The sequence below is a fragment of the Felis catus genome, chromosome C2, assembly GCF_018350175.1.
Source record: "Felis catus isolate Fca126 chromosome C2, F.catus_Fca126_mat1.0, whole genome shotgun sequence".
Classification (NCBI taxonomy): Eukaryota; Metazoa; Chordata; class Mammalia; order Carnivora; family Felidae; genus Felis; species Felis catus.
In genome coordinates, this window is record NC_058376.1 from 98,197,138 (window position 1) to 98,749,573 (window position 552,436).

A 552,436-nucleotide genomic window follows, 5' to 3' on the forward strand; every position below is an offset into this window, starting at 1 on the left:
GCGCCTAACAACAGGGTGACAAATTATGTGAGGGAAATACTGGTAGAACTATAAGCCAAAATATATAAATCCACTATCAGTTAGAGATTTCAACACCCCTCTGTCAGAAATAGATAGATCCAGCAGGCAGAAAATCAATCAGGCCATAATTGAACTTAACACCATCAATCAACTGGATATAAAGGACATCTATTGACTACTTTATCCAACAACAGCAGAATACACATTCTTCTAAAATCACATGGAACATTCACCAAGATAGACCACATTCTAAGCCATAAAACACCCATTAACAAATTTGAAAGAATAGAAATCATATAATGTTTGCTCTCAGACCACAGTGTAACTAAACTAAAAATCAATAAAGCATGATCGCTGAAAAATCCCCCAAATACTTGGAGATTAAACAACACTCTTCAAAATGACACATGGTGAAAATAGAAATCTCAAGAGAAATGAAAAAATATTTTGAACTATATGAAAAAGAAGACACAACTTATCAATATTTGTGGGATACAACAGTGCTTTTGGGGAAATTTATAACATTGAATGTACACGTTAGAAAAAAAGAAAGATCTAAAATCAGTCATCTCAGTTTCCACCTTAGGAAACTAGAAAGATCAAATTAAATCTAAGGTAAGCAAAAGAAAAGAAATAATATGAATTAGAACAGGATTAATGAAATTGAAAATAGGAAAACAGTAGAGAAAATTAAGAAAATCAGTTGTTGGTTCTTCAAAATAATCAACAAAATCAATAATTCTCTACCCAGGCTACCTAAGATAAAAAGAGGACACAAATTTCTAACATCAGAAATGAAAGAGGGGAGGATCACTATAGATCTACTGGACATTAAAAGAATAATCAATGAATACAGTGAATACAATGAACAACTCTAGGCCTACAAACGTCAGAGCCTAGATGAAATGGACTAATTCCTTGAAAAATACAATGTGTTAAACACACATGAAGAAATAGACCATCTGAATAGGCCTGTAGATATTAAATAAGTTGAATCAATAATTAATAACCTTCAGAAATGGAAAGTACCAGGCCCAAATGGATTCACTGGTAAATTCCACCAAACATTGAAGGAAAAAATTATACCAATCCTGTACAACCTCTTTCAGAAGATAGAAGCAGAGGGAATCTTGATTCATTCTATAAGGCCAGCATCACCTTAATACCAAAACCAGACAAAAACATTGTAAGAAATCTACAGACCACTATCTCATGAGCATAAGTGCAAAAATTTTGTCTTCGTTTCCATAAATTGTGGGATCACCCTTCATTCCTCAGCTTTTTATCTAGTCAATTCCAAGTCCACTAATGAATTTTTCAGTGTGAATACTGGATCCTTCCACTTTCCCTTTAATATTGCTTCTTATGCCCAGGCCTGGCCACTAGTATGTAATTGACTTGACTATAGCAATAACTTCTAAATCAGTCTCCTTTTGCCAGAGTATGACTCCCACTTCTTTTCTTCCCCCTTCCCCACTTACCCTAATCCTTTTTCATGTTTCAGTAATGCTGGAAATTTTTAAATTCTTTAAACTTACCATATTTTAACTCACTGTGGGGAAGTTTGCATGTTCTTTTTTCTTTCTACCCAGAATGTTCCCTAATTTCAGCATCCCCCCAGCCCACCCAAACCAGTCTGGAGCTCCTACTCAACCATCTGGGCCAAACCTAGCTAGGACATCACTTGCGTTAAGAAGCCTTTCTTGAGCCTCTACTATTGGGTTAGTGTTCTTCGTCTGTGCTCCCACAGATTCACACAGTTTTAGCAGTTGTTATTCTGAATTCTTCTCTGTGTCTCTCATCTAGACTATTTTTTTTCCCTGTAAAGACAATAAAATTCTGTCTTGTTTATGTTTGTAGTCACTATATATCAAAGGACCTGGTATGTAGTAGATCATCAGTAAGTATCTGGTGATTGTCCATGGTTTCACATTAGATGTATATGGTTTTCTGAGTTAGTGTGAACATGGGTACATAGATCATGTTAACTCAAAGTGGGCATAAGAATAGTAAATCTAGTTTGTTCTATACGGGAGAGAATTGTGACAGCTCCTTTGGAATGTTTTGAGAGCAACTTCTGCAAAGGTAAGGTGGTTATAAAATGTTTCACGAAATCTGATGAAAAATCTGCCCTTGGGGATGAGAACTGTAGGAGAATAAAGTTGATGAAAGAAAATTACTGTTAGACATCTCATGTCAAACAAACCTTGTAACTCTTGTTTTGTGCCTCCCAGCTTGAGTGCATAAGAGAAAAATGCAAATTTTCCAAATGAAGAACAGCTAACAGTGCATAAATCTCCAGAAGACAGTAGGATACACTTATTAAAACTTGGCAAGGATCAGAAATGAATGACTTTTTCTCTGAAATGCCAGCTTTTTTCTTTTTAAGATTAGCTTTTCCCTAAAGCTACATCAATTATAAATAATTGTCTGCTAGCAAAACGGGCACAGCTAAACTTAAAGCAAATAAACTAAGAAATGAAACTGATTAAAAAATAAACAAGAGATTTTAGCAGTTTTTGAGAGAATGGCTTCAAAAGAATGCCAAATGGCTTTCCTATCTTTGCATATATGGCAATATTAATTTAAAATTATGAGAGACATGGATTAATATTCTACAGCTGTTTAAAAGAATTCTCTGGGAATCTACACTTGGACTTATAAAGAAAGTTACTTTTTATTGCAATTCTTCTGGCACTCATTTCAGTCAAATTTCTTTGTTCTGAACAACCAAAACCAACTAGTTTAAGTTACAAAGGAGAATTTATTTTAAGGATACAGGGGTGTATCCTGAAACCCAAGGGCTAGGATGTAGCTACTCTTTAGGAAAAGGAGAGCCCCCAGAGAATCCCCTCTTCCTGTCTTTTCCCCCCCTTTTGTTTGTCTGTCTTTCTTCTTCCTTCCTTCCTTCCTTCCTTCCTTCCTTCCTTCCTTCCTTCCTTCCTTCCTTCCTTCCTTCTTCCTGTGGTCCAAATGGCCAAATAGTGCAACCCTAAGAATTTATTAGTCTCAGTTTCACACTCTTGCAAGAGTGAATCTGACTGGTCTAGTTTGGACTCCTGTCTGCTCAACCATTGTAAGAGTGGGTTGGGTTGTGCAGTAAAACATGGCTGCCACGGGGCACAGATTACTGCCAGGCAAAGGGAGGGGGATGAGTAGGGGATTATTGGTGAGCACCAGTATTGTTTATCAATCCCTGGATGGAAGCAAGAAATATTAACCTCATATTAAATTAGAGGGTGCAGTAAAAAAAATGAAAGAAAATAATGTTATGCTCAAATAAAGTGTCTTTCCAAGTACCTTATGACATGAGTTCTAGATTTGCTTACTCTGGGACCTATTTACATGAATTGTATGTAAACTCTTTATCTTTGGTTACTCTCCATGTGCTGATGCCACTCTAATATATATGACCAGCCCAATCACTTTCCCAATATCAGACTTATATTTTATTTTTTTATTAATTCTTATTGCTATCACAGAAGTAAAAACTTCAAAACGGAACTACTTTCTACATCACCTCTTTGGTCCCTACTCTCTGTGAACTGTTCTCTATTCCTTGACAAGCACATGTCTTCAGTCTCCAAGTGCTGTTGGAGTTTACGAAATCTCTTGAATCTGTCTCATTTGGCCTGTCACCTCTGTATTGACTTACTCTACACTCACTGTTTCTACCTTTGACTAATATAGCCGTATTTTAAAATTGTCCCTTTGTTTCCATCTTCTCCTTTTGCTCTGTCCTCACACTACCACCAGAATTAGCTTTGAAGGATGCTGCTATAAGCATACTAGGATGATTATTTTCTGTTTTAAAAATAATTTTGGGGTTTCCATTGTGAATTGTATAATGTCCGAGATGCTTTTAAATTTGACCACAGCACTTTTTTTTTTATCCTTACCTCTCTGCCATATATACTGTGTTTGAACGACCCAGAGATTCTGGCCATGCCACAAACATGTCACGACTCCCTATTTTGTAAATATGATATTTGCTACGTTACATATCAATTGTCTGTAAACTTTCAGGTCTCTCATTAGATAGTGGGTTCCTCCAGGGTGGAGATGCTGTCTTTGTTCCTCTTTCTATCCATGTTCGGGCAGTGCCTGGGATAGAGCAGGTATTGAATAAAGGCTGACTGAATGAAGCTGTGCCCGTCCAACAAGCCTGTACATTTATTTTTCAACTGGGAAAGAACTGCACACTGCAGGAAGCAGAAATTTATCCTATGCTCTGATGATTTTCCTCTACTTGTGAAACATCAGTAATAATTGCCTTGTGTTAGGGGAAATTTATTTGCTGAAGAGTTCTGTGTCATTGGTGACAGCCAGAAATTACAATGCTGAGAAAAGTTATAAAAGGACAATGTCACCTCCTAACTACACGTTTCTTCTTCCTTCTTTAAGTTGAGCCCTTCAGATGCTCTTAAATATATTTATATCATACTAATTCAGGGTTCTGAGAAATCTTTTTGTAATTTTATGTTGCCTCTAAAGCTCACTGTCCTTGACAATTTGAAAAATCCCATCCATATGTAATAGGATTTATTATATTCAGTGCCTGCCAGGGCTTAAAGGAAGAAGATGCTCCATTTCAAAGTAAGGTTATACTGCAGGACTTGTACAGTGGAGATGCGAGAAAACTTGTAGTCCTGAACCGACTACCAACTCCTGCCTAGAAAGGGGTTTGAGGAGCCAAGAAGTAGAGTGAAGGTTGAGAGTACTTTTGGAAAGCTGCTGGTATGCTGTGTCCCATCTCTCTTCAAAAGAGAAAGGCCTGGTAATATCAACGTGCAGTTATAGTAGATAAGAACATGTTCCATAAATCTGGAATGTATATGCTCCACAGTTTATTTAATTCACTCCAAAAGAAACCACTAGAATGGTAAAGCTGGTTCAAAAAATTTTGAGAGGCTGGGGTGGCTGGGTGGCTCAGTCAGTTGAGCATCCGACTTTGGCTCAGGTCATGATCTCACGGTTTGTGGGTTTGAGCCCCACATCAGGCTCTGTGCTGACAGCTTGCTCAGAGCCTGCAGCCTGCTTCAGATTCTGTGTCTCCTTCTCTCTGTCTGCCCCTCCTCCGCTCATGCTCTGTCTCTCTCTGTCTCTCAAAAATAAATAAATGTTTAGAAAAATTTTGAGAGGCTACCTATATATAGACATCGACACAAGATATTGGTAGAGGATTTCTAGGTTAGATTTCAAACTAGATAATGTACTACAGGGCAATGAAACCACAACCTCTGGAATTATTTTATCTAGAGTAAGGATCTTATCTGCATCTAGATGCACATGATACGAAAGATATAAATGAAAACACCTACCAATTAATGTGTAACTTTACCCAGGCTTATGAATAGAATAGTAAATGATAAGCACACAAAGGTTTATTTTCCTAGAGAATAAGGTTATCTTTTTTTTTTAAATTTTTTTTTTCAACGTTTATTTATTTTTGGGACAGAGAGAGACAGAGCATGAACGGGGGAGGGGCAGAGAGAGAGGGAGACACAGAATCCAAAACAGGCTCCAGGCTCTGAGCCATCATCAGCCCAGAGCACGACGCGGGGCTCGAACTCACCGACCGTGAGATTGTGACCTGGCTGAAGTCGGACGCTTAACCGACTGCGCCACCCAGGCGCCCCAAGAATAAGGTTATCTTTGAGTGGGCTCTTACAGTGGGCATTGAAAGGACATGTAATTATTCCTTCACCTTATTTTCATGTTTTGGACATGTCTGTTAACAGTCCCTGTCATTTCAGATCTGGTTAAGACATGCATCACTGGGGTCCCCACAAATGGAGATCCAGCAGACCGATTTTTGACTTCCATCTGTGGAGTCATAAGTGCAACTGTTAAGCTTGCTGGTTGTTGGTATTTGAGCTAAAGAGAGGGGATTGTGTTGGCTGTCCTGTGCACTCACAGGGTGGCGGGGCAAAGTATGCAGGAGGATTTCCTGTAGGTCAGACATGGAACATGCAAAAATGTAAGCGAAAATGGGTCACTTAAAATTCTGTCCAGTAGGATCACTGAGACCCCGCAGGGAGAAGCAAGAATGATCAGTTGAGGCCTCGGGGCTCAGTAAGCAAAGGTGTTAGGAGAAGGCATCACCTGCCTCTAGAGGAATGCAGGTGAGAGGTCCTCCGTCGATGGGGGCGGGATGGTCTCTGGAGAATGGACTACTCGTAACACCTGGCAGGCTCAGTACCAGTCAGGTTAGAACTTTTCTGTTTTAAACCCTTTCCCGTGATTTCAATGTAGGTAATTACTAAGGCCCAAGCAAGAATGGATGATGAGGAACAGAGACACAAGCCTTTTGTAACCGTTCTTGACTGCAGGCCTCCCTATATTCAGAAGGCCCAACCACTGCAAAAGGGAAGAACCTTAACACTACATCACATGCAGAGGTTTGAAGATTATATGGAACTGGACATTTTTGTAACTCTTCTAAGAATGTTTATCACCTGTGAGTGACCAGAAAGTTCTGAAGCCTGCCACGATTTTCCTCCAGACAGCAGCCTACCAAGTACAAAATAAGGTTACTTAATGAGCGGGGCTTGCTTAACGCAGGTGTGTGTGTGTGTGTGTGTGTGTGTGTGTGTGTGTGTGTGTGTGTGTTGTGAGAGAGAGAGAATATCTTTTTAAACATGACCTTGTAGCTGCCCTTTGAATTCAGTGAGTCTGTGTCCTACCTGGGTTTTATCAATGTGGGTAATTTTTATCTTTTTACATCGAATATCCTTAGTTCAGAAAATTTGCGTTCAAATCTTGTCTTCACACTGGTGCAATAGGCATGAATTTGCAAAAACCCTCAGGAATACTGTGCTCCTGATATAGATGTGGTAAACTTTTGCAGAATTGCCGGTGTCAGTTAAATGCACTCTGCTTCAGCAGAGAGGAAATCCTATCTCTAGAGGTGTCATTGTTTTTACATGTTTCATTTCATTTTGTCACTAATCATGGTTCTGAAAGACAAGCTCTTCGGATTTTTCATTGTACCCTGTAACTTAGCATTAGCTTATTTTTTGGCTCTGCTTTGTTTTGCATAACTGTGCATAAGCTAAGCTATTTCTCTAAATATAAGTAAGCTAATGTCTTTCCAGTGCTTTTGACAAGTACCAGAATATTGTATACATTATTTTTATGAGTTTAATTTTACGATTGCACCAGTAAGTGCATGGTAAGAATTCCTTTCTAAAGTGAAAATGTGCTGTACAGAAGTGATCAGAGGTTTTATGCAAAATACCGCTATTGATTGGGTCCAGACTGAAGTTGGTTTGCTCTTCCCTCTGTCTGGAATGTTCCTGGCCCTGATTGTCCCATGTCTTCCTCTCTCCCTGCATTCTGGGACTTCCCCAGAAGTTAGATGGGACTTTCCCATCTAACCTAAATGTGAAATCTTATCTTCTGTTTCTTTATTCTGCTTTGTTTTTTTCAAAGCACTTGACATACATTTGTATGATTTTATATTGTCTTTCTGTCCCTACTAAATTACAAGTTTGATAACAGGGGTGCTATGTTTTCTTCACTGCAGTATTTCCAAGGTGTAGAAGAGTGAACTTTTTTTTTTATTTTTTTTAACGTTTATTTATTTTTGAGACAGAGAGAGAGCATGAACGGGGCAGGGGCAGAGAGAGAGGGAGACACAGAATCGGAAGCAGGCTCCAGGCTCTGAGCCATCAGCCCAGAGCCCGACGCGGGGCTTGAACTCACGGACCGTGAGATCATGACCTGAGCTGAAATAGGAGGCTTAACCAATTGAGCCACCCAGGCGCCCCAAGAAGAGTGAACTTTCAATAAATATTTGTTAAATTAATGAATGAATGGACAAATGAATGGATACACACTGAAAATATCTTTCCTGGTAATTTGAAGAGCACGTCTGGAAAACAGTCCTGCATAAGAAAATTCTAGTAATATTATATGTCCATTTGAACGTTGTCATTGTATTAGATTTAACGAAAGGAGTTGGTGAATTTATACCATGAGCATTTAGATGACAATCACTGTAGCTATACCACGATCACCATTTTTTTTAACCATTTATTCAGTGCCAGCTGTGGGCCTGGTTTAGTGCTAAAGACTTAATATACATTGTTTCATTTACTCTTCCATACTATACTATGTATGCACTAAGCGTATTGTTATTTAATCAATCAAACTGAGTTTTATATCTCACTCAAGGTCACACAACAGGTAAGTTGTGTCAGGACCAGGACTCAAACTCAGGTCTGCCTTAATTTCAAAGTCCAGAATCATAGCCACATCATTGTGTCTTTTTTCTTATCTATGCTAGTTAAGTCTTATACAACTGAATTTGCCAGGGGAAGATATTAGATGTGTTCTTAAATGTGTATTGGCAGACACATTAATGTGAAAAACAGTGGTGCAAATTTAGTATCTTAACCATAATAGTTGAGATTATTACTCCAGTTACAAGATAGATAACACTGTGGATGAGATAGAAGCTTTTACACCAACTGACTGCAGAACCAACCACATATCCTACTTGAAGCATATAAAATAGAGATAAAAAAAAAAACTACAGCATATTTAGGAAGCAAAACATTTCACCACAGGTGACTGGAACAGAAAAGTGTGAGAAGCATGGGTTGATTATCTCTCTCTCCCTCTCTCCCTATATATTAGATTCGCACACACCATGGGTCATATATTTGGGTATAAAGAAAGCTCTTGAGCCCTAGATTCTAGTATTGGTTTTACCTATTTTGACCTTTGATAATCAGTTGAACAGAGCACATATGTGGGAGTTCTAAACTGCTTGGGTTATTCTTCTTGGGTCTGCCATTTTCTAGTTTTGTAATTTTGGGTCGTTATTCAAACTTTCTGTGCCTTGATTTTCTTAGGTATAAGTTGGGCCGTTAAGAGGATGAATTAAATATTACAGATAAAACTCTTAGAAGAGTGGTTGGAATGTGGCAGGAGCCCTTCCAGCAGGAAGCCTTCAAGGCCTGCTGGGTTCCTCAGCCCTGTCCTGTCTGAGAAGGTCCTTTCCCTGTCCCTGCTCTCCTGCATTCTCTTCTCTCTCCTCTATTCTTTCAGCTCCTCTCCCTGCTTCCCACTCGCGTCAGGGCTCCTTTGTGCCCTCTGCTGGTCAATGGCGGCAGGACCAAGTGTTCTGGTTGCTATGGCTACCGAGTCAACGCGGTAACCAAGGAGACCGAGGCGGAAGCTCCGGATAGCTCCAGCAGGCGGTGGTGACGCAGGCGGCTGGGGTCTCCAGGTGGGTCAGCAGGTTTGCAGATGACTATGGTGGGCGGGCGGCGGGGCGGAGTGGCGACCGGCGGGTCCGCCGGGTGCGGGGAGCATGGCGGGACGGCGGGAAAGTAGACCGGGTTCCGGGTGGGGCTGGGGTGCCGGCCCTGTAGGTGTTTGCTGAGCGCTGCCGTGTGCCCGACACAGTGCCAGGCCCACGGGCTGCAAGACACGGCCTTGGCCTCAGGATAAAACTCTTTTTCTATAAACAAAGAACTTTCCAGCCTGTGAGGTGAACCGAGAGTGAACCCCCAGGCAAGAAAACCGGGGCCTTGTCAATTATACCCCCTCTACAACCTGACCTTTTCAAACGCTACCCTTTTTTTTTTTTATCCTTTGAAGTCAGGGGTGTCTTAGGAGAAATTTGGTTCTGTGGCAATCCAGTAGGACATCCCCTTTTGTAGCTTGCTTTCTGCCTGGGTGGCCACAGGTACCCGCTGTATTATAGAAGTCCGTGCTTCCCAAGGTGAGGGGTGGCAGATTCCTAAGAAATCTGAAGCTGTGGGAGTTTTTTTTTTTTCCTTCTGTCCCCAAGTCGGCACTAGAGGTGCTCATATATGGGTTCAGTTATGTATTTTTTTTTTATAGCCTGACTTTTTAAATCCAGAGTTAGCAAGACTCATTAAAAAGAAGTCGTATGTATTTGAAGCTACACAGGATTAAAACTATGCAAACTGTATGCTTATGGAAAATGAAAACAAAAATAAGAACAAAAACCCCACCTTATTTTGTATCACCTTATTTTATAACCTACATAGAGGCCTGCCTGACCTCCCATGATATTTCCAGTTGTATTACACATTTATTTGTAGGTAGCTAAGTCTTTTGTCTATTTCTTTCAAAACACTTCGTACTTCCCACAGTTATTTTATTTGCTTTTTAATTTTTTCCTACTCTTTTCACCAGACTACAAGTTCAGTGAGGATTGGTACTATACCTGTTTGGCTCACCTTGTGTTTCAGAGCTTAATCTGATACCTGGCACAGAAGAGGTGTTCCTATATTTGTTGAATGTTCACCAGAGTCTGGTAGGATACATGGAAAAAAGAAAACGAAAAGATTTTGAAGTGGGAAAGAGGGTGTTTGTTTAATTTTTTTTCATAAGATTGTGCAATAAATTCAAAGCAGTAGGAAAAAGCTAAATATTTACAAGTTAGCATATTATTATTGGCAGTATGTTGTATGTAGGCACTCTTCTAATTGCTGGGGATTCAAAGATCAGTGGCAGGACTGCCCTCAAATATTTGGGATGCTCATGGAAACCGCACCTATAAAAACAAAGCCGAAAAAATAGCACAAGGAAGCATATAATAGCAAATGAGTGTAATACGCATGATGTTCTTACAGAAAGAGAAGTTCACTTTTGATGGAAGAAATCTGCATCCTAGAGGTGGCCTTCCAACCTGGCAATGAATGGAATAAAACTTGGTGAGCAGAAAAGTGGAAAATAAAGCATAATGCTTAGGAAAATTAGAATGCATAATTGAAGCTCTCAAGTACCAAACAGAGTAGATGAGTAATTTTTTTTTTCCTCCTGGGTAAGGGGAAAAGTTTTAGAGAAGAAATTTATAACCTTGTATTACATGGAGGCAATTTGAAACCCAAAAGGTTTTCACCGGTGTTTAAAAACATTACTGTAAAATTTAGAAGGTAATCTGATGCCAAACAGTTCTTTCTCTACATTTCCTTTTAATGACAGGTTAAGAATATGAAAGGGAGAAGAATACGAATGATATGAATTCATCATTTTAAGGATGTAGAACAATTTAGATTTCAAGTCTTAAGAGCTAACAGGACTGGGAATAAAATTGTACTTTCTGGCTTTGTCACCAATCTTTCCTTAATTTTCCCATTTCTAAGATATTCAGAAGAGACCACTTAGGATAATAGTGGATTGTATGAGAATGGGTAGGATAGATAAATATAAAAGAGCTTAGGATTCTGAATTTAATTTATGAATTAAATACTTTCATTGCTATTTGTAATCATATGAAGTTTTCAGATGATAATAATTGTGTATTGATTTACGTTGTGCCTTTAAAACATTTTTTAAGCTATTTATATTAAATCTGACTCAGAGGCTCCTTATGAAAACCGATGAAGTCAGAGAAGCTGTGGTTTGAGAAAAACCTTGATGTTCCCTCATTCCCTTCTCAGGGTAGTTTCTAACGCTGCCCCTTCTCTGAACCCGGAGCTCTCTGGTGGCCCTTAAGGAGCCCGCTGATTTACAGACCATAAATTAGAGTCCTTTTGTTTGATATCCTGCAAATTGGGTGGGGGTGGAATTCTTATCATTTAATACATGGATAAACAGGCTCAGAGACCACTCTAACACAAAGGTCCTCTGAACTTAAACCTAGCATCTTTTAACATTACTTATCATTTTTAGTTGACAGCTATTTTAAAAAGATACCTTGCCCCTTGAGAGTGAAAGCAAACTTTCTTAATGGCTCTCAATGGAACCTTCACGTATAAGGTAAAAAAAAAAAAAATGGGTGCCATGGGCACTATTTAATCCCCTGAAGCAGCGTTTATCAGCTGTGTTGGTTGGCTGAAAGGTTAAGTGCAGCTGAGAAGTCAGCACCTGATTTACTTTCATGGCCTGTGCTAGTAGAAAGTGGCATATATTTATTTAGTGGGCCACTAAAGCACAAGACACTATGCCAGGGATCATGTATTATCAGTCTTTTCCTTAGATTTTTAAAAATATTTAAATATATATATATATATTTAGAATAAGGATACAATTCTTTTTTTTTTTTTTAATTTTTTTTTCAACGTTTTTATTTATTTTTGGGACAGAGAGAGACAGAGCATGAACGGGGGAGGGGCAGAGAGAGAGGGAGACACAGAATCGGAAACAGGCTCCAGGCTCTGAGCCATCAGCCCAGAGCCTGACGCGGGGCTCGAACTCAGGGACCGCGAGATCGTGACCTGGCTGAAGTCGGACGCTTAACCGACTGCGCCACCCAGGCGCCCCAAGATACAATTCTTTTTAAGAATTTAAAACTACCATTTTTATTGAAATTCATTTTTATTTAATATTTCTTGCTTGGGTATCTGATTTCTAAGTGCTATGGCAAACATATTAGTCCATCCAAGAGAGTTGGCTTTTGGAACTTAAAATATGTGTCAAAGTAAGGAAAAATTCTTATTTATTGGCTTTTGAATTTTCAAGTCTAAGATGATTTCAGGTCATTAGACTAATCAGCTAATCTTAGATAAGTTTTCAGTTACAAAAACTGTCCTATCTTGAAAACAGTGGTTTCCCAAACCTCCCATTCTGCCAGTGGTGTCATGGCAAATTCTAGAAGACTATGGCAACTCTTAATAAATGCTCTGAGTTTCTAGGAGTATAAATCATCATAATTTCCTTGTTTCCATTCTGTGGTAGCCGGCCTTGATACTTGAGTTGCATTCCCAGGATGAGAACTTATGTAGAAGGAGAATCAAACCATCATGGACAATATTGGGTCATAGTATCTGTACACATGTGGGGAGAAACAGGTTGGGGACAGAAAAATGATGCAGTCTAATAAGTCAGTTAACAAGAACATTTTCCAAATAACTATTAAACCTTTGGTATTTAATTATCAGAAAAAAAAATTGAGTCACCTAAGGACAAGTGGAACTACAAAGTTTGCATAATAGGGAGTTTATCTCTATTTCCCTGATTCCATTAAATGACTAAAGTTTTGTGCTTTGCTATTCTTCCTGCTGACATTATTATCTCCTTGCTGTCCCAAGAAAGGTGACTAATTCTCTGTTGGTTTTATGAAAGAAAACAGGCGGAACAGCATGACTCACAATTATAATCTTGCTTTTCTCTTCATACGAGAAAATTGGTTTATGTGTGTGACTTGATAAAACATTTAACTGAGAGGGAGCCTTACTAATTGCATTCAATGAAGTGAAATGCCCCCAAATAAGACCATTTATTGGTTAAATCACATTATCAGCAGAGCTATAAATCTGAATCATCTCATCCTAATGAAATTTACAGACTTTTTTTATTCATTTCAGTCTTCATGTGTACGTTCAGCTTTATGCATACGTACATATACAGCTGACCATTGAACGATGTGGGGGATTAGGCGCACCAGCACCCCACACAGTTAAAAACCCACGTATAATTTTTGACTTTATTTTTTGATAATGGTGGCAATGATAACAGTATGAAAGTCTTCTTGAAAAATTTATCACAGTAGACTTAGGGTCCAGCAGTTGGATTTCCAAATAATGATCAAAAAGAGATAGAGACTCTTTTTGAGTAGGATTATTCCTGAAGTCTTTTTTAAGTGAGACAAAGTTTTTACCTACAAGGAAGGGGTAGAAGATGATGTATCCTCCCTCCGCAAAAGCAAACCAAATCTTAGTTTTCCAGGGGTTATCTTTAGTTTTCTTTGACATTCATTTTAGCTTTGAGAGAGAGGACTTGGTACTTAAGAAACGAGTCCGAGTTAAATGTCCCTCCTAAGTATTTCCTTCTGTTGGAATGTTCCATGGTATTGTCATTGTGTGGCTTTCCCTTTGATTTTGAGTTCTTTGAGGGAAAACACTGTATCTTGTTTACCATTGTGATATCAGTACCCATAAACAGGTCAGGAAGGAGTAGCTACATAAATGTTTACCGGGGGTGCCTGGGTGGCTCAGTTGGTTGAACATCCAACTTCAGCTCAGGTCATGATCTCGCGTTTTTGGGAGTTTGAGCCCCGTGTCTGGCTCTGTGCTGACAGCTCAGAGCCTGGAGCCTGCTTTGGATTCTGTGTCTCCCTCTCTCTCTGCCCCTCCCCGGCTCTCTTTCTCTCTCTCTCTCAAAAGTGAATACTTAAAAAAAAATTAAAAAAAAAAACACCACAAGTGTTTATTGAAGGCACAAATACACTTAGTCTTATGATGCATCTACTACATTTCTTATAATATAAAATTATTTTGTATAATTCTATTTGAAATTATCTTCAGAAATAAATTCCTTCAGAATTTTCTCCAAGGTAGTAAAAATCTACCCTTTCAGGGTAGATTTGATTTTTTGGAGGTAGAATAACTTGAAACTAGATTTGAATGAATAAAGTATTCACTCCTGCCAAACAATATATATTTTTTTAATTTTTTATTTTTTTAAATTTACATCCAAATTAGTTAGCATATAGCACTATAATTTTTAGTTTTAAATGAGCCACAACAAAGTAGATTTGTATGTTTGTTGGGTATATGACAGACTCTGCAGGAGGTTTCAAAGAGGTATTCCAAAAATGTCTTGATCAGTGGTTGCATCATTGAAATTATGATATGGTGTCCCAAAGGAACAAAACTGAAGAATTGCACATTTGATTATGTAGACTTCCATGTGACAATAACCTTCCATTTGGTTACTCCTATTCTGATGCCTTCTCTCCTTAAGTTTTTGAGCAAAGCTTCTAGACTTATTTTCTGTTCTCCCTCTAAAACTTTCAGTGCCTCTTATTAGCTACATATTGAATTCCAAATGCCTTAACTTGGCATTTAAAGCCACTCATTATTGAGCTGCAGCCTAAATGTCCAAATTTATGCCACTTTTCCCCTTCCATGTAACCCGAATATCAACCAAATGGAGCCAGTCATTAGTCCCCATTCAAGAGCTGTTCTTTCTCATATTATGAAGTGTTCATCCAGTCCATATCTTTTTATATAAGCCCTCATTCTCCTCAAAATGCCACTTTAAATGCTAGCCAGCTTGAATTCTCTCTCTCTTCTTATATTATCATATCTGTAAGTTTTATGGACTTTATAATTTCTACCCTATTTTGTGGCTTTTATATGTAGGTCTTATATGCCCTTTTTGACTCTATGCCATTTGAGCCAGTCAACAGATCTCCTTGGGCCTTGACTCCATGCCTCTTAACACAGTGCCTTGCATATAGCAGAGCTTAGGAAATATTTATAGGGGTTTTAAGTACATAGGAAACACATATAAAAACCAGCAGTATCAAATGGTTTGTCCATTTAAGACTATGGACTCTATGGCAATGGCCCTCATATTTCTTTAAGGGCGTTCAGAATTTGGAAATTTTTATTCGTATAAAAACCTAATGGTTGTGCATGTGATTCAGTAATTCAGCATTACAGACTAAATTATTATAGAACCATGAATAATTGGGATACTCAGGAAATAGGGTGTTCTGAATAATTTAATTTTCTGGTTAACTTGGAGTTAGGCAGAAAATCTTCTTTGTTTCATTTCTTGTTGAAAAATTCTTTCTAAATATGCTAATTTCTGATCTTAGGCAAAGAGCATCATTAAAATTTTCTTTGATGAATGAGGATATTAGAATGCCTCTGGGTAATTATTACATACCTTAATTCTCATTTTATATTACCACATATGAACAAAAAAAGGTTTTGAGTTTGGATTGTATCTCTAAGGTTCTTTTCTTTTTCCTATATTTAGCCTTGGATATTATTTTTGGATGAAAACAAAACCTGATTTATATTTTTATACTCTTCACCATAGAAAGAGACAGAGTATGTACTTGTCTTAATGAGTACATTCTTCACTTTCCTTTTTAATTTTTTAATTTTTTACATTTATTTATTTTTGAGAGAGCACGAGTGGGGGAGGGGCAGAGAGAGAAGGAGACACAGAACTGAAGCAGGCTTCTGGCTCCGAGCAAGTAGCAAGCATTCAGCAGAGCCCAACGTGGGGCTTGAACCCACGAACCATGGGATCATGAACTGAGCCGAAGTCGGACACTTAACCGACTGAGCCACCCAGGCACCTCACATTCTTCACTTTCAATTGACTATTTCCGCAGTCTTTTGCTATATAATTATTGGTAAAATTTTAATTCTATCATATATGCTATATTTATAACTTCATTAGTATATCAATATTTGTCAAACTTATGATATATTTAGCATATGTGTATTTATTGTTTAGCCTTTGATTCAACTTTTTCCCCTCATAACAATTTCTGTTTTTAAAACCTGTCTGAATTGTATGTAGTTTTGATTTGTAATTTAACTGCTTTACTCTGACATTATTCTTTTGTCTGCTACTTTTTCAGATGTTTTTGCAAATCACAATAAGTTTTAGATAATATCAAGACAGCAGGGGAAAAAAAAGGCAGTAATCATGAACACCAAAGATTTTGTAGTTCTTCCATGGGGGAAACCTGGAAATTCCGTAAAACTAAAATACAAGTAAGTGTATATATATTTATTACTTAAATAAAAATAATTGCTAACATATCTGTAATTTAAAGTATTTTTTTATATGAGGCTGTGTAGAGTTGAACTTAAATTTTTGAGTTCTTTCCTCCATTTTCTTTACATCGGTGCATTTTTATCTATAAGAGAGTAGGTTTGAAATATTTTAAATCCCTAATAGTTTAAAAAATGAGGACTAAAATTATTTCTGCCACAATATCAAAATGAAAAGTGATAAATGAAGTTTGGGTTTATTGACTATTGAAGCAGTCGAACAGAAAGTTACAAATAGTTTTGTGACACTTATTCAGAATTAAAAAGAATCACCCTAAAGAAACTGAAAGACCCTGAAATTTACGGAGACTGTTGGGCTGAGAGACCTTTAAATAGAGAATAGAGGGTACTAACTATCCCTGCACTTCACCTATTAAGGGACAGTATGTTGAATTCATCTTTGTCTTGGAAGGATACCATCTGTTTTGGATTGCCTTGTGAACGCATTCAGCTAGAACCAGGCAATTCTGGTATTTTGGGAATTTTATGACATGGCAGGGGTATGGGAAGTTTCAATATACTGCTTCCCTTTGAGATCATCTAGTGTCACTGGAAATTCCCAAGGCCTTCCTCTCAGAAATCAGTAAGGGTCAGTCAGTCTGGGTTGGGGACAGACTGTCAATTAAAATTTTTTTTTAATGTTTTTATTTTTGAGAGAGAGAGAGAGAGAGAGAGAGAGAGAGAGAGAGAGCGCGAGCAAGATGCAGTGGGGGGAGGGACAGAGAGAGAGGGAGACACAGAATATGAAGCAGGTTCCAGGCTCCAAGCTGTCGACACAGAGCCTGATGCGGGGCTCAAATTCACAGATGGTGGGATCATGACCTGAACTGAGGTCGGATGCTTAACCAACTGAGTCACCCAAGTGCCCCCAGACTGTCAATTTTTAATCTGTTTTGAGTTCCCTGAATCAGATCAACAGTCCTGTGGTTATTCAGTGTCTTCAGACTTTCCTAATTCTTCCTTCACTTTTGAGATAACTGTGTGTAAGAGCATGTGTAAGCTGGAAAATGTTATACAAATATATGGCAATCTCAGTACAGTTCACCCTTGAGCAACAACAAGGATTGGGGACACTAACCCCCTAGCACAGTCAAAAATCCACACAGAACTTTTGACACCCTCAAAACTTAACAACCAATAGCCTACTCTTGACTAGAGACCTTATGGGTAGTATAAATAGTCAATTAATGCATATTTTGTATGTTATATGTGTTATATAATGTATTCTTACAAAAAAGTAAGCTAGAGAAAAGAAAATGTTATTAAGAAATTCGTAAAGAAGGGAAAAGACAATACCGTACTGTATTTATCAAAAACAATTGTGTGTAAGTGGACCCATGCAGTTCAAACTCCTATTGTTCAGTATCATCTGTATTATTTTTACCATTTTTTGGTGGGAGGGAGAGCAATCCCATTGCTACTATTACCAATTTTCCTTTTTTTGTGTAAAAAGAAAAGGGGACGTACATAATTTGATTATGGTCATATGTTTCAAGTCTGTGTTTGTATACTTACAAACCATTCATCCAACAAACATTAATTGCATGTATTCTACACACTGTGATAGGGAATGGTGGACATAAAAGTAAGAAGACACAACCTTTGCTCTCAGGTAGCTTGTGGAGGATGTGAATAGATAGAATCACATTTACAGTATGTTGTGAAGCATGGTATGATGAGAAAGCATAAACTGCTGGGGCAGGGGTGAGGAGGTCACCAAGCTTTGCCTGAAAGATGCAGTTATTTGGGTAGCTACTGGGGAAAACTTGTGCAAAGGCACAGAGGCCATATACTTTGGGAACTTTCAGACACATGCAGCAATTTATGGGACAGAGAACAGAGTTGGAGAGAAGGGAAGGATTGCATAGATAGTAAATTAACCTCTGTGCCACACTAAGGAGTTTGGAATTTATTTTGGAAGGGAGGGGGAATCACTGTTTCATGGCCTTTAGGACTCTGATCCACCCATGATCAGCAACCTACAAAAGCTAGGACAGGAACACCCACTCTATGTTAGTATCTTTGGAGTTCCCTTTCTTACCCTTTCCTTATTCCAAGCCTCTGCTCATTTGATACTATCTTAATGATTATCTTGACCTTGTCTGACATTTGGTGTTCTCCAACATTTGTCTTTCTCTTTCCCAGCCCCCCAGCTCATTTCAGTAGGTTATTTCTGGCCCTTGCATTTGTTGGGTTAACCTGGTTTCTGCAGGATCAACCTTAGTTTTCCTCAGTGGCCTTACCTGCACCACATGCCCCTCCCCCCCCCCCCCCCCCGCTCCACCCCACTCTGTGTCTGAAGCTGTTTCCAGGAGGAATGCATGTCTTATTTCAGACCCATAGCATCCCATCAACTTGAACACTTGGTCAGTAAGCTGGCTTTTTCTTTTTTTTTTTTTTCCAGTCTCATTCCTTTCCTCTACCACAGTGGGGACTTCAAAAACATTAAAAGTTTTCTAAGCAAGTGAGTAACACAATCACATTTGTACTCTTCAAACTCTTCCTCTGGAAGCCATGTGAAAAGTGTTGTGGGCCATTGAGACTTTGAGAGGGGAGACCAGCTCAGGTATCAATCCTAAACTATTTCCCCATTCCATTGCAAAGTGATCTAGGCATCATTATCCTCCTGGTTGCCCGAGTAAGAACCCTATGATTGTCTTAGATTCTTTCCTTTCTCTTTCCTGGTGAGTCCTCTGCTTCTGGTCAGTCTCCAAGTCCAGTTAATTCTATTTCCTTAGAGTTGTCAAATGCTCCCATTTTTCTCTCCATTGTCTCTATCCAGTCAGACCAGCATCATCTCTCTATTATTAGGCTTCTTGAAATAGTATCCCAACTGGCGGCCTTGACTTGCCTTTCAGCCTTACACCCTCTAATTTTCCATTCTGTAGTCAGAGTGGTCTTTCTAAAATCAATTCTGTTAAAAACCTTTGATGGTTCTCATCACTTACAGAATACAAATCCTCATCATGGCCTACATGGCCCTTCATGATCTGGTCACCCTCCACATCAGCAATTCCATTTCTTACCACTTCCCCCTCCTTCACAGAATGCCTGGTCATGTGGAACCTCTGGGGCCTTGACCCACATATCACCTGTTTCTCCCTGTGCCCACACTTTTCTCTCTTCTTAGAACATTGCTCTCCCCACTTCCCTTTGACTTCCCCAAGGTCCTTTCATCCCTGAGGCTCAGCTCAGACCTCACTTTCTCCAGGAACTGCTCTTGCCATCTCTTCAGCTGGGCATGTGCCCTGTGTGTTCGGGTACCTCCAGGTACTTCTCCAGTGACAGCACCATTATAACCATATTTCGTTTACCTTCATGTGTGTCTGTGTTCCTCTCTGTACTGGAATCTCCACTGGGTCTCATATCCTCTCACCTCCTATTACATGTCCTGTCACCACAGTCCTTGTTTGTACTAAGGGCTGAAGTACTCCTTGTGGAATGGATAAAGTGAAAATAGTGTCTCTCCATCAGTATCTTTACCAGCTTCTCTGAACCCACTGGCAGAGTGGTTTGCCTCCTTTAACTTTCCATGTACCTCTCTGGATTGTGTCCGCTTTGGCGCTTGCTTTTTGGTGACTGTTTATATAAGTTAGTGGCCTTTTCTCATTTCCATTATTCTTATTTTGATTGCTTGTCATTGAATCCTTGGGGACGCACACTACTTGATTATAGTCAAACACTAATGTAATAACGATGAAAGAGATTTAAACTCATGATAGATAATAAAAGCTAGAGAACTAGGTTGGCATAGACCTATTGAACACAGTGACCAATACTGACAAGAGACCAGAACTGTAAAATGAAGAAAATGGCTTGTGTCAAATGTTCGATGAGCTTCAGGTATTATTATCAAAATCTCTTGCACAAGAATCTGTAAGGGGGCTCTCTTCTGTCCTCAAAAAGTTCTTTTTTTACTGCTTTCTTTCAGAGGAAACAATAGGTGAGACTTGGCCCAGTTCATATTCAATCCCTTTAATGTAATAGCTCCTGTACAGAGGCCCTCAATGGGTACTTTCTCCCTAATAGGCCCTAAACAGGCTCTGCTTTCTCCCTTTCTCTTTCTCTTTCTTTCTTTCTTTCTTTCTTTCTTTCTTTCTTTCTTTCTTTCTTTCTTTCTTTCTTTCTTTCTTTCTTTCTTTCCTTTTTTCTCTTTCTTTCTTTCTCTCTCTCTCTCTCTCTCATTCTCTTTCTTGCTTCCTTTGTATTATACAACATAGAGGTAGAAATTTATTGAAGGTTTCTAAGATGATCAGGTCAGCAAAAATGTGTATTCTGTAGAGAAAAGATTAGATACTTTAAACAGTATTCTTCCAACTACTTGAATTCTTTAGAGGAAAGGCAGTATGAAAATTAGAAAATGTTTTGTCTTTTGCTTTCTATTTATATAGTATAGATATTTGTGCATATACGAAGACAGAGTTCATATGGAAAGTGAATTATGATTTGAAATCTCTCGCAGTGTAATAGGAAAAACAAAAGTCTGACATTTGAAGAGTTACATACCTTAAGGAGAATGTTAATGGGAGGCAAATGCTAACTTTAGAAACTGTATTTCACAGAATGCAAAGGAAGTAATTAGGATACTCCATCACTTATTTACTATTCATAATTTTAATTAAGGGCAAAAGATTATATAAAATTATTTTGCCTTGTTTTTGTTTGTTTCCCACAAATGAACATTCTGTGTTTAACTAATACTCAGAAATGCTCAGGAACTGAGGATGGAGAAGATACAGTTAGAGTTGGAGAACCAACAAATGGAAAAGAAACTACAGGAATTCCAATCAATTTGGAGCAGAGAAAAGGAAGAAAGAGGGTAAGTGACATTTTTAGGGGATTTGAGAGGAACAAACTGAGTTGTGTAAGGAAATGTTTCATATATCCTTGTCATTTCAACAAAGATCTGCCTTGAATGAATGATTTCTGGCTTTTCCTGTTGAACAAATAGTATTAAATTTCTCCTACTTTTTCTATTTGTGTCCTTTATAGAAGGCATGCTGCTTTTTAAAATAACCATTACTTGTGTTTGGTTTTTTGTTTTTGTTTTTGTTTTGTTGTTTGAATGTTCTTTGGTCTTACACTTTCTTATTTCTCTTCTTACGTGACTCTTCTGAACCATTCGTAGCCTGAGATGTTTAGCACAACAACACAGCCTTTACTGTCATAAAAGTGCCATCCGTAGGAGATCACCAGTTTATGTTTAAGGTCATTTTTATTTATGAAAAACTTTTGGGAGGCAGGAGTTTACATGTTCGTATATAAGAATCATTCAAACCCTCAAGTATGTTTAAAATATTTTTAGATGAATGCGCTTTAGCTGAAATTTTATTAATGAGCACTCTCCAATATTGTGCTTTGTATCTGTGCTCATCTTACTGAGAATTGTCCTTTATTACACAAATAATAAATCTATATGACACAAATCAAACAGAATTGATAGTTTTGTAATGGAAATGATATCTTCTTTGCTCTGGGCTACTCCCAGCCCATTTGTAGCACTGCTTTTAATAATTAAGGTTTTTTTTTCCCCACCACAAATATCTTATCTTTGTATAAGCATATATGTATATATATGTGCGTGTGTGTATGAATGTGTGTGTGTATATCTGACTTGTCATTTATGTTTGTACAAGTGAGGTTATCTATAAAATGATTCATACTCTATTTTTTTTTTTTACTTAATATATCTTAGTGCTGTTGCCACATCAGTACACAAGTGATCTCATTCTTTTAATGGCTATGTAATATTTCTTTGCATATTTTTGACATCTTTATTTAAATATTCCCTATTTTATAATTATAAATGCTGCCATGAATATGCTTCTATATATATATTTTGCTTACATATGCAAGAGTATCAAAGGGTTAAATTCTTACCTGTGTAATTTTAGGTCAAACTATATATGCAGTTTAGATCTTGGTAGATATTGGAGAAATTGTCTTTCAAATAGGCTTCAAAAATGTATAACTTTTTCCTACAGAGAATGACAGTTCATGTCTCATGTGCTTTGGCTGGTACTAAATATTGCCAGGCTTTTTGTATATTAAATTTGCTTTGTTTGGTGCTCCAAGGGATGATCATCAAATATCTATGAAATATCTTCTGAACCATTAAAGAAAATTCAGAATTTACTATATCTCCAGTAGTATTTATCTTTAAAGTATGACTCTTTGGAAAATACTCATGACACATACATACACTCCCTCTAATAACCAGAACATTGATTTAATCAAGCATCTCAATGTCATATGTCATCCCAGGTGACAAAGTATATTGTATATTTTGTTGCTGTTATTATAATGATCCGATGAGCTTAGTTTGCACTTCTCAATGGATAATGAAATATCTGTGAATCAGAGTTCCTGAAATCAGACTCAAGAGTGTGTTTTCATTAGTTGGGGATGTTTTTAAAAATGTTCTAAAGCTTGATGGAGTTTTCATAAGAGTTAAGTGTTTTTCTAAGGCCACAAAGATAATAAATGTTATAGCCAGAATGAGAACCTGCCACTCATTGGTCAGGAAGATAGAAGTTCAGTGTTCTGACCTTGACTTTATTATTTATTGTCTCTGTGACCTTGGCCAAGTTTTGCCTCATTATTTTTTTTAAGGGAGAATTGGATTTCTGCCCTGTTGACTTCAAAAAATTCTGTGAGACTCAAAAGTGCTTTGAAAGCCATCAACTAAACACTTCGCCTTCTTTGCCTTCTCTTTACCTTTCAGTGTGGGAGCTGATCTGTAGTCTTAAATATGGGATTCATCACTTAGTACATCTTCTGTTTTCGGTATTGTTCTGCTTCCTTTTCCTCTTTATACCTGTGGACCCTTAGCTTTTAAAACTGCATGGCAACCTGCAAAATTTCCTATAAATCAGTAAAGGTATCGTTAGTCATTGTAAATGTCTAAAAAATGAAATTCTTCATCTGTGTTTGGACATTTTACTTTTATTCATTTTTTCTCAAAAGTTCCAAATATGGTAGAGCTATATTTTAGAATTACCAAGGCTATCGTGGCATTATTGATATTTCATTTTCCTTTTGTGGTGATCTGTTACATGTTAATGACTGAATTTCATTTCTTCAAACAGGGAAAATATATTTGTTTTCATTAAAAGGAGAAATGTATTTAGTAATTACATTTTGTCCTCTATTTATATATACTGAAGGTCAAGTGGATATCACTGGAAATCTGGGCAAGTGGGAAAATTGAGTAATCAATCACACATAATGTCACAAAGTAAAGGAAATATTATTAAGGTAAGAAAATACCATTTGATTCTCAGGGAATTTACCAAGTAAAGAGATATAAATTAATTTTTAGATCTTGTATTCCCTTCCATACTTAAGAACGCACTAATCTTATTTTAACAACTTCACATATTATTAGATTGTGATTAATTTTTATGGGTTAATATGTAGCTTTCATTATTCAGATATATTTGTTTCTCATCTACAAGTTGATTTTAAAAAATTCATATTGAGTAGAATTTTTCTAAACTGAATTTTCTTCATGCAGTTCAGTTTTGGTTTCAAGTATGTGAAATACAACTATGTGGTTATATATTAAAGTGAAAGCTAGGTTATTTGATGTAACGAAGGACAGACTTTTTTCCTGCCTTTTTATTAGATCACATTTGTTTCATGTGTTTATGTTCTACTTGAATAATTATTATTCATATACTGTTGACTCCATGTGTGGAGATACCTGAGGAAAGGCTGCCTTCAGGTTTCCCAGCTGTAGAATTCCTTTTTCTTAACTGTGTGTCGTAAAATATAACATTAGATTATATGTAAGGTTAAAATCAGATGAGTGACTTTATGTAGGGAAAGCTGTTTTGTTTCTGGATTGTTTAGCACAAGATCCGTGACTTTGTAAGTTTTAGCTTATATACTCCTCTTTATTTTTTATATACCTGTCATCCAACTTTCTTTGGGCCAGTTGGCATCTACAAACATCTTACTTGGTGCTTCTAATGTTTTTGGCTTCAAAAAAGCATTTTGTTCTTTACTGTCATTCTCTTACTGAGATATGTTTCTTTAATTTTGGGATTAAAAGTTTTATAGTCCACTTCCCATTTTTCATTATCTTTCTGAGATAGCATTCCATGTTTCAGATATTATTGAACTATAACATATTAAAAATGCTGACTTTGTGATTATTGACTTATTTATTCAATAACATTTGTTCAGTGCCTCCTTTGTCATATAGTGCATTATCCTTGTTCACAAGGAGATCCTCATCCAATGTGAAAGATAATGTGCATATGAAAATATTTATAGATTAAGTCAGTATGTAATTTTTGTCATAACTATTTAGTATATGAACCATCTGTGCTTGGGAAAAAATACTTTAGTTCTACAAATATTTGAGAGTCTCCTAGATGTCTTTGTAAGGAAAAAATGATGAATAAATAATAATGCCAGTCCCCACAAACCTCATAATTGAGTCAAAAGATGTGGAAACATGGGGTTTGGAGAGCTGTAGAAGGTGGGTGTAGAAAGTGAGACTGGGCAGGAGGGAAGGTCTTGAATACCAGAGTTAGGAGTCTTGGCGTTTTCACTGTGGGAATGGAATTCCTGGACAGTTTTTGAGCAGGAGGATAGTTAAGATTAAGGTAATGACTTAAGGTGGCTGATATTGTTTAAATATGGAGTGCATTTGGAGTTTATAAATACAGAGTATAGAACAAATGATATCAAAACTGTTTTGATCATGTCCACATACATCAAGAATGTATTTTGAGCATGGACTTTTCTATACATGAACTTTTTATTTGTTTATGAATAGAATTTATTTATATACATAATAGTTTACTAATATATCACGTGCATTGTGAGACAAAATATAGACATTAGTTAAGGATGGCATAAACATAAATAGAAATTCTCTTCTACTTTCTGGATTTTTCTTGAGCTCCCTCAAGCAGGCATACATGCTACTTTGGAGGCCACTACTATAGAGGCCAATGGACTATTTAGAAGACTATTAAAAGAATCTAAAGGTCAAATGAGAAGAGTCTGTATTCGAATGTAGCAAAAGTAAAATGAATAAAACTGTGGAACCAAAAAAGCAATGAGAAAGAAAAGGAGGAATTCAAATGTATAACTGATATTCCAGGCTGGATTGACTAGGAAGTAAAGAAGGAGGTTGGAAAACAGTTTGGGACTTAGAGATCCCTCCCTCTCTCCCTCCTTCTTTCTTCCCTCCTTTCTTTCCTTCCTCCATTCTTTCTTTCCTTCCTTCTTCTCCTTCTTTTCCCAGCTTTATTGAGGTATAATTAAGATAATTTAAAATGTACAACACGATGATTTGATGTATGTATATATTGTGGAAAGATTTCACCCATAAGGTTAATTAACACGTCCATCACCTCACCTGTTTAAATCTCTTGTTGTTGTTGTTGAGGACATTTAAGTTCTGCCTAGCAATTTTGAAGATTTAGGATTTTGTTTGAATTCTCATGTGTTAGTTGAAGCCAAGGGAGTAAATGTGCTTCTTAAGAACTTATAAAAAGGAGAAGAAAGGTATAAAGGATAAAGCTCAGAGAGGGCAGGTGGGAAGCATAAAGCTCAAGGAATATGGAGGTAAAAGAGAACTTTAATATTTATTCGCTATTTTATACCAGTCAACAGTTTAGCTGCTTTTCCTGTTTTATCTCATTAAGTGCTTATATCACTCTTAAGAGGCAGTTGTTATTTTTCCAATTCCACAGATGAAGTAATTTAACATCAAAGAAGTTAACTTGCTCAAGGTCAAGAGTCAGGGCCAAGATTTGGAATGCAGGCTTTCGGGCTGGTTCTAAGTTAATTTGCCAGCTCTCCAGTAAAGGGAGCCTGAGAAGAGGAAGAATGGTAGCAGTAGAATCAAAGTAATGTGATTTCATAAAAAACGAAGGTAAAGGAGGGTGATTTTAGAAAGTGTGGAGATGTCAGCATTGTTCTATACATTGTGTGGTGAGAAAAGTTTTGACTGTGATTTTAGACCAGTGTTTCTCAAAAGGGGACAGCTTTGCCCCCCAGGAGATGTTTGGCAATGTCTGGAGACATTTTTTTTTATCACCACCAAGAGAGTTTCTGGTTTGTGGTTTTTGGTTAATGGTAGGTAGTAGCTACAGGCCAGGGGTGCTGCTATTCACCCTATAATACACTGGGCAGCCCCCCAACAAAGAATTATTTGTCCTAAAATGTCAATGGTATCAAGGTCAAGAAATCCTGTGTTAGTCTATATAGATTAAGATCCTGACTCATTTCATTAGCTCTATGATTTTAGGCAAGTCACTGAACTTTTCTGAGCTCCTGTTACCATATTTGTAAACATATATAACAATACTTGCTAACTACTTCATAGAGTTTTAAGCAATGTTGAAGTTATATGTCTGAAACCAGTTGTAACATTGGCTGAAGATCACACTAAAAAATGTTTATGGAGAATGAAAATTAAAAAAAAAACCCACTGATTTGATGTTTGGGTTATTAGATGGAAAAATACATTTCAAGCAGTTAAAAAAAGAAAGGTGGGTGATAATGAGTAAAGACAAATGTTGCACTGAGAATGAGAACAGAGCGTGACCTCTCAAGGATTTAACAGGATCAAGGAAAGACTTTATTACAGATGACCTTTGAACAACACAGATTTGAACAGTGCAGGTCCATTTGTATGCAGATTTTTTCAATAAATGTAGGTACAGTACTTAAATGTATTTTTTCTACGTTATGACTTTCTTAATGACATTTTCTTTTCTCTAGCTTACTTTATTGTAAGAACACAGTATATAATACATATAGCATACAAAATAGGTGCTAATTGACTGTTTATGTTATCTGTAAAACTTCCAGTTAACAGTAGGCTATTAGTAGTTAAGTTTGGGGGGGGGATCAAAAAATCGTGCCCCAACCCCCATATTGTTCAAGAGTCAACTGTGTATTGTTTTTCAGAATCAGAGAGATGTAGCCAGTTTGTAGTTGAGGGATGGACTCACTAGAGGAGGAAAGATTGAAGATGCAAGAGAGAGAGGTGCCAATTGCTGGAGGTTAGTCTTTGAAGAGACAGCTCATTAAGGAGACCTTAACCAATGGAAAGAGAACACATTTTATCTGATAAAAAAGATGGAAGAGAAAATAGGTGGCAGTAAAGGTAAATTTTTAAAAAAAAAATTTTTTTTTTCAACATTTATTTATTTTTGGGACAGAGAGAGACAGAGCATGAACGGGGGAGGGGCAGAGAGAGAGGGAGACACAGAATCAGAGACAGGCTCCAGGCTCTGAGCCATCAGCCCAGAGCCCGACGCGGGGCTCGAACTCACGGACCGCGAGATCGTGACCTGGCTGAAGTCGGACACTTAACCGACTGCGCCACCCAGGCGCCCCTAAAGGTAAATTTTTAGAGATTGCATTTGACAAGAGGTAAGGCAGGGAGCTGTGGAAAGATTTTAATGGGAAGATCTCAACATTCTTAGTAAATTTGAAGGCAGGATCATCTCACAATAAGGAAGGGAAGTGGGGTAAATGTGAGTCTTTTGGAATGAAGAAAGTTTGACATAGGCACTGTGGGAATCATGATTGAGATTTAACATGAAATGAGTAAGGAGACTGCTGAAGTGCCATAAGAGCATGGATTTGTGGGGGATCCAGTCAGGATTATTTCATCACAATGGTTGGTAGATATGGGAGGTCTAAGAGGAAGAAGGTAAGGTGATCATGGTTAGCACTGAAGAACTCTGAGTTTTGGGCTTTTAAAGGTGTGACCATTCAGATTGCTGCTTAGGTTTAAGGTTTGGTCATAATGGTCAGGTGTCCGAAGAGGGACTCAGATGGTCAGAGTAGTCAGCATATTGGAGGGTTTTGAACATCAGGATGTCAGGTGAACATGAACATTGAAGTCTTCACGATCATCACCCAGAACTGTGATGGAGAGAAATACTGAGCAGATTGCTGAAGTTACGGTGGAGGAGGATCCTGGATGTTGATAAAGACAATAAACGAATGGCGAGGAGCTTCAGTAGAGGCAACTTTGCTGAATGGTGAGATCAGAGCAATATTCTGGAAGCAGCACTGAGGAGCAAACAGGGAGAAAAATTTTCTTCTCTCCTGATGAGTGAGAGGGAGTAGAAATGGAATTAAGTTCCTCTGGAGAGTTCTCTGGAAAAAAGTTGTGTCTGAGGAAAGATGGGTCTGGTTAACGTGAACTTTTGCAAGAGATGTTTTTAGGAAGGGTTTAAAACATAAGACAAATGGCTATTTAATAAGGGCTCTATGCAATGGCAGGATGGAAGGACAAGCAATAGAAAATGGCAATGTTTAAGTAGCTAATTAGATTACAAATGAGAATATTTGATAAGGTGGCTCATGGGAGGAACGTGGGACCAGCATGGCAGATTAGGACCTTGGTTGTGTTTGGAGGCATTTGTCAATGCCAAGGAGGCTGATGGTGACAGCATAGCCTGAGTCTGATGGCCCAGGTGATATGTCTGTATGGTACTGCCACTAAACTGCCCTGTACCCTGATGGTACCCCTTCAGCATCTACTGGTGGAGGCATAAGTGGTGAATACCGCATAGGCTTCAGTATATTGGATTCCTGATGTTTTGAATATACACGTATGTGCATATACATATATACATACATGTATGTTTGCACGTGTATATACGTATGGATGTGTGTGCGTTATGTGTGTATCCCAGGTCCAGCCCTACTCTATCCTCAACTCTTTCCCAAACAGATAAAAATCAGACTTAGGAGGAAATTCTATTTGCCTCAAAATAGCAGCTAGCAGTTTGTTCACTGAAATATTTTTATGCAGTTTGAATCATTTGGAGTAAATATGGCCATGTTTATAGAGCAGAAAAATATTCATAATAATAAAAACAAATTATAAAATTTCCCTAATAATGGATTCAATTTGCTTTGGCATCTCCATTCTGCCCAGGTAGTCTATAACCATATCGATCATGTTGCAATTCAGACGTACCACTAAGGTAATAATAGTGGCCAATTTTGCTATGAAAAATGAGATTAAATTATCTGTAACTTGTATAACATTTCCAGTTTAGAAGTAAAAGTGTGATTCACATAGAAATTGATTATTTCAATCCTGTTTTCTTTTCTGCTATGTTTGGTACATAGCATCTGAGCAGCCACTTAAAGAATGTGAACAAAAAATGCCCTTTCGAGGCAAAACCACTAGATTCACTGAGAATAATTATGCCTGAATTTTCAAAGATGACTGCAGTTGGTACAGCCATCGACATAGAGGCAGCCGTTGTTCTCATATTCTCATGGACAAAGTGGGCAATTGAGCATGCAAATTGCAAATTGAAAACTAGGCATGAATTGCCAGTGTCTGTATCAGTGTGCAGCATTCCTCCATGCTCGTTTGTGTACTTTGAATGTTGGTTTTCAATAAGACCAAGGCAAGTACGTACACTTGGTGAGTCTGTTTTATGTCTTAAAATCTTAAGATCCAAGGATTTTAAGTGACTCTTTGAAACACGTAAAGCGAACCTTATTTACTCAATATTTTGGCTACATCTTAGGAAAGTCAGGGATCACAGCGAATATGTTGAAGGTTAAATCTGTGATGCTTAAACATGTGGTTCTCTGAATTAGACAAATAAGATAATATTGGCTTCTGCAGTTATGTAAGCAGAGCAGCTCAGTGAGAATTCAGTTTAGATTTGGTCTACACAAATATTAGACTGTGTATGTTTCAGAAAGGTACCGAAATAGAAAAGGCTTACTGAACCTTTACAATATTTGAATATTAGTGCTTTTCTAAAATAATATCGTGATGATATATAAGGATTTTTGTTTAAAACATAATATGGCATGTTTTAAAAAATGGTTTATATATTTCCAACATTGGGAGAGAGAGAGCATGTGCACACAGATGTGAGGGAGAGGCAGAGAGAGAGGGAAAAAGAGAATCCCAAGCAGGATCCACGCTATCAGCACAGAGCCTAATGCAGGCATTAATCCCATGAACTGTGAGATCATGACCTGAGCCAAAACCAAGAGTCAACCGACTGAGCCACCAAGGCACCCCTTGAATTTTCTGTTAATTAAAAGTTCTATATATGCTTTAATAGTGATATTCTATTAAGATTGTATTATTCTTTCAAAATGTTTGCTTCACTCAAGTTGCACTAGAATGTTATGGCTTTCTAATATTTCTAATAATAGTAACTTAAACTTTCTTTGAATAAGAGATCGTATCCCTGACAAATAATATGTATTTCATTAATTTAGCTTTCTGCTGGAAAAGTGAAATTAAAATTACTAAAGGAGCAACTTCAAGGTAAACAGTTTACCACTGTATTATTAGATGCTAAAGATAGAATTTATTTTCTTTTACATTTGGATTGCATAGAAAATTAAAGTGCTAGAATTGTTCATGCAGTATAAAGATTCTAAACACCAAAATGATGAGTCTTTATTTTTGATATTCAAATTCATTTTGTTTTCTGGGGGGGGAAGCCTTATTTTATGTCAAAAAATATTAGAATATGAATATAAGAAGAATGTTTTTCAATGGTGAGGACTTTGATAGCACTGTTTCTTAAACTTATATAATTTTATTAATTTTTTTAACATTTATTTATTTTTGAAGGAGAGAGATACAGAGCGTGAGTGGGGGAGGGTGGAGAGAGAGGGAGACACGGAATCTGAAGCAGGCACCAGACTCTGAGCTGTCAGCACAGAACTCCACGTGGGGCTCGGAATTCACAAACAGCGAGATCATGACCTGAGCTGAAGTCGGATGCTTAACCGACTGAGCCACCCAGGTGCCCCAAACTTATGTAATTTTTTAACCGGGAAGATATTTTAGCAATGTAAGACTATAAATTGAAATTTCATCCTGGGAATGTAAAAGACTATTGAAAATGGCTTTATATTTTAATGAATTATTGCACAATAGCAAAACCCAAAAATCAATTTGAATTCTCAGTAATTCCAAAAGGAAATTTTTTTTTATAGAGGATAAGTACATTTAACTTGAATGGTCAGATAGTTTGGCAGAACAGGTTCTAAAAATATATATAACATTTATTATAGAAGTTGTTCTGTATGAGGTTCATTTAGTTTGATCTGAAAATGGGACAGGATGCCATAGGGATTCTATCAAGAGCGTAGTTTCTAACATTCTGTAATTTCACGTGTCCAGTTCAAGTGAGTTTTAAATAGAACGGGTGTGGGCAGAAATGTGGGGCCCCGTGGTCACAGGGGGCTGGGAGGGGAAATGTGGCCTTCCCAGTTTCCTGGGAAGAGTGGACTTGGCTACATACCATTGTTATTGGGCAATTAATACTGACATAATGTTTGAGAATTTAGAAATGTGCACAATTTCAGTACTTCATGGTGCACAACTTCATTACATTCATAAAACTGAATATCATATTTTGATATGATTGGCCTGACCTTTTTTTTTTCTCTTCCAGAGCCAGTGAAACAACCACTTAATCATAAAATGGCCAGTTCTTCTGAAAGTGAAAAATCCAAGATAAAAGGGAAGGTTTGTGGACAGTGTGAGAACAAAGCTGCTGTGCTGGTATGTGCACTGCAATAACATAGGGGCGTATAACGTTCACATGGCCTCATTCACCTCTCCCAAGCCAACCTGCTTCTGTAAGCCAGATGCTTTTCCTTGGCTACCGTTGCTAAGGGGGAAGTGTGCATGCTGCCCCATCCGGCCAGCACCTGTCCAGAGAGCTGTATCTCACCTTCTCATTCCCGTTTAAGGATAACTCCTAATTCTTGTCCCCTCTCTCTAAGGTCACGCCCAGCAGCACACAAATATGCTGCAGTACTTTCCAAACCAAAAATACAACAAAAATTCTTCTTTGACCCCCACATCGCCCTCTGCACCCTTGTTAGCAAAACTTCTGAAGCGTTGTCTACCCTTGCTCTCACCATGTTCTCTCACCTTTTTTTTTTTTTTTTTTTGGCTGAGGCATAATGTACTTTCTATGAAATAGATCTTAAATGTATAGTGAGATGCCTTTTGACAAATGGATACACTCGCATCAAGATAATAGAATACCCCTGAAAGTTCCCTTGTGCCTTTTCCAGTTAATTCCCACTACAAAGCCAACTACTGTTCTGATTTTTAACATGATACACTTAGGGTTCTATTTATGTACATAGAACAATAGGGTGTATATTTTTCTGCCTAAGGCTTCTTTTGCTCCACATGGAGATTCACCCATACTATTACATTTATTAGTAGTTTGTTCATTCAAATTACTGAGTAGTACACCATTGTATTAGTATACCAAAATTTGTTTATTTATTGACATATTGAATGACATTGGGTTGTTCCCAGTTTTTTACTACTGTATTTAAGGCTGCTGGGACATTTGTGTGCAAGTCTTTTTGTTTGTTTGTTTGTTTTTAAGGCAAAAAAGTTGTAAAGGGAAATTGAAGACCCCAAAAGATGGGTTCTGACAGTTCTCTAACTTCTCATTGCTGATTTCGTGAACTTTAAAAAAAAAAAATGATGGTTGGGGCGCCTGGGTGGCTCAGTCGGTTAAGCAGCCGACTTCGGCTCAGGTCATGATTTCACGGTCCGTGAGTTCGAGCCCCGCGTCGGGCTCTGTCCTGACAGCTCAGAGCCTTGAGCCTGTTTCAGATTCTGTGTCTCCCTCTCTCTCTGATCCTCCCCCGCTCATGCTCTGTCTCTCCCTGTCTCAAAAATAAATAAACGTTAAAAAAAATTTAAAAAAAAATGATGGTAAAATACACCATAATTTAAAAGTTACCATTTTAGCCATTTTAAGAGTACAGTTCAGTGGCGTTAAGCACATTCACATGGTTGGGATGCCATCAGCGCCATCCATCCACAAAACTCTTTTTCATCTCACAGAACTGAAACTGGGCTGCTTGCACCATGACTCCCATTTGCTCCTCCTGTTGGCCCCTGGCAACCAACCTTCTACTTTCTGTCTCTATGAATTTGACTATTCTAGGTGCCTCATGGAGGTGGAATCATTCAGTATTTGTCCTTTTGTACCTGGCTTATTTCACTTGCTCTAAGGTTTTCAGGTTCCTCCACATGGTAGTGTGTGTCAGAATTTCCTTCCTTTTTTAAGCCGAATAATACTCCATTGTATGTAAATAGCACGTTTTGTTTATCCGTTCATCCATCACTAGACGCTTGGGTTGTTTCCACCTTCTGGTTTTTGTGAATAATGCTGCAATGGACAAGAGTTTAAATATCTGCCTGGTTTCTACTTTCAGTTCTTTTGAGTATATGCCCAGAAGTGGAATTGCCAAATTCTCATTCTCTCTTGATTCCTCTCCATTCAGAATTGGGTCTCCACTATGCCAGCAAGTGCTTCTATCAAGGTCACTAGTGACTTCCATATTCTTAAATACAGTGACCAGTTCTCAGTTCTTATATTAATCTATCAGTAATATTCGATGCACTCTTCCTCTTCTGTGACTTTTCACTTAGCTTCCTCTAGGACACAATTCTGTCTTGGTATCATTTTACTTTGCTAGGTGCCCTTTCTCAGTCTTTTTTGGCTTTCTGTATGCTTGACCCCTGAATGTTGAGTGCCACAGGGCTTAGTCCTTAGCCTTCTTCCCTAGTCCATCTACTAACTATAGGTAATTTCATCTACTCTCTTGGCTTTAAAGACCATCTCTACATGGATGGTTCCCAAATTTACATCTCTAACTCATCCCTCTCCCCTGAACTTTCAACTCAGACTGCCTATTTAGCACCTCTACTTGGATGTCTAACAGTAATCACTAACTTACCATGTTCAAAATTGCACCTTTAATATCTCTCCTCCCCACCCCCAACAGTCTCATAATGAGGGTCGATTCAGATGTCCCCTGCCCTGGCAGCCCTTTGTAAAGGACCAGCAGCTGAGTTGGCCTCTCCAGTTTTTTTGGAGCTTCTCCATGCATCCACATGTTTATTACTCTGTAACACACACACACACACACACATATATATATATATATATATATATATATATATATATACACACACACACACATCCACATGTTTATTACTCTAACACACACACACACATATATATATATATATATATATATATATATACACACACACATATATATATATGTGTGTGTGTGTGTGTATGTGCGTGTGTGTGTATATGTGTGTGTATATATATATATGTGTGTGTGTGTATATATATATATATATATATATATATATATATATATACACATACATCTGTATTTTCCACCCACCTGTGTAAAGTTCATGACAGTAGGGATTTACTTTTGGTCAATGCTGTGTGCCCACCACCTAGAATTATGCCTGCAATTTAGTAGGCACTCAACAAACATTTGTTAAAGGAAGAAATTTTTTTTCTGTAATAAAACCTTCAGATATATCTTCCTTTTAGTTAGTATTAAAGTACTCCAGTATCTTTTGCAATTTAAAATATTACACTTAAGAAGCAGTTTTCCCCCCAAAGAATTTAATGATTATAACTAATATATGTAGATTACTATAACTGATATTTGTTATAGTTTCAGAGAATTTGGCCATGATCATTTCTGATTTGAGACTATGTTGCTATCCTTATTTCATGGCAGTTTTAGCTGGTCTGGGAGAGTTAGAATACCATAAGTCTAATAAAGAGCTAATTGCAATATTAAATGTAAAACCCTGTCTGTTGGTACAGGGCTCTTATATTACAACATGCTGTTTTCTTATTTGATCTCTAATGATGGGCACTAATTTAAGAAATCTTCACAAATTATACCTATTTATAAATGTTTAAAAAATATAAACAATGTTAATATTCCTGAAGTTGGAAATATGAAAGCTAAAAGGGACTTACTGGCTGAATTGAATTGTTGGGGTCCACTGTTCATGATGAGAACAAAGCATTTATGTAGAAGCTATCAATACTTCTTGTGAATCCTGTTCTATGTTGAGTACTGTTTAAAGGCTCTGGAATTTGAACAATATGACATCCATAGGTCAAACTTGAGCTGGAAACAAAGGATCTGTTTTTCCAAAGAGAAGGAAAATCAAGAAGAGGACATTCCAGATAAAATAAATGGCACATGCCTTGGCTGGAAAGCAGATGAGAGTGACAATGTGTGTAGTGATTAAAAGGCCGATTTGCCTGAAAACTGTTATAAATAGAAGCAAGGATTTAGACCCTATACATTCTTAAAGAATTTCGCTACGATTTTAAGGAAGGAGGAAGGGCAGAGAGAGGGGAGAGCGAGAATCCCAAGGAGACTCCACGCTGTCAGTGCAGAGCCCAAAGTGGGGCTCGATCTCACAAATCACGAGATCATGACCTGAGCCCAAATCAAGAGTCAGATGCTTAACTGACTGGGCCACCGAGGTGTCCCACAACAGTAAATGAAATAAATTATTTAAAAATTCAAGTTAGACACATCTAGTGAAGTGAAACGTGGTGGTAAACCCTGAAGTTACCTTGTGTTCTTAGCTTCCAGCATTCTGGATGGTAATGCTGGTTGTGTGGAGTAAACCTTCTTGTATCTGACAATAGGGTCTTCGTCAGGGAAAACTGTTTATGGGAGGCAAGGGTTAAGAGCTGGCATTTTGGAGGTTTGAATCTCAACTTTACCTGTGATTAGCTATGTGACCTTTGGAAATGGCTTAATTCCACTGTATTTTTTGTTTTCTCATTTGTGAGAGTGGGACAATATAGATAACAGTAGTCTATACCTCGGAATTATTGAAGATAACGGTGAATGCATGCAAGTATCAAGAGTAGTTAGCGTTGTGCCTGGCACATTGAGAAGAGACAGGAAATTGTGTGTGTTTCGTTGTTGGCACATTTTCATATCTCTTAACGCATCACATACATTGATGGTAAAAATAAACCCCCAACCTTCAAAGTTTGTATTTTGAAAAGAAATTCCAGTAGCTTTAGGCTGTTTGTACATGGTAAAAGCGAAATGGATAGTTAAAAATTACATATTAATTTGGCAAATGTAGATAATTTAATTAAACTCAAAGGGATTCTGAAGGCTTAGCACAACTGATCTAGGCTTGATCAAATTAAAAAGATATTTGCTAAAACTGCACTTGGGTATTCCATCATTGAAGAAGCATCTGTGGTGGAATGGAGTCCTTATCTACATTTTTAGTACATTTCTGCCAGTTATACACACTGCCTAAAAAGATTTTCCAGTTGGCGGTCATTTTAACCCAATTTAAATCCAAATATGCTTGTATAACAAAATATATAAGCTTACTCTGCAATTCCAGCTTTGATCTTCTGGTCTACAACATCCGTTTGGCTACTTTCATTAAAAATCTGTTGTTAACAAATAGTTGGCTTAGAATTCTATGTTGAAGCTGATTTCCAGTCTTCTGTATTACCTTGTGAAAACAGTGCCAAGTATTTCTAAGAAATTTATTAAGGTATTAGCAAATAAATGAAAATTATGCAGAATACATTTTGAAATCTACATTAATATGATAGTACGCCATGTATGTATGTGAAATTATAGCTTTTTATTTGATTTTACACTTAAATATTATGGATCTAGGTAATGTTTTAATCATCATTTCTGTAAGAAACTAGTTCTTAAAACGTGAGTTGAAAGTGTAGGACTGGGGCGCCTGGGTGGCGCAGTCGGTTAAGCGTCCGACTTCAGCCAGGTCACGATCTCGCGGTCCGTGAGTTCGAGCCCCGTGTCAGGCTCTGGGCTGATGGCTCAGAGCCTGGAGCCTGCTTCGGATTCTGTGTCTCCCTCTCTCTCTGCCCCTCCCCCGTTCATGCTCTGTCTCTCTCTGTCCCAAAAATAAATAAACATTGAAAAAAAAATTAAAAAAAAAAAGAAAGTGTAGGACTAATTCTGATATTAGGGATAGTGGTTTTTTTTTTTTTTTTTTTTCACTTGAATGAAAAATCCAGTTCTGTATAGCTAATCACATTTGAAAAAAAAATGCATTTGATTTTGATAATCATTTGACATACTGGATTTTATTTAATTGCAGATATTATCAAGGTTTTTCAATAAATGATCAGTGCTGCAGTTAACGGTAAATGTGATTTTTAGTAATTTGGTTCATGGGTGAGAGCTTGAGCTCTGAGCCAGACTGTGGGATTAAAATCCTGGCTTCATTAGCTGTGTGACTGGGCAAATTCTCAATCATTATGTTCCTTGGTTACTTCATCTTCACAATGGAGACACAATGGTTGCGTTAACCTTATTATAGGGTTGTTGTGAGAATTCAATGAGATGAAACATACAAAGCCCTTAGAACAGTGCATAAATGCTCAGTGTGGATGTTGTTATGTGGTTCTAACCTTCCTTTTTAGTTTTATTTACCTGTACATAATTTCTTGCTCTTTTAACCTTTGGTTGTTATTGTTAATGTTGTGTTAATAATCTTATATTTAATAAATCTGGCCACGTTATTGTAGGTAACAGAGTCATCAAATGGTGACTTGTAATACACTTTTAAAACATTAATGGACTCCTGTTGTTTTTTTTTTTAACGTTTATATTTTAGACAGAGAGAGAGAGAAAGTGTGAGCGAGCGGGGGATGGGCAGAGAGAGAGGGAGACAGATTCCAAAGCAGGCTCTGTGCTGTCAACGCAGAGCCTGATGTGGGGCTCGAACCCACGAACCGTGAGATCGTGACCTGAGCCGAAATCAAGAGTCAGATGCTCAACTGACTGAGCCATCTAGAAATCCCCCTGTTGGATTTTTAATAAGAGTTTAGTCTACTTTTCCACGTCCTATACATTCTAGTGACTGTTACTTGACGTGTGGTCTGCACACCAGCAGCTGCGTGGACGTTACCTGAGAGCTTGTTAGAATGCAGGATCTCAGGTCCCATTCTAGACTTCCTGAACATTCTGACTTGTCTTCACAGTAACAAAATCCCAGGTGATTCATATGCACAGTACAGTTCGGGAGGCATCACTGCATCGCACATTTCAGTCAGTCACTCACCAGTGCAAGGTAGAAGAGCTTGGTCAACCTCTCCCCACTCTTCCGTAGCTGCTTTCTGCTTAGGATTCCTTGATAGGTGGAGAGAGGAAGGAAGGGAAGAATGGTAGTGGGCACGCTAAGTGGGGAGAGGGGAAATGAGAAAGGATCGAAGGGAATGTGGGCTCTGTGACATAGACTTTCTGACATCATCCCTCCAAACCCTCACACTTTCTTATTTGTGCTGCTAGCATTCTTAACCTAGGCCAAACTCAAGAAAATGAGGGGTCTTAGACATTTGGACTGCTTTTTCTCAGGTCACAAAGGGTGTTGATGTGGCCATACAACTGCACAGCAGTAAGTGCACTTGCAGCAAAAATTCCATTTTCTTTCCTCTTTAAGTCTTACTCGATGCCTTCGTAGGTATAGGGACATCACATCAATTTATCCATAAACTTAAAAAAAATACAGTTTAACAGTGTACAGATTTTTAAAGATAAATGCAAACTTGTCCATAATCATTTCACTAGTCATAAAAATTGCTGATGTGTTGATGTAGTTGCATTGAGGTCTTTTTCTTATGCTTTCTTTCCTTTGAGGAATCTTCTAAGAATAATTTAAAAAAATTTTTTAATGTTTATTTATTTTTGAGAGAGAGAGAGAGAGAGACAAAGTGCAAGCAGGGGAGGGGCAGGGAGAGAGGGAGACACAGAATCTGAGGCAGGCTCCAGGCTCCGAGCTGTCAGCACAGAGCCGGACACGGGGCTTGAACCCACGAAGAGTGAGATCATGACCTGAGGTGAAGTCGGACGCTTAACTGACTGAGCCACCCAGGCGCCCCCTAAGAATATTTTTTAAACCGTATTTTGAGGATCACCAGTGATGTAATGCCATTCAAAAAAGTATGTGGAGATTTTGGGGGAAAAATACTATATGGACTGTGAGATTAAAAGCTTATAAAAATGAAGTAGTTTTGACTCAGAGATAACGCTGTTTAGCCTTTGCCAGGTCAAGAAGTTTGGCCTGAGGTTGCTGGTTTTTTATGATTTGTCCAGAAATTGTAGATACATATATGCATCTAATACATATCTAAAACCTACTTGCAGCTATTATATTTATTTTGATATGAGAGTAATTAGAGTTTACAAGTTAGTTTTTCTCAATTACATCGTTTAAAAATTTTTTTTTTAAATGTTTATTTCTGAGACAGAAAGCATGAGTGGGGGAGGGGCAGAGAGAGAGGGAGACACAGAATCAGAAGCAGGCTCCAGGCTCTGAGCTGTCAGCACTGAGCCCGATGCGGGGCTCAAACTCACAAACCATGAGATCATCACCTGAGGTGAAGTCGGACGTTTAACCGACTGAGCCACCCAGGTGCCCCTCAATTACATCTTAATGGGGTCAAGTGGTTGTTCCAGTTTCCATGAGCTTCTCAGTTCTTATGACATCTAGATATGTCATTGGAGAAATAAAGATGAGAATGATGACTTCTTTATGCAAACGTTTTCTCAAACTCACATTTTTATAATATTGCATGATGTTTTACTGTCTTTTAAGGTATGCCTTGAGTGTGGCGAAGATTATTGCTCAGGTTGCTTTGCTAAAATTCACCAGAAGGGGGCACTGAAGCTCCATAGAACAACTCTTTTGCAGGTATCGCTTTTTAAAATGCTTTACTTGTAGTGTATTTATAAAATGTTTCAGCACGAAGACATTTAAAACATGTTTAGTTATCTAGAATTTAGGATGATTTATATTAATTTCTAAAATTCTATTATGTACAGTCTTTACATATATCTTAAAATTATTTTACTGAATGCTAATCTGGGTTCTATTTTGCTATTTAAACTGTGTTTTAATATAGTTCTTGAAACACTAGCTTGATTAGTTTTTAGATCACGCATTTTATCTATGAACTTGACATTTAAAAATTAGACAGCATTTTGTATCTATTGTGGTTTCAAAATAACATATGGTTTCAGTATTATTTCTATATAGTTTATAAAAAGAAATCTCTAATATTTTCTTTTCATGTTTTTTTTTTATTTAGTCTTTCATTTGTCCTCATCCATTATCATTTAAATAAGCTTATCTCTCAGGTTTCTACTTTTCTTTCTACATAGTAGAAGCTTTTATTTTTCCTTGTATAATCATTGTTTTTAAACTTAAACTCTGTCAGATGGTTTAAAAATTCTAAGATTTAAGTGATAAACATGGCTAAATATATATATGACATATTATGCCAGTTACATTTAACAATGGACTGTTATGTCATAGATTTCATTCATTGCACAGTAATTTACTCAACAAATATTTATTGAATGCCTTTTAGAAAGCAGGGGATGTGCTAGGCAGTACCTTAAACAGAAGAATAACGCTAGGATCCTACTCTTAAGGACCCGAGGATAAAAGTGGTAAACGAGGACCTAGTGTAATGGGTTAAAGATTTTAATATCTTGTAGGCAAAAGGAAGGAGATGATCAGATCTGTATTTAGAAAGATCACTGGTAGATTTCAAGTTTTACATGTGACTTCAGTATAAATACTGTATTGGTAACTCTCAAGGATACTGATGACCCAAGTCGTAATAACCACAAAACATAAAATAGACCTTACTCATATCAGTATTTACCAAAGTCAGTTACTTTTGAATGGCTGGCTACTCATTGGTAGCCTCCTGGTAGAATGACGAAGGAAAACAAAACTAAAAAACGCCTACTGCTTCCTGCCTCAGGAAGTTTTGTACAACTGGACAGTTAAAGAAATGAAAATTAATGTCTATAAATGTGAATGTGATTATTAACATACAAATGATATAGATTTTAAAGGCACGCCACTTTAAAGGTGAAGAGTATACCCCTTGTGAGCTCATATTAGGAATTGTCCATTCAGTAATTTTTTTCAGCATTTTTTCTGACTTGTCACTCAGTGAATTTGGTACCGTGCCAGCTTGTTTGGAAGAAACAAAACAAAACAAAACAAAACAAAACAAAACAAAAAAAAAGAGAAACGGCTCCTTCTCTCAACTTCAGTATTTGACCTTCAAGATTTATCTATGTCTGATTCTCTTCTCTCTCTCCCTCCCTCTTCCTCTTCTCTTTTCCTCCCTCTCCCTCTCTCTCTGTCGCATGTACATCACACAGACACACACATACTCAAAATCAATTTCAAAAGGCAGTCAAACTTTGCTGTGATATACCTTATTGTTATCCAGAGACAAATGGGATGATAAGTGTCAAGTCATGCTTACTAACACAACATAGTGTATGTTTTCTAAACATTTAGCATTTTTCTATTCCATATTAATGTCATTAAAATGGATGTCTTCTATATCTTAAAAAGGAGAACATCATCTCTGTAGATGAGATTCTTATATAATTCTAAATACAGAATGGATAAGGAAGAGAAAATTAATATTTCCTGACTAAATACTTTGTATCCTATACTGTTATATACTACCAGCATCATATTTACAAATTTCGATTGCAGGGGAGGAAAGATTGGTAAGTCAGAAATAGTAAAAATGTTATTTAAGTTCCTAGTGAATCTCAAGTTGTAGAAGACACGTTCATCTCTGAAAGTTAACATAGTGAATTTTATAATACGTATACGAATCAAACAGCATAGCAGGTGACAATGAATTCTTGAGAGGTTTCAAATACAGGGGTTCCTTTATGCATATGTTTTATTTATTTATTTATTAAAAAAAAATTTTTTTTTCAACGTATTTATTTTTGGGACAGAGAGAGACAGAGCATGAATGGGGGAGGGGCAGAGAGAGAGGGAGACACAGAATCGGAAACAGGCTCCAGGCTCTGAGCCATCAGCCCAGAGCCTGACGCGGGGCTCGAACTCACGGACCGCGAGATCGTGACCTGGTTGAAGTCGGACGCTTAACCGACTGCGCCACCCAGGCACCCCTATGCATATGTTTTAAAGTTAAACACCGATAGAGAATATTTTCCACATTCATATTACTTCTCTGTGTTGCCCTCCATTCTGTGAAGGCCAAAATTGCAACTTGATGCTATTTCGAGGATAGTCCTGGGAAGTTCATTGCCTACTGAGGAAATCAAATGAGGAGGCTAAACTTAGAAAAAAAAGCCTAGAGAAACTCCGCATGTTGGGAGCTAAACGTATATTGTTACTCTTTTTATATAACATGATTTCACTTACCCAGATTGCTAATTAATGAAATACTTTGCAGGAGATTTTCTCCAGGTAATCATGTAAATTTGACCATTTATTCATTCAGAAGAACTTAAATTAAAAAAGGTTTTTTTTTTTTTTTTTGAAAGGAAGCTTTAACAAAAAGTAAAACATAATCCCTCCCTTCTTAGTAAAGAGTACAGTGAACAACACATCCTCACTATATTTTGGTGACACCTTCCTGGTTATTTTGACCACCAGCTGTTACGACAGTAAGAGGCCTCGACTAGCTGATGTAGTATGGGTAGCTACACCTTCCTCTAAGAGATTTGCTCCTCTGGTTAGTACTTCACTTTTCTTCTTTAACGTGTCTTACTTATTCTCTGCCGTCACTCCTTGACTTTAACCAACTGTCCCATTAGCTGTCTGCCATTTTCTTCTTATTTCCGTTCTCTGTTTGGCCTTTAATTTTTTGCAGTCATCTTGTTTCTTTTTCTCCTTGTTTCTTTCATTCTCTCTGGCCTTTCCCTAGGAGTTAAGATTCTTGATGCTGCTTTCTGCCCTGGCCTGATGACCATTGGTCAGCAGTGAATGGTGTCTCTCTCTTGTTTAGCCCTCAATAATAAGTCCTACAGTATTTTTAGCTTCCCACTGTTTTGGCAACTGTCAAAGTCATGAGATTATTTTGTTGTTGACTGCTGAATTCATACCAAATTTGAGAAGTTAGAGCAGGCGTTTGATATCTGACTATTAAGCATCGCTATATCAAAAGCAAGCATTCTGGGGCGCCTGGGTGGCGCAGTTGGTTAAGCGTCCAACTTCAGCCAGGTCACGATCTCGCGGTCCGTGAGTTCGAGCCCTGCGTCAGGCTCTGGGCTGATGGCTCAGAGCCTGGAGCCTGCTTCCGATTCTGTGTCTCCCTCTCTCTCTGCCCCTCCCGCATTCATGCTCTGTCTCTCTCTGTCCCAAAAATAAATAAATGTTAAAAAAAAATTTAAAAAAAAAAGCAAGCATTCTGGGGCACCTGGGTGGCTCAGTCGGTTGGTATCTGACTCTTGATTTCAACTCAGGTCATGATCTCATGGTTCGTGAGTTGGAGCCCTTCACCGGGCTCTGTTCTGACATCGTGGAGCTTGCTTGGGATTCTCTCTCTCCCTCTATCTCTCCCCATCCCCTGTTTTCTCTCTCTCTCTCTCTCTCTCTCTCAAAATAAATAAATAAATATTAAAAAAAAATAAAAAGCAAGCATTCTTGGCTACTGGCTGTTCTACTTTATATTCTTTATGCTGACATTTCTGGATATTTTAAAGCATCGCCAAATTTGATTGCTATGAACTGTTTCAGCCACCATCCTACAGCCCAGTGAATCTTTACGAAGTTCACGGTCAACAGAGACCATTTTGTACTGCATGCCTTCTTTTACTTAAGAGGTAAATCCTTGAAAAAAATTAAAGGCAAACTATTACCATTTCCATGTTGACTGACATTATAATTTCAAAGGGCTTATCTTTTGATTTATGATTGATTTATACTTGGCAGTGATTCCAACACAAGTTTTTTTGTTTGTTTCTTTTTGCTTTTTTTTTTTTTTTACCTCTCCAATCTCTGTTACATAGTTAATTATCTACAAAATAAACTGTAAATGCAGGAGAGGAATTACTAGGATGAATCTCCTATTTCTATATTTAGAATGATTGTAACACTTTAAGGGTTGAAACAATAGTGTTTTTCAGTGAGTAAGCCTCACATTGATGAAAAATAAGGTCTTAATCTATCAGGCATTTCTGTTTCCTTTTAACAACAATCAAACTGAAGAGACAAGGTTAATCAGAGATAATAGAAGATGGGGCAGAAGGCAAACAAAACATATTCCATTATGAAATATGACATGCGCAAAGGGAGATTCGATTAGGTAAATCATGAATAGATTCTGGTATGTATATTTTCTCAATTGAAATGGAGATTTTTCGTAACCATAAAGGAGAGACCTTGGGAAAGGGGGTGTTCTCATTAAGAGAGAAGCTATAACTGAGGTAGAATTTTCCATGTTTTCTGGTATAAAGCCTTTATACATAGCCTCTTTACTTTTTTTCAAATCTCCAAAGAAAGATATGCCTATATAGATATAAATGGGGATACATGTTTGCTTGAAAATACTTATGGGAACATCTTAAGATTACTACTTATGCTTACTGACTTTACGGTAGTCTTTTTCTTTTAGTTGACAATGACTAATATCAGCTCTTAAGCTCACACTATCATTATTCTGTTAATGTTCAGAATAATACAGTATTTTTAGATCATAGCTCGTCACTTGGATAATATCATGGTTACCCACTTGGATGATCTCAGTGGACCCGTTACAGATGCTGTGTGTACACGTATTATAGATGCAATGGTGTGTCACTGATTTCTTCCTCTTGAGAACTGAGATACTCACTTTCCCAGCTGCCTGGAGTGCTGCCTGCAGATAGATGGCATTTGGATCTCTCCTCCTCCAAGCTTACACTCCCATTCTGGGGCAGCCCATTCCATGGTCCCGTATCTGGTTTGCGTGAGGGCACAAACTTCAGCAGACCCCTGCCTCGATTGAGAGCAGCTCTGACAGCGATCACAGCTCCTCCCATGGAGCTGGCAACTACATCAAACCCAACTTTCCCTTTTGCCCACATCTGCCTCTGTTTTACATCACACTTGTTCTCCTCAGAGCACTTCCCACTGAAAGGCAGGCAGGCAAACCTCAGCATTTGTTTCCTGGGGAAACTGACCCATCAATAATGTCATTCAGAGTGGGGTTATAGATAATTTTTGGCCTGATTTCAGAGTGTGCTGCAATTTTGGAAGGTCAGCGTATAATATCTCTTCCTTCATTTTTCAGATTCTGAACCAAGGGAGAAATAGATATTAGCGTGAAAACGTAGAAATCAAAATATCAATTTTATTGCTGCAATCAGAACCGGTGGTTGTGGTGTGAATGTCCAGACAAATTCAGCTTCCTGATTCTTCCTGGAATTGAACATTTTTTCACCCCCACCCCTAAACTGCAGACATTTCCCTTTGGCGTGGCAGAGCCAACCCAGTAAAACCTCTTAATGGATATCTAGATTGGAATGTATCCTTCTCTGGACAGGCTGTGCTCAGAGGGAGAATGAAGGAGGGGCCGAGGTGAGCATGCTTACCTCCTTCTCCAGAGTCTCAGCAATAGGAGAGATGTGTAAGGACGGGGAGTAAATGTTCCCTTCACAAAGAATTATCATAAGTTCTCATGATTTTAGAGTCCAGGTAATATAAATATTTTGTATAAACTTGCTACTTATAAATATTAGTTAATATTACACGAAGAAAAAACAAAAAAAATGTATAAACAACTGATTCATGGCATGTTTTTCTCCTATTTCTTAAATATGAATCATGTTATTAACAAATATCTCTTGTGCCAACAGTCTGTGTTTACTGTTTTTCAGTATGATTGTCACTTCATACTTCCTCTATCAAAGGGGTTTTTTTTTTAAACTATGTTGTTATTGACTATTCATTCTTTTATATCTTCTGATAAGTTTCAAATCCTGTGAGGAAAGGGACTGTTTCTGTTTTGTTCATCACTGTATTCTCAGTACTTAACATTGTACCTGACACACATATATCAAATTTTTGAAACGTGAATGAATCCCTAATGATCTGATCAAGCTCCTGACATAATTTAAAACTATATTTTCACTAGCAAAGTATAGTTTTCTCTGAATTTTGAAAACCAAAGACTGGGTAATTAAAGGAGTTTATGGTATGTTTTGTGTTCTGTTGGTGAAGGACCAGCAAAACCCTTTCCTCTTAAGTCTGAGAATTTGAACTTGAGTTCATTTTTTTAGCTCTTTTCCTGGGAAAAAGATGAAGGTAGTAATGTCAGGTATGTCCCTAGACAACATACTAACGGTAAACACGAGTCCTGATTGCCAACTTGCTTTCAAATGTGAGAACGTAAATACTTGGAGTAAGCCATAGGTCTCTGAGTGTGGTGAGCTTTGTACTGTGGCTTCTGCTGTGGGACTCTGGATGCCGCGCAGATGAGGATTGACCTGGTGGAAGATAAGGCTTCTAAGACGATGTCATCCTCATGTTTTCGAGCTGTACTTATGCATGAACTGTGGCAAGACTCCCACTCAAGAAGAACAACTGATGCTGTCCTGTCAGCAAACTGTTGTCCCTGTTCTTATCCTTCTCAGTAGACCGATGCCAGGACTGCTCCGATGATAGCCTTGTGAGACTGCAAATTCAGTTAACCTGGGCAGACTTCTTGGTAGGCACTGCCTACCAGGCAGTTTCAAAACACAAAATGGTGGGATACCTGAAAGATAAATGAAGACACTTGTGTAAGCACCATTGGCAAGAATATTTTTAAAACAGCTCACATACTATCCATTTATTAATTCAGTTGAGTGGATTTTAGTATATTCACAGATAGTGTGTAAGTATCAACACGTTTGATTGTAGAACATTTTCATCGCTTCAAAAAGACACCCCATACCCTTTTGCTACTACCACATGTCCTGATACCCTTCTTTCCCCGATCCTCTGGCAACACGAATCCATTTTCTGTCTTTGTAGATTAGCCTGTATTTAATATAAATTGAATTGTATAATATGTGGTCTTTTATGACTGGCTTCTTTTACTCAGTAAAAGTAAAAGGTTTCCAAGGTTCATCCTTGTACTTTTATGCTTATGGCTAAATAACATTTCATTGTATATATTGATAGGCCACATTTTGTTTATCCATTGTTGGATGGACATTTGGTTGTTTACCCCTTTTGACTATTATGAACAGTACTTCTATGAACACATATGTACAGGCTTTTATATGGACGTATGTTTTTATTTCTCTTAGCTCTGTCTCTAATAGTGGAATTCCTGTTCATATGATAACTCGGTCTTTAATTGTTTGAGGAGCTGCTGGAGTATTTTTGAAAGGGGCTGCTCCATTGGACACTCCAGTCAACAGAATTTGAAAGTTCTGATTTCTGTGTGTCCTAGCCAACACTTTTTTTGTCTCACTTAAAAAAAAAACATGCAGTGTTATATTACTTTCAGGTGTATAATCTAGTAATTCAACACTCCCATACATCACCCTATGCTCATCAAAACAAGTGCACTCCTTAACCCCCATCACCTGTTTTACCCTTTCCCTCATTCCTCTCCCCTCTGGTAACCATCAGTTTGTTCTCTATAGTTAAAAGTCTGTTTCTTGATTTTCCTCCTTCCCCCCCGCTTATGTTTGTTTGTTTTGTTTCTTAAATGCCATGTATGAGTAAAATCATATGGTATTTGTCTTTCTCTGACTGACATTTCAATTAGCATAATACTCTCTGCAAGATATCCTTTTTTATGGCTAACATTCACATCTTCTTTATCCATTCATCAGTTGTTGGACACTTGGACTGCATCCATATCTTGGCTATTGTAAATAATGCTACAGTAAACATAGGGGTGCAGCTATCCCTTTTAATTGTTATTCTTGTATTCTTTGGGTAAATACCCAGCAATGTGATGGCTGGATCATAAGGTATTTGTGTTTTTAACTTTTTGAGGAACTTCCATTGTCTCACTTTTTTGATTCTAGCATCATTTTTAAAATTTATTTTTAATTTATTTTTCAATGTTTGTTTATTTTTGAGAGAGAGAGAGAGAGAGAGAGAGAGAGAGAGACCAGCGGAGGGACAGAGAGAGAGGGAGACACAGTTGATTCTAGCATCTTACTGGGCATGAAGTCATAGCTCATTGTGGTTTTGATTTACATTTCCCCAATTACTATGCATATTGAACATCTTTTTATGTGCTTATTGGACATTTGTGTATCTTCTTCGGAGGAATATTGACAAGAAGTTTTGAGAAGCCCTAGATATGGGACAGTTAATAGCCAACACTTCAGTGAAGCCACATCTGTGATGACTTCTTCAATGCTCGTACTAAGAGAAGCTAGAGAAAAGGAAAAGATGACATTTGAAACAGGTATGGAAAGGGAGAGTAGGGCTTCTCTTATCATCAGTGAGGAGTTAGAAGAACATAAATGGTTTAGGGAGTGTATTACAAAACCAAGTGACGGATGGAGCAGCAGATATAGTGCAGAAGGTAAATACAGTGTGAGGGTATAATGCAGATGTGGTTCAAGTCAATCCCAACGGGAAATAAGGGCGTTTCTGTAATATTTATGCAAAGGGGATCTGTAAGATAAAACTCATATATGCAAGCTCAGAAACTTGCAGGGTGGTTGTGAGGATCCTATTAAGTGACAACAGATATAAAAATATTCAGCTTATAGCAGGTGCTCCAGACATTAGGTTTTATTAGTCAGGCTATCGTATTTGAAAAAAATTCAACACCAATCTAAATTTAGAACCTAGAAAACAAAGTATATTAATGATCATGCATCTAAAGAATTAATGAAATTGTTACTTTTGGTTTTAGGGCTGTCTTCGAAATTATTGTAGTAATATATATTTTGGAAAGCTTATGTGAAAAAAAACAGTGAACTAAAGTTTTAGAAAAATACAGACCTCCTCATTATCCAAATAGAGAATAATAGAATCTCAATTTTGGAGGGGACCATAAAGATTATTAGTCTAACTACATGTCCGAAACTTTAATCAATCACTTTGATGTTGGATATTTGCAGGTGCTAGTAATACTATCTTAAAGTTTTTTTCATGGAATCTGACAAGGTTTACAGCAATTTATGTTCACTGGTCTTTATAAAATAAAAATGTTCAATTGTGATGTAACAGCATTACTATATATAAAAACCAAATATGACAAAGTATTGATTGTTATTTGTTAAGGAGTTTATTCTGCTATGTTTCAAAATCTGTTATTCAGAGCACTGCATAGAAAATCATTTCTTTCTCATGTAGCTCAAATGTGAGTAATTACTGAAAGCAGCTAACTCATCTGGATGTATACATGTAACATTAGTTGAAAACAATAGTAAGTACTTGCCAAGATAATTAATATAGTGCATAATTATATGGCATCAAAACTGCAAATGGAAAGATTGCAGGTGTGTATTTCCTATGTTATTTTTTTGTTCCTAATCTGACTCACTTTTAAGATTGCTCTCTAAATAGAATTTTTTACTGTTGTAATCAAACTTGAAAGGCACAGCTATTTAGACCAAGATCATCCCATTTTATTATTTTTCTGGATACTAAGTGATTTAAAAATTTTTGATGATATGTCAAATATACACACACACACACACACACACACACATGCTTTCTTGTGTGTGTGTGTGCGTGTGTGTGTGTGTGTGTGTGTGTGTATATATATATATATGCTTTATTGTCTTATTTTGAAATATTTTTCCTGTGTTAAGTGTGTTTTATTTCATTATTTCATATTTATCAAGTCCAGATTAGTTTTATTTGACATTTACTATCAAATAGTAAACCACATTTATTTTTATTTCTTTTTAATTGAGATAAAATTGGCATGTGACATCATATTCATTTCAGCTGTAGAAAATAATTCCAGTTTTGTATATGCTACAAGTGATCACTACAATAACTTCTCATTTTCACCGTGAAATTAACCACCTTCATCCATTTTACCCAACCTTCTTCCTCCTGATAACCACCAATCTGTTCTCTGTATTTATGAGCTTTGTTTTATTTTGTTTGTCCATTTGATTGTTTTTTTTTTTTTAGATTCTACATGTAAGTCAAATCATATAGTGTTTGTCTGCCTGACTTATTCACTTAGTATCAAACCCTCAAAGTCCATATCGTCACAAGTAGCAAGATTTCCTTCTTTATGGCTGAGTAGCGTTCTATTGTGTGTGTGTATAATATTACATATATGTATATATATACATATATACATATACATTTATGTACATATATGTGTGTGTATATACCACATCTTCTTTATCCATTAATCGATCAGTAAACACTTAGGTTCCCATCTCTTGGCTATTATATGTAAAGCTGCAATGAATGTGAGGGTGGATATAGCTTTAGAAATTAGTGTTTTCATTTTCTTTGGATGAATACCAAGAAGTGGAATAAATAGCTGGATCCTATGATAGTTATCTTTGTAATTTTAAAAAAAAATTGTTATTCATTTATTTTGAGAGAGAGGGAGGGAGGGAGAATCCCAAGCAGGCTGAGCTGGCAGCATGGAGCCTGATGCAGGACTTGATCTCACAAACTGCGAGATCATGACGTGAGCAGAAATCAAGAGTTGGACACTTAACCGACTGAGCCATGCTGGTCGGCAATGTAATTTTACAATTTTTAAAGAACGCTCTCTCTTTGTAATTTTTAAAGAACCTCCATACAACAATGTATGAAGATTCCCTTTCTTCTACACCCTCACCAACACTTATTTCTCGTCTTTTTGAGAAGAGCCATTATAACAGATATGAGGTGGTATCTCATTGTGGTTTTGATTTGCATTTCCCTGATGATGAGTGGTGTTGAATATCTTTTCATGTGCCTGTTAGCCATCTATATGTGTTTTAAAAAGTATCTATTTAGATCTTCCGCCTACTTTTTACTCGATTCTTTTTTTTTTTGCTACTGAGTTTTTCATATATTTTAGATATTAATCTCTTACTGTATATGTGCTTTGCAAATATTTCCTCCCATTCAGAAGGTTGCCTTTTCATTTTGCTGATAGTGCCCTTTGCTGTGCAAAAGTTTTTAGTTTGGTTTAGTTCCACTTATATACTTTTGCTTTAAAATTTTTTTTAAATATTTATTTTTGAGAGAGAGAGAATGGAGAGGAGAGGGCAAAGAGAGATGGAGACACAGAACCTGAAACAGGCTCCATTCTCTAAGCTGTCATCATGGAGCCCGATGCTGGGCTCAAACTCATAAGCCATGAGATCATGACCTGAGCCATAGTCAGATGCTTAACCAACTGAGCCACCCAGGTGCCCCTTTACTTTTGTTTTTGTTGCTTTTGCTTTTGGAGTCATATCCAAAAATTCAAAACCAAGACAGGTGTCATAGAGTTTACTGCTTGTGTTTTCTCTTAGGACTTCTAGGAGTTTTGTGGCTTTGGGTCTTATTTTTAATCTATTTTGTGTTACCTTTTGTGTATATGGTAAGGTAATGGTATAGTTTCATTCTTTTGCATATGGCTGTACAGTTTTCCCAACATCATTTATTAAAAAGACTGTCCTTTCCCCATTGTATATTCTTGACTTCATTTTATAAATTATTGACCATATATGTGTGACTTTATTTCTGGGCTCTCTCCTTTTTATTTGATCTACAAGTCTGTTTGTTTGTTTGTTTGTTTGTTTTAATTTTTAAATATTTATTTTTGAGAGAGAGAGAGAGAGAGAGGCAGACTGCAAGTGGATGAGGGGCAGAGAGAGAGAGGGAGACACAGAATTCAGAAGCAGGCTCCAGGCTCTGAGCTGTCAGCACAGAGCCTGACGTGGAGCTCAAATCACAAACTGTGAGATCATGACCTGAACTGAAGTCAGTCATTTAACTGACTGAGCCACCCAGGCGCCCCTACAAGTCTGTTTTATGCCAATACCATACTGTTCTGATTAGTGTGGCTTTGTAGTTTGTTTGAAGTCAGAGAGCATTATGTCTCCAACTTTGTTCTTTTTTTTTAAGAATGCTTTGGTAAATCACGAATCTTTGATGTTCAGGGTCTTTTGTTGTTCCATGTGAACACTTTTTATGTATCATAGATCTTGGAATATCATTTCAGTTTTCATTTTTCTCAAGGTATTTCTGAGTTTCTCTTTGATTTTTATCATTGTCCCATTAGTTCAGTAACATGTTTTTAAATCTCTGTATATTTGTGACTTCTCCAGTTTTTTCTTGTAATTGATTTTGAGTTTTATAACATTTGGGTGGAAAAATGGTTGGTATGATTTCAGTCTTCTTGAGTTTGTGAGACTGGTTTTGTGGCCTAACATGTGATCTATCCTGGAGAATGTTCCATGTGCACTTGAGAAGAATGTTTACTCTGCTGCTGTTGGATAGAATGTTCTGTGTGTATCTGTTGTCTATCTTGTCTAATGTTTCATTTAAGGCTAAGGTTTCCTTATTGATTTTCTATCTGGATGACCTATCCACTGGTGTAAGTGGGGTATATTTCATCACTGTCAATTTCTTCCTTTAAGTTCTTAATACCTGCTTTATATATTTAGGTACTTCTATGTTGGGTATATAAATACTTACAAATATTCTCTTGTTGGATTGTCCCCTTTATTTTTATGTAATGCCTTTATCTATTATTAGACTTTTTAAAGTCTGTTTTGTCTGATGTAACTATAGCTACACCAGCTTTTATTTTTCATTTCCATTTGCATGGAATGTCTTTTTCTATCCCTTCACTTTCAGTTTGTATATGTTGTTAGTTCTGAGGTAAGTGTCTTATAGCACATATAGATGGGTCTTTTTTTTTAATCCATTCAATCATTCTGTGTTTTTTGGTTGGAGAATTTGGTCCATTTACATTAGAATGATTATTGATAAGTATGTGCTTATTGATATTTTGTTGTTCTTTGGCTGTTTTTCTAGTTTCTCTCTGTTCCTTTCTTCTTCTATTGCTTTCTTCTCTTGTGTTTTGATGACTTTCTTTAGTGTTATGTTTAGCTTCCTTGTTCATTATCTGTTTTATATCTACTATAGATTTTTGCTTTCTGCTTTTTGAACTGCTACTTTTGCATTGGGTCTTAGGGTGAGTCTGCATGCAAGCCCTTTAAGAGTGGACTTTCTGTTCCCATAACCTTTTGGGTCTCCTGGATGTAAGCCCCATTGATTTTCAGAGCCAGACATTTTAGGGGCTCATCTCTCTGGCTCTGAAAAACAATGGGGCTTACATCCAGAAGACCCAGGGTTTGAGATGCCTGATGTGGGATATGAACCCCGTTACTCCTCAGGGAAAAACTCCATAGTTGGGAGATGTCTCCCGATTGTGGGTCTGCATGCCAAGGATGAAGATGTTAGCAACACTGCATCTCTGTTCCGACTACTTGTGTCATTGTGGCCCTTTTATCCTTTGTTTAGCTAGTTTTCAGGTCTTTTCGGTGGAAATTGATCTATACGTAGCTCTAGATTTGGTGTGTCCATGGGAGGAGGGGTGAGTTCAGGATCTTCCTAGACAGCCATCTTGAACTGCTGTCTCAGTAAACTGCATTTATAATTAGGAGCATGTGTTCCGGTCCTCATTTCTCTTTGTTCTCTCTTTATGAGTCAGGGAGGAATGATAATACATGAATCTTTGATTAGCAAAATTTGTGGTTTTCATTAAACTTTGAGGAAAAGTAAATCTAGGGGTCCTTTAAGTTCTACTTAAAGTAGAATAAGCAAGAAGTTCCACTTAAATGATGCTGGAATAAGCAATACATTTCAGCCACATGAATTTCACACTTCCAGAATTTGATTTTTATCTCGCTTGCAATACGCAGATTTTTTATACCATTGATATTTTTGTCCCACTCATGCAAATACCATATCTGTTTTTAGAAATATGATGAGCAGAACTGTATTTAAAACATGATTCTGTTGTGAGTTTCCCCCTTGCAACATTCTTTCACCCTGTAAATATTTAGTTTTCTCCTGTATCTTCATGTATTTATATGGGAACTTCTACTCAAATTGTTCTTCTTTTCCGGTTTCTACTATATGGAAATTCCTATCACTTGCTTCTCTGTCTTTCTAGTTGCCCTAAAGTTAACTTTCTTTTGATCCTAACACTACATGAAACCTTTGATGAAATCATTTGTGGATGTTTTCTTCTTTGACTTTCATAGAGAATTCATAGTTGGCTCTATGGTAAAGCCTATATTTTTAGGGAACAAACTTGAACTAAGACAATCTGTAAAGATGGATTCACCAGAGAAGCAAAATAACACTTTTTTTGTAAGAATAGAAGATACATTTTAGTGAGGTGGAAGAATTGAGAGAAAAAAGCTCATCTTTTTCATTTTTGTTTAATGGATTAGGACATCCAAGCTTAGTGTAATTTTCATAAGTAAATTTTTACTTTGCAAAAGTATTTTTACTATTTTTACTAAATTTAATGGATTTATTACATCTTTTCATAGATCCATGATTTTCTGAGGAATTTATCTCTTGTTGTAGTTACTAGTCCCTCCTTTCTATGTAGCTCCCAACTCAAAATGATGTAATCTGATTTGTTATTGTTGACTTTAGGGGATCCTTATACTGTCATCACGAATGTGTTCGATGCAATGTATAAAGAGAAATATGATGGCAAAATAACCTGTAGAAGTTTCTTTGGATAAATAAATCTTAGACAAACATTTTTATGATTTTTAATGAAAAAGTTTATTTTACTACAAATTATATTCAGTGTACGTGCACTTCTGCCATAATATATGATTTCTGAAAGACTTTCCATTATGGAAAATTGCCCACTTAACTTCCAGAAAAATTAGGGTTAGGGGAAGGCCACTCAAATCCTATGAGATTTTGTAACCAGAGCCCTAGCAAAAACAGTTAACGACACCACTGACACATATACGTCGTGGACTTATGCTTCCTTCTCTGTGATGAAGATCCTAGTAGCAATCCACTTCTAACAGAGATCATTTTCATCAAAATGGACAAATCTGACTCAAATTGTTGCCTCCTTAATAATCCATTGTTTTAAATCAGTGGGAGTATCTTTATAGCTTCTTTATCTGCACTCATGTTTTTCTTTTTTTCAGATAGCTTTACTTAGTGGGATGCATGGTTGTTAAAGCCATCAAAATAATTCTTCACACAGGGGAGGCTTTATATAGATTTTCAGCTTTTTCTTAAGGTCTTCCTATACTGCTTAGGTTTTGGCTTTAATTGTGAGACCGCTTGACCATGATTGTCTCAAAACAGTAATGTGCTGGAAAAAAAAACTTAAGAATCAATAAAACTCCATAGTTATACTGACATCATTCCCCTATTTACCATTTAAGTATGAGGTAATTCACATCAAAGAAACCAGAACAAGTTGTACTTGGGAAAATATTGCTGATTTGGGAGGAAATTGTTTTCTCAAAAGCCAGGTCAAAGAAAAAGCTATATATGTAATATGATATATAGCATATACAATTTTTAAATTCCTTTAGTGCATAATTTTGTCTTTCTGAAATAATTTAATGGTTAAAAGGTATCCAACTTCCACCTCTATTCCACGGTCACTGCAACCAATGAATTCATAATGGTTCTTAAGTTCTGCTTAACACAACATTTTCTCTGTATGTGTGTATCTCTATAACTACATGCCTACCAAATACAAATGAAATAACAGGCTTTAATAAAAGCCTGTGGTTGCAATAAATCTCTTCTACAATTTTGCAACTGGAAAATCAATGGAAGTTAACACCATGAAAACAGACATTCCAGCATTTTTTCCCCCAAACTGAGGAAGTAACATAGGTCTACATTATATGTGAATTTCTTTGAGCTGATACTGCTGGATCACATAAGGAGGCATGGATATGTCAACATGATCATTAATATTTATTGCTGGATGGCCAGGGTTTGGGATGATGATGGTACTTAAGAGTTTTGAAGCACTGACACTACCATAAAGTATATCATTTTTCTAACTAAACTAAAACTTTTACTCTTAGACGTAAACTTCTACAAGGTGCCATCCATTCCAAAATGCTATAAAATATCAACCCTCTTTACTTTTGATTAATGATACATTGTCAGAGTGATGAATTCTTCTACAGTGTAATTTGAAAGATAATATCATTCTAGGGAGAAAAAAGTTCAGGTGAGAATTTAGAACAGTTACCAGATGAAATCCTACCATCACACAGTGTAGTGAAGGATTGGGGGGTGGGGATCTGGAAATGCTGGCAGTAAATCACATTCTTTGGCTTTAGTTTAAGCTTCTATCCTACAGTGAGGTATGTGATTTACTATGCGCCCTGAAGGCTGTTTTGGTTTTATTTTTAAACATTTTTAGCATGTAGAAAAGTTACACAGGTAATTTTATTCATTTCAGTCCCCCCCCCTTTCCTGTTGCTACCTATTAGTACTGTTATGTATAAATTTTAATATTTAGAGGATGGAAATATAATTATCTTTGAGCTTTAAAATTTGATGATATTAATAGATATGGTACAGGGTTTGATACTTAATATGCATAGTTCTCTATTTTTCATATTTTGTTGCAATAACTTTACCTTTTGTTCATTGGTTACTTATTAAGATGATATTTGTTATATTAGTAAGTGAAAGGTAATGTGTTTTGTGTTGCAAATCTAGATGTAACCTTCTAAGCAGAGACACAAGACTGCAGGGATATAGACCAAACTGTTAATAGTGGTTACCTCTGTGAAGTACTACTCATTAATTGGAAGAAACGTCTGTTTATTACGTTGAAATTATTTTCTTAATTTTTTAAGTTTATTTATTTTGAGAGAGAGAAAGAGCTTGCATACCCACAAGCAGAGGAGGGACAGAGAGAGAGAGAGAGGGAGAGAGAGGATCCCAAGCAGGCTCCACACTGCTGCAAGCATCAGCCATGGACTTGATCCCATGAACCATGAGATCATGACCTGAGCTGAAATCTAGGTCAGATGCTTAACCACCTGAGCCACACAGGCACCCGTGTTTATTACTTGTTAATATGGTGGCATTATGATTTCTTTTTACTGGGTTTCTGTAATTTAAAAAAATGTTGCTAATTGAATGCTAGGTCTGTGTTAGCTATTTCTCGATGGGGATGCTCTTGAGTATTTTGGGCAGGAACTTTTTTTCTTGAGCTCCACCATCCCTCAGATTTCAGAGTACTGATTGAACCTGGTTATTGCTGATTAAATAGTAGTAATGCTCTCCAGTGAGCATGAAAACCCGAACACCTCCCCACATTTTCAGATTTTCTTGCCGCAGTTAGGAAGCACTGATCCTTAGTTAGATTTCCTTGCACTAGCTTTGGCAACAAAGAATTTTTCCTGTTGTTAAAGGCCTCACAGATGCATGGGAGTAGGGGTGACGCAGCTGAGTGATACTAAGAACCAGGACTAGAAATTAGAAAGCTGTTGAGAGCCAAGGCACACTTCTTCTTCCACTTTATTTTTTCCTGTGTATCTACTTTATTCTTTTTTTATAATTAACAAGTTGTGAATTAGATAAGAGAATGTCAGTGACAGAACAAATGTTGCTTCGTTGATTCCAAATCTAAATTTTCATGAACTCAGTGAAGACTAAGTGGTTACTCCTTGTTCAATGAACCGTGGCCCAGAGGACAGAAATATGTTGAGTAATTTGTGTCTCCCATGGTGGGGCCGTTGGGGATGAGCACCACTGTGGGTCAGGGAGAAATTACCATGGAAGGGGACATTACTTGGAATTGAGTATTCACTTTAATACAAGTCTCTGCTGCAGTTAGACATAGTGATGCAGAAAGCTACTTGTTCACTGATTTATTTTTTAGTCCAAACTCCTTTTATTGAGGTTTAATTTACATACTATCAAATTCACATTGCAAGTGTGCATAATTTAAAAAAATGTTTATTTATTTTTGAGAAAAAGAGCATGAGCGGGAGAGGGGCAGAGAGAGGGAGACACAGAATCTGAGGCAGACTCCAGGCTCTGAGCTGTCAGCACAGAGCCAGAAGTGGGGCTCGAACTCATGAACCATGAAATTATGACCTGAGCCAAAGTCAGATGCTTAACTGACTGAGCCACCTAGGCACCCCCCCAGTGTATACTTTTTAAAGTAAATTTATAAACCTGTGCAACAATCACCACAATTGAGTTTTAGAACATTTCCATCACAACAAAAAAATCTCCTGGTGCTTTTTTGCAATCAACACTTGCTCCTACTTCTAGCCCAAGGCAACTACAGGTCTGCTTTCTGTTGGTATAGATTTATCTTTTCTAGACATTTCATAAAAGTGGAATCATTTCTATGTAATCTTTTGTGTCTGCCTTTTTTTTTTTACTTAGCATAAAGTTCTTCCATATTATTGCATGTTCATTGTAGGAGTTTATTCCTTTTTAATGCTAAATAATATCCTATTGTGTGGATATATCATATTTTGTTTATCCAGTCATCAACTGATAGATATATAGATTGTTTAGGCTTTTGGTGTTTCGAAGTTTGGGCTAAAACATAAAAGGAGTTTGGTCTAAAAAATAAAGCAATAGGCAAGCAGCTTACTGCATCACCATAGAATAATGCTGTTATGAATATTTATTTGTGTACAGATCTTTGTGTAGACTGTTTTCATTGCTCTTAAATATCTGGGAGCAGAATTGTTGACTTCCAAAATAAGTATTTGTTAACTTCTTAAGGAAATTCCAAACTATCTTCTAAAATATCTATAACATTTTCCATTTCCTGCCAGCAACTTATTAGGATTTCATATTCTCCACATCCTCACCAAAACTTGGTATTGTCAGTGTTTTGCATTACAGCTATTCTAGTATGTGTCTAATGCCATCTCATTGTGGTTCTAATTATACTTCTTTAATGACTAATGATATTGAACATCTTTTCATTTGCTTATTAACCTTCTATATGTCTTTGATGAAAAGATTATTCCAATCTTTTGGCCATTTTATTTTATTTTATTAAATGTATATGTATTTTGAGAGAGAGAGAGAGAGAGAGAGAAAGGGAGAGAGCATGAGTGGGGGAGGGGCAGAGAGAGAGAGTTAGAGAATCTCAAGCAGGTTCTGCATTGCAGTGCAGAGCCCGATTGGGGCTCCATCCCACGAACCATGAGATCATGATCTGAGCTGATACCAAGAGTCGGACACTTAACCAACTGAGCCACCTGGGCACCCCTTGGCCATTTAAAAATTGCCTGGTTTGTCTTTGTGATAGTGAGATTTAAGTGTTCTTTATACATTCTGGATGTAGGTCTTTATCAGATATACGATTTTCAAATATTTTCTTCTAGTCTATGGCTTGACTTTTTAAATGCATATTAAAATATTAATTCTATATTTTTTGAATTTCCATGTGCATTTTAGAATAATATTGTCAATTTTAGGATAAGAGTGTCAATTATTACACACACACACACACACACACACACACACATGCACACACACAAACCAAATGCAAAACCTGAAAGAATTTTGATACAGAATGTATGGTGTTCACAGATCACGTTTGTTTTGACAAAGCCTTAATTTATCAATTGTTTATTTTATGGATCATGTTTTAAGTGCCACTTCAAAAAATTTTGCCTAAAATGTTTCTCCTGTATTTTCTTCCATGAGTTTTATAGCCCTAGCCCTTGGATTTAGGTCTATGATACATTTTCTTTTTTTTTTTTTTTTATGAAATTTATTGACAAATTGGTTTCCATACAACACCCAGTGCTCATCCCAAAAGGTGCCCTCCTCAATACCCATCACCCACCCTCTCCTCCCTCCCACCCCCCATCAACCCTCAGTTTGTTCTCAGTTTTTAACAGTCTCTTATGCTTTGGCTCTCTCCCACTCTAACCTCTTTTTTTTTTTTTTTCCTTCCCCTCCCCCATGGGTTCCTGTTAAGTTTCTCAGGATCCACATAAGAGTGAAACCATATGGTATCTGTCTTTCTCTGTATGGCTTATTTCACTTAGCATCACACTCTCCAGTTCCATCCACGTTGCTACAAAAGGCCATATTTCATTTTTTCTCATTGCCATGTAGAATTCCATTGTGTATATAAACCACAATTTCTTTATCCATTCATCAGTTGATGGACATTTAGGCTCTTTCCATAATTTGGCTATAGTTGAGAGTGCTGCTATGAACATTGGGGTACAAGTGGCCCTATGCATCAGTACTCCTGTATCCCTTGGATAAATTCCTAGCAGTGCTATTGCTGGGTCATAGGGTAGGTCTATTTTTAATTTTCTGAGGAACCTCCACACTGCTTTCCAGAGCGGCTGCCCCAATTTGCATTCCCACCAATGTGGAGAAATGATACATTTTCTTTTGTATTTGGTATGAGGTAGAAGTCTAAATTCATATTTATGCCTATGGCTATCTAATTGTCATAGCACCATTTGTTAAAAAGACTGTCGTTTCCCACTGAAGTGCCTTGACATCTTTATTAAAAATCAATTGAACATAAGGGCTTATTCCTCGACTCTGTATTCTGTTCTTTTGATCTATTTGCCTAGCCTTATGCCAATACTGCACTCTTGATTACTGTTGCTTTATAAGAAGCTTTAAGATTAGGTGATATAAGTTTTCCAACTTTGTTCTTGTTTCAAATTATTTTGGCTCTTCTAGATCCTCTGTTTCATATACATTTAAAAAATTTTAGTTATAAAATATACATGAAAATATTTACTGTCTTAATATTAAGTATATATAGTTCAGTATGTACACATTATTGTGCAATCTTCAGAAGTTTCTAATCTTGCAAAACTGAAACTCTATACCCATTAAACATTCTACTTTGTATTAATTTGACTACTCTAGGATCTAATATAAGTGTAGTTATCGAATATTTGTCTTTTGGTATCTGGCTTATTTCATTTGGCATAATTTCCTCAAAGTTCATTTACATCGTGGCATGTGTCACTTTTTTTTTCTTTAAAGCTGAGTAATATTTCACTGTGTGTGTGTATAGATATAGATATATATCTATATATATATAGATATATATAGATATATATCTATATATATCTATATCTATATCTATATCTATATCTATATCTATATCTATATCTATATCTATATCTATATATCTATATCTATATATATCTATATATATATAGATATATATATATCTATACACACACTGTGTATAGATATATATATATAGATATATATAGATCTATATATATATATAGATATATATAGATATATATCTATATATATCTATATAGATATATATATCTATATATAGATATAGATCTATATATATCTATATATATATAGATATATATATATAGATATATATAGATCTATATATATATAGATATATATAGATATATATATCTATATATATATATATAGATATCTATATATATATATCTATACACACACACCACATTTTGTTTATATATTCATGCATTGATGGATGCTCGCATTGCTTCTACCTCTTGGCTCCTGTGAATAGTTCTTCTATGAGCATGTGTATGAAGACACTTCTTTTGAGACCCCACTTTTCATTATTTTGAATACGTACCTAGAAATGGCTTTGGTAGTTATGTTAAGCCCATTTTTAATTTTTTGAGGAAATTTCATGTTTTTAATAGCAGCTAAACTATTTTACAATCCCATTAATAGTGCCCAAGGATTCTATTTCTCCACATGCTTATCAACACTAGTTATCCTTTGTTTTCTTGTAGTAGCCATCCTAATGGATATGAGATGATATCTCATTGTGTCCATATACATGAGAGGGTAGGCTTATCAAGTGTTAAAAAGAGATATCCTGATGGGATTTTGTTAAAGATTTTGTGTGGTATACAGATTGATTTGGAGAAGATTACCATCTTAACAATATTGAGTCTTTCAGTCTATAACATTATTTTGTTCCATTATTTACATCTTATTTAATTTTTCTCATCAGTGTTTTATACTTTTTAGTGTCAAAGTCATATACATTTTTTGTTAAATATTTTTTAAGTATTTTATTCTTTTGGATATTACTATGTATAATTATTTCTTAATTCTATTTTTGGGTTGTTCATTGCTGGTATATATAAATAAAATTGATTTTTGAATATTGGTCTTGAATCTTGTGACCTAATAAACTCACTTATTATAGTAACTTTTTTTTGATACTTTAGGATTTTCTACATATGGAGAATTCATATTCTCTACAAATAAAATAGTTTTAATTCTTCCTTTTTAATCTAGAAGTTTTTATATTTATTTTTTCTTATCTTCTTGTGTTAGCTAGAATAACCAGTAAAATGTTAAATAGAAGTGGCAGGTGTTCACATCCTAGCCTTGTTCCTGATAAGGGCAAAACATTTAGTCTTTTCCATTGCTTGTGATGTTAGCTGTAGGTTTTTCATAGATGCTCTTTCCAATTTGAGGAAGTCCTTTTGTATTTTCTGTTTTTCCCCCTGTTTTCATTGTCCCAACATTTATCATGTTTTTTTTTTCTTTTATTGATATGGCTTTTACAATACTTGATTTTTAGATGTTAAGATTGCATTACTGGATATAATTTCACTTGGTTGTGATTCATAACTTATGTATTTGTGGATCAGATTTGCAAATGTTTTGTGAAGGAACTTTGCATCTATGATCATATGGAGATTAGTCTGTACTTTTAGTTTCCTGAAATGTGGTTGTCTACTTTGGCATTGTGTTACATTAGCCTCATTAAATGAGTTAGAGGGGCGCCTGGGTGGCGCAGTCGGTTAAGCGTCCGACTTCAGCCAGGTCACGATCTCGCGGTCCGTGAGTTCGAGCCCCGCGTCAGGCTCTGGGCTGATGGCTCGGGGCCTGGAGCGTGTTTCTGATTCTGTGTCTCCCTCTCTCTCTGCCCCTCCCCCGTTCATGCTCTGTCTCTCTCTGTCCCAAAAATAAATAAACGTTGAAAAAAAATTTTTTTTTTTAAAAATGAGTTAGAATTATTTCTTCCTCTTTTTTCCTGAAAGTGTTTGTGTTAGATTGGTGTAATTTCTCCCTTAAATATTGAACAAACTTTACCGGTGAAACAATCTGAGTCTGGGATTTTTCTCTCATGGGAAGATTTTGAATTATTACTTTCTTTACCTTATTCAATTCTGATTTCCTGTTATTTAGTGAGTCAATTTTGATGATTTCTGTTTTTCATTGAATTTATCCAGTAGATCTAAGTTGTCTAATTTATTGGCATGAGATTTTTAGGTTCCTCTAACTTCTGTAGGTCTGGAATGATGTTCTTTCTTTCATTATTGATTTTGTTAATTTGTATTTTACTCTTTTTTGTTAGTCAGTTTAGCTAAAGGTTTATACATATTCAAGTCTTTTTAACAAACTCAATTTTAGTTTTATTGATTTTTTTTCAATTTTGTTATATTTCATTTATTCTGATCTTTATTTTCTGATTCCCACCTACTTTTGGACTTTTTCTTTTCTTTTTTTTCCTACTTTCTTGAGTGAGGATTAGATTTAGACTATTGATTTTATGCCTTCCTCCTTTCCAAAACAAACATTTGAAGCTATAAATTTCACATTAACCACTGCTTTAACTGTATCTTATATATTTTGATATGTTTAATTTCTAATCAATTTAAGGTTCTTTCTTTTCAGGTTATTTTCTAATATCCCTTGTGATTTATTTTTTTATTGTAAGGTTATTTAGAAGCAAGTTGTTCAATTTCTAACTATTTCGTGATTTCCCAAAGTTATTTGTTGCTAATTTCTAATTTTTTGTTGTTGTTGAGGTCAGAGAACATACTTTGTATGACTTCAGTTCTTATGAATTTATTAATACTGGTCTCTTCTAAAGAATGTCCCATTTGAACTTGAAAAGAATTAATATTCTGATATTGTGAAGTCAAAGGTTCTTTCAATGTCTCTTAGGTTAAGTTACTTCATGGTGGTATTCAAGTTTTTATATCCTTACTGATTTTCTGCCTAGCTATTTCATTAATTTCTGAGGAGGGGGTTTGAAGTTTCTAATTGGACTTTTTAACTGGCCTTATCTCTTTTTAGTTGTATCTGCTATTCCTTTATGTATTTGGGGGCTCTGTTGTTACATATATAACTGTTGTAGATATAATTGATCATAAATATAACTGTAGCTTCCTGTTTTGTTGACTTTAATATTATAAAATATCCCTCTTTGTGCTATTGCATTTTTTGTTTTATTAATATAGACTCTCCAGCTCTCTTATGATTCTTAATTTAAAAGTATATATTTTCCATCTTTTTACTTCATTTATTTATTTATTTTTAATTTAATTTTTTTTAATTTACATCCAAATTAGTTAGCATATAGTGCAACAATGATTTCAGGAGTAAATTCCATAATGCCCATTACCCATTTAGCCCATCCCTCTCCCACAACCCCCCCCCCCCCGCCCCAGTAATCCTCTGTTTGTTCTCCATATTTTCCATCTTTTTAGTTTTAACCTATTTGTCTTTGAATCTAACTAAAGTCAGGCTCTTATCAATGGCATATAGTTGTGTCTTATACTTTTTTCCTACCAAGTCTGACAATTTTGGTCTCTATTGGTGTGTTTAGTCCATTCACATTCAATAGAATTACGATGTAATTAAATTTACATCTTCCATGTTGTTATTTGTTTTTTATATGCCTTTGTCTTTTTTGTTCCTTTTTCCCTTACTACTTTCTTTTGTGTTAAAGATATTTTTATTGTGCCATTGAAATTACTTTTTTGAGTGTGTGTGGGTGTGTGCATATATGTGTGTCCATGTATTTATTTATCTAGTGGCTGTTCTGGGTATTACACTATATGACACTACTTCATGTCAATACTAACTTTGGTAAAATATTGTAACCTGACTCTATTTGTAGCTCCATTTTCTCTCCATTTCTTTGTGTGGGTTATATATTATATATCAATGTTACAAATCCACAATATAGTGTCAAAGTTACTGCTGCATGTTACTTTATGTATTTAAAAGAAGTTAAAAAGAGGAAAAAGGAGATATTTAACTACATTTTATATTTACCCATATATTTATGTTTCTGGAGATCCGTCTTCTGTTGGATTTAATACCTTTCAGCATTAAAACCTTTATTTAGTATTTCTTATAAGGCACATATGCTTGTAATGAATTATCTCTTACTTTGCCTATTTGGGAACGTCTTTCTATTTACTTTCATTTTTAAAGGACAGCTTTCCTGAATATAGAATAATTTTTGGCAGTTTTTTCCTTTCAGCACTTTGTATCATTCTTCTGCTTTTTGCTCTCCAATTTTTTTCAGATGCAAAAATCAGTTTGTTATTCATATTTATGTGCTCATATATGTGATAAGTAATTTTTCTCATTCCTTTCAAGATTTTCTGTTTATCTTTGACTTCCCATAATTTACTTATGATGTATCTTGGTATGGATCTCTCTATATTTACCTTTCTTAGGGCTTGTTGAGTTTCTTGGATTTTTAAGGTAATAGTTTGTATCATATATGAGAAGTTTGGGACAATCAATTTTTCATATATATACATTTTTTCCCTCATTTCTCTCTCCCTGATATACTCACTAAATATATGTTGGATGATTGATGCTGCCCCATAGGTCTGTAAGACCCCATAGGTCTTTAATCTTTTACTTTTTGCTTTTCAAATTAGATAGTTTATCTCTATCTTTCTTCAAGTACATTGAATTTTTCTTCTTCCTTTTCAAATCTTTTGTTACTCTATTTAGGTCATAGTTAAAAATTTTTATTTGGTTCTTTTTTATGATTTCCATTTCTTGAGTAGCCCTAATATATAGCTTTCTCATTTTCAGAATCATCCCACTAAATGTTTGACTGGTCCATTTCCCACCCTAACTGGGACTAACGCCTCAGGCTGTCAGAGCTGTAGGTTCATTTATAACCAGATTTGCTAGCTCCTTGATAATGCCACTGTAATTTTAAGATTCTGCCCTCTGCCAGGAATCAAGCATGCTTCCTGTTTAGCAAGGCCAGTCTGGCCCTGGTAACATTGACCAACTTGGGAAGGGAGATACAAGATAGGAGCGACCCCATGTAAAGAAGATCTTTGGTATTCTCCAGTAATGTCATAGTAGTTTTTCTTGAGAAAATACTTTTCAACTTGGTGTTTGCTTTTGGTTGATTTCAGAGCCCTGAAACAGTTTTTTAAAAAAATTATCCAGTTTAACATTTATCTTATGGGGATAGACTTATTTACTGACCTCTTCACTATACCATAGTCATAAAGTCCCACTTCTGCCTATTGAATTGGATAGAGATTGTTTTCTGGATGTTTGAACTATTTCTCTTACTTACAGAGAAGTGGTATATGGTGATCTAGATAAAATGGTAGCAATCATTTGAATGCATTACTTTGTGTCATCGCTCTCCTAGGTGATTTTCATACAGGATGTATATTTTTCACAACAGTTCTGCAAAGTAGATATTGTCTTCATTTTATAGGTACAGAACACTTAGGCTTAGAGAGGTAAATGATTTTCCCTTTTGTGCTATTATTAACAGTGCCATTGATTTTGCCTGTGTTGACATTGACTTAGAAAGCTTGACTATATGGAAGGAATGTTCAAATAGAACTTTTAGGCACTTTTATCTCAGTAAGTCAGAAAAATTTGATTCAACCAACATTTCTCAAGTACTTAACCAGTGTCAAGCAGTGTTCTAGTTGCAAAGTGTGAAGGATAGGGCCACAGGGAGAAGAATCAAAAGAAGGCGATATAAAGCATGGTATATAAGGCAGAATAAGACATGGTCCCCTGTCTCAAGGAATTCATAATCACAAAAGGGAGGACAGATGTATTCAACCAATTGTAACACGACTGAGTGGTAACTATTCTGACACGATGATTATTAAACCTTAATGAGCATTCAAGTTGCATATTAAATGGCAGGTTCTGATTCAGTGATTCTGAGTGGTACCTGAGATTTTGTATTTTCAGCAAGTTTCCAGTTGATGGTGATGCTGCTGATTTATAGATTACACACTGAGGAACAAAGTTCTAGTACTGATGTGCGGAAGGAATTATAAAGGCACATAGAAAATATATAAATTCTGCTGCTGTTAGTTGAGGAAGAAAACTTGTTTCAAAGAGATTAAATAATTTGCCCTTCTGAACTATTTTTTATAATGCCATTGATGTACATTGCAACTGGATGACATTTGATCTGGACCTAAAATCCTAAATAGAATTATAAATGGAAAGCTAGCTTTTCCAAGGAGAGAGGAAAATTTTGGCAAGAGATAGAAGTAATATATTTATGTGTGTTTTTTAATAGGAAACACTTAAAAATTTTATCTTTCCCTTTCCTTCCTTCTTTCCTTCCTACCTTCCTTCCTTCCTTCCTTCCTTCCTTCCTCCCTCCCTTCCTTCCTTCCTTCCACTAGCTGAAACAGAATATCCATTTAGGAGTAGTTTCCAAATATGAAGCTACATATTAGGGTAATGCTTGCTGAAGTAGAAGAGCCCAATCTCAGTGGCTTAAAAGAGTAAAAGTTTAATTTTACTCACCTAGAGTTCAACACGGATGTTCCTACAACATCTCATTTTAAACATCCCCTCCCTCTGGTTTTGGGGACTTTAATATGTAGCACAACCGTCTTAGATGTGTTACTTCCAACATCACTGTACATCCATTTACAAAGCTTGCTGAACAGTAAAAGGGGTACTTTCTTACTGCCTTGCCCCTGGAAATGAAATTCATCACTACTTCTCACATTCTGTTAAGCTATCACAGAGTTCCACCCAGATTCAAAGGGAGAAACTGTGTTTGTGGAGAGATGTATCTAGTAGTTAGTTGTAGATTCTTCTCTAGAGTATGTATGGGAGACTAATCTGGGTAATAGGAAGTTGCAAATCATTAACATATATATGATATATTTTTCTGATACTTAGGAAGTTATAAGTATTATAAAATGGTATGTTATAGCACTATGGTAAATTTCTAATGTTAATGATGTTGTTAAATTTTATGCCTCTTAAGAGATAGATGTTTTATAGGATAAAATTACCCTATAATTTTACTCTTCTAGAGTACTTTTCATTTTGTTGTTTGTAAGTTTTGTTTTTGCAAAGTTCACATGGCTCCCCACAAGTAAAGAAGAATCTGTTTTTGCCTTGAGTTTCCTAGTGCTTAGCAAAACATGAAAATAAGTAAGCAGAATAAGTTAGAAACAAAAACTATAAACAATCTAATACCTGCATAAGCAACTATGTATAGATTTATAGTTTTTTTTAAGTTAAAAAATTTGTTTTTAAATGTTTTATTTATTTTTGAGAGAGAGAGAGAGAGAGAGAGAGAGAGAGAGAGAGAGAGAGAGAGAGAGATTCCAAAGCAGGCTCCGTGCTTTGAGCTGTCAGTGCAGAGCCTGATGTGGGGCTTGACCTCATAAACTGTGAGATCATGACCTGGGCCTAAGTCAGTTGGCCCAACCAGCTGAGCCACCCAGGCACCCCTGGAATTATAGGTTTTTTTAAAGGAAGGAAAAATGTTCATATCTATTGAGAACTATTAATATATTGTAAGTCTCAGGAAATCAAAAATAAAACACATTATCTGTGTTAGTGTAATTTAGAAGAGAGAAGGAGGCTGGAAGAAGACCTTGGTTCTAACTCAAGCTCCAATATTTTGTATCCATTTGGCTTTAACATAATCATTATGAGCTTGAATTTCCTTGTCTATGTAATAGGGATCATATCTGTTCCCTTTCTGTGCATATTTATTTTAAGAATAAGAAAGATGACATATACCACTCTAATAACTGAGAAAATAATATTTATTTTTATTTCTTTATTTATTCATTCATTCATTCTTTAAATCTTTATTTATTTTTGAGAGAGGGAGAGACAATGCGAGTGGGGGAGGAACAGAGAGAGAGGGAGACACAGAATCCAAAGCAGGCTCCAGGCTCTGAGCTGTCAGCACAGAGCCCAATGCTGGGGTCAGACTCACAAACCATGAGATCATGATCTGAGCCGAAGTTGGATGCTTAACTGACTGAGCCACCCAGGCCCCCCTGAGAAAAGTAATATTTAAATGTAAGTTACTCTAGGAAAGAAAATTCCCATTTGTTGGCATTTTATTTTTACCAAATTAACAGAACTTTAAGATAATCAATTGTAGCACTTTATTTTATTATCCATGATGTTAATCTTATTTTTTATCAGTAAATTTAAAAATGAAATATTTTTTTGTGTGTGCCATTTCGGAGTCCCTTAATATCCTACCTGAAAATGTTATAGCAATTAATTGAAACATTAATAGCAGGATTCGTTTTAGGACAGGAATAATCTTTGTTTTGTGTTAATATATTTGGATAATTCTGTGTTGATAATTTTTTATAAAATCAATACTATTGTTTTTACTACTTTTAAGAATGTGTAAAATGAAAACTAGACATTCTAATCATCTTTGAAATCAATAGATCTCTATTCTAGGGAATTTAAAATCAGGCTTATATTGGATTACTCCTTTTAAAAAAAATTGTTAAAATACAGATGTTTCTGTAAAGGTAAAGCATTACCTTTTTGAATTTCTTTTAAAAATAAGAATTATATAGATATGTATAGGCTTTTTGATTATCATTGGGAAAATTTGGAGCAGATGCCACAGATATTTATACGTGTGTGTGTGTGTGTGTGTGTGTGTGTGTGTGTGTATCATAGATCACATTGGTCATTTTTCTTTTTTTAATGTTTACTTATTGAGAGAAAGAGAGAGAGAGACTGCATACATATACATGCAAGTGGTAGAGGGACAGATGGAGAGGAGAAGAGAGAATCTCAAGCAGGCTCTGCACTATCAGCACAGAGCCCAATGCGGGGCTTGATCTCATGAATAGTGAGATCATGACCTGAGCTGAAATCAAGAGTTTGACACGTAACTGACTGAGCAGCCTAGTGCCCCCACATTAGTCATTTTTCATATATAATTCATTAATTCAGTGTGAAATAACACTAATTAATTTTATCTTAAGTGATTTATTCCAGAATGAGATTGCAGTGAATTTTAACAGATCTAAAAAGATCATAACTGGAAAGTTTCAGTGTAATCTTAGTTATTTAAATAGGTAACTAGATGAAAATTTAAAAATAGGAATATTTCCATGGAAAGGTACAAAATAATTATTTCTAATCCTTGCTGAAGTTATTCTCTGTCTTGAGGACATTTGCTAATGGAGTAAGACCTATTGCTTGGTTTTCTAATACCAGGTTTTCAGAGAGCCTCATCCTGGTGAAAAGTAATATTTTTACTGGCAGTTGTTTGGTTCAAGCTCAGATGGGATCCAGAATCCTGCAGACTCTTTGGGCAGACCAGAGTAGCTGCTGATAGGAGAACTCTCAGAGACTAGGGTCTTTCCAAGAGTTGCCTGTTCCTTTTCAGTTACTCTGAAAGCATGTGGAAAGGTTTCTTTTTAATCTTTTTCTCAATTATATATTTTATTCTGCAATTCTTCCTCTCCCTCCTCCCACCACCGCATTTTTACTGTATGTTATATGCCAGGCACTCTGATCACCATAGAAATATTTAAGGGAACCGCTTTTGCGGGCGAAGAGAGGACAGAGACTCCATAGAAATATTTAAGAAGATGTTATTTTTTTCCTTTTGTGAACTTATGTGGTATGATGTAATAGATAAATATCAAAAGGTGATGTAAAATCAGTATTGTGTGAGCTGGTAGAGATCTACTTTGGGTATGAAGAGAGTACAGAGGATGGGCACCTCACACAGCCAGAGGGAAGAAGGCAAGGCAACGTTCCTGGACCTTGAGAATAACTTGGGATGAATCTAGAAGGAGAAGTAGGAGTCTGCCAGGTAAAGAAGATGTAGAGGAGAGAAGCCCTCCTTGGTAAGGGAAACTCATGAGCAAAGATATGATATGAGGAACAACTTGGAGTTTACTAGGGAACCTACAGATAGAGGCACTTCCTGATGTGCACTTTTGAATACCTAATACTTGCTAAAAATGTTTTATCAACAAGGGATGCTCATTACTGCTTATTCAGGCTCCTATTAGATTAGCTATATTTAGTTCTTTAGCTATGTTGTGCACAAAATAGCACATCTATCTATTTGGGGTTGGCCTAGAGGAAAGGCTATGAGTCATTAGAATTATACACACCTGGGGTTATTTCCCAGCTCACCATGCCACCCACTCACCATGTGACCAGTCCTAAATTATTTAAATCATCAGAGCTTTTATTCCTCTACCTTTAAAACAGAGGCAAAAATAGTTATGCTTTAGAGTTGATGTGAGGATTAAATGACATGTTTTTAAGATCCTTAGGATAATAAGAGCACAAACTAGCCCCTCAATAGATGGCAGTTATCACTATTATATTGGATGATATCAATGTTAATTTGTGTTTTGAAATATTAAATAAAATGTATTCAATTTTACTAATCCTAGAATAATAAAAATATGATTTAATGTATCTAAGTTACTTAGGCTGACATATTAGTCTTTTAAGTCATATTTTGCTCCTTTTTTAACAGGCAAAATCTCAAATATTATCCAATGTATTGGATGTTGCCCATCGGTTTATCAAGGATATTAATCCAGATGAACAGAAAGGGGAGAATAATTCTGTAAAAGAGATTAGTAAAAGTCAGCATAAACCCAGATCTCTTCCTCTGCAGGGGAGCAATTCTGAGGTAAGCTAAGTAAAATATAGTAGACATTTTCATGTCCTACATGATCATAGACGTAGCTAGAGCTATGGAGTTTTGCAGATTATTTTACCACATTGTTATTTAATGTTTGAATTTGTTTCTTTTTACAAATGAAAAATATCTTGACTGTAAAAATCCTTTTAAGGGGACTACTTTGATTCCACTGAATAGTGATTTTTTTTATGAATGATTCTTTGACCATGTTGCTTTCTGGGCATTTCCACCATGTCAGGAAATGAATGAGTATTTGGGAGAAACACACACACACAAAATGCAATATAACAATTTTATCGTAGTCAGGATTTCAGAGAGGCTAAAAATACAAAACATTGCCAAGTTTTAGATGACAGGCAATTTATACTTATTTAAAATTGGATTTATGCCAATTTCTTAGTCATTATTCAGATTGGCTACTGATCCCATGATGTACTAGGTAAGCTTTCATCAGCTCATTTCTGTATTTTATATTAGACTTGTATTGATTCTTTAGAGAAATAAGCTTCCTCAAACTTGAATCTATGTAATTATCCTCACTCTTATAGTTGCCACTCACCTTTGTTTCCACTGTAGTTCAGAAATAGTGAGAAACTTGGCGAAAGTCACCCCACTGTTACTTGGTGATAGAGTCAGGCTTGAACTTCAGTTTGTTGAGTTCCAAACCCATGCCTACAGAACATGAAAGAAAACATGCGTTATGCTAGTAGGACCTCTCTCCCAACAAAGAAACAGTGTTTGAACTGTCCAGGAAAGTAGGTGTTTTTTACATTGATTTTACTTTCTAGTAGACCTGTCACAGGTGATTGTGAAGAATCACTGAACAAGCTATAGCTTCATTATTATAACAGTAATGTGTTGAGGACTGACTATGTGCCAGGTACTGTTCTACATATTTTACATGTATTCTCTATTTCTCACTCTCTCTTTTAATTTTTTAATGTTTATTTTTGAGAGAGAGAGTGTGTGTGTGAGCAGGGGAGGAAAAGAGAGAGAGGGAGACACAGAATCAGAAGCAGGCTCCAGGTTCTGAGCTGTCAGCACAGAGCCCAACTCAGAGTTCGAACCCATGAACTGTGAGATTGTGACCTGAGCCGAAGTGAGACGCTTAACTGACTGAGCCCCTCAGGTATTCTCTCTTTTTGTCCTTTCTTAATTTTTCTTTCTTTTTTTTTAATCAGATGAGAAAATAGTGACAAAGATCAGTTTTTATAAATTGCCTAAGTTCCATTGATAGGGGAACTTAGATTTAAATTTAGGCTGTCTCCAAATTACTTGCTTTTAGCCACTACACAGAGGCTGTGGTTTTGAGGGTTTCTCCTTCATGCCTGCCATTTTATCTAATTTATCTTATCAACAAAAATGGTGATAAATGAACAGCTAACATTTGTTAAACACCTTACACTAGTCATTGTGCTTAATCTTTTAATTTATCCAATAATCACAATAATCATATAAGTTTTCCATTATTATTTCCCCATTTAATGGACGACAGAGGCAGAGAGGAACTAAGTATCTAGCCCTACTAGAAAGCTTACTCCTCTTGTCCCCATAGGTGATGTATATGCTATGAAGTTCCTCCACTTCTTGTCCTAACTTAAAAGCTGTCAATTCAATGATTTCATCCAGATGTGTACATTAGAATTAGCTGGAAAAGCGTTAAAGAAACACACATGACCAAGGTCAGCCACTTTGTGGGTCCCGAGGTGTGGTTTTAACAACTGCTCAGTAATCGGGATGTGAGTACTTCTGGTTGGACGTCCCTACTCTCAAGCCTTGGGTGTGCAGCTGGACTCAGTGCACACACTGAAGAGATAATTCCTTTATGTGCTTGATGCCCTTCTGGGCCAAAGAACGGTGGTTCTCTAGCTGTAACAAACATCAGAAGCACTGGGGGAATTTGTTAAAATGTGTTCTTTCATCTAGAAAGTGGGGATAGTATAACATATCTTGCAGGGATATCATGTGGCTTAGAGGGATAATGAATACCCAGCACTGGGTTCCATGTGCTCTTTCAAATTTCCTAGTCCCTTCAGAACTGGGCAGAGTTGAGTTGGGCTCTGAGTGCAAGTGGCATAGGGCAGTTCTGGGCTCAAACATTTATTTATTTTTATTTTTTACATTTATTTATTTATTTATTTATTTATTTATTTATTTATTTATTTATTTTTTGAGAGACAGAGAGAGACAGAGCACAAGTGGGGGAGGGGCAGAGAGAGGGGGACACAGAGTCCGAAGCAGGCTCCAGGCTCCGAGCTGCCAGCACAGAGCCCGACGTGGGGCTCGAACTCACAAACCGGGAGATCGTGACCTGAGCCGAAGTTGGGCACTCAACCTACGGAGCCACCCAGGCACCCCTGGGCTCAAACATTTAAAAGCCAATGTCCAATCCTCTGACTTTTCTTATCCTGCCACTACTGTGAGGAACCCAAGTATTCCGAAGGCTTAGCTGTAAAATAAAAATGTCCTATGTCTCCAATTCATTGGTTGGAAAGAAGCTGCCCTGGAGACTTCCTGGAATCACTGCATATTTAAACCATTTTGTAAGAAGCACTGAGATTTCAGGGTTTCTTCATTAGTGCAGTACAAATACATACACTCACATACTGATTACTGGATTCTCACTTCTAAAATTCAATATTTTCTTTTTTTTACATTTTTTAATGTTTATTTTTGAGAGAGAGAGAGAGAGAGAGAGAGAAAGAGAGAGAGAGAGAGCGAGCAGGGGAGGGGCGGAGAGAGAGAGGGAGACACAGAATCGGAAGCAGGTTCCAGGCTCTGAGCTGTCAGCACAGAGCCTGACGTGGACTTGAACCCATGAACCGCAAGATCATGACCTGAGCCAAAGTCGGAAGCTTAACAAACGGAGCCACCCAGGTGTCCCTAAAATTCATTATCTTCACACTAAATTTACCTCTTCTCCGAAACCTATATAGATGTCACCATGGGTGACAGCATATCTTCTAGCTTTCCAGGTGAGCCAAGAGCTCTGATCTTCTGTAGTCCCTTTTCTTCTTCCTCTGCATGTCCAGTTGGTTACCATGTCTCATATAGTTTAGCATCTAAAAACTCTCTTGAATATTTGGTTACTTCTATCCTCATTTCTATGCCAAATACTGAAATTAGCTTTTTCTTGAAGTGCAATAGGCTTATAATGTGGAAAATGGATTTCATTCTCTCCCTTTCTAGAAGTCAATAATTATTCCAATTTTGTTTTTATGTATTTCTTTACACAAATATTAATATGTTAGACGCTGCTCTGAAAATATACTTTCTACACTTAACAATGTGTTTTTTTTTATTTAGGTACATTCTATAGCCTTCTCATTCCATATAGTGGTTACAAAACACCCCATTTATTAGATATTAAAATGACTTTAAAATCTAAAAATTTAAATTTTAAAATTTTAAATTAAAATATATAATTTCCACTGACCTACATTTATGCTATCTGGGTTTTTTGCCAGAGCAAACTATAGCATAAAGAATAATTTTGAAAAATATTGTTTTGCACATGTGTGTGTGTGTGTATGTGTGTGTATCCATATGATAAAATCCTGAAATTCCTAGTTGAAGAGGGTCATACATTTGTAATGTTGATAGATATTACCAATTAGCTGTAACATTTTAACTGGTTCCCTTGCATCCAAACTCACTAATCCTTAATTTCTCTCTCTGCCACACTACTGTGTAGGACTCTTCTGTGGCTTTGTGTTTTCATTATGTGTAAGTCTAATTTCCTCTGTCTGGCAGCAGGATCCTTTACGATCTGCCCCAGAGTACGTTTTACACTTTATATTTTCTCATATCTTAATTTTTACTATTGCAGTGAAAACTGGTAACAGTTCCCTGCCACTGTGCTGTTTGACTCCATGTTTTAGCGTATATACCATTCCTGTCTCTGGAATACTATCCCTGCCACCTTTTGCCCGTAAAAATCGTGTTTATCTGAATTAAATACCCATTTCTAGCACCTGTTTCTATTGTGGACTTTTTAACCCGCGTTTCTGTGGCCAGGAGCTGGCACAGTGTCTTCAGACTCCCAGATGCTTTTTGTTAATATTTAAAATTTTGGACACATATTTAATACTCTTTTCTCAATTATACTCTAACAGTCTTCCCGTTTATTTTGCAATTAAGGGGTGAACATAGAGGATTCTACTTTTGTATCTAGAAGATACACAGTGGAGATTTAGTAATTTGATCAGTGTAGGTAAATCCACCTTGTTAATTCAGCATCAGTGTGGACTTTATTTTGCTTTATTTTCTTAATTTGGCTGTTTTCTCTGATTGACTGGATAACTGCCAAATGCTGCCTTTATTTTCTTCTGTGTGTTCACAGAGGATCTCTATTTTGTACGGAATTCACCCTTTCCTCATCATTATGCTAAGAAGCATGCAATGTTTCATATACATTAATTAATTTGTTCATTCAACTGACTTTTAATGAGCATCTATTTCGTGCCAGGCACTGTTCTTGGCACTGAAGAAAAAGACAAAGGGCTGGATCTCATTACATTCTAATGGGAAGAGACAGACAATAAATAAACGTATAGAGTAAATTCACACAGAGACGCTGTTGGGAGAAAAATATAGCAAATAAGGGAATTGAAACTGGGGGACACCAAGGGGGTATATTTGTAGGGTCATCACCCATTCTCTGAGTAGGTAACAGCTGAACAGAGACCAGCTGAAATGAGTGCAATGGCTATGTGAAAATATGAAGTATCATTCCAAGTGTTAGATATGGCTAGGGCAGGCCCCTCAACAGAGTGTGCTTCATGGGCTCCAGGAGCTGCAGGAATGTAAATTTGGCTACAGCCCAGTGGAATGAAGTAGGAATTGAAGGAAGTGAAGTAAAAACAAACAAACAAACAAACAAACAAACAAACAAACAAACAAGGGTTATGAGGTCCGTATGGTCTTGTAGGTCCTAGTAGGAGGCTTCATAAGAGTTTCATAGAGTCATTGGAAGGTTTTGAACATAGGAGTGACATGATCAGATTCACATATTAAAAAAAAAACCGCTCTAGGGGCGCCTGGGTGGCTCTGCTCAGGTCATGATCTCACAGCTTGAAGGCTCGTGGGTTCGAGCCCTGCGTCTGGCTCTGTGCTGACAGATCAGAGCCTGGAGCCTGCTTCTGATTCTGTGTCTCCCTCTCTTTCTCTACTCCTCCCCTGCTCATGCTCTGTCTTCTCTCTCTCTCTCTCTCTCTCTCTCTCTCTCTCTCTCTCTCTCTCTCAAAAATAAATAAGCATTAAAAAAAATCTGCTCTCTCTCCTGTGAAGGGGTTGCAGAGAGCAGATTGGAGGAGTAGAGGAGTGAGATTCATGGCTATGCCGCCTTCCAGGGAGAACACTGGTAAATGACATGATGATAAATCCTCAGTTCAAAGCTCTAGTTTTTAACAAATTTTGAAGAGACCATTTATAATTGCTGATACAGTTTTAAAGAAATCAGTAAAGCATATAAATAAGTACAAACTAAAAACATTCCATTTTTAAGTTTAAAAGTAATCTATGATTCAAAATGCCTAATAATTAATGCTGCCTGTATTTTAAGATACAGAAAATTTAGTAAAGCACACTTAGATGGACTTTTAATTGGTTTAGGTAGACGTTCCAACCACAAAAAGAGCAGAATGTTCAAATCCAAGAGATAGGCTCTTGTGTGAAGGGTCATTTGATGAAGAGGCTTCTTCCCAGTCCTTTCAGGAAGCTTTAAATCAATGGAGAACTGGACACCATGATAACAACGAGAGTCAGAACTTCCGTGCGGCAAAAGCAGGTACAGCTATTTTTTTAAATTTTTTTTTTTGGGGGGGGGGGACATAGAGAGACAGAGCATGTACGGGGAAGGGGCAGAGAGAGAGACACACACAGAATCGGAAACAGGCTCCAGGCTCTGAGCCATCAGCCCAGAGCCTGACGCAGGGCTCGAACTCACGGACCGCAAGATCGTGACCTGGCTGAAGTCGGACGCTTAACCGACTGCGCCACCCAGGCGCCCCACAGCTATTTTTATAAAATGAATGTTATAAAGCTGAGTTTGTTTTACTTATCTCCATTCTCTGTGAGTATAACTGCAGTGTTCAAAAACTATTAGAATTGGGATAACAGTTCGCTGTAACTCCTTAAAGGAGTATTCACGGTACAACCAGCGGTTAGTGGTTTAATATTTATGGAACCCTGACCTGAGCACTGGGGAGATTTGCATTTGTTTCCTGTGTAAATTCAGACTGTCAGATGAGTGGAGAATTGAATGCTTTCAGCTCCCCAACTCCTGGAAGCAAGTTTTGTCAGGACAACTGTTCCTTTATTGAGCTGTAATTATACATAAAACAAGAGGATCTGTGAGATAAAGAAGTAAATAACTTTTTTTATATGTGTCTTGAAAAAATATATTTCAAGGATTCCTATAAACTTAAGATTTATCTTATTTTTTTCTGTTTGAGGGGATATTTCTTGTTTTTATTTTTCCTTGATGATTTTTGCACCCACATTCTAGATATCGAAAATTGGATGACTGAGGTGCATACTGTCTCTGCTTTACATTTCCTGGTATCTCTTGAGGAACATCATACTTTTAAGAGTATTTGGTTTATTGATTTTATTACTCAGAATCTTATAGAGACTTCTGATAGCTTTTCACTGAAAATAAAATGTTAGGTAATACATTTCAATCAGCTTTGATCTTCACTGACAGTATCCAATTTTATTATTTTTATTTCATTTTTTTTTTCAGGGCAGGAATTCTCCTGATTATTCATTCTTTATGTCAAGGTATCACATACCACCTTCCAATTAGAATTGGACTTTTTACTGAGTAATGTTCTCCTTGAAATATTTTTCCCCACACTTGTTCATGCCACATCAATTTTGTTAATATTTCCAAGATTTTATTTATATACTCTCTTTGTAGCATGTACCTTAATATAACTTTCATTGCCTATGTTATTTTATGTGCTTCTTATATGAACTTTCATATTTTGATGTATTTTTTACTTTTCTACTCCTAAAGGGACTAAGTCTTCTATAAACGTACCTTTCTGATTGTCTACTTTGAAAGACATAGAGCTTAAAATAATAAAAGGACTGATCTGATAAATCAGATAAGGTCAAAGAAGAAAAAAATTTTCATAGTGGATATAACTACATTATAAGACTAATATAATGATTATTTTAAATGATTTGGTTAGAACAAAAAGTTAACCAAGAAGAAAATGGAAATAACCCAATCCAACCATCTAGAGGTAATCAATGTTAACATGTTGTTACATATTTTTCAATAGATGCAGTGGCACAAACACACACAAGTATAAATGGGGTGACACTATATATGTTACTTGTAACTTTTTTGCTTAGATTCTGTCACGGATGACTTTACATATAAATGCAATTATACATCAATTATAATTGTAACTGTTGTATAATATTCTGTATGCCATTATGTATTTAATCAGAATTTTTTTTGATGGATATTTTGTTTCTGATTCTCACTATTGTAAAATAAGTTACGATCACCATATCGGCTATTCATTTACTTGTACAGTTACCTTAAAATAAATTTATAAATGCAGAAATGTTGTGTCAGTGGTTGCTCAGGAGAAATCATTAAGATGAGGACTTTTGTTGATAGAAGTGATTTTTTTTTGCCCCAGAGTATTATATATGACTATGTGTTTATTATATCTATATGCTTATAAATGCTTTTCTTTTTCCAAGACATTAAATGGATACAGAAAAATAAATATTTACAAAATTTGTATAGCTTATGGAGAAAAACAAAGCAGTAAGCACCATTCTTTCTCTTCTTTTCTCCTAAGAGATTGTCACTGATCTGGATTGGGTATTTCTTCTTCTTTTTTTTTTTAATTTCCTTGTAGTTTACTGCATATGTGTGTCTCTAAACAATATATTGTTAAATTTGGATGTAGCAAGCAGAAAGCTAGTATATGTATTCTTTTGCACCTTGTTTATTTCACTCACTATTATTTACTGAGATTTATCCTTGAAGATGTGCATAGTTGTATTTTATTCATTTTTACTATTTGATAGTTTTCTTTTATATGCAAATACCACTATTTGTTTAATGTTGATGGTTTGGGGAGTTGATTCCCATTTTTCCATTACAAACAATGCCGTTATGAATATTTTTGTACAGGTCTCCTGCTATGCATGTGCACACATTTCTAGGATGTCTGGTCCTGGGATTGAAATAGGTGGCTCATGGGATGTATATGTCTTCGACTATACTAGATAAAACTGAATTACTTACCAAAGGTTTTATATTGGTTTATACTTCCCTGCAGTATTTAAGAGGTTTGGTTGCCTCCCGTTATCATCAACACTTTGTCAGATTTTTAAATTTTTGTTGGTCCGTTAGAGATAAAATGGTATATTTACTCTGTGTAACTCAATACAAGTGTTATTGAGTATCTATTTATATGCTTCTTGGCCATTTAGCTTAGTAACACGTTTTGAATTCCCAAGTTTTCTAGTTATTTCTGTTATTGATTACTAACTTGAATTCATTTTATGTGAACTCCCAAGGCTCATTTCCTTCAGTGTGTGGAAGGCATGTTCTTACAGTGGCCTAGAAGGTTCAATGTAATCTGAAGTCCATTATCTCTGTGATCTCACTTCCTGTTACTCCCATCCTGGCTTACTCTGTTTCAGCTCCACTGGCTGCCTGGCTGTTCCTCAAACACCTCATCAAACACATCAAAACATATGTTCACCTTAAGAGTTTGGCACTGTCTATTGAGAAAAACACCCAACATCCCGCTAATATGAACAAAGGGGCATCTCACACAAATTCTCACAAAAGGTAGCTAGAGAACCATGAAACGAGGGAGCAAACCAAAACCTAAGTTACGTATGTGGCACTTTTCAAGGGAGATGAGTTTCATAGATCCATGCGTTCTAGATTTGTTTGCTATAGGCAATTCTAAACAATGGCTATCCTGTTAAATGCATTAAACAGATAATATTCTCCATACATATCATTAATCTATTTGCCGGGTGCCCCGTTATTAACATCTTAACAAGCAAACTAACCCTGGTCACCCACCATCTTTATTTCCTGGGAATGTACCGTTGATAATGGGAGAAGGGTGAATCCCAGGCCAGATGCTATACCTTCTTCCTACTCATCACTTGACAGATCTAGGGGATCATCTCTCAAGCACAGTGGCTCTTCTCTATGACTAAACAAACAAACAAACAAACAAACAAAAAAGCGAGTCCTCATTTTTAGTTTCAGCTATCCTGTCAAGAAATACTTTGTTTTGCCCTGGAAAGGGGGACCTGTAGTGGAGGGATCTGCTTTTGTTCATGTCCTTAACTTCTTTTCTTTCAGTTTAGTGCATTCTCATGGTGTTTCTCAGAATTTCCTCCGATTGCTTTCTTCAACACAGCTCTACTTTGTGGGGAGAATAGGGACAGTGTGACTTACATTCTTTTGGTTTATTTCTCTTGCTGGTATTAGGCTATTTCTGGAAGCTATTCACTAAAGGCTATGGTATGAGGTTGGGACTGTTCTCTAGGTTCAGTCTTCAAAAATAATTTTTCCCATCCTTACTACTTCTCTTTCTTCTCCTCCAACAGGATGGTCAGTTTGGAGAGATGGGTAGTATCTAAGAGGGTGGAAAGACTGGTAATCCTGGATTTATATTGCTTTCTTTCCCAAAAACTCCATCAGTTTTAAATATCTCTGAATAATGGCTTTAATTTAGTAGTACTTCAGAAACATCTTAAGCATCTGGAAGCGAATTGCCATGGAGTTATAAATTCATGAGGACAGTTGTCTCCTCCAGGTGCCATTCTGAGTTATTTATTTTCCATTTCCCATAATGTGTAAATATTATTGTCAGTGGCTATGATACATACCTTTATGTGTGTGTGCATTTATAGAATATATAATGAATCTGCTTGTATTTATCTTTATCGTTTAAAATAATTAGTTGCTTTTAAAAATGTTATGAATCATAAGATTCTTTCATTTCAAGGGATTATTGAAGAAAAGTGTCTATACAGTCCTTTAATAAATTGCTAACATTTAATACTTGTGCATTTATTAAGCCTACAACTATTGATTACATAGATAAATATCAAAGCATATTTGCTTTAAAATTGGTGACTGGTATATCTTGAGAGACATGGTAATTTATAGACAAGTTTACATTAATTTTGCACATTATACTTATTTTTATAGACTCATCGGGAGAATGTGAAGTACAAACTAATCTGAAAATTTGGAGAGAACCACTCAATATTGAATTTAAAGAAGACAGTCTTTCGTATATGGAAAAATTATGGCTTAAAAAACACAGAAGGTATTTTCTGAAATTTTGCATTATTAATAAGAAATATAAAAGCTGTTTCTGTTCCTGGCTTGTGTGACATGCTTTTTTGTAGCAGTTTTATATGTGTGCTTCACATTTGCATAAATAATTTTAAAGCAATATTAAATCCCTATGAAGCTTCTACTGTTCTAATAAGGATTTAAATTTTATTTATGTATGTGATGCATCATTCATTTAGAGTTTGCTATAAAAAATGCAAATGTGTATGTGAGAAAAAGACAAAGATATGGTATAGAATTTAAGAATAATAGCAAAAATAATGCAATAAATGAAAGATTACTTTGAAAAGGTATCACTCTCATTTTTTTTACATTAGCATAGACTTGTGAGGCTCTATTTTTCAGAATCTACTTTTAATTATACCTTTAATATTATAGTGTTATTAACAGTATTCAATTATTTTACTCAAAGAGTATATCATTAGCTGTGACATTTCATAAATTGTTTAAAAGTCAAGCTATTAAATATTGGACTAAAATTATTACTAATTACATGTTAGAGTCATTCATAGTTGTTTTATGGTCATATAAGATCTGTATTGGGAGGTACCTTTAAAGGCTCACTTTGCCCTATACTAGAGGGCATATACTATACTGTTCACACTTCATTGTGCCGATGAATCACTTGCCGACTGTGGCAAGATACAGATTCTTCTTCCGTAGGTCTGGGTGGAGACTGGCACTCTGCACTTCTGAATTTCTAACAGCTCTCAGCTGATACTTGTGTAGGTAATTCTGCATTTTGAGGAACAAGGTGTTGGAGGACCAGTCTAGAATGTACCTGAGGAGGGGTCATTAAGCCCTTGCTTCACCTTCATTCATGCAAAACTATGTCCTGGAATGGCCCATTCCATTTTTGGAACATTCTGCCTGTTGTAGTATCTCCTAGTGAGCTGTAATTCGTTTCCGACTGGTTTCTAAACATGGTCTCTCCGTGAGTTTGAGCCCCGAGTCAGGCTCTGGGCTGATGGCTCGGAGCCTGGAGCCTGTTTCAGATTCTGTGTCTCCCTCTCTCTCTGCCCCTTCCCCGTTCATGCTCTGTCTCTCTCTGTCCCAAAAATAAATAAAAAACGTTGAAAAAAAATTTAAAAAATAAAAATAAACATGGTCTCAATTCTACCAATAAAGCCAATACAGAGCAACTTGAATTCCTCCTCTCCAAGGCATTCCTTCAGATTTTTGAAATCAGCCCTCATGTCTTCCTTGAAGTTTCTGTTTGACAGGTTAATATATGCTCCCATGCCCCTTTAACTGTTTTTCATGTGGCAAATTTTTTAAAAATTTATTTCGAAATAGGGCATACAGAAGAGTTGTAAAACAGTATGAAGATTTCCCACATATCGTTCATTCAGCTTCCCATAATGGCAACATCTTACATATCCATAGTGCATGTATCAAATCCAATAAATTAACGTTGGTACAATATTATTAACTAAACTACGGACTTCATTTGGATTTCACCAGTTTTTCTACTGTTGTCCTTATTCTACTTCAGGATCCAATCCAGGATCTCACATTGCCTTTTTTTGTCATAGCTCCTTATCCATTATAGTTCCTCAGTCTTTTCTTGTCTTTCAAGACCCTGACATTTTTAAAGAGTACTTGCCAGATTTTTTATAGAATATACTCAACTTGGGTCTATCTGATGCCTTTTCATAATTAGATTGAGGTTATGCATTTGGAGGAAGAATAACACAGAGAGGATGTGCCCTTCTCAGTGTGGTATCACAGGATCATGCTGTCAGTGCATCTTATTACCAGGATGTTAACCTTGAGCCCATGGTTAACGTGGTGCTCACTGAATTGCTCCGCTGCACACTCATTCTTTTCCTTTTGTAATTAAGGTCTTGGGCTGTTATACAGAATACCATAGACCAGGTAGCTTATAAACGCAAACACTCATTTTTCAGTGTTTAAGGCTGGAAATTCCAAGATAAAGGTGCCAGCAGATGCAGTATCTGGAGAGAGACAGCTCCCTGGTTCATAGATGGCCATCTTCTCACTGTGTCCTCACATGGCAGAAGGGACAAGGGGTCTCTTTCAGATCTCTTTTACAAGGGCACTAATCCCATTCATAAGGGCTCTGTCCGTATGACCTGATCACCTCCCAAAGGCCCACCTCCTGATACCATCACTTTGGAGTTAGGGTTACAACACTTGAAACATTCAGAACAGAGCTTTCTGCCCTGGCCCCAACAAGGTTCATGAACTTCTCATATGCAAAATATGTTCATTCCATTCTAAGAGCCCCAGATTTTCACTTATTGTAGCATCATCTCAAGTCTAAAGTTCATAGTCTCATCTAAATATCATCTAAGCCAGATATGAGTGAGATTCAATGTATTATTCATTCTGAGGCAAATTGTTCTCTAACTGTGAAATTATGAAATCAAACACGTTATTTGCTTCTAAAGTACAATGGCGGGACAGGCATGGGATAGATATTTCCATTCCAAATGAGAGAAATAGGAAAGAAGAAAGGAGTAGCAGATTCTAAACAAGTCTAAAACCCAATAAAGCAAATTCTATTTAACCTTAAGTCTTGAGAATTAGCCTCTCCATTGATGCTCTGCACTCCAGGGCCCAGTGAGATAGAGGTCCCACTGACATAGAGGTCCCACCTTCCAGACACACTAGAGCAGGGGTCCTGCCTTTCACACACACTGAGGCAGTGCCCCCACAGCTTTACTAGGCAAAGGTGGGACCCCAAGGCTCTGGGTGGCTTTGCCCCCATGGCTTTGGGTGGCCCCATTCCTATGATGGTTCTGTGTGGGGTCACATGCTTGTGACTTTCTTGGGTGGGAATCATGTGGCTTGGCTAGCTTGGTGTTACAGGGGCATCCTTGCCCCTAGAGGTTCACTGGGCATTGCTCTAATGGGGTCTCCCTGCTGTGTGGGCTGCAGCTTTCTCTGCCTGGGATGGGAGGTATAGCCCCGATGAGTTTTGAATTGCCTTTGGAGGTCATTTTTCCATTGTCTCTGACAGTGGAAAATGTGCCTTCTATTTAGATGGCTAATCCTCCTATCAGATGACCATTTGGCCATACACTTCCTGTTCTCTCCTGAATAGGCCCTCTCATTCTTTTCAATGTGTAAATTCTGATAATATTCCAAATATTTAAGTTTTGTTTCTCTTTTGACTAACAATTCTGTCTTTAAGTCATTTCACCCTTGCGTTTTACTATGAGCAGTCAAGAGAATCCAAGCCTTTCCTTCAATACTTTGCTTAGAAATTGCCTTAGCCACATAACTAATTTCATCCCTCTTAAGTTCTATCTTACATAAAACACTAGGTCACAAACACAATTCAGCCAAGGTCTTTGCAACTTCATTAATTAAAATTGCCTTTCCTCCACTGTCCAATAGCATGTTCCTTATTTCCATTTGAAACCTCAGCTGAATGGTGTTTACCATCCCTATTACTACTGATACTCTGTTCAGGATTACTTAGATATTCTGTAAGAAGATTGAGGCTTTTCCTCAGTTCTCCTCTTTTTGGAGTCCTCACTGGAATTGCCTTTAAAGTTTCTTTCACAGCTATGTAAGGTTTTTTTAGTATGAACTTTAAACCCCTTTCAGCTTCTACCCATCATCAGTCAGTCAGTTCCAAAGCTGCTTCCACATTTTTAGCAGCACCCCACTTCTGGTACCAGCTTCTTTCTTAGTCCATTTGGGATGTTGCAATGGAATAACATAAACTGGATGCCTTGTAAACAACAAACGTATTTCTTTGAATTCTGGAGGTCGGAAGTCCAAGGTCAAGACACTGGCTGACTCAGAGCCTAGTGATAACCTGCTTCCTGGAGGCAACTATTTGGCTGTGTCCTCACATGGCTCTTTCGGAACTCTTCTATAAGGGCATCAGTCCCACATGGGGGCTGTGCCTTCATGACCTAATTACCTCCCACAGACCCCACCTCTTAATGCCATCACATTATGTATTGGGATTTTCACACATGAATTTTGAGAGGGGGCACAAACATTCATATCAGAGTGATTAATAAATGTTTTAGGGGAGATGCCTTGAGATGATACAAAATCTTCTTTTTACCTAAACTCTCCTCTACTAATTTTAGTATTTACCTGTGGAATTTTCCAGCAGCAGAATAACTAGTGATTTTCTATTTCCTTCATTTCTTCTATATTTATTAATTAGAATTCTTCAAGGAAGAATATCCCTACGTCCCCTTTCATTTGTTTATTCAGTTGTTTATTTGTGTGGACTCATGGATATGCATTTTTTAATTAATATTAAACACTATTGTTATTTATTTTGTGACTCAAATAGTTCCTGCCTTGACCCCTGAGAGCTGTTTCAGGTTGACTCCCCTCTTCTTTCAATGCATCCTCATCCTTTTTTGTTTGTTGATTTGTTTGCTTTTAATATACCTTCATTTTACTGGCACCCAACATGCATTTCTGTGCCCTAGCCCGGAAATAACTTCTCCAAGTAATCTTGATTCCTTTTTTTTTGAAAATGGTATTAAGAAACCAAGATCTAGATTATAGAGGTGCTCATGGCTACGCAGGTAACACAGAGCCTATTTCATCGCAGAGAACATCTAGGAAATATATGTATGTGTACTTACCACTATACTCACATAGCCAAATTTATTTCTGTATCTATATACCTGGGTATCTATTGAGGTAAACATGAAGTACACTCCTACTTGACTCCAAACCAGCATCACATCCTTTCTTTGCTTAGTTGTGGTTACTTTCACCTACAATGAGAATCCTGGCTCTCATTATCTATGATATATTTACTCATTTATCAGCCCGTGTGTGTGTGTGTGTGTGTGTGTGTGTGTGTGTGTACAGTTGTTCCAGAATTTCAAACTAATATTACTGTGAGAAACAAATTTACCAACTAGAGTGAATTATTTGTATGTAGTGTTTTTTATCTTTAGCCTACAGTATCTAGTCAAAAACTTTTTCTCCAAAGTTTCTGAGGCCATGGTGCTCATTTCTTTCCTACCTCCATTAGAGTAGCTCTGCCATTCCCTGGGTTATGTCCACATCCTGAGTACTTTTTAAAAATTGAATAGCATAAACTTGTGTACAGTTCTATGGATTTTTACAAATGCCTGGAGTCAAATATTCATCATAGCACCAAACAGCACAGTTCCATCAGCTCCAAATTCCCTTTTGCTTCCCCTTTATAGTCAACACTTCTTCTCCAACACAAGGCAACCATTGATCCATTTCAATCCTTATACATTTGCCTTTTTCTGAATGTCATGTAAGTGAGATCAAACAATAATGTAGCCTTGTGTGTCCTTTATTTAGCAAAATACATTTAAGAGCCATCCGTGCTCTTCAGTGAATCAAAATCCATTCCTTTTTATTGTGGGCCAGAATTTCATCATCCTGATGTACAGTTTATCCATTAATCTGTTGAAGAACATCCTGCTGATTTCTAGCTTTTGACAATTACGACTAAATCTGTTAGAAACATTTGCAAATGGGTTTTTGTTTGAATATCAGTTTTTAATTCCTTGGGTAAATACCTGGGGCCAGGCTGGCTAGATTGGTATGTGTATATTTATCTTTATAAATATACCTCCAGACCCTGTCTGCAAAGTGACTGCACAGCTTCCACACCTTCCTGCAATGTATGAGTTCTAGTTGCCCTCCATCTTTGCCAGTGCCTGGTATCTTTGGGGTTTTTTGTTTGTTTGTTTGTTTGTTTGGTGCTGGTCATTTTCCGAGGTGTATGGTTGTATCCTGTTGTGGCCTATGGTTCATTCATATACTGTTCTAGTCTAGTTATTCCTATGGAACTGCTGTCCAAGCTGTCTATAGCTCTTATAAAGTGTCATGCCCATACCAGTCTTTTAGGTCTGAAGCTCATTAGTGTGTACCTGTCAGTTAGTCTGCGTTCAATAAATACTTGTTTACATTTTCAGGAAAATCTGGTGAGGGAGTCTTACTCTAAGAGACATTTCATCCTTTTATTTACATGGCATGATCTTTCGAGCAAGCACTGGTGCCAGGGTCCCAATATCCAGAATACAGACTTATTTCATTGAGTACCTAGTTGTTTGTTCATGGGCAGATCATTTAAACTCTCTTGGTCTATGTTTTCTCATCTGCAAAATACTGAATTTAGAATAAACAGTCAATAGTTCCAGTACTCTGTTGCCTAGATTCTATAAGCCTTTGGTTCAGGGCTTTGCTCATGAAATTAAATAAATTTTTACTTCACGAAGAAGGAGTATCTGAATAATAGTAAACTTACGTGCATCTATGATTGAACTTTTTGTATACTATATCCGTGTCAAACTGGAAACAGGTTCCTGGTGGCCACGTGCCAGTTTGTTTTGACCTTTACTCTTTATATTTTCCATTACTTAATTAAATTATAGATGTAAGATGGTACGCTCATGAAATTTGTCAAGACACAAAGTTGAGTAATATATAAATATTTTGGAGTGTTCTGATATATACATTATATATATTGGGAAAATTCACATAGCCATAGATTGTCAGATTATCAAATCTTACTGCCTTTGCAAATTGTGAGAGAGGCCATACAGAGTAATGGTTAAGAACATTGACTTGGGGAGGCGGACTCCTTGGGTTCAAATCCTCTTCTGTATTTACTACCTAAATGATTGTACAAGTTGGTTTACTTCTTTGTACCTGTTTTCTCATACGTAAAATTAAGATAACACGCATGCCTAATTAATATAGCTGTTAATCTTTAATACCCCAGATTCGTTAGAACAGAGCCTCATACATTTTAAGCTTTGTGTCAATGCTACCTGTTAATATCATTAAGAAGGTCCTGACTTTTACACGGGGACTCCATGAACTGGCATGGTCTGGAAGGTCTGTAGCTATTTATATTCTTGACTAAAAGGTGCCACCTTACCAGGAATTGGGGAATAGCCTATGAAACCAATGCATAATCCTGACCTCTGAGAATTCCTGTGTTTTGTTGCCTTCTATACGAGATGGGCCATATCAAACTTCATTAACTGGGTGATAGATGCCATAGCTGGAACACACTACATTAATATTGGGAAAGCATATTTTATCACCCTGCTGGCTTGGTTAAAGTTCAGGAAAATGTCTTTAGTTTGCCTTGGGACCTATCAACATAATACCTAACGGTGATGCACAACACACATTCACAAATTAACTTTTTAAATAGTGTGGTATGTCAGGGACTCCATGTGGCTTGTAGAAACACTTACTTTTGTCTTAACTTTGATTTTCACCTAAATGAAAAACAGTAGGACATGCAATTGAAAACTCTTGTATTATGTTAATTTGATTTACGAAATTATTTTAATAGATGAAGACTCTGTTACACAGTCATACTTTTCTTCCATGAATCAGAAGTATAGCTTTGGTTTCATCATTAGTTTTGTATGCTCATTCATTTGTGAAATAAATCAAGATCTTGCCTGGGAAAGTTTCAGGTAATGTATTTTAGTCTTTTAATTGCTTCTCGTTCTGTAGAACTCCACAGGAGCAACTTCGAAACATGCTGCCAGATGCATTCATACCTCAATGTAACACTGCTGGTGAGGCACAGTGTTCCCAGAATGAAAGTGATGAAGACAGTGATGGTTAGTTCAGTCTTGATTAGATATTTTCTCATTTATTATTTCAAATTTCAAACACTAAGCATTTGTTAGCATCTGCTTTTTTGTTTTGTTTTGTTTTGTTTCGTTTTACTATATTACCCTCAACTGGACTCTGCACCCTTTATCTGTAGCTCAAAATCAAGCACACTCTCCTTCCCATTTGATAGATTTACTTTGCCTTAAATTAAATAGTTGGTTTTTTTAAGTTTATTTATTTATTTTGAGAGAAAGTGTGAACAGGGGAGGGGCAGAGAAAGAGGGAGAGAGAGAATCCCTAGCAGGAGAATCCCTCTGTGCCTGGTGGAGCACGGAGCTCAATGCAGGGCTCAGTCCCCGACTGTGAGATCATGACCTGAGCTGAAATCAGGAGTCAGATGCTTGATTGATTCAGCCACCCAGGCATCCCTAAATGGTTGTACTTAAACGTTGAATGTTAAGAAAATGTGTGTTTTACTTGAGCTCGGGAAACTGACAGCATATATGTATTAGTGTGGGTGCACAAGAGAACGTTATTCTCTTATTGTTGACTATGTTATTTGAAGATAGGGAATTATCAGGTGAAGTATATCCTTTAATGACATTATTTCCTAATCTTATTTCCTAGTTGAGGAGACCAAACAATACCCAGCACTTTTTCTGCCAGTAGAAGAATTTAACATAGAGAGACCCGAGCCATCTCTAAATATAGTTGAACTGGATGATGTAAGTGTATAATGACTACCCTATTACTTAGCAAACAAGAAATTCAAAACATATAGTTATAACTACATATTATTTTCAACAATATTTTTTAATTAAGCATTGTTGGGGAAAAATCTACAAGAGTTTGAATTTAAACATGCTGATAGGAATAAAATGGTATGGTTTTTAATGTAGGCAGTAAATTTGTGAGCTGAATTGATATTGTGCTATTTTTGGAAACATGTAGTGTGGGAGATGAGAAGACATTTTATTCTCTTAGCTTATAGAAATGTAGTTTAGTGCTTGTTTTATTTAGCCCTTTATGTTATCAGTCTTTTAAACAAAAATTGGTCTCCTTATATGGTGTCTATTTAATATAATTTGTATATATGTAGTTTCTTGAATGTCATCTAGTATTATTTTTTATTTAAAGAAAAAATAGTACTAAGATTTAAGGGATTTAGTGTAATAACTTGAATATAAACTCTAGAAGACACAAAATAGAATCACCTGAAAGTTGAGCCAGTCAGAGCTGGAGCTTTAGGATGAAGGTTTAAGTTGGGACAAACTCAGCACATTTCTGATTTTCCAGTCATCTAGTAGCTGAATGTACTACTTGTCCTCGATATTCCTCTTCCTGTGATTGTCACAGAAAAAGGCTAGAAGGGAGGAAGTACCTCTCTAAATACTACTTTCTTCTTCAGGTTAATAGCTTCTGCTGTGTGTGTGTGTGTGTGTGTGTGTGTGTGTGTGTGTGTGTGTGTTTGTGTGTATGCGCGCACGCTCCTAGCCACATTTTTATTTCCCCTCTGGATAAATTGTTAAGATACTGAACAAATAAGCACACATGCTTACATATGTGTGTGTGTTCTTGGCATTAATTAGTTGATGCACAGAGTAACCTTGTAATATGCTGGCCAGAGAACTAAAAACACCTCAGTCACTAGCCTACTTTGCACTCAGTAGTTACCTAGTAAAACACCTGTTAACTGTTGTTTCTAGGTGTGATAGTAGTAATGACATGACTGACACAGCCAATGCCCCCAACAAATATTTATTTCGTTAGTTCTCCTGGAATTGTTCTATGGTACATAGTCAGAAAGCACGTGACATTGCTTGTAGGGAGAAAATTCTCTAAATATTATGTACAAGTTAGATGGTTAATGTATAATACATTTATTGAACATACTAATATTATACTACATACATTTAATAAGACTTATGAAGAAGAATTTGAAGAACCAGGAAACACAGTGCCCTACAAAGTTGAGTTAGCAGATGTAGACAGTCAACAAAGGTAAGATCTTTCTAAATCGCTTTTGATGTTTATTAAAAACCTACTCAAGAAATCAACTATCTCTTTACACTTGATCTTAGCCAAAAGGCCGAGAAGCGATTCAACTATCTCTTTAAATGAGAAATTCATGGTGTAAAAACATGACTTCGATATTAGAATATATTTTACTAAAGCCATGTTTAAATTTGTGCACAATATTTCTAACATTTGCCAATATTCAATAATTAGAAAAGTGACTATAATGATATGTGTATACTCTTACCTAATATCTGGATTATTTAATAGATGCTTCTAAATTTAGCATTATTATTTGAAATGGCTTACCTAGGATGATATATTTTGTATGAGCTTTCTTTGTATTTCCATTTTCTATGAACCCTAAATAAAAACAGATATATTAATGATTAGTTTGAGAGATAAAAAGATGTCCTAGACTATAGATTACTTTCTAGGTAGAGTTTCCTATGTGATGAATTAAATAAATGAAGCATGAAGCATAACAGTTCACTTTGTAACTATTTTTATAATTTTGTCATTTCCAAGTGAAAAATAACATCTAGCTCTGTTAGTAATGTTAAAAAGTACTCCAAGTCTCCTTTGCTGTTGAAATCTTAGCTAGAGTTTCATGTATTTTGACTACAAAGTATTAAATTGGGCAAACAGCAGAGTGAAGTTCCTACTAAGTAGCCCCAACCCCATTTTTTGTTTATATGTTCAGATAAACTTAGAGTCTGTCAGCATTTTGGAATAGCAGTGGGCCTAAGTGATGCTCTTGGACCTGAAAAGCCCCATGTTTGAACACATAGACTCACATATCTAGAAACAAATGTGCTTTTGGCAGGAGACAACCTTTTGGTCAGTAGATAAGAGATTTGTATGGATTACCTAAGGAAACGAATGACATTTATGCTCTCTAATTTGATTCCTTTATATATCCTTTCACAAGTTCTGCTTTGACCTCCATGTTATAGAAGCCAGAGAAAGTTACTGATGATGGTTTGGCAGTAGTTTTGCACTTTGGGTTTGGAGGTGTCCATGGAGTTTCTTCTTTCCTAAGAAGAATCATAAAGGATCATAAGTGGCACAGGAGCATAATCCAGGAGCTTTTATGGTGGTGCTATGTAAAGCTTACATAAATATCGGGTATTATTAAATATATTATTCAATTTATAGAAAATGTTTAAATTGTACATATGTTAGTATATAAAATCATCATTAAAAACTGAAAATATGACTCTGATAGTTCAAATGAAAAGTTTATGTAAGTACTAAAACCTTGATTTCATCAGATTTCAATGAGCTTGAAAAGGTAACTCTCCATTTTTAGAAGAAAGAATATAAGGAACCAAACATATTTCAGAATGTTTGTTTTAAAGAGAGAGAGAGAGAGAGAGAGAGAGAGAGAGAGAGAGAGAGAGAGAGAGTGTGTGTGTGTGTGTGTGTGTGTGTGTGTGTGTGTGTGCACGCAAGCAGGGGGAGAGGGGCAGAGGCGGGAAGAGAGAGAGAATCTTAAGCAGGCTCCACACTCAGCGCAGAGCCTGACATGAAGAGCTGGATCCTCTGACCCTGCGATCATGACCTGAGCTGAAATCAAGCATTAGATGCTCAACTGACTGAACCACCAGGTGCCCTAGAATATTTTTTTAAGGAAGCTCTTAATTGACATTGTTGACATTGTTCAGTTAAATCTGATTTGGTCCAGTTACCTGTGTCTTTAAACCCAAATACTATTTAGTTACTTGTGGTTTAGAATGTGTCCACAGTAAGTTTAAAAATATATTAAATTAATGTAAACAAACCTATTCCTTAAAGGTTGTATTGTATTTGTTTTAATAAGCTGGGACTTTTTACTTTCTTTTTTTATCCTTTCTTTCAACTCTTTTCTTTTGCTGTCCCTAAACATGAAAGTTGCACGTTTCATAATTATCAGAATACTTTTCTATATGAAAATGACATTCATCAACATCATGTTTTCACCAAGGGAAAAGCAGACCTCTTACATCTTCATCTGAACAACAGCTCTTCCTCCTGTAAAAATAACTCAAAAGGTAACTTTTATTTTCTTATGGATCAACATGATTAACAATGAGTGTTGGTAATTTAATAAAACCAGGTAGGTATTTCACTATGTAAAAGCCTTACCTATTTTGCTGTTCATGTAAACCCCACAAAATTTGGTGCTTAGAAAACCTTGGTTGAAAATATATAGTTTTCTAGCAAATACCCTTTTCAGTCAATGGACAACAGTGTTTGTATCCAGAAGAAAAAACTGCCTGTGTTGGTTGCTACCTCTAAAAGTTATTATGGACTGAGAAAGCAGCATTGAAAAGATTACATGGATATGCCTTTAGTGACAAAAATCTAATTGGCATCCTGTTGCCCTCCCTTGCGTTAAATCTTCTCCCCAAATATTCAGTTTTGATGTAAAGTTTTACATAGTGATAAAACCAAACCAAAACAAACCATCCTGTTTATATATCTACATTATTACTAGTAGTTGCCTTAGAATTTATAGATTAGGATGCTATGTGCAAATGTCTGGTTTCAATTTCCAGATGGTGAGAGCACCATTTAAAGATAGTCACAGTAAATTATCCTGGCTTGGAAGTCAGATTTCATTTCCATTTCTGCCTTAAATCATTGTGTGACCTTGAACATGTCACTGCTTTCTTAGATCGCATTTTCCTAAGCTAAAACATAGGAATTAGATTACTTCTAATCTGCTTTTCAAATATTATTTCTAATCTAGTTAGTATTTTCAGAAAAACTAATAAATATATCTTGTGTGAAGGACTTGAGAGATACTTGAGAGTATTATTTAAAATAGCTAGTTATAAAACTGATGATTACCTTCTGATTGGGGAGTAGATGGTAGAGAACTGTGATTTGTGGTCATCCTGCTGGACTTGACATCTTCAGCCCATAAGCCTATAAATTATTATGACCAACTATGAGCTATATCCACGTGGGAATTTAGGACTTTACAGGGTTCCAGACCTAGTCCAGAAGATATTTTTTTATCTACATGGAACATTGTGTCCCAGTTACCTTTGGGGAAATGCTGAATATAAATACCCATTAAGTGTTACTTTAGGGGAGCCTGCGTGGCTCAGTCGGTTAAATATCCAACTTCAGTTCAGGTCATGATCTCGTGGTCCGTGGGTTCGAGCCCCACCTTGGGGTCTGTGCTGAGAGCTCAGAGCCTGGAGTCTGCTTCAGATTCTGTCTCCCTCTCTCTCTGCCCCTCCCCACCCCTGCTCTGTCTCCCTGTCTCTCTCTCAAAAATAAACATTTAAAAAAAAAGTGTGACTTTAAAGATGCTTGATTTATTTATAGACTTTATTTTTTAGAGAAATTTTAGGTTCACAGCAAAATTTAGCAGGAAATACAGATTGTTCCTATACACACACACACACACACACACACACACACACACACACACACACACTCTGCCTTCTCAAACTCATAGCTTCTCCCCCAATCAATGTCCCAACCAGAGTAGTACATTTGTTACAATCAGTAAACATGCATTGACACACCATTATCACCAAAAGTCCATAGTTCACAAGGGTTCCCTCTTGGTGTTGCACATTCTGTAGATTTGGACAAATTTATAATAACCTGTATTCATCATTATAGTATCATAAAGAAATAGTTTTAGTACCTTTAAAATACTCTGTGCCCTGCCTTTTTATATTACCTCCCTCCCACCTAATTCCTGGCAACCACTGATATTTTTACTATCTTTATTATTAAGACTTTTCCAGAATGTCACATAGCTGGAATGATACAACATGTGATCTTTTCAGATTGGTTTTTTTCACTTAGTAATATACACTTAAAGGTGACTCTGTGTCTTTTCATGACTTGATTGATCATTTTTAAAAAATGTTTACTTTCCAGAGAGAGAGAGAGAGAGAGAGAGCCTGAGTGGGGGGAGGGGCAGAGAGAGAGAGGGAGACATAGAATCCAAAGCAGGGTCCAAGCTCTGACCTGTCAGCACAGAGCCAGATGCAGGGCTCCAACCCACGAACTGTGAGATCATGACCTGGGCGGAAGTCAGAGGCTTAACTGATTGAGCCACCCAGGAGCCTTGATCCTTTTGTGTGTGTGTGTGTGTGTGTGTGTGTGTGTGTGTGCGCGTGCGCGCATGTGCTAAGTAATATTTTATTGTCTGGAAATACCACAATTTATTTATACATTCACTTACTGAAGAACAACTTGGTTAATTCTAAGTTTTGGCAATTATGAAAAAAGCTGCTATAAATATAAACATCCATGTGTGAGTTTTTGTTTGAACATAATTCTCAACTCATTTGGGTAAATACCAAGGAGTGCAATTGTTAGATCGTATGGCAAGAACATGTTTAGTTTTGTAAGAAATCACCAAGCTGTCTTCCAAAGTGGCTGTACCATTTTGCATTCCCACCAGCAATGAATGAGACTTCCTGTTCTCCACATCCTTGCCAGCATTTGGTATTGTCAGTGTTTTGGATTTTTGTCATTCCAGCAATAGTGGAATGGATTTCATTGTTGTTTTAACAACTTACAATTCCCTAAAGGCATATGATGTTGAGCATCTTTTCATATGCTTATTTGCCATCTATTTATCTTCTTTGATGAAGTGTCTATTAAGTTCCTTGGCCCATTTTCTTATTGTTCAGATTTTAGATTTTTTAATGTTTTGGATAACAGTACTTTATCAAATATGTGTTTTGCAAATCCTAAGTCTGTGGCTTGTCTTCTCCTTCTCTTGACAGTGTCTTTTACAGAACAGATTTTTAATTTTAATGAAATTCAGCTTATCAATTTTTTCTTTCATGGATCCTGCCCTTGGTGTGTGTCTTAAAAAGTCATCACCATACCCAAGATCATCTAGATTTTTATGTTTTAAGAGTTTTAAAGTTTTGCATTTCACATTTAGGTCTACCATTCTTTTAAGCTAATTTTTGCGAAGGGAGTAAGGTCTGTTCCAGATTAATGTGCGGGCACGCAAATGTCCAGTTCTAGCACCATTTGTTGCAAACACTGTTCTCCATTGTTTTGCCTTTGCTATTTGGCAAAGATCAGTTGATTATATCTATGTGGGGCTATCTATGTGTTCTCAGTTCTGTACCATTGATATGTTTTTCTATACTTTTACCAGTACCACATTGTCTTGGGTACTATAATTGCACGGTAATTCTTGAAGTTGTGTAGCGTTGGTCTTTGACATTGTCCTTCTCCTTCAATTCTTCTCCTTCTTCTCCTTCAAAAGCCAATGTGTTGGCTTTTCTGGGTCTTTTGACTCTTCATATAAACTTTAGGATCAGTTTATGAATATCCACAAAATAATTTGCAGAGATTTTATTTTTAATTTTTTTTTCAACGTTTATTTATTTTTGGGACAGAGAGAGACAGAGCATGAACGGGGGAGGGGCAGAGAGAGAGGGAGACACAGAATCGGAAACAGGCTCCAGGCTCCGAGCCATCAGCCCAGAGCCTGACGCGGGGCTCGAACTCACGGACTGCGAGATCGTGACCTGGCTGAAGTCGGACGCTTAACCGACTGCGCCACCCAGGCGCCCCTAATTTGCTGAGATTTTAATTGGGATTGCATTGAACCTATAGATCAAGTTGGGAAGAACTGACATTTTTGCAATATTGAGTCTTCTAGCTGTGAACATGGACTATCTCTCCATTTATTTAGTTCTTTGATTACTTTTATCAGAGATTTCTAGTTTCCCCTCATATAGATCTTACATATTTTGTTAAGTTCATTCTTTTAAGTATTTCATATTTGTGTGCTAATGGTATTGTGTTGTTAATTTCAAATTCCACTTATTCATGTTGGTATATAGGAAAGTGATTGTTGTATCTTGACCTTGTATCCTGCAACCTTGAAATAATCACTTATTAGTTCCAGAAGTTTTTTTGTGGATTTGTTCAGATTCTGTACATAAACAATCATGTCATCTGTGAATGAAATTAGATTTTTTTCTTGCTTCCCAATCCGTATACTTATTTCCTTGTTTTATTGCATTAGCTAGAACTTCTAGAAGGATTTTGGAAAGGAGTTGTATGAGGGGATATCCTTGACTTGTTCCTGATCTTAGGGTTAAAGCATCTAGTTTATCATCATTAAGTATGATGTTAACTATAGGGCTTTTTTATAGATAGTCTTTATCAAGTTGAGGAAGTTCCCTTTTATTTCTGGTTTGGATCTATTGATATGATCTTGTGATTTTTATTCTTTAGCCTGTTGATGTAACAGATTAGATTAATTTTCAAATGTTGAACCAAGATGTCTAGTTTTTATGACTTAATGGGACTTCCATTGAATAGACTAAATTAAATCACACCTCTATTTTTTGCATCAGATTTTAAAGATTAATAAAAAGGCTGCTTTGTTACCTCTTCAGCAGTAGTGGAATTATGCAATCTTGCAAAAATATTACAGAGGTTAGTTGTAGACATTTACATATAGAAAATGGCATCTCTTGGAGCACCTGGGTGGCTCAGTCGGTTGGGTGGCCGACTTCGGCTCAGGTCAAGATCTCGCGGTCCGTGAGTTCGAGCCCCACGTCGGGCTCTGTGCTGACAGCTCAGAGCCTAGAGCCTGTTTCAGATTCTGTGTCTCCCTCTCTCTGACCCTCCCCCGTTCATGCTCTGTCTCTCTCTGTCTCAAAAATAAATAAACGTTAAAAAAAATTAAAAAAAAAGAAAAAAAGAAAATGGCATCTCTTTGTACCATAAAATCAACTAATTTCTATTCAAGCTTTCAAGGAAAATACAGCATTATTGTGCAAGTTTCATTAAATTGAAGAGCCTTTATAAAATTTTTCTTGTAAAAGTATTTCTGTGTTGTATAAGTAACTGCCTTACTTGTAGTAATTGTGTGATTTAAGAAGTGATAGTTGTTGGAAATGGAAGTTCTAAATACTATGTGTAATTGCCCAGCTATACAAACATTTGATTGCAACGAGTAAGTCCTTTGAGCAGCGAGGCAGAATTTACATCACTGGAGAGTATTTTAGTCATAGCCTTTACTATTTTATACCATCTATTTATAGAGATAAGATATTTATATTGGAAAGAGTATAGGGACAATCAGATGAAGCTATATTCAATCTGGATAATGATATACATATTTTTATTTAAAATGAATGCAGTATGATATAAAAACTATTAAATAATTTTTATTTTTTATAAAATTTAGACCAGTGTTTCACAGTCCTGGCTGCACATTATGATCACCTGAAGAATTTGGCAGGGTGGGGTTGGGATGGGGGGAGACAGAAACAGTGCCGCTCCCAGTGTCTGATTTAATTGGTTGGGGTCAGGTCCATACGTTGACAATTTTAAAGAGTACCTTCAGATGCTTCCATTGTGCGCCCAGGTTGAAAACCAGTGCTCTAAACCAAGTCGTTTACTTAAAGCAGACATAATGAGGTGGTGACTAATGTAATCTTGCTCATTTTGTAGCTTTCCAGAGGCAGGTGTCCCAGCTTAAAGGTTTTTTTGTCCCCTAACTGGTACTGCTCTTGCATCTGGCACATTTCCCTTTGCCCTCACCTTATCACTAACCGTTCTAAGGAAGAGAAGCAAAATGCGGAAATAAGGTTCTCTCTGTATTATTTTTCATAAATTGCTATTGTAAAACTTGGCCGAGAGAGGATGTAGGAAAGTGGGAATTGAGCCACAGGCTGAAATAAAAATGTGCATCAATTTCAAAATTTCATTACAAAATAAAATCATGCCTCCTTCCATTAGTCTAGCTCATCAAGGTTTGAATGTATCAGTAAATTATGATTATCATTCATGAACATAAGCAGAGTAAAAGTATTTTTTTAAATTTTTTTTAACGTTTATTTATTTTTGGGACAGAGAGAGACAGAGCATGAACGGGGGAGGGGCAGAGAGAGAGGGAGACACAGAATCGGAAACAGGCTCCAGGCTCTGAGCCATCAGCCCAGAGCCTGACGCGGGGCTCGAACTCACGGACCGCGAGATCGTGACCTGGCTGAAGTCGGACGCTTAACCGACTGCGCCACCCAGGCGCCCCTAGTAAAAGTATTTTAACACTGATATGTCAGTAAAGAGATGTTGACAAAATAGTGCTTATTGATAAGAGTTTACACCATAGAAGTTTTCATTTATTGACAGTTTAATCAATGTATTTAACTTCGTAAATAATTGTTTTCAACAGCAGTAACTTCAGATACAAAATTTGACACCATTGTGGATCCTGATGTTTATTCTCCTGCCACTGAAAAGTTAGGGGAAAGCAGCTTTTTTGAAAGAAATTTCAAGGAGAAAACTATAGATATGGAAAGTTATCAAAAGTCTGATGATTCCTGCATATCACTTGAGAGCAAGGATTCTTTGCCAAGTATAGGTTTAGAAAAACCTTCCATTAAGGAGCAATTATCTCAGGACATCAAAGAATCCTTGGAATTTAGTAATCTGCATGAGAGGCCAAACCCTGAAGATTCTAAAACTACAGAGTCACCACTGGTAAGTCTCTACTATGTTTATTATATTAAAAATGCTGTAAGAAATGTCATAAGACAATACATTCTTAAACATTACTACCTATTGAAGTTACAATGTGCTACCTTATATTATCATGAGATAGTTGAAGAATGACTCATATGGGAAAGAATGCTAATTACTTACAGGACAAATTCTAATATGGTAAATGCCATGATAACAAATGGGTTTTCTATGACAAATAACACTCTAAGGCCCACCTCATGCACCATAGTAAGAGAGCTGTTACTTTTCTAAATGAAATTTATTATTATGAATAATTTAGTGCAAGAAATCCTTTCTAGCTTTTTACTGTATAGTCCCGGGTTTAAATGAATTAAATGCAGATATGTAGATAGAACCAGTTTTTGTAGCTTAATGTAAGTATAAGGTTTTAAAGGCAATTCCTTCAAAAACATGGCTAATAAAGATATATGGGTTTAGTTTGTATTTCATCTTAGAGGAAAAGTAAAGTAGCTCATTGTTGCATTATTGCCAAGTTTTGAAACTGTATTTGAATTTCTGTTCTATATATTAAAAATCTTAGGTAATCATGATTACCTAATACATTTTTTGGAAATTAGGCAAGTCAGATATTTGAACAACCCTTCAAAGTCATTTGAAATGAATCTCTGCGGTGCCTAAACTGAAGTGGGGGGATCAACAACATAGAAGAAGGAATGTTGAGCTGCTGCCACTTCTGCTGGGGGGATTGGATTTTTGTGCCCACTTTGTGATGGGCCCTTCTTCCCTGCCGAAGCGCAAAACTGGGCTGATATCTTTGCAAAAACTTGTAATCCCTAGAAGTCTCCTCAGTCACTGAAGGACTACCCTGGGAGATGTACTCACAGATGCAACAAGATGAAGAGCAACTGATTTCTGCAGAGGATCTGGGCCAGGTCCAGAAATATCTTCCCTGAAAAACGGAAATCTTGGGCTTTCTTTGAGTGTAGGTTTACAGTTTAAGTATACATTTCTTACTTAGAAGCCCCAAGTCAACAAATTAACATTAATTTTAATCCGTGTCTATTGATGCCCTCATATGTCTGCCAAAAGAAATCCATTCCCTTCTAGAAGACATTCCCACAATTTAGCCAATAATAGATTCTCAAAAGTAAAGCCTCATCACAGATGAGCGTTTCTTCCACCTCCCACAATGAGGAAAAACAATCATAGAGTGAACTTCTGCAACAGAACTCTAATTTTCTGATGTCCACCTGCATGTGCAGTGTCCTATGCTATGGGAGAGGAATCCTGAGCATATGGACCCCAGTTCTTGTATACTGGGTGCAAGCCTGCCTGATCTTTGCCCCAGGGGGAGACCTTGTCTTCCGTAACCTAATAAAAGGCATTTGGTCCAAACTCACAGATATGTAATCTGTGGTAATTTGTGTAATGGAAAGCAATCTAGCAGTTAAAATGAATGAAATAGAACTGTTTTTATTTACATGGATACATCTCAAAAATATGAGATTAAAATTTAAATATAAAAGGACACCTAGAGTTAAGTCAATATTTTTTGAAACATTGAAGATAAATGTAATTTTTTATGGATACACTCAGACATAATAATAGTCAAAAACATGCATTGGAATAGAGTATGTCCACTTCAATGCAATAATACAATTAACTCTAAAGACTAATTTTTTTGGTATGGATAGCTAAAGCAAAATTTTAAATTACTGATATTAAACGGTGTGATCAAGTCATGTTCAATTACATATCTAGATATTTAAAGTATTTCATAATTAAAATTGAAGTGTTAAAAAGCTACTACTCATATTTTTATCCCTTATACTACATTGGTAAAAAAAAAAAAACTGGTAAATGATCATGTCATAGAGAATGGTGCCTTATACACAGTGGTAGAATCAACTTTATTTTCATCCCTGATGACTAGACACGAACTGTTTTAATTTTTCTTCCTGCTCTAGTAGAAACCATTCCTTAAGCTACTTAAAGAGACTACTTTAAAATTTTTTTGCTGGAGTCGAAAACTTAAGAGTGAGCAAGAGTTTTTAGCAGTAGAATTTCTTGACTTCCACTTGGGTGGAAGATAGTTGAATCTGCACTTCAGTTTTCAGATATTGAGTCCTTCATAAAGGTGGAATCTATGGAATGAAGTACCAAGTTGTAGGGCAGCAGCAGTGGGATAGGATAGGGTGCCAGGAAAAACAAGGTCTAGTTGGGAGCTCTTGGTTCTGGCTTGGAAACCACCAGTAGTTAACTCTCTGAGTTTGGGAAACAAGCAAGCAACCCCCCTTTCTTTGTTCTTATCTGGTAACTGGTGCTTCAAAAAAACGGTTCCAGAGTGGCAGTTGTCTAATCCAATTAAGAGCTGCACTAAAGCTGAAGGGTGCTGTAAACTGGTAATCAGTGTCTGGGAGGGCCAGGGAAGATGTCATGAGCAGAGCCAACTTGGACTTGTCTTTGAAGGAGATGCTTCATCGGTCACTATCTTTGTTTTGTAATATTTTGTCATTTATACGACTTATAAATTTGGATAACGTTATAATACATTTTGTGTTGTTTACTCCCTTCAAACAGGCTGTGCTTGGGCATTAATTAGATCCTTTAGGGAGTTGTTAAATACTGAGAGCACTCTGATTATATTTTAAGCCCATCTAGAGTCTCACTTCTGAATCTCTAATCTGTTTCTTAACTAGACTCATGTATGTTTTAGTCCCATTAATATTCTTTCCTAGAATGAAAGCATGTCATAAAATGAATTCATAGGGTGGGGGAATAATCCCAGGCTTCAATTCAGCCAGAACCTAATTCTGCTAATTTCTAGTTGTATAAACTTCTCAAGTTACTTCGCTCGCTCTTACCTCAGTTTCCTACATGCATATCTGCTTCACAATAAGTATTTTCTTAACTTAGATTTTGTCTATGACCAGATTTATTTCCTCAGTATTCTGCTTTCATCTTTGAAATTAGTTTCTGTACAGGCAAAGATACTAATGCAAAAGCACAGCATATAGGGGACATTCTGTTTTCCAGAGTAACTTATACATGAGGACACTAAGGGAAGAAAATATAAGAAAGGAGAAAAAAACCCTTTATTTTGTTTTGTGAACTTCTGTCTTCCTTGGATCAATGGAACTTTCAGATAATTACTATGTCGTGGTTTAGATGTTTTTCACAACTTTTACTATATATAAATGTTGTGTTATTGTCTATGTCTTCACTACTAGACCCTAAATTTGATGGGGATGGAATCTGTGCCAAGAATGAAATAGGTGCTCAATGAATGAATGTGCTGCTTTGTGTTGATGAGATAAAGCAAACTTAATTTTATTGAATATTTTGTTTCCTAGTTGTTACGAGAAATAGCCCTCAGAAGTAAGCCTATAACTGAACAATATCAAGGACTTGAAAGATTCTTTGTTTTTGATAAAAATGAGAGACTCAACTTACTTCCTTCTCATAGCTTAGAATGCAGCTATTCCAGTACTAGGATTACAACTGCAGGTAAATTCAGACATGAAATCAGATGGCCTGTGGACCAACCTAACGGTTTTATGACACTTTTTTTAAAACAGTTCATCCTCACTTTGGGAAATACTGGGTAATTCTGTTCAGTGAATAAAGTCATTTTCTTCTCCAGTTGAAATTATTAACCCTGTGTGAGTTGCTGCATATTTGTGTTTGAGGCCATTATCAGAATGTGAGAGGACATAACTATAATGAGGTTGAGGAAAGATTATTTTTAGAATTTAGAATGTAGCCCTTACTAAATAGTGAAAGAGAAATTCTTTGAATCACTTCATTAACTGTTAAGTATTGTATGATGATTCCTAAATACCGTCTTAAAAGCAAATCTCCAAATCTCAGGATCTGTGAGATTTCTGAGACATATCTGTAGTTTCCTTCTGAAAGTTACCAATATTCTTAGGTTTCCTAAAAATTCAAATGTATTTATTCATGTAGAAACTATTATACTTTATCTTATTACATACTTGAAAAAATACTTGTTTCTATTCAAACGTGCATGTGTGTGTGTATGTGCGCGTGTATGTGTCTAATATGTTTGCAATTTAGAGTTTGCTTCTTTTTGTTAAGCTATGCAAATCTAATGTTGTTTATTGTATCATTATGAGATTCTGTCTCTTATAATATATACCTCACTGTTATGAATGGTCCTTGCTTAGCTAAATATTATCCAGGAAGACAATAAATAAAATAAAGCAATAACATGAATTTTCCTCCTTTTCAATATTGAAATTAGTTTACCATTTTCCCATATCAGGAGACCGAGAGTGGATGCCAGGCCACAGCATAAGTGCCTCGGCTGATCACGCAGTTGTCTTGGGTGTTGTGCAGACTGCCCAGAACCTGTCCACAAGCAGAACACAGCGAAAGAGGGGTAAGGACAGCCTGAAGGCCACAGCGCCATATTGATGACTCACTGTTTTTGTTTTTGTTTTTTTTAGTTTGTCTCAGCACTTTACTAGGTACCTGAAAATTCGTCTTTGCAGTCTCATAATGTAAACTTATTCATTTTAAGTGGCTGTCTTACATTTTGTCTCCAAAACCAAAGAACCAAGAGTGGTCCTGATTCTTCTCAGAGACATGAGTTAACTTTAGTTATTTTTGTAACAATGTATTAGTGAATAATATTTTTTTTAAGTGTAGCTCAGGGTATGTTGTGTATTTTGAGCAATCCTTGTAAAATACCTACTTGGTTTTGTTACACTCTCAGGAAACTGTATTTATACTAGATTTTGCATATCATTCACTTGGTTCATATTCTTGTTATTTTTAAACATGTATTTCTTTTTGAGACAGAGAGACAGAGCACAAGCAGGGATGGTACAGAGAGCGAGGGAGACATAATTCCAAGTAGGCTTTTCACAGGTTGTGCAGAGCCTGGTGTGGGGCTTGAACTCGTGAGTCATGAGATCATGACCTGAGCCAAAACCAAGAGTCGGATGCTTAACTGTCTGAGCCACGCAGGCACCCCACTTAGTTCATACTATGATCGGACGCAGCCATCCATCATAGTATGATCGGATGTTCTAAACCTCCATAGTATGATCCTGTGTTCTAAACCTAGCTCTGAATGTGTTAACCCTGGAATCTTGATTTCAGTTCAACTCCATTCTCTAACCAAAATAACTGCAAGATTGTCTATAGGATAACGCTTTTGACGTGTTGAGTCTCATGGTAATATTTTCCTAGGGCGTGTATGCAGAGAATTTTGACATCATTAAAATCAGTAGTTTTATTAGCTCATTATTGGCATCCAGTAATACCTGCTGCAATAAGTTTGCCTTAGGCTGAATGTCATGTGCAGTTGCTGTCGATGACTGATGAATTAAGACACTTTCTATAGACATGTGTTGAGTATGTTGGCATGAAGCCGGGCCCCGAGGGAAAAGAGTTGCATGAGTCATGTTTCCTCATTTTTGGGGGCTCACAGGTTTGGGAGGAACAAAATGGGTTATTTACCTTCGTTTGAGGCCATCTTCGAGCCAGAAATTTAATTACACGTGATTTGTCCAAAAATGCAAAATCGATATGCCTCTCTTGCCCTAAATCCTATGACTAAAACTCCTTGGCTAGCTTAGATCCTTTTCATATGCACTTATGTTGAGAAACTGTCAGATTTAAAAGTTGTTTTTGGGTTTGTTTTTTTTTTTTTTTTTTTTTTTTTGGAAAAACCGTCCATTTATGATAAATGTTTTTTCTAGCTCTGTAATTAGGTACCTATTCTCACATCAAAGCCTTGAGCAGCTTCAAAAATTCTAGTTGCTTCTTTCTGAGGCAGTCAAAGGAACTATTTTAACAAATTCACATGCATGCTATGAGGAATTTGTTACCAAGACAAATCTTTGTAAATAAGTAGCCAAATGCCTTTTTTTTTTTTAATTTTTTTTTCAACGTTTATTTATTTTTGGGACAGAGAGAGACAGAGCATGAACAGGGGAGGGGCAGAGAGAGAGGGAGACACAGAATCAGAAACAGGCTCCAGGCTCTGAGCCATCAGCCTGACGCGGGGCTCGAACTCACGGACCGTGAGATTGTGACCTGGCTGAAGTCGGACGCTTAACCGACTGCGCCACCCAGGCGCCCCGCCAAATGCCTTTAAGTATCGATTTGGAGTAATCTGTTGAAATCAATAATTTACTATCAAAAACATTTGCAGGAGTACTTACTTTAGGCCAGACACTGCCAGATACTGGTGATACAAAATATACCCTGGTCCCTGCAGTCCAAGAGCTTAGAGTCTAGTGCAGAGGTTCTCAAATGTTAGCTTGAACATGATCACCTGGGAAACCTCTTATAATATGGATTTCTTGACCTCATTCTTTTTTTTTAAATTCTTTTAACATTTATTTTTGAGAAACAGAGCACAATATGAGGAGGGGCAGAGAGAGAGGAAGACACAGAATCCAAAGCAGGCTCCAGGCTCTGTCAGCACAGAGCCAGATACGGAGCTTGAACCCACGAACCATGAGACAGAGCATGACTTGAGCCAAAGTCGGACACCTAACCGACTGGGCCACCCAGGGGCCCCTCGACCTCATTCTTAAGATTCTGATTTATTAAAGCTGAGATAAGGCCTAGGAATTTGCACATATTTTATCAACAATTCCATGTTATGCTGATGTACACAGTCCAAAAACCATACTGAGGGAAACTGCTATACAGAAATGTAAACACATAAATGACCGCATATAAAGTACACATCTTATAAAAGGACTGCGGGTAACATACTTTTGTAGACCAACCGGCGATTAATAATAGCATATGTGATCAGTTATGATAGAGGTAGTACATGTGCAGCCTTTTAGGAATAGAGATGGTAAAGTAATTGCTTTGCCATTGAAAAGGGTAGATCACCAAAGGGTTAGGGACTAGGTGACATTTCAGCTGAATCTTAAAAAATGAATAAGATTTACCAGTTAGGGGCAGAGGGAAATGACTTTCTGAACAGAAGCAGTAGGCTGAAATAAAACTAAAAATTTCTTGGCTATGCTATGAGTTACCAAAATCATATTTTCTAAACTGATGCCAACGTATAAAGGAATTCTTCTGTAAGATTTTTAAGTTTGTGAACGTAAAACTCTGATAGCTGTGAAATACAGCGGTGTTTAGCAGCAAGCCCACCGATCATCGCCTGCCCCTGCCCAGACCTCCTCCTCCCCCACCCCATCTTCTTGTCTCCGCACAACCATATAAGCATCAGGAAGTGTCCAGGTCAGGAGCCATCTTGCCTCCGTCTGCCCACCACAGTCTCTTCATCCCTAGAGCCTGCTGATTTCAGCTCTAATACTGATCCTGAATCTAACCGCTTCTACCGCTGTTGCCCAAGATGAGCCCAAGCCAGTTGTCCATCATCCCTCATTTGTCTCTCAGTTTAACTTTTTGCCTTTCCTGAAAACAAGTTTCCATAATTAATTTCCATCAAATTCTACTGTTTATAGTCAGTGGGTGAATTGTTTGTAGTCATAAAATTGTTTATAGTTTAGAGGGAGCTGATCACATTTTCTGTAAACTTACATCATAAATTGCATCTTGTTAATCTCCTGCTTAAAAGCATCTTATAGTTTCATAGACAGCAGGACAAAATTGTTTCTTACCAGACATCACACAGCAGCACTGAGTTGGTCCTGCCTGTCTCCCCTAACCACGTCTTCTCCCACAATGCAGCTACGCTGGCTCTCTTTTTGTTCTCACACAGGCCACGCTCTCTCTTGCTTGTTAGCTCCGGAATTTGCTCTCCCATCTAACCTGGGATGGTCCGCAGCCTCTTTCTCCAACTTCACCCCCTTTTCATATGACTGATTCTTTCTCATTTTTCTATCTCAGCCCAGACGCTGCCTCCTTAGAGAGGCCTTCTGAACCCCCCCCTTTACCTAGTCTCTTGAGACCCCCAATCACCTTTGCCTTCTTTTGTCCTTCTCATAGAACCTATTACTAGGTGAAATCATTTTACTTGTTAATTTTCTGCTCATCCTGTTTGGTTGGAAAGAAAGCAAGGACCTACCCTGTCCTTTTCATTGGTGTATCCTCAGCGATAGAACACAGCCTGGCATTTTGTCAGCACTCAGGAAGTGTGTCTGCATGAACGAAGCAGCATAGCAGGACTATGTGTTAGTCTGGAGTACAACTGGAGGGTAGGAGCAGTGTCTCCTTCAATTTTAAGTCCTCTGATCCTGACACAGTGCCTGGCAGTTTTAGGATTTGACAAAAGATTTTGTAATTTAATTAGATTAGGTATTAATTCATAGGTTCTCGGAGTTAGAGGGGATTTAGGACATCATTCTGTCCAACTCCTAAATTTTCAGGTGAAATATGCATCTGCATATCTCAGGTCACAAGGTGATTTCTAATTGAGTGAGATTAGACAAGTGCTTCCCACTTTAGCCTTCTTTCTATTAACCCATGCTGCTAAATAAAATGTACGTATAGGTGTGAGAACTCGTAGAAAATACATTTTTGTATTTTATGTATAAATTCTTAGTAATTTACACAGTGGAACAAGAATATCAAAAGACAATGATGTTTTGCACACTTTATTCGGGAATAAAATAGTAGCTCTTTGCCTAGATGTTATTTGTAATTGAAACACTATACAGAAATCGTGTTGCTCTACTTATGTTTCATCCAGTTCTAATGTTTTAATTTAGAATAACAATGACAATTATTGGTTAAATACTTTTCAGTGAGTGATGCATGCTTTCATACCCGTGTCAGCATTCTTATGCCCTTTGACAGAGCACAAAGCATCCTTCTCTTTTATCTTTCCAATATTTGGCCTGGTCTCATTAGTGATCATACAGCATATACATTCTTTCGCTAGTACCAAGGACAATTTCTCTAGTTATTTTTAGAGTATAACTGTGGTCAGTGGTAATTTCTAGTTTCCTAAGATTACACTGCCGGTAATGGCACAAGTTGCTTCAAAAAGGAATTTCTGATGTGTGTAATCTACAAACTAGACTTTAAAAGAAATCATGGAATGATCCTTTCAATCATGGCATTTTTCATTGGTGCCAGTCTTTTTTCTTTTTAAGTTTATTTGTTTATTTTGAGAGAGAGACACACAGAGAGAGCAAGTGAGGGAGGGGCAAAGAGAGAGGGAGAGGGAGAATCCCAAGCAGGCTCTGCGCTGTCAGTGCGGAGCCTGACGCAGGGGTTGACCTCACAAAGTGTGAAATCATTACCTGAGTTGAAACCAAGAGTTGGACGCTTAAGTGACTGAACCTCCTGGTCACCCCATCGTTAGTGCCAGTCTTAACAGTGTTTCAAATCTTAACCCTGGCAATAACATTAATAAGCTTGTATGTTAATAAGCTTGTAGAAAGAATGATGTACTCACCTAAATAAACAACAACAAAAAAGAAATAAAATTAAGGATCAGATTGAAGCTTCCTCTGTCACTGTGTTTCAGTACTTTAAATTACACTTTAAACATATTTCCCATAGGAAAAAATTGTCTGTTTGCTGCGTGCTAAGCATAAGCATAAATCTGACCCACTCCCAGTGTACTTTTTTTTTTCTCAGTTGGCATCAATTAACTTCTAATACTGTGGCAACCAGATGTTGTTACAAGAGTTTGGCAAATGTTTGTGTTCTTCTGAATTTTCTGAAGGGCATCTACGTTATGTTAAATTTTTTCAACTCACATTTACCTGTGCTGGCAGAAGTCCAGTTCTTCCTCGTAACATCTTCCATTTATTTTATTTAATTTTTAATGTTTATTTATTTTTGAGACACACACACACACACACACACACACACACACACACACACACACAGTGCAAGTGAGGGAGGGGCAGAGAGAGGGAGACGAGACACAGAATCTGAAGCAGGCTCCAGGCTCTGAGTTGTCAGCATAGAGCCTCACAGAGAGCTCCAACTCACAAACCCGTGAGATCATGACCTGAGCTGAAGTTGGATGCTTAAACAACTGAGCTACCCAGGCAACCCTATTTGTTTTATTTTAATCAGAATTCTTCACTCCTCTGAATTTTACTTGACTGGGACACAGCACAATATAGATAGGAAGGTGGAGTTTCTCCATAGATGTAGAAGTTTCAGTGCGTACAGTTGAATTACTTTATGCTCATTGGCCTGTGCTTCCACGATTGCCGTTCTTACTACTGCTTTCTTATATAGGAATGGCAAGTTTGCTTTTTTTTTTTTGTATTATGTATTGTTATGTATTTGTGTACTTGATGTATTATGTACTTTTATGGATTATAGGTAATAGAGGAAATTATTTCCAAATTCTAGTCATTAAAGTAATCCACAGGGATATTTCCATTTATTTGTCTTAAAACATAAACACACTTTTGTCAATACATTTTCTTCAGAATTGTCTCTGTGTGCATAGACACAAAAAGGTCAGAATCTTATTTTAATTTATGCATAATTTCATTCCAACAAAAAATGTTTTCAAAATTGATTTCTGAAATGTTCATTAGAATTGGTGCCCTTTGGGACTTACCTTAGTCAGTTTTAATTGCTTATGTAATTGCATACTGCATTAGGATGCTTCTTAGGGTACTAGCTACATTCCAAGTAGATTTTTAAGTTTAAGAAAAAGACAAACTCAGTAGTCAGTAAATGTTTAATACATGGCAACTACCTGTAGTTACTCTTCTGAATCTTACATTTTCCTTTGACTCGAGTGGACGTAATGTTATAATGGCATATGTTCAGTCAAATCATGATTTTCATGATAATGATAATAGCACTTCTTTAAAGAACCCAATTTTTACCCAAAACCAATTTGTATTAAGGGAATACAAGGTTATCTTATAAATTATTTGTATTTAACATAAATATATTTATTTAAATCTAAATAGTGATTCATTACATATAAAAATATACCTGCACTATGAGTTTCTAAATTTGTACTTTGAATATTCCCTTGGACTTCATTAAAGAATCTTGTGAGCAGTACCAAAAGATATCTATATCTATCTACATCTATGTATCTATACATAGATATAGATATGTACCTATATATATATATATGCTATTTATATTTATATCTATTTATATCTATATTTATATATATCTGTATGTATCTATCTATATGTATAGATATCTATAGATATATGTATCTATAGATATCTCTATATCTATATTATCTATCTATAATTAATTTATATTAGTGTAAGATTTAAAAGTATTTTTTTCTTACTATGAAAGAAACACACATGTTGAAGAAACCAACTAAATCAGCCTTTGAAATAGGTCAGGACAAAGTTGTGACTGCCTTAGTGGAACAAAGTAATTACCTGAGGTAGATCTATGTTTCTGGAACTTTTCTACTAATTGCCCTATAAAGCAACAGAGAGTGAACTCATATTTAGGAAAATAAGAAATATGATCTCAATTTCTTTAAAGCCCATATTTTTCTAAAAGTGTTTTCATACTAATATTTTGTGTCCATATTTGTTTTAGTAGAAGAATGTTAAGCACCATCAAATAAAACTCACTAGGTTCACTAGGAAGTGTACCATGTCTATTCTATGGTTTTTTTTTTTCTCTTAAAAGGCAGAGTTTGGTATAATCCTGGAATTTAAGAAACAGGGCATATATTTAAAAAAAGAAAAAAAGAAATGGCACAGTTTGGATGGCTATCGGGTAGATTATAAAATTGGATGTTGAATTGTTCTGGAATTGACTTGGTTCACAGAAGTTTTGCTTCAGTTAATATTAAAATTAACTTGTCTTTTTCTGAGTGTAAGAAAAAAAAGAGCAAAATAACCCCAAAGTGTTCTTTATGATGTAGGGAAAGTAACTTGGCATTAACTGCTCTAGGTTCAAAGGGATGGTATTTTGTATCTTTAAGCATTCATTCAGAAATTTTAAAACAGTTGATTAAAATTTTTTTTTATTTTTCATTTTAGGGGAGATATCACAGAGACCTTCAACAGCACATATACCCCTTTCCAACTCTGTGAAAAAAAGCTCCGGTTGCCTCTTCTCCCATCCTCGATCAAGAAGTGCAGCTGTTCGATCGTTATCTAGAGCTGCTTCTGAAATTTCAGAAATTGAATACATTGATATTACTGACCACACTGAGCCTTTCTTAGATGACACTGCTGATCAGCAAACCTTAGACAATTTGGAAAAAGAATTAAATATGCTGGGAAATCTTGCAGGTAATGCTATTTTTTCTTACTGTAGACAATGTTAACTCTGCCTTCTGCTTGATTCTTTATAACATCCTCCAAGAAAACAAGGCTTTCCCTTTTTCCCTCATATAACTGTTAACCTTTGTATTTGTTTCCTTGGATATCCCCTGACATCTCCCTGAGAATGTTCCCAAATGGGTGGATGCCCACACCAGAGATGGCTCCCTTAGCCTACATAATACACAGTTAAAATGGAATAAGGAGGGGCTCCTGGGTGGCTCAGTTGGTTACGTGTCCAACTTCGGCTCAGGTCAATTTTGTGGTTCATGAGTTCAAGCCCTGCGTTGAGCTCTGTGCTGACAGCTCAGAGCCTGGAGCCTGCTTCAAATTCTGTGTCTCCCTCTCTCTCTGCCCCTCCTCTGCTCGTGCTCTGTCTCTGTTTAAAAAAAAATGTGGCATAAGGAACTTCATGTGGACGAAATATATATTTTTTTCTTCTTTCTACAAACCTGCTGAGTGGCTAATCTCTGTAGCTTTATTAAAGCTACTGCCCAACACCCTTGTTGGAGGATTGAGCTGTTAGATCTTTTAAAGCAGTATTTGGCAAGCTTCAGTGCCAATGCACTGAAATGCAGATTCTGGGGTGGGGCCCAGGATTCTGCACATCTGACCAGTACCCATTTGATGCCAGTGCTGCTGATTGGCATACCAGTTTGAGGAGAAATTAGACTTCTGCATTCCCTTTCCTAAAATCTCAGTGATTGTAGTCTAGCAAATCATAACCATATTCGTGAACATACAAGGGTCTGGTTCAGTAACAGACCCCAGGGGAATCAGTCCTCTTTTCATCAGGAAGTTGTTCATGCAGTTGTTCCTGCCGCACATCCAAGAAGCAGGCCAGAAACTTCCACATGTGCTTGCTTTTTGGTTTTGTGTTTGTTTGTTTGGTTGGTTGGTTGGTTTTTAGTGATATCCTCCTCTGTTCACCTCAGAATAAAAACTTTTCTATTTGCATAAAAAGAACATATCTTGGCTTTGAAAAATTCAAGAAATACCAAAAAATACTAAAAGGGAAGCCAAAATCCTCACAACATCTTAATCCTTAATCCTTAATATGAAATCCCTAATATGAAAACAACCATCTTATTTGATGAGCAAATATTAATATTTTAAACATCTGCTTATGTCATGAGTATACATATAAAAATACATAGTTAGAAGGATGAATAGATTGAAGGAAAGACAGTAGTCATTTTATAAAAAATAAATGTAGGCTCTACGTATTTTTAAATGGTTACATATTTACTCAATTAAACAAAAGATAAATAGAAATGAAACTAATGGAAATTATAGATTTCAGGTACTTTTTCATCACAAAAACATTAAGTTGAACTATATGAAATTGCTTTTTGTAGACAAGCAACAGTGGGATATTGGCAACTTTATATAGTCTGTCTTGTACTTTTGTGTAAATATCCCTTTAAAAATTAAGAAAAAGGTAAAAAAGGAATAGTAAGCAATCAAGACCATTTATAATTATCTATGATTTAGTTTTATACAATAATGATGAAATCCCTATAATATGGATGAGGACTTATTTGTTGTGTTTTTTAGCCACGTGTGATTATAAATACTATTGAATATATTGCTATTATAGTTACAATTTTTCATTTTTTTAAGGTTTCCTTTTATTTCCTTTTTCTTAGTGAAAATTCATAAAGATTAGATGATCAGCACCAGTGTTTTTATTTTGGCTTTCCATTTTTGAGCCTTTATTTTAAATATATTTTTTAATGTTTTATTTTATTTTTCAGGGAGAGAGAGAGAGAAAGAGAGAGAGCGAGCATGAGCAGGGGAGGGGCAGAGAGAGAGGGAGACACAGAATCTGAAGCAGGCTTCAGGCTCCGCTCTGTCAGCATAGAGCCCAACTGGAGGTTCAAACCCATGAACTGTGAGATCATGACCTAAGCCGAAGTTGGACACTTAACCGACTGAGCCACCCAGGCACCCCTTGAGCCTTTTATTTTGATTTAGCTCCAGAAGATTCGATTGTGACATTCTTGAGAATTTGTTTCATCTTTATGGCTGAATGGCAAATTAGCTAGATTAATCTAGTGGATCACACTTTTTTTCCCTCTGCATTTAGTAGACATTTCTCCACTGTCTTCTGTGCTTCATTTTGATGCAAGTTAGTACTTAGCACAGTTTTTCCATTTATTTTTGTTTGGTTGAATTTAATTGTAGCTCTATTATTCAGGTTCTTTCATGTTTGAGAATGAGTGCTTCCTTTATATTTAAACGGCAAATTGACTGAAGGTAATATAGTTGGGGCATTTTTCTTGTAAACCTTGTACATGCTGATTCATTGTTATCTGTGTCTGAATTCTGTTATGAAGTAGTTTGAGGTCACCTTTATTTTTTTCCTCACTCTCTCTCTTGCATGTGACAGGCTTCTTTCCTGAATGGATGTTTGAAGAATTTTTTCTTAATCTTTGAAATTCAATAACGGGACCAGGAATGTGTTCCAATATCAATAATTCAGCATTTCTTAAAGCAGTGGGCTCTCTTTCTATCTGTAGAAAAATTGCTCCTTATTTTCAGAGATATTTTCTGCTGTTGTATATTTGAATTGCTTTTCTGTTCCATATGGGATTATCTGCTGACGAACCTATTTTGTCTGTGTTGGATCTTCTTTGTACAATGTATTTACTTACATTTTCGTCAACTCTTTTAACCAATTTTATTTTCCTTTGCATTTACTACTTTACCTTCAGCTTGTCTTCTATGTTGGGATTTTAATTTTCAGCTATAGTTATAATCCATTCTTTATTGACTGATTTAATACATTAGCTTTCTAAAGGTATTCTTTGATTTCTTTTTGTAAATTTTTACTTTGATGTATTATAAACTTATGGAGAATTTTCAAGAATGCAAGAATAGTACAAGGAGGGGCGCTTGGGTGGCTCAGTCAGTTGAGTGTCTGACTTCAGCTGAGGTCATGATCTCATGGTTCATGAATTCAAGCCCCACATCAGGCTCTGTGCTGACAGCTCAGAGCCTGGAGCCTGCTTCACGTTCTGTGTCTCCCTCTCTTACTTCCCCACCCCCACTCATGCTCTGTCTTCTCTCTCTCTCTCTCTCTCAAAAATAAATATTAAAAAATTTAAAAAGGAGAGAGAATAGTAGAAGGAATTACTGTATACTCTTTACCGAGTTCACTACTTGTCTTTTGTGCTATTTGGATATATGTATACACGTACACACACACACATGCACACTGTACTTTTTTGTGAATCCTTTGAGAGGAGGTTATAAACATTATGAGCCTTGATCAAAAAAATACTTGAGTGTAAAAAAATACATCAGTCAGTGTGTGTTACCCACGAACAGGACATTCTTTCAAGGATCATAATACATTGATCAAAAATCAGGAAATTTAACATTGATACAATATGATCCTCTACTCTAGTCCATAGTGCCTATCTAATTTTTAAAACTTGTCTCAGTGGTGTTCATTATAGCTTGTTTTTTTCTGGTATTGGATCCTACGCAGGAACAGGTGATCATTGAAAAATTTTTTCTTGTTAACATCTGACATGACGTTTGATCTTTGAGATTAGTTTTGCTGTTTTTAATTAATTAATTTTTAATTGAAATGTGATTGACTTACCACAACCTTTTAGTTTCAGCGGTACATAATAGTGATTCAGTGTGTTTATACATTATGAAATAATCCCCATAGTAAGTTCACTTACCATCTGTCACCACACACAGTTATTACAATATTATTGACTATATCCCCTATGCAGTACATTATATCTCTATGACTTGTTTATTTTATAACTGGAAGTTTGTACCTCTTCATCCCCTTCACCTGTTTAGCTCACTCCTCCCACTCCTTTCCTCTCTGGTAACCAACGGTTTGTTTCCTATATCTATGAAACTGTTTCTGTTTTGTTTTATGCGTTTGTTTTGTTTTTTTAGATTCCACATATAAGTGAAATCATGTGGTATTTGCCCTCCATGTTGTTGTAAATGTCAAGGTTTCATTCCTTTTTTTATGGCTGAGTAATATTCTGGTGTGTGTGTATGTGTGTGTGTGTGTATCTCACATCTTTATGCATTCATATATTCATGGACACTCAGGTTGCTTCTATATCCTGGCTATTGTAAATAATGGTGCAATGAACATAGTGGTGCAGATAATCTCTTTGAACTGGTGTTTTCATTTTATTCAGGTAAATATCCAGAAATGGAATTGCTGGATTGTATGGTAGTTATATTTTTACTTTTTTTGAGGAACCTCCGTATTGTTTTCCATAGTAGCTGCTCCAATTTACATTCTTACCAACAGTGTCCGAGGGTTTCCTTTTTTCCGTGTCCCCACCAACAGTTGTTATTTTTTTTTTTGTCTTTTTGATAATAACCAATCTGATGGGTGGTATATCATTGTGGTTTTGGTTTGCCTTTACCTGATGGTTAGTGATATGGAGCATATCGTTTCATGTGATTGTTGTCCTTCTGTTTGTCTTCTTGGAGAAATGTCTGTTCAGACCTGCTCATTTTTTAAATGCATTGCTTTTTTTTTTAATTAAAAAATGTTTGTTTGTTTTTTTATGAGAAAGAGAGTGGGAAAGGAGCAGAGAGAGAGGCACACAGAGAATTCCAAGCAGGCTCTACACTGTCAGCACAGAGCCTGATGCAGGGCTCCATCCCATGAACTATGAGATCATGACCTGAGCCAAAACTAAGAGCTGGATGATTAACTGACTAAGCCACCCATGTTGTTTGCTTTTTTGATACTAAGTTGTGTAAGTTCTTTTTGTAGTTTGAATATTAATCCATTATTGACTGTATGACTTGCAAATATTCTTCTCCCATTCAGTAGGTTGCTTTTCCATTTTGTTAATGGTTTCCTTTGCTGTACAAATGCCATTTAGTTTGATATAATCTCATTTGTTTATTTTAGCTTGTCTTGCCCTTGCCTGAGGATACTAGTCCAAAAATATATTGCCAAGACCAGTGTAAAAGAGTTTACTGCCTATGGTTTCTTGTATGAGCCTTATGATTTTAGGTGTTACATTCAAGTCTTTAATCCATTTTTAATCTATTTTTATATGTGGTTTAAGATAGTGGTGCAGTTTCATTCTTCTGTGTGTAGCTGTCCACCCAGTACCATTTATTGTAGAGACTGTCTTTTCCCCATTGTATATTCTTGTCTTTTTTGTCATAGTTCAATTAACCATGTATATGTTAAGCTTTCTGTTCTATTCTATTGATCTATTGTTTCCATGCTTTGCAGTGACACCTGAAGCATTGTTCTTTTTTTCTCAAGATGCTTTGGCTATCTGGGATCTTTTGTGGTTCCATACAAATTTTAGGATTCTTTGTTCTAGTTTTATAAATATGCCATTGGTATTTTTATGGAGATTGCATTGAATCTTTGGATTGCTTTGGGTAGAGGGGACATTTTAGCAGTATTTATTCTTCTAATCCATGAGCATGTTGTATCTTTCCATTTATTTATGCTGTCTTCTTCCATAAGTATCCTACAGTTTTCAGAATACAGGTCTTTCACCTCCTTAAATTTATTTCTAGGTACTTTATTCTTTTTGATGAAATTGTAAATGGGGGTTATTTTTTATTTCTCTTTTCGATATCTTTTTACTATGTATAGAAATGCAACTGATTTCTGTATATTAATTTGGTATCCTGTGACTTTACTGAATTCATTTATTAGTTCTTAGAGTTTTTTGGTTGAATCCTGGTTTTTCTATATTCAGTGTCATGCCATCTGCAAATAGTGAGCATTTTACTTCTTCCTTTCCAATATGGGTGACTTTTTTTTTCTTTTTCTTGCCTATTTGCTGTGATTAGGACTTCCAATGTTGAATATGTTGAATGAAACATGAAAGTTCAATGAAAGTGGTAACAGTGGGCATCCTTGTTCTGATCTTAAGCTTTTCATGGTTGAGTATAATGTTAACATTTGGGTTTGTCATATACGATCTTTCTTATGTTGAGGTGCATTCCTTCCATACCCATGAGTGGAGTTGGCCCAGGGTGTACCACGGTGGGGTTGTCTTGGGGACATGGCTGCAGCTGTTCTAAGCTAGGGGCCCGGGCTTGTTGGGTCAGTTCGAGCAGGCCAACTATAGTACCTGGACCTTGCTTTTGTCTGTGCTATCAAGGTGGAGGGGGGACATAAAAAATGGCACTTTCAGGGCACCTGGTTGGCTCAGTCAAGTGTCTGACACTTGATCTTGGCTCAGGTCAAGATCTCATGGTTTGTGGGTTCAAGCTCTGCATTGGGCTCTGCGCTGACAACATGGAGCCTCCTTGGGATTCTGTCTCTCCTTCTCCCACATATGTGTGCTCTCTCTCTCTCAAAATAAATAAACTTAAAAAAAATGGCACTTGCTGGTCCTTTCAACCCCAGAGTGATCTCTAGAAGTTTCTCACCATTTAGCAGATGCACTAAGGTTAGTAAATAGATTTCTTTCACTTGCAGTCAAATTGCCTTTTAAACCACTATTTTTCCATGTGTCCCAAGGTGAGAGAGTATGTACATGGATCCCTCGGAGATATTCCTCCCCACTGCAGGTTGCCACACCGGGGATGGGGTTCCCTTCATGACTCTATCCCTATCTCCTGCCCTTCTCTGTGTGGTCTCCCTCTTATTTATTGTGCAAAAGCTCTTCATTCAGCCCTCAGTTCTTTGGGAGGAATTGTGTAGCTGTAGATTCAGTGAGTCTGTGGGAGGAGGTGAGTTCAGGGTCTTCTTACACCACCATGTTAGACTGGCTCCTTAACAGTTTTACACTGTTCTTAAATTTATTTATTTTTGAGAGAAAGGGAGCATGAGCTGGGGAAGGGCAGAAAGAGAGGGAGAGAGAAAATGCAAAACAGGCTCTGCACTGACAGCACAAGCTCAGTGCAGGGCCCCAACTCATGAGCCAAAATCAGGAGTTGGATGCTGAACCGACTGAGCCACTCAGGTGCCCCAGTTTTACACTTTAAAAAATATATATCATTTTCATTTTTTCCTTTGTAGCTAAAGGACTCATGGGGGAATTTTCTTATGGTCTTGATCTGTTTTCTACCAGATTGATCTTTTATTTAATCATTCTTTGCATGCCATGGATTCTTGGATTCTAGTTTGTTCACCTGCATAGCTAGTTGCTGTCATTTCTTTGTATCTTATGTGTTCTAACTTATTGTGGGCAGCTTTGCTCATATGTTCTTTTCTGATATAGTGAGATTACATTTTCCCTAAAATGCCGTCCACCTGTACCAAGGTATGTCAGTCTTCCCTTTGGAGCTACTATTTGTGGATTGGTTATTGCATTGTTTTCTGTATCTTGCCAGCTCAAAGGCATGGGAGGATCGATGAAGGGATGGGGAGCTTATCCTCCTTTATTGGAAGGCCTGGGCTCGCTAGTCTTCTTCTTGATTACATTAAATTTCATTGCACCTGGTTTCAGCTGTGTTCTTTCCCTGTGGGGACACCTGCAGGTTTGTAATTTTCTTGCCTCTGCTAAGATCTTCCAGTGGGTACTTAGGGGTTTTACAAATATTTCAAATTATTTCTTCTTCTTTCCCCTTCACCTACTTTTCTCCAAATTGGTGTGGTATTGGTGAGACTTGTCAGCGCTTTCGATGACTCTCCTTTTCCTGTTACTAGTTTAGTGTTCGTGTCGGCTGGGGAAGAAAGTGAATGGACGGCAGTGGCACCCAGCTACACCACAGAGAGTCTTTATTTGGTTGTCCCTTGTTGAAATTTATTATGTGGACTTACATTCCTTTCTTTGTCCGATTCCTTTTATGATTTTATTTTAGTTTAGTTCTTCTGCCTTTCCTATTCATTTCATTATGGGTTGGGGGATGAGAGTCTGTGATCCATCTGTACCCAATCCATTTGCCTTCCTCTAAAATACTAAAAATCAAATGTAAGTCTCCTTGGACGTAATTCTCATGTTAAAGACTAATTCTAAAATGAAGCATGACAGGCCTGAACTAGATCTAAAAGGATAACCGTACAGCTTTTAATCAGAAAATGAAGGGTTTCTTATTTTGATAAATTGGTGAGTTCCATTATTTACAAATGAAACACCAGACTTAACAAGCAGTAGTCTCTTGTGTTTGTTTCTAACCACCAGCTTCCCTATTTCCTTTATCACTTTTGTTCTTACATACTTCACACTTTTTCCCTCTGCCACTCATTTTTCCATACACTGATGCCAGTATTTTCACTAGAGTGCGTAACTTTTCGTATATGAAGGCAGCATACGCTGCGTGGCCTGTGAACCACCAGGGCTTTTCTGATGGTCCAGGAGCAGAACTAAATCACTTACACACACTTGACCCATGGACAGCTCTCTTTATGTTTGGGAAGATTGGCTTTGGATGAGTGCACAGCTTTGGAGACATTCACCTGGAGCTTAGGAAGGAAGAGGGTGGCACATCAGACCCAACAAAACAGTCAGTGAGGTGATAGATGCTGTGGTGTCATCCGCTGCTATTCCAGAAAACTCACGGTTTCTGTACAAGGCTTTTGTATTGTGTTTAGCATCAATGGGCAGAAAAATTCCACCCACATTTCACTACTTATGGTGCAGCCTGGAAAAACTCCGTATGAGGTTTGGTTGCACAGACGCACAGCTACACAATTTGACTCTTATACAAATGTAAATGTGTTCACATCCCTGTGAAAGCTGACATTTTGTGAGCAGCAGACGTGACTTTTTTTCTCTTAGCTCTAGGATACATCCATTTCCTCTAAGTTCTATGGGAAACAACTGTGCCAGGCAACTGGGAGAAGAAAAGACAGCAAATAACTATATTCAGTGAAATGTTTCCCCATTCAGATTGCTGTGGCTGATATGAGAGCCCTTTCAGAAGCAGGCAGGGCAGGCAAATGGGCGGGTGGGGGTAGAGGACAGGTGTACAGGTTGCAGACCAACTTCCTGCTGAATCAGGAGATGGGGGCAGGAAAGCCGGGCAGTTTTGAGCCAGGCTCTGGGTCCAGGAGCCTGGTTTTGAAATTTGAAACCTCTACCTCCTAGCTTCATGACATTGGGCAAGTGACTTTCACAATCTCACTTTGCATCATTTTCTGTGTATGAAAGACGGCTACAATAGGCCCTATCATAAAATTGTTCAATGATTGAATTTAATGATATATTAAATATTATATTTATGAAAAATTTCTTTCTCTCTCTCTCTACACACACACACACACACACACACACACATTCTCTCTTAAGAGTTAATTACTTAGCACATAGTAAATCCTGAAAAAGAAACTTAAATTGTTTAAGGAACCAGTGGTTGGTACTTTCCACATACAATATAGGTAAGGTTCTCTTGGTAAGTCTAATTTTTAGTCAAAAACATCTAAAAGCTGTTTTCATTCTACAATGATGTTTTCTTCTGGGCCACCATGAGGGTGATAGTTAGCTTTAGCTCATTCCATATAAATTATTTCCTCCACAAATATCTCTGTAAATAAAGCTATCATCACTTCCTTAGTAGGTTCAACATGACCATATAACTTACTTGCCAAGTCACTTTGTCAACTTTTGAATATTGTCATAGCCTGAAGATATTTGGGAAACATCAGAAGATATGCAGTATGAGAAAGTATCAGTAATAACGCACATTAAGGCATTCATGTTTTCATTAGTTAAAAATAATTCATTTGTTCAAACTTATTCTGACTTGTGGTTTAAGGGTTTGTACTTTGAAGACTTAAATTCCCATGGCAATCCTATGTTTGTATAAGTCCACAGTAGTTAACTGAGCCAAGCAATTAAAAAGAGGAAAGTAATTTTCTTAAATAAGAAAGACTAAAAATCTACCTGATACTAACTGATGTAGCTATACTGTTGGAGCAAAAAAAAAGTGGGATAGTGAATAATTGGAGCCTCTGTTCATAAGTTGACCATCAAGTAAGATATTACACTGTATGGGGGATAATCAGGGTTTATAGTTAGCAGATTAAGTAAGTAACCCTTGTAAAGAGAGGTTAAGATGGACTGGAATGGCAATCTTTTTGCTTTGGGTCACCTTTCAATTTCAAGAAAAAAAATGAGTGCCACATATAAATGAAAGTCAACATATTTTTTAAAATTCTGACATAAGGAATATGAAGCCATTCAATGAGTAATAATCACTCCTTGCTTTTATATGTAATGTTGCTTCATTTGATCTTTATAACTACTCTGTGAAGGCAAACGAAGCAGGTATGATTTTTAATCTCCCCTTCGTGGATACAGTAACTGAGGTGACATAATAACTACCCAGGGTTTCCCTTGGGTGCTCAAAAGAGACCAGGCACGAACCTGGGCAAGTCTGCCCCACATTCCTTTGTCTCACCACCCTACCACAGTGCACTTAACTAATGTGAAATCCTTACTCCTAATCAGTATTGTGACCGGATAAGAGGCAGAGGGTGTGGGCAGGGAGAAGGTAAAAGGAAGAAGGTAAGAAGGGATAAACAAGGCGAGACACAATGGCAGAAGGGAAGACATGGAGAGAGAGAAAAACAAAAGTCTGAAGGTTTGGGGAGGGGGCTCACAGGTTACAGGGTAAGTGTCCTGGTTGTCACAGCCTCCTAAACACTGGGATGTCATTGGTATCTCTGCTAATAGTCCTTTAGATGGTAGTGGTGGTGGTGATTTGGGTTCCTTATAGGAACGTAACCTGTCTGCTTTGTGTCTGTTCTTTGAAGTTTTTATCCTGTCTCTTTGTTCCCACTTTTCTTTCCTTCATTTCTTTTACTCATCTAGATGTTCATTTCCCTGTAGAATAAAGTTTTACGTGTATATTTTAAATGACTTGAGTTTTAGAAATACACCTTAAAACTTTATATTTAGTCATTTTTTTTTCCCTTTGCCATTCTTTATTATCGAATTTAAGAGGTTCTTCAATGATCAGAGAACATACACTATTACTCCAGGGATAAAAAAGGCTTAACTTCAATTCTTTCCTCAATAGTCCACTTTCTAGACAGTTATAAAGTAAATTTATAACAGCTGAATTTCCACTATAAATGTCAATCCAGTCTTCCCTGGTTTTATGTTAGAAAATCTTCGGTTTTTGTATAATTGATCTTTTAGATTGAACACTAACCCACAATAGAGTTTTCATAGGCAGTTTTATTTTTCCCTGCCTTGAAAATCAGGTGATGTCACCTTTGCCCCTCTTAACTTCACATGGTACTTGGAAATATTTTGAGAATGAACAATTATATAAAAGTAGGCCCATTCTATCTACACCATCCGAATTAGCTCTGCTCAGTCAGGACTGAACTGCCCTGCAGAGGTCGGATACCTCTCCTGGTGGTGTTCTTTAGATCTAAGAGTCGTTATTGGGTTTCAGTTCTGTAGTTGCACCAGTTGCAAATCCTGAATTGATTGCTTTCTCACGGGTAACAGTCGCTATCACTGGGGCAAGTGAGGGTGCTCTGCATACCTGTCTTTTTTACCTTGTGGAAAAAGAGAAGAGAAAATAGAAGTCCACGCTAAAGAATGAGATTCTGAGATACAGAGATTTCCGACGTTGCTGAGCTAGAAGAGCTTAGGGCTAGTTGCATTTCTTCTTCTCTGGTTGTGTGACTTCCAACAAGCAACCAGTGTCTCGGGGACCTTCAGTTTCCTAATCTCCAACAACTGGGGAGGGAATAAAAATTCTAGCTGAAGAATCTTTTTGTTTTTCTCAAAATTAGTCTTATACAGAGCTCCAAATTTAAATCAGACCGAGTAAAGCCATTTTGATGATTTTGGGGTTGTGGAACAGGAGCCTCAGCCCCAAGACGACTGTATTTCTCCAGGTATCATAATTTGAAAGTCACTGGGCTAAATAATTTTAAGGACATTTCCAGTTGTAAATGTATTGAGGACTGTCTTGCAGTAGGAATAATTGAAGTTTCTTCCAGCAGGGGAATGTCTGCTTGCTCAAAAACTTCAAGTAGGGGCGCCTGGGTGGCTCAGTCGGTTAAGCGTCCGACTTCAGCTCAGGTCACGATCTCAAGGTCCGTGAGTTCGAGCCCCGCGTCAGGCTCTGGGCTGATGGCTCAGAGCCTGGAGCCTGTTTCTGATTCTGTGTCTCCCTCTCCCTCTGCCCCTCCCCTGTTCATGCTCTGTCTCTCTCTGTCTCAAAAATAAATAAACGTTAAAAAAAAATTAAAAAAAAAACTTCAAGTAAATACTATCCAAGAAATAATCGTAATCATAATCATAGAATAATTCTCTCAGTCCAGGTGAATGTTACACATAGTTTGGAGTGTGGGCCTTGTGATCAGGAGAATATTTGCTTGCACTTTCATCAGAGTAAGGGGAAAAGTAGCACCCGGTAATTTTAACAGTTTTAAAAGTCATGCCACCATAACCTTAGGTAAAAGTTAGATGGCTCTTCCAACTTCATCAATGATGAAAAGAAGGCATCATGGTCTTTCTAATACAGCAATCATACTTATTTTTGTACTTGACTTTTTGGTAGTTTATATAAAATATGTTTGCTTATGCATTTGCTTATTTAACTTGCACTGTTTGCCTTTACATGAGCTAAACCATAGGCCTGCTTCATGTAAAAGATTTAAGTCTTCTCCCCTTTCGCATACAAATGGTTATTATCTATCCAAACAAAGCAGAAAGTAGAAAGGATAGCAGAAAAGAAAGGAAGCAGAAAAAGAAAGGGTAGCTTTGCCAAAAGTAACCTTCACCTCAGACTGTATGGGGGTAAAGCTTTTATTTCTTAGAAGACAAAAATAAACAATAAGGTGTTTAACATTCTGGCAAATTGAGGACTTGCACGATATTCTAGCCTTAAAAGAGGAACCTGTGACTTTCTTTGCAATTTTGTAAATTCTCAGGACATTTAACACTTTCTTAAGTGTAGTATATATTTAAAAATCAATTAGGTTAGTTGAAATAACTCAGAGAAAGACAAAAACTATATAATATCACTTACATATGGAATCTAAAAAACCCAAACTCACAGAGAGGGAGACTAGAATAGTGGTTACCAGGGGCTAGGGGGTGGAAGAAATGGGGAAATATTGGTCAAACAGTGTAAACTTTTGGTTAAAAGATGAACAAATTCTGCAATGTAATGTGCAGCATGGTGATTATAGCTAATAATATTATATACCTGAAGGTTGCTAAGAGAGTAGATCTTAAATGTGTTAGCTAACACTATGGTGGTAATCATTTTGCAGTATATAAATGTTCCAATCAACATCTTGTACACCTTAAAATTATACAATGTTACATGTCAATTATATCTCAATAAATTAAAAACAAATTGGGGCAATCCCCCCCCCAAAAAAAAACAAAAACAAAAACATAATCTATCTGATTAAGGTGACTTGATACCCATGCCCTAATTTAGAAGCTCAGAGCAAACCTCCTTCATATTCTGCTCATCCCGCATATACTAGAAAATTGAGGTGATTAAAAATCTGTACTGACCTTCTTTGTAATGCTTATAGTTTATGCTGGGTAAACTTTCAGCACCATATGCTGTGTTTGTGTCTTGAATTTATGTGCTGACATAAAATGTTTCAGATCCTTCAGAAAAACTTTACAGTCTAACCTCAGAAGAGTTACCAGCCTTCAACAACCACTTGCTGGACATAAGTCAGACTACCCGAGATTTCCTTAAGAGCTCAAGTGCCGGAAGCCTCTGTGGAGTTGAGGAACAGAGGTAGGTTAAGCCGGCAGCTCATATGTAATGATAGCATACATGGTGAAATTTTTGACAAGCCCCAAATAGTTATCTTTACTATATGAAAAAAGATTGCACTCACGTGGGTGCTTTATATGGCCATTCTCTGTAAAATGTTTGGGTCCTTTGTCGTCGTATTATCAGGATTTAGTAGAAGGCTTATGAAGTTGTTGCTTTTTTTTAAAAATTTTTTTTTCAACGTTTATTTATTTTTGGGACAGAGAGAGACAGAGCATGAACGGGGGAGGGGCAGAGAGAGAGGGAGACACAGAATCAGAAACAGGCTCCAGGCTCTGAGCCATCAGCCCAGAGCCCGACGCGGGGCTCGAACTCACGGACCGCAAGATCGTGACCTGGCTGAAGTCAGACGCTTAACCGACTGTGCCACCCAGGCGCCCCTGAAGTTGTTGCTTTAATGTGAAGAGATAATTCTCTGCTGGACAATGTATGTCAGAAAAACGAAAAGATATTTGGAATTTTATAATCCTTCAGCATTTCTTCTTATATTGAAAAACAGTTGCTTTACTTGCATTAATTAACTTAATAAATTCAAACACTTTGCACTAATAGAATCTTACTCAATGTGAATAAAACTTTTAGAATAGAATGTCGAGAAGATTCTTTCTTGAAATTAGGTCAAGATTGTTAATGATAGCATATTTTAAGTTAAGTCATTTCATTGTTTCCTCACATGAAAAACATTTAGGGTTGATCAATTTGTAAAGAACATAGGTTATACTAATGCTTCAAAAAAGTAGTTTATCATGTCAGTCTATTACTGACATGCTGGAATTTCTTGAAAAGGGAAGAAGGATCCTTGTAGAAGGATTAAGATAAATGTAAAATAGAAAGTCCCTTGAACTGTAAATTCCTTTGATTGGTTTGAAGTCTAATATTGCATTAAAAGGGAATCAAGAGTCCATTATTATTCCATCTTTCTAAAGGAGAAAATCATTTAGCTGTGGCCCTTGGATTTTTGCATTTCTAACACCACTTCCATTTTTAAAAGGAGAGGTCAATATAAAGTTGCTATTTTTTCCCTAAAAAGCTCTTTTAAAACAAAGTAACTAAACCTACCACATACTCTCAGCATCATTTCATAAAAGAAAAGACATTTAATACTAAAAATATAAGGGGCACAAACAGAATAAAGCAGTTCTTTAAAATTAAAAACGTCATGAAAAAGTCCTTAACTTGTCCTTATTTTCCCTTCTTAGACCAGTGAAAATGTTTATCTCAGTCAGATCTGCCCTAACCCACAGATCAGAGTTTAGGAACTTGATGATTTAGCCTCTGTGGGTCATAAAAAAGAATCCAAAAAGATACCTATCACAGGATGAAGTATTTTATATTATTTAGTGGCATAGCATGGGCTGAAATTCTAGATAACTTGGACAAAAAAAATCTGAATTACACAAACTCCTTTCTGCTCCCCCACACTACTTCCTTCCCTAGACCTGACACCTGTATGCTAGACTTTCTACCAGTTCTTCTCTACAGTAAAATGTAACAAGATAAAATAACTAAATAATTGCTGCCATTAAATTTGGTTTTGGCATATCTTGATTGACTATCCACATAGTCCTAATTTACAGTATGCAAAAGAGGTGATTTATTTGGCAATCTATTCGTTGGGATTCTATTGCACAGCCAATGTAATGATGAATGTTCTTAATGATGACCTGAGGCTCGGCAAGTTTCTGAAGTGCCTTCTGAATCATCAGTGAAAGACACAACCAGAGAGCATAAAATCGTCTCCCCTTGGTTCCACTGTGGCTTTATTTCTCGGGAGAGGGAGAATGATGAGAATTTCTCATTAAAAGGAGGCTTGGTATATTGGGCACATTGAAAATTATGGCCCCAGTCGGAGACAGCCCCCTCACATCGGCCTGCCTCCAATGACTTCAGTGCATGTAGTATTGATCAGAAGATGAATGAAGAGTTGAAACCTGGTTCTGTATATTGTGTATTGATCTTTTAATGTATTTCCAGCTCTTCTGAAAAAGATACTGAAATTCAGTCTTTGCTGACACTTTCTGAAAGCAGCACGGAGGAGGAGGAGGAGGAAGAGGATTTTCTTGACCGGCAACACGTCATCACACTCCCATAATCAAAGAGTGCCTAATGATAATGATCATTTGTTCATTACGTTTTCCATTTGGTACCCAGAGTAAAGCAAACAGCTGAAAAAAGTGACCAAGTGATTACTTGTCCCCGGTGCTAGAGATTTGATTGTTAACGTTTCTGATATTTCAAGATTGGCAGACTAATAAAAATCAGTGAAATTGTAAGTTCAAGGGCTTTTTCTTCCAAACGATTTATTGTATGTCAAACTCTGATCTATATTACACACAATATTAGTAAAAGTTGGTGAATTTTAAAAACGAACAGTTATAATTGTGTCTCTAGAACCTATTATAGGTTAGAACATGATTGCATTTAAAGTAATATTGGATGGTTGAATTATATTTTAAGCAATTATGTCATCAGTAAGAGCATACATTTGATGGCCATAGCATTAATTGAGCCTGGAATCCGTGTTTTGCTTTGTTAATTACTGTTTCATTTTGTTATGTTTCGTTTTGTTTCGGTTAGGGTTTTTGAAATTCACACAAGTTCTGGTAGCTTCAAAAGTTGCTGCCAGAAGAGAAAAAAGAAGACCCAAAATAAAGCAGACATAACACTTGTCATTCTAGTATGACACAAAAACTTATACTAGAAAACACAGAACCCACCCCCACCACCTCCCACAAACATCTTACTTTGGGCGGGTCACTGTGATGGTCAATTTTTTGTCAATTTGGCCACACTGTGGTACCCAGATATTTGCTAAAACTTTACTCTGGATGTTTCTGTGAACGCATTTTTGAGGTGAGATCAACATTTAAATCAATAGACTTTGAGTAAAGCTGATTAGTCATAGTGGTGTGTGTGGATGTCATCTAATCAGCTTGAAAGTCTTTTCTTTTTAAATTTTTTTTTAATGTTTGTTTATTTTTGAAAGAGACAGAGACAGAATGCAAATGGGTTAGGGGCAGAGAGAGAGGGAGACACAGAATCTGAACCAGGCTTCAGGCTCCTAGCTGTCGGCACAGAGCCCGACATGGGGCCCGAACTCACGAGCTGTAAGATCATGACCTGAGCCGAAGTCAGTCGCTCAACCGACTGAGCCTCCCAGGCGCCCCAACTTGAAAGTCTTAAGTGAAAAAAGACTCAGGTCCTCCACGGAAGAGGGAATGCCGCCTTGAGGTTGCCTTTGAGCTCAAACTGCAACATTAGCTCTTTTCCTGGGTCTCCAGCCATCTGGCCTGCTCTGTAGATGTTGGATTTGCTAGCTGTCACAATTGATTCTATTTCCCTAGACAACCCTGACTAATACAAATATATCTGTAGGACTGTTGTGACACCCAGAGAAAATAACACATGCAGAGGTGTTTTGCTAGTCTTAGTAGTAGTAGATCTTGGGGTTGGTGGGTGTCCAGTGCTTTACTTGATCTTATAATTCAAGGGTTTAAGAAAAGAGCAGAAGGAGACGTGGGGAGGGATAGTTTCATGGTTGTCACTTTGTGACGCTTTAGGACAGTTTCCCCTTAAAGAGATTGTTGACATCAGGAAAACATACCTGCAGGTTGGCTATGCCATCATCACAGCATTAACTGTATCTCAAGGTTCAGATTCTTTTTTTCTTCCCTATGATTCTGGGTAATAGCCCCTTATAGAAGATTGATGATTGTTTAGTGTAATTTATCTCTGATAATTTTTCCATGGGATCAATACGTTGTACTGGTCATCTACTAGCAGGATAGAAAATGGTGAAGACACCTATTTCTATGCCTTTCAATATAAAAATGCGCTCATTAAAATGGTTCACATAAATGAACAATAAACAATAAGGAAATCCACTCATACTATCAAAATTAAATTTCCTGAAAGAAATTAGTATCTTAAAATGAAGAGTGTGACTCCTCCAAAGTGTTTACTCTCCTCTTAGCACTTCCTCTGTCCCCGTCCCAGGGAGTTAACAGTGAGTCACCTTCAAATCTGCGTCGTTTATGTTAAAGGCCCTTCTGTCATCTTGTCCTGAGGCTGATAGCTCTCTGACTTTTTGTATTTGTAGTTAACTGTTCATCAGTTAAAATAGGAAGGAAAATACATTATTTTTGTTTTTAGCATGTCTGCTCAGGTTTAAAATTTCTCTACTCTCCCTACCCTCCTTTGCTGTAGGACATCTTCATTCCTCTGATGAAGAAGAAAATTGCTCCCTAGGTGCAATTTATAAAAGTCCAGTGTTTTTCTCAACGTGGAAGGAGGTGTTGTCTTATTCTCATTAAGGAAGAAGGACCAGGATTCCTTCTGTCTTGAGTCTTGGCTTGAGTCTTTTATGAACTAGCTCAGAAAGAGATTTTATAAGATACTGTTACCTTTTACAATGTAAAAATTTTTAAATAAAAATAAATCTGAGAATTAGTTGTCATGAATGCATTTCTGGCCAGAACTTGAGATAATGCATAGACCGTTGACTTTGTCATTCGACTTCCGATATGACATTGAAATTAAACATGAGGGTCCTCGGTGGCAGAGCAGGCTCCCTTCTGCCTTTATTTGCTTCCCATATCCACACATTTAGAAAAGTTCCTTAATTCCTTTGTCATTAGTCTAATGAGGAAATAAAAACTAAATAAGATTAGAGCCTTTGCCTGAAGCAGTTTCAATGTGTTCTCTCATTTTGAAGCTCAGGCTTAGAATCACTGTTAAAGGCACGCACCTAGTTCTGACTGTGGAATCCAGAGAGTTACAGACATTCAAGAAGAATCACAACCATACTCCCAATACTAGAGTTACCACAGTGTGCCTCTAGCAACCACTGGACAAATGATCACACGGTTTTGTATGCACGTTGGGATTTAGTAGTTTATACTCAGACATGCCTAGTGGTGTGATAGTAATAGGAAATTGTATAATTTTATAACTCTGGAGATACACAGAATGGAAACAAACTGACATTAAGTTATATTTGGTAGCTTGAATATATTGTTTGATATTTACTGTCATTCACATCTAGTACACTCTGAGTGTGTCACACTAGATAGGCCAATGGGGTGTACTACCCTTTAAGACCACTCAGTGCTGTGCCTTATATGTAAAGTGCAAAGAAAACCTTTCTTGAACAAATGACTGTTACAAAATGACTCCATCTCTGTAATAGGGCACTCAGATATTTTAAATAATTCCTTGATTCAGAAAAAAACAGGTCTCTATGTCCTTATGATTCAGTGGTTGGAAAGATCTTGAGCAATGCTTATCTCATCTTTTTTTTTTTTTCCTTTAATTTTATTGATTTTGAGAGACAGAGAGAGAGTGTGAGCAGGGGAGGGGAAGAGAGAGAGGGAGAGAAGGAGAATCCCAAGCAAGCTCCGCAGTATCAGCCCAGAGCACAAAGCGGGGCTCAAACTCACGAACCGAGGGATTACGACCTAAGCCGAAGTTGGACGTTTAACTGACTGAGCCACCCAAGCGCCCCTCAAAATGTACTTCTGAATGAGACTTTTTCTAATTTCTGTCTAAAGTAAGTCCCTGTGTTCCTTTCTCTTTCTTTCTCATAGCATCCTACTTTTCCCTTCATAGCGCCTCATAGCACAATGTATTGGTGTGAATTTTTTTTTTCAACGTTTATTTATTTTTGGGACAGAGAGACAGAGCATGAACGGGGGAGGGGCAGAGAGAGAGGGAGACACAGAATCGGAAACAGGTTCCAGGCTCTGAGCCATCAGCCCAGAGCCTGACGGGGGGCTCGAACTCACGGACTGCGAGATCGTGACCTGGCTGAAGTCGGATGCTTAACCGACTGCGCCACCCAGGCGCCCCTATTGGTGTGAATTTTGAATGTATGTCAAGTAGACATTACATTTCAACTAAACATGGATTGTATCCATTTTGCTCACCACTATGCACTTAACCTCTAGCATATGCCTAGCTCTCACTACTGGTCATCAGTAATGAATGAATGAATGAATGAATGAACATGCCAGATCCAATGATAAACCATCTTAGTCCCTAATTTTTCCCAAGGGGAGACAGTATGATTGTATGTATGTGTATACAGTATACACATACACACATATACGTCTCATGAGAGAAACACAGGTTATCAGGTTATATATTTACTAGATGGCAGATCACTTATTTGTGTTTCTACATCACAAAATGGAAGAAAAGAAGATACTGACTTTACTTAGTTCAGAAGAACATTGTGAGAAACAAATGTAGTAGTGAATGCGGAAACACTTTGGAAATTGGAAAGCACTCTGTCATGCTTATTACCATCACTTTTCACGAGTTAATTCTACACATTGAATATACAGGCACATTAATGGATGGATCAGTTAGTGAATTTAGGATCAAGTTAATGATACACGAAAGTCACTCAATGTAATATCTAAAGTGGAGAAAGTTTTCAGGGAGTTGGAAAATTTGATATGAAGTTGTTTATGTTGAAAGCTAAATATCTAAATTTATTTTATTAATATTATTTTTGAAACATCTCCTATGTTTAGGTTTCTTCTGTCATGTGTAAGTTCAGAATTTTTAAATATTAAAATTGCACTGGTACTTTTATTATAAACACTCTGATCATCATACTTTCGGAGAGGATAAATTGTAAAAACACACCATTTATACCTCCCCAAATCTGTTTTTATAGGATATTCTGTTTCATCATAGTTTTCATCCCTGGTTATTTATTACTAGCCACATTTTCATGAAAACAATCTTTATTTCCTCAGAGTTCATCTGTGCCTGTAGTTTATCCCCCACCTAAAGTCATAATTCTTTGTTAGTGACACCCTGATTGTTTGCTGGGTAAATGATTATGATGTTGCAAACAGGATTATGACTTTAGCTGGGGAATAACCAGCAGGCATACATGAACTCTAAGGAAATAAAATCCTCCCTTTTTAATGCAAATGTCTTCCATAGTTAAGGAAAAGGAGAGGATATTTTTAATGTTCTCCATGAGGTGACAGTTATGTTTAAAATGAGAAGAATTAATTGATTGATGGGGTTAGCTTGTATTTCTTTTTTCAACTAAATGTAATATGCAATAACAGTTATGGAAACAGTTCTCAGCATCTCTATGCTCTTGCTTCTGCCAGAAGGAAGCACTCTTTCTATCCAGAAAACAAAAATACATTATTCTAGATACAAATGCTTAGGAACATTTCCAAAAGGGGAAATGTACTTCATCCCTATTTTATAATTAAGTCTTATTTATTCATAAGTTAAGTATGAAAGAGATGTTTTAGGGTAAATTTTGATATAATTTCACATTTTTTTTAGTTAATGGTCATATTTTTATAGTATAACATTTTGTCGTTTATCCAAGTGACAGTAGATTTCGTAAACAGCTTCTATACTTAAAAAGTGAAAGTGGCAAGTGCAGGCAGGAGATGAACAGATGCACATTCAAGTTTTCAAAAGTAATTACCCCATTTACTTTCTCCTCTCACCTACACCACAGCCCTGAAAGAAACCCTGGTAAGTTAGGGCATTGAATCAATCAGGATATGGCTTAATTTTATATCACAGGAAACTCCAAATAACAGTAGACTAACATAGATGATTCTCTTGTATGTAAAGTCAGGGAATAGGCAGTGTAACGCTGGTGTGGCAACTACACCTTACTGTGTTGTTTCTATCCTCAAGGTCACCTTGTCGTTCAAGACGGGGGCAGACTTCTAGCCATCAGAATCTGAGTTCAAGGCGTCAAGAAGTGGGAAAGTGGGGAGCGCGAAATAGATACCCCCTAACTGAGGTAACTTCCTTTAACTTCCTGGAAAGCTCACACAACATTTCCACTTGCGGATTATTGGCCAGAACTTAGCCACATCAGATGCTAGGGAATTTGGAAATGTAGTCGCTTAAGTGGGCACATTGCTACCCAGAAGAAAATTGGGCTTGTGTTACAGGGGAAGGTGGATATTGAAGGCACCTGGCTGTCTGTCACAGCCTCTAGTGTTACTTTCATTACTGGTCCACCACAGCTCACTTTCAGAATATATGCATTTTGAAGTTGATGTGGTTTGAAATATGTGGCAGAAACCAACCTTTTGAGATTTAAACAAATCAAATTTAAGAGACACTCCTATACTTAAATCACTCAAGTTCATGTATAAACCATACCTCTCTTTTAGTCTGAAAGACATGCTTTAGTTACACAAACAGAGACCTCATCATTATTCAACTTCAGGTTTTCACCTTAGGACTTCTTGAAACACATTCCACATCTCTTTAAAGTTCAGTCTTTGGGCTGATGCCCAAATCCAATCTGCTTTGGCAAGGACTTTCAGTGCACTCTGTTAAAAAATACTGTGATATGAAATATTTGTCTCAAATGGATGTTCCAATATAAGGATATTTTGAAACCTATGATGGAAATTTTTATGACAATACACAGAGAACAAATATGAAATAGTTTCTTCTTATAGGAATATTGAATACTAGTATAGGAGAGCCAGAGATTACAGATGTTCACATAAAGCAGTGCTGAAATCCTTTGTAGTTGACATATCAAATGAGAGATTAAAGGCTTTTAAGCCAAATTCTGGGGACTCATAATGTTTCTTGATTTGGGGGGAGGAGTATGAAGGAGGACTGAGTTCTTCAACAAAAGCATCTCTGCCAAGATATTTTTTATGTAAAGGGAGTCTCTATGAGATAGAAGAAAGAATTTTGCCACAAAAGTTAGAGATCTATGGCCTAGAGTCCCAAATCTCTGGGCCCTTCTCAGGCTGGTGTTCTACGATTTATATTGTCACAGAATGTTATATGTTGTTAAGATGTTTGGCTGGATTTACATCTTTTTTGCTGTAAGACCAGACTCCAGAGAACCATGAAGGAAGATAGGTTCTCCTTCTCAATTCACTGAAAGCTATTAAAAAATTATCCAACTTCAAGCAGTTGGCTACACTGCTCACTGACTTCTAGTTAGATGTGTGTTTCTTCAAGTACAGAAACCTAATCAAGATACTGAAAGTAGAGTGGGTTTATTTTACTAAGAAATTGAATTGTATGGAAATCTAAGAACAGGAGTTTTGGAAGAGGTGGCCTTGGTCACTCATGGGTTCCTACTTTCGGGGGGCACATTAGCTCTATGTTTCCCTACTGACTGGCTGCTTCTGTTCACTCATCCTTTCTGTTTCTGCTCAAGGATTTAACTTATTATGGTTCATTCAAGGCCTCTGTCTCATGGTTTCCCTCTCAGTTTCACTCAGACAGCTACTTCAGTCTTGAATTGGTTTTTCAATTCTAAATCCAGAGAGAGACGTTAGATTGGTCTGGTTTATATTTTCAAGCCAGACAACAAAGTTGCCTAAGGAGGGCTCAGGGCTGGGTCAGAGTCCAACAATTGTCACCAGGCCGTGGTGAGAGGGAGTGGAGAGAAGAAAGGACAATTTGTTTTAAAAATGGTCTCTGCCTCTCAGCAGGCCAGGAGCTGTGATTTCAAAAGTGAGGTGGGTCTGGTATGCCATGGAATTCTCTGAAAAACCCTCAGGAAAGGAGTGGAGTGTCAAAGAGAGAAGTTTGTAGGACAGAGTTGTGATGTTGGGGTGGGTGTGAGGAGAGGGACAGAAAAGAAACGGTGTTAAGGGCTGATGCTCCCTCAGGATCACCCTGATGGTGTGGGAACTGTGCAGGTAGTACTGTCAGCTTCAAGCTCTTACCAGGCCTCCTCAAGGCCATCCTCTCACTTGTGATTCACGTGTCAATAGTACTCTATGCTCAAAGAGCCACTACTGGAAATAGGTAACCTGGAGCTTCATTCTAATTTTGTTCTCTAATGTCCTCATCATAGACACTTTTTCATTTCCAGGACTGATCTACTTGACAACTATGAAGTGAAATTTCACACTGAATTCCCCTCGGAGCAGAATGTTCTCTAGAGGTCTCAGCAGACTTTCAAAAGCAACATTACAAATGTGGCAGGTGCCTTCCCTTGGCTTGTCTGGCATCCGGGGCCAGATGATTCTGACGGGAGCTCAAGCCTGTCTCACAGATTCCCCTTTATTGATTCTTGAAATGGCCCCATTTTCTTTTTTATAGGGGAGGAACTAAACCTCAACCAGATGCTTGTGATTAAAATAAGAGATAATGATAATAGAACTTTTACCAAGGATATGTCTCCTCCTGCTATCGGATAAATGCCAAGGTGAAAACAAGCCATTTATCTGCAAATAAACCTTGCCCTGGGGGTAGATGGTTTATTTTCCAAGTTTGAAACAATTATACTTTGACAGCATCACTCTCCTCTCAAGATTTTAGGTTTATTATAACATCATTAAAAACACATTTAGTTGGTATTAGTGAAACACAGTTCACAGAACTGTTGTGTAAAAGACAATTTTGACATCAAGATAGTCAAAAGCAGTCTCAATCTAATTTTCTAAAAATCCATATTTCTAAAAAAAATATTCCTTATCTTCTCATGAATTAAAGCATCTGATTTACTGACACTTCTTTGAAATAGATGGAATTTTATTTTCCTTTTCTGTAAACAATAATGATAGACTACAGTCATACCAAATGGTCAGTGTTTCATTTTATGGTATTTCCTGTTTTAGAATGTAGAAATAGAAATGCTTCAGTTTTTAAAATTATGTTTAGAGAAATTATTCCACTTGATGTTACAGCAGCAGTCAGCATGAATGCTACCTCAGAAGAAGAAAACTGTTTTTCAATTTTCTTTATGGAATCCCAGCTGTACAGAGTTCAAATCCAGGTGAAGCATCTAATTTCTTAAAATGGATAATCTTTGAACTACCCACCACAAATGTGGTGGGAGATTTGTTTATAAAGGAGATAAAATTCGCATTCTTGGCTCAGTCCAGAAAGTTCCTTAAAGAGGGGACAGCGTGCAATATATTATATCTCCAATGAAAAATAGATTTATCTGAACCTATATCATTAGTCAATCCCCTCACAATAGTTTTTGCTCCCTCCATGGTAAAATTCCTTGAAAGGGATGTCTAAATACCATTTTCATTTCCTGTGTCCCTTTTGACCATGAAGTTTGGCTCTTGTTCTCACCATTTGATCATAATGCTCTTGTCAATGGTGACCTCTATATTCCTCAGAGCTCTCCATAGCCTCTCAGCCTCATTTGATGTGGTTGACGACTCCATAGTCTTTGAAACTGTTCTTTGCATGTCCTTGAGGGCACCACACTCTCATGATTTTCTTTTTCTCTCACTGCTACTTCACAGTGTTGTCTGGAATGCCTTCTTTTCCCAGCTTCTGAAATGTCAATGTGTTCAAGGCCCAATCTTGTAAACTCTTACATATCTACACTCTCTCTTAGTGACCCTATCCAACCTGAAATATACAAGGTCACCTTAATAATTACCCTTAACTCCAGATTAGGATACTGACATGCCAAAAACAGAGTTGTGGACTTTTCTTTGCAAATTGATTTCTTTGGTCTTCCCCATTTTGTAAATGGCAGCAGTGTTCATCTAACTGCTCCAGCCAAGGACACTGGGAGTGACCTTTGAATCTCCCCTTTCCTTTCAGGCTCACATCCATTTTGCAGTAAGTGCTGTTAACTCCAACTTAAAGTATGCCTTGAACGTTACCTCTTCTAATTGCCTCCGCCACTCCCACCTGACCCAGTTTACCCATCTCACCCAACATCTCTACTTTGCAAAACGGCCAGAATTATCTTTTAAAAGTGAAAATCAGATCCTATTCCTCCCCAGTGCCAACTCCCCCACTGGCCTTGTATCACAGTTACAAAACCTAAGTCAGAGTTTCCCGGTGGCCATCAAGCCCTTTTGTGATTAGGCCCCTACTTGACTCTAGGGCCTCATAACCTACTGCTTTTCCTTGAACTCACCCTGTTCTACACACACTGGCCTGCTTGCTGCTGTTTGAACTCAAGAAGGTTCTAGCTTTAGGACTCTCCTTTCTGTAATACTCCTAGGCCCCTAGATTCTTGTATGGTTTTCCTTCTTCAGGTTCAGGTCTCAGCTTAAATATCTCTCAGAGAAGTTTCACTGGTCATTGTATCTGAAGGATCCATACACCTCTTCATTCTTCCCCTTGCACATGAATTTCTTCCTGACCTTTACTACAGGAAGCCTTTATTCACCTTTTTTACTAGCGTCCTTCATTAGAATATAAATAGCACCCTCCATTAGAATATAAACTTCCTGAAAGCTTATATTCTAATATAAGCTTTAACTTTAATATAAGACGGCTGAATGGCTGTTCCATTCCTAACTATGTTATTGGTGTGTGTCTGGCACAAGGAATATTCATTAGTGAATATCATTATTCATTCGTGAGTACTGATCAAGTGAAAAACTTTTGCTCTGTTCTGTTTTTTGCAAGGTGTAAGGTAGGCAGCTGAAAGAAGAAACATTCTATAGTAATTTCCTAACATATATATCGAGCATCTATCATGTATTGTAAGCATTTTTCATCACCTCATAGCAACCCCAGGTGGTAAGTACTATTATTAGTTCTCATTTTACATATGAAGAAACAGAAGCACAAAAATAGTTAAATAATGTGTCCAGGGTTACAGGGCTGGTGAGAATGCTAAATTACAAATATAGGCCTTCCAATTCCAGAGTCTAAATGTACCCATGTGTACAATACTTCCTTTCTGCTTCTTTCTCCTTCAGTGAACTTTTAAAAGATAGTTTACTATTGATTTATGGAACAAATTTTAACTTTAGGTGCTAGGATTAAACCTAAGGTTTCCTTAGTAAAATATCTGAACATAGCTTTATTATAGTGAAGTCATAATTTAATTCTTAAAAATGTGTTTCTCTTAATTTTTTTTTTAATCTTCTACATTGAAACTAGTAGACATTCAATAAGTCTTCGATGAACAAAATATCAAAACCAAAGTCTAGACATGTGATAAATTTATACTCTTAGAGTTACAGGGTTTATTTTTCTTCCAAAAGTGTAGTTTGTCAGTGATCGGGAGGTGGTAGTCAGGAGGCTAAAGTTACTGTGTGTCCTTTCTCTCCTTGACTATAGGATCAGGTACCACTTGGATCATCAGATTTTCTGAGTATACTTGCTCACAAAACAATTCTGTGGGGCATCTCATTTATAACAATAGTCAGTATTATCAGCCTAATAAACATTTTTGACAATCCATTATGTGCTAGGCCCTGAAGTAGCCTTTGGGGCATAAATGAATAAAGTATGAATCCTGCCTCAAGGAATTTATGGTCTGATAGGGAGGATAGACACATACGTAATTGTACTAATGAATGTAGATTGACCTCACATCTGTGAGATTTGCATTAAGAAAGGCTTCGCAGAAATGATATTTAATTTGAACCTTGAGAATGAGTTAGAATTTGTCATTTCAACCAGGGTAGTTGGGAGGGGGATGAAAAGCATTCCTGGCAAAACTTATGTGGCAGAAATAGCCCACATATAGAGGGAAACAAAATTGTCTTTTGGGTTTTCTCATTAGTAAGTTCATTAACTATCATTCAGTTCTGTATCCAGGCAATTTATAGCCAGAAGACAGAAGATTCTGAATTACTACATGCTAACGTTATCTTAAGGTTTGACATTAGGAAACAGTGTATTCTCCTAAACTCTGGCGACTTGATATTCTGTCCTAAAGGGACAGGAAGCAATAGAGTATTTTTCAAGTTATATATTAAATAATGATGACAGGTTGGAAAAAGAGCAAGGGGGATTCCCATGATACATGGGGACAAGCTGAAGCCAGCCATAGATGGCAGGAGTGTGGCATTCAGCACAACAGCCATGCACTTATTTGTCTTCTCGAATTCCTGGAAAAACTGTCATCACCAGGGACCTCCAGCAAAATGAGTGATGGGGTCATGGGCTGTCTTCCTTTTGATTTAGTGGAAGATGGAAAGCATTAAGTGCACCGTTTGTTGAGGTATTTATCTCCTGCATTGTCATATGCAGCTTAGCACAGAAAGCAACATGGAAAGAAACATTTTCATGTCAACGTGGCTCAAACTCTGCTACATGGAGAATTGGTGGTTTCAAGGAGACAGCTGAGCATGGAGGGCATCAGGGGGCAAGGTTGTGACCCCTACCCTAGTTTCAGCAACAGAATCTCTACTTCTGTCACTCTTTTGTGTAAGATTTTTTTGTCACCGAAGATTTCTCATCTAAAATGTTTAAAAAGCAACTGTTCTAATTCTAAGTGCTCTATAGTGAGAAATGAATCCTTCTTATGACTATTTTAATTGAGTGGAATTGTACTGTGTACACGCTTAGTGCCGCATAATGCACAAATCCATAAAATAGACTACCGAGCACCTTGTTTTCGAAAAGCTCAGCTTGACTCAGAAGCTGAGTCATTGTTCTGATGATGCACTTTATTTCATCAATTTAAGAAGGACTTTAAGTCTGTAGCCTCTAGTTTTGCTGAGAAGAGTTTGAGGAAACCTCTCAATGTGTGAAGTGACTCTACAACCTATTTTCATTCACAGTTGTAAGAAGCTGAACAAATAGATTTTTTTTAATTTAAGAAATACTCAATATCAGAGGCTTTTTTCTAGTTTTAGAGTGTTTGAAGATGTATTTGGAGTGGAAGTGTAGAAAGCAGGAAAGTCCAGGACCTAGATGGAACATGTGTTTCCTTAGTGGAACAAGCACTTGGAGCTGAGAGAAGGGACATCACCCAGCTACAGGCAACCTCTACAGACATACTGGAAACAAAAGGGCATAACAGTTAGCTGAGCTGTTCTGTATTTAGAACAGAAGGTGGGAGTAAGATCAAGGTAGGACCCCAGCAAGAGAAGATCAAAAATATTCAATAGATCATCAAAACAGGGCCCAGAAACAATGGCATATGTGGAGACCTGGTGAGAGAATTAGGTTGAAGTCCATTTCTTAGCTCGATGTCTCTAGAATATGGGCGAATGGGTCCCCGAAGAAATTCCAGAGAACTTTTGAGTACTATGAACTTGTAAACTTACATAATTTTGTACTGTGGAAAGAGTCCATGGCTGCTACGGAGTTTTAAAGAAGTCCACTTATGAAAAAGTTTCAGAATTGTTGCGTGGGATCCGAAGTTATACTGGACTAGGGCCAAGAGGACTTGGTGCTGAGATATCTGAATAGCAAACTACTTCCCGAAGAAGGACAAGAAGGAACCCCAGAATGTGTACAGGAGTCAGCCTACCAGAGGATTGGCTAGCCCCTGCTTTGGAGACAGTTAAAGGAAATTCCACTTTGTCCTTCCTGAAGTCGTCTCTCTAGAGCAAGAGTTTGGGCAATTAACAGAAAGTGCCACTTGTGGACTCATCAGTGGAGATCTGTAAGCATCCCTTCCAGTGAGCAACATGTATAGTGTACAGGACCTGGATTCATCAAATTCTTAGCTCCTACAGTGTATTGATCTTGTGTAGGCATGTAATGGACTCTAGCTCTCATGAAGCTTACATTCTAGTAGGGTAGTTCAACTATAAAAAAGATAAGTAACTATAAATTGTGGTTAGAGATATAAAAGAAATAAGCAGGGTTCTGAGATTGTATTAGTTAGGATAGACTGTGTTATGCTACAGTAGCAAACATCCTACTAAAATTAGTGAGTTAATACAACTCCTGCCATATATCATGGTCAGTTCACTGAGGCTTTGTTCCACATCATCGTCATTCAGAGATGTAGTCTGATGAAATCTCTCCCATCTGGAACATTATCAGTTACTGTAGCATAAGAAAAAAGAATGAGATAATCACATAGCCCCTCTTTAAACTTATGACCAGAGGTGACACATGCCACTTCCACTCATATTTCTTTGGTTAAAGAAAGATAAAGAATAGTTGAGAAGTTGCTTTAGGTAGTCAAGAAAGTCCTTTATGAATAGGTGATATTTGAGTTGAGATCTAAAGGATAGAAAAAAAAAAAAGCAGGCCACGTGAATAAGGGAATGAAATGAGGAGGGGAAGACGCTGCTAGTCAGAACAATACACATGGACAAGAGTGAGCTTGGAATTTTCTAGAAACATACGGAAGATATGTGTCATCTGAAAATAATGGAAAGTGGAGGAGACTGGTTGAAAATGAGAGCAGAAAGACAGGCTGCTATTTGCATTTTTAAGTGCAATTGTTGGCTATTGCGAGGTTTTAAGGAGTCTAGGGACAAAATTGAATTTAAGGTTCAAAACGTTCATTCTTGCTTCTCTGTGGAGAATGTATTATTGTGGAGCAAGGATGTTAGTGGGAAGAATGGTTTTGAGTCTATATGTCTGTGCTAGTCCAGGGAAAAGGCAATAGGGGCTTCACCAGTTCTCCACTAAAACAGTTGGGCTACTTTATTTAAAATGTTATGGCCCTTGGTTAAATCCAAGAACGGTTGCAATAATCTCTCTAGACAACCATTTCTAAACCCTGGCAGGTCTGCATTCCCAATTCTCACACACAACCTATCTGTAATCCTATTTCTCGGACATTGAGTAGCTTCCAGAAGAGTTGCTCCTGGGATTTACTCTTGTTTTTGTAAGTTATTGCCAATAAACAAGAAGTAATAGAAATAAGGGGATCCTATCTATGGAATGTGGGGTGGGTGGGCTAAGATAATCCTATAAACCCCCTTTTCTTTTTTTACTTTAATTTATACCATGGCCCTTATTAATTTAGTATGTCATCCATTCACTCATTTACCCACTGTGTTCTGAATGCCTAAGATGTCTGAGGCTTATGCTGGACACAGATAATCAAAGGTGTAGAAAACCACTTTGTTTTCCTCAAGAATCTTATAATCTAGTGTGTGTGTGTGTGTGTGTGTGTGTGTGTGTGTTAGAGAGACAGAGAGAGAGAGAGAGAGAGATGACATATAGTGCAAGATTATATCCATTATTCTCAACATGTGTTCTAATAATTTGACAAGAGATTATGGGTAGTAAATGCTAGGTCTGCCCAATAGTCTTCACCAGTAAGGTGTAACAATGCTTCCAGCTTTTCTTGGGTCACATGAGTCTCAGGAGATGGGCTTTGTCACAACTTTATAGATTAATTACCCTTTGCCTACTAATCATGAGAAACACATCATGTCATCACTTGATTATTCACAAGAGTCCAGAAAAATACTATGATGGAATTTTACTAGCCTTACGAAAAAAAGGTGTGTATGTGGAGATTACAGATCTCTAATTCTATCTATCATCTATCTATCATCTATTATCTATCTATATATCTATCTATCTATCCTCTATCTGTCTATATCCAGATCTTGGCTTGGTCATACAGCTGTTGCAGAAAGGCATCTCACATTGAAAACTCAGGAAGCCTTTGAAAATTTGGTTCAAATTTATTATTATTATTATTATTATTATTATTATCATTTATTACTGTTATTTAGCAATGCTTGGCCCCTCCAGTGGGATTTTCACCAAGTTCACTCTCAGGGTTGCTATGTATGGTTGTGCAGTTGTGCCAGATCAAGGGGATGAATGTGAGATAAAATCCAGCTTGCACTCTGCTTGACAAGCTGTATCCCCTTATGAGGTATCTACATCCACCCGGATAGCTCTTTAAATTGAAAGGTGGCTTGTAGGTAATTGGGACTCTGTTCCCCTAAACTCAGGTAACAACACCTGGTATTTGTAACAAAGCACCCAACAACATCTGGTGTCCAAATCCCTAATGTGTTTTCTGGATCCTCAATTTGTGGAAGAGGATCCAGCTGATGAGGTACCATGGGGATGCATACAGCGACTCTCTGTTCATGTGGCTTACAAAACTAAATAGAATGCCAGACGCCTTGATGAAAGTGGTCTTGACTGAGGCTGTAGTTTGAGTAGGAAGATGCATCATGCAGAGAGAGACGAAAGAAAATTTGAGACACCCAGATAGTCAAATCAGTCTTGCTGACCAGTGGTGTGTTATGGCCCAAGCTGGATTAATCTCCCATTTATTTATCACATTGTCAGGGCTTAGTTTCTGTGTTATTCAGCAGGTACAAAACAAGTGAGAGCCCATTAGCAAGGGGCTTCAATACCTGTGTCAAGGCTGGAGGAAGGGAATATGTTGGAGCCATCTGATTCTCTCTTATCCTTTTTTATCCCATATGTAATATACGAACAGTTATTCCTATCATTTGTGAGGTACAGCTAAGAGGTACTGTTTGCATAGGGTTTTGCAAAGTGTTCAATATGTAGCAGGCATTAAAAAATTAAGCAGTGATGGTAATAACAATGCAGAGGCAAAGAAGCAGTTGTAATCACATCGTGAAACTCAGTTTTCAGCTGGGGCCCTCTGGCCCTCTGATATGTGCTTTAACTTGGTCTAAATCCCAATCCACCCTCTTTCTGCCTTGTCTCATCCTTCTCTTTGTGCCTATTCCATAGCAACACACGTTGTTTTCAGTTGCTCAGTTGTAACTGCAGAAGAACGACACTGCTTCCAAGGGAAGGATCCAGACGTATATTCAAAGTTTCCCCTTTGCTGAAGACTTTGTGGGGGTGGAAAGGAAGTTGTAAGCATAGTAGAGGACATCATGTCTCTAGTGGTGGAAAGAAAGGAATATTAGTCTGGACTGGCTATAGCTTGGATGTCATGGACGAGAGAGAACAGTGGCACAGGGCTCTCAAGTTTTAAATCAAATGGGAAGATGGTGCTCTCATTTACAGAAATGTTATAACAAGTGACAGACTTCAAAAGGAACATTTTATATGATTATATATGTAATTTATGCTGTAATATTTCCCAAATATATATTTGCCAGGCTTAAAACTATATACTACCACTATCAACAGCTATTTTTAACTTTTATTATTAACTATGAAATTAGGTTAAGCGGAAATTCATACTGTTTTTCTTCTGTGGTTTGAAATCACCCAGAAATGATATATATCATATCTGTACAACAAGACCTTTAAATATGCCAGTTTATCAAAGATACATGGAATTAAGCAAATATAAATAAATTTACTTATAAGAAATCTGAAAATGATACAGTAAAATGTCTTTAATTGATTTGCATTGGAATGTGATGGCTGGTTAATTCAGAGGCTTATTGGGAAACCAATCTAGCCCTGATGTGGAGATAATGGACTGCTAATTGCCATGCATTTGAGCCTGTTAATATCTTGTTTCCCACCCGCTATGTTCCCTCCTGTTGGCACGTCTGCCAAGCAGATCGACCTGAGCTGTTGGATAAGGTTAAAGTGCTTAAGGCATTAAAATCTCCAGCCATTTCACTCTCATCTATTGCTATTTTTTTTTAGTATTTCAAAAAAGAAATGTTGGAGCAATTAGCTATCACAGAAAAATCATTCTCTTTTAATGCCACATAGTTTATATGTGGAGCCATTTGTAGTAAGGACATACAAGCTGGATCATGGGGCTAAGAACACATTTAGTGAGAGTATAATAGAAAAGAAGTTATTAATGCCTAAGGACTGTAAATATTTGAACTTGGACCAAGAAAAACAAACAAAAATAATGATTTTAAGGCAAACATTTTGCCTGAGTTTCCTAGTAGACCAATGAGTTATAAGGGTTGTGTGTTCATTAATCAAACTTATGACAGAGGAGAAACAGTGCTAATAGAAGGTTAAGAGCTAGAATTGACCTGAAAGATCAATTTAACCCAAACCAATGATTTTATAAGGAAACTTGAGGGCCAGCAAGGTTAAGTAACTTGCCCAAAGTTATCAAGCTAGTTAGAGTCAGGGCTAAAACTAAATTTCAGCTCAGGATTTTCGCACAAAATCACTTCCAGGCTGTGTGACTTAACAGTTGCCAAGCACATTGCTCACAAGGAGAATCTATTTGGTTCTTCATTCCTTTATTGAAATAAAAAAAAAAAAAACACTTTTTCTGAGGACCTACTGTGTTCCTAGCAGTTTTCTGGGCATTTTGGGCTTGGGAAACAAAAAGCTCTTGGCTTTAAGAGACTTACACACAATGAGCGGGTGGGGAGGGAGAGATGGTATATGATAGAGTGAACTCAAGCAGAATGTCAGTATGAGCATGGGGTAAGGAGCCTAAGGGGAAGTAGAGAGACCCTGGGGGTTGAAGGGGAATTTCTAATGATGGGTAGCTGCTGGTTAGGTCAGGAGGGAGAAGAAGCAGGACCCACTGTTAAACTACAAAGGTGTGAGATTTACAAAAGTGTTCCCTTTGAGTAGCTTAGCCCAATGGGCATGTGGCTTGGATACTGGATTTCAACTCCAATCACTCCTTGTGGCTGAATTCTGATGTCAGGCACAATCTCTATGACGTTAAGCAGAAGGATGTTTCGAGCCATCCTAGGAAAGCCTATACAACTTACACCTGTGAGGTGATTACTAAGGCAGGTGGCACAATTCCTATATACTTCTCCCACTCTTTCTCTTCCCAGCTGGGATTGCTCAATCTAAGTGCCAGACAGATGCTTTGCATTACTTACAGTACAGTTCAGTTTACACACATTATTGTATTACTCTGGGCTATAACAGTGTAGTTAGTACAGATTTTGAATCCTGCCTCTATCAATTATTAGCTACGTGAACTGGGGCAGGTTACTTCTACTGTCCTATAAAGTGCAGAAAAAAATGTGTAATAGGAGCCTTATGACATTGTGAGGGGCAAAAGAATAAAAATATTTACAGCACTTACAAAAGTGCTTAGCATATATAATAAGTCCTGTATAAATACTAGCTGTTATTATCTCATTTGATTGATAAAGTAAATCTATAAAGTCAGCAGTAGTACCTAATGATCCCATTTAACATATGACCCAGGCTATCACTTCAGAACTCAAAACCACTTAAGATTTTACAAGATCGATCCAGGTTTGTGGAAGTCCAAAGTCCTTCCTAAAGTGTTTTTTTGTAAATTCCTCCTGCCTTGCCTTCTCCTGGTTGCCTTAGTTCTTTTTCTCCACTCTGGAGATGGACTTGCTCTTTCTCATGAGTCATCCCTTCTTCTTCCACATCTCCCAATGTTTACCATCAACAACAGAGAGCTCTCCAGTGTAAGAGAATTGCACCTTACATAGCAAACAACTTAAAATTGTACATTAAACCTTTCTCCTGCTTGCCACAGAGATTTCTAATGCTTGGAATATCTCACATTTCCCCCACACTCTCACCATCTTGCTGTCATCTTTCTCTCTTCCCCTTTCTATTTCTTCTTTGACTTTTTTTTTTCTCTTCACAGTGTCCCTTCAATAGTAAGAGCCAAACAACCAAATTTATCTATTTATCTCATTTTCTTGTGCAAAGAAACTAAGCCTTCTTTTTTTTTTTCTTTTTTTTTTCCTGTCTTGGCTCCTGTTCTTAGAATCTTATCTTTTATCCCAAGTGTCTTAGTGTCTTATCACAGACCTTTGCTAAACAAAGGCAATTCTCTCCCTGAACCTAGACCAACTAAGAAAATTGATTTTTCTTCTCTGTTACCAATACAGGAGGAAACCAAAGCACAGAGAACTTATGTGGATTGCTGAAAGTTACCCATGTGATATTTAGCAGAACAAGTGCTTGAACAAAATTACTTTGACTCAAATCTAGTATACTTTCTGTTGTCTTCTTATTTAAAGAATAGTTATGAGATAGTTGAGTGTCTTGTCTTTTGATATATTTATTGAGTACACATTCAGTTGAAGGCACTATGCTAGGGACTAAAATTTCAAAGATGAGTAAGATTTAGTCTATGCCCTCAAAGTACTTAAAAATTTACTGTGGGCAACAGAATTCTTTATAGTTTACAAAGAAAATGACCTTGCATCAACTAGAGTAGTTCTCCTTTTGCCAATATTATATCTTGAGCTACTGCCTAAGACTTTTGTTGAAGAAATAGTTCATAGTTTAAAAAAAAAGAAATGAAAGAAAAAAAAGAAAGATAATCATTGATATAGATAGGTTAGTATGGAAGTCCTTTGGTTTACCGTTAACAGTATTCCTCTAATCAGATAATACTGTTATTTTTAATGACTCATTTGTAATTGATTCAAATAGTAATTTGATTCATTCCTCTTTAAATAAGCATGCATTGCTTTAAAATTCAGAAGAATATAAGGATGAAAATAATATTAACCTTGTCCTTCAAAAAGAATGAAGTCTTGCCATTTGCAACAACGTGGATGGTACTAGTGGGTATTATGTTAAGTGAAATAAGTCAGAGGAAGACAAATATCATATGACTTCACTCATATGTGGAATTTAAGATACAAACAGATGAACATAAGGGAAGGGAAGCAAAAATAGTATAAAAACAGAATGAGAGGCACACCAGAAAAGACTCTTAAATACAGAGAACAAACTGAGGGTTGCTGGCGGGGTGTTGGATGAGGAGATGGGCTAAGTGGACAAGAAGCATTAGGGAGGACCCTTGCTGGAATGAGCACTGGGTCTTATATGTAAGTGATGAATCACTGACTTCTATTCCTGAAACCATTATTACGCTATATGTTAACTAACTTGGATGTAAATTGGAAAAAAAAAATCCTCTGCCTACTCATTTAATTCTGTTAACTTTTTGCTGTATTTCCTTTTAGTTTTTTATCATAAAATATACACACATATAACTTGAGAAAAACCTTTCTATATATACTTGGTGTTATGGACTAAATTTTGTCTCCCCCAAAATTGATGTGGCAAAGTCCCAACCCCTAGTACCTCAGAATGTGACCTTATTTGGAGACAAAGTCTTTAAAGGTGTGATTAAATTGAAATGAGGCTGTTAGAAGGGGGCTCTAATCCAGTAGGACTGGTGCTCTTATATGCAGAGGAAGAGACAGCAGGTGTGAGCCCACACAGAGGAAAAGCCATGTGAGGACACAGCAAGAAGGTGGTCATCTGCAGGCCCAAAGCTTAAAGAAGCCAAGCCTGCTGACCCCTCGATCTTGACTTCTAACCTCCAGAACTGGTAATTAATTTCTGTTGTTTAGGCCAGTCTATAGTATTTTGCTATGGCAGCCCTCACAAACTAATTCAATTCTTATGATTTTTCTGCAGCTAATATTAGATCATGAGCATTTTTGCCTTGTCGATAAAAACTCTTCATGAGATAATATGCCAGTGTAAGGAAACATCATAATCCAATTAACTATTCCCTATTGTTAGAAATTCAGCTTTTGTGTCTGTTTGCTGAAGAACCTTCAAAGTTGAGAATTATTGAAGCCACAGGTTCCTTAAGATGGTCTGAATAGGAAGCTATTGGGTTGATTCTATGGGGCATAATAATACTGACAGTTTATTTCAACTAAGAATGGTAAAATATGCATCACACTTTTCACTGCAAACAATGTTACTTGATGACAGTGATACCTTGTTATTGCTATGATGGTTAAAAGCCTGTCCAATAACCCTCCATTTTCATGATCTTAAAACATAGCTATTAAGACTTGATTTTCAATGAAACTCTGCAGAGTCAATTTTCACATTTTCCTTTTTAAACCCTTCATTTCTGAATGTTCATCATGATTTGGTTTGAATTTCATTAACATGATAAAGGGGATTACTAGCAGGGGCTTCCTAGTTTCTGATTTTATCTTTGGATTCTTTAACAGCTTTGCTTTAAAATAGAATTTCATAGACTGCTACTTGATCATATTGATTAGTTCAGCTTACTAAGTATTTTAAAACAAAACCACAGAGATATTAAATCCTAACAATGGTTGCATATCTTCAATAACTGCTTCTCAGCTATTTAACCCACATCTAATACTACTTCTCACAAATAATCCAACCCAATAATACTTCTCACAAATCTGAAGCAAATAGAACAATTGTCTATTCTCTACTTGGTACATTATTTCCTGAGGATAAGCTTTTCCTGAAATAATTTGGAACTTTATAGAGTGATAAGAAGACCAAAAGAGTATTAATCAGGATTGCAAATCAGGTTCAAGCCATGCTTCTCTCACTAGGAAGCCTTGTGACCTTGGATATCTCCAGTGACATTCTTAAGTGTCAGACTGGTTACCAATATAGTAGAGGTACTGCTAACAATAGGCCCCATCCCTCTCCATCCATCACAATTATTAGGAACCAAAGGCAACAGGGCAAGCACTGGTAGTTATCATTACCAAGTGTGTAGATGAGAGGTAGTTCATTGACCTTTTCAGACTAATACATTCTTGGTGTTCTGCTTATGAGAAAGTGATGCATGGCATACAAATGCAGTGAGACCTTCTTAAAATGAAGAGAACAAGAAATCTTCTAGTTAGACACCTTCAGCATTTCCATGGTGTCAGGAAACTTCTCTCTAAAAGTTCACATTCCTATGTGTAGAGTTGCATATTTTGTCTTTTTTGAGAAGTAGGTTTTTTTTTTTCTTCTCCTAAACATCATTTGAAATGCAGAGACACAACAAGCAACAGTCTGCATTTCCTGGAGTTTGACTCACACTGGTATTTTTAGTGATTTACACTTATTTTTAGACACTTTTTTAAGTGGTTTACATAAAAAGTTAGCCAGTTTCTCTATTTTAGTGCAATTTACCTCATGTGCTCCTGACTCGTTTCTATCAGTAAGCTAAAATAAATAACCAATTAGCACAGTTTTGTTCGTGTTTTAGAACTGAGGACATTAGGTCTTCTTCATTTTGTGTTACTAATTGGAAACCATCAGTAATGGGGCATTTACAAATTAGTTTGGAATGGGAATTATTCTTTGACTTTTTAACTGTTTCATGGGGAATGAGTAACAGGAATTTTTTTTTTTTTTTTTTTTTTTTTTTTTTTTACTATTTATGAAAAGAAGGAAAGAAGGTACTTGTATTAATGAAAAATCATCTTGGCTAAAAAAGTTCTCAGATCATTGAGTGGATCTAAAAATAACTTGTGTTATGGAAATACAAAATAGATTTCCTCTGCCAATATACTCCTACCAAATCTGACGCTAGCCTACCAAATTGACCTTGGACTGTGTTGTGAACCAAATATAAACTTTGTGTTTGAGATATTTCCCATTTGGGTCTATATTACACTTTTTAATTCCTGGGGAATTTTTTTTTAAGAAAATGAACGATCCTGGACCTACTGAATTAGCATTCTTTGAGATGGAACTCCAGGAATTCAGGAAACTGGGGACTCTGAGAGACAATAAACTTTAAGAACCACTGAATTAGATAACTCATTTATCCTTAAACAGGTTCCGATGTTTGGTCAAGTTATTCTCTTTACTGAGGATATTATCTTCCATCCAACTTCACATTTCTGTCCTATTGATCTTCTAAGGCCTAATTCCAAAGTTATTTCTCCATGAAATCTGACCTGAGCCTTCCAGAGCGGAAGCAATTAGTTGAGGTTCCTTCTACTTTGCTTATACACCTTTGGTGGTACATACTCTGTCTTGGCAGCAGTTTGGAAGGGGACTTCCTTACCACTGGAGCTATCTTGTGGGGCACCTGTGTGGCTCAGTTGGTTAAGTGTCTGACTCTTGATCTCAGCTCAGGTCTTGATCCCAGGGTCTTGATCTCAGGGTCATGAGTTCAAACCCCGTGTTGGGCTCTGTACTGGACATGGAGCCTACTTAAAAAAAATAATAATAAAAATTAAAAAATCAAATTGTAGAACTAACTTGTAAGTTCTCTGGGGGCAGGAAGCACATCTTTTCTTTTTCTACCATCTGACTGAGTGCCCATACTCAATATTCACACTTATGTTTATATATTGTGAATAGCTCAATACTTATTAAGCAGAATTCATCAAAACTTCAGACTCCAATGGAAAATGGGGCAAACAACAAATAAGACTAATCCGTATACTTATGTAATTATTTAAAGAAAGTGGATTAGACTTCAAGCCTCAGGATAACCTGAGAATCTTTGATGCTTTTTATTAATTTCAAACTCCAGTTTCAGAAACAGTCTGTTCAAAAGCCATGTAGAAATGAGGTAATGCTGAAGAGTCTGAATACTCTTTATGAGTAAGTTTTCCAGACAAAAATACAAAACATCAAATTAGGGGCACCTGGGTGGCTCATTTGGTTGAGGATCCGACTTGATTTTGGCTCTGGTCATGATTCCTGGGTCATGGGATTGAGCCCTGTGTTGGACTCTTTGCTGACTATGAAGCCTACTTAGCCTGCTTAAGACTCTCTCTTACCTCTCTTCCTGCTCCTCCCCTACTCATGTGCACATGCACATATGTGTGTGCTCTCTCTCCACCCCCCCAAAAAAATCAAATTAAATTTAAAATTTAGGTAAACAAAAAATTTTAATATAAGTATGCCCCATGCAATATTTGGGGGCAATATCCATTGTTTACCTAAAATTCTAATTTAACTGGGTGTACAGTGTTGAGATAGGTTTCATCAAAATTCGTGCCTGTGAATGTGACCTTATTTGTAAATAAGCTTTTGCATACGTAATCAAGTTAAGATGAGGTCATCCTGAATGATGGTGGGCCTTAAATCTAATCACTGATGTCCTTATAAGAAGAACAGACACAAAGATATAGAGAGGAGAAGATCATGTAAGGTGGAGGCAGAGATTAGAATGATGCATCTATAAGCTAAGGAACACCAAGGATTGCCAGCAACCACTAGAAGCTGGAAGAATCGAGGAAGGATCCTTCTCTGAAGGCTGCATAGAGAGACAGAGACATGTTGATTACAAACTTTCAGTCTTCAGATCTGTGAAAAAATAAATTTTTGTTTTAAGGAACCTACTGTGTGGCACTTTGATATAGTAGCCCAGGAAAACAATACACTGAGTGTCCCACAGTTTTTATTTGCTAAATCTGGCAACTCTGTGGAGATTCTCTTCAGTTTCCTAAGAATATTCATTTGGTCATATTGTCAGGCATCACATGATAGCAGGATGTGCTGTGATTATATGTTCATAAAACAGATTAGTTAATAGACCATAATTTTGATAGAAATTTGAATTGATTGTAGGACGAAATGGCTTCTTGACAGAATCTAACATTAAACAAAAATCCACTGACTTCTTACATAACCATGTGCCTATAACAAAGCCTATTTGAAATTTTGCTAGGATTCATCTCTCACTGTGAGAGGCATGATGGAAGAGCAAATTTCTACATGTGATTTTCTGGGTCAAAGGGCATAGCAGACAACCGTACTCATGTCTTCTTTGTCTACCCAGGTGGCCATCTGCATATAATTCCCATGCAGTGTGAGGATATCCTGAGTCTTGATGGCCTAAGAGTCAATGTGCTAATTAGCCTACTTGGCATCATAGAGCCAGATGAACCAGAGAGTTTATTTCATTGGAGTGACCCTCAATCCACAAAGAATGAGAGATGGTAGGTAAATCTGCCAACTTCATGAGTTCTCAGTGGTATAATGAAGTACATTCCAGTCTCTCAGATGGTCCCCAGTGAGACTGAATCCCAGTTGCCCACAGAGGTAACCTACTCATCAACACACCCTGGCTTCCCTTGCCTCCATCTCGCTTCCCCACTCTCTTATGTGCTTCCTGAAATCACATACCAAACAGTGTCTGAAACTTTGTCCCAGTATTTTTTTTTCTTTCTCTCTCTTCATTTTGGAAAACCCAAACAAAATCAAAGTGAACACACACTTAAAAAGCTTTATGTTTTAAAATAAATACCATTAAATTGCTTTCCAGAAAGATTGAATCTGCCTGCAATCCTACTAAATGATCTTTACTTTCATTTTTTTTAACCAAGTGAAAGACTTGCCCAAACTTCTGAATCCTGTGTGACAGAGATAACCCCTGGCAGCCAGATAGAGCTAGAATACTTTTGAAGGTACATTTTGTCATTAATAATTCCAGTGGCTGAAGTTTTAATGAATTGCTCAAAATACCTAACTCAAAAACCAGTCATGCTTTTGCGCAGTGAGTTTTAAAGCTTTGTGTTTCCATTCAGATCAGATAAGTATTTTTATTTCTACTATTTGGCTGGAAACCTGACATAATTTTAAATGGGGCCATTTAGACAAGATTCTTTTCATTTAAGCTTCCAATTTCTAAAACATAACCTCTGGTATTTTATGGTTTTCACTTTTTGAACATTCCTTATAGTCACAGGATGTAGACAAACAAATTTTTAATTGCCCTTTAAAGGAGATATTCCACCTTCAAATCTGTTTTTTCCACCTTCAAATCTAATAAGTAAAATTACTGTTAATTTTCTTGTCTCCACCCCCAGTGTTTCAAGAATGTTATAAATAAAAGTTTTACACTATCATAATAGGATATTCATGTGTCTGTAACAAAATAGATAAGAAAAAGGAGGTCTCTCTCTCTCTCTTTAGGATTAATAAAGCCCTTATATTCACATTCATTAAATCATGTAAATAAATAGAGCAAACCAAAGGGAAAGCAATTCTGAAAATCTATTTTTGTCATGCCAGATATATGTCCTCTTCAAGTAACTAAGATGCCTGGAAAAGGCTTATTATGTTTTCCTTCCCTTTTGGGTCTTGGTTAATTCTCTAATAATATTACAGAAAAATCAATGTCAATCTTCTAGAAAAGATCCTTCAAATGGCCCTGTTTTTATCAAGCAATTATTCCTGGAAATAATACCTTCAAGGTTGATTAGCAAGACTTTTCTAAAATAGCATAAATACACTGAAACTTACATGGTACTTACAGATTGTGCTGTAATACTTGTGCCATGGATACAGACATTTACCTTAGTCCAGCTCCATCAGTCCTAGAGAACCAGAAAAGATGAACCCTTATGGTAAAAATGATTATGACAGGAGTTAGAGACAGAAATATCTAGATTATGTGTGTTGTTTGTATTTGTGTGTGTGTGTGTGTGTGTGTGTGTGTATGTGTATGTACATGTTTATACATATCTTCTAAGGCCAGTCAGTCTGGGTAAAGATGATTGAGGAAAATATTGAGGTATCACTTGATTAGTAATTCAGTAGTACTGATTAGGATAATTGGTCAAAGAACGGCATGTTGAGAGATGGAGAAATGATCATTCTTATTACTTATTTCATCCAACAAGCGCCTTATCTTAAGTAAATGAGTCTTGATGGTGATAGTTCAGGTAGGATTTCTCATGTAAAAGAAATCCTTATTTTAAGTAGGGCAAAGGTAGTGTTATTAGAAATAATGATATGTACAAAACCATAAAATGTAAACCTCAAGAAGTTTTCCTTGCAGAAATCAGATTTGTGGTTACCAGAGGTGGGGGTGGGGTTTGGAAGAATTGGATGAAGGTGATAAAAAGATAGAAATCCTATGGGGCACCTAGGTGGCTCAGTTGATTAAGCATCTGACTTTGGCTCAGGTCACAATCTCACAGTTTGTGAGTTTGAGGCCCACATTGGGGTCTGTGCTGACAGCTCAGAGCCTGGAGCCTGCTTCACATTCTGTCTCTCTCTCTCTCTGCCCCTCCCCTGCTCACACACTCTCTCTCTCAAGAATAAATATTAAGAAAAGATAGAAATTCTTTTATTCTTCTAGCTATAAGATAAATACCTACTGCATATGTACAACAGATGATAATAGTTAACACGGCCGTATGGTCATTTGAAAATTGCTAAGTAGATACTGAAAGTTCTCATCATGAGGAAAAAAAAATTACTTTCTAAATATATCTATATGAGATGATGGATATTAACTAAACTTATTGTAATCATTTTGTAATGTACATAAGTCAACTTATGCTGTCACTAAACCTATACAGTACTATATGTCATTATTTTAATAAAACTGAAAGAAAAAAATTTTTAATAAAAATATAGTGAAAGATACATTTTTTAAAGAGATGGAAAACAGAGTTAACTTAGCTAGAATGATGGTCCAAGATCAAGGAAATGAAATTAATCATGATGAAATATATTTGCCCACACATACATTAAAAAAATTAATGATTTCATAGATAAGTCTGAGAGAAACCTGAAAATAGAAATTTATATTAAAAAGTATAAAAACTCTACTGATATTACTTGACTCCCTTGTTTAACATGTGGCTATCAAAGAAAATAATGGCATAAAAAAGTTTTTCTTTGATAAGTTCCTTAAAAATTAATATGGATAAATAACTAAGGCATTTTACCTATTTTCTATACAGAAACAGGGACTATGTAACTTGTTATATCCTATATCTGGACACTTACTGTAATCCTTACATGTCAGTATTATTTCCTACAATTTTCATGCAAACCATATTATAATGCAATGCTCATAGTACAGCAAGACTTGATGATTATTATCCTTAATAACAACTTAATTTTTTAAAGTGTAATCTTTTGGGGGGATATCATTTGTTTTGACAGCTTGTCAATAGAACATAATTCTTTGGAATTTTTCCTATTGCATATACTCTCATTGTTACCTGTCAGTCTAGGGTTCCATGAAGCTACCTACGTAATTTTACAGGCTGAAAGTGATGAGTTAGATCTTCCATGGAACTTGCTACAGCATAATCTGGAAACAACCAAAGGATAGAAGAATCAAGATTCAACATTAGAATCTTAGAGACTGTTCTTCCAAGTATGAGGGAGAGCATCACAAATACAGGGCAGTAAATTCTAGCCGTGTATAGCTGGTGACATAATTATGGTAACTAGACTTCTCATGGGAATCATTTTGTAAAATATAAAAATACTGGATCACTATGGTGTACACCTGAAACTAAGAGGTTACTGTAGATCAACTATGCTTCAAGAAGTGTAAAAAAATTTGGAAAGTACATCACAAAAAGGCTTGCATTCTATAGTGATTTGAAAGGCTGAATTGTAGCTCTGACTGTGGACATTCCAACTCCTTAAAAAGGAGTGCTCTTGCCCATCTTTGTATAATTCAATTCTGTAGATACCATTTTTCTTTAATAGTGTACATCTAGTGCCATCAGGTAATCTTTGGCTAATTGCTTCTCTTGTACCACAAGGAAAGCATCACTGGTTAAAAAAAATAGTGCATTGCATGTATTTCAATATGCTAGCAGCTTTTGCTCTTATACTGTATGTTAATACCTGATTGATGTTTTGGCATTTTCTTATAATGACAATAGTCAATGAAACGGCTTTGCTGTGGTTGTCTTCCAAGGAAGAAAACAGTGATAGAAATTGTGTAAAGTTAGGAAGGTTTGGGATGGCTATTCTTATTTTGGAGCTATTTTGACAAAGACTCTTTTCGCCATGCAAATCTAATAGTATCGATTTGTTAGCCTTAGGAAGTGATAATTTCCTGTTAAAAAATAAAATTTAGGTATCCAAGCATAACTTCTTTAAGTTTTAAATAAGTTTTGGGGTGTGTGGGTAGCTCAGTCGGTTAAGCATCCAACTCTTGGTTTCCACACAAGTCATGATCTTGTGGTTTTGTGAGTTTGAGCCCATGATGGGCTCTATGCTGGCAGCAGGGAGCATGCTTGGGCTCCTCTCTCTGCCTCTTCCCCACTTGTGCTATCTCTGTCCTCTCCAAATAAACATAAATAAACTTAAAGAAAAATTTTAAATGAGTTTTAAGTAAGGTTGCCTTCTGATAAGCTGGTGATTAAAATATTCTAGCATAAATTAAATCCTGATACTGTAGGAGCTTCTTCTATCAACAGAGTTAGCAAATGGGTGATGCTAAAATTGAATTATTACTGAATGAATGAAAGTCACTTTACTATCCCTGATATCGCCACCCTGGTAATTATTAATTGTTGATACACTTGCCCTGTGGCTAAGGGTCTGCTGAAGTTATATATTTACTTTCAAATCCTATGCTTAAATCAGAAACACAGGGGATATAAATCCCAAGTACCTATTTTATTAAAAGCTTTGCAGGCAATTTTAAATACGTGAGTGTGAAATCTTAACTAAGTAGTGTCTCTGATAACTAGTAAACTGATGTGGTATGTTGAACTGCTTACACATTAAATGGACTTTTTACAAAATGATTAGGCTGGTTTTCAGTTTTCTTCTTGCTCCAGAAATTACATTTTTGACTTTCACCATCAGTGTAATGTCTGAATCTTGATGAAATAGAACTGAATCTCTGTGTTAGATTCCAGATTCTTATCTGGAACTGTAGTGAACAGGTGCCCAGGTGTCTCTTATGAGCTGTTCTCTTGGTCATACCACAGACAAAATGGGTTTTTTCAATGGCTGAAGAAACAACTGTGGGAAGGCAATGCTCATCAGGACAGTTTTGATGATATCGCTATGTGATCGGTGTCAAGTGGAAGAATGTATAACAGCCATAGTACCTTTAACAATTAGCAGAGTGAGATAATATTTGGGAATGGCTTTGTTGATATCAGACATACTATGAGTGTTGCAGTGTGCATGTATCAGTTTTTACTGATTGCATACACTATGGAATCCCAAAATGAGTTAATCTAGAGAGAGTGAAACTCCTGAGCTTCAGTGCTAAGTGAAGACTTGGGGTTATGTGATGACAGATGGTATAGACTCTGTGACAGCTCTTGATTAATTTATATTAGAAACCACTGCTTTAGTTTCTTTGGCAGATAGAGATGGCTTGAGGCTTTCTTTAGGCAATGATAAACATCAAATTTGATGCATTTAAATTCTACCATTGTGGCTTCCATTTTAATAGCATATAGGGTGATTTTGTAAATATGTTCTCCAAGAAATCCCCAAAATGATGTTGTTACAACAGATGGTGTGACTCTGCAATATAAGAATTACTACATCTACCAGGAAGAAAATTTGTTTTATCAAATTTCAGTTTGATTAGAACTGATACAGATTACATGTATGCATTTGAAGAGCCATGGATCTTAAATTTCTTTGTAAAATATTTGGTAAGGAATTAGTTTGGCATAGGTTTCCAAGTTATGAAGAACGGTGATTTTTTTTTTTTTTTTGGATTCTACATATTATTTCAAATGGGGAGGAAGCCTTAGGTCCATAGTTACTCTAAAGCAGAGTGGCCAACATCAGTCTCTTATTGATAGGGTCCAAGTCAATTTGGATGATTAATCTAAGAGTTAATAATGAATTTACATTCAATAATATTGATAAACTTTATTCCTAACAGTTTTCTTTTCTCATTAGAAAAATAATGCTGTGTTAGACAGGAGAAATAGATCTAAGAGGATAAAGAGTCATCAAAGTGTCCTGCAGTAGAGGGAAATCTACTCTGATTTAATCCATCCTAAGATTACACAATTTCAGGCAGAATTCAAAGACAAATGTACAAAAGAGGAAAAATACCCGCCTAAAAGCCAATGACTTTACATGACAACCACTATCGGGACTTTAATGATATATTTTTGCAATCTGGCTATTATATATCCGTGCATGGTGGATTAAAAATGGCCACAAATTCTGTCACTCTTTCCATTGACAGGTTGACTTGATTGCCCACTCTGAGCTGGCCACTGAGTTCCTTAATTAATAGAATATGGCAGAATAGATGCTGTGCCAGTTACAGGCCTAGATTTATGAAGACTTTACCTTGAAATGACACTCTTGAAACATTTCTTAGACGCTGGACACCACACTGTGAGCACCCAGGTAGAGCCCATGTGAGGGTGCTCTGGTTGATAGGCCAGATGGGCTACTTGTTTTTGCTGGGATCCTGCCTCTACTGCCAGCCATGTGATCAGCCATCTCAGGTGGTCCAGCCTAACCAAGCCCGCAGATGACTATAGCCCAGCCCATGTTTCATGACACAGAAACAATCACCCAGCTGAGCACAGCAAGCCCACAGAAATATTAAAGATAAAATTGTTATTGTTTTAAACCATTTATCCTTGAGGTGCTTTATTACACAGCAATAGATAGCCAAAACACTTTCATGTCTGAAAAGAAAGCCCTGATAACTGTGTCTGGACAAAGTGCAGAGAATCGGACCTGAAATTATATTTAGTCCGAATATGAGTACCAGGTGACAAACTCAGCAAGAGCTAAAAACATTTCCAGGAGACTGGCCAGGGCCTAGCATCTGAAACACATGCGATAGCAATATAAGAATGGTTAACATAAAGGAATAAGTACCTCAAATAGTTGGCATTTACATTTACATTCACCTACCATGCTATCCAGAGACAGTTATACTCCAAGTCTCACATATCCAAAGAAAGTTGTCAGTTTTTAACACTTGGTGTAACGTGCTTGAACGTTGGTTGTATTCCTTTTAAGTCTTTATTAAATAAGTGTCATTATTACCATATGACCGATGGAAAAGATTTTGCATCTAGGGGATTTGAAATGTCTGAAGTTCACTTGAATTTAGAGAAGATGATCGAGCAGAAGAGTACAGTGGTAAAAGCTTTAACGGGTGGAATTGCCCACTTATTCAAACAGAATAAGGTTGTTCACATAAATGGATATGGAAAGATAATGGTCAAAAATCAGGTCACCGCTACAAAAGCCAATGGCAGCACTCAAGTTATCGATACAAAGAACATTCTTATAACTACAGGTTCAGAAGTTACTCCTATTCCTGGAATCACGATTGATGAAGATACAATAGTGTCATCTACAGGTGCTTTATCTTTAAAAAATAAGTTCCAGAATAGATGGTTGTCATTGGTGCAGGAGTAATAGGTGTAGAATTGGGTTCAGTTTGGCAAAGACTTGGTGACAGCAGTTGAGTTTTTAGGTCATGTTGATGGAGTTAAAATTGATACGGAAATATCTAAAAACTTTCAAAGCATCCTTCAAAAACAAGGATTTAAATTAAAAAATTTTTTTTTCAACGTTTATTTATTTTTGGGACAGAGAGAGACAGAGCATGAACGGGGGAGGGGCAGAGAGAGAGGGAGACACAGAATCAGAAACAGGCTCCAGGCTCTGAGCCATCAGCCCAGAGCCCGGCGCGGGGCTGGAACTCCCCGACCGCGAGATCGTGACCTGGCTGAAGTCGGACGCTTAACCGACTGCGCCACCCAGGCGCCCCAAGGATTTAAATTTAAATTGAATACAAAAGTTACTGGTGCTACCAAGAAATCAGATGGAAAAAATGATGTTTCTATTGAAGGTGCTTCTGGTGGTAAAACTGAAGTTATCACGTGTGATGTGGTCTTGGTTTGCATTGACCGAAGACCCTTTACTAAGAATTGGGGACTAGAAGAGTTTGGAATTGAACTAAAGCCTGGAGGTAGAATTCCAGTCAATACCAGATTCCAGACTAAAATTCCAAATATCTATGCTATTGGCGATGTGGTTGCTGGTCCAATGCTGGCTCACAAAGCGGAGGATGAAGGCATTATCTGTGTTGAAGGAGTGGCTGGTGGTGCTGTGCACATTGACTACAATTGTGTCCCATCTGTGATTTACGTGCACCCTGAAGTTGCTTGGGTTGGAAAATCAGAAGAGCAGTTGAAAGAAGAGGGTATAGAGTACAAAGTTGGGAAGTTCCCCTTTGCTGCCAACAGCAGGGCAAAGACCAATGCCGTGGTGAAGACTCCGGGAGAGAAATCCATGGACAGGGTACTGGGAACACATATTCTCGGGTCAGGTGCTGGTGAAATGATAAATGAAGCTACTCTTGCATTGGAGTAAGGAGCATCCTGTGAAGTTATAGCTAGAGTCTGCCATGCGCACCTGACCTTATCAGAAGCATTTAGAGAAGCAAACTTGGCTGCATCATTTGGCAAATCAATCAACTTTTAAAACAGAAGACTATTTTTCTGAAATTTCCCGGGAGCTTTCATAGAGGTCACATTTCTAACAGGAAATTCTCACAGCTCCAAGAATTTCTAGGACTGAATTATGAAAATTTTGGAAGGTTTTAATAGGTTTTGATGGAATGGAAACCATAGCTGAAATTATTCCATTTCATCCATTTTGAATAAATTTAATATTTTGTTTCAAAAAAATAGATTTTATATGTTTTATCTCATCCCATCTTCACAGTCCTGTAAAGGGATTATTATTGCCACCTATCTATTGATGATGAAAGTTTGGTTCTACTTGGCCAAAATTGTTTAAATTACAAATGATGTAACTGTAATTGAAATAAAATGTTTTATGACTCTAAAGACTATGATCTTTTCTCTATATTACCTAGACATTATACATGTGATCTCCAGAAGTTTGTACGTGAAATGGCAATAGACTCTTGTTTGTGATAAAATGTTAGACTCTTGTTTGTGATAAAAAAAAAAATAGACTAAAAAAATTGTTTATCATTAAAGGATTTCAAAGTAAAGTACATAACCAGAAAGTAAGGTAGGTCTAGACGGACCTATTTAGACCTATGCTTTACAAAGTCCATTTTTTTCAAGTGCATACCTGTATAAAATGGACAATATTCTGGAAATATTTGCACCTATTTATAGTTGCTGCTGTGAGATGTGTAATTCAGGGTGATTCAGTGCATGTGTGCATGTGTGTGTGTTTGGAATTCGCTTGTTAGTATACTTCAAATTTGTGGTGAAGTAATGGGTGATTTTTATCTATATATATATACATTTTTTTCAATATATGAAATTTATTGTCAAATTTGTTTCCATACAACACTCAGTGCTCATCCCAAAAGGTGCCCTCTTCAATACCCATCACCCACACTCTCCTCCCTCCTACCCCCCCATCAACCCTCAGTTTGTTCTCAGTTTTTACGAGTCTGTTATGCTTTGGCTCTCTCCCACTCTAACCTCTTTTTTTTTTTTCCTTCCCCTCCCCCATGGGTTTCTGTTAAGTTTCTCAGGATCCACATAAGAGTGTATCTATATTTTTTTAGTTTATTTATTTTTTTTAATTTTGATATAGAGAGCTCTAGTGGGGAAGGGCAGAGAAAGGGGGAGAGAGAGAATCCCAAGCAGGCTTTGCGCTGGCAGTGTGGATCCCTAAGGCAGGGTTCGGACCCACAAACTGTGAGATCATGACCTGAGCTGAAACCAAGAGTCGGATGCTTGACTGACTGAGCCACCCAGGTGTCCTGGGTAATTTTTATTTTTAAAAATGTTTTATTTTTGAAACCTCTGAGGAGTAGGATACATTTCTTATTGACATTCGTTGGTTTAGGAGACATATATTTTCATATTAACTAGGCGAGTATAAGGAAGACTGTCTAGATGCCAACATGTAGACAGAAATTTTCTCAAGTTGTTGTACAGGAATCTGTTTTCTCTTCTAAAACCTCAGCCTTTTCTATGACTTTCAGTCTTCTGGAATCATGTAATCTGAGACAGGGACTTTGTCTTGCCAGGATTTTTGGCGATTTAATTGGATTCACAACTTGACACTTGCATATCACCCAATACCCTATACCAAAAATACTTGAAAAAGAGGCCTTCTTGAATATGTCGTGATTTCTCCAATTGTAGTAATTTTCAACTTCACGACCATTTCTTTAATACATCTCTCAACCCAAAAAAGTACCAATAATCTTTATAAGGTTGAGAGAATAAAGTGTGAAAATCACCGGTAGCCTTTGTCCAAAAAGTTCTTATTTTGTCCTTTATAATTTCAACGAGTTCCTTAACACTCTTTTTGGGGGGAGATTGCCAAAAATCACCAGCCCTGACCTTACAATCCTGAGAACATGAAGCACACATGCTTTGCCTTTCCCACTAGAGCCTTGTTATCTGGAGGCTCTAACCTGGTCCAAGGTGAAGAATCAGACTTGTTTATTCAGGTCTTCCAATTCAAACAGCTGGGCAGTAAATGAACAAAGGAAAGTGATTGTGTCAGTGAAAGGTCAATCGAAGTTCAGGTCTTCAGAGTCAGCCCACGGAAGAGGAAATGTTTGTGCTCTTAATAGTTTTTGTCACAAATTTTAAATGTGTGATTGACTCTCAGGGCTAAAATAAAGAACGTTTATAAATACACTGTGAATTGTTTTCCCGGTGCTAGTAACAAAATGCTCACGTTTACAAAATGTATTCATCCTTAAGGTTTAGTTTAGGTAGCACAGCCAACCAGAAGAGTGTGGTGCCCCTCTTAAAGTCTTATAAACGTTTTCCTTGTACATAATTCTATTATAGGGCTTTCATATTTTACAACATCTCTCTACACATCGTCTTTCCCACTGACTTGTAAGATCTTTTAAAAATGTATCTTTTATAGTATTTATCTTTTTATCTCAAGATCTTACCAGAGGGCTCAGAAGCAGTAGCTATTCAATGAATGTTTTAATAAATGAATCTGTGCATGAATGAATAAACTAAATCTTTCCCAATATCCACTACTTATGTCAAAAAAAAAAATCCCTGCATCTCTTCCCCATGCTTTCCCTCCAAGTAACTTCTTTAAAGGTAGTACCATTGATCCCACAGATCTTAGCCACATTGCCTTTAATCTCAGATATTTTTTTTCTCTATTGTGATTGCTTTCTTGTAATCCCAATTTGTTTTCTCCTTTACCTTTGAGGTTAAGTTTGGAAAGTATGTCATTCTGGAGATCCCTGAGATTCAAGAGGGCTACTTGCTATTTTGAGCCTTTCCACTAGTTATTGTGACAGTGGAATATACTGTCGATATTAATTGGTTTCTCTGATAAGTTCCTGTTGTGTAATTCAGTGCAGGAAATGGAAATCATGAACCAGTTATACATTTTCATAAATATCGACAAATAAAACATAGGACAGTTTTACGCCCAACTCCAACATTCATTTGTATCCTTTGTCACCTGGATTGCAATATCCTTAAGTATATATTTTCCACTATTAGTCTGCTGCAAACTTGGTATGTGGTGGGCTTATTACAGTTTATTATTCAAATGCAAATTGGAGCTGCCAAATTCTGTGTGACTTAGAGCTAATTTTCCAAATAATGTTTGCTTTCATTTTATTAAGTTACTGCACATGTAGTATGTGGGGATTTAGTGTGACAATGGCATACAGAGCTCTGTGTCACCGTGAAAAGGGAGGTGTTTCTTGATTCTGGCCTCTCTGAAAACCTTCACTGATCATCACCAATGATCGTGACCCAGGATTATCCCAGCCGTGCACTCACATACACACCATCCTCCTGCATTAGTAGAATTGGCTCTGAGGGCTCCAGATGGACCACCAGTATCTCATGAGCTATTCTGCGGGGGGTAGGTTAGGATGATTTTGTGTAGTACAATTCTCATATGGAACCACCAGTCTGTGATGTCGCTACTCCTTGTCAAAGATAGATTTAATACTATTCCCGCTATTCTGCCAGAAATGTACCTGTTACATTTGCCATCTCACTTGACAAACAAAAATACCTCATTTGACTAAGATTGGTGTCACACACAGTAAGATGACCGGAGAGGGGAAGTTTAAAAAACAAAACAAAACGGCCATTTGGGTTTATAATAGCAAAAGCTCCCCTATTTTAAGCACTGTTTCCTTTCTGCAAAATAACAATCAACCCCCTCAAAACCAAGTACATTGAGAGTTGTCACATCTTCCTGAAAAGAAATCTAGTATTCCAGTTAACAGATGATACTTCACCTTCACCTTAGAAATAAACGTATATTTTAAAATTGAATAAGCAAAAGTTTTAAAAGGGAAAAAGTATGGCAAAGTGTCCTAATTCTGAGAAGAAAAAGACAGAGAGACTTCTCGTGGACCTCCCTGTTAAGATGATTACTCCTTGTTTATAATGGCTCTTCATAGAGGGAGTAAGTTCCTTTCCCTTCTTTCCTTCCTCTCCTTCCAACAAATAGTTTTAAGCATCTAGTATTAGCATATGGTGGCCACCATGAAACCAATGGTCCCTGGCTTCCTTTTACTTAGAGATTCCTGTATAATTTTTCATGAATCTGGAAGGAACATTTAGGAAAATACCACTTATCCATGGCAAAATTGCTATGTTCATATATATTAAAAGTATATATGCACAGAGGATATGGATAAACTATGTCTCACATGGATTTGAAATTTGAAACAAACCTTTGAAATAATGTAATCAGTGATACAAATGAACAATGCAAATTAAAGCAAAATACCGCATTTTACATATATTAAGTTGAAAATTTTACATATATCATATATATTAGTGGATATGAGATATTATAAAATTGCACTAATTTCTGTTATTGGGGTGGAAAATAAGCAAAAATCTGTTTGGAAAAATGATCAAACTGGTGAAGAAAAATTAAGTGCTCCTTGCTGTAATTCCATGCATTGAAATTTAGCCCAAGTGAAAAAAATCAAAAGAAAAAATGAGTATGTATATCAAGATGTTGAATGGAGTTTTGCTTATCATGCTAAAACATTATAATGTGGTCCAAATGTCCATTAATAAGGAAAGGTTAAGTCAGTTATACTTTAGTTAAATGGAATAATGTACAAATGTAAAATGATTATGGATATGTTTCTGTTTAAAATGTGTACGTAGAACTACATAAAAGAATGTGACATCTCGGGATGGCAGGACTATGGATGATTTTAAAAAATGCTTTAATTGCAGTTTTAATACTTTTATGGGTTATATAATAGGCTCACTGTTTTTAATTTAAAATTTTTTTAAGTTTATTTATTTTGAGAAAGAGAGAGCACAAGGGGGGGTGGGGAGGAACAGAGACAGAAAGAGAGGAAGAGAGAGAGAGAGAGTCCCAAGTAGGCTCTGCACTGTCAGTGCAGAGACCAACGTGGGTCTTGAACTCATGACCTGAGCTGAAACCAAGAGTTGGACACTTAACAGACTGAGCCACCCAGCACCACTCACTTTTTATAGTCATAATCAGTCTTGAATATTCAGGGGTCAAACTAATGTGTCTTTTCTTTTTTTCCCATTTTCTTTATTTAAGGTAAAATTTACATCCAGTAAAATTTACCCTTTTTTTAAAAGTTTTTTATTTCATCCTTTTGTTGTACAGTTCTGAGTGTTTTTTGTAAACAGCATATGGTCATGAAACCACAACCAAAATCCAGATATAAAACAAAATATTGAAAAAGTTCCAGCCTCTAAAATTGTATGCTTTTGAAAAAAACCAAAACATACAGTCATGAAACCACAATCACAACCCAGATATAGAACAAAATATTGAAAAAGTTCCATCCTCCAAAATTCAACTTACCCCTGAGAGTTAACTACTAACTACCGGATCCCCAGCCTTGGTTTTTATTCCCCCATAGTTTTGCCTCTGAGAGAATGTAACATAAGTGGAATTACAGAATATGTACCTTTTTGACTCTGGCTTATTTCACTAAGCATAATGCTTTTGAGATTTAAAAAGGCTGTTGTATATATCAGTAGTTCTTTCTTATTGCTGATTGGTTTCCTGTTATGTAAATGTACCACCATTATTTTATCTGCTTCCCAGTGGAGGGATATATGGGTTGGTTCCAGTTTGGGACAATCACAAATAAAGTTGCTACATAAGCATTTATGTATAAGTTTTCTTTTATTGTGTATGTTTTTCAAATGTTTATTTATTTATTTTGAGAAAGAGAAAGAGAGAGAGAGTCATGAGCAGGGGATTGGCAGAGAGAGAGGGAGAGAGAGAATCCCAAGCAGGCTCTACACTTTCAGCACAAAGCCCAGCATTGGGCTTGAACTCATGAACCTTGAGATCATGACCTGAGCTGAAATCAAGAGTCAGACACTGAATCCACTGAGCCACCCAAATGCCCCTTTTGTCATGTATATTGTAATCGAGATAATATTGTTTGCATGCACGGGTACGAAATAATACAAAGAGATCTTGTGTTTCCCCTAATGGTAATGTGTTGCTAAACTATTGTATAGTAGGACGGCCAGTATATTTGCAATGATTCTGGGTCCTATTTGAATCTTTTATTTTAGCAAGCACTTACTCTATTAGGTTTAGCATGCAGGTCTTGGCCTATTGTGGGCTGTGTTTCCAAAGACAGTGTCATCCTTAGAGCCTTGCCATGTTGTTTTGGATTCTTGATTTGCCTGTTGCCACTGGGACTCCTGCTAATTCCTGCTGGTGCTGCCTGTGGAGGTAGAAGGGCTTTGCCCAGGCCAGGTCACTGGGTGTCTGTGGATAGGCAGAGGGATCTCAGGGCCCTGGGAGTTACCTGGCCCTGGCTGTTTGAAATGTAACTGGTGCCCTTTTGACACTTCTGCCTTCCTACCCCCTTATTTATAGGTTTTTGTGTGAAGACAGGTTTTCATTTCACTTGGGTAAATATATACCAAGGAGTAAGATTTCCTGGTCATATGGCAAATATATGTTTAGTTTTATAAGAAACTACAAAAATGCTTTTGAAAGTGGTGTACTATTTTCTTACCAGAAATCTATGAGAGTTCTAGTGGGTCTGCCCCCTCACCAGCACTTCTTATTTTTTTTAGTTGAGCCATTACAAGGATAGTGGTAGCTCATTTTGTTTTTAATTTGTACTTCCCTATTTCCTAATGATATTAAGTATCATTTAGATGATGTGCTTGCTTTACATCCTTCTATATTTTTTGGTAAAATTCCTTTTCAAGTCTTTTACCCATTTCTTATAATTCTATTCTTATTTGCTTTTGAGAGTTCTTAATATAATTTGGATATAAGCCCTCTATCAATGGCTTGCAAATACTTCCTCTACTTTACGGCTTGTCTTTTCACTATTTAACCTTGTCTTTTGAAAAGCTGATGTTTTAAGTTTTGATGACGTCCAATCTATCAATCTGTTCTTTAGTGGATCATTTTTATGATCAAGTTGCATTTAATTTTTATATAAGGCAAGATGCATGAGTGAAGGTTCCTTATTGTTTTGCTTATGGATATCCAATTTTTCTAGCACCATTTGTTGGAAAGACTATTCTTTATTCATTGAATCTCCTTGCATGTTTACTGAAAATCAATTGAACATGCAGTTGAGCTTTGAACAATATGGGTTTGAACTTGGGCGCATTCACGTATAGTCAGATCCCCCCACCCAGCCCTGCACAAAGCTTTATTGTTTCCAGTTGGTCCACAGCTGTTAAGAAGACTCCAAAGTGGTTAAACAGCGGCCTAGTAGCTGAAGGGAGAGATTCAGGCAGCAGTCCTGACATCAGGGGGATGCCTGAGGGGATTCTCAACAGACTCTGGGTTCTGGAGGCTCCTACTCCCGCTTGAGAGTGAGCCTAACTTGCCCAGCCTAGTCTGGGGGCCAGCCTGCCTAATTCGTCACGTGGTCGCCATCTTCCTGGTGAGTTTCACCTGTTCCTCCCGGAAGTGGTTCCCTAGGAACTCACACGGCGCAGGCAGAGCCTACAGCAAGCAGATACAAAAGGGTCCACTTCAGGTCTTTCCCCAGCGCCGAGGCAGCTTCTGAAGTGTCCAGTTTTACTCCACTCACCCTGGGATGGCTCTGCACGTCCTGGAAGAGGGTGCTGCCGCTGCGCTGGTTTTGCATCTTCCAGAGACGCTGGGAACCCTTGCGCTTCGGCAACCGGCAGAAGTGTCCCATGCCTTCCAGAGCCACGTCATCATCCTGGTGGAAATAGAAGCTCAGAGAAAGGTAAGTGTAGAAGCCTGCGGATGCATGTTGATCAAGTGGTTGATGGCAGCTTCCACCTGACAGGAATAATTCTGAGGAATCTGGGAGCTTATGGTTGATTGGCATTAGAAGCTAAGCTAAAGAAAAAACCGTTTTGGTTGGTCCCGGAAGCAGAGGGTGGCTGAGACAATGGCTTCCAAGGTTGCAACGGGAAAAGAAATTGCAAGAAGGGGCATTCCTCCATTCTAAACACTTTTGAAGCAAGTGACAGATCTTGGGGGTCCCCAGGCATCCTACCTATATGAGTATTTTTTACAGCAGAGTACTGTACATATATTTTCTCAACATTTTTTTTCTCTAGCTTTATTGTAAGAAAAGAGCATTTAATACATATAACATACAAAATGTGTGCCACTAGACTGTTTTATGTTGTTGGTAAGGCTTCCCCATCAACATTAGGCTATTTGCAGTTAAGCTTGGGGGAGTTATAGGTGGAGGGATGTTATAATGGAGGGATGCCTATAACTCAGAAGTTATAGGTGGAGGGATGCCTTGGTGGCTCAGTCAGTGGAGCATCTGACTCCTGATTTTGGCTCAGGTCATGATCCCAGAGTCATGGGATCTAGCCCCTCATAGGCTCCTTGGTGAGCATGGAACCTGCTTAAGATTCTGTCTCTCTCTCTTTCCCTCTGCCCTTCTACCCTGCTCACACTCACTTTCTCTCTATCTCTAAAATAAAAAAAAAAGAATAGGTGGATTTTCCACTACCTGGGGATTGGCACCCCTAACTCCCACATCCACCTCCTCCCCTCCATATTGGGCAAGGATCCCCTGTATATGTGCCGGTGTGTTTCATTTTCTGAACGCTCCATCCAGTCCCATTGGGCCCCCAGGTCTATCCTTTCTCCAGCCCTGAACTGTCTTGGCTACTGTTTTGTGTGTAGATATCAGTTACTGTGAACCTCAAACTTGGTTCTGCTTTTCCAAAATTCTTTTAGCTAATTCAATTCACTTATTTTCTCATAAAAAACTTAAGATTACCTTGTGGATGTATACAAAAAACAGACAAAAAAGATAACAAGAAGTAACAGCAACCCTGCTGAGATAGCTAATGGTGTGGTCCTCAGCAGGCAGCTCCAGGTGTAAATTATTTTTCTGTTCCCTTCCCCCAGCTGTAGTTCTTTAAAGTACTTGAAAGGCAACCATCTTTTGCTGCCCTAACCCCAGATGCTTAAGCCTTTTTTTCTGTGGGAGGGGTAGATGAGAAGAGTGTGGGCAGGACCTTGTGCTTTGCCACAGCTGTTTACCTCTCTGCGGCTTGCACGGGAATGGAGGTTCTCTTGGGCCTCATGTCCCGACCCAGTCTTTTTCTGTGGAGCTCAGGTAGGGTTTTTGAAGACTGGGTGAGGAGTTGTGAATGCAGCTTGTGTCTGTGGTTCCCAGGGATTCTGTATTCTCATTCCTGTCCTCACTTGGAATTTAGAAATGGATTAAAAATTTTACCTGAATTTGGCCTATTGTCCTGTGGCAACAGGCAGATTCTCCCCCTGGGTATGCAAGTTCTTGTATCCTTTTTTGTCTTGGAGACTGCTTTTCTCCTTATATTTCAGGTCAGTCATTGGCTCTGAGACCTTCTCTCTCTCATGGGTTCAAGAAAGTTTTGAATTTGTTGATTGCCTGGCATTTGTGGTAGTTTTGGTTGTAATGGTGAAGCAACGTGCTTGCCAGCTTTCTGCATTTTAAACAGAAATCACAAGTTTCTCTGGTTTCTTCTAGGGTGTGGCAAAATGTTTGAGTAGGATTCCAACTTTCACTTGAATGTGATTTTTGGATTAACCTGTCTAGCCAAACTGACAGGTTTGAATCGTGGGCAAAATCATAGCCCTAAACACTTCATCTGTAACACTAAGGGTAAGAGTGAGTTATATCTGGTCATTTCAGTTACATCGGTCAGTTGTGCATAAATATATATATATATACACCCACACACTATACACACACACACATATATAGGTATACATTTTTTTTGTAAAGAAAAAATAAAACCACCTTTATTCACAGATAGTGTGGTTGCGTATGCTGATAATCCCGAAGAATCTACAAAAACTCTCTGAAACTAATAGGGGAGTTTAGCAAGGTCACAGGATACACTCTCAATATACAAAAGTTAACTGCAATGAACAACTGGAATTTGAAATTCTTAAAAGCCATAAAAAGTAATTTGATACGAATTTAACAAGAACGTTTAGGATTCATATACAAAACATTTATGAAAGCAACCAAAAGAAGACTTATGTAAATGGAAAGATGTACCACACCTCTTTTTGATGCTCCTTTCTTTCATTTCCTTCAATGTGACCGCAGTAAAAATCACATTGGTCAGTCTTGAAGCCCGAGGAGGGGGCAGGAGGTATGCAACAGAGGCAAAACGTAATTTGATGTAAATCATTAGACATTGGTCATTAGATTCCACCAGCAGAAATTTTATACTGAGCCCCTTTATTCTTGCAAGTTTTGTGCCATGTTTTGTTCCCCATTCTCTCCTCCTCTTTAGCTCCCTTTGTATATTTCTCTTTCCCTTTCTTCTTTTCTCTGCTATCTGCTCCACGTCCCCAATTTTTATTTTATTTATTTTTTTTTAACGTTTATTTATTTTTGAGACAGAGACAGAGCATGAACGGGGGAGGGTCAGAGAGAGGGAGACACAGAATCTGAAATAGGCTCCAGGCTCTGAGCTGTCAGCACAGAGCCCGACGCGGGGCTCGCTCACGGAGCACGAGATCATGACCTGAGCCGAAGTAGGCTGTTTGACTGAGCCACCCAGGCGCCCCTCCCAATTTTTTCTTTTAAGTTTATTTATTTTGACAGAGACAGAGTGCAAGCATGAGCTGGGGAGGGGCAGAGAGAGAGGGACACAGAATCCGAAGCAGGCTCCAGTCTCCGAGCTGTCAGCACAGAGCCCGAAGCAGGGCTGGAACTCATGAACCGTGAGATCATGACCTGGGCCAAAGTCGGACACTTAACCGACTGAGCCACCCAGGTGACCCACTACATCCACAATTTTTAATAAATGTATTTTTTAAGCAAAACTCCCTATAGACAATTTAGAAGATACTACTGCTGACAGTTTAGTGTTAGAAACTACTATTTATGTAATCTCCCACATGTTAAAAATTTCACATATAGCAACTCTAATTGTTACAACATTACTTTCAGGTAGGGGTTATGGCCCACCTGCTACAGATGAACAAACTCAATCTTAGGAAAATTAAATTATATCCTCAGGTAATGGAGTAAGAGGTAGAATCATAATTTGACTTTAAGTTTAGCTCCAAAAAATGACCTTTATTTTCTTTCAACTTCAAAGTTTGTATAACCTCAGATTTCACTGTATGATCATAGATTTATTGACACTTGGAAGAGCTGGTAGATTTTAATTTTTTTGGCTGGATTTAAAACAAAGCAAAAACAACAGCCAACAAAATGAAGAAAAATTGCCTTTTGGTCTTCACTCACATAAGGATTGCAGAGGGGGAGGTGATGGTTAGAATTTTATAATCAGGTTTTATCTCCATGCTTCGCAATTTTTTTTTCATAATATAGCTTTATTTATCAGCATAACATTTACCTCTGGCAGCCACTTGGCCTGTTTTCCATATTGGAATTGATTTTAATTCTTAATTCTCAATCTGTAGAAATGTGATAGAAGATTTAATGTAGATTTAGTGATTTTACCAGTTTAAAAATAAGTGTAGAGATATGTTATTAGTGAATAGAGTGAGTTTGTCATGAAGCTAATGAATACTAAGCTCTACGGTCCCTCACTGACTTCTTCCTTGGCCTAATCTTGTATTTGTAATTATTTTTATAGAGCCTCCCCTGCCTCATGCCCCCCACCCACACCATTGTATAAATTTTAGCTCCACAAAACTGATACCTCCATCCCTGGGCACAATTTAAAAACCATTTTTTTAATGTTTATTTATTTATTTTTTTTTAATTTTTTTTCAACGTTTTTATTTATTTTTGGGACAGAGAGAGACAGAGCATGAACGGGGGAGGGGCAGAGAGAGAGGGAGACACAGAATCGGAAACAGGCTCCAGGCTCTGAGCCATCAGCCCAGACGCGGGGCTCGAACTCACGGACCGCGAGATCGTGACCTGGCTGAAGTTGGACGCTTAACTGACTGCGCCACCCAGGCGCCCCATAATGTTTATTTTTTTTTTTGAAAGAGGGAGAGACAGAGCGTGAGCACAGAAGGGGCAGAAGAGACACAGATCCGAAGCAGGCTCCAGGCTCCGAGCTGTCAACACAGAGCCTGACCTGGGGCTTGAACTCCCAAACTGTGAGATCACGACCTGAGCCAAAGTCGGATGCTTAACTGACTTAGCCACCTAGGTGCTCCATCACAATTTTTGATCTTTCATAGTTTTAAGTATATTTCTACCAGTGTGGCTGAGAAAGGTTTTAGATAGTCTTATTTTACTTCTGCTTATCATAAAGTCTCACAGGAATCAGGCTGCTCTTTAATTAAGAGGAAATAGTATTCCAATAAGCTATCATTTGCAACAACAAAGCACTTCTGAAAAATGGCTTTTGGCAAATAAATGCAAAGATATCTTTTAGATAATTACCTATCTGTGTTCAGTATTGAAAGCTTTGTGTTACAAAAAATTGAGTAAAACATCAAGAATGTGCAGGTATATTGCTTTAGAGACAATATAGAAAATGAGGGCAAAAAAACCATCTGAATATAGAGGAATGAAAAACATAAATGAATTGAGTAAATGTGACTGCAATAAACTATTTTTAGGCTATCATTGCTGAAGGCTTTTCTTTATGACTGGTAATTTTGAGAAAATATGCTGTACAATTGATCAAAACCTAATATAAAAGTAATTGTTACACATTACTCTGGGTAATTCTCAAGAAGTGCATTCCTGACAATAAAAGACAGTTATGATGTACACAACTTCAGTATACCACCTTGTTTGCAAGTGCCACTCATTTTTGAATACAAATTAAAATTCTCCCAACTCAGGTAAGAATTGCCAACTTAAATTTCATATGCTCAATGAAATGTGTCTGTTTTGAAAGGCAAAATCACTTTGCCTACTGTGCATTGTGAATGATGAGTTTTCTACACCTGGAAGATATTTGGTTCTATAATTGTAATGATGTTGACCATACTTAGTTGATTTTTGTGATTTATTAAACAACTATAGTATTCTATTTGCTTTTACAAATCACCATAACATTCATTATACTCTTGGACTTTAGGATGAAAAAACCAGCAAAAACATTCTAAGTCAAAAATAGGTTATAGATCTATTGGTGGTAGGTAATGAGAGTAATCACCCTCAAAGGAAAATTTGGAGGATTTGTTCCAATTTGAGATTTGACCTAAACATATATGACTTTATTTAGAATTGACTTTATGCGAAGAATTCAGTAAGAACATTACCTTATCCATCTTGAAAGTGACATTGTAAATTCTAATAACTGACGAGTCCTTCGTGATGAATATAAGATGGCAATTAAGGAAGCCTATTAATGCATTTGCCTGATAGAGGTCTGTGTGTGTGGAGGAGGAGATGGTGGTGGTGTGGGTCTCAGTCCCTCAGATAAGAGTCTTTGTCTTGCTGACTCTGTTAAGATTTGGGCTTCCGTTTTCAAGAAGAAAAAAAGCATGCAGATTTTTGAACTACCTCCCTTAATTAAGTGATTACATTTCAATGGAAAGCTCATGTAACATACTTAATTTCGCTCTTAATCCTTTTTATAGATGGTTTAATTTTGGAGTTAGATTAACCTCCAAGTTCTCTGGTTGATTGCAAAATATGGATATTCCACGGAAAAAGCACATACATTATTTGTTGGCTTTGTCTTTATCCCTGAAATTGTAGAAACACTTGCTAATTCACCCAGCTCAGCTACCAAGAGCTTCTGGTTAAATAAACTAATCTCCAGGGTTTTCAGTATCTGGTTCTTAGCTTTATTGAAAGCATTCTCCAAAATGTAGGGTGCACTTTTAGGGAACAAAACTGTATGCAAAAATCACAGCTCCATAATATTCTTGAAAAAAATAGTGGTAGGTATATTTTTTGGAAGTTATGTAGTTTATTTGGAGTATTACTTTTTCCTAGTAATTTTGATGGTGTTTTTTTTTGGGGGGGGGGACGATTCTGTCAGGAGAAAGGGGCTGTTCTATTTGGAATAGGCGTGCTTCAAAGGTTTACATAAATTAAAAAGAAAATACATTAAATGAAAACCAAAACTAAGGGAAAAAAAGTAGAAATCTATCGTACAATGAGATAAAAACATTAGTCTATTATTACAACAGGAAAGACCTTCATGTACATCAAAGCATAAGTCCTGAAAAGTGCTAGGTTGACTAAGTCAGTAGAAAGAAATTTTTTGTGGTTTGATATGTGGTGGGCTGAAATTGTGCCTTGCTGGCTTTTCAACTGATAGATGCATGTTGGACACAGCCTCCCTTTAACATTCATTTTCCCCACTGAGGCACTGGCTATTGAAAGATAGGTAGTAGAAGAGAACAAAGTGATCAGTGTTGAACATCAAGTCTATTCTATTGTTTTTGGTGTACTGTGCTGAGTTTTCTCTATAGATTTAAGAAATTTTGAATTTCATATGAAATAGAGAACTATGAACATAACAAAATCTCCCTCCCTCCCCCCCACCCCCATTCTTTGTGATAAAGAAATTGGTTAGCCTTTGTCCCTGGTTCCTGGAAAGTAACCTATAAGTCCTAGGAATAGAGAATTTTGTTGGACTGTGTTCCCAGTTCTTGGGGGATGGCTTCTAAGTTCTTGGAATTTCCTAAGTGATAGGGCTGTCTTTTTATTCATGGTGTGCTTCTTGGACTATACCAAGGTGTGCTTCTTGAACTATACCTGGTAGTTTATGCTTAATGAGATGACTCAAGGTGAACGCCTTGTTCATGTTAAGATGACTCAAGATGAGTGCTGGCCATCAGGAAAGACCAAACACCTACTTAGAGAGTTGAAGCTTTGAGTCATGTGCTGTCAGCCTGCTGGAGATGGAGTTCTGCCAAGTGGCCATTGATTCAATCAATTATGTCTACATAATCAAACTCCAATAAAAACCACAGACACTGAGGCTCAGGTGAGCTTTCCTGGTTGACAGTACTCTGCATATTATCACGTATCTTTGTGCTAGGCAGGAAATGCATCTCTGGGGACCATGAAAGCTTCATTTTGAGAGCCCTCTCATACCTCACACTATACCTCTTTCCCTTTGGCTTGTTTTGATTTCTATATTTTTGCAATAATAAAACTATAATAGTAAGTAGAGTGCTTTGCTGAGTTCTGTGAGTCTTTCTAGTGAATTATCAAATCTGAGGGGTTGATGAGAATTTTTAGCCTGCAGGTCATAAGTGAAGATGGCCTGGGGACTGCCAAACCTGCAGCTGGTATCTGAAGTAATGGCAGTCTTATGGAGGATTGTGCCCCTAGCCTGTGAAATTGGCCTGATACTGGGTAGCTGGTATCAGAATTCATTGCATGCCCTAAACCCAATCTTGATTTAATAATGAAAACTCAAGAACAAAGATGCATTCAGTGATATAGACTTTTGGATGAGGTCTCATGAATAAATTAAATGAATAAAATTCATTTAAATTTAAAAAATATAATTAAAATTATGATATGAATCACATTTTGTTAGCAGGGCCTCAAATTAGATCTCAAAGGAATGGTTTTCATCTCAACATATTCTCCATATATCATTTAGAAACTCCATTGAAGTCAAGCCTCTTGTCGTTGGCTAGCTGTTGATTATTGTCAATGTCTGAGGGAAAGATGTGTCTCTTTTTAGATGAAAGCTGGTCAAACTTCATAGAGAATGTATTTGAAATTGAATGACAGTTTACAGCTGATGGATGAGGCCTATGTCAATAGAGAAGATAAAAAGATATAAACCAAGCCTTTAAGATTTAAGAGGTGGTAATAATGCAGCATAAATCTAATGTTTGGATTTAAAATTAATAAGCAAATACCGAAGAACCTATTAAATAGCCTTGGGAGTTTGGTAGAGTGAAGGGGAGTGAATCATTGTAATGGTCAGTACTTCCTGCTTAGTAAATAAACTAGATGTTGAGGTTTTATAAATAGGTCCTTCCATCTGCCTTTTTGTCGTTATTAAGGCTGAAACCCTGTGAAGTATCTCTGCAGGTTTAGTAATAGTGGATAATGTCAAACTCAGTGGGCTGGTCATTAGCACATGTAAAATGGACCAGTTCTAAGAAGACCTTTATAAATTACTATGGTAGAATCACTGTCTAACTCGTAAATCCATCTTCTCAGGGGATGTGAATTGGAAATAATGATGAGTTCCACATAGTGAGGAAGCCTAGTAGATAATGGTGACAGAAAGGAATTGGCTGGGTACATGGAAAAATAATAGAAGCTGGGAATATGGTACTGAATTGTAAAGATGAGAATCTAAAATAGTAATTAAAAAATGTTCCCATGAGGGAACACTTGTATCTTAGGGTATAATAATATCCTTAGGCTTTAATAATAGTACATTTAGATTGGTTTTTCATACATGGGAAGTAGTGACTTACTAATTTTCTGATTTCCAAATGACATTTGTAAAGCATACAAATTTTTTTTTACCTTGAGAATGACATCACTGTTATTACAAGTGGTGTAATATATAGATAAAATATTTTGATTCCATAACTGCATATACCTGCTATTTAAAAAAAAAAAAAAAACAAAACAACTAACTAGATAACCTGACTTCAGGTTTTGGATTTTGGTTCTTCCAAAATAGGGTTATTCTATTTCTCCAACAGTGTGGATGGTGGTGGCTTCTCTTTTGTGGATTAGTAAATTTGTGGAGATATTTGGAGAGTCTAGTCTTAGAGTTGAGTAGGTTTTAGAAATTTTTAGTTTATATATTATCACCATGTGCCTTCTTTCCATGTGGCTGACTGTAGACAGGTAGAGGTTCTGATTGACGACACTTAGTCAATGATGCAGGAAAAAATGACCCCTCCCTTTCTTCTTCCTGGCCTTTCATATTTCCATAAGAGCACATGATTCTTGGGGTCATTTTACAACAATGAAAGAAAAATCATAGATGAAATAATTCATCCTGAAAGTGCTTACCATGTACTCTCGTCACATGAGAAGTTTGTTTATGGTGCTTTCCAGCTTTTCAGCTAACCTCTTCCTAAATGATAGAACCTTCTCTTGTTCGTTGTAAATATTCTCCACATTTAAGGTTTTTAATATCATGTGGATTCTAGCTCCTGACTGTATTAGTTATAGTCTATTGCAGTGACTATTAGGAGAAATAGTAAGGTATATAGAAAGAGATGTACAGAAAGATGTATATTATGAGGGATTGACTCATGCAATTATGGAGGCTGAGAAGTCCCTCCATATGCTGTCTGTAAGATAGAGGTCCAGGAAAGTTGGTGTTGGAGTTCCAAGCCAAATTCAGTCCTGAGAACCAAGGGTATAAGTCTGTGTCTGAGGCCAAAGGCCCGAAAAGCAGGAGTGCTGACATCTGCAAGTTGGAGAAGACAGATGTCCTAGCTTAAGCAGAGAGCCAATTTGCCCTTCCTCTGATATTTTTCGTTCTGTTCATACCCTCAACAGATAGGATAAAGCCCAGCCGCATTGTGAGGTGGGGGGAGGGGGGGGTTCTTCTTTGTCTACTAATTCAAATGCTAATCTCTTCCAGAAATACCCTTACAGACACACTCAGAAATGCCTTACCAGCTACTTGGGCATCCCTTAGCTTAGTCAAATTGACACGTAAGATGAACCATCGCATTGATTACTCCAGAGTTACGTTGGTTATGAATTTCCCTCATGAAATGTGGCACCCAAAATTGAGGATTATACCATATACAGGATTTGACCAGTGCTGCTTGAGGGTATCTTTCTATTACATTAACATTCTAGCCAGCTCTAATAACCTGTTTTCTCTGTTGTGGTTGTGAAGTAAAAAATAAGCAAACATAAATAATCTAATAGATAAATAAACATCAGGTCTCCATTAAGCAATCCACCGTGAGGCCAGATTTTTGTCATTGTGTATATTGTTTTAAATAAATACATAATATTTGGATACATTCTCTTTTCAATAATTCAAACAATACAAAGGTCAGTTGAGTAAAAAAGAAAAAGTCCCTTTTAATCCCATTATTCAAATATACATCCTTCTCAAGAAGTAACAGTTCATGGCAAAATCTCCCAGACTTTTTCCGATGCATTTATGTCTATTAAGTGTTACAGAACGTAGTATGCAGTTTTTGCAATTTGTTATTTTTCACTTCTCGTATATATTGATAAATTTTCTATGTTGGTGACTACAACTGGCAGATATAGACATTTTTAATTGCTGCATCATATTCCATAAGAATGTTTCATAATGCATTTAACCACTTCATTAATTGGTAGATAGTCCTGTGTTTTCTAATTTTTGCTCTTATAGTGAAACACTGAGCAATACTACCCATTTTCTTTGTGTACGCAAATGGATTGCTTTTTCTAATAGATAAATACAAGAGAAATAGTTGAAGAATTTGTGCTATTAAACTTTGGATTTATATCAGTCATAGTTCAAGTAGAAAAACAGAGCCACCACAAGTATTATGGAAATAACGGGTTAATTATAGTGATTACAGCCTAAGTGAATGTGGGTTAGAATTTTATTTTATAGCCGATCAAGATTTGTCCTCCTGGAAGATGAATTTCATTAGCAGTGTGTACAACTAATTTGATGGTGAAAAAATATATAAAATATATATTATACATAAAATATGTATATATATAATAGTATATATATTTTATATGAAATTTTTAAGGCATTTGAAAAACAGAACTAGGACTTGATGTATTAAAGTTGGTAAGATTATGAGGATATAGATATTTTACAAATGGGTAGCTATGGTAAAACATTGATTTTTGAACAATAAATTATATAAAAATATGAGGTGAATTAATCATGAACAGAAGCACAGCCTGGAATGCATTGGGCATAACCAGAAAAATATTGTAGTTTGGAAGGAGGATTGATCATTTCCAGGGAAACAATAGAATACAAACCTGAAGATGAGCTCGTATCATGAAGAACTCAGTAGCCTAGTTCTGTTATCAGGCATAAGTAATAGGGCTGGGAGAAAGGGTAGTGGCAATGAGGATTAAAAAGGCTGGAGTCAATTTGAGATTGCAGAGGTAGAACTCTGGAGTTTAGCCTGTGGAAGAAGTTCAAGTGTGAAGGAAGTCACATTTTACTGTGCCTCTACTGATGCAAATTTGCCTTAGCGGATAGTTGTGAGCCCGTAAGTGAACATCTTAAAACATTTTAAACCATTGCCTTCTGTTTATAAGTCCACAGGCGCTGTTAAAATAGTTGAGCAGAAACCAAATGAGAAATAAGGGTTAAGAACTTTATCTGCTGTCCAGACATCTGTACCCTCAGCAAGCTGTCAAAAGAAATGCTGCCTGGAAAGCCAAAGTCACCCAGGGGGCTAATCAGCTTAAACACATGACAAAAGTCATAGACAATTCCAGAGTGCTAACTACGTTAACTAACAGTGCTGCCTGCCAAGGAGCTGCACATCACTGCCAAAATAAAAAGAATGGTTCCCTCTGCCGAGCTTTTGGATTTTTTTTTTTTTTTTTTTTTTTTTTTTTTTTTGCCTTTTCAACTATACTTGGAGAAGATAGTGGCAGAGAGGAACTTGAGAACACTCCATCTGGTGAGATAGCCAAATCACAAAGTGTGGCTGGTTTGAGTGCCAAGGAAAGGTAGTTAAAAAGCAGGTCGAGTGTTTGGGAATATGATGCTCCTTCAAAAATGTTATTCTAGCTCCAGCTCAGTCTTGGTTTGCCTTCTTTTCTAATTCTGGCAGCATGAGGAATTAATGACTGTTCAAAAATTACTTAAGGATCACTCCTGTTTCTGACTTCTGATCTCTCTGATGCTCATATTAAAAGCTCCTAAAGGTCTTGTGTGGCTGTATTGCACTCTTTTCTTTATCAGGTTTTAATATGAAATTGGTAAAGAGCAAGCGTGAGTTGAAGTGCTCATGAGTCATTACTGTGGAGCTATTATTCCCTTGTCTTCTTGTCACTTCGTTCACTGGTGTCACTGGTTAAATTTTGCTTCATTTCCTACACTTCTCAGTTGACAGGAACAATGAACTCATGACACTGAAATCTTGATTTTTTTTTTTCTGAAGATGACATTTTGTGTTGGTAACTTTATTAGTTGCTCTATTTGGAGCACTTCATATTCGAGGTATCTGGGTAGTTCATCTTACATCTTTGTTCGTCTGTAAGCTCTCAATCTGTCCATTTAAAAATTAAAAATGTGGCTTTGAGAGATGTTTCCTTTTTTATTTAAAATTACCCTGGAGTAATTTGTTCATTTTTACTTTGTAGATCATAGTTCTAATTTACAGTTCAAATACATGTTTTTCCTGAGTTTGCTGATAGAATATAGCCGAGACTTGTATTATGGTGTGCATTATGGCCTTGCAAATACCATTCTCTCATTTGTTCTCTTCTATCTCAACAGATGTTTGGCACCTTCTGTATACCAGGCACTAGGGATTCAATACCAAACAAAATTGACAAAAAATTAGTCCCTTTTCTCGAGGATCTTACTTTTTTTGTGGAGAGAGACACAGAATAAATAAAATATAGGTCAGATGGTGGTTACGTGCTACGGAAGGGGCGCAGTGAGTGTCAAGCAAAGTCAGACGGGTTACCATTTTAAAAGGGGGTCAGAGAATATCTTATTGGGAAAGATATTTTAGCAAAAACCTCCAGGAGTTGGAATATCAGGCCACCTGATCAAAACCTAAAAGCATTTCAGTCCAAGGGAACACCAAATTCAAAGGCCCTGCAGGGGGAAGTTATGTTCAAGAAAAAAGGAAGATGAGCATGGGTCTGTGGAGTGAAGGAAGGTAGGGGCAAAAGACGAGATCAGAGTGCATGGTAGAAGGGGGAGCAGACTGGGTTGAGCTTTGGAGGACATTTTAGGGACTTTTGTAGGCTTAAGGAGAAGACCTTGGAAACATGGGAGCAGAGAAGTGACATGATCTGAGTTCCGTGTCTGCACTGATGAATTGACGATAGTTACAGCTTTGCAAGGGTGAAGCAGGGAGAGCTCTAACATGTGACCTTCCCTGAGCTGACAAAATTAGTCTGGCTCTAATATTTTTGGAAATGTCATGAAATTTGAATGTATATCTTACTCAAAAGAAAGTATTAGAGCAACTAAGGACTTGGAATTAGAAATTTGTGATCGAATCCTAGTCCCGTATAAAAGCTGTGTTTTTGACCTTGGACAGTTTGTCTAACTTCTCAGTCTGGATTCCTCCAATAACATTGTCTTTGAAGAATACATTTTGGAGATTGAATGAGATAACATGTATAAAATTCTTCGTATGGCTTCTGCAAATAATAGACACATTAAATATTGCTAGTTACTTATTGTGTTTTCACATCACCATTTATGAAAGAATATTACATAGGGATTGCTAATTATTGAAGAGGAAATCATGGGCATCATTTTCAGTGAGTTATGTAAATAGTGTACTTTTCTCTTAAAGGGTATTGAAGTACAAAAAAGCAATCTCCTTGACTGGAAGTTTCAAGAGCAGGATAGATTCTTATCTGTCAACGGGCAGCCATTTACCATTCTTAAAGCTCTGATTCTGCTTGAAAACAGACTAACATACCAGATTAGCCCTACAAAGCCATTTCACCTTCTCCCTGAGAGAATGGATAATAACCTGACTCATGTGCCACAGAATGCCAGTTTCACTCATTTAGCACTCTGCGCCTGGCCACAATGGGATGCATGAGTAAAAACACATGCTTGGACGGAAATAGTTTTGTATGTGTTAACACGGCATAAACATAGGACAGTTTAGGATTGCTGCCAGGCTGATAATGTTTGAGAGGAATAGGTTTAGATTCAAATACTATGTTTTCTAAGCACGATGGGCATATTCAGCACAGGTGAGTGGAGGCTCTGTCCACAGTCCTTGCAGGATCAAGCAGGCAGGGTGTGGCAGGCAGCTTCTACGATGGCCTGCTAGGACACCTGTTTTCTGATATTCCTGGCTCCCCTTGATTAGCTTGCCTCTGATCAGTAGACTATGACAATGTGGAAGGCATGCCACTTTTATGTTGGGTTATGAAATGTAGCTTCTTACTAGCAGACTTCCTCTCTTACTGCCTTTGATGAAGCAAGCTGCCGTGTTGAGAGATCCACATGGCAAGGGTGGCCTGCAGCCAGTGACCCAGCAAAGAACGGAAGCCTTGTTTCAACAACCCTCAGGGAGCTGAAACTTGCCAACAACCACATAAGTGGGATTAGCAGTGGATCCATCACCGGTTGAGCTTTAAGTTGAGATCCTAGTTCCATTTGACTTCTTTATTGCAGCTTTGTGAAAACCCTGAAGCAAAAGCCCTAGCTTCAGGGGTGTTCCTGACCCACAGAGACTGGGCAAGATAGAAATGTGTGTTGTTTAATGCTGCTAAGTTTAGGGGTGATTTGTTATGAAGTACTAGATAACTAATACAATAAGGGAAGAGGTTACTGGAACATTGTGTTCCAGGACCTAAATGTTGCCACTTGGAAATGACAAAGGTCATGTCTACTTAAAGCCCTTTTACAGAATTAGTCACAAAGACTTACCTAACTGCAAGAAAGCTACCCACCCCCCGTTTAAAAATAAATAAAGATTTTTAAAAAATTGGAAAAAATAAAAGGGTGCCTGGGTGGCTCAGGGTGGTTAAGTGTCTGACTTCGATTCAGGTCATGAACTTGCGGTTGGTGAGTTCAAGCCTGAGTTGGGTTCTGTGCTGACGGCTCAGAGCCTGGAGTCTGCTTCAGATTCCGTGTCTCCCTCTCTCTGTCTGTTCCTCCCTGCCCCCTCTCTGTTCCTGTTTCTCTCTCTCCATCAAAAATAAATAAATATTAAAAAAAAAAAAAAAAACTAGGAAATGTTGAAAGCGTCCATAGAACATTTGGTATAAAATGCTCTCTCCATCAGAAATGACAAAGGTCGTGCCACCATATTTTTAATGGTATGTTCTGGTACCAATCTAAATTCCATATGTAATCACTTAAGTAAGAACTGGGTATAATCACTAGCCAATGATCTTTTATCTCTTCTATTTTCAGCAAAATCATAAAGCTAGTCCATTGTAACAAATTGCCATTGTCTGCATATGATATTTAAAGAATTTTTATGTCTATTAAACACAATTTAAATTTCATTCTCTCATAACACTACTTTGAATAACAGTATTATTTTCACCTGTTTTGTAGAAGAAACCAGGAGGGGTTAAAATTTCTGCTCAGATCACAGAGCTAGAACTCGATCTGAAACTTAGGCCCTCTTCCTCAAAATATTGTACTTTCTTCTTTATGAAGGATACATTTGCTGGTCATTTTTTTAGTGGTAGGTTCAACAATGAGGTCTTCTAGACAGGATGTATGCTTACCAAAGAAAGCCATGCTGCAGAATATTAAAACTGCTAACTTGGACGTGCGATGTGACAGATGCTCTAAAATGATGGCTATTATGACTGCGATCTTTAGTCAAATGTGCAGTTTTAACAGTGGCTGGGCTGCAGTAATCCACACTTTAAAAATAGAATTGGTGAAACAACATCTATATATAAAGAGGGATCTATACATCAGGATCATTGGCTAGTGCTACACTGCTTGTAAGGAAATTTCTTGGACTTTATTGCTGGACCAAATTCTATCTTGCTGTGAGACCTTTGGCTCCACACTTGATTGACTTGTACCTCAGTCAATCCAGATGGAAAAATGGGGAAAAAGCCAAAACTCACTGAAAACCAGATGCTGCATCTGAGCTATGATTTCCTAAGTAAATGAATTACAAAACATTGTTGAGGAGAGGATGCTTTTGAAATATCCTGGCAAGACTCAGTCTTGTCCTATGTTAAATAATTAAAATTTAAATTAAAAAATATGCATATGTAAGCAATATTGTGAATTCCACATGGCAATAATTTGAACATAATGGCAATTGTAACTCATAGAAATGAAGTGACTTTTTTGAGGTCCTTAGTGAGACAAGAGTTGTTTAATGTTCACTTTTTTTTATAAATTCTTTTTTTTAACGTTTATTTATTATTTTTGAGAGAGCATGAGCTGGGGGAGGGGCAGAGAGAAGAGGGAGACACAGAATCCGAAGCAGGCTTGAGGCTCTGAGCTGTCAGCACAGAGCCAGACGCGGGGCTTGAACCCAAGAACCCTGAGATCATGACCTGAACTGAAGTCGAATGTTTAACAGACTGAACCACTCAGGTGCCCCTTAACATTCACTTTTTTGGGAAGGGGTAAGTTTGTACTGTTTGAAGTTGCCTTCATGGAGGTATTTAGCATGTGTTAACATATATGGAAAAAAGGTAAGGCACTTAAAATGAATCATGTGCAATTAATCATTAAGAAATGTATTTCCTAACAAGGCAAAAAAAGCAAATAAAAACCAGAGAAAGAAGGAAACCTATTATTTTTGACAATATAACTTTAAGAGAATTTTGTACTTACATATCACGTAGAGGACAAGGACAAACCAAATTCCAGTGTAAAAAAGTCATCAACACATGGTGTTAAAAATCTAGCTGCTCTGATCTTTCTCTTACCTGCACTGGGGATGCTGTAGTGTGTAGTAAATGGAATTAGAGAAAAGTCATTGATGGGTTTGGAAATTCAAATCAAGTGCACTCCAGCCCCAGGGGATTGCTGACATTCAATTTGGCAAAGTAGTTATAGCACCTACAGTTTGAATTACATAATTCCAACCAGAAAGAATTTTGCCCTCAGGGTAGGCTCAGGGTAGGCTCAGGGTAGCCACCTCTTTGGGCTGAGAGTTCCAATGTAAGCTGATACAGGAATGGGTGGTGGCCCAGGCATATTTCAAGAATTTCTGAGAGATCACAATATACTAGTTTATATGACATGGTACAGAAATTCCTAAATCACCAAAACAGATTTTTGTTGATTTCCATTCTCTTGTCATGGGAAGAACCACTCTGGTTCAACCGACCATTATTCTCCTTGCACCTACTCTGGCCTACATCCAATTAATATTCTACATGCAGAGAAGCTGAGTTTTGAAAATGCAGATCTGATTATGTTACTCACCTGTTTCCCTTGGGATAAAACAAACCCCATTATCATGGTTTACAAAGCCCCAAATGGTCTCCTCCTACTTTCTTCTCCATCTCCTCTCTAACTAGACTGTCTCTGCCTCTTCCTCTTCCCTTTACAACCCACTTGGACCTCTCAATCTTTCATAATTGCCTTTAGCCTCCTTTCTTCCACTGGAAACATTTCCTTCTCCACTCCTGCATATCACAAGATGAAGTTGTCTTCTGGCCTCCTTGAGAAAGTCCAATCTCTTACCTCAAAATCTTTCATTTTTAACACTTGGAAATACTTGCCATGGTTGTGAATTGAAGTTTATTTGCATGATCACTTAATTTAGTGAATATCTTTAATCCTACTCTTGATTCTAAGCTCTGTGATAACTGTGTCTCTACTGCCTACTCAGTTACTTGAAAACATTGTTTGAAAAAAGAACGAATAAATGAATAGAACCATATGTAATACGGTATGCCTGAATAAAATGTACATGGGATCATAGCACAGTAATTATACAAGTGATTCAGTAAACATATGACTTGGGAAGAATCTCTTTAAAAACAATTCTATTTTTCAGATGATGTAGCTAGCCCAGAAGAGGAAGCTAAATTGTTTGCTTATCAGCTACAATCTATAGGCAGTGGTTAGGGCATGTTGACTGTTAGGAAAAACCCTCTCTCTCTCCAAATGCTTGATGAAGGTGTAATGACATGATTATAGCCCATTTTCATATTCTCTCCAAACTGTGTCATGAGGTGCAGACAGAAAATGCTTCATATTTGGTGTTCTGTTTTATGGGAATTGTATTGCTGATTGTATCTGAAACACACATGATAATGCAGATACCAACTGTGCAATACATATAAAATACCTTCCCTCAATAGAAGATCTGGTTTATTGCTTGAATAAATATACCCCTCCTTTCTTAAGTCCAATGGAATGTGGTATCCCTTTGTAACAGAGACCATATGGCATTGATTTCCTTCCTATCCCTTGCTTTATATCACAGAGCAAAAATGTCACTACTGGTAACCAGTGACTTCATCTCTTTGGAGAGTTTGAAAAGTTACTTGGAAGAAGGAAGAATCATTTACCTTGGCTTGTGTGCATGTAAGCTCTTTTGGTCAATCTTGTCTGAAGCATGCTTTAGATAATTAAACTTACTAAATAATCCGGAATAATGATTTTTTCCTGCCTTTTAAGAAGGAATATATTTTTTGGGAAGTCTCCTGGGATCCTGACAGCCATGGTGAAATTCAGTTTTATTTTTCAGGGGATGCATTTCCTTTCTTTTTCTAGAATTTCTTTCTGGTGGTCCTAAACATAGAACATAGTAGCCAAGTGCACTGCCCCAAGAAGTCTTCCTCACCAGTAAATTTGTACCTGTGGCTATTTGCTTTATACATGACATTCACACAAGAGGGTTCCAAACCAGTCCCTAGGTCTGGGACATGTTCCTGTCCTGTTAAATACTGTATGTATCTCACCGTGGTTAATGGTGGAGAGAGGAACATGGAATGGTAGTAAGACCACTGAATTGACCCTCAGAATACCTAGGATCCGTTTTTGGCTGTGAGAAGTTCACTCAGAGTACTTATTACAGTTTCTAACAAAAAGATATTTCTGATATTGTTAGCTAATATCAGTAGCATTTTACTTGCCTGCATAATAACCAATTTTACTTCAGTGACTAAAATGCTGTTAAGTCTTGCCAATAAATCAAGGAACCTGTGGGGGATGAGTGAATGGTGTTGATTACTGATAACTAGAAAACTTGCAAATTACTATCAAGGAGTACATAGGGTAGAATATTCGTCAGTCAGTTCAAGGTGATTTTTGGAAATCAGTAACAAAATGAACAAGAAAATGATTTTGCTCATAGACAAATGAACTGACCTAATTTAACCTGGTATACATGTAGATGCTAGAATAGGAGAGATATAAAAAAAAAAAATGAGTCACATACATAGGCATAGTTGCCAGTACCTTCCAACCCGTGCTTCTTTGATCATTCTGCCATTTTTGTAGCCCTTCTGCTGGGCATTTGTATCCTTCATGAAATCTCCTCTTCATCTTTGGTGTTCTAGCCACCCCAGTCTTCTTTAAGTTCCTCAAAGGCCTATTACTCCTTTGGTGCTTTTCCACATGTTAATCTCCCCTGCTAGGAAAATCTCTCTCCTATGCATTGTTATCCCTACCTAATTAAATCCTGCTCACCTTTCAGATCTCAGCAAAAAATGTTACTTTCTCTAGAAAGCCTTTTTAAATGACCTTAGACAAGATTGTATCTCCTTATCCTAGCCGATGGCTCCTTCTAGTTTTCCCTCATAGTAATTGTCTTTTTTTTGAAAGTGTATACCAGGTGATCATTTTATCATAGTCTATTTTCCACTCTCCTGTATAAGACGGTAAGCTTCATTAAGGCAGAGACTGTGTCTGTCTTGTTCACTTTGTTATCCAAAGATGCCTAGCACACAGGGCCCAACAGATAATTGGGACTGAGGAAGTATTTGTTGAATAACTGTATGAATGAATTCCAGAATCCAAATTAATTTTGGTGAATACCTGAATGTGCTAGTGTTTTGAATAATTGCACACTATCACATAGTACTTAGGCTTTTTAATCCTCAAACTGAGGAATAAATAAGTGAAGTCAGAGGCCATAACCATCCCACAAACCAAATGGGAACTCTTTAGGAGATCAACACTGGCTTTCTACAGTGTCTACTGTGGTAACTTGGAATTGCTTTTGTGATTTTTCCTAACAGCTCTCTTATGCTTTGAATATCTACGAAGTATCAGTAAAATGGATTTTTTTTGGATCATAGCTGCATGTCTGATGTGTTCAGAGGGCTTTGTCGACTTTGCCAGATAAACCAACAATGTACAGGGGCAGAGATGAGAGGACAACTCAGATCTCCCCGGGTTAACATTGTTGATTTATGCAGCCCCCGGCAGAGAGAATACTGCTTGTTAGAGCCCTGCCACTGTGGCCTGAGCCACGGCTGGAGAAGATCCCAGAAAGTAGGGTCTTACTCCAGAGAAATGCAAGAAGAGAAGGCTGTTGAGAGAGGGGGTCCCCAGGAACCCCTGAGCTAGCACAAATCTAAGCATGAAGCATGGATGTAGGGTCAATCGATAAATGACAGAATACCTCAAGAAGTACAAGAGTCAGAATAACTGACCAACTGGGTTCCAGAAGAGATAGAGGTGAAGAAATAAGGAAATAGGGGTCGAAATATAGTCAGTGGGAAAAGGCAGGCATGGTTGGGTTTTGGAAAGCTTTTAAATTTAAGATTTTGGTTTTGTTTCCTTGGGTTATCCTAGATCTTGACCTGCTACATACTGCCGAGCTCAGACTTCAAGGATCTCTCAACCATGTGCTAGAGCCCATTTTCTAGGTTATGCCAGATAGTCATTGAAAAAGAGAAGTTCGACAACATAGATAATTCCTAATTTCCTCATTTCTAATTTCATGATTTCCCAGCTCCTTTCTCACAGGTATAAACCCAATATAGAATGTCAGATTGGATTTATTATGTAGCGATCTTTGAAAAACAAATGGTGTAGGGGCACCTGGGTGATTCAGTCAGTTGAGCATCTGAATCTTGATTTTTGGCTGAGGTCATGATCTCACAGTTTGTGAGTTTGAGCAGTGGGCTCCACGTTGACCTTGCATAGCGTGCTTGGGATTCTCTCTCTCTGCCCCTCCCCCATGCACATGCACACACACTTTTTTGAAATAAATAAACTTAAAAAGAGTGGTATAAATTCATTAAATTTTGTAGTGAAAGTGAAATAGATCAATTATCATGAAGTCAGAATTTTAGTCACTTTTGTGATGTGAATGTTCCTTTAAAAAACGTTAATATACTTTTGTGTATACTGTAATGGACCCGTCCCATATCCATCCCTGACTTCCACCCTCATCAGTGTTCCATGATTCTGACTTCATCTAGTATTTTCATAAGCATTTTCTTAGGGTTGCATTGGGATCTTTATTGTGACCAGTGCTGAAGGTTGAGTGGAAGTGCTGCGTGACATGGGGACTTCTTTTTATACTGTGCAGAATACTCCAGAGGGTTTACTGGAATGAGCACGTTGCCTCTTAAATGAAGGCAGGATTAAGAGATTTTCTTCAAAAGAAAGAACCTCTGACATATCGAATCATGTGCTTTTGAAATGTGGGATGCCAGGGGCAGAAAAGCAAAAGTGTTGCTTTTGGTGAGACAATAGTCTCCCTAATAAATATCAATTCTGTGCGCTTAAAATAATAAAACAATAGGAATCATACCTGTTTCTAAGAAATCTGTTTCTGCAAAGCTAAATACAAAATACAAAACACAACAATAATGCTTCCTTGGCGGAGGAAAAATGTCTACCTAGCTAGCTATCTTGTCTCTCCATATATATATATATATATATATACATATATATGTGTATATATATATGTATATATATGTGTATATATGTATATATGTATATATATGTATATATGTATATATATGTATATATATACGTATATATACATGTGTATATATATATATATATATATATATATATATGGCACATACACAAATCTGTACTGAATCCTCTAGGATCACCATTCAAGGGAATAATTTCCATGTTTTTAAACATCTCATTTCCACTTTCCTTTGTACCTCTGCTGGTGAGCACAGAGCCTGGTACATAGCAGATGTTTTGTTAAGTGTCAGTTGAGTTAATTTAGTTTGTTTTCTTGAACTGCAATTCTTCTCCTTTCTCTGCTGATTCCCCCCGCACTTGCCAGCCTCCTCTTACTACCCTATAAATCACTAACATCTCATGCACGTACATGCTCTTCTGTACATAACAACACGATGATGACAAAGACAACCACGACAAATCCTTTTCCCCTTGATTTGACTTGTAGAGGAAATCTAGTCAATGAGAAGGTATTGATGACAAGGACTCTTTGAAAAATTCCTTTCCCTGAATACGAAAGTCCTTGCTATACTGCTTTGCATAACTACCTTTTAGAAGTCACATTGAGATCTGTCATTGTGGGACATGGTGAAGCCGTGCAAGAAAGGGAGATGTTTCAAGGGTTCTCCTCAAAGTGACATTTTTCTCTTGAACATCTCTGTTGTGGTAGTGATACTGACAAAAAAGGATTATTTCTATTCTCGTTCTTTCTAATGAGGTGCAGTTGGAATAACTTATGGACACTAGAACATAGGAATTAAGACAATTTTCTTCTCCGTTTGATCTAAGAAGAGATTAGTCAGAAGAGATAGGTATTTGGTGGATTAAAAATAAAAGAAAGTCTCATAGTTTATTTGATATAGAGATTGGTACTCAAATTGTTCCTTCTTCCCTCCACCCCTTTAAACACAAAGGCTTACTTGTTCAAATTATTTTTAAGTGGATAAGACAATTTTAAAAACTATAATTTGTATTTATATATTACAAAATGTATGATGAAGCATTTTAAACAATTGCAAAGATAAGTGATTATTCTTGACTACAAATGCCGATCTTCTAAAAATTCAAGTATTACTGATCTTCACGAAGGAAATAATTACTTCTTTTTGGAATTATCATGACTAACTTTGCTTGAAAAATTGCTATTAGCTAGGTTTTCAGGAGGCACAAGTTATAAGCTTCTATAAATTAGGCCCTCTGAGATTTTTAGGGTACTTATAAAAGATTCTGTGTGGAAACATTAAACTTCTTTCTTAAAGCTGGGAGTTTAAGTGTACTTTATAATAAAGTATTTTTTTTAAAGCAAGCAAGAAAGCTCTTTTCATTCTATTTTTTTTTTCATTCCTTTCTGTAGATGTCACTGTAGCATAGCAAAAAGAAAGGGGACTTCTAAAAATCTAGGACTTATACATGCAAATGAAAAAAAAAAGGTGGTGATTTGATTTATTATGCCAGGGGTTGTCATATCAACAATAAGGTTTCCAAGCAACTAGCAGAATAAATTATTTTATAGATTTATTTGCTTAGCCTCATAAAATGGACCAAATGGAAGATACTTTTTTTTTCACTGTGATTATGTGGTAATTAAAAAAAGTCATTACACAGAAATTATGCATTAAATTCACATTACTAAGAAGAGTTCAAAATGAATCATGTGAATGTAATCAATGCCAAAAGACTTAATGAAGATTTGCTGCTTACAAGGAACCATTGTTGTTTCATGTTTAGATATTTTCAATAATTGGTTTCTGGGGTCTATACCATGATTTGTGTAAAGTTGTCCCAAATTGAGTCTTCAAAGAGGCTGACATATGCAGCCTCACTATGTGCCCTGTAAACATCCTACAGAATGACCCCCTAGAACCTTGATGCTCATTCTATTAGAATTCATACACATCCTTCGAATTTTCTACATACGCAAATGGCCTGTGTCAGTTCCTAAAGAGACTTCCAGAAAGTTACTGAACATATTAAAAAAATGAAGAATTGAGGGGCACCTGGGTGGCTCAGTTGGTTAAGTGTCCAACTTTGGCTCGGGTCATGATCTTGCGGTTCGTGAGTTCAAGCCCCATGTCAGGCTCTGTGCTGACAGCTCTGAGCCTGGAGACTGCTTCAGATTCTGTGTTTCTGTCTCTCTGCTCCTCCCCTGCTTGCACTCTGTATCTCTCTCTCTCTCTCCCAAAAATAAACATTTTTTTTTAAAAAATGAAGAATTGATTTTTTTTTATACAGTTGCCCTGGGGATGTTAGAAACTTGTTAGACATTCACAGTCCATATTCCCCAAACATCTTTGTGTGGCTTAAACATTTTCACTGCTGTTTTTGAGTTGCTTATGTCTCTATTTGGGAAAAGCCTGACCTGAATGTAACAGAGCTAGAATCCCCCGACCCTGTTATCTTTTGTGAGAACTTTCTCCAAGACTTTTGATTTGCTGAAATTGCTGATGGTATGAAAACAAACAAACTGATATGCCAAACTCCTCAGCTTAGGCAAGGGAAGCAAAAACCTGCCACAGAGTCTCGGCACAAGGTATTTTATATCCATCTACCACAGACCTGTTTGTCGATGGCAAACATCATTGCTGCCTATAGAAAGTATCCTTTTTTCCTTTGCTTTGCCAGGCGTGCTTTTTTTCCCCCTCTCACTTTCTTTGGTTTTTCTGGAAACATTATTTCTTGCAAAAACCCATAGGCTGTTCATAGCCAAAGAATCGAGAAAAAGCACTTGTATTGAAAAATTCCTAAGCAAACCACAGCCATCAACTGGATATTCCTATTTGAAACATTTGACAAATATATAGCTATAATTTTCTGGGCTCTATGTGGTGGGACATTTTCTCTGACCAATTCAGATGCATCTGCTCCATTATTACTAACATCTTTTATAACCTTATAGACAGTTCAGAGAGTCAGCAAGTGGAAGGAGAATATTTCTCCCTTCCAATGACATTGTCCTAATATTGTTATGCTTGTAACACGGTTTCCAAGTCGTGCCGCTTCTGCATCTTGGTCCAACTTTAGACTATGGGCGTTTTCTTCCTTTTTACTTTGTTTTATTCAAGTCACCGTTTCCTCGGAAGAAAGGAAAATCAATTTTGAGATTTATGACAATGCTGCATATACCCAGGCATTACAATAAACGCCCTTCCTATGCTGTGCTTGTTTGCTTGTTACCTGTCGATGCTCTACTTCATTGCTTCTATATCTTATTTTCAATAGCATGCTCTTAGGCAAATTTTCCCTATTATCTTCCTGGAGAAGTCCATCTGTTTTTGTCTTCCCCTGTCACAGGAAACAAATGGACAAATTTTTGAAGAACCTTATTGAGCCTAAACCTTTTTTTATTGTCATTTGCCATTTTTATATAAAAATTTTTGTAAAACCATGTCTTTGATTTCTTGATTGAACTTACAAGTGGCCACATGTGCTTTCCCATAGAGAACCTGGATCTATAATTACTGTTTTGAAATAGGTGGAAGACTTGAAAATACAGGAGAGTTTCTTGTTTTTCTTTTCTTTTCTTTCCTTTTTCCAGTATGTTTTCCTTTTGGTAATGGTGAAACCATCTTGATCAATGCTTGTCAAACTTGAATATATATACCAATCCCCCAGGGATCTTGTTATAAGGTGTATTCTGATTTGGAAGTTCTTAGGAAGGTCTGGGGCCTGAAAATTCTGGCTTCTAACAAGCTCTCAGGTAATGTCCGTGGTGCTAATTTTTAGGCCACACATTGTGTAACAAGGGCCTATAACATTTCTACAGTGCAGGTGAAGAAGCTGAAGTCTAGAATGCTGAATGGATACACCAAATGCCTTTTGAAAGAAAAGGTTTATTTATTTATTTTTTTTAGTGGGGGAGGAGCAGAGAGAAAGGACAGAGCGAATCCCAAGCAGGCTCCATGCTGTCAGCACAGAGCCTGATGCGGAGCTCAATCTCATGAACTGTGTGAGGTCATGACCAGCGTCAAAATCAAGAGTCAGATGCTTAACCAACTGACCCACCCAGGTGCCTCTGAATGCTTTCTTCCAGTTTATTACTAAATCTACCTAGAACTTAAGTGCTCCGAAGCAAGAAAAGACATGCATTTTTCTGTGCAGGTTGGATGAAGGGATGGATGGATGCCAACTTTCTCATGCTTGGAACCAGTTACGTTTATTCTTCATTGTATAAGCGGTTTAAGATTTGTTCCTCTTCATGAATGTTCCCATGTTTATTCATTGTTAAAATTGACGCAGAAGAAAGTTAAAATATATTTTTGAAGCTCAAAGTTGTCATTTTCCTTTAATCTGAGAGACAGAGGTTTGTGAAAAATAAGCAAATTTACATTCCAGTAATCACAGACTGTTTCATAGCAAAGGCAGGAATATTTTAACACCAGGAATTTATTATGTTAATATGTGTTTTTTTTTTAAATACGGGCTTTCCGATAGTAAAATAAGTTCAATAAAACAGATGGGATAAGACATTGATGGTGCAGCGATTAATTTTCTTTGATGATTCATTTTGCTGGCAGGGAAAAAAAAAACCCAGTAAATCTAAAGGCATGAATGTTATTCTTGGTGTCACTTAAAGCAAACTCTGTCATTTTGAAAATAAATTTCTGGACCAAAGAGAAACTGCTGTTGATACATTCTTCCCTCTCTAATATTTTCTGCTGTGGCTAGGCAACTATCGCCTTATGCCCATGCCATTCAGCGTGTATGCCCTTCAGAATGTTCTGGTTGGCCAATGAGATGGCTGTTTTCAGATGAAGTGGGGATTCCCATTCTGACTATGCTACGTGGATATTTTAGAATTTTACACCCAGGAGAGCTTGAGTAGTTGGCCTATGCCCATTCACCAGTCACTGACACATAATCTTTGTTTTAAAAGGGAAAGTGACTAAGAGATTGAAATTTCCAAGGCAAATAATTTGTCATAGTGAATAAAAAAGTCCTGCATCTGAGTCATGTGGAATCATGGGCAATGATGGATGAAAAAGAGAATTTTCAAGACATACAGATAAATACTATGAATGAGGTTCCGGTCAAAGTTGAGCTGGTAGCCTGGCAGCGATGTTAAAGCAGGTAGGGACAGGGGACCAGAGGAAAGAGAAACTTCAAAAGAGGGCCCATTTGGCCTCCAATAGAACATGATGAACCACCCTGATTTGGCAATTGTAGTTGAATAGTTTTCCTAAGACAGAGTGGGAATCTTAATTCGAGGATCCAAGAGATCAGAAAATGATCATGGATTGTATAAACAGTTGTGTGTAGGGGTGCAGTTTATCATGGAGAAATCTAATTTCAGTGGATCCTTAGGAATGCTCATGCCTACAAAAAATGAAGGCCCAATGCCTTACAGTAAAATGCATTAACTCCTGGGGGTCGGGGGGAAGAAATTCTAGGGAAATCGTGCAAGTGTGAATTAAGGAAATGTGGAGAGGATAAGTTACTATTATTACCAAGGTTTATGAATATGACATTTTACATGTTGTCCTTGTAAATTTGTTGCTTTCAAGAAGCAGGGCTTTTATTTACACAGCATTAATATAGAAAAAATAAAATAGAAAGTAAAACATAGTTTTGAGCAGATATGGTCTTTTCTGTCTATAATTAATTAGCCTGATTCAGTTGAAAAATTTAACAGAAGGAAATATAGTTCTTGTTATTTGTATTTTATTTTTATTTATTATTTTTATTTTATTTTTATTTTATTTTTGAGAGAGAAACAGAACATGAGTTGGGGAGGGGCAGAGAGAGAAGGAGGCACAGAATCTGAAGCAGGCTCCAGGCTCTGAGCTGTCAGCACAGAGCCTGACGCGGGGCTCGAACCCACTGATTAGAACTCACGAACCATGAGATCATGACCTGAGCCCAAGTTGGACACTTAACTGACCTAGCCACCCAGGCTGCCCGTAGTTCTTTCTCATTTCTAACTCTTTTCTGGACCATTTGCTCGGTGTTTCTTTTTGCCTATCTAAGCCCAGCTTAGTCCAGTTTGTAATTCTTTTGTTCAATAAGTATTTCTTGAAAGCTAATGACTAACCTAACATGGTCTTAAACTCTGGTGGGCAGGAAAAGTGACATTCTGATAAGTAAAATATGCTGCTTCACTCCTGTAGCAGCTTATAGTTTATTTACGGAGAACACCACCTGTAAAGAACAATATGTGGCCGAAAGTGTATGATTGCCCTATTGGTGCTACAGGAAGGAAATGTAATGGGATTTCGCAGCAGCGCTGGGACTCTGCGGGATGGTTCCATGAGTTAGTGAAAAGTTCTGCAAGTGTTTGGGAACGAATTCCAATGTGTGTTCCTTCTTTCTCTGTGTTTACTGATTATGTTTCTCTTCTAAATTACCAAACTTTTTTATTTCTGTTTCTTAACAGAAGGGGAAAGGGGCACCAAAGCCATCCTTATTCCTGAAGTTTGAGTCATGAGGGAGTTGATTGCATCCTAAATCCTCAGTGGAAATGGCACCTTGGAAGGCTGCCATCTTCACAGAATGAAGTAGAATTAACCACACAACGTTTTTGTATTTCAGTTTTCTCATCCACAAAGTGAAGATGTCATTTATAATTGGATGTGCATGTGCATGGTGCGCACGCGTGCACACACACACACACACACAAACATCTAGTTTAACTCCATAATAAAATGCATGTTATGGGACTCATTTCAGTTATGCTCAGTGGATCCTGTTGTCCTTTTTGTTGATGTATTCATTTCTTCAGTCAATAACTAACTTTTGAGTACCTGCTCTACTGGTTACTGGGTATATAGGTGACTAAGTCAGGCATGACTCTGCCAGCATGAACTTCAGCTTTTAGTTAGAAAAGACTTGATAAGAATAATTGCTGTAGAGGAAGAAAAACAATACTAGGTTAGAGAGAGGGGGATGGGCATAGAGTTGGAAGGTTGTTTGAGATAGTTTTTTAAAATAAGTGTCACTGAAGTTGTACAGTCTTAACTAGAAGATGCTGTCTATATTTTCATAGGGATGTCTTTCAACTAGGTGGGCACAGAGCCTTAAACTTTAAAGTACCTAACAATCATCTGTTGAGCTGGTTAAAATAGCAGATTCCTGGGGCGCCTGGGTGGCTCAGTTGGTTAAGCGTCTGACTTCAGCTCAGGTCGTGATCTCACGGTCCGTGGGTTCGAGCCCCGCGTCGGGCTCTGTCCTGACAGCTCAGAGCCTGGATCCTGTTTCAGATTCTGTGTCTCCCTCTTTCTCTGATCCTCCCCTGTTCATGCTCTCTCTCTGTCTCAAAAACAAATAAATGTTAAAAAAAAATTAAAAAAAAATAGCGGATTCCTGAGCATCTTCCTAGGTAAACTTGAGATCTCTGGGAATGAAGCCTAAGACTCTTCATTTAAAAACAAAAAAACAAAAACAGGGCAGTTCCAGATTCTTATACAAGTGGTTCATAGACCATAGATTGATAAAACACTTGCTTGAAATTGCAATAGTTTGGCTATTGCTGGTGATTTTTTCTTTCTACACATCAGTGGCCTTCTGAGTCATTGAGGCAGATTACAGCAGAGCTGATTAGAACTCTTGTATAAATAATTGTTGCCAATTTGTATAATTCATGAAATATAATAGACTTTTAAATATCATTTTCCTTTGCTTTTTAGTTTAGGGTTCCCTTTACCTGCCTTTACCTACCCTGAGTGCCAGAATCTAACATTTTTAGGTTTTAATGCATTCAATCCTGATATCCGCCGATGGCAATATGTCAAAGATTTGGAGAACACACTAAACAAAAGAATTATTTGAGCATGACTGAACCTGCAGTCACATGATCTGCGTTTTATCAAAGGCAAGTGCATATACCTTAAAAAAGTTAAATAAAGCATCTTAGAAATAGCACCTAGTGAGGTTCTATTCCACTTAAATGTGGCATACGCTAGTCATGGTTAAGAGATGAGTGATAATAGTAATATATAAATTGTTTTTCATTTCACCCCTACCCTTTTTCTCTAACATTCCTGTATGATTTCCTCCATAGAATCTGAATTTCTTTTTTTTTTAATTTTTTTTAACGTTTATTTTTGAGACAGAGAGAGAGCGTGAATGGGGGAGGGTCAGAGAGAGAGGGAGACACAGAATCTGAAACAGGCTCCAGGCTCTGAGGTGTCAGCACAGAGCCCGACGCGGGGCTCGAACTCACGGACTGCGAGGTCATGACCTGAGCCGAAGTCGGACGCTTAACCAACTGAGCCACCCAGGCGCCCCCCTTTTTTTTTTTAATTTTTTTTTTTAGAATCTAAATTTCTAATCTTTTTTTTTTTTTTTTGTCAACGTTTTTTTTTTATTTATTTTTGGGACAGAGAGAGACAGAGCATGAACGGGGGAGGGGCAGAGAGAGAGGGAGACACAGAATCGGATACAGGCTCCAGGCTCTGAGCCATCAGCCCAGAGCCCAACGCGGGGCTCGAACTCACGGACCGCGAGATCGTGACCTGGCTGAAGTCGGACGCTTAACCGACTGCGCCACCCAGGCGCCCCTAGAATCTGAATTTCTAAGGGAAGTTATTTCTACTCAGGGTGAGAATATATACCTTTGTCTAAATGGATAGAGAGAGGTCTTTTACTGGGAACTGTGCTACCACTAATACACAATCACAATAATTGAGACATAAAGTAGGTTTGTTTTTTTACCTGAAAGATTCCTATCTTCCCCCAAATGTCAGGTGGTTTTTTCTTTCCAAATCAGTGTATCTGTGTGGGGTCACTTCTTCCTCCCTCTAAGCCAACTCTTTCTCATCTCTCAATAGGGACCTAGTCATTTACAGATTCCAAGGAAACTTATAATGGTTTGTTTGTAAAGTATATGGGAGCAGGAGTGAGATTAACGTACTTATAAGTATGACACAACAGAAGCAAAGTTGTAATAATGCCTGAGGAAACCCAGCCTGAGAGGGAATCATAGTCCTTAGAAATAAGAGCATATGCATTTTAAAACCTTATAGAATTTTTGAATGGATAGAATAATAGAAAAACTTGTATTAGAGAAATCTGTTTATTTTAACATGGTATATAAATTCTGAAAAATAAACTAAGGGAAGAGAAAAAATTTAAACAGTTTGGCTTATATATTACTTCAGAGTAGGATCGGGTATTAAAAGAATAGTGGACTAAGAAAAACTGCCCATCTGGCCTCAGAAATTCCTCTGTACACTGATATAACTATGGTAATATAAAATAGATTTATTCTTTATGAAAATATCAGTGTACATTATTATATTCTTTAAGTTCAGTTGGGTTTTGAAATCTAGGCTTTCTGTAGACTTAGATGATTATGGCTGTCATGTGGAATGTTTGCCTACGAATACAACACAGTTGTTGGTGAACATTGTTTCACTGCAGTAGATTTTATAGTGAATCACTGGCAAATCAAATCACATCATGCCTGATGGAGCCAGATGATTTTCAAGGTACTCAAGAGGAGACCATTTCCCCTCCAATTATCAGGGGTTTTCCTCTCGTTGAGCACAGAAAGAAACAGACAAACCTCCAGAAAGTGATATATTAAGATCTTTGAGGTATGTAGTTACATTTGCACAGAGCAAAGAAAAGACAATGTCTCCTGGATTACCCAATATTTAATGGACACAAATATTTCTAAGGGGTTAGGAAATAAGTAACATTTATATGGGGAAAAAAACTGATCTTGCATTATATACTGCATTTGAGCTAGAGTTTTTTTTTTTTTCCCACCTAAATTTATGAGAAGCAGTGATTCACGGAACTTAATTTTTCTTTTTCTTGGAAGTAACCGAGAAATGAATGGTTTTTCATGATTACTTCATCTCTGTTCATCCCACCAAGGCATTAAGTACTAGTCAGGTTAGAGTCATTAATCAGAAATATAAGTGTATTCTTGGAAAAATGAACTAGCTATCAATCCTCGTATTTTACTGCACATTAATACATTTAGTGTTTGTACTCCATGCTTTTCCCATGCGACAGAATAAAATACTGTAATTACTAACAGCTTCCAGGAAACACATGACATAGTACTGGATAAAAATGGAGATTATTAGTTTAAAAGATTATCTGCCTGTATAGGATCGATATGGGTGCTATCTTTCTGTTCTCATACATGACAATGGATGGGACTTACACTGTTCAGATGACAAAAGTGAAAATGATGCCTTTAGAAAAACCCCTATGTTTGGTCAGGTACAACACCAAATGCTATGTTTCAAATGTGAATTCTATTGAATGGAAAACATATGACCAAAGGAAAAAGTCTATTTTGATAATTTCTGTAAGACAATTCTTTATTTCAGAGGCAGTGAGAATTGAACATCTTTATCTGAACATTTTCTCATGACAAATATAGTTTTTCACTGCTCTACGAATTCTCTGTAGATTAGAACATCACACTAAGTTCTTTTGTATAGCAGAATATCTCTGATTTGTCATTTGCCGCCCCCCCCCCCCCCGGAATTTATTTATTTATTTTTTCTATTTTAAGGTTAAAACAGCATGCTCTCAAAAGTCCTTTACTGCCCCCAAATGCTATAAAATCTTTGAATATCCACTCACAGTGTTTGCTAACTGTGTGTGTATTTTGTGGTTAGAATGGAGAATGGTGGTTTTTAGAAATATTACTAAGGAGAATTTCTAAATCACTATTTTAAAAATGCATATATTCTCCATATAACTTTATTGAAAGATGCATAAAAGCAAACATTAACAGAAACTGTAGTCTTTCAAAGAAAGATATTTCTTAAATAGAAAGTATTTCTTACAGATCTTTACATAATATGTTTATTATAAGTCATTATAAAAATCATTTATATGATCTTGAGTTATTAAAAAGTCTGATTTTAAATTTTGGTAACATACATAGTGGTGTGGCTATTCAGACTGAAAGTGTTCCCACCAAATCATTTGCTTTAGCAGTAGTTCTGACAGGAATTCGTGTCCTGATATTTTTAGTATGTGGCCAAGACTCTGAGAGGTTAAGGACTGTCCATCGTCACTTAATAAATGAAGGTGAGGAAATGGGGAGTCTTTGTTGCTGGATGTGATGTCCATTCTATTACCTGGACTTTCTCTCAGATTGAGTAATTTATTCCCACTAAGAGACGAGAGTAGATAGCATGTATAAATGTTGAGAATAGAGAGCAAGGGGCCTGATAATAACATTCCCAATCCAGATATTTCAGTTACATATTGATAGGAGCCTAATTTGATCAGTGTTTTTTTTTAAACTTCTGCTTTTATTATTTATTTTTACATAAAAGTGTTTTAAAACATTGCATAATAAAATCCACTAACCTTTTTCTATGTAGTTCATTCAGGACAATACTTACATATTTTGCTAGAGGTGCATAACAAAATACCACAGAATGGAGGGCTTAACAGAAATTTATTTTCTCACAGTTCTGGAGGCTGGAAGTCCAAGATCAGGGTGTCAGGTTGGTTTTTCCTGGGTGGTTCTGACTGGAGAGGAAGCTACTCCTTCCGATTGAAGCAGAATGCAGCTGCAAATAAGAACATCTTCTTCTGCAGCTGAATAGCGTCCGGAGATGTGGTCCTGGCCAACAAGCCAGCCCTGGAGACTATATACACAGCTGTCACATAGCGATAACTTAGAAAGGTACAAAGACTTTTTAAAACTGAGGTAGAATAGACATACACCAAACTCTCCCTGTTTAAATCATATAGTTTAATATGTTTTGACTTCTATACGCACCCATGAAAATGTCACCTCAATAAGGTGGTAGACATACTGATCACCGAGAGTTTTCTCATGCTTCTTTATAATTCCTTCCTCTTCTTCCCTCCTTGACTAGGTAACCACTGATCTACTTTCTGTCATTAAGGTGTAGTTTGCATTTCTGGAAGATCACATCCATTGAATAAGAGACTTTTTTGCCTTTTTGAACATCATAATTATTTGAGACTCATCTGTGTTGTAGTATGTATTGATCACTTTTTATTACTGAGTGCCATTCCACTGTATGGGTATACCAGTTTATTCAGTCACCTGTTTGTGGACATTTGGGTTGTTTCCAGTTGCAGATTTTTTTTTCTTTTTTTTTTCTTTTTTACCAATAAAGCTTCTGTGGACATTCATGTATACGTCTTTATATAGACATCTGATTTAATTTCTCTTGAGTAAAGAAATACCTGGGAAAGGATGGGTCATGAAGTAGTTACATATTTAACTTTTTTTTGTTGTTTTTTTTTTTTTTTAGAGAGAGAGAGAGTGCATGCAAGTGGGGAAGAGAAGCAGAGGGAGAGGCGGGGAAGGAGAGAGAAAGAGAGAGAGAGAAAATGAATCTGAAGCAGTCTCTATGCTCAGCACAGAGCCTGACACGGAGCTCAATCCCATGACCTGGGATTGTGACCTGAGTCGAAACCAAGAGTTGGTTAATTGTCTGAGCCACCTGGGCACCCGTATGTTTATATATATATAAACACATATATATATACACACACATATATATATACACATATACATATATATATACACATACACACACATATATATATATACACATATATATATACACATATATACACATATATATACATATATACATATATATATACACATATATATATACACATATATATATACACATATATATATACACATATATATACACATATATATACATATATACACATATATATATACATATACATATATACACACATATATACATATATATGTGTGTATATATATGTATACATATATATGTATATATATATACACATATATATATATACATAGACACACACACACATATATATGCATACACACACATATATATGTACATACACACACATATATATTTATATTTATATTATTTATATTTATATTTATGTATATTTATATATATTTCATTACCTACTGATTATGTATAATAAGTAGGTGATGACATCTCATTAGGGTTCTAATTTTCATTTCTCTAATCACTAATGATATTTAAGCATCTTTTCATGTGCTTATTGGTCATCAGTATATATTCTTTGGTGAAGTGTCCACATTTTTTTATCTTCTAAAAAAATGGGTTGTCTTGTTTTAGGATTGATGTCTTAAAAGTTTTTTATATACTCTGAAAGTTCTTTGTATGCTCAAGGATTCAGTCATTTTTTAAAAGATATATGCTTTTAAGATTTTTGTTTCCTCTCCTTGGTTTGTCATTTCAGTCTCTTAAAAGTGGTGTACTATTTATCAATTATTTTCTTTTATGGATTGTGCTTATAGTGTCCAACTCAAATTCACAAGAATTTTCTTTTTTCTTTTAGAAGCTTTATTTATTTATTTTGTTAAAATTTTTTTTAACGTTTATTCATTTTTGAGAGACACAGAGAGACAGAGTGTGAACGGGGGAAGGGCAGAGAGAGAGGGAGACACAGAATTTGAAGTAGAATCCAGGCTCTGAGCTGTCAGCACAGAGCCCGACGTGGGACTGGAACTCACGAACCCTGAGATCATGACCTGAGCTGAAGTTGGACACCCAACCGACTGAGCCACCCAGGTGCCCCTGTTTTATTTTTTATTTAAAACTATGGTCACCTTTGAGTTAATTTTTTTATCATATAAATATGGCTCAAAGTTAATTTTTTTTGCTTATGCATGTCAATTATTCCAGCACCTTTTGTTGAAAAAAATGTTCTTTTTCCACTGAAGTGCCTTTCTTTTTGTCAGAAATCAGCTGTCCATATCTGTATTTTGTTTCCTTGATTTTTTGGATGCCAGACACCTGATGAGAGAAAAACTTTTTAAAGGCCTGATATATAAGGAAAACCATTTTTGATTTCTAAGTCAACACGACTGTGTATAAATTTGTTCAAAGCAAAAGCCTGATTTATGGCCCACCACAGGGACACTGTATATCTGCTTTGTGAATGAATAGCCTAAAGGAAAACCGTCTTGTCCTTGAGATATGGATCACAGTTCCTCCCTGAATTCCTCTGTGATAAAATTTGTGATTCCTGCCTATATGCTAATCTATAAACTTTGGAGTTTTACAAGATGTAGAAAGTATACAGCCCTATAAAAACTATTCATTCTCTAGAGTACTTGCATCCCTGTCAAGAGTATGTTTCCCCAGCAGCAGTCCTAACTGGGGCTCAAATAAAATTCTCCTTCTAGCTTTTAGAGATTCTAAAAGGTTTGCTCATTGTATATTGACACACCTATCTTGATGCCAATATAGCACTTCCTGATTTTATAATTATAATCTGTAGTCAATTTGGGAGGGACTGACTTTAATATTGAGTTTATTAGTGGAATTAATAGTATAAATTAGTAGTACTAATATTAATATATTGGTGGAGATTGATATACCCCATAGCAGGTGTTATTTCTCTATTTACTTGCATTTTTATCTTCTCTCAGCAATACTTTGTAGTTTTCAGTATACAGTTCTTTAACATATTTTGTTCATTTATCCCTAAGTATTTCATGCTTTTGGTACTATTTTAAGTGGTATTATTTTATTTTAACTTCAATATCAGTTGTTCATCATTATTATATAGAAATGCAGATAATTGTTGTATATTGATCCTATATCTGGAAGCAGGAAGCTCAATGAACCTTGCTCAACAAATATTGCTAACTTAGTTATTAGCTTAAGTATCTTTTTTTTGGGGGGTGGCTTTTATCATTTTTCCACACACACATGATCATGTTGTCTGTGAATAAAGACATTTTTAATTCTTTATTATATAAGTAGGGTCTCTTATTTCTATTTTGTGACCTATTTCCCTGGCTGGCTCCCATAGTATGCTGTTGATGAGAAGTGGTGATAGCCGATATATTTTTTAAATCTTTTTTTAAAGTTTTTAAGTTATTTATTTTGAGAGAGAGCGAAAGAGAGAGGAAGAGTGTGAGTGGGGAAGAGGGAGAGAGAGAATCGTAAGCCGGCTCCACAATGTCCACGCAGAGTCTGATGCAGGGCTTGAACTCACGAACCATGAGACCATGACCTGAGCCTAAATCAAGAGTCAGATGTTTAACCGACTGAGCCACCCAGGTGCCCTGATAGCAGATAACTTTATCTTGTTCCCACTCTACTCATAGGGGGAAAGTTTTCCGTCTTTCACCATTAAATGTGTTGTTAGCAATAGGTTTATCATGGATGCCCTTTATTAGATTGAGGAAGTTTCATTCCATTCCTAGTTTTATGAGGGTTTTTAACAAAAATGGGTATTGGATTTTGTTGAGTGCTTTTTTAGTGATGCCTTAAGGATTTACAATGTGCATCTTTAACTTAACACCGTCTCCCTCATGATATAGGATTTCACATCTAGTGTGAGAACTGTATTTAGTTTCCTAGGGGTGTTGTAATAGAATACCACAAACTGTGTGACTTAAAACAATAGAAGTTTCTTTTCTCACACTTCTGGAGGCCAGGAGTCCAAGCCAAGGTGTCAGTAGGGCCATGTTCCCCATAATGGTCTGGTCAGAAACCTTCCCTGACTCTTCTTAGCTTTTTTCTGCTGGTGACTGGCAATCCTTGGTGTTGCTTACTGCATCATTACAGTTTCTGCCTGTGTTGTCACATGGCATTTTTCCTGTGTGGCTGTTTCTGTGTCTCCTCTCTTCTCACAAGCACAGCAGTCCTACTGGGTTAAGGGCCTATGCTACTCCAGTATAACCTCATTTTATATTGACTGAGTAAATCTGTAATAGACTTATTTCCAAATAAGGTCATATTCTGAGGTTCCAGGAAGGACATGAAATTTTGGGAGCACGATCCAAGCCAATACAAGAACCTTGCAATTCTCTACTTCTTTTGGGGCACCTGGGTGGCTCAGTCAGTTAAGCGTCCACTCTTGACTTTGGTTCAGGTCATGATCTCACGTTCGTGAGTTCGAGCCCCATGTTGGACTCTGTGCTGAGGTCACGGAGCCTGCTTGGGATTCTGTTTTCCTCTTTCTGCCCGCCCCCCCCCCCCACTTGCTGTCATTCTCACTCCCAAAATAAATAAAAATAAACTTTAAAAACCCTTAGTTTTTATATCCTATAAAACTTTGTGCTATTGTTTTCATACATTTACTTTCATATATGTTATCTAACAGTCCTTTGTTGTCATTTTTATGGAAACAATTGTCTTTGTTTCCAAACATAGTAATTTAAATTGATACAGAGTTTATGCTTTAGTTTTCTAGGAGTGCTATAACATTTTATCACAAACTGGGTTGCTTAAAACAATAGAAGTGTATTCTGTCATAGTTCTGAAAGTCAGAAACTAATGAACTGTCGGGAAACAGTGTTGTTTCCTTTTGTAGACTCTTCAGAGAACCTGTTTCACAATTGTAGCTTCAAGTGACTGCTGACATACGTTGGCATTCCTTGGCTTGTGGTGGCATAAGTCCAGTCTCTGCCTGTATTAAAAAAAATTTTTTTTTAACGTTTATTTATTTTTGAGACAGAGAGAGACAGAGCATGAACGGGGGAGGGTCAGAGAGAGGGAGACACAGAATCTGAAACAGGCTCCAGGCTCCGAGCTGTCAGCACAGAGCCTGACGTGGGGCTCGAACTCACGGAACACGAGATCATGACCTGAGCCGAAGTCGGCCGCCCAACCGACTGAGCCACCCAGGCGCCCCTCTGCCTGCATTTTTAGATGGCCTTCTCCTGTGTGTCTGAGTGTCTCAAATGTCTTTCTCCTCTCTCATGTAAAGACCCTAGTCATTAGATTTAGGGCCCACTGTAGATCCAGAATAATCTTATCTTGAGATCCTTAATTGATTACATCTGTGAAGACTCTACTTCCAGATAAAGTCACATTCACAGGTACTAGGGGTTGGTTCTTAAAAAAAGTGTTGGGCGGGGGACACTATTGACCCACCTTCGTTTACATACCATAAAATTCACCCTTCAAAAGTGTACAATACAATGATTTTTGGAATAGTCACAAAGTTGTGCAAACATTATCTAATTCAGAACCTTAAAAAGAGACCCAGTATCCATTAGCAGTCACTTTTTATTCCTCCAAATCCTGACTCCTGGCAAGCACTATTTACTGTCTCTATGGATTTGCCTTTTCTGGATATGTCATACGTTATGATCATATGATATGTGGCTTTCTGTATTTGTCCTCTTTATTTAGCATAATATTCTTAAGATTCATCCATGTTGTAGTATGAATCAGTTTTTTATTTTTTTATGGCTGAAAACAGTCCATTGTATGGAAATACATTTTTATTCATCAGTTGATGGAAATCTGGGTTTCCTCATTTTAGTTATTATAGACGCATCTATGTGCAAGTTTTGTTGATATATGATTTCAGTTCTCTTGGGTATCAGTGGTCTTTTAAAGAGCTTGAAGTAGTAATAAAAACCTCTCATTTTTATATTTTATATTTTAATAAGGAAAAGAAGCCCATACATTTACTCATGTCATTACTTACCATTTCCCTTTTTTATAATTCCTTTGTGTAGATCCATATTTTCCTCTTATACTACTTCCCCTCTGTTGGAAGGTCTTTCTTTGACATTTCTTGTAGTGTATATCTGCTCATGATTAATTCTTTCAGACTTTGTTAGTCTGAATGTCTTTATTTTGCCCTTTGCTGAAAGATATTTTTGTCAGTTATATAATTCTAAGTTGAACATTTTTTTCCCCTTAGGTATTAGGCTCCACCATCTTTGTTTGCATTTTTTTATGACAAGAAATATGTAGTCATTCTTATCTTTGTTCTTCTGTATATACATGTCTTATTTTTATGACTGTTTTTAGAATATTCTCTTTATCACTGGTTTTGAACAGCTTCAGTGTGATATGCCTTATTGTAGTTTTCTGCCTATTTCTTATGCTAGAGAACCATTGAGCTTCTGGCATCTGTGGGTTTATAATTTTTTTTCAAATTTGGAAAAATGTTAGTGTTTATTTCTATATGTATATATTTTTTTGTATCTGCCTCTTTTGGCTACTCCCAATTACACATTTTTTTATAAGGTTTGAAGTTGTCCTGCAGGCCAATGGTGAATTTTTTCTTTTTTAATTTTATTATTATTATTATTATTATTATTATTATTATTATTTTTTAATGTTTATTTATTTTTGACACAGAGAGAGACAGAACATGAATGGGGGAGGGTCAGAGAGAGGGAGACACCGAATCCGAAACAGGCTCCAGGCTCTGAGCTGTCAGCACAGAGCCGACGCGGGGCTCAAACTCACAGACCGTGAAATCATGACCTGAGCCAAAGCCAGCCACTTAATCGACTGAGCCACCCAGGTGCCCCTTTCTTTCTTTTTTTAATTGAATTATCGTTGACACACAATGTTACATTAGTTTCAGGTGTACAGCATAGTGATTTGACCAGTCTGTACATTATGTTGCCCACATGACAGCTGTAGCTACCATCTGTTACCATACAATGCTATTACAACACTGTGGACTCTATTCTCTATGCTGTGCCTTTTATCCCTGTGACTTATTCATTCCTTAACTGGAAACCTGTATCTCCCACTTCCCTTCACCCATTTTGCTCATTCCCCACCCCCTTTCCTTCTTTCTTTTATCATTCATTTTTCTCTGTTTCATTTTGGGTAGTTTCTGTTGCTGTGTCCTCAAGTTCACTAATACTTTCTTCTCCCATCTAATCTATTCTTAATTCTATCCTGGCCATTGTATTTTTCATCTCAGACATTGTAGCTTTCATATAATGAAGTTCAATTTGTGTCTGTTCTATATCTTCCATGTCTTTGCTTACCTGTTTGAACCTATAGAATACAATGACTATTCTCATGTCCTTGTCTGCTAATTCTAACATCTGGATCAGTCCTGAATGGTTTCTGTTGATTACTTTTTCTCTCCATAATGAGTTGCATTACTGCTTCTTTGCGTGGCTGATAATCTCTGATTGAATGCCAGACTTTTTGCATTTTTTACATGGCTTACTACTGTTATCATAGTTTTAGAAATTTTCTTGAGATTTGTTCTAGGACGTAGTTAAAGTGACTTGGAAACAGTTTGATCCTCTTGGATTTTACTTCTAAGACTTCTTAGGGGGGATAAAAATAGTATTTACCATAGGGATAATTATTCTCCACTAATTAGGCAAGACCTTTTTGAAAACTCTACAGTAACTAATGAATTATGAGATTTCCCATTCTGACTGCTTAGATCAGGCACTGTTCCTGGCCCTTTGTGACCTCTGGGTACTGTGAACTCTAATCTTTAGAGGTGGTTCTTTTCCTGGCCTTGGGTAGTTTTTTCACACACTTGCATCAGTCCATACTCTGTGGCATACTCTAGTGGGCGCTATGCTGCAGATCTCTGTGTTTGTGTTTTTCTGCCTTCTCTCCTCTCTAGTATTCTGGATGCACATTCTAGCCATCTTGCATCCCTTCATACTCTCAGCTTTGTCTCTTCAGCTCAGGGCATCTGCGGTGTTTTCCTTTTCTTGGAAGCCTGTTTTAGTCAGTAAGCTGGGGGCAATTGCAAGGCCCACTTTATTTCTTTTCTGTCTTTCAGAGATTACTGTTCTTCAGTGTAGTGGTTTGAAAATTGTTTCACATATTTAATTAGATTTTATTTGTTTTGCTTCAGGTGGAAGGGTAAATACCATTCCTGTTGCTATAGTTTCGCTGGAGGCAAAAGTCAAAGGCTTGCGCTTAAAAAAATTAACTTTATCATTAAATGCATCCATGTCATATTTTTACTCTTATTGTATTTCATTGTATGGAAATGCTATAATTTATTTATTTATTCATTTATTTTTCAAATGAAGTATATGTGGGTTGTTTCTGGTTTTTGACTATTACAAATAATGATGCTATGAACATTTCTTGTGTGTGTGTGTGTGACTGGCAACACATGCATACAATTTGGGATATTTAATTTGGATTAGAATCTTTGGTCCCTAGGATTTATATTTGTTAAATAAGAATCAATATTACCAAAAAATTCTATATAGTGGTTTCGAGAATTCACCTTCCTCCTTCTCTCCTCACTTTTCCATTGTATCACAATGCTGATTTCAGCTGTCCAACACTTGAGTATTTTGAGAGTTTTAAATTTTAATCATTTTGGTATATATATATAATGGTCCATAGCTGTGATTTTAATTTGCATATCCTTGATGGATATCACATTTTTATATTATTGGCTATTTGAATATCTTCTTTTGTGAAATGCCTGTTCAAGTCTTTTACTCATTTTATTGGATTTTTTGCCTAATTGGATTATACATTTTTTCTAATATATATATTATATACAAGCACTTTGCTATTTATATCTGTTGTTAATATTTTCTGCCCCTCTGTTTTGCATTTTCTCTTTCTTCATGGTGTTTTTAGATAAACAGAAATTCGGACAGTGTTATCCCATTGCCAATATTTTCTTTCCTTAAAAAAATTTTTTAATGTTTATTTATTTTTGAGAGAGAGAGAAAGAGAGGAAGCAGAGTGAGAGGGAGACACAGAATCTGAGCACAGAGCCCAACGGGGAGCTTGAACCCACAAAATGTGAGATCTTGACCTGAGCCGAAGTTGGACGCTTAATTGGCTGAGTCACCCAGGTGCCTCATTTAATGTTTAACATTTATTTATTTTTGAGAGACAGAGGCAGAGCATGAGCAGGGGAGGGGGAGAGAGGGAGAGAGAGAGAAAGGGAGAGGAGAGAATGAGAGAATGCGAATGAATCTGAAGCAGCCCCCAGGCTCCGAGCTGTTGGTTAGCACAGAGCCCGATGTGGAGCTCGAACCCATGAATGGCGAGCCATGACCTGAGCCGAAGCCGGACATTCAACCAACTGAGCCACCCAGGCATCCCTAATGTTTATATATTACATTTAGAATGACAGTCCATCTGGAATTAACTTTTTAGCATGTCTGAAAGAAGGATCAATTTTATTTATTCTTTTACATGTGGATATACAATTGTCCAAATACCATATTTGAAAAGGAAATTTTTTGCCATTGCTTTTTCAATTAAAAATATTACCTTTGTCATCGAGAACCTGTACGTGTGTGAGTGTATTTTGGGGCTCTCTTTTTTGTTCTATTGCTTTATCTTTGGAACAATATCATACATATTACTTTTATAATAAGTCTTGATATCCTCTGTTTCTTAAGGTTAGTGACTTAAAACCAAGTCATTATTTTTCATGAAAGCATCTATTGGTTGTATAAAACTTGTTAAAGAAAACCATAACATTTATGCATATACTGAAACATTTTTGTTACTTCTTGAAATATTTTTCTAAACCTGTAGGTTAATCTTTGTTTCCTTTCTCATCAAGAATATATCAATAAAATATCTGAACATTAAAGATTGAAGAATCATCTATTTTTGTCCCACATTGCTCATGGCATATTATAAGTAATTAGTCTCCTTCTCAACCATTTTTAGCTTTAGCAATTTCCATTAGCATAATTTCTTATTAGAATATTCATAAGAAATATCTATTTATTCAAGTACCTTTTGTGGTTTAAAATCCATTATTTCAAAACTAAATGGGCTCTAAATTCTTAATCTTTGGTAGTAAGTTATATGTTAGGAATATAATGAAACCTTTTAGGTGACTTTGCCAGTTAGTATGGGATTAATAGTAATAGTGATTTCTATGCACCCCCCCCCCCCCCGCCACCATAAAAGCAGGGCCATAAATGGATTCATAATACTTACAATATTATGTGGAAGTGGCTTAGAAACAAGGTTTAGTGACATTTTTCTCAGCCTCTGACATATTCAGCTGATTATGAGGAAAAGGAGTGCCACGTATCTGAGAAATATAAACAGAGGTGATGCCATGTGATGATACGCTCTTAATACTCTTCCTGAGAAAGGAAGGGTCTTGGCTCACTGCTTCATGAAGACTTAACTTATAGAGACATAGAAGAAAGTGAATAAAGTAAGTTCCAAAACAGAGCTGCTAAAAAACAAGAAAACCTGGAACGTGCTAAGTAGTGAATCAAAAATATTACCTATGAATGGAAAGGAGATTTTGAGTATGTCCCTTTAAAAACGCAAAGTTGGAGCAGCTTCTGGAGCAGCAGTAAGACCTAGTCCTAGGCTATAAATTGCTCTGCAGTGATTTGTTTTTTATGTTTATTCATTTATGAGAGAGAGAAAGAGAGAGAGGGAGAGAGTGCATGCACAAGCAGGGGAGGGGCAGAGAGAGGAGACACAGAATCCAAACCAGGCTCCAGACTCTAAGCTGTCAGCACAGAGCCTGACATGAGGCTTGAACCCATGAACCATGAGATCATGACCTGAGCCAAAGTCAGACGCTCAACCAACTGAGCACCCAGGCGCCCCAACTTTCTTATTCCTTCAAAGTTTGTGTATGTGTGTTCACTTTAATCTGTTTCTGCCTGCATGTGTTTGGCTAAAGCCTCACAGTGTGATCTACCTATGTCTCCAGATGGCTCTGGCTCCATCACTTTGGGAGAGCTCTGCCAGATTCCCAACTATTGTGGATTGTTGCTAGCCATTTTTCCAAGTCTTTCAACTATATTATTTACATCATACTCAACATTCCATACGTAAAAAGGAACTGGACAGGAATTCAACCTTATATATAGGAAGATCAATGAGATTGGACAAAACCACATTTTTGCCTACAAAGAGTTCTTGTTTTAAAGATTAAGGAGGGGGGCATCTGGGTGGCTCAGTTGGTTAAGCGGCTGACTTCAGCTCAGGTCATGATCTCGCGGTCCGTGAGTTCAAGTCCCGCGTCGGGCTCTGTGCTGACAGCTCAGAACCTGGAGCCTGTTTCAGATTCTGTGTCTCCTTCTCTCTCTGACCCTCCCCCGTTCATGCTCTGTCTCTCTCTGTCTCAAAAATAAATGTTTTTAAAAAAAAAGTTGAGGAAGATATCTCAGAAACATATTCATGGTCATTGAATATCTTCTTATACTTAGAAAATATGACCATTTTAATCTTGCATACACCAGGATTTTAAATAAGACTATAATTATTTTTCTTCAAATAAATGTACATATCTTACTTTGTAAATCATTTCAACAAATTCCTATGTATCATGTTTAAAATGAAACACTTTATTTACATACTATAGAAGTAAAGATAATCACAAAATTAAACTCAACATAAATTTTTACCCATGGGATGCCTAGGTGGCCCAGTCGGTTAAGCATCCAACTCTCATTTCTGCTCAGTCATGATCTCATGGTTCCTGAGTCCAAGCCCCGAGTTGGGCTTGTGCTGACATTGTGGCACCTGCTTGGGATTCTCTCTCTCTCCCTCTGTCCGTCCCCTGCTCATGACTGTCTCTCTCTCTCTCTCCCCCACTCTCTTTTTCAAAATAAATAAACTTATAAGTTGTAGTTATGTAATTAAAAAAAAATTTTTTTTTCAACGTTTATTTATTTTTTTGGGACAGAGAGAGACAGAGCATGAACGGGGGAGGGGCAGAGAGAGAGGGAGACACAGAATGGGAAACAGGCTCCAGGCTCTGAGCCATCAGCCCAGAGCCCAACGCGGGGCTCGAACTCACGGACCGCGAGATTGTGACCTGGCTGAAGTCGGACGCTTAACCGACTGCGCCACCCAGGCGCCCCTAGTTATGTAATTTTAAAATAGCTAAGCAAATGTTCAATTTTTTGTTCCATTATGAGTAAACAAATTTTATATTATTGTTAAAGGTGCTGATAACCATATTTACCTTAAGAAATCACATCAATGATTTTAAAGCTATTTTAGTCTTGGAAAAGAACTCATAAGGTAATCTGAGTTCACAAAATCTTATTAAGGAATAGTCTATATATCAGTGGTTTCTAGATTTTTTTATATTATAAAGTGGTGTGATTTTAATTAAGAATTGATTTGCACAATGTGTGATCACACTTAGAAAAATTTTGCCCCGGGATATTAAAGGAAAATAAGAGGAGCATATAGGCATTGAAAGGGAAAAAGAGAATATCATTTACTCTGACTGTAATTTCATAAGAAAATACCAAAAATACAGGATGGAGTTAAATTCTCATCACATTCTTTAATCCAACATGTATAATTTTCACGAAATTTTGAAATTACTGTTTTTTTTTTCTTATTTTAGCACAGATTGGTAAAAACTTATTTCTAGACCAGTGCTTGTTATAAAACAGCATCTAGGAATCCATGCCACAAGGAAAATCTTTGCATTGGTGACAGGCTATATACAAAGCTTTTCTACTTTTGGTAAAAGAAGTCCGTCAAGCCAGTGATGAGTTCAGAATGCTTGGGTTTTCTTAATCCAGTGAATTATGCCGTGTTTATTCACTATTGGTCCCGTGCTGGTGCTCAGTGGTAGAGATAAAGAGCAAGATCTGGATTCTGCTGACAAGGAATGTTACAGTTTAGTTGGGAGTTTGTAACAGATAATCTGCCCGTATGTCCTTCCCAATACCACATCTGTACTTCAGGCCCAGCTTCCATTCGGAGCCACTGAAGCCTGTCCTATTTGCAAGGCTGGCAGGAAAAGCCAAGTAATAAACATCCCCAACCTAATGTCCCCTCATCAAGAGCATTTAGTAGAGAAATAGTCAAGCTTCTTTACCAGTTGGTGGAGTAACTCTGAGGTGTGTATTTCATGCTCTTTCCTGGGTGCCCCCAAAAGTCCACTCCAGGTTTCTGCAATTGTAACTTGCTTGATAGCATACCTTTTGTTTCCTTCTTTTCCCTTTCTCAGCACTGCTGTTCAGTATTGCTGTTTTCTGTAATCTTTTCCCTAAGAAACTGCTTCTACTCGAATCTTGTCTCTAAAACTGGTTCTCGGAGAATCGCTTAAGATAGAGTTATTACAAATTATGTTATGAACTTGAAACAAAACAACAAACACAATAAAACTTTAAAGGGTGCTTTTTTTTTTTTCCCAGAAAAATTGCAAACAACAGACATTGACAACAGGGGACCTGAGTTTGTGCCTCTGCATTGTCAATTAGCTGCCTATTTTTTCCCCCTCGAATCTTTTTAGTTTCCATATGTCCTTAATTCTTTCATTTTCTTTAAACTGTTGTTAAGAACACAAGATGAGATTTACTCTCTTAACAAATTTTTAAGTGGAAGATATAGTGATGTTAACAGTAGGCAGTGTTGTACAGCAGATCTCTAGAATTTATTCATCTTACATAACTGAAACTTTATATCCTTTGAACAGCAACAAACTCCCTGTTTCCCCCTCCCCTCAGCTCTTGGTAACCACCATCCTACTCTGTTTCTATGAACTTGACTATTTTTGAATCCTCATATAAGTGGAATCATGCAGTATTTGTTCTTCTGTATTTGACTTACTTCACTTCGCATAATGTCCTTACAGATTCCCTTTAGCAGATTCATCCATGTTGTTGTGTATAGCAGGCTTTCCTTCTCTCTTAAGGGTGAATGATATTCCATTGTACATATATCTTACATTTTCCTTATCCAGTCATCTGTTGATGGACGCTTGGGATGTTTCCATGCCTTGACTGTTGTGAATGAAGATGCAGTGAATAGGAGAGTGCAGTTATCTCTTTGAGATTATGATTTCAGCTCCTTTGGATATAGACCCAGATTCTCTTACAGAAGCTGCATCATTTTACGTTCCCATCGGTAGTGCACAAGTGTTCTAATTTCTCCATGTTTTCACTAACATTTTTTAACTGTTTTTTTTTCTTCTTCAGTTGTACACAAGAATAGTAGAATCTTTCTGTTTGTCACTGTGTGTCTTTGTCCCTGTTTCTGGCACAGAGCTTCTAAAACCCTTGGAATTTCCCGGGGAGATCAATAAAGATGTCTTTTCTTATGTTAATTAGTGACTAGGAAAGCACCTAAGGGTGGGAGCTGGTTGCCAAGGGAACCAAATGAAAGGAAGTTGGAACTTTCACTCCCATTTCCTGATTTCAGGGAAGGGATGAGGGACTGGAGGTGGAACCAACCACCAAACGTCATGATTTAATCATGCTTATGTAATGAAGCCTTTATGAAAACCCAAAAGGGCAGAGCTTCCAGATTAGTGAACCAGAGCATAGGTAACAACATTCTGGTCCCCAAACTCGATGAGGACAGAAGCTTCCTTGTTTTGGACCTCACCCTGTGTATCTCTTCATCTAGCTGTTGATTCATATCCTTTGGTATTCTTTGTAGTAAACTGGTGATCTGGTGAATAAACTGGTTTCCTGATTTCTGTGTGCCACTCTAGCAAATTAACCAAACCCAAGAAGGATTGGAGACTCTAGTCTATAGCTGGTTGGACAGAAGCAGAAGTGATAACTTGGATTTGTAATTGGCTGTTAAAGTTGGGTTGGCAGGGGAGGAAGTCTTGTAGGTCAGAGCCCTCAACCTGAGGGATCTGATGTTATCTGTTTGTAGATAGTGTCAGAATTGAGTTGAATTGTAGCACAACCAGCTAATGTTAGACAGTTGCTTGGTGGTGTGGGACGACCCCACAGGGAAATGGTGATCAAAATCTTACTTTCTTAAGAATTGCTAAGCATAAATAAGACAATTTGTGTAAGTATATTTTTATAAAGTAATTCACCAATATAAGCTATTAATATTATTTTTATCATTTTAAATTTATTCCCCTATCATAGGTATTCATTTAAAAATATGGAATAAGGTGTGTTAAAGAAATATCAAATGGTATAAAAGTGTATAAATAATAACAGTCTCACTCCTTACTCTCCCATTCATAATTCCTCTTCCCAGGTGCTCAGCGGCAACCATTAAGAATTTCTGAATTTGGGGGGTGTCTGGGGGCTCAGTCAGTTTGTTAAGCATCAGACTTCTGCTCAGGTCATGATCTCATGGTTCCTGAATTGGAGTCCCACTTTGAGCTGTCTGTAGCTCACTGCTGTCAGCCCAGAGCCTGCTTCTGATCCTGTCCCCCCTCTCTCTGTGCCCCTCCCCCACACAGGTGCATGTTCTCTCTTTTTAAAAAATAAAAATGAAAACGTTAAAAAAATTTTTAAAAAGATGAAGAATTTCTGAATTTGGTTCTTCTAGTGACTTATAATTGATTTAATGTTATACCTGTACCTATATTGATTAACTTTGATCATATCTAGACTCATCATTAAGTATGAGAAATTTGGTACCTTCATATTATGTCTTGTATTCCTCCTCACTGCATGATTTTTGATAATTATATTTTTACTTTTAGGGTTTTGTGGTTGTTTACATGATCTTTCATAAATCTGTTTCTTGAATTATCAAATTTAGACAGTCTGTATTGACTTCTGTTCTAAAATATAAGGAAATTAGCATATTTCTTTTTCCACTTTTTCCGCTTCCCATTCTGGTTTTTGTTACATTATTGCTTTCACATGGTCAGAGTTGAAGACATTGCATTCTGTTCTGTAATGTAATTATTCCTGTCCTTTGTCAATAGGTAGATTGTAAAAACAGAAAACTCCAATACATCATTTATAATGGTATGATTATATAAATATTATTCACTCTAATATGAACAATTAGGTACACATGTAAGAAAATGAATTCCTGTGCTATTAGTTTTTTCTTCAAAATAATATTTTAAGTATTGTTCTAACAGGATCTGTTGACAAGAAAAAAGAATTCCAAAGAAAGAAACTTTGTACATTTATTCAGTGTCATATTGCCGCTGACTCTTGTGTCTCATGTCATGCCCAGTCTTGAATTCTTGTTCTTTATTCTGAAGCATCTCTTTGAGCAATTTATCATTACAGGGAATTTTAGGATTATTTTGCATGCCTGAAAATGCCCTCTCATGTATACTTCATAATTTCCCTGGTATAGAATTCTAGTGACAAAATTGATTTTACTTATCATTTTGAATGTTGTTAGTGGGATATCTGGTAAGGTCAGTTAATTATTTAAAAAATTTTGTAGTTAAATTTTTTTTAATGTTTATTTATTGTTGAGAGACAGAGCATGAGCGTGGGAGGGGTACAGAGAGAATAAGACACAGAATCTGAAGCAGGCTCCAGGCTCCAAACCCTCAGCCCAGAGCCCCACACCAAGCTCGAATTCACAAACCGCGTGATCCTGAGCCGTAGTTGGACCCTTAACCTACTGAGCCACTCAGGTGCCCCAAAAAGTTTTGTACTTTCAATTATGAAATTTTACCAGAATATTTCCTGCCATATTTTTGATTTTTGTATGTATTTATTTGTTCTTGGGAGAGCGCAAGTGGGGGAAGGGAGGGGTGGGGGGAGGCTCTGCACTGATAGGCTGACAGCAGTGAGCCGGTTTCTGGGCCTGGAACTCATGAAATTGCGAGATCCTGACCAGAGGCAAAGTGGGACACTCAACCAACTGAGCCACACAGGTGCCCCAATATCTCTGCTTTAAAAAACAAAACAAAACAAAACAAAACAAGAAAACAACCTGCATTTGAGAGAGGGAAAGAGAGACAGAGAGAGAGACATTTGAGAATGAATATGTGAGCAGGGGAGGGGCAGTGAGAGGGACAGAGAAAATCCCAAGCAGGTTCTGTAAAGCACAGAGCAGAGCCCCATGCTGGGCTGGAACTGAGGAGCCAGCCAAAATCAAGAGTCCAGATGCTTAACTGACTGAGCCATCCAGGCGCCCCTTTGCTTTTGTTTTGTTTTTTTTCTCCTCATCTATTCTGTCTGGTACTAGGTGGTCTTAATCTGAATGTGTCCTTTTTGGTTCTAAACATTTTTAAAAAGTGATTTAATTATCATTAATTGAATACTTTCCATTATAGCTTAAATTTTTGCTGTTTGCTGGTGTTGGAGATTGAAGATGAGGTAAAAAAAAATGATGTGTAAGGGGGCGCCTGGGTGGCTCAGTCGGTTGAGCGTCCGGCCTTGGCTCAGGTCATGATCTCATGGTCTGTGAGTTCGAGCCCCACATCGGGCTCTGTGCTGATAGCTTGGAGCCTGGAGCCTGCTTCAGATTCTGTCTCTCTTTCTTTGACCCTCCCCCCATCATGCTCTGTCTCTGTCTCAAAAATAAATAAACATTAAAAAAAAAATGATGTGTAGGAAAACATCCCTAGAGATTGATATCCAATCGGGATTTAAGACATATTTACCAAGTATTCAAAACTAGGTGGAAAGAATTATTTTGGGGGAAGCAGAGGAGGTGGAAGAGAGGTAGAAAATAATTCTTTTTTTAAATGAATTGCTTCTTTTATATGATACCCTTTAAAAATTTTTATGCTTTTGTAAATATAATGTCTAATTTCTTTAAGGTCATTAAACTAAAACTTGTTAAAAATCTCCCTGAGTTAGCATTGCTTCCTTCAGTATCATGAATTGTGTTTGTTCATCTTAGTCTTTCACTAACATGATTTTCTTCAAATGTCCAGTGGTTTTTTTTTTTTTTTTTTGTCCATTATATTTCTGATTATGATGAATGAGGTGGATTAGTATGTGTGAGATTTTCCTGTGCAGCATGGTGGTTTGTTTCTCTTTGGGACCTTTTCATTGAATGTGAGGTGACTAGGAGCTTGGTATGAGCCATTGGAGTGCATGAATCGGCATTTTCTGATGGGAGAGGAGCAGATTAGTAGCTGGTGATCTTTCTCAGTTGTTGAATTCTTTGGTCTCATTTACTCCTAGATGTATCATGTGTTCCTTCTTTATCATTTTTAACTGCTAGCATTTCAAATATGAAAGGAACTTCAGTTCTGCCTTCTTATTTTCCATCTCAGGAAACTGAGTCTTAGATGATTGGATTACATAAACTACGGGAATAATGGTGCAAAGCTAAATCTAAAAATTAACTACTGCTTGTAAGTACCAATATTTCAATAGTCTCAAGCCTTTAACTCCATTTGGCAAGTATATTATGTTCTCATTTATGCATTACCTTCTTGGGCGGCTTGGCAGTAGGAGAATTGTTGCTCTGATGGCATTGGGTATTGTTAAAAGCTATTTAAAAGCTATTTAAGCGATTTAGAAGCTATTAAAGCTATTTTTCTTCTGTTCAAGATGAGGAGATGTTAAGATGTATTTGGCTAGGAATCTAAGGGGCTGAATGTCAGTTTTATTCTAGACCACTTGTTTATTGGTCTAAGAAGTACCAGAGGGCAGTGTATAGAAAGAGGGTAGGTAACTATCCCAAAGTGAAACATTTACTTAGGACAATAACTTTATGAAAGGCATTGCCGATTGGCATGCCTAAAGCCTGAAAAACATTTTGGAAAGAAGACTCAGAGAAGCGACAACATCTGATAAAAATTCTGAAGAGACAGAAGAGGGATTTCTGTAACTCATTTGTTAAGTGCATTTTCAACCTTATGCCAAGTTATACCATCTTCAGGCAGCCTTACGTATCCTTCACCCTGAAGAACTTCCAAATGAACAGTGTAATGAACTTTCCACTGCTTATCCTGTCTTCTTACCCATAGGTGAGACTAATATGCTATTTGGTGTGCCGAAGTTGAAGAGAGTTTTAGGAATAAGAAAACTTACTCTGTTTGCATTGAAAATGAAACTAATGCAGGCCACTTCTGCAAATTGTAAAATGATGCTCTTGGTAGACATTGTAAAAAATGTCTCTAATACCATGTGAGGGTAAAATCAACTGTTCTTTCAGAAAATTTAAGGTGTCAATTAAATTCTTTAGTTATGTTTAACCTAAAAATAAAGAAATAATTAAATTTAAATGAGCTTTTAGCATCTTCATTTATATATAGATAGATAGATAGATAGATATAGATATATGTGATAAGTGGTTAATATCCAAAATTAAATATGGTTAAATTATAATGATATGTATTGAAAAAGAGAGACCTTTGGTAGGCCACCATGGTTCCAGAAACTGGGTCCCCAGTTTGCAGCAACAGAGCATATATTTTATTTAAGGATTCTAGATAGTATCAATTTCTTAAGGGCTTACACAGTAAGAATATCCTATAGAGACTGATTTATAGGGTATCAAATTATTATATTGTAATAGATGGAGCTAGAATGTATTGTGCTAAGTGAAATAAGTCAATCAGAGAAAGACAAATACCATATGACTTCGCCCATATGTGGAATTTAGGAAACAAAGAAGAAGAAAAAAGGGGAAGAAAGGAGAGAAATAAACCACAAGACACCCTCAATGATAGAGAACAAACTATGGGTTGATGGAGGCAGGTGGGTGGGGATGGGTTAGTTGGGTGATGGGCACTAAGGAGGGCACTTGTGATGAGCAGTGGGTGTTGTATGTAAGTGATGAATCACTAAGTTCTACTCCTGAAATCAATATTGAATTGTATGTTAACCACCTAAAATTTAAAATTAAAAAAAAATGACGTATAAAAAAGATTGTAATGAGACATGTATTTTACAAGATTACCAATATTTGACACTTGCTAAGGAAATCTCCCTTCTGTCTTGTGAACCCATGAGTTTAGAATGGACAAAGAGCAAATGGAGATTTTATAAAAGGAATGTTGCTTTCAGACTACAAACTGAGGGTTGCTGGAGGGGAGGCAGGCAGAGTGATGGGTTTAAGCAGGTGATAGGTGTAAAGGAGGGCATTTGTTGTGATGAGCACTGGGTGCTCTTGTAAGTGATGAATCCCTAAATTCTATACCTGAAACTAATATTAAACTGTGTTAACTAGAAAAAAAATCATTCTTTATGCTAAAGACATTTTTAATTAATAACATACCGTTTTTTTAGAGTCCACTCCCTTGCTTATATGGAGAAAGTAACATTTAGGAGCTTCTTAAATGTTTACTGATTGCACTGAAGTTAGGGAGAAAAATGAAAGACTCCAAAACCTTTTCTGTACTTTTTTTTTGGTGTCTGACTTCTTTGGTTGTGATTACCCAGTTGTTGAAGAATGTTATGATATGCTTTGGGAGAATAAAACTTTGTATCCTCTTCTTTGTTGTTGTTTTTGTTTTTGTTTTTGTTTGACACCATAGAGACAGTGTGATCCCAGATGTAGCATATTGAGGTTGGAGGCAGAGAACTTGGATTCAAATCTCTTTTGTATGTCTTGCTAATTGTCTATGCCTCATTTTTCAATCTGCAAAATAGGGATGAAATAATGGGTTTTGTGGTGAAATGGGGTAAGGTATATAAAAACCACCAGCATTACTCCTGACAAATAATGTGCATTTAGTAAAATGTTGATTGAATCTGTGTTCACTCTGACCACTCTTATGGGTGGATATGGGAGACATTCTATTATCTTTAATGTATTAATGAAATCTTCTCTCCTTGATAGGCTAACTATCTCAAATGCAACATACTTTCGTATGTTTTCAGTTCTTTAGACACTGTTACCTATGCAGATGTCTAAGCTCAACCAAGTCTATATTGAATATTATTTACTACTTTATTTTGCAGGGCTATATTTTCTGCCTCTCTCCCTAAATTATAGGTATGTCTTCTTCTTTTGGAACTTATGGTAGTCTCTGAGGCATAGTTAAACTGGTTAAGAGCCAATTATGCTCATATCTTCCCAAGTTCTCATTAAGTAACTTCATGTTAATAGTTTGAAATTGGCCATGTTGGGAATATTCACATCATAGAAATCGGTGCATGGTAAAAATCTCGGTTTTAGGCTGATAGAAGTTCTACCATATTATACATGCACCATGGTACCTCAGTCACGGCAGAGAGGAAGCAGCTGGGAGGGTGCGTGTTACTTTTTTATGCATTGGCTTCCACTTATATCCTTGTCCAGAATTAATTAAATGTCTGAGCTTAAATGCAAGAGAACAAGGAAATGATGAGGAGCAGGAGGTATGTTTTGTGAGCACCATAGTTTATGCCGTGAATGGTCGTTAAACGTTAAGTTAACCCTTAATTCTTAGTTATAGATTGTATTGCTTTTGAGAAAACCATTTTGCCAATAATCAGCAGTGATTATCTTGATGCAGTGAAATTATCTGACCTAATTTATAGTTACTTCTTGGATAAGATGGCTCGTCATACACTCCGAACTAATGAGATAGGTCAGTTGGAATGATATTTTCTAAAGGACCTGGGAGACTTGTGAAAAAGTTCCTTGTGAAAAGGAACTTATCCTAAGAAAAGAGGGATTAAGTCTACAAATTTGGCCCAAAAAGGAAATCTTTGATTCCCAAAGATGAGCTTCTAGAAGAAGAATGGGGCATTGCTCCTCAGATATGTCTTCTCAGTTTTGAGAAGAGTTTTGAACTCATACTTATGATTTGTAGGAAGGAGGGAGAAGTATAAAGAGAAATCAATAAAAGCTCTTTTATGTCAACACCCTACAAAGTATTAGGGCACAAGCTACAATGCTTTGGATTCCTGCTGTGAGGGAGTGCAATGCAGAACAGGAGAAGAAGATTCTACCCACTTTGCCATGTAATTCTGTAATTACCCTTAACCTTTGGTAAAAGTAATAAACCCTATGTCCGGAATAACATCCATGCAGATATAATTAGACACGTTCAACATATGAATTCCAGCAGTTCACGTAGCCGCATGTGATACACCCCTGCTAATGTTCTGATGGAGCCAGCAATGCCAGCGCAGGGGGCACTGATACCTGGCAGGGACTGTAGTCTTAGTGGAAGTAGCCGTGTGCATTTGAAGTAGTGTTTGCCTGGGGAGTGCTACATAGGGTGTGAGAGCAGTACCAGTGCAATTAGCCCTTAGCTAGTAGGAAATGACACTGTTGAGGCCACAGATAGAGTGGTACCTTCTTAGAACTGCAGAGCCCTTTGAAGCCTCTATTGTAGGCATTGCTTTAAGCAGGGAGATCATAGAAGAAATAGCGGAGCCTACGTTGCTGTAAGCTTTCAACTGTTTCACAAAGAACGAAATGTGAACAGAAGATTCTGTTAAGGTCTGTAGTACCAACTTTATAGGAGTAAATGAGCTAATGTATATAAAAGGCATATTTTAAAAATATCTTTTTTATTTTTGAGAGAGAGCATGCGCGCAAGGGCAAGCGAGTGGGGGAGGGGCAGTGAGAGAGAGAGAGGGAGACAGAATTCGAAGCAGGCTCCAGGCTCTGAGCTCTCAGCACAGAAATCTATGCGGGGCTCAAATCCACGAACCCTGAGATCATGACCTGAGCCAAAGTCAGAAGCTTAACCAACCAAGTCACCCAGGCGCCCCTATAAAAGGTTTATTTATGTAAATACCTGACCAATAGCAAATACTGTTTAAATGTTAGTTGCTATAATGTTATTGTTACTGTTGTTATCATCTTATTTCTATATAAGAAATATATATATATATATATTTCTCTATACTTGAGAATTAATTTTAGCATTCTAAGTAAAATAAAGGCAAAATTAGGCCTTTAGGCCTATTAAGCCTATTTAGGCCCAAATAGGCTTTGGGCTTACGGCACTGTGGATAGACTTAAGTAACACTAGTAATAAGGATATTAGTGAAAAGAAGTGATACCGAAGTCATTTTTCTGCATGGTCGTGTAAATAGCAAATAAGAATATAAAATTTACATCTCAGTTCTGTAAATCTAACTTTATACATTATATGAGTGCTAGCTTTCTACAAAAAATGTTAAGCGGTAATTAAACACAGTATTCATTTTAGGAGAATTTAGAAAATACAGATATTACGCTCGTCTATATGGATAAGGTGGGAGGGAATACAAGGCACACACCATTAGGCACTGAGCATGGAATGGCACAGAGGGGTTTATCTCCGTCATCCAGAGTAGGTGATGCTGTTACATGTAGTGCACAGATACTCTCTACAGATATCACAAGTACATGTTCAATGCCAAGGGAATTTCAAAAGCAGTTGCCCTTGAATAAGGTATTCCTGCTTCCTTGGAATACATTTCTAATATTAAGTCATTAATGGTTCAGTGTAATGCAAATGAATTTTAATGCACTTTGCATTGTCAAAAGTAGTGTGACCATAAAAACAAAGGGTAATGTGATCAGGTGTGTGTGTGTGTGTGTGTGTGTGTGTGTGTGTGTGTGTGGTGATAAACATCTTCATGTCTGAAAGATAAAATTGGCTTCTTGTTGTTATCCCTATTCTGTACAGAATTCCATGGTTTAGAAATTTTAAAAAAAGTTTCACAAAGCTATCAAATTAAAAACAGGAAATGAGATTCAAAAATTTAAACTCAAAAGAGAAAAAAGGAAAAAAAAACCTTGAAAATGTCATCAAAACAAAAAGGCAAATGCGAATAACAAATCAGTTAATGTTATTACTGACATTAACTTTTAATTTGCTAAATTTATTAACATTATATATTAATGCATTCAGAGTAAAGGTTACACGGGTAATGGAGAGGGGTGACTTCCTTCTTTTCTTTCCCACATTGTTCCTAGGGATATTACGAACATTCTCATTATGGTAAGCTAGGAGCTAAAATGCAAAAATAATGCAAAATTATTTTTCTTTCATAGTTTAATTTGAGTACAGTTAAAAACATGAATGCATTGTCTTTTGCTGAGTGAATTTATAACATTTTATTTTGGGGTGGTAATTATACGTTCAAATTCCTGATTCTAGAACATCTTATCCAGTTGGAATTACTTTCCTTGGAGAGGAGGAGGTAGCTGGGAGATCTTTCATTTGTGATCTACTTTTTATTTTTGAGAATGACTTAGTCTTTTAGTCTCTCGTACATACATAGATGACTGGATTACAACTGGCTCCTTATAAAAGAGTCCGTGGAGGGACTCTTCCAGTGTCTGCTGAGTTCAGCTATTCTGGGTAATTGGAGAGAGTTGTGGTTCCCTTGTCCTGACCTTTCAGAATCAGTGAACCAGCATAAATGCCAATATGTCAATTCCAGTGGGAAAGGAAGGAATAACTGAGATCTTCCTTTATCCGTGCAGGGAGCAGATAGACACACAGAAAGCTGGGGTGCTGATCTTGCTGAATTTGGTTAGTTTTCTCTCATAGAGCTGGAAGGAGAGTGCTCAGGCTTTTCTCCGGAGAAACATTGGCCTGATTAAGACTGGCACCAACTCATTTAGGGAAGTGCTGGCAATTTCTGGTGGGGAAAAGATATGGGGGAACTGTATAGAAGTAGGTGAGCTGTCTTTGGTGACTATGGTGGTTTTTGTTTCAAATATCTTCACTTGATAATTAGCAGACCTTCTCCCTAGGAGTCCAGGATTCTGGTTTCTTCCTCTTTCTCTTCCTTCCTCCCTCTAATCGTCCACTGAATGTGGCTGGTCCTGAAGTAGAAATATACAAGCTGGTTACATGAACACAGAGAAGGAAGGACTCTGTGGGAAGGACTCTATCCAAAATTCAGCCTTTCCGCGATGATAGTGGTAATATAGAAATAAACAGCTTGTAGGGAGTTGCAGTCCAGGAGAGAAGCCTGTGCTCCAAAGAGAAGCATAGTTGTTTTTTTTTTCCTGGTTGGATAATAATAATAATTTGTTTCATATTTGGGTAATGCATGTAAAATTGCTAAAAGATAAAGCTCTGACCTCCACCCCCTACTTGAGGGAGTAGGATAGCCCTAACAGTGGAGCATTTTGATGGGTAGAGATTCCAGGGATAAGTCCTAATTGTAAGCCACAGTATCACAGATCAGAACAATAACAGTAAAATCTTTTTTAGATTCAGATGTACATGGGGCCAGGAGGGTGGGATTCTAACCAGAAGTCCAAGATCTGGATAACATGCAGGGAGAGACTGAGAGAAGTGGAGAAGGAGTAAAGCAAAAGTATCCGGGGTTTATGAGCCCCTTCTATCCAGCTGCCATCTTTTTTTCCTACCTCAGAAGTATCTATTGCTGTTTCACCTGCCTGGAATGTTCTTTCCCCTACTCTTCTCTGCTACTTCCTAGTCATAACTGTTCACTTCCAAGGAGACACTTTCCCTAAAATCTGTCACAGACAGGTTCCTGTGTTAGGATGCCAAAGAACGGATACGTTTTTAGGTTAGTTCAGGAGCTAGAATGGATAGAATTGGCAGCTAAGTTCAAGTGAGGAATGAAGGGCTAAATAATTTGTGGGGTCCAGTGAAAAATGAAAACACAGGGCACATTATTTTTAAACTATTAAGAATTCCAAATGGTGGGGCACCTGGGTGGCTCATTTGGTTAAGTATCCAACTGTTGATTTCAGCTCAGGTCATGATCTCATGGTTTGTGAGTTCAAGCCCTGCACCGGGCTCTGTGCTGACAGTGTGGAGCCTCCTTGGGATTCTCTCTCTCTCCCTCTCTTTCTGCCCTTCCCCTGTTCACAGGCTCTGTCAAACAAACAAATAACTTTAAGAAGAAAAAAAAATAATTTCTTGTGGTGACATCAGAGTATTTGACCAAGTGTGGGGCCCTTTTGTGAACGGGACCCTGTGAACCTGCACAGCTCATGTGCACAGGAAGCTGGCCCTGATGAAGGGAAGGGGAAGAGGTGAGGATTATTTCCAGCATGAATGGGATAGATGGTGGTAGGTACCCATAGGGAGAAAATTGGTAGAGGAGCAGAGTGAAATGTTGAAAGTCAATTGGGGCATGTTGATCAGGCAGTGTCCGTTGGGCAGTTGAAGATCTGCCTGTGAGAAATCTGCCCCTATTATCACACCCATCTGTTCCCTCTCAGGCCCCCAATCCACAATCCCTAGTAACTTTTCTATTTTAGGATGGGACAGAATTTTAAGCAAAAGGAATAACTGAACCTGTTTAAAGGTAACAGAAGGCTTTTGTCTGTACTAAGATTACAGAGTATGTTGTCCTAAACACCAGGAAGGGAAGAATCAGATTGGCTGTTTCAGCGCACTGTAGACAGTAGCCAGTTTCCCAAGCTGTATCCTTGAGACTTGAAGGAGATAATAATCTTCCCAGGGGGTCTTATTTATTGACCATCCCACCTTAGGAATTTCTATTTATTTTTACTTCATAGTCCTTATTGACTCCATTTTAGTAAGCCATTTGTTTCCATAATAGCCTAAGTGATATTTATTTCTGAAGTTACATGAAAGCCAATTATGAATCCCGCAACATGAAACCATCCTACACAACCCAGCTTCCTGATTTCTGACATGGGCTTTTGTGGAAAAAAGGTGACTGGTGTTTAGCTATTATGTTAAGTCTATTGAAACATGACACGGATGATGGTGCTGCCGAGTGCTCTCCCATGACTCACAGACAGAGTTGCCTAGTAACTAACCCAAAATAACATTGCTGAGGCACATCAAACCAGAGAGGCATGGGCTGCTGTGAAACAGGACAAAGGTGCCTCAGTCAGCGGCTAACATTTCTTCTCATTCATGGTTTCAATTTGGAAATTTTGTGGCCTTTGGTCAGTGATCCATAGAGTGAATACAGACTTCTGGGTACATAACATCAAATGTAGTGGCTTTCTCTCTCTCTCTCTCTCTCTCTCTCTTTCTTTTTTTATTAGTGGCTGTGATGTAGGCTTCTTTGAAAGTTTGATCCAATCATGAAAGATGGGGGGTCAGCTCAAACTAAATAGGGTAATAAACCGGCTCAGCCCTCAGTGGAGACCATGAGTTTATCACATTTTTTCAGGGTTTGAAATCTGTTTGGTTCCTTTTTAATTTTTTAAATTACAGAAGTAGAGCATGTTCAAGCTTCGCAGTTAAATTGAATTTAAAAGTCCCATTGTCGTATGTTCTTCCAAAAATACATATATGCTGTACTACAATTGATTTTAATTATGTTATTTTCAGTCATTTTTTACCATGTATGATTAAATAACTGCTTCAACTTAAAAACAAAGAAAAAACTCCCAAACCAAAAATACATGCATGTATGTATGCAGGCATGTGTGTTTACATATATATATTCACAACTCTGAATTCAGCAGAGAGGGAAAATAAGATGAGGATAGAGAAAAGTTTATTGGATTTGCAACTTAGATAATCACTGGTGATCTTTGAGCAGCTTTAGTGAGCTTTGAACAAGCATGAGAGAGACCAAGAGATAGAACATTGCTAAGAAAATGTAGCTTTTATTGTGTTATTCTTAGAGGTCAAAAAATGAAAAGAATTTTCTTGTCATTACTTAAAAGTTTGAGAATATCATGTCAACTGTGATTTCAGTACTTTAAACAATTTGCATACTCCTTGTGCTTTCCGAGATTCCCTTGCCGTGGTTTTATTGCACTCCATTTCCTTAGTGGGTGTGTTTGCATGAATAGTCTATGGAGTGTCTTTTTCTCCCACGCACTTAGAGTGCAGGGCAACTGACAATTTCCTCTTTTCTTTTTTTAAAATTTTTTTCCATGTTTGTTTATTTTTGAGAGAGACAGAGACAGAGTGCAAACAGGGGAGGGGCAGAGAGAGAGAAGACAGAATCTGAAACAGGCTCCAGGCTCTGAGATATCAGCACAGAGCCCAACACAGGGCTCACACTCAAGAACCATGAGATCATGACCTGAGCTGAAGCTGGGCGCTTAACTGACTGAGCCACCCAGGTGCACCTGACTATTTCCTCTTTGTGGAGGAATGTGTGTGTATGTTGGGAGGGGAATGTCCCTCATTCACATTGTTTCTCACACAATCGTTGAGAGACAATTGTCTGCATTCTTTGTTTGTAGGTATGTTTGGCATAAGATATGTAAATTAATTCTACCTAAATCCTAATTGCATTTAAAAAAATTTTTTTTAACATTTTTATTTATTTTTGAAATAGACAGAGTGTGAGTGGAGGAGGAGCAGAGAGAGGGAGACACAGAATCTGAAGCAGACTCCAGGCTCTGAGCTGTCAGCACAGAGCCTGATGCGGGGCTCAAACTCACAAACCATGAGATCATGACCTGAGCCGAAGTCGGATGCTTAACCATCGGAGCCACCCAGGCACCCCTAAATCCTAATTGCATTTTATTAAATAGGACATGATAATAGTTACTATAATAATTAATATTCAATTAAAATGAACTTATTTAAAATATTTAATTAAAATTAGTTTAATTAAAATAATTGATCATATTTATTTGTATATTTTCAGCCAGTGTTTCAGCATAGAAAATAAATCTGAAATAAAGTTTAACATTTTGATTGAGGTCTGTAATTAAAATGTAACAGCTATGTCAGAAAATCTCTTGTAGAGAGCCGTAATACAGGTATGTGATGTTAATGGGATTGACCAAAAGTCAAGGATGTTTCAGTTTCTCGAGTTCTCTTTGAAAGCCAAAGTTCTCACTCTTCATTTATAGAAATCCTGGGAAAAGAGGAAATCTAAAAATCCACCCTAATAACAATTTATCTCTGTAAGTCAGTACAACTGGACATGAATGGTTTCTTCAATTTTCACTTTTGGGGCACCTGGGTGGCTCGGTAGGTTAAGTGTCTGGCTCCTGATTTTGGCTCAGGTTATGATCTTATGGTTTGTGGGATCGAGTCCTTCATTGGGCTCTGTGCTGACAGCATGGAGTCTGCTTGGGATTCTCTCTTTCTGTCTCTCTTTCTGCCCCTCCCCTGTTTGCACTTTCTCTCTTTTAAAATAAATACATAAAAATAAACTTTAAAAAAATTTTCACTTTTATTTTCTTAATGTTTGTGTTGGAAATCATGGTCAACCTGTTTAGCGCTTCAGGATGATCATCATTAGCATTTATCCTCCTTTTAAATTTAGAATTTGGCTCTCATTAATGTCATACTGGGGGCAATTTTAAATCATAGTAACTACTGAAATAAAGCAGTTCTGGTAAGAGATAGTGGCCAGTGGGATACTCTACCCAGAGGCCCCTTTGGGACCTAGGTACTCATTCTTCCAGTGGTGGTTAGTATTGACAGGTGATGACTCAAAGCTAAATTCTTTTACAGGAATTGTCCTCACTGGGAGGAAGCTTGTTCACTCAGGTCAGGTCGTGCCTCTCTCCAGGGGCAGCCAATATTCGTGATTGGTACTTGGGGGTTGGGGGTGGGGGCACAAAAACTTGGCCCCTCACTCCCAATATGGAAAACTTTGAAGGCAATATCTGCTTTAAAGCTCAGCATAGGATTGGCGAAGGCTGTATTGCAGTAGCTTCATAGTTGAACCTTTCCTTCTGTCCAATGAATCCTTCACAGATATTGTTTCCACATCCCTGGTACCTGCTCCATGAAAATCTTAGAGTACCACAATACATTTCATATGACCTGTGAGAGAGGGATAATATTCACATATTGAGTTAACTCTTTTTATAATGTTCATTTGTTCGAAACATAAGAATTAAGATTGATATCCCCACCCCTAACCCCAGAATGAAACCTGTGGGTGTATGCAGAGCCCAGAAAATATTGTATATCACATAAGAAACCTGCATTTTTGGCATATAATGCCTCCAGTACTTCTAATTTATTTCAAACAAGGAGTCACAGAATATGATTTTAGAAAAATCATTCTGGCAACCAAGAGGAGGAGGGATTAGGGAGATACAGAGGTACCTGTTGAGAGGCTGCTTTTTTTCCAGTTGAGAAATGGTAAGTATTAAGACATTTGATGTTGTGGGAGTTGAAAGGGGAAAATAATGAAGCAAGAAAGAGATATTAAGAATCAATCCCATTTACAATTGTACCAAGAACAATAAATACTTAGGAATACACCTAACCAAATAGGTAAAATATTCATACACTAAAATCTATAGAAATCTTATGAGAGAAATTGAACAAGAAACAAAGAAATGGAAAAACATTCCATGCTCATGGATTAGAAGAACAAATACTGTTAAAATATCAATACTACCCAAAGCAATCTACACATTCAATGCAATCCCAATCAAAATAGCACCAACATTCTTCTTGGAGATAGAAAAAGCAATCCTAAAATTTGTATGGAAGCACAAATGACTGAATAGTCAACGAAATGTTGAAAAGGAAAACCAAAGCTGGAGCCATCACAATCCCAGACTTTAGCCTGTACTACAAAGCTGTAATCATCAAGACAGTATGTATTTGGTACAAAAACAGACACATAAACCAGTGGAATAGAATTGAGCATCCGGAATTGGGCCCACAAATGTATGGCCAACTAATCTTTGACAAAGCAGGAGAGTATCCAATGGAAAAAAGATAGTCTCTTTAGCAAATGGTGCTGGAACAACTGGACAGCAGCATGCAGAAGAATGAAACTGGACCACTTTTTTACATCATACACAAAAGTAAATTCAAAATGGATGAACAACCTAAATGTGAAACAGCAAACCATCAAAATCCTAGAAAACAGGCAACAACCTGTTTGACTTCAGCTGCAGCAACTTCTTACCTGACACGTCTCCGAAGGCAAGGGAAACAAAAGCAAAAATAAACTATGGGGACCTCATCAAAATAAAAAGCTTCTGCACAGCAAAGGAAACAATCAACAAAACTAAAAGGCAACCAATGGAATGGGAAAAGATATTTGCATATGACATATCAGATAAAGGGTTAGTATCCAAAATCTGTAAAGAACTTACCAAACTCAACACCTGAAAACCAAATAATCCAGTGAAGAAATGGGCAGAAGACATGAATAGACACTTTTCCAAAGAAGATTTCCAGATCGCTAACAGACACATGGAAAGATGCTGGACATTGCTCATCATCAGGGAAATACGAATCAAAACCACATTGAGATACCATCTCACACCGGTCAGAGTGGCAAAAATTAACAATTCAGGAAACAACAGATGTTGGCAAGGATGTGGAGAAAGAGGAACCCTCTTGCATTGTTGGTGGGAATGCAGACTGGTGCAGGCACTTTGGAAAACAGTGTGGAGGTTCCTCAAAAAATTAAAAATAGAATTCACTATGACCCAGCAATAGCACTGCTAGGAATTTATCCAAAGGAAACAGGAGTGCTGATTCATAGGAGCACATGTACCCCAATGTTTATAGCAGCGCTATCACCAATAGCCAAATCATGGAAAGAGCCAAAATGTCCATCAACTGGTGAATGGATAAAAAAAAATGTGGTATATACACAGTGGAACAGTACCTGGTGATGAAAAAGAATGAAATATTGCCATTTGCAACAACATAGATGGAACTGGAGGGTATGACGCTAAGTGAAATAAATCAGTCAGAGAAAGAGAGACATCATATGTTTTCACTCATAGTGGAAGTGGAGAAACTTAACCGAAGACCATGGGGGAAGGGAAAGAAAAAAAGTGTTACAAACATAGAGGGAGGCAAACCATAAGAGACTCTTAAATACAGAGAACAAACTGAGGGTTGATGGGAGTTGGGGAGGGGGGTGGGAGGGAAAATAGACGATGGGCATTGAGGAGGGTACTTGTTGGGATGAGCACTGGGTGTTGTATATGAGTGATGAATCATGGGAATCTACTCACGAAGCCAAGAGTATGTCAGCTCTACACATTGTATGTCAGCTAACTTGACAATAAATATGTTTAAATATAAAACAGCCACTATGGACTTAGTTGGTGATTGGATGTTAAATGGAGACAAAGCAGTCAGAGAAAGAGTAGAGATTTCCAGAATCTATTGGCTGTCTGAGTAAATGGTTATGGCTTTCATTGGATTGGGATAATTGGAGAGGATGTAGGCTCTAGAGAAAAGATAAATAGGTTTTATACTAGCTGTATTTCAACAAAAAGTGCTTAGAGAGAATGAGGTGACTTTTCATGAAAGAGGCAAATCTACTTTGACTAGTATATTAGAAACATGAAGGTTTTCTTCTTGTCTTCATTTTGTATCATACATATGTGATACAGATATAGGTATATGTACACTTTTCCTCACTTCACATCTATTGACATAAATATGGGCAGTGTATCATTCTCCATCATTTTGTAACTTGGCATATTAAGCACTCAGAATTGATTACAAGAAAAATATTTTGAGGAAAATGCCACATTTTGGTGATCTGTAAACGGAAGAAGTCCGTAAAAGTTGATTTACATTAAGCAGAGACTTGTGTTTCTGTCCTGTTCTTCTCGACTTCTGAACCTCAGATGGACTTTCTTCCGCAGTTCATAAAAGCAAGTCATACACACCATGGTAATGAATTGAGCCAATTCCTTGGATATTTCTATAAGAATTGTCAGCATGTGAATGCCTCCCTTCTTTAGAGCAGCAGGCTCTGGAACCAGGAACTTCTCCTACCACTTTTCACACCAGAAGAATCATATCAATAATCACATCACCTTGTTTTGGATGAGATAACTAGAACATCACTCTTAATTATGCAGAAACAATAATGGCAGCAAAAGGAACCAGTTTTGCTGTATTAGAAGCATTTCTTCTAAAAAAGGCCTAGGCCAGATTATCCATAAGTTATATAGTTTGATCACTTCTTCTTTAGATTTTCTGCCATTTGTGGTATGTTGACTGTGTGGTTTTCTTTTTTCTTTCTTTCTTTTTTTTTAATTTAAACACTAATAAGTTCTGTGAATGCTGGATAGTAGTGTAAATCATGGAACAAGAGAATTATCTTTTTTTCTATGAATTAGGTTATTTTAAGTGTAATTATAAAAATGTGACCCAAATGACCTTGTATATAGATTGATGCCATCTGTTCACCTGTGGATTTCTCCCTCATGGCATAATGCCCACATGCAGATGAATCCTGGAGTTGTATAACATGGTATACTCTTACCTGTGCCTACTCCTCAACTGCCCTTTTGTTCCCAGAAATATTTATTTATTCAGAATTAGAGGTAACTGGGAATAACATCAAAAGAAGAGAACTCTGTTCCTTATAATTATTCATCATCTTAGCCTCTCTAGAGTTCATTTTTCTACAGAATCATTATAAGTCCCCCTGGATCATATGTCAAAATAGAAGAAAAGTTTCCACCTATGGAGCACAGAAGAATCAGTTTATTTTTAGATGAAGAAACATGAGATAATTTCATTCAAACACTTTCAAAAGCTTTATAGATGACCTCTTTCAATTTGACCTCCTACCAGGGCAAAACCCATGTCTATCTATTTCATTAAAAGTCATGAGGTTTATGTATGTATGTATGTATGTATGTATGTATGTATGTATGTACGTGTAACGTAAAATAAATGTCAAAGTATAATTAAAAGTGACTTTTTCACAAGTGGGCGCTGAGTGCCATCAAAGGGACTTTTATTAGATGAAAAATCATTTCATCTTCCTGAGTCATGGAAACTAGCAGTGAGCATCTCCCCAAGGGCAATGAGTTAGTTGTTGGACATATGAAGCTTAGAAGGGAATTAGGACAGGGCTGCAAAACCTAGAAAGTATTTCCTTCTAATACATTTGGGATTTCACATAGGATTTGGAAATAATGAATTGGCTTTTGAGGTTAACCCATGGAAAAGGTTGAAAGAGACAACAGTAACCAGTGGAGCGTTGGATCTAGCTTGGCATGCCAGATAACCGGCTAATCACGAAGATTGCACATTAAAAAAAATTTGTCTTATTAATTTTATATGAACAGAAATAATTTTTATCTCATATTGTAGGTAATATAGGGAAGTAAGATATTGAAAGCTCCTGGCTCATGGCTGATTCTACATATATATTCATTTCCCCTTACATTTTTAAGTCACGCCTGTTATCTAGAGAAATGTACTGTTAAGTGTGGGGTTTTTTTTGTTCTTTTTTAACCCTCCTTTTGAGTTAACACGAAGAGTTGTATTTTCAAATCTGTCTCATGTGAATCAAAAATACTGCCTGTTATTAATCTTAAAGGCAATTGAGAGGCTCAGATGCAGTAGGAAGATATCTCCAACATGGAGGACAACTTCCTACGTTCTTCCTTCCTGTCTAGGACGTATACTCCCTGACCCAGAGTAGACATAGTCTCTCATGTAGTAGAAGGATTTTAGTTCTCCCCATTTTATACTGTAGCTTATGTAACATTGTCCTCAGAGCCAAGCTTTGTATGTCTAGAGATTCTGTGGTTCATTAAACACCACACTCCTAAGCCATGGAAATCCTATAAAGAACATTCCATGGATAAAGATCCCCCACTTAGTAAATATCATTGTTCTATTTACCTAGCAGTTTGGAAAATCGTTGGCAAGGATATCAGCTTAGATGTCCTGCCTTCTTGGATTTCCCACAGGAGTAAACCACCAGTACAGGAAATGAATGGATCACAGCTGCTTTAACTCTTTCTTCCCTATATCTTCTATTTAACAAAAGCTGAACGTAGTTACTGGCATATAGATATGTCAGTTTCCTTCAGTTCTTCTCACTGTACCTTCGTGTAAATCTCAAATAAGCTGATCCTTGTGAAGAATGGGAAAAGTATTGGACAGGCATTTAGGAACAGGAATCCTTGTGCTTGTCCTGACCTTTTGTGTGTTACTAAAAAGCTTTGATGTTTTTTGAGGACTACATAAAATAATGATAGTGGAATAAATATTTCTGAGTCATTTCTTTATCTGTTAAATTGGGATTTTGGTCTGTATTTTCAGAAGGATTTGGGGAGTTATGTATGAGAAATGTGAAAAAATAATAGAAAGTATACAAGGATTATGTACTGTGCACATATCCCAATTACTTTTGATTTTCAGAGATGTGCAATAAAGATTTATTTTTTCTATGGTAAATAAAACATTACATGGACTCTGTGTGTGTGTGTGTGTGTGTGTGTGTGTGTGTGTGTGTAAACCATGCTTGTTTTAAAGTATTTAAACAATTATAAGAATTAAAGAAAATACAAATATTTCTTAATTTCATCTTCAGATGTATCTATAGTATCTTTTTCTAGATTACTTTCTACACACATATGCAGACATGTGCCATTTCTCTCTTTCTATGCTTCTATGTGTATTAATGTGATCGTATTATCCTTGCAAATTTGCAGTTTGCTATTCTCCTCCTATGCAATGCTTCCTAGTTATCTTTTCATATCAATATACATTGGTCTATGTTATAAATTTTAATTCTCAGGTGCTCTAAATTTATATTCATATGTAAACCAGTAAAAATAATGCATTAAATCTTTGGAGTTTATATTCATACTAATTTTATAATTTGTGGTACAAATTGTATTTTTACTATAGCAATGGTAGGGCACTTTATTCTAACGTTTCAATGGCAATGTTATAATACTGTATCTATAGTACATTTTATATACATGGCAATGATGGCTAATAATGACTGAGAACAGATAATCTTATTAAATAGGTACTACTAGGATTTTCAATTTAAAATGAGGAAAAGTGAGACATAGTGGGGCACCTGGGTAGTTCAGGTTAAGCATCCAACTCTTGATTCATGGTTCATGAATTCGAGCCCACATTGGGCTCTGCGCTGACTACACAGAGCCTGCTTAGGATTCTCTGTCTCCCTCTCTCTATGCCTATCCCTGCTCTTCCTCATTCATTCATTCATTCATTCTCTCTCTCTCTTTCAAAATAAATACACTTTAAAAAAAAAAAGAAAGGTTTAACTTCTTACACATGGTCAAAAAGCTAAAGATCTGATTGATTCTAAAGCCCAAGCTTAAATACTATGTTAAATATCAAGAAAATCATGGTTTCTCCAACCTGTATTGTGGTGGAAAGTTAAATTTCAATTCCTCCCTTCATCAGAGTTGCTAAGCATATTCAAATGGATGCTTAGAGACTCTGGTTCCTTTTGGGACAGGAGACTTCAGCCTCACCCCTTAATCATCTTTCTTTTTAAATTAATCATCCTTCTTTTAAAATTCACTGAGCTTGGGAGGGAGAGAGGGGCTTTCACCAGTGAGCAAGGCACATTTACCTTTGATTTTTAGCAGTATTGCTGCTGCTAGTAACTCAACCAGACTACCAATATTTTCTGTCCACTCACAGCTCCATATAGGACAGTCAGTTACTTTGGGGACACTGACTCAGCATCCAAAGTCACATTGCTTTCTGGGGCTTTGTTAGTTGGCTGTCTGGGGCTTGATTTGCACAATGGTTATTTTTAAAAAGCAGTCCATCTTAAAATCCAAGGCATTTTCTTTTCTGTTGTCATGAGAACATCACTTAAGTTACTCCCTCTTTTTAGCCCAAGGGCCAGGAAACTTCCCCAACATGGCGAGACTGACAGCAAACATTTATCTAGATTTCTTTGAGTCAGTTTCTCATTCTCTAGTGGGTCATCTTCATCTGCAGTTAGACTCAATCTGGAGCAATAAGAGCTCGCATACTATTCAATGCTCCATCTGTGGTATACCATGGGGTTTGTTCCAGGGAAATGTGAAGGCCAGGGCTTCTCTAAAACAGTCGATACCTACTGCAAATTCTTGCCGAACTTTTACTGTCTTCTAGTGGATAGAAGGTTAGCATGGTAGACTCCAGGAAGGGTTGAATCCTAAGATTGCCTAGCAGTTGCTTTCTTTCTTAACAAACACTTCATGTTCCACCCCCATGTCCTCCCAAGCAAACCACCCAAAATTCTGATGATTCACCTGGTTTCCGCCAATAATGGTCATAGATTTCCCTGCTTGCGCTCTTGGTTTAGGTGGGTTTCTCTGTAACTTGTTTTCTCCAGGCTGCCATCCAGGACAGATCTTAGTACTCATTATTACAGTGGAGTAGTTCCGAGACTGATCACCATATTGCTGAGGACATACTGCCACCTGCAGGAGAGTTAACAACAGCTAGGTCAGCTGTCTGAACCCATTTACTTGTAGTTGACCCTTGAACCACAGGGGTTTGAACTGCAGGGCTCCATTTATATGCTAATTTTGGGGGGGGGATAAATACACTATAGTACTTTAAATATATTTTCCTTATCCTTAGTAAGATTTTCTTTTCTCTAGCTTATTTTGTTGTAAGAATAAAGTATATAAGACATATAATGCACAAAACACATGTTAATTGACTATGTTATCAGTAAGGCTTCTAGTCAGTGGTGGGCTATTTGTAGTTACGTTTTTGGAGAATCCAAAATTATATGTGGATTTTTGACATACCACTCCATTTTTCTAGGGTCAAGTGTACTTACAGTAACCTTCCCAATTTTTCCTCATTAACAAGCAATAAATTGGAAGACTGTTTATTGTCTGGTTGTATGATTTAGTCAACATAGTCACTACCAATCTCATAGACTTGTTCAAATTTCATTTATTGACTTGAAAGGGCCTCATTTTTCCTTTCCAGAAAACTGTGCTTCTATCAGCATCTCCTCCTTGTTGATAAAACTGTCTAGAACTTGGAAGGGTCTAATATTTTACCCTGCTTGCAAGCTTACAAGTTAGCCTGCTCATGGATGCTGGCAGAAGACATGAGACTTTTATAGCAGACACAAAAGGCTTTATTACTTATAGCAATAGCAATGATCAGAACATTAGCATTTTCTTATTCTAGTTCCCTGGTGATGGGAAGAGGCACAAATGATACCTGCTCATGTAGCGGTTTAAGGTATAGGAGAGGGCCTCTGAAGTTAGGCAACATAAATCATTTTTGGCACCAATTTTGCCTGTATTTTGCCATGACAAGAGACATTAACTTTAATATACTGTATGGTAAACATTTCTGATTTTTTCTCCAGAAGGAACACTATCTCTATCTTCCAACACTGTTCACTCTACAAACATCCTTACAAAAATATTTCAGAACAAAAGCAGCCAGTGTTTCTGCTCAGAAGACATGCAGAAGTGCAAGAGAGTGATAGGAAATTGTCTCTCAGTAGGGTTATGGTTAGCTGAGGAATTTTCTCAGGTTGAGCCTTTGGATTATTTTCTTTACCTGAAGTACTTCTTGAATTTTAAGGTGCATAGAAGTCACATGGAGATCTTGTTAGAATGCAGATCTTGATTCAGTAGATGTAGTTTGGGGACAAGGATTCTGAACTTTTTAATTTTTTTTTTTCAACGTTTATTTATTTTTGGGACAGAGAGAGACAGAGCATGAACGGGCGAGAGGCAGAGAGGGAGGGAGACACAGAATCGGAAACAGGCTCCAGGCTCTGAGCCATCAGCCCAGAGCCCGACGCGGGGCTCGAACTCACAGACCGCGAGATCGCGACCTGGCTGAAGTCGGACGCTTAACCGACTGCGCCACCCAGGCGCCCCAAGGATTCTGAACTTTTAACAAGCTCTCAGGTGATGTTTATGCTACTGATTTTTGTACAGCACTTTAAACAGGAAGGCTACACTATGAACCAATGTTCTGGAATTTCATTCTCATTAACCATAGGCCACTATTGAGTCCAGGCTTTACTAAGCCAACCTAGTAGACTTTTTTTTTAATGTTTATTTATTTATTTTGATTATTTATTTATTTTGAGAGAGAGAGAGAGACAGACAGACAGACAGACAGAGAGAGAGAGACAGAGAACATGAGCATGAGCAGGGGAAGGCCAGAGAGAGGGAGAGAGGGAATCTCAAGCAGGTTCCGTGCTATGAGCACAGAGCCCAATGTGGGGCTCGAACCCACGAACCATAAGATCGTGATCTGAGCCGAAATCAAGAGTCAGATGCTTAACCAACTGAGTCACCCAGGCCCCCCTTACCTAGTAGACTTTTAATACTTGAGTCAACACACTGAATTTTGAATTTTGGATGAGCCCACTCTTGGCAATTAAGTTACCAATCAAGATTTTTATTTCATCTTGTTTCATGTATGCGACTCCCCACATACTCTATTTACTGCTGCCCGTACAGATTCATGAATTCCTGTGGTTCTTTCTTAACAGAGGCTCTTTCTTGTTGGGTCAAGTTTTGTACTTCTGTGTCTGGGCTATTCAGGAATCTGATTCCAATTATGGGTCTAGAGACAATGAGTCAACTGTCCCAATCACAAACATTGAAAGATTTTTATTTCAGGAAATGCTGGTTCCATCACAAAGAAAGGGTGACTGGTTATACTTCAGCTGGCAAGGGAGCCTCAAGATGATTTATAATTTCAAAGTTTTCACCCTTGTCTATGATTGCTCACATGTTTTTCTCTGTCTCAGCATCCTGCTCATTGCTACCAATGCCTTTAGTTAGCTGATGGAGCATTTAATTGGCACTGCAGCTTAATCATTACGATTAGGTCTTGGGCCTGCTTCCTAGCCCGTTCTGCTTCCAGCACTAAGAGATGAAAGCTTCTTCAAAGCTCCCAAAGAAGCTTTATTATTGTCTACCTTCAGAGTCACATATCTTAATTTCTCCTTTTCCTTCTTGCTGCATGTTCCAGGACTTCAAAAGTTAGATCATGCCACCATCTTTTGTAATCAGTATTTGGTCATTATTGTCAGCGCCATGGCTACATGAGTTCTTCCTGCCTTCTCTTCTTCATTCTGTGTTATGGACTGAATGTGTGTAAAGAAGGAAAAACCTCAGTTTTCCTCCTTCTGTGGGGGAAAACCCCAGTTCTTCTCTCCTGTGTGTTTCTTCCTTCTGAGTCTCCTTAACTACTCACATAAAACATTTTATTCTGGTCATTAAATGTGTGGAGGTTTTTCCCCCACACCAAACTATTCTCTGTGACACCAGCTGGGGGTCCTACAATTTAACTCAAAATTCTGACATTGTCTATACAGAGATAATGTCAGATAACATGGGGGGGGATCTGTTATGGGGTCAGTTCCGCAAGATTGCCCCCAACACCACCCATAGCACACTTAAAGATACCAGTTACAGCACAGATTATCACCTGTGCTTCTGACCAACTGCTATGGGTCAGAGGTTCTAATGATCCTCCTAGTTGTGTTTGATTACTAGAGTAATTCCCAGAACTCTGGGAGACATTTACTTGTGTTCACCAGTTTATTAAAAGATTTGATAAATGACAGAAATGAGCAGCCAGATGAAGAGATACATAGGGTGAGGTCTGGGAGGGTCCTGAGCTCAGGAGCTCTTGTTCCACTGGAATTGGGGTGCATCACCATTCTGGTGTGGATGTGTCTGTTTGCCAGCCTTTTGGGATTTTATGTAGGCTCTACACTTTTGGCATTTTATGTAGGCTCCCTCACCGAGGTATGATCAATTATGAGCTCTGTTTTGAGCCTTTCCCCTTTCTGGAGGATGGGGGAGAGACAAAAATTCCAAGATTCTAATCGTGGTTTGGTTTCTCTGGTGACCCACTCCCGTTCAAGAACCCACCCACAGTCACCTCAATAGAACGAAAGGTGTTCCTGAGATTTTTTATCATTTAGGAATTTACAAAGGTTTTAGGAGCCCTATGCCAGGGATGGGGTCAAAGACAATATTAGAGCAAGATATGCTTCCGATGAACTGATCATTTGGGAAATTATGAAGGTTTTAGCTCTGCGGGCAGAGACCAATATATATATTTTCTGTGATCACACAGCTTGTATCCTCCCAAAATTCATACGGTGATGCTCTAACCTCTAATGTGACTGTATTTGAAGATAAGGCCTATGAGGAGGCGATAAAGATTAAATGAGGTCATAAACCCGAATCCAATAGGACTGGTGCCCTTATAAGAAGAGGAAAAGCTACCAAAACTCATGGTCTTTCCACATTCACACACCAAGGAAAGGCAATGCAAGCACACGGTGAGAAGTGGCTGTCTAGAAGAAAAGAGCTGTCACCAGAAAGCGATCATGCTGACACTGTGATCATGGACTTCCCGTTTCCAGGAAGTTTAGCATCTAGCCTTTAACATCTAATACTTTATTGTGGCAGCCAAACTGGCTAAGATAGTAGGTCTCCAGCAAGGGGAATTTAAATTATTTGAATTATTGTAATACTACCACCTGCCATGGATTACCCATTACTTACTCCCTTCTGCCACAGGGATTATCCCTCTACTCCTCAAATATATAAGTAACTCAGTGCCAGGGCTTTATTTTGACAATATCTTTCCTGAGGCCATGGATCAGTTCCAATTATCCTATTAGTACTAGAAAATATATCAGATGTTAAACTTAAAGTGGGTAATTTGAGGAGAGTGTAATAAAACGTCTGTTTACTGTCATCTGAGATGATGCATGTCATCCCCAGGGCTGAAGAGATAAGGAGAAAAGGTGGTTCTTGGAACCTGGAAACTGAGAGAGCTGCGTAGGTAAAGCTGCCTGGCGGGACCTGAGGCCTTAGGTCAAGGAACTGAGCCATCCTACACCAATCCTATTGGGAATGTCAGAGCAGCTCGCGCCTCTCCTTGCCTCACACCCCCTCATTGCTTTCTCCCCCCACCTTTTTATTTTATTAAAAATGTTTTGATGTTTATTCAGTTTTGAGAGAGTGTGAGTGGGGGAGGAGCAGAGAGGGACAGGGAGACACAGAATCTGAAGCAGGCTCGAGGTTCTGAGCTGTCAGCACAGAGCCCAACGTGGGGCTCGAACCCACGAACCGTGAGATCATGACCTGAGCTGAAGTTGGACACTTAACCGACTGAGCCACCCTAGTGCCCCTCCACATTTCTAGAGAACAATCGGTGACATATTGCTTTTACTGGAAGCTTTTAGGGGTAGACATATATTTCAGGTATAAAATGTCTTTCTGTCCACAGGGTTTCTTCCAGTATAAGCATACGAGATAATTTATCCTTCATCTTGGATCTCAAACAACAGATCTCACAAAGATGTAGTTGATGGGGCCTTGTATGATCCCTGTGACGGGGACACACATTTTCACTGATTGAAGGACAAAAGTGGATGCAAAAGGGCAACAAATAGAAACTATGTGAAATAGCTTCCATTCATCCTCCCAGGCTCCCTTCCATCCTTCTCCATTCTGTTCTGTACCTGAAGGCAGAGCTATATGGCTGTATAGAGGGAAGGAAGAGAAGGCTATTAGAGTACTTGTGTCCTGGCTTCCTTTCTGTTGGGTTGCCGTAGACCGGCTGCCATCCTCAACAGAAGGTCAGATCTTCTGTGGACCAATCCTCTTAATACAAGTATCTCTTCTTCTGGAATTTGGAAACTGCCCCCTCATAGCCAAGAGAGAGATTTGTACCCTGATTTTTACAAGTCCTGCATTATTCCACTTTCTGTGGTGTTTTCTTATACCCTTGCCATATTTTGGTAAATAGTCCTTTATCAAATTATCTCCAAATACCCAATTTGAGAGTGCCATCTGTTTCCTGTTAGGACTCTCAAGATACATCCACTGTGCTGTATTGCTTCCCTGGCTCATTTGGTTCTCTCAGCAGCCCAGTGAAATAGGTTTTTATAATACTTTAAAGGTAAGGATACTGAGGTTATCAGAGTCCATGATATAAGTACAGTTTTTTCCAGCTTTATGTGAATTGTTCTTTAAACAAGTTGAAATCACATAGTTTGCACAAATTTCATCCTGCTTTTTTTTTCTCATACTATTTCCTCTTTGCTTGTGTCATGAAGCTTTATTCATAATTATAATTTTGAGGGCTACATGACATTCCATTTTGTGGGTGTGACATATCTACCAAACTGATTCTCTTATGTTGAACATTTGAATCATTTTATGTTTGTCACTGCTTGGATAAAACTGTGATAAACATTTTTGAGGGTAGCACTATGTAATCTGATTTGTGCATACAGAAACATATATATATATATATATATATATATATACACACACACACACACACACACACATATACACACACGTATACATGATAAAAATGTAGATATTCAATTGGAAATTCTCAAAATAATTATATATGTTTTAGTGTATAGAGAGTTTCTCCCTGCATGCTTTTTCAGTCCAGTTTTTTTTCCTGTAAATCTTGCTGAAGATACAGGGAAAATAGTACTGTTTCCAGGCAATGAGTTCACTCCTAGAATAAATTATTCTTGGGGCTGACTTTTATTTATCTTTTTTGAGCAGATTAGAAATAGTGGTAACGATAATACCTAATATTGGAACAGTACTGTAGAGTTTACAAAACAAATCTTACATGGCCAACTAAACGTCTGTGTGTACTAGACTGGATATGTAGAGGAGAAATGAAAGCATATAAGTACAAGATTTGCCATGAGGTCTATTTGGTTACCTCGATATTGCCACTGAGTCTGGAAAATTCTGCCAACTGCAGAGTGATTCTGATAAACACTAACATCTCATGGATTATATTTTCCATGATTAAGAAGAAGTCAAATAGTCTAAGTTTGGAATCTGCATGCACAGCCCCTGCTCTGTATTTACCAGCTGAGCAAAAGATATGATTTCTCCCAATTTCTGTTTTTTTGTCTGTAAATGAGGCTAAAAATATCTTCTTGACAGGGCTGTTGTCGAAATGAACATTCATATTTGAAAGTTATTTGTAAAGATGTTGGTAAGTGCTAATGGGCTAGAGACCTACTTACTGGAAATAGCAAGGGTCTCTATCCTGGGAATATATTACTAGGTCATTTGTTCTTTTTCGCTGGTTATTATATAATCTAGAAGAAAGGGAAAAACATGTTCCAGCTGCACTAGATAATTAGTCCTGAAACAATTGTCATATAGAATATCCCCTGTGTTTATTCTTTATGGTCCTGGTTGTTACTGCTAAACCTTGACTCTGCTCTTAGCTGGAGCAAACAATTGCCTCTTTCTGAGTGTTGAAATTTCATAGTTAGAGTCACTTCTTTGTACTACAGTTGCTCTTCTTTGCAATAGAGAAATGACGTAGGGTCTTATACCACAGAATATTGGCCCTGGAAAGGATCTTAGAAAATATCCATTCCTGGGGTGCCTGGGTGGCTCAGTTGGTTAAGCGTCCAACTCTTGATTTCAGTTCAGGTTCTGATCTCACTGTTTGTGTGATGGAGCCCTGCATCAGGTTCTGTGCTGACAGCACAGAGCCTGCTTGGGTCTCTTCTTTCTTTCTTTCTTTTCTTTCTTTTCTTTCTTTTCTTTCTTTCTTTCTCTGTCTCTATCTCGCTCTGTCTCTCTCTCCACCCCCCAACTCTCCCCCTCAAAATTGATTTTGAGAAATCCATTTCTCAAAATAAATTAATAAGACTTAAAAAAGAAAACTTCCAGTCCTGGGATCATAAATTCTAATTTCTAGGGAGGCATGAATAAAAAAATGATGCATATTAGTCCTGTGACCGTCATGTCTTTAGTTTTTCCCGTATTTGATAGAGACATGAGTACAGGTAAATCGTTCTTTACTGAGGTAAACAGCAGTGGGAGAATGTTGATAAATAGAGATAGAATTTTAGCTTACATAACTAGGAAAAAATTAGTGAGTGATGACAATTGGGCAAATTGGAGACATGTGCCTTACATTGTGTCCCTGAAAACAGACTTTGAAGAAGAAAATGACTTGTACCCTTACTGGGATGTGGTCTTTGGAGATTCATTTGTAAGAAAGTGAAGAAGGTAAGTTTGAATAAAGATCTCATCTGATCCCATGTGGATCTCCAGAGCTGGGATGGCCCTTAGGAGTTGTCCTCAATTTAAGAAAAGGAGCCAGACCAGGTCAATGGCTAAGAGCCCTTGCTGAGAGGGGATATGGTCTTGAGTTAGATAGTTTCTTGCATCTGGTCAAGGGCAATTCTCAAAGATGAACACAATTATGAGCTTGTCAGCAGTTGATTTTCCTAGTGGAATATGGGTTCAAGCTGAATGGGTATGGTGGTGTAGGGAGGGTTATGTTTGCTCTGGAGAGGGGATCTGAGCAGCGCATCATCAAATCCCCTGTGGTGCTAATCACTTTTGTCTCATTATTGTCATGCGCAAAAATGAAGCAGATAATACCATATTTTCCAGTGTTCAAAAAAAAAATCATGTAATTCAGATTATTGAGTTAAATCTACCTATTTTAAATCTTTGCTCAAATGTAAAGTACTACAAGTTAAAATACTCATGTGAGGCAAATCTGACCTCAGTACTCCCAGTTTGCTAATTCATATTTAGTTCAGTCTCCCCATTTCTTTTGATAAAAACATTGAATACAAGAGAAGAAATCAGAAGGCCAAAGTCATAGAATTCAGCTGATAACTTTGATTTCCAAGTTCCCAGTGCAGTGATTCTTGTTCCTTTTTCTACTTCACGTCAATGGATGTCAATGAAAATGTGCTTTTTATTAAACTGTCCTAGTGCTCATGAAGTCTCCATAGGAGCATTATGAATAATATCTTGTTCATTAAAATTTATTTACAGATCATTCAAAGAGAAACACTTGGTAGTAAATACTTCCTTAGGGAAAGTACTCAAAAAAACCCCAAAACAACAACAACAAAAATGTAGTGGCACATTGCTGGCCTCCTAATTAGCAGATTAGGACAGGTCTGTCAGTCTGTGGAGGCTCATAAAAAAATTAACAATTAGTTGGGAAAGTCATATTGTAAAGTACATTCTAGGAGGGAAGATCAAATGGAATAGCTGTATTTTTTTAATACCTTCCTATTTAATGCTACCTAGGTGTCTTCAAAGTTAGAAAACATTTTTTACTGAATTTTTAATTCCTTATACAGACACTTGCTCAGGATCCTTATTTTCAGGAGAGTGAAGGATAAGTCAAAGTTTCAGAGAATTTACAGAAGACCTTGGATGATCCTAGGCCAAGAGGTTCAGTGAATCCCCCTTTCTCTTAGAATCCTCCCCTCCACTTACTGTAAATAAAAAAGCCCCAGGGAAACAGGCATGAGATAATTGAATAAAGATAGGAAAAAAACAGTTATAATGAGTAGTCTTATGGGCAGCCTTATATTCCCTTTGTTTATTTCTTTTGTCTTTGCCTACCCATTTGTTTCTTCCTCTCATCTACAAATATTCTTGTGTGTCCTCTCATCTAATAAAAAAATCCTAAAATCCATTTCTCAGTTAAGGTATTTTTTTCCACCCTGCTGTTGCTAAATAGTATTACCTAGTGTTCCTCAAACTTTAAAGTTCATTGAGATAAGCAGCGCATCGTGCTAAAATTAAAATGCACATATTGATTAAATATGTCTGGGGTAGGCCTGCATTTTCACATTTCCAACAGGCTCCCAGGTAATGATGTTGCAGCTGGTCCAGGATACTCTTTGAATAGGAAAATTTCAAATTATATTTTACAAAACACTTGTTACGGACTGAAGTTTTTGTCTCTCCAAAGTTTGTTCAAGTCCTAATCCTCAAGGTGATGGTTTTGGTGATAAGGCCTTTGGGAGGTCATTAGGGTTAAATTAGGTCATGAGAGTAGGCCCTGCCATGGGATTATTGTTTTTATAAAAAGTGGAAGAGACACAAGATCTTTCTGTCTCCTTCATGTGATGACAGAGCAAGAAGATTCAGCCAGACACCGAATCTGCCAGCTTCTTGATCTTGGATCTGTCAATTTCCAGAACCATGAGAAATAAATGTCTGTTGTGTAGGCCGCCTAATCAATGATATTTTGTTATAGTAGCATCAACTAAGACAGCACTTTACCAAATTACTGACCAATTTTCCCCATTTTCTTTTCACTCCTCAGTTCTTTGCCTCAAGCTTCCATTTTACCAATCTACTGAACATGCAGTGACCTTTGTATTACCAGCTTTTCATAATCCTTGTCATAATTACTTGCTCATTTCATGACTGTCATTAGCCTCCCCTTGTCTTTAAGCTCTCTTCCCTTCTTGCCTTCCATGTCTTTGTATCATTCTAGTTGTACCTTTCTTTCCTCCCTTTTCTGGACTCTTTCTGGGTTTCTCTTCTTTCTTCTGGCCCAATGGAAGCCATTTTCAAGCTTTGTCAGTCACCTTTTCTTTGCTCACTGAGCTCCTTTTTCTTCTTACTGAACCCTAATTCTTCTCTATTCTGAATACGTCAGATTCTATATCTCAAATAATGACCCCTATTTTATTTTATTTTTTATTTTTTTTCTTTTTTAACATTTATTTTTGAGACAGAGAGAGACAGAGCATGAACAGGGGGAGGGTCAGAGAGGAGGGAGACACAGAATCTGAAACAGGCTCCAGGCTCTGAGCTGTCAGCACACAACCCGACGCAGGGCTCAAACTCACAGACCGTGAGATCATGACCTGAGCCGAAGTCAGACGCTTAACCGACTGAGCCACCCAGGCGCCCCAATGACCCCTATTTTCACTCCTAATTTATTAATTTTGTCCTGGAACTCTCATTTGGATATACTGGTGATTCCTCAAACATAACCTATCCTCAAATATCTAATATTCAGATATTCAAAGAACACATCCTTCGTATGCCTATTTCTAGACCATTTATCATAATTAGCTTGAGCTTGGGATAAACTCCCCCAATTTTTAAAACAAATTTAAAAAATGCTTATTTATTTATTTTGAGAAAGAGAGCATGAGTGGGGGAGGAGTAGAGGGATAGGGAGAGAGAAAATCCCAAGCAGTTTCCACTCTGTCAACACAGAGACCAACGTGTGGCTCGATTTCATGAACTGTAAGATCATGACCTGAGTCAAAAGTGAGAGTTGGACACTTAACTAACTGAAACACCCAGTTGCCCCTTAAAATAAACTTTTCTTGCATTTAGAATTATTGCAAAAATTGTGCAAAGAGTTCTTGAATACTCTAAACCCAGATTCTCCCGTTAATGACATTTTATATTAATACAGTATCTTTGTCACATTTAATGGGAAAATATTGATACATTATTATTATTATTGGGATTATGATTATTATTATTAATGTTTTGTTATTAACCTATACTTTATTGAGATTTCCTCAGTTTTTCCCTGATCTCCTTTTTCTATTTGAGGATTCTATTTAGGATACCACCTGACATTTACTAATCATGTCTCCTTGGGCTTGTCTTGGTTGGGATGGTTTTGTAGATATTCTTTGTTTCTGATGACCTCGACAGTTTTGAGGACTCTGGTAAGGAATTTTGTAGGATATCCCTCAATGGGGAATTTTCTAAATGTTTTTTTCATGCTTAGACTAGAGTATATGTTTTTGGAAGGAAGACCACAAAGATGAAGTGCCATTCTTATTACATTAAATCAAGGGTGCATGTGTCTGTGTGACTACCGATCGTCAACATAATCACCTGGTTGGCAGAGCATTTGCCAGTCTCTCTGTTGTAAAGTATGCCTTTTTTCCTTCCTCCCTATACTATACTTTTTGGAAGAAAGCCACTATACATAGCCCACAATTAGAATAGGGATTTATGTTCTCCTTCTTTAAGGATAAAGTATCTGCATAAATTATTTGTTATTTTTTTTGGCATGGGATATTTACAGTGCTTTTGTTGTGAGTGAGAAGAGTTTTATCTACACATGACTTACATTAGAGGCATAACAATATTTAGAGATTATTATTTATCTCATATTATTAAAGTTCTGCTATGACAGAAGAAGTGAAAATTAAGGACTTAGATATCTTGCTGTGATTGTGACATGAATTATCTTCAAGCAATATTATTTTTCACAGCTGCAGAAGGAAATTGAGATAAGAATAATCACTGAGTTTTTATGGCCACTATGTTTTACTCTCTGATGATACCAACCTTAAGTACACATTTTAAATAGAATGATTTTTAAGCAGTAATACTTGGGAGTTTGAATTAAGGAAAGGGCCAATTAAGTAATGTCTGCATATTTTTCTTCAAATTCTTGTGTTTTAGCTATTGGTTTACATGTAGTCTTTGGAGAAATAAATACATGGATTATAGCCTATTATGTCAGTCACACTTCCTACTTTAAAGAGGAGTATCTAGAAAAACATGCGACTCTCCTTCTTGGCTCTGACAGACTTTTCTATGGGATAGACAATTTGGATTACACCAAAATGTCATGCAGGTCACGTCAGGGAAAGTATTTTATATTTAAAATAAAGGCACAGCCACCAAAAGAATGAAATCTTGCCGTTTTCAATGACATCAATGGAGCTAGAATGTATTATGCTAAGTGAAATAAGTCAGAGAAAAACAAATACCATATAATTTCACTCATATGTGGAATTTAAAAAAGAAAACAGATTAACATGTGGGAAGGGGGGAAGAAGAGAAAGAAACAAACCATGAGAGACTCAATGTTAGAGAATAAACTGAGGGTAGATGGAGACAGGTGGGGGATGGGCTAGGTGGGTGATGGCCATTAAGGAGGGTACTTGTTGTGATGAGCGGTGGGTGTGGTAAGTAATGAAGCACTGAATTCTACTCCTGAAACCATTATTGCACTGTATGTAACTAACTAGAATTTAAGTTAAAAAGAAACAGAGAAAGAACAAAAATAAAATATAGGCATAGCGTTTATAAAAAAAGTAGTTTGCAAGGTAGGTATGGGTCAGTGTGAGGGTGCAGACACAGAAAACATATTCTTAGCTGTGTTGTTTTTCTCTACAAGTTAGCCCACCACAATCTCCTCACTCCCCCCACACAAATCTTTTCTTTGAAATACTCTATTTTTAAGGGAGAACAGCAATTTCATCAGCATAACAAAACACAGAATTATAACATCTGTTTCACAATGTAGCTCATATCTTTTTTGACAGTTCTAACACATTTCTGAATATAACTTCTTTTCCCATTCTCATGCCACACTTGCGACTAAGATCACTAGACACAGGATTTCATGTGCTTTAAGAATGTTTTCCTTGCTTGCTTGCTTGCTTCCTTCTTCATGAAAAGAATACAGTGAAGTCCAAGAAAACAAGGGTCATATTCTCATGATTGCCTAGGCATTGTTAATGGTCTTTTAAAATTAGTTGCTATTCTTTGTCTCTACAATATGTAATTGCCTTTAATAACATAGTGCAATGGCTCATCACTTTCTTTTTCATAAATAATTATTTGAGGTAAAGTATAAAGCACATATAGGAGTTCATAAAACAAAAACGTTACAAGGCAAGCACTCTGTAACTATCGGTATTTCAGAAACTAAAAGTTTTTCTGCATGCCAGAAGTCTCTTTCCTGCAACCTTGACGTCTCCCCAATTCCCACCCATGAAGGTGACACTATTTTGACTTTATAGTTATTATTTCTTTGATTGCATTCCTAAACACTATAATTTAGTTTTGTCTGATACTTGAAAATTCAATAAATAGAATGACATAGAATATGTTCTTTTGTGACTGTTTTTCCCCAGTTTTATTGAGAAATAATTGACATACTTCATTGTATAAGTGTAAGATATACAGAATGATGGTTTGATTTACATATAGTATGAAATGATTGCAACAACAGGTCCAACTGACATCCATCTTTTCGTATAGATACACTAAAAATAAAAGAACAAAGAAAAGAAAAAAGGAAAAATAATTTTGTCCTTATGATGAAAGGCAATGTAAATAATTTCTTTTGTGATATGACCATTTTAGTCTGTTGCCTACAGTATCTCCATCCACCTTGGCAGGCCTTATACACCTTTTTCAGTTGGCTTAGTCCTATGACTAGGTAAGAAACTGCTCAATTTCTTGACCTGTCAGCTTCACCCTCCTGAATCAGCATATACCCCCATGGAAAAACAGGTCTCTAACCCTTTGGCTCAGTCACCTTGTACTTAGTACTCTTGTGCATTTAATCTTGCTTTCTTTTTTTGCGGATCTTTTGTAATTGTCCTTAGTGGGAATGTTGGTCTCAATTACGTAGTCAACCAATAGTGGTAACAGAAACTCCACATTTCTTACTTTCTACAGCAATTCAAATATTTTTGAGGTGCTTATTATGTGTTTGGTATGGTGCTAAGTACTAGGGACTAATATATATAATCCCTAATAGTATGAACATATAGTTATTGAATAATACAAGTAAATGCAAGAATGGTGCAAGCTGGGTATTAAGCATTATTTTTTTTTTTCTCTAATGAAATTGAGCATAAAGGATCAAGTATAGTATACATTAAGAAAAATCACCTGTGATGGTAATGAAATGTGGTATTGTCCAGTGTCTTAGAAAAGATGCGTAGTGTCCTTGAGACAAGGGTTCTATCAGGGATGATATGGAAGTATGTATGAGGAAATACGAATTAAAATTAAACAGAGGAAAATTAGCGCTGAAGCATCATGTAATTATAAGAACTATTCTAGGTGGTCAGTAAAATTTGTGGCAAAATTTTTTATGATTGGCATTGAAAGAAAGAGTATCTTCTTCAACAGAACAATTTTAAAAGGCTATATCTTAGGGGAGCCTGGGTGGCTCAGTAGGTTAAGTGGCTAACTTCGGCTCAGGTCATGATCTCACGGTCAGTGAGTTCAAGCCCCACATCGGGCTCTGTGCTGACAGCTCAGAGCCTGGAGCCTGTCTCAGATTCTGTGTCTCCCTCTCTCTGACCCTCCCTTGTTCATGCTCTGTCTCTCTCTGTCTCAAAAATAAATAAACGTTAAAAAAAAATTAAAAAAAAAGGCTATATCTTATAGTAAAGATTTAGATTATTACAGAACTAGATATAAGAATACTGATACAAAGAATACACCTCTAGAGAGAGTACAATGGGGCCAGAAGAGAGTAAGGGCACAGGACACACTCAAGAAGAATGCCAAAAGGAAGGAAAGCAAGAAGGAAGCAAGGGAGAGAAGAAAAGCTACTGTGAGTAGAATAGAAATTTTCCTTAGCCACACTTAACTATACATTTGCATCACCTTCTTATAATTAATATGAGAACTGTATAGTATAATACAAGTGTTTTTTTAAATAATTATGCAGTTAGCTATGTAGAGTTACATAGAACTTTAATCCCATAATATTAATCTCAATTAAAATTTTATTGCATACAAACAATTGAGTTAACAGATTAGGGTACCATTATGTATTAACTAGACCAGGTAGAGTTTCCTAATGAATACAATAGCTATTCTAGTGTGTACCAGTGACAGCCTTGGTAAAAATAAAATACCTTTCTGGTATGTTGCCTTACATAGTCTTATTTCTGTCTTGAAGTGCCAGAAGGAATCTGGGTTTAATTTCCACTGGGAAATAGGAAACCAATGAAAGGCTTTAAGAATGTAAGTGGCATGGAAACATTCTATTTTAGAAATAAAATGGCTTTGGTAGTTTGTGGTAGTTGAAAGAAAAAAAAAAGCCTGGAGACAATTTTAGGAATAAGAAATTATGAAAACGCTAGAGCTAGAGGACTAGATAGCTTTATAAGATACAAAATCTTAGTTCTTTAATTTGGTAAGGAAGGTTGTCTGTACTTTGCTCTAATCCTAATCTTTAACCATTCATTATTCTTCTGTCCATTCATTCATTCATTCATTCAACAAAGAACATCTATATGCCAGATTCTGTATTAGGCAGTGGTGATATAGCAGGAGAAAAAAAACGGGTAAAAATTCCTTCTATCAAAATGTTTACATTTCAACAGGGAAGAAAAAGACAATAAATATAATAAATAGTATGTATATTATGTCAAAGGTGATAAATTTTATGAAGAAATAAAGAGCAGGGAAGGGGATTAGGAAGTGCTGGGGAAGTAGAGTTCCAGATAGTTGGTAGGCAAGGTCTCATGGAGAAGAAGATGAGATATCGTCAGGGGACTTTTGAGCACGTGCCTGAAGCCTGGCGAAACTTGTTAGGGTGAGACATGTAGATATCTAGGGAAGTAGTATTACAGGACAAAAAAATAACAAATGAAAAGGCCCTAAGGTAGAAGGGGGCCTGGCATGATTGAGGAACAGCCACGGATCTACTTTGGTTAGAATGGAGTGGGCAGTTAGTCAGCTGTTAGTCAACCAAGTCATATTAACAATAGGGAAACTAGAAACATTCAGGACCCTATAGAATTTTGTAAGAATTTTGGTTTTTATTCTGAGTGTAATAGGAAAAAATTGGATGGTTTGAAGCAGAATAATAACATGATCTGGCTTAAGTTTTGAAAGGATCATTCTGGATACTAGTCTACAGAGCAGAGCAGTGAAGACAGGAACAGAGACACCACTTAGGAGCTTATGGTATAGGCGAAAGATGTCTTAGATCAGGATAGTAGCACTGGGGAAAGTTTTTGGAATATATATTTATATATAGTTATGAAATATATAAATACAATTATAAAATAATATAACTTAGATATAATTTTATATATCATATTAATATATATTAATATTTATACAGTATAGTTTGACCGTGGAGTTTAATAGCTGAATGAAGAGTTTGAGAGAAAGAGAAGAATCAAGAATAACTTCACTGTTTTTGGCTAAGCAACTGGAAAGATTATTTTACTTTTATTAAGATAGGAAACATTGGAGGAGGAAAAGGTCTGAATGAAAAAAATCAGAAGTCTTGTTCTGGACATGTTGACACTGAAATATTAGATGTTCATGTAAAAGTGTCAAAATTTTGGCTATTAGGATTGTAGTGTTTGGATTAGTATTCAGAGCTTTGAAATTGGATAAAATTATCTGAAAAGTAAGCATACAGAGACAAGATAATGTATATGAGGACCATGCGCTAGGTGGGCATTTTGGCATCTAGACCTCAAGAACATGAGGATCAACCAGAGAAGACACTGAGAAGGATTAGACAGTGAGTGAGGAGAACACAGAATAATAGAAATTGAGACTATGAAGGTATTAACTTTGTTGTCTCATTAATGAGAGTGAGAAGCTAAGAAAAAGTTAAGAACTATTTTATTAGAAAGGAAGACATCAGTGAGCTCAGAACCCAGGATACTGAATATATAATCTGTGTGAATATTAGAATGACTAAGAATTATGAGAACTTTGCCAAATAAAGCAACTGTGACATTGGAGCTAAAAATCTTTGTAGATGTGATCTAAGGTGTCCGTAGTGATTGCAACAGGGAGAGGTTGTAGTAATATGATGTTAAGACATTAGATTAAAAGCTTTTTTTCTTTTTTCTTTTCTCCTCTCCTCTCCTCTCCTCTCCTCTCCTCTCCTCTCCTCTCCTCTCCTCTCCTCTCCTCTCCTCTCCTCTCCTCTCCTCTCCTCTTTTTTCTTTTCTAAGCCTAGAAGAAAATCTAGAAGTAGCATGGGAAATAAGTTTTGTTTATTTTTTAATGGTTATTCATTTAATTTTTTTAACATTTACTTATTTTTGAGAGAGAAAGACAGAGTACAAGTAGAGATGGGCAGAGAGAGAGGGAGACATAGAATCCAAAGCAGGCTCCAGATTCTGAGCTGTCAGCACAGAGCCTGATGCGGTGCTTGAACCCACAAACCATGAGATCATGACCTGAGCCAAAATTGGTCACTTAACCAAGTGAGCCACCCAGGCACCCCTAATGGTTATTCATTTTTGAGAGAGAGTGAGAGAGTATGGGAGCATGTGAGTGGGGGAGGGACAGAGAGAGAGGGACAGATGATTCAAAGAGGGTTCTGCACTGGCAGCAAAGAGCCCAGTGTGGGGTTCGAACTCACAAACCATGAGATCATGACCTGAGCTGAAGTTGGACACTTAACCGACTGAGCCACCCAGGTACCCCAAGGTTGATTTCTGTCTCATCTCTAAGCTCACTAGTATGAGTGATGAGGGAAGAAAATCAGAAACCACCTGAGAAGGTTTCTTTTTCTATGAAAAAGCCCGGTATATTACAGGAAGACTGTGAAGGAAACATTCAGGGAAGGTGAAGGGAATAGAAGGGATTTGGCTGTGAATTCCAGAGAGTGCAGCAGAAGGTCCAGGCAATGGGAAGTGGGAGTAAATGGGGTATAAGAGAGTTTTTTTCAGAACTTTGTTGGGGTAAGAGTCTGGGGTAAAACTTCACTGGTGGACCTAAATAGCTATAGAAATACTTTGCCGTCTTGCAACATTCTGAAATAATTTCTACTTGAAACGCATTTTGCCATTTTGCACCTAGACAAATGTTATCAATACTCTCTGTCTCTTCTTCTCTATGTGGTATTTTTTGGCTCCAATTCACATGACTATCTTCCTTTTTCTTTCTCTGCAGACCATATACAATTAACCCCACTCTTTTGGTTACATAATTTATGAATGTGCTCATTCAGAATCTTTACTAGGTATTCGTTATGTGTTAGGCACCCTGTAAAGAAGTAGTAAACAAAAAGTCATTAACTGTAGCCAATGGGGAGTGATTGTGTTTGTATAATTTATTCATTTATATTGTGTATTCTCAAATGGCAAAGATTGTATTTTGCAATTTTGCCCCTATGTAGTATACCTCTGTAAAGCTAGCAAGTGTTTCATAACTGTTATGAAAAGATTAAATGAGTAGTTTTTGCCTCTCTTGAAATAGATACATAGCAAACATAGTATGCTTATAAAAGAATATGATCATAGAAATATCTGAAAATTTGCAAATCAGCCTTTTATGTCAGCATTCCCAAATTATTTTAGTGCTAATAAGGAAAAGTTTTATATACTGTACATTTTTATTATTTTTTTAAATAGTTATTGCCATCTTGAATACAAGGCCCGAGGAAAATGATAATAATAGAGGCACTGGAATCAGTTTAAGAAGATTCTTGTTTTGGAAAAAGAGTTGAGTAGGGAAAAATTTGAGGAAGAAAAAAAAAGACATGTAAGAAAAGATACATTGTTAGGGATCAAGAAGATGTAACTGAAAAGATTATTTCATAAATTGTTTATATCAAGGTTTATTAACTTCTTAAACAATTAACTGATGAACCCATCCTTCGGAGAAAGCCTGAACAGGGGCATCTTGGAAAATGTAAGATATTAACGTTTGAGTAGGACCTCAAATTCTGGTATTTCTCAACCACGAAGATGAGGAAAAAGAAAGTTGGGCAAAGCCACATTCCTAATAAATATGAAGTTAACCAAATGTCTTTTAACACTGTTGGTTAGTTCTCTTGAAATGATTAGTTTTTTATGGCAAAGGTACTGAGATGAATAATGAGTGGAACGTCTTCAGAATTCATGAATGTCTTAACTTCTACTTTAGGATTAACTCAAGCACAGGCCTGTATTAAAGAATGATGGCAGTAGAAATGGAACCTTCTATCAGTAATAGAAGATAAAGGTAGAAAAAGATAAATGGAGATGGTGAGTCACAGCTGGGTTGTAATTCCATCTCCGTTTTTAGGTATATTTGTTATTTCCCTGATAGGATGCTAAAGAATGTATTCCAGGGATCAGCTCAGGGAGCACCACCCAAATTCTCAGAACTGAAGTTTTGGGTTAAAATCACTATGTGAGCCATCACAGTCAACTAACTTGTCATCTTCCTGATAAGTACTATGAGGACACACTAGCAGTGGACAGAAGATAAATAGAATCAGATGCCATGGATGAAGAAATTAAGTTCACAAGGTAATGAGTAGAGATGAGCTTGACTGTCCTTTCTGGAACATATGGCATATGATTACTCTCCAGTGATCCATAAAAAGTGGCAACAACAGGGCACTCTTATTAATAACTTGCATTTTTTCATGTGCTTGGAATGTAAAGAGCTTTGATATAAATTGTCATAGTTGAGTCCTATATTTTTCCAGTGATATTGGCAGGAATATATTTTCAAAGAAGTAAAACTGATAGTCTTGACTGTGGAAAGATTGTTCAAGGTCATTCAGCTACTAAATAGCAAAGCTGGGAGTTGGACCACAATGTCCAGCCCTTCATCTCATGTCTTCTCTGGTAAATGTCACATTGACCTCAGTCTGACTCAGCTGCTGATCTGTTTTCAGACTTCATAAAGTACAACATCTAGTCTATCATAACCATGCCTCTTCAAATTCAATAAATTATTAAAAAACAAATCAATATTAAACACATATATACATAAATTAGTGGTTTGTAACTTGTGATCCTGTTTCTTGAAGTTTTCTAAAAAAATTAATATTACCTATGCATATTTTATACATGTTTTTTACAGCCACTAACTGCTGAATAGGCATATCAGGTAGGCATAGCTGAACATTATAACATAAATAATGTATCCAAGAAAACATATTTTAAGTACAAAATAGCAGGTCCTACACATTCATTTCCATAAGTAATGTGAAATATGGTGATCAAGACTTTAACGTAAAAAAAAAAATATTCTCAACTGTATCCATGACTGTTGACTTTCTTTAAATGTTGCCTCTCGCAATGTTGTGGGGTTGAAAATGATGAAGCACTCTGAAATGCATAAATGGCAGGTATTGAAATTAAAATTAATACTTATCCTCAAGCTCATGTGATGTCCTTCAAAAAATGATGAGATTGGCAGCCAATTTGAATGAGTGAATAATAGCCTATTGATCTTAATGCTTAAATTAATGCTTCCTTCCTAATTATTTAAACCCACCACAGGCAACTTAGTGGTGCACTGGCAGTGTTATGTCAGTTTGTGTAAATTTGTGACCTATGGTTTCTGTGTAAAATAAGCAACTTAGGCAGTTATTAAAAAAGTTTACTGAAATCCTCCCAAAGCAACTGGTATGTAAACCTTTCAAATGTTAGAAGAGTTCAGGGAACCAAAGTTGGTATTTTTATGGAATGTTTAAAGCCAGACATAAATATTTTAGTGAACTGAGCTGCTCAGTCATCTGAAGTTTATGACTTGGTTCAAAACCATTTATCTAGTCAGAAGCTAGTCCTAAAGTATAGTTTAATATTTCTCTTATACAATTGCAGCAATGAAGTATTACTGATTTTCAGTTTGAAGAGTTCTGTGTTGCTAAAATATAGTTAAAGAATGTAAAAAATGGTTTGAGGTGATTAATAAAACCAGTATAAACCAATAAAACCAATATAAACATATGCTTTTTACTGAAGAATAATCATTTACTTTTCAGAAGTCTCAAAATTATATGGATTTAAGTATTTTTTCCCATGACCAAAATAAAGACCTTTGCTGAAACCTCATGAAACAAAGAAAGGAGGTAATAAATATTAACAGAGCTGTTTACATGGTTCTGTGGCTGAATTTATGCTTGCAATAATACAGGTACACTCTCCAAATTGCTAGCAAGGGGAAGAAATAGGCTTTATTAATGTCTACAATTTCCAAGTGTGCTCCAGATTTTACTCAGGAAATTATTGCTTAAAATCAGTGGAATGTGTAAGACTGTTTTCCGTTAGTTTCTGTCCTGAAACTTATTTCTATTACTCTTTCATGCTGAAAATTTCAAGGTTAAGCAACTAGCTCCTTTGTGGTACCACACAATAAATTTAATGTGATGAAATTACATGAAAAAGTAAAGTTTTGGCTAAGATATTGGATAATGCCAAGGTATCAATGCAATCACTGTGCTACCGTGACAATGAAGAATCTGCAAAATGAAGTTACCATCTTCATGTCCTAGAAGAAAATTAAATGTGCTTTTTGTGACAGTGAGCCTTCTTGAGGACAAGAATACTAGTGTATCCCAAGGCCCCAAATGGTGCCTGGAACAAAATAGGTGCTTGAGAGAAACTTTTGAATGAATTAGTAATTGAAATAAATCCGCTACAATCTGAATTTACACCATACAGAAGTATAAAACTGTGATATTTGCTTCACATTTTCATCAAGACACTATGCCAACACACCCAACTCAATATGTCTAAAACCCAACTTATTCTTCTATTCCACAATAGCTTTATTACTGTCAATTCCCTATTCCGGTTAATATTACTGTATATTTCTTGCAACTCTGTGTAAAGTCTCGGTCATACATCACTCCATCTTTAAAGACCAATGTGTTACCTGTCTGTTCTACCTCTGCAATATATTTTTTTTTTTTTTGCATTTAGGTAACAGTCTCTTATCTGGTATCCTTTCCTTCCATTTCTGCGCTTCTAAAATCACCCTGAGGTTATAGAAATTGTAAGAAATTGACTATGTGAGTTGTGTAAGTTTGTTCTAGGTTGTGCTGAATGTATAGGAACAAAGAAACAAACAAGCACACAAAATAAAACAAAGGTAGTTTTTATTACTTGCACCTAGAAGTAGTCCTGAAGGAGGGAGGAGAAGAACATTATGAACAGACTTGGATGCATTCTGTATTGCTGCTCTACTCTCCTTCATGAGCTACCCCATGATTCAAGATGGCTACTTGAGCTATACCGAACACGAATAGTACATTCCAGCCAACAATACTCAGAAAGAAAAGATGAGTGTACCCCCTGGAAGGACATTTCCCATAAATCATACATAATATTTCTGGTGAACTTTATTGGCTAGAACATAGGCATGTGGCCAGAACTTACTCTATAGAAGGCTGGGAAATATAGTTTGCCCAGGAGGAAATGGTTGCTGTGGTAAATTGCAATCTCTGCCAAACCAAATGTTTTACAAAAAATATCATATTTAACACTGACAACACATTGTATAAACCCGATGTTAATATTCTTATTTTTAGATGATGAAACAAACATTACTGGAGAGGTTATATAATTCTACAACTTTATTGTCCTCAGCCCACATACGGTGCTGCTACTTCATGCCTGCTCTTGTACTAACATGCTGCTCCTTTCTGGAAGGACTGGCTCTTAAGCTTTTTAGATGCTCAACAAAATCTGATGCCTGGATGAATCATTAGTCAGGGGCTAGAGGCAGAGAGTTTAATTCTATCTGAAGATCTTGTGGTTCTAGCCTAGCACCAGGGAGTAACTAGTTTTCAGGAATATGTATCTCTTCATTCAACCATCGTTATCATGAAAAGAACACACTTGGGGCGCCTGGGTGGCGCAGTCGGTTAAGCGTCCGACTTCAGCCAGGTCACGATCTCACGGTCCGTGAGTTCGAGCCCCGCGTCGGGCTCTGGGCTGATGGCTCAGAGCCTGGAGCCTGTTTCCGATTCTGTGTCTCCCTCTCTCTCTGCCCCTCCCCCGTTCATGCTCTGTCTCTCTCTGTCCCAAAAATAAATAAAAACGTTAAAAAAAAAAAAAAAAAAAAAAAAAAAAAGAACACACTTGTCTCCACTGCCAAGTCAGAAACCAAAAGATTAGGATACAGGAGTATGACAAGGAAGAAAGGATTTTTATAGTATAAGACTTAGGCTCTTTAACCAAAAAAGGTTACTTTTTCAATCTCTTTGTCTGATCAACTGAACAGTTTGAGCTTTAAGAAAAGAGTAAAGTACTGGGGCGCCTGGGTGGCACAGTCGGTTAAGCGTCCGACTTCAGCCAGGTCACGATCTCGCAGTCCGTGAGTTTGAGCCCTGCGTCGGGCTCTGGGCTGATGGCTCAGAGCCTGGAGCCTGTTTCCGATTCTGTGTCTCCCTCTCTCTCTGCCCTCCCCCGTTCATGCTCTGTCTCTCTCTGTCCCCCCAAAAATAAATAAACGTTGAAAAAAAAATAAAAAAAAAAAGAAAAGGGTAAAGTATTACTAGGCATGTGAAGAGGACCGAAGTACTCAAAACTGAAGAAGGATTAACTGAATAAGTGTCACTGAATGAAGGTCATGGATCAGATACATTCGTCCCTTGGAGTACTCAGAACAGTAGTATTCCTACTTGAACACTACACTAATGTTGAAAACTTGGAAGAAAGGAAATTCGGTTGTAGCAAAAGCTATACAACTAAACTAGATCTAGTTGAGGATTTTTCAGTTTCCTGCACTGTCCACATCCTTCCAGAATATATGTTAGCCTAAATTTTTTGGTGTTAATTTGTAGAAATCACTAGTTCAAGAAATTTTACCTGAAATTACTCATGTCTCAGTCCATGCTCCAGGTATTCCTGAGTATTACTTTGCTTATCCCAGAGGAAGCCGTTTTATCTTCTTCACTAATTAACTACTCACTTTCCTTGTCCAGAAGGAGTGATGCTTTACTGACTTACAGCCATATTTTTTCATACGAAAGAGATACATAATTGGTAACACTTAAGGACACAGGTAATTAAACAGCATGGTTGAATACCCAAGTTTCTTAATTTACTAGAAATCATTAATGTATGGCACTGCTTTAATTGGTTATATTTTAAAATGATAAAATTATGGCATTTAGAGTAATTGTTTCTGGTTTTTGTGATTACTCATTCCTCTGTGTATTTGTCTTTATATTTAATTGGCAGGAGAATAGTTTGTTCTTTTTAATAGGTAGCCAACTTATATTTGTGTACTTAATTTATTAACTCTTCTATTAATTTATTCAACAATACTTATTGGTGAGGGAACACTTTAGTTCATTTTGTAACTATCTTTTGCAGGACACTATTTTAGATGGTTTAGAAAATGAAGAAGACAAATTTCCTATTCATAGCTAGAGTGTTGGGGGAAAATCTAGGCATAATTATCTATGTACAACACGGTATATAGAATTAAGGGGATTTTTGACAAACTACTAAGGGACCACAGAGAAACAACGAACAGTACCTAAGACAATTTTAACAAATAGGTAAAATTTTATTTGACATGAGAGATGAGTAAATGTTTATCAGATACAGGATTTGGTTACAGCATTCTGTTTAGAGAGTGCTTAAAGGTAAGCCCATGATGCATTGGATAATTATCCAGATATATCCAGAATGTAGGGTGTGTGGCAGTAGAAACAGACCTCATCTATACTCTAGAATAATTTACCTTATATCATATCTTGTGATCCACAACAGTTATTCGAATAGCCAAATGCTTAAATGTCACAAATGCTGCCATTCAGTGCTCTTACGGAAAATGTCCTGATCCATTTCCTTGCCAATGGTCCTGCAATATCTTTTCCACAGACTTTACTGTTCTCAGTCCATGTCCAGGCTGGTTCTCCTATTGCCACCACAACCAAGAATGCCCATATTCTGCCCTTTGGTTCCAAGTCCTTGATCCCAGATTTGGAATTACATCCCTCCCTTAATTAATTAAGCTTTTTTTTGACCAACTACAAAGAATCTGGCATGTGAATGAGTGGGAGAAAATCCCTTAAAAATTAAATTTTTCTACTCTACAGTCTTTGTAACAGAACATGAGTATATGGCTTTAAGTGAATTTTCCCCAGGTAGTCAGTATTAAAATTAAAATTACTTCTTCAAATTGACTCAAGTAAGTGTCCCCAATAGGGCATGTCCCTTTGATCTCAAGCATGTTTCTTGTATTTTCGAACTTTCTATGCTCATAGTCCAACTGATACATTACTTGCTTTCTCCAAACTTGTTACATATATTGACTGCCAAAGAAGCAAACCTTTAATCAATATTTCTTTTTATTCTTTTGTCCCTACTTAGCTATGTGGTATCATTTACTAGGTACACTCATAACCCTTCTGTCTGTCCTCCTAATGCTATCTTCCTTGGTGGGTAGAGTGGCATAATTTGGAATCAAATAGAACAGGACTTCAGTTTTGACCCTGCCATGCACTTTCTCTGTGATTTTGTGCAAATCATTTAACTCTCTGATGCTCAGTTTCCTCACCTGTGGAGATAGTGATTCTGCCTTGCAGTGCTTTTGTGAGGATTTGATAAACATAAAGCTCTTACCACAATGTTGGCCATCGGTAGACACTCAACAGTGTAGCTCCTGTTTTTGAAATTATGATTATTACTACTTGCCTTCTGCTCTACTTTCAAAATATATGCTGTCTTGATTTTTTCCATTAGTAATCTCTTTACAACCTCAATTTAACAATTAATTTGTGAAATCAGTTAAGAAATCAATGTAAAAAATCAATTTTAACTGGCATTTGAAATCTAGCCTCTCCTCTACATCAGCTTGGATTCTGACAAGAAAATTAAAAGCTACACTGAACATTTTAACAAATGACTTTGATAGAAAGAGCTATAGGAACATAGGTATGGAGGTTCTGAAAAAATAAAAAGGGACTTTCGGGTAATAACAGTAGGAAGCAGCCGTCACCCCAGGGAAGAGATTGGATTGCTCAGAACCTGGTATCTTGGGGCAGGGGCCCAATGAAACAGGAATTCAGAGTTTTGAAGAAGGGTTTTGCCACTACTCCTCTGTTGGAAGGCATGCAGTGAGGCTGGCTCTGAGTCCAAAAGAGGCTGGAGGATGAAGTCAAGTGTTGCCATTGCCTTCACTTTTCCCTCTGGTACCCACCAGTTGACTGAAAGCTAGCAGTCCAAAGAAAAATATGATTGTCAGAGTCCCATCTGCAGACTAACAAAGCATAGTCTAGAGTGGTGGATTTAGAGCTGAGACACAAGAGGTTAATGAATAATATGGTCAAACATTGGTTACGGAACACCCATAATTATCCTTCTATAGATAGCTGAATTTCAGTATAACTGTAGTGATCACACTCAGTTCCTGCCTAGCAGGATGGAACTATCCTATGGCAAATGCAGATACTCTTACCCTCTCTCTCTAAAAAGGAGACACAGAATCACAAAGTCATGGATCCCTATAGGATTTAGTAAAAACCAATAAGGTGGATCCATAATCACCATGTGCAGTCTGAATTAGAGAAGATGAAAAGTTCATAGGCCAGAGGTGATTTCTTTGAAGGGGATATTTAGGAGTAGAGGGTGCCTTGGGGAATGGTATGGGAACTTTTCCTGTACTCAGACCCAGGTCAGGGGATATACAGATAGGCCCTCCAGTTCAGACCTGCTTCTTATTACCATCAATGCTGGGCTAGAGATTTCTTAGAAGACCTTAATATGTGTAGTGGTAGTCTGAATTCCTTTGTCTGAGTCCTGCAGCCTTGTTGAAACAATCCTGCAATGGCATCCTGAAAAGAGAGGGCTCCCAGTGGACTTCTGTACCTAAAAGCTAACGATTGTGTTTACATTTGTAAATGGTTACATTTAGATGGTCATATAAGCACCTACATATATTTTTGATTTTCCCTTTCCAGCCTCAAAGCCTAAGATATTTACTACTCACCTTTTACGGAAAAAGTTTGCTGACCCCTGGTGGGCCTTTCTGAGAGTGAGTAACAAAGAAGGATAAAGGTCTTCTGACTATCCATCCCACCTCCAAAAGTAAGTAAACCAATAGAACAATTATTCTTCTCTAATAATTAAAGTAACAGAATGACCTCTGCAAATGAGCTGCAAATTGATACAAAGTGTTATTAAATATCATACCAAAAAAAACGTGAATACAGTCTGATAAAAGAAATTTAGAAACCTTTTTAGAATGATCTGGGTTGGTCTCCAATGCTTTTGTACGGTCTAAAAATCAATAACATGCTTTAAATCAAGTGAATTATCTAGATGATAATATGTTTCTGGCCGAAACCTCTCAACTGACTTACATACATAGGCTGGGGAAATAACGATTTTGATTGAGTTTTGATAATTTATATGCAAAATAGTTTTTATCTTCAGGGATAGTAAAAGGAAAGGAGATGGTTTTGATTTTGTTTCATATATCAAACACTTTAGGATTTATGTAAAATTGTAAAATGGATCTGATGATGCCTGTAGTTCCTGCACTTGTACTACTGGTAGATTTTTAAGTAAATATCAAAAATAATTTTTTGCTCTGGAGAGAGATTTAATATGCTGGGACAGCTGATGAATACTGAATCCCATTTCTTCCCTTCTCTCATACAATATAAAGAGAGTTGTGGCGGGGGGGGGGGCGCCTGGATGGCTCAGTTGGTTGAATGACTGGACTCTTAATTTCAACTCTGGTCATGATCTCATCGTTCCTGGGATTGAGCCCTGTGTCAGGCTCTGTGTTGATAGTGTGGAGCCTGCTTGGGATTCTTTCTCTCTCCGCCCCTCTGTTGCTCATGCCCTCACTCACTCACTCTCTCTCTCTCTCAAATACACACTAAAAAAAAAAAAAAAGACATGTGAGGAAGTGAAGATTCTGTTTCTAGAAAGATAAACATTAGTCTTAGCTCTTCTTTCAGTCACTGCATATATTTAAAAACAAAAAACTCGTGAGGCTCCCGGGTAGCTCAGTCGATTAAGCCTCTGACTTTGGCTCAGGTCATGATCTCACCCTTTCTGAGTTGGAGTCCCACATTGGGCTCTGTGCTGACAGCTCAGAGCCTGGAGTCTGTTTCAGATTCTGTGTCTCCCTCTCTCTCTCTGCCCCTCCCCCACTTGCACACTGTCTCTCTCTCTCTCTCTCTCTCTCAAAAATAAATAAACATTAAAAAACTAAAAACCAAACCCTTTATTCTCAATGATTTTATGTCATCAATTGTAAAATTGGTAATTTGTGGGAGGTAGCTCACAGTTTGGCCAATGAAGGGTTGGTCCACTCTGTTGAGTCTGTTGTCAATATCAAATGAAATAATGCACATGAAATTATTTTTTCAAATATATACCACAGCAGCAGGTCAACATTACCTAAGAGGAATAAGAAAATTGGTTCAATTAAAATGATACATTTTTTAAAAAGGTACATATCAGGGTACCTGAGTGGCTCAGTTGGTTAAGCGTCCAACTCTTGGTTTTGGCCCAGGTCATGATCTCATGGTTTGTGGGTTCGAACCTGGCATCAGGCTTCATACTGACTGTGTGGAGCCTGCCAAGTTCTTTCTCTTCCCCTCTATCTTGCCTCTCTCTCTCTCTCCCTCTATTTCAAAATAAATAAATAAACTAAAAAATAAATAAGTGACATGTCTGTCATGGTAAATGTGAAATTAAAAGATTTGATAGAAAGTTTTCACAAAAAAAGTATAAAATATTTTATATAGGTAGCATATAAAAAAACCTTTATGGAGGATTAATTTTTTCTCCTTCATTTTTCAAAGAAAATGCAATTGCAGTTTCTTGAAATGAAATTCAAACTGTGAAAATAAGCCAAAAGCTAAAATTTAATTCTGCTCAAAAGTAAATGACTATAATAAAGATGCTTTTATTTCGCACAAAAAGTGTTCGAAATTTTGGGTCAGTAAAATGATGAAAAGCATAGCTGAGCAGCATAATATATTGCATATAAGCTTCATACAATGTGTCCAAAAAAAGTAGAATTACAGTTTGCACAAAATAACAGAATAAAATGTATAAAACAGTGAAGAAATGGGTATCTCGGTTCAATCCTGATGGGTATCTTTTAGATAAAATAAAAATAAATGTCTCAAAGCATACGTTTTTGTTTATCTTGAAATATTTATTTATCTTTAATTTGAATATTATATTTTAAATAAATATAATATGCCGCTACACATTTGGAAGAAAATCTAAGAGCTTTAGGGAAGGAAATCAAGTAGCTTCAAGGTTACTGTTAATAGGGGCTATAGGAGACTATACAGGTGTCAAACAGAAGACAAAGACAGCAAGCCATACTTTATTCTTTAACCATGTGTTGACAAGGATATAGGCTTACAGATATCATTTGGGTATGGACTTTTGGAGCATCCTGAGGCAACATGGGGAGGGTAGGTGGCAGGGAAGATGTACCACTTTAAGGAAATAACAAGTGAAGAGAATGAGAAATGATTGAAATATGGTGTTTTTTTTTTTATCGTGGAAATCTGCAAATTCAAGTTTGTGTATTTGAGAACTTCAGATTACTATATTCCTATTGTGTCTCCCACTGGCTACTTTGCCATTTCAGTGTAAATAAATTAGGATTTGCAATACTTTGCCTCTGTTATCACTGCAAATTAATTCCTAGATGAGATTAGGGAACTCACAGTCCTCAGAGGCACCAGGGAAGCCTGAAGCACCTGGGAAGGGGAAAGGTGAAGGAGAGTCGAGAATTATTGACCAATCTCTTATGTAACATTTTTGAAATTATATAAATTTTAGCTTTGTATTTTGATCATAGCACATACTAATGCAAAATCTTACACACATAGGAAAACAAACAGCTCCTAAATGTCACATTGCTAATTTTACTAGATGAAGAAAGTCTTGTGTTAGAACATTAGACTTTAACTCTTAGTCATGACTTTGTGTTGAACAATTTTCTTTGTAAGCTAGTGACGTCATGTTTGGAAAGGTTTCTTCTCTTATCTAGAGCAATAAGTAAATGACTGTAAATCCATATTTCAAGTTTAATTTTGTCTAGACATAAAATTTCTTCAGCATTTACAAGTTCTATAGATTTCCACTTGGGGACAAAGTGATACAGCTTTTGTTATTCTGCATATCAGCTAGCCAGAAACTCTTTTTTGAACTTTGGGAAGTTCACATAATTATCTACTTCCAGCATCTAACACAATGGAGAAGTGTGCCAAAAACCTTGTTATTTTTCAGTGTCTGATGGTTTCAGAAGAGACATGATTCAGTGACTTACCTTGAAATTAAGAATTTATAAAACATCTACTAAGAAAATGAATCTGTGAATGAATTCCTATCTGTTGTTTTGAGTATAGTCTCTCCTTTCCTCTTTTTACCATAACATATCTGATCAAAGTTTAATGATACGGTTTTTTTTCGTGGTGAGGAACAAAATATAATGAAGACAAGATTTTGTGTAGGCCCTGCTTCCAATAAAGTCGAATCCATTCTAAGCAGTGGATAAATTTCTTTCAGGAATGTTGGCAGTCTTTGGTACCAAAGCATGGAATAGAGAAATAATGACGTATGAATCATTCTTCACCAACGCAGAGAAGCCAGATGTTGTCAAAAGAGCTTTATCTTCACAGAGAACTGGGATATTTTTTCCAGTTAAATTTGGCTGCTAAAACACACAAACAAAAAATTATAATTTCAAAGAAGTTGACAGTCCTTGAAATTTCAAAAAGGAGTTCTTAAAATAGGGAGGCTTTTGTGACATCATCAGCACAGAATGCACTAAGCCAGGAAGTGGCTAGAAGGAGAGAAATCAGTAATTCCAAGTTACTGCCCACTGCAGGAGAGTGGCAGGGTCGATAACTTCCTTGATACTTTGCTTCCACGTTGTGGATGAAACTTCGGAGGTATTTAAGCCGATGACATTATAATACAAGCTGTACCTTTTTTTCCTCTGCTCAAAGCTACAAACAGTTCAACCTTTCCTGGGATACATAAATCAGCATTGGCTGTTATTTCTTTTGTTTAATGATAGGATAAGCAATGTAATAGGACACTGCTGGGTGAATGCTTTTGTTTTTGGATAAATCAAGGAGTAAAGTTCCAGGCTGTTTAATGTGAGCTTTCTTCCTGTTCAGAATTTCGTGGTATCTAATGCAGAGATGTGAAATGGTTCTTCATTTCCTTTATGCTTCATTGGCAAGGAACTTGACATTCAAAAAGTAGTTATAAAAATAAGGAAAATGGAAAAGGAAGGAACAACCAAGAAACTAAAAAATGTTTATTATTTGGAGGAAATAGATTAATTGTTGTATTAAATACAAATGGTCTGAAGTCCTCTAGTGAAAGGCAGAGACTGACAGATTGGGTTGAAAAAGAAAACACCTATGTGTTGCATACAAGAAATACACTTAGACCAAACAAACAAACAAACAAAAGTAAATGACCAAAAAAAATCACTTAAAAGAAGCAATCAAGTTTCTGTGCCCTTTTGAGTTTATTGATTAAAGAAAAGCTGATAATACACAAGCTTCGTCCTACTTTTTTCTTCTGCAGTTGTATTTATTTTTGTTGTCGTTTACTTGATGTTTTCTAACTAAAGCTAAGTACAATGTCAAGCTATTTTTAAAAATGAATTCCCAGGAAGCAGAAATTCTTAAGTAGTAGAAATCGGTGAAAATAATGATTGCATATTATTACCACGTATATGGCCACACATTTGTTTGGAGTAAAACAATAATTTTTTATAACATAACTTTACACAAATTTTAGAGTCACTTTTCTTAAAGCAGCAGAAAAAAGTTTGAGAAAAAAATGTTTATGATCACTTTTTGAATGACAGCCATGAGACCCATCATTTCCTGTTGTACTTGCTGATATTTTAATTATCTTTTTATGCATACTTTCACATGGCAGACTTTTAATAGTAGGTGCTAGAAAGCTTTTGAATGAGGGACTGTAGTAGAATCTTATTTTAAGTTGGGATGTTTTGTTTCCTTAGCATGGGAAAATTGCTTTGTCCTTAGTATGGAGTAAGAATTCAACATATAATTTTTATTGATTAATGATTCAAACACGAAAAGCCAATTCACTGAACTTTGCTAAGAATCTAATTTTCTATATATTTTTGGAAACATGAAATATCTCCAATAATATTGGAAGCTTTCTAACAATAAATATTTTGATGTACTTTTCATCGTTCAGTATAGTTGCAAAAATAATACACAGAATTCTCATATAATTTTACCCAGTTTGTCCTTGTGTTAATGTCTTATTATAATCATAGAAAATTTATCAAAACTGGGAAATTAATCCTGGCACAATACTATTTTTTTATTAATTTAATTTAATTTTTAAAATTTACATCCAAATTAGCATATAGCGCAACAATGATTTCAGGAGTAGATTCCTTAATGTCCCTTACCCATTTAGCCTGCCCCCCTTCCCACAACCCCTCCAGTAACCCTCTGCTTGTTCTCCATATTTAAGAGTCTCTTATGTTTTGTTCCCCTCCCTGTTTTTATATTATTTTTGTTTCCCTTCTCTTATGGTCATCTGTTTTGTCTCTTAAAGTCCTCATATGAGTGAAGTCATATGATTTTTGTCTTTCTCTAATTTCACTTAGCATAATACCCTCCAGTTCCATCCACGTAGTTGCAAATGGCTAGATTTCATTCTTTTTGATTGACAAGTAATACTCCATTGTATATATATATACCACATCTTCTTCATCTGTTAATCCATCGATGGACATTTGGGCCCTTTCCATACTTTGGCTATTGTTGATAGTGCTGCTATAAACATTGGGGTACATGTGTCCCTTCGAAAAAGCATACCCGTATCCCTTGGATAAATACCTAGTAGTGCAATTTCTGGGTTGTAGGGTAGTTCTATTTTTAGTGTTTTGAGGAACCTCCATACTGTTTTCCAGAGTGGCTGCACCAGCTTGCATTGCCACCAACAATGCAAAAGAGATCCTCTTTCTCCACATCCTCGCCAACATCTGTTGTTGCCTGAGTTGTTACTGTTAGCCATTCTGACAGGTGTAAGGTGGTATCTCATTGTGGTTTTGATTTGTATTTCCCTGATGATGAGTGATGTTGAGTATTTTTTCATGTGTCGGTTGGCCATCTGGATGTCTTCTTTGGAGAAGTGTCCATTCATGTCTTTTGCCCATTTCTTCACTGGATTATTTGTTTTTTGGGTGTTGACTCTGATAAGTTCTTTATTGATTTTGGATGCTAACCCTTTATCTGCTATGTCATTTGCAAATATCTTCTCCCATTCTGTCAGTTGCCTTTTAGTTTTGCTGATTATTTCCTTCGCTGTGCAGAAGATTTTTATTTTGATGAGGTCCCAGTAGTTCATTTTTGCTTTTGTTTCCCTTACCTCTGGAGACGTGTTGAGTAAGAAGTTGCTGCGGCCAAGATCAAAGAGGTTTTTGCCTGCTTTCTCCTCGAGGATTTTGATGGCTTCCTGTCTTACATTGAGATTTTTCTTCCATTTTGAGTTTATTTTTGTGTATGGTATAAGAAAGTAGTCTAGGTTCATCATTCTGCATGTCGCTGTCCAGTTTTCCCAGCACCACTTGCTGAAGAGACTGTCTTTATTCAATTGGATATTCTTTCCTGCTTTGTCAAAGATTAGTTGGCCATACGTTTGTGGGTCCATTTCTGGGTTCTCTATTCTGTTCCATTGATTTGAGTGTCTGTTCTTGTGCCGGTACCGTACTGTCTTGATGATTACAGCTTTGTAGTATAGCTTGAAGTCCAAGATTGTGATGCCTCCTGCTTTGGTTTTCTTTTTCAAGATTGCTTTGGCTATCTGGGGTGTTTTCTAGTTCCATAAAAATTTTAGGATTATTTGTTCTAGCCCTGTGAAGAATGCTGGTATTACTTTGATAGGGATTGCATTGCATATGTAGATTGTTTTGGGCAATATCGACATTTTAACAATATTTGTTCTTTCTATCCAGGAGCATGGAATCTTTTTCCATTTTTTTTTTTTTTGTGTCTTCAATTTCTTTCATCAGCCTTCTATAGTTTTCAGTATATAGATTTTTCACCTCTTTGGTTAGATTTATTCCTAGGTATTTTATGGTTTTGGTGCAATTGCAAATGGGATCGATTCCTTGATTTCTCTTTCTCTTGCTTCATTGTTGGCGTATAGAAATGCAACCAATTTCTGTGCGTTGATTTTATATCCTGAAACTTTGCTGAATTCATAGATCAGTTCTAGCAGTGTTTTGGTGGAATCTTTAGGGTTTTCCATATAGAGTATCATGTCATCTGAGAAGAGTGAAAGTTTGACTCCCTCCGGGCTGATCTGGACGCCTTTTATTTCTTTGTGTTGTTTGACTGCAGAGGCTAAAACTTCGAATACTATGTTGAATAACAGTGGTGAGAGTGGACATCCCTGTCTTATTTCTGACCTTAGGGGGAAAGCTCTCAGTTTTTCCCCATTGAGGATGATGTTAGCATTGGGTCATTCAAATATGGCTTTTATGATCTCAAGGTATGATCCTTCTGTCCCTACTTTCTTGAGGGTTTTTATCAAGAAAGGATGCTGTGTTTTGTCAAATGCTTTCTCTGCATCTATTGAGAGGATCATATGGTTCTTGTCCTTTCTTTTATCGATGTGATGAATCATGTTAATTGTTTTGTGGACATTGAACCAGTCCTGCATCCCAGGTATAAGTCCTGCTTGCTCATGGTGAATAATTTTTTTTAATGTATTGTTGGATCCAGTTGGTTAATATCTTGTTGAGGATTTTTGCATCCACATTCATCAGGGAAATTGGTTTATAGGTCTCCTTTTTAGTGGGGCTCTATCTGGTTTTGGAATCAAGGAAATGCTAGCTTCACAGAAAGTTTGGAATTTTGCTTCCATTTCTATTTTTTGGAACAGCTTCAAGAGAATAGGTGTTAACTCTTTCTTAAATGTTTGGTAGAATTCCCCTGGAAAGCTATCTGGCCCTGGACTCTTGTTTTTTGGCAGATTTTTGATTACTAATTCGATTCCTTTACTGCTTATGGGTATGTTTAAATTGTCTATTTCTTCCTGTGTCAGTTTTGGTAGTGTATATGTTTCTAGGAATTTGTCCATTTCTTCCAGATTGCCCATTTTATTGGCATATAATTGCTCATAGTATTCTCTTATTATTGTTTGTATTTCTGCTGTGTTGGTTGTAAACTCTCCTCTCATTCTTGATTTTATTTATTTGTGTCCTTTCCTTTCTCCTTTTGATGAAACTGGCTAGTGGTTTGTCAGTTTTGTTAATTCTTTCAAAGAACCAGCCTCTGGTTTCATTGATCTGTTTTTTGTTTTGTTTTTTTGTTTTTTGTTTTGATAGCATTAATTGCTGCTCTAATCTTTATTATTTCCTGTCTTCTGCTGGTTTTGGGTTTTATTTGCTGTTCTTTTTCTAGCTCCTTAAGGCGTAAGGTTAGGTTGTGTATCTCAGATCTTTCTTCCTTATTTAGGAAGGCCTGGATTGCTATATACTTTCCTCTTATGACTTCCTTTGCTGCATCCCAGAGGTTTTGGGTTGTGTTATCATTTTCATTGGCTTCCATATACTTTTTAATTTCCTCTTTAACTTCTTGGTTACCCTATTCATTGTTTAGTAGGATGTTCTTCAGCCTCCAAGTATTTGTTACCTTTCCAAATTTTTTCTTATGGTTGATTTTGAGTTTCATAGTGTTGTGGTCTGAAAATATGCATGGTATGATCTCAGTCTTTTTGTACTTGCTGAGGGCTGATTTATGTCCCATTATGTGGTCTATTCTGGAGAACATTCCATGTGCACTGGAGAAGAATGTATATTCCGCTGCTTTAGGATGAAATGTTCTGAATATATCTGTTAAGTCCATCTGGTCCAGTGTGTCATTCAAAGCCATTGTTTCCTTGTTGATTTTTTGTTTAGATGATCTGTCCATTGCTGTGAGTGGGGTGTTGAAGTCCCCTACTATTATGGTATTACCATCTATGGCTTTCTTTATGTTTGTGATTAATTGATTTATATATTTGGGTTCTTCCCCATTTGGCACATAAATGTTTACAATTGTTAGGTCTTCTTGGTGGGTAGACCCCTTAATTATGATATAATGTCCTTCTTTATCTCTTGATACAGTCTTTATTTTAAAGTCTAGATTGTCTGATATAAGTGTGGCTACTCTGGCTTTCTTTTGTTGACCATTAGCATAATGGTTCTCGATCCCCTTAGTTTCAATATGAAGGTGTCTTTAGGTCTAAAGTGGGTCTCTTGTAAACAGCGTATAGATGGATCTTGTTTTCCTATCCATTGTGTTACCCTATGTCTTTTGATTGGAGCATTAAGTCCATTGACGTTTAGAGTGAGTATCAAAAGATATTAATTTATTGCCATTATGTTGCTTGTAGAATTGGAGTTTCTGATGTTGTTTTCTGGTCCTTTCTATTCTTTGTTGCCTTTGGTATTTATTTATTTATTCATTCATTCATTCATTCATTCATTCATTCATTCATCTTTTCTCCCCTCAGAGAGTCTCCGTTAATCCTGGCACAGTACTATTAACTAAAGTCCAGAACTTATTTAGATTTCACTCATCTTTCCCCTGATGTTCCTTTTCTGTATCAGGATCAGTTCAGGATCTGCATTTGATTGCCGTTATCTCATCAGTCTGTTCCAATATATGATAGTTCCTCACTTTTTCTGTCTTTCATGACCTTGACACTTTTGAAGAATACTCGTAAGTTATTTTGTAGAATGTTTTTCAATTTAGATGTTTTCTCATAGTTTGATTAAGTTTTGTATTATTAGGATTTTATGGAGGTGAGGTATCTCAGTGTTTTATACCAGAAGGCATATGGTGTTGGAATATCTTTATGCTTATGATGCTACATTTCATCCTTTTGGCTAAGGTGGTGTCTACCAAGAGCCTATGCTATAAACTTGTCAATTTTTCTTCGGAATTACTAAGTATATTGGGAGAGGTATTTGGCAACTATACAAATATTTTTTTTCTGGCTAAACTCTTGCCTACCCATTTTAGCATTTTCAGTGTTTATTGTTTTTGACAGTTATTCTGTGGATATTATTATTCTAATGGATATTTTTGGGATATCTGTGTCCCTTATTCCTTCTATGTTTATTAATTGAAATTCTTCTGTAGGGAAGAATTACCAATTGTTTTCCCTTTATTTGTCAGTTATTTGTATATATCAATATGGACTCATTCCTAAAAGTATGTCTTTGAGTTATATTTAATACCATAGTTATTTATTTAGCTGCTAAGTTGAAACTTTTGTTGCTAAGGTGTTCCATTGCAAGAGCAGTCCACAGTTTGCTTATTCATATACCTATCAATGCACATTGAGATTGTTCTTTATTGCAAGTAAAGATACTATGAATATTAGTGTACAAGTCTTAGTGTGGAGATAATTTTAGTTTTCTTTGATAAATTTTAGGGGTAAAATTTCTGGGTCATATGATATGTATTTGTTTAACCCTTTAAAAAAACTTCAAAAATATTTTCCAATATGGTTGTGGCATTTTATAATCCAACCAGAAAAATATGACAGTTATGAAAAAAAGATTGTTTTTATAAAAAATTCAATCACATTTTATCATGCAGGTAAGCTAACTTTTGGTGTTTTATAAAGAACAATAAACAAGTATTAGATTGCTTATTTATTACAATGTCTTATTGTTTGCTGTACTATATTCAGAAAATTTAATATTGATGCACGATGAGAGTGATTAATGAGGGTTGCTTTATATTTATTGTTGTTGTTTTAACAGACTCACATTCATATTCAGGCTTTTCTATCTTCACTGGAAATTAAGGTGTTGTATCCTAAGGCCATGGTTAAGAATATGGACAAAGCACAGAAAATAGAATTAACTATCTGATACACTTGTAGTAGTATCTGAAGTAGTATCTGATACTAACAAAGAGCATCTGATTTTTTACTTTAAGCAACCTCTCTCAATATTTCTGTTTTTTCTTTTATATACAGTAGAACTATCAATTTGTGGCAGTGGGGGGTGGGTTCTATGGGCTTTGACAAAGACATTGAGCTCTACATCTCCTCTGTCACAGCCATGCTGCAGAACAATTCCATTACCCCCAGATTGCCCTGTGTCCTTTGTAGTCAACTCCCCTTCCCACTCCCAGTTCCTGGTGATCCCTGTTCTGTTTTACAAAACCCATAGTTTTGTCTTGTCTATATTTCTTATCCATGATATTCCTTCTATATCCATATAAAATTATTTACATAAGCATTGGTAAATGTTTTGTTTCTTAGGCTTTTGTTCTGAAGCTTTTAAAAATCACGATTTCTTAATATTCAAATTTCACTGGAATCATTTAAATTTAGAGTTCTCTGTATTTTTTATTTTATGGCCTGTTGACCTTTACTGCTTGTAGGTACCAATGCGCTACAAAGTATTTATTGAATGCTATTAAACATACCTATAGAAGCTTGACTCATCATATTTGTGAACCAGAACTGAAACGTGCTTCTTTGACTACTGAGGTCCAGATGCTCTGATTGTTTTCAGAATGACCCAAATAGATTTGAATTTACTTCCTACTTTAAAAAATACGATAAATTAGGGGTCAAAATAAATATGCTGAATAGTTCTGGATTTTCAAAATATGTCTCTGGGGCATTTCAAAATAAACCTGTAATTCTGATGGTAGAGAAGAACCAGATCTATAAGAAATGGTAACTTTCTTTAGTGAGATTATTTTAGATGATATCAAACTGGTTGAAAATTTCCTTGTGGAAGACACTGAAGATTGTGTGTAAACAAACAAACAACAACAACAACAAAAAAAACACTGTCCAAATGTTAGTTACTAGAATTGAGGCATCCACTATGTTTAATCAATCTGATTGTATATATTGCATTTAATATAACAGGTAGTATTTTAAAATATAGACTGATTTCAAGTTTATCAGTTAACAACTGATTTTTGAATTTAATTTAACGTGAGGCTTAGCCCACTATAACTCACATACACTTAAGATTCTCTTCTAGGTAATTTGACACTAATTTGAGGTCCTAATTTCCTTCTTTATAATAATAGAAAGCATTGCATGTTCAGGAGTCAATTTTTTTCTGTTTTTGTAAACATATTAGGAAATTCTTTAATTTTTTTATTTTTTTTTTAATCTTTATTTATTTTTGAGAGACAGAGCACAAGTGGGGGAGGGGCAGAGAGAGAGAGAGAGAGAGAGAGAAGGAGACACAGAATCCAAAGCAGGCTCCAGGCTCTGAGCTGTCAGCACAGAGCCTGACCACGGGGCTCAAACCCACAAACCCTGAGATCGTGACCTGAGCTGAAGTTGGATGCTTAATCAACTGAGCCACCCAGGCACTCCCATGTTAGGAAATTCTTAAACATGTATGTGCGTGTGCTGAGATGTTATCTTGTTAAAATAAGATAGCATATTTTTTTGGAAAGAATAAATGGAAGAAAAAGAAAGTCATGCTTGGATTCTCTACATATTATCCTTTTGAAATAATTTAAACAAAATTTCTGAACTGTAGGATTACAACAGAAGTCAATGTCAGTGTATAGATTTGAATTTTTATATTTAGTTTGAGAATTCTGGCGTCCTCTGATTCAAAATACCAATTACTGGAAACTTGAGAAAACAAGTGTGTTTGTTTGTTTTCTGGAAAGGGAAGCTTTTCAGATATTTCAAGAGAGATATACAAAAGATAATCTAGTTTTGAAATACACAGATGTATGAGACTATAAAATCAGTTTGCTGCCCTAGTATTTATAATGAAGTATGAACAAGAGTCAGATTGTTGATTCCTTGCTGAACTGATAGAATTACTAATGCAGTTGTACAAAAACCAGTTTCTGAGAGAGCAGGAAAGGAAAATAACAGCTGAAGAACAATTGATTCAGTGATTGTTTAGAGAGGTGGCCTACATTTTTTTTCCCATCTGTAGCCTCCACTTCTCACGGGCAATACAGTTCTATTGAATCTGTAAGTGTTGCATGAAAAAGAAGAAATGAGTTGGAGACTTGGCTGGGAATTGTTAAAATATTAATGACAGTCAAATCTTCTTATCTTGAAAAATTTTTCTTTTGTCAATTTTTGTTTCAAACATGCTAATACCCTGTGTACCGGGAAATATCACTTTGTGTGTTTAAAAATAAGTAAAAGTTATTTTCATAGTTAAATATTCTATTTATTATCTCATTCCATTTCTACATCTGTATATTAATTGTTTGTTGATAAATACTTATATATGACAATAATTTTTCTCAAATTTCTATTTCTTCGTTTCCTTTGGTTCCTTTATAAATCCAGTATTGCACAAGACTTAGCTCAAATTCACATTCCCGATGCTCTCTTTGCTAACCTTAGTCTGAACTGATAATTCCCTTCTATAATTTCTTACCAGTATTTATCTGTACATTTCAAATGACATCTTTCCTACAGTTCTGAATGGTAAGTATTTTGTTGTTCAACTCCTATCATATTCCATGTTGTCTTAATGATGGATCATGTCTATATCTCAGTGACATCTGGCACAGTGCCTTGGCATGGTAAATGCTCTGTATATATTACCTGGTTTCATTTATCATTTTCTTGAGCATACGTCTCTGTGAGTTTCATAATGATATATTTAGTTGCTCGTTTCATTGGGTATTTACTTTGAAAATATTATAGATGTCTATGATTTAAAAATAACATCCCACTTATAGTTCTCTAAACTACTTTAGTGAAGAAAAAGTATTTTGCTATGGTAGTATTTATCTTCCTGTTAATAAATTTGGATGAACTAATTACTTGTCTACTTTTCTGTAGGACATTATATTTCTTATAGTATGAAAATGACTACTCCATCTTTTTTTTCATATCTAGAAAACTTCTAGATGCTTGGGACAGTTAGAGGAGGGTTAGCATTAATTAAATTGTGGGTAAGTTTTCTGTCCAAAATATTATGGACACTATGGGTTATACTAAAAGCATTCTTGATATCTAGCATAATTAAACTTACTATAGAGATTATAAAAGTATCTATAAAATAAAAGGGCAATTGAAATGAGCAAATTGAAGATGGTATATTATTTTTACTATATTTTGAATAAAATTTTAGAAAGCAAACACCATGGAAAAATGATTTCTTTTTATTTATATAGAGGGGAAATGATGATTAAAACACCCTGTCTGATCTTTAGAACAAATGTTTACTGGCAAAATAGATCACACCTGGGACTGTATCTACCAAGACCAGACTTTTAGAATGAAAATTAGGGGAAGTGTAGAAGACTATTCAAACTTTTGATATAGTAAAGAAAATAAAGATAAACATATTTAAAGATATGTACAGGGGCGCCTGGGTGGCTCAGTTGGTTAAGCATCTGACTTTGGATCAGGTCATGATCTCATGGCTCATGAGTTTGAGCCCCTGTCCAGCTCTGTGTTGACAGCTCAGATTGGGGCCTACTTCAGATTCTGTGTCTCTGTCTCTTTCTCTCTCTGCCCGTCCTCTCCTTGTGCTCGCTCTCTCTCTCAAAAATAAATAAACATTAAAAAAATTTAAAAAATATGTGCATATTTCCAAGTTTCATGGGCATATAAATAAAAATATATTCCCTCAAATATCCATATATAAAATATTCCTATCTACATATCATGTGCAGGATCCTATGACTTTACACAACCTCCATAGCTAGTCACCTGGTTTTTTGCCTGGAAATTGATCAAGAGACATTTTAGAATAAATTAGAAGGACTCTGTGATATATATGAATAACTGGTAAAACCAATTTGGTGCTCTTAAAATAGGGATGACAGAAGAAGTAAATTGTATATGAAAGAGAATGAATTCTATTTTAGATATGTAAAATTATATACTCATATTAATGTCCAACCTACAGTTAGTTGAAAGTGATACTGAAATTTGATAGAGCTCAAATATGCATGTATTCTACTTTTCTTGTTGATTTATAAATAACATCTTTGTTTCTTTCAATCATGATGGAAGTGGCAAAAAAGAACATTTAAACCAAACGATGGTTCCCCTTTTCCAAGTAAGTTATAAATCAAGCCAATATACATAGCTGATATAGCTTTGTTTTAAGATGGTCTTATTATCAGGCCAAAAGTCGATGCAACCATCTCCCAGCATGAAGTGTGTCATATTTTCAAGACTAAACCAAAGATTGTTGAGATAATTGTGAATTATATAATTTATAGTTATTTTGTTTTTGATATTATAAATCATCAGAATAAAAAAAAAACATATAGTTATGAGAATAGTTTTCTATAAAGTGCATGCATAAATTATTTTCAAGGACTAATTGTGAGAATAGTTTTCTATAAAATACATGCATAAGTTATTTCAAGGTTTATTTGTGAAGCTATTCAAAGCAGTTAACACAGGTAACCTAAGAGTTGTATGTATGCAAATTGTATGTTACATATAGTAAGTCTTTAATGTAGTTAGAATTCAGTTTAGATCTTAATTTTTCTGCTGACTGTAAGGAATACAGTTAAATTTTATGGGAGGCATTCATAATGGGGAGTATGTAAAGGTACCATGTTAAAAAATATATAAATATCTGTTAACTAAACTTGATCTAAAGATAAAACCCATAATAGTGAAATCTGTGGATACCTATCTTATTCTGTTTTATTGAGTATATCCTTAGTAGTAGAATGGCCAGGTCGTATAACAACTGGAAAGTCTACATATAACATTTTAAGAAACTGCTAAATTGTTTTTAAAAGTGTCTGTACCATTTTAAAATCACACCAGTGATGTATAAGAGTTCAGTTTTTCCACATCTTTGCCAACACTTGTTTTTGTCTTTTTTATTTTAAACATCTTACTGGATATGATATGGTATCTCCTCATGGTGGAGATTTATTTTTACCTGATAACTAATGATGTTTGGCAATCTTTTTATATGCTTATTGGCCATTTATATATCTTTGTTGGAGAGATGTCTGTTCAAGTATATGTTAGCCATTGTGTCATCTTCTCATTGTATCTTCTCATTGTATTTCAGTTTAAACAGGGAGAGAGCTCTCTGAGGTCCCTTTTATAAGGGTACTAATCCCATTCATGAGGGTCTATCCCCATGGCCTAGTTACTTCCTAAAAGCTATATTTGCGGATTAGGATTTCAACATATGCATTGGGACACAATCGTTCAGTCCATTGTAGTACCCTTTTAGTTCAGTAATTGAATGTGTTGATACTGAAATTATTATATTTAGGAGATTTATCTATTCTCATCCTATTTATTTATTTAGTTATTTATATCAGTATGGGCTCATGGATATTTTCTATTTGAGATTATAATCCAATACTACTATATTTTGTGGCTTAAATTCTTCCAGATTGGTTTTGGGAACTCTCTTAGTTGAATTATTTATTCCTTTGATATAACTCCATCATTGTGGGAATCTTTTAAGCACTTCTTTACTTCCTGTTACTACAGGATACTTCAGACTCATCTTTTGTATTTTCTGCTAAGTCTTAGAACCAGCCATTTCTCTAAGGAAACCTAATTTTTCTTATTGAAAAATGGTATTGGAAACAGGGTCTGGGCACTAGAGTTGCTCATTGTTTTTGGGTTGTAATAGCCTCTAGGCTCTCGCAGTTAACAGAGCAAAGAAATATATATGTCTATACTAACCCAATATCTGTAAATATTTCTGTATTTATCTTAGGGCAAATGTGATTTGATATTAACGTGTTCAACTCTAATCCATTATTGCTTACATCATTATAGCCTCTACCTCTTGCTTATTTGTAAATTCCTACTCCAACAATGAGAAACTATCCATTTACTTAATTTAATTCTAGTATAAAAGTATGGCAGCATTTGAATTGTTAACCTGTACACCATTGGGAGACAACTTTACTAGAATACAATGCTTATGTAGGTTTCTTTTGCATTTATTTCTTAATTATGTCAATATCTTATTCCTCTCCATGTTCAGTGAAGTTGTGTTATGCATTTTAATACCATTGGATTGTTTTTCCAGTTTCTGTATTCTATTATGGGATTTCCCTAATCTCTGAAATGATTTTAAAAATCTGTATACATCAAGATTCACTCTTCATGCTGTAAAGGTATGGGTTTTGACAAATGTGTAGTATTATGTATTCACCATTATAGCTTCATGTTTATCTAGTCATCTATTGAAGGACTTTTGGGTTTCTTCTAGTTTGGGACAATTATGAATAGAACTGCTATGAACTTTCACATTTAGATTTTGGTATGGACATCAGTTTTCAAATCAGTTGGCTAAATCTCTGGTGGTATGACTGCTTGATTATTTGATAAGACTATTTCCCAAAGTGGCTATTCAGTTTTGCATTCTCAATAACAGCAAATGAGATTTTCTGTTGCTATATTTCCTCAGCAGCAATTGGTATTGTCAGGTGTTTTGTTTTTTGTATTTTAGCCATTGTAATAGGTGTATAGGATATCTCATTTCAATTTGAAATTTCCTAGTGACAAATGATGTTGAGCATCTTTTAATATTCTTATTTGACATCTCTATATCTTCTTTGTGGGATGCTGTTTATATCCTATGCTCATTTTTTTAAATTGAGTTGTATTATTAGTAAGGATTTTTAGAGTTCTTTATCAAATATATGTTTTGCAGGTATTTTCTTCCCTGCTTTTTGGTGTGTGTTTTGCATCTCAGAACAGTGTCTGTCACAGAGCAGAAATGTTTAATTTAAATAAGATATAATTTATCACAATTTCTTTCATGGATCATGTTTTTGGTGTGTCATCGAAACCACAGGTCACCTAGATTTTCTTGTATATTTAGTCTTGTTATTTTATAGTTTTGTGTTCCACACTTAGATATATGATCCATTGCTAATTAATTTTTATGACATGTATAAGATCTTTATACATGTTTATTTTTTAGTAAGTAGATATCTAATTCTTTGTTCCAGCACCATTTGTTGAAAAAAAAAGTCCTTTATTAATTGAATTATGTTTATTATTTTGTCAAAAATCCAGTGACTATATGTGTGTGAGTCTATTTCTGGGTTTTAATCCTTTTTTTTTTCATTGATTTATATGTTTATTCTTGCACTAATACATTCTCTTTTGATTGTCATAGCTTTATCCGTAGTAAGACCTGAAATCGGGTATGAATTCTCCAGCTTTCTCCTCCTTCATATTGTGTTGGCTATTCTATGTCCTTTGATTTTCCATACACACACACAATCGTTTTGAACACCCAAGAGGTCGATCTGAGGACTGAGAAAACAAAAATTACAACTAGAGGTGAAAACACCACCACATCATGGAACGGAGGAGCTGTAGAGAGTTTATTCTGGGGAGAGAAGAGCTGTGGGTGCTGCGATAAGGAGGGAACCCTGATTGTGGAGAGAGGAGAAAGAGAGAAAGAAAGAGTAGGAAAGAGCGAAAGTGCACACAGGAAATTTCACAAGAAAAACTCTTCTCCAAAGCCATTGGCTGGGAAAAGGAGAGAGGCTGAATACTGCAACTTTTTATAAAAAGCAAGTTCAGAGTCTGAAATTTTGGCCAGTGTCACTCTTGGCAGGCTTAGTGGTACTCCAGTGGGGAAGGAGGGGGAGGGGGGGCCCTAGAGTGGGCAGCTCTGGTCTGAGGATCCCCTGGGTCACACAGAGAGAAGTGGTTCCCCTGCTTGAAGTGTATGTGGGAGGAGTTGCATTGACTTTCCAGGGGCAAAAGACCAGGGGGGTGGTGGCTGCCATTGAGCTGCCCCATTCACTAACATAGGAATGGGGATGCTGGCTGAGGTCTGGAAGCCTTGGTGCTGGCTTTCTGTTGCGCTGTAAAAATCTGAGCCACACGTGGTGGCACAGTGAATTTCTGGGAAAAGCTGGCACTGACCACAGCGCAGCAAGACCCTCCCCCAGAGGATCAGTGCAAGTCTGTGCTATGTGGAATTCTAAAATTTGGAGTTTTGAAACCCAGCCATGCCCCTGACATAAAACACAGGAGTGCTGTGCCGCTTGGCATTCAGATATCTCAGATACAGGCAGGGTGAAGGCAGGGATCTAACAGAAGCTGGACCCACAAGACAGGTGATTGTTCTTCTGTGACAATTTCCTGAAGAGTGGTGGGTGTGAGCTTCTGCTCTGGGGACAAGAGAGAGGGGGACACCATCCCGCCGATGCCCATCAGCACTGACTGCCCTCAGTGAGCAACAGCATCACCAAGTGGAGGCTGGAGCTGCTTTCTCCAATCCCCACCCCACTGTGTCCTGCAGGTGCCTCTCCACTGGGGTAAGTCTGTCTGAGAATCAGCACAGCAGGGCCCAGCTCCAGAAGACCAGTACAAACCCCTCAGAAGTACCAAGTCTATTGATCATAGAGTTTCCCAGAAAAACAAAAGCTAAAGGAGTTCATGGGGGCTAAACCAGCCCTGCAAGAAATATTAAAGGGGACTCTGGAGGACAAAAAGACAAAAAGTGACAAAGAATGGAAACAAACAGAGAACATTACCAGAAGCACCAAGGCACTAAATTAATATCTATCAATAATCTGAGTGCAAATGGACTGAATGCTCCAATCAAAAGACATAGAGTATAAGAATGGATAAACAAGAATATCCATCTGTATACTACCTACAGAGATTCATTTTATACCTAAAGACACCTGCAGACTGAAATTAAAAGGATAGAGGACCATCTTTCATGCTAATGGACATCAAAAGAAAGAGTGATGTTGAACATTTTTTCGTGTGTTGGTTGGCCATCTGGATGTCTTCTTGGGAGAAGTGTCTTTTCATGTCTTTTGCCCATTTCTTCACTGGATTATTTGTGTTTTGGGTGTTGAGTTTAATAAGTTCTTTATAGATTTTGGATACTAACCCTTTATCAGGGAAATACAAATCAAAACCACAGTGAGATACCACCTCACACCTGTCAAAATGGCTAACATTAACAACTCAGGTGACAATAGATGTTGGCGAGGATGCAGAGAAAGAGGATCTCTTTTGCATTGCTGGTGGGAATGCAAGCTGGTGCAGCCACTCTGGAAAACAGTATGGAGGTTCCTCAAAAAATTAAAAATAGAACTACCCTAGGACCCAGCAATTGCACTACTAGGTATTTATCCAAGGGATGCAGGTATGCTGTTTCGAAGGGATACATGCACCCCTATGTTTATAGCAGCACTATCAACAATAGCCAAAGTATGGAAAGAGCCCAAATGTCCATCGATGGATGAATGGATAAAGAAGATGTGGTCTATATCTATATCTATATCTGTATCCACAATGGAGTATTACTCGTCAATCAAAAAGAATGAAATCTTGCCATTTGCAACTATGTGGATGGAACTAGAGGGTATTATATTAAGCAAAATTAGTCAGAGAAAGACAAATATCATATGACTTCACTCATATGAGGGCTTTAAGACACATAACAGATGAATGTAAGGTAAGGGAAGCAAAAATAATATAAAAACAGTGAAGGGGACAAAACATAAGAGATTCTTAAATATGGAGAACAAACAGAGAGTTACTGAAGGGGTTGTGTGAGGGGGGATGGGCTAAATGGGTAAGGAGAATTAGGGAATCTACTCCTGAAATCATTGTTGCACTATATGGTAACTAATTTAGATGTAAATTTAAAAAAAATAATTAAAAAAAAAGAAAGCCAGAGTAGCCATACTTATATCAGATAAACTAGATTTTAAAGCAAAGACTGTAACAATAGATGAAGAAGGGGACTGCATCAAAATTAAGGGGTCTATCCATCAAGAAGATCTAACAGTTTTAATTATGTCACCAACTTAGGAGCGGCCAAATATATAAGTCAATTAGCAAAAATAAACTCATTGATGATAATATAACAATAGTAGAAGAATTCAACATCCACTTACAGATAGATTGTCCAAGCAGAGAATCAACAAGGAAACAATGGCTTTGAATGACACACTAGACTGGATGGGCTTAACATATAAGCAGAATATTTCATCCTAAAGCAGCAGAATACACGTTTATTTCAAGTACACATGGAACATTCTCCAGAATAGATCACATACTGGGTCACAAATCAGCTCTCAACAAGTACAAAAAGATTCAGATCATACCATGAATATTTTCTCTCTTTTTTTTTTTAATGTTTATTTATTTCTGAGAGAGGGAGAGAGAGAGAGAGAGAGCACATAAGCAGGGAAGGGGCAGAGAGAGGGAGACACAGAATCTGAAGCAGGCTCCAGGCTCTGAGCTGTCAGCACAGAGCCCGATGTGGGGCTCAAATTCACTAACTGTGAGATCATGACCAGAGCAAAAGGCAGATGCTTAACAAATTGAGCCACGTAGGTGCCCCATACCATGAATATTTTCTGACCACGATGCTATGAAACTTGAAGTCAACCACAAAAATATTTGGAAAGACCAAATACATAGAGGTTAAAGAACATCGTACTAAAGAATAAATGGATTAACCAATAACTTAAATAAGAAATTACAAAGTACATGGAAGCAACATAAAATGAAAACATAATAATCCAAAATGTTTGGGATGCAGCAAAATCAGTCCTAAGAGGGAAGCATGTTGCAATACAGGCCTACCTCAAAAAGCAAGAAAGTTCTCATGTATACAACCTAACCTTATACTGAAAGGAGCTAGAAAAAGAAAAACAAAGCCTAAAGCCAGAAGAGGAACAGAAATAATAAAGATTGGAGCAGAAATGAAATAGAAACAAACAAACAAAAGCAGTAAATAGATCAACAAAACCAGGAGCTAGTTCTTTAAAAGAATTAATAAAATTGATAAACCCCTAGGCAGACTTATCAAAAAGAAAAAAGAAAGGACCCAAATTAATAAAATTATTAATGAAGAAGGAGAGATCACAGCCAACACTACAGAAATGCAAATAATTAGAAATTATGAAAAATGATATGTCAACAAACTGGACAATCTGGAAGAAATGGACCAATTCCTAGAAATATACAAACTACCAAAAGTGAAACAGGATAAAACAGAAAATTTGAACAGACCCATAAGCTGCAATGAAATTTAATAAGTAATCAAAAAACTCCCAACATACTAAAATCCAGAGCTAGATGGCTTCTCAGGGGAATTCTACCAAACGTGTAAAGAAGAGTTAATACCTATTCTTCTAAAACTGTTCCAAAAAATATAAATGTAAGGTAGATTTCCAAACTTATTCTATGAGGCCAGCATTACCCTGATTACAAAACCAGACAAGACCCTACTAACAAGAAGAAAAAAAGCCAATATCCCTGATGATCATGGATGCAAAAATATTCAACAAGATACTAGCAATGCAAATCCAAAAGTATGTTAAAAGAATTATTCACTATGATTAAGTGGGATTTATTCCTGGGCTTCAGGGATGGCTCAATTTTCACAAATCAATCAGTCTGATACACCACATAAATAAAAGAAAGGATAAGAACAATATAACTCTGAATAGATGCAGAAAAAGCAATTGACAAAAATACAGCATCCATTCTTGATAAAAACCTTCAACAAATTAGGAATAGAGGGAACATACTTCAACATCATAAAGACCATATACAAAAGACCCACAGCCAATATCATTATCAATGGGGAAAAACAAAGAGCTTTTGCGCTATGGTCAGGAACAAGACAGAGATGTCTAGTCTCACCATGGTTATTTAACACAGTACTGGAAGTCTTAGCCTCAGCAGTCAGAAAACAAAACAAAAAAATAAAATAAAATAAATTAATTAAAATAAAATAAAATAAAATAAAATGCATCCAAATTGGCAAGGAATACATCAAACTTTCATTATTTGCAGACAACATGATACTCTATGTAGAAAACCCAAAATACTCCAAAAAAATTCTAGAATTCATGCATGAATTCAACAAAATTGCTGATATAAAATCAATGTACAGAAAACTGGTGCATTTCTATATACCAATAATGAAGCAGCAGAAAAAGAAATCAAGGGATTGATCTCGCACTGCACCAAAAACCATAAGATAACTAGGAATAAACCTAACCAAAGAGGTAAAAAATCTATCCTCTGAAAAATATAGAACACTTATGAAGGAAACTGAAGAGGACACAAAGAAATGGAAGAACATTTCATGCTCATGGTTTGGATGAACAACAATTGTTAAAATGTCTATACTACCCAAAGCAATCTACACATTTATTTTTTTATTTTTATTTTTATTTTTATTTTTTTCAATATATGAAATTTATTGTCAAATTGGTTTCCATACAACACCCAGTGCTCATCCCAAAAGGTGCCCTCCTCAATACCCATCACCCACCCTCCCCTCCCTCCCACCCCCCATCAACCTTCAGTTTGTTCTCAGTTTTTAACAGTCTCTTATGCTTTGGCTCTCTCCCACTCTAACCTCTTTTTTTTTTCCTTCCCCTCCCCCATGGGTTTCTGTTAAGTTTCTCAAGATCCACATAAGAGGGAAACCATATGGTATCTGTCTTTCTCTGTATGGCTTATTTCACTTAGCATCACACTCTCCAGTTCCATCCACGTTGCTACAAAAGGCCATATTTCATTCTTTCTCATTGCCACATAGTATTCCATTGTGTATATAAACCACAATTTCTTTATCCATTCATCAGGTCATGGACATTTAGGCTCTTTCCACAATTTGGTTATTGTTGAGAGTGCTGCTATAAACATTGGGGTACAAGTGCCCCTATGCATCAGTACTCCCATATCTCTTGGGTAAATTCCTAGCAGTGCTATTTCTGGGTCATAGGGTAGGTCTATTTTTAATTTTCTGAGGAACCTCCACACTGCTTTCCAGAGCGGCTGCACCAATTTGCATTCCCACCAACAGTGCAAGAGGGTTCCCGTTTCTCCACATCTTCTCTAGCATCTATAGTCTCCTGATTTGTTCATTTTGGCCACTCTGATTGGCATGAGGTGATATGTGAGTGTGGTTTTGATTTGTATTTCCCTGATAAGGAGCGACGTTGAACATCTTTTCATGTGCCTGTTGGCCATCCGGATGTCTTCTTTAGAGAAGTGTCTATTCATGTTTTCTGCCCATTTCTTCACTGGGTTATTTGTTTTTCGGGTGTGGAGTTTGGTGAGCTCTTTATAGATTTTGGATACTAGCCCTTTGATATGTCATTTGCAAATATCTTTTCCCTTTTGGTTCCTTTGGTTGCCTTTTAGTTTTGTTGGTTGTTTCCTTTGCTGTGCAGAAGCTTTTTATCTTCATAAGGTCCCAGTAATTCATTTTTGCTTTTAATTCCCTTGCCTTTGGGGATGTGTCGAGTCAGAGAAGCAATCTACACATTTAATTCAGTCCCTATAAAATATCACCAGCATTTTTCATAGAGCTAGAACAAATAATCCTGAAATTTGTATGGAACCACAAAAACTCCGAATAGCCAAAGTAATCCTGAAAAAGAAAAGCAAAGCTGGAGGTATAATTCCAGACTTCAAGCTGTATTACAAAGCTGTAGTCATCAAGACAGTATGGTACTATACAAAAATGGACGTGTAGATCAATGGAACAGAATAGAAAACCCAGAAATGGACCCACAGGTGTATGGCCAACTCATCTTCAACAAAGCAGGAGAGAATACCCAATGGAAACGACAACAACAACAGGCTCTTCAATAAATTGTGAATAGAAACTGGACTGCTTTCTTACACCATATCCCAAAATAAACTCAAAATTGATGAAAGACCTAAATGTGTATTACTCTCATCTGCAGAGTAATACAAATCAAAACCACCATGAGATACCACCTCACACCTGTTAGAATCACTAAAATTAACAACACAAGAAACAACAACTGAGAATGCCAAGAATAGGGAGCCCTCTTGCACTGTTGGTGGGAATGCAAACTGGTACTGCCACTTGGAAAACAGTATGGAGGTTCCTCAAAAAGTTAAAAACAGAACTACCCAATGATCCAGCAATTGCACTACTAGGTATTTACCCGAATGATACAAAAATACAGATTTGAAGGGGTACATGTGCCCTGATGTTTACAGCTGCGTTATCATCAATAGCCAAACTACAGAGATAACCCAAATGTCCATCGACTGATTAATGGATAAAGATGTGGTATATGGGGCGCCAGAGTGGCTCAGTCCATTAAGAGTCCGACTCTTGATATTGGTTCAGGTCATGATTTCATAGTTCATGAAATCAAGCCCCATATTGGGCTCTGCACTGACACCATGGAGCCTACTTGGGATTCTCTCTCCCTCTCTCTTTTCCCTTCCCTCTCTTCCCCTCCCTCCACCTCTCTCTCTTTTCCTCTAAATACATAAACACTAGAAAATTAAGATGGTACACATACACACACACACACACACACACACACACACACACATTCACACACAGTGGAATATTAGCCATCGAAAGGAATGAAATCTTGCCATTTACAACAATGTGGATGGAGCTAGAATGCTTTATGAGTCAGACAGAGAAATAAAAATACTGTATGATTTCACTCATATACATATATAGACAATCTTATTGCCTATTTTCCTTTATAGTGCATAGAGTTATTTTCTTTCACTGTGTTTTCATAGTAGGTAGGACGAGTAAAACTGTGAAAGAAGGGCAAATTCTTGCTGTCTTCTTGAGCTGAGTTCAGGTTCTCCTGCCCTTGGATATCAAATCTCCTGGTTCTTGGGCCATTGGACTCAGACTTAAGTAAATGTTTGTTTTTCTGGTTCTTCAGATAGCTGATGGCATACCTCAGCCTCCATAATCACCAGAAGCCAGTTCCCATATAAATCTTCTCATATGTCTATATAGATCCTACCAGTTCTATGTTTCTGGAGAACCCTGACTGATACACAATGTGTTTGTAAACAGAAGACTGAGACAGCTGGCAGGCCAGCTCTTCTATTTAATACATACATAACTAGGGAATTCATCTCTGGAAACATCTGGAAAGGTTTTTTGGGGAATGGAGATACATATCCAAGGAATAGGAAATATATATGAAAAATCTTTCAAAATAATTAACTGTAAACATTTAAAACAGTAGAATTCTGATGATATGTACCAGATCAGTATTGTGAATTCTTTCACCTTTTGGTGGTGCCTTTTGGTGATGGTGATGGGGACTGTGCCTTTATGCCCACCAATGCACATAGAAGCAATTAATGCGGATTTTTGGTGGAGAGAAGTTAATTTTTGCATTGGAATGTTTGCAGTTATTTTCTGATGGACACTAAATTGAGATATGATCTCCGTGAAAAGCCCAGTTTGTTTACTTGGTGATTCCTATAATAGCTGAGGTAAGTACTTCTGTTCTGAGGTCTTTCCTCATTCAGCCTGGGAGATATGCCAGTGTCGCTCACCTCCACAGAAAGAGAATTAAGACACTTGATTTAGCAAAGGCCTGTTTTGGTTCTGTTTCTGAAAAACAAACCAACATACAAACAAAAATCCCCCACAATGCATATGCACACATTTCCCGCTACCTGCAGCCAGGGGTGTGCTGGCTCTTTTGTTGTCAGGCTTCATAGTCAACCAGTCACTCAGGATGTGGCACCCATGGTATCTCTAATGCAATAGGTGAAGACTGTGTGATAGGAGCAATTTTTATTGACCTCTCTAAGGCTTTTTCCTGAGCGAGCCATAAATTACCCCTAGAAAACTTCAGGGATTGGGGGCCTTGTAGTGACTGCATAAAGTGGTTTGCGTTAACTTGAGGAATTGTACAGGAAAGAAAGCCGTGTGAGCATAGATTCAGGGGAATTACAAATGGGACGCCTGAGGGCGTATTTTATTTTCTCTGCTTGACGATTATCTTACAGTCTAATGTGTTTTCTCCCCTGTGCACATGTATGCTGATGATATAGTATGATTTTACAGAACAACACTGATGCCCTGGGGTAGCCCCAGCAGCCGGTAGTCCAACTTACCGAGCTGTTTTTTCCTCCAGAAAGTTGATACAAATGAAACTTGATGCCAAAATCTTAGTCTTCTGTTTCACTTCAAGGTTTCATAAATTTAGTGTCTCATTAATGATTAACCACTGGGTAACATTTCAGAACAGGCTGAGTAAGCCTTATTTCTGGATCCTGACCTAGCCTTGCTTCAGATTTTTAAAAAGCACGCTTTTCTATGTTTTCAGTGCCTGTAAAGATGTCTGGATGGGAAAGGGCTCTATTACTTAAATGTGATCACATTAGCCTTTTTTTTTTTAAAGGGTGGAGAACGAATTGGCTCCATGCCAGTCTAGATATTTCTTGGGCAATTGCTGTCCCACTGCACCTGGTTTGACAGGTGCCTAAGTGTCTCTTAGAGCCTCTTAGGAGCTTGCATTATCCAGCAGCTGCAGAAGCTGATAAAGCCATTGTGAAGTGAAAATCTAGGATCCTCACAGGCAGAATGCTTTCTAACCTCAGCGGCTGGCATGAGCGTGCTGGTGCATTATCCCAAGCCAGAAGGGGAGGACCGAGCAATGTATTCACACCAAAATGTGCACTTGCAAATCTAGTCTCTGATCATTACTTTAATTATCATATTTTTAAATGGCACAATCTGGTACTCAACGGAGCAACTGAGACTGTAATTTTTCATAGAAGGAAGGTAAAATGTAGACATTTGAAATCATGGCATGATACATGGAATGGCTCATTTAAATAGTATTACTTTTTTTTTTTCAAGTAGGCAACCTGAGGCTCAGGAAATTTCCATAATATTCCAAGGTCGTAGAGCTATTTTTAAGTAACTAATTTGATATCAGAGAGATAGCATTCTATCTGGTAGGAAACATATCTAACAAGAATATAAGACAAAGCGTGAAATGGGACTGGGTTTGAATATTTTTTAAAACAGTGCCTAGTCAATTACCAATTATTTTTCTGTTGTTTTTTGAAAATATTGCATTCACTGTTAGCATCAAAGCAGACCATCTATTTTTTTTAATGTTTACTTATTTATTTAAATACAATTTATTGTCAAGTTGGCTAACATACAGTGCATACAGTGTTCTCTTGGTTTTGGGGGTAGATTCTCATGATTCATCACTTATGTACACCATCCGGTGCTGAAATACGGCAGGGGAGAGGGGAAGACAGACCATCTTTGTCTTACTGATTTAAATGTAGTACAGTAAATAAGTATGGAAAATTCTGGCTCTTCATCGAAACTTAAGCTGCCTGCTGGTTTGTGTTGTATTTATCAAGCTCTGCTCAATTTTAAGGCTAAAATTAATGGTAACAGAGATTATGTGTGTGTGTGTGTGTGTGTGTGTGTGTGTGTGTGTGTGTGTGAGAGAGAGAGAGAGAGAGAGAGCGCGCGCGCGAGAGAGTAAACAATCTGCTGGAAATAAAATTTTTGAGTCTAGAAGATTAGACATAAGAGCTTCTAAAACCTGAACTAATAAGAGGGAATAGTTGTTTTAATTCATGCTATTTGGGTCATTATCTCTTATTTCCAATCTAGATCAAATTCCTATTTCCAAAAACAAAAAAATGACAGTTAAGACCACTTTCACCAAGATGCTCAATACTACAGAAAGTGTTCTGTTCAGAAGTATTTTCATCAGAGAAAAAAAGAATCATCACTTCTGAAATTTCAGAAATCTGTCTGTTGCTGAGGACTGTATCTTATAGAGAAGTTTAGCGTGTGTGTGTGTCATATGCCCTGTTTTTCAAAAACATGGCATGATTGTCGGAGTATTTCCTGCAGTCAAGCCCAGTCCCACTTGAAAAGCAAGAAGGAAATGCTAAACAATAGAATGAAGGATACTTGTGGGAGATGTGTTTTTGTCTTCTCATGCTTCAGCCATCCCGTGATATTAGCCCTTCTCTCTCCTTTTCCTGTTTTGTGATTTTGGCCCTCTGAATTTTCAGCCTCCTTCCAATCCAGCTATAATTCTGGCTGTTTCTCAAATACTTCTCTCCGAATTGGCTGAAAATATTTCATTTGTCAGGAATTTCTTCTTATTCATGGGTTCTTATGGAAATCTCATCCTTTAAAAGATCTAGCACTTTCTGTTTTAAGGGTCTCACAATTACACTGCACAGGAAAGTGTTTCCCATCATTTAAATCTTCATAGTTATTTATTTGCATTGATTACAAAGCAATTATATTGTCTGGTAAGATAATTTTCATATGTCTTATTTCTTCTATTAGATTGTGATTGTATTGAAGAATGGGCAGGGGGCTGTATATTTTTAACTCATGCAGAATTTTTTAACAGTGCTTTACACATAGTGGCCACTCAAACCTCAAAGTAAATGACACTGATTCAACATGAAGATGTCATTCAACTTCAGACTCTGAAGACAGTAGCATTTTCTGACTTTATAAATATTAAAATCCTATATAGAATGCACATCAACTTCTGTGTTGTCACATTGTGATGGAGAATATATATTTGATCTTCGCTTATATTTGTACAAAAATAAAAGTAACAAATTCTATCTTCCATAATGGCAAACAAACTTGGCATTGTCAGGGTATGATTTAATAGGTGATATCTCCAATTATAATTGCTACTTTATATTGTGAATGCCAATTTGAACTAAACTGTTGTTAATGTCAGCTAAAATATATGATAGTATCTAGAAAATCATAATGTTGAGCAATTAAGCCCTTAGAAGAGTCTAAGTTTATGTTTATAGTTTCCGTCTATATTTTTGTTGTTGTTAAGCTAAGATGCAGTGCAAAGACTATATTCATCCTTGAAGTACATGGGATTTCTAGAAGATTTTGGCAGCTCCAATTTGTCTTGTAAAATTTCAATGACAGCTAAGTGTTTTGATTTTGATGGGTGACATGTTCCTGTAACTTCCTTTGAAATGTATCCAAAATGTTTTTTAGTGATCTTAGCATTTGTTGAAACTTTATATGTTTGGTATCTCTCTCTCTCTCTTTCTGTGTGTGTGTGTGTGTGTGTGTGTGTGTGTGTGTGTGTGTGTGTTCCATTCTTCCTAGGGATTGTATTGGTCAACTGATCGAGTAGTTTATGTTCTTGGATCATATTGTTTGTTTTCTATAAGGTACCACATGGCCAGGTGGGGATTTGGGGACTGAGTCTATTCCAATGGAATAGAACAAAGCTTAATTAGTTCTCCTAACAGTTGAACCACTGCCTTGAATATATTCACAGGTTACTCCATTTAAAAATTATGAACAGATATGTCTTATATTATGTTGTGTACCCTAGGAGTTCTTAAAAATATTTGACAGAGTAAATGAAAAAAATGGAAATAATGATAATAGTCATTCTTACAATTCTTACAACCCTATAAAGTAATAGTGAATCTTACAATTCTTACAACCCTATAAAGTAATAATTAATCTGTAGCTACGAAGTGATTAAACTCTATGAGAATATAGGCTTGTTGGACTCTTAAAACATAGTGAAGAGTAAATGTATTTCTGAATGGATGTTTATCCTTCCAGTTTCAATCTAATCAGAATCTGAGGATGTTTCTTAGTATATATTTTCTCTCATATGTGGATCCTGAGAAACTTAACAGAAGACCATGGGGGAGGAGAAGGGAAAAAAAAAGGTACAGAAAGGGAGAGAGGCAAACCATAAGAGACTCTTAAATACTGAGAACAAACTGAGGGTTGATGGGGGATGGGGGAGAGGGGAAAGTGGGTGATGGGAATTGAGGGCACCTGTTGGGATGAGCACTAGGTGTTGTATGGAAACCAATTTGACAATAAATTATATTTAACATAAAAAATAAAATAAATTTACATTAAAAAAAACCAAAAAACCCAGAACGTTTTGGATGCACTTTGTTTGGGATTCTGGAAGTTGGAATGGACAGGTAGGTATATGGTGTAGTTTTTAATGTAGAGCTAGAATCCTGGATCAACACAGTGAGAAAAGTTATGTGAGAAGGGATAAAGATTGAGGGTTGGGATGATCATTCTTGAGGGTGTAAAATTCTTTCAGTAGAGATTCGTTACTCTAATGAACTACTTATATTGTGCTACAGAATGATTCACTCTTATGATACAGTCTTTTCTTACACATCATATTTTCTTTCCCCATATTCCTCACCAAAACTTGTCTGTTACAATCAGCCAGTATCCCATGATTCGAATTTTCTTTAGCTTGTTATTTAGATCACTGTTGAACTCTATATTTTCATAATGTTTTGTCTCTATAAAAATGATTGAACAATCTGAAAGCTATGAAAATACATTAAGAGAAATTATGTTCCATCATATGGTTAATCTATTATATGGGTTAAATTGTGTCCCCTCCTCACCTTCAATTCATATGTCAAAGCTCTAACCTCCAGTACCTCAGAATGTGACCTTGTTTGGAAATAGGATCTTTACAAAGTAATCAAGGTAGAATGAGGTCATCAGAATGGGCCTTAATTAAACATGACTAGTGTCATAAGGGGGGAATTTGGAGACAGACACTCCTACAGAGAATGTCATGTAAACATAGTCATCTAGAAGCCAAGGAGAGAATCCCTGAACAGATCTTCCTCTCACACCCCTTAGAAGAAGTCAACTTTGCCAACATCTTGATTTCAAACTTCCAGACTCTAGAACTGTGAGAGAACCAATTTGTGTTTTGAAGCCACTCACTTTGTGGTGTCTTCTTATGATGTCTGAGTTAACTAATACTCATACTGTTAATATATTTTGGGTCTATTTGTATACACACCCCATGAGCACATACACACACATACACAAAATTTTATGTCCTGCTACCTTTATTAACATTATATATCACCATTTCCATGTCATTTAAATAGCATTTCATATTATGATTTTCATCTAAAATGTGAAAGGGTCTTTGTAGGGTTGACTATAGAACGGTGCCACTACCCCTCTAAATTCCCATCTTTGGACTGGAAACGAAGTTTAAGAAAGTCTTTCTGGGACTCACTCCTACTTTGTACCAATAAATGCATTACTGTGTCCGTCCTATCTCAATTCCTCTACATGGACTGGCCATAATCATACCTCTTAGGTGTATACAGCATCCAGTTGACTTTATAGAATGTGCTACCCATGAAGTGGCTCAGGGCCCCACTGTTTCTCAGGATCCTTCTAGGACTCCATGCTTGCTTTAGTACTCTGCTATCTGCTTTGAATTATTTAACAGGTTCTGAACAAGGAGCCCTGCATTTTTACTTTCCATGGGGAAGCACAGATAATGTAGTCAGTCTGCCCATTTCCCTATCCTAGTATTTTAGCATCCACTGTGTTCTGCCTACTGTGGAATTCTCAAGTTCCACTTCATTATTCCTCATTGTTATTAGCTTCCCTGAGCTTCCTAGGGTTTTGTTCTTTAGAGAATGCTTCAGACATTCCTATATTGGGTGACTTATTTTGAATAATTTTTTTCTGTCCCAGGATTGGCATCTTCCTTGTTCTAGTTTTCATACATGGATTTCATAAAATGCTATCATAGATATGTTTGTATTAATTTAGCTGTCATAATAGGAGAGGAGACATAGACATAATGTTTGGATAATGAATTTAGAGAAGCAGGTGATTGCTCATCCTTACTCCCATTATGCTGAGAATGGTTGACCTTTGAAATTTTTGTAATTCAAGGAAGTATTGTAAGTTGGAAATACAGGTTGTCCCTGCTAGAATGTTTCCAGCTACAAGTACTAGAAAATCTAACTAACAATGGCATGTTTATGCACTTTCTATGACTCACAAGAACTAGTCCATTTATGTTCTTACATGATAAGAAAAGTACAGGTAAGAAATATACAAGGTTGGTTAACTTAGCAGTTCAAGGACCTCATCCAGGATGCAGGTGCTGGCCCTACTCATAGATACCCCCCTGACTTGTTCATCATGTCAGTGAGCTTTCCCTCATGGTTACCTGATAGGTGCAACACTTCTAGGAATCACGTACCAACCTGATGATTTATATATGGGAACATGTTCCTCCTATGCATTTCATTTTCTTAACCAGTAAACCTTTCCAAAAAGTTACACAGAATTTTGCTCAGTGTCCATTGACCAGAGTTGGGTTGAATGCCCATGACTCAACTACTCACAAGGTAAATGAAGTCCCTGTGATTGGCATAGGCCAAATTCTTGTCCTGGGTCATGGGAGTCCTTGAACTCTATAAGGTCATGAGTACTTGATAGCAGAAGAGAGTTTGAGTCTATTAGGGAGAAAATTGGCAAAAAAAAGTTGATATATATAAATAGGGGCCATAAAAGGAACAGAAGTCTCCCTCCCCCCCACCCTATATATATACACATATATATAGTCACCTATATCTACATTATATGTATACCTATGTGTGTGTGTGTGCATGTGTTTACATATATATTTCCAGTGAGTTTTTTTCACCCCCTCCATTAAAATGACTAAACTATTTTAGAGTTGACATGGTGGATTAGAGCACACAGTCTTGTAATCATATAGTGAATAAACAGCTGGCAGTGTGTGGGATGTTCATACTTATTTCTGGATGTGATTCCTGTCCTGAGGCACTACTAATGCACTGGGTAATGGTTGCTGAATGGCCATTCATCCAAAGGAACAAATAATATGTGAATCTGCCTGGGGACACAACCAGCTAAAATTGGTTGGAGTCATGCAATATGCATCGAGCTTGGTCAAGGGAGGAAGTTGATCATAAGCTCAGGCAGAGTGTAATTGGCTCAGGACAAAAGAATGGATAACTCTAGGTCATGGTAAAGGATCTGGATAACATCCCCAACTCAGCCGATGTTTGTTCATTCTTAGCCAGTGTGCATTATCTGACAGATACTTCCTTTGTTGACACGATGTAGTGGTCCCATTGGTGGTGTAACAAGATGATCCTATAATAAAAATAAAATAAAAATAACAAAGGAAAAAAATGAGAATGGTGAGAGCAAGGGGAACTTCAGGTGCCAGGAATTTTATTTTCTAGGTGTGCATTTTAATGCAAGCGCTGGGCTGCATTATGATCCCCTAGTGGCAGGAAACTAGGATGTCCACACTAGCTGACAAAATGTGAGGACTGTAAGATACCTTAATTAAAGTCAGAAGCAAGATTTACAATCAGGAATTTATGAGAATTGGGGTGACAAGAAGCCTCTCTATTTCTGTCTTTATATCTGGCTCTCCCTTTTTCAAAACCACAGGGTAGGAACAGAAAGTATTATTAAAAAGAAAAATGTCTAATTGCAATACATTCATGACATACTAACATGCATAAATTTCTACAGTAGGTGATGAATACTTTGTGAGGGAATATTGCTAGTCAGTAGTCAGTGAAATAGGTTTAAATATTAGGCCTTTGAGCAAAGTATGTAGAAAATGCCCCTTTTCCTATTGTGAATATAATAACTATAATACAGAAGGCCCTCCTTTAGGTGGTGTGGGAGGCAGCGGCTTGGGTAGCAATTTTACCTTCTGACTTGGTTCTAATTCCTGTACTATATTTTCAGGCCAACTAGCCAACTGAGCAAACATTATTAAACTTCCTTGAAATAGGGGACATACGAGGAACAGAAGTGTTTAAACCTTGGCGTAAGGTTTGCCAAGACAGTAGAGTGGAGAACGTAGAGCAGTACAGCAAAAGTATCACTCACCTCTGAGGCTAGCCCTTTCTGGGATCCTCACTGAGACTGTATGATAAATTACCCACATGACACTAACTGTTTCTGCTGATGATTCTCTGAAAAATAATGTGCCTATGATGTTGATGTTATTATATGTATCAGAAATTATTGTCAATTCTGGTTTTAGAATGAACTGTTGCCAGTGGCTGATAATTTTTTGCCAATATCAGATGTGTGATCTATAAGAATTTAGTTTTAGCTTTCTGCTCCATTGCATTCTTTACCTTGTTTATTATCTTTCTGTGAGTGCAGAGATCATATCTTGATCCTGTATTTGTTTATTCTTTTGTATACTCCACCTAATTCAGAAAAGATTTAAGAAAGCTAACATAATCTTAAAAAGGGGAGTGGTGCGGTGTGTGTGGCTCATTGCTTAAGAGTCCAACTCTTGATTTCAGCTCAGGTCATGATCTTGCAGTTTGTGAGTTTGAACCCCCTGTTGGGGCTCCATGCTGACAGTGCAGAGCCTGTGTGGGATTCTTTCTCTCTCTCTCTCTCTCCGCCCCTCCCCTGCCCTCTCTCTCTCTCTCTCTCACAAAATAAATAAGCTTAAAAAAGAAGAAAAAAAGCTAACATAATAGGTTTACATAATCCAAATACTACACCTTCTTTCTTATGACTTAGGTTTGTGATTTTTCAGAAAAGTAAAATATGTCATATCACTTACTGGAAGTTTTTTCATTTCTTTTCCATTTTTTTTTAGATTGTACATTTTCTAATTTTGGGGTTTGTACTGCTTTGTAAAAGTGACAGATAAAATATTAATGTTTACACAACATCAGTCAAAGAGGTTGTAGGTCAGCTATTCACACGTTTTTAAAGAAGAGTTTGCCTGAAGTTATGAGAAAACTAGAAATTTTCAAAAATGAGACTGTGCATTTTCCACATTGTGGGAAAACGAAGAAGGCTGCGATGGTGGTAATTCTTTGTACATGCTTCTGTTGATGCTCTGATCATACCACACTGCAATGGTCTGTTTATATGGATGCTTACTCTAGTGGTCTGTGAGCTGAGGGGGGGTCATTATGATATTAATTGTGTATTACAGAAGTCCTAATCATGGAATCCCAGTGCCTGAGGTCGTTTAATAAGCATGTATTGGGTGAATGAAAAAGAGAAGGGAGACCATTTTTCTTTTCAGTCCCCAGGAGGAGAGGCATTCACTAGAAAGGAGCCATCTCCTTTAGCGGAGACCCACAGCCCGAAGCTAGAGGCTGAGATGATGATAGAATGGTCTTTGCCTAGAGTATTTCCCACTGCAGTGAAGCAGGGCTTGTGGGCCTGTGGGGGCCTCCTTATCATACTCCAGACGCCAGACTCCTGGGTAGTTTACCCCTGACTTTCAGTCCAAAGAGGATGCTCAATTGGGAGTGAAGCTGAGACTTGGTTCTACTTTATCCACTGGCTGCCCAGACCGCTCAGTGTGTTGTAACAACTGTCACAGGCAGCAGCTATTTTGTTGAACTTGCTCTCAATGCTCTGCCAGCATTTACATTGCAACCCAAAGTTATAGTCCCACACTCTGTTCTCATAACAGAAATCCCTCAGGTAAAGGGCCCAATTAAATACACATGGGTCTGCCTTCTGCCAAAGGACAATCGAATACCACTTCCTTCACATTTGCTTAAGGACAAGAGTATTTCAGTTTCAAAAGAAGTTTTGTTCTAAAATAAAATATGGCACCTATGAAATCATGTAAGATGTAATTTAGGGAAAACCAGCTCAGTATTATAACAGGATTTTCTTATCAAGCTCTCTCCAGATGCTGCAGCTGTCACTTAGGCCATGCCAGTGTCTGGTGTCATGCCAGCTTGATGCAAGTTGGTTCCACTTGTCACCCCTTCAATTTCCCGGCTGCCTCGATTTTAAAGGGCATATTAGCATTATCATAGCAATCTTAAAGATGTGTCTTGGCTTGACTTTAAGCCCGTTTTGTTTCTAAGTCACAAAGTATAATGAAATACCACTGAGATAAAAAGGATTTTATTGTCTATATATGACATCAAATGCTCTAATCTCTGACCAAAGAAATTGAAGGTTTATAAAAAGGTTGTTCCGTGAGACATGCTGCAGAGAAGCATCAAAGAGAATGAGAGGTGCTTTAGAACATGCTGGTTTAAATAACCGATGCGAGAGTGCTTTCTCTTACACGTTTTCTTTTTTTATCGAAGTATAAATGACATAAAGTATTCTATTTTCAGGTGTTCATCATAGTGATTCAACATTTTTATACATTACAAAATGATTCCCGTGATAACTCTAGTTACCATCTGTCACCATAAAAAGTTATTACAATACTATTGATTATATTTCCCTCTGCTGTATATCACATTCCCGTGACTTATTTATTTTCTAACTGGGTGTTTATACCTCTTAATCCCCTTTACCTCTTGCTTTCACCCCGGACCTCTCCCCATCTGGCAACATACAGTTCGTTTGTTGTTTGTATGAGTCTGTTTCTATTCTGTTTTGTTTGTTCGTTTGGTTTTTAGACTGCACGTATAGGTGAAATGCTATGATATTTGTCTTTCTTAGTCTGATTTACCTCACTTAGCATCATACCCCCCAGGTCCATCCATGTTGTTGCAAATGGCAAGATTTCATTCTTTTTTATGGCTGAGTAGTATTCCAATGTGTGTGTGTGTATGTCTTCACCTGAAGACACTTAGGTTGTCTTAAGATATCACATGGTGGGCACTCAGGTTGCTTCCATATGTCAGCCATTGTAAATAATGCTGCAATGGACATAAGGGTGTGTATGTCTCTTAAAATTGGCATTTTGTTTTCTTTGGATAAATACATAGAAGTAGAGTGCTGGACTATGTGGTATTTCTGTTTTTAATTTTTTGAGGAATCTCCATACTGTTTTTCATAGTGGCTACACCAACTTATATTGCCACTAACAGGGTATGATGGTTCCCTTTTCTCCATATCCTGGCCAACACTTGGTATTTTTCCTCTTTTTAATAATAGCCAGTCTTACAGGTGTGTGTGCAGTGATATCTCATTTTGGTTTTGGTTTGCATTTCCTGATGATCGGTGAGATTGAATATCTTCATGTGCCTATTAGCCATCTGTATGGCTTCTTTGGAGAAATAAAATTTGCCCATTTTAAATTTAGGTTGTTTGTTAAGTTATATAGGTTCTTTATATATTTTTTATATCAACTCCTTATTGGCTGAATGATTTGCAAATATCTTCTTCCATTCAGTAGGTTGCTTTTTTCATTTTGTTGCCGGGTTTCTTTGCTGTGCAAAAGCTTTTGGTTTGATGTCATCTCTTATGTTTATTTAAGTTTCTGTTGCTCTTGCTTGAGAAGACTGGTCCAAAAAATAGTGCTAAGACTGATGTCAAAGAACATACTGCCTATATTTTCTTTTAGGAGTTTTTTGTTTCTGGTTTTACATTGAAGTCTTTAATACATTTTACATTTATTTTATCTATGGTGTAAGATAGTTGTCCACTTTCATTCTTTTGCATGTAGCTTTCCAGTTTTCTCACTACCATTTATTAAAGATACTGTTTATCCCCCTTGCCTCCTCTGTCATAGATTAATTAACCATATATGAGTGGGTTTATTTCTGGGTTCCCTACCCTGTTCCATTGATCTCTGTGTCTGTTTTCATGTTCGTACCATACTGTTTTGATTGCTGTAGCTTGGTAGTAGAGTTTGAAATCAGGGAGTGTGAAACCCGCAGTTTTGTTCTTTTTCAGAATTACTCTGGCAGTTTGGGGTCCTTTGTTTCATACAAATTCTAGGATTTTTGTTCTAATTTTGTGAAAAATGCCATTGGTGGTCTGGTGGGGATGGAGTTGAATCTGTAGATTGCTTTAAGTACTGTAAACATTTTGACAGTATTAATTCTTTGAATCCATGAGCACAGTGTATCTTCTGTTTACTTGTCTCATCTTCGAGGTCAGCAAATTGGCCAACGTGAGGCTCACACTCATGAACCATGAGATCATGACCTGAGCCAAAGTGGAATGCTTCACCCAGGTGCCCCCCCCCACCTTTAATATATTCTTAAATTCAGTTTGCTAGTATTTTGTGGAGGATTTTTGCATCTTTGTTCATCAGGGATATTGGCCTGTACTTTTCTTGTTTGTGGTATTTTTGTTTGGTTTTGGTAGCAAGGTAATGCTGGCCTTGTAAAGCAGTTGGGAAGCATTTTTTCTTCCTACAAGTTTTTGGAATAATTTTAGAAAACTAGGCACTAACTCTTTTTTAAATGTTTGGTAGAATTTACCTGTGAAGCTCTCTGGCTCTAAACTTTTGCTTTTGAGGAGTTTTAAAATTACTGATTCAACTTTTTTACTTATATTCCATGTATTCAGATTTTCTATGTCTTCATGTTTCACTCTTGGAAGATTGTGTTTCTCAGAATTTATCCATTTCTTCTAGGTTTTCCAATTTTTTGGTGGATGATTGTCCATAATAGTATCTTATGATCCTTTGTATTTCTGTGGTGTCAGTTGTAATTTCTTTTTAAATTTGTCCCTTGAACATTTTGAAAAGCCCCATGCCTATCACATAAAAGAAATGTATTTTTTAAAATTTTTATTTTGTAATATTTATTTATTTTTGAGAGAGAGAGACAGAGTGCAAGTTGGGGAGGAACAGAGAGAGGGAGACACAGAATCTGAAGCAGGCTCCAGGCTCTGAGCTGTCAGCACAAAGTCCAACTCAGGGCGGAAACTCACGAACAGTGAGATCATGACCTGAGCCAAAGTTGGATGCTTAACCAACTGAGCCACCCAGGTGCCCATAAAAGAAATAGTTTTTAAGAGTGAAGAACTGTGTGACAAAGTAGTAAAATCTGTAAATGTTTCCCTCAGCATCTTCAGGTCTCTTGGGTTGGGATTTTGTATTTTTTTAAAGGTAGGATCCATGGCCAATGTGGGGCTTGAACTCATGACCCTGAGATCAAGAGTCACATGCTTCACCCACTGAACCCTCCAGGCCCCCCTGAATGTTGTATTGCTACCTAAAAATGGCACTATTAAACTTAAATTTTGTGTTAGAAGTACTTGCTTTAAGATGAATGGAAGTCTCAGGCTGTTAGTTGCTAACAATATCACTGACACCTTCCAGTCATCACTAAGTAATCTGTGTACAATTTAAATATAAAAACTATCAAGGTTGTTTCAACCTGTGGCATGTATCTTTTCTTAATTATTTTTTTTAGAGTATAGTTGATATACAATGTTACATTAGTTTCAGGTACAAAATAGAGATCCTGCTTCTTTAGAGTCACCAAAGCCGCCGGCTCCCGCCCCCCGAGATCCTGCTTCTTTAAACAGGCATCACAAGTGTGCCTACCATCTGTCATCATACAACGATATTGCCTTATCATTGATTATATTCCCCACCATGTGCCATTTATTGTCATGACTTATTCATTCCATAACTGGAAGCCTATGTCTCCCATTCTCTTTCACCTGCTTTTTTCCCCTATTTTCCCTACTCCCTTCCCTCTGGCAACCATCAGTTTTTTTCTCTGTATTTATAGATCTGACTCAGCATGTATCGTTTTTATCTTCTTTGTTATCGCAGATACGCAGAGCTTTTTTTTTTTTTTTATTCTCAAAATAGGGATAATGATACCTATTCCATTGAGTTGATGTCAAGGCACAGAAAAGGTAGAGCTTTAGCAGAGTGCTAGGAGTGCAATCACAACTCCATAGTTACTAGACTCTTTCTGGAGTACACCCACAAGTGCACACACATGCACAGAAACACACACACCCTTTATGATAATCTGCAACAGGAAAACTTACCTGCAACTAGTTGTAGGAGTCTCGATATTTTTTTTTTTTGAGACAGAATGAGCATGCAGGCACATGCACATGAGTTTAAATGAGAGTGGGGGACAGGTGTGTGTGTGTGTGTGTGTGTGTGTGTGTGTGTGTGTGTGAGAGAGAGAGAGAGAGAGAGAGAGAGAGAGAGAGAGAGAGAGAGAAAGAATGAATATGAATCACAAGTAGGTTCCATGCTAAGCATGGAGCCTGATGCAAGGCTCAATATCGGGACTGTGAGATCATGATCTGAACCAAAATGAAGAGTTGGACAATTAACCAACTGAGCCACCCAGGAACCCCAGATCTGGTTAATTTTGAGAGTGAAATTAAATTCATTTAAAAATCATTAGGATCCTGAATTACATTATGTAGAAACAGCAAACCTTTGTCCTGGTAGAGGAAATAGGAGGGCTATATGTTTTTCTTTGAGACACCATCAAAGTGAAATTTTAGAGCTGAGGTATGTTCGGATATGTAAGTCCACAGCTCAGCAATGGGACAAAATAGTTCCTCAATCCATTAGGCCCGTGATTATCTAATGTCCTCATGTCATACTGGAGCAGTGATTAGTACCACATATCAAAGGGATGGAGCAGGTAGAGGGATATCCGGATAGGTTTTAAAGAGATTTTTTACATACTCAAGAATTAATGAAGAGTCATTGAATTGCTTTTGTATGATATATGTTTAGATCTGTGTCTGAGAAAGATGACTCCCTTGGCTGCATCATGGAAGCACTGAAGTAAGGGGAAATCAATACCAAAAAAGAATCAGAAAGGCAGTTAGGAGACTATTTTGTTGACATGTGCTAATCACACTCGCTATATAGAAATTAATAGAGGGTAGTGGTTGAAGACTCTGTTCCTGAAGACTGGGTCTGAATCCTGGTTCCACCATTACCAGCTGTTGGTACCTGGGCAAATTTCCTAATTTTTGTGTGATTGTGCCTTAGTTTCTTTGTGTGTAAAGCATTAGTAGCTCTATCATAACATTGTTATAATGACTAAGTACATTCATAGACATAAATTTCTTGGAGTTGTGCCTGGCATATTGCATATACTCTATTGTAAATTTCACGAGGAATACACTAGAAACTTCAAGTGATTGATGGTATATGCCATGTGTTGGTGAAGAGGTGGGTAGTTTATATCTTAAATAGGCGGGACTCTCGGTTGCTTGAGCATCCTTACACACTGTAACTATCCCTTTTCTGTTTGCACTCTGTGTGTAAATCATATAACATTACAAATTAATGAACCTTCAGATTCTGAACTATGGCAGCCCCAATGACATGAGTTCATTGGAAACTTAAAGGGAAAGGCACTTAGTCGTGAGGGAAGACACTTCATGTCTCCGTGTGATAATGCTGATCTCCTACAATTATTCTGAGGAGTGACTGGAATATTGTGTGTGAAAGTGCCTAAGAAATTGGAAGTACTTAATTCACTGTAGTGGAATATGAATTTGATCTTCATTTAAGGGAAGAAAAGGCAAAATGTTTACGTAAACACTTTATACCTAATTTGAGACAAATGCACTTTTCAAACATAATAGTCCCAAACTGTTCTGTCTAGGCAAGTTATGTTTGGTCTGGTTCAAGTCTCATGGGTCCTTTTCTCCCATTGGATGTGACTTTTTTCCCCCCCCAACACAAGCAGTTCTAGAGTTGGATCACATTTTTGTCAGTTTTGACTTGGCATCTAACCAGCAGTGAAACCTTGGGCAGACCCTTTCAGCTTCCTCATTTAGAAGCATGTAGATAATTGTGCCTCTCTTATCCTATTCCTAGGGTTATTGTGGGGAGTGAATGTTGCTTCATAAAGCTCTACAAGTATGTGAGATTTTCTTCCTGGTGTCAGTAGTTCACCACAAGAGGCCCCAGTGACAGTAAAATGGTCTTCCTGCCTCATGGGAAGAGAGCTGCATGATTCAAGGCAAAAGCAGTGACTTGGTACCAGACCTCAGCTGAACTTCTGGACCCTCTTCTTTCCCAGCTGTGTGGCTTTAGGCACATCAGTTATCTTCCGTCTCACTTAGACCATCTGGAAAATGGGGATAATGATATTTATCTTGTGAGGAGAATATGGTGAATTGCCCTCATTCAAGTGTCAAGTTATGAAAGTGATAGCTTGGAGGACTGATTTTTCTGTCATGCCTAATTTCCCAGATGGTGATGTTCCAAACACAACATCCTGTTTAGGATGTCATTGGTGGGTTTAGTGGAGGTGTTGATAGCATTAGAATGTAAGTACTGTGAACCCTGTGAGGGCTGTTGTCCACAGCTATGAATAGTTGAATGCGTTGATGTGTCTGGTTACCTTGATAAGCTGCTTTATATTTAAATTTTATTTATGTATTTTTAACCTATTCAGAATGCTAAAAAGTAAACAAAAAAACAATACAGTAGTTTAATATAAAGAAAAACTGTGGTTCTCTGATAGCCCAGTTTTCGTTGACAACCATCTGTAAATTTTACAGATATTACTCCTTTATAACATTATTATTCTTAAAAATAACTATGCCATTCTCATTTTTTTTTCAGTTTTAGATATTTTTCTTCTCATTATTTAGGAGTTAAAATTGAGAATTTATCTCTCTTTGTCATTTTTCACACCCAAGCATACATCCCCTCCTTCTGTCCCTGAAATATAGCTGTAACTCACTTTTGGCTAATTCCATATTGATGGGTTTCATCATCAAAAAGATATAGCTTTTTCGTTGTTTTTATTGCTGAACCAAACAGTATACCATGGGTTTATTTCCTTTCCTGAAGAAATTTGTATTTTTATTTCCTGTGCTTGGCACTCCTCTTGTGTTACTTTCCCATAAAGTCAAACCTGTCTGATAATCTAGCAATCTTAACTTTTCTTTTTCCTGATATCTCAGAAATACTTCTTCACTTATCTGGCCCACCGCTATCTGGTCTGAAACCAAATTGTCATCTGGGTTTTCCTTTTGTGCTCTTCGTGGTTCTCTTTATCTGCCTCCTGTGTTTGGTGTCTGGTCCTGGGATCCCATGCCTTCCTCGTTCTTGTTATGTTCTGACTCCGCTTACTGCCAAGTGCACTTTCAGTGTTCTTCTTCCTTTGTCCAGCATCCCATCCTTTAGCCCAATAAGTCACTTGTTGTAACAGCTCCTGTATGTGCCAGTTTGATCATCTGCATGCAAACTGGGAATCAGAGGTAGATATGTCCATTACAGATACAATATCTTTCTTGCAGTAGAGTATCGATCTGATAATGACAGTGAATGAAATATTCATTTGAGTCTTCAGATTGTACCAGATTGTACCTGCTCAGTGGAGAAGGCCCCGTCTCAGAACCCTGTAGCTTAAATTCATGATAATTTTGCTTTTTGACTTCATAGCTGCCATGTTCTAGGTTATTTGAAATTCTTGTTGGTTAGTTAAGAGGAGCTCTTGAATTTTTGTGTGATCATGTGTTATAGGGATAGATACAAAGAAGACGTTTAATAAATAAATCTAACAAGCAAAAATAACATATTAAAACCTATATTTTTGAATGCCCCTGATGCTATAAAACTCCAAATTTAAAATGACAGTTCTTTTAATAGTCAGAAAAAGAAAGGTTTTGGTTAAAAGCGGTAACAGACCTACATATAATTTAAAAGATAAAATTTGGTGAAAAGTTAAATAATAAATATCAACAGAGTTTTATTACTTCTAAAATATAACTCTTGGCATTTTGAAAATATGAGAAGTCGAGAAGAATAAATGTATAAGCAACTAATAGTTTAGGATTGCTTCTTAAATATGATAAACTTCTAGTAATTTCATTCAAGGGTATCACCTACCAAATTACTGTAGTGGGTTGTAGAAGCAGTCTTGCAAAAACATTCTGAATATTTACTTTGTATAGGTTTTTTGTGTGTGTTTGTCTGTTGTTTGTTTTACTCTAGTACAATTCAGAAGGGTCAGCCATAGGTAAAGGAATGGATTCAGAATGTTTCAATATTTCAGTGGATATTGTTGCAGTAGATAATATTTCATAGATATTGTTGCTTCCACTAGGCAAAGGAGCAAGGAAATCCTGCTGATGTTCTCGGATAAAATAGAAAAGAGAGTTGGTCAGTTCATGAATCTCACAGCCTGAGACTTTCATCGGTGCAGTTTAATAAATATTTGTTGAGGATCTACTTTATATAAGGCCCTGTGGTTGACAGCAAGGACCACCAAGATGATAAGAGTTTTCCACACTTAAGATGCTTAAAACTTAATGGGGCTAAGTAACATACACAAGTAGCTATGACACCAAATAGAAGGTGAAGTACCAGAGGAGAGAATTTAGCTGAGTACTGTCAGCGTATAAAGAAGAACCGATTCCATTCTGACCAGGTTGCTTCATAAAAGTTTCAAAGAGGAGATAGATTCTGTGTTTTGAATGAGAGCTGTGTAATTCACAAGGGAAATAAATTAAGATTATATGACATATTTATACTGATTCACAGCCTACAGAATTCTTACAGAGGTGTTTTATCAATATGATGATGATGATGATGATGATGATGATGGTGGTGGTGGTGGTGATGATTTATCCACTTTGTAGATGAATGTGAAATGCTAAAAAGTCTAAGTGACTTTCTTAAATTCATAATTGTTAAAAGTGGTTAGGGGTGGCACAGTTGAAAAATGCCTCTGAAATCCAATCTGATGACGGTTTTAAGTATAATCCACTCTTATGATGTTATGGTTGGCAGAGACCTAGAAATGTCAGTCTCACCAAATGTGATTTTATGTACAGGAACAGAGTATATCTTTGATTCTAATTTATCCCTGCAATGATTCTGAAAAATATTTGCCACAGTGAATATAGATGTCTACAAAAGTGCTTCCAAGACTTCTCCATCTTCAGAATGACCCAGAAAAATATTTTAAGAACACACATTCTAGCTCCCATCACCACTAAATCTCTCTATTTTATCAAAAAACAAAACAAAACAAAATAAAACAAAACAAAACTGGGACTAGCACTAACAGATCAGTGTTTTTAATTGCTCCTTAGGTAACTAGAATTATCAGCTAAAAGTGGAGCATACAGTTCAAAGAAGAAAATGAGAAATGAGGATTTTCCCCAAGTCATCATCTTTTTCCAATATGAAGCTTTATATTACATCACCTTTATATATAACTAATGAAATTTTTTGGTGTAACAAGGAAAACTGATGTGAAATCATAGATGACAATGCCATATGATTAAAAATTGAACATATCTGATTACCTAGTCATTTCAGCCAAGCATGAACACACATTTCTCCCAAGATTTCTACTGAAGAACGCCATGAAGCCCAGAATTTCTTCACTGAGTTGTGTCAAGGTATAACTGATGTTGCTACTATTAAAATACTCAGGAAGACTCTATTTGTATACACTTGACTTTTGTACTTACAGGAAATGCAATTACAATGAGGTTTATGTGATGCATATTTTTTAAAAACAAATTATCTTTGTTCTCAGTAGTTTGAGTGGTTTTCTCACCTCTGCAGACTATAGAATCTGTCATCCAAAGAACCATTGCAGTCATTTGGAATAAGAAGAATATGGACTAAAAGATCCTAGAATAGACTGTAAAAGACACTAGTAAACAACTGACCAATAACCATAAGACTTCACTCTGCCTTTAAATGTATCAGGCTTGTAGTAAAGTTCTGGGCTGGGAACTGGCTTTACCAATCATAACTCTTATATGGCCTGACTCAAGTCATTTACTTTCCATCATAACTTTTATGTGGCTTTACTCATTTCATTTCCTTTCTCTGATTTTCAGTTTCCCATCAGAGTTCTTGGGTGGTTCAAGTGAAGAAGCATACATTATATAACTTCCCAAACCACAATGTGTGATTTAAATATGATAACATGAGGTGGTGATGGCAATAATCATTTATCCTGAAGATGATGCAGAGTGCCTAAACAAAAGAAAAAAAAACGTACTAAAACAATAACCTTTTTTTGATGGACAGGAGCACAAGAGTATACAGAAATGGTTTATAAAAATGATTTATATGAATAAGTGCCTTCTGTATTTTGCTTGTGATTTCTAAGACATTAGTGGTTGACGTTTATTCATGTTGAATGATTAATTAATTTATTTAAAGAAACTAATTAAAAAAAAAACCTGGTCACACTTTGGGTTATTGGGGAGACATGCCTGAAGACATTCCAGACTATGGTGAAAGAAATTTGCTCAAATCTAATCTTTGTCACTAATTTTTGTGGTTTTGGCAAATTATTTTAAATTCTAAAACCTTAAGTTTATCATCTATACTAACTAAAGTAGTAGATTTGTTAGGATTATTAACCAACAAATGGAGAAAAATGACTCATAGCACTGGGCCCAAAGCAAGATACTCAAACAAGTGTTGAGTCATGTCTTTCCTTTCTTGGTTCTCAAATTTATCTTTATTAAATATCATTTTGGGTATAGGCATTTTTATGGTGATGCACAATCTCATGTGAGAAGATAATTCTTCCTTACTGTTATGGACTGAAGTGTATACTTCCCCAAAACACAAATGTTGAATTCTTCACCCCCAGTACCTCAGAATGAGATTTTAACTGGAAACAGGATCTTTATAGAGGTAGTTCAGTTAAAATGAAGTCATGAGGGTACCCTAAACCAATATGACTAGTGTCCTAATAAGACAAAGAAATTTGGACACCAGCACAGAAGGAAGACCATGTGAGGACACAGGGAGAAGACAGCCATCAATAAGTCACAGAGAGAAACCTGGAACGTATCTTTTCCTCATAGTCATCAGGAGAAACCAACCCTCCTGACACCTTGATCTCAGACTTTTACCCTCCTGAACTGTGAGAAAATACATTTTTGTTCCTTGTGCCATGCATTCTGTGGTACTTTGTTATGGCAGCTCTGGAAAACTAATATGCTCACCTGTGGGTACATTAAAGAAAATGTTTTAATGGCAACATCAAGTTTTGTAAGGCCTCACCTAGAGATTGTCACAGACTCTGCCCTTATCCTTGTCCTTCACCCTCATAGTGCTGCTGCCTGGCAGACCATGTCCCTCAGGTTCACACAACAGGAGGGAAGTGCAAGTGCACGGTCAATCCCTAGGGCAAAGGATATATGGTGGACACAAATGGAGGTGGCTTTCTGCTCACAGAGATGCTCCAGGGATGCACCTGAGTATGAGGAGGCCCAGAACTCAACTCAGGACAATCATTTTACCTACCCTCTGTCACAGTGATTAGTTGAAGGGATGTGTACCCCTTCACCCAAGCTGACAAGACATTTTCAGATAGGTCTTTACTTCTTTGGTTGTGGAGTTGTGAGAATTTAGCCTAGGCCGGAATCTCCAGTTGAGCTTTACACAGAGATGGGTCAGTCTCAAATGGAAGACAAGCAACGAGAGATGGGGAGGCAGAGACACCTGCTTTCAGTCCTCGACAAAGTAAGCTCTAATCCTGCTATTCTTGGGTTGGTTTTCATTGTAAGCAGGTAAGTTTTGACTGATACAGGATGTAAACAGCATTTTTGGAAAGAGAAGAGAAAAACTAACAAATATTTTTTCCAAAAAATATGAAGATGCTTTCTCCTAATATGAATGGTAGTTAACATTTACTTTTTATTTCTACGTGTATTATTAAATTCAGATAAGTAACATACATTTATTTTAAAAGGAATTCAAAGAAGAACTCTGAAGTAAAAAAAAAAATGATGCTTCTTTCCTCATACCTCCTCTCATTTCCTGGGATTAGTATGATTGACCATTCTTACACATTCTTACAGTGTGTAACTGTAAGAAAATTTTAATATATGTCTATATTTGTATATATTATTGCATATGTATAAAACTATGTAATGTTTTAATTATATATTTTTCATGCCACATTTTTCCCCATTAAGAATGGAAAATTTTTGATCATACTGTTTCAAGTAGGATGCTTTCATCTACAAGTAATAAAATATCCAGCCTAAAATGCCTTCAACATTTTACTAGTTCATGTAAGAAAAATCTGGATGAGACATTTTCCAGTAGTCTGGAGGTTAGTGAGTAGCTTAGGTTAGGTTAGTTACTGGTTAGTGAGTGGTTAGTTAATGATGCCTATAATACCATGCTTTCTCTAGCATGTTTTGATGTCCCCCTCGTGTCTACAAGATGATTAAAGCAGTTCCAAGGGTCACAAACAGACATTGCAATATCCAGCAAGGAAGGGAAAGGCAGTTCTTCTCATGTGCCTTTTTTCTTTTTTCTTTTTCTTTTTCTTTTTCTCTTTCTTCCTTTTCTTTCTTTCTTTCTTTCTTTCTTTCTTTCTTTCTTTCTTTCTTTCTTTCTTTCTTTCTTTCTTTCTTTCTTTCTTTCTTTCTTTCTTCTTTCTAACTACAAGTTGTAAGCAGACTCACTGTTTCAATCTTTACTAAGGGGAACATCTATAACTCAATTATCAATCCTATCCCCCCATCCTCCTCCCCTAGACTCCAGTAGGGAGTGTCTTAACTGAGCACTCCTGAAGGTGAAACCCTAACAAAATTCTTGTCAGCAAGCAAAACTGAAGGGTGTGAGGATTGGTGTTTAGTAGCTGGGATATAATACAAAGTGTCTATGCATAAGAGATATACATAAAAGATACATAGCTCATTTTAACTCAACCATATATACTGTCTATATAAAGTTACCTCATTGTTTCAAATGGAAAGAAATAAAATATTTTATGTACTTTTCAAAATTGAGATTAAATTCACATAAAATATTTTATGTTGAACAATTCAGTGGCAATTAGTATATCACAATGTTGTGCAACCACCACCAATAGCTAGTTCCAAAATACTCTCTGTACCTTAATGATGGCCCAATTTCCCAATATAAAAACTCACTGCTTAATTTTATAACTAGGAAAAAGTCATGCTGCCACCTTTTTTTCTCAGGAGGCTTTCTGTATTTAGGAAGAAAGTAAACTCAATTAGAAATAGAATAGAATAGTAAGAATAGAATAATATTTTTTTTAATTGTCTTGTTTTCAGGAAATTAAATTGTTATGCTAGGAACTCACTCCGGCATATTTCTATCATTACACGATCTTTTAAATTCCAGGACTTTATTCCAGTTTTTAAAATTTTTACTGGTAGGTTTATTCTTCAATCTGAAGTGTATTTCATTTAATTTTAATTTTGAGATTGTTAGATTTTATATGGTAAATGCCAAGGGACTTATCCTTCCATTACAAACTTGATAGACATGAAGACTTTTATACTTTTACTTCAGTTAGCTAAATGAAATTCAGTAGTTGGGTTGGAGGGCCAAGTAGGAAAAAAACATGCTGCGTATCATATTTTAAAAAGGCAACCAGATGTAATTCATCTGGTTATTTAGGTTGACTATGCTTTCAGAATTTGATCATTATCATTTAATATCATTTTGCGATGTTTTCAAATCTGCTGTGCCAGGCACAGAGTGTTCTCTTTGAACTTGATGTATGTCAAAAGGACTTTGTAGTTAAATATAGACTTGAGACTTCATGGCTAAAGTATGTCTGCTGGAAAAAAAAAAGTTTTCAGAGACAAATCGTTTTCCTTTCAGAGTTTGGAAACACCAGTTTTTTATTAGCGTGAACTTCTATCTCTGTCTTGCTCTGGTTTTTAAAATTGTATAACACACTGGGGCACCTAGGTGGCTCAGTTGGGTAAGTGTCCAACTTCAGCTCAGGTTATGATCTCACGATTTGTGAGTTCAAGCCCCGCATCGGGCTCTGTGCTGACAGCTCAGAGCCTGGAGCCTGTTTCGGATTTTGTGTCTCCCCCTCTCTCAGCCCCTCCCATGCTCATGCTCTTTTTCTCTGTCTCTCAATAATAAATAAACGTTAAAATTGTATTACACATTGTCGATTTAGCTTTTTGCGCTGCATACAATGCAATGACATTACAGAACATGAGAAATTAATTGATGCAGTATCTCTGAAACTTGCTGCTTAAATGTGTGGGGACATTTATTATGGAAAAGATGAAACTGAAATTATCGAAAGTTGGTATTAAGATCGCCTTAAGTAAAGCAATTCCAATTTAGTGGATGCTTTCTTACAACACCCTGTCACTAAAGGATGCCACTCTGTCAATAACATTGTGGTTTATTATGAAATAGGGAAAGTGACTAAAGTTATTTTAGAGTTGAGAAAAATCACGTGCGGAATTACTTGATTTCTAATTCATTGGGGGAAAATTAAAGGGGAAGAATTCAGTAAGACTACATTCCCATGTACTGTTAAAAAGAATGTTGAACCCACTCTGACCACATCTTTGAGTCAAATGGACAAACATGTCTTAGGATGGGTGGCACTCTGAGATAATTGAACGAGTGTTAAGGATATCTGGATCTTAATATTTTCTCTGATGTTTATAGAGTATGTCACCTTGAACAAACTATTGCAATTCCCTAAGATTAAATTATGTCACCTGATGAAGAGATTTTATACTCTTACCTCCTTTTTTCTCCAACTAGTATTAAATAAAATATTTGTGGATAAGAGATAAGTAAATTACTTAGGGCAGTGCCAGGCCAAGTTAAGTACTCTAAATTCTAGCTATTTTATTATTTTTATCTATACAGCATTCTGGTAGTTAGAGTCATTTAGATGGTTTTGCCATAGTTATATATTATGCTATCTTTTTTTTATTTTTTATTTTTTTCAACGTTTATTTATTTTTGGGACAGAGAGAGACAGAGCATGAACGGGGGAGGGGCAGAGAGAGAGGGAGACACAGAATCGGAAACAGGCTCCAGGCTCTGAGCCATCAGCCCAGAGCCTGACGCGGGGCTCGAACTCACGGACCGCGAGATCGTGACCTGGCTGAAGTCGGACGCTTAACCGACTGCGCCACCCAGGCGCCCCTATTATGCTATCTTTAAACGAAACAAAAATGTTTTGGAAAGATGATCTGGATCTATAGCTCTCAATGTATTGTTTTACTCTGACGTGCCCGAGGGATAGATAACTGTTTACTATGACAGTGATTCCTAAAGTCTCTAGGGCACCTGTGTATACGTGTGCACACATGCAAAATTCCCAAGTGACTCTAATATCCCTACTCCCCCCCCCATCTTCTCCACTAGTTGCAATTAATCGCTACCTTTAAGCATATAAATAAGGGCATTTCAATTTCACCCTCATTTGATTTCATGTAGAATTTATTTCAAGGTTCAAGTTTTAAAAGGTGAAGAAGGCATCATTTCACATTCAATTAATCTTTGAAATGGAAATTATACAGAATTTTGGAGATTCATTATCACCACCAAAGTAACATCTGTTACTTAGGTTGACACGTATAAAACAGTGTTAATCTCGGAGCACCTGAGTAGCTCAGTCAGTTAAGCATCTCACTCTTGGTTTTGGCTCAGGTCATGATCTCAGGGTTCCTGAATTTGAGCCTGCATCAGGCTATTAGTGCAGAGCTTGCTTGGGATTCTCTCTCTTCCTCTAACTTTGCCCCTCCCTCCCTCTGTCTTTTTCTCAAAATAAATACATTTTTTTAAAAAAAGATGTTGATCTCTCAGTAACAACTCACTTTTTTCGGTTACCTTTTTTGAGAAACCTGCATCATGTTTCCTAATCACTTATTAAAGGAATTTAGGTATGCATGCTGTGATGCTTTTTCTTACTGTCTCTGATAGCTGGTTTCCTGTAATTTTTTTTTTTTGTTTGTTTGTTTTGAACACGTGGCAAACACGAGGGTGTCAAAGAGGTGAATTTTCAAGGAAAGGGTGATGTTGAGGTTTTATAAAAGAACTCTTGTTGTTTTTGTTTCTCCTTGCTTCCTTCCCTCCTCCTTGCTACCAGCCTTTCAAAGCTACTATGTCATGAGGGTGTGGGCCCAACTAAGATAGCTAACATTCAAGGTACTTCTGTTTGGTCCAGTTGACTCCCACTGAGTAAGGTGATTTTAGGGAGCGTCATTTTCTGAGAATTTGTCAGGATAATCAAATTTGATAAATATATCAATTCGACAATTTTTGGCTAGCCTGACCTGTAAAAGTCACAGAGAAGAAACAGACTGCTGTTGAAAATACCCCAATAGGTATTGAAGGCAACCCAAGGGCTCTCAAAATTGAGGTTCCTCCAGTGTTTAAAAAATTTTGTCTAACAATCTTCTCATCCTCTTTGTATCTCCACACTTGTTCACATTCCAACTGCCTATATATCAGAAAAAAAAATAGCCAAAATACAATCTCCAGTATAGGAAAATAGCAGCACCTAGTAAACAACTATTTATAGGGACATTTTGTTTGCAAAACATTCTCAGTATTTTGATGTCACTTTTACATTTTTGTTTATTATGGGATTCTTTTTCTTTTTAGCTGGGTTTAGGCACCAATAGAATCTTATTATAGGGTAACTACGTGATGGAAGCATTTTTAAATAACATTTTGTGCTTTTAATCTACATTTTCCCCTTTTGTATTGTTTATGTGTTGCTAAGAAATGTTTTAAGACACATATTGAAAATGTTCCTAGGTAGAACAGAATAGTCCAATTAAACTAAGGCTTTGTTTGGATAGTTTTGTAAAACAAGATCTGTTTCCACACTCTAAATACATTAGTGTGTGTATACACACACACACACACACACACTCTTAGTGTTTATATTTGACAGAGAGAACACGAATACAGGAGGGGCAGAGAGAGACAGAGACACAGAATCCAAAGCAGGCTCCAGGCTCTGAGCTCTCAGCACAGAGCCCGTGTGGGTCTTGAACTCACAAACCATGAGATCATGACTTGAACCAAAGTGGGATGCTTCATTGACTGAGCCACCCAGGTGCCCCAATATACCTTAGTTCAAACTATGGAATAAGGTTGACATAGGTTTCATTTTTAAGAGGTCCACTGCAGAGAAAAGTAGGAGTTCCCCCTCTAGCCCTTGTCTCTTTTTGACATATCTATTACCCATGGTCAACCGTGATCTGTAAACAGATGATTCTCCCTCTGAGGTATCATCAGAAGGTCAGTAGTGGCCCAAGACTACATCACAGTGCTGACGTCATTCACCTCACTTCATCTTATCACATAAGCATTTTTTTCATCTCACATAATCATAACAAGAAGAGAGAGTACAACAGAAGATTTTTTGAGGGAGAGAGACTGTAGTCACATAATTTTTATGACAGTATATTATTATAATTGTTTTATTTTATTATTAGTTATTGGTGTTCTCTGTGATTAATTTATGAATTAAACTTTATCAAAGGTATGTTGTTTAGGAAAAAACATAGTGAACATGGGGATATATAAGGTTCAGTACTATCTGTGATTTCAGACATCCCCTGGGGATCTTTGAACCTATCCCCACATATTAGAGGGACTACTGCATCTCAGTGTCCTATCCTGACATTTAGGCATGGGAGAATTGCAGTAACATAGAAGGTTAGACCCAGAAAGGACCTCACACATATTCTTGCCCACTAATTTATAGACCAAGAAACCTTTACAGAGAAGTGGAATGACATGCCCACTTCAGAGAAAAAGCTCAAGATTAGATCAAGATAATATTTATTGCAGATCCATTAAATGCCAGGAACTGCACTTATTCTGCATTTTAAATCCCACAGTGATTTTGTAAAATTGGTATTTTCATCCCTGTTTTTTAGATAAGGGAGATTTGATGACATGAAGTGGTTTCCTGTATAACCGTTCGTTAGGTGGTTAATTAGGATTGAACCTAATTATCTTTTTGGTACATATTGGAAACTCAATAAATATTTTTTGAGTAAATGAATAAATGAATAGACTTACAAAGATGATGTCAATGTATCACTGTTGCACAACAAAACATTGGAGCTTCGGTATATAATTATTTGTTTCAGTTTATCCCATTCACAGAAGTTTAATTGACTTGTATAACCTTAGCTCAGCACTTTCACTAATATTAATACAATTATAATGGCACATGTCTTTGCTGATAAAAAAAATGACCTACAATTATTCATTATTAAATTTATATGTGCAAATTCCAGACCCATCAAAATATGATGCCTTGGCTTAATTAACTTTGATTTATGATCTAACTAGCAAATGACTATGAGTGGGCAGACATTTAAGTTGTTATGCCCTTTTACATTATCCTGAAATGGAAATAAGTATGCATTTAATTGATCACAAATGCAGCTTCTCTTATCTGGGTTTTATATGTTAGTGATGAATCACTAAATTCTACCATCGAAACCATTATTACACTATATGTTAACTAACTTAGATTTAAATAATATTTAAAAAAAAGGAACTGCACCACTTTCTTACACCATACACAAAAATAAAATCAGAATGAATGAAAGACCTAAATGTGAGACAGGAAACCATCAAAATCCTGGAGGAGAAAACAGGCAGCAACCTCTTTGACCTTGGCTGCAGTGACTTAGTAGACATGTCTCTGGAGACAAGTGAAAGAAAAACAAAAATGAACTATTGGAACCTCATTAAGATAAAAGCTACTGCACAGCGAAGGAAACAGTCACCAAAACTAAAATGCAACCGATGGAATGGGAAAAGATATTTGCAGATGACATGTCAGATAAAGGGTTAGTATCCAAAATCTATAAAGAACTTACCAAACTTGACGCCCAAAAAACAAATAACCCCGTGAGGAAATGAGCAGAAGACATAAATAGACACTTTTCCAAAGAAGACATTCAGATGGCTAACAGACACATGAAAAGATGCTCAACATCACTCCTCATCAGGGAAATACAAATCCAAACCACAATGAGATACCCCTCACACCTGTCAGAATGGCTAAGATGAACAACTGAGGTAACATGAGATGTTGGTAAGGATAAGGAAAAAGAGGAACCCTTTTACACTGTTGGTGGGAATGAAAACTGGTACAGCCACTCTGGAAAACAGTGTGAACGTTCCTTAAAAATTAAAAATAGAACTACCCTATGACTGACTAATTGCACTACTAGGTTTTTATCCAAAGGATACAAAAATGCTGATTTGAAAAGGCACATGCACCCCAACGTTTATAGCAGTGCTATCAACAATAGCCAAAGTATGGAAAGAGCCCAAATGTCCATTGACTGACGAATGGATAAAGAAGACTTGGTATATATATGATGGAATATTACTTGGTGATCAAAAAGAATGAAATCTTGCCATTCACCACTACATGGATATGCTAAGCGAAATAAGTCCATCAAAAGAAGACAGCTATGTGATTTCACTCATGTGGAATTTAAATAAAACAGATGAACTAGGGGAAAGGAAGGAAAAATAAGATAAAAACAGAGAGGGAAGCAAACCATGAGACTCTTCAATACAGAACACCAACTGGGGTTGCTGGAGGGAAGATGGGTGGGGGAATGGGCTAAATGGGTGATGGGCATAAAGCGGGGCACTTGTTGGGATGAGCACTGTGTGTTATATGTAAGTGATGAATCACTAAATTCTACTCCTGAAACCAATACTACACTATATGTTGACTAACTTGAATTTAAATAAATAAAACAAAAAACAAATGTGGCTTCTCTTCTGTTGTAAAAGTGAGACTATTGGGACACGATTGAAACAACTTTTGATAGTTTGCAACCTAAAGCACCAGTAGACAAACACAGTCAAATGCATTTCTCATTACATAATTTAAAAGAGTTTGACCAATTATTAAATGAGGTAAATGATCACTGGTGATTTCTGGGTATAATATGAATTATAGGTATTTTTAAAAATCAAAGTATTTTAACTATCTTAATTATGTTGAGATTACCAGTTCTACCTAGTAATTAAATCTCTGTGCCTACAGGCATATTTAAGTCTGCTTGTAGATGCATATGTAGTTTTCAAAATCTGTAACAATTATCCTTCATTCATTTATAGAGTAAGTATGAAAGCCCACTACATCTTCCTTGTAAGTGGTATTTCTAAAAGGAGAAATGGTAACAAAAATGGAAAGAGGTAATAATATAACCCCACAAAGAGTAAATAGCTGTCATATGACAAATCCTTTATGTTATCAACCATTTTTCTTTCTTGTTTTTATTTTTGTTTTGTTTTTAAGAATAACCTCTGTTTTTTTTTTTCAATAACACTAGTTAAATCTTTGTTAGAACGTTGTCAGAATGCTTTTACAAATATGACAAGTTTTTTCCTTGTATTTTGCTTACTAAATTTTAAGGGCTATAATCCAAGATAGGGTAGTTTGCATGGACCTGATTTTATAGCAACGCATTGTAATAAAGTTCCAGTGTGTGCAATACAAGAAGGTAAACGTTTATATCAGAGGCCAAGTGTTTTGGGTTTTAATGCTAGCATTACTACTTACTAGCTGTACTTTTCTCTCTCTCTGACCCTCATTTTTTTCTATCTATAAGATGGAGATATAGGTAATATTCATATTACACAGTTATTGTAAGAAACAAAAAGCAAACTAACATTTACTTGGCACTTACTATATGCGTAGTAGGCATTTTCACACGAATCATCATTCTTTTAGCCCTTACAACAACACTGTGCAATAAGAATTATAATCCATATCATTTTCAACATATAAAATAGTAACTTTCTTATGTTTATATGGCTCAAGTGATAAGGAAGAAAACTCTCTTGATTCAAATTGAGGACTACTTGTTTTAAAAGTCCATGCCCTTTGCACTATACCAAAATGTTAACATTGCATGAAAAAATACCTAGTGCATTGTTCACGCTCACCGATAGTTGTGTATAAATGGGTGCGGGAGTTTTCTTACAACCAGTGCAGTATTCTCTGTTTTAAATCTTATTTTTCCTTTAGTTTCAACTCAAAAGTAAAACCAAGGGATACACTGTGTGTGTGTGTGTGTGTGTGTGTGTGTGTGTGTGTGTGTGTGTGTGCGCGCGCGCGCGCATGTATCCATGGGTGTGTGCATGTGTACGCATGTGTAGGTACATATCGGTATTTTTCAGTTTATGACCTAAACCAGATTAAAGTGAAAAATCATTGGCCATTTTTCTTTGGGCTCAAAATAACTTGTCAATTTAATTCTCGAGTAACTAACCAATAGGGGGCATTAGAGCACTACTGCTAACTGTAGCTAGTGGATGTCCAGTTAACAACAGCTCTTATCTGGCATTCCTGAGACACTTAAAATATCATTATGACTGGCCTTAGTATTTGCAATTGCTGTAGGAGAACTAGTTGCTGAAATTTAGTGTATTAATAAAGTGCTGTAACTCTTAGTAATGTTAATGAATCAAGCATTTTGATTAGCAAGGCATGTGTAGGGGAAAAAGTTAAGATTGGGTATTCAAATGAAAGTAATTAAAATGAACACAGCTGAAAATGAAAATGTGACGCACATAAATGGCCCTATTATCGCAAGATAACAGAATGCTGTTCAGGCAATTTTCCTGTAGCTGAGCAGACCACTAGTTAATTGGCCCTTCCCTCTCACACTTTCCACTAGAAAGACTTTTGTGTTTGCTATTATAATAGAAAAAGTTTAGAGAGGAGAGTTTGAAAAAGTTTGGAAATGAATCCTTAGAATAAATCACCATTCAAAGACATCTAATGGTATACCACTTGTTTTTATTCATGTAAGGTCAAATAGGGAATTATCTGTCCTGTAATTTTCCATCAAATGTTGTTGCCAACGCGTGTGTCTGGAGGGGAGGAGGGGACTAGAACTTGGCTTGTCCCTTGCCTCTTACAAAGATATTCATGAGTCCTTAGAACATTCAGGCAAACTGTAGAGCTTTGTTAGTATAAGTCGTATATTGGGGTTTTCCTAAAAACCTGCCAGACAGACCTTGTTTTTCTTAAGAATGGAAGGACAAGAGATGTATATTATTTCCCTTGTGAGCAAAGTGGGGTGGAATGAGGTGAGGAACCAGACTTGTGGGTTAAAAGGGGAAATGATGAATTCAAACACTACTGTGTAGTTGCTTTTGTCTTGTACAGAATCCACTCCTCCACACAGAGGCGACTTGTTCACTGGTCATACTCCAGATTTCTTTATCAGCTGTGCCAATTGGATGAGGATTTGCCAAGCAAGCTAATTTATATCCACCTCTTTCATTTTTCCTTAGGAGTATCATAAAAAAGAATTCTAGACACATTGGTCTATTATAATAGAACTGCTCTTGCATGTTACACATAGCACTCAGTTATAGGATATGGGTCTGCCTTTAAGATCCAGAGATAAAGAGAAATCGCAACTGTGGAGATGCCTTTGGAATCTTATATAATTGGTTAAAGCCAACATTTGTCTATGATGTTACCTTCACGTGATTGAAAATGGATCTAACTCTAAGGGGGATTAGAGCCCAATCATAAAATTGAGTAGGTCTGTCTAGAAACTAGGTCTGCCTTAGACTCAGTAAGTGATGCAGCAACAGCCTGTCCTTTCTCTGCTGTGAACCCTAAAGACTATTTCTCTCTCTTGCTTTTCTCTCTCAGACATTTGATTCACCTTAGTTAAAATCCATGTTCTCAGCTCTATTACAACTAAGATGTCTGAGAACTCAGTTAAAGAAGAACCCTAATAGGGTTATCAGTCAAACTTCTGATTTGGTAAAGAACATTAATTACAATGTTCAGAAAGTCTAAATTTTTTTCTGAAATTTCAGAATTTTATAAACATTTCCTCAATTTTAAATAATTAAAATGAAGTCCATACAGCAATCCAGCCCTCACAGTGGTGCATTGAGTTTGTTCTGACAGTCATAATAATAGATTTTCTCTAATCCGTCCTGTCTTGTCTGGTTCCTCTTGTGACCAATAGAACTCATTTGGTGAGTAGCCATGGAATTGAGTGAAGCTAACTGGTCCATATGGCAATTGAACTTGCAATCTTGACTTCATTAACACCACGCTCCAACCAGCTGAGCTAACAAGCCAAGAAAATCAAATTAGACACTATACAGAGTTCCTGGTTAATTGCATTTTCCTCTTTTGGGCTCTTCATTATAGCCACTTTCACCAATTACCAGCTTCTGAAGGGCGAGGATTAAGTCTATGTAGCTCTTGTTCATTTTGTCCCTTATGTTGAAATTGTAGAATGGAATATACTATATAAGTTCAGGCAGCAAAGTCATGAGCATATACACACAAAACTGTAGTACCTAATGTTCTTTGGCAGAGGCTGAAGTAACATATTTCAAACATCCCAAGAGGAAAACTGCTACATTTGTGGACAAAGGGGTGATGAGAAATTTTTGGCAGCTCTCTGATCCATTTTCTCTGTGCCTCCTTTCGAGTTTCTGAATCTTATTTCTGCCTTCAGTTCCTATCTTACTCCATGCTAGAATATACATTTGTGCTTTCATGCGAGCTCTGTTTTACAGATGAAACTTGACCTCCAATTATGTATAAAGACCTGGTGCCCCAGCATTATATCTTGAAGTTCACGTCTGTTGTGCCTGGAAATCTGACTTCTAAGTGGCAGGTCCAAATAACAAAAATATGTTTGTAATTTTGTGAATTAATCTAGTGTTCTACTCATTAGGCAGTAGTGTGAACAGGACCTAATTTTTTCTTTGCCTAAATTGCCAGGCATGGATAATAATAGTTTTGCTAAATTTAATTCATTTTAATTAATTGACATTTTGACACGTAGGCATTTGTAAACTCCCAAGGCATTTACTAGATTAATGTTTTATGATGAACCATCATGTCAACAAATATTGTGGCTGAAATGTTTAATAGGCCCAATCTTTGAATACATTATTGGCATTACTTTATGATGTATTATTTAAGATGTGGGTCTTTGAGGTTGAGAGGAATTGATGATTATAGGCTCATGGAGTGTGTCTTAATGTAACCTTTAAGTTGTATTCATTTATGGGTCAAGACAATTTAGTAGATAATTTAATAGAATCAAATAAACACTGTTATAGCTGATCATTATAAATTATCTTAGTATTCAGCTATGGAAGAGGAAGTTGTTTGCTTCACTTATTGTTTGAAATATTAACCATTTTTTTTTTTTTTTTTTTTTTTGCCGATGCACACAGGTCATTACTTCAATTTCATTTTAAACATGAAAAAAAAAAAAGGAAACTTTATTTGTTCAAATTCGTATGTGAAGCCCTGATCTTTAATGTGATTTTTTTTTTTAATTTTTTTTTTTAACATTTATTTATTTTCTGGGACAGAGAGAGACAGAGCATGAACGGGGGAGGGGCAGAGAGAGAGGGAGACACAGAATCGGAAACAGGCTCCAGGCTCCCAGCCATCAGCCCAGAGCCTGACGCGGGGCTCGAACTCACGGACCGCGAGATCATGACCTGGCTGAAGTCGGACGCTTAACCGACTGCGCCACCCAGGCGCCCCTAATGTGATTTTATTTGTGTCCTTAAGAATGTAATTAAGGTTAAACGATATCATAAGGATGGGGTCCTAATCCAATAGGACTGCTGTCCTTATAATAATGAGACATCAGAGACCTCTTTTTTTATCCTTTTTTTCTTACTGCGCATGTACAGTGGAAAGGCCATGTGAGGACACAGTGAAAAGTGGGCCACCTACAAGCCAGGAAGAGAGGGTTCATCAGAAACCAATCCTGCTGGCACCTTGATTTTAGACTTCGAGACTCCCAAACAGCGAGAAAATAAATTTCCATTTAAGCTACCCAGTTCCAGGTACCTTGTTTATAGTGGGTAGAGTTGACGAATACACCTAGTTTCTGTTCAAAGTCTTCTACTAACCCATATACTCACTCATATACTAACTCATACCATTAACAAAAAGCACATATTTCAGCTACATGCACATTATTCAATAGTTGTCACAAGAGACGACTTTAAAATCAAATGATGGTAGTGATGGAAATGTTTGGCAGATGTTGGATCCTTCCTAACTCCTTAAAGCCCTGCACAGAGCTTGTGCTAAAGTTCATTGGGTCCCTCTCCCCGCTTTCTCCCTTCATTTTTAAGGCATTTTCAAAAATAATTGTCACTATATAACTTAATCTGACGAATCCCTCCAAATTATATCCCTGGAAAAAGGTAGAGTTGTATTACTTCTTGTCCATTTTCCATGCAAAATTATTATCAGACTCCTAAACAATGACCAATAAGGTTTGGAATCCAATACTGCTGTACAATTTGAAAGTGAGAAAAAAAAAACTTAATGGTTTAGAAAAATTATAACAGATGAAAACTTAAATTATTGTGCTTTAGAAGAACTAGTGGTATATATTCCGTATTTTTCCATTTTTTAAAAAACTCAATGCATGAGAAAGTTTTGTATGATGAAATTTTAGCAGTATTTTCTGAATAACTTTATCTCATTTGGTGAATGAAATCCCCTTTCTTTGAGTACTTGTGTTATAGCAGCACTTGGTTTAAGATCTTATTTAGATATCAAAACTACAGTAACGCCAGAAATCCTACTCTCAGATCTCATGTTTGCCACTATGCCCAAGGTTTGGTTTTGGTACAAGACAATGGATATGGCTTAAGTACAAAATTCTTAACCTGGGCTAGAATGTGATTCCATTCAAACTACTTTGGGAAAGTCACAAAAATATGATTAATTTTGTTTGATGTTGTTCAAGAGTTTGAGTCACAGAGACTGTATGGCCTTTACAGGTTCCTTCCAGCTGTAAAGACATAAAATATTTCTAGGTGAACTTTTTCTTTGAATCTACTTGAAATTTCAGTTGGGATTATCTTAGATAATATCCTTCATAGTGAAGGATATTGGAACTACTGAAGCAAAACACCAAGGAAATCTGATGGCAAAGGTACATGTGGTATTTATTAATAAGTTAGTGATGCTTAATTAATTACATTTTTAATCACATAAGAACTCTCAGTAAAACTATTATGTTAGGTAGAAGCTAGACATGAGCAGTGGAAGGAACACCCTGAGGCAGAGTCCCAAGTCCTTGAAGGGGAATGATACAGACATGAACTGGAGAGAAGGATGGTGATAAATAAGTTATACATTTTAAGCCTACGAGCATAATATACTGTCCTGTGGCTTCCAGGCACATAGTGCAGGTGCAGAACCTGAGCTCTTCTCTTCTACCTCTGTCCCAGGGTAACCCCTACACTCATTATAATACATTTGCATTGTGGGTATAGCCCCACCTGATGGAGAAAAGCTGCCATGATGGTTCTGGTACAAATCTTGTAGGCTCAAAAACTCCCCCTCCCAAACTTTGCAAGGGGGGTTTTCCAGATGATTGGAAGCAGCCTCCATTAGAGGCCACCCCACCATACTGTACATCACAGCACCTCTCAGTCCAGGGAGACCCAATAATGTCCAATTCCAAAACAACCTAAGGGCAGGTTCTGCAAGTTCCACTTCGTGGAAACTGCTCGCTCTCCTACGTTAAGAGTGTACTTTCACTTTAATAAACTACTTTGTGCTTGCTGTTTCCCTTCTGGCTGTCTTTATTTGAGCATGAATCCTCACATAAATCTTCTCATGGGGAACCCAAGGCCCAAGACCTCCCATTCACACAACACAGACTCTCTCACCCATACCAGTTACAAGAAGGAAATCAAGTTATGTATCCTTTTATTAGCACCATTAAGGCGCCCTCATTTCTGCTCCCTTTTGCATATCTGTATATAGTGGGGCGCCTGGGTGGCTCAGTTGGTTAAGCGGCCGACTTCGGCTCAGGTCATGATCTCATGGTCTGTGAGTTCGAGCCCCGAGTCGGGCTCTGGGCTGATGGCTCAGAGCCTGGAGCCTGTTTCGGATTCTGTGTCTCCCTCTCTCTCTGCCCCTCCCGTGTTCATGCTCTGTCTCTCCCTGTCTCAAAAATAAATAAAATGTTAAAAAAAAATTGAATATCTGTATATAGTATTTGATCCTGCACAGGAAATGCAACTATAGAATATAGGCTAGAATTTGTTGTTTCCTTTTTATTTCCTATTTATTGGTTCTTCATGGTGTACAGATAGCCCACCTCTGCCAGTTAAGTCAGTGGTTACAAAGTGGTACAAAGAAATAATCAGTCCTAATTTCTTACCATTGTTTATAAGCCTCTGCTTAGTGACCCTCCTTCCACAACATTTTCTCCTGTTCACTATACTGTAATCATACTGTTTTTGTTGTTGTTGTTTGTTTGTTTTGTTTGTTTAGCTTCTGTGAAACACGAAACCTTTTCTAAACTTGGCCTTTGATCTTCTTCTCTACCTGAAATACTCTTATGTCAGAACTTGACAGGGCTGCCTCTATCTTTCAGGCCTTTGCTACAATGGTGCCTCTTCAGTGGTCTTTCCTCATCACCTTATATCTAAAGTAAAGAAACCCTCTTGCTTTCTCAATACTTTTGGTTTTCATTTCCCCATTTTCTTCAAAACACTTATCACTACTTGTAATTGTAATGTTTGTATATGTAGAGGAGCTCTGTCATATTATTGATGTATCCCAAATTACTAAAGCATTGTATTTATTAGACACGTTGTCATTGTTACCCTAATTGAACAGTTATATGGCCAGGAAAGATTAAAGATGATGTATATTTAATTTTGGCATCTATGTGTGTTTCATATGCCTTAACCTTCATCAACCTGACTGAGCCTTATGGTTTGACACCTATGGAAGGATCAGCTTTGCTTTCTCTATAGACATTATTTCCTGTATGGTATGACTTCAACGTGTGTGTCTTTACTTCTAATTGTAATTGTCACTTAAATTCTGAAGTTCTTTTGTATTTAAGAGTTGATGCCATTCCTTAAGAAAATATCCTTTTTTGAATGCATGCATTTAAATATTTTTAGATGAACAGATATTTGTCATTTCTGTAGCCCAAAAATCTAGCTGCCCAGTGGATGGCATTCTCTGGAGTTGGTGCTTTTGAAGTTTACTTATGGTTTTATTTATTGAGTTTATTAATGAGCCAGATGTTTATCGAATGCCTACTATATACTAGATACTTAGCCAGGAACTAGAATGTTTTAGGTAAGAAATACACCCTGTTCTTCCTCTTACATATAGGGAAAGAGCCAGAAAATAACAAGTAAACAAAAATAAACATGTAATCACAAAGTTTCTGATTCCATCAACAATTGAACTGGCTTGAATGCTATGGAATGAAGCTGGAAACCATTTAAGGGTGGTCAGGGAGAGCTCTCTGATGAGGTGAAATTTAATCCATAGTAGAATAATGAGAAGAAATAGGTAGAAAAATGTTCAGTAATAGTGTGGCGTAAGACAAATACTGTTTCTTACTCCATTTCCTTACTTTCAGTGTATATCATGTTGAAAGCCACTTTTGAAACCAGCCACTGGAATTGTAATGGTCTAGCTGTGGTTGATGTGTTTTCTTATGGATTTTCCTCCGAATCAGGTGCTGAGTGAAAGGAGTATCCGTTTTCAGCAGTCTGTCAGGATAGGTTGCACACTGGAAACTGAGATCAATTGTAAATCTGATAACATAGTGGAATGTTCACTTAACTTTAAAATGCCTCTTGGAGAACACAAGGGAGTTCTGAATAGTCTAATCACTTTTTCCAGAAGGCATCTGTGATTTTGCTAATTTGCCTCTGAGGAAGTCCATGACGAGGGAAAGGGGAACATACGGCACTCAGTAGCTGAAGTAGGTAAACTGCTGTTTTGTACTTGTTTTCTCTTTATTCATCGTTTTGCAAGAGGAGCTATAAATTGGTTAGTAAAAAGGATGCTTACAGTGTTTCATTCTATTTTTTTTTTCTGAAAAATCTGTGGGTCTTGGATCATACATCCATATGCTCAAAGATTATTTACGGGCTTAGTGATGCTCCAGAATGAAACATCAATTGTTAATATGCTAAAAGATGGTAAAGGCTGAAAAGCCCTTGCTGCTTCAATAGGATTCTGTGATATGAGGTACACTTACCAGGGGTGTGCTAACGTAATGGCTGGTGATAATGCTTAGAGTGCTCCTCAAGGAGAAACGATAATTCCAGTTCTGGTGATAAGGTAAAACAAAACAAAAACATTACGGTGTATGTATGTGTGCTCACACACACAAACACACATACCATGCATACGTGTATAAAACAGCTTTTATTTACTTATTCGTTCATTTATTTTATTTTTAAGTTTATTTATTTGGAGAGAGACAGAGAGCAGGTGGGAGAGGGGCAGAGAGGCAGAGGCTCTCAAGCAGGCTCTGCAGTGTCATCGCAGAGCCCGACACGGGGCTCAAACTCAGGAAACCGTGATATGGAGACCTGAGCTGAAATCAAGAGTTGGATGCTCAACTGACTGACCCACTGGGTGCGTCTAAAACAGCTTTTAAAAAGCATTTTGGACAAATAACTTTCTATAGTCCTAGCATTTGACTGAATAAACTTAATGTACTTCTGAGAACATATATTCTGAGAAAGTAACCTGAAGAAGAAACAGTTGCATTCATCAAGATATTCATTGTGTCCTTATTTGAAATAACAAAATCCTGGAAACTGTCCAAATGTCTAACAACTAAAAATGTGAATTTTGTTGAATTTATTCAGGGTAATACGTTGTCAGCAATAAAATAAAATTATGAAGACTATAAAACAAAATTGGAAAATACTTAAGCTAGAATGTCAAGTGACTAGGAAGAAGAGATAATTATGAGATTTTCCATTTCATCACACGTCACTCTTCATGGTTATCCCACAGACGCCTCAAATACAGCGCATGTGGAGCCAAATTTTCACCTTGAAGTTGCTTTCCTTCTGTGTTCCTTCTCTTGTTTTGCTTTATCACCATCAACATGAAACTGAGAAATCTAGAAATCTTTGGGTTGTCTTTGATGTTCCCCTCTGACAAAATCTACTGTCTCCATTCCTGTGGTCTATACCTTGCATAGTCTGATCCTCAACATAAGTAGCTGCCTTGATGTCATATCTTGCTACCCCTAGGGTTTCCCTTCTGTAGCAAATTTCTCCAAAATACAGAAGGGAGCATGTCAGTGCTCTTCTTAGAAAAATTTATGGTCCTCCAGTATATATTGAACAAAATCTCAACTCTTTTTCATTAGATAAATGGTAGCACATATGAACTTGTGTATTTTCCCTTCAGGTGCCTCATTAAAAATTTAATATTGTCAGGAGAGTTTGGGACCTTTGGTGACAACGAGTAAAGGGTTTATCAAATTAGGATCAGATGTGATATTGAAGATCTGATGTGTAATTGTCCACATAGAAATCTTTCATAGCCTAGTCCATGTAACCCTGTGTTTGCAAAAGAGAATTACAGAATCTTATATATGGGTGAATATATTTGGGCATAGAGAAAAGTATAAAAAGATACATACCAGGTTATTAACATTGGATATAAGGAGACATTGTTTAAAATTTTTGTACATCTATTTATTGTGTCAATGGTTATGGTAAACATGGTTTAATTATTATTATTATTATTATTACTACATTTATTTAACACTGTTTTTGAAGAAGTAGAGATGAGATTGCAAAATGGAAATGCAACAACACTGGTGATAATTTTATGTTGGATGAAGGGTGAGTGGTAAGACAAAATTATACTTACATTCTGATTTTTTAAAGTTTATTTATTTTGAGACAGAGTGAGACACAGCACAAGTGGGAGAGGGGCAGAGAGCGAGAGAGAGAGAATGAGTGAATGAATGAATGAATGAATCCAAAGCACATTCTACACTATCAGTGCAGAGCCTGATGGAGGGCTTGAGCTCACAAACCATGAGATCATGACCCAAGCTGAAATCAAAAGTCAGATGTTTAACCTAGTGAGTCACCTAGGCACCCCTACACTTACATTCTAGATTGCTCAGTCCAATTCTCTGGGACAAGAAGGAATAAGAAGAGGATTTAGGGTAGATGCTCTGTACAGAATAGAGAATGTACATTTGGCTGGACTCTAACTCCAATTATAGTCACTTTTTTTTTTCATGAATACCTAGTGGATGCCTACCAGAGTAGGAAGGTTAATAACATTATAAAAAGTTATACTTGTTTGGGATTCATCTGTGAGCCATGTTAAAGGAGAGAATAATTTCAAGCTGGGGACTTGTCATCCTTAAGCTAAGTAGACAAAGTATTGAGAGATTTTTGCCTGCTCAGCGTCAGACAAAGGGAACTGTGAGTTGAGACAAACAGAGTGATCATAATAACCTTCAGTCCTCCTTGAAAGTGACAGAAGGAGTAAAAGACTCTTTAGGTTGTACCTAAATTCGCGTAAACATATGAGCTGGAACATCTGCTCCTCAGGAGGCTACAAGCAAGAATTGATTGGGTGCACAGTTATCATTTGAATCTGCATAAGGATTAAAACACTTAATCAATAGATATTGAATAAGTAATTCGTACATGGGCTGCTAAAGGAGAAATATGGTGCTGGTATAGTCTTTTAGAAAGGTTAAGTATTGTCTTTCTCAGTCACTTTGAAGAACAATTAAAATTTTAATTAACAGAATCCTACTTTATTTAGCAAGAATTTTAAGCATCCATTTAGGAAAACTGCTTCATTTACCAGTTATTGCTGGGCCTGTTTGGCAAGCATCATGGGGAGAAGAAGCAGAAAGTCAAATTGTTTTCTGAAAGATATATCATTCAACTTTTCTTGATTCTTTACACTATAACTTTTCTTTGGCTTCAATGATTTTTGCTCTTTTGAAGGACTGAATTATACAGTATATGGTGTTGAGTGTAAAATGCATAATTAATATGAAATAAATTTTTATTATGATTCTCATTGTATGGTTGATGTAATTCGTGTTTTGTACAAGTTAGGCACATTATAATATGGCTTATTTCTTCAGCCCCTGGATAGTTTTTTTTTTTTTAACAAGACTAATAGGAATGAACTAAAAGATGAAATTAGTAAGCATAGAATAGTTTTACAGAGCCAGAAAAATGCATAGTTAAATTTGGTAATTCCATAATAGATCATTTATAAATTTAAATGGTTGCTCATCTAAAGGTTTCTCAACTAACACCCACCAATTACATAATTTCTTTTGTCCTTCTCATCTGCTCTCCGTTATTTGAATCAGTTGAGATTCAGCCAAATAGGTCTTCCTAAGGAAAGACTTTTCTTCTATTGAGCACTCCCAAGTAGCTTGGGCAGCTCTCCTTTTTTCGGTAGTATCATCTGCGTGCCTTCAAGACACAGTACCTGCCACACAACGTGTGGTTTACCTGCTTTTTTTTTTCTTCCATAGATGAATTCACAGTTTTTCCAGTATCTTTTATGAAATACTTATGGAGAGACAATGAGAGAATTCTGCATACTTTATCACATATTTACCTGTTTCCCCCCCTCTTCATTATGCATTGCATTTCTAGTATCACTTTCCTTCTATTTGAAGACATCTGTTTACAGTGATGTGTCGTCATTGTAGGCCAAGCTGGTAAATACTTCCCCAAGTTATATTGGCTTGGAATTTCTGTAATTTGCTTTCACTTTTAAAGGAAAATTTTTTCTAGGTATAGAATGAATGTAAGGTAGTAGTTTTGTTTTGAATGCTTTCTTCAGCACACTAAAAACATCAATCTGTTATCTTCTGGCTTTCAACACTTGTCTTGCAAAGTGGGCTTTTACCCTAGTGGCTCTCTCTCTGACTATAGAGTGTCTTATTTCTTAGACTCTTTTTAAGGTTCTAAAAAGATTTCTTTTAGGATTTTTTTTTCTCTCTCCTTGGTTTTCTTAGGTGGACTATGATGCTAAGTTACTTTATTTTTATACTGCTTCGGGTTCTCAAACTTCTTACATCTGAAGACTGGTATCATTCATTGGTTATAGAATTTTGGGGCCATTATCTCTTCAAAAATTACTTTTTTCTTATTGTTTTTGTCTCTTACTCTTTTGTAACTAAAATTTCATTTGAGGTAGACCTTAAAATTTTGTCTACTGCCTGTCCTTTTCTCCTCTTCATGCATAAATCTGGATATATTCTACAAGTTTATATAGTCAACTAAATAATCTTCTTTTGCCTTTGTCCAACTTATTCCATTCTTAATTACTATAAGTTCTAGAATTTCTATCTTACTCTTTTCTATTGGTTCCAGATTTCTGGTGAAAATCTCAATCTTGTCATACACTAATTTTTTTTTTTTTATTTGAGAGAGAGAGAGGGAGAGAGAATGTGAGCTGGGGAGAGAGACAGAGGGAGAAAGTGAGAATCTTAGGCTTCATGCTCAGTATTGTGCCTGACGTAGGTCTCAATCCCACAACCCTGGGATCAGGACCTGAACCAGAATTAAGAGTTGGACACTCAACTGCCTGAGCCACCCAGGCACTCCTTGTCATACATTTTTATATACTATCTTAATTGCAGTTAAAGTTATTGACTGATAACTTTGATATCCTTGTTATCTATGTTTTTTTTTCTATTGTCTTTTCCTTTAGCTCTATTTCTAGGTATACTTGTCAAGTTTTGTTTAAATTCCAGATATTCATATGAAAAACTGTAGACACACTGGATGGTGTCATCTTCCTGCAGAGAGGATTCACCCCATCTTCAATGCAGAGGAGCAAAACACCTCAGTCTAGTCTGGTACCAAATTTATGCTGGGTTGCAGTCTACATTATGATTGTTTCTTTCTCTGATTTCCCCACCCCTGGTGTGTGGTCCTCCAGAGTGTCCAATTGAGTGTCCTAAGGTTTTATAAGATGTCTCGTCATTGCTAGGACTTATATAACTTTGACTTCCAAATAATGTGGTATGTCAGTCTTGCTGTTTTACACTTACTTCACCCACCCCTGCTTTTTGATACTCCTATCTTGTGGGGAAAACTGAGGCCAAATATCGGGGCTTCTTTCTACAAGACTACTACGTCTCTGGGATTTTGTTGCCTCAAAGCAAGGCTGTAGATTTCAAATGAAGCACAGATTTCAACTCTGTGAGTTGTCTAAAGCTCTGTTGTCTACTCTCCATCTTAGTAGAAACTCATTGCCTGGCTCTTTACCTCGTGCTGTCTTCCAGTTATTTTAAAACACCCTTGGGGGAAAGAGACAGGCAGAAAATTGAGATAATTTCAGTTAGCTTCGTCTTAAGCCATAATTATTTTGGCAATTTCCAATACCTTCAAACAAGTTTTTGAAACTTTATATGATTTTACAGCTTGTTTGTTGTTAGGAATATTAGTTAAGTACAAACTCTTCTATCCTAGGCAGAGCGGAAATCCATATTCTGTATTTTGTTAGTGGAGACTGTAACCATTTCTATATTTTGGATTAGTTCAACAGTCTGTTCAAGAAATTGATGAACTTTATTCATCTTTAGTCATCAATGTCTTATTAAATGACCTACAAAATTGAGTGACTGACCTTGACACTGTCTAATCACCTGGCCTTTGTAAGCAGCTCTCTCCTGTCTAATTATCTACAGTCATCATCTCTTTGTATTTTATATTTGAATTGTTTTATTTATTAGCTGTGGTTATTTATTTCTAATATTTTTTGATTAATACACTCATCCACTCTATGCTTTTATTACATTTACTTCCTTTTTATACTTTATTGTTTGATTATATTGATTATAGATCATCCACTCAGAGTTTATTGTTGTACAGTAAGAGATCTTATTTTCTAAAATTCTAATTTGCTGCCACTGATTCCACTATCATTAATTTAACATTTTCTCTACCCATTAATTTGTGATGTTTCCTTTATTATTTATTATTTCATATTATCATATTAGAGATTATATTTGGTCATATTTCTTCCCATTAATCTGTTCTTTTATTAGAATACCATTACATGTGCATATAGTATCCATATGTTTTAAATTTTTTTATTAAAATTTTTTTAATGTTTATTTATCTTTGAGAATGAGACACAGAGCTCAAATGGGGGAGGGGCAGAGAGAGGGGGAGACACAGAATCTGAAGCAGGCTCCAGGCTCCAAGCTGTCAGTACAGAGCCAGACGCGGGGCTCAAAGTCATGAACCATGAGGTCATGACTTGAGCCAAAGTCGGACACTTAACCAACCAACTGAGCCACCCAGGCACCCGAAGTATACGTATTTGGAAGAACTGATTGTTCCTTTTAATTTTTTAGGAGTTTCTTTCATATTTTTAAAAGTATAATTTTCTTTGAATTTTATAATAGAGCAAGTTTTTTGTTTCTGTCTTTCCTAAAAAAAAAAAAATCTTTTTGAAGGTTTCATTAGAACTCTATTGAATGAAAGTATGCAATTATAAATTCCTAAGATTGATATGTTTACATCATCAAACATTTCCTTTTAGGAATATAGTATTAATCTTATACTTTTAGGTGTCAAAATAGTTTGACATTTGATTTTCAATTGGTTATACCTATTTCTTTTTATTCCTTAAATATTTTATATGTTTTGGCTATTATATTATTTTTCTGAACTATAGTTGACATTTAATATCCTATTAGTTTCAGTCATACATCATAGTTATTCAATATTTTTGTACATTACAAAGTGATTTGCATAATACACCTAGTTACCGTCTGTCACTGTACACAATTATTGCAATATTATTGACTACATTCACTATGTTGTATATCACCATAACTTACTTATTTTATGAATGGAAATTTGTATTTTTTAACACCCTTCACCTCCCATCAATCCCTCCCATCCTGGTTATCAACAGTTTATTTCCTGTATTATGAGAATTTTTGGTTTTACTTTTATTATTAGATTGGATATAAGTGAAATCATATGGTATTTGTTTCTCTCTGTTTGACTTATTTCACTTAACAAAATACTCTCTAGGTCCATGCTGCCACAAATGGTAAGATTTCATTCTTTTTTATGGCTGAATAGTATTCCATTGTATATATGTATACCCCATCTTCTTTATCCATTCATCCATTGATAGACCTTTCGGTTGCTTCCATATCTTGGATATTATAAATAATGGTGCAGTGAGCATAGAGGTGCATATATCGCTTTGGATTTGTGTTTTCATTTTCTTCAGATAAATAAACCAAAGTGGAATTGCTGGATTTGTTTTTGCTATTATCAATGGCATTTTTCTGGCATTGCATTTTATGAATTGGAATAAGATTTTCTACTGAATGGTTTAAAAATATCCCTATTTCATTTGGCCATTTTATAATCTATTTTTTTAAATCCTCATCAGTTTTTAAATGAACTAAGTTAAAAATTTTTTTGTTTATTTACTTTTGAGACAGAGGGAGAGAGGGAGGAGAAGGGCAGAGAGAGATGGAGACACAGAATCTGAAGCAGGCTCCAGGTTCTGAGCTGTCAACACAGAGCCCTAAGTGGGGCTCAGACCCACTAATAGTGAGATCATGACCTGAACTGAAGTCAGACGCTTAACCCTGTGAGCCACCCAGGTGCCCCAAACTGAGTTTTTTTTTTTTTAAATTAAGGTATACAATTATGCTATTTGCAAATAGTAACAACTTAAGTGTGTTCAATCAAATTATGAGAAAATAGTGATTATTTTTCCTCTTTCTATTTAGTAACTTTATTTTATATTTCTGCTTTGTATCCTATTTTGTAATCAACATGTCTCCAAAATGTCAACATTAAGTATCACATTTTGTTGATCACATTCCGTCATAAATGTTCTTTAAGCGATTACAGATGTAATCTTCAAATTCTAATTAAAATATTATTTTTTCTCAGCAAGAAATGTTGAATTGAGATAAATAATCCCTATGTCTTTCAGCTGCTCTTCTTATTAATAACTTTATTAAGCTACTTGATATGCTAATCTATGTTATTATACATTTTAACATTTTATTTAAGCTTTTATTCATCAAATAAAAGCTACATGGTAATGATGACTTTTAAAATACACCATTGAACCTTGTTTTCTGATTTTTGTTTGACTTTCACGATTTGTGCCTAAAAGTATCTTGTCTGTAACTTACTTTTTCATGCTACTATTATTAGTTTTTAGAATCTATTATGCTTACTAAATGGATAGAATTAGATAGCTTTTGAGCTATTCCTACATTCTTGAAAAGGTTACACAGTATCTGTAACTCGTTTTTGAGAATCTTAACAGATAAAACCATCCGAACACAGAACAAGTTTTGTAAAATAATCCCTTGACATTTTTTCCCAATTTCTTTCCTTGTTGTTGGAACTTATTAAAATTTTCTGCTTTTCCTTGAAGCAGTTTTGGTAATATCTGGTTCACAGAAACTATTTATTTCCTTGATAATTCTATCTAATTGACCTATGGAACAATATTTTCCCATTACAAATAAATCTCTTTCATTTTAGTTGTCATCATTCTATCTTACCTTGTTTGTCACGTTTCCCCCCTTGGGTGTTATGTTGATTTAAAAAAAATCTAAAACAAAAAAAAATGTATATTTAACATTGACTAAAGAACTTTACCAGATTGGTATGAAGGTGGAGAGCACAGATTATGCTCAGCTCCCTCAGTGAACCCCAATATTCATAGATTCTTCTTTTCTGATTTGGAACTGAAAGTTAGCTTCTCATGTTTAGCATCTCCCATTGTTCTTGATTCCTGGTAGGTACGATATTTGAAAAGGAGAAAGTCTCTTGTGCTGGAGCTCTAACTTGGGTAATATGAAGAAAGGTCAGCAGAATTAAAGCTGATTCATTGAATACTTGGGATTTTATACCACCAGTATTCAGTTACTAAAGAACAATTCAGAGACTTTTCTCTAGATACTTTGTCATCAACTACTCATTCCTGGGCACTGTATATTTGTGTGTTCCCAGTAGTTCTCTATTTTGTCCCTGTTGCTAGTCTGTTATTATTCTTCATCCAATATAGCCTCTCTGTTGTGCCTGGCTTATTTTGGCCTGTCTTCATCATTCTCTGTGCTCTTTCCATCTCTCTGGTCCATTCAGCACTTTTTGGTGGCTGCATGCCTGGACTCATCTTAAATTAGGGTATCAGTTTATGTAACCACGATGTCTCATTGAGATTGGTTGGTTTGGGTTGAGAGGAGGCCCTTCCTTTGATCATTCATGCTTTTTTAATCCCATCTACATAATCTGGGGGTTGTTAAAATCACACCAAATATCTTACATTTGTTATTTCTTTTGATGTTTTTCTAACATTTTTTCTTGGTAAAATGTGGTATGGGGGAGTGGTAGGGAGGGCTTTAGGGTTGATTAGTCCACTATAGAATTTGGACTTCATCGGGAAATAGACTCTTTATCCTATCAGTGTTCCAAAGCTTTTTCTCTCACAGTATTAAAAGGTATAAATTCAGTAGAGAGGTAGAGACAGTAATGGGTGAACACTGTGTCTAATAGCAGATATTTTGGTCTAAGCTTAGATAAAGAGAAGGGACAGGAAGTGCCTGATACTGTTTTATGTCAGAAAAGAAAAATGTTTGTCAAAGAATAGTGAGAAAAGAGTATTGGGGACAATAAACACTGTGGTAGTAATTACATTAGTGACCAGAATATGAAAGGTAGCTAATCAGGTGTATAAAGGGGAGTGTTAGATAATCAAAGACAAGAGGTCAGGGAGAAGAGATTGCAGAAGAGGATTATAACTTCACTTTATTAGTTCCAGAAAACTATTAGATTGAGATTACATACCCTGATAAAGTTGTGTCGTCAGTTAAATAATTAAATTGAAAATATGATATAGAACATAAGCATAATCCACACCTTTAATACATGCTACTGGACCCTGTCCAATTAATTCTACTCTAGAGATATTGGCTGTCATTAAGCAAAGGTTGAACATTCCAATTATTTCAGCAGCTTCTCATTTCCAAGAATACTGTAATAAACTTTAAAATATTTTCCAGGCAATGATGTGTGGAAAAAACCAAAAGAGCCCATGAGAAATGTACCAAAATTCAGAAATTGGTGGCTTGATACAAGTAAGAAGTTAAACCAAAGATCTAAAATTCTAGATATCATCATTGCAAGTGGGAACAATTTGTGAGATAGAAAAGAAAAAAATACCTTGGTTTCTGACATAACTTATTTTCTCTAAATATTTATTTTATTTATTTAATATGTGAATTTCCTTTGTTCCTTAATACATTTACATTGGATTACAAAATTAAAGGTAATGTAGAATAAAATAATTAATGATGCAATTAGAACAGAGACCAACTAAGGCTGTATTTCTTAATGTTGTGTAGTCCCGTATCCTTTTGAAAATCTGATGAAAGTTATTTACCCTATTTTGAGAAAATGTATATATAAAATTTTAGGGATTTCACCAACTTTCTAAAACCTAACTCTGTAGAATCAAAATAATAACTTTGATTTAAATGTAAGGAAAAGAATAGATTTGTGAGATCTTTATAAATTTGTTATTTGAGACCATTAAAGAGGCTCTGACATTTTTAGCAACTAAATTACAATGGGAAATGCATTTAATCCACTTTCAGTGCTATTTGAGGGCTACTGTTCAACACAAATAGATTAATATAGAGGTAACTGGTCTAGCTTATGTGAAAAAAAAGAAAAATGTGATTCCCATGCCTTCTGAAGAGGGAACAAGTAATCCCTAGGAAGTCATGTGCTCTCTTATTTCTCCCTCATGTAGAAACCAGTTCTTGTTTTCTACACAAGCGTTCAGAGAAACAAGCTGGAGTGTCATAGATGAGAGAATAAATATTAGTCTGCATTTTGACTTAACTTGTGACTTGTCATTCGATATCACTCAGAAGATAGAGGTCTTCTCCTGATCCCTTACCTCAAACAGGAAAGGTTGATTTTTCTCTTTGGGTGCTTCTTGAAATGAAAGTGCACATTCAGCCCTCTAAAAATAAGGATATAATGCAATAACAAAAACCAAAAAAGTATGTATGGTAAAATCCAGAACTGTTTCTGTCAGTCCAATGGGATGCTCTTCTCTAGAACTTGGTCATTCCCTCAAAGCAGAAAGAGGAACATCTGGTGAATTGACCTTGTCTATATCCATCAACCCATACATATGATGTGTACATTACATATATATATATATATGGCATAAATATAATGTATGTCAATACCTTCAGTGTAACAACTCCAGGATCACAGCTTCCATGTATAGATTGAGTAAACTCACAGGCTCTAGTTGAGTGTTTGTTTTTGTTTTTGTTTTCAACGGTTATTTATTTTTGAGAGAGACAGAGACAGTGAGAGCAGGGGAGGGGCAGAGAGAGAGGAAGATATAGAATCTGAAGCAGGCTCCAGGCTCTGAGCTGTCAACACAGAACCCTAAGTGGGGCTCGAACTCATGAAGCGTGAGATCATGACCTGAGCTGAAGTCAGATGCTTAACCGACAGAGCCACCCAGGCGCCCCTTGAGTTGAGTTTTTAAAATGTTATTATTTATGCATTGTTTGAGTGGGGCAGTTACTGAGATCGTTCCTCTGCTTTCATGCAAGTAAAGACTTTGTCATTGATCTCAAGATAAAAGTATATTTGCCCATGGACCATGGATGAAAGCACAGAAAATCCAGACTTTTTTTAGAGGTAACAAGAATTATAAACAATAATAAAGCTTTCTATTGATAAAAAAGTCCTGGTAAGAAGAGACACCACTAATTCCAGCAAGCAAGTCATGACTCAAACTCATTTAATGGAAAATTCTTTAATGGACAGTGGATATTTTTGTTAACAGCTAGCTTTCTTGCTGATGAAGGTTTTCTCACTCAGAGAGGCTGAACTGTTAGAGAGTGGTCACAGAAACATCAACCCATCTTTTACTAGCATAGCACCGTGTTATGCCATTTTTATTATCTGGTAAAAATATTATTTAAATAAATCGGTACAGAGGGCAATTAACATTGTTGAAGCTCATACTATCTAATAGGAATTTCTAGCATATATCCTTTAACAAGTGAAGGAGGTAGGCCTCATTTTTCTTTTATAGATGCAGAAGCTACAGCTCGGAAGCTAGCCTAAGGTCACATACTGTGGACCTTGGATTTGTACAGGCAAAGTTTCCCGGATAAAAACTTAATTAAGGATTTGATATATATTTTCCAAGAAGGGAGAAACTTTTTACAGAGAATGGGAAGAGCTGGAAGATAAGAGAGCTTAGACAGATCATGGGTCTGGCTGGTGAGCGCCTTGAGAACTAGGACCAAACATGAGGATATATGATACCTATTCATGGAGCCTGTGAGAAAATACTGAAAAGTATGTTTAGCAGTGACTCAAGGTAGATATTTTGAAATAAGATTGCCTATCCAAGAGGAGGAAATGAACTATATAATTTATAACACTAAGGCAGAATCAGTGAGGGAAATAGTAAGAGAACTAGTGATTGATGGTTACTGAAGATGATGAATGAGAAGAAAGCAGAAAGGAGGAGTTCCTAAGGTAATATTACATGTCCCAGTAGTGGCTGTATGGTCCTAGACAGTTGAGCAGAAGCTCTTCGAGTCAGTCCAAAAAGCTGTACACTGAGCAGAGTTTCTAACAAGATGGATCAATTAATTTTTTTAATGTCTGTAAACAGATCATGTAAATAATAGTGTGTCTTATTCTTTCTATAGAAGACAGCTTATACAAATTGATGTTTACAACATTTATTTTTAAGTTAGTACTGTTGTAAAGCCATTTGCTTTAAAAACAAAACCATCATCCTGGATTGCTTGTGACAGCTGTCACTGATAACATCCATACCATCATAGTTATTTACTTAAAAAATATAAATTGAAGGAAAATGGATATTTCAGTATAAGGAAGTATATTTTCAAGATGAAATTACTTGTAAAACAATAGTTGGCAAATATTATAGCAATGCTCCCAGAGAAACAACCCACCTAAAAATATGACAACTTTCAGAAGTGCTAGTATAATGCCTGACATGCTATGTACCCCATGAATAAATAAGTAAATTGAGGAAGAAGATGCCAATTTTCTCTAAAGAGAAGCCTTCATAAAAAAAACACTAAGAAAATAAGCCATCTTTATTGAATCAGAATAATAAGCTAAACTTAAATAATAAACTAAAACTTGGAACTTGCTCAATAAAATATGATTAAACAAAACCATGTGAGAGGTATCTAATAGTTCATATATCAAGTATACATACAGTTGGCATGTTTCAGTTTTCCAGTTTACTGGTATGAAATTAATGCCACTAAGAAGACACTGAATTTTTTTTTTAACTTTTTATGATCCGAGGGAAAGAAGCCCTTCTGTGCAATGTTTCTCAGATGAACAGGAGGCCAAGTTTTCTCCCTTGTCTCTGCCCACTTAATGTTCTTATCATTTACTTTTCTGAATTTTATAAATAGGCTTTCTAACTATCAGAATCAATAAAACATCCTTGCCTTGACTCCATCCCCTTAACATAGGTGAGATAGCTGATATTTTCAAAACAGAATTTGGTGAAAATGATTGTACACCATTTTGGAAGGGTACTTTGCACTATATCTTTGTGTACTTCTGATTCAGAAATTGCCTCCTAAGAATGCATTCAAAGACTATCACAATAAGAACAAATACTCATCACTAGAATATTAGTTATAATGTTTGATAATGATTAAAATGGATAAATCTGAAGTGCCTCAAAAATATGTGGCCTGGTAAAAATTAAGTGAAGCATGCACATAGATAGATTACTGCATATTATATATGTGTCTATATATTCCATGGAATATTAGTCATTAAAATTGTATTTTATAACAGTGGTTTTTATCCAGGGCTGTGAATAGATGTTGTTACATTATGAAGCACTTTTTAAATTATGATCTTTTTGTGCATAAATGTTTATGCCTTTTTTTAAGAGAATGGGAAACATCATATTTATCAAGTTATCAAAAGGTAACTTTTGTTACCTTGTTAACTTTTGTTATCAAAAGATAACTTTTTCCAAATGTGCAAGGGTAATTAATCACATTGAAAAACACGTACAGAGACACCTGGGTGGCTCAGTTGGTTAAGTGTCCGACTCTTGATATTGGCTAGGTCAGGATCTCACGGTTGTGGGATCAAGTTCTGTATTCGGCCCTGTGCTGAGCCTGGATCCTGCTTGGGATCCCCCACCCCCCTCTCTTTCTGCCCTTCCCTTGCTCGCACTTTTTCTCTCTCAACATCAGTAAATAAACTTGTATGTGCATATGTGAAAAATATGTGCATATGTTGTTAAGCCAAAAAAAATACAAGTTTAGAAAGTTTGCAAAATAAGATACCTTATTTATAAAAAGACACATACACAGATACAAATTCAAGTGTGAGAAATAAAATATGCTACAAAGCGTTAATGGCTTTCCTTGGTGATTTTTGCCTTTTTCTTTTGGTCACCTGTATTTTTCCACATAGGGTTGAACATACATATGTATGACAAAAACTGGAACAATTTTCCTCAGGAAATAAAACCGTATTAATCATATCCACATAGAATCCTTTACCTATTAAACATTAAACTAATAAAAAGACTTTCTCTCCTTATATGTTGATTTTTCTTGAAGCCAGCTAGGATGAATATCTGGTAAAGGTGACATTATTTAGATCACACCATACCAATTCATGAAAATGTCTCCATAATAATTGTCTGTGCTATTGGATGTTACGGAGAAATCATCACTTACATCCTCAAGGCTGGCTCAGTACATACCTGAGAATTTTTAAATAAATAAGGATTCACAAGACAGAAATTAACAAAGAAAATATGATAGTAAATTAAGAATAACAAATATGGGTTTCTGATCCTCAGGTAGTTAATTTGAAAACCCTATTCCAGTCCTTCCTATTAAACTATATGTCCTTCTCCAAATCTGCCATGCTCTCTCATGCATTCATGATACGACATTTACTAATTCTTTTTCCTCATCATATTTAACTACCAAGAAAACTCCTTATTTCTCAAGTCTTCTCATGCCTGGAGTATAGTGAAGGCTTAATATGTATTGGTTGCTTCAGTGGAGAAATGAGTGAGTGAGTCAGTCTGTTCATGAATTGAATACAGAGAGATGGGTGGAAGCAGGTTGATACAGAAAAGTGGGGAGGACATGTCAAAATGAGAGAACTTGAATAAGTCAGAATTAATATTCTTTTCAAGTCACAGCAAAGAGAAAGAGATTCCTGCAGGTAATTTTGTGTTGAAAATCATAATAAAATATAGTTGGACAGAGATAGTAGAGAGACCTGTAAAAGAGTTGAAAATTCTAGAGAAATTTGAACATATCTGAAAAAGAAAACCCTCCTCCATCAGTACACATTGATAGGAAACGTGGAAATGTGAGCAGCTTTCCTTTGAAGGAATTCAGTAGGAAATGAATCACTTTCTTACATTCAGACTTATCTTCCCCACGTTTATTTTGTCAAATTTCAGGACTTTTAATGATTCTTTTTATATCTGGCAGTGTCTTTAGTATTTTTTTTTTAAGTATTACAACCAACTGGTGTCCATAAAGACATATATACACCCACACCCATCCACACACATACAACCGCACAGCCACACACACAGAAGTCCTTTTTGTGTGGCAGAAGGCAATTTCATTTAATGATGGCAATGATTGATAGTTACACATTCACCATCGATTGCTTCAATACCTGCTCATAATCCTACAATATTAAAAAGAATCCCTTAACATTTACTCTTGATGCTCTTTAGAAAGCAAATATATTTCTGTTCCTGAATAAAACACTGAGTATTAAAGATTTAGATAAATTACACTGACTGCTGCCAGTGGTGTCCCCTGCAGTGAATTAAAAAATACATTTAGCATGAAAACAAGGAACAGATGTTATTTTTACAGTCATTGTTCAAATGGCTCCAGTGAGCTGCATTTTCCCTAGCGCTCCTTTGACTCCTCATAGAGAGGATGAGTTATGGGTTTTTTATGTCTATGACAGGGTAGACAGGGTGGCAATGGTGATGATAATTTAACTCATAATCATATCTTAAACTATCTTTTGGAAGTTGAGTAACAATTCAACAAAATACAAAGAGCCAGCTTCAATTTGAGAGTCCTAGATTGGCAAAGTTCTTCCCTAACACTGTGGCACAGAGCCATGAGATTTTCCATGCCTTATTAGCAAAGAGGGAATCATCCCATTACACTCTATTTAGGATAAGTGGTAAGACAGAGGGGTCCTAGTGAAACTCACTCCCTCTCCCCAGGGTTAATCCAGGATCTGTTAAGGAGACACTGTGCAGGCTAAAGAGTATCTTTAAATAGACCAGCCTTGAGGATGTAAGTGATGATTTCTCCGTAACATCCAAGAGCACAGACAATTATTATGGAGACATTTTCATGAATTGGTATGGTGTGATCTAAATAATGTCACCTTTACTAGATATCCATCCTAGCTGGCTTCAAGAAAAATCAACATATAAGGAGAGAAAGTCTTTTTATTAGTTTAATAGGTAAAGGATTCCATGTGGATATGATTAATACAGTTTTATTTCCTGAATAGAACTTCTCTTCTGTAATATGTTAGTTATGAAGTAGGTTGTTAAATGAAGAATAAAAAGAAAAAATGGCATAATGAAAAAAACATGGAAAACACTCTGAATCTAGGCATACTGAGACTTGAGTTATAATTTGCCCTTTACTTATTGGCTCAGTTCTGGAACTTGTAAGCCTTATTTTCTTATCTCTAAATTTTACATAAAAATACGTACTTTCCAGGGCTAGTATAAGGATGGTGGAATTAGGGGCATTCAAATATAGTCTAAACAAATGAGTGTAATCTTTCCCTGTGTTTGCCTACTTATTGCTGTCCTAAATAGAATCTGCTACAGCCCCTCCACTATTCTTCACACCTTTCCTTTGGCTTGAATATCTGTTCATTACCTTCTTCCTCTAGCCTCCATTTCTTTTAAGTAGCCGCCTCCGAATACTCCAGAAAGGAAAAGCCTACTTTTACCTCTGAATTCCTAACATCCTCATTTCTGGAAACTTGCTGAATTTTGCAGTATGGGAGATCAGGATCTGTATCATGACCATTCTTTTCCTTCCATAATCTAGCATACTCCTTTCCTTCTGGTGGATATTTCATACCTGTTGCACCTTGACTGACTAATAACTGTTAATAAAAACTGAGAATAAACTGGGGGTTGATGGGGGGTGGGAGGGAGGGGAAAGGGGGTGATGGGCATCAAGGAGGGCACCTGTTGGGATGAGCACTGGGTGTTGTATGGAAACCAATTTGGCAAAAAAATTCAGGAAAAGAAAAATAAATAAATGAATAAATAAATAAGTAAAATTAATCTAAAGTATTTGCAGTTTAAGTGCTTTCACATATGTTCTTTCAATTTGGGAGAAAATAAAATTATTTAAAACAGAATGACTACTGATTATTGAGCACCTAATATATAATATGTAATGAGTGGGTTTTATACATATATGCAACAATCCTGATATGTAGATCTTCGTATCACAGATGAGGAATGCATACTTAAAGCAGTGAAGTAACAATCCCAGTGTCACACAGCTAATAAGCACAATGGCTGAGATTTAAGCCAGGTTCATATCTCAAAATTAAATTCTATATTTCACATCACGAAATGAAATACCCCCAAATTTTGTGATTTGATATCAGATCCTGATTCAGTGACAGAACCAGAACTAGAACCTAGGTCTCCTGGAAAAAGGAAATCAATACACGGAAGAGAGCAGAATGGGAGATCTGCATTTCAGCTCTAACCTAGGTGGACCAGTTGAGGCTACATAATAAAGAAGGTTGATGACTTTCTATAAGAACATATTCCCAGAGATCTATATCTGTGCCTAATGAATGTGCTTCAAGATACACATTGCTTTGCCTTATTCCCACTCTGAAAGGTAACGTTCTCTGAACTAAAGACAAGGATATAGAAGAATATCCTTAAATTCCTCATCAGTCGAGACACAGTTGGAGGAGGAGGCAAGATATTTTTAAAAGCCTTTCCAGGTTCTGATTAGTTTTGCATTTACACTGTGGTGCTGTGGGCCAAGAAAGAGCATTCATTCATAGAAAGATGAATAAACCCTGAAGAGAGGAAAACCACATGATCGCTTGCTTGGTGTACTGAAATAGCCTCCAAAAGTGGTGTCCTGCCTGCTCTCCTGCCATTTTGTAATCATTGTTCCACAGGACAGCCAGAATATTATTTTTAAATTTAAATAATTAGATGGTATCACTTTTTCTCCTTAAAATCCTCCCTGGTTCCCCAATTCACTTAATATCCTATTTAATATCCTTGCTTATCCTTTATTAGGCCTCTTCTTCAACATCTTTCCTTGACACACTGCTGACTCCATAGTCCTTTCCAAGCTTCTCCAACCAAAGAACCAAGGCCTAATTCACAGCGTGGGCTTTGCCTGTGTTGCATCCTCCATCTAGAATGTCCTCTCTACCCTTCCTTCAGATCTCAGCCTAAAATACGTCTTCTGAAAGGTGTTTCCCTAAACTCTCTCTAAATATGGATTCTCCTGTTGTACTGTCTAATACAAATGTGTGGTTTATTTTCTAGCACTTATAACAGTTTGTAATTATATACATTCGCTTGTTTATTTAACATTCCTCTTTCCCATTTAACTGAAAGCTCCATGAAGTTGAGGATATATATTGTAATATTTAACAATATCTATGAAATTTATATTTTATACATGACATACTATTTATATTGTATTTTCTATAATATATAAATTTATATATAACCATACTTTATATATACATGTAGCTTATTATATATCTGTATGCAGGTAAATGTACACACACACACATACACACATATATTTTAATATATAGTTTGTGGAACAAAACCAAAGACTTAGTAACTATTCATAAGATTAATAATTTAATAAGGAACTACCTGGAAGTTGCAAATATTTGCTACTTAAAGAGGTAATGTTCTCTTCTAGATATTCTATGAAACTAAATTCACCAAAAGCCAGGGTTAATTGGCATCGGTATACATCACTCCATCTCCTCCCAACTAATTATCCAGTGTCACAGCACCAAGGCTAAAGGACACGGAAAGCCTTTCTAAGGTGATTAAGAGCACATTGAGATTGCAACTTATCTCATCAACAAAATGATGTCCCAATAGGCATTATTTAGCAGTTGTAAAACCAATTAAGTATAACGGTAACACCCTTTGTAAAAACACCAAGAGTTTCTCTATCAAAGGGATGTGAGCACCATGCTAAAATGCAAGAATGAAGCAGAATACCACAGCATTGTTGAAAATATATGTAGTATGACTTCACTGTTGATTCGTCTTTGATTAAATTGTAAACCAGGTCTGTATTTTGTCTCATTTTCTATATGTCTGTTAAGTATTTTTAGCACTATTTCTGCTATGACTGCCCTTTATTGAATGCGTATTAACATATTGTGAATTAAATATCTATTATATAATACATCTTCAATGATATATCAAGCTATAAATATTTTCCCATGAAGAAAACTGGCCTCCAAGAACCTATTATCCTACAGTTTCTAATTGATAGAGATATCATTTAAACCCTGGACTATGTGTCCTAAAACCTCAAGATTCATAATTTAATTTCTTTAATTATTCTCATGCCAAAATATAAACTAGGTGCAAACATATTTTTGCTTTAAATTTACTTAAACAATCATTAGTGGTTAACATTTGTGGGTATGTGGTAATTTCACTTGCAGTAGTAATATGATTTAAATTCCAAATTCAGAATTTTATAAAACTGTCTCCTTTTTAAAAATTGAAGTATAATTAATATACAGTGGTATATTAGTTTCAAGTATACAATATAGTGATTGGGTAATTCTATACATTACACAGTGGTCATCTTGATATGTATACTCTTAATCACCTTTATCTATTTCACCCATCCTCCATCCACCTGCCCTCAGGCAAACATATTTGTTCTCTATTTAAGAGTGTAATTTTGTGTCTTTTTTGTTGTTGTTGTTCATATGTTTCTTAAATTACACATAGGAATGAAATTATATGGTATTTTTCTTTCTTTTTGTCTGACTTATTTCAGTTAGCATTATGCCTTCTTGGTCTATCCATTTATTGTACTTGGCAAGATCTTATTCTGTTTTATGGCTCATAATCCACTGTGTGTGTGTGTGTGTGTGTGTGTGTGTGTGTGTGTGTGTGTATGTGTTTGTGTATATAATAAGATGTAAGATGATATACATCACATATATATAATGTATATGATATGTATCTTCTTCATATATATTTATGATATATATCTTCTTTATCCATTCATCTATTGATGGACATGGGTTGTTTCCATATCATAGCTATTATAAATAATGCTGCCATAAACACAGGGGTGAATATATCTTTTCAAATTAGTATTTTCGTTTTCTTTGGGTAAATACCCAGTAGTGGAATTACTGGATCATATAGCATTTCTATTTTTAAATTTTTAAAAACCTCCATGCTGTTTTCCACAGTGGCTGTACCATTTTGCATTCCTACCAATAATGCATGAGGGTTCCTTTTTCTACACATCCTCACCAAAGCTTACTATTTTTGTTATGTTGATTCTAGCCATTCTGACAGGTGTAAGGTAATATCTCATTGTGGTTTTGATTTGCATTTCCCTGATGATTTATTATTTGGAAAATATTTTTACATGTTTGCTGACCATCTGTATGTCTTCTTTGGAAAAATGTCTATTCAGGTTCTCTGCCCATTTTAAAATTGGATTATTATTATTATTTGGTGTTGAGTTGTCTAATTTATTTATGTATTTTGAATATTCACCTCTTACTGGATATATTATTTGCAAATATCTTCTCCCATTCAGTATGTTGCCTTGTTGTTTTGTTGATGGTTTCCTTCACTGTGCAAAAGCTTTTTATTTTATTTTGCTGTGTTTCCACTAGTTTAACTTTGCTTTTGTTTTTCTTGCCTCAGGAGACATATATAGAAAAATGTCAAAGAAATTGCTGCTTGTGTTTTCTTCTAGGAGTTTTATGATTTCAGCTATCATATTTAGGTCTTGAATCCAATTTTATGCAAATATAAAATTATATTTTCTTCCTGAATTACTTTCTACCACTGTAGCTCTCTTCATGACATGTTTTTTTTTTTAACCTATGAAAAGTATAATTATTCTTTAATGAATTTCCAGTGAAATTAGATCATAGGTGAGATTTCAGAACTAAAGTTCTATTTTTTAAAAAGTGCATAATGATAATTCAACATGCAAAATGCTGGGATCAGTATCAATTAACTTATCTTTGAGTTGGCATTAGTGGGGCTTAGTTAAGATAGAGTTATGGCAAAAGTAATCACTGAGTGCATAGTACTCTTTCCCTTTGGGGATGGGTGTATGTTTTATAAAGAATAAAATCAATAAATATTTACAATAAAAAATAAAGTTATATACAAATACATTACATACAACCTCAAAGTTCTGTCGACTCTATTATTCTTTAGATAAAACTAGTGTAAATTGTTTTCTTTGGTGTGTGTGTGTGTGTGTCTATGTACCAAAGTTATATATAATAATTTGCATATTTTGAATTTTTTTTTTCTTCAACGTTTTTTATTTATTTTTGGGACAGAGAGAGACAGAGCATGAACGGGGGAGGGGCAGAGAGAGAGGGAGACACAGAATGGGAAACAGGCTCCAGGCTCCGAGCCATTTGCCCAGAGCCTGATGCGGGGCTCGAACTCACGGACCGTGAGATCGTGACCTGGCTGAAGTCGGACGCTTAACCGACTGCGCCACCCAGGCGCCCCAATTTGCATATTTTGTATATATACATATACACATTGATATTAGAATAGGAAATAAATGTAAAACAAAGGAAGAGTATTACCTCATTTAATTTTGTATCGGGGTGAAGAAGGCATAGAAGAAAAAGGAAGGTCAAAAATGGAAAAAGAATATAGTTTTGGTGACTGAATAGATTTGACTTATGAGGGAGAGGAAGAAATTAAGAATTGCCTTATTGGTTACATTAACCTTTATCAAGATATAAATTGCAAGAATGAGTTCAGAGAAAAGATTGTGGATAATGTTTAGAGCATGATACCTTTGGGGTAGTTGGCATTACAGGTGGAAATTTTTATATACCAGAGGTAGAGAACAAAAACAAGGTAAATGTATCATGGAAGTTATTAATTAGGTTTATTTTTCACTTTTACTTTGAGAAAAATCAAAAATGTATTACACAGTTAAAAACTGATTGGCTTCCCTATAATGGATGTCCGTAAATAATGAATGAGGCTTGGTTTGTCCAGTGGCTATGTGATGATATCACATTCTTTCCGCTTGGCTGTCTTTATTCTTAGCTTTATCTTAAGGCTGGTCACTGCCAGTAGCAATCAAGGCTATACTTTGTGTTTTTCATATTAACTAGAGAGAAATAAAACAACTCGATTATCATCAAAAGATCCTAAGGTTCAATTTGTTTGAGTCAACGGAGGTCATGTGTAACTTCCTGAACCATAATGGGCATTAGTGAATGCTTTGGGTCCTCTGAGTAAATGGAGTGTCAGTGGAGGTTTGTTGGTGATTTCTTGGTTGGCTCAGATGTAATAAGGCCTATTCCTGGAGCTGAGGTCAATTTCCAACTCAGCAGTTCCTATGTAATGGATGTGTGGGAGGAATAGATTGTGAGACATATAGTACTGTGTCCATTAGAGAAGTTAAGCGTTGTATAGACTTTCAACGATTGTGTGAGCGCTAAATAAATGATCATCAATGTATTTAATAATTAGCAATTTACTGCCTTTGAAGAAAGAAGCTGAAATCAGGGTGTACTGGGTTAAAAATTAACAGAAACACATGTGAAGAAGTGGATACAGTGATTCGGATCACTCTTCTAGGAATTATGGCTGTTGGAGGAGGGAGAAAGGAGGGTGGTGGCTAAAGGGGTACCATAAGAGATTAATATGGAATAATTAATTCAAACAATTGAAGAGAAGAAGAAAATACCCATTATATTTGAACTAAAATCATATTTTCTCAATTCTCAGAAGTTATTTCACTTCATGATAAGATATCATTTTAAGAATTACTCATACTCATAAGTTAGTGATTAGTTCTGATGTTAGTATTGTTAAAATCTTGCTTCATTTCAACATCAATATGTAGTGAAACAACATCCTTTGCTTCCTCCCATGAGAATATGATAAGACTGTTCTCTCAGGAATCATGAGGGGCTCAATTTGATAATGTGTGTAAAGTCCCTAGCACAATCTTTGGCATTTAGTAGTACTCAATAAATGTTTTTCTTCAGTCCATCTCCGTTCTCTGAGTCTCACTGATAAAATAAAGAAACTAAACTAGATTATCTCAAAGATCTAAAAGTCAGTTAGCCTATGTTTTTAATTTAAAAATATATTTAAGAGCCAAAGAAAGTTTAACCAGGGAGACAAGCAATTTGAAAGCATCCCCACTGTATAAGCTGGAGATTTTTCTGCTGCATCTGATGGTTTGAGGTTTATGAATTGCCTTGGTTAGCCATGACTCTTTATGATGTGTCCTGTTTCTACAATGTCCAAACATCTCTGAGTTAATTAATAGGAGAAAAACATTGGTTGCCTTTCAGATGGTCTTTTTGTCTCCTTTTATTATACGCTACTTTTGATCTTTGGCTATTATTATTGCATAATATATTTTTCAAGTAAAAGATGTTTGCATGTATTTATGAAAAATTAAAATTATATGTTTCCCCAAGAAATGTATATACAACAGTCTACTAGTCTATGAGTAAAATAACCAATAATCTCCTATTCTGAGTTCAGATCTGTGGTCTTAAGTTAATACATGAATACATGGTATACTCTTGGTTTTGAACCATTCCTTTCCCCCATATATTATCACAAGCATCTTGCATTCCAAGTAAGTAATGGTCACTGTATATTATTATAAAGTTAATGCATCTTAGGATCATTTTGGTTTGTGTTGTACATCATCCTAGGCAGAATTGTCAGCTTTGTGCTTGCAGCTGCTCTCAATCTGTCATCATAAATGATAAAAGAGCTTTGGAGTCTTATTTTCTATTGTACATTATTGTCACTACAAGAATGCAAGACCAGCATATCTTGGCTTGCTCACAAGAGCCTTTATGAAGATAAGAACTTTACTAGAGAAGCAGGGAAACTTTACATTTATAAGTAAATAAATAAAACTGTAAATCTGTGAAAGTTTTGGCTTAATCCCTTGGGAGTTAACATAAAGCTTCATTCTTACATACAGGTCTCAATTTAATTTTTCAGTTATTTTTAATTTCCATGATTCTTGGTCTCTGAAGTAGAACTGGTATAATTTCTCAAATGGATATTTTTCAACACTTGTCAGAAAATGTGAAATAAAAAATAGTGAACAACAGTTCTCCATAGATTTCTCACATTTCTGAATGCCTTATGAGCAAGGCATTCACTTCCACCAATTCTGGACTATTTTTTCCAAGGATTATTTCTATAGCAAGTGGTCATGGAAGTAGAGATTATATCTCTTTCTGGAGTAAATGTCAGGTTTGCTTAGTGTCTCTCTCCAAAGCAAATGTCAAGAGTGCTTATTGTCCAGTATAATAAAAACATCTGTCTCTAGAGCACAGGGTTGACATGTTACTGCCTACTATAAAAATTTGGGGTTTCCTGTGCATAGGATTCCTCTCTTGTAATGCAACCTAGTGAGTATACAGGCATTTATCTGCATCTGTCTCTCTTGTTCCTGAGAATTTAGGGGTGAAGAATGGAAGTAAGTTGTAGCTCATGATATTTGTTGTACCATAAGAAATAAAATCTATTGTTTCCGTTCCTGGACTCTTATTTCTTCTGCCAGTTTCTTCTATGGAACTTTGACAGGTTATCTTGTTTGATTATAAGTGAGGTAGGATCAAGAATTTTCACAATTCTTGACAATATTTGTAAGACAATGAAGCAGCTTCTGAAGATTTCAGTGAAGAGTTTATTTTAGGAAGCCAAATTCAGCCAAAACAAACAGCTAACAAAAACACATGCTAAGTTATGTTTCTTTCTCTACTATTCTTGATTTTTGAAAATATATTTGCCAATAGGTTTTATGTAGTATCAGGTATGTTTTATTGTTACGAGAGGAGCCGCATCAATATTGTCATGGAGGGAATACAATCTTTGGAAAAAATATTAAGATATTTCCAAAGAAACCAGTGTGTGTGTGTGTGTGTGTGTGTGTGTGTGTGTGTGTGTGTAAAATTTACTCTAAGTGACTGTTTATTCTGGAGAATATAAATAATACTTAAAATGGATATTAATCGTGTACATGTCTTTATTTAACTTTATGTGCAGAGAAATGCATTTTAGGCCTTCTTGAAACTGATTTAGACAGACTAGGTATTAGGTTAGAGATCTGTGATTCTATATCCTTATTTTATTTTAATGGACTATTAGTACTTGATGAAAGTTGTAATGACTTAAATTTTACTTTTATATTTATTTGGTAGGCTATTTTTTGTCTACTTAGTATAGGTAACTTCCTCCAGTCTAACTTTTAAAATTTTAATAAAACTCTAATTTTATTCTGACAATCCACCACTCTCACATGATCATACGCTTCATTAGGCCATGGCAATTCTGTTTCCCTTACTAATGCTTTGTCTAGGTATGGGTATTTGAAAATGTTTAGATTAATGTCTGAGGGGAATCTTGGAGCACTTCTGAAAATGCCTCTCTTACTCTAAAAAAGAAATATGGAAGGAGGTGCTCTCTTCTCCTTCCAGTATGGTGTGGTGTATGGAATTGCAATAGCCATCTATCAATATGGGGACTATTAGTCTGAGGTTTTCATGGTATGATAGTAATCTAGTGAAGAATGCAAAGGATTTCGGTTATTGATGATGTCAAGTCACTGGACTCACCAACTCTAGGGCTAATTATCCAGGCATGGTATACATTACATGAGATAATGAATTTCTTTACTGTTAAAGCCACATGAATATAATTTTATAGATCTCTTATGGGAAATTGTGTGTGTCAGGTATGTGTATAGGAAATAGAAAAGGGACTAAAGGTGCTAAAGGGACCTAGTAAAAATCTGACCAAGCTGAAGACAAAGCTAAAATTAACAAGGTCATTTTTAGGTCTATAATAGTCTTATCACATAAGGAACTTCATTAGGTCTGCATACTCCCAAAGATGATTTCTTGTTAATCATCCTAATTAGCTTCTGCAAAATAGTAAATAATATTAGTGTTTAAATTCTATACATTTTTTAATAGTGTTGAATCTTTTATTCATGAAGAATCTTACTTGAATCCCAGTATTTCAAGTGAATTGAGGGAAAGCTGTATTGGCTTAGACATAGGCAGTAAAATGGAATTTTGCTTCTTACTCATTTTATGCATCCATATTTAGGGTTGTTCCATGGAACCCCTAGAGCTTAATATGAAAATCACTGCTAAGTGGAAATTTGTGCCTGGGATTCTTGTTACAAACTTAAGACAAAATTAAACTTTACCTATGAGCCAGTGAGTTTATGCTAGCTAGCATTATGTGTCTAGCATGTCCTCACTAAATATGCTTAAATGATGGTGACAATTTCAGTATCACAACTAATAATTCATTTTTCAAAGTTGGAATAGAAATGATATCTTTTGTATTATATTGATTTTAAAACGTATCCTTAATGTGATGGCTTACTTATAAGACCAATCAGGTAATAGCAGATTTCAAAGAAAGCAACTGATCAAAATTTCTTTATTGTAGTGAAGTGTGAGAATAAATGCTTTCATATAGAGCATAATTTCAGGTGAGAGACAAAGAGTGTGAATGGTAAATAAAAACAAAACAGTCAAACAAAACCAATTTTTTTTTTCACCTTGGAGCAAATCTGCCTTTTATAAACTGTCAAAAAGGAAGCTTTAGGAATTGGCCTCTACCATAGGTAATCAGACTTGTCTCTAAACAAAACAATTCCTGTTGGATATGAAGGAGGAAATTAAAAATGCCTAGCACTTGACATTTATTTCTGCATTGGTTAAAGTAAGCAAAGCGACATTCTATTGAATGTGAAGAGATGCTGAGTAAGTAAACAGGGGCGATTTAGAACCATTCATCTCTAGTATTTTATTCAATTTACAATCTTGCAAAGAAATCAATAGGCCTAGTTCTCTTCTTGTCTCCCCTCATTCTGCTAGCCTCATGCCATTAATCTGAGTTTAATGGGCACAGTAGCTTCAATGGAGGTTGTCTTTAAGGTAATGTAGCCATTCATCCCCGGAATCACTAATCTCTGTGCTTGGGCAATATGGTACTCTTGTTTTCTCAGACCCTCTGGAGACTAGCTAATGCTCTAGTTTCTTATAGCTAAAATTCTCCCTATTGTCCACTGAAAACTTTCAGATCAACTCTGCTTTCAGCCTTGAGACACAATAAATTTGTGAAAGTGAAGAGAAAATAGTCAGAGTCTGTGGTCCAACTGTCAGAGAGGACGTGACCAGTGAAGATAAGACAACAAAGAAATAGTTGACATATCAGGGTCTGCTTCACAAGCAGTTAAAACTAATTAACAACAGTAATAGTCATTGATCACTCAGTGCTTATTCTATGCCAAAATCTGGGTTAAGCAATTATGCGTTATCTCTTTTAAATTCAGACACTGAATAATTTTTTTTTCAGCTGCTCTCAATGTTTTGCCTGCTTGGCACCCTCAAATTTCTCCCCATTGAGCTTAGTTTTAAATCAAAGCTACTTTTTCACATCTAGAAATCCTTGATTCCCTGGACTGTGCTTAACTCTCTGACCTCAACTTCCACTACTCTCTTTCTTGCTCACTAGACTGTGGCCTCACTGTCCCAACCCCCTTCTTTGGGGATTTTATACCTGCTCCCTCTTTCCAGAAATATCTTTCCCCAAATATTTACAGGATTCAGGTCTCATCTGCCAGGTCTCTGCTCAGTTACTATCTCCACAGGAAAGTCTTCCTGATCACCCTCTTGAAAAGGGCTTGTCTTCTTTTGCACATTGTTTATCACCCAAATGATACCATTCCAATCAATGTCTAATTCCAAAATAAAACACTATCAAAGAAGTATTAGCTCCACAAGGCAAGATTTTTGTATCTGGTGTTTATTAATGTACTTCTAATGCCTAAAACAATGTCAAGAAGGCATTACTCTTCAAAGAAATATTTATTGAGTGAATGTTTAATGGAATACATAAATAAGGCATTCCAAATGATGATGATATCATTATTCTGCTTTTCACAGATAAGAAAAAAATAAGAGTACTTGAGTTATGTTATTTTTTCAAGGTCATAATGACTGGCAAGGGTTAAAATTGTGTATCAATTTACCTCTGCCTAGCTTTCATTCCTTTAACTCTGTTTTGGTTATTTGTTGTTGCCATGTTTTGGTTAATATGAAAATATGTGACTCTGAACATCTTTATATATTTTTTCTGGTGAATAGGTACAAGGATTCTCTAAGATTTATATGTAGGATAGAAATAGCTGGATCATACTGTGTTCATCCTGTTTTTTCAAGTTTATTTGAGAGAGAGAGAGCAAGCGAGCACACAAGCAGAGGAGGGGCGGAGAGGGAGGGAGAGGGAGAGAATCCAAAGCAGGCTCTGCACTGTCAACAAGGAGCCCTACGTGGTACTGAGCTCATGATCAGAGAGATCATGACTTGAGACAAAATCAAGAGTTGACTGCTTAACCGACTAAGCCACCCAGGTGCCCTAGTCTTCACTTTTTTTAGGTGCTAGATAATGCCAGTTTTCCAAAATGGTTGTACCACATTTTACTCCTACCAGAAATGCATGAACTTTCATCTTGCACTTCAGCAGTACTTTAATGTTCTTTTTTCAAAACTGCAATGAATTTTTGGTAGTATTTTTATTTTTAATTTTATGTCATTAGGGGCTCGTGGGTGGCTCAGTTGGTTAAATTGCCAACTCTTGATTTCAGCTCAGGTCATGATCTCACAGTTTGTGGGATCCAGCCCTGCATTCTCAGGCTCTGTGCTGACAGTGCAGAGCCTGCTTGGTATTCTCTGTCTGTCTGTCTGTCTGTCTCTCTCTCTCTCTGCCCCTCCCCTGCTTGCTTTCTTGTGCATGCATACACATGCATACACATTTTCTCTCTCAAAATAAATATATAAGTATTTAAAAATATGTGTGTCATTAAACATTTTGTAATACTTTATTTTCTTATGCTATGTTTGGTATTTTCAGTATTTGAAATTCTTATTGTTGTCATCTTTGTTTGCACTACATATTTCCTTGTATTTGTTTTAAATGTGGATGTAACAGTGCTCATCTGGACTCTGTATTTGAGAACTCTTAGAAGCTGGGTTTGAGAGTGTGTCTCTACAGTGAGGATTTGCTTTTGCTTTCTGTAGGCTTCTGTGTCATGAAATAAAGTAAATTCAAACTCCAAATCCATGTAAGGCCAGTTCTTTGATTACAGGTACTAAAGGAAGACTTGTATATCAACTCATGTCCCATGTCAACATTTTTTTTTTCTGTACGTATTTGTAGATGGCCTCTGGCCTACATTTTTTACTTAAGTTATTTGTCAGTTACTTATTTGTCAGTCTCCAAATTTTGCAGAATCTTAAGTCTGTCTCCCCATACCGTGCAGGGCCAAGATCTTTTCTCTTGTTAGGTCTTGTTAAAATTCTTGCCGTTTGATTAGAGCTTTCTGCAGTTTTTCTGATGGCATTTGCAGTTTCAAAGTTATCTTATAACTCTGGCTAGCATTTCCCTCTTATGCATTGGTTTGAATAAATTTCTTTTTTCTGAGTTCAGTTCTGCCTGGGTGAGGATTTTGTCTTATACAGTATTGCTATGTATTTTGCTTTTTTAAAAAATTGTTTTAATTAAATTTTTTTATTTATTCATTTTTGAGAGAGACAGAGTGTGAGTGGGGGAGGGGCAGAGAGAGAGGGAGACAGAATCTGAAGCAGGCTCCATGCTCTAAGCTGTCAGCACAGAGTCTGACTTGGGGCTCGGACTCAGGAGCCATGAGATCATCACCTGACTTGGAGTCAAATGCTTAACGGTTAAGCCACCCAGGCTCCCTGCTATGTATTTTGAATGGGAAAGTGTTTTAAGTCATGTAAACTTCCATAGATCTCCATACCATATTTTGTTGGTAAACCTAATTATGCTTTTCCTCCTTTATTCACTTCTGAAAACTTAATACCAACGAATAAAGCTTAAACAATACATTGGAAGTATAAATATCACTAACCTTAGAAGTATTTTTTAAATTGAGCCCATATGAAGACATAGATACATCAAAGTTTATATATCTAACATGAATATATTTAAAATCTCATTATTAATAATTCCCTTTTTCCTTTCCTCCAAATATTCAAAATCCTACTATGTTTGGTGACATTATATTTGGGCTATGGCTTTTGATTGATATCAGCCATTTTTAAAAATTGTTTTAATGTTTATCCATTCTTGAGAGAGAGACAGAGACAGAGTATGAGCAGGGGAGGAGCAGACCGAGAGGGAGACACAGAATCCAAAGCAAGCTCCAGGCTCCCAGCAATCAGCACAGAGCCCGATGTGGAGCTCAAACCCATCAATGGTGAGATCATGAATTGAGCTGAAGTCTGACGCTTAACCGACTGAGCCACTCAGGTGCCCCGATATCAGCCATTTTGAATTTATCCTCAATCTCTTACTTTTGCTTTCCTATGTTTCCCCTTTTTTCCTTTTTCTATAGGTTCTGACAGAAGTCCTGAATTTTATCACAGCTCTAGTGTTTCACTTTTAAAATTTGGCCATCATAATTTTGATTGCCAAGGATTTTTCCCCTTTTTAAAACCAGCCAATTCTTACTTTATACAAGCATTATCTTTTTAATTTTTTTTTGAGTTTATATATTTATTTTGAGAGAGAGAGAGAACATGAGCAGGGAAGGGGCAGAGAGAGAATCCCTAGCAGGCTCTGCACTGTCAGTGCAGAGCCGGATGCAGGACTCAAACTCACGAACCGTAAAATCATGACCTGAGTTGAAAACAAGAGTCAGACGCTTAACTGACTGAGCCACCAAGGCACCCCAACATGAGCATTATCTTTAAAAATAATCTCTTTGAACATACTAGTTAGAATCTTTTCAAGTACTTCTTTTTCCCAGTATGTTTTATTTCGTTCGTGCGGTATTTTCGCAATCACATCCTGATTGCCAAAATTGGGAGGACCCCCTATCTGCAGATGCAGGGATTTCTAGGAAAATTTCTCTGATTTGTTATAATGTATTTCTCTAGCTTCAGCCCAGTGTCAAACCTCACCACTGAGTGTCGGTTGGATGGAAAGGGCTTTGGGAGGCTACAGGATCAGGTATTTCAAGTCACTAATTTCTTCCCCCTCTCTTTTTTCACCTATACTTGTAGATTCTTGGGGAATCTCCATCAATGAAAACTTTCCCAGATTGACTACAGCCTTATCATTACAGGGCTCTGAGCTGAGATTCACTGTGTTGCAGTATTTCAGTCGATTTGACACTTATCTGTATGTCAGTTCATAGAAACTCTTCAAAATTTTTGATATTCTTATGGTATGGCCTTCCCATTCTTAGACTTTCTTAGCTACCTGTATTTAGTTGTGCTAGTCATGTGAATGAGGTTTGGAGAGAAATAAAAACTAAACGTTTGAGTTTTTTCCATTTTATTAAAATGTAATTATTAAAACTCCGTCCTACAAATAGAATTTTATTATTGAGCATTTGGTGGAATATGGGCATCTAATGCCACAACATCATGTGCTAATCTTTGAACAAACTTCAAGTAACTATTCTTTGAAAGCAGACATTGTACAAATATTGTGAAGAACAGCACAAAGTGCAGTGAAAGCACAAGTTAATAAACACTTTGAATTCATATCAATAAATCCATAGTACTCTTTAATTTTTGAATGTAAGGCAATTTTAAAACTAAGTTTCAAAGAAACTTACAATGGCATTTACTTACCTTGATAAAAAGATTTTAACATCATTCTGAAAGAGTAAAGAGGTGGGACCATAGAAGTCAATTCTGACCAGAAATGAGTAACAAGGGGATTACTCTTTCTGGGGCGCCTGGGTGGCTCAGTCAGTTAAGCGTCTGTCTTCAACTCAGGTCATGATCTCATGGTCCGTGGGTTCAAGCCCCGTGTCGGGCTCTGTGCTGACAGCTCAGAGCCTGGAGCCTGTTTCAGATTCTGTGTCTCCCTCTCTCTCTGCCCCTCCCCTGCTCATACTCTGTCTCTCTCTGTCTCTCAAAAATAAATAAATGTAAAAAAAAATTAAAAAAAGGGGATTACTCTTTCTTGTATAAATACATTATATAATTATAATAGCTAAAATATGTGGTATTTTCATTATAATAGACAGTTGAAATAACCCAGAAATAAAATTTATTTCAGGATGCTTTATTCATCAATAGATAAGAGCTAGAAGTGGTTAGAAATCACAACAAAAAGCTAATTGATATTAACAAGTTTGACATAAAGAATGCTGAATAGTGGGCGCCTGGGTGGCTCAGTGGGTTGATCATCCAGCTTCAGCTCAGGTCATGATCTCACGGTGAGTTCAAGTCCTTTGTGGGGCTCTGTGCTGACAGCTCAGAGCCTGGAGCCTACCTAGGATTGTGTCTCCCTCTGTCTCTGCCCCTCCCCTGCTCATGCTCTGTCTCTCTGTCTCTCAAAAATAAATAAACATTAAAAAATACTTAAAAAAAGAATGCTGAATTGCAAGAAGGCATTAGGGAAGAATATTTACCAAGTGTCTTGTAGAAAAATCTTTCTAGGCTTACAAGCAAAAGAAGAAATCAGAGGAAAGGAACCAAAAGATTTAAAGCATCATTGAAAAGTTAAAAATATAAACAACAGATTTGGAAATTATGTGTAATTATTTAAATAGTAAATATGAAGAAATAGAGCTAAATAAGGAAAATGGATGTATGTAGAAAGGATAGGAATGTGATATTAACAAATAAACTGGAACACAAATATAGTTGAAATATTTGACACAACCTAATTACATAAATGCAAGTAAAAGCCATTTAAGGGTACTGTTTAAAATAGTCGTACTGTTTTAATTTTGATATTATTTGTATACAGTAAAATACACAGGGTTTTTAAGTATATATTTTGACAAATTCTACAAATTTTTCTGTGACTGTGATTAGACATGTGATATGATATGACATGTGATAGTCTCATCCCAACCAACATAGAATATTACCATTGCCCCAGAAAAGTCCCCTCATGTCCCTTACTAATTAATCCCTTCCCTTTCTCAGAGGCAACACCTGTTTTTGTTTTATCACCATAGCTGAGTTGGAACTCATACGAAAGGGATTATATTGTATGCATACCCCCATCCTACGTTCTTTTACTCAAAATAATGCATCAATAGTTTATTCCTTTTAATTGCCGAATATTATTCCCACTTTATGGATCTACCTAAATTTCTTTTTTTATACATTTACCTGTTAATAGCCATTTTGGTTATTTTGTTTACTATTATGAGTAAACTTTCTCTATACATTGATGTGTTTTCATTCTTCTTGGCTAACTACCTAGCAGTGGACTTTCTGGGTTATTGTTGGTATGTGTTTGACGCTATGAGACACTGCCAAACAACATAGCCAGAGTTTTTATTGTTTCACATCTTCAACAGTACTTACTATTTTCACCTTTTAAACCTTGACCTTTATGGTGGGTTTGATTACATCTTATTGTGGATTCAATTTGCATTTTCCTTGATGGCTGAAACTGTGGAACATATTTTCATGTAGTCACTAGCCATTTCTGTATTGTCATTTGTAACTTATTGAAGATTTTTGCCCAATTTTTTTATTGTTGTCTAGCATTTTATTAATGACTGTTAGGAGTTCTTACATAATTTAAATACAAATTCTTTGTCAGGCAGATATTACAGGTACTTGGTGTCAGTTTACAGATGACTTTTCTTTTATGTAAGTGTTTTTTTGAAAAAAAACCTGATGGCTTAGATTTTTAAAAGTCGAATGTGTCAAATTTTCCTTTTACATTTAGAGCTTTTTGAATTTCTAACGAATATATTCCTACCCCAAGTTCACAAAGAGATTCCTTATATTTTCTTCCATAACCTTTATAGTTGACATTTATACATTTAGGTCTGCAATCAATATTGAATTAATTTTTCTAAATGTTATGAGGTAGGGGTTGAGATGATGGCGCTTTTTTCCCCTATGTCGATAACAAGTTGTTTCAACACTGTTATTGAAACAACTATATTTTACCCACTTAATTACCTTGCCACCATTGTCAAAAATCAACTGACTGGATTTCTATGGACATATTTCTGTACTCTGTACTTGTTTTATTGATCTATTATCTATCCTTATGCCAGTACCACACTGATGTAATTAGTGTAGCTTTATACTAAACCCTGAAATCCCACACAGTGTTCTTCTCTTTGAAGATTATTATGACTATTCTAAGCTTGAAAGATAAGCTTTTTGAATTTTAAAATAGTTATATATTTCCAGAAAAGTTGCAAATAGTAAAGGAGGTTTCCCATATATGCCATTCACAAATTTTCCAATTATTAACATCTGACATTACTATGGTACGTTTGTCACAACTGATGAGCTAAAATGGATACATTACTATTAATTAGAATTTAGAGTTTATTCATTTCCTTAGATTTACCTACTCTCCTTTATATGTTCCAGAATAATATTGGGATGCCATATTACATTTAATTGTCATGTCTCCTTTGGCTCCTGTAGGCTGATTTTTTTCTGACTTCCTTTGCCCTTATTGCAGATGATATTCACAGTTTTTAGTAGTACTGGTGGATATTTTATATAATGGTCCTCAGTTGGGCTGTCTGATGCTTTCCCCATGATTAGAACAGGGTTTCATTCATTCATTCATTTGAGGCAGATTAGAGAGATTAAGTGCCCTTCTCATCACATTATATTAAGAGTACATGCTCTTAATATGACTTGTCATTGTTGATGCTAACTTTGATCACTTGGATGAGGTAATGATTGTCAGGTTTCTCCACTGTAAAGTTATTCTTTCTTTCCTCTTTCCATACTGTGCTCTTTGGAAGGAAGTTAGTAAATGCAAGCTATGTTTAAGAGTTGGGAAGTTTTGCTCCATCTCTGTTAGAGCTGATATTGTAGGACTTTATTCACTTTCATATAAATGTGAAATTAAAGTTGAAATATCTACCAAAAACAAACAAACAAACAAAACACTATTGTTTCAACTGTGATTCCATTGAATTTGTAGGCAAATTTGGAGAATTGACATCTTAGCTGTATTGATTCTTCCACTCAATGATATCTGTATCTTTCCATTTCTTTTGGTGTTTTAAAATTCCTTTGATCAGTGTTTTATGACTTTAAGTATAGAGAACTTACATATTTTTCTTTAAATGTACTTCTCTGTGTATTCTTTTCTATGCTGCTTTTAATGTATTTTTCTAGTCTTTTCTATTTTTTAGGATCTACATTACAACCTTGGGAAGGTGTGTTAAAAATGGGTAACCTCACCTTTATCCTGATGTTAGGAGACAGTCATTAATTATATCAAGATTTAGTATATTTCCAGTAGGGTAATGCTTTTCAGTAGGTTGAGGAAGTTTATTTATTTATATATTTATTTATTTAAAAAAATTTTTTTTTCAACGTTTATTTATTTTTGGGACAGAGAGAGACAGAGCATGAACGGGGGAGGGGCAGAGAGAGAGGGAGACACAGAATCAGAAACAGGCTCCAGGCTCTGAGCCATCAGCCCAGAGCCTGATGCGGGGCTCGAACTCCCGGACCACGAGATCGTGACCTGGCTGAAGTCGGACGCTTAACCGACTGCGCCACCCAGGCGCCCCGAGGAAGTTTATTTATATGCACAGAAATTTTTATTGAATGAGTGTAGAATTTTGACAAATGCCTTTTCCATAACTACTGAGGTGAACATATGTTTCTTTTTTGTTCTCTTGAGGTCTAATTTACATTGATTTTTAAATGTTAAACTGTCATTCCTGAATAATACATACTACTACTTAACATATTAATCTTTTAATTTTTAATATATTTTATTTGATAAAATTTTAAAGATTTTTATTTTTCTGCTTATGAATTATATTAGTTTATAATCTTCTCTTATTATAATATTTGGAACAAGTATTATGATGGCTTCAAAAAAATCAACTGAGTAGTATTCCCTTCCTCCATTAGATAATTGTTTTTAACCTTTTATTTTTTCTAATAGAAGCATTTAAAACTATTAATTTACTACAGTTATAGCAGCATCTCACAAATTTTGCTCTATTTTGTTTTCATTATGATTTCATTTAAATTATTTTTAAAATTCCCCTTGTGATTTCCTCTTTGACTTATGAATATTATTTTTAAAGTATATTTTTACTTATATAACAAGTATTTAAATATTTGGGCTTTATATTTTTCTTTTTATTTCTAATGTAAGAGTTTTGTAGTTATAAAATATGCTTTTTTTTTAGCCTATCTATTTATTTTGAGAGAGAAAGAGAGCACAAATGGGGAAGGGAAGGGATAGAGGGAGAGAGAGAGAGAAAGAGAGAGTCTCAAGCAGGTTCTGTACTATCAGCATGATGCCTAATGCAGGGCTTGAACTCATGAACCATGAGATCATGACCTGAGCCAAAGTCAAGAGCCAGGCAAGCACCCCTAAAATATGCTATTTCAGTCATATGAATTTTATTATTTTATGCCCCAGCATGTGGTCTATCTTTGTGAAAAATCCATGAACTTGAAAAGAATGTTGTGGTCTGTAGTTACTCGATGGAGTATTTTATAGTTACAATTGGTTTGTAGTGTTATTCAAAACTAAATAGTTGCTGAGTTAAAGGTACTTGTTCTATCAATTACTGAGAATGAAGTGCTAAAATTTTCAAATATGATTGCATATTTTCTGTTTTTCCCTTTATTTTTGTTTCATACATTCTGAGACTCTACTTTTTTAAAAAGTCTATTTATTTTGAGAGAGTGTATGCTCTCACACAAACAACGGAGAGGCAGACAGAGAATCCCAAGAAGGCTCTGCACTGTTAGCGCTCTCAGTCAGTCTTACCAACCAGGAGATCATGACCTGAGCCCAAATCAAGTCAGTTGGTTGCTCAACTAACTGAGCCACCCAGGCTCCCCAGAGACTCTATCAGGTGTGTAAAAATGTAGAATTGTTAGATCTTTTTTTTTTTTTTAATTTTAATTTTTTTTTCAACATTTATTTATTTTTTTTGGGACAGAGAGAGACAGAGCATGAACAGGGGAGGGGCAGAGAGAGAGGGAGACACAGAATCGGAAACAGGCTCCAGGCTCTGAGCCATCAGCCCAGAGCCCGACGCGGGGCTCGAACTCATGGACTGTGAGATCGTGACCTGGCTGAAGTCGGATGCTCAACTGACTGTGCCACCCAGGCGCTCCTAGAATTGTTAGATCTTGATGTACTGCCCTTTCTGTCAGTATGGGATGATTTTTAATCTGGTAATACAGTTTATCTTAAACACTACCTTCCTGATTCTAATATAGTCATATCAGCTTTTTTACACTTGATGTTTCCATGGTAACTTTCCTCCTTTATACCTGGTTTCTGTGAGATGATCTTTTTCATTTAAGCCTAAACAATACCATTTAGCAATTTTCTCTGGGCAGCATGTATTCTCTGGTTTTCATTGATTAGAAAATTGTTCCATGATTCCTTTAATTTTGAAAAAAGATAGTTTCTGTAGATATAGAACTTTAGATTTTTAGTTTCTTTTTTCTTTTTCTTTTCTTTCTTTTTTCTTTCTTTTTTTTGTGTAAAAGCTGTTTTGTATTTTTCAGTTCTTTTTAGGGTTGTTTTTAGGTATGTTTTTGTTTTTTTTCTCTGATTACTTTTAATACTTGCTGTATTTACATTTTAACAATTTAGGTTTGCTCTTTTTCTACACATGGTTTTCTGTTTTTATCTTGCTTTCAAGATGGATCTGTCAATGCCATTTGTTTACAGTTTGGGAAAACTTTGACTAATTATCATCTTTTTTCTGCCTCTTCCTTGCTCTTATTTCCTTATTTCCTTATTTCTAGGAGTCTGGAAATCAGACTGCTTGACCATCTTACAGGCCATTTGGGATCTCCTTATTGTTTTCAATTTTTTTTTCTCGTTTTACTTCTGTTTGGATATCTATCAACTAACATTCAAATTTGCTGATACTTTGTTTTATTTTATCCAATATACTCTCAGTTACACCTAATGAATTTTGATTCTAGGAATTAATGTTTTCAGTTCTAGGATTATTACTACCTAATAGTTACCATAACTCTCCTGAAATTTCTAGTCTTTTTTCTCGTATAAATTTTCCTCTGTGGAGTTTTAAAAACATATTTTTTCATACTTATTTTGAAATTCTCATTTGCCATGCCCAACATTTGTGTATCTCTGAATCTATTTCTATTTATTGATTTCTTTGTTGTGACTGTGCCATTTTCTACTTGTTTTGCATGTGTAGCAATTATTTCATTGTATACTGAGTATCTTAAGATTTTGGGTTTTGTTACTTTCCTCTGAAACATGTTGAGTTTTATTGTAACAAAATTAATGTATGAAATCATCACCTTGATCTTGTGGATGATTAGTGTTAAGCTTTGTTAGTATTGTCCTAGGGTATATCCCATAGTTTTGGGATGTGGTATTAATCTTTCTAGGTTTTCATGTAATTGGCAAGAACCAGTATAAACCTTGTCTCCCTTGGCAGTGGTCAGCTCTGGAAATTCCTCCTAAGCTCTGTTAGCCTTTCTAAGCTCTTGTTTTCCTTCAGGGCTCCTTGGAAAATTGCCCAACAAAATGTACATCTCAGTGTTAGAATTTGAGGTGAGTTTATATGCCTGTGGTGCACTTTTCTCTGTTTGTCTTACTGCGATTTGTTCCCTTAATTTCTAGCTGCTCTGGTAGTTGTCGGTTCCAGGCTCTGACTTCTCAAGCCAACAAGTTCATGGTGTTTTGCTCACATGGTTCTAGGAAATATTCTCAGGGAAAAAATGTATTTAAAATGTTGATCTCACCTCCTACAGTTCCCTTTTTTTAAAGTCACATTCCTATTAGTTTCTGCCCTCATTTGGTAACTCTCCAGTGGTGTAAACAGTCCTTTTCCCAGCACCCTTTTTTGAAGTGTGGGATTATTATTGGTGAGACAGTCTGAGAGGGGCTCTTCTGCCATTTCTAGTAGCTAGAATTTCCAGAGTGCTATATTTGTTAGTTATTATTTCCCAATCATTTACTCATACCTTAAAAAAATTAATGCCCACTGTTCTCATAGAAATGATAATACAAATTATTACTTGTGAATCCCTTTTGAAAAACAAGTGTTTAGATATTTTGACATAGTTTTTCATTTCCGGGTGTCTGTTTTAAGGAAATTTACCCCAAAATGGAAAAATAATATTTTGTAGGGTAATATAAATTGACATTATTAATAATGTAAATGTTAGAAAAAGCTAAGACTCATCAATATAAATATGTTTAAGTAAAATATTATTCATAAAATCAATAAAATATGATGTAGCCATTAACACAATTATTTTGAAGCTAGTGAAGTAACATGAAACAGTCATTATATTAAAAATCAAAAAGGATTTCTAATTTTGTAGGTGTGAGTGTGTGTGTGTAGGTATTGGGGGTGGTGCGTGTAATGATTCTTCATTATAAATGCCTATAAGGTCTTGTGGATACAATATATAAGTCTTATTTTTTATTTTTTTTAAATGTTCATTTATTTATTTTTGAGAGAGAGAGAGAGAGAGAGGGAGAGCGAGCGAGAGTGAGCAGGGGCAGTGAGAGAGGGAGAGAGAGAGAATCCCAAGCAGGCTTCACACACTCAGTATAGAGCCCAATGCGGGGCTCAATCTCACAAACCATGAGATCATGACCTGAGCTGAAACCAAGAGTTGGACACTTGACCAACTAAGCCACCCAGACACCCCAATATATAAATCATATAATAGAAAAAAATCTCTGATGGAAATGACCAACATTCTGTCACAGACTACTGTTGAGTTAATACTATTTAGCTCCCATGTGTTTTTTCTTTTTCCTTTTATTTTCCAAATTTTTACGTCATAATTATATTATTCCTCTTAGCAAAATCTAAAATTTAAAATAAATAGCTTTAATGACAACCTAGACTTTATGCTGGGTTTTATAAATTCTCCACTTCCATTTATGAACAGAATATATTTAATTCCTGTACTTGATGTTTAAAAGTCAAATTTTCTCCTCTCCACACTGTCTCAAGGGCTTCACTTGAGTAAACAAATGGGTCATAACAGTTTGATCTAGTAGAGTGGTGGCCCATCAATACTGGCTCCATGAGTTCATTATGGATCTTTGATTTTGACAGTTTTATCTTGACTTCTTTATTGAATAGGAGTATTTTAGTTTTCTATTGTTGTACAACAAATTACAACAATTTTAGTGGCTTCAAATGATAGACTCATTTTTTTTTCAGTTCTATAGGTGAGAAGTTTTGTCATGATATGGCTAGTTGTCAACTTAATTGTTTCATAAAGCTAAAATTGAGATATCAGCCAGATGTATTCTCATCAGTAGCTTAGGGTCTTTTGCCAAGCTCATGCAGTTGTGATAATTCAGTTCCTTATGGCTGTCATCCAGAGTTCCTTTCAGCTCCTGGAGGCCACCTGCATTCCTTTCCATGTGACTCCATTTCAAAGCCAACGATATTGAACTTTTCTGTTGCATTAAATCCCTTTCACACTTTGAGTCTCTGACTTCATCTCTGACCTCTAGACTCAAATTTAAAGAGGTCATGTGACTAAATTCAATTGTACATGTACAACAGACTAATCATGGGAACAAAATCCATCATAGAGAGGGTGGGTACATCAGAGAATGGGAATTGGAGAGGCCATCTTAGAATTCTGCCTCCCCTAATAGGGTTAACAATGAAAATATTAACCATTAAGGGATCAAAATATATATATATCAAAGTGGTCCAGGTTGTAATATTTTTGTTATTCTCTTAATGTTCATGGGCTCTCTCCTCTGTGGTGACTCCCTTCTTACGGGACTCTCTTCTCCATTTCTTGCTGTTCTGACAGCCTCAACTCTAGGGTATGATTTCTTAATTCAGTAGGTTTTGGCTGCCTTCTTCCACTCTGTTTTTCACAACTAGCTGGGATATATCACCAGGGGAAAAATCTGTATAAATGTGGATCTCGTCCACTGTATTTTCCATCTTTCAAGGGTTAAATCCCTTCATTTTCTGCAAGCTTGTAGTAACTCTCCAGGGCTTTGAAATAGTTGTTACAACTATTTATGGCAGGCCAGGTAGCACAATATAGGCTATTTTGCTATTATCAGAAGCTGGAATTGACAGTGGCATTTTTATTAATTAAACATTTCTCTACCTCCTTGTGCCCTTAAAAAAAGTGCCCACATTTTTTAAAATAAATATTATCTGCCTTATTCTTAAAAATTTACTGTTATAATAGAAACTATAACTTAGGGGCCCCTGGGTGGCTCAGCCAGTTCAGCATCTGACTTCGGCTCAGGTCATGATCTTGTGGTCTGTGAGTTTGAGCCCCACATCAGACTCACTGCTCTCAGTGCAGATCCCACTTCAGATCCTCTGTCTACCCCTCTCTCTATCCCTCCCCTACTTGCGCTATCCCAAAAACTAAATAAAATAATTAAAAAAAGAAACTATAGCTTAAATACTTTGCATAAAATGTAGGGACCACTAAAATGATTTTTGTTTGCTTTTTGTGCTTTTGCCTTGCGAAGCCACTGCTCACAGGCTTGTTGGCCAAATAATGATAGGTTGCATATCTTGTCTCTGACAAGCAAGAGACTTAATTTCTGTTTTAAGACTCATCCCACAGAATCACTGATTTCTTTTTTTTTATTTTTTTTATATATATGAAATTTATTGACAAATTGGTTTCCATACAACACCCAGTGCTCATCCCAAAAGGTGCCCTCCTCAATACCCATCACCCACCCTCCCCTCCCTCCCACCCCCCATCAACCCTCAGTTTGTTCTCAGTTAGAATCACTGATTTCTACATAAGTTCTTCAGGAATTCCACATCAAATCGATCAAATTAACATGATAGTATTTACCTTCTTTAAAAATACTAATAAGTACGACACAAATATACTATATATCTAATTTGAGCACATCAAGACCAAAGCCACATTAAATCCTTCTAATAAATTTATTTTTCTTTAGAATTCATAATAAAGATTATCCTATTATCACTGCAAAGTTGAACTGATGCAAAGTGAGATTTTAGCAATACTGTTACCATATAAAATTCTTTATCTTGGTGAATTAATTTTTTCTGGTATTATAAAAACAAAACAAAACAAAATATAGAAATTAACTCTTGTTAGGATGAGCACTGCGTATTGTATGTAAATGATGAATTACTATATTCTACTGAAAGCATTACTACACTATTATGTTAACTAACTTGGATTTAAATACAAAATAAATTTAATGTCACAGTTGATGTTACATAGCGGTTCTTATCATAATCTCCAATTTGGCAATTTATTTTAATCAAAATTTTTAAATCTTTGAGTTTATTTTAAACAAATTTGAAGGCATATAAGACACATACCATTAAATATTCTACCATCTATTTTCTGTGTTAGGTTATACTTAAGGAATAGGATTGTATTAACAAAAAGTAGAGGTAGAAAACTGTGAGTCGATCTCAACCCCTCACAAATCTATCCTTCTCATGTTTTGCAGGCATTTATATCACCCCTTTTTGGTAGGCTGAAGAACATATGTCATTGTGTGATAATCTCTGTCCTGAGCATGAAGAAATCCTTGTTCTTCACCTGTCTTTGATCAGTCAGTAAGACCTGTCCATTCTAGTTTTGGAATGCTTCTCAAATCTGAGGCTCTTGCCAATTCTGTCCGCTGTTTACTTACTTTATCTTTTAAAGTGAAACGATTATAATAGTCCAGTTACTTTTATCTGATGTCAACCCTACAATTCCTGTTAAATCATTCTTCAAATGGTTCCCACATTAATCTTTAAAAAGTTTCTCTTCTTAACTTTTAGGCCAATGTCTTTTGCACATTTACCCTAGTAAATTCCTAACATATAGTAGGTCCTCAGTGAAAATAAGCTGCTGAAACACTTTTTTTTTCTTTTTTTTCAGTTTTATTTTTTATTATTTTTTTAATATGAAATTTATTGTCAAATTGGTTTCCATGTAACACCCAGTGCTCATCTCAACACATGCCCTCCTCAATGCCCATCACCCACCCTCCCCTCCCTCCCACCCCCCATCAACCCTCAGTTTATTCTCAGTTTTTAAGAGTCTCTTATGGTTTGCCTCTCTCCCTCTCTGTTTTTTTTTTTCCTTCCCCTCCCCCATGGTCTTCTGTTAAGTTTCTCAGGATCCTCATAAGAATGAAAACATATGGTATCTGTCTTTCTCTGTATGACTTATTTCACTTAGCATAACACTCTCCGGTTCCATCCACGTTGCTACAAAAGGCCGTATTTCATTCTTTCTCATTGCCACATAGTATTCCATTGTGTATATAAGCCACAATTTCTTTATGCATTCATCAGTTGATGGATATTCATGCCAGTCAGAGTGGCTGAAACACTGTAACACTCACTCACTGCTTGAATAGATGTGCCTCCATCAATTGGCTACCTCTCAAGTCTTATCAACCCCTCCATCCCTCATATCCTTTGATCCAAGACCACTTATAATTTCCTACATATAAAATCATAAATCTTAGTAATATTTCTGATTATTATTTTTATCACTATGAATGACAGTAACGTTGGTTTAAACACATTTTGGACTGCTTATGTTAAATGCAATTTAAATTGGTTAATTAAATCATTTTAGTTAGTAGGAAAGAACTGTTAAAAGAAAATAACTATATAAAGTGTTTAATAATACATTTTTAATAAATTAAACTTTTTTAAGCTTTGAGGTTTAACTCTTTTTCACTTTAATTAGAATGTCAGTGTTTAAGGATTTATTTGAAAACTACAATGTATTTTGAGTAATGCAATTTCAAATCTTGATTATCTACATTCATGTCACTTTTCAAAGTGTTCTAATAGATATTTGGATATTGAGATAAAGAAAACAACGTGGATTTGATTCACACTTATACTGTTGGCCAGCTGTGTTTATTTAATGGGTATTGAATGTACATACAATACCAGGCATCATAAATTAATAGACGAGACATTTAAAATATTTTTTTCTCTACCTTCAGAGAAATTAAAACCAACTAGGATAAGACACAGATGTGTAGAGGTTTTCTGAGAAGGTATGATTAAAAAATAGTTAACGCTTCATTTATCTAGAAGTGATACAGGTTTAAAAATAGATCAGATAAAGACTTACTTGAATGAGGTGAGTTTTGAATGTTTGTGATGGATGGTAGGCATCAAACTGGTGAGGAAAGGAAAATGTCATTCTTTTTCTCAGGGTGTCATTTTATACTGTGGAGCTTAGTGTGGGATAGATCTCATATAGGCTCAGTCTGACCAGTTATCAAGTAAGTTGAAAAATAATTCCTAACAGGTAGTTTTCAACATCCAAAGCATATCCTCTCATCAAACGGAATCAAATGGAAACAGGATGAGTTCTGGGCCATGAACAGGGCCCCATCTGCTTTTCAGTTATGCCCCAAATCAGATTGAACTAACATGTACTGATTGAGGTTTTCTTAGGCAACAGGGCTTCTTTTTTAACACCTAATTTAGAGTCTATGGCTCTCTGAGGCAGCCTGGGAAGGTTTCTTACCTTAGATATTTTTGTGTGTGAAATCACCACCTACTGCCTTCCCAGACAATACTAAAGTTTTACTTATTTGCATTTATCCTGACAGCCTCTAGCCTTTTTTTTTTTTAAACTCAGTCCATGGTGGTAACTTATGCTTCATTGAATTTTTTCTGTTACATTTTCATTTTATGATTTAGTTTTATGATTTTTATTTTATGGGGAACAGGAGGTAGAAATATGGACAAAAATAGCGGGGAGAATAGCCTATACATGCCTTCACAGAAATAAAGAGCTATCTTAATTCTTCAGAGACCTTCTTGGCTGTCTCAGTTTAAATGGATACTCCAGAATCAAGCAGCACTTTTAGCTTTCAGGACACTATTCTGAAGTATGACAGAAACAGTTGTCACCCAGAAATCCTGAGGATAAAGAAGAGTTTCAAGACACATTTCCCTTGTAAAGAAATATTAGCTAACATCATTTTCAGTATGGCTGACTAGATATCCTTAACGATTCTGCTAACGAAAATAAATAAATATTGAGTAAAACAAAAAAGAACTAGTATGGTAGTGAGGAATATTCAGAGACCCACTGGATGGGGAAGTATATAAAGTGGATGTAAATGAGGAAAGTTGAATTTCAAAGCCTGCTTCTGTCCTGAAGTTTTCTTCTGTTTTCTGAGATTATTTTTCTGAGATTATACTTGGAGATCCACTTCTGTTCCTGATATCCACTTTGATTACTGCATGGAGAATAGGTTATAAAGCCTAGGACCTCCCCAAGGGGAAGTATAATATAAAACCCTGCATAAAGCTGTGGCCTTCATCATTTATATTTTGCTATAAGGCAGAAGGTGCTGAATAGGTAATATATATCACCCATGATAATTTAAAACCACATTGTGGCCCACCTAGAGGTTTCTGTTCTGAATTCATACTATCTATAATGTTTTAAAATATCTTTGAGAGAATTTATTTTTAAAAATAAATTTAGGGGCACCTGGGTGGCTCAGTTGGTTAAGCATCCAGCTTTGGCTCAGGTTGATGATCTCACCATTTGTGAGTTTGAGCCCTGCATCAGACTCTGTGCTGACAGCTTACTTTGGATTCTGTGTCTCCCTCTCTCTCTGCCTCTTACTCTCTCTCTCTCTCTCTCTCTCAAAAATAAATAAGCATTAAAAATTTAAGAAAATAGAAATAAATTTAAGTGAAGAATTTATTCGCTATGGAAGTGAATAAAGAGGGTTGAAAGTACCTCTAGATCTGCAAAAGCAAACAAAAGTCTTTTCTAGGGAAATGCACCTTTAAAGTAGGTCTTCTATAACTTTCATAGCCAAAGATCCAAGGACCAATAGTCAAAAAATGCAGACTATATCTAAGGGAAAAAAAATAAAAACCAGAAGAAACAATTAAAAATGGATTCAGGGGTGCCTGGGTGGCTTAGTTTGTTAAGTCTCCGATTTTGACTCTTGATTTTGGCTCAGATCATGATCTCATGGTTTGTGGGTTTGAGCCCTGCATCAGGCTCTGCACTGACAGTGCAGAGCTTGCTTGGCATTCTCTCTCTCTCTTTCTCTCTCTCTGCCCCTCCAGTTTTTTCTCTCTCTCAAAATGAATAAATACAAGCTTAAAAAAAAGGATTCAAATTTTGGAATTATTTGCCACAAGATTTAAGGTAATTTAAGGATATAGCACAGACATTGTGTGAACAAATGTAAAAGGAAGCTTGAATTGTAATGAAGAGACAAAAGACCATAAGTGATGATGTAGATTTAAGAAATAATTGAATAGAAGTTCTGGGAATAAAGACATAATAATTAACATTTGAAGCTAAAATTGAAAGATTAAGTACCAGATTATATGCAGTGTAACAGAAACATAGTGATCTGGAATATTACATATAAAGAACATTCAAATTATTTAAAAATATCAAATAATTATTAAACAATAATTCCAATTATTCTGAATAATGCATAGAACTATGGAAAAAGAAAAAAAATAGGAAATTAAGGGAGGATATACCAAACTTTCTACCAGGAGAAAATAAAAAACCTTGGAAAGATTTAGGACTTTAAGAGATAACGGCGGTCGATTTTCCAGAATTAAAAAATGTCATCCATTCCCAGAACTTGGAACCCAATGGATTTGAAACAGAGTAAAGAAACTTAATCTGCACCTAGATATATGGTATTGAAACTTCAAAATACCAAAAAACAAAAACAAGAGAACCCACAAAAGAAAAAGAATGTATGTATGTGAGAGACAAAGAAAACGATCTCCAAAGAAGAGCAACTAGATTGACAATTTTTTTAAGTTTATTTTGTATTTATTTTGAAAGAGACAGAGATAGGTAGGGGAGGGGCAGAGAGAGGGGGAGAAAGAGAGGATCCCAAGTGGGCTTCACACTGTCAGCGCAAAGCTGCCCGACATGGGCTCGAACTCACGAAGCCACGAGATCATGACCTGAGCGGAAACCAAGAATCGGCCGCTTAACCAAATAAGCTACCCAGGTACCCCTAGGTTGACAAATATTTTAACAGTAAAAATGGAAGCTCTGAGACCTGAAAATAATATCACTTGTGTTTTCAGAGAATATAAACCATATCTCTCAATGCATATAAGGGAGGAAGGTGAATGAAATTTTTAGCCAACAAAAAGAGTTTACCCCTAATGTATTCTGTCCGAAGATCTTAAGGAAAATTATCCCAAATTGAAGATCAGAGAAAAGAAGGTAGCATGTGAAAAATATTTTTTAAAATGGTTAGCTGAAACAAATATTGACTGCAAATTTAATAGTAATATTGAATTTACATAACTAACACCTTTGTGGCAATATTCCAGGCATGGTTTGTATACTTTATTAGTAATATTGAGTCATTCCATCAATCTTTTGAGAAAGGTACCATTATTATCCATGGTACAAATAAAAAATGGAGAAATGGAGATGTTAATGAATGGCACATTGTCCCACAGCAAACATGTAGTAGGGCCAAGGTTTGAGCATAGCCATCTGTCTCCAGCATCTGCACTCTTCAGCACTGTACGTGGGGTTTCTCTAATTTGCGGAGGTAAAGGAAAAACCAAAACATAGTTTTAAACTCTTGACAACAATAGCCACAATTGTGATAATATCCTTATATTCATATCTGTGCAGTCCCTTTGGAATTCTTTAAAGGAGTAAAGACATTACTGTTTAATTTATATGATGTCTGTAAATTAAAAACCACCGTACCATAACTGTAGCATGGCCATAATGCAATTTCTTGTCAAATATTATAGCAGTGGTTCTCAAATCTCTTCAGAAACTTAAGATGAAAAATAAAGCATGGTAATTTAAAATTAAAAAAAATCTTTTCTAATATTCCACTTATAATCAAGCCAGGGATTTGTAGAGACGTCTTAACTAATGATGTATCCAGTTTCTAAAGCCATTTGCTGAGTCCCTGATTATGTACAGATATTATGCTTTCCTATAAAATTAAAACAAATGACCATCATTCCTTTTTCACAGGCGAAGAGACAGAACCTGCTATCGTTGATTTATTTGGCTTGACAACACATGATTTACCAGTGGGAGGAGAAAACTTTGATCTGAGCTCTTTAGAAACCAAGAGCAAACAGTTCTGTGAATTTGCTTTTATACACTGAGTTGAGTTGGTGTCTAGAGTATTTAAAGATAAATTTTAGGGCAAAGGATACTGTGCCTAGAGAGTTATTCTACTTTCCAATTGAAAAGTTGAAGCCTCTTGTGGCACTTACAAAACAAAGCGGGGATCCATTAATCACACACAAAAATAGAAACAAAAAATGCAAAGACTAGTGAAGCTGTGTATACTTTTTGTGAAAAAGTTCTTTGATTTACCTTGTGGCTAGGTGAAGAGAATTCTTTGGTAACTCTTTCACTTGTCATAAAATTAAACTGATGTTCATCGTTATACTGGAGTTTTAACAAGCACATAACTATCATACATGACCTAGATCTTTATTGCTTCTTTACCAGGATCTCACTGTTTTTTTAAAATTATTGAAAGGTCTTGATACTTTGTCAGCCAGTCAATTCTCTGATCTCCATTACTACAAAAACAGAGATCTCAAATGTCTTTTTTTTTTTTTTTGGTTCAGTGTGTGTGTGTGTGTGTGTGTGTGTGTGTGTGTGTGTGTGTGTGTGTGAGACATGTGTTAGTTTTATACTGAACTACAGGAATCATAGGCCTTCCTGTTTTAGAGTACTCAGTATGTATTCCACCTGGTCACAGTTTCTTTGCTGATTAAAATGAGCTTTAGGCTTCATAAAAGCTACTAGCTACATGAAACAAAAAGACATGAGATCTGTTTAAGAGAAGAAGGACTATAGTTAAAATAGATGATGGCACAGGAAGGTAAATGATGCTAGATCACAGTTGAGATGATCTGAGATATACAATTCCCTGGGGTTGACAGATGGGGGCAGCTATCACGTACAGAGAGGGTGTTAAGGGAGCCATGGTAAGGGAAGGAAGATTTTAGGTAGGAGAGACAGATTCAAAGAATTAAATTCCTAAATCCCAGGGATAGCTGGTGTGGAAACCATAATCGTGAATTCAACCCCAGTACACTAAGTTCTTGTTCTGGATTTTTATCCAGGATGTTTCTTCCTGGACAGGAGTGAGATCTCTACAGAAGGAAAGACTTTTATGCATTAATGCCCTATGTAGTTACAAAATTAAAAGTCCAAAGTGACAAATAAGAGCATTATTCTGAGTGTGAGGGTACTCTTGGTCACAGGGTAGAGCAAATAGATGGGAATGTATCAAGGAAAGAAATCAAGTGTAAAGAGTCAGAAGTAACTAATAACACATTTTTCTTTTGGAGTTTGTGAGTTTGTGATTCTATAATTACATTGTCATTAATTTCACCAAGTTTAATTGACCTTAAGGTGTCATTTTCTGAGCATGCTTACCCTAAAACAGAATGACTACTGAGTTATCTCCACACACCTGGAATCTGCACTATTATTTAATATCTATGCACATTATTTCAGCAGATATAAATACCGCACTATAAAGACTTGAAAAATTAAATCAGAGTTTGAAGTGACCTAACATTTATCAATGGATTACATAAAGAAGCTGATATTTGAGAGACCAGGGGAAAGGACACACTGCCTTTTCATTTTCCTAGATTCAAATTCTATCATCATATCAAGTTGGATCATCACAAAGCAAAGTAAATGGACTGTGTTATCTCTGCCCCCCACAGATATGCCTTCACTGAATTATGATTTAATGTTATGCCCTCAGCTTGGATAACTCGGCTGAAGCTGCCTGAGTCTGATTAGATTGTGCTCTCCCACCGGTATTAAAGTAGCAGGTGGGGCATGAGGTTTATTCTCATGGAGGGAAAGTGCTGAGGCTGGCTTCTCAGTGGCTTTTTTTGTGTGTGTGCATACTCAGGGATGCAACAGAAATCTGATCTGGATTCTGTAAAATGTTCCAGTTAGAACACTGCGATTGTCAGTTTCGTGGGGTGTGTGTGTGTGTGTGTGTGTGTGTGTGTGAAAATAAGTAGTTAAAAATTATTGTCTCTTACTTTACCCTGTGATACTTAGTTATTAATACTAATGCTAATGGCAATAATGAAACATGGTTATGTTAGTAACGGTATGAATTATTAGTGTTTACTTATTTTTTAAGTAGGGCCAATAATCATAATAATAATGATGATTATGGCTCCATGATATAAAATCCATTCTAGACTAATCAGTAGCTAAATGAGAAAAAATCATTTGTGACTGGCGCTCACTGCACTCATTTCTGAGGAAAAGAGAAAAGAAATAAGTGAACATTTCAGAGATCAGCGTAAGTATACTGGAGGAGGAATTTCAGCTGGCCTGTTTGTGCACAAACATTAAAGAGGAGAAAAGAGGGAGAAAGGAAGAATAAAAAGAGGAAAGGAAAAAGAGAAATAGACCTTGCTGTCATGAAAGCAAGAAGCACACAAATCATAACATCAAAGCCAAAATGTTGATAACATGATCAAGTCTGATAAGGGATTGGAATATATCAACACTGAGATATAGAGCCTGACAAAACTGGAAGTGTCATAGTACACAGGACTTATTGTATGTTGTGTAAAAGACACACGGCGATAGCATTTCAGGCTGTTCGACTGCCATTTACAGGTATCTCAAAATTTGGCACTCGTAGGAGTCATTTGGACAAACATTTTTAGATGTACCTATACTCCTCCCCTCCTCCTCCCTCTCCCACCCCATCCCAAGAAATAGAGAAATAGATTTAGTACCTCTGGAGCAGAACCTCAGTGCCTGCACTTTTTTTTTTTTAACATTTATTTATTTTTGAGACAGAGAGAGACAGAGCATGAACGGGGGAAGGTCAGAGAGAGGGAGACACAGAATCTGAAACAGGCTCCAGGCTCTGAGCTGTCAGCACAGAGCCCGACGCAGGGCTCGAACTCACAGCCCTCACGGACCGCGAGATTATGACCTGAGCTGAAGTCGGCTGCTTAACCGACTGAGCCACCCAGGCGCCCCAGTGCCTGCACTTTAAATACCACATTCAGATCATTCTGTTGTAGATGACTTGAGAAATGCGAATTTTCACTCTATATTACTCAGGTAAATAGATGTATTTAAAAATTTCCAGGGGCTCCTGGATGGCTCAGTAGGTTAGGTGCCAAACTTCGGCTCAGGTCATGCTCTCACAGTTTGTGGGTTTGAACCCTGCATTGGCTCTGTGCTGATAGCTCAGAGCCTGGAGCCTGCTTCGGATTTTGTGTCTCCCTCTCTCTCTTCCCCTATCTGGTTTGCACGCACACATGCTCTCTCTCTCTCAAAAATAAAAATTTTTTTAAAAATGAAAATCTCCAGGGGCGCCTGGGTGGCGCAGTCGGTTAAGCGTCGGACTTCAGCCAGGTCACGATCTCGCGGTCCGTGAGTTTGAGCCCCGCGTCGGGCTCTGGGCTGATGGCTCAGAGCCTGGAGCCTGTTTCCGATTCTGTGTCTCCCTCTCTCTCTGCTCCTCCCCCGTTCATGCTCTGTCTCTCTCTCTCTCCCAAAAATAAATAAACGTTGAAAAAAAAATTAAAAAAAAAAAAAAGAAAACCTCCAATGATTCTAAAAGAAAAGTGCTATATTGTATGTAAAGAAATTAGAAACCCCTTTTTAGATTTTTTTCTGAGGTGGCGTAATGTGGTATTTCAGGGAGCAAGGATTAGAACTACAGATACCTATGTGGGGGCCTTCTTCTGGAATATTCTGGTCACATGATCCTGAGTGCATCGCTTATACTCCTTAAGCCCTAGTTTCCATTTTATAAAATGGGGAAACTAATGCTCAGTGCATTAAAGGAGAAAAGCAATGGAAAACACTAAGCACTGTCCTTGGCACAGTTTTAGCATTATATTCGCCTGCATATTTATCTTAATTATTCCGTTTGGCCTTATCTCAACATTTTAAAACACTTCAAGTATTTTTCAGTAGGTTATAAATTATTAAAAGTGTGTTAGACAGTTATACATTTTTTCCATGGTAATTATTCAATGAGAACACAGGCAAATTCAATTTTAAATATTAAAAAAAGTCTGTGCGCTTGAAATTATTCAAAACATAAGAGTGCAGAAAATGCTTTATGTTGTCTATTTTAAAATCATATATCACAAAATTACCAAGACAAAATACCTGTAAATGTACTTTGAAAAATATTTCTGGAGGGATAAGGGTTTTTGAAACAGCTGGATTTTCCTGGAAGCAAACAAAATGAAATGCAAAAGATGGCCCTGGTGAAAAGAGTCCATTAACAGGCAAAAATAAAATTAATGTGCATGGACAAAGATCAGCACAATCATGAAGTTGTATCATATTTGTAGACATTTTGTTCCAATGTCAGTATAATTACAACTTTGAAAAACAGCAAAAAGAATGCACAAAGATGTTGCTACATTTGGATATCACTAGTACTTCAACCCACATTGACAGGACTTCATCAGAATTTTCTGTATATTGAAATAGATTACAAACGTTTGCCATGCAAGATGATTGCTCTAAGGTAAATCAAGAGTTTTGTTAATTTGCCATTAAGTGTGATGTTTCATCACAATTCAGCCAATTTTTTCACTCTTTATGAGATTAATGGACCCATGGGCATTAGAGTATTAGCAGAAACTCCAGAGTAGTATTGCACAGAATGGAAAATTTCAGGAAAAATCTTAGAATTCTGTCACTGCTTTTAGCACAAATTCAATGTTAGTTTACTCTAACAAGTTTAATGCCCACCTGTCATCTCTTCAACAAGCGTGCTATGAAGAAAGAGATTGTCTTCCTCTTATCTGGCCAACTTGAAGATACTAAGAGGATGCATTTCTCTACTAGGGGTCATCATTAGTCCACATGGTACCTTTGTGAGGATTACAAAAAGGTGGCCCTTCTACCAGATAGTTGTCTCATGTGCCAACACTGAAGGTTTAGCAAGTAGGGTACAGGTGAGAATTCAATCCATCTTTTCCTTTTGTTGGGGTACTCTTGCACAGAGAACAATCTGGGCCTGTCCAGTCTGGGAGCCCTTATGGAAAGTGTCACTAATTTGATTTTCCTGCTACGGAGTGACTGTAATGAGTCTGGGCACTGGTATTTCCTCGGGGTGTAGGGTAACCCAGGTGCACGCTGGGCAGAGCAAAGTCCCTGTTGGACTTGACTTTCTACAAGCTCGCCACTGCACAGCTGCCAGCACCCACAGCTGCCTTGGCTGTGCATCTGGCACAGTTTTGTGCTGGGAGATCAAAGCTATGGATCCATGCCAGCTGGAGGGCCATTTTTGGAGGATAAAAATGTCCAAATCTCGTTAATATAGGCAGCTTTCAGGCAGGCAAAAGAGCATAGGTTTAAGACTAGAAATTTTAGGTTCCGTTTCCTCCCAACTATAACTTCTAATTGAGATACGTTAAATATTTGTTTTTGTCTACATTTAGTGTTAACTTGCTAGTTCATGCTGATAATTTGCACAAAAATACTAGATATGAAGGATCTCAGTGAATTCTGGGTGTTTCAGTGTTGATATTCAACTACGTAAAAGTTTTCCATCTGTGCAGGCCAAGGACCAAAGGGGATGGCCTGTTTGGTAAAGAGTAGACTCAGTAAGTCAAGATTCTACAAACCTTGTACCTTCCAAAGAAAGCACTGGTCCATGGTCAGCTCCTGACAGATATTCTCTAAACTTTGGAATATCATATTTGATAAGAATGTATTTATAATTCTGGGGTTCTTGGGCCACTTCAGATAGTTTACGCTAACTGTGATTTATGAGAAGTCCTTAGGTCACTTTGTATCAGTTTGGCTTCTTGAGGAGCTAGAGATGGAGTAACTAACGTCAGAAAAGTCAGTGCTCCATACCTACATGGCCAACCCCCTGCCCCTAAATACAAACACTGGAGATGAAAGCTCAGATGAACTTTCCTGGCTGGCAATACTCTGTAGGTGTTACACATCATTGGTAGCAGAACTAAGTGCTGTCCATATAACTCCACTAGGAGAGGACCACTGGAAGCTTGTGCTGGGTCTTTCCTGGACTCTGCTCTGTGTACCTTTTACCTTTGCTGATTTTAATCTGTATGCTTTCTCTGTGATAAGCCATAATCATGAGTATAACAGCTTTCCTAAGTTCTTGTGTGTCATTCTACCAGGTCATTGAAACTGAGGTTGTAGGGACCCTGCCCCATAATAAGGGATTTTCCACTTCTATTTGAAAAAGTACAAATTCAAAATGAAATGTCATGTTTACTTGACAAAAATAGAAATAGTAATTGTAGTCAGTGTTGTGAAGTATAAGGATAATTCTCGGTAGGAATGAAATATATCTATATCTGTATCATCTATGTCTATATCTATTTTAAGATTGTATTTTTTAGAGCAGTTTTAGGTTCACAGAAACATTATGTGTAGGGCACAGAGTTCCCATACATCCCCTGCACCCACACATGTATAACTCCCCCCATTATCAACATCCCCCACCAGAGTGATGCATTTGGTACAATTGATGAACCACCATCAGCATATCATAATTGCTCATTTAGTCTCTAGTTTACATTGTGATTCACTTCAGGTGTTGCTTATTCTCTGGGGGCAAACATATAATGACCTGTTTTCATCATTATAGTATCATACAGAACATTATCACTGCTGTAAAAATCCTCTGTGTCTACATATTCACCATTCCCTTCTCCAAACCCTTGGCAACAACTAATTTTACTGTCTTCATAGTTTTGCCTTTTTCATAATATAATATAGTTGGAATCATACAATGTGTAACCTTTTAAGATTGGCTTTTCCACTTAGTAATATGCATTAAGATTCCTCCATATATTTTTATGTCTTGATAGCTCATTTCTTTTTAGTGCTGAGATTGGATTAGAGGATCTTCCATAAACCTACTAGCTTTAATTTTCTGAGATTCTGAAATCTTCATTACTGGAAGAATATATTACTTTTGCACTGTAACTAAGTACATGTGCAACTAGCTGACCGAACCTGGACTCCACATTCAAGAGGAAACCATAGTTCTTCTCTAACAGAATTAGGCCTTGAGATAAAGGCAGCGTCGGACAGTCTTTCTGGTTGCTGAAGCTGTGTAAGCTGTTTGTGTCAGATGTAACACTAGGTGTTCTCTGCTGTTGACTTTTCTGCCACGTGAACCCCATGACAGGTCTTCAGAAAGAGAATAATAAAAGCACATTACTAGAGCATAGCAGAGGGGGGAAGATGGCAGATTAGTGTTGTCATTGAATCACTTGTTTGATTTCTTCCCAAGGCTTAGCTGTACTGTTGTTCTGATGGTCTGTGAGATACTGCATTGCCTTATAATTCATTTCATTTTTGCTTAAATTACTTCTATTTTTATGTTTGTCATGTGCAATGAAAAGAATCTTATCTAATGTATAGCATCTCTTTCGTTTCCTTTAAAATTTTTCTGTCTGGACTCTAGGCAACTTCATATTGATCCAAGTCCCTGGTCAAAATGCTAGTGACAATATCCAGGAAATACAGATGTTCAGGAAATATATACGTTTCAGGAGCGTCTGTCATTGATTGATTGCATAAGCTGGGGAGAAGGGCAGAGGGAGAGAGAGAATTTTAGTTAAGCAGGCTTCACACTCAGTGCTGAGCCCAATGCGGGGCTTGATCCCATGAGTCTGAGATCATGACCTGAGCCAAAATCAAAAGGTGGGTGTTCATCTGACTGAGCCACCCAGACAACCCAACATCTGTCATTTATAAAAGAGATGATTTTTCTTTTTTCAAAGGAATGCGTCTCTAGTGGTGTAATTTTAGGCACTGTGACACCTGGGACAGGACCTTATACTAGTGGGGACAGAGGGTTAGCCTCTCACTGAAACTGTGTAGATGCTTGATTTTGTGACCATGTGTAAGGCTAAATTTCATGGTTGGCCAAATGAAACCGAAGGTGCTTATTCTCCCTACGAGTTGTTTGGTTTGGTCTCTCTTACCAGTAATTTTCTTTTTTCGACAGGGAAAGAAGCAGGCATTTTAGATTTGAATGCTTCTGTATTGAGAAGCACAGTGATTGAAATCTTACTAACATTAAGAAGATGATAGCTGTATTTCTTTAAATTGAGATCATCAAAATAAAATTACACTGCTAGCCTTTATATTCCGTTTGAGTTTCTATAATTAAAATAATGTTCTCATTTAAAACATAGACTCATAATTCACAAGGAGACATTATTGCCTATCCAAATATTGCAAAATGTAAACAAATTTCCACTAGAATGCCCACACAATAAAAAAGAAATTGCCTTTATTATTTTGTGTACTGATAAGTGGTTAATAATATGATTTAATTAGATAATTTAAAGTTGTTAACATATTAGATGACACAAACACTCTAGATCAAATAAAAGAGTACTTTTACACATTACAAATTACTTCAGGTCTATTGAATGTAATTTTAGGTGTAACTATATTATAAAAATTCATTCATTAAAAATTCTGATTTATGAACCTGATCTAATGTATGTCTTTGGGTATATATCTATGTATCTATATCTATAGTATATATAAATGTATATTGGGTATATATATTATTTATATGAAGTGACTACACACATATGTGAGGCAAATATACATATATAATGATAATCACAGGTACTGTTATTACATACACACACAGTCATACTTGGCTCTGGTAGCCAGAGACTAGGTTTGCTACAAATGAAAACCTACCTGGGCCTCAATTTCCTCATTTCTGTATTGGGATAATAGCAATTTCCTCAAACTTTTTGTGATAAAGGTTAAATTGAATGAGGAATACAGTGTCTGACCCTGTTATATCACTCAAGTGAGATTATTGCTCTTCACTGTAGCATTTCACACTGTAATTATGCTTAGACTATCTAAAATAGAAAATTTAAGTGACTATTTCGACAGTCGAGGTAAGATACGTGATTTTGTCATAAGTTACGTATGTGGTCCATGCAGTCTAGCATTATCTCATGTAATCTCAGAGCTATTGAACACATAATGATAGAAAAGTAGAGAAAACAATTGGAATCCAACTCACAAGAATGACACCACGGATGAGTGCAGTAGGTGGCTTAGTTCTTCTTGGTTCTTAGCAGTTGGTGGAGCCCAGAAAAAAAGTTCTTGGTTTGTTAAGCTGATTTTTTGGAAATTAATAATGGATTTCACCTTCCAGCCTGACTTGATCCCAGAAAACGTCTATCAAACATTTTACACATCATATGAATTTAGTTGGATATGAATATTTAGCTTATCTATACCCAGGGGATTTGCATATGAGTTTTTCTTGCTAATTGTGCAATAAAAGAGCATTTTCCCACTGAGTAAATTTCAAGCATCAGCGAGCTGTTGGTGACATATTTGAGATGATGATGTGTTCTTCATAGTGCTTACCAAGTCAATTTTTATGACTTATCACCTTACAAATTCATACCACTGTACTTAAAGACATACTTTTTCAGAACACTGAAAAAATACACTAAAAAGATAAGTGTAAAAAAAAAACAATTCCTCAAGATATAGGTGAGAACTATTTGGAAATCAGTTTTTCATTGTAAAACCAATGTCCCCAGGCCTCACAATCTTGGCTCATAGACATCTAGATCTGGATTTTACTAGCTGGATACCTATTCCCCCTATACACACATGCATAAACAACACCCCTCTGACCCACTCTCATGGGTTTCCTTCATTTAGGCTATTTCTGGGAATTCCCAAGTGCGGTGACTTATCTGTTTTAATGTTCCTCTTAGGCCACTGGTCACATGACCGTTCTGCTTCACTACGGGTCCGCACTCGCTGCTCCTCAGTTGTGTAGGACCACATTCTGTGTTCTGTATTGGCCACTTCTCAGTGTTCACCTCAGCATGCTCTTCACCCTGCTGCTTCTCCAGAGGCCACAGCTTGCCACCTCACCTCAGCCACTCTTCATGCCACCATATGCACTCGGCTTCCGCACCCTGACCCATTGCCTTCCCTTGTCCCCAGAGCACTGCGGCTCATCTTTCTTCTCAAAGGTAGATAAAGGAAACACCCTTGTCTGCAGCCTTTTGTAGGACCTTCTAGCTGTGTCTTTGGGGCTCTGAGCTATGTCAGGGACCACTCTTTTAGATTTTACCCATTACTTTCCTCCCGAGAGTTTACAGAAAACTGCCCTGTAACTGGAACCTGATCTACACCCTCCAGCCCTCAGTCTCATTGCTTACTCTGACTCATCATGTATGTCTGACTCCCAGTTTGATAATCATTTCCCTCTTGGGCAAAGAGACTACAGATGACCCACTTCACTTTGCAATGTGATTTCTGTTTTTTGCCCTCACTGTCACCACCCAGCTGAAGTTTACTAAGCACTCTTGTGTATTACTGAGGCCTACACATTGATAAATTATCAGGTATTCTCTACTCAAAATGTTTCTAGCCCCGAATAAAATAAAATATTTATTGCGTTTGGTATTTAGAGTGAAGGAGGAAGGGTACATACACTAGTATTTCATGTATTCAGATCCCAGTTCTGGGCCTAGTGAGGGCCTTAACTGATCATTCCATAAAATGTGTACCTTGGAATATTGGATTCACAGAAATTTAAAAGTTAATAATAAGGAAATAGAGTTGGATTTAATATTAAAAAGTCATCTATACCATAGAAATTTCTAGCGCTTTCAATGTGCATTTGATTCTCTAAGAGGTGGTTGTAATATACTGTGTTTCTCACACTTTAACATTTGACAGTTTTTTGTTTGTTTTGCTTTTATTATATTTTTACTAAACTTTAGTAAACTTTAGTAAAACTTTATTAAACTTACTAAATTTTAGAAAAGCTTTAAAAAAGCTTTAAAAGCTTTTACTAAACTTTAGTAAACTTTTTAGTAAATTTTAGTCAAACTTTACTAAACTTACTAAATTTTAGAAAAGCTTTAGATTTATAAAACTATTTTAAACATACTACAAAGGTTCCCATATCCCTGTGCCCAGTATTCATATTTCTTCAGTTTTCACCTAAATATCATTTTTCCATTCTATCAGCCAGGATACTATATTACATTTAATTATCATGTCTAGGTGAACTTCTCTCGGTTTTCCTCATTTTTCTGAAACTTATTTTGCATGATCTGGGTAATTTTGAAGACTACTAGTCAGGTATTTACTCCCTACCCTGGGATTTGTGTGACACTTTTCTTACGATTAGAATGGGTCTTTGGGTTGGGAGGCAGAAGACCAGAGCAAAGTGCTCCTCTCATCACACATCAAGGGTACTTAAGTATCGCTGTGACTTGTCACTGTCATGATAATGCTGATTCTTCAGCGTGATGTATTGAGGTTTCTTTACTATGTTATTCTTCTTTTGCTCCCTTCACATACTGTACTTTTTGGGAGATCATTAAGCACAGCCCACATTTAAAGGTTGAGGAGTTATATTCCACATCCTCAAGGGTGAATTACATAAATTATCTGGTCTTCTTGTGCACAGGAGATTGTGCTTTTCTTCCCCCCAAATATTTATTCATGTGAAAACGGAATCATGAATATTTGTTTTATATTTTAAGTTATAGTTCAGTATTGCCTGATTTGTTTTGTTACTCATATGGTTCCAGCTTTCGGCCATTGAGAGCTCTTTCAGTTGGCTCCTATATCCCTTTGATAACCATCACTGTGTATATTTTTTTCCCCTGCATCTTCTTACTTTTTTTCTACCCAATACCACTGGCTCCTCTATTATATTTCCTTTTCAGGTCCTCAAGTGAGCCATCTCTTCAAGGAGACTGATTTCCTTTATTGGAGAATGCTATTGAGCATTAGGATTAGCATTAGATCTAAGTGTTATGTGTGCTTGCTGTGGCTGTGGTGTAGTTGCTTCTAGGTTACTCAGTTGACAGATACACACACACACACACACACACACACACACACATACACTATATTACATATGTAATCATTTGTATCTATATTAAGCTAAACAAATGCATTCATACTGATGTCTCTAACCCTGATCCATTACCACATATACAATTTTGGCCTCTGTAAATGTCCATAAACTTCCACTTGAACAGTGATAAACCTGGCTCCCTGTGTGCCATCCATTTACTCAGTTACTGAGCTCTGGTATGCAAGTGCAGCAGTATCAGAATTAACTTATAGCACTGTGGTGAACAATTTTTTAACTCAACTACATTGCTTAAATACAGTTACTCCTATCTTTAGTCCTACAGACTTCACTTGTTTCCAGTGTTACTTAGGACAGCCCCTACTCCCTTTAAATGGGATTATTTCGTATATTTGTAATATATTTAGATTCTCTTGTTACATTCTGTGTTCCATCTTGAGATCCACAACCTCCTAAATGACTTTGTAAAAAATGTATAAACCTTAGTTTTACTCTATGCTGTGAAGTTCTGAGGGCTTGGACAAATGCTGAACATCTTGTGTTCATTATTCGAGTATCCTGCAGAATAGTTCCGCTGACCTAAAACATCCTCTGTACTTCACTTATTCAATCCTCTGTTCCTTTTCTTTCCTGAGCACTGGCAGTCATTGATCTGTTTTATTTTCTCTCTCTCTCTCTCTCTCTCTCTCTCTCTCTCTCTCTCTTCTGCCTTTTCTAGAATGTTATAGTAGCATCACATAGTTTGTAGGTTTTTAAGATTTCTTTTTCACATAGGAACATATATTTAAGACTTATCTATGTCTTTTCAAAGCTTGAGAGCTCATGACTGTGTTGTTGAACACCGTTCCACTGTGCAGGTGTACCACAGTTTATTCACCTATTGAAGGACATCTTGGCTGCTTCCAGTTTTTAGTGATTATAAAGAAAGTCATTATAATTTTTTTAATGTTTATTTATTTTTGAGAGACAGAGACAGAGCATGAGTGAGGGGAGAGGCAGAGAGAGAGAGGGAGATACAGAATCTGAAGCAGGCTCCAGGCTCTGAGCTGTCAGCACAGAGCCAGATGTGGGGCTCAAACTCATGAACCGTGAGATCATGATCTGAGCTGAAGTTGGACGCTTAACCGACTGAGCCACCCAGGCGCCCCTAAAGAAAGTCATTATAAACGTCAACATGTAGGTTTTTATGGAATCATGCAATTCCAATGCAGTGTAGTAGTGCGTCTGCTGGATTGCCTGGTAAGTCTGTATTTTTATATGAAATTGACAAATGATTTTCCAAAGTAGCTGTGCCATTTTTGCATTCCTACCAGTATGAATGAGAATTCCTGTTGCTCTGCATATTTGCCAGCAATTGGAATTGTCAGTTTGGGGATGTTATCCCTTCTAATGAATGTGTAGTGGTATATCATTGTTGTAATTTGCAATTCCCTAATGACATATGATGTTGAATGTCTTTTCATATGCTTATTTTTCATCTCCATATCATGAACTCATTTTTGAAAAAAGAACATTTGGAAAGACTGGTATTTTCTGGAATACTCTTTAGAAAATGCTGCCCTAGTTCATGATGAAAATTTAGAAATAGTCTTAGTATAACTTGTTTCTGAAGTAGGAGATCAAAATGCTTTAAAAATAGTTGCACAACATATTGAAAATAAAAATAGTTCAGTGACTAATTATTATTTTATATGATTTCCTTTCATTTTGTTGACGATATTTTATAATGCATATTAAAAAATAATGTATTTGGAATCAATAACTTGTAATGTCATATATACAAGACATCATTTAGACAACATATCATGAACATGAGTATATATTTTTATTTTTGTGTTCTTAAAACTATAATGTTTTTAGATTTTTTTATTGTTTTTTAGAAATATTCTCATTTCCAATCTCAGTCCTTGTGTTTATACATGCTTAGATATATAATACAAAATAACAGGTGCCTTATGAATAAATGTAAAACAATAATCGCACATATATTAAAGAGCCAAAGTAGTTTTATTTGTTAAAATAATTTTTTTAATTCTTTTAACTATTTGTGCATAAATGAGTTTTCAAAGTCACTCAACAATGAATCATAATGTCTATGAGATACACTGAGGAAGGCAGAATGTAAACAAGTATTTTAATACAATGATGTAAGTGTCATGAGAATTTTTTTAACAGTGTGATGAGTGAGAGAGAGGAAAGGGGTTGAAACAGGCATGGGGAGTTTCATACTATGTTTGGTTTTCATTCTATAAACATTATGAGACAAGTTCCCTACTAAGACACGTAAAACCTCTGCATTTCTCAGAAATTGGTGAAATGTTAGAGCACCATCTCTTGTAGACAATCATTAATGACTCTAATAAATAGGAGACCTTAGTTCAAACAAACACATTATTCCAAATGACACAAGTGTAAGCATGACTAATTAATGAATTTGCTAATATTTGTTCCTCATTTATGGGAACATTGCTCTGAGTTAGAACTAATTACCTGTACATATACCTCAGAAAATATACCCGTATCTCTAAAGCCAGGTATTTCATGTCATAGCTAATACAATTATGGCTTTTCTGTTTACTTTAAAGCTCCAATACACAAATACTAGTTTAGAATAATGGAATAAATTACAGACATATTAATTTAAAAATTACATTGCAAGGAGGTTTTCTTCTTTCAAGTTTGAAATCAGGATTTGAAACTCTTCTAATTTATGTATTTGCTACAGTCCGCTAGAGAATGAAGCACAGAATGAGAACTAGATGACTTGGCACTTAAAATCTTTACACAAAACTCAAGCCCAGGCCCAGGCATTCTGTTATTATGGCAGCTCTAAAGGTTGGTGAGCTTTTCGTTCCATGACACCTCGTCATGACACACTTTGAATTTGTTTGTAATGGAAGACTGGAGCATGACCAAATTATTTCAGATCATCACTTTAAATTCTTATTGGAAAATAGGATTGATATCACCAGATCCGCAACAAAAAACAAACTGAGAAGTGCCATAGAGATCCTGAAGAGGTAAATCATACTGCACTACAGTATATTACGAATAAAAGATATTCAACTCCTTTTATAACTTTTTTCTACTCTCTTTTTCCTACAAAATCTCCAACACTACCATCATCATCACCATCACCACCACCACCACAACCCCCTATACTGAATGCCTATTATGTACCAACCATAGTGTTAGGTACTCTCTCTGTATTGTCCCTATTCCTCCCAACAACCTGCTACAAAGGTGGTATTATTTCCATTCATAAATGAAGAAACTCTGGCTTAGTGAATAGAAGTTAAGTAATTTACCCAAATTTACACAACTGGTAAGATAAAGAGTCAGGATTTTAACCTGGATGTTGACATCATAGCATCGGCTCTACCGTGCTGTCGACTGTCTTACCACAACATACAAGCATACCATTGAATCATATGATCATGTTATAAAAGAGTTTCCATGTTTTCTAGTTGAATCCTCTTTCTATTTCATAGACATGGAAGCTGAGGTCCACAGAAGTTCCACTCTCCCTTCAGTGTTCTACAGCTGATTTATGAGAATCTCTGCTTGTGAGGTCACACTTAGAAATACAAAATAGATTACTTTCCCTTAAAAACCAGTGAAGGTGTAATTATAGGGATAGCCTATGAAGCATAAAAATCTCTCTACCAAAGATGATATCTTTGTAGCTTTTGACTGTAGCTTGTCCTTGGCTCAGTTTTTTCTTTAACCTTGAGAGGATTTGGTGAATTTTTTAAGTATCTAATTGAAGTTTGTTCTCAGTTTGTCTTTTTGTTCTGTATCCATAGGATCACATTTTAGTTATCCTTTTCTGCTACAACCATTCAAAGAAACTGATACCACTCATATTTGTCAACATAAACATTGCCATCATGTGTACTGTTGTAGAATACTGAGGGATCTATCTCTTACTTTTTTCTTTTGTGGTTTATTTTTTCTTATTAGTATTATTTGGTATGTGTAATTTTATTCTTTAGTCATTTTTAGAAAGATAAAAATACAATTTTTCTTTTTACCCCCCATAACTTACCACTCCTAAAAATGATAGCAAATTGAAAGGTTATTTACTTTTTTTATTTAAAAAATTTGGCTAACATGCAATGTAATTTGGCATCTTCAATATATTCTTCAGGTGTGCTGTGGAATTGCTTAGTGTGCTCTATGTATATATTCACAAACACATGCATTTACTTATCATCCCAAGGTAGCCATTGAGGATGTAGATAGTTTGAACAATTTAATAAGAAAATTGCTGTATTTAAAGCGAGTTGATGGGTATTTTATTCTACCTCATGGCAAACATAGAAAACATGACCGCGTTCTCATCATTCAAAACTTTAGTAAAAAATAGGTAGTATCTGTCAAAATTCAGGAATCCTAATGAAGCCTAAAATAGTGGAGTTAAGCTACAGTGTGGAATTTTTTTTAGGAATCCAGAAGAAGCAGCATATATGTAATTCATAGTTACATGCAGATATGTAATTCATATTAACAAAAAATAAGTTATCCACATTATTCTCTCCTTGTTTTTACTTTTTCCTGAACACACACACACACACACACACACACACACACACACACACACACCTTACTGGAAGACAATCTAGCATTTGAAATGTCCCTGAAAAATGTGGGAGGTAATTGGCCTGCTCCAGTTGCCAATTATGGTAACAAGAAGAGCAAATATCAGAGTGAGATTGGATGGGGTTAGTTAATGCTGAGCAGTAGCTGAATTACAGGATTTCCATTATGAGTTGCTTTAAATGCAGAGTAGTGTCACTTTCTGAGTTCAGATATCTTTAAATTTTGCATGCTTTTATTTTATTCCATATGATCTGAACTGAACTCCACAGTGCCTCTGTTAGGTGGGTATTATTATTGTCCCCTGTGTTGTACTCCAAGATCTACAGGTAAGATCTTGATCCTAGAGTTCACACTGTGGATGTCTAGAGAGACACTTGTCTGAGGTTGCAGAACCTGTGATGAAGGTAGGTTCACCTACCTTTAGGAGATAAAATCAAACACATACTAAGCCACAAATTCTCAAACTTGCTGCATCAAAGTCACCTGCACGTCTTGTGACAACGGATTATTGGACCCCATACCCCGGAGGTTTTGATTCAGTAGGTTTGAGGAAGGGTCAGAGTACTGGCAATTCTAACAAGTTCCCAGATGCTGCTGCTGCACTGGTCCTGGGATTATGCTTTGAGAAGACCTAACTATGCTTTTTAGGGATGTCCAATCGATACTATAGTGGGAGTTTCTAGATACTCTTTTTTAATCAAAGGAAATACTTTTACTTCTGGGTATATGATAGCTATATTCTCCCACATGCTTTCTATTACTCAGTGAGGTTCTTACACTTTTTTTGTTTTGGTTTGTCCTTTGAAGCAAAGTCTTAATTTTCCTTTAAGGTGAACACAGTCTGTTCAGTATTTTTGTCTTCTTGGAGAGCAGCAAGATAGAATGACATATTTTATTCACTGTTGGAATCCTGACCTAGATGTTTTGAATCAAATAGGCTACACTACTTTACCATCTGTACGATAAAAAATTTGGACTTTTTAAAATATTTTTTTAAATTAATAAACTATTTTTAAAGAAGTTTTATGTTTGCAGAAAAATTGATCAGGAAGCATGGAATCCCCGTATACTCCCTTCCCCTCTCCCCACAGTTTCCTCTATTATTGATGCCTTGCATTAGTATGGTACATTTGTTAAAATTGATGAGCCAATACGGATTCTAGAGTGACACAGAGCAAAAGAAAAATATTGGTTCTGAAGCTTACTGCTTGGTCCAGTTACTTACCCTATCTAAACCTTGTTGGTATAAATGGACATAGTAACAGTGGGCTGATAAGACTGTTGTAAATATAAAATGTAATATATAAACTTAATTCATGCATATATTTACAAGTACATGTTAAGACCTAGAAATGTACACATAAAATTGTGTCTATTTGGGGGCAACTTGTAGGATTTTCAATGATAACTTTGTTTATGCATAACATTAGAACTTGTGGAAGAGTTGATTCTACATATTAAGCATCATAGGTACTTTTAAGTAGTTTTTCAGTTAATATTTTTATCATCTTTGTAGGTTTCAAGTTCTAGGGAAATTTTTACCAAAATCAGGATTAATGTCCATCTTCTTTCCAGGCCACAAAATATTAGGTTAATATTTTTTAAGTTTATTTTTTTGAGGCTAATTTTTCAAAATTTATTTATTTATTTTGAGAGAGAGGGAGCACAGGTGGGAGAGGAACAGAGAGAGAGGGAGAGAGAGAATCCCAAGTAGGCCCCACACTGTCAGCACAGAGCCCAGTGCAAGGCTTCAGCTCATGAACCATGAGATCATGACCTGAGCTGAAATCAAGAGTTGGACGCTTAACTGACTGAGCCGCCCGGGTGCCTGCAAGGTCAATAAACAAAATGTATAGGATTTTAATGGATTGGTATTAATCAAAGAATGTAGTCTACAAAGGTTTTCAATTTTTCTGAACATTGTATTTTTTTTACAAAATATTACCTACACTGGTTTCTCAGTTCTCCAGTGGTAAAGATTGTATCTTTGAACTATTTTGAAATCTTGGCAAATCCTGGGACTCCTTTTTTTTTTTTTTTTTTGACGCCTCTGTCTTAAAAGTGGCAGACAAGATTCTCCATCAGTCCAGTTTCAGAGACAAAAAACTTGTCAATGTTTCTTGCCCTTAGATTGAACTACCTCCTTCTTTGTATCCAAAATGACTGTCAGTGAAGAAATTAGCACTTTCCCTTTCCATCTGGGGCACTGAACAACAGAACTTCCATTCTTTAACATGCATATTACAGAACAGTGGGTGAAAAATTTTTTTACAATACAGTACAAGGTATAAGTACAAGGTATAAAGACTGAAAATATTTTGTATTTTGTTTATTTCTTTGTAATAAACCATCTTATGGGAATGGAATAGTTTAGGCCTTGCCATTTTGCTTTTATAATGAGAGTAACCAACCCCATATGTTCAACAGAAGAAAGAAACATCAATACATGATAAATGGCCAGAAGGGTCCCTTAGTCTCCCTCAACTGACTGTTGAAAGATTCATGGAAGAGTATATAAGGATAATGATGGCTCAGTATCACATATCTAAAAAATAGCATAGAAGTTATCCTAAACTGACCATATAATTCCAAACCAGTGTTCCTATCACTCTGCTTTGTGTTTCTTCCAGTTTATTTTTTCTAGTGACAGAATTGTAAAATAGCTCATTGGCAAGGATCCTGACAGGCTAACTCAGAAAGGAAATGATTAATTCTAAGAAGTGTGATTCTGTGGTAGTATAGACCTATGTCAACTATAGTTTATATAATTTTTTACAGCATTTGTTTTTTATTTTAACTTACTCATGTAATTATTAAACATGAAGTGAAATTTATTCTATCTGAAGAATTAAGTCACTCAGTATAAAAATAATTTAAAATACCTACAAAGCAATATTTGTATAAATTCTTATGATAGAGATACAAATCATGCAGTACCCAATGATGATTTTTTAAATAGGGAAATAGACTGTTCCAGGCAATGCTTAATATTCGATGCAATCTGTATCACTTTTAAGTACCATAATATTTCTATGAAATGGATACTTGTTTCTATTTTTCAGATAGGGGATTAAAGAACAAAGAGGTTAAGAAATTTGTCCAAAGTCATTCAGCAAGGAAATTTAAAGCTGAATTTCAAATCCTGTTCTAGAAAACTATAAAGTCAGTGTTCTTTTCACTACAGAATGAGGTATAGTATTTACAATATAAAATAAAATTAAGATATTTAATCTTAAATACTTACGATTTTCTTACAGTGAAAGGATTATATCACTAGCATATTTATCAATGCAAAATAAAATAGCTAAATTGTTCAGAATATCAACATTGTTCAAAATAGTCAAAACCTGCAAGCTTTATGCCTATATAAATATCACCTAAGCGCATATAATCTCTGTCTTTAGCCCACTGCATTTTAGTTAAGACTAAAAAAGAGTGGATATGTTAGTATTTTACTTGTCAGTTTACAAGAGAATCCCATGTGTGTCTGGTTGGTGATCCATGGACCTTGACATATGTTAAGCCATATGCTTTATGATCACTTGTGACCCATTGTCTATCCTTTAGGCCCACCTGCCACTCCCACGAGTTTTGGCACTACATTCAGAATTTGAGCTAAAGAAAAATAGTAATTCAGTTCTAAGAAATTCTAGCTAGATTTGAATATTACTTGAACAGTATCCTCAAGGTGGCTACTGAAACTTGTATTTGGAGGCATTTCACAAATGCATAAATATATCCACAGGATAAAACCAATGTTTTCAGTAGCAAAGTGAGCTTAATCTTACAAATACTTAATAATAGTTTTCAGATATAATTAATAAAGCTTTGAGTAAATTAGAAAAGTGTTACAAAAATTCTCCCTGACTGCAAATAGTTGCTCTAGAATGAAGAGAAACGTACTTCCCAAAAGTAAAATTCACTGCTTTCCATCAGGCCCTGTAAACTGAAATTAATAAATTAACATTCAATTAGAAAGGTTATTGGATTTCTTTTTCCCTTACATCCTTGTTCCGCTTCTTCCCTGCCCAAACTTCCTTTTTCTTACTGCCCTTGTCCTTCTGAGTTCTGCTGCAGAACCTGTTCATCTGGCAAACTGGAGAAAGGGATACCTGCCTACCCATGAATTTGTTCTGTTTCGTTTCCATTGTCCTGCACTGAGGTAATTTTGTCGTTTTTTCCAAGTTTCTAACCGGAAGGGAAACTGCACTTTGTTTAGAAACAATCCGTTTACGTATGTGTATTTCACAGTAAACAGTGCACACCTTAAGAGGACCAACATGGTCATTTGTACTCCCAATATTTGTATTCCCAATATTTAGTGCAGGGATTAGTATATGTAGATTCTTAAAAAAAATGCCTGGGAAACAAAAATCCTGTCTCTTCCTGTATTTCTGAGTGGGGACTGATTGGGCCTTAGCACCTACAAATAGATAAAGTAACTTGGATAGAGCGATCTGAAATAACCATCTCTGTGGTGTGGCTGTCCCCTAAATTACAATCACCAGGATGGCATTAATCAAAGAATAAGGTGAGGAAAGCTAATGCACTGCCTTCTAAATTACATCAGCATAGAGGAGATTAATGACTATTCTTTAAAGACTAAATCAAAAGACTGCAATAAAGGCAATGCTTCCATTTCAGTATAAATTTAAAGCATGTATTTGTTAGAGAATGGAATGTCAGTTCCTCGAGTCTTAGTGAAAATTTAATTCAACAATTCAAGTAACATTGGTGCCTTCACAGATGATAAAACATTTGGTTCTGGTCAATATAGAACATTATTAGTCTACAGATTATTCTGTGTTTTGACCTCTTTATATTTTTACAAAAATACTGCACAATATACACTGGGTTATTTTTTCTTTTCTGATGAAGAAAATCAGAGGAGTTACCTTGTACTTAGGTTGTGACAATCTTTCCACGCTGTGGCACTCTCAAGTATTTACTTTCTCTGTTCTCCAAGCTCCACAAAGGCAGAACCACCTCTCCCTTGCTCACTTCTCTATCTTACCATATTGCACAATCATCAGCCCATAGTAGGTGCAAAAAACCCTAACAACTTATAATAAATTGATGATTGATGTTTCTATTACTTACCAAGACATTGTATAGGTACTTAAAAATTAAGGCAAATTTTGCACTCAGATGCTTCACAGCCCATTAAAAAGTTGCAATGGAAAAATAATAACAAGACAAAGAAGGAAAGGAGATAGGGAGGAAAGGAAGAAACAAGGATACTAGAAAGTAAGAAATTATACCCTTCTGTGGTAGGCAGAATAATGGCTCCCTAAAGATGTCTGCTCCCTGACTTGTGAATATGTTACCGTCCATGACCCAAGGGACTTTGCAAATGTGACTGACATTATGTATCTGGACAGGAAATTATTCTGGATTATTATAGTGAATTCATTATAGTCATGTGAGGTCTTAAAAGTAGAGAAATTTTCCCAGACATGGAGAGAGAGAATGAGAAGATGGACAAAGGGTCAGAGTGATGTGATGTGAAAACGAGTCAACCTGCAATAACACCAATATGCAGACATTGAGGATGGAACAAAAGGGTCATGGTTCAGGAAATGAGGGGAAACTAGCAGCTGGAAAAAACAAGAAAATTTTCCCCTGGAAAGGAACACAGCTCTGTGGACACCTTGACTTCAGCCACTGAGATTCATGTTGAACTTCTGACCTACAGAATTGTAAAATAATAAACTTGTATCATTTAAGCAACTAAATTTGTGGTAATGTGTTACAGGAGCAATAGAAAATTAATGTATCTTCTTTCCACATGAGCAGCACAAGAATTGTAAAATAGATAATGCTCTGCATTAGAATTGAAAGAAAAGTGTCATCTTTTATTTATTTAAATTCAATTTAGTTAAGATACAGTGTAGTATTGGTTTCAGGAGTAGAACCTAGTGATTCATCACGCAGTGCTCATCCCAACAAATGTCCTCCTTAATGCCCATCACCCATTTAGTCAATCCCCCTACCCAACACCCCTCCTGCAACCCTCAGTTTAGTCTCTGTATTTAAGAATCTCTTATGGTTTGCCTCTCTCTCTCCCTGTTTTTTATCATATTTTTCCTACTCTTCTCCTATGAACATCTGTTTTATTTCTTAAATTCCACATATGAATGAAATCATATGATATTTGTCTTTCTCTGACTGATTTTGCTTAGCATAATACATTTTAATTCAGTTCTATCCATATTGTTGAGAATGGAAAGATTTTATTCTTTTTGATCACTGAGTAGTATTCCATTGTATGTATGTGTGTATGTATGTGTGTGTGTGTGTATGTGTGTATATATATATATATATATATATATATATATATATATATATATATATATAAATATATATATATATGTGTGTGTGTGTGTATGTGTGTATATATATATAAATAAACACAGATACACACACACACACACACCACATTTCTTTATCCATCCATCAGTTGATGGACATTGGGATCTTTCCATAATTTGACTATTATTGATAGTACTGCTATAAATATTGGGGTGCATGTCCCCTTTGAATCAGCATTTTTGTATCCTTTGGATAAATATCTAGTCGTGCAATTGCTGTGTCATAAGGTAGTTCTATTTTTAATGTTTTTAGGAACCTCCATACTGTTTTCCAGAGTGGCTGCACCAGTTTGCATTCCCACCACAGTTCAGAAGGGCTCCCCTTTTTCATCATCCTTGCCAACATCTCTTGGTTCCTGAGTTGTTAATTTTAGCCACTCTGACTGGCATGAGGTGGTATCTTATTGTGGTTTTGATTTGTATTTCCCTGATGATGAGTGATGTTGAGCATCTTTTTGTGTATCTATTAGCCATCTGGATGTCACTGGAAAAGTGTCCATTCATGTCTTCTGCCGATTTCTTCACGGCATTATTTGTTTTTTGCATGTTGAGTTTGGTAAGTTCTTTATAGATTTTGGATACTAACCGTTTATCTGATAATGCCATTTGAAAATATCTTCTCCCATTCCATTGGTTGCATTTTAGTTTTATTGATTGTTTCCTTTTCAGTGCAGAAGCTTCTTATCTTGATGAAGTCAGTAGTTCATTTTTGCTTTTATTTCCCTTGCCTCCAGTGGCATGTCTAATAAGAAGTTGGTGCAGCTAGGGAAAAGTGCTATCTTAATTCCAAATTCTATTACATACAGCACAAGTGGATTGAAATTAAAGAAGAACCCACCAGTCTAGATCTCAGATCTCTCCTTTGAAAGAAGAAAGACTCCCCCCCACACCCCATATAAACCAGAAGAGATTCTGTAGTGCATGAATTCCTTAAGGCTTGACAGGGAAATGGCTGAGATGAGGGTAGGCTGTGAGGTCCCAAAGAACTATTTCGACTCTAGCACCTTTTCTTGCCATAGGTCAGCAGGTTTTGTAGCTCAAGAGCTCCTAACAGATAATCTGGTGGTTCTTGTGGTCTGGCAGGGAGCAGTTTTTAAGATTCTTCTTTGATGCACAGGATGTTTAATGATCAGAATTGGACGGGAAAACTCCAATTCAAATTACTGTCAAATTATACTTAAAATGGGCAGCTTTTTGTACAAGTAGCAGACCAAGAGACACAGTTCTCATTTAGCAGCAAAGTTCTTTGTTGCCTCAATGACTATTTAGGGAGACGAAATGGTCTTAAGAATCAAGTCTTTTCCTGCTCTGGAAGAGACACAGTAACAGTGGGTTTAAAAGTTAATTCAATACCTTTGTTCCAAACAGCATAATCTATGCAAAGATTGATTTCTCCTACTGGGATTACCATGCTGCTAGATCATACAGACTCTCCTATGCTAGTTACTTATTGATTTGTATTGATTAACTATACTAGTTAATTGATTTTTTTTTTGTCTCTCAGCTCCTATTCTGCTTTTCTATGCTTTCCTTTGTATTGCTAAGGAACTGAAATAACACCAATATTTTTGTAAATTCCCAGGGACAGATTTTTAGGGTCAGTGTCCCAGGAGACAGCTCCTATCATGGGAGCACTGGGACGAGGAAGCAAAAGGGCATTTTCTCTGCTTCTTGTGTTGTTTACACAGCGTCTGTGGCTTCAGCAGTGGCAGTGGTGGTGCCAATAGTATCTGTGGGAGAGAGGCCACCTGAGTTCCCATGAAGCAGCAACGACAACAGAATAAGAGGCAGTGGCAACACCCTCAGGAGGCAGATGCACATGTGAAATCAGAGGCTCCAACATGGGACTCTAATAGCCTCAGACTGCTGATCACCACCCCTTCCTCCTCTTCAGTTTCTTTCTCCAGCATCCCCTTCCATTGTCTCCGTCATTATCAATTCCATGCTCTATATTCCTGTCTGCCTGATATTAGCAGAGTGGTTTCTGTTTCCCAACCATGTTTGACTCATTGGGGATTTGTAAAAGAAATGGACTCAGATATAGGCTTTCAAGGTTTAGAATCTGGCTATGTTAACTGGTTGTCATTGGAAAGTTTGTGACTCCATTGCTAGTGAATTGTAGGCTACTTCAATATCAACAAAGGAAAAGCTGTACGTAAATTGGATGAAATTAAAGACAAGGTATATGAGGCAGAAAATGGCTATTTTGCTTCCTTTAATGATGGGGTGATTATTACATGACTGCTCTTTGATTATGGTAGAGAGCACCGTAAGTGACCAGTCAGGGGAAATGAAACCACCTGAGATATTTCAATTTCCTGCTTCTCTGTCCAGGGCCACAGCATGCAGAGAAAACATGGCTTCTTTCTTACTCCCACCTTCAGATCCCTTATTATTTTTCTCTGGCAGAGGCTAAACAATTAAGATGGTGAAGGATTTATGGAAATTAAGTTTGTAGGCTCCCAATATCCAGCAATGTAGGGGATAGCATAGAAGGTTGAGACAGATAACCAGCTCAGTGATTAAATTATTAATGTGTTCTATAGCTGGTTCTAAATATGGTCTGTAAACACATCTCATTTCAAAATGAGGGAGTTATTATTTTTTTAATTATCTTATTTCTAAGTGAAATAGCAGACCCAAAGAAATCTCTTACTCTTTAAGTATAAAGAGCAAAATATAGAAGCAAAAAATTAAAAGAACAGAAGGACCTAGGAACTTTTTATAGCATGGGGAGAGGAAGATATACATGTAAGAGGTGATAAATATATGTCTAAAAGATGTATACTGTAGAGAACACAAGTAAATTCCACATAGTATCCAAGAAAGAAACTAGAAGCACATTTCATACAATGTGTATAAAAGCCACGGAAACATGGTTCCAATATAAAGACAAAATAATAAGATTTAAGATTAGGTGAAAAGGCAAGGAAAGGAGATTAAAAGGTGGCAGTCTAGAAGACAGTCTAAAAGAAAAGTGGAGTTTGGAGGATTACTAGAAATTGTTTAGATATGACATAGATGATAAAACACTTTTTTTAATGTTTTTTTTTTGTTTTGTTTTGTTTTTGTTTTTTGTTTTTTGAGACAGCATGAATGAGGGAGGGTCAGAGAGAGAGGGAGACACAGAATCTGAAGCAGGCTCCAGGCTAGGAGCTGTCAGCACAGAGCCCGATGAGGGGCTCAAACTCACAGATTGTGAGATCATGACCTGAGCCGAAGTTGGAAGCTCAACCGACTGAGCCACCCAGGCACCCCTAAAACACTTTTTTAAAATGTTTAAATATCAGTGAATAACAGGAGCTACCATGTTGAACACTAAGTACATGTTATGATATACAGATTTGAAAAAAATAACAGTAAACAGAGGAAAAGCACAGAGACTAAGAGGATTAAAACAGAAAAGAGTGATACATAATTGAAGTATTGGAATTACGTGAAAGTAATAATTTGCAGTCAAGAAGTACTACGCAGAATAGTTTTTAAAAAAACACTGAAATGAAAAGTGTCAGGAGATATGGTGACTTTTCCTCTCTCTTCCTTTTACGTTTACATAAGGCAAAAACATGTTACTATTTTGCAGGCAATATACAAAGATGAAAACTATATTATAGATATAGGTGTCTATTCTATATTTAAAGTAAAAATGTCATTAAATGTATTATGCAAATTTTAGATATTTTTCCTATTTCTAAAAAGAAACACTTTACAACAGGTGCATTACACTAACCTTTCCTGAAGTATAGTATGAAAGACATACATTTACTTGAATCTGTAATATTTATTTATTTTTAGGACAAATATATGTCTGAAGATAAAGTATCAGAAAATGTAACAACCATGGTAATAGAGAAAATTCAAATGGAACTTTGTGAGCTATTGTCTTCTATTATTTTACATATACCAACTTATTACATGCATATAATGATGCTCCAAGATTTGTTGTTATCTTCTTTCTTACAGAGAAGGAAACTAAACCACAGAAAGGCTAAGTAACTTTATTATAGACGCAGCAAAAGCTGTTATTCTGGGAGTTGATCACTGACAACCTGTATTAAGAGTCTGTGTGCTTAACTACTGTGCAGGACTATATCTTACATTTTGACCCTTGTACACTAACTATAATTTCTTAAGTTACCTATACTGTAGATTTATTACTCAAGATACTTGAATCATTTCATAATGTGGTCATTTACTTCAGCTCAAAATTTAATACTTAGTTTAGGCTTTCTGATTGCTATTAGATGAAAATGAATTCAGTAAACATTTATTGGATGATTACTCTATTTTAAAATCAGTGATGAATGTTCATGATAAAAATATTAAAACAGCAGTTTGAAGCCCTGGTAGGTTTATAGTCTAAGAATGGGAATCTGACAAATGAACAAATATTTGTTTATAGTTTCAGGTGCTAAAACAGAATTATTATAGATGGAATACTGTGGGAGAAATTAAATAGGACTGCTTTCACTAAGGTAGTGGCAATGAGTATAAAAAGATTACTGATATGAGAGATTTTAAGGATATAAAGTATATAGTAAAAATAGTAACTGACATTTATTGAATATTTTTAATGTACCAGTTATAGTCATAAGTGTTTCACATGGATGTTACTGCTTAATTCTGATTTTAAAAGCTGTTAACAGGCTACATTAACTTTATAGATAAGGGAAACTTAGTGGTGGAGAGACTACATAAGTTACCAATGGAATGTGATGGAAGTGACGTTATGTGACTTCTTAAGATAGATGGAAACTTCTGCTCCTGTTCTCTGGGAGTGTTGCCCTGAAACTGCCAGAGAAGCAAGTCAGGTTAGTCTCTGTAGCATGAGAGGCCATGTGGACCAAAACCAAGTTTCCTCAGCTGGGAGCCAGCACCATCTGGCAGACATTGAGTGAAGCCATCTTGAATCTAGTCAGCCAACTCTCCAAAACATGATATGCTGTTAATGTTTTAACAGCAAGGTCTAGGGGAATAAGAAAGACTGATTTATAGTATTTGGCATTTTCTGTATAAAGACACCATGGGAAAATTTCCTTATCTATTATTTCATTTGGTACCCACAATGTTTGGTACCTGCCCCATAAACCTTGGTGTTTTCTTTTCATAAGTGAAATAACAGGCATAGAATTTATATGTAATTTTATTTTTTTAAGTTTATTTTTATTTATTTTGAGAGAGATAGAGAGCAAGCAGGAGAAGGACACAGAGAGAGGGATACAGAATTCTAAGCTGACAGTGCAGAGCCCAATTCAAGGGCTTGAACTCACCAACCAACCGTGAGATCATGACTGGAGCCAAAATCAAGAGTTGGATGCTTAACTGACTGAGCCACCTAGGCACCCCTGTAATTTTCTTCTTTGGGTATGCAAATGGAGAAAAAAATTTAAACTTTATTCTGACCCCTTATTCCATATTCTCTTCATTCTACCTATTAATCTTTTTAAAACATTTTAACCAGACACATAAATGTGAGTTAAAAAAAATTATTTTGGCTGAGAACCTATTTGTATTTTAACTACTAACATGAGGTGTCCTCTATGCTTTTGTTCACATGAGTATTATGAAATCAGTCCATAGGAGCTGCTGACAAAAATTTTTTTATTACTATATTTATTATTAATGAAAAGAGGTATACAGCACAATTAACAATTGGCTACAGCCTTTGGGAGTTTACCAGGCAATTGCATCCATCAACTATTCATTTCAGAAAGCTCTGTCTATTGATAATGACTGCCATAGGCATTTTTGAGAAGTAGAGAATAGAGCACAGCTGATAGTGATATCTAATAGGAATATTTCTCAATAAAGAAGATGGAATACAGTGATTTTCTCTACTGGTGTTGCTATTGTGATTAAATCTCTTTGGCAACATGGGAAGTATGTTTGGATACCCTTAACTACTACAGTATGAACTTCTTTCCCTAATGAAGATGAGGAGCTTTTAAAAATATATGTAAAAAATATATAGTACCAATGCAAACTTAAGTTAATAAATGCACTTGTTTATCACATCAAATTAACTAGATTAAGTAGCTAATAACTAGAGGTGTTCATGTAGTACCTGAGAAACCATTTGATAGGAATGGAGTAGGAAAAAAAAAAAAAAACTAGCATAGTGGGTAATCACCCACTATGTTAAATTGGCTCTCATGCCTTCTCCAATCTGGATATCTCTTGCTTCTTTGATTCAGCAATATGTCATGGAGTTTGTATATTGTGCCTTGGAAAAATTATTCCTAACAGTAATTTTGGTCTCCAGAGTTTGAGTTCATAGGCTAGAAGCTTGGTGTGAAAGGTAAATAATAACTCAAAGTCCATCTGCACCATAGACGAAAAATGAGTGAACTGTGCAGGCAACGTTGACAGTGGTGGGAGTCGTGGGAGAAGAGAAATGACACTTCAGTAAGATCTTGAAATATTGGTAGTTTATTTCTCATGCAAACTTACATAGAAAGGGAGGTTTATGGGGGAAAAGGATCGCCTTGGTAAGAGCATTGGGAAGGGCATTGAAGAATGAAAAAAAATATTGAGATTTCAGAATGATTGGTATTTAAGAGTTTCTAGAACACAGTGGGGATGAGTATGTGTCAGGATGAGTGTTAAGGGGGCAGCTGGGAGAGGCACTTCTGGGACAGATCTTTACTTTTATGAGTGAAATTAGACGTCATATATTTGGCAAAATTCTTGTAGGGACCTTGAAATTTTGAATCAAAAATAACATTCGTAACTACTGAAACAAGGTTGTTTTTTTTTTCTTATTGCAAGAAAGACAAACTAAAGCAGGAGCTCTTTAATTAAAAAAATAAAGTACTATAAACTTTGATGAGCTCATTCTTTAATTTCCACAACCTTGTCCAAGATTATGTGCATGATGTTTTTGCTAATAAAATTATTATAAGAAACAATAAATTGTGGTTAGTAAGATAAAGTGCAGAGAGCTGACCTGTTTTTACATTTTTATTAAATTTTTTTTAATGTTTATTCATTTTTGGAAGCGAGACAGAGAGTGAATGAGGGAGGAGCAGAGAGAGAGGGAGACACAGAACTCAAAGCAGGCTCCAGGCTCTGTATAGTCAGCAAAGAGCCCCACCTGGGACTTGGATGCAGGGCTTAAACACGGGGCTCTAACTCATGAACCATGAGATCATGACCTGAGCTGAAGTCAGATGCTTAACCAATTGAGCCGAGAGAGCACCAAGAGAGCTGATCTTTCTGAATGTACTGTCATGCAGGGATGCTTCATGGTTTTCTATTCAAAATTTAATAAAACATACATATGCATTCTGTATATTATTTATTACATATTATCTAAATAGAGTTGATAATATATAATAAATAACAAATAAATTTATAGAAAAATTCCAAAGAAGATATGTCAGTAGTCTATAAGCACATGAAAAGATTCTCATCAGTAGTCATTAGAGAAATCCATGTCAAAACCATAGTGAGATACCATTTTATTCCTACTAGGATGGTTATAATAAAGAAAAAAAAGGAAAATATAAGTGTTGGTGAAGATATAGAGAAAATGGAACCCGCATCCATTGCTAATGGGTATGTAAAATGGTTAAGTAGCTATGGAAGACAGTTTGGTGCTTCCTTGAAGAGCTAAACATAGAATGGAGTTAGCAAATGATGCTGGAATTTCACCTGGGTATATATCCAAAAGACTTGAAAACGTACTCAAACACATGGAGGCATATGGATATTCATAGTGGTACTATTAACAATAGTCAAAAAGTAGAAACACCCTAATGTCTCTCAAAAGATGGACAAATACATTTTGGTATATAGGTACAATGGAATATTATTCAGCAATAAAAGAAATATTATTCACCCATAAGAAATAATAAAATACTGATGCATGCTATTGTATAGTAAGAAATATTTGGTCTTTCTTCCCTATTCCTCACCTAGATCTAAAATGCTTGAAATTTCCTGAGTAATGGGAATGTGTTTTGTTCATAACGAGTCCCTTTTAATCACATGAGTTTATGGTAATGAAGTGACTTAGGGTGGGGGCCTTTGATAGCTTCAGGATGAGGCTGGTCACCCAAAGATCAAATGATTAGAGAGTGAGAACTTTCAGCTCTACCCACCTACCTATAGGCGGGGATGTGGGCCTGGAGACTGATCTGTGGAAAAAACTTCTCAATAATGAGATTTGAAGAGCTTCTGAGTTGATGAGCACATTGAGGTGCTGCAAGGGTTTTGCACCCTAATAGGACATAGGAACTCTGTCCCACCACCGCCCTCATCTTGCCTTATGCATTGCTTTCATTTGGCTGTTTCTGAGTTGTATATTTTGTAGTAAATTGTTAAACATAAATAAAGTGGCTCATGGGTTCTGTAAGCTGTGTTAGCAAATTATCAGACCTAAGGAGGGGGGTGTGGGAGCCCTGATTTATAAATCTGTTCAGTCACAAGTATGGGTAGCTCAGGACCTGCAACTGGTATCTGAAATGGGAACAGGGCAGTTTTGTCGGAATGAGCTCTTAACCTGTGGGATCTGATGCTGCATTCATGTGGGTGGTCTCAAAATTGAACTGAATTGTTGGACGCACCATTGGTATCAGAAAATTGAATTGGTTATTGCTATTGGGTAACATTCCACACATGCCACAACGTGGATGAACCTCCAAAACATTAAGTGATAGAAGCCAGACACAAAAGCTTGAATATTGTATGATTTCATTTATCTCCAGAATAGATAAATCTAGAGAGACAGGGTGATTGATTGGTGATTGAGAAAGGCCCGGGGAGCAGGGGAAATGAGAGAAATTGCCTAATGGGTAAAGGATTTCACTGTGTGATGATGGAAATATTTTGGAATTTGGTAGAAGTGGTGGTTGCACAGCATTATGACTGTACTAAAATGCCACCGAAATTTTCACCTTAAAATAGTTTTTATCTTGTACGTATTTAGCTTAAATGAATTATCTTTTAGTAAATCATGGTGGTTGTATCTGGCCTTACAAGCATGAATGTAGCCCACAAAATGTTTTCAAACTAAAATAATTTTAGAAGGAAAACACATTGTCCTTGTATTTATTTATCATAATTTAGATACTTTCTATTTATTTAAAAAAATTTTTTTAATGTTTATTTATTTTTGAGACAGAGAGAGACAGAGCATGTATGGGGGAGGGTCAGAGAGAGAGGGAGACACAGAATCTGAAGCAGGCTCCAGGCTCTGATCTGTCAGCACAGAGCCCGACACAGGGCTCGAACTCACGGACCGTGAGATCATGACCTGAGCCGAAGTCGGACGCCCAACCGACTGAGCCACCCAGGCGCCCCACTCTCTATTTAAAGTGGAAACAGTGTCAACAAATGGGTTTCTTTTGAACTGAGACCCAGTTTTATTATCTGATAACTAGAAAATTTCCAAATGTCACTAAATTAAATATTACACGTTGAAATAACCCATGAGTTAAAGAAGAAATAATGGAAAATGTCAGAAATAAATTTTAGGAATAAATTATAAGGAAGAAATAATGTACCCAGATTTGGAGAAGTAGATGAAGTGGTGTCCAGCCAGAGATGAAAATGATAATATTAAATTAAAATATTAGAAAAGAATAAAGGTTAAAAAAATCAGTGGCATAATCTACTGCGTGTGATGATAGGAAAACTATCACTAGTTTGCTTTAGTTCAGCAAACTAAAACCAACAATAGGAGAAAAATTAAATTACAAAAATAGAAGCGGAAAACAATAATCCATAAAAAAGTTATTCTAAAGAAAGTCAAAACAACCAAAAATAGTTTCTTCAAGATTTATTAAACTGACAAGCACGTAGCAAGAATGAAAAAGAAATAGGATAAGAACTATAAAATTATAAACATCAGAAAGGAAAAAAAAGTAGATACTGCTATATATTTTACAAAACACAAAAGGATGTCATGAACACCCCCATATGCCAAAGTTTTGAAAATGTAGAAGAAATAAGTAACTCCCTTAAGGAAAATATCTTAGAAAATAGATAAGAAAAAATGGAACATGGAAGTGTGCTATATCTAGTTAAGCAATTAACTCTGCCCTAAAAAATTTTTGACAAAAACTAAAAGCAAACAAAAAAATTGGAAATGACTGATTTCAAGAGTGAATTAATTGAAATAGTTAAGGGAAAAAAGACCAATCTATACGATCTCTTGCAGAGAGAAGTAAAAGACAAAATAAATCTCAACTCGCTCATGACCTTAATGCAACAGAATTATATTCAAGGGAGATTATAAATCAAAGACAATTAACATATAATAATGAACATAACCATGTGATATTTGGAAATGGTAATATATAATGAATAAATGGCAAAAATTTCAGAAATCAAAAGGTAGTTTAACATTCAAAAATCAAACTACCCAGAAAAATCAATGGATAAATTTAATAAATACAACAACTTATAGCAAACTGGGAAGATAACTTCATTAATCTATTAAGTGTGAACAGTAAAAAATCTACCTAAGTTTATCATAATTTATGGTTAAATTTAAAATTTTGCCCTGAGATTGAGAATATAGAATATACAAATTTATTTAAGTTACTGGATACAAATGACATATAAATATTGATTACATTTTCACATCAGCAATAAATAGAAAATTAAAATTTTAAAAGGCAATATGCTCAGCATCTAAAACTATCAAATGTCTAAGAGCTATATGAGCTTTATGCTGAAAACAACAAAAAAAATGAAAGGAATTAAAATGCTTACATGGAAAAATATAAAAAGTTTATGAATTGGAACTCTATATAAAGTCCATGAATTGGTTATCATTATAATTATGTCAGTTGTCCCTAAATGATTCTATAGATCATGCGATCACAACAAAATCTCAGCAAGTTTCCATAAAAAATTGACCACTTTATTTAAATTTTTTATGGAGGTGATGCAAAGGGCTAATAGAAATCAAGCTTGGAGAACAACAAAGCTCTAGGACTTTTGCAACGAGTTATTTATTAAGACTTATTATAAATATATGGTAACTAAAATGGTGTGTTTTCAGGACAATGAAGTTAAAGTCATGTGGTTTATTAAGAAGATAAACAGGTAGGAAAACACGGTTTTCTTAGTACATGCTCTACTTTACATCAATATGTTAACAAAAAGGCTTTTGACCCCTAGATTACCACAGTCAAGTATTTCCAGATGTTTTTTGAACAAATATGAAAGGCAAATAATGTTTTGAAAGAAAATAAAAGAGAAAAAGTCATGTTAATAACTGTAAGGTGGGCAGAGATTTCGTAAACTGAATCTAAAGGCACTAACTATAAAGAAGATAAAAACATAAATTGGATTGTATATAACATACATCATTAAGAGACTGAAAAACAAGTCATTATGTGAGAGAAGATATTTTCAATACATATGTTCAATAGATGACACATGTCCAGAATATGTAATGAAATCCTACCAGTAAATATGAGAAAGACAACTCCATAGGAATATTGGTATATCATTAAACAGGATATCCAAATGATTAATAAACATATGAAAAGTTACTTACCTTAATTATCCACCAGAATATTCATTCATTCATTCATTCATTCATTCATTCATTATTTAAATTCCAGGTAGTTAACATACGGTGTAATACTAGTTTCAGATGTAGAAAATAGTGATTCAACACTTTCATACAGTACCTGGTGCTCATCACAGCAATGCACTCTTTAATCCCCATCACCAATTTCACCCATCCCCCTACCCACCTCCCCTCTGGTAACCGTCAGTTTGTTCTCTATGGTTAAGCATCTGCTTCTTGGTTTACCTCACTCTCATTATTTTAACCCTGTGCTCCTTTGTTTTGTTTCTAAAATTCCACATATGAGTGAAGGTATTTTTCTCTGACTGATTTCACTTAGCATAATATTCTCTAGTTCCATCCACATCATAGAAAATGGTAAGATTTCATTCCTTTTTATGGCTGAGTAGTATTCCATTTTCATTAGAACATTTACATTAAATCCATGATCTGAAATCGCTGTATACACCCACAGTAATGGCAAAAATATTTAAAGACAAACTTATCAAGTACTGGTAAAGACAAAGAATAACTGGAGCTCTTATGCAGTAGTAATAGGAATTCAAGTTGGCCAACACTTTGGTAAATTATTTGACACTATCTACTAATGCTATATGTATTTATTTTCCATGACCCTGCCATTCGCCCAAGTATATGTCTAGCATATGCCTACATATGTGCATCAGAAATCATGTACACAAATATTTATAGCAACCCTATTCAAAATAAACTCTCCTAATGGCACAAAGACCTATCATCCACAGCATGGATAAACATAATTTTTAGCATATGTTGAATAGAATGCTAAAGGGCAGTGAGAATGAAAAAACTATGACTAGTCCATGTGGAAGACCCAAACATACTGTTTAGTGAAAGAAGACAGATAAAAGGGTCCATATATTATTTGATTTATATAAAGTTCAAAAACCCCAGAATCCCATCTATGGCATTGGGAATTAGTGTAATGGTTTAAACATAGAATTTAGGGATTAAAAGATGACACAGCAGAGATTTTTCAGATGCTAGCAATGTTCTGTTTTATAAATGTGCCCCGCTTACATACTAATATTTGTTTAGCTGGTGAGATTTTGTCAAACTGTTTAAGATTTATATACTTTTCTGTATATGAATTAAACTCAGAGAAAACTTTTAACAAACAAGAAAAATAAAACCAAAGCCAACCAAAAAAGTGATAAAGGACTTGGTGATAGATTAAAGGCTACTGGTAGCATGAGTAAAAAGCCATGAATGATTTCCAGATTTCTCATGTGAATGGTTAGTGATACTAACAATCACTGTGATAGGAAAATCAGAAATTGAAGTAAATGTGAAGGAAAAGAGCGTTTTTAAATTTTATATATATAATTTTAAGGAGTCTGTGTGACAGCTAAGAAAAACAAACACAGAAGTCCGAATAGCAAGAGAAAGTCCTGTGCAAGCTTGAGAAAATAGAAGAAAATTGAGAAGAGCATCTTAAAAATAATGGGAAGAGTATGTGCTGGCAGAGAATAAAATTTATGTGGTTTTCAAATTTTACATCTCAGATGTCAGTAAAATTCAAGTGGAGATATTTCAGACAAGAATATGGAAAATCAGTATTAGAGTGGTAGGTATGGGTGTCTGTGTTACATTAAATAACTGGGGTTTTAAGGGGTGAGAATATAACATAGAGATGGTTCAGTAGACTAAAAACATTCCTGGTTTGGGGGAGGTAATATCATTAATGAGATAGGAAAAAAGAAGATACAGAGAAAAGTGGTGAACCATGAGGAAAAAAAGCATAAAGATTTTGGGGTATAACTAATAATCATCATGATCTCATACACTATGTAGTAATTAAGCATAAAAATTTAGGGGAGACTGAAGGGTTTGATAAAGAAGAATCAAATATTAATGTTCTTATCTTTTAAATAAAAAAATAAAAACAAAGGAAATAATATACTTAATAACAAGAATATTAATAAGCTAAGATTCAAATTAAATAGTTTTAATGACTCCACACAAAGAATAAAATGTTGAATTTAAGCCAATAAGAATAGCAAATAATGCAATGATATGAAAAAGGAAAAAGCGTTATAATTATTATGGAGTTCACAGAATATTTGCAACAACTTAAATTATCAATAAAAAGACGCAAGAAATAAGTTGTACTGTGTCCACTAGATGGAGTATGATGCAACCATTTTAAAACTGGCGATGAATACATATGGAGATTGCTTATTGTATAATATTAGGTGAATAAAGTTGTATAAATTTAGGCTAAAAATTCACATATGCAAGGAATGAAATGTACCAAGACTCTAGTGTTGAAATTATGGATAAATGTTTTACTCCTCTGATTTTTTATTTATTTTTCCAATATATTTTTAATGTGAATATTAATTTATATTGAAAATAAAATTATATAATTAAAGACCAATTTATATTCCCCAAATATGTTTGCAAATAAAATCATTCCAAAACTTGACATTAGCTGAGGCAATGTCAAAGACTGGGGTTCCTGGGTGGCTCAGTTGGAGTCAAGCATCAGACTTTTGAACTCAGGTCATGATCTTGATTGAGGTTGTGAAGTCAAGCCCTGCGTGGGGCTCTGCACTGAGGGTGGAGCTTACTTGGGATTCTCTCTCTCCCTTTCTCTCTGCCCCTCCCCCGCTCATGCACACATTTTTCTCTTTCTCTTTCTCTCTCTCTCTCTTTCTCTCAAAATAAACTGAAAATTAAAAAAGGAATTTCAGAGATTGTATTAATGGTGTTGTTGGCCTATTAATTAGTATTAACTAACTTTATAATAATGGGTAATGTGTAGTGAATAAAATACACTTGAAGTTTATTTCCTGATCAGGTATCTGCACTTGCCTGGTGAACAAGTCAGCAGCCAGTTTTTTAGGAACCAGGCTCAGGAGGGCTTTACCATCTTCATTAAGTAGCTTCTAAGTCATATTGGCAGTTATCTCCTGTCTAGCTACTGAGAAAAGAAAAAGAATGTGGAGGAATGCTCATAAGAGCGTTATATGGGTTAGGCCTGGAAATAATTCTATCACTTTTGTGAATATCACTTTTTGTATGTGTTCTATGTAAAAAAAAAATCATCCCCCAACTCCATGACCCAAACAACAATTTATTTTTTCCTCACAGTTCTATGGGTTGATTAAACAGCTCTTCTGCTGGTCTTGTTTTGTTTTACTCATGTAGCCACATTCAGCTGATAGGGCTTTGGAGTTGGGCTCAGCTGGGCCAGCTGGACTTCTATCTCCAGAAAGCCTTTCATTCTAGTCTTCTTCAAACCACTGGCAGGTCAGGGTGGTATTTCAAAAGGATAAAAACAGAAGTTACAATATCCCTAAAATCTATTTCAGAGGTCACATGGCATTACTTCTGCCACATTCTTTTGGTGAAAACAAGTCACGAGGCCAGCCCAAATTGAAAGAGGTCAGAAATGAATTCCACCTCTTCTTGATCAGAAGAATAAGAAGTTCACATTGCAAAAGAATGGCGATGAAGGAAGGTATGGTTCACTAGAGGCATTATTATAAAAATCAGTTATAACTTAGATATGTGGCCTACATCTATAGAGATTAAGATTTGGAAATAAGACCTAATTCTGTGCCCGGGAAGAGAAGAAATTATTTAATGAGCCACAGACATTTTCTGCCACAGGACGTAGCTTTATTTTTGCCTGTGAACCGTGTTAAGACTTTGATGGAAGTTGATGAATAACATTGAAGGTTACCATTAAATTCTATTATTGCATTCAAATTGTCACTTGTAGCAAAGCCTCCTGATGCAATTCTATCCAGAAGACTATGCTATGTTTGCCATTTTGTTTGCCAATGCAGTTTGAGCTTTAAGCTTTTGGCTTCCAGCTGCACCTGGAATACCGGGGCAGTGGATAGAAATTCTACACAAAAACACCAATAAGAGACGAGGTTCCAAAAACTGACTGATGATAATGACAATAACTGCTATCTATGGGTGCAGAAATAAGAACCAAATAGAGTGCAGTCAGCCTGAAATTGCCTTTGGGTTAATACTTTCAAATCTTTTCCATGCCATGCTAAGTGTTTCACAGCTTACCCTCTACATGTTGTGGGCTCTTGGTACATTTTTAACGAGAAGAGAAATGTAAGCAGAATTCTGTTTCAGAAAGGTAAATATGGTTGCAATAAACAAAATACTTTTCTGGGCTCGGTAGCCGAGGTAAGGTGACTGATTAGATTATAGGTGATTTCATGTCTGAGTTTAACTGGGAAGAGGAAATAATGTATATATGACATTATTATATATTATTATATTAACTATAATATAATAATATCATCTCTATGTAATACCTGAATTGGAATTGACATGTCTTGATAGCTAATGATGAGCAAGAGGGTAGAAAAGGCATAGGCTGCACTTCATGCTATTTGTGCCATTTAAAGGCACCTGGCCACAGAGAGAGTGGGAGAGAGAAATATATTTCTTGCTTAACTTACCAATCCTTGAGTTTTGTTAGAACTATATATTCCTACAGAAGGCCCATTGTCTCCTAAAATATCTGTTTAAGTGGGGCATCTATTCTAATTCATCCGCCCATGGCTGCCTTTTTTAAGTTCCAATATCTAGAGAGAGTACCTTTTTTTTTCCCCCCCTAAAATGTAGAACTTTTGCTTAGGCTGCAAGAATTCTTTGATGGAGAAGTTGAGGATAAGGTTTGGGTTTGTGACTTGAGTCATTGGGTCAAGTCTTAGAGCTTTGCTTCTCAAAATGTGGTCCTCAAATGAAAACATCACCATTGGCAGGGAGATTATTAGAAGTGTAGAGTATTCATTCTGAATACTCAGTCAGAAAATGCATTTATGAAGATCACCAGGAGATTTAAAGTTTGGGAAGCACTCCTTTGAGTACAGACAGTGAGTACATACTTCAGACTGGTTTTTAGGAAGTGTTTCTCTGTGTGCCTAGCCAGAAAGTTCTTTAGTCATAAGTAAAGGCAAAGGACCACCTCATGTAATAGCTTCTTGCTGCATCTGAGCAACAGGACTCCGAGAAAGCAAATACATTTCCAAAGTTTCGAATCAGGTAAGGTAAGAGGAAGAAGCAGAAGATGGGGAGAAGATATTTTTAAATTTTCATTTTTCTGTTTTTGTGCCAGCATAGCTCAGTGACGAGGTAAAAACATGCAAGGCATATAAAAAGCTGTGTTAGTTTCCTAAGGGTACTGTAGCAAAGCACCAAGAACTGGGTGGCTTAAAACAACAGAAATTTATTCTCTCACATTTCTGGAAGCTTGAAGTCCAAAATCACGGTGTTGGCAGGACTGTGCTTTCTCTGAAGGCTCTAGGGAGTGATATCTCCTCAACTTTTCTAGATTCTGGTGATTACCAGCAATCCTTGGCATTCTTTGGCTTGTAGAGCCACATGGCTGTCTTCTCCTGTGTGTCTTCACATTGTCTTCCTACTGTGTGCCTGTCTTTGTGTTCTGAAGTTACCCTTAAAATAAAGACAACAGTCATACTGAATTAGGACCCAGTCTAATACCTCCTCTTTTGTTTCATTAGCAATAACCATATCATGTACTGAGGTACTGGGGATTAGTACGTCAAGATTTATTTGTGAGGGACACAATTTAACCCATAACAGGGGGCAAAAATAATTATCACTTGTTTTTGTGGCATGTTATCAGTGTTTCCACAATCAATTTCACAATAAGTTCCTGCAACTGAAAAAAAGTATAAATATATTAATTATTTTACATTTTTGATTAAGTTCTAGAAATCCAGTTTGTGCTTTCCACATACAGCAGAATCTCAACTTGTGAAATTTTATCAGCTATCCCTTTTCTATATTTAAATTTTATAAGATTTACAGCTACAAGATTAACACATCTGAGTTGTTTCAAATATTCTTAAAGGCTTTCACTTAAAGATCATATCTGTGAGTAACAAAAACTTCCTTTTGGCCTTAGTAACAAAGGAGTCTTAGCCCAGCTTAGCCCAACTTACTTTTGGGCTTAGTAACAAAGGGGGTGCATGTGTCCCTTTGAAACAACATACCTGTATCCCTTGGATAAATGCCTAGATATTGCTGGGTCATAAGGTAGTTCTATTTTTGTTTTTTTGTGGAACCTCCATACTGTTTTCCAGAGTGGCTGCACCAGCTTGCATTGCCACCAACAATGCAAAAAGATCCTCTTTCTCCACATCCTCACCAACATCTGTTTTTGCCTGAGTTGTTAATGTTAGCCATTCAGATAAGGTGGTATCTCATTGTGGTTTTGATTTGTATTTCCCTGGTGATGAGTGATGTTGAGTATTTTTTCATGTGTCAGTTGGTCAGGAACCCCATGGAATGATGAAGGCAGGTGGAAATGTGTGGTGATCTTGAGGAGGTGGTTGGAGTTGAGGCCACAGACAAACATGATGTAGATGACTTTTTCTCAGTGGTTCACAGCAAAGGGGAAGAAGTAGAAGGAGCAGTGGTTGAGGAGGGGTCCCAGAAAGATTAGGTACAGCAACTCTGTGTAGTTAGGGTTTCAGATATCTAAATGCTGAAGGGTAGATTCAGTACAAAAGGAGAGGTTGAAGGTACTAGGGCAGTTGTTAATACTGGGGGCATGAGGTTAATAAGAAGGAAGAAGTGATGAGGTCCAGCTCACCATTGGAGGATAAAAGAAATATCTTCAAATATAATTAGAGGAAACTTGGTAACATTGGGAGCTTATCAAGAGGTACTTGCAGATTTGGCAACTTAAACTAAAATTTCAATCTAGTAGTAAGAGGTTCTCGGTGGAATATCAGACAAGTTATAGGATTTTAATTAAATATTTAATAAAAGAAAGTAAGAAGGCCAGACAAGATAGATGTTTCCCAGATGATGCAGACGATTTTGGATTTACAGTGGTAACAAAATTTCAGGATGTGTGCTTTTTCTTTAGCATTATCATAAGATCAGTAGTAGCTATGGCATGGCAAATAGTAGGGATCTTCTGGGTTTAAAGTTTTCCAAGGCACGTATGATGAACAGTAAGGAATTATGGAATGTTCTAAGATCATTATTGACAACATTATCCATGGAATCCAGGATTGAGAGAAATAGGAGGAGAGAAAGCAGGGTGAATATATGATCTGGGAGCACTTCCAATCTTGAGAAGCATGGAGCATATAGTATAGGTTTGGTTGTGTTTTTTTTCGGTATAATTGACTTATAACATGATATTAAGTTTAGGTGTACAACATAATAATTCAATATATTTCTGCATATTGCAAAATGATTACCAAAAACAGGTCTTGTTAACATCCGTCACCATGCATAAATTTTCTTTTTTGTAATGAGAACTTTTAAAATGTACTCTCGGGGCGCCTGGGTGGCGCAGTCGGTTAAGCGTCCGACTTCAGCCAGGTCACGATCTCGCGGTCCGTGAGTTCGAGCCCCGCATCGGGCTCTGGGCTGATGGCTCAGAGCCTGGAGCCTGTTTCCGATTCTGTGTCTCCCTCTCTCTCTGCCCCTCCCCCGTTCATGCTCTCTCTCTCTCTCTGTCCCAAAAATAAATAAACGTTGAAAAAAAAATGTACTCTCTTAACAACTTCAATATGTAATATAATATTATTAACTATAGCCACAATGATATACATTATGTCCCCATGACTTACTTATTTTGTAACTGCAAGTTTGAATCTTTTGACTCCTTCATCCATTTTATCCATTTATGTGGGTGTTTAAATAAAAATATTGGAAATCATAAATATGTGATATTTTGAATATGTTATACATGATATTTTGATATGTGAATACATTTTCTGGATCATTGTTTTTGTTAGCATTTTTCTATTGAATTTTAATTAACATACAATGCTATATTAGTTTCAGGTGTACAAAAAATGATTGAACAATTCTATACATTAGTCAGTGCTCACCATGATAAGTATAGTCATCAGCTGTGAGCAAACAACGTTACTACAGTATTATTGACTATATTCCCTGTTTAACTCTGTGACTTATGTTTTGTAACTAGAAGTCGGTAGTTCTTTTTTCTTTTTACTTTATTTTTTAAAATTTACATCCAAATTAGTTAGCATATAGTGAAGCAATGATTTCAGGAGTTGATTCCTTAATGCCTCTTACCCATTTAGCCCATCCCCCTCACACAACCTGTCCAGCAACGCTCAGTTTGTTCTCCATATTTATGAGTCTCTTCTGTTTTGTCCCCCTCCCTGTTTTTATATTATTTTTGTTTCCCTTCCCTTATGTTCATCTGTTTTGTCTCTTAAAGTCCTCATATGAGTGAAGTCATATGATTTTTGTCTTTCTCTGACTAATTTCACTTAGCATAATACCCTCCAGTTCCACCCATGTTGTTGCAAATGGCAAGATTTCATTCTTTTTGATTGACAAGTAATACTCCATTTGTGTGTGTGTGTGTGTGTGTGTGTGTGTGTGTGTGTGTGTATCACATTTTCTTTATCCATTCATCCATCGATGGACATTTGGGCTCTTTCCATACTTTGGCTATTGTTGATAGTGCTACTATAAACATGGGGGTGCATGTGTCCCTTTGAAACAACATACCTGTATCCCTTGGATAAATGCCTAGTAATTGCTGGGTCATATGGCTATTGTTGATAGTGCTACTATAAACATGGGGGTGCATGTGTCCCTTTGAAACAACATACCTGTATCCCTTGGATAAATGCCTAGTAATTGCTGGGTCGTAAGGTAGTTCTATTTTTGTTTCTTTGTGGAACCTCCATACTGTTTTCCAGAGTGGCTGCACCAGCTTGCATTGCCACCAACAATGCAAAAAGATCCTCTTTCTCCACATCCTCGCCAACATCTGTTTTTGCCTGAGTTGTTAATGTTAGCCATTCTGAGAAGGTGGTATCTCATTGTGGTTTTGATTTGTATTTCCCTGGTGATGAGTGATGTTGAGTATTTTTTCATGTGTCAGTTTGCCATCTGGATGTCTTCTTTGGAGAAGTGTCTATTCATGTCTTTTGCCCATATTTTCACTGAATTATTTGTTTTTTGGGTGTTTAGTTCGATAAGTTCTTTGTAGATTTTGGATACTAACCCTTTATCTGATACGTCATTTGCAAATATCTTCTCCCATTCTGTCAGTTGCCTTTTAGTTTTGCTGATTTTTTCCTTTGCTATGCAGATTTTTATTTTGATGAGGTCTGAGTAGTTCATTTTTGCTTTTGTTTCCCTTGCCTCCAGAGATGTGTTGAGTAAGAATTGCTGTGGCCAAGATCAAAGAGGTTTTTGCCTGCTTTCTCCTTGAGGATTATGATGGCTTCCTGTCTTACATTGAGATCTTTCATCCATTTTGAGTTTATTTTTGTGTATGGTGTAAGAAAGTGGTCCAGGTTCATTCTTCTGCATGTCGCTGCCCAGTTTTCCCAGCACCGCTTGCTAAAGAGACTGTCTTTATTCCATTGGATATTCTTTCCTGCTTTGTCAAAGATTAGGTGGCCATACGTTTGTGGGTCCATTTCTGGGTTTTCTATTCTGTTCCATTGATCTGAGTGTCTATTCTTGTGCCAGTACCATGCTGTCTTGATGATTACAGCTGTGTAGTATAGCTTGAAGTCCGGGATTGTGATGCCTCCTGCTTTGGTTTTCTTTTTCAAGATTGCTTTGGCTATTCAGGGTCTTTTCTGGTTCCATACAAATTTTAGGATTATTTGTTCTAGCTCTGTGAAGGATGCTGGTATTACTTTGATAGGGAGTGCATTGAATATGTAGATTGCTTTGGGTAGTATTGACATTTTAACAATATTTGTTCTTCCTATCCAGGAGCATGGAATCTTTTTCCATTTCTTTGTGTCTTCTTCAATTTCTTTCATCAGCTTTCTATAGTTTTCAGTGTATAGATTTTTCACCTCTATGGTTAGATTTATTCCTAGGTATTTTATGGTTTTTGGTGCAACTGTAAATGGGATCGATCCTTTGATTTCTCTTTCTCTTGCTTCATTGTTGGTGTATAGGAATGCAACCGATTTCTGTGCATTGATTTTTTTATCCTGCAACTTTGCCGAATTCATGAATCAGTTCTAGCAGTTTTTTTGGTGGAATCTTTTGGGTTTTCCATATAGAGTATCATGTCATCTGCGAAGAGTGAAAGTTTGACCTCCTCCTGACCAATTTGGATGCCTTTTATTTCTTTATGTTGTCTGATTGGAGAGGCTAAGACTTTCAATACTATGTTGAATAACAGTAGTGAAAGTGGACATCCCTGTCTTGTTCCTGGCCTTAGGGAGAAAGCTCTCAGTTTTTCCCCATTAAGGATGATATTAGCATTGGGTCATTCATATATGGCTTTTGTGATCTCGAAATATGATCCTTCTATCCCTACTTTCTTGAGGGTTTTTATCAAGAAAGGATGCTGTATTTTGTCAAATGCTTTCTCTGCATCTATTGAGAGGATTATATGGTTCTTGTCCTTTCTTGTATTGATGTGATGAATCATGTTAAGTGTTTTGCAGATATTGAACCAGCCCTGCATCTCAGGTATAAATCCTGCTTGGTGGTGGTGAATAATTTTTTTAATATATTGTTGGATCCAGTTGGCTAATATCTTATTGAGGATTTTTGCATCCATGTTCATCAGGGAAATTGGTCCATAGTTTTCCTTTTTAGTGGGGTCAGTGTCTGGTTTTGGAATCAAGGTAATGCTGGCTTCATAGAAAGAGTTTGGAATTTTCCTTCCATTTCTATTTTTTGGAACAGTTTCAAGAGAATAGGTGTTAACTCTTCCTAAAATATTTGGTAGAATTCCCCTGGAAAGCCATCTAACCCTGGACTCTTGTTTTTTGGGAAATTTTAGATTACTAATTCAATTTCCTTCCTGCTTATGGGTCTGTTCAAATTTCCTATTCCTGTTTCAGTTTTGGTAGTGTATGTGTTTTTAGGAATTTGTCCATTGCTTCCAGATTACCCATTTTATTGACATATAATTGCTCATGATATTCTCTTATTATTGTTTTTATTTCTGTTGTGTTGGTTGTGATCTCTCCTCTTTCATTCTTGATTTTATTTACTTGGGTCCTTTCCTTTTTCTTCTTGATCAAACTGGCTAGTGACTTATCAATTTTGTTAATTCTGTCAAAGAACCAGCTTCTGGTTTCATTGATCTGTTCTACTGTTTTTTTTTTTTTTTTTTTTGGTTTTGTTAGCATTAATTTCTGCTCTAATCTTTATTATTTCCTGTCTTCTGCTGGTTTTGGGTTTCATTTGCTGTTCTGTTCCAGCTCCATAAGGCGTAAGGTTAGGTTGTGTATCTGAGATCTTTCTTCTTTCTTTAGGAAGGCCTGGATTGCTATATACTTTCTTCTTAGAATTGCCTTTGCTGCATCCCAGAGGTTTTGTGTTGTGGTGTTATCGTTTTCATTGACTTCCATATACTTTTTAATTTCCTCTTTAACTTCTTGGTTAGACCATTAATTCTTTACTAGGATGTTCTTCAGTCTCCCAAGTATTTGTTACCTTTCCAAATTTTTTCTTATTGTTGACTTCGAGTTTCATAGCATTGTGGTCTGAAAATATGTACGGTATGATCTTGATCTTTTTGTACTTAGGGGTGATTTGTGTCCTAGTATATGTTACATTCTGGAGAATGTTCCATGTGCGCTGGAGAAGAATATATATTCTGTTGCTTTAGGATGAAATATTCTGAATATATCTGTTAAGTCCATCTGGTCCAATGTGTCATTCAAAGCCATTGTTTCCATGTTGATTTTTTTGTTTAGATGATCTGTCCATTGCTGTGAGTGGGGTGTTGAAGTCTACTATTATGGTATTACTATCGATGAGTTTCTTTATGTTTGTGATTAATTGATTTATATATTTGGGTGCTCTCACATTTGGCATGTAAATGTTTACAATTGTTAGGTCTTCTTGGTCTGTCGACCCCTTGATATATAATGCCCTTCTGCATCTCTTGATACAGTTTTTATTTTAAAGTCTATTTTGTCTGATATAAGTGTGGCTACTCTGGCTTTCTTTTGTTGACCATTAGCATGATAGATGGTTCTCCATCCCCTTACTTTCAATCTGAAGGTGGGTCTCTTGTAAATAGCATATAGATGGATCTTGTTTTCTTATCCATTCTGTTACTCTATGTCTTTTGATTGAAGCATTGGGTCCATTGACGTTTAGAGTGAATACTGAAAGATATGAATTTATTGCCATTATGTTGCTTGTAGAGTTGGAGTTTCTGGTGGTATTCTCTGGTCCTTTCTAATCTTTTGTTGCTTTCGATGTGTGTGTGTGTGTGTGTGTGTGTGTGTGTGTGTGTGTGTGTGTGTCTTTTCTCCCCTCAGAGATTCCCCCTTAAAATTTCTTGCAGAGCTGGTTTAGTGGTCACAAACTCCTTTAATTTTTGTTTGTCTGGGAAACTTTTTATCTCTCCTTCTATTTTGTTTTTTGTGGTTTTTTTTTTCAACATTTATTTATTTTTTATTTTTGGGACAGAGAGAGACAGAGCATGAACGGGGGAGGGGCAGAGAGAGAGGGAGACACAGAATCGGAAACAGGCTCCAGGCTCTGAGCCATCAGCCCAGAGCCTGACGCGGGGCTCAAACTCCTGGACCGCGAGATCGTGACCTGGCTGAAGTCGGACGCTTAACCGACTGCGCCACCCAGGCGCCCCTCTCCTTCTATTTTGAATGACAGGCTTGCTGGATAAAGAATTCTTGGCTGCATATTTTTCTGATTCAGCACACTGAATATATCCCACCACTCCTTTCTGGCCTGCCAAGTTTCTGTGGATAGGTCTGCTGCAAACCTGATCTGTCTTCCTTTGTATGTTAGGGACTTTTTTTCCCTTGCTGCTTTCATGATTCTCTCCTTGCCTGAGTATTTGGTGCATTTGACTATGATGTGCCTTGTTGATGGTCGGTTTTTGTTGAATCTAATGGGAGACCTCTGTGCTTCCTGGATTTTGATGTCTGTCTCTTTCCCCAGGTTAGGAAAGTTTTCCCCTATGATTTGCTCACATAACCATCTACCCCTATTTCTCTCTCTTCCTCTTCTGGGACCCCTATGATTCTGATGTTGTTCCTTTTTAATGAGTCACTGATTTCTCTAAGTGTTAAATCGTGCTGTTTTGCCTTAATCTCCCTTTCTTTCTGCTTCGTTATTCTCTATAAGTTTGTCCTCTATATCGCTGATTCTCTGTTCTGCCTCATCCATCCTTGCCGCCACTGCATCCATCCGTGATTGCAGGTCAGTCATAGCATTTTTAATTTCATTCTGGCTATTTTTTTTACTTCTTTTTATCTCTGCAGAAAGGGATTCTAATCTGTTTTCGACTCCAGCTAGTATTCTTATTATTGTGATTCTAAATTCTGGTTCAGACATCTTGATTGTATCTGTGTTGGTTAAATCCTGGCTGTCGTTTCTTTGTGCCCTTTCTTTTGGGGTGAATTCCTTCATTTTGTCATTTTGAAGGGAGAAAAGGAATTAATGATGTAGAAAAATTGAAATTAAAAAATTAAAATTAAAAAATATTAAAATTAAAAATTAAAAACAAAAAATCGAATAGATGATGCTAGATTCTTGGTGTGTTTTGGTCTGGGTGTTGAAAGTTGTTTGCCAGATTAGAGAAAAAAAGGGGGGGGCAGTAGGAAAAAAAAGAAATCATTTGAGAATTTGAAAAAATGAATACACTAAAGTATACTAAAATGAGATGATGTGGGTAAAATATAATTTGAAAAAATATACACAAAAGTAGAGAATATAGTAGAAAGAAATTAAAGAAAAATATTTTAATACAAATTAAAAAGAAATATGAATTTTTTCATTTTCTTTAAGAAAAATGAAAAGAAACAAAAAGAGAAAAAGTATAAAAAAGGAAAAGAAGAAAAGAAAAAAAAAGAAATTGTTTGAAAATTTGAAAAAGTGAATACACTGTAGTAGACTAAAATAAAATGATGGGAGTAAGAATTTGAAAAAAATTACATAAAAGCAAAAAATATAGTAATAAAAATTAAATAAAAATATTTTTAAAAGAAATTGAAAGTAAAAATGAAGTTTTTCTCTTTCTTCATTCAAGAAAACAAAAAGGAATGAAAAAGAGAAAAAAAGAAAAAAAAAGGAAATTGTTTTAAAATTTGAAAAGGTGAGTACACTGAGGTAGACTAAAATAAAATGATGGAAGTAAAGTAGAATTTGAAAAATTTACACAGAAGTTAAAAATATAGTAATAAAAATTAAAGGCAGATATTTTTAATAAAAATTGAAAGTAAAAATGAGTTTTTTCTCTTTCTGTATTCAAGAAAAAGAAAAGAATTGTAAAAGAGAAAAAGGAAAAAAAGGAAAAAAAAAAATTGAATAGATGAACCTGCTGACAGATTGAATTAAGACTGAAATTACTTCGTTTTCCCCTAGAGGTCAGCGTATGTAGCTCTTTATAGTCCATATACTATCAGGTGGTGAGACTTGTGTTCTTGAAGAGCAACAAAGTTGGCCCAGTTGGGCGGGGCTCAGTGTAACGACTCCAATCTCCACTAGATGGCGGTGCTAGCCTACTGGGGTGGATTGTTGCAGCACTTGTAACTGCTTATGCACATGTGCGGGAGTGGTGAAAATGGCGTCACCCAGCTACCCAGTCTGTTCTCCCGGATCAGCAATCGCGTGCCAGTCCTCTGTCTTCAGCTCTCATCCACTCCCCGCTTTTTCATGCTCCAAGACCAGGCCCCAGGCAGTACCTCTCTCCCAAGTTTTGTCTCAGATGCGCTGTTTTCCCCGGCCCCTTACTTCCAAAGGACTGAGGCTTTGACCCATTCTGCCCCTCTGCGGGAGGGTCTCACCCAGCAATGGCTGAATGCTGGCTGCACCCAGGAACGCCTGCTGGACCCTGCTGCTGCCGGTGCCCTGAGACTGTGGCCAGGTGCCAGCCTGCCCCAGAAAACGTTCACAAGATAGTGTAGCAGCAGCTTTTCAGGGATTATGGAAAGTCACAACACATATCTGGCACCAGGCTTCACGCTTAACAACCTTGTTCCAGCACCAGCAAGTGTGGCCGTTTTCTGGGGTCTGCTGGAACCAGGTCGCTTCAACAGTCTCTACCAAATGTCCTTCCAGCAGTGGAACCGCTTTTCCTCGTGTGGCCTGAGAACCTCTCGGACCCCACTCTGTTCCTGGGGATTCACCTTTCACACCAGAGCACTGCCAGGTATCGAGCTGTGGAGTTGCAGCCTTTGCACTCCCCTTGTTTACATTCTTAATGGAATTTAAACCCTCTCCTTTCTCCTTTCTCCTTTCTCCCTTTTTAGTTTAGTCCCAGTGGCTGTTTCCAATTTTCCACTTTCTCTCCAGCTGCTTTTGGGGAGGGGTGCTTTTTCCGTATACTCCCCCCCCCCAGTCTCTGTCCTCTCTCTGCCTGCAAAAGGGGTTCCCTACCTTTCACAGCTTCTTGCTCCCCAAGTTCAGCTCTCTGTGCTGTGTACCTGCAGAATTCTGTTGTTCAGGTTGTGCAGATTGTTGTGTTAATCTTCCAATCAGTTTTCTAGGTGTGTAGGATGGTTTAGTGTTGGTCTGGCTGTATTTCATGGACGGGAGACACACAAAAAGCTTCCATGCTGTTCCGCCATTTTGGCTCCTCCGAGAAGTCTGTAGCTCTTAATCCCCTTTATCTATTTACCCATTACCCCCAGTCACCTCCCCTTTGGCAACCACCAGTTCTTGTTTTTTGGTTTTTGGTTTTTGGTTTTTTTTTCATCTCTTTTGTGTTTTAGATCCCACATAAATGTGAAATCATTTGATATTTGTATTCTCTCCATCTGGCTTATTTCATTTAGCTTTACATCCTTTAGGGTCCATCCATGTTGTTGCAAATGGCAAGATATCATTATTTTTTATGGTTGAGTAATATTCCATTGTGTGTATGTGTATATGCATGTGTGTATATATATATATCTCTATCTGTCTATTTATCATTATCATTATCCATTCATTGATGGATGGACACTTGGATTGATTCCATATCTTAGCTATTGTAAGTAATGCTGCACTAAGCATAGGGATGTATATATTTTTTGAATTAGTGTTTCAATTTTCAATATTCAGTAGTGGAATTATTGGATCATATAGCATTTCTATTTTTAAATTTTTGAGGAACCACCATACTGTTTTTTACAGTGGCTGTACCAGTATACATGCCCACCTAGAGCATGAGGGTTCCTTTTTCTCCACATCCTTAGCAACATTTATTATTTCTTGCCTTGCTAATTCTAGCCGTTCTAACACGTGTAAGGTGATATCTCATTGTGGTTTGATTTGCATTTCCCTGATGGTTAGTAATGCTGAGCATTTTTTCCTGTTTCTGTTGGCCATCTTGCATGTCTTCTCAGGAGAAATGTTCAGGTACCCTGCTCATTTTCTAATCAGATTGTGTTTTTTGGTAGCTTGCCTTTTTGTTTTGTTGGTGGTTCCCTTCGTGTGCAAGAACTTTTTCTTGTGATATAGTCCTAATAGTTTATTTTTGCTTTGGTTTCCCTTGCCTGAGGAGACCTATCTAGAAAAATGCTGCTATTGCCAAAATCAAAGAAATTACTGCCTTTTTTTCCCTAGAAATTTTTTGGTTTCAGATCTCACATTTAGGTCTTTAATCTACTTTGAGTTTATTTTTGTGTATGTGGTAAGAAAGTGGTCCAGTTTTATTCTTTTGCATGTACTTGTGCAGTTTTCCCAGCATCTTTTGTTAAAGAGACTGTATTTTCCCCATTGTATATTTTTGCCTCCTTTGTCATGGATTAGTTGACCATATTATAGGTGTGGGTGTGAGCTCTTATTCAATATGGAATTAATTTAAAATAATATGAAGGAGGAAAAACATGAAAGATATTAAGAGAGGGTCAATTAAATCAGAAAGTAAAAAAAAGGCTAAGACTACCAAGATGATGAAATTTATTATCAGGATACCAGTAAACGTGCTTTGAAAGTACAGGAGAATAAAAATGTTGAGTTCCATATGCATTTAGACTCCTACGTTGTAGACCCTCACCAGTTGTGTATGTGGTTCATGCCTTCATTTCTTCCCAGTCTCTGCTCAAGTTTCAATCCACTACTGAGAGTTTCTCCTGCCCACCTGATGTAAAAGAGCAATCGTTCCTCCACTTTCAGGTTTCCCTATTATACTTTCTATGCTTTATTTCTCGCCAAGTATCTTTTTGCTCTCTGAAGTATAACTTAGTTTCCAATTTATTTTTTTATGTATCTCTTCTCTAAATAATATAAAATCTTTGAATGCCAGGACATTTTCTGTGCTTTTCCCTATGGTATCCAGTATTGATCTTTTACCAGGAGGTGCAAATCAAGTATTCAATAAATGTTTGTTTGGCACACAACTCTCTCAAATATATAGTTTATAAGATAATTACCAAAATCATCTCATCTAACATGGTACCAGATAAGCCATTGTTTTTATCCTTTGAGGACAGCAATGAGAAATATTCGTAATTTATCTAAGGACCTGAAAATAATGTTTTTGCAAAATGTAGAAATTTAATGAAACTGTATTGAAAAGTACAGCCAGCATGTACAAGATGTGTCCTTTTCCACTGACAATGTATAACATAGAAATGGAGGGTAGCCAGTGACAAAATAGCCAATGCAAATGGTACTACTTTGAAAATCAGAGTTTTAACAACATAGTATCAGAACAAATATATTATCAGAACAATAACAACAAAAAAACCCATAAACAAAGAATATTTATTAGAAATGTTTTGCTAACTATATGGAAAAGAAAAAAAACAATAAAAGTTTTTTTCCAAGGAGAAAATAGAAACTAAACCCAAATATTTTTTTGCATACATTAAAAAAAAAGTAATGACGTGGTTGCAGCTGAGAAACGATTCCACAATGTAGAAATGGATGAAGTCAGAAAAGAGGATGAAAGACAAGGGGAGATACTAAAATCTGAGGTAAGAGAACTTAGAAATAAGTTTAAGTAGTTAAATCATCACAGAATTAGGCAAATTGTAAAAGGTGCAAGAGAAGAGTGCTCCGAATACCATACAGGTCTTCACCAAGAAAGTCATTGGGACCGTCTGAGAATAGCAAAATCAACTGAGGAAAATCTCCACTCCAAGTTTTGGATGAATGCCGGGTATACTAAACAATGTCTGAAGATTTGGAAGCAACTAGGCTTCATGAACATTGAAAAATAACCTAATCCAGTAACTAGCCTGAAGCTAAGGAGAAATGGCTGGAAATATTGTCCGAATTAAGTGAGATAGAATAGCAACAAGGAAAGAAATTCACATAAGAGTGGGGAAAATAAACAGAGCTAGGAGATACCGGGAAATAGGAAACCACATTTCTAGTCACTTCACAAATACTACAGAAGCTGGTTTCTAGAGAAGTGAAAATTTCAAGAAAAATCTAACCTAGCAATAAAGGATAGAAAATGATTATGATTGCAAATTCCATTCAGAAGTATTTTAAGAAAAAGAATAAAATTGGGGCTCCTGGGTGCCTCAGTTGGTTGAGTCTCTGACTTTGGCTCGGGTCACCATCTCGCTGCTCATCAGTTCAAGCCCTGCATCAGGCTTGCTGCTCTCAAAGCAGAACAGGCTTAGGATCCTCTGTCCCCCTCTCTCTCTGCCCCTCCCCCGCTTATGTTTTTTTTTCTCTCTGTTTCCCTATCTCTCTCTCCCTTGCTGTCTCTCAAAAATTAATAAACATTAAAAAAAAGAATAGGAAGCAGCATAACATCCTTACAGATTATGAAAAGTCTTCAGAAAGATATGCTCACAGATTAGATTAAAATATATTCAGGCAAAGTTAATATAGAAGATATAAACACACGACAAAAATGGAAACATAAAATCAGAAAATAGGAAAATTCAATAAATTTTTAGTAAAAAAAACCCCAAAATTTCAAAAATAAAGAATAAATGAGGAAAAAAAAACAAATATTTTAAATAAAAAATGTTTTAAGAGACTAGAAACTGAAAGAATAAAACTTTAAAAGAAATTAAAGGTATTGTAAAAAATGAGACAAATAGAGAAGTTACACATGGAAGATTCAACACACGTATACTAAGAGTCCTGATAAGAAAATAACAAACAGCTCAAACACTAACAACTATATATCAAGAAAAATTATTAATTTAAAAAAAAGAAGTGAAAACAGTTGAAAATTTTTATTGAAGGAGCATCCTACATACTGGGAAAGTCAATTTGGAGTAAACAAAAAGTAAGATATATTCTAGTAAAATTGCTGGAAATTTATTTTAAAAAAATGAACAAGCAGACAACAAAGGCCAAGGAACTCACAAAGAAAAGAATAGTAGATTATCATCAGTCTTTTAAAAAATGTTTTATGCAGGCATCAGTTGAATAGCTTTTTTTTTCAATTTTTTTTTTGTTTAGAGAGAGAAGGAATGTTCATGCATGCATGCACATGCACAAGAGTGGGGTAGGGGCAGAGAGAAGGAGAGAGATAGAGTCCCAAGTAGGCTCCATGCTCAATGAGGAACTGTTGACAGGCTCAATCTCATGACTATGAGATCATGACCTGAGCTGAAATCAAGAGTCCATTGTTTAACAGACTGAGCCACCATCCAGACACCCCCAATTGAATAGCATATTTTAAAACGCAAGGAAATAAAAGTGTGCTCAAAATGAGCCAGTGTCCAGCTTTTTATAAAGGAAATGTTCCATCTCATTCAAAGTAATAAAAATATAAATCAAAACCATAGTAAACCATTACATTTTACTTATATTTTGAAAGTCCCGAATGTTTGGTAACTGTGTGTGTGTGTGTGTGTGTGTGTGTGTGTGTGTGTGTGCGTGTGTGTAGGTGTATGTGCATGTGCACATGTCTCAGATAGTGTGTGATAATAATTCTCACAAATTTCTGGAAAAGTATAAATTAATATCATGCCATATGGAAGAATAGTTGGCAATATCTATCCACAGAATGAGTGCTGAAGCTCTTTGATGCAGCAGTTCCCCTTTAAAGAATTTATTATGCCGATATACTTCAAAGTAGGAAATGGCATATATAAAAGCTATGCAGTATAACAAATTTTTAGTTGTGAAATGCTGGAAATAAAATTTATCTTTAGAGAAATGGATAAATAAATTTTGATGTATTCATATGCAATTTAAAAGTCATTGAGAAAGCTCTTTGCCGTTAGGAAAGGTGGCTAATCTATATGGTTATTTGGGGTTCTGGGACCCAGTTCCAGTGTGTGTGTGTTGGTGGATTCCCTACACCACCAAGCAATGCTCTAACAGTTCTTTGGACACCAGGTGGGTGTCCTAAAATTCAACGTCGATTCTGACATTATTTACCAGGAGACACTGTTCGATCTCACACTTTAAGGGCTCAGTTTTAGAAGACTGCTCCTCTCCCCAACTTCAGAGGTTCTAACGTCACAAGGCCAAGTTGGCTATAAAACAGAGGTTCCCATGAAACTTTCCTTAGGTTTGATTAATTTGTTAGAGCAGCTCACAAAACTCAGATTAACATTTTACTTAATAGATTATCAGTTTATTTGTAAAAGGATATAACTCAGGAATGGTCATAGGAAAGCACAGAAGTTCCGTGACCTTTCTGAGCATGCCCATCTCCCCACATCTCCATGTGTTCACCACCCTAATGTTCTCTGAACCCTGTCCTTTTATGGAGGCTTTCAATAAAGTGGGTATGAATCATTAGTCATGATTAGTCATGATTTACAGTGGGTTAAATCAATCATTTGTGATAGATTCAACCTCCAGATCTCTCTCTTCCCTGGAAATCAGGGGGTGGGACTGAAAGTTCCAGCTATTTGTGTCGGGTTTCCCTGGCAACCAGACCCATCCCCAGTTTCTTTCCAAAAGTTACCTCACTCACATAAACCCAGGTGTGGTGGAAAGGGGCTTGTTGTTAATAACATGACACATGTTTCTCTTTATAGCTCTGAAGTGTTTTCAGGAACTGAGGACAAGAGGCTGAATATTATAACAAAAGATGCTCCCATTGCTTTTATTATTCAGGAAATTCCAAGAGTTTTGAGAGTTCTGAGCTAGAAACTACGGACAAAGACCAAATATATATTCCTTGTTTTAATATTTATGTTTGAGAGAGAGAGACAGGGCATGAGTAGGGGAGGGACAGAGAGAGGGGGAGACACAGAATCTGAAGCAGACTCCAGGCTCTGGCTGTCAGCACAGAGCCGGATGTGGGGCTTGAACTCACAAACCCTGAGATCATGACCTGAGCCCCAGTCAGACACTTAACTGACTGAGCCACCCAGGTGCCCCCAAATATATATTTCTTATAAATCACAATATCACAACACTATTATAAAAAACAATGTATAACAGTTTATATAGTATTTTGTTGTCTATGAAAAAAGATGAAAAGATATGGATGTGTGTGTATGGGCAACAAATATGTCTGAAATAATTTAAAAAATAACAATAGTTTCTGTCTTTGTGTAAATGTATTAAAGGACTGGAAGTTAGAGAGTAAGGAAGAATTTCATTGTATACTCAATTAGTCTGATTAGACTACCAGAAGACAAAATACCACAGACTGGGTGGCTTGAACAATAATAATTTATTTTCTCACAGTTCTTGGAGGCCAGGGTCCAAGCAAGATGCCAACATGGTAGGGTTCTGGTGAGACCTGTCTCCATGGCTGCAGGTGTCTCCCTTTTCACTGTGTCTTCACGTGGCCTTTCCTGTAAATGTGTGTGTGTGTGTGTGTGTGTGTGTGTGTGTGTGTGTGCTTGTTCATTTGCTCCAACAATTTAATCATAATATCTTAGATTATTATTTATTCATCTCTTTATTTCTTAAATTTTAGATTTCCAAATTTAGTATAAAATTTCCTTGCATCACTGTCCTTTAATGGTTAAGCCATAGAATCCCATACTGTGTGTGTGTGTGTGTGTGTGTGTGTGTGTGTGTGTGTGTGTGTAGGAGTCCTTCTTAGGAGGACACTAGTCCTATTGGATTAGGGCTCCACCATATGACTTCATTTAACCTTAATCGTCACATCTCCAAATACAGTCAGTGAAATAATAGAGATTAAAATGATAAAATAGTTATGAAGTAGAAAGAGTTTCAAAATAAGAGAAACTGGAGTTCTTGAAAAATACGTATAAATCTATGAGCAAGTAATGAATTCAGCAGTCAAGTAACCACAAATTGACCAAAAGTAAAATGAATCTTTGATGGGAAAAGTGTAATGCATAGAGTTACTCTCATTCTATACCAGTGCGATTACATTTGTATATACCTCAAACCTATCTGTAAAGACAGTTGACAATTTGTTCTTAAATTTTAATATAGTTTTACCTTCAAAAATTACATTTTTAGGAATTCTGTCCAGTATAAATAATGCACAGTACAGAAACAATAGTATAAATAATGACATTATAAGCAATGATGCATATGCATAAAATGTTTACATCTACATTTATATATGTTTATACATACATAAATATGAAACAATGATGTGATTTATAATAGTGGGGCTTGGAAATGAGGTAAGTATTAAAGTGATAGAGTAAATTATGAAGCACATATACTTATCTGATAGTGTATATTCTCTCATTAATATTGATAATGGAAATCTTAATGATATATGTTATTTTATAAAACATGCATTTTACAGAATTATATATATTACATTCACTGAAGTGGGTAAATTTACATAACTAGAGAGCTGCCTCCATTCTACTTAAGTGAACCACTTTGATGGATCTCTTGAATTTACCATCATCAGAAATGTATCACCCTCAGAAATCTCTTTGAAAAGAACAATTTACTCTTGCTCATTTACTCCAACAATTTAGTCATAATATCTTAGATTACTATTTCATCCATTCTCTTTATTTTTTAAGTTTTACATTTCCAAATTTAGGATAAAATTTCTTTGCGTAACTGTCCTTTAATGGTCAGGTGGCCAAATCACCCTGTTTAAATCAATCTATTTTCTAATCCCAGGCCCTAAAACAGTCCCTCCTTCTCTCTTTCCCCTTATGTCTGTCTGTCTCTCTCTGTCTCCACACACACATATAATCTGAACTATATATACGCATATACGCACACATATATGGAAATACATTCATGAAGTAGTAAATCATTGTCAAAATTTCCTTTTAGTGAATAAACATTTAGCCCTCATATTGTAGAAACAAAAAGTAAATATGATTAATTAACTTGCTTAATAAAACACACTCAGGGGAAAAATGGAATTCTGGTCAGCCTTAATCTAAAAATGATGCTCTTTCAAATCTATATCTCTATGCTTCCATTACTTACACATTATCAACTACCACCCAGTACAGTTGCTAACATGGAGAAATATAGATATTATATTATTGCAAAGATGCATTGGAAGAGCATCTAACCCACACTGTCACATAGAAAACAATGTATTTCAGGAATTATGATGTCTGAGATAAGTTTTGAAGGATGACTAGGAATTAGCCAGATGTAGAATCTTGGAAAGACTTTCTAGGAAGAAGAAGACAATCACAGAAGTAAGAGAAAACATGACCTTTTGCAGAACAGACACCACAGAGTGGCTTGTATTTAGGACTTCTATAGGAGAGTAGCTGAAGGTGAGTTTCAAAAATTGAACCAGTAATTTATGATGAAGGTCCATACATGATATTCTAAGAAATTTTAATTTAATTTAATTTATTTATTTTTTATTTTTTTTCAACATTTATTTGTGGGACAGAGAGAGACAGAGCATGAACGGGGGAGGGGCAGAGAGAGAGGGAGACACAGAATCTGAAGCAGGCTCCAGGCTCTGAGCCATCAGCCCAGAGCCTGACGCGGGGCTCGAACTCAGGGACCGCGAGATCGTGACCTGGCTGAAGTTGGACGCTTAACCGACTGCGCCACCCAGGCGCCCCTAATTTTATTTTTAATAACTGACTATAAGAACCCTAAACATTCTTGGTGCAAACAATCATTGTGGTGAAAGAGGAAGATTAATCTAAATAGTGTCTGCTGTGGGGGCACCTGTGTGGCTCAATCAGTTGAGCATCTGACTCTTAATTTTGGCTCAGGTTGTGACCCCAGGGTTGTGGGATTGGACCTGGTGTAGGGTTTAGCACTGATTATGGAGCCTACTTAAGATTCTCTCTCTCCCTCTCCCCCCCACTCTCCCTCTCCCTCTCTTTCTCTCTCTCTCTCTCTCTCTCCCTCCCTCCCTCCCTCTCCCTCTCCCTCTCCCTCTCCCTCTCCCTCTCCCTCTCCCTCTCCCTCTCCCTCTCCCTCTCCCTCTCCCTCTCCCTCTCCCTCTCCCTCTCCCTGGCTCTCTCTGTATATGTATCAAATCAAATCAAACAGAATAGAATAGAGTAAAATAAAAATTGTAAAACAAAACAAAATAAAATGAAATAATCATATCGTGTGCTATAGTTTCTTCAAGTCCAGAAAAACCCAAACAAGACACCAGAAGGAGTTTTCATGTTTTCCTGTCCTGAGCTTCTGAGACTTTCTTGCAGGAAAGGATGCTGAAGGAAGACTAGCTCAGACAAGGTGGATACGTGCCTTTGTGTTAATTCATTATACTGTTCTGATCAGATGCCACTGGAGGAGTAACAGGAGCGAGCACTCTTCACCTGTTCCCTGCTGGCTCTGGTGACATAACTCGGACTGAAAGGCCTTTATTACTCTGAAGATAGTCATCTTTCCTGAAATATCTCTGTAAATCTTAATGCTTAATCTACCTAAATATAAGAACTACTTAATGACTATTTACTTCTTGGCTGATCTGGTGCATTACATGCTTTCAATCTAAAAGAAGTGACAATCACAACACTCTATCTATTTTATGCCATTTTTTTTTGAAATCTGGCAATAGAGCTTGAGTCAAAATCTGAAATTTTAATTCAATTGCTAATATTTCTAAGTCAAAATAAATAAAATTATGAATGAGCTTTGGACTCATCATGAAAATGCCATATTTCTTTAGGAAATAAAGACTTGACAGGAAAAAAAATCACAGTTTCACAACAGACATTGTGTCATTTCAAATCTATTTTCAGTGTCATCTGTCACCATTTTATCCGTTATTTTCACTCTAAATTATATTTTCTCAGTGAAGATCTCAGTGTAGAAATTCTCTTAAAGGGATCACATGAAGGTTAACTAAATCTTCAGTGATAGAAACTGTATAAGGAATTTGTTTTCCTAAATTGTCAATTGGTGATTTTTAACTGGCACTAATTTGACAGGCTGCAAATAAAACGAAAAGGTGAGAGGATTAAAACTTTTAGCTACATATAAAACTTTCAGTGGTGGCTTGCTGCAAATAAAAGATTACTCTTTACTTTCAAATACTGACAAAAAATAAGATACTATGTAGCTATACATATTTATTTATAAATATAATTTCATATCATAATAATATATAATTTATATTGTCTATAAATAGATCTGACTGAAAATATTTTTCAGAAAATAATTTATTAGCAGCATATAACATTGTTAATAATTGAAGACTTTGGGCTTCAGTAACTTGAATAAGAAGGAGTCCTCTGAGGGGGCATTAACTTTATCAAGTTGAAAAACTTGATTTATTAAACACAATTAATGCCATTTTTCCTATTTTTATTGATAATCATTAACATATACAATCATTTACATTTAAGAATTAGGTAGAATGTTTAGTGGTTAGAATCCATTCCTCAGAATAGAATTCTATGGATGCTATTCAAGGCTCTTCAGGATTTGCCCCATTTTACCCATTGATGCACTGTGTTACTTTCTACTCTGATTCTATAGTTTTTTTTTTCCTTTAGCATTTATCATGGATTTTATTTTACTATGAATTTCACTCTATCTTGTTCATTATCTCCCACAAAAATATGTATTCTGTGTGAGCAGATTTCTGTTATTCTATTTGTTCACTGCTAATCTTAGAACCTAGAAAAATAATTGGAACATAATAGACATTCAGTAAATATTTGTTGAATAAATATCTGCAACACTTCACCTTTGGTTGGAAGAAACTGTGATCCAGAGGAATTGAACTGTCCAAAGTTAAATAGTAACTCTGTGGAAGTTTCAGAAATACAACCAGGTTTTGTAACACCTAGAACAATACATTTCCTATTTTCTAAATTCTTCCATATGTAATACTTGGAAGATACACACACATGTACATACACACATACACAATGTATTATACACATGCAAAATTTTTGAACAAAACCTTTTTTCCTGAATTTATTACAAATAGTTTTCAAGAAATATTTTCTAATGGCACTATCATCCAAGAGTACTAAAAAGAATTTGATATAACAAAAAGTAAAATTCATTCATTAAAAAAAAACTTATAATGAAACAAAGTTGCCATCATATATTATGAATATGATAGGCGTTTGGGAGAATATTGAATCAAAAATGTCTATAATAATCAGCCAATTTTGTATCTACATATACAGTATGTAAATGCACTATGCATAGCATGTATATATGCATGTATATTTATATATGCACATGCTATATATACATACATACACTGTTTAAACACATATAGACACATGTATAATGTGTATTCACACACTGTATACACACACAGTATCAAAACTAATTCATTAATTTTAGTAATGAATAAGTTTTTTAATTATGAAAAAACAACGTTTTGGGTATGTATTTTTTTTTCATTTATGGTTAGCATTTGTTGTCACTAAAGAAAGTAAAACCAATCGTCAAAAACTCCCTCAATATTTAAGTGGAATATCCATTAAATTTCCATTTTTTGCCATGAATGTTTTTGTTGTGCTTCTCCTTAGTTCAGACTTACTCAAGATGAGAGCAAAAAAGAATCCTCTTTGTAAGTAAAGTGCAAACCAAGTTGCTGTCTTTTGCCCTTGTAGTCCAGTCCACAAAGTACTGGTTTAGCTGCTCGATATCATTCTTCTTGTCTCCAGCAAGTTTTGGATTCTTCTTTGGAGATTCCCATAGTCTCAGTTTAGGTTGTACAATTAAGTTTCCACTCTCATGACCACAGGGCATACATCATGTCATCCAGGCCATTGTTTTCTTTACGGCCCCATCAGAAAATATATTGGATCTGTGAAGTGACTGCAAAAGTCACTTTTCTGTTGGATGGCAAATGGAAAGAAAAACTTTAGGAACATTTGGTAACTGTCTTTCAACCATGAGGGTAGAAGAAGTCTAGGAGGAGAAGCAAGTGCCACAAGGGAATGCAGCAGATCTGGAGCCTGTTAATCTCTTTTGTATGCCTGGATTTACACTCCAGATCTAGTCCTGGGTCTGTCAATAAACCGGATAATTATAACTCCATTTTGTTAACCTTCCTTTGAGTGGGATTTTCTGTTACAAAATTAAAAGAATATTTAGAATCCAATATTTTTGCTTAAAGTTAAGTTGCATGCACAGAGTTACAGAACAAGTACTGCATCTAGCGTTAGAATAACTTTAATGAAGTACATGGTTTCAGATATGTGGGTATTATTTTCAAACTAGTGTTCTATATGAGCAGATTTGTAAATTCTCTCTTAAAACACCAAACAGGCATCCAAGAAAGTTGATGAGGGTGGTGGAAGCATTGTTGTCTACCTGTGCCACTTGGTATTTGAGCCATTGCTTCTTGATGAGCAAAACAGTTTTCAGAAAACATCTGAAGCAACTATCTGGTCTCTGTTCCTGGGAATAAACTGTGAAGAAATGAGGATGTGTTTGAAGTGGACACTGTGCCTCAAGTCATTTAACAAACTCAAGTCATCTTCTCACATATAATTTAAGGGTATTAAACCTTAGTGACATGACCAAAGGTGTTCACTAAATCAATACAGAATGTCCCACGGGTATTTTATGTCTTTTAAACTATCACATAGTCTCTGTCCACATGGTCCCTCTGAATCTCGCAACTCAAAAATTCCTCCTGAAGCCCAGCATTTGGAAAGTCTTTAGATAGGTTTTATATGAGCAGATTTTCATGGGGCTCCAGCATGGTCTGTGACCATAAACACCCTACCCCATACCTGTTTCAATAGATCCATTAAGCATAAGGACAACTTCCTGTGCAAAACAGCTATGTGTGGGGGATAGAAGAGAGTGGGAGGCTTGAGAGCAATGGGGTGGTTAGAAAGGATCTCAATACAATTATCTGCTTAGAGCAGTTATTTGTTTACTTCTTGGGGTTGGGTTAAAGATCCAAAGAAAAAATACTGCCTTGCTTAATTTCCTCACAACATCCTTCCTTAAGTCTCAAGGCAACCTTCATATAATCACTTTTCTTTTTCCTTTTACTATGATAAAAGACTATTAGTCACCATCATATTCTTTCCACATGCTCCAAAAAACGTGACCAAATTCTCTTTTGTAGTCCTTGGGTTTTCTGAGAATTGCAGTGGTTATTAAAAAAAAAAAGTTCAAAACTAAATTTGTCGGACATTCCAGTATACATGAAACAAAGAAAATTTTTATAGAATTTTTTTCTTATTTCTCAGATAAAATAGGGTAGTAGACTTAGGTTGAACAGGTTAACTTTTTTTTATATCTAAAAACAAGCAAACCACACTTATGACAGCAGGTCAGTTGGGTGTTATGTTATTACAGGCTGGTGTGACTATTTAACTAGAATACAAAATAATATAATTTAGAGCCTTGGAGCCGTGTCTCTCAGACCTACCTAAAAAACTTCAGGGAGTCACAGCCAAAAGGTTGGTGATAATTATAATGCCCCTATACTTTTATAAGATTTTTTAGCCAAATATATCAATTATCATTTTTTAGATAATAAGGTAATCAAAACTTTAGACTAAATTTTCCTTCCTCTGACCTATTTATTCTTTTTTTTTTAATGTTTATTTATTATTAAGAGACAGAGAGAGACAGAGCATGAGCATGGGAGGGGCAGAGAGAGGAGGAGACAGAATCTGAAGCAGGCTCCAGGCTCTGAGCTGCCAGCACAGAGCCTGACGCGGGGCAGGAACTCACAAACCGCGAGATCATGACCTGAGCCAAAGTCGAATGTTTAACTGACTGAGCCACCCAGGCGCCCCTATTTATTCGGTTTTGAAGCAGGAACCACTAATAGCATGACAATTATCAAATCTATATTCATGTACTACTGTAACTTTTATAAATCCAATCAGCAGATTTGTGAATGGAAACTCAAATTTGAGATGCTCACTTACTTAGTTCCAAGGATGTTATAATATTTGCAGTCTTAAAGACTTACTTTGTGTCCAGAGGGGATAATTACTAAATCATATATTTAGGGACATAAAATTTATGTATATTTATTTGCTTCCAGATATATTGTTATTGCCCTCATAGAGTTAAGTCAGTATAACATTATAACAAGATTAGTATGATAGATGAACCCGAAGAGTTTTGTTTTGTTTTGTTTTGTTTTGTTTTGTTGTGTTTTGTTTTAGGTACGAGATAACTATCACATGTCAGAAAGGGAGGGGAACTTTCGTTAATGACAGGAGTAATGGACCTTCTAAAAACTAATGCTGAAGGTTGGAGTAGAAAATACCCTCACTGAATTCTTAAATTTAAATACAGTTTTTGGCCTTCCTTATCTCCAAAAACTTAAGATGAGTAGTATTTGTGTTATCTTTAATTAAAAATGGTAAAAATGGAAATTATGTTAGAGACAGAGATCTGTATATATGTTCTCATGGCATATTGAAAGCCAGGCTTTCAGACTGCAGGGGTATACTACCTGTTTTCTTTGCTTTTATAAAGAGAGAAGCTTTGAAAAACTCAAGGTTTTTTATTGTTGTCTGTTTGTTTCTAATCACTGGGAATATGATTAGAAATGTTAAATTTGTGTCGATTGAAAAGACTAAGATCACTGGATTTTTCTACATGATTTTCCCAGAGCAAATTTAAAAATGTATCTGCCTGCTATAGCCTCAAATGCTCATTTTGAGAACTCAAAACAGACTCAACATATTCTGAATTAGAACTGACTACAGTTGCTTAGACTATACTAACAAGACACTGGATTTGGACCTTCCTTATGATACTGTAGAAATGATACTGAGGAAAAGCCTTTGGGAAATACCCAATATTAGTAAATTGACACAGACATGTAAAGAAATTGTAAGATTTGAAACTTACACTTTTGGAAAAAAGAGTGACACATAAAAATTATTTTAAATTCTGTGAACAATAAAAGATAATATAAATGGAAAAATTTAGCAGATACACTCCATAATGTTAATATTAAATATCTCTTAGGTTGCTGAATTTTGGTGGTTTAATATTATGTACAGTATAGTGAATTTCCAGGTGTTCTGTGCTTAGAGAATTTTGGGTTTTTAACGTAGAAATAAAACAACAAAAACAACAAAAGAAATAACACTTTTTAAAAGATAAGACAGAATCCATGGGAAAGTGCAGGCTAAAGAGTGGGTTCATAAGAGACGTGCTGTGCCTGAGGATCGTGGCTGGTTTCATGTGGCCAAAAATGTCAGTGAGATCCACTCTTGAGCTCATGGGGGTACACCAGTGCCTGGACTCCCATTACCACCCAGGACAGATTGCAGTAGTGATCCAAGGGTGAGGTCAAGGGTGGCTTAACACAGGTAGTGGGTGTAGCGGTCGTTAGCAATGATAGTAAGAAAAATAAGAACTCAGATGTTAGGCCCAGGTGCGGGCTTATTCAAGGCCGTTCTTGTAACCTAAGAAAGTAATTATACTGGAGTTTCAGGGTGATTGTGAATGAACATTAAACAGGTATGGTAGGCTCCACCACATTCTTTCTGCCATCTGACAAGATCTGAGCTGGCACTGAGAGATTACTGTCATCATCACTCTGTTTGAGGTCTCCTGTGAGGACCAAATAGAATTGAGAAGCGGTACTCAATAGCCCCCCCCCCCCCAAACACCATTAGTAAATGTTGCCCAGATGTTTCTTGGTAAATGTTATTAAGACTATATTCTTTTTTTTTCTTTTTTCTTTCTTTCTTTTTTTAAACGTTTATTTATTTTTGAGACAGAGAGGGACAGAGCATGAACAGGGGAAGGTCAGAGAGAGAGGGAGACACAGAATCTGAAACAGGCTCTGGGCTCTGAGCTGTCAGCACAGGGCCCGACGCGGGGCTCGAACTCACGAACTGCGAGATCATGACCTGAGCTGAAGTAGGACGCTCAACTGACTGAGCCACCTAGGCGCCCCGGGACTATATTCTTATAAAATAAAACTATAGATCATTTAAGATTTGTATGTCAGAATGTCTTTTTTTTTTTTTTTTTTTTTTTTTTTTTGCTAGCGTTCAAAATCAGCCTTCTTGTGAGACTACCTTACTCAGGAGCGTCTCTGAAGTCTAGAGTGAGGGAAGTCACCATGTTATGGAATTGGGACTCAAGCTCCATGCAAATAAAATGCCTTGCTTATAGTTTGCTTTCCTTTTTCCCAGCGTGCTTGGGTTGATGTAATTTTATTGATAGCTGTTGATATTGCTGATATCTTTTCCTCCAAAGAAAATATTGCGTGTTAATAGGTCAGTATTACTAGAGAACAAATTTCCATTTAGAAGTTATTGCAAGACTGTTAGTAGATACTTTTTTATTTTATTTCATTTTATTTTATTTATATTTTATTTATAATTTTATTTCATTTTATTTTATTTTATTTTTTGTTATGTTATGTTAGACATAAAGCATCTCATCTTCCTTCCTAGATCCACATATACTATTGTAAGATAAAGTGTTAAAATGACTTTGGAAAAGTTCACTGCTTTCTAATCCTCTCGAGCTAATTTGCAAACAGTGAAAGTATGGGTTGTTTTCCAGGTTTTTATATATATATATATATATATATATATATATATACACACATATATATATATATATATATATATATATATATATACACACTATTTTTTACAGCAGTTTTAAGTTTATAGAAAAATTTTACAGAGGGGTGCCAGGGTGTCTTCATTGGTTAAGTGCCTGACTCTTTAATTTTGTCTCAGGTCATGATCTCACAATTTGTGGGATAAGCCCCACATCAGGCTCTGTGTTAACAGCACAGAACCTTCTTTAGATGCTCTCTCACTCTCTCCCTCTGCCCCCTCTTTCTCTCTCTCTCTCTCTCTCTCTCTCTCTCAAAATAAATAAATAAACATTTAATAGAAAAGAAAAAAATTGTACAGGAAGTACTGAGAGTTCCTATGTAACAATCCCCCCCACCCCAAGCACACAGTTTCCCCGATTATTAATATCCTGCATTTTGGGGGTACATTTGTTAAAATTGATAAGACAATATTAATAAATGATTATTAACTAAAGTCCATAGTTTACCTTATAGTACATTACATTAGAGTTTACTCTTTATGTTATACAGTTCGATAGGCTTTGATAAATACATAATATCTTGTATATGTCATTACAGTACCATATGGAATAGTTTCATTGCTCTAAAAATGCTGTATGCTTCACCTACTCATTTCTCCTTATCCCCAACCCCCTGAACCCCTGCCAACCTCACTGTTTCTATAGTTTTGCCTCTTCCAGAAAATCATGTAGTTCAAAACATAAAATTTGTAACTTTTCTGGACTGGATTCTTTCACTTACTAACATTGTTTTTGGTTTGATAGCTTATTTATTTTTCTTTAATTTTTTTTAACGTTTATTTATTTTTGGGACAGAGAGAGACAGAGCATGAACGGGGGAGGGGCAGAGAGAGAGGGAGACACAGAATCGGAAACAGGCTCCAGGCTCCGAGCCATCAGCCCAGAGCCTGATGCGGGGCTCGAACTCACGGACCGCGAGATCGTGACCTGGCTGAAGTCGGACGCTTAACTGACTGTGCCACCCAGGCGCCCCGATAGCTTATTTATTTTTATTGTGGAATAATACTTCATCGTATAAATATACATGGTTGTCTCTTTACCTATTGAATGTAATCTTGGTTGCTTCCAGGTTTTGGTGATTATGAATAAAGTTACTATAAACATGCATATGACAGTTCTTATAGGAACATAAATTTTCACTTCATTTTGGTAAAAATTTAGGACCATGATTACTGGATCATATGATAAGCTTATATAAGTATCTGGTAAGCTTTGAAAGAAACATCCAAAAAGAGAAGAAACTTACAAACAGGAATAATATGATAGTTCTCAAAGATGAAAAAAGGCATAATTATGGATTTTTTGGTGTCTGTCATGATATCGAATGCCATTCAAACCTATTTCTCTATTTTCTGGAAGGTAGCTTATTGAAGATAACTTAAAAATCAATGCTTGTAATTTGTTATGACTCAAGGGGGATTATTTCCCACGCCTGAAAGGTTTTCTCTTTGCTTACTAGAAAACGAGGACTCCTATGTCAGTGATGTAAATCATTGTTTTCTTTATGCTTTGTCACAATTTGCCATTCTTCACACTTGGCTAAATATGCCCATTTCCATCATCTCATCTAATGGCAGTTGCTAAGGTGCTATCCCGTTTTCCAAACACTTCCTGTTCCCAACATTAACACGAAGAAAATTCACAGTGAACTTGCAAAATTAGAGGTTTATGTTGGTGGGGTTTCTGCCTTCTCAAACTTAAATACCTTCAGTTATGAAAAAAAAAGATAAATAGATAATGGAAGTATAAAGTGGCTATTTGATCTCATAAGTTCATTAGAATCTGTCAAGGCTCTGTTTAACAAATTTATTAATAGAAAGTCAATAATCAGTGAAACACAATATCAACTGTTAGTCAACCTAGTTGTTAGCTATACCTTGACCTCTGAATATGTCTGCTTAATATTTAATAGCATTTTATTTCAATCTTAATTGAATATGGCTTGAATCATTTGGTATAGATATTATCGAAGTTTTATACCCGTGAAACAAAATTTCCCCTGGAAATAAATATTGTAACATACACCTGAGAAACGCAACTTGAGAAACTTCATTGGCTGCCAAATTAATGCAAAAGCATTATTTGAGGGCCTAAACAGCTCAGGCACTAATTCACTCAAAGAGGGGAAAAGCAAAGTATAGGTATGAGCATGTTGTACTTGGAAAGTATTAAAAGGTCTATCTTCATTAGAATGGAAGGAGGTTATATCTTAAACTTTAGTGGACAAGAAGGTAATTTACACAGTCAAGGCCAGATAATGGAAAACTTGACATGCCAGGCTAGGGTGTTTTGAGCTTCGCCCTCTAAGCAATAACATTTGTTATCATGACCTGGAGAGAGAATGCTAGAATATATCTAACATATAGTAGAGGGGAGAGAACCTCTAGGAAAGGAAGTAAAAAGTGAGGTAAAGAGAGTCTAAGCTAGGATGATAGAAGGAGAAACAGAAATGAAGAAATTAATCTGAGTCAATAGGCTTTTGTAAGAGGATGAACAAAGGAATGAAGGTGGTCAGAAAGCAGTGCACATGTATTACAAAAGAATAAAGGAGTAAAAGTAATGAAACATCTAGTATATATCAATTATTGTCAATAAACTCTATCACTTTTATTTCAGGTAAACCTCATAGTAAACTTAGGAACTTGTGAGGAAGTTTTTATTGTCTACATTTTCTTACATATGCAACTGAGCATCACAAAAATCAAAAGTAAGGCGTTTGTAGATGGGATATACGAAAGTGGATATTTTCACTCTAAATCCAAGAAGTTTTTGTCAATGTAAGACAATTATTTTTATATTCTAATTAAATAAATAAATGATTAAACCAGGTATATTTCTGAATTTGGCAGGAAGTATAGATTTGATGATTAAAAATAAATGCATTACTTAATTTTCTCTTTAATTTGTATTTCTTCTGTTACTGGGTAGGCCAAACATGGTTTTGATCCATTCTTAATTTGTTTTCATTAGGTCTTTTTTTTTTCATTTTTTTGCATATGAGTGTCTATACCTATATATGCATAATTAGCACAAATATTACTAACGTGTTTTTATTCGTAAAATAGATATGTAATTTGTAAATATAAACTCTTACTATCTGACTGAATATTTCGTTTTCTTAATTTACTTTCAGTTTATACTATTTGGGATGATTATAAATACAATTTTTTACTTTTTTTTCCAAAATATTGATTTTGTGTGTGTATTCTTCATACTTGCATATCTTCAAAGAAATAGTATAATGTAATTTTTCTTAATTTTTAAAAGAATTTTTTTTAATGAGAGAGCATGAACAGGGGAGAGGCAGAGAGAGAGGAAGACACAGAATCCAAAGCAGGCTCCAGGTTCTGAGCTGTCAGCACAGAGCCCGACACGGGGTTGAACCCATGAACCACAAGATCATTACCTGAGCTGAAGTCGGACACTCAGCTTACTGAGCCACCCAGGCGCCCCCAATTTTTTCTTAATTTTAGTGGGTCATGAATACCTTATAAAATGAGAGATGTTGCTTGTACACACAAACTATTTTGAATATAGCTTGCCTATTTTGATATGCCTTATTTTAAATCCTCTTTTTATCAGGCTGAAACTAAAAACTACACTTTCCAGTATCCCTTGCAACTGGGTTGCACAGAGAAACTTAACCATTATATTAAGAAAGATGATGTGAAAGTTGAGTGACGCTGAATGGCTTTTCTTGCAAGGATAGTCATTTAGTCCTTTGATTTTCTGTGTAGCAGATGGTAAAAGTTCTAGTGTGTGTGGTTGTGAGGGTGTCGAGGGATTTCTACTGGAACAGTCGTTTAGGTGATTGGACATCCCTCCTGACTACGTCTTTTCTGATTGATTACATGGCTCACTTTGCATTAAGAAATTATATTTAGCTAGCTAATACTTTGAACTGAATCTGTTTTTGCTTTAATTGTCTAAATTCTATTTTCAAATAAATTCCCACCAGTACCAAAAAAAAATTTATAAAATATGATTCTCTTCTCAGAAAAGATACAAATATGTATTTTGTAGTGGAAACTACTATTTTTTTCAAATATTCATTCCCTCTGGTTTTTTTAGTAATAGAAGCTTGAGTTTTTAACTACACAGAAGTCTTTCTAGAATAAAATTTCCCAAATTCCCTTGCAGTTGGAAATAGTTAGATATCATAAGTGGAAGTCCCATTAGAAATTTTAGTAACTATAATTAAAGGGAGGATACACACTCCTCTTTACTCCTCATTAAAAAAAAAATGAGTCTTATTCATCCTGTTGACCTTCTTATACCACAAGAAGGAAACCATGTGTTGGAGATGAGGAAGCAAGAAAATAGAAGGAATCTTGGTAACTGATAATTGTAGATTTGCCTTAATGGCCATGAATTGCTGCCTTCTGGATATCACACATGTTGAAGAGAAAGAAACCTCAATTAGGAAAATCTGAAACTGATTTTTGTTCTTTAAAATTTCTCTCATTTAGAAAGGGAGTGTTTACTGTTCCTTTCCTTGTATCTTAGAAAGCTCTATGATTGATTTGACTAACAGAATATGATGGAAGTAATTGCATTTTGGTTAGCAGAACCAGGCCTAAGGGACAGGCAGCATATACTTTGTGTCTTTTGGTAAAACTTATTCTTGAAACACACCTTCCATGCTGTGAGGAAGCCTAAAGGACTCAAAGGAATGATCCACACTGAAAGGAACGAAGACTCCTGACAGATGGAGCTAGCTGACTTCCTAATTCACAGTCAATTCCAGCATGTTTGCTGTAGAAAAAAATCTTAGCTCCAGTGAGTTGCCTCAGATGACCCTGCTTGTAGCCTAAACAGAGGATCCTTGCAGTTCCTTGCCCAAATTGAGGAAGGGAGTGGGGGGTGGGGGTGGGATAAGCAGCAGAGGAAAATAACCTATTTTAGGCAAAATGTCAATAAGATATACACAATCACCTTGGCTAAAGATCCTGTAAAAGTGCCCAACATCTGCCAGTCCCAAATATTATGGCACCATGCAAGGACTCAAGTTATGTCAGAAAATTTCTGTACCCATAGCCTCTGTTCCCTTCTCCAATTTTTTGCCTGGGTGGGGATGAGGTGTCAAAATATGCTAGGATATTTAGAAGTACTTTGTGGAGAAGGAAGGAGGTCAACCTTGTCTATTTCCCCAAATATAAGTTTTCTTTTCAACTGTGGAAAAGGAAAAGCATGAATATTTAAACATGATCAAAACTTTTATTATTGCTTTTATTAGAATCCATCAATGCAGTTAAATTTTTAAGAAAATTTTTAATGTATATAATTCTTTGGATAAAACTTATTTTACCAAAATAAAACTATTTTTCAAACTTTAACATAGATGTAGAATAACTTTTCTAAAAATTATCTCAAATGTTTAATGAACTATGCTAATTATTATCTATTTAAATAGGCTTTTCAAATAACTTATTTAAGGAACTTCGAAACATTAAAAAATATTTGAAAAACCTTTAAATGTACTTATGTTCTAACATTAGTATGAATTAAATTCATATGATTTATTGTTCATCTGCCAGAAAAGAATTTAATATCTGTTAAAATTCAAAAAAAGAAAAAAAATGAGTCTTTGAGTTTCTCTCTTATGATGTTTGACTAAATCTTATAAATTATATGCTTTAAGTGACTACGATCATTTCCCACACAGTTGACAAATAAACATTTAATTTTATGTTTCTTTTCTAATGATGATTAAAGCAGCAGCTCATTTTCATTCCAAACTATTGTTGAGTTTAGCATAAAATATGTTACTGTTCCATTATACTGCATGTATATGGTTACCACTTAATGAAAGTTCTTTTGTTTGCTTTTTGTTTTTTGCTTTCTTCCCATTTTCTTCTAACATCTTCTAACATCAGATATATGAAATAAGCTAATTCCACTTCAAGTTTGATCCAAAACATCACTTATAACAAGTTATTAAGCCAACATGAAGTTTTATATTAGCAATGATATAAAAAAATTTGATCAGACATAGAAGTCTGAATTATCTTTCTTCTCAGTGTGTAAAAAATTAATATCGAACATGAAGTTATCAGAGATTATGAACGAAATGTAGACGGAAGAGGTTTTTTGTTTTTGTTTTTTTAATTCCAACATAATTAATGTACATTGTTATATTACTTTTAGGTGTACAGTATAGTGATTCTATACATTCCTCAGTACTCATCATGATAGGTATACCCTCAATCCCCTTCACCTATTTCACCTATTCCTCTGGGTACTTCCCTTCTGATAATCACCAGTTTTCTATATTTAAAAGTGTAGATGGGGGCACCTGGGTGGTTCAGTCAGTTAAGCGCCCAATTTTGGCCCAGGTCATGATCTCCCAGTCTGTGAGTTTGAGCCCCGGGTCGGACTGTGCTGATAGCTCAGAGCTTGAAGCCTGCTTCAGATTCTGTGTCTCCTTCTCTCTGCTCCTCCTGCATCTCAAAAATAAATAAACATTTAAAAATATTTTAAGATGTAGAGGGAAGAATTTTAGTAGCTGTGTCAGTAATTAATTAATAAAAAATTATGGGGGCTCTTGGGTGGCTCAGTCAGTTGAGCATCCGACTTCAGCTCAGGTCATGATCTCACATCTCATGAGTTTGAGCCCTGCATGAGGCTCTGTGCTGACAGCTTGGAGCCTGGAGCCTGCTTCAGACTCTGTGCTTCCCTCTCTCTCTGCCCCAACCCACTCGCATTCTGTCTCTGTCTCTCTCAAAAATAAATAAATATTAAAAAATTTTAAAAATTATGTTATTTTTCTGCATAATGAGGTGTTTGTGATATTTGCCAATGTCTTAAATTTAGTAATTTGTTGTCTTTTTTCCTGATTCTAAATGATAATAAATCATTTAAATCTAATTTTTCATTTCAAATGTCATATTATTTTCTTAAAAATGGCTCTTGAATTAGCTATTGCTGCAAAACAGATGACCACAACTGTAGCAATTTAAAGTGCACTTATTTATTATCTCATGGTTCTTTGATCAGGATGCAGGGCATGGCTTAGGTTAGGTCCTCTGGTCAGAGTCTGACAGGGTGTCAGTTGGACCGCATTCTCCTCTAGAGGTTAGAATGTGATCTATTTCTCTCTATCTATCTAAATATCTATCTAAATATCTCTCTTTCCAAGTTAACTCAATTTCTAACTCAACAATTTGACCTAAGAAGCAGGAAAAAAATCTAATTACTATCAACCTAACGCTAAACAGATCTAGTTTTGCATCATAGGGGATTTTCTTCATTTGCCATCCCTGTCAGCTAAGGTTTTGGCAAATCTCTTTTTCATAATTAAGGCAGCTCATTGTACAAGGATTCTCATTAATTTTTCATTGTTGAGAAGATCTTTCTGTTATCTCCTCTACTACCTCAACCTGGTTTTTTGAATCTCTGAACTGATGTAGTATATAAAAATTATGTTTGAAGCATGTATTCTACTAGCATTCTTTCTGCGTCTACTGCAAATTATGTACACTTAAATTTGAGCAGTATAATGTCAAGATGAAATATCATCTCCTATCATCCATTGGTAGTTTTCTGAAGTAGCTAGGGAATATCTAAATATCTACATAAAGCAAAAAAAGTTAAATTATATAATAAGTGCTGAGCAAATCAGATATCATGTTTGTGTGGGGGTGGGGCTCATATGAGGCTGGTAGGCACTGAATAATGGAAGACTATCTGGCCATGATTGTCCAAACCAGTAATATCCAGCAAAAGTAGGAAAGATGCATCTTCTAGTGCCTTACTGGCCTAATAATATGCTCTGTTTATGGGATTATAGTGTTTTGAAGCTACTAGTAGTTTTTCTTGACAGTTTCATTAGCTTTATCAGTATTGGGAATGTCACTCACATAAGTATCCAAAGATACCCATCCTTTTTGGCTTGGTCTTTTGAATAACTGGGTATAATGTAGACCATGCTGTTACCAAGGCTACTTCACAACTATCTAACCAGTTCCAGAACAATGTTGGAATCATTCTGATTATAATTTTTTTTGAACTGAAAAGCCATTATTATATTTAAGTCAGGGAGTAGATGACAGAGACTATGGATATGAGTAATTCTATGGGTAAACGATGAACTTACTCATTGGAATCAACTTCATTCCACATGGTTGGAGAAAAGCTTGAAAAAAAATCTGCTTGAATAAGTGAAATCTTGAACAATTATTCTCAAAAAAATTGCAGAAAGAGTATTTTTACTCTTTAATAAACAAAATGATCAAAAGTTTAGAAGTCATAACATGGGGTGGGGGGACACACCTGGGTAGCTCATTCGGTTAAGTATATGATTTCTTAATTTTGGCTCAGGTCATGATCCCACATTTCATGAGGGAGTCCATGTCAGGCTCTGTGCTGAGAGCACGTAGCCTGCCTGGTATTCTCTCTCTCCTTTTCTCTCTGCCTCTCCTCTATTCTCTCTCTCTCTCTCTCAAAATATTTTTTTTTAAAGTCATAACATGGGATAGCTCCTTATTTTGCCACCAAAACATGTTTGCCATATTTGACCCATCAATATCCTCTGTGTAGAGAACTAGCATAATCTCATATTCAGTAAACTGTAGCCTATTTGGCTATCATCAAGAACAAAGCTGTGCTTTGAGCGCCTGGTGGCTCATTGGGTTGAGTGACTGACTCGATTTCAGCTCCAGTTGTAATCTCATGGTTGGTAGGAGGGAACTCCACATGGGGCTCTGTGCTGACTGTGCAGAGCCTGCTTGGGATTCTCTCTCCCTCTTTCTGTCCCTCCCCCAAATGCCCCCCTCTCTTAAAATAAACAAACATGAAAAAAAATTTAGGAACAAAGCTGTACTTTAGCTTTATGTCTCTTAATTGTTGCTCTTCTCTTTTCTCAATGTTCTTGCTTCTGTGCACTCCAAAAGACACATTTCTTTAACTCTTAACAGATTCTCAAAATAAATAGTGACTTTTTATCGTTTAAAGACATATTCTTCACCCCCCAAATAATTAGGAATATTTGAAAAGCTTTGAAAATATGCTTAAACATAAAACATAATATATATAATTTAAGCAAACTGAAAAATCATAAATACATAATACTGTGTATAAGCTTCTTCCTGAAAACATGAAGTCTAACTGTAAAGCCAGTGTACAGAAAATCCATAATTTAATTGGGAAGCTGCATGAAAATCAATGAAAGAATATTTTAAATATAATCTCTGCAAGTGATTAATCTCAAAATAGTTTTATCATGTTTTCCAGTCTTGAGAAATAGCGGCAGTTTATACTTTAGCTTATTTTAAGAAGTTAAACATAAAAATCCAAGTGTTGATAAATTAACTCTATAGATGTTTAGAATGAAACATTAACCTAAGATAATAATATGTAATTTTTATTTTACTAGAGTGAGAATTATGGAGTAATTACTCTGGGGACTTCTCTCTATAATTAACATTGCATATTGCATCCATTACACCACTAAAGAACACTTAAGGAATTAATACTTCAGAAATCCAAACAAAGGTAAAACATTCCTAGAACTCTTAGAGAAGTTTGTGCATGTGCCAGGCATTTCTGCTTTTCATAGTTAAGAGTGCATTTCTTCTTAGGGAGCCTCAGTGTAAGTGCATGGGCTCTGGGTCTAGATGGATCACAGATACACATCTAAACTTTTCTGTTTCTTAGCACTGATTCAGTCGAGGTACATGCTTTTTTAAGTCCTCAGCATTTTTATCTGTAAAATTGCAATAAAGGTATCTATCTCATAATGTTACCATAAGCATTAGATTATGACAGATAATAGCTATGGAGTGCTTAGTGAGCAGTAAAAGAGAAAACTGACCTTAGTAAAAATTTTTAATTTTTTTTTACAAGTTCATGTTATTTCACTATACCCATTTCTTAAATACTCAGAGGGATATTTCCGAAGTGAAATATTGCAAAATAGAATAGGAGGAAGGATCATTTGACCATCAGGGAAAAGATTTCACATTATATATAATTGGATCATAAACTAATTGAGGAAACAAACAACATGTAATTCATATCCATGTCATAGAGTAGGCACTCTTGTATGAATTTAGTCTATAAGTTATAACCATTAATAGGGCTAATCCAAGTAATTTAGAAAAGTACTGTGAGAGTAAAATAGAGTGAGATAAAGATAAAAATGAATAAAAATTATATTGGGACATTAAGAAAAAAGCAAAACAGTAAGAAGAGTCAGGAGAAGAATATAGGTGCATTTGGGGGAAAATACTAAGAATAACTGATTTTTAGTAATACATGCTTCAGTGGTTAGCACAGGCTTCTTTGTGGTCTTGTGATATAAAAAATGTATTTTTTATAACAAAGATAATTTTGGACTTTGCAGTAAAAGAGTACTGGTATAGTTTTAAGTGTTACCAATTAATGTGAATGCCTGATTACACCTGGAATTGATTTTTTGATTGTTTGTGTTTGGCAACAGAGATACTGCTGAATATTTCCACCCATATTGTTTCTTTAAATGCATGTGACCTGGCTTATCTTTCTGAAAACTACTCAATTTAATTGCAAGGGAAATACTTTTTATAATATTCCTCCAGCTACATGTACAGATTTATTATGAAGTAATTCATAATATTGCCCTCTTTCTTTTTTTCCTGTCTAAATATTTTAAAAGACAATTGTATATCAGTGAAAATAGCCTTGGCTTTGATGTAATAAATAATTTCAATAATGAAGAAAGCACTAATAAATAATAGAGAACTCTACTATTTATTGAGCTCTTACTCTAAGACTGACACCATGCTAAATATATTTGCATATTTTATGGATTAGGTATAATAATATTTTACTAATGAGAAAATTTTATAAAATAATAGCTATGAAAGAATAGTTCAACTAATATAAAAAATAATATTTACTCATCTGTTCTACAAAACATTGAGAGTATTTAGTTCTTGCTATTGCCTCTGCCTAGAATGTTTCTCCCTCCAGTTTTCAAAGTCTGACTTTCTTGCCACATTTCCTTCAAATACCCTCTTGAATTCCCACACCTCTTTTATGTCACTAAATATTGCCTACTCTGGTATTACTTCTTTATCTGTTAGTTTGTTCAGTGGTTTTTATCCTCAGCAGAATGTAGTTTCAGTGAGAGAAGGCATGTGATCTGTTGTGTTTGCCACTATGTCTCCAGTGTGCAAGAGTTCCAGGGATATTGTTGGCATTCAATACATAACTGTTGAATAAAAAGATTGTTTGTTCTATATTTCATTAAGGAGGTAATGTAAAACTAGATATATTGGCTGGTTATTTTTGTTGCCTTTGGGGATCTACCTTCCGCCTCGCTCTGTGCCTCAGGAGGCTCTTTCAAATAAATTCCTTATTGTGTTAAGTTGTTTTTTAACTGCCTATTCAGTTCTGTTATGGTTCCTAAAATGAGGAATACTTTCAGGAGATCAGCAAATTGGTGGAGAATGATGGTGGAGTATGTATTCTTGTTCACGGTGTCATGCCACAGTTTGCTGGTGAGGTAATTACGTTCCTCTAATAAAGAGCTCTGCTTTTTTCCAGCAGTGCTCTCCTAGCACTCCAGCTCTCTTCAGACACTTTCCATCAACACTTTATCCCCTTTTGGGCTAGGTCGATCGCTGATTCCAGCATTTTTTAGCCTCCACATGCTTCAGTATGCCTCAGCGGTTCCTGTTAACTCTGCCCATACTTCTAAAATTGATGAAGCAGAGAGTGAAATATGAGTCTTGATAGATGGACAGTTGGTCACAGGATAAGTTGGGTAAATTGGTAGGAATTTCAATGTTTTGAAAGTAGAAAGAACCAACCTTGTTAATGGAGTAGATGTGGGGTGTAAAGAGAAGTATAAAGGGCAATTTTTAACTGAAAAATAGAGGGACCAGAAGTGCTATTTATCATTTTGGTGAAACTTGTGGTTGGTCAAGTTACTGGGAGGAAACTCAAGAATTTTAAGACATACTGATTTTTAAAAGCCTATAAAATGCCTAAGTCTATAAAACACACATTGACCATGCAATAGCTTTTACATATGGAGCTTGAAATAAGAAATATGCACTGGACAGAAACAGAATTTACATACCTAGCCCTAGATGAGAGTGCATATAGGAGAGATGACTAAGAGTGGAATCATTTGCTCCAAGATTAGTGAAAAATGTGGATTATTCTCTCAATATGAATGAATTGATGACCAGAAAACCCTCTGTACAAACTACTTAACATTTTTAGTTTGTTATTTATTTAAAATTTTTGAGATGATTGGGCATCTAGTGATCCTTTTATTGCCTCCATAGTTTTGCCTTTTCCAGGATGTCACATAGTTGGAATCATGCAGTATGTAGCCTTTCAGGCTGGCTTCTTTAACTTCCTAATATATATTTAAGGACTTCTGTGTCCTTCCATGGTTTGACAACTCATATCTTTCAAATTGCTGAATAATATTCCATTCTTTGGATATAGCACAGTTTTTCCATCCATTTTTCTGCTTAAGGACCTTTTGGATGCTTCCAAGTTTTCTCAATTGTTGTTAAACCCCTATGCAAGTGTTTGTGTGGACATAATCCTTCAACTCATTTGGATGATTCCAAGGAGTATGAGTGCTAGGTTGTATGGGAAGAGCACATAATTTTGTTTGAAATTGCCAAACTTCTTTCCAGAGGGGCTGTATCATTTGCATTCCTATCAGCAGTGAATAAGTGTTTCTGTGGCTCCATATCCTTGTCAGCATTTAGTGTTGCCAGTGCTCTGGATTTTTACTATTTGAATAGATATGTAGTGGCATCTCTTTGCTCTTTTAATTTGCATTTCTCTAATGTCATATGATGTGCAACATCTTTCCATATGCTTATTTGCTATCTATATATCATCTTTGGTGAGGTGTCTGTTTAGGGTGGTTCACTCATTTTTTTATCGTGTTTTTTTTTAATTGTTGAATCTTAAAAGTTACTTGTGTATTTTGAATAGCAATTCTTTATCAGATGTGTCTTTTCTAAATATATCCTCCCCATCTGTAGCTAGTCTTCTCATTTTCTTTACAGTGCCTTTCACAGGATATAAAATTTTAATTTTAATGAGTCCAGCTTATCAGTTATTTCTTTCATGAAAGGTATCTTGGTGTCATGTCTAAAAAGTCATCCAGGGGCGCCTGGGTGGCGCAGTCGGTTAAGCGTCTGACTTCAGCCAGGTCACGATCTCGCGGTCCGTGAGTTTGAGCCCCGCGTCGGGCTCTGGGCTGATGGCTCAGAGCCTGGAGCCTGTTTCCGATTCTGTGTCTCCCTCTCTCTCTGCCCCTCCCCCGTTCATGCTCTGTCTCTCTCTGTCCCAAAAATAAATAAACGTTGAAAAAAAAAATTATAAAAAGTCATCCATACCCAATGTCATTTAGACTTCTTCTGCATTTTGTGCTATATTTGCCATATAATTATATTTCTACATATATTTTCAATCCCTCAAAATATTTTTTATTGTTTTAATCTTTAAATATTATTTTAGGTTTACTATACACTTAGCTGGACTTCTTCATTTCTTTATTTTGTTTTCATTTGGGATAATTTTCTTTCTGCCAGAAAAAAAAATCATCAGTATTTTTTAAATGGTAAAGACTAAAAACTAAAAACTGAATACTACATACTGGTGGGGATTAATTATATCAGCTTCTATGTGTCTGAAAATATCTTTCTTCCACCTCCTGTTTTGAAAAATATTAACCTCTAGACGTGTGAACTTATGTTGACATTCTGTTTACTTTCAGTGAATTCAAGGTGTCATTTTATTGTTTCTGTTTCAAAGTTTTTCTTGAAAAATCAGGGAAGATTTACATCATTCACTCCATGAAAATATTCATGGAAAAAATAATGAACTGTGTTGAATGACAAGAAGATAAATAAGTATAAAGGATAGGTATATATAAATGTAAATTCTCCTCAGTTGATTTTTCTTTACAAGACAATCCAAAGCAAGTTCCTAATATTTTGTGGAAATTGGTAAGCGAATTCTAAAGCAGAGTATTCACTTTACCAGTCCCTTTATCCATTTTCAAAGCTTATTATAAAATTCTAATGATGGGGTAGTGCTTACCAGTTCACTTTAGCCATTATCAAAGGTTATTATAAATTCTAATGATGTGGTAGTGCAGTATTGGTGGAAAAATAGAAAAATAGACTTGTATTTGAAGATATTTAGCCCATTAGGTATACATTTATTTTGCTATTTGATAAAGATATATTTTTAAATAAATGTTGACCATATTGTATATTCATATGAAAAAAATGAAATTGAACAAATCTCCCATCCTTCACAAAATTATTTTCCTTTTGGATTAAAGATCTAAATGTGAAAGGCCAAGGGAAAATATTTTAATATCTTCAAGATAAAATATGCCCAAACTTCTAATAAAAAGATTAATGGATTCAGTGGCATTAACATTCTCTTAGACTAAGGCTTCATAAGGTAAATGGAGAGTAGCTAAAAATTTGTAACAATAAACCCTAAATAAAATTTTATAGAGTAATGAGGACCACCCAAAATAAACCAGATAAGAGCAACAAATCTCCTTAGTAGGCATGGAAATGCAAGTTCAAAGTTCAGTGGTATACCATTTCATACTCAAATCATAGACAAAGATTTAAACAGTCTAGCTATATTGTATTGAGTAGCATATAAAGGGAAAAAAAAGAGGAGCAGAGAGTAGGAAGAATTTTTTAAACAACCACTTACCAAAAAGTAGAAATTCCAACAATATAAAATTATCAAGAAATTATTTTTTGAGGAGTGAAAAACAGAAGAGTCATTATGCTTAGGGAAATGGCCAGTATCATTTACAACCATACATTAAATAGCCATCAGAATAAACAAAAAATAAAAATTCTGACCATAACAAGTGGTAAAAAAAAAAAGAAGTGAAAAAATGGGAACTGTCAGTCATTGCTGGTGAGTATGCTATTTGACACAGTACTTTGGAAACAATTTGGCATAATCAAGCAAAGTTAAAGAGGTGCATATCTTATAATTTAGCAATTCCCTCCTAGGTACATAATCAAGGAGATACTCTCACTTGAGCACTATGCACTAAGAGACATGTACAGTAATGTTTAAAGCAGCATTGATTGTAATAACAAAACCTGGAAACAATTTACATGTCCTTTAATGGCTAAATGAATAAACATATTTTCATGTATTTGTACTACAGAATACTATACAAAATTAAAATAAATGGAAGTGTAACTACGAATATCAATATGGATCAAGAACTAAACCAAATATGTTGTTGAGGAAAAAAAGATCACAGAAGAATACCACATAAAAATGACAAAACCAGGCAAATAGAACTTATACATTCTTTTTATTTTTTTTTTTAATATATGAAATTTATTGTCAAATTGGTTTCCATACAACACCCAGTGCTCATCCCAAAAGGTGCCCTCCTCAATACCCATCACCTACCCTCCCCTCCCTCCCACCCCCCATCAACCCTCAGTTTGTTCTCAGTTTTTAACAGTCTCTTATGCTTTGACTCTCTCCCACTCTTTTTTTTTTTTTCCTTCCCCTCCCCCATGGGTTTCTGTTAAGTTTCTCAGGATCCACATAAGAGTGAAACCATATGGTATCTGTCTTTCTCTGTATGGCTTATTTCACTTAGCATCACACTCTCCAGTTCCATCCACGTTGCTACAAAAGGCCATATTTCATTTTTTCTCATTGCCACGTAGTATTCCATTGTGTATATAAACCATAATTTCTTTATCCATTCATCAGTTGATGGACATTTAGGCTCTTTCCATAATTTGGCTATTGTTGAGAGTGCTGCTATAAACATGGGGTACACGTGCCCCTATGCTTCAGTACTCCTGTATCCCTTGGATAAATTCCTAGCAGTGCTATTGCTGGGTCATAGGGTAGGTCTATGTTTAATTTTCTGAGGAACCTCCACACTGCTTTCCAGAGCAGCTGCACCAATTTGCATTCCCACCAACAGTGCAAGAGGGTTCCCATTTCTCCACATCCTCTCCAGCATCTATAGTCTCCTGATTTGTTCATTTTGGCCACTCTGACTGGCGTGAGGTGATACCTGAGTGTGGTTTTGATTTGTATTTCCCTGATGAGGAGCAACGTTGAACATCTTTTCATGTGCCTGTTGGCCATCTGGATGTCTTCTTTAGAGAAGTGTCTATTCATGTTTTCTGCCCATTTCTTCACTGGGTTCTTTGTTTTTTGGGTGTGGAGTTAGGTGAGCTCTTTATACATTTTGGATACTAGCCCTTTGTCTGATATGTCATTTGCAAATATCTTTTCCCATTCCGTTGGTTGCCTTTTAGTTTTGTTGGTTGTTTCCTTTGCTGTCCAGAAGCTTTTTATCTTCATAAGGTCCCAGTAATTCACTTTTGCTTTTAATTCCCTTGCCTTTGGGGATGTGTCAAGTAAGAAATTGCTGTGGCTGAGGTTGGAGAGTTCTTTTCCTGCTTTCTCCTCTAAGGTTTTGATGGTTTCCTGTCTCACATTCAGGTCCTTTATCCATTTTGAGTTTATTTTTGTGAATGGTGTGAGAAAGTGGTCTAGTTTCAACCTTCTGCATGTTGTTGTCCAGTTCTCCCAGCACCATTTGTTAAAGAGACTGTCTTTTTTCCATTGGATATTCTTTCCTGCTTTGTCAAAGATGAGTTGGCCATATGTTTGTGGGTCTAGTTCTGGGGTTTCTATTCTATTCCATTGGTCTATGTGTCTGTTTTTGTGCCAATACCATGCTGTCTTGATGATGACAGCTTTGTAGTAGAGGCTAAAGTCTGGGATTGTGATGCCTCCTGCTTTGGTCTTCTTCTTCAAAATTCCTTTGGCTATTCGGGGCCTTTTGTGGTTCCATATGAATTTTAGGATTGCTTGTTCTAGTTTCGTGAAGAATGCTAGTGCAATTTTGATTGGGACTGCATTGAATGTGTAGATTGTTTTGGGTAGTATTGACATTTTGACAATATTTATTCTTCCAATCCATGAGCAAGGAATGTCTTTCCATTTCTTTAAATCTTCTTCAATTACCTTCATAAGCTTTCTATAGTTTTCAGCATACAGATCTTTTACATCTTTGGTTAGATTTATTCCTAGGTATTTTATGCTTCTTGGTGCAATTGTGAATGGTATCAGTTTCTTTATTTGTCTTTCTGTTGCTTCATTGTTAGTGTATAAGAATGCAACTGATTTCTGTACATTGATTTTGTATCCTGCGACTTTGCTGAATTCATGTATCAGTTCTAGCAGACTTTTGGTGGAGTCTATCGGATTTTCCATGTATAATATCATGTCATCTGCAAAAAGCGAAAGCTTAACTTCACCTTTGCCAATTTTGATGCCTTTGATTTCCTTTTGTTGTCTGATTGCTGATGCTAGAACTTCCAGCACTATGTTAAACAACAGCGGTGAGAGTGGGCATCCCTGTCGTGTTCCTGATCTCAGAGAACAAGCTCTCAGTTTTTCCCCATTGAGGATGATGTTAGCTGTGGGCTTTTCATAAATGGCTTTTATGATCTTTAAGTATGTTCCTTCTATCCCAAGTTTCTCAAGCGTTTTTATTAAGAAAGTGTGCTGAATTTTGTCAAAGGCCTTTTCTGCATCGATTGTAGAACTTATACATTCTTGAACGTAAATTTCGTTTAGAAATACATAGATATAAAAATGAAAGAAATGTTAATATTAGGTTTAGGAGAACATCTATTTTTCGTAGAGGATAAGAGGTATAAGGGCATAAAAAGACTTCAGAATTCATAGTAATTTATAGTGAAGCTGAATAATAGATTCTCTTTTTGTTCATAAATAAAGAATTTTATATGTTGTTTGGTAAGTTTGATATAATTTAGAGTGAAATTGTCTTTAAAAATTATACCATAAGCATCTTCTGTATTGCTATCCTGATCTAATAGTTACCTGGAAAATAGGTGTCCAGAATTGGTTGTACAATGAATTCCATCACCTAGCTATTTAGAAATTTAGATGGTTTCTGGGGAGGGGCCAAGATGGTGGAGCAGCATGAAGTTCTCTGCTTCTCTCATCCCTGAAATGCAGCTAGATCAACACCAAACCATTTTGCACACCAAGAAAATTGATCTGAGGATTAACACAACTATCTGCATAACTTAAGCCACCGAACTAGGGAGGTATGTGGTGTGGAGAGGGAAAATGGGAGGGAGAGAAGCTGCAGAGGGTAGGGAGTTGTATTTGAGAAGACAGGACAGAGAAAGCAGGGAGAGTACAGGAGAAGCGCTCCCCCCAAGAGTAGCTGGAGAGAAAGAGAAAGAGTGGAAACACCGACAAGTGACTGAACAAGAAAGGGAGAAAAACAGATAGGAGATGGTTTCAATACCATTAGGACTCTATAAACAGGGTAGAGCAGCATTGGAATTTATGCAGCTCAAAACCTTGTGGTGCTGTAGTGGTAAGGGCAATCCCCAGGAGCAGGCAGCGAGGTCGAAGGGGTCTGCTGGCCACAGGGGTAGATATGGTACCCCTGCTAGGAGGACATGTGGTAGAGGCTATACAGCCTCCCAACAGGCAAAGGTCCCAGCAGACCCCAGATAACCCAATTGCTGGTATTATAACAAAGATGTGAGGGTGCAGTGAATCCTGATGAAATCCCTGAACCTTTACTTCCATGCAATGGAACAAAGTTATTTTGGGGCACCCAGCACCCAGCCACAATCTCTCAGCCTCTATAGCATCATGATTGCAGGAATGTTCCCAGCGGCAGGCTGGCACCTGGCCATTGCTCAGCAAGACCCTTCTCTAGAGAGTTGGAGTGGGTCCAAGCCTCAGGGCCCTCAGAATGAGGGGTTTGGAAGCACAGCTTCATCTGAGATAAAATTCAGGAGGGAGGTGGCACCTTGAAGGCTGACAGCTTGGATGCAGACAGTGTAGGAGTAGGTAGTGGACAGAAGCTGGAGAAAGGAGAGATGCTTGATTGCCAGTTGGTGAGAGCACGGGGTTCTGATGCTAGACTGAGAATCTGGGTGATGCCATTTTCCCTCTCCTGTTCATGCACATACATGCACAGGTATGTCACACAGATCCACTCCAGTAAGCTAAGAAGCACCACCTAGTGGAGAACGGAGCCATTACACCAAGCCCCATTCAACTGCACCAACCAAGCCCAAGAGGACTACCACAAGTCTCTCTGCCTGCTTAGTGTATGGACTATAAAGTGCTTCATAGTTTGTCTTCTAGGGGAAACTGGATGTAATTTCATTTGTATTTCATTCTGTTCACTGGGCCATCTATTTGTTTTTCTTATTTCCTTTTTTCTTTTCCTTTTCTTATTCTTGGATATACAGAAACAATTTTTTTTATTTTCTGTTTTTATAAAAAAAATTTTTACTCTATTTTTTATTTTTTTGTAAATTTATTTTTTATTCTATTTTACCTTCTTCGTTTCATTTTATTCTATTTTATTCTATACATTTTAAAAACTTTTAAAACATTTTATTACTTTTTTAAATCTTTTTTTTTCCATTTTTTCTCAATTCTATCAAGCTTCTTTCAACAACCAGACCAAAACATCCCTAGGATCTAGCTTCCTTTGTTTGATTTTTTGCGTTTTTTTAATTTTAATTTTTAATTTTATTAATTCTTTTTCTTCCTCCAAAATGACAAAATGAAGGAATTCACCCCAAAGGAACAAATAGGAAGAAATGAGAGCCAGGGACTTAATCAACACAGATGTAAGCAAGATGTCAGAACTAGAATTTAGAATCATGATAATAAGAATACTAGCTGGGGTTGAAAAAAAACATAGAATCCTTTTTTGCAGAGATAAAAGAAATAAAATATAGTCAGGTTGAAATTAAAAATGCTATAACTGAGCTGTAATCTAGAATGAGGTCCATGGCAGCAAGGATGGATGAAGCAGAGTAGCGAATCAGTGATGTGGAAGACAAAATTATGGAGACTAATGTAGCAGAAAAAAAGATGGAAACTAAGGCAAATGAGTACAATTTAAAAATTAGAGAACTCAGTGACTCATTAAAAAGGAATAACAGCTGAATCATTGCTGTCCCAGAAGATGAAGAGAGAGAAAAAGGGGTAGGTTTATGTAAGCAAATCATAGCAGAAACCTTTCCTAACTTGGGGAAAGACACAAAATCAAAATCGAAGCAGCAGAGAATTCCCATTAGATTCAACAAAAACAAACCATAACAAGGCATATAATAGTCAAATTCACAAAATGCTCAGGCAGGGAAAGAATTATGAAAGCAGCAAAGGAAAAACGTCCTTAACCTATTAGAGAAGATGATCAGGTTCACAGCAAATCTATACACAGAATTTTGGCAGTCCAGAAAGGAGTGACAGGATATAGTAAACATACTGAATTGGAAAAGTATACAGCCAAGGATTCTTTATCCAGCAAGGCTATCATTCAAAATAGAAGGAGAGCTAAAGGGTCTCCCAAACAAACAAAAGCTAAAGGAGTTTGTGACCACTATTAACCAGTCCTGCAAGAAATTTTAAAGGGGATTCTCTGAGGGGAGGAAAGATGAAACAAAACAAAAAAGACCAAAAATAACAAAGACTAGAAAGGACCAGAGAACATCACCAGAAACTTCAACCTTACAGACAACACAATGGCAATACATTTATATCTTTCAATATTCACTCTAAATGTCGATGGAATAAATGCCCTAATCAAATAGGGTAACAGAATGGATAAGAAAATAAGATCAATCTCTATACTGTTTACAAGAGACCCATTTTACATCTAAAACACCTTCAGATTGAAAATACAGGGATGGAGAACCATCTATCATGCTAATGGTCACCAAAAGAAAACCAGAGTAGCCATACTTATATCAGATGATCTAGATTTTAAAATAGACTGTAACAAGAGATGAAGAAAGCATTATAAGATCTAACAATTGTAAACATTTATGCCCCCAATGTGAGAGAACCCAAATATATAAATCAATTAATCAGAAACATAAAGGAACTCATTGACAATAATACCATTACAGTAGGGGACTTCCAACACCCCACTTATAACAACAGAATGATCGTCTAAATATAAAATCAACAAGGAAACAATAGCTCTGAACGACATACTGGACCAGATGGACTTAACAGATATTCAGAACATTTCATCCTAAAGCAGATGAATACATGTTCTTCTCGAGTGCGCATGGAACATTCTCTGGAATAGATCATATACTGGGACACACATTAGCCCTCAACAAGTACAAAAAGGTCGAGACCATACCATGCATATTTCAGACCACAATGCTATGAAATTTGAAATTAACTACAAGAAACAATTTGGAAAGACAACAAACATTTGAAGACTAAATTACATCTTAAGTTAAAGAGGAAGTAAATGGAAGCCAATTAAAATTATAACACCACAGCCCCAAACCTCTGGGATGCAGCAAAAACAGTCATAAGAGGGAAGTATATAGCAATCCAGACCTTCCTAAAGGAGGAAAAAAGGTCTCAGATACACGACCTAACCTTATACCTTAAAGAGCTGGGAAAGATCAGAAAATAAAACCCTAAACTAGAAGAAGACAGGAAATAATAAAGATTAGAAGTGAAATAAATGTCATTGAAAAACAAAACAACGACAAACAAAAAAACCCAGAACAGTTCAATGAAACCAGGAACTCGTTCTTTGAAAGAATTAACAAAATTGATAAACAACTAGCCAATTTGATTAAAAAGAAAAAGGAAAGGACCCAAATAAATACAATGAAGAATTAAAGAGGAGATACCATAGGCAATACTGTAGAAAACAAACAATAAGAGAATATTATGAACAATTATATGCCAATAAATTGAGAAATCTAGAAAAAAAGGACAAATTCCTAGAAACATATAAGCTACCAAAGGTGAAAAAGGAAGAAATAGAAAATTTGAACAAACCCATAACCACTAAGAAATTTAATTAACAATCAAAAATCTCCCCAAAACAGAGTCCTGGGGCTGAATGGCTTTCCAAGGGAATTCTACCAAACATTTAAAGAAGAGTTAACACCTATTCTGTTGAAGCTATTCCAAAAGTTAGAAATGGAAGGAAAACTTTTAAACTCATTCTATGAGGCCACCATTACCTTGATTCCAAAACCAGACAAAGCCCCCACTAAAAAGGAGAACTTTAGACCAATTTCCCTGATGAACATGGACCTAAAAATTCTCAATAAGATACTAGCCAACCAGATCCAACAATACATTAAAAGAATTATTCACCATGATCAAGTGGGGCTTATACCTGGGATGCAGGGCTGGTTCAATGTCTGCAAATCAATGTGATACACCACATTAATGAAAGAAAGGACAAGAACCGCATGATCCTCCTAATAATAGATGCAGAGAAAGCATTTGACAAAATATAGCATCCTTTCTTGATAAAAACCCTCAAGAAAGTAGGCATAAAAGGATCATATCTCAAAATCATAAAAGCCATATACAAAAGATACACTGCTAATATTATCCTCAATGGGGAAAAACTGAGAGCTTTCTCCTTAAGGTCAGGAACACGACAGGGATGTCCACTATTGCCGCTGTTACTCAACATAGCATTGAAAGTCCTAACCTCAGCAATCAGACAACACAAAGAAATAAAAGGTATCCAAATAAGCAAGGACAAAGTCAAACTTTCATGACATGATACTCTTTGCAGATGAAAAAATTCCAACAAAAAACTGCTACAACTGATCCATGAATTCAGCAAGTTGCAGGATATACACAGAAATATAAAAACAGGGAGGAGTACAAAACATAGGAGACTCAAATATAGAAAACAAACAGAGTTGCTGGTGGGGTTGTGGGTGGGGGAATGAGCTAAATGAACAAGAGGCATTAGGGAAGACACTTGTTAGGATGAGCACTGGGTGTTATATGTAGGGGCTGAAACACTGGATTCTACTCCTGGAATCATTATTGCACTATATGCTAGCTAAATTGGATGTAAATTAAAACAAAAGTGAAATTTAGATGTCTTCCTATTTTCCAATAGTAAGATAAATAATGAAAAGAAATTATTCATTCGTACAGCATGTAGTTCTTTAGGATGTAATCAACATGGATATAATATTATTAAATCAAATTCCATTAAGTATAACATTTGGCTTTAAGTTGGATTCATGGGGTTGCCTATAATTTTCTTCAAATTAACAAAATATGTCATTAGTTCATGAGTACTCAATGAAAGAATGTTAACTGAAATAAAATGACTAGAAAATTGAAAACTTTAGAAGTAATAGGAACAGAGGCCCTCTTTCGTATGTGATACCTCATGCAAATTTTTTTCAGGGCTCCATTTATGTAAACAATTTGATTTAATATAAAAATATAAAAATGTAAAAATTTAATATAAAAATTTGTTTTAAACTCATAGTTACATGTTGGGCATAGTGAGTATTTTATAAGGATAAGATAAATGGTAGGGAAGAACTACTTGTATATTACTTATTGTGCATTCAGACACAATCTGTTTCTCTGCCAGTCCATTAACTAGTTCTTTCTTCAAAGGTACCATCAAAGGTGCCATTCTTAACTAATTCCATAATTTCCACTGTGGAAAAAAGAAGGTTATCAATGCTGTTTTTCTCATAATGTCATGGTTCTTTGGACCCCGCTTATACAGAAACAATATAGAAATTCTTGCCTCTGAAGTTTCCTAATACCATTTACTTAAAGCATCATTATTCTTGATACTGACTTATCCTTTGTACCACCTCTGAATATTGGCCTCCAGTTACTCTCTTTACAGTTACAACTGTACTTCATGATGATGACAGTAAATGCAACATACTTAGCATCTGCAATATGATGTGAACAATAATTCCTTTTCTGGTAGTGTTAAATCTATCGTTTGGTACTTTATAGCATAAACTGTATCTTCTTTTGAGAACTTTAGACCCAAAGACTGCATTCCTAGAGTATATTCTCTTTCAGTATTGACCTGTCTTCTATACAGTAACACCAGTGGGAAGATAGTGAGGTACTCAGAATTGAGTGTGAAAAGTGACCCCACTTGGGCGAAGAGTGTCTGTCTCTTCCAGTTTGACTTTAGACATGGATTAATGATATCACCACTCTTTTGAAGCAAGCGACGATGTCGATCAGAAGGGACTATTCGACTTGCAGAGCAACTGTGTTAAAAGCCCTCAGAGGAAGTACTCATGACCATTCCACAAGGATTGCCTACCATATCATACAGAGGAAACAGAAGTGTTGGAGTGACTCCTCTGACTGTAACTTCAAGGACACACAATAAAAAGGGTGCTTGCTACCACCCTAGCCACCCCTGGGTGCTGTAGACTGGATATGGCAACATTATTTCTATATGGATGAACAAGTGTTGATGCATGGGCCCAGACACAGCTTAAGAGCAAGATAGTTTGCTGAACCATTGGTAATTCAGAGCTCTGAACTCATCTTGTGAATGATGTGAGTGAGAGCCACCCAAGAGCAGACTGTCTGCACCATGCTGGTGACCCAATCTCACATAGTCCTGTAAATTCAATACCAGGCTACCTGATGGGAATGACCTACTTACCAGACCACTCTCCTAGAACGTGGGGCACACCAAGTTTTGGATAGCCCAATAGTTATGATTACTGGAGATCTTCAGGGTACCTGGTCAACCTAATGCATGGTTAAAAAGTGACCCAAAGTTGAGGTGCCTGGGTGGCTCGGTTGGTTAAGCATCTGATTCTTGATTTGGACTCAGTTCTATACTGAGTGTGCCTAGGATTATCTCTCTCTTTCCCTCTGCCCCTCCTCCCTCCCTCCCTCCCTCCCTTCCACCCACACACACACTCTCTTTCTCTCTCTGTTTCTCTCTCTCTCAAATAAAAAAAGTGACCCAAAGGGGATAAATTGGGACAGGGCCATACCAGTTCCAATTTTTGTGCAGGGTAACCTGCTCAGATGACTACACTACAAGTAGTCTTGGGTAGAGAAAATGGTGTAGAAAATTTATCTTGATAGGCAATTTTTGGCCACTGGGATCCATTTGGGACGAAGTCTGGTCCTGAACTACCCTGCATGGGTGGCATTGCTGGCCTTTACTAGCCTAAGTCACTGGAAATGAACTAGAAAAACTTGAAGAGGGCACTGTAAAACACGATACTCATAGAAATGCAGATTTCAGGGCAGGGCATCATTTGCCATGTATAAAGACACTACTGAATCAAATATTCAATATTGAAAAATATTTGACCAAATGTAGCAAAATCCATCACCTTTTGAATTGGAAAATCTAAAAATATCAATTGATATTAATATGAAATATTAATCAGCAGGTGTCTGTGGAAAACAATTTAGACAGCATTCACTCTTTAGTAAAATACTTATACATTTATTATATGTTTACCATATGCCAGATACTTTCCTAGGGATGCAACAAATTTTATGTTATGTTTTCTATACCTGCTGCAATATTAAGAGTCATCAAAGATACTCAGAGTCATAAAAATGTTTATAACCTTTGATTAACTTGTGCAATTTTAGAATTTAATATTAGGAAATAAGGAAGACTACAAAATCTACAAGAAAGGAAGATGTATACTTAAATGTCATTCAATGTATTGAATATTACTAATAACCAAAATATCCATGAACATACATCATTAATCTTCTGGTACAACTCTTAAATGTGGCACATTTATTTGAATTAGAATTATAAAGCTATCTAAATTATATTTTATATTTAAATCGTGTTTTAAAATAATATAAAGCTATATAGTTTTCCTTTTAATGACTATGATTACAACTACATAAATTTATACTTTCATAAAGACGAGAATCAACAGGGAACATGGAAATATATGAGCAGCTGATATTCATAGTGACTTTTCTTATTGTTTTAAAATGTTTGTAGGATATTAGAATTAAGAAAAATTAAAAATAAAATTAATCATTGCCTAAATGACTAGTCTCAAATGATCCTTTGACTAAGTTGTACTCATCTGTACAATCGTTAAACCTATATCCTGAGACTTGTCATTCACTTATTCATTTAATCATTCGTTCAATAATTTTTTGTTTGTTTTCAAACAGGACACCTCTGTGCCAGACGCTTTTTTCTTAAGCATTAAGTATATGTGGAGAATACAAAGGAGGAGAATGTATCAGGGATTCTTTTTTGGAAATATTAAGATAAAAAACCTCCTTTTCCATCCTAGTGAGATTTAAATGCATGGCACTAAGTAAGTGAAGAGTAAATAGTAGAGAGCTAACCAATGAGCCAAAAATAATATGCTCATCAGTGTCCTAAGTACCATGAATAATAAATTAGAGAGAGCAGATGATAATCAATTATGTAAAAAACTAAGATCACATCAGCTTCAGAAAAGTATCATAAAAACAAATAAAACAAGATAATAGAATAGAACATCAAAGGGTACGATAGAGATTAGGGCAAAAGGAAATCCTCTTTCAGAAGATAATACGCCTGATTCCAGAATGATGAGGAAAAACTGGGCATAAGAATATCTCAAAGAAGAAACTTCCAAATAGGAAGAACATATATTACAAATTTCCTGAGGTAGGTTTAGTCAAATGATACCATTGTAGGGCATGGTAATAACTTTGGCATTATCTAAATGTGATGGGTAGCCATTCGATATTTTAAGCATTAAAGTATTTTAAACAGACCTTTGGCTGCTGGGAGTGTATGTTTGTGGAATGGCTGGGGATTAAAAGTGGGAACATGGAGATAAGATTGCTGGTCATTAGAAAATCAAGGTTGAAGCTGGTGGCGGCTAGGACTAAGTGGCAGGTGGATAGCATGAAAACAAATATATGGAGATATATTGTAGAGGTGGAACCAATTAGAGATAATGTAAATCTGATTGTGGTGAATAAGTAGAATCAGTGAATATTCATGTTTTGGTGGCATCTAATGAGTTAGGGAAAACTGAGAAAGGTGGAGGTCAGGGTTTAGGACATTTCCAGTTTAATTTCAAGGAACCTATTGCATATTCTGTGGAAGATTAGATACCTGCTATGAATTAAGTGTGCAAATGTAGTTGGTAGCTGCTAAGCTAAAACAGCCATATTCACTAGTGTACCAAGTATTGTTAAGCATGGAGAGGATGTATTTGAAATTTCTATGTGCTTCTATAGCATTATACTTATATCTCTTATATATAATTTATTCCACTGTTTTACATTTTATCAATTTACTTGAATTCTACCACCATGAAACTGTATTACTTTAAGACTTGGTAACCTTTGTATCAATAGCAATTAGTCCAAAGCCTGACCTACAGTGGAAGCTCAGTAAATGTTTATCAATGAATCAATCTAGTTTGAAGTAAAAAAAAATAAAAGGTAAAATAATTCCATATAGAATAGAAGAAAATGTGTTGTTATTGTTTAGTTTCGTGATACAGTCCCTAAACTGTGTAGAATAAACTTGGTGTATTCAGAGACTGGTAAGGAGTAGAAGCTAATGCTGAGGCATAGGAGCATGCTTAAAAGGAGTTTATTTGAATGGAGTTAAAACCCACTGTAATGTATATCAAGTCACAGAGGACAAACACTATTCACAGTTGAAATAAGCATTGCATTGTAGGATTGCTTTTATTGTGAATATCAAATCAAGACCTTTTGCTCTGCTCTTATTTTTATTGGTCCATGTAGATTACACAGAGATGTGTGAAGTTTAATGTAATATCACACATTTAGTCATCAGAATGCAAAAGTGATTTAAGTGTGAATGGGAAGAAACTACCGATATCTAATTCACAGCACAAGTCTATATTGTTGCATATTGGATAGAATGTTCTTTAATACACCTCTGGTGATGCCAATTATTAGGATTCTTTAATGGAAGTGTCTAGGATCTCCCTGTTAGGGATGACGTATAATGTTATTTTTTTAATAGATGCCTGTGATCAAATTAGGAAAGCGCCATTCTATTCCTAGCTTGCTAAAATTTAATTTATTAAATCAGGTATTGGTGGTGAACCATATTGTATATTCTGTATCGTCTATGGAGCTAAATAATTTGGTTTTTATCTTTTAGTCTTTTAAGATAGTACATAATAGCATTATTATGTATCCAAATGTTGACGATTTTTGCATTGCTAAGCTGACCCCTATTGACTCAAGATATATCAACGCTTTGATATATTGCTCTGTTTGATTCACTAATATTTTATTTAGAGTCTTTGTATGTACATTCCTATTATAACATTGAACCACAGATAAGGTTTATATTTGTGATTTTTCTGCATGATCTTGATAGTGGGATTAAGCTAGCTTCATATAATTAATTTGGAAGTATTCCAATTTTTTTATATAATGGACTAATTTAAATATTGATATTATTAAAAATGTTGATATAATTCACTGTGTAATTATCCATGCATGATGGTTTTGTTAGTGATAAACTGACTCTTCAATTTCTTCTATCCTATTTTGGCCTGATCAGGGTTTTGATTTTTGAGCTAAACTTTTTCTTTTGATAAAATTTAATAATTTAGTGTGATAAACTTATATGTGGAAACATCTTGTGACACTTTAATGTTCTCTCATTCACTTGTAAATTTTTTTTTCTATCTAGTGTTATTTTTGTGTTTATTCTCTCCTTATCTCTTGGTCAAAATTTTTAGAAGTATGCAATTTAAAAATGCTTTTTTTGAAGATCTTACTTTAGATTTGATTTATTTATCTAGTATAGTTGGTTCATTTTTGAATTCTTAATCTTATCCTTACTTATTTGTCCTTTCCTGTGCTTTATTTTTTCCAAGCTTCTTGACTTGTCTGACTGACTTATTTTTCAGGGTTAATGTTTTCCAATATTGTCTACCTTAGAATCAACTCCATTGTAAAACACCCCCAAATCCTATAACCATCCTCTCCATTACTTTGGTTGACAACTTAACTGGAGGAGTTCAACTCTCTGCTGGTCTGTGGCTACTGCTGGAGCAAATACACTTTGCTGATATAAATTATACCACTTGGAAAATATTTTACTTAATTTATATGACTGGGAAAAAATCATGAACACACAGTATTTCTTCAGTACCCCTTCATGTATCTGCTAAGTGAGTTTTTCTGAGTCTTTCTATTGTTTAATTTCCCCACTCACCATGAGGAATTCTGTTACTTTCTACACAATTTATTTGAGCTACTTTGGTTTTGAATCTATATAGCCAGTAATAGAAAGGACAAGATAGAAAAGATAGATTAGAAACAATAGATTAGAAAGGGTGATACACAGAAACAAACAAACAAACTTACCACCACCACCACCAGCACCAGCACCACCACCACCCAGACAACCTGAAGTGATTCTCACAAGCTGTCACAAGACAGTGTAACCACATACTCCATACCCTGTGAAGATAAAGATAAAAAGAAAGGGGAAAAAAAGCTGAGGGAGTGGGCACTACAAGTTAATGCAGGAGAATTTCAAAGAGAATTCCACAGTTTTCTGTCTCATTTTCCATTTGTCCATCTTCTTTTGAGAGTAATTATCAATTCAAGTTATTTGCTCATTTTTCAGTGCATTGTTATTGGTAATTTGTAGTTAAAAAAATTTAATGTTTATTTTGGAGAGAGAAAGAGAGAGAGACAGAGACAGGGACAGAGAGCATGAGCAGGGAGGGACAGACAGAGAGGGAGACACAGAATCCAAAGTAGGCTCCAGGGTCTGAGCTGTCAGCACAGACATAGGGCTCCATCCCATGAACTGTGAGATCATGACCTGAGCTGAAGTTGGATGTTTAACTGACTGAGCCACCAAGGCACCCCACTAATTTTTAGTTTTTAAATTTTATTATTCAGATATAATTCTTTGATTTATATATGTCTTTCAAATATTTCTCAGTCTCTGTCTTACCTGTTCATTTTCTTAATGATGTCTTTGGTGAGATGTTTTGTTTTCTTTTCTAATGAAATCCATTATATTATCTTTGAAATTCTGAAATTTCAAAAGAACATGTCAAATTATGATTCTGTCTCTTTTTTTACTGTTAACATCACTTGAGGGTATCTTTCAAACTAAAGACTTCTCTCTATGTTTACTTCTGGAAAATTTCTTAAGGTTCCTGTGGTAATTTTATTCCATTTTTTTTTGTTAACGTTTCTGAGCATTTTATTAATGACATGTTGAAACATGAAGTATTCTCATGCTCTTATATTTTCTCCTACAATTTCCTGATTACTATACTATGTTCTGAATAATTTCTTTTGCTTTATTTTATCATCCCTTTATTGTTTTTATTTATACAAAAATATACATTACACATATATAATAACTACACAAAAATATTTTATCTCTTAAAACTTTATTTGTTCAATGCTTCCATTTTTAGAACTTTTTTCATATCTTGTAGATACTATATTCTCTGGATTGTATTTGATTACATTGAAGATTTTTTAAAGTAATTTTTTACTCTATTTCAGATCTCTCTGCTGTCCCATTTTCTTTTAGTTCATCTTGGTCTTTCTCTTTCAAGTGACTGACATTTCTCATATGTTGAAAACTCTGGTATCTATTCATATTTTCAGAAGAGAAACTAGGTAATTAGTTTCAGTTCCCTTTACAGTTGTGCAAATACTGTTTCTTTCTAATCTTCTTGTTTGAATAGGAAACCTGATTAGAAGCATAATTACAGGTATATAAAGCCATTTGCATGCTTTATTTTATGGTGAGCAGGAAGAATGCAGGCATGTGGCTGGCTACCAGACTTTGTATTCTCTGTATGTCAGAATTAGCAGATACCATAGATTTTCCTTTATGCAGTGGTTTTATGTCTATGTGTATCACAGACTCTCCGCCTTCCAAGAATTTTATTAAAAACCAAGATTACAACATTATAGTTTGTATAACTGTTTTGCAGATCCTGTTGACTGAGCAAAATTCGCTCTGTTGGACAGCTAGTTGCTTAATGATTATGTTATTAGTGCAAGAAGAGTTATTAGATTATATATCAATTACTGGGGCTTCCTGCTATGATTGCCTGAGGCATCCATACCTATTATAGGATTGTACTTGATGAAAATTTGAATGTACGTATCCCTGAGATGACCCTTCTTTGCACCAAAGAGGGCTAGAGAAACACTTTCCTAAAGAAATGTTTAATAGGGTCATTTCATGTGAATATGCAGGCAAGTTAATTAGCAGAAGTTTGCATTCCTGGGTTCCTAGTACTTGAAGATTTATAAGATTTAGATCAGTGCTGTGTAGTAAAAGTTTCTGTGATAAATTGAATGCACTATGTCTGTACCAATGGATATAGTAGCCACTAGCCACAGGTGGCAATCACACTTGAAAGGTGGCTAGTGTGACTCAACAATTGAAATTTTAATTGTTTCTAATTTAGTTATATTTAAATTCCTATAGCCACATTTAACTAGTACCTACTCTGTTGGACAGCGCCTATCTCGAAACTTAGTATCAGCTCATCTTTCACAAATGGAAACTATAGAGACATGAAGATAGCATGATGAGATATTCATTTATTCATTCATAATAGGCACTCTGTAAATATTTGTGAAATAATCTAGAGTTATTTTTTTAATATACACACCATGGCTTAAAGAAACATCTACTGAAAATATCATCTTAATAGCTGATACCAATTTTCAGTCAAAATGAATTATTATCGACTGACCCATAATGATTTTCTCTTCTATTTTTTCTATTTCTTTCTATATTTTCTCTTCTACTTTCTCTTTCTCTTTGACACCTTACATGGTGAATAAAGTTTGCCTCTTTATTTTCTGTCTGAAAAACAATCTTATTTTTGCGGATTGCACACTTTGGTAACTTACACTTTAAATTCAGCAATTCGGTTCAATTTAATTCAGTAAATTTTTCTTTAAGCATACCAATTGCTTATCTCTTAGTGTTCTTTCTCCCTTACAATTAAGTTATGTCTTGCATGCTGCTAACTATTCGATTTATTTATTTTTGCTGAAATAAAATATGAATCTTTGCAAAATAGCAAGGGTTTGTTTATGTTTCTATCTTTCTATATTTACATATCCCTGAATCTGTAGGTATATAGAATAAGTAAAATGTACTTTCACATTAAAGTAAAATTATGCATAGCTTATGGAATATTTGCTATGTGTGTACATTCAATATATGGAGGGATTTACTGAGGACTACATTCATTCCCTACCAAAAGGCAACACAGAGTGCAGGAAACAGTGAGAAGGCCTAAATTTTAGTAGTGACTCTGTAACCTTGGCACTGTAACTTTCAGGCTAGTGGTGTAATCTGAGCACCAGTTTCTGCATCTATAAAATAGGGATGGCAATTTTAAAGTCTAATTTTAAGATATTTTCTGGTAATTGATAAAAACAAGGAAACTTAATAAGTAGATAAAAATTAAGAAAGTGGTTGTTCTAGGGGCGCCTGGGTGGCTCAGTCGGTTAAGCGTCCGACTTCAGCCAGGTCACGATCTCGCGGTCCGTGAGTTCGAGCCCCGCGTCGGGCTCTGGGCTGATGGCTCAGAGCCTGGAGCCTGCTTCCGATTCTGTGTCTCCCTCTCTCTCTGCCCCTCCCCCATTCATGCTCTGTCTCTCTCTGTCTCAAAAATAAAACGTTAAAAAAAATTAAAAAAAAAAAAAAAGAAAGTGGTTGTTCTTAAACATCCCACTTGGGGATTCCAAAGTTCAACATAAATTTAAGAGTTAGTAATATTGCAATGTCTTGTAACACAATAGAAAATAATTCTGGACTTTAGACCTGCCTCAGCCACTTAAAAAACCAATGGACCTTGAACAAGTATGTGAACGATTTTCTCATCCTCACAGTGTAGGTAACAATACCTAATTTCTCCAAGCATGGAGTTTTGTAAAGGTTATTGTACAGACCCATATGAATTCGTGTGAAATAATTGTGTGAACTAATATGATTTTATTATTAAAACATCATAAGGCAAATAAAAAATTATTGGATGAATAATAAAAAAGACATCAAATGCTTTAAGAGGTCAGAGAAGTGACATATCTCCAGCCTGGGCCCAGGAAACCTTTATAAAGGAGAGATGGAAAGCAAACAGCAATGCACTATATTCAGCACCATATTTCAACATCTTTTTTATTTGCATTCCTTTCATTTCAAAATCTAAAACAAATTAAGATAAACTTGAAGGTCAGGGAAAGGGCAGCAGAAGATAATGGTTCTGTTTAATGAAATAATATTGTGTCAACACAGAGGGGCAGAGTGCTCAAATAAATTGTTAGTGTTTCATTTTATATTCTGTGAAGCCTGTATGGAGAGGCTTTAATAATCAGCAAAGACACCAAATTCATGATGTGTCAGAAGTATTCTATTTTATTTCAAATGGTATTTAATACCAGTAAACATAAAAACAAAGATACAATAAAATATAAGTTGAATTTCTTGCATCTTACCCTTGTCCCTTTGTTTCAATTTAACAATTTCACTGGAACTGACAGTTTTATTCTTGACGATTCTCTATTTAAAGTATATATTCTCCAAACATGCTATTACTCCATGTATTTGACAAAATACTGATTTTTTTTGTAAATAACTTTTGAAATACTTTTTCTCTACTTTGTGTCACATTCAAATTTTACAAAATGATTTTTTTTTGCTTTTATGATGCTACTAAAAAAACACTTTTAAAAAGAATAATTCCATTTAGACTACTAAAGTAGTTTACTATAAAATGGAAGGATTATATTTTTAAAAATTCTTTGGCATTTCTTGTTCATAAGATATTCAATTTTTAATTTCTTTTCACAGTTTTTATTAAGCTTCTTCTTTGTGTTGGAAAAAATTCTGAGGATTGTCAAAAGTATTATATTTTGTACTAGTCCACTGAAAAACTATTATTACAATAGTGATCTCTTCCAAATATCCTACTAGGATTGGGTAGACTTTTGACATTTTCTGTGCTATATACTCTCCCAGGAAATATATGACTCTTTATCACCTATGTTTTTTAACATTAAAACTAAATAAAATTACGTACAGTCTTCTATTTCCAAAATCTAAAGAATAAATTGCTATTAAAAACCTGTTGTGATCTGAAAATAGGAAGGTAAACCTGCAATCATAATTCAAACAGGAAAGTGCAAGTTGTTAACTTTTAGTATGGTGTGTTTCCTTCTATCACTGCCTGTATACTTTTATTTTTTATTGAAATTGTTATTTGGAGAGAAAATGCCTGTGTGTTTCATATATATTAGTTATGCTTAATTAAGTTTTAATTAGTTCTTTAATTTTATTTTGCCTATACTAAGTCATACATAGATTCTTATAAGGAATTTTGTAAGCATAAAATAATAGAAATGCATTACTTTGTTAGACATAGAATTTGATCACAAAAATTCAAATCATCATAAAAGGTTTAAACCGTGATCCCAGAAGAGTTCAGTTAACAAGTATGTATACAATGTTAATATAAATGTGTTCGCTGTGTTCATAAAGGGACAATGATAATAGCAACTATAAATAGCCTTTGCTGAGACCTTTCAGGTGGCTAAATTACTATGTTTATTAAATAACTATCTTTTTTCTGAGTCTGACTGCAAGACAGTCAATTTGTAGCATTTATTGCAGGTGTGATGGATTTCCACTGAAAGTATCAACATTCTGTAGATCATTTCACCAAATTTCAAAACAGATATTTTAACAGAGAAAGAGCATTCGTATTTCAGTCTCAAAAAAAATACTACTTTTCTATATTTTTAGAAGATAAAACCCCAGTTGGTGTGTGTGTGTGTGTGTGTGTGTGTGTGTGTGTGTCTGTGTGTGTGTGTGTGTGTGTGTGTGTGTAGATGGGGGGGGGAGGGAGAGGGAGAGGGAGAGAGGGAGAAAACATTAACAAATCAAGAATATTGCCCTTCCACAACTGACCTAGTTTTATATTTATTTCGACTGGATATCCCAATATTATTTCATAGCTATGAGGATGCTGAACTGTTTTTTGCATGTATTCTCTAAACCAACAATATTACAATAAAGAAAATAATTGACTCCTACAATGAGACACATGCTTATGAGTCCCTGCAGATAGAAGTCTAAAGAGGCAGAATTATTCAGGTAGTTCTGAGCTTCATCCCAGTCCCTTTTATGCATTTAACTTTTAAAAAATGTTTATTTATTTTTGAGAGAGAGAAAGCACACAAGCAGGGGAGGGAGAGTGAGGATCCATGCGGGCTCAGTTGTGACAGCAGGGAGCCCAATGTGGGGCTTGAACTCATGAATTGTGACATCATTACTTGAGCCTAAGTCAGAAGCTTAAGCACTGTGCCACCCAGGTGCCCGACACATTTGATTTTAAAACTAAGTTGGGTGGTCACTATTATTAAATCCTTTTTGAAAAACAGAGTGTTAAATCTCAAAAAAAATTAAATAATGATGGAAAATTTGAAGTTATAAAATGAGTTTAGTTCAATTACTATAACACAAAATTCTACTTTTTCCCCTGAACCTCAGTAAAACAGGAGCCTCAGTAAAATACTAAATATTTCAAACAATAATATGTCCAAAATATAAAAGAATGTGTGAAAATGTTGCACTTACTTGGAAACACTTTTAGTATATGAGAGTAATTTGCTGTGATACTTGGAAAATTGTTTGCAAAAATTGTTATAATTTGAATAATACAGTTGTACATTAAATAATATACAACTAATATACTATTAAATGGCATAGGCTGTGATCTCTATGCAAAAATGTACTTGTATTCTCACCAAGAACGTTATAATAACCTGTCCTTCAATAGAAACAAATTGGGATAATCAAATATTATTTTGTTAATGTTCAACTTTGCCTGTTTGGATGTTTATGTGGTCAGTTTTAAATATAAATATTTCCTTCTACTAAATAAATTTTATGGCTAATCTCTAATGTATTTAGAAAAGTGAGCCATTCAAAGAAAATACTTTATGTTTATTGAAAAATGAATCAATTTCATATCACAAAGGGCTCAGTTCCATTCCCATAGCAGTGGATTAAGAAATCTGCAAATGAAAATAAATGTATTTTTTGTTCATTACCACTAATCTCTCATTCATTCTACAGTGTCTAGTTGAGAAATGAATGTGTGTCAGAAAGTTATCCAGTTATTAATTATACAGCAGTGAAAGGAGTCAACATCCATGCCATCGTGTAACTCATGTTAGAATGTGAAGGAGACATACCAAAAACATGAAAAAATAATGTATAACATGTCAGATGGAGATAAGTGCTATAAAAATATTAATGGAGAGGAGAAGAGAGGACTAAGAATAACCGTAATGCTGGTTATTACTTGATTTAGTAGAGTCAGGAAAGTCTTGCTATCTGGGAAGCCACTAGGAATCATGCGGAGAAGAGCAGAATGTCATATGAGATGTTGGGCAGGGTCGTATTCCAGGTAAAGTTACCTGCCAGTGCAATGCCCTGAATGTGGAGTATGCTTGCTCTATTCACAGTACACTACTGAGGCCTGTGTGGCTGGAGAGGAGGAAGCAAGTACAGAGGAGTAAGAGACGGAGCCAGAGAGAATGCCCGGACAGATCACAGAGGTATGTTATTGGCTATTACTCTGACTGAGATGAGAAGCCATGGTGGGAGGGGTTGGGTTTCTTTTATTTTGCTTTGCTTTGTAGGGGAAAAATGAAATTGTCAAATTTGGAATGAAAAATGAAAATGTAGATTAACAGGGAACTCATCCAATCTGTCTGAGACTGCTCGTGGGCTCATTCACTTTGGATGGCAATATGCCACTACACTTTGAAGCTAGACTTTTACATGTTGTATAACTCACCACTTCTGTTCATAGGTGTGCACCCCAAAGAAACTCTTGCATGCATGTGTCAGGACTTACGCACACACATTTTCTTGTCAACACTGTTCACAATGGCAAAAATCTATAAAGAATTGAAATGTTCATTGACTGTAAAAAAGATAAATGATGGTGTATAGATTATTATACAGAAGTGAAATACATGAACTAGGTTTACATGCAGCATAGATGGATCTTAGAATCAGTGTAGGACAGAAGCAGCAAGTCCGAGAAGATCACATACACTATGACATCATTTTTATTAAGTGTCTAGAAAAATAAAAGTAAATGGTTTATTGATAGGGATAAGTACATACGTGACAAGATAAATGAGAAAATTAAATATAATGATGAACAACACATAAAATTAAGGGGACAAGATTGGAGAGGAATACATAGATGCAATGATATTAAAATATTCTATCTCATAAAATTAAGGGTGGTTTACAGGTGTTTATTATCTATATGCTCAGATATATATAAAATATCTATCAAATATTTTATAAAATATTTAAAATAACCATATGCAATATCTCCTTTGATATATTGATAGAAAAAATAATTAACTGATGAAAATAATTTTAGTAAAATAAAATTAGCACTAGAAAGTGACATCAGCAAAATGGCATAACAGCAATTTCTACCACTGGTCCCTTCCACTGAAAAACATCAGGTTGAACAATGATCCACTTAGAAAGTACCTTCCCAGGAATCAAGGATTCTAGCTGAAGATCTGTGGCACCTGAGTGAAGCAGAAAAACAGGAAAGGCCTTGTGGAGGCTGGGAAAAATAGATTCACACTACCCCCATCACCCCTCCCCCAAATGCACCAATGCAGGAGCCCAGCTGGCAGAAAGAAGACCCCTTCCAGGTGGGAGGAGAGCAAAGTGAGAGCTGGACTTCACCTTGAACTTCGAACATGGCCCATCATCACCCAGCACTGAGGCTGACTTTTATAGCCTTAGGTGAGTCCTACCAGCACCCATAGCCCTAGGAACCTTCTGGAGCCCCATAGACATCCCTGGCAAGCTCCCAGTGGGCTCCCACAAACCCAGACGCCATTTACCCAGTGGGTGTTTTTCAAGCAACCCAGGAAGCTAGGCCCCAGGTGGATTGCAAGGCGGGATTCTTGGCAGGATCCTGGGCACACAGGCCCCCATCTCATTCTTGCACCTGCTGGCTCCAGCTGTCCCAGGAGTCTCCAGTGAAATCAGCCCTACAATGCATTCTTGTGAAGTAAGAGTGGGATGATACACCCAAAATGCTGAAATAAAAAAAACCCTGCCAACTAAAAATACTTTACCAAAAAACTGTCTTTGAGGAATGAAGGGACAGTACTCTCCTAAAGGAATTTATTAATTCTAAACCTGCTCAGAGAATTTGTCAACACTAATTATATGAGGGGATGGAAGTATTAAGTAAACTTATTATAGTAATCATTTTGCAAAACATGTATTTCAAATAATCACATAGTATTACTTTACCTATGTTATATGCTAAATCTCAGTGATCTTGGAAAAGATATTAACAATAAAAACAATTTAGCAAAACAGGAGAGAGAAAACACTGGTCTGTAAACACCTGTCAAGGGAGTTACAAATTAAAAGGATATAAAGTGTGATAACATATACCTAAAATATGCGGCAGGAAAGGACTAAAGAATGGGTTCGAACTTAAGTGACCATCAATTTAATATAGATTGCTATATGCAGAAGATATTATGTACAAACCTAATCATAACTACAAGTCAAAAACCAGTAATAGACATGCAAAAAATAAAGGGAAAGGAATCCAAGTCTATCACTAAGGAAAGCCAGCAAACCATGAGAGAAGAGAGTAAGAGAAGAAAGGAACATAGAAGACTTACAAAAACAAACATAAAACAAGTAAAAAAATGGCATTAAATATATACATATCAAAAATTATGTTGAACATAAATGAACTCTATGCTCCAAACAAAAGGCATATGGTGACAGAATGGATAAAAAAGCAAGACCTGTCTGTATGCTTCCTACAAGAGACTCATTTCAGACCTTAAGACACACAGATTGAAAGGGAAGGGATGGAAAAGTAGTCATCATGCAAATAAAAGTGGAAATAAAGCTGGAATGGTGATACTTACATTGGACAAAATCGACTTTAAAACAAAGAGCATAACAAAAGATGAAGAGGGACACTAATCATACAGGGAATGATCCAACAAGTAAATAAAATAGTTGTAAATGTTTATGCACTCAACATGAGAACACCCAAATACAGAAAGGAGGTAATAAACCTAGAGGAAGTAATCCATAGTAATACAATAATAGTAGGAGACATTAATCACTAACATCAATGGATATATCATTGAAACAAAATCAATAAGGAAACAGCAGCTTTGAATGCCACATTGGATCAGATGGATCTAACAGATATGTTCAAAACATTCCATCCTAAAACAGCAGAAAACACATTCTTTTCAAATGCACATGGAACATTCTCTAGAATTGATCACACATAGGGCAACAAAACAAGTCTCAACAAATTAAAAAATATCAAAGTCATACCATGCATATTTTCTGACCACAGCACTATGAAACTAGAAGCTAGCCATAAGAAAAAAGTATGGAAAGACCACAAATACATGAAGGTTAAATAACATGCTAGTAGGCAATGAATGGGTAAACCAAGAAGTCAAAGAAGAAATCCAAAAATCCATAGAAACAAATGAAAATTAAAACACAATGGTCCAAAATCTTTGAGACACAGCAAAAGGCTTTGTAAGGGGGAAGGTTATAGCAATACAGGTTTACCTCAAGAGGCAAGAAATATCTCAAATAAACAACCTAACCTGACATCTAAAAAAAGCTAGAAACAGAAGAAACCCCAAACCAATAGAAGGAAAAAAAATAACAAAGATTATAAAAGAAATAAACAAAATAGAAACTAAAAGAATAGTATCACAGAGAAATGAAACCAAGAGCTGGTTCTCTGAAAAAAAAATCAGCAAAATTGATAAAGCCAGACTCAAGAGAGAGAGAGAGAGAGAGAGAGAGAGAGAGAGAGAGAGAGAGAGAGAGAGAAAAGAGAGGGCTCAAAAAAAAAAAGCAGAAAAAAAGGAGAAATAACAACCAACACTACAGAAATACAAAGGATTAAAGAGAATATTATGGAAAATCGTATGCCAAAAAATTGGACAAGCTAAAAGAAATGGATAAATTCTAGAAACATATAGCCTCCCAGAAATGAATCAGATAGAAATAGAAAATTTGAACAGACTGATTACCAGCAATGAAATTGGATCAGTAATAAAAAACTCCCAACAGACAAAGGTCCAGGACCAGATAGCTTCACAGGTTAATTCTACCAAACATTTCAAAATTTAATGCCTGTTCTCCTCAAAGCATTCCAAAAACTAAAAGAGGAGGGGGATCTTTCACATACATTTGGAGACTAGCGTTACCCTGATACCAAAACCAGATATAGACACAACAACAACAAAAAAAGACAAGACAAGACAAAAGATAACTATAGGCCAATATCTCTAATGAACATAGATATGAAAATCCTCAACAAAATATTAGCAAACAAAATCCAACAATACATTTAAAAAATCATCCACCATGATCAAGTGGGATTTATTCCTGGGATGCAAATGTTATTCAACATTTGCAAATCAATGTGATATGTCACATCAACAAGAAGAGGAATAAAAATCATATAATCATTTCAATAGATGCAGAAAAAGCTTTTGACAAACAGCATCCATTCATTATAAAAACCCTCAACAAAGTAGGTTTAGAGTGAGCATACCTCAACATCATAAAGGCTATATATGAAAAACCCACAGGTAACATTATACTCAATGGTGAAAAACTGAGAACTTTACCCCTAAGGTTAGAAACATGACAAAGATGTCTACTCTCATGACTTTTATTCAACATAGTGTGGGAAGTCCCAGCCACAGCAATTAGACAACATAAGTAAATAAAGGCATCAAAATTGAAAAGGAAGAAGTAAAACTTTCACTATTTACCAACGACATGATATATCTGTAGAAAACCCTAAAAGCCTCACCAAAAATCTAGTAGAACTGATAAATAGATTAAATAAGGTCACAGGATGCAAAGTCAATGTACAGAAAAAATTCTTCCTGGGAGGGGCCAACATGGTGGAGAAGCAGGGGGATCCGAATTTCCCACGTCTCTCAAACAAAGGGTCGAAGCCAAAGGCCTTTGAACCCCAAGAGTCTGGGAGGGAAAGAGACTGAATCGCTACCAGGGAGACACCGGGACAAAGTTATGGGCCATAGGTGGATGACTGCAAACTGGGAGAGATAAAATGGTCCGTGTAGACATGGAGGGGAGGGACCCCTTCCAGTGGAGAGACAAAGGGAAGAGAAAGAAAGACTGGGCAAGCATAGGACTGTATCTGGTCAAGACAAAAACCTCAGACCAGGATGGAGAAAGATCTAATCTCTAACTGCGGGGCTTTCTCTGGACTGGGGCCGGCTGCCTTGTTTGTGCACCTAGGGAGGAGGGGAGCCAGCTCTGGGCTTGGTGGCTAGGTCAGGAGTGCAGTCCATAGGAGGAGAAAGCGATCCTTTCCCTGGAGTGCTGCGGAACAGGACAAAGCCAACCAGGGACTACATATTGAGCGACATGGAGAAGTGCTTCTCCAGTACCAGGGCACACAGAGCTGGACTTTGAATCCCAGCCAAGGGCCAGGGCACGGGAGTCAGCAGATAAAGACTGAACACCTCGTCTGTGCCTGCAGCTTAGTGAGAACAGCTCAGAGTGATTTGGGACACCAGATGAATGGAGGAGAGACTGGGGGGTCACCATTTTTCTGCCCACCACCACCAACACAGGGCCTCAAGGATTGGTCCACAGGGCCCACAGTGGAGGTAAGAACCATCCACATCAAACCACGCCCCTCTCCCCCAGGTAACTGCGTATCTACTGGAACTGGATAGATGCTGAGGAACCAGATGATCCCCTCCTCCAGTCCAGCTCTATTGTATTACCTGGATTAATTCTCAGACAATTCTTGTCATTTAGATATATATTCTTCATTCCCCTTCTCCTGCTTATCTCTTCCCTCCTCTATGCTGATTACTCTGGTTGTTGGTTTGTTTAAGCAGACATATTTAATTCATTCGCTTGATTCATTTTCTACACCTCTTTCTTTACTTTCTCTCTCTCTGGAATAATTAAGCCGTATAGTTTCTCTGTCTGGGCAACTTTATCTTTCTTTCTTTCTCCTCACCTCCTTCTTTATTTTCCTTTTTCTCTCACTGGATTAAGCCCTTTAGTCTCTCTGCCTGGTCAATGTTTAATTTTTCTATTTCCCCTCCCCTATCATTTCTCTCTATATGTGCTCTTCCATCAGCATTGCCTCCACACTGTTCTTAACTTGTAGCTGGTTGTTTCTGGTTTTTTTGCTTTGGGATTGTTTTTTTCTTCTTACTTTTTTTAAATTTGTTTGTGTGTTTGCATGTTTTTGTTTTCTGTTTGTTTGCCTGTTAGTTTCCCTTTCCAGGGCTACTTCAAAGAACAAATCAAAGCAGATTTGGTGGAGGGTCCAAAACATCACTACAAGTAGGGAAGTAAAATAACCAAAGTCACAACAAGACAGAGCAAGTAACATCTCCAAAAAACACCTCCTGAAGGGTCAGGCCCTGGAAAGTGTATGAACTGCCTTTAATATATCAGTGCTTGCAGGTGCAGAGCACATAACAAGCTTTTAAAACTCACAAGCTTTTAAAACTCATAGCCAAAATGATGAAATGGAAGAACTTGCCTCGAAAGAAGTTACAAGAAGAAGTGACAGCTAAAGAATTGATCCAAATAGATATAAGCAGTATAACTAAACAAAAAATTAGAATAATAGCCATAAGATTAATTGCTGGGCTTGAAAAAAAGCATAGAAAATAACAGAATATATTTCTGCAGAGATCAAGAAACTAAAAAAAGGTATGATGAATTAAAAAATGCTAACAATGAGGTGCAAAATAAAAGGGAGGTGGCCACAGTGCAGATTGAAGAGGCAGAGGGAGAATAGGTGAATTAGAAGATAAATTTAGGGAAAAAGAGGAACCTGAGAAAAATAGAGATGAAAACATCCAGGATCACTAGGGGAGAATTAGAGAACTAAGTGATTCAAACAAACAGAATAATATCTGTATGACAGGAATTCCAGAAGAACAAGAGAGAGAAAGGGGTTGAAGGTGTACTTGAAGAAATCATAGCTGAGAACTTCCCCAATCTGGAGCAGGAAACAGGCATTGAAATCCAAGAGGCACAGAGAACTCCCTTCAGACGTTAACTTGAGTCGATCTTATGCATGACATATCGTAGTGAAACTGGAAAAATACAAGGATAAAGAGAGTGTTCTGAAAGCAGCTAGAGATAAATACAAAGGTAGACACATAAGGGTAGTAGCATACCTATCTACTGAAACTTGGCTGGCCAGAAAGGAATGGCAGGAAATCTCCATTGTGATGAACAGGAAAAATAAGCAGCCAAGAATCCTTTATACAGCAAGCCTGCCATTCACAACAGAAGAAGAGATAATGGTTTTCCCAAACAAAAACTGAGGAAATTCATCACCACTAAACCAACCCTACAAGAGATCCTAAGGGGGACTCTGAGTGAAATGTTTCAAGGACCACAAAGTACCAGAGACATCACTATAAGCATGAAACCTACAGATATCACAATGACCCTAAACCCATATTGTTCAATAATAACACTAAATGTAAATGGACTAAATGCTCCAACAAAAGACATAGGGTATCAGAATGGACAATAAAACATGACCCATCAATTTGCTATCTACGAGAGACCCATTTTAGACCTGAGGACACCTTCAGATTGAAATTGAGGGGTGGAGAACTATCTATCATGCTAATGGAAGTCAAAAGAAAGCTGAAGTAGTCATAATTATATCAGAAAAACTAGATTTTAAACTAAAGGCTATAATAGATGAAGAAGGGAATTATATAATAATTACAGGGTCTATCCATTAGGAAGAGCTAACAATTATAAACATCTATGCACCAAATTCAGAAGCACCCAAATATATAAAACAATCACAAACATAAACAATCTTATTGGTAAGAATGTGGTAATTGCAGGAGACTTTAATACTCCACTTACACCAATGGACAGATCATCTAGACAGAAAATCCGTGAGGAATTAATGACCCTTAATGATACACTGGATCAGATGGACTTGACAGATATATTTACAACTCTCCATCCCAAAGCAACAGAATATATTTTCTTCTTGAGTGCTGGAACATTCTCCAAGATATATCACATACTAGGTCACAAAAAATCCCTCAATAAATATAAAATAATTGAGAGCATACCATGCACCCTTTCAGATGACAGTGCTATAAAACTTGAAATCAACCATGGGAGAAAGTTTGGAAACCTCCAAATGCATGGAGGTTAAAGAACATCCTACTAAAGAATGAATAGGTCAACCAGGCAATTAAAGAATAAATTAAAAAGTATATGAAAATGAATGAAAATGAAAACACAATAATCCAAACCCTTTGGGATGCAGCAAAGGCAGTCCTAAGAGGAAAATACATTGCAATCCATGCCTATCTTGAGAAACAAGAAAAATCCCAAATACAAAATCTAACATCACACCTAAAGGAACTAGAAGCAGAACAGCAAAGAAATCCCAAACCAAGAAGAAGAGAAATAATAAAGATGAGAGCAGAAATAAACAGTACAGAATCCAGAAAAAAAAACAGTAGATCAATGAAACTAAGAGTTAGTTTTTTGGAAAAATAAACAAAATTGATAAACCACTAGTCAGGATTCTCAAAAAGAAAAGAGAGAGGACCATCAGGAATGAAAATGGATTTATTACAACCAATATCTCAGGAATACAAGCAATTATCAGGGAATAATATGAAAAATTATATACCAACAAACTGGACAACCTGGAAGAAATTGACAAATTCCTAAACACCCACACACTACCAAAACTCAAATGAGAAGAAATAGAAAATTTGAACAGACCCATATCTAGTGAAGAAATTGAATCAGTTATCAAAAATATCCCAACAAAAAGAGTCTTGGAACAGATGGCTTCCCAGATAATTCTACCAGACATTTAAAGCAGAGTTAATACCTATCCTTCTCAAACTGTTCCAAAAAATAGAAAAGGAAGGAAAACTTCAGGACTCATTCTATGAATCCAGCATTAGTTTGATTCCCAAACCAGACAGAGACTCCACAAAAAAGGAGAACTACAGGCCAATATCCCTGATGAATATGGGTGCAAAAATTCTCAACAAGATACTAGCAAATCGAATTCAATAGCATATAAAAGGAATTATCCATTATGATCAAGTAGGATTCATTCCTGGGCTGTGGGGCTGGTTCAGTATTCACAAATCCATCAATGTGATACATCACATTAATAAAAGAAAGAATAAGAATCATATCATCCTGTCACTAGATGCAGAAAAAGCATTTGACAAAATGCAACATCCTTTCTTAATAAAAACCCCCAAGATAGTCAGGATAGAAGGAACATACTTAAACATCATAAAAGTCATTTATGAAAAGTCCACAGCTAATATCATTTTCAATGGGGAAAAACTGAGAGGTTTCCTCCTGAGAAAAAGAACGGCACTGATGTTCACTCTCACCACTGTTGTTTAACATAGTGTTGGAAGTCCTAGCATCAGCAATCAGACATAATGAAATAAAAGGCATCAAAATTGGCAAAGAAGTCAAACTTTCACTTTTTGCAGATGACATGATACTCTACAGGGAAAACCCAACAGACCCCCCCCCCAAAAGTCTGCTAGAACTCATACATGAATTCAGCAAAGTCACAGAGTACAAAATCAACGTACAGAAATCAGTTGCTTTTTTATAAACCAATAAAGAAGCAACAGACATACAAATAAAGAAACCGATCCCATTTACAGTTGCACAAAGCAGCATAAAATACTTAGGAATAAACCTAACCAAAGATGTAAAAGATCTGTATGCTGAACAGTGTAGAAGCTTGGAAGGAAATTGAAGAAAACACAAAGAAATTTAAAAATATTCCATGCTCATGGATTGGAAGAATAAATATTGTTAAAATGTCAATACTTCTCAAAGCAATCTATACATTCAATGCAATCCCAATCAAAATTGCACTGGCATTCTTCTCAAAGCTAGAGCAAACAATCCTAAAATTTGTATGAAAACACAAAAGACCCTGAATAGCCAAAATAATATTGAAGAAGAAAACCAAATCATGACAATCCCAGACTGTAGCCTCTACTACAAAGCTGTAATCATCAAGACAGTGTGGTATTGGCACAAAAACAGACACATAGACCAATGGAATATAATAGAGAACCCAGATTTGGACCCACAAATGTATGGCCAACTCATCTTTGACAACGCAGGAAAGAATATCCAATGGAAAAAAGACAGTCTCTTTAACAAATGGTGCTGGGAGAGCTGGACAGCAACATGAAGAAGAATGAAACTAGACCACTTTCTTACGCCATGCACAAAAATAAACTCAAAATGGATGAAAGACCTGAATGTGAGACAGGAAACCATCAAAACCTTAGAGGAGAAAGCAGGCAAAAACCTCTTTGACCTTGGCTACAGTAATTTCTTACTTGACACATCTCCAAAGGCAGGGGGATTAAAAGCAAAAATGAACTATTGGGACCTCATGATGATAAAAAACTTCTGCACTGCAAAGGAAACAATCAACAAAACTAAAAGGCAACTGACAGATGGGAAAAGATATTTGCAAATGACATATCTGATAAAGTATCCAAAATCTATAAAGAACTCACCAACCTCCACACCCTATAAAACAAATAATCCAGTGAAGAAATGGGCAGAAGACATGCATAGATACTTTTCCAAAGAAGACATCTAGGTGGCCAACAGACACATGAAATGATGCTCATCATTCATCATCAGGGAAATACAAATCAAAGCCACACTGAGATACCACCTCACACTGGTGAGTGGTTAAAATGAACAAATCAGGAGACCATAGCTGCTGGTGAGGATATGGAGAAACCAGAACCCTCTGGCACTGTTGGTGTAAATGCCAACTGGTGCAGCCACTCTGGAAAACAGTGTGGAGGTTCCTCAAAAAATGAAAAATAGAACTACCCTACAACCCAGCAATAGCACTGCTAGGAATTTACCCAAGGGATAAAGGAGTGCTGATGCATAGGGGCACATGTACCCCAATGTTTATAGCAGTGCTTTCAACAATAGCTAAATTATGGAAAGAGCCTAAATGTCCATCAACTGATGAATGGATAAAGAAGATGTGGTTTATATACACAATGGAATACTACTTGGCAATGAGAAAGAATGAAATCCTGCCATTTGCAGCAACATGGATGGAACTGGAGAGTATTATGGTAAGTGAAATAAGTCAGTTAGAGAAAGACAGATACCATATGCTTTCACTCATATGTGGATCTTGAGAAACATAACAGAAGACCATGTGGGAAGGAAGGTGGAAATTAAGCTACAAACAGAGAGGAAGGTAGGCAAACTGTAGGAGATTCTTAAGTACAGAGAACAAACTGAGTGTTGATGGTGGGTGGAGGAGAAGGGAAAGTGGGTAATGGGCATTGAGGAGGGCACTTGTTGGGATGAGCACTGGGTGTTGTATGGAAGCCAATTTGACAATAAATTATGTTAAAAAAACAAAATCAATGTATAGACATCCATTGCATTTCTTTTTTTTTTTTCAACATTTATTTATTTTTGGGACAGAGAGAGACAGAGCATGAATGGGGGAGGGGCAGAGAGAGAGGGAGACACAGAACTGGAAACAGGCTCCAGGCTGTGAGGCATCAGCCCAGAGCCCGATGCGGGGCTCGAACTCACGGACCGCGAGATCGTGACCTGGCTGAAGTCGGACGCTTAACCGACTGCGCCACCCAGGCTCCCCAACATCCATTGCATTTCTATACACAAATCATGAAGTCGAAGAAACAGAAATTTTAAAAAAAGTTCAATTTACAATTGCACCAAAAATAATAAAACCTAGAAACAAATTTTACCAAGAAGGTGAAAGACCTGTACTCTGAAAACTATGAAACATTTATGAAAGAAATTGAAGATGACACAAATTGAAAGGTATCCCATGCTCATGGATTGAAAGAATGATCCTGTTAAAATGTCCATACTACTCAAAGCAATCTGTAGATTTAATGTAATTCCTATCAAAATACCAACAGCCTTTTTTCATAGAACTAGAAAAAATAATCCTAAAATTTTTATGTAAGCACATATGACCTTGACTAGCCAAAGTCACCTTGAAAAATAATTGAGATATCACAATTCTAGATTTCATGATATGCTACAAAGCTATATTAATCAAAATAGTATGGTCCTGTCAAAAAATAGACACATAGATCAATAGAACAGAATGAGGATCCCAGAAATAAACATGTGATTAGAAATTTTTTTAACATTTATTAATTTTTGAGAGAGAGATAGAGAGTGTGTGAGTAGAGGAGGTGCAGAAAGAGAAGGACTCACAAGTGGTGAGATGATGATGTGAGCCAAAGTCAGATCCTTAACTGACTGACCCATCCAGGCACCCCAAACATGAGATTATATCATTAATTAATCTCTGGCAGAGAGGCAATAATTTGCAATGGGAAAAAGATAATCTCTTCAACAAATGGTGTTGGGTAAATTGCACAGCCACACGTAAAAGAATGAAACTGGACCACTTTCTTACAGCATATACAAAAACAAAGTCAAAATGGATTAAGGGCCTAAATATGAGACCTGAAACCATAAAAATCCTAGAAGAGAGCACAGGCAGTAATATCTTTGACATTGGCCATAGCAACATTTTTCTAAATATGTCTCCTGAGGCAAGGAACACCAATGCAAAATAAACTATTGGGACTACATAAAAATTAAAAAAAAAATCTGTACAGCAAAGGGAATAATCACAAACATAAAGACAACCTACTGAATAGGAGAAGATACTTGTAAATGATATCCAATAGTATCCAAGTTATATAAAGAATGTATATAACTCGGGACGCCTGGGTGGCTCAGTTGGTTAAGCAGCTGACTTCGGCTCAGGTCATGATCTCATGGTCAGTGAGTTCAAGCCCCGCGTCGGGCTCTGTGCTGGCAGCTCAGAGCCTGGAGCCTGTTTCAGATTCTGTGTCTCCCTCTCTCTGACCCTCCCCTGTTCATGCTCTATCTCTCTCTGTCTCAAAAATAAATAAACGTTAAAAAAAATTTTAAAAAAAGAATGTATATAACTCAACACCAAAAAATAAATAATCTGATTAAAATGGGCAGAAGACATGAACAGATATTTCTTCAAAGAAGACACACAGATAACCAACAGACACATGAAAAGATGCTCCATATCATTCATCATTAGTGAAATGCAAATCAAAACCATAGTGACATATCACCTCATGCCTGTCAGCATAGCTAAAATGAGAAACACAAGAAACAATCCATGTTCATGAGGATGTGGAGAAAAGGAGCCTTCACACACTGTTGGTGGAAGTGCAAACTGGTGCAGTTACAGTGCAAAATTGTATGTAATTTCCTTAAAAAATAAATTGAATCCGTATGATCCAGTAAGTCTGCTATTGGGTATTCACCTGAAAGAATGCTAAAAACAGTAATTCAAAAAGATATACGCACCCATATGTTTATTGCAATATTATTTACAATAGCAAACTATAGAAACAGCCCAGGTATCCATCCATAGATGAGTAGATAAGAGTGGTGGGGGATATGTAGACATATATGTATATGTATATGTGTATATGTATGTATGTATATGTATATATATGTGTGTATATACACACACTCTCAATGGAATGTTACTCAACCATAAAAATGAATGAAATCTTGCCATTTTTAACATGGATGGATCTAGAGAGTATAATGCTAAATGAAATAAGTCAGAGAAAGACAAATACCATATGATTTCATTAATATTTGGAACTTAAGAAACAATACAAATGAACAGAGAAAAAAGAGACAAACCAAAAAAAAAGATAAAAAAAATATTCTTAACTATAGAGAATAAAGTGATGGTTATCAGATGTGGATGGGGAAGGGATGGGTAAAATAGGTGATGGGGATTAAGAGTACACTTATTATGATGAGCACTGAGTAATATACAAATTGGTGAATCACTGTATTATATACATGAAGCTAATATAACACTGTATGTTAACTGTGCTGAAATTAAAATACAAAATAAAATAAATAATTTGAAAAGTAAAAAAAGGTATTTTCAGTGAAAAGAATTAAAAATGCTAATAGTATAATGGAGAAAATTGATTAGGAAATTGAAAGTTTTTGCTCTGGGGGCGCCTGGGTGGCTCAGTCGGTTGAGTGTCTGACTTCGGCTCAGGTCATGATCTCACGGTCCGTGAGTTCGAGCCCCGTGTCGGGCTCTGTGCTGACAGCTCAGAGCCTGGAGTCTGCTTAAGATTCTGTGTCTCCCTCTCTCTCTGACCCTCCCCTGTTCATTCTCTCTCTGTGTCTCAAAAATAAATAAACATTAAAAAAAATTTTTTTTAAAAAAGAAAGTTTTTGCTCTGTAAAATAATTCAGTAGCAAAATGCACCAAAGTCATTGCATAATTTTGACCTGGCCAGATTTTCCTTTCAATGTAATGCATTGTTGTGTGAAAAATTGACTATAGGATGGCAGAGATGGATGCTGGGAAACCAATTAGGAGACCATTTCAGTTGAGGAATGATCCTAGCTGGATTGGACTTAGTGGGAAATGTGATGAGAACTGTTTGGATTCTTGATATATTTCACAGTTATATCTAGTAATGTAAAATGTAAGAGAAATCAAGACTTCAGAATATGGACTTTGAATTGGAATAGAATGGAGTTTTCATTTTTTGAAGTAGAAAAGACTATTGGAGTCAAATGTTCAAGGGATAGAACACAAGATTGTAGTTTTTAATATTTTAGACCTGTGATTCCCATTAAACATACCTAGGAAGATAAGAGATATGTGTCTGAAGTTCAAGGAAGGTTTCAGAGCTGTAGCCATAAATGTGGATGAAATCATAAATATGAGTTGGCTATTTATAGCCCAGTGAATAGAGTTGAAATGACAGGAAGTGACTTAGAGACTGAGCTCATGAGACCAGAGAGTTAGAACATTGAGAGAAGGCAGTCCTGATGTCCAGTAAGGACAGTGTTTGAACAAAGAAAAATTGAATGATCAGTTGTTTCAAATATGGCTGACTTGCTATATGAGAGGAAATTGAGAATAATACTGGATTTGGCACTAAAACAAGCATTGATAACTGTGACAGTGGAGGCCAGCACCCTATGCTTGTTACAAGTTATAAATTAAATCAGTAAGTTCTTAAATGATCTGTACACTTCTGGCCTGATCAAAAAAACAAAACAAACAAAAAAAAACTTCAGAGAGAAAATAGAAAAATATATGACTAAATTTTGTCAAAATTATCAGATGAGCCATAAAGGAAAAAAAAAGCAGAAATGACATATTGTCCTACTAGAAAATAATACATTTTTATTTTCAGGATTCTACTGTATTCATCCTGAGTGGAAGGATTTGTGTAGTTAACTTGCCTTTTCTACTATTTAAATATTCAAATCCATCATTCAGTTCAGATTTTGATGACAGTAGATTCAGAAGCCATAAACTCACAGCATCTGGATGCAGGCAATGCTTTCTTGGAGAACAGAATATAGGAGATGTGGAGAAGGATTCCCAAGACAGAACAGTGTTAAATATGTGAACAAATATTTTAGTCACAATGTGCTAAAGATTAGATCCCAAATAATGGAGACATCCATGTATTCTTTAGTGACATTTCTTGAATCTGGGGAGGAGGGATGGGACTTCATGACGTGGACATGCTTCCAAATGTAAGTGTATATGATTGTTTACGAACATCTTCAACTGTACTCAAAGGTTGGCATGGCTGAAGGTAAGAGTGAGAGGACTGGAGACTGTACTTAGGATTCTCTTTGTTGCTCTCCCTTTGTTGACAGACATTATGTCTCTCTGTAATGTCACTGCTTCAGAATGGGGAACGCATATAAAACAGCAATCCTTGGGGCGCCTGGGTGGCTCAGTCGGTTAAGCGTCCGACTTCAGGTCACGATCTCACGGTCTGTGAATTCGAGCCCCGCGTCAGGCTCTGGGGTGATGGCTCAGAGCCTGGAGCCTGTTTCTGATTCTGTGTCTGCCCCTCCCCTGTTCATGCGCTGTCTCTCTCTGTCCCAAAAATAAATAAACGTTAAAAAAAATTAAAAAAAATAAATAAAATAAAACACAGCAATCCATGTTATGGCTGAAGTTGTTTTTTATTTTTTTTTTGTCCTTTATGTTAAAGAATGTAGATACTGGGGGAAAATCAGGGCTTGGAAGTGAGTTAGTTAATTCTTTCTTTATTCCATGCCACTTTATACTTCCTAGAAGTAAGTAGATGATCCAACATCATTTTTATGCATTCCTGATACCCAGAGTAGGATCAAAGCCTACTTTCTGAGGACTGAATATACCACAACTGCATATTTTGTTTAAGGCTACTTCTCAGATACTTATATTTTTTGTGACAAGTCAAAGAAATTAAAATTAGAATGAGGAGATTTAATGAGAAGAAAAATAATTTTCTCTGCTCAATGGAATTCATAAAAGTGGCTTTTAGAATTCAGGTATCTCAGATACTTATTTTTCCATGCATGTGAAGTTGAATATTATGCTGCATATGAAAGTCAAGAAATTATTTTATGAAATGAATTTAATCATTTTAGTTTGATTGCATAAAAATCTGTTATCAGAAGCTATGGCAAATTGATTTTTGGATGGAGAGGGATTTCCAAGGCATTAAGCGATTTGCTTTTGCTTGTCAGCAAGATAGAAGCAAGAAATATTTTATCTCATTTGGGCCTGTGGTTCTTGTTTGGTTCATTAGTTTTCATTCAAGTTCATCTACATGCCACAGTTAATACCCTAATGCCTTAATGAGTGTGTATAAACAAGATGAGGCAGAATTTGGTCTCTAAATTCCCAAGATATAATTGTTTCTGTAATGTATATAGTTCTTTCTTCTAATTATTTTCAATTAATATAGAATATAAGCCAAACTAGTACTTTTCACCTACAAATGTATGTGTTGTCACTGCATTATATGGAGCTCCAGAAATTTGTACAATTAGAATTTATGTAAATGACAGTTTAACTACTGCAAAGTCTAAGTGCAATAAAACTTGAAAACTTTCATGCAAATTTATTTAAATATCAACTCCCTTCTAAAATCGTTTAGCTTCTCCACCTCTCAGTGCAGGTATAAGCAGCTTCTTTACTCCATGGACACTTTATTGATTTTTCTATTTTAGCATATATCGTGTTTATTACAATTTTAATGTAATTTTCATAATGAAAGCAGGAGCTCCTTGGGGGCAAGGGACAACAAGGGATTCTTTGATGTTTTCAGTGAAAAGTATAAAGAATAAGACCAACTAGGCTTAGCAAATATTTGTTAACTCTTATGATCTTCTCCCTCCCTCCTGGTAAATCCTTTTCCCTTTTCTTCCTGTGTCTCTTCTCTGAGTAGTTAGTGCTGCAAGCTTATAGCCTTACATATGATTATTATATTCTTTCAGAATTCATCTGGTTTATAGCTACAGCTGCTACTTCCAAAGTGTACAGTCATATATTTAGCCTTGTCCTCCCAGTTGCACTCTATCTCGTATGTAAAATTGTTACATAAGTTTCCATATCTTTCCCATATATTTCCCCTGCTCTCCTAATGGCTCTTACTTCCTACAATCTGGCCGATTGCTATAACCGCTTCTTAATTTGTCTCCTTGAATTTATTATCTTCTATTTCACTCATTTATTCTAACACCAAAATTTTTTTTCTAACATGCAGATTTAATCATACCACTCTTCTGTTTTAAAATCTGTACTACATATGGCCCTCTCCTATCTGATATTCACTGCGCAACTCAACCTCCGTTCAGCATCGGTTCTCAAAGCTTCCTCTACTCTACCGGGCCTCCAGATATGCCTGGGTTTATCTTACCTTGGTGTCTTTTGTTATGATGTTTCTTTGGTCTTTTTTTTTTTTTTTTTTTTTTGAGAGTGAGAGAGAATTGTGTGAGCAGGGAAGAGGGACAGAGGGAGAGAGAGAGATTTTACATCATACCTGGGAAATAATAATTTCTGTAAATAATTATCTTTCCTACCTTATTTTAATCTCTTTAAGACAGTAGGACATAGTTCTCCCCTTAGTAGAGTTCATCTTGCAGCATGAATGATGGTAATGTTCTTCAACCTCATCCTTCTTTCCTGGCTCACTCTCTTTCTGTACTACATTGAGAAGATACCAGGAAGGATTGCATCTCTGTATAATGAACTCTGTAGACTTATGACATTGTAAAAAGTGAACCCAGCTCATTGTTCTGCTGTTACACCAATTCTTGGCAGGTAGTCAGGGTCAGTAATGCAATTTATAAAATAGTACTAAAAGATTAGCATTTAATTATATTCCCTAACATCTTGTTTTTTGATGTTGTTGTGCTACTTCTTCTGCACAATTAACCAGAGAGCTTCTAAATAATGGAGACCATTTTTTTTTTTACCTCTTTTGTCTCTCCCCGTAGTTTCTACTCATAATATCTAAGAGAGGCTTGGAAACAGCGGAATCTAACTAGGCGATTTTTTGTGTGTGTGTCGTTATTTTTTTCATTCCTATGATTCTTGTCATGAATCTGTCAGTATACGTTAGTTAAAGTTGCATAACACAGACATTCTAAGCTCCATAATCTATCTTTCTCTATATATGTTCAGTAAAACTTTCACCACAATATATAGATGTTTAGGTGAATATATTCTTTCATCATTTATACAGTATTTTAAATTATTTGATCTCTGTTTTAGAAACTATCCTTCTATTAATATCTTTTTCTTTTTGGCTCAGGTTAAGTCAACACCTTTGAAAAATACAACACATTCCAAAATAAGGTGTGAGCAACCAAAGAGAAATATCTGTAATCTGGCTACTAAGTTTCTCAAAAGACGTGTTTGAAAATAAAAGGTTTTACCCTTGTAGGAAAAGATAATTTATTCTGCTAACATGGTAAAAGTGACCAAAAGTTTTCATTTCTGTGGTACTAATGCCCAGGTATGGGATAACTAGGTTATGTGATGGTGCCTATTTAGGTATATAAGAAACTGCCAAACTGTTCTCCAGAGTATCTGTTCCATTTAAAATTCCTAACAGTACAAACAAGAGATCCAGTATTTCTGTATTCTTGCCAGCATTTTGTGTTGTAACTATTTTTAAAATTTTATTCATTCTAATAGATGGGTAGAGATAGCTCATCATGGTCTTAAGGTATATATTTGCCATCTGTAAATTCTTTTGAGTGATATTTTCTGGATATATGCAACTATATGAGCTACATGGTTTTTAAATATTTTGCAGTCTATAGCTCATCTTTCCATTTTCTTAACAAGGCCTTTGGCAGAGCAAAGATTTTTAATTTTAATAAAGTTCAATTTATTCATTTTTTTCTTGTATCAACAGTGCTGTCAGTGTTATACCTAAGAGTTCTTTACCAAACATTAAGCACCAAAGATTTTCTTCTACTTTTACTTTTAAATGCTTTAATTTTTTTAATGTTTATTTATTTTTGAGGGAGACAAAGACAGGATGTGAGTGGGTTAGGGGCAGAGACAGAAGGAGACACAGAATCTGAAGCAGGCTCCAGGCTCTGAGCTGTCAGCACAAAGCCCGACATGGGGCTCGAACTCAAGAGCTGTGAGATCGTGACCTCAGCCGAAGTCGGACGCTCAACCGACTGAGCCACCCCGGTGCCCCACTTTTAAATGCTTTATAGTTTTACATTTTATATTCAAACCTTTTTTCCGTATTGAGTTAACTTTTGTATAAAGTGTAAGATTTAGGCTGAGGTTTATTATGGATAGAGTCTAATATAAAATTCCATCAAAAATAATAACACATATACTACAGAAATTTTAAAAAATACCTAAAAGTAAAAGGTAGGATTTTTTAAATAAAAAGTAAGAGTCACAAAGATATATTTACTTGAAAACCATTGTGTAATAGATGTAATTTTGTAATTTATCCAGTAACCTACTTAGTTCAAAAAAGATAGTTAGACAACTTAATTTTAACTATTTTACTACGAAACCCTGGATGTTAAGGATTGGAAGTCTTCAAAAGTGCTTGTAAGCAGGATGTGTTCAGTTGCGACAGTTTCATTTTCTGTCATTAAGCTGCTGTTGTTTTTCTTTCTGCAGACATTTGTCCAAACTATACTGTATAATTATGTTTATTACAAATCAGAAAATAATCAATTTACAAAGTGGAAGTAAAAAAAAATATGCATTTTACTGTTTAAGAATATTTTGATAGTAACCAGCCACATGCAAGAAATTGCTTGTAATGGTTATAAATTTTTAAGTGACCTGGTCTGTTGCTAATGGTGAGTCATTCTTGCAAATAAGATGAATATTAATACATGTGCAAATAGGGTATACTTTATGCAAATCCTATGAGTGTTATTTCAGAAATAACAACTTTTAGATGCAAAGTTGTCCTTAAGGCAGTCCTGCTAATCTTGATAAGATGTCCAATGTGATATGTTGGAATACTAACCAATAACAATCTGACATTTATCAATGTCTGATCATTTCTTAGTACCCAGTTCCATGCAAATGCTATTAAACGTAATACTTTTAATTATGAGAAATGTAAAGAAGATGTTCTAAAAATAAAGAATAATTAATGATTTGGAAATTCCTGAGAATTCTTATTTTCATTCCCAAATGCCAATTAATAAATAGCCATTGTGAATTTGGAAAGAATAAGTTATAAATTAAAGGATTCAGTTAAAGATTGACAAATTAAAAAGTAAAATTTAAATAAGAAAATATGTTAACTACATTTTAAAAGGTATAAATCCAAAACAAATCACCAGAAGAAAACTATAAACATCCCTATGTGACAAAAACAGATTAAGAAATAAAACAAATAATACATTTTACATGAGAAATATAATAATTTTTAAATATTTTAGCAGAATTGAGACCAAATGCATTAGTTATATCAATAAATGTGGATAAACGTAATTCACCTATTAAAGTAAATAAAGTAGAGGAAATAAGGACCAAAGTTGCATACAACAATGGAGTGTATACAACAACATATATATATATATATGCCCCTTCACCTTACCACTCTTTCCATACCACAGTTACAAGCTTTGGTTACCAATAAACTGCAACCTACCACTGGGGGAGGGACACAAGTTTGAGGAGAGGCACTCTCTGAGGTTTGGCTAATGGAGAAAGTCTAAATTTGGGGGCAGACTCCTGAAGCCAAGACTACACTCTATGTTAACTAACTTGAATAAAATATAAAATGAAATGTAATAAAAATAAATAAATTTATTTGGGGGAAGAACAGGAACATCTCTTTTTCATTGTTGGTGGAAATGCAAGCTGGTGCAGCCACTCTGGAAAACAGTATGGAGGTTCCTCAAAAAACTAAAAATAGAACTACCCTACGACCCAGCAATTGCACTACTAGGCATTTATCCAAGGGATATAGGTGTGCTGTTTCGAAGGGACACGTGCACCCCCATGTTTAGAGCAGCACTATCAACAATAGCCAAAGTATGGAAAGAGCCCAAATGTCCATTGATGGATGAATGGATAAAGAAGAAGTGGTATGTATATACAATGGAGTATTACTCGTCAATCAAAAAGAATGAAATCTTGCCATTTGCAACAACGTGGGTGGAACTGGAGGGTTTTATGCCAAGTGAAATTAGAGAAAGACAAAAATCATATGACTTCACTCATATGAGGACTTTAAGAGACAAAACAGATGAACATAAGGGAAGGGAAACAAAAATAATATAACAACAGGGAGGGGGACAAAACAGAAGAGACTCATAAATATGGAGAACAAACTGAGGGTTGTTGGAGGGGTTGTGGGAGGGAGGATGGGCTAAATGGGTAAGGGGCCCTAAGGAATCTACTCCTGAAATCATTGTTTCATTATATGCTAACTAATTTGGATGTAAATTTTAAAAAATTAAAAAAAAGAACATTAAAGATAAATCTCTCCTCAGGCACAAAACAATGCTGGAATAATTTAGAAGCAGTAGGTCAACTGATTAACTTAACCCAAGTATTCAACAAAATCCTAGCAGCAGCAGAATGCATATTTCTAGACAAAGATATAGACATAGATTAGATTTTTTAACAATCTTTACTGTTCTACACATGATGCCCAGCTATCAACAACAAAAAAAAAAAAAAAAAGAAAGAAAAGAAGAAAGAAATCCCAAACTCCACAGTTAAGAAATAGAAATAAGCAGAACCAAACTCATAGATCCCCCAGATGCTGAAACTATCAGTGATTGTAAAATAATGGATTAATAGGTTTAACGTCTTTAAAGGAAAAGTATGCATTAACAGGTAGGAAATCTCAGCAGAGAAATGGAAACCATAAAATCCTAAAACTACTGAGAGACCATCTCTTATAAGTGAAATGTCAGATAGATGAAAATTAACAAGTATAACAGTACATTCTCTCAGTTTATCTGTGGTACCCCAGGCACTCACACACTAGTGGTGAGAATGCACACTAACAGAAATCATTTGGAAGAGAATTTAAAATACATAACAAAGCTCCCAGTCAACCTTAGCAATCCCACTTCTAGGAGTAAACCTCAACAAAATGAAAACACACAGACAAGCGTATTTATTGCAGCATTGTTTGCAATTGTAAAAATTGGAAACAACCTATATGTCCATACAGAGGGAAATGGTTGAACAGACTATAGTCTATTACCCACCGAATAGACTACAATGAGAAAGATGTAGAGTGATTTTTAGAATACATATTCGTAAGTGACAAAAGCAAAGTGCAAAACATTATTTATTATACATTTCATGTAGAAACAAGGTAAAACAAGAATATATGTACCTCGTTGTAAAAAATAAAAAAAAAATAAATGAGAATGGTTCTCTATAGGGGGTGGGTGGGAAAATAGCACAAAGGATGGAGGGATGGAAACAGAAGAAAATGCAATGAGGGTGACACTTCACTAAGTATGCTTAAAAAATAGTTCTGATTTTAAATCTAGGGTATTTCATATACTTGATGAATACAATAAATGAAGGTGAAATTTTAAGTCTAAGAAAACATTTTTCAGTAAGGGGTATTTGATATAAACTTCCTCTCTCTCTCTGCCCTTCTCTCTCTGTCTAAAAAGATTGGTTGAAGAGTAGGAAAATACTGACAGTTTCCATATTGCTAACCTTTATTCTTGCTCATTTTCTGAGCAGCCCTGAGGAAATATACTCAAGCAGAATTAGCATTGTACTCTCATTTGGCATTCTTAAGTTCAATTTTAAGAAAGCCATAACCTTTATGACCTTCAAAGCCCACAATTATCAGGTGGGGATACTAATTCTTCTTTCTGGCAAGTGTAGTTGAAGGATTTGTAACATAATGAGTTAACAGAATCATTCCTAAGAGAATAAGGCTGTGTGAAATCAATTCTACATTTGTTTGCTGATTCACTTCAGCAGAGAGGTGGCTGAATTATTGAATAAATTATCATTGATGTATTGATGAAGATATCTGAAATTAATAACAAGTCAACTGGTGACTTTTTCATTAATTTTAATGTATTTAGTTAACTTTATGTTTGATTGCTCAGTAGTCAGACAAAAGTTTCTTAAAGAGCTTAGATGGTAAAATCGTTTACGATAGGTAGATTTTGAGTCTAAAGGCATTCAATGTTTGGAAGTTAAAGATGTTCAAATCCTACCTGTGTTGTATTCTAACCATGTGGTATAGCATATTTTTCTTATGTTTTCTAAGCTTACTTATACTTACCATGAAAATGACATAAGAATATCTACTTATCAGAATAATAGGACTGAGCTTGACTGACAGCACCGTGAATTTTGACTATTTTTGTTATTATTATTTGGCAACTTAATGATTTAAATCAATGAATTTGAAAACAAGAAAAAAATTGTAGCCCTTTTATATCCAAGAACCAGATTTTCATAATAATTGTAAAATAAACCAACCTACTAAATCAAGGGGGGAAAATGGGGAAAGAACAATTTATAAACAAAAAAAATGAGAATGGAGAAATTACCTGCCAGTTATTTAAGAGAATCATGATTCCTTTGCACTTAATTTTGACAACATGGATGTCATGTGTGATTTTTCTAGGATAAATATGCATGACAATAACTGATCCTATCAGGTGGAAATCTAAGCAGAAAATTACCATAGAAGAAATAAAGTTTGCAAAAATACACTCCTTAAGGAACACAGGACTTGAATAAGCAGTTTCAGATGATAATAGTACAGTGCCTTTAAGTAATAGATAATTCTTTTTTTTAACGTTTATTTATTTTTGAGAGAGAGAGACAGAGAGAGACAGAGTGCAAGTGGGGGAGAGTCAGAGAGAGAGGGAGACAGAATCTGAAGCAGACTCCAGGCTCTGAAATGTCAGCACAGAGCCTGACAGGGGGCTCAAACTGACAAACTGCAAGATCATGACCTGAGCCGAAGTTGGAGGCTTAAAGGATTGAGCTTAAAGGATTGAACCCAGGGGCCCCTAGTAATAGATAATTCTAATGACCTTTTAACTGTTTGTGAATACAAGGGGGAATTACAAATTATTTTTATGAAATTAGCCTGACATTTATTTGTTTGTATTGTTATTAAGTTGTATTGGAGTTTTTATTTCATTGTTTCTTTCTATATTCTTTTTTTTAAGTTAATTTTTATTTGTTTGGAGAGAGAGAGAGGAAGCCGGGAAGGGGCAGAGGCAGATGGAGACAGAATACCAAGCAGTCTCCATGCTGTCTGCGCAGAGCCTGATGCTGGGCTCGAACTCACAAACGATGAGATCATGAATCTGAGCCGAATGCAAAAGTTGGATACTTAACCATCTGAGCCTATATTCTTAATTTTGGATGCTTAATTCCTTTATAAGAATATTGCTTGTTTTTTTCCATCTTTAATGAGACATAATTGGCAAAAAACTTGTTTAAGGTGTATAGTGTGTTGATTTGATACACTTACATGTTGCAATAGGCTTACCACCCTAGTGTTGGTAGGTGAGAATGAAATTTAAGGTGTACTCTCCTAGCAACTTTCTAGTGCATAATGCAGTTTTATTAGCTATTATCACAATGCTGTTCATTAGATCCCCAGAGCTAACTCATCTTCTAACTGTAAGTTTGTATTTTTTGATCAACTTGGTATTCTCCCCATTTCTCCTATCTGCCGGTCCCTGGTAACAACCATTGTACTCTCTGTATGAGTTTGGCTCTTTTAGATTTCCTGTCTTTCTCTGTCAGACTTATTTTATTTAGCATAATGGCCTCAAGATCCATCTATGTTGTCACAAATGTCAGGGTTTCCTTCTTTCTCATCGCTTTGATCCTATGTTTTCTTCTAGGAGTCTTGTGGTTTCAGGTATTATATTTGAGTCTAATCCATTTGAAGTTAATTTTTGTGCATGGTGTAAGATAAGGATTCCCGAGGTGCCTGGGCGGCTCAGTTGGTTAAGCGTCTGATTCTCGCTTCGGCTCAGGTCATGATCTCACAGTTCATTAGATCGATTCCTGAGTTGGGCTCTACTCTGACACGGAACCTGATTGCGATTCTTTCTCTCTACCTCCCTCTCTCTCTGCTGGTCTCCTATGCACTCTCTCTCAAAATAAATAAATAAACTTTAAAAATATTAAGAAATATATGGATCCAATTTAATTTTTCTGTATGTGGTTATCTAGTTTTCCCATCACTGTTTATTGCAGAGACTGACCTTTTCCCATTGAGTATCCTTGGCTACCTTGTCAAAATTAGTAAGGATTGCAGGTAATGCATTTCCCTTTCTTAGTTTCTTTGGCTGTATCTTTTAGTTTCTAAGAAATAATCTTACACTTGCAATTTCTGGAACATGTCACATTTGAGATCTTCTTTGAATAGAGTTAAGGAAATTCAGTGTTTGCTTATTTAATTGTATGTGCTTTTTTAATACTCTACAGCTGCAGGGTATTTTGTGTTCATTTTTCTTTCCAATTTTTTAAATAATTTTTTTGGGGTTTTCCTGTTATCACTCAATCATTTAAATTTTAAAATATAAACAAAACTTGATTGGGCTTTATGTGTATTTATGTTTTTGAACAGTTCACAAACTTAAACAGTGACTACAAACCTATTACCAATTTGAATATCATTCTGGTTCATTTAAAAATTATGTAGATTGTAGTCTTAGGTTATTTTATGGCATGCTGACTTTTGAGCAAGATTATTATATTCTTGCCAGGTAGAAGATATTGGGATTTGGGGTATTTAATAGTAATTTTTAAAAATACCATATATGCCACTTGTTATGATAAATTATGCATATTTCCCGCTGGTCTTTTTTACTTTTGTGCTCAATATATTGTCTTAGAAATTTGGAATCCATTTTTTATTAAAATTATATGCAAATATCCATCTGCTCTCTTTCATTAGTGATTTAATTTTATAGAGATTTAATTTTAAAAGAGAAATTATTTGAATTCATTTTCAAAGCTTTTACTAAATAGTTTGAAACTCTGGATTGTCCGGGGTAGTGAAGGACAAAATATACCTCCTTTCACTAATTATAGCAATTCAGAAGTGCACATTCCTTTGTATAAGTCCATGAAGACCCATATTTCAAATCTTTGGAGTTTTCATTTTTTATACAGCTTTTTTAATGAAACAAAATTGAAATACCATTCAAAAAAATTTAATCTATGCAAAGTATATTGTAATGTTTAAAAGTAAAAGGTAAAGCAGAGTTCACTCAAACTCAAGCTGGGTCAGTGTAATCTGATTTCTTTGACAGTTTTTTTAAAGAAAAGGGAGCATAAACTATGTGTTGAGTAAAGGATCTGATAAGGACAACAAATTAGAGAAGGCCTAAATAGGGCACATTTGAAGACAATAAACATAATAGACAAGTTAAAAATCATTATACCAAGAACTTGGGCACATCTTATATTCCTGGATTTCACTTGTCTCCAATTGGAATTATGGGGAGAAAAGTTTTTGAACACTAAACCCCACTTCCTGAATGTGAAGGGGCACACTTTAATAAATATAACTATATGTGATTAGATAAAATGATAACATGAAGTTTAAGAACAGAGAGGAGTTGAAAGAAAGAGAAAATTTAACACATTAGTAACAGTGCACTGCAGAGAATTCACACATTACTCAAGGTGGAGAAGCAATAAGATTATCACCAAAGAACAGTAATTATTATTCTTATTAATTCTATTGAATTATACTTTACATTTAATTATAGCACGTTATGATCTGTTGAATTTCACAATAGTTACATTCCAGCAAAGAGATGCACTTCATGATTTATTTTTTCAATAAAATAAAATTAGAATTGATAAGATTATAGAAGAAAAATGAAATATGAACCTTGGCAATGGAGATCTTTGCTAGTCTGAGTTTAGCTATGTCAAACTGTGATTTCTCTTTCATCTTTATAGGAGACCTTAAAGCTCTTCCTGAATATCAGAGACAGATAGATATTAATTTAAATCTTCATTGGCATTAGGTGTGGCACTGGAAAAAATGATATCTCTGACTCTGAATTTTTCATAAGTAAAGTGTAGATTAGAAACATAAATCCGGTGGGATTGACATATTAGAGATACTATCAGGTAAATTTAGGTGATTCGCTTTATCTATCAGATTATCGTCTCAGATTCCTGAGGAGAGAGAGAATGTTATTTTCTGTATTATCTTTCTATAATATTTTTATGGAAATTGATTATGCTTAAAAAATAACCCTAGAAAAAGAAAGCTCAATGTTTATTACCTCTGCTACAGTATTTATGATATTTACAATAGCCATTCATAAATATTTCTCTAGCAAGGTTCCTGGTAAGAATCAAGTCTTCATGCAAAACACCATGTTAATGAATTAGCTTTATTCCTGTGCATCTAGAATGGTACTCGTTGTATAATAGTCTTTAGAGGACTGAAAAAACAATCACTCAATTATTTTCTGGTTTTGACTTAAAGGAGAAACACATTTCCTTAAATGCCACAAAATATATTTTTGGGAGTCATCAGATTAGAGATAATTTCTCCAGGTTTTTCTATAGATTTGTGATGCTAACTGAAAACTGGTCAGGTAGGTGAGTGAGAATGTATAATTGTTGACACAGAATTATATAATTAATTTACAGAAAATAAGAATAGTTTGTAATGTGTATTTCACAAAAAGCATCTGAGGATATTACCAATAGAATCATGTATATTCCATGGTACTTATGCTGGAAGGGTTGAAATACAGTATCATCATAATTCAAAGTTTTGAAAAATTTTTTTCTAGGAAACTAGTTATATAAATTATGGTACATCCATACAATGCAATACTATTTAGCCTTTAAAAATGAAGTGAGCCTGGAAATACTGATACAGAAAAAATTCCATGATACACTGAATAAAATAGTAGAGCAGAATGTGTTTGGATTTCTGGTTATATCGAATCAAACAAACAAAATAGAAACTGGCAACTAGGCATCATGATCTTAGGAAACAAGAGTTGAGATGAAAAATATTTTTTTACTATACATTCTTTTGTGCTGTTTATTTTTTTTAGTATGTGCATATATTACCCAACAAAAATTAATTTTTTTGTTTATCCACTTTGAGAGAGAGAGAAAACATGAGCTGGGCTGGGGCACAGGGGCACAGAATCCTGTGCTGTGATCACAGAGCCTGAAGCAGGGCTCAAACTCACGAACTGCGAGATCATGACCTGAATGGAAACCAAGAACTGGATGCTTAATCAAATGAACCACATAGGCCCCACTTAATTCACAAAATTTAAAATAAAGTGAAACAAATTCAATGTGAAAAGAAATGATAAAATGTTTTGTGTGAGTCATCAAAACAATGCATAATAATATAATTCATATTTTTGGGGTGGCGTTATTAAAAATGAATCCAAATTTTCAATGTATTTTACTGTTGCCTTTGATTGCAATCAAAATTTTGGATATAAAAGCAAATGTAGAAAGAACCTTACATTTATTGGTTGAGATAGCCCTACTATTTTAATTTTTCTGAGTCATAAAATAGATGAAAATGTGTCCAAAAGATAAAAAAGCAAATGACTGTCAGTATGTTAATATCATAGCAATCTAAGGAGCCTCAATCATGAATTTTTTAACTTTCTTTTAAAAGTAAAAACTTTGTTTTACTGAAAGAGAAAAATATAACTAGATATGTATTTATAAGAAAAACTCTTATGCTAAAACACCTATCTTACAATTTTCATCTTTCTTTCTTTCTTTCTTTCTTTCTTTCTTTCTTTCTTTCTTTCTTTCTTTCTTTCTTTCTTTCTTTCTTTCTTTCTTTCTCTTATTATTCGATGAATGATTTACTGCTCAGGACTGAAACTTTGATCAAGTCTTTGTGTAATAGTTCCCTTCTCTGTGGGATCTACCCTGACCATCATTCTTACCCCTCCCTAAGCTTGACGGCCCCAATATTCCTTACCCTATCCTGCTTTTTTCTACTTTTTATTTTATTTATTTTTTTATGTTTGTTATCATCTTTTGTCCTCAGCTAGAATGTAAATTACATGAGGGCAGGGATCTTTGGTTCACTAATGTATTCCCAGTCCCCAGAAGAGTACTTGGATTAATAGTACTAAGATGCTCTGGGTGCTTGGGTGGCTCAGTTGGTTAAGTGTCAGACTTTGGCTAAGGCCATGATCTCCCAATTCATGGGTTTGAGCCCTGCATCAGGTTCTATGCTGTGTGGAGCCAGCTTGGGATACTCTCTCTCTGCCCTTTCCATGTGCTTGCTCCCTCTCTTTCTTGCTTTCTCCCAATAGAAATAAATAAACTTAAAAAATAGTACTTAGATACTCAACAAATCTTTATTGAATAAATGAATGAACTGATCCTATATGCTTACTTAATTCTTTAAATCTCTCTCACTCACACATGCACACACGCGCGCGCGCACACACACACACACACACACACACACACACACTCATTCTTAACTCTCTTACTCTTGAATGAGAGGGCACGGGATTTTCTGTGTGCCCTCATGGGGTTTTTCTCCCTCTACACCTAGTTGTCACTCCAAGTTCCTCATATCAGTTTAGCTGAGGTGATATGCTCCTTGATGAAAGTGAAATTAGATGGTGTTAAAATTTGATCCTGAACCTAATGAAAACTATTGAAACAGCATTGGAACACATGGTGGTTGAAGAGAGAGTATGATTGTCCAAGGCATTTAAAAAAATTACTATGTATTATTTTTATTCAAGTATAATTAGCATACAGTGTTATGTTTGTTTCAGGTGTACGATGTAATGATGCAACAATTCTGTATATTTCTCAGTGCTCATCCAGATAAGTGTACTCTTAATCCCCTTTATCTATTTAAATAGATAAGCAAACAAACAACTAACTTTTAATGTTATATAAGCTTAGAAATAGTGAATTTGTGGAAAAATAGGTGATTATTATACTGTCTTAATATATTATATAAGCTATCAGCTCAGTAAAAAATATTAATGGGTAATTGAAAAGGTCCTTAACTCTTAATCACATAATTTTCCAGTTGAGACAACCTGCTGTTATCTGCAGTAGAGTAGACACCTCTCTGTAGCATACCTGATATTTATCATTAAGCAGGTTTAATTAAATTAACAGTAACCAGGGTGTATTTATTTCATGCCTGTGAACAACTTCTGAATACTAAATTTTACATGTTTGCGAAATTAGCCCCTGAATTAATTTAGCCCCAAATAAAGAAAACAAGGCCTTTTCAGAGATTTAAAGTTTGACTTCTAAATTCCAAATTAGTAAAACACTTTCAGGATCACTACTAATTTAACTCTAAAACTTAATCCTTTCCTTTTCAAATCAAAAGCTCTTCAGCATCATTAGTTATCCTAACATCAGAGTCATAAATTCCCTAAGAGAGATAACATTTTAAAAATTCACCTCTTCCAGCTCTCATAAAATTGCTTTTTTTTTTCCTTCAAGGAGCCACATTATTCAAGGGCCTTATTCCTGTAAAATTAACTTTCCATCTTCCATCACACTTAGAATTTTAGTCTTAGAACTCACCTCAGTTTTTATTTTATTTTATTTTTTTTAATTTTTTTTTCAACGTTTATTTATTTTTGGGACAGAGAGAGACAGAGCATGAACGGGGGAGGGGCAGAGAGAGAGGGAGACACAGAATCTGAATAGACTCCAGGCTCTGAGTGTCAGTACAGAGCCGGTCGTGGGGCTCGAACCCACCAACAGTGAGATCATGACCTGAGCCGAAGTCAGATGCTTAACTGAGTGAGCCATCCACGTGCCCCATGATTTAATATTTTAATTTACGTAGAATCCCTGGCTTTTTTATTTTATGATGTATTTTTCTCCTTTGAGTATTACTTTCTCTTTCCTGATTCCTTCCATCCCTCATATTACCACCTATATCTAATATTACCTTTCATTCTAAGTCCACCAGAAAAAGTTCTCCCACTGGTCCTTGTCTAGCCTCTAAGTCAGATGTAACCACCCTGGCTTTGATATTTTCTTTCTTTGTACTTTCCTAATGGCTATCAACACAATCTGTATTGTCTTCTCCACTTATGATTTTCTTCCTAGGGAAAATATTTATGAAAAGCAAAAATATTCAGTGGATCACCCTTTTCTCTGACCTCCTATGCTATGATATATATATACACACACACATACCTGCTAATATATATACATATATATGTATATATGTATACACACACACACACACACACACATACACATACATACATACATACATATATGGAAATTCAAATTCAGGTGGACCCTCATTGGATTCTAGAAGTGAGGGAATTACTGAGGAAAGGGTTGGAGTTGAAATGAAGTCCAATATTGTATTATTTTAGGAAAATATTGAATAATGAATAATGAATAATGAAAAAATAATGAATATTTTTGTATTTTCTGTGTGTATGTGTGTATGATTTCACAACTGATAAATGTTTTTTAAGGAGGGATTCAGGTTCTTGTTTTCTTCCCAAGATTTTATTTAAATTTAAGTCATATAGTGTTAGAATTTAGTAATTCATCACTTATATATATATATACTTATATATAGTACTTGTATATATATAGTACTTATATAAGTACTTATATATAGTACTTATATATATACATATATATATAAGTATATATATATGCTTATATATAGTCTAACATATAGTGTTAGAATTTAGTAATTCATCACTTGTACACAATACCCAGTGCTCATCCCAACAAGTGCCCTCCTTAATGCCCATTACCTATCTAGCCCATCCTCCACCCACCTCCACTCGAGCAACCCTCAGTTTGTTCTCTATAGTTAAGAGTCACTTATGGTTTACTTCTCTCTCTTTGTATTTTTTTCTCCTTCCCTTATGTTCATCCTTCACTTAAATTCCACATATAAGTGAAATCACATGGTATTTGTCTTTCTCTGGCTGACTTTCCTTGGTATAATACACTGTAGCTCCAACCCCATAATTGCAAATGGTAAGACTTCATTCCTTTTAATGGCTGAGTACTATTTCATTTATTTATTGTATTTATTTTTTTTCCATATGCTTCCTCTGTGTGTGTGTGTGTGTGTGTGTGTGTGTGTGTGTGTGTTGCAAGTTTTTATTTAAATTCCAGTTAGCTAAAATATAGTGTAGTATTAGTTTCAGGAGTAGAATTTAGTGATTCATCACTTATGTATAACACCTGGTGCTTATCACAAGTGCCCTCCTTAATACCCATCACCTATATAGCCAATCCCTCACCCACCTCCCCTGTAGCAACCCTCAGTTTGTCTTTATAGTTGAGTCTCTTATGGTTTGCCTCCATGTTTTTATCTTATTTTTCTTTCCCTTCACCTATGTTCATCTGTTTTGTTTCCTTCACTGATTGACATATTTCCCTTAGCATAATACACTTTAGCTACATTCACATCCTTGCAAATGGCAAGATTTCATTCTTTTTGATGGCCAAATATTATTCCATTGTGTATATATACCACATCTTCTTTATCAATTCACCAGTCAATGGACATTTGGGCTCTTTCCATAATATGGCTGTTGTTAGTAGTGCTTCTTATAAATGTTGGAGTGCAAGGGCCACCTTGAATCAGTATTTTTGTATCCTTTGGATAAATACCTAGTAGTGCAATTACTGGATCATAGGGTATTTCTATCTTTAATTCTGTAGAATCGCCACACTGTTTTCCAGAGTGGTTGCACCAGTTTGCATTCCCACCAACAGTGTAAGAGGGTTCTCCTTTCTCTTCATCCTCGCCAACATCTATTGTTTCCTATGTTGTTAATTTTAGCCATTCTAACAGGTGTGAGGGGGTATCTCATTGTGGTTTTGATTTGTATTTCTCTGATGCTGAGTGATGTTGAGCATCTTTACATGGGTCTGTTATCATTTGTGTGTGTTCTTGGGGAAGTGTCTCTTCATGTATTCTGCCCATTTTTTAAGTGGATTATTTATTATTTGGACATTGAATGTGATAAGTTCTTTATAGATTTTGGGAACTATACCTTTGTCTGATATGTCATTTGCAAGTATCTTCATCCATTCTGTAGGTTACCTTTTAGGTTTTTTTTTTTTTTTATTGTTTCCTTTGCTGTGCAGAAGCTTTTTATCTTGATAATCCTAATAGTTCATCTTTGCTTTTGTTTCCCTTGCCTCTGGAGACGTGTCTAGTAAGAAGTTGCTTTGGCTGACCTCCAGTATTTTGATGATTTCCTGTCTCACATTTAGGTCCTTCATCCATTTCAAATTTGTTTTGTGTATGATGCAATAAATTGGTTTAGTTTCATTTTTCTGCATGTTGCTGTCAAATTTTTCCAACACAGTTTTTTGAAGAGACTCTCTTTTTCCATTGGAAATTCTGTCCTGCTTTGTTGAAGTTGTGGGTCCATTTCTGGGTTCTCTATTCTGTTCTATTGATCTATGTGTCTATTTTTGTGCAGCATCATACTGTCTTGATGAATACAGCTTTATAACATAGCTTGAAGTCTGGAATTGTGATGCCTCAAGCAGTGATTTTCTTTTTCAACATGATTGGACTATTTGGGGTCTTTTGTGATTCCATACAAATATTAGAATTAATTGTTTTAGCTCTGGGAAAAATGCTAGTGTTATTGTAATAGGGATTGCATTGAATGTGTAGATTGCTTTGAGTAGTATAGACATTTTAACAGTGTCTGTTCTTTCAAACCATGAGTTTTTCCATTTCATTGTGTACTATAAATTTCTTTTATGAATTTCTGAAGTTTTCAGAGTACAGATCTTTCACATCATTAGTTAGGTTTATTCGTAGGTAACATGGTTTTTGGTGTAATTGTAAACGGGATCAATTCTCTGATTTCTCTTTCTGCTGTTTCATTATTGGTGTATAGAAATGCAACATATTTCTGTATGTCGATCATATATTCTACAATTTTGCCAAATTCATGTATCAGTTCTAGCAATTTTTTGATGGAATGTTTCAGGTTTTCCACATAGAGTACCATATCATCTGTGAAGAGTGAGAGTTTGGCTTCTCCCTTCCCAGTTTGGATGCTTTTTATTTATTTTTGTTTTCTGATTGCTGGAACTAAGACTTCCAGTACTATGATGAACAACAATTGTGAGAGTGGACATCCCTGATGTGTTCATGGGAAGAAAAACTTTCAATTTTTACCATTGAGAATGATATTATCTGTTCATCTTTTGTATATGGCCTTTATGATCTTGAGGTATGTTCCTTCTATCCCTACTTTCTTGAGGGTTTTTATTAATAAATGATGCTGTATTTTGTCAAATGCTTTTTCTGCATCTGTTGAAAAGATCATATGTTTTTTATGCTGTCTTTTATTAATATGGTGTATCATGTTGATTGGTTTGAAGATATTGAACCCCTCCCCCACCACACAGCCCAGGAATAAATCCCACTTTATTGTGGTGGGTAATTCTGTTAATGTACTGTTGGATTGATTTGCTGGTATCTTGTGGAGAAGTTTTGTATCCATGTTCATCAGCAAAATTGGATTTTGGTCTGTAATTCTCCTTTTTATTAAGGTCTTTGCCCGGTTTTGGAATCAAGGAAATGCTGGCCTTATAGAATGAGTTTGGAAGTTTTCCATTCATTTGTATTTTTTGCAACAGTTTTAAAAGAATAGGTATAATTCTTCTTTAAATGTTTAGTAGAACTCCCCTGGGACTCTGGCCCTGGACTCTTATTTGTTGGGAGATTTTTGATTACTGAATCAATTTCTTGACTGGTTATAGGTCCGTTCACATTTTCTATTTCTTCCTGTGTCAGCTTTGGTAGTTTATATGTTTCTGGGAATTTATCCATTTCTTCCAGATTGCCAAATTTGTTGTCATGTAGTTGCTCATAATGTTCTCTTACAATTGTTTGTATTTCTCAGTGTTGGTTGTGATCTTTCCTCTTTCATTCATGATTTTATTTATTTGGGTCCTCTCTCTTTTTGATAAATCTGTCTAGGTTTTCATCAATTCTGTTTCAAACAACCAGCTCCTAGTTTCATTGATCTGTTTTTTTTTTTTTTTAATTTTGATATCATTGATTTCTGATCTAATCTTATATTTCCCTTCTGCTGTTTTTGGGCTTCATTTGCTGTTATTTTTCTAACTCCTTTAGTTGTAAGGTTACGTTGTGTATTTGAGACTTTTCTTCCTTTTTGATGAAGGCCTGGATTACTATATACTTCCCTCTTATGACCCTCTTTCCTGCATCCCAAAGGTTTTGGACTGTCATGTTTTCATTTTCATCAGCATCCATGTATTTTTTATTTGTTTCTTTAATTTCCTGGTTAACCCATTCATTCTTTAGGAGGATGTTCTTTAATCTCCATGTATGGGTGGTCTTTTCAAATTTTTTCTTGTGATTGACTTCAAGTTTCATAGCGTTGGGGGATGATCTCAGTGTTTTTGTACTTGTTGAAGCCTGATTTGTGACCCCGTATGTGATCTATTCTGGAGAATGTTCTGTGTGCACTCAAAAATAATGTATATTCTGCTGCTTTAGGGTGAAATGCTCTGAATATATCTGTTAAGTCCATCTGGTCCAGTGTGTCATTCAAAGCCATTGTTTCCTTGTTACTATTCTGCTTAGATGATCTGTCCATTGTTGTAAGTGGGGTGTTAAAATTCACTTATTATCCATGAGGTTTTTATGTTTGTTATTGATTTCTATATTTGTGTACCTCCAAGTTGAGGGAATAAATATTTACAATTGTCAGCTCTTGTTGGATAGACACCTTTATTATGATATAGTGCCCTTCTTCATCTCTTATTACAGTTGTTGGTTTAAAATCTACTTTTTCTGATATAAGTGTGTATATTCCAGCTTTCTTTTGATTAGCATGATGGTTCTCTATCCCCTTACTTCCGATCTGAAGGTGTCTTTGGGCCTCACATGAGTCTCTTATAAGCAGCATATCAATGGCTCTTTTGTTTTAATCCGTTCTGACACCCTTTGTTTTCTGATTGGAGCATTTAGTCCATTTACATTTTGAGTAATGATTGATAGATATGAATTTAGTGCTATTGTATTATCTGTAAAGTCACTGTTCCTGTAGATTGTCTCTGTTCCTTTCTAGTCTTTTTTGCTTTTGGTCTCTCCTTCCCTCTCAAAGGGTCCCCTTTAACAATTCTTATAGAGCTGATTTAGTGTTCACAAACTCCTTTGGTTATTGCTTGTCTTGGAAACTCTTTACAGTTTCTTCTTTTCTGAATGACAGCATTGCTGAATAAAGTATTCTTAGCTGCATATTTTTCTCATTTAGCACATTAAATGTATCATGCAACTCCCTTCTAGTCTGCCAAGTTTCAGTGGACTGGTCTGCTATTAACCTTATGTCTACCCTTGTAGGTTAAGGACCCTTTGTCTCTAGCTGCTTTCAGAATTACTTATCTTTGTATTTTGCAAGTTTCACTATGATATGTCATGGTGTTGATCTGTTTTTGTTGATTTTGAGGGGAGTTTTCTGTGCCTCTTGGACTTGAATTTCCCCAGCTTACAGAAGTTCTGAGGTATAATTTGTTCAAATAAATCTTCTGACCTCTTTTCCCACTCTTTGTCTTCTGGGACTCCTATATTCTGGATAGTATTGTGCTTTATAGAATTGATGATTTTCCTAAGTCTACATTCATGATCTAATAGTTTTCTTTCCCTCTTCTTTTCAGCTTCATTATTTTCCATAATTTTATCTTCTATATCACCTATGCAAGCCTCTGCTTCTTCCATCCTCGTAATTACATCCAGTTGGTTTTGCATCTCAGTGATAGCATTTTTTATTTTGGCTTGACTAGTTTTTAGGTCTTTTATCTTTGCAGCAAGGGTTTATCTAGAGTCTTCTATGCTTTTTCTCAAACCCAGCTAGTATTCTTATGACTGTTTCTCTAAATTACTGTTCAAATGAATTGCTTATATCTGTTTTCAGCAAATCCCTGGGTATAATTTTTTCTCTATCTTTCTTTGGGAGAGAATCCCTCCATCTTGTCGTTTTGTCTAGGTGTCTATCCTTTGTGTTTTATGAAAGCTTGTTATGTTTCCTGCTTCTGGGTGTAATGCTATATTAATAAGGTGCTATACACTGTCCAGGAACTGCAGTTTTAGGAAGTGTTTCTGGCATATATAGTGTGAACTCTGCTGTTATATTTGGCTGCTGATTCCTGCAGGTCAGTCGTCTTCAAAGCTCCTCCTTGCTTGCAGTGGAGAGTGTTTGGACCTTTAACTATGTGTGCTTTGATTTGTTTGTTAGAATAAGTCTGATTAAAATAATAAAGAAAGAAAAGAAAAAGTCTTTATCCAAAAAAAAAAAAAAGAAAAAAGAGAAAAGGTAAAGGAACAGCAACAATAACAAACACACACACACACACAAAGCTATAAACCTGATTCCAAAGACAGAAAGCAAGAAAGAAGAAAAAAGAAGAAGAAGAAGGGAAAAGAAGTCTGTTTTAAACAATGAGAAAAGGAAACAAACAGAACTATACGCTTATTAGAAAACAAAACAACAACAACAACAACAAAAAGCCTGGCCCTGTTTCCACCTGAACTGAAAAACTGAAGTTGAAACTTTGGGGAACTCTATGATAAGTAAACTTGGTGCATGTGGGGGGCCTGTGCTGGTCCTCTGAAGGAGAGGCCAGCTTCGCTGGCTCATAATCAGACTTGTCCTAGTAAAGATGCCCCTGCAGGCCTCAGTGGGTGGGATTTGGTGTAAGCCATTCCAGTCTCCACTGGGGGGCGCTGTGTTACTGGCTGAAGTCCAACTGTGCTGGTGGGTTGGTAAGACAGTGTCATCCTGCTCTCCTGTTCCCCACTAGGGGAACTAGGGGAGATGATGCCTACAGCTGTTCCTCTAACAGACAAGGGGACAGTCTCGCCTCTTGTGTCCCAGGCTTCCTCAGATCCCTGCCCTTAACCATTCTGTGCCCAGCCCTACACACACCGGGCACCATAGCTCTCCTATGTTTTATCTCTGGCAATGGACTGGTATTCAAACCTCCAAATCTTAAAGGACTGGCAAGGTTCAGACCTGATTCCTTCCTCCAAAAGAGAATCTCACAGCCTTTTCCTGGCACTGTCCTGTCCCAGAAAAGCAGTCCCAGGACCAGCTATTCAGGTGCCTGGATTTATGATGAAGCACAGCAAATAGCTGAGACCACTTTACCCTCTGTGAATGCCTCTGTGCCCTGCTGTTGAACTGGTTCAAAGGCACCAGCTAGATCTTTTGTCCTGGGAGAGGCAATATACCCACTTCTAAATGCACTCATGGAAGGGGAACTTTCTCTCCCAGAGTGACCCAGGGGATCCCTACACAATGTTCTCAGCTATTTACTCCCATGCTTCCTTCCCCTCCTTTTCCCCAGTACCACTGCCCACCTTGATCTACTCCAGCAAATGGCACAGACTTCCAAAAACTCAAGAATTTCAGCTCCACTGTTTGCAAAACCTTGGTATATTCAGTTCCTCATGATTCCCGACTTGAATGGATTTGGGAGAGGGTTTCTCTTGTGGGAACTTTGTCTCCCCCACTCTCATTCTCCTCTCCATGCAAAGGGTGCTTACCCTTCTGCAGCACCTTGGCTTTTCTCCCCCCAAGTCCTGTCTCTGCACTGTGTACTTCTCTCCTTCAAATTATGCAGATTGTTCTCTTAGTTCTCACATTGATTTCCTAGGTGTTCAAAATGGTTTGATATTGATACAGCTGTATTTGGGGGATGAGGCTAAACCAGGGTTCCCCTGCTACACAGCTATCCTAACTCCTCTTCAAGAACTCAGGAACTTTTATATTTAATTCTTATGTTTTATAATGTGTTCATTACCTTTAAAAATAAACAAAAATCAGTGTATACGATACTCTCAGCTCAGTTTTACTTCCCTGATAATTTTATCAGTATTGCTACATTTTGTTCTGATTTTTAATGTTGATGTGAATGAGTTTTCTTAACTACCCATAGGTGATTTATTTTATTCCTGGATTACTAAAAATAACTTTGTTATTAATAAAATTAAAAAATAAATAAGGCCTTAGTGTACATTATTCTATATTCATTATACCTGTAATACATGAGTCTTTCAAAATATTTCAAGTATTTTTAAAATTATATTTCAATGCATTATGCAGTTTGCTGCTTTCAGTTACAGGGACATTTGCTATTCATATTTTGGAAAATCTTTGTTCTCCTTATCTACTATTGCCTTCCTAAATGCTTTAATCTTTATTTTTTTCATTCAATATAATCTCAACACTTTTGTCCATGTCAATAATTCAATTCTCTTTCTCTGATATTTAATTTATTAATGTCTTTAATAATGCTTTACTTCTCCTCAATTCATTTTTAACCGAGTAATGTATTTCTTCAAGTTATCCTTATTTTTTCAGCTTATTTGTGAGTTATAACTTTGTAGAATTCATGTTTCTATTAACATATTCAAAAGTATTTGTACATATTCTTCTATTCTTAGGCTATCTGTTGTACAAACTATGTTTTTCTATTTGTACATTAATGAATAAATAAATAAAAAATGGAAGAAATAGATACTTTGACATTGGGAATAATAGCCAACTAAAGAGGTATATTTTAGGAATCTAATCAAGATAATTTTCCACTCACTAATTTATTTATTATGTTATTTTCTTAGACAGACTCTGGTAAAACTTGCATCATATCTTAGGAAGTTGTTTTAACAAAACTGAGATTTTCCCAGAAACTCTTTTTATATTTAACACTAAATTGACAGGCTCCAAGAAAGAACTAATAAGGCAATTTGACCAATGTCTGGACAGTCTTTATAACAACTATTTCAGGTGCACTCTCACTTTGTCTAAATGACTTATTGCCTAAACTCAGAGAATCTACTGAAACTACATTTTATACCTGATCTAAGATTAGGTTCCTTTCAGGAGTTAGAATGGGTGAAATAAATTAATGTCTAATATGCTATTTGTTCTAGAATTAATTTATATAGCACTATGAGCAAAATTGTTTCCATCATATTGTGTTGTAATATAGCTTATAAAGTGATTATTTAAAAAAAAACAAAAATTTTCATTTGAAGTCTTTTTAAAAAATAGACTGTATTTCTTAGAGAAATTTTAGGTTCATGACAAAATTGAGAGGAAGGTACAGACATCTGTCATATACTCTCTGCCCCAACACATGTATGGCCTCCCTACCATTATCAATATCCCTCACTAGAGTACAACATACAATTGATTAATCTACACTGACACATCCTTATCATTCGAAGTCCATAGGTTACATGAGGATTCAATCTTGTACGTTCCATGGGTTTTGACAAATTCATAATGATATGTACCCATTATTATAATATCGTACAGGGTTGTTTCACTGAGTATTAAAAATACTCTGTATTTCACCTATTGATTCCTCCCCCTCCCCCCCCCCCCCCCCCGGGCTAACCCTTGGCAACCACTGATCGTTTTACTGTTCTGTAGTTTTGCCTTTTTGGGAACATCATAAACTTGGATCGTCTTTGCATTTAAGATTCTTCCATGTCTTTCCATCTCTCAATAGTGTATTTATTTTTGGCACTGAATAATATTAAATTGCCTGGATATAATATTTTCATTTTTCTGTTCACCTACTGAAGTACATACATCTTGCTTACTTCTAAGCTTTGGCAATTATGAATAAATCTGCTATAAACATCTATGTGCAGGTTTTTATATGAACATGCATTTCCAATTCCTTTGAGTAAATAGCAAGTAGTGCAATGGCTGGATTGTATGTTAAAAGCAAGTTTAGTTTTATAAGAAATTTCCAATCTGTTTTCCAAAGTGCCTGTACCATTTTGCCTTCTTATCGGCAATTAATAAGAGTCCCTGTTGTTCCACATCCTCCTCAGTATTTGGTGTTGTAAGTGTTTTGGATTTTGGCCATTCTAATAGGTGTTTAGTTGTTTCTTATTGTTGCTTTAATTTGCATTTCTTCAACTATATATGGAGCATCTCTTTTTATACCCATTCATCATATACATATCTTCTTTGAGAAGATATCTAATATCTGGTGCATTTTTAATTGGGCTGTGTGGTTTTTTTTATCTTAAGAGTTCTTACATATTTTGGGCGAAGTTTTTCTTTTTTAAAATAAATGAAAATTGTGTTCAGGTTATATTAAATCTCATGTTGTTTACTATGGCATAACCGCTACTATTTATTGGTATCTGGCCATACAAATAACAGAAAAATAAAAAAGTATCAGTTGAATTTGTCAAATTACTAGTTCACTCATTTTGCATGTCTAAGTACAAAGTGTTGGAAACATAATGAAAACATATGAAATCTACATAAATGTGAGATAACTTGTAAAAAATCAGGTAAGTGTTGTTAAATTCTATGATAATTAGTAAGAAAATATAAAATCAACTGTCATAGAATCAGTCTCAGCAGATACAGGGCACTTAAAAACATAACCATTTATTTTGTATTTTTCATTAAAATGATATATAAGGTATGCCCTAAAGCATAACTAAAACATATTGTCACTCTCAGTGTTTGTGTAAAGATTTATCCATAGGGTCCATATATTCTGTGCTGTGTTTAGAACTTTGATCTTCTTGTTATCACTTTCAAAATATTGAGAAATTTATTTGCTATACCTCCAGGAACTATTAAGAAATTTTCGAAATAAGAATATAATTACATTTCTTTTCAAAAATGATAGCACTTGTCTTTATTAAAAATTCATCTCTTTATCAATATTTAATTAGATGACTTTTTGTATCCTCTATTGCCATAGATTTTTGGAGTCAGCAAGACTTATACCAGCTGACAATAGATAATTACCTAACATTACAGTGGTATTTTTTACTGTATACATTCCATAATGTTAGGATCTAAATTTCTGCCATCTGAAATGTTTCTGTATAAAAAATGGATTCCGTTAATTTTACATTAGTAGTCCAAATACCCAGTATTCCATTTCTGCATATTTATACGAGACAAATGAGAACATCTTTCTCTACACAAAGACATGTGTGCAGTTGTTAATAATAGCCTTATATAAAATAGACAAAAACTGTAAACAACCCACATGGCCACCAATAGGTAAATAAATAAATTGTCACATGTTATGAAATGAAATGAAATACTATACAACAATAAAAGCAATGAACTACTAAATATAACCTAAACTATATGGATGTATCTCAAGATATTAGTGAAAGAAGTCACACACCAAGATCAAATTACTCCATCCCATGTCTAGACTGAATGATTGCACTGTATGAAACTGTATCTTAAGCAAATTTACTATGGAGTAATAGAAATAGATCGGTTGTTTCATATATTCTGGGTGTTAGAGTTAAAGCACGTGGGAAACTTTCAGGGTGATGGAAATGTTCAAAATTTTGAAAGTGTCAGTGGCTATGTGGATGTACAAATTTGTTAAAATTATCAGACTATATGCTTAAAATGAATGCCTTTTATGTATTTAAGTTTTACCTCCATACTATAATTTTAAAACATAAGTTTATTCTTTTTTTAAATGATACCGATATATAAAAATTCTCCCAATTATTAGTTGTCAACATTTTATAATTTCCCTTTTATTTTTCTTGTCAATTCTTCACATTATGCACAAAACATTTTCTCTTTATAATACAGTTTTACTATTAAATTCAGTTTTGTATTACTTTGACAGTAATTGGACTGAATTCAAGCTTTGTAGGCCTCACCAATTTTTTTAACTGTATTTCTTCCTTTCTTTAATTAAGGGATAATTGACCTATCCAACAATATATTTCTCAACCTCACAATCATGATTTATTTCTTGGTTGGTTCAAATAATCTAATATTTTATTTTCAATAAAGTAATAATTATAACAATAATGATATAAATAGCAAGAAGAACTAAAATTTATTTTTATTTTTATTTCACTTATATTTGAGTATAGTTGAAACAAAATGTTACATTAGTTTCAGGTGTACAACTTTTTATTTCAAATTTTTATTTAAATTGTGGTTAGTTAACATACATGGTAACAATTAGTGATTGACAGGCTTATACATTATGCTACATTCACAACAAGTATAGCTACCATCTGTCTCATTACATTGGTACATTGGTATTATAATATCATTGACTGTTTTTGTTATGCTCTGCTTTTTATTCCTGTGGCTTATTCATTCCATTACTGGAGGTCTATATCTCCCTCTTCCCTTCACCCTTTATACCCAGTCTCCTACCTTCCTTCCCTCTGGCAACCATTAGTTTGTTTTCTGTATTTATAGTTCTGATTCTACTTTTTGTTTATTATTATTTTTAGATTCCATTTATGAGTGGAATGATATGGCATTTATCTTAGTCTGACTTATTTCACTGGCCATAATACCCTCTAGGTCCATCCATGTTGTCTCAGATTGCAAGATCTCACCCACTTTTATGACTGCATAATATTCCAGTGTGTGTGTGTGTGTGTGTGTGTGTGTGTGTGTGTGTGTGTATTACCTTTTCTTATCCATTAATCTATTGATGGACACTTAGATTGACTCCATGTGTTGGCTATTGTAAATAATGCTGCAATAACCACAGGGGTACATATAAGTCTTCAAATTAGTATTTCCATTTCCCTTATGTAAATACCCAGTAGAATTATTGTATCATATTGTATTTCTACCTTAAAAAATTTTAAGAATTTCCATACCGTTTTCCATGGTGGCTGCATCAATTTATATTCCACTGATAGTACACAAGGGTTTCTTTTTCCCCACATCCTCACCAACATTTGTTTTTTCTTGTCTTAATTTTAACCATTCTCTAGACATGGGGTGATATCTCATTGTGGTTTTGATTTGCATCTCCCTGATGATTAGTAATGTTGAGCATATTTTCATGTGTCTATAGGCCATGTGTATATCCTCTTTGGAAAAATGTCTATTCAGGTCCCCTGCCCATGTTCAAATCAGATTCTTTGGGGTTTTTTGGAGTTGATTTACATGAGTTCTGTATATATTTTGGATACTAATTTATTATCAGATACATCATTTTCAAGTCTCTTCTCTCATTCAATAGGTCGCCTTTTTGTTTTGTTGATGGTTTCCTTTGCTTTACAAAAGCTTATTTTGATGTAGTCCCAATAGTTTATTTTTGCTTTTCTGTCTCTTGTTTTATGAGACATATCTAGAAAAATTTTGCCATGGCTGATGTCAGAGAAATTATTGCCTGTATTCTCTTCTCAAGTCTCACATTTAGGTCTTTAATCCAGTTTGAGCTTATTTTTTTGTGTTGTGTTAGAAACTAATCTAATTTATTTTACACATAGTTGTCCTGTTTTCCTATCATTATTTATTAAAGAGGCCATCTTTTCTCCATTATGTATTCTTGCCTCCTTTGTCATCGATTAATTGACCAATGTGGGTTTATTTCTGGGTCTCTATCCTGTTCCATTGATCATGTGTCTTTTGTGTGTGTGAATGTGTGTGTGTGTGTGTGTGTGTGTGTGTGTGTGTGTGTGTGCCAGTACCATACTATTTTGACTACTACAAAGTGTAATTTGAAACCTGGGATTGTGATGCTTCAAGCTTTGCTCTTCTTTTTCAGGATTGCCTTGTCTCTTTGGGGTTTTCTGTGGTTCCACACAAATTTTAGGACTATTTGTTCCAGTTTTACAATAAATGCTGTTGGTATTTTGATAGACATTGCATTGAATCTGTAGATTGCTTTAGGTAATATGGACATTTTAACAATATTAAGTGTTTTAGTCCATGAGCATGGAATGGATTTCCATTTGCTTGTGCAATTTTCAATTTCTTTCATCAGTGTTTTTTTTACTTTTCACAGTACAGGCCTTTCACTTCGGTTAGGTTTATTTCTGGGTATTTTATCCTCTTTGGTCCAATTATAAATGGTATTGATTTTTATTTCATTTATGTTTACTTTTTTATTATTATTTTCTTAATGTTTAGTTATTTTTGAGGGAGAGAGAGAGAGAACGAGAGTGTGAGAGGGGGAGGGCAGAGAGAGAAGGAAGACACAAAATCCAAAGCAGGCTCCCGGCTCTGAGCTGTCAGCACAGAGCCCGACATGGGGCCTAACGAGATCATGACCTGAGCTGAAGTTGGACACTTAACCAGCTGAGCCACTCAGGCAACCCAGTGGTGTTGTTTTTTAAATTTCTCTTTCTGTGATTCCATTATTAGTGTATAGAAACCCTATCAACTTCTGGGTATTAATTTTGTATCCTGATACTTTATTGAGTTTAGTGATTACTTCTAGCACTTTTTTTTGGTGGAATGTTTAGTATTTCCTATATATGGTATCATATCATCTACAAATAGTAACAGTTTAACTTCTTTACCAATATGGATAACTGCTATTTATTTTTCTTCTCTCATCGCTGTGGTTGGGACTTGTAATACTATGCTGAATAAATGTGGTGAGAATCGACATCCTCGTCTTGTAACTGACCTTAGATGGAAAAGCTCTCAGTTTTTCATCATTATGATTTTAGCTGTGGGCTTTTCATATATGGCCTTTATTATGTTGAGGTATGTTCCCTCTAGCCCCACTTGTTGAGTTCTTATCATGAATGGATGTTGAATCTTATCAAATGCTTTTTCTGCATCTATTCAGATGATCATATAATTTTTATTCATTGTTTTACTGATGTGGAGTATGACGTGGATTCATTTGAGAATATTGAACCACTCTTACATCCCAGGAATAAATCCCACCTGATCATGGTGAATATTTTTTAAAATGTATTGTTGTTTGCAGTTTGCTTATATTTTGTTGAGAATTTTGCACTTTTGCATTTCCTTTCCTTTCCTTTCATTTGATTGTATCAAATTACCCAGGTGCTATAGGAGAGGATCAATTTCCCATATCCAATCAACACTACTACCATCATACTTTTTTTTTCATTTTTAATATAAAAAATTTGTTGACTTGTGACTTAGTGGTTTCTAATGTCTAGTCATTCAGTTAGCTCATTTGAAAGGAAATTAATAGAAGAAGAAAAAATATAGGAACTGGGGTTCCTGGGTGGCTCAGTCGGTTGGGCATCTGACTTCAGCTCAGGTCATGATCTCACAGTCTGTGAGTTCGAGCACCGCATCAGGCTCTGTGCTGACAGCTCACAGCCTGGAGCCTGCTTCAGCTTCTGTGTCTCCCTCTCTCTCTGCCCCTCCCCTGCTCATGCTCTGTCTCTCTCTGTCTCAAAAATAAATTAAAAAAATTAAAAATTTTTAAATAAAAAATATGTAGGAACTGAAAAATGTCAGAAAGTTATGTTCATTTTGTTGAAATGTGTTTTTAGAATTAAAGGTAATATATTCTTTTCCAGTTAGTAGTATATTTGTTTTTAATTTAACTTTATTTTTTATTTTTTAAAATTTACATCCAAATTATTTAGTATATAGTGAAGCAATGATTTCAGGAGTAGATTCCTTAATGCTCCTTACCCATTTAGCCCACCCCCCATCCCACAACCCCTCCAGTAGCCCTCAGGTTGTTCTCCATACTTAAGAGTCTCTTATGTTTTGTCCCCCTCCCTGTTTTTATACTATTTTTGTTTCCCTTCCCTTATGTTCATCTGTTTTATATCTTAAAGTCCTCATATGAGTGAAGTCATATGATATTTGTCTTTCTCTGACTGACTAATTTCACCCCAGTTCCATTCACATAGTTGCAAATGGCAAGATTTCATTCTTTTTGATTGCCGAGTGATACTCCATTGTATATACATACCACATCTTCTTTATCCATTCATCCATCGATGGACATTTGGGCTCTTTACATACTTTGGCTATTGTTGATAGTGCTGCTATAAACACTGGGGTGCACGTGTCCCTTCGAAACAGCACACCTGTATCCCGTGGATAAATGCCTAGTAGTGGGATTGCTGGGTCGTAGGGTAGTTCTATTTTTAGTTTTTTGAGGAACCTCCATACTGTTTTCCAGAGTGGCTGCACTAGCTTGCATTGCCACCAGCAGTGCAAAAGAGATACTCTTTCTCCACATCCTTGCCAACATCTGTTGTTGCCTGAGTTGTTAATGTTAGCCATTCTGACAGGTGTAAGGTGGTATCTCATTGTGGTTTTGATTTGTATTTCCCTGATGATGAGTGATGTTGAGCAGTTTTAAACTGAGATATAATTGACATATAACATTATATTAGTTTTAGATGTGCAACCTTATGATTAGATATTCATATATGTTGCAAAATGATCACCACAATAAATCTAGTTAGCAGCTACCACCATAGCTAATTTTTTTGTGATTAGCACTGTTAAGATCCACTCTTTTAGTAAATTTCAAATATACAATACACTGTTATTAACAATAATGGTCACCATACTGTATATTATGCCCCCATTGCTTATTTATTTTATAGTTGGAAATTTATATCTTTTAGATCTCCTTCATTTTGCCCCCCTCCCTTCACATTTGGAAACCACCCATTTGTTCTCTGGGACCAAGAGTTCAGTGTTTATCATTGTTGTTTTGCTTTGTTTTTAGATTCTTCATATAAATTAGGTCATACACTATTTGTCTTTCTCTGTACATCACAAATGACAAGATTCCCTTCTTTTTATGGCTGAATAATATTCCTCTGTGTGTGTGTGTGTGTGTGTGTGTGTGTATTTCACATTTAATTACCCATTCATCTATCAATGAACACTTACTTTGTTTCCATATCTTGCCTATTTTAAATAATGCTATAGTGAACATGGGGCTGAAAATAGCTTTTCTAGTTTTCAACCCTCAGACTTGTTTAGTTGTTTAATTTTTTCAAAATTTATTTAAATATTTTGTTCTGTTATGCATAAATGCCATGGATTATATATATTGCTTTCATATCTTACAACCTTGCTAAATTCTATAACTGTTTTCAACACTTTGGTAATAAATACTCTAGTGATATGGACAAAGGCATCAATAAGATATTTAGTAGTGTCCTTTGACCTCTATAAGCTGTAGTTAATAGGTGATACTTCACTCACACTAGGACATCCAGTTTCAATGGTGTTACTGATACTTCAGAAAGGTAGTAATTAGGTGGAGGAATCTTAGATAGTTACATTAATAGATTGCAAGGCCTGAAGACTGTCAAGGCCACAGAGAGATGTGGCATTTTCTAGGGACATGATAGGTAGAATGCTAAACTTTTTATACAGCTTTAAGAAGAAAAAAATCCTAGGACTGGAAGAGCAGAAGTAGAGTAAGAGTAGAAGTCTTACTTAAGCTCAAAGAAACAATCGTGATTCTTCACCTTTATTTTAGATTGAATTCAGTTCATAGACTCAGAGCCTGCTAACTAAACAGAACACTGGGTCACCTTAAGGAAATATCCTGTAATGCCACCACAAGAATATACAGTCATTATTCTCCAGACCCTTTTCTGAACACGGGGCCTGTGGCCATATATTAATGTAAATTAACAGAGAGTTTAAGCTAGATATTTTCAGGGCTGCACAATAAAATGTCTAAACTGACACTGATATAAGGAGCTCTGGTATGCCATCATGTCCTTTGTTGGACTTCGAGTATTTGGAGATCAGGAGATAAAGTAGGCCTGGCCTAAACTCATCTGTAATGTGTCCAGTGGGTTCACAAATCCACCCAGCGGTATGTCCTTGATTCATGAGTTCATCATTTGGATAATATATGTATCAGCTGGCAGAACCCTCTGATAGGTTATATCACTTATGGAGTGAGAGTCATTTAGTTGGGAGACTCAAGTGTTTACCATTATTAGGCCCTACTGTTTAAAGAAGTAAATATTCTGTATATATAGCAAAACTACTTACTTAGTAGGAATCCTTACTTGACTTTAAAAAGCACCTGAGTTTTCTGTTGAGATAATACTTATTGTATTTGACTGTCCTGTTGAAGCCACCAAAGGTTATATAGGAGATTGATATATCTTCTGGGAGAGAGAACTCCTCCCATAGACGTATGGAATCAGTAATATTAGTCACCAGAATTAAGAAGTAATTATGACTATACCATGATTTCCTCTGGTTTGGCTGTGCCTCCCAAAGATTAATTGTGGATGCTAAGGAAAGAAAAGGCTGAGAATAAAAGTATTTAATTGCAAATTGCTATAAAAACATAATAAATAGCACATTGCTTCACTGATAAACCCTGGTGTCACAAATATAATAAAATAAAGGATGAGATTCTCTTCATTTTACTGCTGACAGGCTTCAGTAAATGGGGGGCTCTAGTACGTCAGTGACCCCACCCAAATGGCAGTCAGCATGGAAATTCATACGCAGAAAATACGAATGAAGAGTGGTGTTCAGCAGTGTGGGTGGTGGTCTCTACAGGTACAGGGATGTTCACAAACACCCAGAAGATGTGGCAGTTCCATCAGGGCCTACTGAAGTGTTGGGCAGTGACCATTTAGAGGTGGCAGGGATAGTGGATACCTGGAAAGTATAAATGGTATAAGACATTGGCTTTACTACTTTAACTGCATGTTAAAGAAGATAGACATTTTCCTTACATGAATGTCTGATCTGGTGGATACGCTAGTAGAACAGCTATTTTGCTCCATGTGGTTATCCAAGGACTTAGATTTCTTGTGTCCTGTTGCTCTACTCGCCCTTAGATGATGGAGCATAGCTTATGTTGCTATCTTGTGGGGTATCTGAGAGTGCTCTTGATAATATAAAAGGGAAAGCAACACATTAAGAAGCATCTTTTTATGGCATTTCTTAGAGGTGGTACTTACTGCTTTCCTTGCATCCCTTTGATCAAAGGCTAGTCACACAGCCACTCTTAGTTGCAACATAGCCCAGCAAAATGAGATTGCTACTACTAAAAAGGCTTAGTAGCAGATAGTAGTTTCAATTCAGACACCAATAGATGTAATAGTGCTTAGTACATGTAGAAGGGCACAGTAAGGGAGGGGTGGCAAGGTGGAAGAAGAGGAGAAAACAAGGATAGCAGAAGATCCTCTTATGTTGAGTATATTTAATGGGTATATTGAAGTCATCTAAGGATGTACTTGGCAAAATTTGCAGAGGGTTCTGGCAGGAAGTTTAGATTGCACATTGAAAGATGGAGGCAAAAGATGATACAATGTGGGTTGCATAAGTATTTACAAAGTATCCAATAGAATCTTAATTTATTTGTAGAAAATTTATGTTTGAGTTTTAGATATGACAACAGGAGCATAGCTCTTCTAAGCATAATATATATCTAGAATTAGAAATGCAGCACAAAATAGTAAATTATGTAAATTAGTAAATTATGTTAGTAATTCCAGACTTAAAATATTTTACTATATCATAATACTCTAATAAAGGCATACTTTTGTTTTTCAAAATGGAATAAGATATACAGTGATAAAATTCAAATGCTGTGTCTTCTACTGTAAAAAATACACATTTTAATGCATAGAGAAGATAGTATATATCTGCTCTAATCATTTACTTTTTTCAACTGCCTTCTTAAAAAATCCCTTTTCACTGATAGCTTCTCAGATTGTATGAAAATGGAATTTCTCTTCCTGAAATTTTGTTTCTATAACTGTTCTTCTTCATGTAACCCACTGTATTGATTTTTTTTTCTTTTCAGTAGAGAAAAATAAATGAAACAGAAATTAAAACGACATAAAATCAAAAATATTAAAAAGGTGAAAATGAAATATTTAATCGTTTATTCTGAGTTACTTTACTCTGAAACTTTTGAGAAATTATATTACTTTCTTTGGTCTATTATATTCACGATTAACATTTTCACTAAAGCTTTTTATTTTTAAAAAAATGTTCCAGAATTTACTATCGTGTTAAATTTTGTGGCCGATTTGTCAAATAATCCAAAGATTTTAGAGAGAAAGAATCCATTTTCGTGGAAATGAAAACTGTTTTTACATAGAGCTAAACATTTTACTCATTTCAACCAAAATAAGAATATTGATAAATACTGATACCATATTGCTTTTGAATGTAAAACTTGTAAAGGGTAGAAGTAATGTTTTTCTATACTTATGTACTTAGTACATTGTGACCATTTTCATTCAAATATGCATCAGTTCTGCAGTAAGATCATGGGAGAACCCCTAACGAGTAGAATGATAAGACACTTGTCTACAAAGTATATAGAAGGTTTATCCAGCAGTATTTTACAGAAGCATCCATGTATGAGAGTAATGCACATTTTGAGAATTGTACAGTGCTCTTTTGATTTTAAATATACCAATAATAATATTGGTGATAACAATAGCTAATATTCTTACTAGCATATTTATTTTTTTTTAATTTTGTTTTTCAACGTTTTATTTATTTTTGGGACAGAGAGAGACAGAGCATGAACGGGGGAGGGGCAGAGAAAGAGGGAGACACAGAATCGAAAACAGGCTCCAGGCTCTGGGCCATCAGCCCAGAGCCCGACGCGGGGCTCGAACTCACGGACTGCGAGATCGTGACCTGGCTGAAGTCGGACGCTTAACCTACTGCGCCACCCCGGCGCCCCATCTTACTAGCATATTTATATAGATTATTTCATTTTATACTCACTTATAACAATTTTGCAAGTACTGTATTATCCCATAGTAAGTTGAAGAAACTGGGGCTTAGAAAGGATAATTTTCTTGCACAGAGTTACACAGATAACAGGTAGACAAGCCCAGATTCAAAAAAACTCAGAGACTTTGCTTCAGTGCTATTGCACAGTGATATGGTAAAAACAAAATTCCGGACAGGACTGAATTCTCCAGTAGTATACTGAGCACGTGTCCAAACAAACTACTTATGTTGTTCCTCAAGGAAGTACATCCCCTGTCTGTATTTCTGTCTGTATTGAGATGCAGGTCTTGAAATATTAACTGTGTGTCAATTTTCACTGTTTTCACTTTTCCTTATTATTCACTTTTCCTTATAATTTCCTAATTTATTCCTTAGCTTTCTACCAATTAATTCAGTTGTAGTCTTGACTTCAGAGAGCAGGATCAATTAGGGTTTCAAATATACCTTTGATAAGTATGTAATTGAAGTAATTTTTCTTAAAAGCATTTGATTGAGAGAGGAAAATTTCTTGTTTGTTTTGTTTTGTGATTCTTTAGTTTCAAAAAGCTGTCTTTATAAATCAGAAGCTAGAATCTGGCTAATTTAGGTCATAGATGTTAAAAAAATAAATAAATAAAAATAAAAACAAAACAAACAGACTGGGTATGCAAGAGAATGATGAAATAGCATATTTCCAGCCTGCCTGGCAGCTCCAGACTATTCTGGGCAGACACAAAAGAAAGAAGCGACTGCACCTTTTGCACACATACCTGCAGTAGCACCTTTCCCATCATTTCTTTGAGGGTGTGGGAGGTTCTGAAAAGTTTCTTACCCTCATGTTTCACCTATGGAGCACCAGGGAAAATAGCTAAGAATTGGGGAACATGTAAGCTTGCACTTATCTGAGGGAAACTGTGGAATGGGATGAAATATAACTGTAAACGTTGTAGGATAGATATCCAAAAGAAGAAACTAGATAAAAAAAATATGGAGCCAAGTGATCCAGTGTGCAGACTCTGAGCTCCTCTTTCAGTCCTGCACACTGAGAATGGACTACAAGTCACACTGGCTGGTAAATTACTGCAGATTCTGTGGAGATGAGTCCAATATTTCAGGCTAGTCATATTTACTTCATGTTCAGAAACCACTCCCCTGATGACCAGATGAGTAATGGCTCCCTTCTCTTCCCACATACAACCCAGAAAAAGGAGGAAATAAGGGGCAAGGAAGAGCCATGAATTTGTCTCAGCCTAAGTCTTGACTTGACTGAAAGTGACCTTCATTTCCCATGTTTGGCTTTTCCCCCCCGGCTTCAATGTAGATGAGAGATTGTGAGCTAAGTTGAATCTGATATAGAGAAATAAAGCTGCAATTTTGTATACCAAGTACTAACTGTAAAGCTTAACTGTGAACCTTAAAGCCTAAAGTTATCATCTACACTCAAATTCTGTCAAATTTTATTCCTTTACCCTCACCCATATGTATTAAATCAATCACATATTATTGTCCATTCTTTTAAGCTCCCTTTTTTAATACTCACAACTACCTATTTCTGTAACAGAATGTGATATAGTTATTAAGTTGCTGATACAGTAAATGGAATTGTAAATAGAAGTCATGTAATAATGGGACAATGTTGGGAAATTATTATAATGGAATTGAAGTTGAAGATGAGTATGTATTTTTTTATGGTTTCCTGGACCTAAATTGAAATGTCCAAATATAAATATGTAGGTAGTTCTTAATATAATTTATAAAGTGAGGTAACCTCTTTTCTAGTACCTACTACTAAAATGAATTTACCTCACAGATATATCACCTAATACTAAAGTGAATTTGCCTCATAGATATATCTTTCTATATCTATATATCTCCATATATAAAGTGTTAGTATCCTATTTTTGCTGTAAAAACATTAACACAAATGTAGTGGCTTAAAACACCATAAATTTATTATTTTGTAGTTTTGGAGGTCAAAAGTTCAACATGTGTCTCAGTAGGCTAACAATGAAAGGGTTGGTAGGACTGTGTTTCTTTTGGAGGTTCTAGAAGAATCTTCTTTGCCCTTTCCAACTCCTATAGACCACCTGTGTTCCTTGGCTTGGGGCCCCTTCACCATGTTGAATGCCAGTCATTGCTTCACTCTGACGTCGGCTTTCATTGTCACTCTTCCTTCTCTTAACAGTCTGACTCTTCTGCTTCCATCTCTCACTTACAGGGATGCTTGTCATTATATTGGGCCGAGTGGGGAGAAGGAATACTCTAGGATCATCTCCCTATATCAAAATCCTCAAGTTCACCATCTCTACGAAGTCCCTTTTGCCATATTCTTCCGTTCCATGGAATAGGAAGTAAACATATTGGAGGGCCATTATTCTGCTTACTACACATATACTCATAAATGATAGCACAATATGATGAAGCATTGTCAATTTAGCTATTTCTTATATGAATATGCTATTACAGTAAGAAATGTGAGAGAAATATTTTAAAGTGTACTTCTTTGCAGATATATGTATTGATAGGTAATTATATTCATTAAAGTATATGATTATTGGTAATGAAGCTTAATACAGGTTTCACTTGCATCCAGAGTTCTAAATGTAAGCATTCAAAAGACTTAAGATTAAGCTTTAAGTGTAGGAATATATCAAATGAAATTGCCATATTAATATGAAAATAATTTAATCATTTTTGGTATATGAGAAAACAATGTTAACCTATAACTGGAAGATGTCCTCTTTTTTTTTCTTTTTATTGCTTTCTATCTTTTCTTTCTTTCCTTTCTACCTTTTTCTTGCCTTCTTTGGTTTTAATTGAACATTTCATATAATTCTTTTATCCTCAGCATATTAAGTATAATCTTTAAATTTCTTTTTAATGAGTGATCTTGAGTCCTCAATATGCTTTTAAAACAAGCCCACGTCCCCTTTCAAATAATAATATACCACTTCATAGGTAATACAAGTACTTCATAACAGAGAATCCTCAATTCCTCCCTTCCATTCCTTATAAGAATTTTTACTATTCATTTCACTGTTGTCACTGACTGCATTGCTGTTATTATTCTAAAAAAAACTGTTATCTGTTAGATCAATTAAAAATGAGAAAAAGAAAATATCTTGTTCTGTCCTCATTTATTTCTTCTCCAACAGTTTTCCTTTTATGTAGATCCAAATTTCTGCCTATATTATTTTTTCTTCTTTTAGAAGAATTTCTCCTAATATTACTGGTACATGTGCTGGCAAAAAAAAAAAATGTGCTCAACTTTTGTTTGTCTGAGACTATTTCTCCTTCATTTTTGAAGGATAATTTTTCTGGATCCAGAATTTTGGGTTGGTGATTTTGTTATTTTAGTACTTTAAATGTTTCACCCCACTTTTTTTCTTGATTGCATGGTTTCTAAAAAGAAGCCAGTGTAATTCTAATTGTTGCTCCTGTGTTGCTAAGGTTTTTATTTCCCCTCTTTGTTTTCTTTCAAGATTTTTTTTGTCTTTGATTTTCTGCAGTTTGAATATGATATTTCTAGGGATGGTTGGTAGGTATTTTGCCTGGTTGGTAATCTCTGAATTTTTGGGATCTGTGGCTTTGTGTCTGTTGTTCATCTTTAGAAATGATTAGTCATTATTGCTTCAAATTTCTCCTTTCTTTCTTTTCCTTCTAGTATTCCCATTGTACATATGTTGTATCCCATAATTACTTCAGAGTTCTTGGGTATTCTGTTATGTAATTTTGATTCCTTTTCTCTGCATTTTAGTTTTGGAAGTTTCTACTGACATTTCTTCAAACTCACTTATTTTTTTTTTCCCCTGTCTGTATCTTTATTGTAGTTGTAAGGTGTGGATAGAAGGGAAGTGTTCCATAATCTTATGATTAGGTCTCAGCCTTTTAGTAAACCAGTGTGCATGGGTTATGACCCTCACATGTGCTTCTCAGTTTTGTTTGTTTGTTTTCCCCCTTATATGAAACAGGAAAGTTAACCCAGGCCAGGGTGTTCCCTTCTACATGGAAGGCCAGAGGGACTGAAGTTAGGTATTTCTATTTCCCCATGTGCAAGACTAGAAGGAGCTGAAATTTTTATTTTCCTTCCCCAGGTTAGTTAGGCTCTGGAAAAACTCCAGTTAGGCTCTAGTAACACAATTTCTCTTGAAGGCAGGGCTTGCTACGAGGAACATGGTGATCTGGGCATATTTCGGAATGGCTACTTTCTGCCTCCTGCCAGTGAGGAGGGTTTCTCTGATCTTCATTATAAGAACCCAGTAGAGCCCCTGTAGGTAAAAATTAAGAAAATATGTGTGGGCCTTCCTAGGACTGGGCACCGTGGAGATTTTTGAGTCACAAAGATACCTATATTGAGCCTCCAACAATTCAATTACATTTTCAGTTTTCCTGTTGTGATGCCAGTTCCCACAGAAGTTTCTGTTCCTGAGCTTCTGCTCCAGTAAGGTGTGATTCTCTGTATCTGCCTTTCCATGTTTGGGGCAGAAATTTTCCCTGTGGCTTCAATTCTCTGATGAATCTCACAGTTGTTAATTTTGAGTCTATTTAGCTTTTTCTTGTTACCAAGATAGGAGTGACTACTTCTGAGCTCCTTACATTCTGTACCAGAAATCAAAAGTCACTTTATCTATTTTTATTTCTGAATTTTAACATTGCATTGTATGAATATCATATCCCAGGAGATTTATAAATCTTCACAATTGGCTCCTTTCATTAAATAAGACTCTCATATTGATTTGGAGAAGTATTTGAAACTAAGCATCATTATTTTTTGCTTGATACACCAGAGTGAAATAGCAGTAAAATAAACTGATCTAGTGAATTTTCTAGTTTTTTTTTTCCTCCAGATTAAAAATTCATTATTGGCTAATATTGACTCAGGACTGGGGAAAAAGCACTATGTAGTCTTGGTGGATTCTGTATCCCACCAAAGTTCATCTTGTAAGAGTTTTCCCAAATATATTAAAGAGTTTGAGATATTGTTTAGTCCGAAATAAAAACAAAATGTCATTAGCAAGTATCCACACACTATTCTCCCCCATATTCTTTGTAATATTGTTTGGGCATAGGTTTATATTCTGCCCAGTAGGATATACTAGAAGTTAATATATACTACATCTAGGCCTACCCACTAAATTCCTCAGTCAATAATGTTTTCTCTCTTTTTCCTTTCTGCAGCAAGTTTAAGGGCCACTTGCTTAAGATTATAGTGACCTAAAGGTGGATGAATGATGGATCCCTGAGGTTATGCATAAAGGATAGCCATTAAGGAGAGTCAAACAAACTGAACACGACTATGACGTAGGCAGTAAATAAACTTGAATGTGATAAGCCAAAAAGATTTTGGGGTTTGTCATGGAAGAATCGACTGGCCTTCTCTAATAACTAAACCATGGCAACACACTAAGCAATAATTAAGTTAAGAAAAGTGTTAGGACAAACAAAATTTAGGAAGCAAGGAAAAGAAAAATTAAATTCTCGACAATTTTGGTAAAGAAATTTCACTGCATCCTCCGTAATGGAATTGATATATTCCTATAAACTTGATGACCTCTTGGGTATAGTACCAGCCCAAGGACACCTGATTTATCATTCCTGATGGAATTTGGGACACTTGGAAGGAGAAGTAACATGTTTGGAGATGAACCAAGCATAGCTTCCAAGACCTCTTTGTTCATATATTCATTAAGTAAATGCCCAACTGGCTGGGCAAAAGAGTGATTTCCACAGAGTAGGCAATCTTGTGGATATTATAAATTGCCCTCTCCCAGTAAGAGCTTTTAGGGGATATTCACTTGTGGAGTTAATATTCTCGTAATTTGGGCCACTTTATGTGTGCCTCTATTTATGCTGAGGTGAATCATTTAACACCTGTTTTGTATTCAGTTAATCAAGTAACATAGTCTCTTGGTGTCCCATGGTACATAGTCTCTACCAGGGCAATAGTAGCAAGTCAGCAGCTATTTCTCAAAAGGAGTATATTCACTTGCTGAAGAGTTTATGGCTCTGTTCCAAACCACATGGACTCTCTGCTGTGATTGTGATTCTCCTGTTGGGGTTTGCCACAGGATCAACGCAGTATCTCAGTCTTTCACAGATACTCTGCATTTCCTGTTTTGTCTCCTACTGTCAGCCCTTTCTAACTCCTAAAATCTGTCTGTTGTGTCCTCTGGGACTCACTGTTCATTATCAGTAAAACCATTTACATTCTCAGGAGATTCTCCAAATACTTATTTTACTTCCTTCTTCCCTGAGGACAGTGCTTACTCTGCAAAATTCTGAAGTGATTTACTCCCGTGCACTTATACACATCTCTAGGTCTGGGGTGGAAATTGGGGAGGGGGTAAATATCCTTATTGATCCTCTTGCCAATTTTAGAAATTCCCCTTCCCTGTTCCCTAACAATTCCCAAAACTAATTTCTGTATATCAGATTCCCATCAATCCTCATTGTTTCAGTTATTTCCCAGCTCTTAGAGCATTTCTGTCATTTCTTTACAGTATTACTTTTGGTTCACATTCATTATTGCCAACACATTGTCTTAATGCTCAATTCATTTTGTCCTCTATCTTAAACACTAATTTTATGTCACTCTGTCTCCTATCTGTCCAAACTACTCTCCTTAATGCTTTGAGTTTTATACTTTGTAGTCACACCAGGATGTATGATTTTATCCTATTACATTTTGACTGTATCTCAAAAATTTGATTTTCTAACTTCCCTTTTTAGACATGTAAGTTTTTTGTGGCTAATATGTAATCATTCCCTTGATATATCCTTGACACCTGAACATTTCTCTTGTTTCTTATTCTCAGCAAAATCACAACTTTATGAAATCTACATTGCCTATTTTATTCTGTGTCTGTACAACTAAACTTTGTTGGAGAAAAATATCCAAGTACAATGAGGGAGTTTCACTTTAAATTCATTATTATTACATTTTTATTAATGTGAGTTAGTTCTCTCTTTTCACTTCCTCAATTCCCTCTCCAAAGGACAATGATCCCTGAAACACAGGAAACAAATGTGGTGAGACCTATGGTTTTCCCATCTTACTACCTTTAGAGAAGTTATGGTCTGTGTCTCAGGAAAGAAGAACCTACATAAAGCCGAGAAGATGCCTTGAGTTAAGACATTGGAGATGAAAGTCTGAGGAGACTATGGAGTTTGAAAGACAGAGTACTGGAGAGAAGATAACTGTGCAGAGAGAGAACCCCAGAGGTCTGTAGAGTATCCCCCTTGAGTATTCATCTGACTACTGACTAATATAGATGTAAGAAAACTTCCAAGCCCCAAAATTAAAATTTGCATTGCTCAACACTTACACAAGGCTAGGGATTGTGCTGTTGATATTGGCCAGATTGGAAAAAAAAACCTCATAATTCACAGGGCACTGGATAGAGTACAGAAGACAGTTTTGCTTCAGTGATGGAAAATAATTATCCCTTAAGACTACTCTGGTTCCATCCAACAAATCTTAAAGGTAAGACCCAAAAGGATTAAACCATTTTTAAATAACTTGACTGAATCACAGAACAAAGTTCAAGAAGGTAAACCCACAATGCTGGGTATTCACTCAATAAAAAATTACCAGGTTTGTAAAGCAATAGGAAAATAAAACCTACTATGGGAAGAAAAATCAATCAGTCAAAATTGACTCAGAACTACACAGATATTAGGAATAATAGGTATGAGTATATTTAAAGTTATTATTGAAGTGTATATATTAAAAAAGTTAGATATAAGACATAAGCAAGACTCAAACTTTTAAGAATGAAATCAATACTGTCTGGGATGAAAATTGTACTGGATAGAATTAGATTAAATACTGAAGAGGAGAAAATTAGTGAGTTTGAAGATATAGCCATATAACATATCTAAAATGAAGCATACCAAACAGATAAGACAAATGGAAAGTGCATCATTGAGCTGTTGTACAACATTAAGTAGCTAAATATATGTGTAATGTGAGTCCTGGATGTGTATGAGAGAGAGGAGGTAACAAAAAACTATTTGAAAAAATAATGACTGGAAAATTTCCAAATTGATGACAAATAAATACCCACAGATGGAACTATTTCAACATACCCAAGCTCGTGAAGCATGTATAAAACTGTATCAAGACACATAATGATTAAATTATTAAAAGACATTGAGAAAGATAAAATTGTAAAAGCAGTCAGAGGAAGCAAGTTACTTTGTATAAAAGAACATAAGGATAATACCATAGTTCTCATCAGAAGCAAAGCAAGACAGAAGAAAATGTTGTAACATTTTAAAGTACTGGAAAAAATAAATTTGTCCATTTGTGACTTGATAGTCAGCAAAAATATATTTCAAAATTGAAGGGAAGATTTCTGGTTTTAGGATGTGATGTCATAGATTGAATTGTACTTGCTGTTCCCCTTGAAATGCCACCAAATTTCTGCAAATAATTGAACAGGATTTTCATAAAGTCATTCTGAAAGTTGGAAAGAGGAAGGTAGACTGGCTAGGGACTTCAGGATTGGAAGAAAGTCACCATGATGATTTCCCTGGGTTGTATTTATTTATTTTTATCTTCCCTATATACTGAACTGTGGTTTAGGAGGCATGTAATCAAGAACCACCAAAAGGTGTAGAAAATTAATTAATTAAAAGGAAAATGCTCTCTTTCTTGACAAAAGACAGAGGAAGGGGAAACCCAGCAGGGATTTCTCTAGTGGTAAATGACTACCCATGGCACAAAGGTTCCGGTAGAGATCAGTGGACCTACCCATGCTCCACTCATTCTCACTAGTAATAGCTAAGCCAATCTACTTTCAGCAGTAGAACACAACAGTGGGACCTAGGGAGGCCCATACACCCCCTACCTGACATTAGGTGTCAGCAGGTAGACCTATTTATTTTCCTTTACTAGCTTTGTTAGCAGGAATATTGTCTCCTTCATTTCCTGGATGGGGTGATCAAGGTTAATATAAGGTTAACACCAATTGAGGGATGTTCTACAAAATACTTAATTAGTGTTTTCACCTCAAAATTGTCAAGGTTGTCAAGATAAGGAAAATCTGAGAAACTCTCACAGCCAAGATACAGACACTGAAGGAGACATGATAACTAAATACAATGAATGTATCCTGGATGGAGTGTTAGAATAGAAACAGGACATTAAAGGGGTGCCTGGGTGGCTCAGTCGGTTAAGTGTCCAACTTCAGCTCAGGTCATGATCTCACATTTGGTGGATTTGAGCCCTGGGTAGATAATAATAGATAGATAATAATGTATCTATATTGGTTCATTAATAAATATACCATACTAATGTGTAATGTTAAAAATAGGAGAAACTGGGTGAGGACTGTTATAGGAACTCTCTGTATTATCTTTGTAATTTTTCTGTAAATCTAAACATTTTGTAAAAAGTAAAGATTAAGGCTGCCTGGTGGCTCAGTTGGTTTAGTGTCCGACTCTTGGTTTCAGCTCAGGTCATGATCTTATGGTTTGTGAGTTCAAGCCCCATGTTGGGCTCTGTGCTGACAACACGAAGCCTGCTTAGGATTGTCTCTGTCCCTCTCTCCCTCCCCCTCACCCACTCACAATGTCTTTGTCTCTCTCAAAATAAATAAATAAATAAACTTAAAGAAATTAAAAAGTAAAGACTATTAAAGTTATGATTTGAAGCAAGAAAACAAATTTTGCTGTTTGTAAGGCACTAAGAAATAAAAAGATAAGTCCATACTGGGAGAAAATATTTGCAAAGCCTATCTCTGATAAATAACTGTATCTTGTACAATATATAAAAAAATTCTTTAAACTCAATTATAGAAACACAAATCAAAATATAACTTGTCTTACACAGATGGCAGAATGTTTGAATATATACTTAATGAAAGGAAAAAATACACCAATGACAAATAACATAAAAAAGTGCTTAGTTTCCTTTGTTATTACAATATAATACAATACAAATTAAAGCCACAATAATTTGTCAGTAGACTACTATTAAAATAGTTAAAATTAAAAAGCCTGACACCACCAAGCATTGACAAAAATTTAGAGAAACTAGAGCTCATATATTTCTGATAGGAATGTAAAGTGTTACAACTACTATGGAAAATAGCCTCATGGTTTCTTAAAAAGGTAAACTTAGTTTAACACAAGATCTGTCTTTACATTTTTAATTACTCAAAAAAAAAAAATAACACTATTTGCCCAAAATTTTCATGGCAAGCTTTATTTGTAATGGTCAAATATTTGAAATGATGTAAAAAGCTAGCAGCAGATGAATGTGAGAAGAAATTGTGACTTATACACAGAGTAGAATAAGAAAAAAACAATGCACTGTGGATGTGGATGCATACCATGATGGGGAATAATCTCAAAATAATTATTCTGAGTGAAATAATCCAAGCAATATAAAGCACATACCATATGATTCCATTTATATAAAACTATACAAAGCTCAAATAGGTATAAGGAAATATTTGAAAGTGTTTAAAATGTCCACCACCTTCATTTATGTGGTTTAATGGGTATATATGTACAATTTTAAATGTGTATACTTTATGTCAGTTATGCCTCAAGAGACCTATTAAAATAAAATTTTTCCCTTTAGTGTTTCTACTTTCTTCTCTTTTACTTTTTTTTTTCACATAGAGCATTAGAAATAGTAAATAACATAAACTTGTGCTTTTTAAACTGAGGAAAAAAGAGACAGGGATAGACAATCAGAGAGAGACAGAGAGAATAGAGGATATAATTTTTTCATGCTAATGCTGATTATAATATATTATACTGAAGAAAGAATTTATAGATCCAGCATTAAATTTTCCACAGATATACTGGTCTTTTCAAAATCAGAAATTGTGCAAAAAATAAAAAGCCTAAAAGTTATTGTTTTACAATATTGTATAAAATCATGCATGGCTTTAGATAGCTAAGTATTTACAAAGTTGATTTGTATTTCCACACCAATCTGAATTCATTAGGATATTTGACAGTTACATACAGTTTTTAAAGGTACACTTTTTTAAAACATTTTTGTCTTGTTACAAACACATACATATAACAGCATACATATATTTAGACAAAAATATTTATAGCTAGAAATAAGCACTTTTTATAAATAAATATATATGTACATATATATTCTTAAATGAAAAAAAACATTGATTATTTGGGTGAAACAGACAACCCTTAGGTTGCCTTATTCTTCTTTTAATAAACCAGATTTACATAAATCTTGAACCTAGAAAGTGCCATAATATTCAAGGGAAAGGCTAAAATATTTTTTGAATTCTGTACCATTTTAATTAGTATCTGCTTCTTTGGAAAATCCAGATTAGTCACATAGTATAGAGATGATAACAGGATGATTTATTACACTTGTTTGACTGGAAATATTATATATATTTTTTCAATATATGAAGTGTATTGCCAAATTGGTTTCCATACAACACCCAGTGCTCATCCCAAAATGTGCCCTCCTCAATACCCATCACCCAACCTCCCCTCCCTCCCACCCCCCATCAACCCTCAGTTTGTTGTCAGTTTTTAAGAGTCTCTTATGCTTTGGGTCTCTTCCACTCTAACCTCTTTTTTTTTTTCCTTCCCCTCCCCCATGGGTTTGGAAATATTATATTAAATGGTCTTGGCATTGGTTTCACTCACATGATTAAGTAAAAAATTTTAATGTTTTTATTTAGTTTGTTTTACTTCTTTATTTTCTGTACTTAGTAAATTATACAGTATAATGACAATATTCTGAACAGACTTCACTGAATATCAGGCGTCTTTTAGTGTCAGAAAATTTAGAGTTTAGTATGGCTGATGGAAAGCCCCTGGCTTAATGAGGAGCAGTGTCTGCCCTGATCTCCAAACAGTCTTTCAGGCTTCACCAGAAGCTCTCAGAATGCCATAATCATTAATGGTACACTTTGAGGAAACTCTTTTCTATTAAATAAATATATGCCAAAAACTGACTTTGTCACAGGGTCTTTTCTTTAAGAAGTTTTCATTATAATATAGGAGACACAAAGTAAACTAACAATTACAGTCAGTTTTTTGCTACAATAAACAGAGAGCTAAGGGAGTACAGAATTGAGATATTAGATGTGATTAGAATGTTAATGTAATTGTAGAAATTTTTCCCGCTGGGAATGATGCTTGGGCTAAATTTTAAAATACAAATTAGAATTATTCAGATATAAAAGGAGAAAGTAAGGTATTCCAAGCAAAGGAGACAGCATGTGAGAATGTACTGAGGTGAGAAATAGCATGTTACTTGTTGTTTTTCAGCCATTATTACACCTTAGTAGTTTAAAAATCACTAGGGAAATCAATGATTTCCTAGAGAGGAAATTCAAACACCTGAGCAGAATAACACTGTGGCAACTGAGAAAGCAGAGATTGGCTGGAAAATCACATGGAAACATGCAGAGTGTAATACTGTACCATATTGGCTTGGCCATCTGGCAGTACTTCTGAACTGTGATGCCAGAACAAGACAAAATTTGGCAGGAAGTATAAATTATGGCATTCAAAAACTAATGTATATGCCTCCTAGAAGCATTAGACAGATTCAAATTAATGGGTCAGAGTTACCGCTTCACAAAATGAACTGCTAATTCAGCCCTATTTATTTATGTGTTCTTTTTTTCTTTCCTGTACCATACTTTCCTCTGACGGCAAATTTTTTAATTTTAGATATGTGTATGTTATAAATTTAGTTAATGTCAAGTTTTATTCTCATCTACAAGTCATTTTGTTTCTTTAAGGAGACAGTAAATGGGAATGTGTTCATTTTCCATATGTCAGTTTTTATTTCAGATTTGAGAATACATCATTCTTTCCAAGATTTTAAAGAGAGGCACAATTATCATTAAATATTTTCCCTAGTGATTATATCTTTATATGCAACATATATGTGAGGGATTTAAAACAAAAATGACCTTGAATCTTTATCTCTCTGTATCCACAATCTTGCTTGCAATGTGAGCTGTTTACATACTCTCATCAAGAAAGAGATTCTGTTTTCCCATTCTTACATAGTGGAATTGCAATGTGCCTTGCTTTAACAACAACAACAAAAGGCATAGAAATTTGTCATGTGCTAGTTCTGACCCAGGCTTCAAGAGGCACTGATTGCGGCAACTCCCTCTTTTAAGTTACTCTGAGAGCAAACCCAAGCAAAAGTGTTGGAAGATGAGATTTCATGTGTAGCAAGGCCAATTCATTCTACCTGAAGCCAGTAGATATCATTCATCCCCAGGCTATCCATTAGGTCTCTGCAGAAGTGTGAACTAGAGCAGGAACAATAAGCCAAAACTGGCACAAATTGAACTTCAAAGACAGCTACTGTTTTATGCTATTGAATTTAGGTGTGGTGTATTGCACAGCATTATAAAGGCAACAGATAACAGGTCCGACACATTTTATTAAAGAACGTGAATAGTATTACTGCAGTATGATTTTGTGCCTTATCTCCCTCTATCTTTGCTAAAGTGTACTTGCCTACTTTTCTGCTAGGCTGCCTAAATTTGCTTAATTGCCAAGTGGAGAGTAGAGTTCATTGAATTAAGTGCAAGTGCATTGAAATGTTTGGCTAAAAAATAAAATGGCTCTAATTTCACTGCTGTAAGTGTAAGAAACAACTATATTTGCTTTCTAAATTGAGATAGATTATCCTTTCTTAGTATGAAGTAATTCTAAATAAAAGTAGAAATGTGGTCATTCTGTGGAGGCAGGATATACCTCCCAACTGTACCTGATTTGGATGTTTGAGATTGATGATGCCACACATATATTAGGAGGGTGTGAATGGGCTTCTTACTCCTTATAATGAGGCTTTCTAGAGAGAACAGGATAGCTCCCATGCAGATACAGAAATGTCTTGAGAACACAAGGAAAGGAAATTGGTTGGGTATTTTTAAAGGAAGTTAGGGGTGGGCCCAGGTGAGGGTTCCTATGCATGGTTTGCACTTTTAACTAGTGCCAAAGGAAGGAACATCCAGGATTTCTTATGATCTTCTCCATATGTGAAGCAGAAGGTCAAGAGAGAGGTGTGAAATATAAAAGTGGCTCGTAGTCAAACATCACAAATGATTTGAGAGTCTTTATTACAGTTCACCCCTGATGATTGCTTGGTGACTAAAATATGCTATGTTACATTGAACTGATTTGGACTTTGTCAAGTAAGCTATTATGGTGATTTATTAGACCTGCAACCTGAAGTTATTAGAGAGGTGAAAGTTCTATTAAATGCCTTGCTCAATAGCCTAGCATTATGTATTCTCAGAATTGAAAGGAGTACCTAGTTCACTATCAGTAATGTCTGGAATTCTAAAAAGGATAGATGAGTGTCTTGATGAGGCTTTGAAATGTGGATTGTATCACAGATGTGAAAATGTGTATATCTTTATTTATATTTTGGATATCTGTAAGGCAAGAGGTTTTCAGAGATTTTTACCTCAAAGTTGGCAAGTTTGGTAAGTAATTGTTGCTACTGTTGCTTGATTACTCAGATTGGAAGAAAAGATTATGTTTCAAAGCTGTAAGTAGTTAAACATAAAAAATATAATCAGTTTATTATAATAAAGAAAGTTAATAAAATTTAATTTGTGAGAGAACATAATTGAAAAACTTACAGATGGAGGATGCAGGTTTATTAAAAAATAAACACATATATAATGCTTACTGCCAATAATGGCTGTGTAGATTACTAAAGTAAAATGTAGACAAATAAAGGTCAGAAAAAAACAGGAAGGACATATAGGACAAAAGACAGACTGACAATTATGGCAGAACAAAACAAACAGAATTTGGGAAGGGAGATAGTGAAGAAAGTAGGAATCAGTGACAAGATTTGCTTTCCACATTTACTTTTAGAATATGATCATAAAATTTATTGCACATAGTTATTCAATACTTTAAACAGTACATGTTTGTTTGTTGGAGAAATAAATAAAACATCACAAATCACAGCCTTCCATCTATTTTTGAAAATTAATACACAGAGATATACAAAGAATAATTTAACAGTGATATCAATAAGAGGTAATTTTACAAGTGTTTAAAAATTTTTTTATGTTCTCTTCATAAGACTGGAACAAGACTGGTTTTATAATCAAGGAAAATTTTATGTTCATTGACATCTCTAGATTATAAGTATAATAAGATATAAAACAAGGCATATATATCTCATGTAAATATAAATATGTACATTAAATAGAACATAAAATGGAATAATATAGACCATATTCTTTTTAAACAGATTTATTGAAATAAAATTAACATAAGATAAAATTTAACCATTTAAAGTGTACAGTTCAATGTTTTTAGTATATTTACAGAGTTTCTCAAACATCACCAGAGTCTAAGTTTAGAACATTTTTTACCCCTAAATGAAATGCAATTCCCGTTAGAGTGTATTGTTTTGTCCTCTCTTTTCCACTTAACATAGTGCTTTGAAATCCATGCATTGTTGTACATATTAATCATTTATTTTTTATTTTTGTTGTTAGTAGTGTTCTAAGGTATGACATACCATAAACTGTTCATCCATTCTTTTGTTAATAGATATTCTTGTTGTTTCTAGTTTGTTGCTACAAAAAAACCTTAATGTCCAAACTTATTTTTGCATGTGTGAGTGTGTGTGTGTGTGAGTGTGTGTGTGTGTGTGTGTGTGAAGATATATTTTTAGTTTTATTTAGTAAATATTTATTCAGTGATATACTTTTATTTTTCTTTAGTAAATATTTAGTCAGTGAGTTTCTGGGTTATAAGGTAGATAGAAGCTTGGGAGTAGTTAACTTTTGAAAGATTGGAGAAGGAATGGGTAGAATTATAGCTGGTGTCAGTCTTGCCTGACACCCCAGAAAATCCCAATAGCAAAGCTCAGTGTGGCAGAGGAAAAATTTCAGGAGTTTAAGAATAGCTGGAAATTAAGACCAAAAGCCCTAGATGTACGAGTACCTTTGAACAACTGAGAGGATAAGACTCAAATTTGTACATACACCTCCCCAATGTTTCCTTAGTCTCTAACAGATGAATACCCAGGAGAGACCCCAGGGTTTTGCTTTCCACAAAGTGAGAGAATCAAGAGAGTAATATACCCTTGAAAGAAGGAACTGTACTGTGAAAGTTTTGCAAGTTTTGCTGCTTTGTTGGTTGTGTATTTGTGAACCTATGAGTAGCTTCAGGAGCAGAAAGCTAAAGTTTTATTGCCTTGAGATGTCAGAGGTTTGAGCACAAAGATAGTAAATAAGGTGGACATTTAGAGGAGAAAGCTCAGAATAAAGACAATCACAGATATGTGAGGCCAAAATTTTGAGTAAAAATTCTTCCCAAATTATCTTTGTAGACACAGAGAAGTTCTTTGAGAGCCAGGCTTAAAAAAGCACCAGGGGTGCCTGAGTGGCTCAGTCCTTTAAGCGTCCAACTCTTGATTTCAGCTCAAGTCACAGTCTCAGGGTCATGAGTTCAAGCCCTGCGTCAAGTTCTGCCTGAACGTGAAGACTGCTGCTTTTAAGGTTCTCTCTGTCCTTCTCCCTCTGACCCTTCCCCCACTTATGCTTTTGTACTCTTTCTAAAAAAAGAAAAGCAACAACTAGAATCTGAAAGAAGTGAGAAGGGATACCACATTACAGGGTAAAAACAGTTTTCAGTTTGAGTTCAGGTAAGTTCGTTATCTACTAGAATAAAAATGTAACAAATTTTACAAGAATATAACAGAATTTAAAGTTGGTACGAAGTATTATCTACAATGTCCACTTTTTAACCAAAAATTACTAGACAAAGAAAAAGAAAAATGTGAGGGTTAAAAAGGGTTAAAAATAATTAATAGGAATGCATTCTGTAATGTTGTTATTGTGAATTTACTTAGGAGTTCAAATCTATTATAAATATGTTAAAGCAATTAATGGAAGTATGCACACATAATTAAAGGAAAGTATTATCCCAATGAGTGAAAAGATAAAATGGAAACAAAAGACAGAAAGGAAAGATCTAAAGATGAAAAGTGCAATAAGTAAACTGAATATTCACTAGACAGATGCAAAATATTAAAGATGGCAGAAACAAAGAATGAGTAAATTTGACCATAAATCCATAGAAATTATCTACATCAGACAACAGAGAGAAAAATTATTAAAAAACAACTTGATATCAGAAATAAATCAACTGGTTCAACGTAGGCATAATTATATTATACTCCAATGAGAAGAGGAAAATTAATAAACAAAATATTTGATGAAATAATGTCCACAGATTTCACAAACTTAGTAACAATCATTGAATTTTAGGTCCAGGAACCTAAATGAACACCAAGTTATATAAATTACAAGAAAAATGTGTCTAGACATTTCATGGTCAAATTGCTCAAAGCCTAGGTTGGAGAGAAAAATCTTGACAGAAGTCAGAGGAAAGTGATTCATTAGATTAAAAGTGAAGAATGAAATGATTAACAGCTAACTTCTCACTAGAGGTTATGGAGTCCACAAGATGTTTAAATTATACATATGAAAGGCTAGAATAAAGTTGTCAATAGTCCACAAGTTGTAGGAATCATTTTGACCTTCTTCATCACTACTCATCGAGCCCAGTTACTTCATAGATGCAATAAGTCTTTTAATTAAACACACACACACACACACACACACACACACACACACACAGAATTCTGCTTTTTTTTTTCTGGGGAAAAAAATGCATATCTTCCATTTGGAAAATGTAGGAAATATTGTACTTAATACTGGAAGAAAATTTCTAAAAGTGAAAATCACACTTTTATTAGCATAGCTCTTTTATTGAAATCTAATTATTAAAATAGTTTATTTTTATTATATCACTATATCAATATTTTTGATAGATATATCATAAAATAATGTAAGCTTGGCCAATATATTGAGTCTTATCTGTGAAAATGGGATTAAGAACACTATTTTTGGGCTTGAGTTGTAATTATTATAGTGGTCAATAGATTATAGCCTAGGTAAAAACTGTGGTACATTAAATTTCATTTTGTGTCCTCATGCCATGTATAACTTTCTTTGAATGAAGATAGTTTTGTGTTATTCATAGAAAACAAATGATCACCTTGAGTTATATTTCTATTTATAAGATAAAGTCTTACAAAATGAATTAAACAGCATTTTTGTCTGCCATGGCTGTTAGCTTTACCTGAAATAATCTAATCTTTTAGAGTATTTCACTCCTTTAAATCTTTTTATGGCATACATTTGAAGTAATGCTTTTTATTAAAATTCTTATCTCCTTGAAGGGTTCAATATGCATTTATTCTTTAAAAATGACAACTGACAGAGATTCCATGCATAATTTTTTTTGTATGAAATGATAGAATTCTAAGGAACCCAAGAAAAAAGTATCATCAGTTTCTTGACATGAGATGAACTAATAGGACGTTAAAGTTGTAAGAACATTGAGTGGATTAAAGGGATTTTTTGGTTCAAAGTCACAAAGCTAGGAACACAATAAATTGTGGTTATATTTGGGAAATTGATTCATAAGTAGAAATTACATGATACTATAATTATAGAAATTATATAGTTAAATCTGCTTTAGAAATGATAAAACTGTGCCAAAATGACCTATCTTTAGATAGTGTCAGTTGTGAATTATTGTCATGGTCTTCTAATTCCTACACACCACACACACACACACACACACACACACACACACACACACACACACACATGCACACACACACACAGAGTACTTAATTATAAAAAGAAGGAAGGTCATAATTGCAGCAGCAGTCTTTGATAAATGTCACAACATTTAGTTGTTTAACAAACGATAATTGCTTAAACAATTAAATCATATATAATGAGCAAATATTCCATCGTTTTGATAATGTATAGAAAATGATGAGTTATTTTTTTTTCAATGAATGTCTGTGTTCTCTTGTTTGTTGAAAGTTTATGAGGCGGTTTATGATTTACCTATACTTTGTTAGGTAGTGGCACCCTTCTGATATTTTAATGTCACAAATTCTGTCTCAATTTTATATTTAAAAGGATCAAGTCCAAAGTTATTCAACATTCAAGGGTAGGAATTATTCTGCATTTTCTTCATGCTGAGTGGCTTCTTCTCTTTTCTCAATTCACTTCTGTCCCTGCTTGCTA

General features: G+C 36.1%; 1 protein-coding gene, 1 long non-coding RNA gene and 1 pseudogene across 12 annotated transcripts; all 3 read left to right on the forward strand.

The window, feature by feature from the left end:
* The first annotated feature begins 9,105 nt into the window (after window positions 1–9,105).
* Window positions 9,106–130,558, forward strand: ZBBX (zinc finger B-box domain containing). 9 transcript variants are annotated; one of them, XM_045037305.1, is made up of 23 exons: window positions 9,106–9,259; window positions 10,638–10,718; window positions 16,334–16,469; window positions 21,235–21,348; window positions 23,696–23,786; window positions 30,774–30,822; window positions 31,964–32,073; window positions 39,994–40,089; window positions 71,639–71,797; window positions 77,423–77,597; window positions 82,026–82,146; window positions 89,646–89,755; window positions 90,378–90,475; window positions 91,672–91,751; window positions 93,660–93,799; window positions 99,940–100,247; window positions 103,583–103,736; window positions 104,515–104,631; window positions 112,139–112,393; window positions 124,305–124,400; window positions 125,935–126,073; window positions 128,087–128,381; window positions 130,319–130,558. In XM_045037305.1, the coding sequence occupies exons 3-22, from the start codon at window positions 16,402–16,404 to the stop codon at window positions 128,202–128,204; spliced, it is 2,598 nt and encodes an 865-aa protein (XP_044893240.1). In that variant the 5' UTR covers window positions 9,106–9,259; window positions 10,638–10,718; window positions 16,334–16,401; the 3' UTR covers window positions 128,205–128,381; window positions 130,319–130,558. The 9 variants fall into 9 exon arrangements, with proteins under 9 accessions (XP_044893240.1, XP_044893244.1, XP_044893241.1 ...); XM_045037309.1 differs by having other exon boundaries at window positions 124,308–124,400; XM_045037308.1 differs by lacking the exon at window positions 9,106–9,259 and adding an exon at window positions 9,389–9,757.
* Window positions 130,559–159,964: 29,406 nt separating this feature from the next.
* Window positions 159,965–162,444, forward strand: LOC101100586 (annotated as a pseudogene).
* Window positions 162,445–168,085: 5,641 nt separating this feature from the next.
* Window positions 168,086–482,360, forward strand: LOC123380040. Of its 3 annotated transcripts, none has more exons than XR_006585281.1 (3): window positions 168,086–169,271; window positions 265,945–266,071; window positions 481,829–482,360. It is a non-coding gene; the product is annotated as an uncharacterized LOC123380040 (long non-coding RNA). The 3 variants fall into 3 exon arrangements; XR_006585280.1 differs by lacking the exon at window positions 481,829–482,360 and adding an exon at window positions 379,270–379,456; XR_006585279.1 differs by lacking the exon at window positions 481,829–482,360 and adding an exon at window positions 311,352–313,933.
* Window positions 482,361–552,436: the final 70,076 nt, after the last annotated feature.

What these genes read in the sequence shown, in the direction of transcription:
- ZBBX (XM_045037305.1), top strand. Translation starts at nt 16,402, where the DNA reads ATGAACACCAAAGATTTTGTAGTTCTTCCATGGGGGAAACCTGGAAAT. An exon ending in CTTCCGTGCGGCAAAAGCAG is followed by an intron (nt 77,598 to 82,025) that starts GTACAGCTATTT and finishes TTATTTTTATAG; the next exon opens with ACTCATCGGGAGAATGTGAA. An exon ending in ATATAGTTGAACTGGATGAT is followed by an intron (nt 90,476 to 91,671) that starts GTAAGTGTATAA and finishes ACATTTAATAAG; the next exon opens with ACTTATGAAGAAGAATTTGA.